Below are 499,891 nucleotides of genomic sequence, written 5' to 3' on the forward strand. Positions count from 1 at the left end.
TTTTTTTTTTTTTTTTACAGCCATACGTTAAGTAGAGATGATAGATTATACTACCTGGCAAACAGCTCAGGCGATCTTTCCCACAGTTGGAAATCACCAGAACAGAATGGTATCTCTTGCTCTCTCCAAAGCACTCCTAACAAAGATGGAAGCATGGGCATTGAAAGCTACATAAGGAGAGGAGTGCATTAGCAAGATAATAGCCTACTCACAAGCTCCTTTCCACAAACCCCTTTCCACTGACTGTTTCCATTTCTTCCACTGGTCAGTTGGATTTTCACTTTCACTTGCTGTAAAAGTAGTAAGGAAATAAGCCTTCGAACCCACAGTTATGCCAGAGGAGTTGGCAGCAGCTCATTCCCCATCAATGTTAATCCTTTACCTGCACACTGGCCCCAGCTACCTCACACATTATATACACATGAATTGAGCTGGTGTCAGGGGTGAGACTTGAATCTCAGAATCCCGCTCCTTGCACAAAGGGGAGCACAAACAGTTATTTCAATTTGATGCTAATTCTTACTGGACTGACCAGTGAGTGTGCAACAGAAAAAGGAAATCTTGCTGATATTTGCTGCTCTTTGGTCTTTTTTGGTTCTAAATCTGCAGAACTCAGGAACCAGGAAATGCCTGCAGAAAGTTTTTGAGAAGGTGACAGAAACAGAAGTATGGCATAGTGCTGCTTTATCTATGGATAAACAAAATATGGCCCTTCAGATAAAGCTGATTCTCTTGCAGATCTGTCACTCAAAATCCCTGAAAAAGTACTATTTTGCATTTTCTAGCTTCATAAACAATGCCTGTGAATTACTGTGTAATAGGAAGATTTCCACAGCAGTGCTGGCAATAAGTCATCCATCAGAATACCTTACCTCAGCTTTTATCTTGCATAAAATGGATTATCATGTTTTTATTTTCTTACTTCCTTATCATGCTATCAACTATTATTCCAGTAAAATCTAGTCTTAATTAAGATTTTTTACTGCTAGTTTTTTCTGTATTGAAAGATACAGTAGTTAAATGAATTCTGGATATCTCTCTTTCAATTTAATACACTAAGCTATTTTGCTCTAACTTCGCAAAACATAATAGCAATTTCAAAGTAGAAAAAGCATAAAAAAAGGCTGTTCTTGCAAACTTTTATGAGGAAACCTGGACTCTCTCATATCGATAAGAAGGTCTCCACAGTGACACTCCAGCCCTTTTTCTGTCCACTTTCTGCCAGGTAAGAGTCAGAGAAATGTGAAACAGCCTTAAAAGCTCCCTATCTGATCAAAGGAAATTCTCCCAGTGCAGGCCAGGCAGAAACTGCCAAAGGCTTTGCTCCAGTTACTTTTTAACAAGCCACTGCAGAGTGGACTGAATTAACTTTTCAGGCTGCTGTATGGCACAAAGGCAACAGCCTGGACAAAATCTGCTGGAATTGTCTCCTATAGCAGTCCAGTGCTAGGAGAACGACAAGATTGCTTAAAGGCAATCCACCCTGAGACAGCTAGGACTGCTAGCTTCATTCAACACTGGATCTTCCATCAGTTTCTGTAGGACTCAGGATACGCTTGAACCATTTCAAGTACAACCAGACACTGCAGATAAGCTACCCAACAATTTTCCTAAAAAAAATTAGAAAATATGCTGAGAAAATATCATAAGAAGTTCATATCACAGTGTACACTCAAAACAGAAGAGTTCTTTTTCTTTAACACATTTCCCTTCTATGAGGCTCTAAAATAATTTTTCACGTTCTCTCATTATTGCCCTGTCTTTAACTATCCAAATGTAAACCTTATGGTAAACATGCGCAGGAAACCAAGGCACAGAGCAACAACAAGATTAACCTAGGACTACTTGGTGAACTGTTTGGAGATGGGAAGACTGCCCAATTCTCTCAGTAATCCACTCTTGGCCCCCATTCAGTGGAGCACTTAGGTACTTGTTAACTTAAACAAGACACAGTGCTTTACTGTGAATCACAAACTTCCTTATTATCACTTTCACTGTAGGGCAATGGAATTACATCTTAGGAAAGGCCTTAGAGCAAAGAGAGCAATAAATTAAACATCCTAAGACTCTGTACTCTAGGTCTGTCAGAGTCCCTGACCAAAGGGAGAATGAGGTTCAGCAGCAGCAATATAGCTGATCTTCTTGACAGGAATCAGGCTGGGGACTGCAGTGTGTACAATCAATGAATATACAGATGATAGAGTATATCCAGGAGTTTGGCTGATATAATTATTATACTATAGCATGAAAAAAGGACACTCACCCTATCCTGGGCTTGCATGATAGACTCCAGTGGAGCAGATCACCAGAAGAGATCCTTCTCCACTGGTGATCAGCTCTTAAATGCGTGTAGGAGAGGTGCAGCCAGGCTCCACCCCTTCCGGCAGCACAGGTGAATTGCCTTCACCTGTGCTCTCATGGCTGATTCATTGCTCACCTCAGGTGATCAATCAGAGGTTCAGGCTGTGATTCAGCAGCTCCATACACTGTATAAAGCTGCGCTAGCTGTAGCTGGAAGATACCTTGAAATCTACTTTGCCACTTTCCTCGTTATTTAGTCAAATGAGAAAAATCTTCAACTTGTTGAAAACAACAAGCATCTAGTAATTGCTGACTTCTTTTTTTTTTTTTTTTTTTTTTTTTTTTTTTTTTTTTTTTTTTTTTGGGGGGGGGAGAATATGTAACTATGGCTATCACTTTTTATAGTAAAAATATAGACCTAACACCTTCAATTTTTTATTTTCATTATTACAAATACACACACACAGATTTTACAGCCTCTGAAACGAAAACCAGTGATTCTCCAGAGAGAGTCAAGGACTCAATCGCAACAAACTCTGGGCTCCAGTCAGTGAATCCAACCGGACCTTGGAAATTGATAGTTTTCTGGGCAAAAGGTGCTAGTCACCATGTTTGAGGAAGAAAAGGTTTGAGCTATATTGTAAGTAATGTTTCTGTTTTACAAATACTTTATGTTATTATTTTAATTCATTTACTGTGTGCTTTGGTATAATGGAAAAATGTTAAGGGGAGGCAGCAACATACCTGTGGTTAAGGATGAACCTAGCTTCTCTTATAGTACCCTATTTCCCTCCCTTCATCAAAACTTTGGAAAGCTAGGTAAATGCGAAGCTTGCCAGTTATATTTTAGTCATCTCAGCAAAAATTGAAGAAGATCAGCCAAATGATTACAAAGTTTTGGATTTCTGAAGCTTACTGTGATTGGAAATGTTTTCTCTGAATTAGTATTTCCTAGTCCTCATCTTCGGTTTGACTGATTTAGTTGAATTAATGCAATCCATAGTAACATATTTGCCTTGGAAAATTTTGCTGTAAGTTAAATTTCTCTCCAGCTGAATGACTGTGGTAACAGACAAACATCTTCCTGACCTATGTGCGTCCCATTGGTAGAGATTGTTGTCCACAGCCAAAATGCTTGAGCTTGTCTTTGCTCATCTGCTAAAGACTGCCCCTCCTTTTGATGTCTTGAGAGGACAAAATGGACCCCAATTTATTTCTGTGAAGGTGATTTGGGTACTTTAAAGAATTATGTATGGATTCTACATATGTATGGATATGCTAACTTTGCTCTTTCACACAGAGGCAGATGGGGAGCACTCCTATTAGCACACCTACTCTCACATTTATAAGAAAGGTTACTTTTCACTGTTAATGAGGCTGTACCCCTGGGGAGCAGCTCCTTCCACAAGTAAAATAACTTCCAACAAGTTCAGTTATTTCCAGTGCATAGGCCTCAATGTCCACACACAAGGCTCTGAGCTAGTGTTCACACTTCTGACTAATATACAACAAAAATTTCTCTTTTTCTACTTCAAAATGCAGTTGGAGTCACACTTCTAATCTTTCCATATAATCATTTCTTCTTAATTTGTGATAGTATGTAAAGAAAAATGGTTGACATTGTGCAAAGATGTAAATCATTCCCATTATAAATAAATCTGTGTCCAACCTTTTTTGTTGTTGTTTCAGAAGGTATTACATGTTCACTTACGTTCTTGCTGAGATCAAGGAAGCCTTTTTGACACTGGTTTGTGAAGAACCATGACTGAACACTGATTTTCTTCTGGTGTCCATTTCTTCCCAAGATCTTCTTTCTTCATGAGGTGACCCCAATTTATTGGTGAGTGGGGGTGATTTTCATTTACAACAAATGATTTCCACAAGTCCCTCAAGCTTTGTAGAGCACTTTGTTTTCCTATCAGTTTTCACTGCATGAAGAATCAATCCACAAAGTGTTTTAGTGGCAAATAATAAAGGTGCTGAATTCTAGTTGTTAATAGCTGAACCATTGCCATAATATGCTTAAAACAAGATGATTGGTAGTAACTGTACCCACTTAAGACAGAGACATTTTACGAACTAAAAATGCCTGCCAATTTTTGAGAAAACATTATAGTGTGATTTCAATTCTCAGCTCAATACAGAGATGTCTCTTTGCCTTTTGTCTTGTCTCTGACTGAAACAACTACTCCTGCTTGAATTGTAAGTCACTGTCATCTCTATTTTACTAATGAAACACACATTTAAGCCTTGTTGCTTAAAGTTATGCATAAATAAAACAAAATAGGCATACTGACGCTATTAACATATCAGTGTTCTTTCAGTTGAAACTTAAGTAGATTGCAATATTGTTTAAAAACAAGGAACAAAATGGAACTGGTCAGACTTCTAAAGTGAAAACTACAAGACTCTGGGGAAATTGATAGCGACTTGTGATCTCTCACATTCCCTTTTATAATGAACTGAGTACACTGAGCCCTTCTCTGATATAAAGCTGACCAGATCAATCCTACACTCCCAGTTATGCTTGTTCGTGGGTTTGCTTTCATTTAAGCACAGAATTTGCTGTTTTTTTACGAATCAGTTTTTTTCCCCCTCTCTGTTTATAGGCTTTACTCCCACTCTTGCCAAATTCCTTGCTGTTGGCTTCCCTTGTCTAAATTACTCTTCCCTCCCTTGTGATCTCCGAATTAATCACCACTCTCCCTCCCTCTCTCATCTGTATCCCATTTTTCCTCAGTTTGTCCCGCTTCCTTCCCCTGTCAAAGATCTCAGTCACAAATTTCCTCATTCTTTGTCTAATTCATCATTGTTACTTACATGACAATAGTAGCTTGTTTCATTTTTTTTTAAATCACCATCACAGTTAGGCCTTCACTGCATTCATATCCACTGCACGCTATCCACTTTTTTGCTTAAAACCATAATACTGAACTGATAGTTTATTAGAATATCAGATACTGGTTTTAGAAGTTCTGATAATTAAAGTCTTTATTGTGATCAGTAGAAATTATGAAATATTGCAAATAAAAATGTTTAGAAGCAGCTCTCATGCTGAGCTATTGCAACTGGCAGATGAGCAATACTTGTGTTGAATGGGTACCAATTACACAGACTGCTCCGAAAGTAATGCCTCCTCTTTATTTCAATGGAAATGACAACAAATAACATAACAGCACTATTTGATAGAGCAAATTCTCAGCTACTTCAAAATAGTCACCACCCATAGCTGTGCATTTTCAGCAGTGATGAACAAGAGCCTGCATGTCACACTTATAAAATGTCTGCATGACTGTCTGAAATGCGGCTTGTCTTTCATGCTACTGTTGCCACTGCTGAAATGCACCACCCAGCACCTCATCGTGATCACATCCACTGTTTGGCCTCCAAAAACATTCAGCAAATGTCAGTGAATGTAATGGGGGCCATTTTTTCTGCACAGAGGACTTCAGTTCCACACCTTTGCCCCATACACACTTCCATATCAGATGCCATTCTGTCAGATTGCCCTTCTGCTGCTATCTGTTGCACAGTGACAATATGTAATGGAATACTGGTGGAAGGGTTTCACCTCTGCTGCCATCCCACCAACATCCACCTATGACATTGTGGGCAACAAAATAAAATAGGAGGCATTACTTTCAGAGCAGACCTCATAAATTTATCCACTTTTCTATTGAATCAATGGATTTTCTTGCAGTGCCTCATGTTGCAAAGCCAGACATTTGTTTCCATCCAGCTACACAGACGATTGCATGCTTTTCCTGATAACGCTTTAATTTGAAAACCAACTTGGCCTGCTGAAGAGTTCCACCTTATTAAATAGCTCCATTTAAGAGATTGTAGTTTCTGATGAGAGTTAAATATTCTAAGGTGGTAACAGATTCTGAAGATGGCAGAAGAAATTTTCAGCGTAGACAGAGGAATCCACAGGAGATAAAAAGACTATAGAGGGGCTACAGGTTTGAAAAGCTGCAGATATTGAAGACTACTAAAACAAGAGAGGGTCTCAGTGCAGACAAGTTCCTATTTGAGGACTGTCTGACATGATTTTTATCAGTTTCCAGGATTCAAAATAATGGCAATTCCATGTATTATAAATGTAATCTTGTTTCTTCTCCTCTTCCTTAATCCCAGAGGTTATTTTTGTTTCTCTTCATAGCACAGCATCCTTGGATACTTCAGTAGGGACAAAAGCACTACATATCTTTACAGAAAATTGTATCCTGATCTTCTCATTAACTTTAAATGTAGCCAAATCAAAGGAGTGAGGCTGGTACTGAACCAGTGATGTGAGATCACGATGATGCAATTTGTCTCTTTGGTAAAATTAATCAGTTCAGCCATTCACAGAAAATAGCACTGTAAATGAGTCTCTAAAGAGCAATAAAAGAAGCGCGAGAGAAGAGAAAAATAATGCTCTATTTATAATGTTTGTGCATACATATACATTTACAATCACTGTTTTGGGAATAAGTAAATAATAAGTACTGATTTTGCCAGGTACCATGTAAAGCTTGTACTTTGACTTTACTGTAGACCTCAAGAAAAATTGGTTTTGGTAAGGCAGTTAAAGACGAAAAGAAAAATAGATTTACAAGTTTTTAACAACCTTAAAGCAAGTTGCTAACTACATTGCTATAGTTACTGAGATTAATTTACTTCTATGATAGAATTGTTAGCTTCGTTGAAGAGATCTCTCTGTCCACTAGGATTAAGCTTTCCCTAATGGTAAGATCTATGTGGAATGACAGTACTACAGATATTAGAGAAAGATTTGCTCACTTTGCACGTGCATGTCTTGAGAACCATCCTTGTCAGCAACCAGTGTGTACTCTTAGTCATCTGAATTCTCTTATAATAACCAAAGTTACTATCATCTTTCAGATGACAGCAGTAGGACCCTTTTTCAAACTGAACCAATTTGTGTCTAAATACACATTCTCTAAACAGTATTCACACAGAATACTGCCCAAACTTTCCTCAGAAAATAAACTGCTATATCAGTGCAAACAGTGTCTACAAGGTGAAGTTCTGGAGAACAGAAAAGTCTGGATGCAAAATTTTGTGAACAAATAAAGGCTATTCTTGAGCACTTATCCCTGAACGTGTAACACATCCAGTAAGTAACAAGAGAAGCGTAAGCGATTGCTCTTAAATGATTTGCATGACATTAGCAAATCTCTGCAGTATTTCACCAAAGCCAACAAATCTCATGCCCCCAGAGAGAAAAGCGTGTTTACTCTATTATGCTAACATCAAGTTTTGCAACACTCAACATACACATTGTTAATGCATAAACTGTATTGTTTCAGCTGCAGCCTCCTCATTTCCCACTATTCCCTGTGTTGCTATCAGCTTTGTTAATTTGTTGTGTGATGTGTATTTCTTTTTATCCCGTATTTTTTTCTATGCTGTAAACATTTGCAAAGCTAAATAAGCAAATATGACTGTGATTTTATTAAAATAAGAATAGAGTGAAACTAACACATGATAATTATCAAAGACAGAGGGACGCGTTTGCACAATTTGTGTGTGTGTAATTTCAAGATGTGCTATATCTTCATGACAGAACATAAGAGAGATAAAGAACTTCTGAGTTTTATACTTCTTTTGCCAGTTTCCTAAATACTCTTGACCAATGTCTCTTGCATTCTTTCTTAAAAAACTGAGAATGTATTTTTTCAGTCCCATGGGAGTGCTGTGAGAATTATACAGAGATACATAGATAATTTCCAGCAAATGAAAGCACTGCTGGTTGCTGTTCCTATTACCTGTTCCTCACACTTTCTGTGACAGAACCACTGGCTGGAGCCTACCGAGCATATCACACTTCACTGTGGGAATTGCTTACATATTTTTGGACAAATTGTAGGCTATCAAATGATTAGAGAACAGATAACTCCTTCTTTTTATTTTTATTTTTTAGATTTAATTGGGGCTTCAAGTGAACAATTTTAATACACAAAATTTACCCTGTGCCTCTTGCAGCCTCACTTGAGCTGGAAGCAGGCTGAAAAGAACTGCCCTAATGTGTAACTTCTAAGTGCCTTTGATAGAAACAAGGGTTAGATGTTAAAACCAGAAATATAGGGAAAGTGAGTGCTTTTGCTAGGTATCCTTAAGAGGCAATTCTTTCTTGTTTGCAAACATTTAGTCTGTGATTAAAACATGAGAAGACTTTATTAATGGTTGAGGAAAACACAGTAACATAAGTAAATAAATGAAATATCCACACCCATCATATCTCTGGCAGCAGTTCTTTAGTTCACTTCCCTACCAAGCAGTGCCAAAATCCAAGGAGCTTTAACTCTTTGTGTTCTCCTTTTTCCCTCCACAACACTATTACTGGTTAACAGTCAATACCAACTTGGCTGATGGGTCCTGGGCTCTCCCACAGGAAGTGGTATCTACTCTGGTCCATCTACTCTGGCAACAGCAATTTATTTTTACTGTCATCACCAGACATCTCTACACCCAGATTTGATACTGATTTCCACAGATTCTGTAGAGAGTCAGCAGGAAACACCTCATTCTTGGTGTAAAATTGCCTGTGAGCCACAGCCTCATCGTGGGTTCCCATCATGGAACCACTGCTGAGACTCATTCCATGAAGATGGACATGAAGTAACAGCCTCAAGACGCAGCAGAGGAGGCTCAGGTTGGACATCAGGAGGAAATATTTCCTCACAGCGTGATGGTGCATTGCAACATGCTAATGGTGGAGCCATTGTCCCTGTAGGTATTCAAGAAACATGCTGATGTGGCACTGAGTGATAGGGGTTAGTGAGCACAGTAGGGATGGGTAGGTGGTTGGACATGATCATCTCAGCAGACTTTTCCAGCCAAATACTATGAATACTAAGATTTTAGTACATGAGAATGAACAGCACACCCAATCTCAACACATGGCTCTTGTTATATCAGTGGTGTTCCCCAGGAGAGGAAGGAAACCTTTCCCTTGTCCCCATCATCATAGCTTAATTTTATTTCTTCTGCTTATGACAAGTTCACTTAAATTTTTATCAGTTCCTAAAGATGTTTCTCTGAGGGTTTCTGCGTAAAAAGATTTTAGAATTAAATTATCTGTACATCTCTCTCTCCATTCACCACGAGCTGTTGCTCCAACTGTTGCGCCACCTTCCCATGCCTACCAGCACAAAGCAGGCAGGGACTCTGCAGCCTGGCTTCCCGCTAGCACAAGGTGGTGGTCACTGTTCTCTGTGGTTTCACACCACATACATCAGTGATTCTGAACACATTTTTCTATAGGTCTAAGTGAACTGTGTGGGACTTCTGATTAATCCTAATGCTGTTTTTCCTTCAGCTAGCTAAGAGATTTTATGTATTACACCATCCAGGAGATGTAGACTAGCCACAGCAATTTATTACATGGGTGCTTGTTATGGCAAAAACCACCTGAAGGGCTTCTGTGCTGGTTATCAAATCAAGAGAACATGTGCCTGAGCTGCTTCTTCCCCCTCGGCTCCAACAGCTTTGGGATTTTGTGGCTTTCCACAGATTACCGAACTCTTCCTCTTCCCAACGACCCATCACAGCACGGCACGTGGCCGCCGGGCCACCTTTTTTCTGCTTCAAGAATGAGCTTGACTTGCGAGCCGTTGTGCAGGTGATACGTCAGCCCGAGCGCGATCCCACATCTCCCACTCCTCAGGAGAGGCCATTCACCGTCCCGCACTCCGACGACTGCCATTTTCCACCGCTGTGACGCTCCGCTGGAGCACGGCCCCCTCGGCGGTGCGCCGTGAGGACAGCTGCGATCCCAGTGGAGCCCGGCCTGAACCGCCCAGGGAGCCGAGCCGAGCCGAGCCAGGCGGCGCACCCCTCAGCACCGGCAGAGCCCCGCGCGCAGCTCCCGTCCAGCCCTCGCACACTCCGTCTCCTCCCTCCGCCAGGGCCCGCCCGTATCCCTGCATTCCCCGCTCCGGCATCCACCCCCTCGCTTCCCTCCTCCCCTCAATCCCATCAGTAGCGGCGGCGCCCGGGCTCGGCTCCCCGCGCTGCGGCGGCGCTCGGCGGCGGCTCCCCTCCCGCCGCGGCCGCCATGTTGGGCAGCTGCGAGCTCGGCGGCGGCTGCTGCGTGTGACCGCGGGAGGGAGGCAGGGAGAAGGCGACGAGAACGGGAGGAAGGGCGGTAGGGAGGCGGCCCTCCCCGCGCCGCCGCTCGGCGCACGCACGCACACACACACACACACACGCCGGGAAGGAAGGATGCCCTTTGCCTGTTTAGGCGAGGCCGGAGGAGCATCTCCTCGCCGGCGGGAGTGAAGCCGCCGGGGCCTCCCGGCCCGCAGCCAGAGCGGGGCCGCCGCGTTCCCTCCCGCCGCAGGACGCGCAGCGGAGGAGCAGCAGGAGGAGCGGAGCGGGCGGCTATGGAGCAGCCGTGACAGGGCTCCGGGCGTTCTCCCGCCGCCCTTCGGCGCAGCAGAGGAGGAGAGGGCGGCGATGAAGACTTGAGTTTTTTCCAATCCCTGAAAGGCCTTAAAAGGAGACTCGGTAAGGAGGAGGCGGCGGCAGGGGACGGCTCCCCGGGGCAGGACGTGGCTGCGCCCTGAGGACGGGCCCCACCCCCACGGCGGCGGCGAGGGGACCGCCGGGCACTGCCCCTGCCCGGGAGGTCGAGGCCCAGGCGGCCGTGCCGCTCCCCGCCCCGTTGTTCACTCCCGACGTCAATATATATATTTATTCCGTTTTTTTTTTTTTTTCCCTCCCTTCCGATCCTTTCTTGGAAGCGAAATCCGATGCGGACGGAATGGGGCTTTTACACTTTAATGATGCAGTGGGATTCGTTTCAGGGTTGTGTTGCATGATCTGAATTTTGAATGAAGGAGAAGGACGTTTTTAAAGATATAAAAGCTTACATCCATCTATGCGCGGTAAAATCGGTGTCAGGCAGTCCTGGTGGGATTTCAGAGTGATTATTATCACTGAAGTGTCAGAAGAAGCAATCTATTTTTCCTTATTAAGCATAGTAGAAGATTTTTCTTTATTTTCTTAAATTAAAAAATTATATATACGCCTATATATGTACATATATATATACACACGCTCACACACGTAGCGTTTATCTGCGTGTGCCTGAAACTTCCCCAAGCTCAGCCTCAGGCTGGGAGCCGAGGTGGGCTGTAAATAAGGCACCACCAGGGCTTGACACTTGGTAAGAATACTGCAGGCTTCTTTTCAAACAACACCTTGAAAAGCTGGTTTTTGGATTTTTTTTTTTTTTTGGACGAAGTAATAATAATAATTAAAAAGGAAACCCCATTGCAAACAACCATGTCTGGAGAAGTGCGTCTGAAGCAGTTGGAGCAGTTTATTTTGGATGGGCCAACTCAGACTAATGGGCAGTGCTTCAGCGTGGAAACCTTGCTGGATATACTCATCTGCCTGTACGATGAATGTAACAATTCCCCTCTGAGAAGAGAGAAGAACATCCTCGAGTATCTAGAATGGGGTGAGTTGGAATGTATGTCATGTATGTCTGTCCATGTTCTTGTCTGCTTTGTTATTTATGTGTAAGAAGGGATTGTGCGGAACTTGGTGTTTCACTGGGAGGTGTTATCGTTTGTGCTGCATTTGAACGTGGTGGTGCCAAAAAGAAATCTATATTGGTTATTTATCCCTGAGTTATGCTTTTTTTTTTTTTTTAAACCTGAATCAAATTCTGGTATATGAAGTATATTTCTGTGCCTATAGGCCCAACTGTTGAGCTTTGTATCCTAGAGCTAGTGGGAATGTAGAAGAATGGAAGATAAATCCCCTGATGGCTGGAGAAAGGATCAGTAGACAACTCTCTGACTTGTATCTGCAGTCAGAGCTATGCTGCTTTAGAGTAGAAGGTGTTAATCAAAGAGAAAATCCTTTAGCTCTCTTAAAGGAAATGCTTGAAGTGTCTGTGAAAATGGAGAAAAATACATTCTTTCATATGGTGGAATTGCTGGTTTAATTACATGCAGTTGAAAAGTAGAATGAAATTGTCTCTTCACCATCCCCCATTCCATTTTCTTGTTTAATTTTAGGGGAATATTCCAGTGGCTATAGGTCTTTAAATGAGAACAAGTGGATTACAATTCTTCTAGAGTTATCGCAGAACTGGTTCTTGTTATTTTTTCTTACTTCATTTTCCTCCTCCTAAGTATAGGTGAAAAACAGAAGATGCATCTGACACAAGAGCCTTGATGTTAATGCATACTGTATGTGACCTTCAAAGTTCAAAGTCATGCTGTACTTAAGCATTTACATTCGGAACTACTTATCACATCTGGTTTGCCATAAATACATCAGCAAGCTACCTGCCTTTAGAAAAGCACATTTCAAAACATAACAGGTTAATTAGCTGGTTGAGTTCCTCCTAATGAAGTCACTGAGGAAAGACATTGTTTTGATAACTGATCTAACAACTGGAGGCTGATAGGTGTGTGTTGTGTGTGTTTTACTTTCCTGCTCCTCACTGTAGTCAGACTGACATCTGAAGGGCATCTGACTCAGTAATTAAGTTTCTTATGCTGTTCATATTGCACTTGTCTTTGTTTTCTTATTATCAGAAGGTAAAGCCTACAATTAATGCATTCTAGCTAAGGAGGAAATAGTAATTAAAGTACTTCTAAGGAATCTTCTCTTTAAAATTATGGCATACAGAAGCTATAGAAGACTTGGAAAACACACTGACTCACAGTACTTTTTGTATGTAAGAGTATAGTCTGCAGTGGGCTTAGCAAGCTGACAGCCTGTAAATAATAATAATAAATTAACCATGTCAGTAGAATTAGAATAGCGGTGTTTGGAGCCCATCTTGTTGAATAGCTGGTACATTTAATGTTATCTTTTGGAGGAAAAAATGCATTATTCTGAGGGTCTGACAGTACCTGAAGATTTCTGTGGTAGATCTTACGGGCTGCTAATGGAAAGGCTGGAATAAGGTTTCATACTGGCCTGCTTTTCCTGCTGCTTTTCTCCTTTCCAGTTATGCCTTAGCTTCAGATTAAAAGCAGTCCCTCCCATTTTCAAGATAGTGTTGCCAGAGTCCTGTGATTCCTACCAGCTTTGCTCTCCAGACTTAAAACTTAAGATGTTTCAAGAGGGTTTGTGAGGTGAAATGTGGGAGCAAAGGTTTCTAGTGCCTGCTGTTGGAAGTGTCCAGATGAATGATGTCTTTATCTGGCAAACTCTTGAGCTGTCTCTCCTGAAAGCCAGCACTCCTAGTGAAACCAACAGCCCTTGGCGTTTCTGTTCAGATGAGGGGCTCAGCAAAACGAGGTTATTATAGAAGTGCTGTGTGCTCCAGCTCTTGGGTGCGGTGAGCGGACTGTGAGCATCCTGTTCCTTGATGCCTTCGTAACCTCACATTTCTCTTTGCCAGAGAGGTGAAGCAATGTAAATGATGGATTACAGAGAGGTTATATGTGCTTTAGAAGTCAGAAGCACGCTGAGCAGTGGCAGCGGTGGAAAGCTGGCAGCCAGAAATCATACTTTCTGTCATGGCCTCCATCGGTGAATCGATGTCTAAATGCTTTTTTTCAACTTCTCTACTCGACCATTAGGGCAAATAATACCAATTTTACACCAGGGCTAACTCTTTGTTTTGAATATACTGTGTGAAATAAAGTGCATATTAATCTATTTCTCCCATCAGTGAAATAGAACTTGGTGCCTGGTATATCTTCTGGTGAGTGTCAGTGCTGTTGTGGAAAGACGTGGGTTTATGCCAAGCATTCACAAATCTGCATTATTACTGCCAGTAGTTCAGTCTGCAATTATTGGAATTGGTCTTGGAGTGGTATGAATTGTTTGTTATGTTTGTGCATTTACTAATTACAAAACACAAATTTACTCCAGAGCACTATTCATCTTCCAAAGTTCAGAATTTAAAAATTGATTTACTCCTAGAAAAAGTAATCTTACTTTCTTATGACTAATAAATATCTATTTGGTGATCACAGACTACTTTTGAATACAGTAAGAATTATTATTTTTTGGTAGCACAGTTTAGGTAGGTAGCACAGGTAGGACTGTTAGGCTGTTTAATTTTGCGGATTTTTGTTTTTTTTTTGTTATTGTTATGTATTTTTGTTTAAACTGTTCTAGGTCTGAGATGCTTCATTTCATGTGAAACTGAATGTTCACAGCACAATGTGAAATTTTGGGGGTGAAAGATTTAGAATCTATTCTAGCATGGAAAAGCTGATGTGGTCTTAGCAATAGCCACGTGACTGCTGCTATATTTAGGGAAGTTAAGAAGTTCATCTTCTGGTCCTCAGATCTTTTTAGGACTGTTTCATGAACAGTCCTAAAACTAGTTCTAGACCTCAGTAAAAAATGAAGCAAGGTGAAACAGATGAGCATCTGAGATGGTTTTTTGTCTCTTGTTTTGGATTGGTTTTCCTAGATTAGTTCAGCAAGCGGGGAAAGTCAAGTTTCTGCAATATGTCTGAGCTACAGCTTCACAGGTTTTCAGTCCCTATCAAGCTCTTGAAATGACTTCAACTTGAAGTGCCACGTTGTTTTTTTTGCGATTTAGAATCTGCATTTTAAAATCATTTTTTTATTTAAAGTGAAGACGGTTACTTTGCCCATTTTTAGACCTGATTTGCTTTGTGAAGTGTTGATGATTTGGTTTATTTTATATAGGAGCTGTAGCTGCAGAAATGCCCTTGGAAACAATCAGTGTGTTTGAGTTCTGGTAGCTAATTAGGGCACATTTTGAGATCATGGGAAGGAAACAAAACTCCTACACTTGGCTTGTTCTACTTATTTGGTGGTAGCTTTAATTTATATCTCTGTTGACAGCATTTGTGATTTAGAAATGGGATTGGCTAATTTTAGCAACCAGGGCTTACCTGAGAAAGCCATTGGGGTTCCTGGCATTTTGCTTATTCTTTTCTACATGTATATGAATTACTCACTGTTACTTAGGACTGAGGAAGGTAAATGCAGGTTCATAAGCTCAACTTGAAAGAAAAATGTGACAGAAAGTAGCTTTAGAACTTTTTTGATCTAAGAAACATCCTTTTACAGTGACACCAATTTGAAATGATTTTAAGAAGAAATTAGATCAGTTTTACTTAGAATGCATTAATAGAGAAATAGAGAGAACTCTTCAGCATATGTGAAGGTATAAGGGAAGGAAGATGCAGGAAACTACAAATGGCTCGGTGCGGTCAATGACTCAATTCAGTCTGTTCTTGTGTGAATAACACGTAAACAGTCCTTTACTGTGTTTATTTCCTTTTGGTTTTCTTTGCCTTTGGTAGATAGCTTTAATTGTTCTCATTTCATCTTTAATAGAGCTGAAATGCTGTGATATTTAGGCAGTGCTGTTATGGTCACAAAATAGACCGCCAGCTTTGCTCTCGTACTTCTGTTACTCAGATGTGCAGCGTCTCTTCTGGCCATTGAAAATGGTTCTACATCATGTAACTTTTCCCAAGACAAAGCTGTGGAGATGCTGTTGTGCTCTCTTTGTAGAGCTCTCTAAAGAAAAAAAAAATGGTATGCCAACTTTCTGGTTTGGTTTGTTTTAAAATATTATTAACAAGAGAAAACTTGCATATGGACTTCTGTACCCCTTTTCTGTTATTCATCTGTTTGTAAGTCACGAAAGAAACTGCAGACATTTTCAGATACAATTTGTTTATATTTTCTTTTTAAAAGAGACTTAAAAAAAATCCTTCACTTAGGTCATTTTTTTGCAGAGGCAGCAGCAAAATATATATATTTTTTAGAGTAGATGTTGGTACTAAGTATTATCTAGTCAATTGAAATATATTTTGCCATAGAAATGACATCTTAGGAATTATTATTGATGCCTTTCTGCTATAGTCATACAGTTGGGAACATGGCTTGGTCTGAATGATGTGAGAACAGCTATTAAATTCTATATATGAAGGAATGGGCGCATTTCCTGCCAAGGCATTCTGTGTGCTTAATCAAAGGTGAGTTGTGTCATTGCCTGCAGTGGAGGTATGTGGAAATATGGGGAACCATCTGTGTAGAAGTTACTGTGGCATTCTTGACATGCAAATTTCTGCCATTGTTAGCCATAACATGAAATTGCCCATTTGTATTAGCTGTTGCTTCTGCTGTGCATTTGAAGCTAGCAATTAAATGCTTTTTATTGATTAGTGTGAAAGGAGGTTCTTAAGTGCTGCCAAATAGAAGTGACCTCCAAATCCGTGTTACAGAACATTGTATAAACAGCGCTTATGGAGATAATAGTTTTATAATAATTTTTTAATGAAAGAAAAAAGGTATTGCTGTAAAGTACATAGAAAAAGAGTTTCACAGAATTGCAGCACGTGCACCTTTCTGTCAGGTAGCTCTGTGTTTAACCTTTGTATTTTGGTAACTGTGACCTTATGAACATTTATTTCAGTTCTGATTTTTGTCTTGTACAGAGGAAAGCAATTACTGTAAATTAATCGACGTTTACGGTGTGGTGAAGTGAACTGTGAGGCCATCCAGTTAATTCTTCTTGTTTTACTTAGGGTTAAATCCAGTTTACTGAGGAATGAGACGTTAACCCATTGTGACAAATTTGTTTTCTAAATATCTTCACAGTACCAAGACCGAGCTTTTTGCACCTCTTTTTGCTTAACTTTAAGTTGGTGAAGGAGTTTGTTGTTGTTGTGGGTTTTTTTTTGTGGTTTTTGTTCCTTTGGAATGGAGAAGGTTGGACTGGGGAGCACATACTTAGGCTGACTGGCTTCTGTTGGTGATATTCTTTTAGTTGCAAAGGAACATGCCTTGCAGAGGTAGAAAGGCTTCTATTACTTCAATTTTCAGGAATTTTAGGCATGCCTTTATTCTGTGCAGAAATTCCTAGTATGCTTTGGTCTAACAGGGACAAATGGAGAAATACTATGATTTGCTCAGTGTGCTCTCACAGCAAAGCAATCAATTCCCTGCTACTAAGGTGCTTTACATTAGTGTTAATCCGTTGGGTTGTTTGTGGGTTGGTGTAACTGTAAAAAGCACTGCTGCAGTAGGCTGAAGGTGTGTTTGTGTTCTTAACCTCTGCATAGCGTGTGACACTGAGTGTATGTGCCTTATTGAAACTCTGCAGCATCTCTGTCTTTTCTCCCCTGAATTTTACTGACATACTCTTTTGTAATTGTAGCCTATCATTAGTTCATAGTTGACTGAAAGAAGATACTATGCTGTAAGAACAGTGAACCATTTTTTCTTGGTATTGTTTAATAATTTGGAATATCCATATGTACAAAGATGCAAAGAAGCTGCCTTTCTTTTTTTGAAGCTTGATCTTATGTCCATAGATTGATGCTTGAATTCTGAATTGTAACAGCAAATTGAAGCGATTCACTTTTGTCAACCTACAGCTAAATGGTCAAGTGCTGGTGTTTTTGATATTAGATTGCAATTAAACTGCAAATAAAAATTTCCTGGTACAGAGTGGATGCAGGTTGTCCCAGTTGTTGTTGTTTTTATTCCTCACATTTTCGGAAAATTGACTTGCAAATTATACTGGACGTAACATTGCAAAATATTCACCCATACATAGCAACCCTAATGACTTTTATACTGTAAAAAATTTACCACCTCTATTGTCTATTCGTACAGTAAGCTTCTAGAATCAATTAGCTTCTGTTTGCCAAGCTATGAAACCTGGCCGTAAAAGGTACAATGCATAGATGAGCCAGATTGAGAAGAAGAGGCCAGCTCCCGGACTCCCAGCTCTCATCTCTTGGCAAGTTAGGCATATCTTCCCTGAGCACTTCTGCTTCTTCCATTTGGTTTCCTGAGTGAAGAAATAGTATATTTTGTTCTGCTCTGGTCTAACTTACATCAACATATTATTTTACTGAAATCCTCATTAAGCTCAGGAATGTGGTTGAAAATCTTTAAAAAATGTGAGTGAATTAGCTCAGTCGTGCAAGTTTTTGTTAACGGCGAGGTTTTTCTTTCAAATAATTTAAGGATGACATTAAGTGTAGAGAGAGCTGTTCAGAGTGGTCAGCTTGCTTATTTCCAGTAATGCAGCCTAATGTGCTTTACTAGTGGCCACTGGAAAAATCCCACATGAGGTGGATGCAGACTATGTAGACACTGTGTTCCGTAAATCTTCCTTATCCATACTTACCCAGACTTCCAATTTAATTTAAATTAATTTTGTTACACAGTATTGTAGGTTTCTTTTGTTCTTAAGGATTCTTTTGTTCTTAATGCTCTTTCTCACTGCATGTTTTTGAGAAGTGCTTGATCCAGAGTTTGTGTGCCTTATGAGCTACTGCAGGTTGTTTGGGGGCAGGGAGAGACCTTTCACATGGAATATTTGTTTTGCTTAGTAACTTAGTAGAAGTAGTAATTCTTTTAATGGAAAGACCAGGTGAGTTCAGAGTGGCATTCTAAATGGAAGGAAAATATTGTTTCAGTTATTAACAACTATAATTGCATTTCCCTCAAACTCTGTGGAGTTACGTTTACTGTGCTTGGGTCAGACCGGTGTTGCTTTAGCTCAGGGGCTTGGAAGTACTTCATTCTCAGGGTGGAGGATATGTGAGCATTTTTTCTGTGTAAAGTGAAATTCCTGAAGAGTATGCCCTCTCACTGTTTCCCTGTGCTCATCCTTTTCATCTTAAAATCTTTCCTCGTTTCAGCCTTTTGTGACTGCCCTCTTTGCTATTCTGCTGCCCTTCTGATGGTTCCTGCTGACCGTAATTCACTTCCACATGTGGTGTGGGACTGACTCTCAGGTCTCCTTTTTTGAGTTCTTGTTTCCTTTCTAAGCATTTTTTTCATGGATAATGTTGTTCTAAACCAAAGCTTTAGTTTGTCTTGTGCTGAGGCTACTTCTCTTCTTCCCAATGTCCATTCTCTTGCTTTCATCTGAGCAAAATCTCCGTTTATCCTTCTGATATGACCTGGATATCCTGTCTCGGTCTGAACTTCCTATGGCCAAAACCATGGCTTCTGGATTTTTTTCTTTTTTTCTCTATAGTCATCTTCAAACTTGCACGATTTTGTTGGTCAGCTTTCATAATACAGAAATTACGTGTAGAGATTGGTAACAAAAAAGCCTGTGTGTATTTCTCAGTAGATTACTTCTTCATATACAGGTGTAACCACCCGTTGTTTTCTGTGAACTCCCTGTTTATTTCCTATTTGATTCATTATGTAGCAATTGGTTTACTAACGTGAGCAGTTGGTGTATTGTAAGCTCTTGTAGAGCCGGGGGTCTGGGGCTCTTTGGTCTGGCAGCAGTTAGGATGTGATTTCTTCTGCTCCTGTGGTCTAAACTCAAAGAGATGCAAACTGAAAGCACAGTTTTATAACTTCAACACCTAAAGCTAAAATAGAGAATTGATAGAAACAGTAACAAAGACTTTTGGTACAGGAATGCAAAGTGGCTGAAGAAAAAGTGATTTGTGCTGTTGGGATGTGGTAGTTGCAAGGTATTTCATGCTGCTGCTCTTTGAAACTCTTTGGCCTTTTCCCCATCTTTTGTAAATAAAGCACTGTGTTATGAGAGTGTTTTGCAGGACACCTAGTAACAAGAAAAGGAGGAAATAGATGTTGGTATTTTAGTTGTAACTTTGCTGTTATCTTGGGTGGAGGCTGGCTGAGACCAGTCTGTCACCGCTCTCTGTTCTGCCAGTGCTTACTTGAACAAGAAGGGCATAATTCAGGCTAAAGCTAACCCTGCACAAACATGCTGAAGTCTGTCCAGCGCTGTGAAGAGGTGGTACTGGTGTTTGTAGTACAAGGAGAGGGATACCTCAAATCTATACGGCTTTGCCGGAGTTTCTGTGCTCCAAGTCCCAAGGCTGCCCCTAAGATCCCTACCGGTGTGCAAGGAGGATGTAATTTAGAGCTGAATTTTGATGTTACCAGCTTCTTCAAACGGGCGTTTGGTACCTGTCATCTCATCAGTAGCAGCCTAGTGACTTACTCTTTGAGGTGGAAAAAAGAGGGGACAGTGGGAGCAAGAAGTTGCCGATCTGCGATATGGCTGCACTCTTCTTACACTTCTACCTTCCTTTTATTCAAAACTGAGGTAACTTAATGGAATTACTCGGTGTTACTTACTGGCAGTAGCATGTTCTTGCAATCCTTGGTACTGTTGTAGAATGGAATTAGAGGAAACTCCGTTTTTCTTGACATCAGTACTTAAAATTTTGCTTCAATTTTGCCATGAAGATTTTTTCATGGTGGAGTACTCTGTTTCCAAGTGGGTTTCCTTATCTTGGTCATGTAGGTTACATTGGCACTGAACTTATTTAACAATGTGTGTGGTAATAGTAAGACTTTGAAAAGCTTCCTAAGCACTCTGTAATCTGTAGGATGTGTAACTTTTCCTAAATCCTCAATATATTCACTTTAAAAGCATGTTAAATTTCTGTTACTGCAATCTTCAAACAGTGTCAGGCTGCCATGTGGTTATTTGTAACTTGTTTAATTTTATTTTGTGAGATCTTGTGATTTTTTTTTTCCACCACCTTAATAAAGAAATAGAAGATAATGGACTATTCTTGATGATAACTGCTCATGATCAACAAAATTAAAATTTATGTTTTAATCAAGGAATTAAACAAATGTTTCTCTTTTTCTGTCACGAGTCTTTCACTGTAGTGAGAGGTAACAGCTATGGGGGATTTCTGCTCCACTCCCTTTTGATGTGTAAGGGAACCAATTTCCTGTTGCTGTCCTCAGCCTGTGGAGTCATACACTCTTATGGGGTGCATTGGTCGTTCTTAGTACTGTTCCAGTGTCAAAATCATTGCCTGTGGGAAACGACTTGAGGGAGATGGTAAATAAAGCGATTTTGGCACAGTTACAAGGATTTCTTCTTGATGTGCTGATCATTGTTTATTAGCTTTAGGAGAAGCCAAGTCAAGCAACTCAACTCCATATTTGAGTTGGGCATTAACACCTATTGTAGGTGTTTGGGGCTCCTGTGTGTGTGTTATCAATGCCATGCAGCTGTTCTGCGTCATGGAATACCTGATGGTCTTTCTCAGAGTTGTAAAATGTGACTGCAGTATTTGAAATCTGTAATTATGCTGTTCACAGACATTTTGAGCCTATGAATTTCAGCCTAGAATGGCATGAGTAGACCCAGATTCTCATCTTTCTTTCTATTTCAGTGTCCACCTCACTGTGCTGTGCCTGGCACTTCTTGTGCTGCTTTCCTCTCGTTTAGAGAAAGATGGGATCTCTGCTGAAGGGCACGTTTCCTGGGTCAGGTCTTCAGAAAGATAACTTGTCTGAATGAGGATAGATTCACTAGTGGATCTTTGAGAAAGAAGAGTGTATCTTTCAAAATGAATATGTGTAAAATAGCAATTTGGATGGTATGTGTAGAAGGCTGTGTGTGTGTGTGTCCGTGTATAGATATGGATTATGTGTATATGAAAACACTTGTGTTTTTTTTTAAATACAGTAAGCTTGTACAGACTTCAAGTGGTAGGAGTTGCCTTACAACGGTGAAACAAAATGGTGGTATCTGTCTAGTATGAAGAAGAAAGCAACTGTAAGCAAAATCCTACTCTTGCTTAATGGACGTAAGAATGATGTTAATTCACTGTTAACACAGTTTATGTTTGTTGCTGAGCTTTTAAAGTCAAACTAATTGCTTGAAGGCATTAACTGGCTATATAAAACTAGAACTCAAGTACTGTAGCTTTTTCTAGATGTCCAGAAAGAATATTTCCTTTATTTTGATGTAGTTTCTAAAAGTGCATTTAACAGTTTATATTTCTTTCCAATTTGGGAAGGTTGTGAATGTTCTTTTCTTTCAGTGATATGATTCCTGGTGAGAAGGTGATTTACAGTGGTGCTGGGCACTCCTGTATATTGCCTTAAAAATCTGTTGGAGAAAAGGGGGTGGTTGTCAACATCTTAAACATCTCCGGAAAGAAATGGAGGGAGAATGGTGATTTGTTGAAGACGATTCAAAAATGCAGAGGAAAAGTAATTTTGTAAGGCCTAGGTTATCTAATAAGTTCCTTCCAAACTTATTTTCCAAGTTTTTATAATGTTTACTGGGGAAATTGCTGGAAGTGTGGGCGGTTTGTAACTTGTGCGCTTTGTTTGTTTGGATTTTCAGCATGCTGTTTGGATACTCCTATTTTTGGTGTAATTGCTCAAGTGCCAAATCTCATTTTTGTGGTCCTGCTCCTGTGACACCTCTTTCCTTTCTCTCCTGTGATTTTTAGTACAGCATAGCTCAGAACAGTGGCAATTGTTTTGTTTTCGCATAAGGGAAGTGCTGCAGTGGACAAGGCAGTGCTTGCCAGAGTTGTGTTTGGAACAGCTGTTAATGTATTTTGAACTCGGCACTCCAGACATATTTTAACTGGTAAGGAGGTTTATGTGTTGCTTTTCCAAAATCTCTCCTGAAGCCTGGTAAAGTGTGTGCACACCAGTGGTATTTCAGAGAAGTTCTTTCAAAGTGTCTGTTTTGTGCGTTGTATGATGCTGTACCTTCAAATCTGGCATCGTACTCTATTTACTGAACGAGCCTGTGCTGACTCCTGCTGTGCATAGGGCTTGCTTAACCTGAATAGGTTTGGAGAATACTGTTGGTGGTATCAGAGCATGCAACTGTTAGACCAGAACATTCAGTTCAGAGGGGAGAAAAGGAACATTCGTTACAGTAGAAACTTTTTCCTTAAAACCTGGTTATGTGTTCAGGAAGTCGAGTTTGATGGCAAGAGTGATAAGCAGAAACGCCTGACTGGTCTCCAGATAAAGCTTTTCAGGGTGGCAATTCCCCATGTTATGCACAGAAGTAATTCTAGAAGTTGTAACCCAAGGATGAAGTAAGTCCTTGTGTGACCTTGGGTAGTCATTTGCTGAGGTAAAGAAGACAGAGTCAGTCTTGTCACAGTATGGTTACTTCTGTGGGTGAGGAAATCACTCCTGCCTGCTTCTTTTTTTTTCCTTCTCTTTCTAATTCTCATGAGCACCTGCTTCCTGCCCGTTCCCACTTCACTCCCTGCAAGGAATCGATCTTAAAGCAACAGTGCAAAATAAAACTCTGCTTCTTGCTGTTAATGGACCTCTCAGTAAGAATGGGTGCTCTGCATTTATAGTTAATTTTATTCTGATCTTTTTGTGATTTAGAACTTCTAAACCTGTTCTGAGGTTGGTTGGTGTGTCATACCTTGTCAGAATAGAAATACTGATCTATCTGTGTTCTTACCTTATCAGTACTGTAAAAGAACAATTGAAAAATTATTGTTGAGATAACAGCTGCCTTCCAGACACAATGTAGTTTTTGTAGTATGTGATGCTTTGCATAATGAATGAGCATGCTTCATCTATGGAGGGGGGTTTGTCTAATAAGGATATTCTTGACTGATTTTACTGTTTCGTTAGAATCTGTTTACTTGGTATTTTGTTTGGGCAGAAACATGCTCAGTACAAATCACTGTAATTTGTGTTTTTTTTCTGTCGGGTTCAAATAGCAAAAATTAGTGTCCCAAGGTAGTTATTAATGATGGACCCAGACTAGAGGAATCAAGGAGCACGCATTGAAGTTCTCACAGCTCCTCTTTGGGAGATGCTAAAGGTTGGATTCCCCTTCCATGGCTTGCTGCCATAGCCAGCCCTTGTGTGCGCTTCTGGGGTGTGGAGAAGGAGTAGCTATTTCTTTAATATTGCACAGTTAGCATTTGTAAAATGACTGTGACTGATGGTCTCACCTTGACTAGGGATACTAGGATTTTAAAAGCTATTCCTTCCTTTGCTGTTGTGTGTGGAAGGTCATGAACGAATGGGTGTTCTGAAGTGTCAGGATGGACTAAAAAGAACTTGTTTTCTTGCTAATGTGTGAAGAGTGAAATTGAGTATTTGTGTCCAGGCTTGGCTCAGTTAGCAGGTGGACAGGGAAAAGAGTAACTTTTAATGACTTCTTTGGTGTTTTAAGTGAGCTTTCTTGTAAAAGGTGTTAATGCAGTAGCAGTTTTCAGCCAGACAACATGACGTCTGAAATAATGGATAGTCCTTCACACCTGTGTAAAATCAAAGGCAGTCAGGGAAGCAGAGGAGGCTTGTTTGTTTGTTTATTTATTAGCATGGAACAGTAACATCTGAACGAAGTGCCAACAGTGCAAAAGGAGATCCTATGTTAGTATTTGTTTTGGAGAGCTTTGGTAGCTCATTGTGGGTTTGCTGCTTGTATACATGCAGTTGGCCCATCTTCCATCTCCTGCTGAATGCTTTTGTTCTTTGTATTTTCTGCTGCTGGGTCTATCTGTATCTCTGAACTGCTGAGGAAGGGTGCAGAGCCAGTTGCTCATTGATTTGAGTTGCATAGAGGAGTTTTTCATTCTCCTGTAGGCTCTTGGGTGCTTTCTGTTTCTTAATCTGTGTAACAGAAGAACTTTATATACAATGTTAGTATAGTACTCTTCTATTCCATTTTGTGGGGTCAGTACTGTAGTATGTGAGTTGTAGATTAAATGGAGAGTATTATCTCTGCTCACCCTTTTGGTTTTTCGTTTTGCTTCTTGTTCTTTAAGCGGTTGTCCAGGACTCTGGATTACCATTCTCAGCACAGCCAAAATAATTTTATCAGCAGACTTCATCAGCACAGCCAAAATACTTTTTTGTTTTAATATACTTTTCTGTACCAAGTATAATAGGAAAGGTACTGTATGTCTATTTAATTCCTCAAAAAGACTACTGCAGGCTATTGTGTTGGAAAAGAAATGTTTCTCCCTTGTGATTTCAATAACTGCTTACTTCATGGTGTTTTGGGCATCATTAGCTGAGATGAGTAGTTAGAATTCAAAACAAATAATTGAAGTAATAATAATTGAAGGTTTTCTTTTTTATATTTTTAAGAGAAGGAAAAATACAAAAAAAGTTAATGTGATTGGTTTTGTTTTTTTCTTTTCCTTTTATTTTCAAGTCTGTGAGTTTGGGAAGGAAACCTTAACATGACAAGAGAATTTCATCCATTGCCATTTCAGTGGTGCAGCAGAGCATTGGCATTCTGGTTGCCTTCAGGACACTGCCCTCTGCTTAGCTCTTGCAGAAGCATAGGACAAACAGATTGTATTTCAGACCTGTTGTTTCTCTTTTGCTAAGGGCTTCAACTCCTTGCAGAACCTTAGCAGTTTATGAACTGAAGTCTCTTCATATGTTATGTATCTTGCTTTTAAATGGTTTCAAGTCAATGAAAGGACATGTGGGATCAAGTCTTACTTACTGGTCTCTCAAAATTATTGTAAGTTCTCTGTGCTTTCTGTATAAAGTGCTCTGTGCATTAACGATGACTAGAAAGTTAAGCAACAGTCATCTTTGAGATTTGGCTTGGGATACTATTTCTGTTGTATTTGTGAAGTTTGTATGAGATGCGAAAGAGCTGCCCACTGCCTGCAAGTAGCTCCATCTCAAGCAGTCTCTATTAAGAGCAGGAAGCCAGGCTTACCTGTCATTTGGGAACGCAAAGCCCAATTCATGTGTTCCTGTGTGTTTCCTTGATGTCACCTAGTATTTGGAAGACTCTTACCAAAGTAAGATCACTTGATCAAGTGACTTTAGCTTTTTTTGGCCAGCCTTTTATTTGCTGTTTTGGTGCCACAGATGTACAGCTGGGCACTGCAGTCTGACATGTGCACACCTGAGGGCAGTGAACTAATCTCAGGGTGAAATCTATGATAGCAGCAAAGCTTGCTTAGTAAATTGAAGATGCATTGTGTAACTGTACCTTGTGGAGCAGTCAGGAAATGATTTAACTCTTTCCCAGAAATATAGCACCAGATCCTAAGGGTATAAGAAGGGAATAAGAAAGGACAGTGTTAGCATTATGAAGAAATTTACACTGTTCTTCACACGTCTCTGAAATATTTTGGCTTCATAATGGCTTAAGCTAGTCATAGCTCAATCGTGGCTCTGCGTTTAAAGGTCAGGGAACTCCTTCTAGTTTGAAAAACAGGAAATGCAAGTATCATGTATAGCTTTAGCCAAAGTCACCCATACTGCATTTCATTTTATTCTCATATGAAAAGGTAAGATAGACTCTCACTGCAGTTTGACATCTTTCTGGGAATTTCTTTGAATGTAAAGTGTTCAATTCTGTGTGTTGTGTTTTTTTTTTTTTTTTTTTTTTTTTTTTTTTTTTTTTTTTAACTTGCACACACTTGAGAATGTTGAGAGCATCAGAAGTCAGGAGGAAGGAGCTTTTGGCAGCAGCTCTTTACAGAAGCTCTGACATGGAGCAACCTGAAAGCATGCTGTAGGAAATAGGGGAGAATGTTCGCTGCACATTTCAGGGGTTGTGCTTACTGCCCTTGCTGGGAGTTTCAAGCTTGGAGGATTGGTAGAAATTGGATTTAGGAGCAACTTGAAGGCCATTTTTGTGTAGATGTATCAAGAATATTATGCAAGTGGATTTAGGGTGAAAGTTTTGATGTTTTTGAAGTGATTATTAAATGATTTAGTAATGTGGTAAACATCTAAGAGTTCTTTCCTATTTTTCTGTAGTATTTGAAATATGTTCTTAATATGCATTTCTGGTAGAAATACTAAAAAATCATTCAAACACGAATGTGGATTGATAGAATTAACAATGTATACATACTGTATTTAGTCTGTGGTTTTCCCAGCCTTTCACCTCCCGCCACCCCACAGCTTTTTGCTTTTTGTGTAGGATAATAGGACTATACTAACATTGTGTTCTGGAGTAAACTGTGAAGCTTAGAGTGAATGAAGCTGTGATTTTGCAGAAAAGGAAAATGTTTTTATGGGGGAAAATGAATGATGTGCTGAAGAGTGTGATTCTTTTGCTGACTGCTACAAAGCTCTTTTTGCAGTGCTGGAACAGGTTACTTGACCACTTACTTTGTACGTAGCCATTAGATATGTGTCCATCAGCATCCACATCAGCTGGTTGACTTCTTGTGGTTTGATGTGAAGAGATACTGAGAGCTCAGCTGTCGCTGGGTGAGTTGCAGGTCTGCTGTACGCTTTGTAGGGTTGGGTGCTCTAACGAGTTCATATCCGGAGTTCTGAAATTATTGGTTAACGTTACATGAACACTTTTTCCCTTAATTTATTCTATCCTAACTCTCTTTGTCTTCAATATAAGGAACACTGCCATAAGAAGTACTTTTAACAAATTTTGTGAAAATTCACAAAACTTACTGCAAAGTAAGATGTACAAATTCCAGGAATGACCAGAATATATTTTATCTGAGCATTGAAAAGATTATAGACTGTCATCGTTCTCATGCCTATCCCCTGTAATTTGTAACTATTCTGAAATTGACTTCTTAGCCCTGTTCCACATTTTTTTTTCTTTGATCCATCTTTGTCCATGCACAATTTTATTTCAGTGAATAGTCCTTTTGTTTTTTAACAGGCAGTTTATAAATTGTACATTATAAGACATACATGGAAATCACATATATTTTTCTACTTTGTTTTTAATCAGAACAACCAGTTCCCTAAACACAGTAGATACTGTTCTTGAAAACAACTTCTGTTCTCAATTTTTTTTTAAAATAATTTTAAATAAAGTGTGCTGGAGCTGCTGATAGATGAGGAAAGGGAAAAATTTATAAAGCAGTGATATAACATTCAGTTTGGCTCACTCGATGTCACTATATATATTTTTCAGTGTAAGAGGGGCTGTGCTGAGTAACAGAGAAATAAGCACATTTTAAAGCAAGTTTGAAATTTCTCTAATGCAGTAACAGTACATAAATATTTTAAAGGCTTCTGGAGATGTATCTTGTCTACCTCAATTAGAGGCTTTTTGTCGTGTGCTATTTTGTCTTTGGGAGCATTGTCCAGTTCTTATATGTTGCACCTGTTAGTTTGCTTGACCTATGCTTTGGTGATGTTGCTGTTTTGTTAAACACCCAGAGATAGCTCTACAGTCATAGTCCAGAATGTTTTCCTTATGCATCTGAAGGAGGAGTGATCCTAGGGAAGCTGCAGCTGCAAGTTGTTTCAGTGTTTGAAGTGGGGTTTCTCTGCCAGTAGGGAAGGAAGCCAGCATTTCAATTCCAGTTCTAGACACTTGTGGCTGGAACATAGCATCCAAGACCAAAGAGAAAGGACATCTTGTATCTCTTCTATGTAACCATGTTGGGGAACTGAGCACTGTGTTTTTCTTCTCAAGTGATAATCTTAGTAGTAGGACCCTACTTTAACCAGCTTTAAATTAAGAGGCATGAGACTGATTGTGTTTCCAAAATCCGAAGTATTGCTTTTTGTGCAGAACAGAAATAAAAAAAAAAAAGGCTGCTTCTCAGTTAACGACAAAAATACTTAAAGCTGTGCTGCTGTCATTGTGCCATGGATCTGGTTTAGAAAAATGGCTCTTATTGACAGCGTTGTGGACATCTTGAGTCCCTGTTCTGTCTTCATAGGTACACTTCTAGACCTGGTACTCTTACCTGGATTCAGAGAGTGCAGAACAGTGCGAGAGAGAATACTTCCAGTAATAGCTAACTCTCTCATCCTTACATCCACATGGCTACTTCCATCTGTGTGGAGAAAGGAAATTGGAACGCTACACAAGTCCTGCCTTAAAATATATTTCCGTGTTTCTATTGCTTAAAACAGGCTCTCTCATTTTTAGTTTTCCTTGCCTGAACATGGAAGCTTGCTCACTAGACATGGCACATCAGATTTGAGATCTCTTTGGGTAAAATCTTTTCTTTAAGCATATTTAAGGGATTAGTTAATACCAGCATTGGATACTCAATCTGTAGATCTCCTCCTGGCAGCATAGAGGTATTGCTGTACCTGGAGAGATACAGGTAGCAAAGATACAATTATAGGAGGCGGAACAGTTGCTGAACCTTATTAGTTTGTACAGAATGATGTAAACTGCTTATAGGGTCAAGGCAAGAAAGTTGAAGACAGATTTATTACTGAATGAATACGATTTTTTCTGATGGAGCCACAGAAGCAGTCTGAAATATGGAAATGTAATACTTCTCTGCAGTCTGGCAGTAGATTTGCAGAGTATAGAGAAATTATCTCCCAGACTGTCTTCAGAGTGTCTCTGAAACAGTGTATTTTCATTTTATAGGTTCTAGTTTATTAGTTTACCAAAGAGAGAAAAGAAATGGCATAGCCTTGTATCCTGTTTTCTGCAGTGTTTTATAGTAGGATCAGTCCACCTGTATGCTTAATTCTAATCCAATTCCCAATACTTAACTTCCTTAGTTCTTTTACTGTGAAATGTAGGCAACAATTGACATGTTGTTCTCAGGAGTCTTAAGACTTCATTATTTGTAATATATGATGGGCTTTGGAGAATTCGTGAAACACAATAGTATTGAAAGTCATAAACTAATAGTTAATAGTGTTTAATAAACTGTGTTTTCTTGAGTGTTTTTTTCTGTTTGGTATTTCTAAAGTCTTAAAGTAAAACTTAAAGACTTTTGTGAATTAAAATCTGAATGTATTTTAGTTTTGGAAAGTAAGCTACTCTGTGAAAGCTGAATGTTGCAAAGATTACAAATGTGTACTATTTTTAATTCAGAAGAGGTATTCCATAGTGATGTAGTAAAACTCCAGTGCTCCAATGGTTTCCTCTTTAGAAGGTGTGGTCATGACTAATATTGTTTCTGAAGTTATTCTTGCTGTACTTATAGCTTTCCATATATTGATTGCAGTTAAGTTAAATTTGATTGGATTCTGGGTAGGAATTAATTAGTTTTTTATGGTTTGTTTTACTTGGGTTCATTTGAAACGCCTTAATGAATGTCTTGGGGTTTTGGAAGTCTGGAGCACACCATTGGAAGACAATACTGAAAAAACGACTGTTTCCAAACAGCAAAAACATGCTTTAGTGGTGGTGTTATATTGGAAGAGTCTAGTGTAAAAGAAACAGAACTGTCTTCTGGCTGCTAACAGTAATGTATGACTTGTAAAGCTGTCAGATGGTTGAACTTTCTTTTGGACCTCAATAGCGTTTGCATGTTGCGATAGATGCATATTTTACACTGCAGTGTGGAAAGGCCTTTTTTGCAGCTTTCCTGTGCTGTGTGGATTAGAAAGGGCCCAGCACGGTCTCTTCTCACAGGCTCCTAGGGAGCTTCTGCCCCGCTGTGACGGTCTCTCGGGCTGCAGGGCGATCTCTGCTCTGGTGCCTGTAGCACCTCTTCTCCTGCTTTGACCCCACTGTTGGTAAGACTGCTTCTCACATTTTCCCTCACTCCTCTCTGGCATTTTGCCCTTTCGAGTATGTTTTCCCCCAAGCAGCATGTTTGACTGAGGGGCTCAGCTGTATCTGTGGTGTGGGGTGCTGGAGTCAGTCGGTGCTGCCTGCAAGCAGCCATGCCTGGCACAGGGTCACACTCCTCGAGAGCCCTGCGGCTGCCCCACTGCCAGCACCTCGCCATCTGCACCCAGTATGCCTTGACGGGTGACAGTGGTGAGAAGTAGTCAATAATAAATTTTTTTTTTTTTTTTTTTTGTAGCTATGTTCATAAATTTTGTAGCTAGGTTCATAAATTTGTAATTAGGCTACTTGACCTAGAAGTGCATAGGTCAAGTAGACTAGAAGTCAGTTTGTTAAATTGACAGCTTGTTGCACAGCTGTATTTTCTTTGCCACATTGTAGCAGAATTTCAGAGTTGTAATAGAGTGTAAAATGATAACAAAATGTGCAGTTCTTAATGGTATAGGTACTAGAGTTGAATGCATCCTTAGCAAGTTTGCTGCAAGACTAAGCTGGGAGGTGCTGTAGACTTTGCAGGGGTGGAAAGCCTTATAAGAGGGGTCTGAATTGAATCACAAAATATCATAAGTTGGAAGGGACCCACAAGGATCACTGAGTCCAGTCCCTGGCTCCACACAGCACCACCTCCATCCCAGGATGGGAATGGCACAAAGCTTCACCAGAGATGTTCAAACTGGGCATGAGGGAAAATTTTGTTACCCTGATGTGGCCAAACATTGGAACAAACTTCCTAGCGAGGTAGTTGATGCCCCATCCCATGCCTGTCAGTGTTCAAGAGGCATTTGAATAATGCCCTGGATAGTATGCTTTAACTTTTGGTTAGCCTTGAAGTGATCAGGAATGATGGTCTTTGTAAGTCCTTTCCAACTGGACATCCTCTAAAAAATTCTAAAAAATCTATCTAGTTAAATCAGATAAATGAAAGATCGGTGGCCTTTTTTTTTTTTTTTTTTTTTTTTTTTTTTCCTCTTTACGATGTTTTCCAGTTCTAATTGAAAATTTCTTCTCTTCATACCATCAGGTTTTGGTGATTTGAAGATTGTCAACATTGCTTTTAATGTTGTGAAGCGCAAGAATTTCTAAGTTCACTTATAGGATCGTAATGGCTTTACTCGCTCATACTGGCCTGAAATCATTATGGTACAAATCAAAGTTTTTTGTGTTGCATCTGGGCCAACGCAATCTCATCAGTTCTGTCGTCGTCTTATTAGAGAACATAAACAGCTTTTTGGTGCAATTTAACCAATGTTCGTTGTTTTTTTTTTTTTTGTCAGCTTTCTGTTTTTGAGACCTGTAAGGAAGCTTTTAACTTCACCATTTTAAGACCAGAGAATATCTTCAGTGAGTGTTAAGTAACAAGTAGACCATTGTCTGCGAAGTGTGCATTATGTTTAGATCCCTTCATGGACAGCTCTTGGTGTGCCCACAAGTTAGACTAACTTAGCTTACAGTGGCTGCACTGGAGATCAGTCTGTTTTGAGTGAGAGCAAAATATGAACAAGTAAACCCTCTTTCTTCCCAGTAACTGAATTTTTAAATTTATCAGTTTAAAATAAATTAATACATTTAATGCGTTTAGACTTGTATGCTAGTTAATGATCAGTCTTTATTTTATCATTTTATCATTTTATCTTGAAAGGTGGAATTGTCCTTCTGGCATTGGTGATGGTGGGTAAATCTTGAAATTATGAAATATAGTAACTAATTTGCTGTATTTACTGGAATCATTGTTTTAAAGTACAAATTAGCTCATCTCTGACAAGTGCAGTGTTCATGACAAACCTGCTTAGGAGTAGCCTGCAGAACAACTTCTTCAGGCTCTGTTGTTTTTAAATAATCCCTGTCAACACTAGGCATTGAAAATGTACTAGCTATGCCATGGTCTTAAACAGCTGCCAAGCGTCGCTTCTGGCACATGGCCATCTTTAGATTTTGTTGTAACCTGTTAATACAGAAAATGAGAAGACCACTTTCTTCCAGATCGGTTAGATTGTGATCAGTGAGAAGAAGAAGAAAAGGTTCCAAGTTGTGAGAAATATTTGTTCTTTTCAAGGAAGGTGTAAATGAGACGTAATTGGTGGCTGCTGTTACTTCATGAAGCGCTTTCCTGAGTAGAAGGATGTACTTACCACGTGCTTTCCTGAATCCAGTTCAAAGCTCATACTGCTATTTGTCTTTGGGCTGAGTTAAGCTGTGCAATTGTAATTACAACCAGATATTAGCCAGAAAGTGTATTTAAAATTATTAAAGGAAAGAGAAGTTTACAGATGTTTTCCTTTTCTGATGAACCAAAAAGACAAATGCAATGATGAATTTGAAACTTGAAATAAGTGAGAAGACAGCTATTGTAGGGAATTCAGTAAGGGGAAACTTTGGGGGGGAGAAGAAAGGGAAGTCATGTACTTTTGTGTCTTTATTTACATACAGCTTTCACCTTAAATAGGACTGTCTAAGTGGCAAAAATCAGTTCATAAAATGGAACTTGCATAGTCATTCAGTGATGTCCCACTGAGTGCTGAGCTGATCAGAGAACTTGCAGTTTGGAGAACCATGTGGGCTTAAGTTTGGAAGGTTGGTTATCATTTTTTCAACTAGAGGGTGCAGCATCTTGCATGGGTTCTTCACTTGAACTACATAATAGAAGCTTATATTTAATTCTTGTTCATCCCTTGACAAAGCCTTTACAGTTTCCTTCAATTGCAGAAATTAAAACTGGGGGGGGAGGGAGGGAGGAAAGAAAAGAAAAAAAAACACCAGGAGTAGATTGTCCAGCACGTTCACTTGCCGGAAGGATTTTCACCAATTTCTTTGTACATTCTCTTTCTTTATTCTGAAGTTCCTTATGGTATCCATCAAAGATTTTGCTAGAGCTGAACTGAATAAGGACTTATTTTGGGGCCTGCTAATTAATCTTACTGGATTAGAGCACCAAAATAAATGATACTAGGTTGACACCATGATTTCTTGGGTTAGACAAAATAGCTTGCTTTAGAAGGTTCGTGTTCTTTTGATAGAATGGTTAAGGAGGATAATGCTGCAGGCTGTGCTTAAGCGTTGTCATTACATAGTTATCATGTTATAAATTACTGCCCAGAAATCAGAATTGCATGTAATCTTCACTTAATCGTTATCTCATAGTCATTATGTATTACTGGAAAACCACAAGCGTGTGCTAAAAATCAGTGCCTGTGTAATAACAAATACTGCAAAAAGTAAAAGAATGAAAGCAAAAGTTGATCTTATACAAAGATGAAAAGACAATGCATAGATGTAATTTACATCATGTTAAAAAATGTATTTACAGCCTGGTGAAGCATTGTTTATAGAAAATCCAGCTGGTACAGGTTTTAACCATCTACTCCAGGTAATGAGCTGTGAAATTGAATGGAATTATATAGACCAATTATACTTAGTGGTTTGCAGATATGTAACTTTCTTTAACTCTTCACTTATTGTAACCAAAATGGATTGACATTTATTTGACATTTGCTGTTTTTTTGTTTGTTGTTGTTGTTTTTTTTTTTTTTTGAAAAAAAACAATCAATACCACGTGTCTAATACTATCATTTGTTAAAGAACTAACGTGCTGATGTTTATTTGGGTGAGCACTGCTAGGTGTTTTATGGGGAATATCCTCTGACACTTGTTAGATGCTCTCTTATTTATTGATTTCTCCTAAACTCAGGTTTCAGTAATGCAACAGTTGCATCGCGGTGCCTGCAGGCCACTTTTATGCCTTAAGATGTTTGTAGCTACTTAGGGACTCTTTGACTTTTGGTTTTTTCAGATAGCTTTTGGCAACCACATACAGGTTACATATTAGTATGTCACAACATGCATACTAGAAAACACTTCCATACCCTTTGTTTCCTCCTCTTGTCCATCTGACCTTATTTGCATTATACCTCACATAGTAGTTGAAAACAGGTCAAAGATGCATGCAGTGTATCTGTCTTGATACTTCTTTAGTTTGAAACCTTGCACTTCATGATCACTTAGTGAAGCCACAAAGCATACTAATTTATAAATAGATTTAATTTAATAGTTGCTATGGTTATTTTTCTATTTGTATAGACCAAGTTAGATCTTCAGGTTACAAACATACTGGTAATGCAATTTCTATTTAGGTATGTTCATTAAATCACCTGAACTGAAAGAGGCCTTATGTTATACCTTATGGCTTGCAGTATGGTAGAAACAAATCAGAGCTGCTTTGTTACTGCGTGGTTATTGTTCTTCTAATCGCTTTGGTTTTCTCCTTTCAGTGAATCTAAGTATTCTTTGTAGATATTTATGGGCTATTTGTGATCTCTGATATCACTGAGACTTGCTGTATTTGCTTTATTCTTTTGTAATACTGGTTGACAGATGGGTGAGTTCCTCCTGGCTTCCTCATGCGGTGTCATAGGAAGCCACATTTAACTGATTATGTGACTGAAGAGTAATGATACAACCACAGGAAATCCTGTGGCTGAAAGCAGCTTAGTTCTCTACTTCTGATAATAATTTTGTATTTGCAAGATATTGTTGTGAGTTTTAAAAGGTGGTGCTTATTGCAACGTACAAACAGAATAGTTATCTATCTATATATAAATAAAAATAATTATATATATAAAATATTTAAAATAAAATATGTATTAAATTTTGTGAAGAAACTTTAGGTACAGTTGCAGATATTTTTTCCCCTTCATTTTTTTAAGTATTTAAAAAAAATTGGATATCATGCTAGGTAAAACCAGGGAAAAGCGTGAAATTCATCACCATGTCTGCTTTTTTTTCAGCACATACTGTTACTGAGATGCCTTCTTATTTATAAGTTAAGGAAATAAATATATTCCTAAAATAAAGGGCAAGGGAAGAATAAAATGTTTTGAACAGGAAGGTGATGTGAGAACTAAATGGGATGGGGAAAGAAGGTCAGGAAATGCTGAGCTGTGCAGCCCCCAGGTTATTGGTATCCTTGAAATTTGTAGTCTCTGACTCCTGAGCTCTGAGCATCAGCCATCTAGTATTGCTGGTGGCAGTTACTTACTGGATGTAAGTACTGGTGCTGGAGTTGCTCATTGTGGCCAGGAAACCGTGCTTTTGTGTTGCTGCCCTGTGTCACGGAGTGCTGGAGTGGGCATTGTTCCCTACCTCCTGCATGGGATGTAGCTAGCTGTGGCACTATTCATCTGCTTGGGGTGCTTAGATTATGCATCTGAAGCCTTCCGAGGATGGTGTTCTCTCTGGGTAGTTGATGTGAAGACTTAGAAGGAGAGAGGAAGGAGGCAGCAATGGTAGAGGCAGCAATACAAAGCCAACTAGTTTGGGAAATGCTGATTTAATCTTAATTTGTTTGTCTTTATATTCTGTTCCTGTAGTTCTCTCTCTTTCTCTTAGAGACCAGTATGCAGAGCTTCCTATAGATCTAACAGAAATGTTACAGGTAGAAGTGTTGACTGTAAAAATTTATGTAATGTGTCCAAGTACTTGTTTACTCAAACAGGAGAGAACTGTTGAATACTTACAGTATTAATGTGCACTTCCACTGTTGAACTGAGCATATACATCTTGAATACATTGCTCTTCAGAACTTAAAATGAAATCTAAAGCTCCGAAAACATGGAAATTTATTTTGAAGGTTGATAACATTTAAAAACTGTCTAGAATAACTTGTGGAAAGTGGTATTTTGGAAATAGTAGCAGTACTGAATTTGCTTTATTTCCTTCCTTGCTTGAAGCATTAAGAACGCTCTGTAATGGAATGATTATTTGTTGTCACCAGTAACAAATCTGGGGAAGAAGCAAGCTGGTTGCTGAAAGAATTAAGATGACTGATTATCTAATGCAGAAGTCTGGACCAGAGGTGGGGATGTGGGTGGCTTTGCCAGACTGCTTGAGTCTTCAGAGAGCGCCTGTGAAGTTTACTTAAGAAGCACTCTAGGTATGCTTTTTTGGAAAATGCTTTTTTGCTTCACAACAAAGATTAGGGATGTTTCTGTAACATTTCACTTGAGCTGTGTTTTCATGCGATTTTCTGACCAACATAGAAAGACTGTGGAATGAAAGAGTGCAGAAATTGACTTTTGATTATGTGCAATTATACAGTAGAAAAGCCAAAGGAACTCCAGCATAGCTTAAGGCTTTGCAGAGTTAGCTCCTTCTTATGTAACTATGTCAGAGTTAGGTAGCACTCTCCTAATTTAATCACAAAATATACAATGTGGTCTTCTGATGACTTAGACATCACCCAACAACAAAATAGACCAAAGCTCAGAACATTATCCAAGAAAACCTAACAGCTTGACCGTAGTGACCTGAGTGTGAACAGCGTGAGAACTGGGAACTGATGAACACTTGACTGGTTTATGTCAGCTGGAGATCTGGCTTACTACTTCAAATGAAGCAATTCACTGTTCTTGTTAGTTTACTTATTTCCTCTTCTAATAGTTCTTAATGCGCAGTTCCTAAAATATAAGAATGATAACACCATATGAATTTTTGTATGCGTAGCAGAAATGCTAAGTCACAGCTTGAACCAGTGATTGAGCACCTGGTGGGAAGGCAGGGCCAACCCAGGGGAGCTCAGGTGCATGCAATGCTCCTGAGTGACCAGAACAATTGAAGCCAGGATCCACCCCTTCCCAGACCTCATTTAAGGTTTGGCAGTGGAAGCTAGGGGGTCTTGCTGGAGATCCTTGTGTACCTGAGGCCTTCTGAAAGTAAGCAGTTTTTTTCCCCTTTGTTTCTGTGTCAGTGGCTGCTGTGTTTGTTCTCATTTGCTGCAGCCTAGGATTGTGCCACTACTGTTATTGTTGTACTTTTCATCATGTTATAGCATTACAGTATGAAATAGTTAAACCACCAAACAGTACCTCCTATCAACTCCCAATCTCCTTCAAGATGACATAGGTAGCCAGGGAGGAAGAAGTTGCATAAGAATGCAACTTGCAGTCCATTCCATCTTTTGAAATGGTCATTTTGGGCAACTAGAACTGTTCTCTGCTATCTTCTCCTTGCTTTTTAATTGCTGTGACCCACCCCAATATTTTTAGAGCTTTAATAACCCATAGCAGGATGAGAAAATGTGGAACTTTCTATTTTTCCTCATCTAAAATGAAGATATTACTAGAACTGGATTATATAGGAACACCTAATGCATAGCCAAAAAGAGGCAACACCTTTTTCCTGATAGCAATTGCAGGCTGACGGAAAGTGGATGAAAGAAGTAATACTGCTGGAAACTGGCAGAGAAGGGAGAAATCTTTCCTTGGAAAGGCTGAGTTCCTCTTTGTAGCAGTGTTGCGGAACATGTTCATTAAATGTAGAGGTGGGAGTAGAGATGATTAGCTTTAAGAGTAAACCAAATACGTAATGTTTTTGAGGTAGCTTACTTCAAAGCATTCAGTGTGGATGAGTGCTGACTTTTTTTTTTTTTTTTAAGACAGCAGGTAATTTTCCTTTTAGGTTTAGCGTTGATGGTATTCCTCTTAGTGTAGAGCGCGTCAGCACGTGTAATTAAAATTAAAATGTAATTTTAATGTAATTAAAATTAAAATGCTATGTAATTAAAAATTATATAGCACATGTAATAAATTAATGATTAGTATGGATATTAACGTATTTCTTCACTTAATGAGAGACCCTTGCTTTCTTCAGGTCAGTGTATGTGCTATGCTAAAACCATAGCTTCAGCTAATTTGCTGGCATCAGCTAAGCCTTCAGGATCTTCATTTCTGGAAGAAAATACTTTCTGTGTAGGTGTTTTAAGGAATGTGTGAGGTTACTTTGGATCAAGCATCTTCCCAGTATTAGACACTATTTAGTGGTGGTAATGTTTTAATACGTATTTCTTTTTTTCTTCTTCTTTTTTCCCCCTCAATTAAATGCTTGGAGAACTAAATAACAAGATACAGGCTTACCAGTTATGCATAGGAAAGTTTGCAATATAAGCTTGTCCCAGTGGTGAAAATCTGAAGGTAGTGCCAGAAGTCGTGCAGTATAAAACAGTACCTAACTGCTCCGAATTGTGATGGAATCATGTGACTAAGGCCCTCTGGAATTTACAGGTTGTATTTAATTCATATACAAAATTTCACATCGTTCTACATGAGCATAGCTGTCTTGTGTTCATATGCATGTATAGGTGAATGTACACATAAACATGTCTCCACACGTTTGTGTGTGTATATATGTTTGTGTATTTAAAAGGAAATAAAGTACGTGTGATGCTTTGGCACTTGGTCTTGGCTGGAATCTAACAACAATTCAATAAATTTCTGATACCTTTCAGAAATGTTTTAAACTCCGAGTTCCCAGAAAGAATTATTAAGGTATTGTGTTTAGTGCATTGGAAAGAAGTAATTAAAAGAAATAATTACCTCCATGATTTAATACTGGCTTAGCTGATGAGTATGTTGTGCTCATTAGTGTGATATTTGTTAGTGTCTGATGGAAAGGCTGCTGAAAAATGTGTAAAGACTCTTGATTTTGGAAAGCTGTCAAAATGAGGTGGTTATTAAACTGAGAGTAAAACTTCGTGGAGAAAAATGACATCAGATGGAGTTGTTACGTTCCTAGGTTGCCCTGCCTTCTCTTCTGCCTTTCTGAATTTGTGCACAAGGATGGGATCAGATGTTTAAATTGTGGAGTCAATTTCTTCTTGATGCACGTAGTTGATGCTATAATACATACATATTTTAATGCCTGAATTCTAAGAAAGAACAAATGTAGTTGCCATAGCATATAGCAAAAAGTGCTATATGCCAAAGAAGCTCTTAGGCAGATGTACATGCTTGACAGAAATCATTTTAAAATAGGATTTGTTTTAGTGTTCCAGACTTCGCAATCCAGGTAAGATGGAAAAGCCATCAGAGGGAAGATGAAGCACTAGAAGAGAGATGTACATGTGAAATGCACCTAATTTTTGTTGCTGAGAACAACTAAGAATTTTTTTATAAAAAAAAAAAAATGGCTAGAAATAAAATATAGAATTGCTATAAATATCTATACCAATTCAAGTATAGTATGATCTTTTGGAAGATCCTTAACTGCAGTTTTGACTATTTAAAGTATGGATTTTTATACCAATTTCTCTACTATGTTATAGTAGATATTAACTACTATGGTTAAAGGTATAAACTATGTAGGTAAACTGCTAAGGTAAAGAGCAACAATATTTGTGAAGTGTTGAAAAATCAACATTTTGGTCTTTCTGATGTAAGTTGATGTGAGTTATCAGTATTTTAAAGGATCGTATATTTGAATATAAATACATTTGCATGCTTTTCTTATTGTAAAAACAGTTTATTTCCAATCCCTTCTACGGGGAGATAATCAAGATATTCCCAGCTATAAATTGTTTGCTGGCAAAAATATCAAGATGTCTTTCCTCCAGGAGCAGTCTTTTATTTGTGTTTCTTTGCTTATCTAAGTCTCATCTACAAATGAATGTGTTATCACATGGAGTTGATACCTAATTGAATCTAGAATATAGATATGAGGATACTCCCTAAGACAGATGTTTCGGTCTCAGATGAGTGTGATTTTTGCAGGCAGAGAGAAGGACTGTTTGTAGTTGTAAGTTGAATGCATTGGAGTTAGATGAACAAGTTGAAGACATTTGGAAGTTGTGCTATTTTTCCCTCCTAGCAAAAGCTCTGAGGAATAATGTCACGGTTATTTAGAAATGCTGAGCATTTGGTGCAAAAATGCAGTGGTGTGTTCTTTCAGGCCTTGATTCCTCCAGTGGGTTTACCTTAATCTGTGTGTTTGTATGAAATTACCTCACTAGCCACTGGAAAGGCAAGGGTGCTCCAGGCCTTTTGGCTGGCTCTCAGGAGATGTTTGCCCTGTGGGATTGCTCAGGGAGCCCTTTTGGAGGGCAGGAAGGAGTGCAGCCTTGGGTAGAGCCGTGAGGGATGCAAAGCTTCTCCCTGTAGCTTCTGCTTAGCACTGTGCCTCAGGCACTCACTGAGCCAGGCCATGGGGTCCTTTGTGATTGATAGACATGTGCGTTTTTGTTTATATATGTATTTAAATCGCTTTTCTCCTGGTTTCTGTACTTTGTGAAAATGGCCCTGAACTTGGGAAAAGGTGCAAGAAAACTTCCAACTTGCTCTTGAGCCTTAGCCCGTTATTTGGCATTAAGACTCTTCTGTTTGCTTCTGTATTGCTGTTTTCTCATATGTTCCTGGTCTAATTTTTAGGAACTTCAGCTTTCTCCCGATGCTAGAGATACTTTGCTACAGAAAATATAGTAGTTCAAAGGGAGCAGACTTCTTTGAAATGTAGTTGTCTGCTGCTGTCCCAAGTTTTCTTTATAGCTGTGAAGTCTTATGTATAAATATAAACATGACAGATCTTAAGGCAAGTGATATCTCAAGACTTGCACTGTAGGTACGACATCTTGAGGACCAAGCTGTAGATGAACCTGTGTAGCACATTCTGCCGTAGCTGGATTTCATGATCAGATACATACATGGTTGCCATAGGGATACATAATATTGTCCAAAGTGAAAGTGGATGCATACTGGAGTATGGTCCAGTTGATAAATGTCTTTCTTTCTGATCTGAAGTACGCAGTACTGATCATAATTGAATTTCTAAGGTCAGCGCTTTCTGTGAGCTTCTGAAGCCCTTCAGGTTGAAGTCCTCCTTGACATCACAACGAAGTTGTGCCATTCACAGAAATATTTGTTAAAAGCTTGTTAAAACATGTTAAAAGTATGGTTGGAGTAAATTAACACAGTATAGAGGAAATTACAGTGTGACACTTCTGAGTTGTGGCATAAGCGAGTTGTCATTCTGACCCTTTTGTAACTTTACAGATAAAAATGAAAGCTGGAGGGCATTTAAAAAGTTGTTGAACCCTGAACAGGGAAAATGTGTTGAGTCTTAGGGGAGCTGCTGCGGAAATGACAGCTGCTTTGCTTTATGAGATCTGTGTCGTTGTTGATCAGATGCGTTGTGCTTGGATCAGACAGCTCATGCATGGAGCCTTTGGAGAGCTGTGCTTGTTATGGTCTGAAGGAGTTGAATTTGTCTCTAAATTTAATGCCAGATGACCGTTTCTTAAAAGACTGCAGCTGTTATTTGCTCAGACCAGTGTAACTAATTTTTTTTTTTGTCAGCTGCAGAGCTAATAAATCACTTTGGCATTTTACCAGGTACCATATATCCATAAACTATTATTTCCAATAGCACCTTATGCCGCACCTGTTTAAGGAGGGTGTATGTTATTAAGGTACTAAATATAATGTAAAGGAGGTACTAAATGTAACGGGCTTCCTCAATTTTGAATTCTCACCCTTAGTTGATTTAATAATAAAAATATTTGTGAAGCAAACAAATAATATGGCAACTCTGCCCAGCTCATATTCCTGGCAGCTTATTTAGGCATCATAGCAGGGACACAGGGGAGCTATAGAGCAGAAGAGATGGCAATAGGAGAGGTTTTGGTGTGGGAACTGGTGTCAGTTCTGAGTCATGGCATTCTGCACTGGTGACTGTCTGGGAGAGCACATAACGTAATGACTCTTTGGCAGAGGCAGTTCCTCTTCGCTGCTTCTGGTGAAGGAATACTGGCAGATCAATTTGAAACTGAATCTTCTAAGCTGGGCTGTTTGTATCACGCAGCTTTGATTTGTTCTCATGCATTCATTTGTATAAAAGCTAACGAAGCTAATCAGTATTCAGATGATATTTTATACTTTACACAGTGAAAGCGGAGGGCGTTTGGGGTGGTAGAAATGTGTTTTTTAAACTTCTAGTGAACATTAGCGTCTGCGTGCATTGGGAATGGGTAGACTTATGGATATATCAATTTCAAGTGTTCTTGATTTGTTCTGATTTGTAGGACAAAACATCACAGAATAATGATAGAATTTGTCAATTATCAATGAATACACTGTAGACAGGATAAACAAAATTGTGGCTGGAAGCTTTTTTTAACTATTTGTCATTACTTGGATTACTTGGATTTTCTGACCTGTTTCTGACCTGTTTTGTTCTTTGCAGTTCTGAGTACTTCAAAAAGATAGCTGGTGAGTGTCTTTTGGGAACTGCTCTAGGATAATCAGTATTTGTTCCTGAAGATTTTGTGCTGAGTATTTTCTGTGCTACTCTCTGTTGTTGTTCTGGTAGGCTACATTGTTATCAACAAACCCTTAGGAGGTTTGAAGTGGGGAGTAAGTGTGGGGGAAACCTGTAACCTTTTACAAAGACGCTCCTATAACAGAGGCTTTGATAACATAGATATTACAGGAAGGACAGTAAATAAAATCAGATTAGAGATTTTGGAAATGCTTCAGCTTTAGCTTTAGCAGCGTTTAGAATCCCTTAGTACTAGCTTTCTGCCTTTTTGTGTTGAAAAGTATTCAATTGAAAATGTGAAGTTCCATACACAACGTTTAAATTTGACATCAGTCCGTTTATTGCAATTACTCACACAGGCCCTAAAGAGCTCGCAGTCTAGGTAGAGGCCAAAGAGTCGTGAGCTGGAAGACTTATCTGACCTGAGGGAAGGAAGAGAGGAAAGACAGGTGGTGTGTCTGTTATTCAGGAATTTTTGTTCATGACAAATACAGAACTAAACTAAAGAATGTTTCTAGGAATGGTCTCCAACTTGGAGAGTGCTCAGAAGTCTGTAGACACAAATAAAGTGATAAGGGCTGAATGTTTTCCTCTTTGTTTTGATGCAAATAATTAGAGTTATTCTGTATTTGGAAACTTCTTTTTTTCTTTCAGATATGCTGTTGCTTAGGTTTTAGTTTGGGGCAGTATTTAGTATTGGGGTGGTGTGGTGTGGTCACAGACACTGACTGTTTTATTTTGCAGCTCTTGACCATTGATTTTATTCATTTCTCTTGTGACAAAAGTCTAACAAATGTAACATTAGCAGTGGTTTTCAAAGTTCAAAGAGAGATTTCCCACTGAAACCCCTCAGCTGTTTTGTGTCTGTATGTCCTGTTAGCTGCTCATCTTGAGTATGTGGTCACAAGATTAGCATGGTCAGGTGGAGTATTCATAACCAATATCTTTGATTATTCAATCTGGTTTTCAGGACTTTGAGTGGCAGACAAGATCCTCTCATCCTAACTGTTGGTCAGGACAACTACATATTTGATTCCTTTGCTGTTAATGCTTCCTATGTTAATTCATTAGCTAGTGCTTAATTACAGCTGTAATAACTACTTGAGTACTTTCTTCTGGTAAATATGCTACCATATTTAATAAGCTTAACGCTCTGCTGTGGCTGATTTTACCTGATTGGTTTGTATGTTTTATTCACATGAGTAAGTGTCCCAGAGGGAAGTTTTGCCAGGAAATATTCTGCCTTCCAGCTGTAATTGAATGGATTTGAACAAGCAGAGACAGCTGGGTCCTGTTTTGGTCTTGATTTGTAGGGACCCAAGGGACTGGGAGAGTGGGAAAGGGATCCTGTGCCAGTTGAGTGAGTTCAAATGAGGAAAAAGCTTTACTCCCTTGACTATTCTGTATTTCAACTATTAATACAGCAATAGAGCCTATTCAAATAGTTGTATGCTCTTTGTGTTTTTGTAAAAGAAGGCTTGTGTACTTAGGTATTGTCTTTTTTGAAATGTGCTTTATGCAGCAAGACACAATTTTCCAGGTCAACCACCCAGCTGTAATCATAAGATCTTATGGAGTGCAGGAAGGAAGCTGAGAAGTCCTTACAATAACCAAGGAATAACATGCTATTGGAATGTTCATGGGAACATTCACACCATAATTAAAACAACAAGGAACGCAAACAAAACAAAAACCTCCAGCATGACAGGAGAAGCAAGTAGCTGAGAGAATTTGGACTTGAATCTGACTGAATTTAGAGAACTTCAAATCCTTCTTGTATCTGTATTTTGTAGTGGTCTTGATGTGCAACATAAGTTCTTTTAAATGATGCTTTTGGAGCAGGTCCAGAGGAGGGGCACGAAGTTGATCAGAGGGCTGGAGCATCTCCTCTATGGGCACAGGCTGAGAGAGCTGGAGCTCTTCAGCCTGGAGAACAGAAGGCTTGGGGAGACCTGATGAATTATGATGTACCCATTATTTTTAAATCTAGAAAAGGTGATGATAAGAGTAGATAGCAATTGTGTTTCATTCAAATGTAGCAAGAAATTTTTTGCATTGGAGTCAGTCAGACTTAGGAATGACTGCTGTTGTGAAGCCAAAAGGTTGTAGTCTAGCTGAATTAATGCATTGTTTTTCCTTATTTGTCTATTTTCTTCTAAATTTTAGATATAGTACAGTGGCCTAAAATGTTCCTCTGAGGTTTTTTTGTGTGGGCAGAGTTGCAATTCTGATATATTGCAGAGCTTTATTTGACATTTTTAAGCACAGTGGCCTTATAGTACTCCTTTGTGACTACTTTCAGTTTTACAATATCAGGGCAAGACCTTGGATTTCCTGAAAGTAGTGTTTCTCCTAATTTTATGTATTGATATACGTAGATTTCCCCACCCTGCATTTTACTAAGTCTTCAAAGTTTATTTGTAGCTAGTGAATTTTCTTTTGCATTTGGTGATTCTGTAAAATTGATTTCTTCCCCCTATTTCCTAGCATTCATTTTTCTTATGACTTAAGCAAATTTCTGAAGTATTTTAATACCTGTAATTAGAATACATATATATATATATATTTTTTTAGAGTGCAGTTTCCATTGAAATACTTATATGAAATAGCTGAACTGTGGTAATAATTGAAAACAATAAACACTAAAAGCTGTGCAATAACCTGCCTGGAAAGTGTGCTTGCTTCATGGAAGTAACGAAATGGGTATTCCCTCTCCAAAAAACTTGTGCATTTGTATATAAATTAAAGGATTTATCTTTTATGCTCTTCTAAAATATTATCCGTTACTTTTTTGTGCGTGCATTGTTTTTTCCATGGCTTTTCCTTTCAAGTTTCTCATAAACAAATCTTTGAGATGACACTTGGCTAAAAAGCAAAGAATTTTCGGTGTTCACTGAGTGTTTTATTTATCTAAACAAATGGGCTGCAGTATCACAGTTTGCAAATAATTTCTCCTTCGTGGCATTGCATCCATACAGGATCCTCTCTCCTGTCTGCGTGCAGAAGAAATTAAGGCATAGAGCAAAGAAAGCAAAGAATATTAGGGAAAAATGCCTTGTCTTTGGAGATTCAGTACAGTTAGTACTGAAGTGAGTTTTTCTCTATCAGTTAGTTTGAAATGGAAACAATAAGTCCTTGACTTAGAAGAAAAAAGAATTAGTTCTACGTGCCACCTCTTTTCCTCTTAAGCTGGTAAATACAACCAAATATAATCCTATTGTGTTATATAAGTATCATCAGAGAAAAATTACCTTTAATCAATGTAGTAGTAAAGAAATGCTTTAATCTGAGTGTAGCCTATCATACAGGCATATGGCATGCATCTCCTCGTTACTTCAGGGAATGAGGTTTAAAAAATATGCAAGTTTCACTGCCCTGCCAACACATACATGTGAGAGCTCACAGGTTTGAGGTGTCCTTTCTGATGTAGCTGGTGGGGATACTGGAATCAGAGTATGTTTCATGCAGCAGCATGGAGGGCAGTGCCCTGTGAGAACCCCTTCATCTGCTGCATTAGGAACTCTAAAGGTTTAGTTTGAAGCTTCCCTTAAAGGTGCTTTGAAAACCCTTTTGTTGTTTAGGAAAATGTTTGCGCTACGGTCAAAATCAAGATTCTGTTAGAAGTTTTTATTAATGGCTATTAGTGATATTTTTGGAAGTAGCAGTAGATTTCAGTGATGCAAATGCACTGAAGTTTGAATAATTAAAGTTGCCATGAGGTGAAATTGCAATAAAAGATTATTAATCAGCATTATTTTACAGTGATCTCTTAATCAGGAGGAAAGCAAAGATGATTGTAGCTGAGAAATAAAGTGCTGGATCTGGTGCACAGTTGTGTACTTGGCCCATTTGAGCAGAAAGAACATTTCATCATGCTGAAGTCAGGCTTATTGCAGGCAGCTCACATTCGAATGGCACTGAACTTTTAAATGATTTTTTTAATTTTAATTAGAAAGGATTACGTTAAAGCTAAGTTCTCTGAAGATCTTCAAAGAGTGCTGATAAGTTATTAAAGGATTGTTATTGAAGTCAGTTGAATCATGACTAAAAATCATATTTTGTGAAACAAATGAAACTACTCATGCTTTTGTGGTTGTGCCAGTGCATAAGAACCAGTTGTATTGCTCTGCTTGCATAGAGCAAGCAAAAAGTGTGCTGTTACACTGCAGTGGAATTAATATGGGGTGATGGCATTGAAATGGTATGGGGAGTGGCATATAGACTAAGCTATGGAGGTGGAAAAACTTCTGTGGCTTTAGGAATGGCGCTGCATTTTGTGAACAGGAACTTAAATTGTAGAAAGCACTCAAACTGCAGTAGTGTATTTTTTGTTGTTGCACTTAGAGACTTGATGCTCAGAATCAACATTTTACTGTGGTATATTAATGATGTGCTGTACCATTTTATTGTAGTATTTCATTTTTGCTGACAGAGCAGCCTATCAGACATATCAGTCAGTGTAAAATAAATGCAGGCAGCATTCAAAAGTCAATTTATCTGATGGCAGAGTGATAACTAAAATAAAAGAATCACTTAGATGTATTTTGAACTTGCTTTTCATGTTTGAACTTCAGTTAGCTCTGAGGCCTGGTTCACAACTGCGTGACTTCAGACAGCAGCTTTCATTTTAAACCTGTTGTCCATGGGGGCAGAAGGATGTAACTGTATGTGCTTGTATGATACTGGTCTTCAGGAGTTCTTGTGACTGGGACTTCGGAGAACTGTTGCAATGCAAACATGAATAACAGCATCAGTGAAATATGCTGTCTGGGGTATACTCATGTGGTTTTGAGCAGGCTTATGCTATGCTTGTGAAGAGGAAAGAAGATATTCTGTTACATGATACGTCAGTTCATTTGGTGGGTGCTTGCCTCTAACATGCTGTAGAGCAGTGTGTCTGCTATTACAGCTTGACTCTATTATCAGCCTTTTGCTCCGAGGCCCTTGCAGCTTGCTGGGATGGGTCTGAAATTAAGCCTAGTGAATACTTCAGGATAAAAGCACTGCGATGGAGGACAGAAACAAGACTGAAATGACTCATGTGCTCAGTGTGTGAGATTTGGCAGGTGTGCATTTTTACAAGTTTTAAGGGTATGTAGGTGCTAAAAATATATAGCTACACAAACAAGTCATTTTAGCGGAGGGAAGTTTGTGAAGAATCTGATCACCCCCACTATTCTCAAGTCTTACAACACATCTTTTAATTCAAGGAGATTAAACGAGCTTTGGAGTTTGACAAAGTTTTTATTACTTTTTCTTGGAACTGCAAATGAATGAAGTGAGTTGCTCGCATAAGTCAGTATCAGCAAAACATTAAATGTAACTGGAGTATATTTTCTTTACGTAAAAACGGACTTTAAAATTGTAAATGAAAAGGAAGGACTGTTGTACAGTTCAAGTACTTGTTAGTTTGCTGCAACTTAATGGAAAATAAGTAGGATTAAAGCCTTCAAAACTAGTTGTGGTAAGGGGAGAAAGGAAATGTACTGGGAAACTGGAGGAAGGGTGGTGGCAGGTCTTCATTGCCAGCACTGGGACTTCAGTAGAGAGACTTCAGATGGGCAGAAGAGAGTTAGGAAGGAAAGGGAGGAAACCACAAAACTAGCAATTAGGGCTGCAGAGAGCTGGGCTCAGCTGGAGGCTTCTGTGACTTGCAGGATGAGGGAGTGGTGTTGTGCTGGTGAATAAGGACAGCCATGAGCAGATTGACTTAAAAGTAAGTGAAGTACGCGTGTGGAGAAACTGGAGGTGGCTGCGTGGTAAAGTGACATGGGGATAAAGCAGAGTGATGCTGAGTGCTGGTTCTTGGGGTGGAGATGGGGCTGAATAGCTGAGATGGAAAGCGATGGGATGAAGGTTGCAGGAGGTGAAACTGATCATCTACTTGTGAGAGGAAGGGAAAGTAGTCTAACTCATTCTGCAGTATTAAGTGTTGGACTGAAATCCTTAGCGTTCTTCTTCCTTTGTCTTCAGAAATCAAATGGAGGACTCTTAAAGTGCTGTGAAATACTAAATAAACAGGCAGCTTATAGAGAGTGAATAGCAGCCTGCAGCACAGGCCCTTCAGTTGCTGAGCAGTCAGTGGTAGGTAGGTGCCTGCCTTTGGGCCCAAGTCACTGCCTTTGTTCGAGTAAGACACTCCTATGTTATTATAGTACGCAGCAGAATTTCTAGAGGTTATTTTTTATTTTTATTCAGATGAGAGAATTATCTAAATTGTGTATTTTGAACGACTGTTTAATTAAGAATGCAAAACCATGCATGCAGAACAAAGGAAATTGCAGAATTAATGATGTCTCCACAGCACCCTTGAGGGGGCTTTACAAGCATCCTTTGTAGTTAGAGAATACCATTCTTCAGAAGGGAGATCTGTAACTTGACAGGTGCTCGTTCCCCTCCCTCTCCCTTTTTTTTCCCCACTCATAGAAACTTGCTGTGTGGTTGCATGATTTGTCTCTTGACTAATAGCTTCATGTTGCGCAGTTAGTCGCCAACTCATAATCTTCATGAAGAGTAAGGTAGTACTTTCAAGAGATTAGTCATTAAATGGTGATATCTTCTTTTTATGTGATAAAATTAAGGACTTAAGAGTTTATAAATTCTAAACAGACATTAAAAAGGAATACTTCTAGTTTGATTCTTCAGAATGTTTAGTAATTCTAAACATGGGTCCAATTGATTTGAGTGTAAGCATGCAGTGATTCTAGGCAGTCAAATAACAGGAAATTTAGTTATGTCAACTACTGAGGAATATGAAGTTTCATCTTGTCTTGTCAGATGGTATGAGGAATAGTGCCTAAACTGCATTCAGCTTTACGGGCACGTGACCACCTTCTTCCTCTATTAGCCTTTCAGATTTTCTAAATACCACATATATTTCGGAGGAATTTTTTTCACTCCAAAGGTGGTGATACACTGGAACAGGTTGCCCAAGGAGGTTGTGGATGCCCCATCCCTGGAGGCATTCAAGGCCAGGCTGGATGTGGCTCTGGGCAGCCTGGCCTGCTGGTTGGTGACCCTGCACATAGCAGGGGGTTGAAAGTAGATGAGCATTGTGATCCTTTTCAACCCAGGCCATTCTATGATATATTATTATTTTTTTCACTGCTCTTATTTTACTTCCAGAGCACCTCTACACTGTCTGCTAGGTGGAAGAGGAGTCCTGTGGTAAAGCTTGTACTGACAGTGCTACAAGAACTGCGTCAGAATTCAGTGCACAGCAGGACTAATTGAAGTTCAATATTTCATTTTGCTGTTTATATAATAATATTTAAATATAAAGTGGTTCACCAAAACTTGTGTGACGAGAAAGAACAGTAACACAAAAAAGTAATGGCTGTATCTTGCTGTAGTGTGGAAGGGTTACCCAGACCTGCAGCAAATGTTTTATGAATGCATGGATTATTTTTCATTTGAGACTTTGGGGGTGGAACAGAACTATTCTTATATGTTTGGGAAAGAGATTTTATTTCTGTCTCTGATTTTAAAATTCCTGCTGAAGAATCTTTTGTGGTAGCTGCAGCCAAAGATGGCTGGATGGTCTCCAGTTGACCTAGATGAGAACAGATTACTTTTTTTTTCTTTTCCCTCAGGATCCAGAATAGTGTGTCTGCCTGTACCATAGTACAGGAATTTGTGGACATACTTCTCATTCTTGGAAAATGACAGATTCTTAACTTGTGCATACAGATGTTGGCACTTAATTGTTCATCAGGAAAAACATGTTAAAATGTTCTGAGGGACTGACAATTGAATCTTAACTGTGAAAACTTAAAGTGTATTTGAAGCTTGTATTTTTTTTGCATAGTCTTAAATAAAGTTTTGTGGTTCGGCCGGTATCTGCCATGCTTTGTCCCTGATATGTTCCAAAGAGACAAGCAGCTGCCAGAAAGCTTTCTTGTGCTGCCCTGCCAGTTTTAGGTGGGTAGAGAGGAGGGGATGCTTCATCTCTCAGTTAAGTTGAGCATCTCTTTCAGCAGCTCTGCCTTGCTGACTGTCTGTTATTTCTTTAGAGGAGTTGTGTTGGTTTCGGATGGAGCATTCTCACGCCTCCTCTCTGGAGCTTTTTGAAGCATCCAGTTGTGGTTTTCTTAACTCAGACTGCGTTTTATGCATTTCATAATCACGACTGATAAAGCCAGTTGAAAATAATTTCAAGATTGAGCATGTAAAATGCAAACACTTGTTAACTTTCAGGAATTTAGCAGAAATTCAAAACAGCAGAATGTCTTCAAAAGTGGGGCTATCTCAGTGTATTCTGCTTTCTTGTTTGGTTTTGTTTTGTTGGTTTTGTGTTTGCAAGAACTGGCAGGAGAAATCCAAGAGTCTTCTGGGAGTGTGTTGAGTGGCAGTGTCTCAGGTTGTGTGGGTTTTCTCCTTAGCAAGGGAATGCTCTCTATGTATTTTTATAATGATTTTTTAACTGGTGAAGGGAAGGAGGTTTTCTCTTGAGATGGCAAGCAGCTACTTTTCCATGGCTGCTGTTTTCTTTTTTTGTTGTTGTTGTTCTTGTTTCCTTCATAATGAACTTCCATCATTTCTGTCAACAGTTCTGATGGATACAGCATTTAGTTTCTAAATCTTTGGCTTACTGAGGTATGTTATATGGAGTAGTGCAGTGGGCAGAAGCCTGTTTTTGCTGCGTGACACCTGGATTACTGAGGAGGAAGCACATTTTATCATTCCTTGGAGAGGCAGGGCATAGATACCTTACTGAGACCTGCCAGTAGAAGATGCACACTTTCATTGAAGCTGAGTTAGTTGTCCTGCTTACCAGTAAAATAACCTTGACATCAGTGAGGCACCAAGGAGAATTTGGAATTCCCTGACATTGTCCCTTTGTGTTTCATTAAATTTATGAATCAGTTGAGGGTGTGCATTTTCGGTTAGTTGCAGCTCCAGGCCTGCAGATGTTCAGCACTTTCTTCAGACAGTCAATCTGATCCTCATCTCATTGGGTGTAATTTCAGCCCATGCATAAAGCAACTCCGGTCCTCTGCAGTGCTTTGCAGGGGAGGGAAAGGGTCAGTTGCAGATGAGGGAGAGAGAGAAGGAGTTCCGCCACCCCAGCCAGAGGTCAGCCCTGACAGATGAGAATTTCAGGACTTGCTGTGCCCAATCTCTGCAAACTGGGGACTGGAGAGAAAGAGAAGAAGACAGGAAGACTAACTTTGCAAATGAGATTCTAGTATTGCTCTATTTTCTGTGTGTGTTTTTGTGTTGCTTTTTAAATTACTATCGATTGTTGTTCGTTATCATGCACATTTACAGTGACAATACTGAACTGCATTGAGTTGACAGTTTTGCGGTCCTCCCCATCAGCTCTTCAGGAGATGGACTTTTATCTCTAACAGTTTAAAAATCTCTTGATATTAAGTATTTCTTAGGGCTGCTTACAGAATGCTTCACCTTGCACCTTGCCAGGCTTTTGATGTCTTACTTCAGAACCCATACGAGCTGGAATGTGAGCTCCTCAGTATGTCTGGTTTGGCAGAGGGAGCCCTGGTGATTGGTTTGGCGTGTTTTTAACGTGTTTCTCCAGGTGAAGTTACAGACTGGTTTTAGCTGGAAGAATTTGAAACAATTATAGAATTCTTCTCATACTGTTGTTTTTTTTTTTTTTTTATGAGTTTGATTGCTTTGTAAACAGAAATAGAATGAATGTCTTGAACATAAAATGTGAGGAACAACCCATAGAGACTTAAATTACTTAAAATAGTCATGACAGGTTCACCTCATTAGAAAATAGCTTAGCCTAGCTTCTAGTATGTTGGTTTCCCTTGAGGCTGAGTTATCAGATGGCTTTTTCTTGCCATCTGTAATTGATTAATTGTAAGGAATCTTTGCCAAGAGGATGGTGGTTCAGTTTTCCCAGGCAGGTCAAGATCCAATGTGTTGGCCAGGTTGGGTGGCCAATGTTTTTGTAGAATAGGTCTTACAGATAAAGAATATCCCTCAAACTCTGTGGCAATAACAACAGCATATCAATATTTTTCGGAATAACCGTCTCTATATATGACTTAGCAGCTTGTGGCCATAAATGACATACTGGCAAATACTTAATTTTTATATAATGAGACTGTACTCCTGCTAAGTTGAGAATCTCTGAGCTGAATGAATACACGAGCCAGGGACATGCTGCCCGTACTTCTCTGCTGCTTTGAAAGAGAGAAAATTCAATTTGACATAACTAACTGCTGCTCCTTGGTGCTTTGTTAGTAGTTGTGAAAAGGGATGTGGGAGGGGGAAGAGCTATCGCTCTGTATTTCTGTTTGTTGAATGAAGTGCTGAAGAGAATGCCCACCCCTCCCATGGCACCTTTTGCTATTAAAAAGCTGCAGACAGGCACTAGTATTCATCAAGGAAACTGCAACTCTCTGATAAAGGGGATGTTATTTTCTAATTGTTAATTTGCTTATGATTCTGTTAGAGGAGATGAGCATGTAAATAGAGGAGAGGGCTATATCCCCAGATATTTAAATTCAGGAGCCTTTTGTATTGCAGGGACCCCTGTGTGCAAATTGCATTTTGAAAACTGCTTCCTGACCTTGGGGTTTGCTGTCTTCATAACAGCTCATAGAGCATTGCCAAACTAGTTGCGAAAAATCTGCCCGTTAACCTCATAGTCTGCAGAGCTCAATGCATGAAATTGCTGTCTGAAGATATGCCTTCCAAGACCCTTGACCAGGCCAGATTTTCTGTACTAAAGATTGCTGTTGCCACAAAAATACCAAATGTTTGCACAGCAGACAAACAACGTTGATGATGAAGCACACTGACCTTTTTTAGAACAAGCTATTTAGAGCACATTCCTAGGGCAAGTCTCTTTTGCTTTTCTTGGACTGTATCTTGCTTCCTAGAACTGTTGGCTATACATTGACATGTCTGTTGCTAGAGATGATTAAAAATATTAAAGAGAAGGTTTACAAACTTCTCTGCTAACACTGATACTACAAATCATTAAACCAAATCCAAGCGTATTTTAGTCTGTTGTATTTTACTGAATCAGTTTTAATGATGTTTATTTTTCTGTTGTCCCTATGGGAACCCTGGAAGATTCCAAAATGTAATAATTAAAGAACGACAGGCCTTTCCTTACAATATAAAGTGAGAAAGAGTTTTGTGGTTTAGACAGCTATGCTGTTGCTTGTTAACAAGATTTTTTGCCTGTTACTCTAGCCAGGCCTATAATGGTCAAAAAATGTTGAAGTCAAGAACGGAGGGTTTGTTTTCAATCAGTTGTTTTTCAAGTTAGAAGACTTTAACGACTGGTTTCAATTTGTTCAGTAGTGTTCATCAGTGGTACTAATACTTGTGTTAAATCACTCATGTTCTCCCAGTGAAGGAGTACTTGTCACTCGTTTCACCTATTCTGAGACCTTTATTCTTTTTTATTAAGTTACAAGCAACTGATTTTGAGATCTCTGTGGACTTGAGAAAAGTACTTTTTAAAATTTACACCTTGAAAGAATGCCTGTGCTTTAACTGTCATAAGTATTCTGAGTGAAGCAGTTGTAAGTTTAAGGTAAAAACATTAGTTTATTTTCCGTGCAAATCTCAGTGTCTTGTGGCTGTGTTATTACTGTTTGGACCTAAAATCCTTTTTTTTCAGTCTATTTCTTGAAGCCAGAGCTGATGTTTCCAGAGCTAGAACAAACAGAACTGCTGTTAGAGAGTTGATTGTTTGCATCTGAGGTATCTTAGAAAAAGTTAAGTTCAGATTTCTTGACCTCTGCGTCAGCTTGTACAATTTTTGCTGCACTGCCAGGGATATTAGGAAGGAAAAATGGGGCTGATTGGAAAATTCTAAGGAACGCTGTTACTTTTGTAGTGCAGTGATACCAGTTATGTTATGGCTTGTATGGTCAAACTATACGAGAATGCAGAAAAATCTTACTTTCATATTTGGATTTGGGTGGGTGGGCATCTCTTTGTTTTGGGTTCTTCTGTTCATTCAGCTTTATACCTGTGTGGTTTTTCCACTAAATGTGGAATTAATGCCTTTGTGAATACAACTGTTTTCACTTCAGAAGCTAAGAATTAAGTGTTCTTGAAGTTGTCTGTAAAACTGTTGCATGATATAGAGTCGGGACCAGTGCTGCCCAAACTAGTCTTCTTTCATCTGCGTTTTAATTTTCTATCAAATACAAGAGCTGTTTGGCAGAGAAATGAATAGCATCCAAAGGTCAAAAGTGAATACCTCAATGAATTAAACTTCGCTTCTGCAGTAACGGATAACGTGAAATAGAGCTGCGGTGGACAACTATGAACGTAAAAGACTATGTTGTTCAGTGGACTGTTTTCTTCAGGGCAAAAACACCCTTTCACTAACAGCAGTTTCGGCTTAGTTTTTATCGGTTATTATTTCCAGCTTTGAATTCACAATATTGCATTATAGAATACAGATATATAAGTAGTCTGTTGTTTTCAGGACTCTAATTACATCTATTTTATGCTGCTGTTACGTTGTTTTTTGTTGGTTTTTAATGATTGATATTTCTCTTTTGTTTCAGCCAAACCATTTACATCTAAAGTGAAACAGATGCGACTACATAAAGAAGATTTTGAAATCCTAAAGGTGATTGGTCGAGGAGCCTTTGGTGAGGTATGTACATGAAGTAGGCAGGAGGAAGGATTTGAATATGCTTTTGCAGATATGCGATGCTGAAGAGAGACAGTTGACAGCCCGTTTATCATGTACATATGTACAATTTTACGTTATGCAGACGTAATGGATGATAAGATCAACCTAACAATTGATGCAAGTATATTTGGTTTTGTATATGTTCTGATAGCTCACTGTAGTTTAAGTCTCTTAAATTTTGAGAGGAAACATCTATACATGGGGTGAGAGACAGCGTTTCAACCATCTGATGATGAGCTATTTGCTTGACTCTAATTCTTTCTAGTCAGCAGATGGACGCTGCCGAGTTACTGACAGTGTAAAGATCTAGTCTTTTCTAATTATACTAATGACTAAATTGTCTGAAAGCAGTTTTCAAGAACTTAAGTGAACATATTGGTACTGACATCCTAGGAACAGAGAAATCTCTCTATTCTTGTCACTTTATTTCCTCAACTTGATATTTAAACTTTGTTTTCCTGCATTTCTTCTTACTATTGAGTTATAAAAAGCTTTTGTTGCTTCTAATTGAATAAACCCTTATTTTAAGTTGTCAAACAAGGCCGTTCATTACTAGGTTTTATGGACACTAGAAGTGTAAGAATATGCAGACTGAGGAAGCCTGAATGAATAAATCCTACTTTTCAGCCTCTGCTTCTTGGTACTAAGTACGTGTGCTTTCCTCTTCGTGCAAGGCACTATTTATGTCAAAAGAACAACTTTATATATAACAGTGGCTGATTTTTTTTTTTTTTTTGGTGGTCAAATGTGCTAAAATGGGAATAGTATGTGAAGTCTGTGCAGAACATTGCCTATTTGCCTCAAAAAATCTAAGAGCTAAAATCAGTCTTTTCCTTCTACTTTGGGAAATGTTTTTCAAACTGTGACATTCTGCAAGGTTTGAGAGCATCTCTGAAGGCTTCATGGCAGATGAGGAAGAGTTGGTTAAAGCTTTGCTGATCTACTTGTTTAGTGTGAAAATTTGGCTTTGCTAATCTGTGATTATGGAAAATCAAATTTCTGTAGTTTTAAGAAACTTTAAGAAGATTTTTTACTGTAGTGTATCATCGGAGCTCTCAGTGATATACCTCAGTGTAAATGTCATCACTGGGCAGATATAAAAAACAACAATGAAAGGATAGCATTTACTTCATCACCCTTTGGTTGTTTTGGCTCTGTCTGGACTGATGATTCCTTATAGAAAAGACTAAAGACTATACTGTGAATATTATCCGTTCATGGATAATTGGTCTTTAATCTTTTGCCACAGAGAAAATGCTGGATTCACACCATTTTGAGACAAATGTTTCTGCATGAAACAATGATTTTTCTCATTACTATCATAGCAGTTGCAGCTTAGTTCATGTACGGATCACATAAGATGCAAGGAAAATCAGTGATGTAAGCACTTTCTTGTCAGAAGAACCATGTGTAAACCATGTGTATCTTGTTTTTGTCTGCTGAATCAGCATCAAAATGCACAGCGGCTAAACCACCACACCACACACACACACACACACACACACACACACACACACACAACCCCCCAAAAAAAAACAAAACAAAAAAAAAAAAACAAAAAAAATCCTGTAGTGCTTTCTTAAGTTTCTTTGCAATGAATCATACCATGAATAGTGAGAGCTTAATTTTTCCCATCTTTTTCTGGAGACTGTGCATAAAGTTCTAGGAACAGTGTTTCTTTGTAATGCCCTACCTGGGAAAGACAGCTTGAGTACTTAATTAATTGTGAAAATCTTCAGCAGGGAGAAAACTTGTTCTTACATGTTCTTAAAGAAGGACTTAAAATATATCAATACAAGTATTTATGAAGTATACTGACTAGTTTAAAAACAAATTTCCAGTCTTACTTAGGCATCTGTCTAGGAAAACAAGTTCTGTGTGAAAGTACAGCAATGTTTAAAGAAGGGCAGACAAATTTTACTACTTTTTTAGCCACTGAACACTATATTAATATTCAACTGTGAAATACCTTTGTGATGCAGCAGATGATAATAGTTTGCTGAGACAGATTAAGAAATCTGGAAAAAATATACTTTCTTTCCAGCCGACTGTAAAGGAGACCAAAGCTAATCCAGGTAGCAAGTCTCAGGCTTTTACACTACTCAATGTCTTTAATTTGCATACTCAATATTTCCCTTTTTATTTATGCGTGTTTGATGGAGAAAAGTAGTTTAAAGATGGCTTACAACTGTAAGAGATTCCTGGTTTTCTTTTTCCCTTAAGTTCTTAGCCTGCTCGCCGTCATTATGAGAACGCTTCCTTTTTGTCAAATGAATGATGTCTACTTTCCCTCTCCATGTGTACATTTACTTTTTTAAGATTTTGAGTAAAAGAGTGCTGTCTCTAGAAAATACAGATGTCTTCCCGATGTGGTCGTCAGGTGTTTTCATTGTGCTTGCTTGCAGCATGTGGTTTGACAAATTTTAATGGACAGCCCTAAACGAGAAGAATTTGTGCTTGGAAACTGAAGGAGGCTGCTAGAGAGAGTGCACGAGCACTGCTGATTCCAGTAGGCAGTTCTTACTGGTGTCTCTTAGTAGTATAAAAACATCCTGAATTTTGGCACCCAGTTATGAACAGTAACAGTCTTCCCCAGCCATCAATCCAGAGGTTTACCGTAAGACTGAAACTGTAAGAAAAGCTGAAGGAGAGCTGTGCTCAGATGATGTTAGTTTCTCAAGAGAGAAGAGGCTGTTAGTTCCCTATATGTTCCTTTCAAACTCATTTCCTGGGGGGCTGGCTACTCCTCATCAACCAGTGCTGGCCTTCCCTTTTTTTTTTTTTCCTTTTCAGTAGTAGCTTCTGGCCTAGCTTCATTATATTATGCATAATTATGATTTTATTTTTAAGATCGTTACTTTTTGCGGTAGAAGATATGTGACTGGCAGAATACCAGACAGTACTGCTGTTTGTGGGAAGTACAGAAAGCTGTTGGAGGAATGAAGGAAAAAAAAATATGACTAAACCAAAGTGTTTACATCAGCACATACCAATAATTTTTGTTGAGCTGCTCACAGGAAAATGTAAATTAAAAAAAGCAAGCAAACAAAACTTCCACCGCAAAAAAAAAAAATATATATATGTATTTTATTGAGTGTCCAATTTTAGTAAATTCCAGTAGGAAGGCACTTCAGGATAACTACTTGGGAATGGCTGTTCATTCTTCTGTCTTGACGGCTTCTTTGGGAAAGAGAGTACATCAAAACAGCACTCAGTCTTTGTGCATTTATACAAAGAGCATATAGTGTGTGTGTGTGTGCGTGTGTGTGAGAGCACTGTGGTGTCTGTAATCAGCTTTCAGACTTTTTTGTTGCATTGGACTGTTCTTTGTTAAGTGTCAGATTATTGTTTCACAGTCAAATCCTGAGATAAGCAGTTTAGAGTTTACTTCGATAAAGCTCTGAGACACCTGCAAAAAGGTGTTGTGATTGCCAGGGAGTTGTGATGTTTTTGATCTGGTTTTGTGCGTACATAGTGGCTATTGATATGGAATAACATTAATGACTTCCATGAGCTAAAAGGTTGCCTCTGGTTGTAAACACAGCTGGGAAACATGAACTCATTTTTATTCTTTAGTCACTGCTCAATACTGGTCGACATTCTAGGGTACCAAATCCCCGACTGTGTGAAACCCTGTCCTCCAGCTGTTAACCAGAGGCAGCAGTGTGACTCCTTTGGTTGTGTCCAAGTGAGTGCTGTACAGGGCACTGCAATTTTAGATGGTTATGAAATGACCATGTGTAATTCAGAGACTAAGGAATATAGTTTTTGGGGGAAAAACCATAGCAAACACACAAAAAGCCTTTCACTGAGCAGCAATGAAAGAACCCTGGAGTTGGATTAAAAATCCCTGTGTTCTGCCTAATCCTCTGCCTGACTGTCCTACAATGTCAGTGGTGCTGGAGGTAAAAAATACTTTCCCTCCAAGCAGCAGCAATCTTGTCAACTCTTGGACCAACATGTTTATTTTTCTCCACAACAGTGGCAGAATCCTTTAATGTGTTTTAGGCATAATTATGTAGTAGCTTCATATTGTAGAGGGCACCCGTGTCATCCAAGGTAAGATAGAATTTAAATGCTGGCCGGTTGCAGCATTTCTCTTCCTGCCATTTCTCATTAAAGCTGGTACAGATGTGGCTTGACAAATTCCTAGCTGGTAAAGTAAAAAGAGACTGAAGTTTCAAAGTTGCATAGCAGTTCATGTATCACTGCAGAGGATTCATCTTTTCCTCCTATGGAAAACTGATGCTCAGTATGGGTGTGATTTATGAAATAACATGAGATTGTCTAACAATCTACTTTGGCGTTTCATATTCGAAAGTACTGTGGAGGGATTTCAGATCTGGACATCGGCCTCAGTTTTTATGCTTGGAGTAGCCTCTGAAAATGTCACCTCATAAGCTAAACATGTAGTTGATCTAGTACCTTTTTCTATTCTGTCACTTTTTTTTTTTTTTCTTGCTTCCAGCCCCCCAGGCAACAGTGTAAGCAGCAGGACTGATAATGCATTGCTGCCCATATGGAAGGTGACAGCTGCTTTGTCAATGAATCTGTACTAAGCAGAAGATACACTTTTAGATATACTTAAGTTAGACATCTGATTATTGCAGTTCTGCTAAGTGTACTTTTGGCCTATAAAGCTGCTGCAGCTGATGACACATTTGAAGGTGGTGGAAAGATGTTTGTGGGATATTCTTGTGTTCTTTTTGTTATTACTGTTTTCGCACAGACTTTGTTTGCTGATTATGAAAGAGGCAGAAGGAATGTAGGAGTCGATCTTGGTTGTTTTTTGTTTTTTTTTTTTTTGTCACTGTCCTGCAGGGTGAAGATGATGATCTGGGTGAAAGCATGTTGGTTTGTAACCAAGTGTGCACAGAAATGAGCTTACTTCTTGAAGTCTTAGGGTTTATTTGAAAGGGAGTAGGCAAAATGGGGTAGTTGGGGAATGACTGATAAAATGTTTTGCTAGTGGAGCTTTTTCTATAATTGGGATGTATTAGAGTGGGTCAGTCTCACTTTGATTGGCAGCTCTGAGTGTGTGAAAGATTGATGGCCAGTTGGATTAAGACTCACAGCTTTCCTGCCCAGGGAATCCTGATAGTGAAAACATGTTTATGGAAATTTCTTCCGTTACTCTTTTAAAAATCTTTTAAAAATACTCTTTCTTAGCTTTTAACCCATCAACCCAAGCTATAAATTTCTTAGAAAAAGACTAGGTCAGTTGATTTTGTTAATATATTATGACAAGTGCCTATGATATGTAATCTTTAGCAGACAACAAAGAGGAGCAGGGCTTGTATTTCTTAAATTTTGCTTTTCTGGAAGATATGAATTTCAGTGTTTTGATACCACTGACAAGAGACATCATAAAAAGGCTCATTGGACTTCAGGTGGAAAAATGTGAAGGAATACCTTACCTTCAGAGAAAGTCTAGTGAGTTTTTTTTGAAATGTGGGTAGAAATTGTAGCAGATCTACAGTCATAATTTTTGTCAAAAACCTAAAATATATTGTTTCTTGGTTTTATGAACTGACTAATAGATCGTTGTCTTTTCTAGGCAGGTCTGTAATTTAAAGTACTGTGTAATACTGGAAGCAGGAGTCAAGAACATGAAGTGTGCAGTCCTTGGTAACTTCATGCAGATGATAGAGCAAAAAGTGTGATAGTAAAAAATAGCATTGTTCATCTACAATCACTTGGAAAGAATGATGCTTAATGGAAGTGTGATACATAATGAAAGCTTGAAATAGACTTGAATCTCTTCCAGAATAAATATCCTGTACTGCTGTGATGTTACTCTTTCTGGATAGTGGTGGTATGGTAGTGTGCATGGATAATGAAGTTAAGTGTAAAAAACACTGAGGAAAAAAAACAATTACACAACATCCTCAAGATTTCCTGAAATGAAAAGCAATGTCTTTTGATGTTTTAGCTTATCCTTTATTTATCTTTTCCAGGTTGCAGTAGTAAAACTGAAGAATGCAGATAAGGTTTTTGCCATGAAGATACTTAATAAGTGGGAGATGCTGAAGAGAGCTGAAGTAAGATTAGAGAAATGTTCTTTATAATAATCACGTACCCTCTTACTGTTCTGAATTACTACTTTTTCAACTAGAAAACGGTGTATATAGAGATTAAGGAGGTGCTTCAGTACTTAATGACAGCGTGAAGATTAATTTTAAAATACGATTAAAGCAGTTTATAAGAAGAATTGATGGCACGATGTCTTGATTTAGGTGGGGTTGAATATGGTACCCCTTTTTTGCAATTGCCCAAGAATTACCTACTATGTGAGCAACATTATAGTGCATGATTTTCAGTAGTCTTTACCGGGTATATTTTTTGTGATATAATGAAGTTGCAAAGCTCAAACTCCTGATATTTGAGGTTCAATTTTTAGATTGAGAAATTAGAAAGAAAAGTTTCAAATTAACTTGAGAATGTTTTGTGAAAACGTCAATTTACAAAACTTTGTGATGAAAATTTCCTTTTACAGCTTAAGTCAATTCTGTGTTCTTAAAATACTCTTCCATTGGCACTGTTTTGCCTTGATTTTCGACTTTTATGACTCCACCCTCAGTATCTTTCCCTGGATTTTTATAGAAGGTAATTTAAAGAAAAAAAAATTAAAAAATGCAGTCTGCAACTGAAGATAGGTGTATATTTTTTTTAAATGAAACATGTATTTGACTCGAAATTGCATTAAAATCTTTCATCTTTGCATAGTGAAAATAAACTACTTTAAAAAATAGACTTACAAAATTCAGTAAAAGCAAAAATGTTGCTTCAAAATCAATGGGAAACCATCATGCTTGAAATAATAAGAGAAATTATACTGATGAATTAAAGCCAGTTTCTTATGTTTGCGCATCAGATCCTGTATCTCTTAATGCAAACGTTATTATATGAAGTGGTATAGATGGCATGCAGACTGTTGTTAGACATACATAATGGGTTTCATCTTAATTGAGAAATTATTCAGATACTGAACAGTCTTAATACAAAGAGGTATTTCTCATGAAGACATGTCTTTATTGTAGGTTTTATTTTAGTGAAAAAAGAAGACCAGAAAGAAAGTTCCATTCTATTTTCAGATGTATACTTTTCAAGTTAGTTTAATTGCCAATTCTTTCCATTAAATCAAAGTTATAAATAGGTTTGCAAGATTTGCTCTGCAAAAGGTATTAAAAATACTTTTCCCTTGAGTCTAGATTAGTTTCTGAAAGTCTGTTAGCCTAAAAAGAATTACAGCTCTGTTTTTCCATGTATTTGTAATCCATGGGCATGCAGAGGGAAGGGAACCATCTGGAGGGAAAATGCATTACAAGGCATGATGTGCAGCAGCTATAACCTGTCACTCATGATGTCGATGAATGAATTGCTGTCATTACTTCTGGAACAGTGATGACTCATTTTGGCTCTGTTAGCAATGTGCTGTATTAACACAGAAATACATGGGAAAAATACACAGTTCAAGAATACAGGCATGTAGGTGTATGTGTAAATGGTAGAGTTAAGTTGTTTGTATATGCCTGTATTGCCTTCATGGGAAGTGAGATTCATTTGTGAAAGCACAAATGGAGTATGTGTTAGGGGGTTTGTGAATGCCAGATTGAAGTATTCACTGCAAACTCTTGAGAGGGTAATTGTATGCAAAAACTTCATCACAAGGAAGTTAAATGAGGTATGAGGTCACTGTCCTCTTTTGTATTATAAAGAGCAGTGTTCCAAATGCTTGCCTGTGACAATTCAGATGCGGAATAGAGCTGGACGTTACCGATACAAGGAGAACCTGAGTGTCTGCAATGGCTTCCTGCTGCGTTCTCAGACCTGTTACCATGAGTGCATTTGTGCCACACCGGGGCCAGTTGAGGCTCAGGAGAGATGAGGGCATGCGTTATGCAGCGTGGAAGCAGTCAGCACTGCTTAGGAAGTGGTAACGCTGAGCTGCTAAGACACCCACAACCTGAATCCTTTGCTGGTTGAAGGCCATGGTAACATGATAGATGTACGTGGAGACCATTGAGTTGTCTGTGCCAGGGAGTTTGATCAGATGATCTCTAGAAGTCTCTGCCAGCAGTTCAAATGGACAGTGCTTAAGGAAGAGTACATGTAATTGTTGTACTTACTTGCAGCCTTTCGGTACCTAAAGGCAGCCTACAAACAGGAGTGGAATCAACTCTTTGAAAGGGAAGATAACAGCAGGACAAGGGGAAATTAAGTTGAGGGAGAGAAGATTTAGGTTGGATGTCAGGGGGATGTTCTTTACTGCGAGAGTGGTGAGGTGCTGGAACAGACTGCCCAGAGAGGCTGTGGATGCCCCATCCCTGAAAGTGTTCAAGGCCAGATTGGATGGGGCCCTGGGCAGCCTGGTCTAGTATTAAATGGGGAGGTTGGTGGGCCTGCATGTGGCAGGGGGGTTGGAGCTTCATGATCCTTGAGGTCCCTTCCAAACCCAGCCATTCTGTGATTCTGTATCATTGAGATAAAGCATTCAGTCTTCCCCCATTTACAGAGGTTTCAGTAAGGCCGGAGTCATTACATTCCAGAAAGTCAGACCCCAGAGATGCATATTGAGTCTATGGAAAAAAGAATAGAGTTTGCTGTGCATCTCTTCCTTTCATCCATGAGAAGGTATTGCTTTGTCCTATGCTCTGGGTGTTGTGATGGAAGCCCTCAGCCACATGGTTCTCTGGCGATCTAGAAAGGGAGGGCACAAATGCAAACCTTTCTTTAGGGAATAGGTTCAGTTATTAGTCACATTAAATAATAACTATACGTCCTTGTGCGAACGGGGTTGTATTGATATATAAATTGCTTTTACTGATGCACTTACAGCTACTCTAGAATTTTCTCTCATTTGGAAGCAGAGTAAAGGCACAAAAAAAAGCATGAATTTATACAATTGAACTCTTAAAGTAATTACAGGAACCACTTCTACTGTCTTTTTTTGGCCATGAATTAACACCAAATCCAGGAACCACTTAGACTACTCGGCTGTGCACTGTCTCAACTGATCTGCTGTGATAATAGCTGTTGCTGTTAGCTCTAGGCACGTTGCCCAGATGTAGGTATCTAGGGTGCATGAGGAATGCACAGCCTCCTGTTAAATCATGGCAAAAACAACCGGAATTATATAACCTCCGAATTGTGTAACAACAAGTAGACAAACTACGTGTCATACTTGCGAAGAGTTTGTGGTATCTCCTGAAATATCCTAAGAGTTTGCTAATAAGGAAGGAAAAAATGTAACGGAGGCACGAGCAGCTGTTCTTCCATCTGAAGATCATCCTCTTTCTCCTCCTGTCCTCAAGTCTACTTTTTGATTAATAACTTTTGACAGTATTTGTTTAAAGTATTTAATCAGATTTCAGTGCTTTATCTCATGCATTGTGCTCTGATTAAAACATAGCATATTTATTTTCCTTATTCATACTCACTGTATTCACCAAAATGAGGTCTATTTAATCATACACTGAATGATAAGCAGCAGCTTTTTCTCCCCTTGCATCACTTAGCTATATAGTATAATTTCACGTTTGAAGAAAGTGGGCTTTTCTGATGCATAATTTTGGTGTGATTAAAAAAATATAATAAGTGACATTTTAAGAGTGAGATTTATTTTTTTTCCATGCGTGATGTTAAAAAGTAGCCAACTTGCAAAGTGTTTCTTTGTGTATTTTACTTAAATGCCTATAATAATTTTTTTTTCCCCCTTCAGACAGCATGTTTTCGAGAAGAGAGAGATGTGTTAGTGAATGGAGATAACCAGTGGATCACAACATTACATTACGCGTTCCAGGATGAAAACTATTTAGTGAGTTTTGTTTTTATGTATGTATTAACAGGAGTTCAGATTATTGGTTGTGATGTGAGAGACAAACATAGCTTACTAATTGTGTATTCTGGACCATACAAACCTTATGAGCAACTGTGATGGGATTTAATTGGATAGCTTACCTTTGATTAACAAAAATGAAAGTGTTTACTGACTTAAATGTTCTATTTGACTTGTTTTTACATGGTAAATGTTACTGATTGCTGCTGTGCAGTTAAAATATGGAATAGTCCCATTTTTGAAATAATGGTTGCTGCTTGTTTTTTTTTAAATCCACTTATGTGTTGTAAAGCAGCATTCATCCAAGCAAGAATGTTTGCCAAGTCATCTTAAAAAAGAATTGGAAGATGTAGCTGTAGATTAAAGCATCTCTTAATATTGACTATTAGTTTTCAAGTATTTTGAAAGACTTGCAAAGAAGAAGATAGTATGAGAAAACATACTGATTTTCTGTAAAATTTTTCCACATGTGTTTTGATTGTGGTATTGCAGTTATGGTAACACTTACGACTCAAAATGTGAATAACTATGCATTGGTAGGTTTTGATAATTTAGACTGTATTACTTTGTGCTTTTGAATCTGTATCAATGGTAAGTTCTAATGTTTTCTTAAAAATCTGATACATACACAATCTTTTGTTGTGTGCAGTAGAAGAAGTGCTATGCTCAGAATCTTTGTACAGTTGCAATATTTATAGCTTTTCTGTTCACTCAGCTCAGATTCTCGGAGATATATGGATTTTGGGGTAGTTTATATAGAAAAAAGGTTCTGCATTTATGAATCTAAGTATTGTCTTAAAAACCTACCAACCTGTTTTATGCTTTAATGTGGGCAGCAAACATGATCTCATGTTTTATGTAGTACGGATCTTCCTTTCAACAGTACTACAGGGTAAATACTATATATTCAGCATCAGCCTACTGGCATTTGTGGCGGTCTTTCCACTTTGTCTATTTTCATTAAGCACAGAGCAGCTTCTGTTTTTCCATAGTCTGTTAGTGGGAGCGAGTCTTGCAGCCTTTTGGAGAAAACCTCAGTAACACTGTTTCTCATCATTTTTGTTTGCGTACTAATACTCCTCTACATTGTTTTTATCAAAACAAAATAGGATATAACAGAAGTGTCTTTAAAAAAAAAAAACAAAAAAACAAAAAAACCCCCAGAAAACAGTTGAGCAGTGGATATTGTTGGGAAGTGGATACTGGTTAGCTTGAATTTAGGAATGCCCTTGTCACTCTCTCACCTAACATCATCGTAGACAAGCTGACAGAATACAAGTTAAGTTGGCAATATGGTGGGTTGAAAATTAGATTGGCTAGAGTGAGTTCTGATCTGTGACAAAACCAGTGTTCCATACTGGAGCAAACATCTTCATTAGTGGGGTGGCATGGACCCTCAGCAGGTTAGCAGACAAAAATCTAGAAGTGGCTTGTATGCTCAGTAGTTATGCAGTCATTCAGAGACTAGAGAACTGAAAACAAAATGCTGATGAAGTTCCACAAAGGGAAATGTGTTGTCCTGCATCTGCAGAGGAATAACCTCAGGCATCAGCACGTGCTGAGTGTTTGTTAGCTGGAATGCAGCTTTGCTGAGAGAGGCCCTGAGGTACTGGTGGGCAAGCTGACCATGAGCCAGCAATGCACCCTTGCAGGATAAAGAGTATCTTCAGCTGTATTAGAAAAAGTCTTGACAGTAGTCAAAGGAGATTTTCCTCTCTGTCCTGCACCGGTGAGGCTGCATCTGGAGTACTGGCACAGCTGTGGGTTCCCTACAGTACAAGGGAAAGGTGGAGCTACTGGAGCAAGTCCATTCCAAGACCTGAAAGATGACAAAAAGGGTTGGAGCATCTTTCGTATAAGAAGAGGCTGAGAGCTTCAGACTCTTCAGCCTAGAGAAGTAAAATCTTGGGTGGATCTCTAATCAGTGTGTATAAGTGCATGATGGCATGGGATTGAAGACCAGGAAAACAGATGTTTTTCCCTGGCACCCAGAGACAGAAGAAGAGACAACAGACACTGACTTAAACGTGTGAGATTTCATCTGAATGCAAGAAAATGCTTTTCTGCTCTGAGGGTAGTCAACCACTGAAACAAACTGCTCAGGGAGTCTTCATCCATAGAGATATTCAAACTGCAGCTGGCCTCCATAGTCCTGGTCAGCCTATGTAACTGATCCTCCTTGAGCACACGGAGTTGAACTAGGTGATAAGAACAGGTCTCATCCAGCTTAAATTATAATAGGGATTAAATGACCATTTGAACTTGTAATAATTACAAGTATGAAATAATGTCCTTAAATCTGTGGGATGTTTTCTCTTGGAAGGATGGCGCTCTTGTTCAGTAATATTTTGTGAAGTATTTAAGACTTGAGTATTTAAGTATCATTACTGTGTTTGACAGAAGAATACTGGATGAAGCTAATAATGTTTTGTTGTGAGATTCACTGTATATGGATACATATAAATAAGAAAAAATGCACAAGTAGGTCAAATATTTAAATGAGACTGAAACAGATATAGTTCTTGGAATATACGAACATCTTGGAATTTGTAAAGCTCATGGTAATTTTTGTAATTAATAAATTCTTATGCATCAATTAGGTTTAGGTTTCAAGTTCACTCAGTAAATTGTTTCTTCCTTTGTTTTCTTACCTTCCCCACACCAAAGTACCTGGTTATGGATTATTACGTTGGAGGAGACCTGCTTACATTGCTCAGCAAGTTTGAGGACAGATTACCTGAAGATATGGCTCGTTTTTATTTGGCTGAAATGGTGATAGCCATCGATTCTGTGCATCAGTTGCATTATGTCCACAGGTAAGCAATTTTGGCTCCAGATTCCTGTTGGAATTAGAATTACTTGCTGGAGTAAAAATAATTCCCGTTAAAGTGTTTAAGTTACTAACAAGTATTTACCATAACAGTAAGCATGACTGCGTTCATCTTCTGAATATTGAGATCTGTTGATAGCCTTGTACCATCTGATCAGAGACATGAGTAGGGAGATTTCATGATTATCCAAAAGAATGCACTGGATCTTGCACGTGTGTTCAAATTAATGATCCTTCAGTTATAAAAGCAAAACTGGAAACCTATTCGTGAAATGTGTCCATCTGTGAACAGGTTTATTGAAGGATTAGATTCTGGTTCTTGGTTAATTTGTTCAACCTATAAAAGCTGAAAGTACGCTATTTTTGTATTCTGCTTTGGATTTCTCACACCCCTCCCTCGCATATTCTTTTGAACTTGAACAAATTGTCTTGAAAATGAAATGATGACAACGTTTCCCTAAACAGGAAGAAGGACACAATGGTACTTACCTATACATTGGCATATTAAAGAATAATATATTTTGTTCAAAGGAAATTTTTAAGTTGCTTGTCCCTCACATACCTGTAGGCTGTGTTTGCTTCTGTAAACCTAGCATCATCTTTGCTTTATTGTATCATTCTCTACTGAATTCCATGGCAGTTCTTTTAAGCTGAGCAAAGGATTACTTTACAAGATGCAGAAGTTTTAAATACACACTGAATAAATTTACTTTGCTTGCTGTGATGGAAATCAGTGGGAAAACTCAGCTGCTTAAACTGCGTCATCAACCTGGCTGAACCAGCTTTTTTGATAGGTCTGTCATTGTCCTTTGTCTGTACTGGGCAGTTCTGCTGTTACTGTTCACATTTCTGTGATTGACTTCAGAAGAATGGATTTTTTGTATGTTTTTGTTGTTTGTTTTGTTCAAAAAGTGTACTTCAGTTGGCTTTGGTTTTGGTTCAGAAAACTGAGTTGTTTTCTTTTCTTTGACGTTGTGGTTTTTCATCAAGGAGCTATAACTAGAAGTGCTTCGGTATGAGATTGATGCTAAACTGCGAATGGCTTTTCTGGAGTATTTTGAAGTCTGCTAGTTTTGATGAAGAGCTGTGTTCTTGATAAGGAGGTCTTTGTGATGATGCCTTTTGGAGAAGCCCAAGCCAAGTATTTTCCTTAACGAGTTTCTTGAATTTTGAGTATTTCAACTGTATATTTCTGACAAACTGTTTCTGCGTTTAGGATGTAATGTGGAAGGTATTCAGTTTTAATTTGGATCTAGCATTTCAAATGCATTTGTTAGTGAACTGTTGACATGCTTTTGTTACCAGGTGGAAAGCTCCCCACTTACTACACAGACTGTTTTAACCGATAAGCCTGCAGTAGTAACTTCTGAGGAGAAAATCTCATGTAGGTGTAAAGTTTGGATAGAACATGAAGTAGAGTTGCAGTCCAAAGCAACATACTAGTTTTTATGCCTGTGCATCTATTACTATTGAATGCTTAACAAAAAAGCCTAAGTGAATTCTGTTTGTTTTGCCAGTGGGATTCCTATGTTTACAAACCAAATTCTAAATTTGGCATTTTGGCCCTTGGCACAAGCAGTCTGCACAGTTCATCGTTAATACTGCTGTAATACAATGCCTGTTTCTTGGGGAATGTTTTGCAAAGATTAAAATTGTGATGGGAACCTAAGCGTATATTAAATGATCAGCCTCTGAAACGTGACCCCTCTAGTATTAGTAGGGTGTTAGCTACAGTTACGCATATTATCTTACCTCAAATATGTTGAATTTGTTTTTTTCCATACAACAGAGATTAAAAAAAAAAAAATCTGATTATTTCAGTGGTAACATAGGTTTTTATGTATTTTATCTGCAGATGGAAATTGAGGTGGTAAGTGCTTCTTCTTGTTTAAATCCTTTTAAATTAAAAACAAACAAAAAAAAAAACAACAAAAAAGCCTTTAGAAGGCCTGCTTGTGCCACTGGAAGAAAAACAAACCTCACTTACTTTCTTACTAAGAAAATGTTTTGGAAGGATTATGGAACACCTATGTTAATTATTATTTTTGGTGGTTATGTTTATGGGAGGAGAGCTATGACTGCAAGGCAAGCTCTCAAGTTACATGCATTTCAGATGTCCTCTTTTACATGTGAAAGGATAGGTATGCAAAGTGTGAACATAACTAGTTCTATGAGGTATGTGAGAATCCTGTTAGTTTGATCAGTGCGTTTCTGGATTTCTAGTTGCCACTCTTTTCTTGTGAAGCATTTCAGCATTTCGAATAACAATACATTTATTTTTCTTTTCTTTCCATTTTCTGTATCACCATCCAAAATTTAAGTCAGGCTTCACTGGAATACTTGAGTTCTTAAAATGTAGAGCAGCTGAATTCTCAATGGAAGTGACATCCTTTTTGAGGAAATACTGACATAAGGGAATAAGTCCATTAGGGGGGTAAAGGAGCTGTCTATTCCCTATCAAGCCTGCCTCTGCTTTATTTCTAGTAAGTTACCATTTGTTCTCAGTAAAAATCATCTTAGGGACATCCCTGAGATATTTACAGTAGCTAGCAGGCAGTTGAAATCTGGGATTCTTTTTAGGATACATTTTACTTTCAACTATAAGTTCCAGTGCCAATGTATCCATTTCTGACTTGCTGAATAAGTGGTTTTCTGTATTCTGGGTGTATCCCATCTTTCCTGATCATTAATTTGCCTAAGTGGAAAATTTGGGGGTGGAAGGCACGTCCAGGGAGTTAGCTGCATTGCGCGGTATGTCTGAGTTGAGTTGGCACCAAGAAGTGCCAAGTGCTGTGGCCTTTGGTAAAGTGAACTGTAATTGTGGGTTCGAAAGAAAGCAGCAACATATTTTAGATGTTTATCAGACTTTGCAGCAGACGTAATGTCAAACACACACATGAAGATGTCCTTACAAAATGCTGAGAATGAAGGAAATGGGGATAGAAAATTAAGGAAAAAATAACATAAGAGTATTTTGATAGTCTGCTGAAAATGTATTACTTTGAACTGTTGTAGGATTTAGTTTTACATGGAAAACTGGAGGACAAAGTTATTTTTGTGGGTATTTGGTAAGATAGTGTTGTCTTGCAAGTTACTCCTCTATGTAGGTAGGAGAGCTCCATGAGTCTAGGCTTGCTCTTCATTTTTTTTTTCACTGAGAAAGGATTGAAAACAAAGTTCATATTTACAAACTCAGGGCTTTCATTTTGCTCCACGACCCCTTATGTTTTAAGTTCTGCTGGCTATTGCTGTAGTATCCCTTCAGGGTGGCACCCAATCTGCCGTGGGGACTGTGCAAGGCTAATGATATTTGACTTGAATTTGCTGAGGGGATTTCCTGAGGAGGATGTGATGAACCAGAAATATTTGAAATAAAAGACCTATATATGCTTCCAGTGTCAAGAGTGAGTGGATTTACTATGCTGTGAAAGTCAAACAGTTTCGTACAATATTGTGTCTAGTGGAAGTGTTAATTGAAGTGAAATGTGCGTAATGGATGCATTAGCTACTGTGGACTCGCATTCTGTGTTACTTGAGCAGAAGGAATTGAGAAACCCTAACTGTAATGCCTTAAGTGATGGTAGCCTTGAGTGGTCCTTTCAGCAGAGGCACTTTTCCAAACCCATCTTTCTTCTCTCCCATTGTTCCACTCTCCCGAAGATCCAGGCTCCAAACATCGCTTCAGCTCTGCTGAAGGGGTTTGTTGGGGCTGTGCAGTGAACTGAATTGAGGACACTGGTCCAAGCTAAAAGTGACTTTACACTTTAATCTGGGTCAGTTCTCCAGTCTGTTTGATGGAGAATGAAAGAATGGGGAGACAGAGAGAATTATTTTAAGTTGAACTTGGCAGTAAAATCATGTTTCTAACACTGTGACTTTCCCAGCATCCAGTGACTGCTACTCGAGATATCTGAATATTTTTTGAATTAAAAATATAATAATAATAAAAAAAAAAACATGAGAAACTCTTAGGGCTGCAGTTCCTTAAATGTACGTAGGTACAGAACTCTTCGGAAATATAACTTTCTCCTTTCATGTCTGATAGCTCCCCACGAAAGGACATTCTCTATTCAGTGGAGGAAGGCCAGCAAGGCAAGGAGCACATCTCTGTTCTTTCTGGTGTCCCTGTCAGTCTTTTAGCGTGATAACTATCTCTTATTAGAAAAGAGACTCACAAAAAATCATCTTCTAAACATTTGTTCTTTACCTATGATTTTTTTCTTTTAATGTAGATTAGTGTATCTTCTGGGTGCAGTTGCTTCAAAGCAGATAGATGAGAGCATTCTGTTAGCTATTATGGAATCCTGTTTAGGAATTGGATGTGGTTATCGTAAAACAGAAGCATGCAAAACTGCTAAAATTGAAAATGAGAAAGATGGCTGGGAAATAGAGCTTGATTGAGAAGAGTCCTTTTTAACCACGTGCCTTAATGGAAAAATTCTTACTGCAAAATATCTTCCACTGAATTACTCCATATTTAAAACAAAACAAAAAACTTAGTCTTGCCTTCCAAGTAAAAATGTTTATAGCAGGGCTCAGTGGATACCAAATGTGTTGGAACTTCTGAAGAGACTTTGAGCATAAAAACTTGTCATCTGTAGTGGTCACAGAAGAAAACTGTCTGCATTACAACTAACAGATCTGAGATGAGAACTTTCTCAGTGTCTTCTGAAGATGGAGGTGTTTTCAGAATTTTGAAACTTCTTTTGAAGACAAACGTTCCCATTTGTGAGCTGTTATTATATGAATTAAGCTATAATTTTACACTCATTCTTTTCTGATTATTTCAGACCTGGAAACATTTTTTCCTTTGATATCCAGAATCAATAGTAGGAAAATAAGGCAGAAACATTTTTACTGTTTCTGAATTTTTAGTCCTGATGACTGTGGTTTGGAGGGTGCAGTTAGCTCATTGTTTGGTGACTGACGATAGAGTTGGTTGCTAGTGCTTCCATTGATTTTGTTTTTGCTTGGAAGGTTCAGAATGATTCTGGTAGGAATGAGCATGACAGTTATAGGATGGATTCTTTCCTTCTCTGGAGGCTTTTGTTATGTTAGAGCTAGGTTAGCTACCTGTTTTGTTTTCTATAAAATTTGTTTGATTTTTTTGTATAATTGTGAACTGACTATTTCATACTACCTCCCTTAATACCCTTAAATTTTCATTTTATTAATACCCTGTGTGGTATCCTTTTCCTTCTCAGTAAATGAAAATATCTTTGCATGAAGTGGGGGAGTTTGATTCCTGAAAAAGCAGTTAAGGAAATGCTGTCCAGGTTAACTTCTATACGTTGATGCTGTCCTACAGTAAACATTTGCCCAAGCTGTTCTGTTGTTAGAAGATGCTACACCATGTTCCTTTTTAATAATGACAAAATGTTATTAGCTTATAAATTCTTAAGTGAGTTAAAAAGTAGGTTGCTTAATATCCTGCAAATTAGAATACTGCTTACAAGGCAAATGCTTGAGTAGGGTTGTGAGTGGTTCTGTTAGGGAAGGCTTTGTGGTTGGGGTCATGGAAGGAAGACCTTGTGCAGTTTTATTGGGAAAGTTGTGTAAAACTCTTTATTGACTCAGGTGCAGTGATGTTTATGCTGTCAGTTTTTCTTTATTAGCTACTGGGAGTCAGCCTTTAGCATTTCCTCATGCAGCAGGAAACTGATACTGTAACTCAGTAATTTTCTTTTAGTTATTGTGTGTGAAATCCGGGAAAAGGGTTTTGGAAAGGGACAAAACAGAAAACGCTGTGTAGAAGAGGAAAAGTGGGGAGGAAGTCTGAAATTTCATCTGAATCAGATCTGGTGTAATGGTGTCAAAATTGTGTTTTCCTGTTATAGGAAGTTGAGCATTTAGCACAGAAAGGAGGCAGCTCTTACACTGCTCTGTCACAGCTCTTTTATGATTCTGCGTAAGTGTAATGGCTGGAAATTCAGGCCTTAAATTTCTGCCTGAGATGTTAAAAAATGATTCATTTATTTTCTCTTTAAGCAGTCGCTATGACTTATGCTTTTTCTTACGTTGAAAGAAAATATTTCACATATGCAACTTGCTTTTGAAGACTTTCAATAAAATTATCCTTTATTCTTAATGAGTGTAATTTTGGTGTGTTTAAGCAAGCAGTGCACTTTTTGTTTTTCTCATTATTTTTGAAGTTTGGGGGTGTTTCTCTGCCAAGCTACTGCAGGAGTTAGTGGGTTACATTTAGACTAAATGATTTCTTCTGGTACAAGTTCTGGCTACATTCTTCATTCAGTCTGCTATCAGGGATTTTAGGGAGGTACTACAGTGCTTATTTTATCTGGATCGTAATTTCAATATGCTTTTTGTTTTAACAACAATGAAAGGAAAAAACACACAGAACTATTTACAGCTTACATTCGTTAATGAATGTCTGTGTAGTAGAACTGTAGATGTACATTCAACCTTTATTCCTGCATGTTTTCTTGATTTTCTGGTGTTATAAAGATTCTCTTACAAGTTGAACCTACCTGAACACATTCTGAATGGCTTATGGGAAGAAAGCCTTCAGGATGCACTTCTATTCTTTCCCTTCATTTCTGTTTTGTAAGAATAATCCATTAATTATTTTCAGATTTTTTTTTTTTTTGGTTTCATAGTTACTGCTTTTGTGTGATTTAAGCATAAATGCCTATTCATTAAAGAGATCTTCTGTACCATCTGAGGAGTCATTTCTACAGACTATAAAATATTCTTAAGTAAAAGTAAGGAATTCAAATTTTTATCTGTAGTTCACTGATCTTTCAGAAAAAGAATTTTCTTAAAATCTACTTGAGATGCCAGAGATATCATAGACTTAATTGAATGCTTATTTTATGTGTTAACATCTTGGTATGTTATGTTTATACAAGCACACTTAAACACAACTAATCAAATTAAATATTTTGTAGACCTGTGATATCTTTGCTCAGCAAGTTATTACCAGAAGTTGTTTCGGATTGACTTATCTTTTACACCAGAAACTTTATACTGTCTGCAGTTGAAGGCTGAACATACAGAATCATCAAATTTCCTGAGGAAGAAGCGATCCACAGGGATCATTGAGTCCAAGTCCCAGTTCCACACTGCACCACCCAAAATCCAAACCCTATGTCTGAGAGAGTTGTCCAAACACCCCTTGAATTCTGGCAGCTTGGGGTTGTGCCCACTGCCCTGGGCAGCCTGTTTCATGCCCTCTGCCCTCTGGGGCAGAGCTTTTCCCTAACCCCCTGACCCTCCCTTGACTCGGCTCCATGCCATTCCCTTGTGTCACCAGAGAAAATGTATTTTTTTTTTTTTCTATGGACTTGTATCACAAAGCTGGTTTTTTTTTGTTGTTGTTGTTTATTTTCAAGAACATGAAAACTGAATGGATGTCAAAAACAAAAATATGATTTACAGTGATGTCTATTGCCTAATGTACTCAAAAATAAATTGTTGCAAAGGTGCACCTCTTACATAAACATTAATTTGCTTATTTTGTTGCTTTAAACCGTAGTTCATAGAAAATGTTTGCATGAGATTCCTTATTACTAATGTCATGATTGCTTTTGACGGTTAAATGCACAGGAGAGTTGTGAATACTGAAGTTTATAACAAATGGGTTGTTGATTCCCGTTTGAATATCATAAATGAGAAAAAATGTCTCTTTTCATCAAAAAAATCAAAGGGATTCTGGAGATATCAAGGGCAAGAAATGCAGCAATTGTTTATTGCAGTGTTCAACGTCAAGCTTCATTCTCACAGATTTAATTCCAGTTATAAATAGCTTTTTTCCTTTTAATCACGGTATCTGAAGTTAACATAATAAGACGCCTTATCGAAAAAAGAACAAAACATAAGGCACAGACACGGATTGGGACTAACTAACGATTATGCCAGCTCAGTTAGAAACTCAAACACGAACTACATGTGGAAGCTGCTCACTGCAGTTTCCTTGGAGAGATACGAGCTTTTTCTATGGATGTGACGACATCCAAACTTTGTCCAGTGGTTTTTGAATGAGTTATTCAAAACTTCTGCACTATGCCAGCACGGCTTGTTGATTTGCCTCCTTATCTTTTAAATGTGTTGGCACAATCTTTCCATGATGCTATCTGCCAAAACTGTGCCTGTCTCAATTTATTTGTATGTTTTCATTATGATTTACACTAATATTTTACAGTATGGTCATGAAGCCAACGTAAAATCTCTAATGTGCTGAAATATTTTGCAAAATATTATGGAGAAAAAAGCAGATTTTCACTTCCAGTGTCTTTTTTCTTTAAGAAAGATGAGTAAGCATTTCACAAACATCTTCTGTTCCTTTTATTACTTCCTAATTCCCCAGTACTAGGTCTGTGCAATTTGACATGAATGTAATATTATTAGCAGTATCAAAAATCTTTTCCTTACCTCTGTTCTTGAGACAGTAATGAAATAATAACCTGTTTCTCAACAAACAGGAAATTCCTGTTGGTGCATAAAAAAAGAATTCCATGAACAGGAATAAAGATGTTTCCAGGACCCTGTCAGAAATTTTGATAATTTTGACACAGTTCCAGTTTAGTTCTGTTATGATTTAAATTGTTTAAACTGATCTACTTGAACATGGTGCAGTCATTACTGAAGATTGCATGTACATTTGAGCTGAAAAAACAGTTGATGTTTTGGGACGTATATGATTGTATGGGATGGATATTGCAGACTTTGACTTCATATTATGGCAATAAGAGCTCTTGTCTGAAAGTGTCTGATGGTGTGATGCTGGTTTGCACAGGTTGTGGTTTAACCTGGCAGGCAGCTCAGCACCACGCTGCTGTTTGCATACCACCTCTGCAGGGAGATGGGGGGTGGGAATCAGAAAAGATAGAACTTGCAGGTTGAGATGAAGAAAGTTTAATAGGACAAATTGAAGGAAAAATAGTGATTAAAAAGAAAACACAACGCAAGTGATGCACAGTGTAGTTGCTTACCTCCAGATGACCCATGCCTACCTGATTTCTGAGTAGCAGCAGCCCTCCTGGCCTATGCCCCTCAATTTTCTTGTTCAGTGTGGTGCTGTGTGGTATGGAATATCTTCTTCGCCATTTGGGGTCAACTGTCTTGATTCTGTTGCATTCCAGCTTCTTGTGCTCTTCCAGGTTCCTCTCTGGTGGAGTGATATGAAAAGCTGGAAAATCCCTAAATTAATGTAAGCACTGCTCAGCAACAACTGCAACACCAGTGTGTTATCAACATTGTTCTTCTCCTAAATCCAAAGCGTGGCATTGTATCAGCTACTAGGAAGAAAATTAACGCTATGCCAGTCAAAACTTAGACTTCATTCAGATAGCATCAATAATAATTTTATCAAGGTTTGAAATTATATTTGCATTAGTTATTAAACAGAAGAACTCTGGATATTCTTACCTGCTGTACAGTACCATGCAGAAGGTCAGAATTATTCCCTTAGTAGATTTTATTACAGAGCTTAAAAGCTGAATGTAGCAGAACAAGAAACTGAAAAAAGAAATGGGTCTAGCTAAGAGGAAAAACGTGATTAGCCCAAACAGTGCAACTGGTAAATTCTTGTTAGTTGCCTTAAATAATTATTCTCTCATAATAGCATGCTTAGTTAAACGTGTCAATAATAGGTTGTTGTTTTTGTCATTATTATTTTATTGGGTCTTACAGAACCATAGAATCATCTAGATTGGAAAAGACCTTCAAGATCTTGGTAGGTCAGGTTGATGGTTGGACTCCAATTCCCATCACTAAATCATGTCCCTTAGTGCAGCATCCACAGTTTAAATATCTCCAGGGATGGGACTTGATTACTACTGTGGGCAGCTCATCCTAATGCCTGACCACCACCTCCATGAAGAAATTTTTCAGATGTCTAACATGGGATAGCTTAAGACCATTTCCTCACAACTTACTGCTTCTCACTCAAGAAAGGAGACTGATGCCCTCCTTTCTACAACCTCCCAATAGCTGTAGAGAGTGATGAAATTCCTTTTCCCTTGCAACAAGGGCTTTAAATTATGAATGCAAGTGAATTGTAGGGAACAAGCCACAAAGATCCTCAGAATTCAGCTAGCTAGATTCATGTTACTTTTTTTGTATTTGAGCATTTCTTGAAAAAAAGATAGCTGAATCACTTGCAGTCTGGTTTTCTATTTGCTGCTGAAGAATATCTTTGTAAATAGATTGAGTTGAATTGAATTTAGATGCAGTTTTCAGGAGAGGCAAAGGGTTATTTTTTTATTTTTTCTCTCTATATAAAATTTGAATCTAGCTGATTGTTCTTCAATGATAATTTTATATCCATAACTACATATTTATGTCATTTAAATGTGTGAGGTTTTTTCTTTATTGTATTAAAGAAACATCAGGTGTTGTTTTTCTACTGCTATATCTGGATGGTATAATGTTTTGCTCTAGGCTTAAGAAAGATAATTTAGGCTGACATTTTAGGCAGTGTTTTCATTTATTAAAGGAACCGAGTATTCATTTGGTCCATCTATTTATTACAGATTGTCTCAAATTGCATACTAAAAATTCAGTATTTAAAGTGTCCTTTGTTTTTCAGTATTTTTCTTTAAATCTGTGAAAACAAAAAATCTTTAAGCACGTAGGCAACTTTTCTAACTTTTGTACGGAGTGTTATTTATTTTTTTTTTTAATTTTGAAATATTGTGTTGATTATGTTGAGAACTGCGGGGAAAATTTTTTTGTTTGTTTGTTTCTTTTTTTTAAATAAAAGCAGTGCTGGAGGCCATTGGCTGCTGTTGGGTTCAGAAAAATTCTCCTGGTTAGAGCTTAATGCACTGGTTATGAGTGATTGATCTCTCCGTGCTTTTGAAAGTAAAAGGAGGTTTTACAGGATTTTCACTTCTTGTACTTTGTTTTTTATTCAGACTCTTCCTGGCACACATGGCCAAGAAAGGCTTTTGACTACCTGTTCTAATGTATTCTTCAGTAAATCATGTGTATGTGTATCTGGTTTACTTGCCAATTTAAGATCTAAATTCCTGTTTGCCATTCTTGCCACTCTTGCTTTGCAATTTGAATTCTAGAGAGAGGAAAGGCAGAGAATGATTGTATTGACATTAATCAAATCGTAAGTACATCAACTCACTCTATAAAAAGCAAGTGTTAAAACTGCTTGTTAATATGAGTTCTGAAACACACCTGTAACATTACCTATAAACAAGGACTTAATGTCAGTCTCCTTGTTAGCCAATAGATGCACAGTAGGCAACTAATTCTACTTAAAAGACAAGCAACAATGAGATTAACTTTAGGTTAAATGACTGAAAATAGCAACTTTGATCCTTCGAGTGACCAGCTATTTAAGTAGAGGAGGAATGAGAAGGTAAACAAGCATGGGAGTAAGGGAAGCAAAAAGACTGAAAGCATGAGTGATTTCTGAGAGTTGTGGGTCGTGGTTTTGTTTTTATTTTTTTGTACATTTGAGTTTTCTTAAATACTGTTTGTCTGAAGATGGTGTACTCTGACTAACCTTCAATAACGTGATTTCAACCACAGCTTTCACTTAGTAGCTGCAGTTCTTGGCATGAGTGTCTTTAATGCAACACTCGCAATTTAGGTATATCAAATCAATAATGTTTTAATTTAGTTAAAAAAAAAAAAGTACTATCGTAGTTTCCTACCATATATTTTCTCACTGTAACTTTTCAATATGTATTGAGCTAAAGATGATGGACCTTGATTCACTTTGTGGTTTGCACCAAGAGACAGGCTTCTGATTCACCTGGCTGCTCCAGAAAATTTGATGCAGTTGGACATGTGTCACCTTACCACTCAGCTATCTGCACAGAATACTTTTTTCCCCAGCATTTTAAAGACTTCAGGATTCTTTCTCTATCAGGCTTCTAACTTCTGCAGTTCACAACTTCTACGATATCAAATCTGAAAAAGCATATTGGGAAAAAAAAAACCCATAAAATTGGCTGCTGTTAAAATAATCTCCTTAATTGTTAGTGTAGGAATTTGAAACGCATCTCACATGGGTCACAGCCACCTTGTGTGAAGAGCTGAAGTGAATTCCAGATCCAAACTGTGTAAGTCAGAAGTCTGTTACTTTGACTGTAAGTTTGTTGTCAAAAAGTAAAATACCCATACTGTCTCAAAATAGCAAAATAAGAGCAAAAATCTTGTTCAGGCAGTAAAGCCTTTTCAGATTGGCACAACAGCTTTCTAGGAGTCTTCTGTTTCTACCTTGGGATCCTCCTGGACCAAAAATAAACCTGCATGCTTTTCACATTGAATTAACTCTGAACAGCTGAAAAGCTCATGTCAAATATCCATGTAAATGTATCTCAAAAGATTCCTTGGCAGCCTCTCCTTCATTCAGACTGAGGAAGGCTGGTTCTGTGGGTGAGGATGCTGGCCAGGTATGGCTGCTGTGATATGATGCATTAGGTGTTTCAACAGAGTAGCATTGTGTTCCAGGTCAGCATGTTCAGATTCAGCAGCCTGGGTATGATGTCCACTTTCCATCTGTTTAAAATGTATGCATATATAATTTGAGGTCTTAAATGATGTAGTAAAAAAATTACAGTCATAGAATGCATTGTAGTGGAGGTGTGTGGATTTGTATGTTTGTCGTGCATTTGGAGTCATTTATTTTCTTTCTGGCTCCTACTGATGGATGTGTGTTTCTCTCTGTAGAAGACTTTGTTGGGGGTTTCATGAGAGAGCAGTGATAGAGCTACTTATCTGGATATGTGATAACACACAGGAGAAGATAGTCTGTCTCTGCTTCTTTCTTTCCCTATTAAACTTTGCAATTGCCCACCACTCTGAGATACTCATTTGTTTTTCTTAGTGTCCCCCAGTAAAGCTTGGGGGGCTTCAGCTTGGGCTAAACCTTTATCAGTAGCATTGGTCAGGCTGAACGAGCAGCTGTGCATGTGGTTGGCGTAGAATACGTAGCATGAAGTGATCTGAATTGCAAGTGAAAGACAGTTTCTTTTCCTTATCTTGCAACTTTACATAAGCATGCCTACGTGCACACTCTTGTTCTCTTTTCTCTGTACTTAAAACTTTCTTTGCATTACTTGTATTTAACAGCACTATCTTTTGTTGGCTTTAACAACTTGAAAACAACAACTACAATTCTTTCAACAGTTTTTTTTTTTTTTTAACAAATAATCAGAAGGTAATAAATAGTGCCATATTTGCAATACAGTAAAGAACATGATCAAGTTGTGATGGGGAAGCAGAAGAGATTATCCTGAATCTAGTTTTATTCTTTCAGGAGAAATAGATTCTTTGCTCTCCACTGTTCTACTTTTTTAATTGCTGACTTTGAAAGAATCTGCTTTCCTGTTAGCATTTAACCTAAATGTTATTAATTTAGGATACAGATAAGTGGAAGATGTATTTAAAAAAAAAAAAAAAAAAACCCACATGCTTTTCTTTGTTGTTCTTCAGTAGCTTTTCCCCTAACCCCACCTTTTGCTCAGTAGGCATTCTGAACGACGCTGACTTCTGTTGAAAAAAGAGGGATCACGGGTATCTGTGTAGCTACCGAATATAACTTTATTGGATGAAGGAAGAAGAAAAAGGATCTGTGCCGTACATTAAAGCGGCTGTGTAGCACTGCTGTTTTCTGAAACTTCTTTCTTTTAGGCAGCCTTAAAAAAAAAGGAAATCTAACTCCACACCGGCCTAGGGGAAGGACAGTAAAATATATAGGATGTAACAGTGCTGCTTCATGTAGTTACAGCAGCAATAGCAAGTGTGTGATGTATATACTTGTTTTCTCAGGGTGATATTACTTCTCAACATAAACATTTTTAAAAATTATTTTAGCATCCAGAGTTTACTTCACATAACACAAGAATAAGAAACAATTACTTTATAAACTTTGTAATTATTTTTTGTTTTACGTGTCTTTAATGTACATTGTACTTTCTTTTGTATATCCCCTCTATCCCTTGATATATTTTTATGACTTTGTCACGATTTTTATTACCACCACGTAAGTGGAGGGGAGACAGATAAAATCAACCTCATATTAAGGCTGTATATCCTTAGTTTGGGAAAGTAAAAGGCATCTATTGTTCCCAAAACTCATTTATGTACAGGCCTCCTTTTCCCTTATCTCTCATAATCTTTTGTGTATTCATAGCTCCATATTTCTTCCTGGAAGGTGAGAAAGGTTTAGGGTTGCTGTAAGGTGCAGCATGGACCCAGCAGGTTAGTTTGTTTCTTGATCAGTCCCAGAAATTTTCTAGTGATTTGCAACTCACATCTTGCTTCAGCTTACAGATATTGCTGACAATTAAAAAAACACTGTATGTTTGTCAATGCAGATGTACATGAATAAAAACACATATTAAAAGCTGTTGTATGTACAAAAAATATGGCTTTTGAATGAGATTTCTTCCATAAGTTACTTGGTTAGTATTGTCAATGCATTTAAAAGATGTGAAAAATATTTTTTGATTATCATTGTCAAAAACAATCAAACCCTCAGATTATGTTGTCTAGTTTACTCTTAGAATTATTCAGTGCAATCAGATGTCTCAGACAATGTATGGTTATATTGAAATGCAGAGAGCAAGGATTATCCAAAATAAGAATAAAAAGAAAGTATTTATCTGCTTATAAATATGTATTAATGTTTGCTAGTATAGGTAGTAATTTACGGGATAACAGCTGGGCATATTCTGGATTCCTTTTTAGCCTCTTCTTTCAGGATTTCTTTGGCAGATGGCACTCACAGATGGACATAACATTCTTAAGGAGCTTACTCTTTCTACTTCTTTACCCTCCAGTAACTCATGATACTATTAGAAAACTAAAAGCTTTGACATGAATTAGCCTTACTTAGCAGACTTTAATTTTTTAATCTTTAGAATATGCTGCTTGGCAGTGGTGGTGGAGTTCTTAATCTGTTTACTTAGTCCTTAGAAGCCAAAACACAATTCTGATAGAGCTGGGTTGGCAAAATTTAGCGCAAATAGTGTTTTTCAAATATTTTTGAATTGTCATTTTATTTTTCTTCCTAAATTGCAGAGGGAAAAAATGGAGAAGGATACAAAAGAATACAGTTCAGCTACCCCCAAAAAAACTGTCAGCGGAAGCTCTCGAGTTCAAACAAGCTACCTGGTGTTCTGTTGTAATTACACTGAAATATTAGTAAATAAACCTAATATCTTAAATTTGGTCAAAGTTGTTTTTATCAGCATTCATATAAAGCTGTTTTTAGCAAGCGTGTTTGCGTATCCACCTAATAGCCTGTTACATAAAGAGCAACTTGTGTTAAAGCTTGCTGAGTGTGCTTGTCTGATAGTTATTTGTCTATCATGTGCTTAGTGTTGTTTCTAATATTTGTGCAGCTTTGGCCTTGAACATGAAGGCTCTAATTATCTCAAGTGTTTACTCAAATGGTCATCTTCTGTGATGAATGTAATCAGTGTGGAGTTTCTGTTGAGGAATGTGAAACTGTAAGTAGAATGATTGGATCCAAAAAAAGCATTGTGACAGCTGGACAAGTTAGAGATGCCCTCAGCTAGATCCTCCATTTTTATGTGTTAGTAATTCATTAGAAAACTGGAAGATAACAGATGGAGATAAAGAAATGAAATCTCTTCTGTTTTTTTTTTTTCCCCTCAATTATATGTTAATGAAAGTTTTTCAACTTCTCTTTCTCAAATACTATGTAGTCTACTGTAGTAATACCTCTGGTTCACAACTCATTTATTTTTATTTCAGGGCCCTTCTGGTGTGGACTAGCAGAGCAGTCCATTCCTTCTCATCACTTTTTTTCCACAGAGGCCTCTTAAAGTTATTGTTGTGTATTCAGTGTAGACATAGTTACTCAGTGAATAAAGGTATAAAGTAAGCATTGCTTTTCAATCTTCTTCTGGGAAGTAGTTGGGTTCTGCAGAAAAAACCTGATGTGTCTTCCTTGTACCAGGGCCCCCAAGCCTGGATATAGCACTCCAGATGGAGTCTTGTGAGGGTAGAGGGGGACAATCCCCTCCCTCTCCTTGCTGGCCACTCCACACCCAGGATACCATACCGTTGGCCTTCTAGGCAGCAGCCCCACACAGATGGCTCATGTCTTGCTTTTGTAGATCCACCAGGCCCTACAAGTTCTTCTCCACAGGGCTTCTCTCACTGAGTTCTTTACTCTGTCTGTACACATATCGGAGATACTGGAGGTTGCCTTGACCCAGCTGCACCACCTTGCACTTAGTCTTTTTGAACCTCATTATGTTCTCATTTGCCCACTTTTCAAACCACTCCAGGTCCCTCTGGATGGCATCCTTTCTTCTGCTGTATCAACTGCACCACTGAGCTTGGTGTCATCAGTAGACTTCCTGAAAGTGCTCTCAATCTCACTGTCTATGCCCTTGATAAAGATATTGAAGAGCACTGGCCTGAAGATCACAGAATCACCAAGGTTGGAAAAGACCTTCAACAGCCCTTTGTGAACCCATGCTGGCAAGGCCTGATCCGTGTGTGATCTTTAAAGACAGATGTAAAGAAGGCATTCGGAACCTCTGCCTTTTCCTTATCCTCAGTGGTCACGTTCCCAGCCTCATTCAGTAAAGAATGAAGATTCTCCTTAGTCCTCCTCTGACGGTTGATGTATTTGTAGAAGGGTTTCTTGTTTCTTTTTACCCCAGTGGCCAGGTTGAGTTCAAGCTGGGCTTTTGCCTTTCTGATTTTCTCTCTACACATCTTAACAACTTCTCTGTACTCTTTTTCAGTCTTCTGTATCTTCTTCCATAGGAGGTAGATTCTCTCTTTCTCCCAGAGCCTCAAGAACAGCTCCCTATTCATCCACGCTGGTGGTCTTTCCCGCTGGCTCATTTTGCTGCTCAGGGGGACAGCCAGTTCCTGGGCCTCTGAGACTTCCTTCGCTTGAAGAGCGACCAGCCATCTTGGACCCCTTTACTCCCTAAGAGTGAAACCCAGGGGATTCCCCCTACTGGTCTTCTGAATAATTCAAAGTCTGCCCTCCAGAAGTCCAGGGTAGCAGTTTTGCTGTTGTCCCTCCTGGCTCCACCAAGAATCGAGAACTTTACCATTTCATGGTCACTCTGTCCAAGACAGCCCCTGACCTCCACATCTCCCACCAGACCTTCTCTGTTTGCGAGCAGCAGGTCAAGTGGGGCAGCTCCTCTTGGTGGCTCTCTTATCAGCTGCAAGATGAATCACTGGAGGACAGACACTGCTTGTGATTGGCCTCCACCTGGATGTACATCTGTTGACCACAGCCTTCTGACTGTGACCATCCAAACAGTTCTTTATCCACAGAATAGCCTCCGAATCCTTGCTTCTCCAATTAAGAAATGAGGATATCGTTTAGGACCGTGTCAAAGGCCTTGCACGACTCCAGATTGATGGCATCAGTTGCCTTCTCTTTGCCAACCGATGCTGTCGCAACATCATAGCAGCCCACCAGATTGGTCAGGCACAATCTGCCTTGTATCACCTGCTCATCCTTCGTGTGCCTGAGCATAGCTTCCAGGAGGATCTGCTCTGTGATCTTCCCAGGCACAAAGGTGAGGCTTATCAACCTAGAGTTCCCCGGGTCTTCCTTTTCTAAAAAATGGGGGAGAATTGTTGTGCAGTGAATTACAGTATGACTAACTCTTGAGCCAGGTTGAAGGCAAAGTCCTCAGATAAGAAAAGCAAGAGGTACTGGGGGAAGCTGTGATCATAGCTGGTGGTGCTGATGTTGGAGAGAAACCGTATAACGATGCTGGGTTTCAACAGAATAAAACAGGTAGCTAATCTGTTAATAGTATTTAGTACCAAGTGTCAACTCTTCCTGAAATTGCTGTGTGAAAAAAAGACTGTTTTAAGGCAACAGTCATAGATCTTTTGATTACCATACTTCTGAGACACAAGAAGACTTGTACTCTGTGCCCTGCTGCAACTGCTGGCTTGTGTTCTGAAGTCATGCTTATTAGGATAGTCTTCTATGAAAGCAAGAGTTCTTATGCAGAGAAAATGGAGGGAAAGGATCAGCAGTGTGGATGGCAGCTTGTTTTGCAATGGTTTGGGGGCTGTCCAGCATTTGTTATTTTTCACAGTGTCAGTAATGTCAAAGACTAACCTTGATTGCTGTGTGTTTTGGGTAAGTAAGGGTTTTGTGTTTGTCAGGCTTTAGAGCAGGAAAAGGAAATGGTACAGTTGAACCAATTTTATAAGCTTGTGTGCTATTAAATGTCAAGACATGATCAAGGCAATTTTGCCTTTTTACCTGTGATATCCTTGCAAAGTTTAGAGTTTTATGAACTAGAATTTCCAGAGCAAAAATGTTCAGGTTACTGATGCTGAGGCATGTTCTGTCTTAAGCTAATAGAACTTGGAAGTACATGTCCTTCAACTAGATATAGTATCATAGTGATTTAAGTTCCTGTTTTTTCTTCCATTTTTGGTTTGTACATCTTTCAAAGTTTTTATGCCTTAGATTTTCTGCATCCCAAGAGACCGTCAAAAATAACTATTTAAAGTATTAGAATTACCTGAGAAGCATGAAAGTGCAAAGCTCTCAAGCTTTTGTGCACGAGTAATTACCTAACGATACTACTGTTTTAAAGATCAAATGTTCAGTTCCCTACATGTGCCTTATTTTGTGTTTTATTACCTGCAAAGTTTTTTGGTCAGCAAGACAAGTAAAGTAAGTTTTCTATCTCTTGTGTTCTTGATTTACTACAAGATCCTAGTCCATTTTTCTTTCTCTCTTTTTTTTTTTTTTTTTTCCCTTCTAGTTCCAATGCTTGGTAGTCAGACTATTTCTTTTAAGTTCCATATTTTTTTTTTGTCTGAAATTTTGTTTAGTTCCAGAATGCATTGGCTACCTGAGTTTCTATGCCTGAGATTGTCTGCCATAAGGAAATGAAGGCATTCTAGAAAAGCAACTTATGTTTTTTATTTCATAGGTGTTTAAAATAACATCTGTAAATCAGCATTGTAAGGTATTACCTTTAAAATGTTTCTAAAATGACACGCTGTCTTTCTGGTTTCAGTCTGTAAAACTGACTAGACAGTGAAGATAATGGTTAGGCATGCAAGAGACTTTACCTTGATATGTCATCTAAATCCTTAGCAGAATGACAGTATTTAGCCTGAATGTGAGAGTTTTCTCCCTGGCTGTCTGGTTCTGACAGTTGATTAGCATTTTAGATGAAAAATAATAGCTACAAGGAGTATGTAGCAACTGAATACTAATCAAAAGGAATTTTTCAAGTCATTTATTTTTTGAGAAAAAGAAAAACAAGTGAATGAAGGCAGTTTCTAAAAATAACTATCCTTATTTTTGAACTGTTATCATAGTTGAGATGGCCATTATTTTGAAACCAGTACATTTATACAAAGGTCACAGGGAGATATTTTTCCTAAGTAAAAAAAAAAAAAAAACCTACTGTGATATTATAGTGTTATGTAGTAGAGCATTTATTTATAAGCCAGTAACTCCACTCCAACTCAAGTGCCCAGGAATGAGTATTAGTGCCTGAACAAACTGAGGATGTGTATGTGTTGGCTGATGTACACGTTCCTTGTTGTTTGTCGTTATTTCCTTTATTAGCATTTGAGAATGCATAAAACATGTTGGATTCAAAATGCTAAATACTGCATTGTGTCCAGAAGACTTGTCTGAGTGGCAGAAGTTAGATCAGTGTAGAACCGTAGAGAAAAGGGAAAGGACTTGGAGAGGTTGATACTTTTCCACTGCTGCAAGGCAACATGAAATTGGAGTGAAACTATTCTTGAAAGATATTTGTCTAACCGGTTCTTAAAAAAATACAGTGATGGATATGATGAAATGTCCTGAAGCAATTTGTTGCAGTGTGCTGCTGTCATTATTATGCAAGTGCTTTCTCATGTCTAATTCAAGGATCTTTCATTGGAATTAAAATTCTTTACTACTTGCGTTGCCCACACTCAGTGCTTTCAATCTTTGTACTGTATACCTTAAGAATATAATGCAAATTCTCTGTGGTAAAGAGGAAATTAGTAGCTTCTGTGTCTACTAAAAATGAGGTAATTTCTCTCAATCTGGTACTCATCTAGTACTTGAAACCTTGAGCTCAATATTGTGTTTCATTTAGTCTTGGTGTGTGACTCAGACTAAATGTAAATCTTGCTTAGGAATATAGAATTGCACACACTGATCACTAAGTACAATCATATTCCTGATCTAAACTTTTGTCATCCTGGTTCTGTTGAGCTGCCCTAGTAGGAGTCTGTCCACTGGCTTTAATGAGATTTAGATGAATCTCCTGCTGCTGAGAGTGGTGAGATTGTTTTAACAGAGGTGACTTCCTGGATGTTCGTGGAACACACATACATAATGATTTATTATCAAGACTTACTGAGAAAACAAAGGAGTTTTACATTATTAATATACTGCTTAAGAAAAAAAACAACCCAGAAATGACCTCACTGCAAGCACTGCAAGTTTGAAATGCAATTGTTTATAGCTTTTTTTTTTTAATGTGGTTTCTTTGCTTGTTAAGACATACATTCTAAAGTGTTTTGTCTTATTCTTCAAGGCTGTACACATGGCCACTGTATCATTTTCCTTTTGGAGCTTCAGTTTGTCATCTTCACGTGAAGGAGGTTTTGTTTAGTATACAAACATGATGCAACTGTTTGGGTGCAATGCAAATTATAAGGCTGTAATCAAAGTTCTTTAAATGATTTTGAAATCAATAGAAAATGGATGCTTTCTGGATTCCACCCAAAGTGGAGGAGTATTTGTTTAGGAGAAGGTGCAGGAGAGTCTTGATAAGAGGAACAGTTAATGAAGTACAGCGTGTTCCATATTCTCAGGGTGTTATCTTGTGCAGCCTATCTTATTGGGATTACTAAAGAATAACTGCCAACTGTCTGAATCTAATTTGGCTCAGTGCACACTGGTCTTTCTGCCAGATGGAGTGTATTTCTAGTTTTGCTCACTAGAATGTAGATAAAGTTTAGTTGTCAGAATATGACAACTTTGATATAAACTGGCTCGCTGTAATGGAAAATAGAAATAAGCTCCTGGATATCAGTGGCCGTAGATGTGACTGAAAAACTGAATCAACCAACTAGCATTCTTGATGGAAGGTGACCACTTGTTTCACTCTGCGTATCTAAAGCGGGCATTGCAGGTATTACATTGCTGAATACCTTAATGCAAATTTCACAGGCACCAAATTTTCTGCTGTCATTTCAATGCTGCCAAAAACAAATGTCTTTTATTGTGGATGTAGCATTTCTCTGTGAGAAGGAGTGCGGAAGAAAAGCTTGTCTGAAATAACAGAAGGAATTGGAATAAACTGCTTGCAAAACCTGTCCTGGCTAAGAATAACTCTAAGAATAATGTTTTGAAGGAATTTTGGATAAGAAGTCCGGGCATTTTGACAGTAAAATCTTGGTGGTTTTTTTTTTTTTTTTTTAGGAGGTAACTTGGTGGAGAGTGATATGTCTCCTCAAAGAATGGATAATAATAACGATATAATAATGATATTTGCTTTTTAATTTTGGTTTATGCTGTAGGAGAATTTTCCTGCATGCATAATGAACATGTAATTTACTGTGATATTCTCAATTAGTAATATGTTGTCTGGTCCTTCTGTGCCAGCAGTTACACCTGAATCTATTTTTTTCCTCTCCTGTACTTTGGTTTTAATTGGTAGCATGAAAAAAGATGTTGTTCATCTGAAAATAATTTAATATAACCTATTCATTATGCATCACCCTCAAGATTATATCTTGGAATGTGTGATCGCTTTAGAAGAGTGAATTCACTTCTGTATTTTTCTAATGTTAACATTAGAAATAAAAAGTTGTTCTCCAAATTATCACTTTCTTAGTCAGTGTCCTAAGATAAACTAGTAGCTCTGCTGTCGAATTACTCCTTCCATTTCAGACAGGTCCATTTCTTTCTTCAGGCTTAGCTGACTCTGCAGTTGTTGCATTTAGAAACTCATGTAGACCTTTATTGTCATTTCAGTTCTAGTGCTTTTTTAAGAGTTTATCTGTGTTTCTGAGGACAGTCCATTAGCATCTGAAGTTTAGTCCAAGGAGAACACATCCTGCTCTCTTGCCCCATCTGTCTGCCTTTTGTTTGGATTATTTACAGAGGAGGAGTCACCTTTTCCTCCATTTCTACCTGATAATTTTTGTTTTGAAAATAAGAGGTAAATAAGTTGCAAATGAGTAACATAAACCAAGTTCATTTGTATCATTACTGTACAGTTTCTGAGAAGAGTGATCCCTACTGATTGCAAGTTCTTCAATCCAGAAATGTTTTTATCGCATAAAATCAAATGTGTGGGCCTGTGAGTTGTTCTGTTAGCATAATCTTTAGTATTGGCTTACGCAGTTGCTTCTTAATAATTGTTACAGTTTTTGCATTAAATATCACTCTATTTTTTGGGTAATTTCCTTTCCCTTAGCTGTTCTTCATCTGTGAGGCTGCCCATGAAACAAAATTAGAATAGAATGGATGAGTTGGAAGTGTCCTTCAAAGATTGTTCCAACCTCCTGACCCCACTCAGGGCTGGCCAAAAGCTAAAGCATGTTTTTCAGGGCATTATCCACTTTCCTCTTGGCTTCTGACAGGCATGAGGCATCCGCCACCTTGCTAGGAAGCTGGTGTTTGACCACCCTCTGAAGAAAGAAGCTGTTTCTCATGTCCAACCTGATGTAGCTTAAGATTATTCTTGAAACCTTGCTTCCTGTGCTGTAGACTTGGGAAAATGCGTATTGTCTTCTGAATAACTAGAGAACATTGATTCAGTGATTCAGAGAATGGTGTAGATGAATGTCAGGAACAGATATACTTTGAAATCTCAAAATCATCAGATAGTTCATGTTGGAAAGAGCTTCAGGAGATCATCTGGAATTTCAATATGCAAGACCTCCCAATTTAGTATCAGAAATGAATCCAGGGAAAAAAAAATGCATTCACGTTATTTCTTTTGTAACTGGAATGTTCTATGGGTTTAGCAAGTCTCAGAGGGAGTACTTTGTCATGGGTCTTACTGAACAAGTGAAATTCTACCTTCACTAACAGAGAAATCAAAATAAATGGCAATAATCCCAATGTCTGCTATAGTCTCATTTTAGAATTTTGTTTATATTAACACAGTTCCTATGTAAAATGTTTGGGTTTTAATTACGGCTTAAGAAGGTTAACTTATTTTAAAGGGAATTTAATGAAGTCATCTGAATAAACAAGCCAATCTGAAGAATGAAAAGTTCATATTAAAGCAGGAAGTATTATGAAGTTTGAGGAATGATTCTTTAAAGACTTGTTCAGTTTTTATCAGAAGCCCCCACTCTCTGTTTTCCATACAAGTGAAGTTGCCAGCATCACACAAACTGGTTGTTCCTATAGCATTTGTCAGCTGAACAGAAGCAAATAACGAAAGTCTGCATAGTATACAAATAGCGTTGGTTTGTCCAAGCTGTTGTACAGTGCTGATTTTCTCTCATAATCAAGGCCAAAGCAGCTTAAAAAAAAACCCACAAAACTCTTAACTATTGACTTTTGGTCTGTTCAATAAACCATATTACTCTAAACCATTTAATTTTGCCAAATTGTAGGTGCTTCTGGAACTTTGCATCCTGAATATCTATCTGAAGCTGCATCATTTCTTTCTAGGAATGAGATGGGAAGCATATTTTGCTTTTCCTGGGTAGATTACTAATGGGAAAAAAAATAATTTTAAGAGTTTCAAGAAATTCTTCTGCTGTGAGATACTACTGAAATTAATGAGAGAAGCTTCTTTGAGTCATCAGTTAATTTTCATTCTTCTCCTTCCTGCCATGCCTCCTAGCAGTACATAAGATTATAACTCTTCTCACACTATAGTAGTTATTATGAGTTTCAAATAAATGTGTGTAGTTTTGGGTCCTGTATTTGTAGGGTTTTTTTTTTTTCTTTTTTTCTGTTGTAGGTTTGCTCTATGAGAATGAATAGTGCTCTTCCTTTCAGTGCCAAGAAAGATTCCTGTGTACCAGAACAAAAAGATGATGAGGAAAGAGGAAGTAAGGAAAAGAGGAATAGGAAGCCGATGGGAAAGGAAAGGGAATCTGTGAGATGACCATGTAAAATACTGACTGCTGTGATCTGTAATGGGAGAAAAAAAGTTGATGTGTGTAAGGGAGACTAGGACTAAGGAGTGAAGAAACTGACAGTGGAAGAATGGAATTGGAGCGGAGGTGATTTTGGTTTGACTGGAGGTAGAGGACCGGGCATCTCAAATACTAAGGTGTATTTAGAAGGCAGAGGGTGCTAGGAATAGAATTACAGCTGAGATGGAAGCTTAGTTCCACTGTAAGGAAGCTGGGATGTGCCAGAGAATATGAGGAAGACCGTCCTCTGTTTAGAATAGAAGAATAAGTCCTGACCAAAGGAATGGTACTAAATATCTTCAAAACAAAAATCTGGAGAAAAGCATAGTTATAGATTAATTTTTGGAATAGATTCTATTACGCAACTATAATGGCATCTAACAACTGCAGGCTTTAGTGGAGGTGCAGGGTTTATGACTTGTTTTCCCCCACAGTTACCTCCTCCTAACTCTTCAGTTACACTGGCAATAATTACTCCCCTTCCTTGTTCTCTGCTGGGGCTGATAATTTTCCTAACTTTCCGTTTATTTACAGCCTTCCCTGCTCTGCAGGTGCCAGCAATTCTTGTCTTTCAAACTGTATTTCAGTAATGTAGTTCAGCTGAATTCAGAACGGTTGTTCAAAATCCATACCTTTTATTGTAAGAGCTGTAAAAATTACTCCGTTGTTGCTGAGCCTTACAAATGTGGCTGTGCAAGAACTACCTGTCCTCTGAGCACTTCAGTGTTTGCACTTTTGTTCTTGCAGAGTGAGCTTTTTATTGTGTTTTTTGCTGCTTTGGGAGTTCAGGTAGGAGGAAGACAGTTTGGTTTTATTCTAATAATTACTATTATTATTTATCTTAGGAATGTATTAAAAGATAGAGCGTGGATAAATGGAGCCTTGAAAGTGGCTCCTATTTTTGTTTGGCTTGAACTAGGTCCAGCTTCTAGAAGGAACAAGATGTGTGTTTTTACAAAGTATTTTAAGCTGAAGTTAGATTAGGCTTGCATCAGGAGAGCTGCAAGGTTGCACATCGCTTGTGACCTGGGACATGCTGGCATGTTCCAGCTCTGCTTGACACTTCTCTGCATCTTCTGCATGCTGTCAGTTCTGTTGAGTGGGACAGTGGAGGACATAAAGAATGGAAGAGTTGCAGCTTCAGTACTAAACAGAGCCATACCTCCTCACCCAACTGCATGTGAACCATGGGCGGTCAGGTGCCCGAGTCAAATTTTAGTTGTAATAAAAATACTGCTTTGAAGAGACAGGGAAAAAAAATGTGAGGTGGAGTAACAGCTCCACCTTATAAAATAAGGATCTAAGTTCAGTGCCAGATGCGAGATGTGAATTGTTGCATATGGAAAATATGTGAAAATATTTATTGGGGTAAAAGCCTGTTAGAAAACTGCTGGCTTAATTAATATGGAGTAAGCGTAAGTCACAAAGTGCAGAATGGGAAAGCTGGGGAGGGACTCCTTTATCAGCAAGTCTAGTGATAGAACAAGGGGTAAGAGCTTTAAACTAAAAGAGGGGAGATTAGGTTAAATGTTAGGAGGAAATTCTTTACTCAGATGGCAGTGAGGCTCTGGCACTGCTGCCCAGAGCTGTGGGTGTCCCATCCCTGCGCTAGACCTTACTACAATTAACATATATTACTTGATTTAATCTACTAGTCCTGTCATGAAACACCCTTGGTGTAAATTTTGTTACGTAATGTGATTGTCTATCATCCGCTGATTTTTTTTTTTCTTTTTTCTTCAATGTTGAGTGTTAATGATTGAGCTATGTATTATGCAGTAGATTTTTGTACTAATTTTGAAATGTGTTTTTTTTGTTTGTTTGTTTGCAGGGATATTAAACCAGACAACATCTTGATGGATATGAATGGCCATATTCGATTAGCAGATTTTGGTTCTTGTCTGAAACTGATGGAAGATGGAACGGTAAATGAGAAGGAGTGATATATTCCTAAATGCTTTATGCTCAGTCCTTTGCTAGCCTCTAAAATATATGTTAATAAAGAGAAAAGGTGCTTTATTGTAAATCGAATTATAGTGGTATTGGTTTGCATCTAGCTTCAGCTCAAGGTATGACTGTGTGCTGTTTGGACTTCAAAAGCTTTTTAGATGTGTGTAGTCAATTCATTAATAAAGAGATGCTGCACTATCAGTACTGAATAGGTGTTTGTTGATGAATCATGAATGAACAGCTTTGAGCTCTAAGCTCTAATTTTTTACTGGAAATGGCATCTTTTGTATAAGCAGGGCAAGATACAGTTCTCATATCATCATCATGTTTCAGTAGCATATTTAAACTTGCACAGTGTCTAGAAGGTAACCTGGTGGTGTAAATCATGCCCCGGAGTGTTAAAGAGATTTAATTTATGTGGTTACTTAAAATGTAATTAATGAATAACTTGAGCCTAAGCATTGGCATTTTGTTCTTTCTCTGTTACTAGATATACATAAGAGTTTTTTGAAAATGTATCCTTGGGATGCTTTTTAATGAAGTGTCTTGAATGCTTTAATATTCTCTTATAAATTTAGAGCCTTTTTTTTTGTGTTTCAGTGTTATTGTTATAACCAGAACGTTAGGCTAAATTTAAACACATTGCCACGAACAGTAGTGTCTGTAATGATGGAGACTGTTCTTAGTCTTGCAAATGTAATTTCTACAGGTTCAATCTTCAGTAGCTGTTGGGACGCCAGACTACATCTCTCCAGAAATATTGCAGGCCATGGAAGATGGAAAAGGGAAGTATGGGCCTGAGTGTGACTGGTGGTCCCTAGGCGTTTGCATGTATGAAATGCTTTATGGAGAAACACCCTTTTATGCTGAGTCCTTGGTGGAGACCTATGGGAAAATAATGAACCACAAAGTTAGTGCATTTTCTCTTTCTGTCTCTCTCTAAGCTAATTTTCGTAAGCAGTAGGGTAACTTGGAGGCATATTTTAAAATGATTTTTTTAATGTAATAATTGTGTTAATGTTCATTAATGTAGAACATAAAATGTTTCCACATGAAGAGTTTATGGTTATGGTTTGCAGATGGATTTCCTTTGGGATAAAGCAGTTCAAAATTAAAAATCTGGATTTAGCAAAATGGCTGTTAGTTCACTCACTGGAGTAAGTCTTGGCTGTGTTGCCTCGCTCCTTTTGCACTCTTTTTTTCTCTTGGATACATTGGTTGGCTTATGGAGCAGATTCTTAAACGTTCTTCCACCTGGAGGCAGCTGTAGAATCCAGTGGTTTAAGAGCAATTCAAATAAACAAGAAAAAGCAGAATACAAAAAAAATTCAATAGTTTCTATCCTTTGGGGAAAGTCTTTTTCCTAGAAACCTTACTGTTTACTTTTAATAACTTGAGTATTTGCACGTTTATTTTTCTTCTTAATAATTATCACTTGGAGGGGTGACTTTTCCAACTTTTACTTGGTAATAAACTATTTTCTGTTATTTTAATCTTTAAGGAGAGGTTCCAGTTTCCTGCTCAAGTGACAGATGTCTCTGAAAGTGCAAAGGACCTCATCCGAAGGCTAATTTGTAGCAGAGAGCATCGACTTGGACAGAATGGGATAGAAGACTTTAAGAACCATCCATTTTTTGCTGGGATTGACTGGGACAACATTAGAAACTGTGATGCACCTTACATCCCAGAAGTCAGCAGCCCCACTGATACATCAAATTTTGACGTGGATGATGATTGCTTAAAAAATTCTGTAAGTACAGAATTAATATTTTGACAAATCTGTTTTTGTAGTGTGCTTCAAAAATACATGGAAATGGAAGTTTATTTTTTGTGTTTGTTATGTTCTGCACAAATAACAATCAAATGCAGCTTTGAAGATCCTGTATGAGATGCGCATACATAATTTGGAAGCTGATGCTCCAAGTATGTATTTGTAGGGATAATTTCAGTTAAAAATTTTGAAGTCATTATAACCTTACTTCTAATGAATATATCTGTTATTTGCAGTGACAATTTTTTGTGTCCAGGTTTCATAAAGAATATATTTTACGTATATATTCGCACCTACGAGATGCTGTTTCTAGTAGAGCACTGCAGATATTTGTTTACATAATGCATTTCATTTAGCACTCTATTTGTAACTGCCCATCTCTCTGCCAGATTTCATTTCAGTTCATACTGACTAAAATTTTTCGAGGTTGTTTTCTGACTTAGGTTGAGCTTAGGAAACTTTAGGAAAAGAGTAACAGCCCTTATTTTCAGGAGGACAATCTTACGGTAACTGTAATCTCAGTAAGAAATAAATAGTTTTACCTTTGCTAAAAAAATCTTTGCAACTGATGATTGTTAACAGTCCTAGTGTTTCTATGCCTTTAAATAGGACCTTTGCCAGATGGTAGGGATTGTAGCATCTGAGAAAAGCCTTCTGTTCTCTCTGTGGAGATGCATTTTTATTTATTGAAGGATGCAGAAATCCTGTTATTTGTATATGAGGTTGGACTTCGTTTTGTTTTAATTTGAGAAGGTTAAGCTTTTACCATTTCTTTTGACACCTTGTACCTCAGGACCTCTGAGAAAAATAGCTTAAGGCATTGCATGGTAGAGGATATAGTGCGTTTTTGCTTCAACTAGAGGATATTGTGTTTCTTCACCTCAAATTCTTCATGTGTGACTTTGAAATGCTTTCCCATCCATCTTTCATATGCATCTTCTGAGGAAGTTTCACCTACTTGTACTATACTATTGTATATTCACCTATTGTACATTGTATTCATCTGTTGTGTACTACAGATGTGAGCATCATAGAAAAGTACATGAGAATTATTATTTTTTAATTCATTGGAAGGTTTGAATGACATACAGCAAATGAGGAATATCCAGTACTGAAGGTAAAAGGCAGCTCTGAAAAGCCATGATTGTTGTTTTTCTTCCTGGACTTGGAAAGAGACAGTGATTGCACGGAAAAATTATATGCATAACAATGATTGTGTGTTAAAAGTGCACAAGAGGACAAAACAGTGTTGTCCGGGCAGCCTGAGTTGTGTTGATTTTTAGCTTTTCACTGTTCCATTTAGTACATTTATTGACATTGGCTTGAGAGACTTGGATTCAGTTATAATGTTGTCAGTATGGTAACACACTTGCATTCACATAAATGGTAGGAAGTATGTATTTTTTAAACTACTACCAAAATCAGCAAAGAAACATATTATTTTCAAATTCCTGCATCATTATCAGTAGAGATGATATTAGAACCAATGTAATCCATATGGATGCCTGTGTGATAACTGAAGACTGTTTGTCATACAGATTACAATTATGCATTTGATATTTTTTAAGTTCTTCACGTAGAAGCTTTTGAAACTTAAAATCTATGAGAAATAAAAACAAAATACAAAGGAAAAGTGAAGAATTTTACTTTCCCAAAGTGCAGAGTGTAATAACTTATATTTTTAATAACTGTTAGTGGAAAGATGAGACTTTGGATTTTGGCTTTGTTTCTAGTTTCCAAAATGTCTAACAGACTTGATGTATTTTGGTGGTCTAACCATATCATTGGTTTAGTTTTTATTCTAGCAACTCTTTTTTTTGTATGAAGGTCTTTTTTTTACTAAAAGGTCAAAGTTATGACATAGAGTAGCTGATGCCAGCACCAAAAAAGTAAATTTGGATTTCTTTTGAGTGCATTCTTGCTCCCTGTTGTCCTGCTGAATTTTACTTTACAGCATGCACAACTAGTTCCCTTTTTTGTTTTGAGTTTGAAAAGAAATAATGACATTAGATTTTCTTATATTTTGAACCTTTTAGCACTTTCAGTGCTTATAAGCTTCTTCATAGGAGGTTTCTTTTGATGACCAGTATGTAAGCAGGTATGCAAGACAGATTGTAAGGCCACCTCTAGTGTAACAATATAAACCAGGCATTTCGGTTTTAAACAGGAAAATTCCAACAGTATACTTAAGAATTTTAGAATTCCTAATGGTTCCAGAAATATAGCAACAGAGTCATTTTAGCTTGAGGAGAAAACTGAAAGATTGTCTTGCTTTTTAGTTTTTTTGTCTGGTTGGAGTAAAGGAGTACTGATGATATAAACGTTCAAAACACTGATGGGGTTAGAAAATTTTGTTATATTACTTTTTTCTATTAAATGACTATTGTTCTCTCCAAATATAGAGAGGCTACACAGAAAAAAGGATGGTAAATCTACGGGTAGGAAGCACTGCTGACTGAAGAGCAGGGAAGTATGAAAGAGGGAATAAAAGATATGCTGCGTGCTAAGAATGTCTTGGAAAAAGGAGAGAGTTAACTGCCTTTTAAAAATTGTTGTATTCTCCTTTTCTCCAGTGATAGCCTGTTTAATTAGAAAAACATGTTCATGCTAACCTGCATGAAATAATATATATTACATATTTCATGCTATTATAGACTTAGGTGGTGTGTTTCATATTTGAGCTGTAGGTAAGGATAACTGAGAATCCAGTTACCGTGACATTGTCACTAGCACTTCACACATGATTAAACTCAGTTTTTTTGTCAATGGATTATTACTCTCTCAATTATAATTTTTTTTAGGAGACGATGCCTCCACCATCACACACTGCGTTTTCTGGCCATCATTTACCATTTGTAGGTTTCACATATACAAGTAGCTGGTAAGTAAGAGTTCTGAAATTATCTGGAGGACAGTTACATAATTTCCTGTTTCTCTCTGGTACCCACTGCAAACAAATAACTAAGTATTGTGGTCTGCTGGGGAGATTAACAGAGTATAAGCTAAAATGCAGTTTGTCTGAAAAGAATGAACTCTCTGCAGGTAAAATTTACATCAGTATAAAGGTCACCAAATGTGCACAGGGGAGTTCTCTTGAGAATGGTGTTTTTCAGGCAATGTAAGAAGTTGACCACATAAGAGTATGACAAAGATAATAGCAGATGTGTGGATCCATAGGGAACTTGGCTTAAAAGAATTAAAAAAACTGTTTTATTTCGAGTCATTTAACACTCTTGTATCTCTGAATGGAAACAATACTTAGTATTTATGTAGCATTTATGTTCATCTCTGCTGCTAAGTTAAACAATAACAAGAACATTTACTCTTCCATGAACATTTATGAAAATAAATAAATAATGATTACAGCTATTGAAAATCCAGCCATGCTTCTGCAAACACATATGCTTGATTTGATGCTATGCTATTAATATGAGATCACCAGTAGATATCAAAAGGATTTTTTACATACTTAGCAAGTGTACATGATTATACGCAGAACCAGGGTTTCATATTATTTTTGATATATAGATACCCTGGTTTTCACATGAAAATTTCACAGTTTTTTGTAGTTTTTATATTTAAAATGATTGGAGAACTTCATTAATTATTTTAAAACAAGCCATTTCTATAATCTTATAAACTATCTAGAAGGGTCACTTTTTGCTGTCTGGCTAACTTGGATGTCAATGGCGGTCATTTTTAATCAGAGAGTTGAAAATAAATTGAGATCAGTCATGCTAGGTAAAAATGAATTTCTAGTAATACTAACCAAGTGTTATTTTATTGTATAAATACATTGTATAAGAATTTGCATATTATTTACAATTTAAACAACTTTACTGGTCTTTCTGTTTTGTTTTGTTGTTGTTGTTTGTTCTTAATTTTAAAGATGACCTGTTGTAAAATCAAATACTGTTGAACTTTTTTTCCCAGTGTGCTTTCAGACCGCAGCTGTCTAAGACTGACAGCTGGACCACCCTCCATGGATCTTGATGCCAACATTCAAAGAACTTTGGAGGACAGTTTAGCAACAGAAGCTTATGAGAGGAGAATAAGACGTCTAGAGCAGGAAAAGCTTGAACTTAGTAGAAAACTGCAAGGTATAAAAAGATACTTCAGTCACTCTTCTGACCTAATTAGCCTGCAGTTCTGTGAAGCAGTTTATCCTGTGGGAAAAAAAAAAAACAACCAAAACCTCCTGGAATGTCTTGTAGCAGAAAAGACATCTCTTTATTATTTCTATTGATGACAAATTAAACTTTTGATAGCCTTTATGCCTGAAATATCCCACAAATGCAGTTCCTTAAAACATGCTGTCTCTGCACTATGTCTAAAAGAATTTAACTTGTCCACCTGACAAACGCTGAAAAATTGGCACTTAGACATTCAAAATTTTAAACTGTAGGATGCTAATATATAGATATGTATAGTTTTTTACAAGAGTAAGACATGGTCTTGCTGGGAACAGGTAAAGGTCTTACAGCAGAAATGCTTAAATTATTTCAGGTATATATTGCTCTGTTGTTTGGAGAAAAAGCCATTTTTTACTTGCTGTTGTGGTTTGTTTTTTTTTTTTATTTAATGTTCGTTATAATTTTTGATTTAAGCTTTTGTGTCTGTGAGTTACACGTTAACATTTGTGAAATGGCCTTAAGCATACATCTACCATGCTGTAGCAGAGAGTTTTTTGCTGTATCTTCATTTATCAGTAACATCCTTCTGACCACCTCTGTCCCTATCTCTTGTCTCTCTTTCTAGAGTCCACTCAGACAGTCCAGGCTCTTCAGTATTCAACAGTGGATGGCCCAATTGCAGCAAGCAAAGATTTAGAAATTAAAAGCTTAAAAGAAGAAATTGAAAAGTTGAAGAAACAGGTAACAGGTAAGTTATTAATATAAAGCCTGCAGCAGTAAGCAAGAATTGTGACCTTATTTTTCTCTAAGATAATGCTTGTTTTCCTTTTTTAGAGAGTTTCCTAGTGTATTTTTACTTCTCATTATACTGCTCACTTCTAGTGCAATGTTTCCTTTGAATTCAACTTAATACTCAGTACTTCAGTAATTCTTACTACAAGAGGGAAGGGAAGTTTAAGTGACTTCTGCTGTTATTGTTAGTGGTAAAGTTCTATTGAATTCAAAGTGTGGTATTGCTAGTTTTCCAGGTTGATCAGGCACTACCTGAGAATTTTCACTTGTATTACCTTGGTTTTTTTCCCCTCAACAATGTAGTACAAGAGATGGAGCACTTGTTTGCTTATTTTTGCAATATCAAAAGTCATTGTTGTCCTTTTACAAGTCACAGTCATCATAACATACCTTAGTACTTCTTGCTTTCTATGCAAAAGGTGAGGTGGTTCCGGAGGTGAGGAAGGTGTTGATTCTTGATTACAAAGGTAAACATGAGAAATGAAGACATTAGTCTAGTAGTTTTTTTGCGGTTTGTCTGCAAAATGCTTGTCTTGTGGTTTAACCTGGCAGACAGCTACACACCACACAGCTTTTCACTCACTCCCCACCCCTGCAATGAGATGGGCCAGAAAGTTGAAAGGACAAGTGCAATAACTCCTGAGTTGAGATAAGGACAGCTTAATAAGAAAGAAAGAAAGAAAGAAAGAAAGGGGAAAAAAAAAAAAAGATCAACAGCAAAGCACTAAAAAGAATAAGGTAAGCAAGTGATGCACAATGCAGTTGCTCACCACCAGCTGATCCCTGTCCAGTTAGTCACCAGCAACAGCTACGCTCTGGACAGCTGCCCCACTTTATGGTATGGGACATTCCTTTGGTCCGTTTGGGTCAGTTATCCTGGTTCTGTCCCATTCCAGCTTAGTGTGCTCCTGTAGCTACTTCTGTGCAGGGCAGCACAAGCAGCTCAAAACTCCTTGACTTAATGGAGGTACTGCTCAGTAGTGACTAAAACATCTGTGTGTTATCACCATAATTCTCATTCTAAATCCAAAGCACAGTACCATGCTGGCTATCGAGAAGAAAATTAACTCTATTTGAGCCAAAACCAAAACAACCTGATGGATGGATCTTTATTTATTTTTTTAAATGTCAATTGATTTTTTTTTTTTCATTACCTCCTTTTCTGCTCAATTTTGCTTTGAAATTTTGATCATATTCTTGGAAATTAAGTTTATTTTCTGATACATAATTTTGTTATTTTGACAAATCTGATTTCTCTTGTCAACCTAGATAGGTAAATGTCCAGATTTTATGTGGGAAAAGTCAGACACAAGTGATGGTTACTTAATGTTAGTTAGGGTAGTATGGTTAGGTTGTGGTTGCACTCAGTGATCTTTAAGGCCTTTTCCAACTTGAGCAATTCTGTGATTCTATTCTATGATTCTATGATCTCTGCTTATATGCTCATAGGTTACCTGTGGCAACGGAAAACCCAATGAGAAAGGCTCAAGTAAAGAGTTGATTTGATTTGTACTTGTGAAAAAACTTTCTAAAAGTGTCAGGAATGCCAGCAGGGACATCCGTAGAAAGAGAACTTCTGAATATTACTTGGTGTGTTTACACTCTGCTGCTGTGTTATGGGGCAGAAGCACACTATGAACTGCAGATTGAAGTGCGTAGATTATATATTGCTAAAATTATGTTGTCTGAAAGAGACTGTGTTATGGATGTCCATTTGGACAGCTTCTCTGGCATGTTCTCTGACAGTTTTTCATTGTGCCTTAAATATTACTTTTGAATGTGAACATTGCTTAAGTAGCTCAGGGAGGATCTTGCCTATATAGATGCTGTGTCAGGACAGAAGTTTTTGTGAAACTTCTGTTCAGTTCCTGGTGTTGCTGCTGTAATGAAGGACGTAGCGTCATTGGAAATCTCTGTTCTGAATCAATTCTCTGGTTTTGGCTCCTTAGAACCACAGAATAGCAACATTTGTTACAACAGCTTTTGCAAAGACTAGCTCCTTAGAAAAACGGCACTGTCAGCTTTAAATTATATTTTGCTCTTGACTTACTGAGCTGCAGCTCAGATATCAGTTCATTCTTGCAGGTGATGAAAAACAAAGACAAGGTGTGAAACATTTTTGAACACAACTCATAACCATTTCTACATATAAAAGAAGTCAATATCTGGTAAAGGCAGTTAATAGTGAGATTTCCCCATAAGTATCCATGAAGTGTTTTCTCTTTCATACCACATGCATATTTTTATATTTAGTCCTACAAAAAACACATGCCTTTGATTTTGGGGTTGGAAGTGAAAAATGTGATCAAATAAACAACATGCAGAATCATCTAATCCATCCAGTCACTTTGTAACTTTTCCAGTATATGCTTGAATGCCTTCACTGGTCCAGACAATATATTTAACAGAAGGCATGCATCTGTGCCTTGAGTTTTTACTAATACGAGGTAATCTGATAAAATTGGAAATAGAGAATGTTTTACTTGATCTTATGGATTTATGTTTTTTTGGTTGGTTGGTTTGTTGGTTGTTTTGATGTTGTTTTTATAAGATAGATATTAAAACTGATTATGAGATAGATATTAAAACTAATTAAAACTAACTACAGAAGGCAGACACAAACCAGATGATGATCCTGTCTGGATTCCAAGTTCAGTGGAGCCAGTTTCAGACTTTCTGGATGGCCTTCCAAGCCTAGATCTATTGAACTTTAAGAAGGTAGATTTGAGGTGCAGAGCTGAACTTTGTAGTTTGGGCTTATCTCTTGAGTACTTAAGTGCAATGCAGTAATTTCCTACAGGACGTGTTTGCTTATGTTACCTAAAGTGTTAGCAAAAACTAGAGTGATTAGACAGAAGATTGCTGTGTAGTATTTGTAAGTTACAACCTGCTTTAATCTTTTTTACTGCCTTATTTTGAACTGTAGGTGTAAGCAGCCATTTGAAAAGGTAATAAAAATAATGTGAAATTGTGTAAAATTCAAGACTGTAACAAAAGGAACCTTAAAAAAAAATACAGCATTTTTTTGTCTCTATGGTTTTTTGTGGAATGACACTAGCCATATGCTTCCACTCTTTGAGGTCAAAGTTGTATTTTTTTGTTCAGCAAGTTACTGAGGAGAAAACTTTGAGGAATCTTTAACATTGCCAGATATATAAAGGGCAGCAATAGAGGAAGAAAGTAGAGCTATGGAACAAAGTAGGTCATGCACAGAAGAGAAATTTATCTTGGCTCAGCAGGGCCATATATAAACTTTCTTTTTGCTAGTGGCTTTAGAGAAACCTACATAAGGCAGGCAGTTAATAATTTATAGCTCTGAACTACATCTCTTATTTAAATGCACTCTTACGTTAATAAAAGTCAATGAATTAAAACAATAACGAATAATTGTATGAGGACAAGATAATGGTGGTGTTCTCCTTTTAAAGTTCTTCTGTTTCAGAAATTGCAACTGTTAAATTTTTTTTTTCCTATTTGACTTCTCTAGGAGCCAGTCTCCTAGGGGTACATTTGTGAAAATGTAGTAAAAAGGTTGTATTAACAGTATGGATGAGTTACTGGTCTGTGGATAAATGCATAGTATGAATTCCCACTACGACTGAAATCAAAGGCAAAATGTCTGTAGACTTCGTAGAAATTAGAATTAACCCACTTTCACATATATCTTTCTTTCAATATCTGTTTTTGAGTGAAATCCTAGGAAGAAAACACTAATTAGAATTTTTAGTTTTCTGTGATATTTTACTCATTTCAACTTTTTATTTTAGAACATTTGAAAGTATTTGACATTACTTATCTCTGCCTTAGTATTGCATTTTTGTAATGTAATTGACAGTAAGAAACTGGCTATAGTACTTTTCTTGTATTTATAGTAGTAATGAAGCATATAATATAAATACAAATGGTTTTCACACTAAAAATAAGTAAAATCTTCTGAAGTTAATTTTAAGTCTGTCAACAGGAGAACCTTTGCCAGCTCTTGAGAGTGACCTGATACTTTTGCTGATTCCTTCTGGAGGAGTTTGTGTAGAGAAAAGAGACTGCTTATAGTTAAGATACGGTGTAAGAAAATGAACATTATATATTACATCACAGTGCACACAGGTCAAATGCTTAGGTCATGTTGAAGTGTAAAATAGAGTTATGTGTATGTTTGATTGTTGCAGTGTAAAAAGTATGACAAGTTGTCATTTCTGTGTTGCATTACAGTAATCTGTGAGCTTCTGTTCTATTCTGCTAAAGAACAGCTAGAGTAATTGAAACAACTTACTCTCTATTCTGAAATCAGATAAGAATTGCTTTAGTTTGTGGTTGAGACAAGAATAAGTACTGAAGGGAGATTAAAAACAGCTAGACAGTGCTATTGTGGGATAACTTTCTCCTTAACATATTTAAAATATGCTGCTTTTCCTAGATTCTGGTCATCTGGAACAGCAACTTGAAGAGGCCAGCACTGCTAGGCGGGAGTTGGACGATGCTTCCAGACAAATAAAGGCTTTTGAGAAACAGGTTAGAACGCTGAAGCAAGAGAGGGAAGATCTTAATAAGGTAAAAGTGTTTAGTCAGTGATTATTCTGAAACCTAAAGACTATTTTTATGCTTTAATTTTGATTAAAATAACTTTAAGATATAAAATTAATGAGTAGATGATAAATGTGTAATGTGACCTACTTTGCTTTCTGACTTGTTTTAAGACAAGGACACTGCTTAAAGCATTTTGTGTATGATTGTTGGGTGGTCCTGGGTGATTAATTCCAGGTAATAAACTACACGATGATCCAAATTTGGAATGGCTGCAAAGAAAGTTTTGTAGTGTTAGACTAAGGTGATAATTATACTGGTTAAAAGATGAAGAAGAGCAATTCCAGACAAATAATTTAATTTGAGGTATGAGTGAGAGTGTAGCAGGGAAAAAATGCTGAGAATTTGCTGTTAGGGATGTGGCATGGAAGCATTCCAAGAAGGGAGATGTGAAAAATTTCCCAAACATAAAGATTTGAAAAGTTACTTGGAATAACTACGGTAACAAATACTGACTTTTTTTTTCTCTATCACCGATTCCTCATTCTTAATTTAGTGTGTACTGTCTTCCATGCCTGCTTTGTGTTCATGATTGAATCACATTGAAAATATAATCGGCTACAAAATACATTAGGCTTTTTGTCATCACGATCTGTATTAGCCCAGTATTTTAGAGTCCGTGTTCAATATTGACCTGCCATCTGTATTTCTCATTGTTTCTTTTAACTCATAAAGTTCTTAAAATCTTGAGTGCTGTCAGCTAGTCTAAGAAAGACCATTCTGAAACAATTTATAGTGATTAAGATGTCTTTTAACAACCTTAGAAAACGCTGTTAAATTTGCATAGGTGCCAAATATTCTTTCTTCCTCCTGCTTTTCTTTTCATTCTCAGACACACTTTTCCTTGCTTCTTTGTTCAACTCTGTTTTGGCTGAACATCATTAAACCATATAAACTGCTGTGGTCCTTCATTGATAGTGTAATAGCACAGATCTAAGAACGTTTTGTGAAAGATTTACACCATAGGAGTGGCAGTGTTCTCTATGTAGGTTCTTTTGAAAGGGTAATTATTTACTATTGTTGAACACAGTGTTTTGTGTTATCTGAAACATTCTGTAATATTTTATATTATGGTATAGTATGTGAAAATCATAATTGCCACGTGCATCAGTTCTCAGAAGCTTCAAAAGCAGAAGTCCTGACATATGAGGGTTTTCCGTTCAACTAATGCAAAAAACTTTTTAATTATCATTATTTATCAGTTGAGTCCTTTTTGTTGATTTTTAAGTAGTTCATGGAAAAACTGGGCAGATGAAGTTTTTTAAGACAGCAAGGCTTTTTTATATTTTATTGTGAGTGCTTGTATTGAACCTATAATAATGGAGCAAATTCAGACTTTGTATAAGTTTATGCAGTTTAACTGACTTCTGTAGTAAAATCTGATTTATAGGAGCATGCAGTCTTTATTGTGGATGCATTTATCAACATAAATGAGTATCTAGTTTCTCATTACTTTGGAGAAGTTTGAGATGCACATCCAGAGAATTAGCCTTGCAGCTTTCTAGGTTTATTACTTCATTCTTTTTTTAAACTGTAGGAACTGGCAGAGTCTAGTGACAGATTAAAATCTCAAGCCAAAGAGCTGAAAGATGCACACAGCCAGCGGAAATTGGCAATGCAGGAGTTCTCAGAGATGAACGAGCGGCTGACAGACTTGCACTCTCAAAAACAAAAGCTTGCCCGCCAGCTCCGAGATAAGGAAGAAGAAATGGAAGTGGTGATGCAAAAAGTGGAAAGTTTAAGGCAAGAGTTACGCAGAACAGAGAGACTTAAAAAAGAAGTAAGTAGTAAGTTTAGAATTTATGAACTAGTAGTTATATGTAAGGTTTTCTGATGAAACATTTTTTTTTAATGTTGTTTGTAAGTCTTTTAAATTTTTCTTATTTTAAACAATACCATTTTTGTTTCATAAGAATTTGAAGTGTCCAGGTTAGTGTTGAAATTGTGTCTCTCTTCCTAAAAATATAAATAGGTTTTGAAAAAATGGAGAGAACCCTGCCCATTAATAAATGCATGTATTTTTGTAGCTGGAAGTCCAAGCTGAAGCTGCGGCTGCTGAAGCATCCAAAGACAGGAAATTGCGAGAGCGAAGTGAGCAGTACTCTAAGCAGCTGGAAAGCGAAGTGGAAGGGCTAAAGGTTAGTCTGTTCTAATATTAACACCTGTAGACTTAGCAGGCAACAAGCACTGGATCTTTGATTGCTTTCAGCTGTAAGAGAAAAAGATATTATCAGTTTGACACGTCAGTTGGTGCTGAATACATGAATTGTGTTATTGTCCAGAAGAATCAACATTTACCTATTGCAGTTTTCAGACCACTGTATTCACTGCTCACTGAAGAGTTTCTCAATAATTTTTTTTACCAAATTGCTTCAGTTATTACTTTGTTTAAAGGCTTTTTTAAGTGTAGAATGGCTGAGTATTTGAAGATAAACTTAAAGCTTCTGCAGGTTTCTTTATAAGTGTTTCACGTACTGTGTTTTAAATGAGAAGAAAGGTAGGTTTCTCCGAAATGGAAATCAACCGATGTAGCTGTAAAGGAAAAGTGTTAGTGTATTTAGATTGCTCACACATGCGTACATTTTTTTAGGAACAGAAATTTAAATAAGCCAAGAATGGTAACTGTTATTTTATTCTGTGCTTCAGTGTTATATACAATGCTCTAAAGAAATTAGACTTTCTCAAAAATAGAACGGCAAGTTTTTTTTTTTTGTTTCTGCACTGGGACTGTTGTTCATTTACAGCTGGGATATTTCTGGGATAATTCTGTATTTTTTTGTGCAGAATGTCAAGTTAAGTCTATTCTGGTCTTAAATCACATGAATAATAATTTCATTATTAGAATTCCATAGAACGTTTGTTAACATTAAGTCACTGCACAGAAGTTTTTGTTTTGATTGCACATTCTTTTATTTTGCCTTCCTTCCTTGAATGAAAATAAGGAAATCCATTCATTATGAAATTCGTATTTTTAGAGCTCCTTATGCTGTCAATTCAGATTGTTGTCTGAAAATGGACATATATTTGTTCTGCTTTCATTAATCTTCACCATCAGGAAAGAGTTAGTATATCTCTCTCAGGCATGAGTGGAATTTATGGGAGATCTACTGAGAAAAGATGGTAAGCTGATTTACAGCAACAAGGCAAGTTTATCAGAATAGGAAAGGGAAGTTGTGGCTTGATTTTCATCAGGTATGGCAATATAATAATACCTGCAAATGCACAAATACCATCTACAAATATAATACAAAAATACCTACAAATGTCTCTCTGCTCTTCTGCTGTTGATGGGCATGTTTATTGGTATTTTTATGGCACTGCATAGATTTGTTGGAAGATCTTATCCCTCCTATTTACTTTGGTAAACTTATTTTCCCACCTTTGGATATATACTTAGACAAAATTCTGCTCAAATCCCAGTGCTTTGTGCTTCTCACCTGCTGGCTTTAGCACTTCAGAGACCCAAATCAGGTGTAGATTCAGTGATGCAGGTGAAGTTCGGATTGTATAGATAGAAGCCTAAGTTCTTTAATGTGGAAAATACTAACCAACACATTTATTTTCTTTCTGTTATTAGATATTTTAAGTATGTTCATAGGCTAGAATTTTGAAATAAGCATATTTGTCCAGGCTGATTCTGGACTGAAAAGGACTAATTACGTAGTGTCTGTTTTCATGACGAGGTGATTCTGGTGCTAATTTGTATGGCTACTTTTTTTATTACTTATTAAATTTGTAAATTCAATTCAAGCAAATTTAGACTACGTTCTGCATGCTAAAGTTTTAGATTACATACTGAAAATGAAATGATTTCATTCTTACCCGAGCAATAGCAAATTATTAAATCAGGAGGAATAATGTAGTAATATAAATAAGTGATAATTTATATGATTGTTAAAAAAAAAAAAAAAAGAATCTTTCTTAATATGCTGCATTTGGCAAGTATTTCTACCATAAAACTGCTGTAACAATCCTAAGTTTCTTCATATTTCTAGCATAGTAAATTATCATTACCATCTGCAGAATGCAAGATATGAATTTTGAAGCAGTGTATAATACCAGAGGCTTATCACATTAAAGCCAAGCCAAAAGTCTTCCAAGATTTTTACTAGTATGTTTATTTAATATTAGATTGCTCAATTAGTAAGTTTTTCCATGCCATCTGATATATTATTGCAATATTTAATGATTATTATTCTTTATTCTACAAGTACAAAACTTGATGTCTGTTTCGTTGCACTTACAGCATTTGTAGTACATGATGTACATGTCAAGCCATATAGTCTTATTTACAGCACTGCTGCCAATTTGCACTTAGTCAGCTACATAGGTGTCCAGTGAAAGAGCTGCTGTGTGCTGCCTTTATTGTTTGTGTGTGCCTGTGAGAGAGGGAGAGAGAAGGAAAAATTCCTGCACTGAGTTATGGCATCTATCTACGTGCCAAATGATGCATTATGTCTCAGTTGCTCTATTAGGCCACTTGAAACAGGCATGTATGAAAACATCTATTTGGAATTTGTGCTTACATCAATTCAAAACATTTTTTGTTTCTTCTGTTACTCTAGTTCTGTTTGCCATTGTACAATACCACCCAGCTCTCTCTTCTGCTGCAGCATTTGTTTTATCCAGAATCACAGAATTGCAGGGGTTGGAAGGGGACCTTTGGTAGTCACTGAGTCCAACCCCCTGCTAAAGCAGCAACCTACAGCAAACCACACAGGAAGGTGTCCTAAGGAGTCTTGAATATTCCCAGAGAAAGGGAATAGCCTCTCTAGGCAGCCTGTTCCAGTGCTCTGTCACCCTAAATGTAAAAAAATTTTTCCTCACGTCTGTATGGAACTTGCTGTGTTCCAGCTTGTGCCTGTTGTCCCTTGCTTTGCTGTTGGACATTACTGAAAAGCAGGCCTAAGCAGCCACCAGCAAGGCCCAGTAGCCCCAACTGCCACAGCCTCATGCCCAAAGCTCCTGCATGGCTCCCTGACTGCTCACTTTCTCAGTTTTGCACCCAGTAGGATCTTTTCAAATAAAATGTGAAAAAACATTAAGACCATGATGTTGCAAACAGATGTTTTGCATGCTCCACTGTTACATATGTGTAGGCAGTGAAGCATTTTGGGCAGTAAAAAGCAAGTTCAGTAGTTGACTGCTTGGGCATGGAAGAAAATTCCTTCCTTTTCCTCTCTGAACCATCTTCATTTAGTATGGCATCTTTTTTCTCTGATTAACCATTCTCCATCAGGACAGCAGGATTTTGTTCTTTGATTGAAACAGATGGTTATTTTGATGAGGATAAGTTAGAGAAAACAATGAGGTAGCAGCGTGTATCTGGCTTATACAGTTAGGGGTTTTACAGCATTAGGTTGGCTCTCAGAGCAAGGCCATTTTCTCACAGATTTCATCATAATAATAATTCAGATAATCTGAATTTCTTCAGTGACTTCTAGCTCTTGAAATCTGTTCAGCAAAGTAAACTAAGGAAAGCTATGTTTACTTGCAGTAAGAATGGAGTTAGTTACAAAATATTGTAGAACCTCCTACAAGTGTGAGATAGTTATCCTAAGGAAGAAGGTTTTTCAGTTATCTGCCATTTTTTGAAGCAGTCTTTTTATTAATTTGCTTTATTATATATTATTTATTTAGACTGCGTTTTCTTCCATATTAAAAATAGAAAAAAAATCCAAGCCAAGTTATACATGTATTTACATTAAATATAAATGTATCTATGTTTCCATGCTTGGATTTCAATGCGTATGTAATACCACAATCTCAGTTTGTCCTGTTACTGTAGGACCTTGAGTGATACAAATGCATATGTGTCCTTAAGCAATGGGTGAAGACTACTGAAATGCCAGATCTCACCAAGAGAGGTTTGCAGCTGTGGAAAGTGAAGTACTCTTATTGTTTTTTCTGTTAATCTGCTGTGATGTAAATGGTTAGGTTAGGTAGAATAGATCAGGTTTTCCTGACTGATGCAATCCATATAGTATTAGTGTTTTTGTAGCTAGAATTTAGCCTTTAGTCTCTGCCTGCCTTTGTATAGCTTTTCCACAAATTATTTGTGCTTTGAAATATATTGACTATATGTCATTGTCCTTTTTCTGCATTCCTGAAAGTCTCTTGGTTTTGTTGCTGTGAACTGGATGAATGGGAACATAAGTCTTTCAATGCTGCGGTCACTTTCTGACCATGTGTAAGGGGAGTCACAGTGTGTCACGTGGTGTTTAAAGTAATGATTTCCATGTTTTGAAAACTATTACTGCATTTAAATTGCAAAATGATAAAAGTACAGTTCAGATTTATGATGAACAAATTTTCAGAAAGATAGATACATGGGATATTTTCTAAACACAGACTTAAGAGTATTGAGTTGCTGCTAAGCATTGTTTTCAGCATTCTTGAGTGCTAACTTGGAGCTTCTTGTTTTAGCAAAAACAGATTGGTCGCTCTCCCGGGGTAAGCAGTATAGAACACCAGCAAGAGATCACTAAATTAAAGGCAGACTTGGAAAAGAAAAGTGTTTTCTATGAAGAGGAACTATCTAAACGTGAAATAATGCATGCTAATGAAATAAAAAGTCTGAAGAAGGAACTACGGGATGCAGAGAGCCAGCAGCTTGCACTTAAGAAGGAGATCATGATTTTGAAAGACAAGTTAGAGAAAACCAGAAGAGAAAAGTGAGTATTTTATGGAATAAAATAAAAAAGCTGAGACTATCTTTCTAAGGCTCCTATTGTATTTCCTGACACAGTATGGTTTTGGCTGAGCTAATTGGGTGACTGAAAGTAAAGTCACCTTTAAAAGTGAAACAACAATGACAACAAAATACACAATATTGTAATGAAACAGTTAATCTTACACCAGAACTCTGACACTGTCTGATGGTTCCAAGGTATGTAACGTGAGTTTCAGAATTGCTGCTCAGGATATATTGACCCCAGATATTTATGTTGCAGTTTAAAATATTTGTTTACTTTTTTTTGTTTGGTATTTTCATCCTTTGATGCAAAAGAAATGTGTTAAAGGTCAACAATTGCTTACATTTCTTCTTCCACAGGAACTTAATGCGGACTAGGGTTAATCCATGCTGAGTTGTATCCAGTGTTAACATCAGTCATCAGACTACTGTAGGCATAAGCTGCTTTATCTCTTTTGGCATGGTAATTTGTCAGAGAAGTGCTTTTTTCTCTCCCATGCAGTGGAGCTTATAACTAGCCTTGACAGTGTTGCTTGAGGCATTCATCAGTAGAAATGAGTTTTTCTGTTAAATATAGTGTAGTGTTGAAAATACTAATAGTTGTAGCTTGAATGTGTTCGTCATTTCCATTCATAAAAATCAGAGTACTTTATAGACATTGAAGTAGGTGTTCCTTTTTGCTGCTGTGATATTAGAAAAAGCATGAAGGAGAGATTCCTACTGAAAGCCTAAGCTGTAGTAGTCCTTGAATATAAGCAGTAAATAAAATAAAAGTGTTTTTCAAAAAGCCTGTGCAAATTTGTAAGCTGAACATATTATTGCAGCAGTTTGCTGCTTCATTAGATGTTGAGAGGTGAAGCATGCCATCAGTAGTGCGTTTTCATTGTATCACAACTTAACAGTCTTGCTGACCTATGGCTTATAAATACTGAAGAGGCTTTATTGTCTTGTAATCAATGAAGGGGATAGTATGATACTCTTTTAATGACGTCAGCTCATTAGTGCCTCTAAAGGAGGGAATATTGAATCATTAATACTTCTTTCTTCAGCCTAAGCTGTTCTTAGAGATGAAATCTTCAAACGTCAACCAATACAAAAACTCTGTGGAGCTCTGTCAGAGCTATTCTAATGCACAGCTGCAGAGCCTAGAACTAGATGTTCATCTACTGACAAATGGCCTAACGATGCAGATCTCCTTCATGCTGGCTTTTTGTCTTACAGCTTCTCTCTCTAAATAGAAAATGAGCTGCATCAAAATCTGAAGTGAAGGCTGATGTAGTCATGTATTTCTGTATTTCAAATGTTGATGTAAGAAAAAATTATAAGGATTGAACAGAAATGTATTACACATCGGAATCCAACATTTAGCCCCTTAGTGGAAAGGGCTTAAGCATCATATCAAGTCAGGTGTCCAAACACAGCAGGAGGGATTAATGAAGATTTGACCTTCAACTGGGTTTTGTTAAACTGATAGACAGAATTTCACTGGGTCGCCACAGAAATGCAGAAATTCACTGTTCAATGTATGCTGCAGATTGACATCTGTAGTAATTCTGGGATTTAGAAGGAGCTCCTAAGTATTAAGAATGGATGAATTGTAGTATTTGGTAGTTTTTCTCATGAGAGCATTACTTTTTTTGTTTCTCCTTGCATGTGTTGTGTTTAGTTTTTGTAATCAGGCATACACAGCTTTTTGTGAGTCTGCCAATACAGAATTACAGAGATGTTCTTCAGTGTAAGTGTTGAAAGGAAGCACCTGAAGTCTTCATGATGAAATAAGTAGAACTATTTAAACAATAGGTTTGGAGTGGGCTCAACATTGAAGTGTATTTGGTAGTCTAAAAACAAACTTTAGTGTATGTTAGAAGGATAGAGTTGCGTTGCTTTATAAAGGCTATAGTGAAGAGTTAATTCTGTATGTTATTCTAAGCAAGGGTCAGTTAGGTCTCAATCAGAATCTGCTCTGGGATCTTTTGTTTTTAAACTTGCATGCTTTTGGTTTCCGTTTCATTTTTTAAAGCAGGGGCTTTTTTTTATTTGTTCGTTTCCTTTAAATTTAGGATTTATTCCCTGTTATCCCAGTAGTATAAGTGTTCAAGGAAGAGAAACTACCCCTCTGTACTCTTTGCAAATAGTCTGATAAAGTGTGTACTACTAAAATTGGAGATATAGGGGCGTGGTATCAGGTCAGTGATATATGCAATACAATATCCAATTTCTTAGAATTGTTATTATGAAATATTTCAGGAGGATGAAGAATAGGGTGAAGAATAAATTGTGTGTGGAGTTTTAAGTCTATTAATGATGGATTTATAAAGCAAGAAAGTTCTATAAAATAGTGTTTGCTTTTTCAGATTTACGATATTTAGAAGCCTGAGGGTGGTGTTTGTTTTGGGTCTAGTTTTCTTGTTTTTTCAAAGCAGTAAGGTAAAATGCCAATCCACTTTGTTCATCCACAGCTAAGAGCTGAAATGACAAAAGCATATCATAAAGCTATATTTCATGTTGTTTGCATGTGGTTTGTGATAATTTGTTTTGTTTTGTTTTTGTTTTTTTTTAACTAACAAAAAAATCTGGATCGCGTATCATCTCTTAAACTTCTGAAGTGAATACATAACTAAATTTTAGATGAGAGAAGAAGCTTGATGGGAGAGGAGGATGCTAGGCTTCAAAGCAAATGTTGTATTTTGATCTTCTTGGCTATCCAAGATACGTCTGTGGAGTTTGTCAGAGTACTGTGGCTTGCTGAATTGGTATTTGGGTGTAATAGATTATATTCATATTTTCTTTGTGTACCATACTGTGGCAATTTGGCTTACTAGGTTAGTGACAATTAGCAGCTTAATTAAGAACGTAAAGTACAGAGAACTACAAGCATGTTGGGTTACTATCCATAATTTATCACCTTTTTTGACCACTTTGAGCCTTAAAGCTTTAAAATAACAAGAAACACAGAACATAAATGCTACAAATAAAAAAATCCCCACAAAAACATTCATATGTAAAAGCTAAATAAAAGGAGTTAGAGAAATTAAAATTAAGCTTGTTCTACACTCTAAGAAATTAGTTTTGAATCTCTGCCTTGCAAACAGAAGCAAGACCTGTTATTAATTCCCCTGACAGCCAGTCTTTAATCTTTTCCTGCCTTTTCCCAGGACGGCTCATCATATACAGGGAATCTGTTGATACAGAAAAGGAGTGGTGGTGAATTTCAAACTTGGCATTTTAAACAGTAATGATAGTATGTTACTTTGCCAGGAAGTAGTGTTATGTTTCAAAGGATGCCTAGCAACATAGGATTTCGCCATGAATCTAACATGCTGTACTAGATTTCAAAGAGAAGTTGAAGTGCTAAATGAATTTCAAATTAGGGATAGGAAATTCAAACCAGCATTACTCTTAACTGGGTTCACTGTAACCACTGGCGCTTCTCTGGTTTTTTTAAGGGTGTTCTTGCAATTTGGTACATTTGTACTAGTCTCAGAAGCAGTGGTGAGGTTATAATTCCTCTATTGTGCAACATAAAATTCTGGTTGGTATCCAGAAGACAAGACAAAATTGCACCTGGATTTGATTATTTTTTTTTAAAGAACTGCATGTTTTTAAACCTTTTTAAGCCAGACAGTGATGTTTACTGATGAGTATTTTCTGTACCTTTGGCATTCATAATGCAGTTCTATCAATCTACATGAACTTTGTACCAGTTACCCATCGCAGTGAATACAAGATGCTACGGTGCCATCTTCTGAATCTTTCAGTTGTAGAGAGTGTCAGAATAGAAGTTGTATTTCTGATGGGAGTTGGAGATCTGCAGCTTTGCAGTACAGCTCTTTAAGGAAACAGCAGTGTTTTTTGTCAAAACATGAATTTAATTTCAGGTTCTCAAGTTCATTACACAGCATCTGTACATTCTGGTTACGTACATTGTGGTTTTCACCTGTCGTTCTGTATGAAACCTGGAACTATGGAAACATGAAAATTAAAATAGCATTTCTGTGGACTTTAAGAGAAGTTGTCTAGAATGTCTCAGAATATTGACAGACTTCAATCTGCAGAATTCAGCTGCTCAGTGTTTGAGGGATTCATTAAAGAATAAAATGTGTGCAAGTGGATTGATAAACAATGGCTTGGGGGAGTTCTTTTAATATTGTATTGAAGGGAAGTTAATTGATGATGAAATTAAAGACTATTTGACAGTACTAAAAGGGTAGTTTAACATGTGATGTGCTTTAGTCTTGGTAGACTGGGATATTACCAGTGTAGTACTTTCCTTTCAACTACTATCTATATCGATCGTTATATATTTAAGTGAAGAGTGTGATACATTTTTGAAAGGGAGTTTTCTAAATCTAGTCCATTTTATTTCTTAGTCAAAGTGAAAGAGAGGAATTTGAAACAGAGTTCAAACAGAAGTATGAACGAGAAAAGATTCTGCTAACAGAGGAAAACAAGAAACTTTCAAATGAACTTGATAAGGTAAGTGCTGATTAGCTGAGTCCTGAGGTTACAATTAGTGTAGGCTGTGTACAGATTTGGTAATACAAAGCTTCAGTGGTTAACAGAACTCTTACTAGAAGATAATATTACACAACAAAAGTTGTCGTTAATATTTGAATAGAGAATATCTACAGGCATCTGAATTTGAGATTGTGTTCATATATATATATGTATATGTGCAGGTGTATGTATGGGTGGGTATTAAGTTTGCTAAGATTAATTTTATACAATATTCTAAGTCAAAAGCCTGTGTGATTCAAACATAGTCATATGTTTAATGATTTTGATGTTTTCTGATGATTTTTGAAAGTTATAGATTAATGATTAATGATGTTTAATGTGATTGTGTAGAGTCTATTTGCTTGTCAAAATAGCCCCTCCTGCTTGGTGAGACTGTGTATTACTTCAAGTCACTGAAAAAATACAAACAGTATGACAATTTGATTGAAGTGTATTGAGCAAGGAATGCTTAGATTTTGTATATTTAGGTTATTGTTCATTTCATTTTCCTCTGTTTTTCAAAATTTGATTAGCTTTGTATTTATTTTGTAAAGCAACGCTGAAAAAATAGACATTTAAATCAGAGGCCCATTGAAATGATAAATATGTAGCTAAGTATTCACATAAGGAATAAAAAAGAATAGCTTAAAAATTGGTATTTTTTCATCATTTTGATTTGTTAATGCATTTCAATGCAAAAAGCAACATTTCATGTGAGATTTATTCTCCTCTTCATGCCTTTCTATTAAGTCTATCTGATGTCTAATTTCATTTTGATTTTGGGAATATTTAGCATAATAAAGTTTTAGTTTCCCATAAGAAATCAGGTTAGCTGTGGCTTTTGCCTTTCAGAAGGTGCTTGTATGAATGACAGCTGTGTGAATGCAAGGAAGGTTAATTGCTAGGTATTCCATTTTGTACTTACAGATGTGCATTTAATTTCAATTTCTCTGTCTGCGAGAGAGTAAAATGAAAAACGGGAATGTGAAATACCTGGAGAATCTCCTGACTGATTTGTGGCTATATCTGTTAAGCCTCATTCTCCATGGTTACTAGACAAGGGAAAGATTCAGTAGTTTTATCTGAGCTGTAACATTTTTTGTGCCCTTGTTTTGCCTTTTTAATTTATTTTTTCATAGAGAGCATTCTACAAATATATGGTGTGAAACAGAAACCCCTTAAGAGTTGTACAGTCATATGGAGACTAGTTCTCTAGAAACTGATGTGTTGTTTTTTAGAGCAAAAATGTAGTTCTAGTCCCTAAAAAGACCTTTAAGCACAGCTGAGGTCATACATGAAGAAAGATTCTGGCTTTTATTGTTGCATGCTGTTCATTGTGATGGGTGTTAACAAATTTTAGAGCAGTTACATAAACTGAGAGAGAGAAGAGATGCTTGGTTCTGAGTCTGTAGAGAGATGGAGTCACAATAGCTTATATATTTAACAATTTGTTTAATTTCTCATTCAGCTCACCACCATGTTTGAGAGGCTGAGTATGAATAACCGGCAGCTGGAAGAAGAAATGAGAGACCTAGCTGATAAAAAGGAGTCTGTGGCCCACTGGGAGGCCCAAATTACTGAGATCATCCAATGGTGAGTACTCAGTCTGTGGTAGGGCTGTTGCTGAGTTTTGCATTTGTATTTGACACTTGCAAGTGCTTAGGTGAAATCCCACACCTGTCTGGGATTCTGCTGTATTTTTGCCTGAGATTTTCATAACATTCGTATCTGGAAAATTGTGTTCCTCCTTAAGAAGGAAAGTGTCTTTTCAAATTCAAGGATTGAAGCGCAAAATGATCATGGCTGTTGGGTGTGGCTTGTGGCTTTGGAAGAATGCTGAAAGGAATCATGTGCTGAGCTCACGTCTCCAAGAAGGAGCAAGCCTGGGAAAAGCGGTGGCTGACAGCATTTCTGTCTCAGCATTAATGTCCTTCATCTGCTTGGCATGTGTCAGAATGAAACAAATGCAGTGCAACTTCTATATGATTTTTACAAGGCAGAAAGGCAGAAGACTTGAGATTGTTTCAATGCCAGTCAGATGATGTTTCTAATAATACTTTAGTTAAATGATGATTGTTACACTTATAAAGTGTTCTGTCCACTTCTAGTAAATGGAGGGAAAAAAAAAAAGTTGAAACTATTGACAGAAAGAGATTGCTTTTTCTAGATATCTTTCATTTTTCTCCTCCGTTCCTGTTTTTCTCTCTCCTCCCTTTGTATGGCTCAATGTAGTGTTTAGTATCTATGAAAACATTTTGTATCTCAACATTTCTTCCACTTCTGTGAAGATATCATTATTACATATGAATATATTTTTTTATTTACTACTTGAATTCTTCCCTATTTCTTCTGCCTCGTGGTAACTAAATAATCTAACTTGTTATGCCAAAGAAAGAATCAGAAGCATTTGTTTTAATGAACCCTAGTATGCCGATTGTTGTAAGTATAATTCTGTTGTTCAAATACACAGAAAGTTTGCCTTTGAATTTAAATGTGTGATATGTAACAAGAAAGCAAGATTGTCCTCTGGCTTTCTAGAAGTGTTTTGAACTGTTTGTTACATTAAATGATATAACTACGATCTGTTTTATGAAGTTCATAGTGTGTCAAGGCATTGAATTCATGCAGAGATGATGAAATTTAAAAGGTCCAATTGTACAGGTTTGTCTGTCCCATTTGTAAATGTAGTAGACTGTCTGCATCGGAGAAACATATATTTATTTGCTAAAACTCTGTTAGTTTTTAGCGGATTGGAAATATTTATTCAGAAAAAAATCAAGGTAAAAGAGACACAAGTCTGTTTTACATTCCATGTTGTTGGAAAGCACTCAAAAGTTTGGAGCTACAGAAAAAGACAAGTCAGCATTAAATGTGGATTGTTTTACTTGACACTATGTAAAAGTGTACCCACAGCCATTAAGAAGGTCCGTTCTCCAATTTATGAGAGCGTTTAATATTTTAGGATGTACTACTGACGTAGTTCAGATACACTATAAGGCATCTTGCACGCATCAGATGTCACTGAGGAAAAGAGGAGGAAGAGGAGGTTTGGGATTGTTTTTTTTTTTTTTTGGTGTCCCTAAAGATACTAAATGAAACGAAGTTAGCAACGTGCAAGAATAACTTTCTTAAAAGCATTTTACTAATCTCTTTCAATAGTACAGTGTATTTTAATAAGTATGGAGCTAAAAATTAATTTTTTTTTTTAAAAGGCAAAGAAAGAAATACTACGGGCAGACATTAAGGAGAGAGAAAACATGATTTAGTTTCAGTTTTTAATTACCCTATGCATCTCAATTTTCCTGTTGTATTTCTTTCCACCTGTATTAAAATGTTCAGCATTGTGAGGCGACATAGCTGCTCACATTTCTTTCTGATTGTGTTTGGATTTCCCTTGTGTTAGCCAGATGATCTGGTAATGTCCCTCTGCTGTCGTACTGAAACTAGGTCCTTTATCTGGGAGCTTTTTTTGCTGTGGAACATGGGCTGCTGTATAAATTATTATCCATTATAACGGTAAACATTAGAGAAGTATCTACATTCTTTTTAAACTAATTTAGTCAGTCACATATCTGTGTTTTCTTTAGAAGGACATAGAAATTCGATCCATACCTGACCACATCTTCAAACTGGAAATAGCATGCCTGGGAGCTAACAAACTATGATAGATCTTCTAGAGCTGCATCTCCTCACCTAACAGATTTTCATATAATACCAAATCAAAATATAAATTTTGGGTGCACACTTTAAACCACCTTTAAAATATATTTTTTTGTCCTCTTGTCTAATTTTTCTACCAAGATTCGTGAAGGATTGGAGGCAGTATATGCAATTAACCACTATTTTCATAAGTAGATTGTTTGGCTCTCTGTGAGTTCAAGGTATTTGTTGTAGCTCTGTTTTAAGTAACACAAGCCTAAGGAATCCTTCACTTCGAGTGTGCTACCATCTTGCAGATCTCTCTCAGGACAAGTGTGGCACTCTTTGAGTTCACATTTTGGGCAGTTAAGACTGTTGCTCTTTTCACAACTCCTTGTGACTTTCTCAATTTTATTTTTTTCAAATTTTGTAACATGAAAATTATAAAACTGACCTAACATGTTCCTTTAGCCTTTTTCTACATTCTTACTGTGGTCTCTTGCATCTTGTTTATGGAAGATGTGCAAAACTCTTTTTATTTTTGCTATTATTATCCCAAGGCACCATATATGTAGCCAACTTGTTAATATAAATATTCAACCAAAATTTAATTGCATATTCTAATATTGGTAGCAATAGACCTTCACAAACCGTTTAGCTTTAATGGAGCTATTATAATGACATGCTTATGTTGGCCAAATCACTCATCATTCCTTGACAAGAATAAGAGATGTTGAGGATTTTATAGTTAGCTATAAATTTTCCTATGGGAGATAGGAAAGAAATTCATTGTCTGTGAGGTTAACACAGTCACTTTAAAAGAGAAACTTTTGAATAGGCATGGTACTGTATTTCTGATTTACTGCTGAGAGGAGATTCATGGAAATCTTGGTAGAGATTCCCAGAGTATTTGTCAAAAATCTGAACTTACTAGCCCTCTCTGGGAGGCTATAAGCCAACTTTAAAAATCGTAAAGGTAGACAATCCCATAAGTAATACTGTAGAAGTCTCTTTTTCTCTCCACTGATTGAAAAGGAATCTTTAACAATGAGTTCAAATTAATAACTTTGTATGTTGAGTATGTATGTAAAAATAAATTAAATCCTATCTAATTTACTCAGAGTGAAACATTAACGGAGGCCAGAAGGTATGGCTATTGTTACAGAGAAGATCTGGTGAATATTCTCCTTGTTAACTAGATTTCTTTCTACCAACTGCAGTATAGTTGATTTTATCTTGATTATACATTTCATTTTTTTTAAAGTACCACAAGTACTTTAAAGTTCTTTGAGTTTTGATATCTGCTTGTTCTCAGAAGAAAGCATACACAAATGAAATATGAGATTTAGAGTAGGATGGGACTTCTGATAACAATCAAAAAGTTGCAGGAAATTCAGCTGAAAACCTGAGGTGTTCTGAGATTCACGGTGTTCAAAGTAGGAATAATCAGAGATTAATCATCTATTAAATAGAAATTATGGAGAGTAATGGGAAACTTCAGTGTTTGTGAGCAAAGAAAAGTGCTGAAAGTTTAGAGAAGTAGGATTGGTTAGTTTGTTTCTTTTAAATAGATTAGGGGAGAAATAGAATGGAGACTTTTAAGGATATTGATAGAAAGACAGAGATTTAAAAGCTCTGAGAACCTATGGGAGGATTAAGAGTGATAGCCTTCAGACTTCCCTGAGGGTTTTAAATGAAATGAGATGCAGCTTGGTATATGATCCCCGGGCTTCAAGATCCCTTCTGTTTAGCAAATAATAATAATAATAATAACAATAATAATAACAAATCATAATAATAAAAAAAATCTCTGGTGTCGATTCATTTTGTGTCGTAAAGTATTCTGGGTACAGACACAGACGATCCCACTTTCCTAATAGCATGACAAATAAACTACCAGATGTTTGTGAGTGTTTATTTGAAGGTTAACGTGATGTTGTCTCCAAGTACATTAGGAAATTTTAGTTTTAGTCAGTTACTTTCCAACAGCAGCATAATAATCACCAGCAAAACAGTAACAAATCCAAATGCTCTTAAGAAATCAGCATTTGATCAATATGTAAATCATTTTGGAGAAAATGTTGCCATCTAGTGGACAACAGCACCATTTCTACTTCAAATTGCACTATTTATTGTCTTTAATAGACTAAAGAGTCTGCTTAAACATGGCATCAATTTTTGTAAAAAAACAAACAAACAAAAAAAAACAACAAAAAAAACCAACACAACATTCTTTCTAACATGGTAAGTGAATCTTTCTGTTCCCACTTGTACTTTGTTCTTTTTAGTATCCATTTTGTTACGTATAAGCTTCTTATGCTGATTCCTGCAACTTTTGCCCACTCTTGTATCATAAATGGTTTGTACAGGACAGGATCTTTTCACCTAGTCATCAAAATGGGTTACGTGTGGAATGTTAGAAAGTTGATAGTCTGCTTCCATTGAGTCCTCGTATACCTTGGGAAATTGCTAACCTATTCATATCAAAACTATCTCACTGACTTAAATGGAATCAGGAGATGGTTTTTAGTTTTGTTTTGTTATGTTTTTAAGTTTCCTCCTTACCATTGAGCTAAATTGTAAGCAAGAGACAAAGAGATAAGAACTTACTTATTCTGTCAGCTTTAACTTTTTCATGTTGGGTAGGAGTTTTGTGGCACGTAGTCTCTAGCTTCTCTGATTAAAGCATTCTTCCTTATATAAATCTTAAACTGCACACCCAGAAGTCACTACAACCTGTAGGTATTTACTCTATAGCTTTTACTATGGTAAAACTCTTCTGTTCCTCCCAAGCCCATGGCAGTTCAAAGTGAGAGCTCCTCTCTGGCTTGTTGTCTGTTGTTGAAGCATTATTTTATTTTCGTTAATTAAAAAAACTTGAATAAAAATTCAAGTTGCACCGTTTCCATATTCACAGTGTAAAATCAACAAGAGAAATTTGTATTGCTTTATATGCAATGAGAGGAAATCCCTTTCTGCAGACAAGTCACTAGGAGAAGCTGGAAAAAAGGCAATGCTGCAGCCATTCTTAAGAAGGGTAGAAAGGATGACCCCGGGAACTACCGACCTGTCAGCCTCACCTCTGTGCCAGGGAAGATCATGGAGCTGATCTTCCTGAAAGCTATGCTAAGGCACATGGAAGAGAGGGAGATGATACGAGATAACCACCATGGCTTCACTAAGAGCAGGTCCAGCCTGACTAACTTAGTGTTTTGTTACGATGGCATAACTGCATTAGTGAGCAAGGGAGGAGTCAGTGATGTCATCTGTCTGGAGTTCAGTAAGGCTTTTGTCCCTCCTAACTCCCTTCTCTCTGGAGTGAAAATGTGACTGCTCAGTGGACTAGGAACTTGTTGCAAGATCGCATGCAGGCAGTGGTAGTCTACAAATCAATGTCTGGATGGAGATCAGTGACAAGTGGTGTCTCTCAAGGTTCAGTGCTGGAACCAATACTCGTTACTGTCTTCACCAATGACAGGGGAGTTGAGTGCACCCTCAACAAGTTTTACCAACATTAAGCATGTTTCTTTTCCTGTGTCTTGACTGTTAGCCATGACGTTTCTTCTTTTTTTTCATCCCGAGCCTCATATGTGTTGTGTAGGGGCAGTTTGGGGGCCAAAGAGAGGCTCTTCCATCTGCTCTGAGCAGAGATGAGGATCCACTTTTTCTCATCTTGTATGTCAGTGCAATTCCTCAGGTTTGGATGCTAGCTTACCTTCCTCTTGCAGAGACTTAAGTTAGGGTTCTTGCTTAGCCTATGTCAGTACACTAAGAAAAATGAAGAGACTTTTATTTTTTGTTTAGGTTGTTTAGTTAAAACATTTTTCTTCTAATGTAATTGTCTAGGGTAAGTGATGAAAAAGATGCTCGAGGTTATCTTCAAGCCTTGGCCTCTAAAATGACAGAAGAACTAGAGGCCCTGAGGAACTCCAGCTTGGGTGCAAGAGCTACAGTAAGACTGATAATTCTGCATATCAGATGTTTTGTTTGTTTAAAAACGGTAATGGTAATTTGATAGTTTCAGCTGCAGTATTAATATTCTTTCTGTAGAGGCTGTGTTAGTCAAAAGTTAAACTTCTCTAGTGCTTTCCTTCTGAATAACGGACTAGCAGATTTATTGTTTATCACATAATGTAATTTTTTCTACAATATTCTTGAAGTAGCTACTTTCTAATCATATATTTATCTACTGAAGGAAATGTATACTATGCTGCATGGAAAGCTTGAAGTCTTTCACTTGTGCCTGTCCTTCATAGTAGTCGTTTAAATTGAGGCACATCAAAAGTAGAAATTGCAGAGTCTCTTTGCTTTTGAGACTATGACAGCATATGATATTCATCTTGCCTATTTATTACTTGAGTTTAAGAATCATAAGAATACTCTCAAGAATTTTTTTGATTACTTTGAAATTAAGGAACTGTTATGTCAAGAACATAGTAGACTAAGATATATAATTCTTCAATTTAGTTACATTCCTCCTTTTCTGCCTTCTTTTGCCTTACTCTTCCTTCTCCCTTTTATCATTTTTTACTAGGATATGCCCTGGAAGATGCGCCGTTTTGCAAAGCTAGATATGTCTGCAAGGTTGGAACTACAGTCAGCTCTCGATGCTGAAATCCGAGCCAAACAGGCTATTCAAGATGAGTTGAATAAAGTCAAAGCTTCCTGTATCTCTACAGAGTGGTAAGACTGAATTGTTCTATGGGAAACTTTCTTGGATTCCTACCAGAGAGTGTCAGTGTATCGTCATTTAATTTACATTTTCTGTCAAAATTTGATAATGAATGATGCTAGTTTCTTATATCCAAATGTGAAGAAAAAAAAAAAAAGGATATCTGTCTTCACAGTGCAAGCAGCTGGGTGCTTTCTTTGAAGTTTTGGAGTCTGGTGACTTTCAGAGGGGACACTTTGTTTTCAGTAATGTAATGTCTCCTAGTTTAGTAACAAGTTCAAATGTAGAGTACAAAATACGTGCTATTTGCATACCTCCTGTCATATGTTGTAATTTGACTTACGCTAAAGCATTGCAAGTGTGCCATGAGAAGAAAGTTGGTGCTGCACTATGATGTAATAGAAGTTACATTTCCAAATAACAAATCTCACTGAACTGTTGCAGTGCTCGTCCTTTGAGTTGGTGTAGGTTGAAGTAGGTGCTTAAGCTGAAATATGACTTTTGAGCCTTCTCTTGCAGTCCCACACATTCTGTTCCTTCTTTCTCTATAAAAGTACTTTTTATAGGAGCATTTCTGTCATCTTGCAGTGGCTAAACACGTAAAAGGGCAATACAAAGCATGGAAACAGCTCCTAGCAGAGAAGGGGTAGGATGTGATGTAAGAATTTCAAATAGAAGCGAAATGAAGAATTTTTCTTTAATCATATTTGTGGGACATTGACTTGTTTTGCAGCTTTAGGAAATAGTTCGGACAGATCTGAGGTATCTGTGAAGTGGGAATACCATTTCTGCCTTAAGTGCGAGGTTTTCACACCAGATAACCTGATGATAGGCAGCGGTGTAGATCCTCTAAGAATAGGAAGAATAGGAAAGCTACTGTTTTCTTTGATCAGCAAGGATGAGGAGCGCTGACTCAGAAAGAAAGCTGACGGTTATACATAATCTATTATATCACAGATACTATGAATGAACAAAATAAAAACACAATTTATAAGTTTATAAGTACATATGGTCTTGTTTTTTTTCTTATCCACAGGATACAGGCTCACACAATTACTCATAAATTAGAGATGTGAGCCTACCTAAACAAGGTTAAACAAGGGCAATTAATGCTTGTTCTGTTTCTTTAAGATACCTTACTAAAGAGGTCCGAACTGGTTTCTGAGTTCATTCTTGCATGTGATGAGATCATGCAACTTGCGGGGCGTTGATTTTTTACTGAGCAGTAGTCCATATAGCATGCAAACATGAACAAAGAAAAAGTGACTTATAACATTGGTTCTTGATATTTACAAAGGATTTTTGTTTGTGTTCTTTTGAAGTAAATTGCAAGAATCTGAGAAGAAGAACTTGGAACTGTTGTCAGATATTGAAAGGCTGAAGAAGGAGACAGAAGAACTTAGATCAGAAAAGGGTATGGCAACTGATATCCAACTAAATAAGATCATATTTCACATTTGTGGGTACATCTTATCAATTAAGTGTCGTCTTGTCTCTAAAATATGATACCAAGAAACTTTGGCATACAAAATGTGAGCACAGCTATTGCATTGTGAGATGTACCCACAGTTGAATTTGCTCATGTGTACTTGCATCAGTTTTGATGATACACTTGAATGAGTAAGTTACTATCCATGTTGGAGTGATATTTTATTTGGCATATGTGTGGTATTTGACTGCCAGAAAACTGCTGAAAGTATGGATTTTTTGGTAATTATTTCCCATCTTTGATGAATGAAAGGTATTTAAACTTTAGCACTAATCACTGTATTTTTCGTCTGTGAACATTTGAGGCCCATAAGAAGAAAAACAACTACAGAGGCACTGTGCAGTTCATTCATTGGTTTCTTCAATGGCTTCATTGATTGGCTTTGTAAACATGTAGTGATCAGTGTGGTCATGTTTGTTTTGTTGTGGTTGTAAGAGAATATTCTGGGATTTCTGTTGCTTCTGCCTGTTTTGCATTAGAGAAGAGACTTTTAGTAAGTCTGAAATGAAAAAAATTCATTGAGGTAAGATTAATGATTTGGCTAATTCTTTACAGTTCCTGTAGTACCTCTAATATTTGTATCTTATGAGTTATGTGGGAAGAAGTGATTTTTCAGGCCAAATGGAACTACTAGATTTTTTGTAGGAAACTGCTTGAACTTGAGTTTCAAATTCTAGCAACAGTTGCTGCATAGAGATTTCAAATGTTGTTTACTGTCACGACAGCCAATAATGCATTGTAGTTAACATTCATTTCCCATATATAGGCCTCCAAGTGTTGGTTGACTGGTAAAAAGGATATAAACCTATACAAAATATTCAGAAATCACTGGTGCAGATTAGCAAATACCACTTAGGGAATTGTTTATTTTTCATCTTGATGTTTGTCCTAATATCAGGAATATACTGCTGAGTGTTTGGAGAGGAACATGTGATAGCATTTTCATGGGGACATTAATGTTTTGTCACGTTTAGCTTTTACTTTTAGATTTTTGAACTACCTTAAATATTGTCCATAGTTACTCTACTTATGAAATCTACCTTTCCATGAAGGAATCTGTTAAGAACTTGTAATTAATGTTTTATCTTGTATTTTTTCTAGTCTTAATACTTTATTTTTGTGGAAATGGAGATAAACATCTGCTCCTTTTCTTTTCTTTTCTTTTCTTTTCTTTTCTTTTCTTTTCTTTTCTTTTCTTTTCTTTTCTTTTCTTTTCTTTTCTTTTCTTTTCTTTTCTTTTCTTTTCTTTTCTTTTCTTTTCTTTTCTTTTTTCTGTTCCTTTCCTTTCTTTTTTTAAAAAAAGGAGTATTAATTATTATGTTTCCAGAAGTAAATGTGTAAGATTCTATTGTAATTATTCAAATATTTTGATAGAAATATACCTTAATTCAACATACCTATTATCTTTGGACTTGATTCTCCTTTGTAAGAAGAACTGTATAGTTGTGTCAATCATTACTTGTGTTGAGGATTCAGCTGCAAACAATATTTCGTGGTAGACTAACTTTCTCGTATGTGTAGATTGATTTCTACCATCTTTTGCTCTTGATAAATGCATTGCAGAAACCAAGGAGGGTGGGGAAAATGATTGCAAAAATGGTTCTGTAAAGAAGTAGGTAATCAGGGAATTTTTTTTTTTAGTCTTTTTCTAGGATTTTAGTGTATATGCATAGAAATTGTATAATTTGAAAATACTGTGTATTCCCCAAAGAGCATGTTTTGTGTGCTTTTTGTTGAATCTCACTGTTTGCTTTTATCTACAATCTTGTCACAGTAGACTGTCCATTGTGCAGGCAGTGCAGGGGTGACACCTCCTGTGTTATTGGTTAAGCCTGTATGATTCAGTGCGTGTTGGAGATGGCCATAAGTACATTAGAAACTTGTGTATTACACAGAAGGCACACAAGTATGTTTTCATGTTCAGTTCACACCACACACATCCTAGTTTGGAAAAGATTAATTAAACATTTGTTGCTTGCTTTAGTGGGTGTATTTCTATTAAAAAAATCTTTTACTATGGAAAACAGACCAAACATGACAATTGCTTTAAAAAAATGTAGCTGGCTCAGGTGGATTCCCAGACCCTGAATACAGCAAGGCAAAGGTCCTCCATAAAAAAGTCATTTTTCTGTAGCTTAAAAACCTGCTGCTGTTTTCTAGGTGTAAAGCACCAAGACTCACAGAATTCTTTCTTGGCATTTTTGAATGCGCCTACCTCTGCTCTGGATCAATTTGAAGTAAGTGTACAGCTGTTCTCTCTCTCAATTAGTCAATGAAACTTTTTACTATTGCTGTTTTATACAGAATACACGTTTGCTGACAGTTTGTTATCATTGTTTTAATGATATTATCCCGCATTTACTTGTATAGAACAATATGTGAATATTGCTCATCGTTTGCAGTGCTGACTGTCTTCTCTTGAACACTTAATCATAGTGAATTCTCCCCCTAGAATGCTGAATGCAGGAATTTTCCTAATTTCATAGCAAACGCTTAAAGCAGAGGTGCTCAAATAACTTTGGTACATGTTTAGAATAATGCTAAGTAATGTGAATGCTGGTTTTGTAAACATGAAAGTATGTAAATAATCCTTGATTGCGTTCTGTGAAGTGGTTGATACTGTGTATTTATTAGGATGTTTTCATTGTTTGTTCATTTTCATTCACAGATTTCTAAAACCCAGATAATTGCTGTTCATTTCCTCTCTACAGAACTTATATTCCTAAAAAATAAATCTGTTTAATTCCTTTGTCACTTTTAGAATAGAGGCCAATTTAGGTAGAAAGCACTGATGTGGAAAATTGAAACAATACTATACATTTCTTATCCTCTATTTTAATCAACAGCAAACAGTGCATTGTTTTTCTTTTAAGAAAAACAGCTAGGGTGAAATACTGGTCAAACTAAATTCAGTGGGGACAACACACCACCTTCACAGTTATACATTTGTTGTAAAATCTGTGCTTGTTTTTTTCCTGATATATATACAAGATCATATTTAGCTACAAAAGACATCCCTGATCTTATTAATCTTCCAAAGTTAACTTGCTTTTTATTGTGTATTCATTATTCCATTGTTGTCTCATGTTTCATAATTAATACATTTTTTTCAGTTCTTTTTAAAATTATTTCCCTTATAAGTTACTTTTAAAAAAAATTCCTCTTGGAGTGTAGGAATCTTGTTTTATCGAGTCAATGCAAGAAAAACATCTGATTTGATGTGTTGATTATTAATTGTCTATGAAAGGCAATTAATGAAAACTTGGGTAACATTTTGGCATTTGTCATTTATAGTTGTTTACTTTTGTATTTTTATTTTTACTGAAGTTTTCTTCATCCGTTTCTTTTTCTGTCTCTCTCCCTTCCTTTGTTTTTTTCTTTACTGCTGATTTCATTAAAATAGGACTCCTTTTCCTCCTCTTCATCCTCATTGATTGATTTTATGGATGACGTAAGTCTTTGGCTTTCAAACCAGTAAATCCCTCAGTAACAGAGATCAGTTGATTGATTTGGAGTATTTGAACAATAATGCAGTCAAATAAAATGCTGCAAGTGCAGTGGAGAACTATACCTGTTATACTTAACCTGTCTATATAGATAGAATTAAATGGTTTTCTTTATGTGAATAATTCTATATTGGAGAAGGTTGTTTTTTAATGGGGAGAAGCTGCTTTGGGGCCTTTACTTTAGAAAATGGTTCTAAAATTACTGGCATGCTTCTGTCACTTAGTTCTATTGCTTCGTGTCATTCTGTCTGTCAGTTGTTTCCAAAACTCTTCTGGTCTCTTCAATGGAAATGTTTCCTTTTAAGCCTTTAAGTATTGCAGGAAGTAATCTTTATTTCGGCTGTGAGGTGACCTTCTTGATTGATTTCTTTTTACTGCTTTTTGAGATGCTAATTTTTAATCACAGCAGTGATTAAAAATTTGCCTTGATTAGCTGCTTGCTAAGGAAATTAAATTACAACCTGAAAATTGACTGCATTATATTTCTTCCAGGCTGAAGTAATAAGCACATAATTGTAAATGCTCAGAGGCTTTAAATACTCTACATCATTTGTAGAAAACCATCCATTATCATTCTTTGCATACTGTGTGTACATCTGTGTGTCTTTCGCGTGTATGTGATATACACATACAAAAATATGTAGCATTTTAAGTACAATAATCATATTTGCATTAAAATGCAGTATAATTTATTCTAGAAACATTTGTTGTGAATGATGTAACAAAGAAAGTATTGTATACAGATCTATTCTACTGATTGCATTTCCTTTCACCAATTCTGAAAGAACACTTTTCGTAGAGATATTTTTTTTTCTTTAAATTATGTCCCATAGACAAATTGTGAATCTACATTCTGCAGAAGTAGAAGATTTTTGTCCTCATTTTTGTATAGAATATAGAAAACCTTGTTTTACTTGTTGGAATTTTATTGCACCGAAAATAATACAGGTATAGTTTCCTGTCTTGTAAAATGTGTAATAAATGAATTTTTATGTCCTTTACTGGATTAAGGAAGTGTTCTGTTATGTTGCCATAGCATTAGGAGCACTTAGTTTGTGTCAGCAGGCTCTTTCATACAGAGGTACTTCTGAAAGAGGTATCTATTACTCTACTACAATGATTGTTGAAGGCATTGGAGTGCACACTCAGATGAAGTCTTGTTTGGTACCCAGATTTTATTTTTGTAGTATCTCCAGATATTAATGTGTATAATGTTGCATCTGGATGACGTAATACATACAGAATCAAACTTCCAATGCTGTATCTTCTAACTGAGTCCAACAGCTGTTTTTTTTCTCAATTGCTTTGGGCAGGAGTGCGTTTCTGGATTGCACTGGTGAGGGGCTAACCTCGCTAACAGAGAGGCAGAATACTTTCTCACAATCTGCTAAAACTCCAGACCCAGAGAGCTGAGTGTTCAAAGATGAGAAAAGTGTTTTGCAGACGAGTACAGTGTCTGTTGAGTTACCTTTCTTTTTTAAAAGAGAAATGTCTGTTGACCTCATTAGTAGTGGAAAGTGGTGTAATTAAATTGTGTTTAAAGTCAATTCTGCATCCTTCTTTACTCGGACGACTATTTGTTTCATTCCTGGATTCTTAATAGCTAGCTTCCATTGTCAAGATGAATAGTTTATATGTTTCAGCTAATTAAGTAGGTTCAATGTCCATATATTTGGCTGAACTTAAAATGAGAGGGTCCTCATCTCTCTGTCCACATCAGGATCTCTTCCTCTCCCCCCAGATGAAAGAAAAGCAGCGTATTTGCTGGATATGACCTCCATTCCCTTTTCAGTGTCTCTTTTTTTTTTTTTTGACAGCAGTTACCTTGAATGTTTCCTGTAGCATCTCAAGGAGAGCTAAACCTATGCTCAGTCATACCTGAGAAGTGGATGGGTTCCTTAAATTAAGTCCAGGGAAGCATTAGAAGTCCTTAGGTTAGACTCAGTGTGGGATGGTTTTCAGGAAAGCCTCTTCTGTAATCGGGATCCCAAAGTAAATATTAACAATGGCCTGTAATGTTTCTCCACCCTCTGTGCTTCATTACAAAATGACAGGTTGTAAGCAGTGCTGATTTTGACTTGCTGGTTATGTTTGACATTGATTAGGTGGGTAACGTATTCTGTGTCTGCCGTCCAAATAGAGTAGTTGTTTATCTGCTGAGAATGATTGCAGTAAATGCTAATTGTGTCAGTGAGGAAAACAATAGCTGTGTGTTTTCCTCTGGAGAGAATTAAAAAACAGATATCTCACTGTCTGTAGCCTGCAGATGCTGAGCAAGAAAACGAGTAGCTCAGTACTCTGAGTAACAGTCACTGCTGCTTCCAGCTGTTCCTCCTTAAATCCTCAATACTTGGTCAGATCTACAGAACTAGTGCTGAGATCTTCATGGTTGCGGAAGCTGACTTGTCCAGAAATGATTCTTGTTTCTGCTGTGTGCATGGGAGAGTGTGAAGAGGAGTAGGAATAGGTTTTGCTGCCTGTGGTTTCAGATTTTGGTGGGAGGGCAGTCATTCTCAGTGACTCTGCTGGACTTTCTTCTAAATCTTCACCTTTGTTGCCTTGTGTATCACAGACTGTTGGTACTGTCATGTAGGTCTGAAGTCTGCTGTGTTCCCTGGAAGTGTCTGATAATGGCACTGCTGAGCAGTGGGTTTTGAGCTTGTTTTATTTTTTATTAAGGTTGATCTTTGTGTATCTCACCAGCTAATGGAAGCAATCAAGTTGTTTTGTTTAAAGTTGAGTCAGTGATTATTTAGTAACAGTAAAATGGAATTCCATTTACCCTTGACAAAATCTTTTTTTTTTTTAATTATTTTTTTCCTGTTGTAACGCATTATGAATTAAAAATAGCTTTCTTAAATCTTCCTGTGGGTTTTGGTTAAACTAAACAAATCTTAGCTTTGTAAATAACGACAGAATAAGTCATGTTCTCAATTTTCATTTTTAAATAGTCTAGTAGGGTGCTCTGACTGTACCTGCACATTCGTAATTAAGTACAGAATAATCCTTAATGATACTTTAAATTGGATATGTTGCACCTCCAAGAGATTGCCTTATTCATCTTGTTCAGAACACAGAGATATACTGACTGCAAATTGTGCTGCTTTGGTGTAACGTAGTCTACAGTTTCACTGTTACTGTCCAATGTAAAGATGCAAACTTTAAAATAACTGTTCCTTTTTGTGATGTTTCTTTTCTCTTGTTGCCCCAGAATACTGTTTTGAAAATACTTTTAAAAATAAACATGTCTGTGTGTGTCTAAAAACTACATCTGCAAATGTACAGCAATGAATACTGAGCTGATTTCCGTGTCACTGTTTGGTTTTGTAACATATTCTCCTCCTTTCTTTGTTAAAGCGCTCTCCTTCCTGTATTCCAGCTAACAAAGGCAGACGTGTAAGAGGCTGTCTTACTCTATGTGGCCCTTTATTTTTGCCTGTTGTGTACATGCCTTCGTTTAATGTATGGATCGTCTGCATGTCTTGTGCTGCTGCTGCTCTTTGCTGCTGCTGCTGCTGCTGCTGTGCTTTTTGTTGTTTTACAGCCCTGGACTAAAAGCTTTTGGATAATTTGATTTGGTAATACTTCCATGAGCCGAATATCATTGTAGCTTTGTCTACTTCTTCATCTCAGTGTGGAAGTTCATTGTGAGAGCTGTTGAGGTTGCTGCAGGATGAGAGATGTCAAATAAGCAAGATAAGAACATGCCAAATGATGGCCTGTTTGAAGAGGGTGTGTGTAGGATTATAGGAATTTCCTACAGAAGATAAATTTTGGCATTCAGGAGGCCTATCATAGCAAGTGATTGAAAATAGCACAGAGATAAATAGCAAGAGGGAAACTGAGTGTTGAAGAGGACAAGACAAATTTATACAAGGAAAACAGAGTTGTATGTGTTATAGTCTGTTAAGCTATGATGTTTCAAAAAACAAAGTGGAATTCAAAACATGATGTTATCCATGCTTTGTCAGACTGCTTTGGTACTAGGTATGCTGTGCACATTTTGAACTCACATTGCTTCTTTTGATTCTTTTATGTATAGAAGATAATAGGAACAGGAAAGTGTAGACAGCATTTATAGTGAATTTTCAATAAACAATAGTTACCTTCATCTGTAAATCAAAGCACACATCTCTGTGTTCAGGGCAAGCTTACAGTAACTGCTTGCTTTTGCCTACTGTGGCTCCAGTTCAGATGTGTTTGCACAGTGGCCAACTTTGTCTCAGGCCTTCACAGGTGACACTGTGTAGACCACCAACACAGAGTGGTGGAAGCCAACAAGGCTATTACAATTTGATCTGAAATGTTGTTTTCCTAATCTAATGACTTGGTTTAAAACTAATTTTAATGATGCAATATGAGCCACTTAAGTTGAGTTCAGTTGCTTCTATAACTTTCTTCTCCTTGAAATAAGGAACCTGAAGATTACTGCAGCAGTACAGCTAAGGGCTCTGTTTCTACAGTGGAGTTGGTGGTTAAATTCCCTTCAAAGTCAGTAATAGTAGATCAGGTTCTGTCTGTTTTGTGGGCTTTTTATGTTCATAACCAAAGTAAAAATAGATTTGTAACTAGTTCAGCAGTCGATTTTGCACCACAAAGGCTTTGTAGGACATTCCAGAACAGTTCCATCATTTATATTGTTCTGGTACCAAAGTTTTTAACAGACACCATGAAAATTGTTTGGTATGCAGATGCTACTTTGAAGGGAGAACCTTCTGAGTATGTGGAAATGTTTATGCAACTGTAGATATGATCTCTGGACATAATTTACAGAAGACAAGGAACATCTGCTTCTTGCTATGAAAAATTTTCCCGTGGTTACACTTTGGGTTTATTTTTTAAATACGATTGTTAAGAAGGAGCTAGATTTTTTGAGGTTCAACAGTCTTCCAGTACGTGTCACGTTATCACATCTTTAGGCTTTATTTATTTAAAAAAAAAAAAAAAGTTTAAAGTGCTTAAAACAACTCAATGTGTCTAAGGATTTACAAGTGCTTCTGATGCTGGGTAAAGCTTCCAATTATAATTTGCTTTTGATAAATCAGAGTTCAGAATGTTTGCTTTTCTGCTATTTTTTGCCTCAGTGCTTGAAATACATGATCTGTGTGTGGAAAAGAGGTGTATTGCATGGTGAGAAAGTCTGTTCTCACTACAGAAGGAAGATGCATCTTAGTATGCCTGTGTTGATTAAGCTGATAAGCCTTTTTTTTTTTTTTTTTTGAAGGCTATGACAAAGATGCCATTAAACTTAACTCACTACAATTGAAAAATAAACAAACAAAAAAAACCAGAACAACCAAACAACAAGAGAACTTCATCTGCACCTGTTCACTACCATAACTAAATTTTTTGAGAACAGTATATGAATGTATAAGATTGGCTTGGCATTATGTTTTATAAACACAAAGCAGTAAAGTTTTTGGAATTCCTATTGTGATGTCAGTGACAAATGAGGAAAAAAAAATAATTGGAATATTCAAATATATCTGTAGAAGTTGCTGCAGATTTTATTTTTTGCTCAAGGTAGCCAAATCCTTAGCAATGATTAACAGTTGATAATGTTGCTTCAGAAAAGCCCAACAGGTAGTGGAGCCATCTGTAGGCCTCCAGCTTTTAGTTTTATTAGTAGGAGAGAAAAGCATCCTCATTTCACTTTAATTTTAGAATTGAAATTAACAAAGAAAACTTTGATGTGGAGATGCCATATTTTCAATGAAGAATCTTGCATTCTCTTGAAGACAACTTGTTTTATAGAACATCAAATCATACTCATACGAGGGCTGCTCCAAAAGTAATGTCTCCTATTTTATTATGTTGGCCCACCACGTCAGAGGCAGATGTTGGAGGGATGGCAGCAGAGGTTGAACCTTCCCACCAATATTGTGCTATGCAACAGATGGGCAGCAGAGGGGCAGTGTGACAAATCGGCATCTGACATGGAAGTGCGCATGAAGCAAAGGGGTGTCCTTGAATTCCATTATGCAGAAAAAAAATGGCACCCATTGACATTCATCAGTGCTTGCTGAATGTTTATGGAGACCCAACAATGGATGTGAGCATGGTGAGGCTGTGAGTGGTGGTGGCAGTGACAGTAGAGGTCACCTCTGCCAGTGCAGATTTTTACAAGCACAGCATGCAGAGCCTTGTGCATTGCTAGTGAAAATGCAGAGCTGATGGTGCTGACTGCTGAAGAAGTGTCTTTTGTAGCTGAGCATTTGCTCTATCAAACAGCGTTATTGTGCTCTTTGTATCTGTTGTGGCTTCCATGGAAATAAATAAGAGGCATTACTTTCAGAGGAACATGCATACTATGCTGTCAGTATAATTCCGTGTTTGGCTTAGTTTCATTGTATATCAAAGTCTGGAAAAACAGCCCGCTGAAGAAACTATATTCCTAATAAAGTTATTTTCCTTTTTTTGTAGTTCAGATGGAGTACAAAAAAACCTCAATTCTCCGTGAAGCACTGATTTAAGGAGATGCAGTATTTGCTCTACTTTTTCTCCTAATTTTATTCTAAATACGATTGCAGTGATTTTCATAGGCTATATGGGAATTCACTCCTAACAGATCTCTCTTACTGATTGACAAAAAAGAGTTGCAATTAGGAAATACTCTTTAAAAATGCTGAATTAAAAATCTCCTTGAGTATTTATCAGGCCCTTGAACTAGCAGTTCTTACGCATGTGTTCACCTTTCATCCGAAGCCATAATGTATTCATAGTGAGTAATTTTTGCTGTAATTTTGTAGCTTGATTAAGAAGTTGCTTAAAACTGAATTTTTCTCTCTCAGTTCTCTCTTAGGAATTCTACTGTTTCCTTATCTTATTTTGGTAAGAGTCAAGAATTCTGTTTTAGTGATGCCTTTGATTATATTTTTTTTCTTTTTTTTTTTTTCCCCTTCTGGAATTATTCTCCTAGATTGATTCAGTTGAGAACTTCACGTTATCCAATACACCGTCACGGGATGAAGATAGCAAGTCTCACCTCCATTCAAGATCAAGATCTCCTTCTACAGCTAGTGAAATTGAACCAATTGAGGTACTGGGAGTTGACTTTTTTTTTTGTTTAAGGAGTACTCATATAAAAATTGCTCTAGCAAGTCTTTTTGTTTAGAATTAAACTCATCATTCTGCAGAGATTGTTTAGGACCTTATAAATAGCCTTCTGCTGCATGAGCAGTGAGCTGTATTTAGGGGAACTTTTATATCTGATTAGTTGATTGAGGATGGGGACTGTAAAATCAGTTACTAGATACAGTCTCTCTTCATAATGTATTCTTAGCTATGAACTTTAAAAATATTTGTGCAAAGTTATTGTCATATTGCACTTCATAAGAGCATGTTACGGAGCCTTGCTGAAAGTCTTACTGATACAAAATATTGGCAAATCTCTGCAACTGTAATAAAATATCTCCTTTCCCTCTTAAAATATTAAATTTGCTAATTGTTTTGTGTTAGAAAATAATCAAATAGAGATTATGCAAAATAACTTTAGACATTTAAGAAATGAAAATGACACATCTTTGTAATGACAAATAAGATTTGTATTCCTGTGTCCATATTTTGTTAGTCAGTTTGGTTTCTTTGCTTGTGTATCTGGGGATGGAGCAGATGGCAGACTGTAATCTTTTTATTTTTTTCAAGCTGTCTTTGATAGTGTGTATTTGATGTCAATTTGATCTTTTGGGGACTAATTCAGGTTACGGATCATCCTCCTCGATCAATTCACACACCAACCATGCGGACAGCGTATATTGGATCGGGACTCTCTGCACCAAAGGTATTCAGTCATGTGTCCATGAGTTTTGTATTGTAAAGGAAAAAATATCACCCCTGGGCCACAGCTTCAGGAGTCTCAAAAGAGTTCTCCTAGTGCAAAAACTGATTGCTTTCTAAAATTTAACAACACGATTCTTACGTTATGTTGACAAGTTATAGTAGGCATTCCAGCATAGCAACACATAGCCATTTGATTATTTGATTATATTGCACATTGATATTAATTATCAATATGTTAACATATTCGGTTACAAGTTTGAACTTTAGAAAGACATAAATGAACCAGAATACGAAAGGAAAAAAGATTTCCTAGGGAGACTTTTTTTCCAGCATCTATTTGACTAATCTGCCTCTATTCTCTGCATACAGTAAAACCCATGTCACTATGGGACAGTCTCAGGTTGGCCTAAAGTTTGGCCTTAGAAAATTATATTGCAAAAGGGCAAAGACTGAGCCTAAAATGAAACCGTAGATTTGGGGGAATTTTTTGGTAAGTAACATAGAGTGAGCACTAAATTCAGCTCTGGGAGAAGGAATTTATTTTTTTCTGTTTTCTGGCTTTCGCCCACATAAACGCTGATTTTATGTCAGTTGTTGAAATTAATTTGCAGTTGGCCTGTTGACAACATCTTAATAGAGTGATTAAAAACATTATGTGTGTGCACATGGAATCATGCAAAACAGACTTAACTGTGCTCATCATTTTATTTTTGCAAATTGTTGTGCTTAAACAATAAGTAATGATTGTTTTTCTTATTTATTATATTACCTGTAGAACCTTCTTACTTTTATTGCATTGGTTTTCAAGGCTAAGTACTGTTACTATACAAGTTTCAAAAGAAAGCCATCTGTAGGCAGAAAGCTTCCATTCTAACAGTACAACTGTTATTTAGTATGAAGTTGGAGCCCTTATCTGTGATACATGCTGTGAAAAATAGGAAAGTGAATAAAATTTTAGAATACCTCCCTATTAAGGTAACCTGCACAATTCTCTTATTTGGGACCATTACATACCTTGTCCAGAATGTCCATTTTCAATGGCTTTCTTTACAGAGGATAGTAAGTTATGAGTAACAAGCCTCGATAAGGAGCACTTGCAGCCTGTGCTATGAGCTCAGATCTCACTTCAGCAAACACGCTTATGTCTGTGAAAAAATAACTGTTCTTCAGAAGCATTATAGGTACTAACATCCTTTTCTGCTTGTTTCACAGCCTAAAGCGCACCAGTTTGTAGTGAAGTCATTTAATACCCCAACAAAATGCAATCAATGCACATCTCTGATGGTTGGTTTGATAAGACAGGGCTGCACTTGTGAAGGTAAGTAAGGCAGGAAATGGGAACCGAAATCCATACAGATGTAGATTTTCAATGAACGCTGTGGTGCGAGAGTGCAGGTGTCTTCTATTCACATTTTGAATAACAGAATATATGCATATGCTGCCATCTTCTAATAGTAGAAGTCAAGCACTGTGAATCTCTCATGTAAAAGATTACCAAGTTATCTGGTAAAATACTAATTCTGGTTGGTGGCAGAAGAGTTCAGTTGAGTTTATTTAAAATAGCAGTAAGGGGCCACAGTCAGTGGTTAAGTGTGCTGACAGAAGCCTTGCTTATGTGAGGTCATTGTGTAAGGCAGTATTTCCATTTTGTTTCTTTCTAGGACTGATTTATTCTAGGATTATATATTCACAGAATAACATACATCACTTAGTAGAGTTGCCAGCTTTTTGTTTACTAGTAGATATGGGCCTGGAAAAAAAAATCAGGGAAATTATTTCAATATGAGCTTCTAATTTTTCTTACTTGAATGAAACCAGACTATAGCCATACAGCTCTGAAACTGTACAGCTCTGAATTCAGATCATATCGGACCACATGCACGAATTTACATTTCTGTCTCAGTGTAGCAAAGTTCAGTACAAATATTTGGTTGTTAGCAAAAAAAAAAAAAAAAAGTGTTGTCATCACATAGCTTTTGCATTGCAGGAAATAACCATTAAATCCATTTGTTCCTTTTCCTCTTCACAAGTGTGTGGATTCTCCTGCCACGTGACCTGTGCAGACAAGGCCCCTGCAGTATGTCCAATCCCTCCTGAACAGACTAAGGGCCCTTTGGGAATAGATCCTCAGAAAGGTATAGGAACAGCTTACGAAGGACATGTCCGAGTAAGTATCAGGTGGCTGCAATTGGGACACTTAGGTTAAATTTTTTGCTTTCTGGAGTGGGAATTAAACTGCAATTTTTGAAGAGGCATTTAAGGCCAGGTTGGACGGGCTCTGTACAGCCCCGTTCTGGAGGTTGACAACCCTGCCCATAGGAGGGGCTTGGACATCAATGGTTTTTAAGGTCCCTTCCAACCTATGATCCTGTGATTTTTATACTGTAAGTTTGATCTTTGCACACAAAGTTACAAAGAAGTGATCAGAATTTATTTTGCTATAGGTACCAAAACCAGCTGGTGTAAAGAAAGGTTGGCAGAGAGCGCTGGCAGTAATCTGTGATTTTAAACTCTTCCTGTATGATATAGCAGAAGGAAAAGCATCCCAGCCAAGTGTGGTAGTGAGTCAGGTCATAGACATGAGGTAAGCTTTTTGGTGCTGAGTGGGAACTTGCTGTGGGATTGGGGGATGGCAATTCAGCCTTCATTACTACTTCATATACTACATTTCATTTCCTGAGTGTAGTAGATTTAGAATGAGTAAAGAAGATAATTATATTCTTTTCAGGTTGGATAGAGTTTTTGAAGACAGATTGATCTTTGTGGTTAAAATTAGTATAACTTTTTACGCAGAAGGATTTGTATCTTGTTCATCTTCAGCATTATTGAAGTGCTACCGATGTCACTGAGAGTTGAGGACATGTAAGCTATAATTGAATACATTAAAACTTCTAGAGTGTTTGGATTTTTATGAAATACTTGGAAGGATGTTCTTACTTCAGTATCGTCTCTATAGTTTGATTTTTGAAAAGTTTTAAATTTAAACAGACATAAAAACAAGTATCTGGAGTAGATTTTTTTCTCTCTGCATGTACCAGGAATTAGTTATGTAGCAATGCATTTCTGAGTTTCATCTGCAGGTAACAGGGAAAGTTGCAATGACTTTAAAAGTTAGATCCCAGTACTATCTTCTTGTGCCCTTAGCAAATCAAGGTTATTGGTACTATAGAAATTAAGTTTAAAAAAAACACAACAACAGCAAACATACAGATTTGACTCTGTTTAACTCTTTTGCAATAATGTTTATGGTCTCCACAAGGGATGAAGAATTCTCAGTGAGTTCTGTCTTGGCTTCGGATGTCATCCATGCAAATCGAAAAGATATCCCCTGTATCTTTAGAGTAAGTATGTATGCCTTGAACTTATTAACTCTGAAGGAGAGGATTTCACTCTGTGATGTGCGATGTGCATTCACAGAGTGCTTACTAATGTTTAAATTCTTCTGCAAGTTCTGGCTGTGCGGTATTCGTGGCTGCAGCAGTGCATAAAGCTCTGTACTTATATCCATACATATCATACATTTTTTCATGGTAAAATAGCACTGATACATTTAGACTAGCACCCATCTCCATTTTACAGAGTTTTGTTTTTTTTCTAATCTTCTCATTAAGACCTATGTCTTACAAGCTTTCTGTTTTTCATTTGGAATTCTTTTGTTCATGATTTTTTACATTTTCATTTCCCAGAGTTGTTTTCTTCTTCTTAGTTTGATTTGTTGAATTACTCCTGAAGCCTTTATTATGTATTAATTCTTGGTATATGAGCACTGGATCTCATGACTACCTTATCAGATAGTTATTACAGAAATCCAGTGTAACATATTCATAAAAATCTGTCATTTACATTGTATCAGAGGATTTTGCCATCATTGATTTTTCTATAACTCTTCTGGATATGTAATTGAAGATTTGACCTCTGTGAAAAATCTTTGGTGTCTAATTCCCGTATCATTTCTTTTCTGTTCCATTGTATTCCACTCCTTGACTTTCCTGCTTTCAGACTGTTCATTGCTCTGCATGCTAAGAGGAGATAAATATTCCAAAGTAGTTTTCACTTTTATCTGTTTCAGTTGTACCAAGTACATGAAAAATTTCGTAAATCATTCTTATGTATATACCATTCCTATTGTATTAATTAACAGTGAAAACTGTCATTTAAAAAATGTGGTACGCTTTGTGAGAAATGCTCTACGTTACAAAATTACTGAGATGAACAGATGTCTGTCTGATTCAGAGTGAGTGTTTCCTTATTACAGAATGAGTATAAACGCATATAAGAAAATAAAATTTTCAGATTTTGCTGAGTTATTCACATTAGCTTTTTCTGTGATAGAGTTTTTCTATTAAGTAAGGCTAAATTTTTTGCATTCTTAGCTCAGACAGCTAATTGAAGAAACATCTAAATGCATTTGATATCCTTGTATAAATGATCAGGATGAAATCTTTTATTGCTTAAGATTTAAAATATATATTTAAAATTTTTTCAGGTCACAGCTTCCCAACTCTCTGCAACCAGTAATAAGTGTTCAATCCTGATTCTAACAGACGGTGAGAATGAAAAAAGCAAGTGGGTAGGAGTGCTGAATGAATTGCATAGGATCTTGAAGAAGAACAAACTCAAAGACCGCTCAGTCTATGTTCCCAAAGAAGCTTATGACAGCACCTTACCCCTCATCAAAACAACACAGTCAGCAGCAATCATAGGTATGAAATAAATAAGAAGTCTGATTCAGTAATAGCATTCCCCCATACATACACATTCATAATAATGAGCTGTATTGGCTAACAGTTGGATTTTACTGTTTTGCTATTCTGTAAAGATAAGTCCTTCCCTGGGCAAAATTAGAGCCATAAAATAGTGTAAATCACTGATTTTTACAATAGTCTGCTTCTGCTACCAGAGAGAGAATTGGAGAGTTGAAAAAGAGTTTAGTAATTTTAAATGCAACCACACAAAATATGTTGAACTCAGATTATTTGAATTTGATGTTCTAATTATTTCAGTGTCAGTAGTATACTTAAATAGTCCAAGTGATTTATTAAAAATAATGTTTCTTGTGTTATATCTGCTAACAGAAGAAATGGGAAAATGTGGGTGTTTTTTTTTGTTTTTTTTTTTTTTAGAAATTTGAAAGTCTGGGTGGTTTCCAGTGTTTTGTTTAGTTTTGGTAGATCATAGAATCATTAAGGCTGGAAAAGACCTCTAAGATCATCTAGTCCAGCCGTCCACCTACCACCAGTATCATCGTCTAAATCACAGCTCGAAGTACTACATCTGCCCTTTCCTTAAACACTTCCAGGGAAAGTGACTCCACCACTTCCCTGAGCAACCTGTTCCAATGCCTGACCAGTGCCTTCTTTCTGAAAAGTAGTCCTTCCAGATATCCAACCTGAATCTGCCTTGGTACAACTAGAGGCCATTCCCTCTTGTTCTGTCACTAGTTACCTGGGAAAAGAGGCTGTGTTGGTTAAGGCTTTTTATTTCAAGATATTAAAAAACTGTTAATCAGAATTATCACACTTGTTGAAAAGGTATTTTGAAACAAAAATAACCTATTTTCTTCCTTCTTTTTTTTTTTTGATTAATATCACAGATCATGAAAGAATAGCACTGGGGAATGAAGAAGGGTTATTTGTTGTGCATGTCACCAAAGACGGTAAGAGACTGGAAACTGATAATAATTTCCCTTAATAATCAGAAAGTGACTTCATGAGGTTTTTTCTCTTTCAGTATCCCCCAGTTTCATTTTACTTGGTTTTTCTGTATTATCAGCTGGGCAGCCCTATGCGAGAGCAGATGATCAAGAAGCTGTTCTGTGTGCTTTCTGTTTTGGGTATCTATGACTTTTGCCTTCTCTTCTGCTGCGCACTTCAGTAAGGAGGCTGGCTTGGTCTTCACTGTAACCTCCTCCTTAGTGCTGGAAATTAAACCTCAGATTCAATAGAGAGGAGACATGACTATTTTTAAAATGAATTCTTAATAACACTTATTGAAGTGCCTGCTTGTCCCTTTTTCTGATGAGTCAGATTTTATCCAGCCATTATCAGTTTTGGTATCATTAAAATACAAGTTTTTATTCTTGTATATTTAAATAAAGCAAAGGAGCAATAAAGGGAATTTCTTGTGCTTAGCCAACAGAGTTTTTAATTGGTTCACATTTTACCATCATATATTTGAGTTTTGGTGTTTCTGTTTGGTTTTATTTTAGAGATAATCCGTGTTGGTGATAATAAGAAGGTTCATCAGATTGAGCTTATCCCAAGCGAACAGCTCATTGCAGTAATCTCAGGACGAAACCGTCACGTGCGACTTTTCCCTATGACAGCCCTGGATGGAAGGGAGACTGAGTTTTATAAGCTGGCAGAAACAAAGGGCTGCCAGTCAATAGTTTCTGGACATGTGCGCCATGGAGCCCTTACATGCCTGTGTGTAGCTATGAAAAGGCAGGTCCTCTGTTATGAACTAAATCAGAGTAAGACACGTCACAAAAAGATCAAGGAGATCCAAGTCCAGGGGAACGTCCAGTGGATGTCGATCTTCAGTGAGCGACTTTGTGTGGGCTACCAGTCAGGTTTCTTAAAACATCCCCTTCATGGAGAAGGCAGCCCATACAGTCTGCTCCATCCAGATGACCACACACTATCATTTATCTCACAGCAGCCAACTGATGCCATCTGTGCAGTCGAGATCTCAAATAAAGAATACCTGCTGTGTTTTAGCAGCGTAGGGGTTTACGTTGACTGCCAGGGCCGAAGGTCGAGACAACAAGAATTGATGTGGCCTGCAACTCCATCATCTTGCTGTAAGTTGCTCTGTGTGTCACTTTAACTTGCTCTTATACATTGAAGTGATCTCTGCTCCTATTAATATTCACAGAAAGTGAAATACAAGGAAAATTGCCCAACAGTTAAATGAAGACTCAGTTTCTGTGTCAGCAGCTTTAAATCTCATCAGAGGGTTTAAACTTGATCTCATTTACACTAGCTTTGCAAGCTCTGTAACATACATATGCTGTTGTAGCTAGCATAAAAAGAAATCAAAGGTCTGGATTTTGAAGTAAGTTGCCCGATGTCTGATTTGTAAACTCATGGCCTGTACTCTAGAACAGCTGAAAGCCTTAGGTCCTAGAGGGGCTATTTGGGATCTTTTTGCATTCACTACTACTGAAACTAGACTGTTGTTGTTTAAAACCTTGAAATTTGATTGATCTTTGTCTCAGCATTGTGATTCAAACTTTCTTGATGTCATCAGGATCTGATAGTTTAACTTGTCTTTCTCTTAATGGTACTGAGTCTTGCTTATTATGTTTTTTTCTTTTCGTGTTCCTCCTTCATTCTCTCAACTTGTTTCTTGTTCATCTTGTTCATATTCTCTCTTTCCTCACTTTTTTTTTTTTTTTTTAATTCAGCTTTTAATTTTTTACCTCCTCTTCCTCCTCTCCCTCTTCCTCTCCGAAATACAACATCTGGCAGGCAATGTAGAAAATGTATTTCCTAACCTTAAGGAAAAAAAAAACCATGATGTTTTTCAAAATTTCAATTACCAATAAGACATATGTTAAGCATTTATTATATATATATTTTTAAAGTTGGAGCTTTATATTTGTGACAGAGGAAAAAGTGCAATGCCTAGCTTCCTCTTTTTGTTGCCTTTCTAAGTGTTCTTGAAGAGTAGCCAAATTTGTCCTCAGATTGTTTGCAAATGAGCACAGTCTTAGGCTGATTTTTAAGACAGCCTGCCTTCTTACTTCACTGTGGCAGCTCTGCAGTCATGCTGCAGGGGGAGATTAATGTTTTTCCTGGTCTGAGTGAAGCCCCTTCTGAATGTGAAAGGATCCATTTTTACAGGTTGTGCGTCACTTCTGTTTTTCAAGCAAGAGCATGATTATTACAGTATCAGTACTCAAATAGTGAATGAATCAAAACGAAAGTTAAAAAACAGATATTTTCACATGTATGACGTCTGTGTCATTGACACTTGTGGAATTTCTTTCATTGCCCTTAAACAAAGCAATTTGATTTAGTTCCAACTGAAAATAGTGGTATATTTTATAGCAAAACTGTTACAGTTAAACATAAATTTGATGCTTTTGTTATTCTTGGCAGACCATGGCAGTCTTTTTGGCGACATGGAAATACTGAATTCTCTTTAGTGGTCCCAGTGGAACAAATTTCATGTTGGGGACATGTGCCAGATGAGTAGCATAGAATTCTCTTTACAGTCTGGAAAACACAAAAAGAGAATTAGAGCTAGAAGGAAACATGAGCACTATGTCATGGTGCTTAGTGCCAACTGATGTTCACTTAGTATGGACTCCAGAGACCAAACTCATTCAAACAACTGACGGCTCTTAAATAACAATAAATTAAATACACATCATGTACTAAAAACTCTTAAAAATAGAATTTTTAGAGGAAAAAAGCATTGAAACACATCAGTGCTTGGCATTGTAAGTTGGAACCCCATGTAGTAAAAATAGTTTGGTTCTGCATAGTTAAAAGAAAAATCTTCTGATGGTTTTGGGTTTTAGGTGTTGGTTTGCTTTTACAATAGATTTCATGATCTTTTTTTTAGTTATAACATATTTTTTAAGCCAAGGTTGTTGTTGGATTGTAGTTTTGTTTTGTGTGTTTCTTAGTAGTAGTAGTATGGTCAGACCCTGAGAAGTTGTGTATCACCAGCCCTGTCTAAAAGCACATGACAATATATCATTCCGTCTCAGGTTACAATGCACCATACCTCTCTGTGTATAGCGAAAATGCAATTGATATCTTTGACGTGAACTCCATGGAGTGGATTCAGACTATTCCTCTCAAAAAGGTAACTTGCTGTTTTGATATCAGTTAAAGAATATGGCTACACTGTGATATTTCTTTGTTGTGGTCATACAGTGCTGTTTTTAAGGACATTAGAGATTGTCATTAAAACTGCCTGTTTTAAACATAATTGAATTAAAAGAAGTATTACAACAGAATTCTGTCAGGTTTTGATCACTTATTGAATGGAAGCACTTTTTGAAAACCTGGCACTACCTTGATATTTAGGAGGTTTTGCAGCTGCAGCAAGCTTCATAGCCAGGGCAGTTGATACCTCACGCCTATCCATGTTGGAGAGGCATTTGAATAGTATCCTTGGTAGTATGCTCTGACTGAAGTAGTCAGGCAGTTGGACTCAATCTTTGTAGGTCCCTTCCAACTGAATCGTTCTCTATTTAAAGCTGGGGAGAGAAAGGGTTGTTTCTAACACAGTTGGAGAGTGGAATGGTTGTTTCCTTATGAAGCCGTAGGTCAAAAATATTAGTAGGTTTTAGCAATCTGTATATAGTCTTAACAAGTCAAAAAGTGTAATTGTGACATAATACTAACGCAAACCAAAGGCACAGCTTAGTGGTTTGTGCACGTCTTAGATAAAACTATACTGTTATATGAAGTAGGCTTCTTATGGAAATATTTATATGAATGCTGGTAGGAATGGTGTTAAGCCTGGGTCTTTAAAGGGAATTTTAGGCAGCTCTCTGTGTTCTAGATCTCCAAACAGGAGTTTAAAATCTAAAATTGCCCTTACCTCAGCTTTGAGGATTTAATGACTCACAACTGTTACTTCTGAGAGCATGCATGTGTCATGAGAGGGGAAAACACTGCTTCCTCCAGCCTCTTTTCTTCTTTGAAGCAAACTTTACTCTGGCCGGTTACACTGTTCTGCTGTCTGGTTGATTTTATAACAGTACTGCATTTATTAAGTTTATATTGCTCCCTGGAGCTTTTAGAAGAAGATGTGCTATATAAATATGAGTTACTAAAAAGCTGTTTTCCTTGCTTCAGGTACGACCCTTGAATACAGAAGGATCACTCAACCTTTTAGGTTTGGAGACAGTTAGATTAATATATTTCAAAAACAAAATGGCAGGTAAGTAAAGAGGACCTGATTTTCATCACAAATGTTTTTGTTTAGTAAGAGCATTTTGGGAGAGAGCCATGCTTATAGATTCCACAGTAGTTGTAATGACATAGTAGTCTGATAGGCAGATAGTCTTGATATATATATATTTTTTTTCCTCCTAAATATGCACTGAAAACTTTTAAATGTCTGGAAACAAGAGAATGATGAGTTTTCCCCCCAGATCTGCTAGTAAATGCCAAAATGACATCTACCTATGCCTTCATAGTTTAAGGATTAATAGTTATCTTGGCAGCGCTGGATAGAAATTAATACTATACTTGACCTAAAGAAGCCTTTCCCAAGGATAAAAAAAAGTATAGTTTTATATATTCTTAACTTATAATTAGGGCCATAGATGATTGTGTGCCAAAGTGTCAGTTTTATAAGTGAATTTATGTTATGAGTCTTCTTTTTTTCTTTGTTGGAACACACTTCGTAAGCATAAAACTGCGTAATATACTTTACTTAAGTGAGAGGTGTGATCTATGCAGTTTAGCAATCAAAAGCTGTGTGTGTTTTTAGCAACTATTCTGAAAGTAGTGAAAATAAACTCTCAAGTATACTGTTGTTGACAGTATTTCATTGTTTACTTAAATTATCTGTGAGCAAATTAGTGCAAAAGAAGTGGCACCCATAGAGAGGAACAATCTCGTGGATGTGTCATGAAGTCTGCAGTTGATCTTAGGGAAAAAGGAGGTTTCAATTCCATACAAAAACTATTCTTGTTCTCAGCAGTAGTTGCTGGATATGTTCAAGTGTATTAAATTTAACCTTAGTTTTAGTGTGTATAAAAGAAGGCGAAGCAGTTGCATTCATTCAAAACGATATTCCTGTTGTATGTTGATCATCACTGCACATTTCACATTTTTATTGAAGATGCCTTGCCAGACCTACACATATGGAATAAAAATCTTCCCGCTTCCCACAGTTGCAGCAAAAAATATCAGAGTTCAAATATTTGAGGAAATGAATGGAATAGGATATTGCATTGAGTTTCCAGGTGATTGGCAGAACAGGGCTTTTAGCGGTTTTCACTGAAGGTTGCCAAAAAAAGTTTGAGAAAGAGGACTGAGATCCTTTCCTGCACACCTAAATGTTTCCAGGCTCTTGGTTCTTCACTGTGAGAAGACACATAGTAGACTTGTTTACGTGTCAAAGTATGTTTCATACTGTAAAGATTTTTCAAGAATGTTTTCCTTTTAAAGGGAAGATAAAGGTTTTGTTTGAAGGAATCTATACTATTTTGAGAAATAGTTGTGGCAACTTGCATGTGAAGATGGATTAAGTCTGCTTTTGTATAACAGAGTAAAAAGTGATCAAGAAAACTCCTAAATCAAGGAGCGTTTATTCAGGGAAATTCATGGGAAATGGGTGGTGTGCTGCACTAGCAAGAGCAGAGAAAATGTCTTTTGGTTATTATTCCATGTATGCCCAATGAAGTGGCCCACTGGATCATTTTTGTATTGATTCCAGAGGGTGATGAACTGGTGGTTCCTGAAACATCAGATAACAGCCGGAAGCAAATGGTTCGAAACATCAACAACAAGCGCCGCTATTCATTCAGGGTACCAGAAGAGGAGAGGATGCAGCAGAGGAGGTCAGTGTTCAACCTGTACTTGTCTTCTGCACTGGCTGCACAAGTAATTTCACTGATTGAAATAATCTGAAACAGCTGTTGTTTGGAATGCAAGTTTCTACATACAGTGTAGAGGTGCAATATGTAGGTGTAATACAGCAGTGTGAGTTCTGCTCTTGCTCATCCCACAGAGCTTTTTATCAGCTCATAGTGTTTGTATATTCTTAATGGTAGCTGTTAGGTGTATGGGCAGTTAGCTTGCAAAACAGCATTCATTTGTTCTGGGCCATAACTCTCTTCAGGGTAAAAATCTGTACATACTAGTGCTGAGAGCAAGAGTTTATTACTGTTAAAATGGCTAAATAGTTAATTTCCATTTAAAATAGCTGATAATCAGAGCTTTAAATGACTATTCTCACCTTGCACAAGATTCCTGAACAGTATTTTCTCTTCCAGGGAGATGCTACGCGATCCAGAAATGAGAAATAAATTAATTTCTAACCCAACTAATTTTAACCACATAGCACATATGGGTCCTGGAGATGGTATACAGATTCTCAAAGACCTTCCAATGGTAAGTGCAGAAGTATATGTGAGAGTGACTTACTTCAAGAGGCTACAAATAAGAAAAACAACTACAATTTTGGATGTATGTTGAGAGTGTTTGATCTGTTTCGTATCAGTGGCAATGTAACTAGGTAAATGACATGGAACATGCTCAGATGTTAGTGATTAAATGAACAGGATGACACTTGAGGGCGAAGGAAGGAATGACTAATATCTCCTGGGTTTAAAGACAGATTAGTCTCTCAGTACTGATTATAGTTTTTCTAACACATAAGAAGATACACAATTAAGAGGATTTGTGCCAGGATTCTGTATGGAAATGGAAAGAGAAATTCCTTTCTTCATGAACTATATTACTGTAAGTTCAATTCCTTTCTTCTCTTCTCGTCCTTACATCCAGTTTAGCCTCTCTCTCTCCAATCTCTTCTCCTTAGACAAGTGAAAGTTTAGCAGTATATAGTAACCAAATTTCTTTCTGTGAATAAGATGCTATTTTCTCATTTCCTTTCCAAATTAATTATTATCAGTGAAACAGAACTTCTTACTTAAATACTAACCATAGTGCACACGTATGTCTGTTTCCACAAAGCCTTATTTAGGAAATACTCTCCTTGAAGTTAGTGTAGTTTTTGCTGAGATACAGGTGAATTAATATTAGGATTTTATCATATAGCTTACTTGTAGCTATGTTGAGCATCTTGTTTGTGTGTTATGTATTACTTTCTAAATTCATTCATGATAGATGTGATGCAGGATATGATAATGAACTCTGTAAGAAAGATCAGATTATATGATACTAATAGATGATATGAGTACCTCCATAAGACATAGGCATATAGCATATTTGTTAACTAAATGGAAGAGTGGGATGCCAACGAGAGAGACCTGAACATGCCCGAAAGTGAGCACATGAGAATCTAATGAGATTTAACAAGGCTACATGCAAAGTGTTGCACTTGGATCGAGGCAATCCCAGGTATGAATACAGACTAGGAAAAGAACTCCTTAAGAGAGCCCTGTGGAGAAGGATTTGAGCATTCTGGTGGATGAAAAGCTAGACATGAGCAGCAGGCTTGCAACCTGAAAGTCCATCAGTTTTCTGGGCTGCATCCAGAGTGGAGTGGCCAGCGTGGAGAGGGAGGGGAATTGTCCCCCTCTGCTCTGTTCTTGTGGGGCTGCATCTGGAGTACTGTGTCCAGGCCTGGGGCCGCCACAGTACAGGAAGGATGTGGAGCCGTTGAAGCAGGTCTAGAGGAGTTGATCAGAGGGCTGGAGCAGCTCTCCTAAGAGATAAGATTAATGGAGTTGGGCTTATTCAGCCTGGAGAAATGAAGGTCCAAGTGAGACCTAAGTGTGGCCTTCCAATACTTGAAGGGAGCTTACGAACAGGAAGGGACTGACTTTTTACACTATCTGACAGTGGTAGGACAAAGGGAAATAATTTTAAACTAAAAGATTTAAGTTAGATGTTAGGAAGAAATTCTTTACTCAGAAGGCAGTGAGGCCCTGGCACTGCTGCCTAGATCTGTGGGTCCCCCATCCTTGGAGGCTCTCAATGCCAGGTTGGATGGGCCTTGGGCAGCCTGAATTGATGGGGGTAGCCCTGCCCACGACTGGGGGTTTGAACTAGATGATATTTAACATCCTCTCTAACCTAAGCCATGCTACAATCACTTTGGCAGTGCTGTCTAAAATAATCATCACAATTGCTTGGAGTCAAGGCAGGATGTAGGAGGGCTTTTCAGTATCTGAAAAACTAAACAGAAGTAACAGTAAGACTGGAAAAGAAACCTTGCAGCTGCAGTAGTTCATTGGTTTAGCATCTTCTGGTTTTCAGGTTTCCAGGTTCTTGTTTTATCTCACTTTTGCAAAAACTGTGCTTTATGTTACACTGTACTTTAAGATCTTCATCTTGTACATGAACCCTTTTGGCACTAGCTTTTACTTGTGTGAGGATAGGCAGGGAAGAGAAAGGATTTCCTTTAGATCTCATGAGAGACACTTAGAAGAGCCAATAAGACTCAGTGCAGTTGAGCAATGAGCAATGAGTGTTTTGTGTATGTGTGTGTTTATAAATGAACTAATAATGAAAAGGAGAAGGCTGGTTCTAGGAAACAAGACAAATCCAAGAGGAGTTGGCTGACTTTTTCTCAGTTGGCTGTATGTATATATATGTACAGTGTTTAACAAGTAATGATAATTTGCTTCAGGGCAAGATGCAAATCCAGACTTCTTTGTAACTTTCTTTTCTGCTGGGTTCCTTCAAGTACTTCTGGCTTTTCCTTAGCAAAGAAAATAAACTACTACTGCTAAAAGATGTCATAATTCACACAATTGTTGAAAGTTCATGGGAATCGAAAGTTGAAAAGACTCTTAATCAAAACATTGCCCAAATCTGTCAACTGTAAAATAAGGAATAATGTTACCTATTGCTGGAAGTTTTCCAGATTCTCAACTGGATTAATATTTCTTCAGCTGTGTCATCATTAAATGGCTTTTGGCTTTAAATTCATTCCAGTTACACAAATCTTGTATTGGGTCAAAGGTCATGTTTGGAGATATGACTGGTACTTTGCTTATTAACCATCAACATGATGTTTTAAAAGAAATTTAGGAGTCACTTTCTACGCTATAGAAGGAACAATAGAAGATGCTAACAGTATAGAATTGGCTTCTGCACTCATTTGACTGCTTCTTTCTAAAATTGCTATTGAAAACTCCCTTGTTGCAAGTAGTCTTAATGCTTGCAGAAGTCACTGCAGGTAAAGCAAATTTGGTGTCTGTTATCCCAGTAGCTCCTTGCAGTGTCATTGTTTGTATTCCTTCCAGTACAGCACCAACCATGGGACTTAGAAGTAGGTGAACTTGAAAGTGTAACTTGAGATTAGGAAAAAGAAATTCTCTTACAATCTAATTCTGCCCAGGCCGCTTTCTCTTTCCTACCCATTTCCTGTAAGGTGTTTGACTGGACACAGTCTTGGCGTAGTCTGATCCAAGCTGCCTGCTTTGTTTTCTCTGGCATGAAAACAGAGGACAGGGAGAGCTGTGTTTGCAGCTGGCATTATATTTGGAGTCCAATGTCTTATTGGAAAGACAAAAAAAAAAAAAAGAATAAAAAGAGAGGATGGATATAGGACATTCTCTGGAAAGTCAGTACGTGAAGTAAAGAATACTCATCCAGTCTTACATACAGTTCATCTGTACGACGGTTTCTTTTCAAAGATATAAAATTATTTCAATAGATTCAAGCCTTGCTCCAAATGGTGAAGAGCTTTGTTTGTTTGTTTGTTTGTTTGTTTGTGTGTGTTTCTTAGCATGTGTGATTATTTTGCAGCCAGAGTATCTACTTTATGTATTAAATAGGATGTAATTTTTCAGAAGAAAAGGTATTTATCCTTTAAGGTATGTGGGAAAAATTGCAGCATTTTACTTTGGGAATGCTTTGTTTTGTTTGCCCAAAGGGGATGAGGAAATACATTTTTACATTGAAAGGGTGCTGCCACTAGAGGGAACAAGTGGTGCAAGGTCAATGGTTTTCTCAAATTGCCATCATCCAACTATTTTGGTCGATGTTGTTTATGGAATGCAGAAAGTGAATGAAAATGATGGACCAAGCCTTTTTTACTTGCTGTTTCTTCTTGACTTATTCGAGCAATTTCAGATTTGGCTGGGTCTGCTGATAGGAATTTGTTCATCTAGCGTGAATTTTCATGGAATCAGTATAGTATTATGCAGGCAGAAAGGTCCTTGTTAATAGGATTTGATAGAGAATGGATATTTTAATCTCTGCACTGAATGTTATTGTCACAAAGTAACAGCCTAGCTTTTATCTAGCACGCATGGGTGAACTTTCTAAAGCAAATGACAATTTAAATTTTCATTTACTTATTTTTATTTATGATACACACTTTATACATAGCGTGTATATGTATATATAGTGTGTACATATATATGCATGTATAATATAGATATATATGTATACATGAAGTGAATCCAATCAAAACTTGTCTCTGCAAGTCTCACTAACCTGCCTCTGACCTTTTCCAGGCAAAGTGCCTAGAATTGAACAGAGCACGGCATTAAAAGTGGTAGCAGCAGCCTTTGCATGGCAGGCTGCAGTGTACAAGGAGGGCAGGTCACTGCCTGCTGGATGCAGGGCCAACAGGAGTTTGCTGGCTGGCAGCTTACTACTGTCTTAGTGATGTGTTTTAGAAGATCAACTTCAGAGAGCTTAATTTGAATTGCAAAAGTACAAAGTGAAAACCAGATAAATGGAGAATTTAATATGATTACTGTCTGTTTGATGTGCTGTGTAGTAAACAGATGCCTCCGTATGCACAGCATGTCTGTCTGCATGTGAATGTCCTTGCTGATGCAGCCACTCGAGGAGAAAAGTTGCTTTCTCTGTGTGTTGTTTCCAAAGTCTTGGTATGCAACAAGCACGTGACATGAGCAGTGAGATGTGTTTATGGCAAATTGCAGCCTATTCACCTAGTTCTACGGTCTCTCTGTGATGGACACTCTTGTCTTCAGCACAGTCCTGTATTTACACAGAAATGAATATGCCCAAGGCTCAGAATGAGATCACATTTGAAGGAGAATATATTAGAGGCTCAGACAACTTTGCATCCTTCTTTTCTTCATCGCTAGCAGTAACTTAGGAGTCTGGCTTTGACTAGTAAGGATGTGGGCTACAGCATAGCAGAAACTAGAAATTCTTAATTGCAATTTGCAGAGCTGTAATCAGTTCAGATTTGTATTTTATTGACATGGATACTTGATTGGGGTCATTGTTTTGCTGTGTACAATTTAGAATGGTTCGTGTTAGTATATCCCCAAACTTATTTCTGTACGTGTTTTTCTTCCCTAGCAGCCTGTCACCAATTAGCTGGCCGTACAGTCTGGCCTCCCTTCTGCCCTCTTGTCCCTTGAAGCCACTTTATCGTGGATGCTCCTTTGTAGTGAAGATCTGAAATCTGGAACTGCACTAACTGCAGCACAGACCACCTCTCTGTGCACATCAGATTTACAGGATTGATTTTGCTTTCATATTCTGCATGCCTGAGTATTTTACATACAGCAGCTAGTCTCAACTGCCATTATATTTGAACATTATGCTTCAGTTTGATCTCATCATACATGAGCCATTATACTTCCATTACAGATTATGTGTGAAGCTTTGCTTGTTTCAAGTGAGAAACTTTCAGAGTAAATATATATTTGGTATTCTTTAAAGAAAGTGGGAGCCGCATGCATGCATCTAATGGCAGAGTCCATGGAGAGAGTTCCAAGGATTGTTTTTAAAATGTTGCCATATATCGTGGCTTCTTCACATTCATGAATGCTGGCTAAATATCTTCATGGTCTGCAGTTGTCCTACCCTCTGCTTTTCAGCTTGCAATTTTAGGCTCTCCCTTCTCTCCCTCATTGGCTTTTAAGAATGTAGCTGGCTTTGCTGCTGGTTCTCTTGGTAGCAGGTGACTTGCCAAAGTGTGCTTTCATGGACCATTATTGGAATGGTGGGTTCTAGTACTCATATTTAGATGCTGCTAAACTTTCTAATAACAACCTAATGTGTATTATGTCTTAAATGCCATAATGTGGTAATTGATGTTTCATTTAACATGCAAAGCCTCATAATACCTGTGCATTTAAAAAAAAAAAAAAAAAAACACCACAACAACAAAGTTGGATTTTACCAGCTGAGGGAAATGAAGAACAATAACAGTAATGTTTGCTAATATGTATTGGAATGTTATTTAATATTCTTTCAAACTTCAATATGTTCCACATACAAAAAGTAGTGCCTTAGATTTAGTAGAGGGGTAAGCTGAATTTCTACCATGTTGTTTTGTTTCTGTTTTTTAAGTCCTAACATTTCGAATGGTACCCAGATCTGTTTCTTTTAAGGTGATAAAATCAGTTACACAAGGGGAAGGGAAAATTAGATCTGGTGTTTTGATTTACTGGTGGCCTTTGGGCACCATCCACACATCAGGCTGGCCTGCTGGAAGTGTGCAGATGGCACAGGGAGTGAGGTCAAGCCCTGAAACTTCTGTTACATTTAGGTTTACCTGAGTTTTAATAACAAGAGCACTTGTGTCAGCACATTCTATAGAGATCAATCAGAAATTGTTCCTGTTTAATCTACAGCATTAGTTTTCTCCTCCTTTTATGTCACACTTTGGGAGCACATTGCTCAGTTTACCTATTAAAAAAATTTGAATTTCCCAGCACTTTTGCACCTTATCTGGTAAGGGCATACACTTCTGCAGCAAGCAGATGGCGGAGCAAAGTCTGAACGCCTCACTAAAGCTCTGTAAGACGCAGTGATCACACAGAAGGATGTAGGCCTTGTGTTGTCTGTCTACAACGGAGTAAATTGTCCCCGTTGTCTGACTAACCAGTTCACCTTCCTACCCAGTCTGTGTCCCTATCCTGTTGAAACACTGTTCACTCCCGTTAGAAATACTCTGTGTTTGTTGTACGGGTGATACTTAATCTTAATGGAACCGTTAAAATGCATGAAAAACAGAAGAAAATCTCTTACAGTCTTTAACTGTTGTGTATTCTCATCTTTTTTTCTCCCCACTCCATCTCACCTGTGCTCACCTTCCTTTGTGTTATGTCTGTTTTAGATTGTAAGCTCCTCAAGGCAGGGAACTGATTGCTTCTCAACTGTCTGTAAAGCACCTTCTACAACTGTGGTGCTCTTTGAAATACAAATTATAATAAATATTAGAATCGATTCCCAATGAGTTAAAAGTTTTATTTGTTTTTAATGTTTTAGCAACAGCAAGGGCAGCAGGCCCAAGTGACACCATGTAAGGAAGGTGCTCAGAGGACTGGGGGTGACAATGTAAGAACCCGTGTGCTGATGAGTGAGCAGGGCTGCTGTTCGGCTGTCCGTCAGTGTTTGACTGCTCTTGCAGACTGCTGTTGCTAGTGTAACCTGTACAACCATCCTTCATTGCTTTCTCTCTCTGTTGTCTTTGATAGCAGCGCTCCCCTTATCAATTCCCTCATCATCACTCCCGTCTGATCTCCTCTCCGAGCAACTTTGAACACATCTACCACATGACTGTTAATTCAGCTGAAAAATTCCTCTCTTACGATTCCATAAACACTGCATTTTCCCCGCCTCCGTGCTCTGCCCTGGGTACTCCAAACTTTATGACTCAGAGGGTATGGATGGCTGGGTCAGGCGTTCACTCTACTAATACTGTGTGGTTTTCCTTTTGCCTGGCTATTAACATGGGAGAAAAACCCTTGGAAAGTGGTTTCCTTCGCCTGTTCACTGTCTTCTATCACAGCTGATTTGTCTTCTGCTGCCGGCTGTGGTCTTTCAACAGCTCTGATGAGCTAAAAAACAGATACAGATAAACAGAAAAAATGTTTACCAACTGGGCTGAACCTTTTACTGTGAAAATGGCATTTTTAGTTACTAGAAAGGTAACTAGGTGCGGGAAATCTGAATAATGTTTGTGTTTCACACCATACATCTCCAGCAGTCAATGGCAGAGACAGGATGCTGTGTATCAGGTTGTGCTAGGAAAAGGATTCTGGATCTGTCTCTGTTGGACCAAAATTTCAAGCTGTTTGTTTACAGTGAAATAGTGAGAGTGCAGTAATGTTACACGGTACTGTGCACAGTTGGAGAGAGACACAGATTGTGCCTGGGTGGTTTCTTGGTTCAGTTAAAAGAAAATTGGAATACATACAAGCAGGAAGATCAGAAATTAAAGATATCGGGTACTTGTTCATATAGATCCTGTTAATCCTGGTAGTTTTAAAAAGAGTCTGAGGTAAGATACTGTGCTGTAATTATCCTTCCAGTTGGAAAGTAAAATGTGAGGGATGGAAGCGATGCTTTCTTTTTGCTTGTTTTTGTGTATCCTGGCCTGACTTATGTGAGGTTGCTATATCCTATGGTAATACAAGGCCGTACTAAAACAAGCCCTTATATACCTCCTGCTGCATTGTAATTGTGTTCTGTGCTGTGGCCTGCAGTTCTGCTTTGGAACAGTTTTGCAGATAGATCATGAATAATCTGTGAAGCAGATGTGTATAAAAGAAGGGTGGACAGCAGGGCTAGGGAGGCAATTGTTCCCTCCGCTCTGCCCCTGTGAGGTCACATCTGCAGTGTTGTGGCCAGGCCTGGGGCCCCCAGTGCAGGAAGGACATGGAGCTGTTGGACCAGGTTCAGAGCAGGCCACAGAGTTGCTCAGAGGGCTGGAACATCTTTCCTAAGGCAGGCTGAGGGAGCTGGACTTATTCAGTCTGGGGAAATGAAGGGTCCAGTGAGACCTCACTGTGGCCTTCCAGTACCTTGAAGAGAGCTTACAAGTAGGAGGGGGACCAACTTTTTACATGGTCTGATAGTGACCGGACAACAGGGAATGGCTTTAAACTAAAAGAGAGGGGAGTTAGGTTCGCTGTTAGGAAGAAATTCTTTGCTCAGAGGGCGTTGAGGTCCTGGCACTGCTGCCGAGAGCTGTGGGTGCCCCATCCCTGGAGGTGTTCAAGGCCATATTGGGTGGGCCCTGGGCAGCCTGAGCTGGTGGGTGATCTGTGATTCTTCAGTGGTGGATGGTTGCTGAAGGTTTGCATGTGTCTGAGCCGTGCCTGCCACTGTGATGGAAACACTGCTGTTGGTTTCTGTGGCCTTTCAACACTCTTCAGACACATACAGCAAACCTTCACTGCCAGACTGGTTTGCTGTTCTTGATCCCTGTCACTGGGAAGGGGTTTGTAATGCAAATCTGCATCGAACACTAAAGAGAATTTAAAAATACAGGAGGAAAATAAATATTTTTTCCATAAAGCCCCAGAACAAAATTTCACACCATGAACTTCGACTGGTCATGTGCACACTCATGTCACTGTTGTGTAGTGGTCACATACATTAATATCCAAAAATGAAATTGCAGCATTTTGGAAAATACCCTGTGATGACAGGTCTGCATCCATCCTGGCTTTTCTGGAGAAACAGCCTGGAGCATTGAAATTTTGTGCCTCTTTGCCCCTTAGAAGCACTGGAGGTTTAGGCTCGTGTGAAGGAAAGCAGTTGTCTCTTTTTGGCTTCAGGGAAGAGATACTTTAAGCTGTCTCTGGAAAGTAAAGCCGTGGATTTTGCTTTTGTGTCTGCCCATATTCCTCTCCGTGTTTGGAGTTTGTAGTACAGGAACAATAGCAGTCCCTGTGCAGGACTGAATATTGAAACCTGGAGTGTGTAGCAAGAGTTGAAAACGAACCCTTAAAATAGGCTTTTAAGTCATGTCCTGCCATTTCATGAAAGAAGAGCTTAGGTTTACATCATAATGAACAGAACCTCAATTAATACAAGAAAACAAACAACATGATGCACCGTGGACAGAGAAATGCAGGCAAGCACGGTGGGCACTGTGGCAGGTGCTGGGTACAAGCTGGGGCTCAGGAGCACTGCCTCCCAGTGGGGCTGCACCCACTGACTGGTCATTCACTGCTGCATGGCGGGTAACTGCTCAGCAAGCAGCTTCTCTGCTGCTGAGGTTTTTTCTTCAAAGAGAAATCCTGTCACATTTCTCCATTTGGTTCAGCAGCAGGGATGAATTTACCTGCTAGGATTTGTATTGTTAATCCTTATGAGGGGTTTTTGTCTCTAAGTAAAGCAAGCTCGAGTTTTTTGTTTTTTTTTTTTCCCCCTCTGTTTTTAATTTGCTGTGTTTGCTGCTTGATAACTACCGCTAACTGCCATTTATTTTTCTTTGAATCCCCTTTCTGCATTGTGTGCGTATCACTTTGGGTGCAAAGTGCCAGGCTCTCCAGCATGTGCTTCTTTTATTTTAGATCAAAGAACAAGGGAAGATTTGCTTTGTGGAAAAACTTTCTACAAGGAATTACATGGACTTTGCAAACTGAGGTCAAAAAAATAACTATAAGACTACACAACTAAAATAAATTAGTCTTTTTAATGCACCCATTCCTTCCTTCCCCTGATGCCTGTATGTTGCCTGCTCAGTCAGTGTTAAGAAGGTTGGTTTCCTTATCGTTATATATAATTGCTGTCCCTGCTACATGAAATATTGTCAGTTTCTACAAGTACAGAGCTCCTTCCATGCAGCTCCGGCGCACTGGCCACTGCTGCTGCACTTGGCTCTCCTGTACCGTTCTCAAAACACAGCAGCGAGCCATTCCCTGTCCCCGTGGTTCCTTTTGTATCTACTGTAGGGCCACTGGTGTCGGTGCACAGCCAGACTGCTCGCACGGAGCTGTAGTGCAGATCGCTTATGGCATGGTGAGGGACACCAGGAGAGAAATTCAGTGCTGCAGGTTATTTGTCCTCATTTGGGAAACAAAGAGTAAGCAGGAGGCAGCAGTGTGATCCTCAATGGATTTTTGGAAGAGATTTGAAAACAGTGCAGCAGTAGCTACAGGGAGAAGTAAACAGGGCTTTTTCACTGGTAAGCTCTCGTGTATTTTGTTGGTATTTGAGAGATTTTTAATTCTTTCTTTTTTGCATGCTAAAAATCTGTCATTCCTAGGCCACTGGAAGGGCAAAAAGCAGAGTTGACTTTAGTAGCAAAGAGGTCTGTAACAGCAGTGACTCTAAGGGTCATTGTAAAATTGGACTGACAGCAGGTTTTTAACAATTGTCTGATAAAGTCTGCACCACCTGATACCTGTTTTTATAAAGCCTCTATCTGATTATTCATTTTAGAATAGGGCTAGAGAAATGGTGTCTGAGGGTCTTTCAGAGTATCCATCCAGGGGGTGGAAATTTCTCTTCTGTAACATTTCAGCCTAGACAGGTATTGCAATAGGAAATGTGGGGTTTTTTTTGGTTACTTTCTCAGAGTGAGGGTGGGGAAATAATGACATATGAATGGGAAGAAATAACCATTATTGCAGCAAGTGTTTGGTGAAGTGGAAACAAAGTAATATTCAGGGATACCTGCAGCTCTTTTCACAGTCTGCAGCTGTAAATGTTTCCCGAGCCTAATTCTCATTAATGCTAATCACTTAATAGTGTAAATCACATTTGTCTCTTGCTTAGGCAGAGATAAAACAATGGGTATGGATATTTTGGGCTAAAAAGACAGCTTGTATACAAAGAGATGGGTTAAATAAGCTGAGAAGCCTTTTCTCCTAAAGTCAGCTGTAAGCTAACAGAAGCAGAAATAAAATCTCCCAGAAATTATATCAAAGTATTTTTTTTCTTTTAAAGACCTGTGTTTAAGGAGCTGCCATATTCGAATAAAGACACTGTTTTATCTGTTCCCTCAGTATAGGACCGCTTCAATTCAGTGACAGTTTTCAAAAATCTCACTGGGACTCTTAGGCTGCAAACCAGGAGTGATAATGGCAATCCGTAGAGTAACCAGTGGTGGGTGCTCTGAGACTGAAACCATGAAGCTGATTCTGGCTTTGGTTCAGCTGGTGTAGGTCTGAAGAAATGCTGTCCGTATCTTTGGAACCACCTCAGTTATCTGACAGATTGATCCTATGATCCAGTATGTGGATCCATAACTCCACAGGCATTGGGGATTCATATGATGTCCGTACAAAATTGCACGTGCAAGCCACAAGTGGTGGTATCACAGGGAAATTTGAACAAAATCCATAGAAGCATGTGCTCAGAACGCATTATGCAATAGGCATGGAATTACGTCTGTAGCAGCTTAGGCTTGCAAACCATCCTTTCAAGGAAATTCTTGAATTATTAGACCTACCTTTTCAGTTGTCTGCATATGTCCATGTAATTCAGCACTTCATTGTCAGCTGTGTGTGCTTCCATTCTCTGCACTAAATTGCAGAATATTACTTTGCAAATTTTGCTGACTTGCTGCTCAGATAATTCAGCTCTGGTAAGGTTGGGGATTTGTTGCATTCTGAGACCTTCCTCCGTGATGTCCAAGGTTGAGCCAGCAGTCAATAAGAAACATGTTGTTGTGTGTCTGCATTGCAGAATCTTCGGCCTCAGGAAAGTCGGACCGTATTCAGTGGCTCTGTCAGTATCCCATCGATCACGAAATCCCGCACAGAACCAGGACGATCGATGAGCGCGAGCAGTGGGTTAGCAGCAAGTAAGCAATCAGATCTGTGTTGCTTTGGGGCTGTGCACACGTGTGTTAGGGAAGAGCTACCTGCACTGCTTCTCTCTGTGCTGCCACTAGACAGGACTTTCAGAGGCCATGGCTGGCTGTCCTCCCTCTGTGGGCTGGACGGAACTGTAATCTTACTTTCAAAGAAGCCCATCAATAAGGAGCTAGCAGGTTTGACTTCCCACATTTGGCATTTGTCAATTTTTTACAACCGCAGTTAGAATTGAAAAGACATTCTTACTCTTGGGACTTCTTTGCTGCAGCTGAAGTGGTGTAAATTGTTGACAAGTTGTTCACAAGCTCCGCATTTATTAATTTTGTTGCTGAACTCTCTAGAGCTCCTGATGCCTCTCTTGCTGCTAGTGCAAAGAGAGTGTAGTAGAAAACCTGCTGGTACAGAAGAGTTACAATGCATAGGGAACAGCTTTCCTACTGCTGCCATGCTGTCTTTGTGTGCCACAGTCAGCAAAGTGATCTGCGCTGAGATGAGGCAAGCGACTGAATAACGGAGCATGTGAAGATAGCCAACAGACTGCAGAAAGCCTGTATGTCTGCTGTAGTCTGCATGTTCCAGTACGACTCTACCTCTCCCCAGTATAGCTGGGGAGAGATGCCTAGAACAAGGCTGCCACCACAGCAGTTTATTCAACTGCTGTCTTTGTTAGGGACACAGTGACTACTCTCTGCTGTATGCTAACCCTGACATGTCGAGGAGCAGCGGAAAAACTGCATCTAGCATCAGACAAGATAAAAGCACACATTGACGGCAAGCCACGAGCTGAGCATCCTGGGACATGCCAGAGGAAAGCAGAAGTAGCCAGCCAAATAGCCTAACATCTTTTTAGTACCTTGTCTGGGCATCTGCAATGGTTTAATTCCTCTGCACATTTTAGGATCATCTGCACAAAATGGCAGTGCATTGCGGAGGGAATTCTCAGGAGGTAGCTATGGAGCAAAGCGTCAGCCTATGGCATCGCCCTCAGATGGTTCCTTATCCTCTGGTGGCCTGGACCAGGGCAGTGATGCACCAACAAGGGACTATGAGCGAGAGGTGAGTGATAGGATAAAGAGGAAAAAATCTAAGTGCATTGATAAAGATGAGGAAGTTAAATTATGTTGTGGGTTTGGTGTAACTCCTTGATTGCCTGTGAGTTTGGGAATTGCTGTTGAAATGAAAACTCGCTGTTGAAATGAAAACTCACTGTTGAATTTGCGAACTTCTATTTCGTGTGTTTCAAGTTGTGCTGACAAGACTTTGTATGTGATTGTCCCCTGGTATGTGGTAGTGGTGACACTGCACCTCAAATATTGTGGTCAGTTCTGGGCCTCTCACTACAAGGATATTGAGTTGCTTACGTGCGTGCTGAGGAAAGCAACAAAGTTGGTGAAGGGACTAGAAAACAAGGCTTGTGAGGGAATTGGGGTTATTTAGTCTGCAGAGAATGAGGCTGAGGGGAGACCTCATTGCTCTCTACAATTACTTGAAAGGAGGTTGCAGCGAGGAGGATGTCAGTCTCTTTTCTCAGGAGACAAGTGATAAGGTGTGAGAAAACAGCCTCCAGTTGCACCAGTGCAGGTTCAGGCTGGACATTTGCAAGAATTTCTTCACCGGAAGGGCGGTCAAGCATTAGAGCTGGCTGCACAGGGAAGTGCTGGAGTCTCCATCCCTGGAGGTATTTCAGAGATGTATGAATGTGGCACTCAGGGATATGGTTTACAGATGGGACTTGGTAGGTCGGCTTGATGTTTGGACTTGATATTGAAGTGTTTTCCAACCTAGATGGTTCTGATTCTTTTTCAACTCTGGTCCTGGTATTTAACGTGTAGAAAATTCTCACTGTGCTCCTTACATGGGATTTCAGGAGCAGTGAGGCTTCCAAAGATACTGACTGAGCAGACTAACAGCTTGATAGCAACCTCTCACAGCTTGAAGTGCTGATACTCCTTCTGTCCTTTATTTGCAAAGACTCTTAAGCTGTAGTAGCAAACATTTCACAGCAGGTATTTTGTTGTAGTATTCACTCTTGAGTGTCTGAGGTTAATGAGGTTACTTAAGAATTATCATGTAACAATTTCATTTAGAGCAGAAACTGGATTTAATCATTTATATACTGTGCAAAATAAATGCATCATTACAATAGGACAGCAGTGCTAAACTCAGTCCTTTCAACCAAGAAAATTATATGTAGAAGAGAAGTTGACTAGCAAAACTTCCCCAGATTGTGTTCTAACCAAGAAATGTGAAAATTTAGAGCTCACACAGGATTTTCACTGTACAGAAAATATATCCTTCCAGTTAAAACTGGCAGGCAAGTGTCAACCCAAATATGGGTCAGACGTATTTGCACTCTGCTGTACTGTGGAAGAGCTAACTAGACTGACTTGATCTGGATGGATTGAATTAATTTCCTGGGAGCATCACAGAAGAAACTGTGATGAAGCCCATACAATGAAGATTCCACTGTTTAGTACAAGAGCATCTCAGATCTGTGAAAAGGCAGGAGATGTAGCTTACAGCCTGACGCTACACACTGTCATTGCAGAGTGATCTGTAATCTGCAAGAATCCCACAGCTGCTGTGTCCTTCTATCTCCAGGTTATGCCTGCTGTAAGCAAACTGATCTACTCTTAATTCACACCCCTGCCAAGAAAACTTCTCAGAATTTTTGGGCACAAAATATGTGCATGCCTCTGAATCCAGTCACTTGTTGCTCAGACACCTGCGCTCACTCAGACTTTCCATCCTGTTACTTACTGGTGTTTTTCTGTGTATTTTGGCTGCAGGACTCCGACTCGCCGAGACACTCCACTGCATCAAACAGCTCCAACCTCAGCAGCCCTCCCAGCCCTGTTTCTCCTCACAAGACCAAGAGCCTCTCCCTGGAGAGCTCTGACCACGTGAGTTGGGACTCATGAACTGCTTCAGCATTCAGATTTGACACTACAGCAGCTTGCTGTCCCCTTCACTTGCTCCAGTTCACACCTTCACCATCTTAACCCTCCTCATTCCCCACCCGAAAGTCAACTGGGAGTCAGGTAGAGAGGAAGGTAGAAGCTGGTTGTCTGCAGCACTGCCTCACCCTCCCTTCCCCAGATTTGACAGCAGCGAATGAGCAAAGCTAGGGTGTTGGTAAATATCAGATGCTGTAGATTTGTATTAGCATTGGTTTCATCTTTCGCGATTACAGCTGCTTTCATTTTCAAAGACATATATTTATCCTACCCCACAATTCCCTCAAAAGTAACTTAAATAGACCAGACCAGTATCAGCAAGAGAAAATTTAGAGGGATTTGTTTTCGTACAATAGCTCATTGTACTGTACAGAAGCAGCACAGAGACTCCTTCCCCTGCACGGGGAATGATTGGTATGTCAGAGGCACATAAAAGCTTTCAGCCACCATGTTTGAATGTCTATCTGATTGTTGCCAGCAAATCCTTATTGATTAAGATGATGCATATTTTACTACAGTACAGAGTTTAAATAAATACACAGATGTTAGAGTAAAATATGTATGTATATATTAAAAAAGAAAAAAAAAGAAAAAAAAAAAGAAAAAAAAAAGCATTGTGTATGCAGCAGAAGATGGATGCTTATTTAAGAGAGCCTTTAATTTAAGATTTGTGTTGTCCCTGTTTTCATACTCAGTGATATACAGACTTGGAGGCCTGGCCTAAAACCTTTCACAGGACAGATATTCCTTTTGCAAATCATTTGCTGCACTGCTGGGAGAAGCCCCTGCAGTACTTTCCCAACGTTTCTTTATTTCTGGCAGTAGCATCTGAGGCTGTAGTTCCTAAGTTCGTGTTAATCCCCATCCTTTGCAAAAATGACAATGATTGGAAAGCGACCTCCCCGCCCCAACACCCAAGGGCACCCGTCAGCCAGCTGGCCATGCTGGGTGCTGGTGTGTGGCTGTGCAGCTGAGAAACCTGCAGTGGAGGTCCTTACAGAAGCAAGGGAGCTCAGTGCCACAGGATTCAGCAGGAAAACTGTTTCCCTGGGTCAGACTTTGACCGAGCTTCACTAGGAAGGGAGCAGTCTTCCACATCTCTTTCACCATCCCTTAACAGAAACCTGTTACTGTTGTTACCAAATAATAGTTTATAATACACATCAGCCAAACCAGTGCTCTTACTCTGAAGCTAGCTACTGCTGGCTGTGCTGTCACTGTAGCAACGACAAACCTTGAAGACTGACCTCACACTGTTCACACTGTGGCCATCACAGATGCCTGGTCACCCACAACTGCCGTGCGGGTAAGGTTGGTTTTCCTCTCCCTCCCAACCCGTGCTGTGGGTCTGTGCAATTTGCAGTTGTTTCTTTGTGCTCACCTGCTGTTTGGTTCCAGTCGCAGGCCAGGAAGACAGAAAGTATTGCAGTGGGTGACAGAGGCCACTGAGGTTGCAAAAATAAGTAAAAAGCTGAAGCTGGTCATGCAGTCACCGGAATAAATTGAGAAACTGATGTACAAAGGGATGGTAAGAGGAAGATCTCTCTCTCTCTTTAGGTAGCAAAGCAGATGTGTTTTTCATTTAGGAGTGTTCAGATGAGCCTCTTTTCTCAGTAGTATTGTTGCTGGCATTATACTATGACCATACTCAAACATGTAAGGGCTTTTTGTATTTAGAATACTGTTTTTTGTGGGTTTCAGAAACTTGCTATGGCTCTAAAACCATTCCATATTCTTGCAGTTAGCAGTAATATTGTGTTTCAACCGCATAGAAATGTTTGGAGTTTTCCAGTTTCTGTCTTCTGTAATGGAAGTTATAGGTAAGTTCAGACTGTGTACAGTAATTTCCAGGTATGAGCTAAGTGTGGAACAGGGGATGAGACACAGAGATCATCGCCTGTATCATTTTATCCTGCTGGGTCTCCTCAGTAAGATTTCTTTTTCACCTTGAATCACAGCTTGTCCAAGCTTGTCACTGTTACATTAGGACAGGAATTCAACATTTTGTTTTAATAACTGTTGTTTCAAAACCTGTCTCTCTCCAGTTTGGGTTTTTTGGAGTAGCAAAATGGTAATGGTGGTTTGTTTTCACTTCAAAGCTACTACTGTTGCAAGCCCGGCATTTAATACTAAAGGCCTTAGCCAGCAGCTTAGCACTTGCAATCAATTCCTCCTAGAACTGGTTTTCATCCTTGTGAGGGACAGAGAGGCAGGGCATTATTGGCATCACTAGAACTCCACATCAGCTTCTTTTTACAGACTGCCTATTGCTTCCAGTATAGCCACTGATTTTCCCCACAATTCCCTCCTTTTGGTGAAGCATGTCCACACACTTCTCAAAGCCTTTGCAGACTAGTTTTATATTTACTGTATGTTGTATTTAAACATTAATCTTATTTTGATATCGAGAGAAGGCATTTAAACAATAGTCACGTAAGGTAGAGCCGCCTGTGCGACACGTCCCCTGAGAGAGGGTCACCGCATCGTCTTTGTGGACGTTTTTGTAGCTGAGTTAATGCTCTGTCTGAAAATGGAACCCCCAGTGCCACGACACAGCAAACAAAACGACCCAATGTGCCCGTTTGCTGTGTCCTGGTGCCTGCAATCTATTGCTTCTCCAACCCGCTACAAACAGGCATTTTCAGGCAGAGCAGAGGGCAGCTGTGTGACACAACACTCCACAGGAGGAGAGCTCCACAGGACTGCACTGTTTGTGCACCACAGTTTCTAAGCCTGGGCATTTTCCTTTAGGATTACTGTATTTAATCAGTAGGTTGGTACTGTGCATTTTGTTACGCATCTGTTAAAAAGAGAAACAGCAACTGTTCTCTCAGTTGAAAAGCAAATGACCACATCGCTTCTTGGTAAAGAGAAATGTCGTCCTGGGACTTGAATAGTTCTTACGTATTTGGGGACCATTTGATTATACATTCGATTTTAAACCACGCTCATCTTTTTTGTTGGCACAAACACTGAAAAGAAAAGCATTCTGTAGCTGAGCTTTACGCGTTGGGCTGGGGCAAGCAGCTCGGTCATTTGAACTGTAGGACTTTTGCCTGGTATCTCAATGACAGTTGTCTCTTAAGGTTTGATGTCTGCTGCTTTGCACTGTAGCATTGTTTCACCTCCACAGTTTGAGGGCTGCAACTTGTCTGGGGAGCTTGAAACCTCCCCTTCAGTCTGTGACTGTAGCATATGTTCTGTGTACACAGTTATGTGTCTAGCTGATTTTTTCCTTTTGGCTGAGACTGAAGGTATCTCGCATTTATGACACAAACATATGGGCTGTTGGTTTTTGCTTTTTATTGTTAATTTTGCAGGCAACAAAGGATGTGAAGATTCAGGCAGCTACTAAGGACTCCAGATTAGAGAATGCAAAGGTTTGGTCAGTAGGTTTCCCCTGTGCGTGCACGGACACAGACATGTGCTTTCCTTCCACATTTCCTACACCCAAAAGCAGGGTTGGAATATACTCTGCTCCATTTTATCTGACCTGTAGAAAACAGCGCTGACTCCAGAAACCCATCCACGTAGCTGTGGAAGTGGCTGCTTTTCCTCTCTGTTAGCTGCTGCAGCTTGTTAGGAATGCACGTTTTGCTCATCTTAGCGAGTTTCATAACTTGCTGTGCCTGATTTGGTTCTGATAAACTGAACAGCCAACTGTGTTAGTCTCAGGTATGCAGCAGAGGGAAGTAAAGGGTCTTGTCGTAACAAAGAGGTCCCCAGAGCATCGTGTTCTTTCTCATTCCGTTTTATGCACTTCGTTTAGTTTTATACAAATACATTAAAGGTCAAACTATCACAGTGCAACTACCCCTACCTCCTTAGCCTGGGAATCGAAGTGGCACATGTAGCTTCTGCTGTGGGTTTTGGGGTTTTTTCTTTTTACATAGGAGCCGGTTGCTCTAAGGAAATGGGATGGTTTTCTGCACTAGCACCAAAGCACGCAGAAGGGCGCAGGTGTGTTCAGGCTGTGTTTGGCAGGTGCCCTCAGAAGCAGGCCTATGGACTTTCCGTGCTAAATTCCAACTCTGCTTTGTCTTTCTTTCCAGCCGCAGCTTTGTGTAACCTGTTTTCACTTTGTGTTTAAGAAAGTCTCATCCACAGGGAAGAAATCCACAAACAAACCAGTGTTGGTAATTCAGAGCAATTATACCTGCCTTTTTATGTATGACAGTTTCATATCATTTATTTTTAAAATATGGGATTTTTTAGGTTTTTCATTGTAATATTATTGTACAGTTTTGCATGGCATAGATGTAATCACTTTTTTGTTTTAGATTATAAAAGCTGACAAGTGTGCGTGTGGGGGAAAGATTCTGCTTTTTGCCTCTTCTCACTATTTTGTTTAATGCCCTCAGTGTTGTAGGGGACATTGTTAAGAGATTCTCTGCTACAGAACAATGATGTAGATTCTTTTGCACAGAAATATTTAAGGTGGAAAAGTCAACAATGTAAAAATGACTCACCACCAATATTTTATGTTGGTAACACTTAATATTAACCTACTTTGATGTACTGCAATAAAACAGGGAACTGTTAGAAATGTAGATGTTTTGTCTCTTTTTTCTTCTCATACCTCTGCTTTAGCTTTGAGGAGGTGATGTAATTGTGTTTTTGAAAATTTAATGGGCTTATTTAATGCATCTGCATGAGGACACAGGGAAGAAAAGTAGCGGATGTGCAATTCTATTCAGCTTATTACCTTTCAGAAAAACTTACCCAAACCCTTATGTTTTTTGCTGTAGCTTGGTGGAACACTGCCTATTCCTTGCGCTGTGACCTGTGCAGTCACCTTTGGTTCCACAGTACATGGCAGTGGGCCTTCTGTTGTCGAGGCATTAGAGAAGTAGAAAGTGAGCTGTGCGTTAGGGGCCCTGTTCATCTCCCAGCACTCATTTTCTGTCTTGATGCAATACACAGGTTGAGTAAAAGAAGTCTGTACAGCACTGCTACCATGTAGCTTCACAAAAGCAAATGTAACCTCTGGTTTGCCCTGTGGAACTAAGAACTGTTTCTGCAAGAGGAACTTTCTGGAACTTACAAGTTTGCTGCAGCAGAGGAACATTCATACCCATGCCCTGCTTGCTCAAGCAAATTCACTAGCAGCATCGAGCAAGCAGCAGTGATATGATGGTCTTGCTCCTTGAAAAATGTCATGACTCCTTTGACTTCAAGCCAGAGCACAGCATTTCTTGCTCTGTTATACTCTGAAGCAATTCATCATCTCACAAAACTCTGGCCAAATCTGCAGAAATTATTAAGGCTTTTGGAACGTGCACAAAAGGCCAGGAGAAGTAGGGCCTGAGCTCTCCTTAGCTCTCCTAATAAGGGAACAGCTCACCTTCCGCTGCTTGTTATCCTTAAGGCAAATGCAAAACAACTCCATTGTTCATTCTTTAACAAACAGTCTCTCTCTAGGGAAGGGAATTGTTTGCTGGGAATTAAACACTCGTGCCCCAGCATGGCATCCAGAGCTGTAGTCACACAGATACTGCATAGCAAATCTCACTAGCTGTGCCTGCTGGAAAAATTGAACAGTAATGCAGTTGTGTGTTTTTGGTTGTTTTTTTTTTTTTTTGTCTTCCTCACAAGCAAGTCTTCTAAGCATGCTAGCTGTCAGTCTTCAGGGGCAGAAGCTTTGCTCTGAAGCTTACCTAGCCCAAGGCATGACAGCTTTTTGTACTTTGCTTCTTAAGCTCTAATGTAAGCATTAATATGTTAAACAATTCCAACGTTTTTTACAGCTGCAAGGTGTAGATCCAGAAGAAACTACTAACTACATCATGTAGATCAGAACCCAAAGCACCAAGATAAGCTACTCCACTAAAGTTAAGCAGCTTTATGCCAAATGATTATTTCGCTGAATAGCAGAGTTCATACTTCTCAAAGGATTAGGACTTACCCAAGGAGGACTTTCAGTACTGAATCTTTCTGAAACAAAGTCTTAAATGAAGCAGATACATGTTTATGGTCGTGGAAGAAAGGTAATGCAATAACCTGTTCCCTTATTTCTTAGCTCCTGAGAGAGGCTGTACATTCACTTACCTATTCTTTACCTCTGGAAGCATCAGAGGTAAGGATTTCTCAGTGTACCAAAATCTAAGATCATACAACCCTTTGGCATCCTGGGCTGCATTAACTCAATAGGATCAGCGGAGTCTGCTGCTGAGGACACCTGCCTTACTAGCACCAGGTAAGCATCAACTCTGCCACTTTTTTCACAAGTGGGAGAAGGGCAAAAATACCCATGTCCAGAATACTTGTAAGAGTGGAAAGGGAAAAACAAACAAAACAAGTCTTGCTAGGGATTTTTAGTGTGCAGGCAGATGTTCAGGCTGGCATTGCTCTGGCTCCTGGTAACCTTATTAGCACCACTGTTAGCATGTGACAGAGCTGCAGTGAAAAGATGAAGGAATAAACAGGCTACAGATGATTTTGCAATGGTCACAACAACTTGTGGAACCAAAAAACACAACAGGAAGGCATTTGGAAGCTTCCCCTTCTCCTCTGCTGCTTATTCCACAGAATAGCACCTGGGTCAATTGGGTACTCGTTACTCCAACAGAAGACAGAAAAACTGCAGGCCCACCGCACAAGCACTTGTTTATTGAAATCAGAACTCGTACAGGTACAGGGCTTTGTACAAAAATCTAAGAAAGTTTGCTAGCTTGACTTCAATAGTTGAAAATTGTGCGTCTGGTTTTAAATGTGTCATATCAGCAAAAGCTTGAAATCTTCACGAGAGACAGGAGGTGTTTGGCTGCCTTGCCATAAGCTTTGCATTACCAGAAAACAGCCACAAAGACAGACTCACTTGTTAGTTAAGAGTCCAGCAAGCAATCAGTGTCAGAGATGGAACTTATCTAACTCAATATCAGGAAAAATGATACCTACCAGACAGCGAAGAAACCCACTATCTGTGCTGAGATATAGTACTGTTGGTTAAGCGTTTGTCTCCCAGAACCAAAGACTGTGAGAGTATGCCTGTGTCTGTGTGTGTGTATGTGTGTGTGTGTTTAAAAAATCTTGGCACTCAATTCTCAGACTTCTTTTTAAATGTTTCCTATGTTTGTTTTGCAAGCCAAAAAGGAGCAGAAAGCTTAAAACCTCATGCTATACACACACACACACACACACACACACACACACACGTACACCCCTTGTATTAAATCAGTGTCAGTAAAATCCAGGGGGGTTCTTGGAGTGCCACCACGACTTACAAAACCAGGGCAAAAGGGGGGGGACCTCGTGGTAGGGGTACACCTTGGTATTTCATTCTATAATGAAAACTACTTGAATTCCACCTTATCAAGAAAGAATGAAGGTTTTTTTTAAAAACAAGTATTTCTGGGGAAAGAATTACCAACGGGTTTCAGTACTGAATTCCACTCTTGCTCTCCTTCACCTACCCATTATAAAACCCGATCACAATCAGCCACCATCACAATGTTAAAAATGTATTCAAGGTAGTTGGCTGGTGCCTTGAAACAGTACAGAAGCACTTGAGCTATTTTCCTGCAAGCTGCAGACTGTACTGGCAGTCTTAGTGTAGGATAGACAGAACATGAAAGAACAAACTTTGTCCTCATGAAATGCACGCTTGGCTTCCAAGGCACAGGCTGCTGCATCTTAAGAGGATGGAGAGCTACAACGGAACACATGGGAGGCTAGAACGCTCTTTGCAAGGCGCAAACCGTGCCCTCAGAACAAGGTACATTAGTTCATTCTTACTAATCCTCTGGCTTCTTGCCCCTACTGCTCCAATATTTGCTGTATGCCTCTTTGAACATGTTTTTGCAAGGAATTTTGGCCTTCAGTTTGGTGCAGATAAGGAAAGAACCCCCCATCTTCCGATGAAGAGAGTAGGTCTCTTCTGGTGGAGGAACAAGCCGATGCTTCAGCATGACTGGAATTAAACCATGGATCTTTTCAGTGGTGCTTTGGTTGCCAAAATCAAAAGGTTCTTCAGATGCAAAAGCCTCTCCCAGGATGAGGACAGCGTTTAAGTGGGCATCTTCCATTTCCTGCATAAAGTAAAGAGGCACAAATAGCATCACTGAATATCTTAAAGATCAGAGAGGAAAAAAAGAAATGCTAGTACTAACAACTGCAGCTTAGAGAAATACCTAGCTATACCCACAATGAATATGGGCCCCAGATCCTGACAGACCAATCAACAGGTGTTTAATGTAGCTTCAAGCAACTGTTCAGCCACAAGACTGCGGCAGCATCAGCACCTGCAAGGTCGTGCCAGGGGATAAAGAGAGGAGGGAACTGCGGGATATCACTGTGGCTCTTGCTGTCATATGAAATGGGAGAACAAGAGCTGAAGCACTTTTTGTCCTCCTCCCTCAGCCCAGGAACAGGGCTTTCACTCCACCGTCAAGAAATTGTAAAAGTTAAAGACCTGCATTCTTCAAACCTTTCACTGCCCATCACTAAAAGCAGATGCTTCACCTCCATACCTTGACTTCATAGCCAGTGAGGAATTTCATTTCAATGGACTTCTTCAGTACTCTCTCTCTGTCCATGTCAGCAGCTGCCTTGATTACCTGAATAGGAACATCACTTTCAGGAGATCTGGATGATAACTGACACGTTTTCAGACTACAGTCTCACTTTTTTGCCTCTATTCCCCTTTTTTAGGGGTCTGCACATTGACCAGTCTAAGAGCTACTGAAAAGAAGATGCAGCTAGTGGCTCTGCAAAGCTTTCTCCTGTAACTGTACACAGGCCAGAGAACATAAAAGATAAAAAAAGCTGCATGGCCAATCACTTGATCACTGCAAAAATACAATAGAACTAACTGTGAGAAGCTTTAGGTGAGGTCTGCTGGCCCCTGCAGTTCAATTTAGCAAATGCAGAAAAAGGTGATCAAGAAGGAAGCACACGTGACTGCAGAAATTTGCAAGTCTGTGACAGGAAAAGACAGTGAACAGAACAAGCAATTCCTGCGCACCCTCATATAAAAAAAAACTAAAAAAAAAAAAAAAAAAAAAAATCAATGAATTCCAAGTGAGTGAGTGAGAAAAGGGCATGCCCTTCCAGACACTCTGCTCCCTAACTCCCCTGGTAAGCAGCATTATAGTCCTCCACATTTGTCATTTAGTTTAAACATCAGAATACTGGAAGCCAGAGGTTTGCAGCAGACATGCATAAGGCACGGGACAAAATTAAGGGATAAAACCGGAACAGAGATTTCATCTCCATCCCTTCTTCCCTCCACAACTGAAAGCAGATTCAAATACAAACACAAAGTGGTACAGCTAAGAGAAATGAACTTTGGAAATACTCCTAAGAACCCCAGTGCAGCATTCTAAGAGACACTGCAACATTCTAAGATACACTGCAAGTTCTCACCTCGATGTAAACATCGGTGAACTTCTCATCAAACCCTCGTGTTGCTCCAAAGTCCAGCAGAGCCACCTGGAAATGGACAAACCTTTTTGTATTACAGCACCAACCACTTAAGGAAAGCCTGTCATCAGAAGACACCCAACACATTCAGGAACTCATAAAACTTTGGGAGGGGGGGAACAATCAAGAACTGGTGAAAAGCAGCTCTTGTACAGGCAGAAGGGGTGCTGCCTGAACTTACCTTGTGCAGCTGTGGGTCATAGAAGAAGTTGGACCAGTTCGGATCAGTCTGCATGTACCTGAACTCAAACAGCTCCCGCAGACACAGAACCAGAATGTTGTGACAAATCTTGAAAATCAGAGTAAGAAAAAGTCAGCTGGGTGGAAGGCCTATTCGCACATGTAATTCACAGCACACATTATTAGCACATAAGGAACGCATCTCCACACTGGCAGAAACTATCTGCTTCATACTGCAAAACTCCTGAATTTGCTGAGGTTGCCTCTCAGGAGTGTCTTTACTGTGCAAGAATGGGTGCAGCAGCAGAGGTGAGGAACACAGCAGGGTATTACAGCCTACCCTGTAATAGCCCTGAAGAGCGTGCCAAAGTGAAGCCAGCATGGCTCACAGGACTCAAGATGCCATGTTCCGCAGCATTTTGAGTTAAAGGTGCAAAAGAACCTAAAAGAGGAGAACCTCTTCCTTTAAAGCTACTCAACAATGTACAGAGCTAGGTCCATCCAAACCATTAAGGGAGAAGCAGCAAGCAGACAGCTTGGGCCTGGCAGGCATAGGGGGCAGCAAGAACAGTAGTTTCCAGAAAGCCCACAACTGTATTACATACAGCAAAGCTTCCATGTGAGGATTTTTAAGCTACAGCCTAAGAACTGCCAGCCTCATTGTGACTGTCTTCCAGCAAAGCACTGCTTTCAAAAGAGAGAAGAGCAGCAAATGCAAGCCAGGCCCTGTTACAAGATGTTGCTGTTTGGGTCAGAAGGCCACACCAATCACTTCAGTTCATCACTTAAAGGAAAAAAGCTGTACCACCCCAGGTCATAGCCTGCTAAACTGTTAAAAGTAGCCCTGATGATGTAGCAGCCCATTCAAGAGGACAAGCAGCTCAGGGATCACAGGCAACCAGCTCTGGCATAATATCAAGCCCACTGTGGTGCACTTTTCCCCAGTGACCTGCTAACAGCTGGTAACTCACACCAAGGCAAAAAAAACAAAAACAACACAACCAAACCCATATCCAAATACCAGGATAGTTATTTCTGCTACTAGAGCAGCTGCTTCTCCTACAACAGTACTCCAGTCCCTTGCTATATTCAGCACCAATGCCTGGCCAGGACCACATCCTTGCTCCTTTTTACTGCAAGGTACTCTTCCAGCAGACCTCAGCCCCAGAGGTGATACCCAGCCATTTGGGTGTGGGGGGAAGTAGAGATACTTCTGCACTCTTACCCAAGAAAACAACTGAAAAACAAAATCTTTCTTCCCCCGGCTGGCAATTGCTCCCAGGCTTAGGGTCATCTGAGAGAAACAGCAGCTAGAAGTTACTCAGGCTACCTTTCCTTCACCTACCCTTGCCACTCACCCTCTTCAAACTGCTCCCTGTGCACAACTGCCAGTGCCTGTAAGGTCTAAATCAGCCTAGGGAAAGCTCCCAAATTCACTACACAGAAAGCTTTTGAGAGACTCCAGGCAATTGCTGACTCCAGCCCTGCATTATACTTCTCAGAGTTTGCCCTCCCACAAACCCTCAGACTCCCACTCAGCAGGGAGGCCCCAGCCGTGCTTCTCTGAGCGAGGTGAAAAGAGACCACCCAACAGTACCTCATTTCGGATCTCCTGGCTCAGCCCTACAGCTTGATCCAAGGGGAAGCCAGACACCAGCTCTGTGGTCAGGACATGTTTGCTGCACAGCTCATCCACTACTCTTGGAACGTAAAAGAAGGGGTGGTCTTTCAGCAGCTCCCTAGGACGTGGAGAAAGGAGAGAGAAAGGTTAGGAGTGCCATGAGCACGCAAGTCCCTCTGCAACACCTTGCACAACACACAGCCCCTTCATGCAACCTATGGCAGCATTGCTGCACACTCCTCACACCCTGGCTGCAGCTGCCAGGGGACGTTTTGCTCAACAGATACAATAAGGATCAAGTCACCAGGAGCCACCCAGTTACAGCTGCTGATGACTCCTGAGGTCACATCATCTGCTGAAGCAGCAGCATTAGGACACTGAGGGCACTGGGCTCCTTTGCTCAACCTACTCCACTTCAGAGCAAGACTACATTTACAGAAGAAACTGTGAGAGAGAAAGAGAGCAAGCTGTGCCACAGGAACAGTTCTGCAGGGGGCAAAGCCTGCCTGCAGCAGCACTCCCAGGTCCAGGCTTAGTGTAAAAGCAATCTGTATGCCAGCACTGTAATGAGAAAAGGGAGCAGCCAGTGCTGGTGACAATAATTGCTGTGAGAGGGCTGAACTGAAAACACTCCTAGATGAAAGAGAATCTTGCCATAGTTACAACAGTACTGCAGCCTGGTCTCAAGAGTTACTACAGTACCTTCATGCTGAAAAAGAGGACACCTGGTGCCTGCTGCATCCCCTAGCTCCAATATTCAGCAACAGTTCAGCTAAATGAAAACATACCTAGCTGAGAAGAGGTGGTAACACAAGGGGTCACGAGCACAGACTATTCCCTTGTGTCCCTAGGGCATGCAATTCACCTCCCATTTGTCCCTGAAGTTAAGGCACCTCTCTGCATTTCACATGCACACGCAGAGAAAGGTTGAAGGCACTGATGTGAACGTACTGGAATTTCTTCGCACAGGCAGCTTCTCTCTGGTAGTCACACTCCAGGGCCAGCTCTCTGCTCAGGACTTCAATCAAGTGCTCAGGGAACAAACCTTAAAAGCCAAACAGCAGAAAATAAAGAAAGCTTAGGGGGACAGAAAGAAAAACAGCTCCTCAGATTAAGCTTGCCAGAGCTGCAGCTGAGGAACAGCCTGCCACCCAGCCAGCTCTGGGCTGTAGAGTGGAAGAAGCCCCAAAGACCAACATGCATTTTCAAGTTAATACAAGTTCTGCATGTAATCCCAGGCTGTGGCAAAGCAGCTAATGCATAGCAGTGTAAATTCACACTGTGCTTGTACAGCCAGACCCACCTCTTTCACTCTCCCACCCTTAACCCAAGCTGCTTGTTCCTGCTGTTGTACTCAGGGCAGCTCTGGTGTGTGCTGACAAGGCTCCGCAGTGAGACACATCAAGGAGCAGAAACACCCAAAAACCAGCCTTGGCAAATGCAAGAAAAACAAATACAAAAACAAAACAAAAAACCCTCCAGTGTCTGCCTGCAGCTAGGAGCACTGCATAAAAACAGTCACGTGACTACACGTGAGCTGCAGCAGCGCATGGCCAGGGCCTGAACTGCCAAATCTGGAACTTCCCAGACTTGGAGGTGGAAAACCCAACTGTGCCTTGGGTCAGACACAGCTTGAACTACAGCTTCTGCAGGCTCTGCCCAGTCACCATAGAGGAACTGTCACTTTGTCAGCACGCAGCCTGGTTTAAGGGCAACATTTGTACAGTCCTGCTGAGATTTACAGCTGCTGCACATGGTGTGGGGGAAGAAAAGCATTCACTCCTGAAAAATGAGTGTACTCAAGTGCTGAAACTTCGAGATATGCCCAGTTCAGCATTTACACCTCTCCACAACTCTGGGATAAGCAGAGAATGACAGGCAGAGGGCTACAGAAAACACAGGGAAGAATGAGTTCTGCCAGCTGTGCCAGAAAATAACAGGGACAAAGCATGACTACATGTCAACACTGCCATGCTTCAAGCCTAGAAAGCCATCAAAAGTGAGTATACCCAGACACTTCAGACTTTGCAAAGAGTACCTTGACTATAAAGAGCAAACAGACAAAAGCACTTGACTTTCTGTGTGCATGCATTTTTTTTGTCATGCTCATGCACGCATAAACAACAAACAGGTGAACTTCCCATCCCATTGAGTGATGCAGTGGCAGCTCTGCATTTGGAGAGGGAAGTGAAGTATAGCAGTTGGCCCTGCATCCACAGCCACTACATTCTGCTTTCTGTAAGAAATCACCTCCTAGAGAGACTAAGGAGTTCTAGATTCTTTCCACTGTTTCCTCTCTCCAGTGTATGGAGAGAAGCAGGCAAGATGCAGTTTGAAAGGTGTTGGCAGATCTCAACATGTACCAGAGGAACAAAATTGGGTCTTTTTACCTTCAGGCAGAATATTGCTCATGCTCAGGACAGTCATCAGGTTATTAACATCGCTGTTAATGCTCTGGGCAACTCCAGGGTACTGCAGAACAGAATTGAAAATTACAGTGTTGAGACTAGGTAAACTCAGGGAATCTAGTTTTACAGGGTAAGATAAAATTGACTCTCAGCTCAACATGAACTGAATCTCTATACAGCCATCTACAGCCCACAAATATACGACGGCATACTTCTTTAACAGCTTGTTTAGAGCCCAGCATCTAAAATGGGTCACAGAGAGCCCGGGTGACATTTACCCCTGGCAAACAGAACAACCTCTCAGTTCCACTGACATGGAATCTTTAACCTAAGAAAGAAATCCTGAGTCATGAAACCCAGCAACACACAAATCCCTTAGAAACACAAATCCCAGTGGCAGCAGTCAGCCATTTCCCTAACACAGCTGAAAGCACATGTCACTGATAGCACCAGAGTGTTTCACGCATAGCAGCACAGCAAACAATGAGACCTCAGCCCATTTCTGGCAAAGGTTCCTACTCCTGTTTTTTTTCACCTAGTCTGTAAAGATGTGAGACAGCCTATACTGTTGTGGAGCAGAATGCACATTGGTGCCACTTTCCATTGCTACTGCCTTGGCGTAACTTCAGAGATCACTCTGGACAGAACTAGTTTGAAAAAAAGCTTCTTCTCAAGGCCTGTGTGCATCCCAGAGACAGGGCCAACCCATGGAGCAGGTAGGACCCTTACACACAGCATTAGCAGGTATAATCAATCCCTCACCACCATTAGCCCCACACTGCAGAGATGTGTGAGAGGTCATCTAGGCTCAGAGAGTGCCCCAAACTAATTCTGCTGGAATCAGGGTATGACACTGCTGGATCCAAGTTTCATTTGTATGAAAATGTTTATTTAGCAGTAAACATATTTATGCAACTCCACTGCCTATCTGAGGAGCACAAGCAAGAGAAGAGGCTGGTCTGTAAAGCTCACCTGAATTTTCATAGCAACTTCTTTTCCATTTTTTAAGCGTGCCAGGTGAACCTGACCAATTGAAGCAGCAGCAAAAGGGCGTTCTTCAAAGGATTCCAGTTTGTCTCTCCAGTTGGGGCCAAGGTCATTGTTCAGCGTTTTCTACAAATGGAAGGAAAGCATTAGGAGACAGAAGGCAAGGATTTAAGGTTTTTTTTGTTTGAAGTCATGTTCCTCTAAGGTTACTTGCACTGAGTACCTACACTCTGCTTTCTAGATTGCCCTCTCTTCCTCCCACTGAGCATACAATTGCATGGAGTGGTCCAGCCAGCAGTGGTTTCCCCTCACTAGACAGATTCTGAGTAAATCTACTTGAGGCTGTGTTACTGTGGCCAAAAGAGCAGTATCCTGAGCACAAACACCACAGTCTTAGGAATAAAAGTGGCCTTCTTCTTGGGGCCACTTGTTATCTTCCAGAGAATGAGCAAGGAGTTAGATATTGTTTCTCTTCCATCATGACGAGCTGATCAGAAGCAAGCCAGGCATGCAAGAAATGACTCTCTCTAAAGGCAATATTGAAAATTAAACACCACAACTTGCATTAACAGCTTTTTTGTTACACTGCCAGACTGCCATGCTTAGGTGCTGGCTCTGCTCAGTGTCTTTCAGAAGGAAAGTAGTACTGGCAACTGCTTTTGCATTACCCTTCACATCTTAATTATCCAAGAGAGGGAGAGAAAGAGAACATCTACAAAAGGAAAGCAAACAGCTTGCTTCATTCAAACTCTTCTTGAAGCTGGGTTAGATATAACCAAAAAGACAAAATTGCCAAAATTTCCATTAGACTAAGACTTGCGAGTTTGTTTTTAAAACAGGATTTAGGCAATTCTAAACACTGGTTTAAACACCCACGAGAAAGAAAGAGAGGCTATATTAAATAAGACCCACATGTTCATATTTGTATGCAACTTCGTGTTTCACTAACATGGCCTCAGGAAATAAGCCACATTTTTCCTTTGCCTAGAGCTATATTTCTATGTATGGGAGAGAAATAGCAGCACATAGTTGAGATTAGGAATCAGATGTCACCAACAATTGAAAAAAAAAATATATATATATGCAACCTTTACTGAGGGAGTACTCTTACAAAAATACTTGTCAGCCTCCCCCACCGGGGTATGTAACAGATGACATTTATTCTGTTATTGCCCCTCCTACCCAGTAAGCAGGAAGGAACAGGAATATTCCTTACCATCATCTGCTTTATTGGCATGAAGTCGGCACTCTGACGTACGCGCTCAAAAATCCTCTGGAGGTGTGGATTGATGAAGGCATCATCTGCCGAGGGGAAAAGCAAACAACAGTCAGTGCAGGCACTGCATTCTCCAGTTGTTCTTCAGCACACAAAGTAACAGACGCCTGCAGTTCAACAAGTCAGGTTCTCCTGTCCCCAAGCACAGGATCCAGTGATGGTTATGAAAGTAATTCTAGTTCAGAAATAGCATGCCCACAAGTGAACCCTTAGGCAGACCTCCTGAAGCATCACACCTCTGGAAATGAGCCAAACACAAGTCCTGCACGCACGCAGCAAGAGAGGAAAAACTACTCGTTCCTTCTCACTTCCATCAAAAACTGCATATTACCTGAAATTCTCCTAGGCTCATCTCCTGCTGCAGCTAGAGGAAGTTTCTGGACCCTCTCCCCCAGTCAACAATGAAAAGACAAAATATGAATACACCAGAAAACACGCTGAGAAACCTCTTATACTTTGGAATCACACATCTGTTGTCATGATGGTCACTGTCCAGGTTGGGAGAAGTCACAGATCTCACACATCCAGTAGCAGCTCCACCAGGAGCAATGGGCAGCTCTGCACAGCACAGAGGCTTTTGCTACAATGGCAGGTTGCATAACCCCAAAGAGCAAAGTGCTCTGCCCAAGCCTGTCATCTGCCAGCCGTACAGCATTCAGACAGGATGCCATGTCGTGGCATAGATTACAGAAGAAACCTTCTGGAGAGTCATTCCAATGACCCCATGTTCACGGTGTGGTTTAATCCAATTCATTCCAAGGGGCAGCAGTTTCTCTAGAAAGCTGTGCAATATTAAAACACCACTTACGCAAGTGCTGGACTCAGAAGAGTAACCACTGTTCAGCATCTGCTTTTGTAAACAATTCAAATGAAAAGCAGCTACACTGACAGAGAAGACAACTAAAAGTGACTTGTTTTGTCAGTGAAAATTTAGCAAACATATTTTTACCTTTGTAAGAAAGCATGGGAGAAGAGGGGGTCTTGAAAGATTGGCCCTCTCCCTCAAGCAAAAGGCTTCTACAACAGAGAAAGCCACCTGCCCTGGCAAACATTTGGTTCCATTAAGACTTGTAGAGGAATGAGATTTCCCTGCTGCTCTCCCAGCTCTGGAAACAAGCCCTGGCTACCAGCCTTACTTTTGAGAACCTGCATGTATGTTTCTGATATTCATGTGAAAGTGCATCATTGATTTGCATTTACAAATACACGTTTAGCTGTAAGCCTATCCCAGGAAACAAACAGCCACTTTAAGAGCACTGCCCACTCTCCTGGGAAGTGGAGTGGAAAGGAACTGAGGAGGAAAAGGGAAGGGAGTAAAAACACATAACACAGAGAGAGCGTAAAAAGGCAACAAAACTCCCCTTCAGACTGTCAAATCTCCAATATTTCCTAGAGCACATGCACCTTAACTGAGTGGTTTTGGCATCCCTGTGCATGACCTTCAAGAATGTGAGTTCCTAACAGAACTGCTGATTTCCAGAAGCAGACACCAAGGTTTTTAAGGTCACTGTTTTGAAACTTCTGGCTGGTTTAGCCTGCAGGTGCTCAGCTGCACCTGGACAAAGCAACACTGCATACCTACATTCAATTAGCACATAACTCTGTCAAGAGAAGAAGCCATTTCAAACTCATAGCTCACTGAGAAGCCCAAGAAGTGGCAGGAACTGTGCTAAAACAACTTGTTCAAATTGTCAGTCCAAGAACACGGGCTGCCGCACTGTTGAAAGTATCTTTCACCACGACTGTACCACGGCAGGATTCCAAGGGCCTGTGATCTCCCTAAGCAAAGTAGCACACACACCACACACTTGTCACAGGAGTCAGATGAAGGCTGCACAGTACCACCGTGGTTGGTAAAGTCCTGTATGTTCTTGACACCTGAGTGAAGTCAATTGGCACGTGTCCCAAACTCCTGCCAAAGCTCAGTAACATTAGGAGATATCAGGAAAGTGACAAAAATGCAGAGTAGTTCTGTTCCTCAGAACTGGTCTTTCATAGCTAGTACCTTTGCAACCAGGCTCTGGGCACACATCAGGTGCAACTCATAAGAGTGTTCTAAGAATTTTAAGTTAATCTCCATCTACAGTACACAAGTCAACTTCAGAACCTTTTCCAGACATGGTTCACTTATCCCACATGTGAGACACTGGCCACACAAAGTAAGGAACAGATAACTCCCAAATCTGCACTGTGAACTACTGGTAGCAACACCTGGCAGCTTCTGGAGGGTGAGAAAAGAGCATACTGCTTTTGACATACCAACTGGTGCCTGCTACCTAGCTTTGTTAGTGCTGCCATCTGCCCAGCACACACTCAGAACACGTGATGAGCAAATGAACAATAATGTAATACCACTATTGGCTAGCCCAAGTTATATAATACTATATGAGATCCAGCCTTAGTAAACACCTACAAAAAATCAGGTAGAAGCACAAACCAAACAGTCTGAGCACTTCAAACTCCCAGACAACTGACTCTGTTTCAGCAACATCTTAAAAGTTATTTCCAGAGAAGTTTAAAAGCTATTCTTTGCTGGCTCTTTCCTTCCCCACTTTGTTGGGCAGGAAGGTGAAGCAGACAAGTTCAGATAAGGTTTGAAATCAACACAGCTGCTGTCTTCCAGGAGTAATCTAACTAGTAAGTTAAGTACAAAGACACAGCTTACTCTCATGACTTCACCTGTGATCACAGACTTCAGAGCCTGATGCAGTAAGTCGGTATGAAATCTCTTCTGGAGAAAAAACTTTTTTGTACTTGATAAGATTATCAGCTATGCTGTTTTTTCTAGCAAAGTTTCTGAGCATGTAAATCACAAACAGGTTGCTGTAGTAGGAGAGGGCTGTGGATATAACTTCAAACACTTCTGGTGAACAAAGAACAGGATTATGTTCCTGTCTTCTCCTCCTTTCTAGCAGGAAGCTTGTGAGCAGAGTGTGATACAGCTCTGCTTCTCCACTGCTTTTTAGCACAGGCAGTAAAATTCCAGAGAGTCATCTAATTTTCAATTGATTTCAGTTGTGTGCTTAACTGATCTACAATAGGGGCAGTGGGAAAGCAGCAGTATCTATACATAAGTTGTTTCAGACTGAAATAGGCTGAACTGAATCAAACACATCACCATTGCTCTTCTCACATTAGAAAGCTGCATGCCTAGTGTCCACGTTCACTTTGCGCTGACACATTTCAGATGGCTCACAGCGTATCACAAGAAACTGACAGGCAGCACAGCTGCTGAGGGTAGCTGAGGACCTATGCCTCCACTTACCTTGGATGCTTAACATCTGTCCCAGCTTCAGTGCTGCCCCCCGGACCTTGCACAAGGTTCTCACAATTCTTTCTGCATTGGCCTCCGACAGGAACGGGCTGGAATCCATCACCGCTTTCTTTCCTGAGGGCAAGGAGAGAAAGTTTATGGATAAAAATCACCCTCAACTCAGTAAGCTCACTCCTCTTGAGCCCACACTCAAGAAGAGACTTGCTTTTCCTTGGAGAAAAACAAATTAGGACTAAAACCCAGTCTTCACTGCAACCCAGGGGCATGAATATATTTGCATCATACTCTCTGGTTTGGGCATTGCTGGCTTGAGGGCCAACAACGAGACATAGCAGCACAGGCATCCATGGAGGCTATGAAAAGTGTCCAGAATATTGGTGTTTGAATTGGCTGTACCAGATAGCTCAGTCTAACACAGTACACAAAGGTCTCCCAAGTCTTATGGCATAGGCTGCTGTATAGCCATAGCTTCAGAAGAGCAGCAAGAGTGAGACACAGCAAGGGGAACTGTCAAAAACCTTGACAGCACACTGGGATTGTCTGAGAATGTGCTGACAGGGTGGGAGCAGAGCTCATACCAGCACCCAACCTCCTTTCCCATATCCAGTATTCTTGCCTGAAACACAAAGATGAACACACTGCTGTGCAGCTGTACTTCTAAAGCATGCACTAGGCATCAGTAGAAAGCAGACTACTTTTCACGTTTCTGAGTCCATAATTACATTCTTCATACTCAAACTGAAATCCACTGTCTCCTAATGCACAGGTAAAGCTGTCCAACACCATATCCCTAAAATAACACGGTTGCACACAGCATCTTGAAAAAGCAGATTTTGTGATGAGGTTATAAAGCCAGTGAAATCTAAGGACGTTGTTCTCACAGGAGAAGCCCAGTAGGAGCTCTCATCTGGGATACCACATTTTTCTTTGACAGCTGTCAGAGGAAATCAATTCCAGATATCTTTCCCTCCTACATCCTCAAATACAAGTACCATTTCTCACCACATTCTTACAAGCAACTTGCTACTGAGAAGAATACCTGGTTTAGACAGAAGAACATCCCAGAGATGGTACGGTTCCAATGCAAGCAACAGCTCATGCAGAACATGGTCCAAAATATTCAGACTCAAACATATACATTCCTGTCCCCAAAGGGCAAAGATTGACTTAATTTTATTTCTTTTTAAAGAGGAAAGGGAAGGAGGAGAGAAAGAGAGTGACTGGATTTTTTGATCCTGGTGAGTGAAGCAACCCAGAACTCCTTCTCCAGTAGGACAGCTCCTCCAGCTCCCAGAGCAGGGACAGAAGGGGTGGGCAGGCATCCACCAACCACTTCTCTTGGAGCTGCTGCTCAGCGCCTGCTGACAGAGAGCCAAGCAGGAGGGAGGTCAGGCCTTACAGCCAGGCTGCAGAGATCGGAGCTGATATGTTGATCTTCAAGCTACTCTGTTTTCAACACTTCAGAGGAAAGGGTACAAAGGATAAAACAGCTGAAGCCAACATGTACGATAAGCAGAGCCTGAAAGGGCACAGCAGCTGCAATGGCGCTGATGATCTCAGACAGATGGAAATTACTGGTGTGCTGTACAGTGATTACAGCAACAAGAGATCCTCTCCATCTCCAGCTAGCTCTCAGGAATGTATACAGAGAGAGCTCAGACTGGCCAGGGGACAGGGGAAAAAAAAGTACTGGAATGCTCGAAGGCATGTACTGAGTTCTGGCTCTCAACTGTCCCATGAGAAAAATTCTGGGTCCTTAGCAATGATGAGACAAACAGTCCTTCTCACAAGCTCCAGACACATAGGAGCTAAGGAAACTACTAAGTTAGAGCCCTGCCTTCCTTCATAACGCCTGCATACATAAATACCCTATTCTGAGAGTACAGCAGGATGAAAGAGTTAGTTAATGATTAAAGTCACTTCCAGAAGCCAACGAATCCTAACAAAGAGTTTTTATCAGAGAAGCAGCCCAACAGAGGCACTCGTTCTCTTTTCCTGGCAAGCACCTCATTGAAATCAAGATGAGAAGGGCACTACCCAATCAACAATCTGTCCAAAAGTAGGTGATTAGCTGTTGTTTGTTTACGTACATTGCTAAAAGTGGGCATGAACAAGCAGCTAACCTGAAAGCAAGAGTCAAAAGCAGTTTTATGTAAATTTCAGTGAAGAAACAACACAGAAAACAGGCAATCTTCCATGAGTAGGTGGAAGACAACAGGTATAACAACAGAGTTCATCAAAATATGTTCTGTGTCAATTTTCATTAAGTTCTTCCCAGAGATAGCAAGGAACTATTGATTCTAGAAACTATTTACTTTTCACTTCAAGATCAGACTGCCCAGAGAAGCTCTGGATGCCCCATCTCTAGAAGTGTTCAAAGCCAGGTTGCATGGGGCCCTGAGTAGCCAACCACGACATAAGGGTTGAAACCAGATGATCTCTAAGGTTCCTTCCACCCTAAATCAATCTATAATTCTATGACTTGGCATGTATTTGTTTTTAGGACCATCTGTCATACAAAACTTGGAGCAAGGGAACAGTCCAGAACATAACCCAAGCACTTAAGACTAACAATTCAAGGAGATTGCGTTTCTTCTTTCCTTAAGTAAATACACACATGTTCAAACCTGGGCTGATGGTCAGCCTTTTGGGCTTTGCCAGGCCCAGCACACTGCCTATCAGGACAGCCTAGTATATAAGCCATTAATAAGTAACTAATTCGACCTTGAATCCACAACGCCTTTCTGCTAATAATGGCAATATTTAACTGGGCACTGTTTCATTCTTATTCATGGAAATTTGTTCTCCTCTCCCCTACCCAGCCCCTCTAACACTATGCACTTACACACTAAATACAGGACTGCCACTGCAGACACCAATGACCGAAGAGGCTATTTTAAAATCAGTCTAACAAGAAAATTCTCACTGGAAATAAAGCGTGGCCATTTTTTTTTTTTTTAATTTTTTTAATTTTATTTTTTAGAGTAAGATGAAAACCAAACCAGTTATTAAAGCACTTACAAAGGGCATCATATGCCTCCAAGCCCTTAAAAAGGCCCCTGCAATTCCACACTGAAATTGGTGGTGAAAATTATTTATGCTAGCACTGTTACTAGAGAACACACAGGAAAGCAGACATTTGTAGTCTGTTTGATAACAGCAGGGGCAAGAGAAGAAAAGTACAAACCATTCTAGAAGGACCCGCTGCTCAGGAGTTTGGGGCTTGCAATTTTGTGTTTGTAGGATGTTTCTAGCCCCATTTCACAGGAGTGACATTTTCAGTTCTACTTACTGAACAGGAGGAAAGGAAACCAAGAGAAGACTCCTTCCCGTCACAGAATCACAGAATCGTAGGGGTTGGATGGGAGCTCCAGAGTCCAACCCCCCTGCCAAAGCAGGTTCCCTACACCAGGTCGCACAAGTAGGTGTCCAGGCAGGTCTTGAATATCTCCAGAGAAGGAGACTCCACAACCTCCCTGGGCAGCCAGTCACTCCTAGATGCCACCGCAAGTGTGAAATTCTCAGGCATGCCTTTCATCGTATGTGTGTCCTGCTTGTTTGGTGTTCCAAGAAATTACTGTTAATATAGTGTAGCAGTGGTAAGAGAAATGACTTCTAATTAACTTCCAGAAAACAGGACAATATGTCATTCTCAGACAAAAGCCTTAGTGACCTTATGGTGCTGGCAGCCAGAAAAATCTTTCAACATAGGCATAAATGCCTCAAGTTGAAGTCATCAGTGGAGTGCAGAGATACTTTTTTGTTTGCCTGTTTACAGAAAAAAGAAACAAGAGGTAGAGGTACTACACAAGAAGTTTCCTCCCACAATAGCAAAGGCTGGCATTGCCAGAAAGAGCACTAAGAAAATGGGATCTTGGACTCAAATCTGCATACATGTCCTCTGCCATGCATGTCTGCAGCAGCAGAGCCCTCAAAGAGTTCTCATCCAGAATCATAGAATGGCTTGGGTTGGAAGGGACCTTATAGATCATCTATTTCCAACCCTCAGCACCCCCACCAGCTCAGGCTGCCCAGGGCCCACTCAACCTGGCCTGGAGCGCCTCCAGGGATGAAGCACCCACAGCTCTCTGGGCAACCTTCACTCTCAGAGTGAAGAATTTCTTAACTTTTAACCTAAACTTCCACTCTTTCAGTTTAAATCCATTCCCCCTTGTCCTGTCACTACCAACCGTCATAAAAAGGTGGTTTGCAGTGAGGTCTCCCTGGATAAAGTCATACCCACTGTAAAGTCCTATGGAAAACATGGCCAAGGACACTATAGCTAGAGGCTGTGGTTAACTGAAGAGCAGCGAGAGTGAGAGCCTAGATCATCCAGAGTCCTCTTCATGTTCTTGGTTTGAGACACTCCAAGAAAGCAAGAGGGCTAAAATAGTCTTTTCCTTCTGCCCTTACTTCAACACACTCTTGTCCAGTTCTCCTCTACGCAGTATAGCCACTGCTCCAAGATCTTATCTAAGCAGACAACAGCAAGAAGCAAAAATGAAAGCAAGCAAGACAGCTAAAAATAAAATCCAGGTAATTTATCCAGCTCCCTTGGCCAGCAGCCTTCACTGCCATATATACTAATCAAGGTTTGTTCAAGAAAATTACTTTTTCCAGAACATGACTCAGTCTGCAGAGCAGACATCTGGCCCCAGGTTACGGTTACAGGGGAAAACAATCATTTCCCTGGCAAGAAGAAAAATATATTGAGCCACAATTTTCTTATTTCAAGAAAAAAAAAAAGTGTCTTTTGCCTTCCAAATAAATAAATAAATACGTATCTTTTCATGCTGTAAGGCTGAGAAACAAAGCTTATGTACTCCAGCAAATTTCATAGCTCTGCAAGCTCTTGTTTATGCTTTAGTGTGTGCCTAATTAGAAAATAATCTGACAAGCAGAGAAATACCAACAACCGTGCAATTCCTTCTCTGCTTAAAGCAAGGCAAATCATTAACTTCCAACAGGTATGAACCACCTGTCAAACATCACAAGCACAAAAAGCAAAAGATTTCAAGTATTCTCTAGAGGATGGGTCATGTTTACCTACATGCCTGCTCTTAAATCAAAGCAAAGAAACTCATCCAGCCTCAAAAACCTCAGGTCATGGAGAGAAAAATCTTTGCCAAGGATCCTCCTATTTTGCTGGGCTGCTCTGCATTGCCTATTGTAAAGGAATACAAAAATGCACATTATCAGGTAGTGTCCAGAGCAGTACACAACCCTTTCCTTCCCCTCTACCACCAGGAATGTATCAGTTCTTCTGTGGGTTTGCTTTTATTTTGTTTTTGAGGTTTTGGTGGTTTAATTTGTTTCAGGGAGTGAGATACAAAAGTGTAATTTGGTTGGTTGGTTTTTATTTCTCCAATTTCAAGCCATTCCAGTATCTCCTGAAATAGAGGTTCTCACTTCCTCAGTCTCCATCTGTCTCTCACTACTAAAAAAGGGTGGAGAAGACACAAACTGGCCTGGTAGTACACTACTAATGGCCACAGAATAAGTGAGAACTGCTGGGTACTCCTAAGTTATCACAAAGCAATGCTTCTGAACAAAACAACGTATGATTCTTTTTTTTCTTTTGAACTTCTAAGTGCAAAAGGTTATCCTTTTCGTTAGTCCCTTCTTGTCACTGAAAATTATCTAAACATAAACATACAAGGCAAACCATACAGAGCAGCTGAAGACCATGCAGCCTGCAATAATTCTAACAACTTTATACTTTGCAGCATGCCACCAAAACGTTTCACTGATAAGGAACAAGCCTTGAACCAAAAGTCTAAAATAATCTTGCAATTTCTAGGAAGGAACACCATGTACTTTTTATGCCATTCACCCACATGGTGCCATTCTATACCACTGAAGACTACCATAAGCTTAGAAAACAGCCACCATCATAATGCAGCCAAGTGTAACTCAGCAACATTTTTACCTCCAACTTCAAGTAAGCTGCATGGATACAAAAAGTTTTCAGAGAAAGTTAAAAAAAAAAAGATACTACAAGTAGAGAAATGCCATTTAGCAGGTACATGAAGTGTTTTGTCTCTCTTAAGAGCAGAACAGCCAGCCTCCAATTCCCACTATGCAGAACCTCCTTATATTTTTAATAGTCTGTAACCAACAGCACCATTAAGTTTTCAGACATAAGGGCCCTTTTACACTACGTGGTTTCAATGCACAGTTCAAAAAACATTGTACCAATACAATCCAAGAGGACATAAGTACGACATTCATGCTCACGTGTGATTATGAGAAAATAAACTCTGTGAACAATGCTAGCAAAAGTATTCTCCCAAATATATCTCCATCTTTATCTACACACTGAGGTTGTGGCTTACTTCAATAGGAAGAGAGAAAGCTTAGAAGGATTATGTTAAAAAGAAAAGAACTAACCAATCTCCCAACTTTCATAAGAATGCAATCTTTCAAATAGCTACGCAAGCAGTCAGTGGCTGCAGGGGAAAAAAAAAAGAAAAGGGGAAAGAAACAAAGAAAGAAAAAGGATGAGAATGCAAAAAGAGCTTACCATTACGTTCTTCAGGTCTAAGGCTCTTCTTTGCAACTTCTGCCAACGCCCCAATGCCAAGACCAACAGCTAATCCTTTAAAATAAGAGGCAGGTCAGAGTGAAAATACCACAACCACTGAGCACATATCTTTTGCACTTGAAATTCAGTCGTCTTCAATCAGATCCCACATACCAAATAGTTAGTTGGAGGAGAAAGTATCAGGAGTCAAGAAACAATACAGTGAAGATGTGAATCTCGTCAACAAATATTACATACAAAAGAAATGGCAAGTCACTCACACAGTACTTTTCCTATTGCCCTTGACTCCACACTCTAAGCAAAGTTTTGGACTGTAACGAACTTTAAAAGAGCTACAACCACATTAGATCTAGACTTTACGGCAAACTTCCAGAATTTTCTTTATTGCAAAAATATTTTATTATACTACTAAAAGAACAGACTTACAAACCAGAAATGTGAATAAGGGAGACGCAAACTGAACAGAAAAGTCAAATCATATGTAAAGAGATCAAGAACAGTGAGAGTGGAACTGGTGACCCATTAGGGCTACAAAACAAGTAACAAAAACTAATTTATTTCACCATTTCAAACTGCAGTAAGGAAAAATAAAGAATGATACTTAGTACTATAAATGCAGCTACCAGTAGTCACTCCAGCTGCAGCAAGTAGCATATGAAAATGCAAATGACAAAGTTCAGCAGTGCCTCACACTAATCACAGAGAAACATGAGCTCAGTAGGGAGAGCAAGAAAAAAAATCCTTAATTGTTTCAGCAACGCATTCTTTGCTCCCAGAACTCTGCTGTCCATGTAATTGTGCCTCCTGTTACTGATATGTTCATCACCCCGCAATGCCTTAATGCCCCAGCAGAGAGATCAACACTCCCAAGTACATCTGGGAACAATGGAAAAAATACGTAAAGAAATGAACAAGGAGGAGGAATAATTCAAGTGTGATTGCCAAGAGTATGGGAATTCAGCTTTCTGAACCCCAGGAACAGTTAAAAGAAAACCCCTTTTAACCTTCTCAGTATTTTTTTTTTTTCCCCTTCAAATTTACTTGATCTTGAGCACAAAAAACAACTCAAATCTAGTGAGGACTGCCAGTAGCAAAGGGAGACACACAAGTACTACCTTCCACAGCAGTTAGAAAAGATAAAAGAGCAACAAAGATGGATGAAAAGTGTAACTTCTTTCTGACTAAAGGCTAAGAGCCATAAAGGTAATGAAAAAGCCCAAATCAAGCTCTGGAGCCACACCATCCATTTGTGAGAGAGCACTTTCCTATCAGCAAGCTTAACACGAAAATGGAACCACCTCTGCTTTAGCAGGAACGCTGTCACAGCCAGCCATCAGTCCATGCAATTGTAGTGACTTTGCAGATGCAGGTGTGCAAACTCACCTCCAAAGTTGGCAAGCCTCCCGATCCTTGTGACAGGAACCTTTCGCTCCCGGGCCCGTTCACTGAGCTGCCACAGAAAGACAGGGCAAGGAAAATAAACAAACAAATCAGTTACCTGCAAATACAGAGTACAACCTCAGAAAACACTTGAAAGGCGTATCTGTGCTACAGAAAGCTCTTCTGGAATGCCAAGGCAAATATACAGTGGGAGATTTTCAAATGAGCACACTGCAAAAATATAGCTACCAAAAAAAAAATACATTAAACCAAGAAATGGACAAGAGTGGGAAATACAGAAAAGCTGATAACCATGTTTAGAAAGCCCATGTTCACTTTTACCTCAACAGCCCTTAAATTCTGAACTTGGAGAAGCAGTGCAATATCAACCAATGCTAAACTCTCTTCTACGCGTGTAGTTAAAACTCTTGGCAAGTCATCAGATCTACAGATCCCCACAAAACAGCCAAAGCAGAAGCATACAGTTTCACTGAAGCAATACCCTGAATAAGTGAACCCACAGCAGCATCTGATGCTGGGTTTGAAGGACGCAGGTTAGAGCAGAGGGCAAGTATCACCACTGTGAATTCTCCTGTGAGTTTTCAGTGCTGGCTTGCACAAGGACATAAATCACAACTGTTGCTTCAGGGCTCTGTATTACTCTCCAATCTACTAATGCTGAGGACAACATTCCATCCACTTCTAGGAGGACAACAAGACATAGTGCAGGAAGCCATGGCCTTCGCTGAGTAAAGTGTAGATCCAATCCATTCTTCATGGCCATAGCAAGACCAATAGCTAAAGGAGACAGAGCCCTCCAAGAAGAAGACAGACCCTTCAGGGCAGCTTTCAAATCATTGTGGCCTACAAAGTGTCCACACTTTCTCAACGTTTCACTTCAAAAACTGTGATGAAATACAGGCTCTTCATTATTGTAACCTGCATCAACACATTGAGTCCACACAGTCCAGTGAATGAAAGGAAAACTCCTGTCAACACAAAGTTTAAGTCTAATCCTACACAGGCATTTTAAACATCCTCCCACATCAGAATATTGGATATATAGGGGGTAGATGTGACAAGAGATCCTGTCATAGAAACCTGGGATAAAAAGCATTGACACTACTATCTTTTCTTCTCCAAAAGGGAATTTCAGAAAGAGAAAAAAAAAATAGAAACACAGGAGAAGGTGACTTATGGATAATCCAGAATAGTAACGAGAACCTGTAATTATAAACAATACACACAAACATACACATACCATCTGTTTGTAAGGTTTCTGTTCAGTTTTGGCTTGTCTGGCTTTATCGATATCTTCAGCTGTTAATCCCCCAACAGAGGAATGATCTTGGTGAAAAGCCCTATTTTGTCCAAAGACAGCAGCAAAAGGATTTCCAGGGTCCCTAAAGCCTCCAAATAACCTTGCATCCATTTTGGGAGGGAAAGGCTTCTGACCCAGGCCAGAATCTCCAGTCTCACCAACATTTTTAAGAGGTCCATTTGTAGTGTAAGAGTAAGCAGGGCCTTCGCTGCTGTGTTCATGAGGCTTGCTGGGTGCAGTAGAGAAGTCCCTTGAAGCATCTGATGGCTCTTGTGCCAAGAAGTCATAGTCTTTCCCAAAATCCTCACTGAAATCACTTAAGTTCTCCTGTTGTTTGCCCAGTTCCTGTAAACAGTAATAGAAACACTTTAAGTAAAGAACTTAAAACCTGCTCCCTACTTATCCACAATCCTCAGAAAAGGGCATGCAGTTTGGCACAAAGTCAAAAAAATAACCTGTTGACACTTTGGCACATTCACAGCAAAATATGGGGAAAAAAAAAAAAAAAGGGATGTTGAGGACATCCAGAACTACTGGCAATCTTGGCAATCTTTCAGCACCGCTTGTTGAGCAAATTCATAGAGTCTCAAACACCAGTACCTGGAGATGCAAGTCAACAGGATTGTAATCCCGCTGTGGTCATTAAGCAGTCAGCGTATTTTAGACTCTCTCCTAAACAATGAATACATTTCCTCTCCTTATAAAAGAACGCCACCAGAACATCTCTGTGATTATTCAGCAGGTCTCATGCTATTCTGAACTTCCACAAGCAAGGGCAGAGGAGAAATCTGTTTGCAGGGACTGTGGCCAAGCACTGACTGGCAATTTCAAGCTTCAGACTGCAGATTTCTTACAAAGTTCTTTTGGCAGCAGCTTCTCAAGCAACTTCTACTCAGAATGCAGTCTTGCAGGTGTTTTGACGTGACCTCTCTTGTGCAGAGAAACATGCACAGAAACAGGAGAATATTCTCTCCCTTCTTGAATGGGAAAGGAAGACAAAGCAAAACAGAACATTGTCCCCGTAAACAAATAAACTTAGGGTATTTCTCAAGACAAAGCTATTGCAAGCTTAGGTAGAAATAAGGTAACAGACAGGTTCTAGAATTGAAGCTTAAGGAGGCCTCCAGGACAGCCCAAGCTTATTACATGAAAAATCATTAAAACCTCACCCATTAGCTTTTGCTTTAAAATCATTATCTGAGCCACATCATTGCTCTAAAGAATGATTCTCTTGATGTAGATAAGCCCCACTTTTTCAAGAGACTGCAACACAGCAAATGTGAAGTTCTTATAAATCCATCATCCTTGTGCCTAGTAAGAGAAGCTACTGCTTAAAAAAAAAAAAAAAAAAAGCTGACTTCCATTATGATCCTCACTTGCAAACCTGTCCTTCTGAAAATCCAACCTCAGCTGTGAGTGAGGAACACATGAATACCTGACCTATTCTGAAACACATTACCTGTACCAATTCTGTAAGGAAAGAAAGCAACACTGCCAATAAATTCTAACAAATTCCGAGAGCTCATTCTCTTAGTCAAAGAAGAGGCAATCAATTACTGAAGTCTGAAGAAGACTTTAAATAACAAAGCTACCAGCCAGTTTTACTTGATCTTTGACAAGACCAGGTAAGCAAACCACATTTCATCCTCAGCAGGCCTTAAACTCTAAGTAATAGAAACCAGTACACTAGTAACCACCCTCTTACACTCCTGTCCAAGCACCTATGGCATACTGCTGATGTTTTGGACAATTCCTGGCATATTCCAACATTTGTAATAGTTATTTTAGTAACTCAGAGAGCTAGGCTTATGATAGGATTTCCTCAGCTCTGCACAACACAGAGAGTACCTGGAGGAAAGACATCATACTAGACTGTGCACATAAGAACTTATCTTACCTGCATTTTCCCCCAGGCAGAACTAAACTGCTCTTCAGCAGTTGCCTGGAGACTCCTTGCAATGGTAACTGCATCGCCCCCAAGCATCACCTGCCGCAGCTGCCCTGCTTGGGTTTCCAGGACTGCTTTACTGAGCTTTGTCAAACCTCTCATGACCATGATGGCATCTGCCGCCATGATTGAACTTCTCTGCTGAAAAAAAGCACAAAAAAACAACAGGAGAAGAGGTCAAGGAATATGTTTGCAACCTTGTTCACATCACCTAAGAGCTTGTGGCATATAGCAGACAATCTTGTTTCAGTCTGACTACCAGCCACCATGAGAATTTGTTTGCAGCTCAGCTAACACTTCAGCCAGCTTGAATGACAGCTAGTTACCTTACCAGGAAAAGTGAGACCTCTTAGGACTATCCATGAATTAAGACAGCATTCCAGGATTTCACACAAATATTTAAGTTACCAGTGACCAGAGGAAGCAAAGACAGATACATTTCAGCCACACAGCTAAGATAGTCTTAATTCTTCTCAAATATTTAAAAAGCGCTAAAAGCATTAGTGTTTGACCTTTGATTATCAGGACATGGAACATGTTCTCAGCGACTGATAGCACGGATGAAGTGTACTGACAACTGTCACATCCCATTCCTGCCCCGGAGTCATGCCTGCTCATTTTACATAGCCAAATTTCTTCACCCTCACATCAATGAGTAAGCTTTGTCTGCCCTCCAAAGGTTGTCCGCTCAGTCCTCAACTCACTCTACTATTTTAAGTTGGAAACTTAAGCAGGCTCAGAACACTCACCTACCACAACCTAGCACTCAATTTGAAGGTATCAATTTGCAATGATCTGTCTTTTTATCCATATCCCTTCCTGCTGGAGAGGCACTGATTCCTTACAGTTAATCAGTTTCAGTATCTTCAGATACAAAGCAAGCACTGTAGGGTGCAGGATGGTGTGTCTGTGAAGAACAAGTTACACTGACTCCTTTATGTGCACGGGAACTAAGCTCAGGCTCAGGGCACTGCTTTTCCTTCATGTCTGTGATTCACGTAAAAGCAAATCAGGAGTGGCCAGGATATGCCTTAACTATACAGAATGGAGACTTTCACCTTCTTATTTCATTCACCTCTGAGCACTATAAGGCCACAGATCTACGTTATTTTGTAGGCAGGTACACAGACACCAATTCATTTTCAGAAGATAACCTTCCGGCATCTACACACACACAACAAACAAAAGGTTAACACACTGAAGTGGTATGAGTGACACTAAGTCAACAGCCCTCATGGTTTTACATGCAAACCACAAGCAGCCTTTCCAGAAAAAGCAGAGCCTGTTTCAGAAACACATCCTATAGCTGAATTCTGTAAGCACATTAGGCAAATGTAGAGTAAGCTGTGGTAACTGGAGTACTTAACCAGCAATGGTTAATCAGTGATCAAAATCAGCAACAACTGCCGTAGCCAGGAAGTACTGCACATTCTGGGCTTTGAAGTATGGTTGTTAGAAGGACACTCAAGTGTTAGCAGCATATCTGGGCTACAGTTAGCTCTAAAAATAAAAATGAAGTCAACCTAGGTCATTATTCTGTGGTCACCTTACAAAGCCTGTCCGCAAGCTACAGACCTATAACAAATGTTATTTCTCAACGTCAACAGCACTTAACCAATGGTTCAATGCTGCATAATGCACTTTCTAAACTTGAAAGCTGCCTGTCAGTTAAGGAGATGTATCCTGTGGACAGGATGGTCTATTTCTTCACACCTACAGCATTTCTCACACACTTTGTCCTCCAGATCCTTCCCCAAAAACCCAGCCTTCCTTTGGACACTCTCCGGCAGTTTTACGTCCTTCTTACACTGCAGCATAGAGGGAACAGTCCCTCCCTGCACCCCATGGCAGCGCTGGGCCCGGTGCCCCCAAGGCACACTGCTGGCTCACATTCAACCTGCCATCAGACAGAGCCCCGGCTCCCTTCACACAGGGCTGCCCTCCAGCCTCCAATTTCCTAGACCATACATACACAAATCATCTTCCAAAGTAATTCCTCCAACTTATTTCCATGGAAATGGCAATGGATACAAAGAGCACAATGACCCTACTTGATAGAGCAAATTCTCAGCTACAGAACTCTGCTTTTCAACATAATCATCAGCATGAGCTCTGCATTTTCACCAGCAGTGAACAAGAGCCTGTGTGCTTCACCTGTGAACATCTGCATGGTCTCTGACGTCGTAGGCCAACATAATAAAACAGGAGGCATAACTTTCAGAGCAACCCTCATACATCCAGGACTGCCCCATCCCAGTTGCAGAATCCAGCACTCTCCAAGGACATTCACTGACACAGAGGCTAAGGAGGAGGAGCACGTTTTCAAAAGTGAGCCCATACTCTCTTTTCTTAAACAGGTTTGCACCTCTAAGCCATCTTCTTCCAGCTCCTCATCTTTTGAGCACCAAGCACTAGCCTTTCACAAAGCAAAGTCAGGAAAAGGCAGAGGAGGAAAAAAATTTATACTGCAATGATTGCTCCTTCAGCACTAGGCATCAGGAGAAGGAACATTCACCTCTTGTCAAGAGCTACGCAGCTAAGTACAACAAAAACTGAACTGATACTGGAGACATTTTCCACAATTGGAAGAAGTCCCAGCATATCTAGTTTTGTAGATCCCTCATTTAGCAGGGCACATGGGTTAATTATCCTGAAAATGACACAGAAAACAGACACTAATGAAGTTATTGCAGCCAGAATGAGAAAGATGAAAAAAACCACGTGTTAGATAATCAAGGGGAAAAAAAAAAAAGACTTCACATAAAAAATAGCTAAGAATTATTAGAATTTTTTTTTTCTCCCACAGAAAAGCAATAAGCACAAGTAAAAACAAGAAATATAAAAACTGGAAGCATGTACTTACAAGGCAGAAGTCTGATATGTAACCCCAACAGTATACACAGATTGATACCTAGTGTAGGCTGAAGGGATTCTTTCCTTACACTAAGCTCTATTCATGCTATTACTAAATCAAGAAAAAACAGCATAAGCAAGCTTTATCAAAGTGATTTAAAGGAGTCATTTCAAGCTGAATTGGTTCCAGCATAGATAGTCTGCATTACACTTGACTTGTCTCCTGAAGATTCATTATCTGGAACTGGCAGAGGAGACACTTTTCTGTATGCATACACACAAGTCATCACATCTGCACAAGTTGTCAGAGCGCCTGCAAAGCTATATCAAAGGGAGCTGACAAATGCCAATCAAGAGCTATTCTCCCAGTGTAGGCTGTGTCACAGTTTCCCAGTTTCTATGGAAAGCACTCACACCTACAAGCAGCATGTGACTGAGGAGACTAGAACAAAGTCATCCACAGACACCAGACAAGACCCACAGAGGGCCAGAGAGAAGGCAGAGGGGCTGATATGGGTTAGATACCACACTGATAGATAAATAGCTTCCTGACATCACATGAGACTTTGAACCCTCTTGTAATGCCACACAACTAAACCATGTAATAAAGCAAATTGCCCGAGATGCTCCTGTGTGCAACACCCACCCACCTAGCAAGCCACTTTCCTTCAACGAAAAGCACCATTTCTTTCCTTTATCAGCATGCCAACTACTGGACTGCAAGATTAGCAAGTATAACATGACACTAAGTACAGTGACAAACAGCCTCACAACAGAGAGCTAACTAACAAATGCTGGTTTCAAAACATTTCTCCATCTGTCTCCCTTCTCTTCCCCACACTAGCAAGTGCCCTACAAACCTACAGGCTGGTCTGACTCCTAGACTTTTTTCCTCCCGTAATCCTAAACGGCCAAAAATCTTATTCATATCTATACATACAAACGCTTAAGACAAAAATTAAACCCAAGAAGATTTCTAGTTGTACAGAAATACACCAAAATATTTTTTGAAAGTCTGCTTCCAAAAATACAGCTCTCTCAATGTAAGGGAATTAATTCTCTGCCATCAACAGTATGTTACCCACACAAGACGGAAACTCATCCACCGTCAATTCAAACAAACTCCACACACACACACACTGCTATGCAGCAGTTTTGCAGTAGCCCACATTTCCCTCAGGTCTCCACAAAATTTTAACCGCCTTCTTTATCTCCAACTTCTCTTTTAAACAAATTATAGTAAGGCAGACAACAATTACATGCTCATGAAGAAAATGATTTAAACAGTCTCTGTGTGTTCTGCCACTTCATTATTTCCATTACTGCAATCACTGCTATCTTAGCTGTATCTACACAAGGGCTGTAATCCTGGTATCAGTGATAAAACCACATCGTGAACACCAGACTGACTGTGGTACCAGTATGAAACATAACCAAAAAACACAACTAAATTCCCACAACCACAAGGTACAGATCCCACAAAACAAGATATAGATCACCAGCTAATCAGCACATTTGTTACGTGGCCACAGATCTATCAGTAGACTGTAACTTCAAAAGAAGTATTCATTAAGCTTTTCTGTAATTTATCCTATTTCCAGATTCTTCCATTTCTTTTCATGTGTTGCCATAACAGCCCTTTCAAGTGATCCTGTCGTTCACAGTCTTTTTCCGTTCCATCACATACCTCCCCACCAACCCCCTTTATACCAGATTTCCAGGTTTCTGCTTGGACAAATTTTCAGTAGCTAGATTCCTTGGGTCGCAGCTGACACAGTTTTCAACCATACTGGGCACAGAGAAAACAGCATTTTAAGAGGAGGTTGCCATCATCCTCATCATCCCTTAAACTGAGCTGAAGACCTATTCTGCTTCATTTTCATTCTTCCTGCTCTCCATATCTCGTACACACTTCAGGTCCAAATTTGTTCCAAGATCCAACCTATTACAGAACCAAGGGCTCCTATATTTGCCTCCTGACACATAGCTTTGTCTCAAGCCTCCTTAAGCTGAGTTCTTCCAAGTCTCTGAAAGAGCTTTTAAAACTACTCTTGTACAAGAGAATTTGCCAATGCAATTCAGACAAACGCCTACAAAAAGCAGGCAGAATTTGCTTACTCTTTAATCACTGTAACAGCAATACGTACACTGATAGAATTGGCTGCTTGGCAGACAAACATATCTTTCCACTAAAATTCAGAAAGCTTCACAGTCATTTATGGCAAAAGACAGCTACTTCAAAATCCAGCATGAACAATTTTCCCCATAAATGGCTTGATACACAATGTAAGAGTGAAAAAAATAATAATAATAAAACACTTGAATACTTAGAAGTAAGCACAGCCTGCCTTATTTTAGGCACAGACATCGATGCAAAGCGAATGCTCCGGTCCAACTGCTCTATTTACTTCTTTCTGGATGCTGTCTGGGGTCATGCAAAGGCACAGTTGCAGCCACATGCCCGGAATGTGCAGCAGCTCTTTCTACCACGATCATGATCTAGAAATAATTCACTCACAATTAAGATCCTAGGAAGGGAGTGCACTCCCTCATTACAGGCCAACTTTCCTCTACTTCCCTCCATACATCTTAACACACCAATACATTCTGTCCCAGGCACAAGCTGTTCCCCACTACACTGGGGCAGTTTTGTCTCTGATTTTAAGGCCACCGCTCGCTAGCTTTTCCCCAAGACTGAGCTCTGCCACTGTTCCTAGGTGATAAGTACATGCAAGGAGGAGACAAATTAAAGCTGTTTTACTTCACTGGCCTTTGACTGGAATTATGAGGCTGACTTTTTTCCAATCCCCGCTTCACCCAACACCGACAGCAAAGAAGTCCTTGCAGTCCATCTTCCTCCAGGAACTGAAGTGGCACAAACAAAAGCAGCAGACTATTCACTAGCTGTTCTTAGAGGAATGGATCAAAAGCTCTGTTGTGCTACCACCTAATTTAATTTCACAAATAATTACATTAATCCTCATTGGTCCTATGGGGGACTACTGTAGCCTATCTGCCAGTTTGCAGAGCTGACAAGTTCTGAGGCATCCCTTGTATCAGTGCCACCATGAAGTATCCCTTCAAAAACAATGTTTTCCCACAACACCCACCATTTGTAAGATTTGTAACTTGTAGTATTTATAAAAATGTTACACTAAAGCTCTGCTGACCAAATCCAGATGTTTGTACTCTCTCAGAGCCAGACAGAAGTTATCACCAAAGCTCAGCTCCCTGCTGGATGCCATCAGGATGCTGCACAGCCCCCTAGCATGATGCTCTGCACAAGTAATCAACAAGGTTGCCTACTGATTCGGGTTGTTTGGGTTCTCCCCCTCCCCTTCGATACGCTCTCATATTGTAATTGCCTTTATTTCAAGTTTTAACTTTCTTAAAGCACACAGAATCCAATATGGAAACTGGAAACCAATACAAAAGCTATGTTTCACAAACAAGTGAGATTCCTTTAGACTCAAATACATCATTACTTAAGATCATATTCTTGAGAAAATAGAAGTTTTTCCTCTCTCACTGAAAGGCACAACACTCTTCACTAGTAGGTCTCAGAGAGCTACACAAAGGAGATTAATTTGAAAGTTCTCTATTTTAGAAAATAACAGGTAATTTACCCAAAGTCACACAGCACCTCAGTGCTGGAGCTCGGAAGAGAATCCCTGTTCTGAGCACGACAATTCTTATAGTATAACTCCCCAGAAATGCAGAAAAAAACCCTCAGATTCATGACCAGTTTGTCAAGTATCTTACTGGTACATTGTTAACAGACATATTTAAAGGATTAAATGATGCACCAGCAAAGGTTTTCAGGCAAAAACTTTTTAATTATAGCTTACTGGAAAACTATCTACATCCTGTAACTTTATTGTAAATCTATCTCCCTGTGTGCGAGATGACCTTTTTCTAATAAGCCTTTTTGGAGAGAGAGAGAGAACTGTGCATGTTATGTCTCAAGTCACTACTTTAAGAAGTCAGGAATAGGCATTCCACACATGCACCTTCAGGTGGTACAGATGCCTTCTCTGTGTGCACAGTGATCATAACCCCTCCGTTATCATTGTGAACAGCAGGTCAAACACCACAGCCTCCCACTATTGATTCTGGAGGTGTGCTTATCTATACAGATCCCATGCCTTTCAACCTTGCCCTGGAAACTAGGGTTATGATCAAATTTAGAAACTTACACGACGGGCTATTCATAGACCCCTTAGCTCACATAGTTAGGGCACTGGTAATGCTTCTCCTACTGGCTGTGTCAGAACCTCTCTGTAAGAAGAATATAGGATGCAACAAGAGGTCTGTAGGCAAAAGAGAATGCTTTAAGAAAAAAACAAATTTATCTCATTTTCACCAAAAAAGAGGGGCTTATTGGGAAAGTGAAAAATCAAAGGCAGTTATGGCTGCAGTGACTATGAAACGATGGAGTTCAAGATCATTAGAACAGCAAGGAGGATGCACAGCAAGCTCACTACCCTACACTTCAGAACAGACTTTGGTCTTCTCCACAGATCTGCTTGGTAGAGTTTCATAGGATAGGGCTCTGGAAGGAAGAGGGGCCCCTGACAGCTGGTTGATATTCAAGGATCACCACTTCCCAGCTCAAAAGCAATTCATACCAACAAAAAGGACAACGGGTAAAATTGTCAGGAGACCTGGCAACAAAAAGGAAGCCTACAGTGGAAGCAAGGACAGTAATCTGGGAGAAATACAGAGATGGTCAAAGAACTCAGGGATGGAGTTAGGAAAGTTACAGCCCAAATGGAATTGAAACTGGGCAGGGATGCTAAGGGCAACAAGAAGGGCTTCTACAAGTACATCAATTACAAGAGTAAGACTAGGGAAAATGCGGGTCCTCTCCTGAGGGAAACAGGAGACCTGGTCACACAGGACAGTGGAAAAGCTTCTTTCTATGCCTTGGCAAGACCGGCATTCAGAAATCACAGGTCCCAGAGGCCAGACAGAAAGGCTGGAGCAAGGAAAATGGACCCTTGGTGAAAGATGATCATGTGAGGGAATACTTGAACAAACTGGACATCCAGAAGCCCTTTGGTGCTGATGGGATCCACTCACGAATCTATGGTCAATTATGTCAACAGGGAGAAGTGCCTAAAGACTGGAGGAAAGCAAATGTTAGTCCTATCTTCAAGAAGGATGATCCAGGGAACGACAGGCTGGTCAGCCTCACCTTGATCCCAAAGAAGGTGATGAAACCATTTCCAAGTGCATGACGGGAAATCACCAGACATAGTCAGCAGGAGTTCACCAAGGGAAAGTCATGCTTGACCAACCTGGTATGCTTCTACAACAAAATGCCCAACCTGATGGATGAGGGGAGAGCAGTGGATATAGTCTTCCTGGCCCTCAGGAACCTGATGGTGTTCAACAAGGAGAAGTTCAAAGTACTGCACCTGGAAAAGAACAATGCCTAGGGCCATCCAGCTGGAAAGCATCTCTGCATTAAAGAGCCTGGGGGTCCTAGCGGACACCAAGTTGAATATGAGTCAGCAACATGCACTTGCTGCTAAGAAGGCTGATGGTATAATTGGCTGCATTAGGCAAAGTCTTGCCAGGAAGGCAGAAGAGGCAATCCATCCCTTCTATTCAGCATTTGTGAAGCTGCATACGGAGTGCTGAGCCCAGTTCTGGGCACTCCAGTACAAAAGAAACATGGACATATTGCACAGGAAGAGTCCAACAGAGAGCTTCTAAGAGGAGACAAAGTAGGAACTGTTCATTCTAGAGGAGGCTGAACAGAGATCTTATCAGTGTGTACAAACACCTGATATATGTGTGCAAAGAGGATGGAGCCAGGCTCTTTTCAGCTGTGCTCAGTGCCAGGACTGGAAGCAGTGGTTACAAGCTGAAAAGCAAAGGGTTCCATCACAAAGCACTTCAGGAGTTCACAGAAAGGAAGAATCATTTTACTTGCAGCCTACTATCCAATCTTTCCTAGTCCCGATCACTAAGCACTTGGACTGTATCAGACTGAAATGAGGATTTAATACTCCCAAATGGCATAATTCAGATAGCAGAAGAGCTATGACGTTTCAGAATACTACATTAAGCCCTTTTACAGTACATTTGCTCAGCACATCAAAAAAGCATGGTATATGGCTGGTTAAAAAGGAGACCTGAATGACAACAAAGAAGCTACATGAAGATCTAATCCACATACATAGAAAGAAAAAAAACAAAACAACAGAGGAGAAACTGTAAAGGCAGAACACAGTAAGAGAACTTCATAAGCAAAAGATACTACCTGCACAACATAGAACAGCCCTGCGACCACATCTAGTTCTACCTCCTACGCTGAGAAGCGCATCAAACACTTCAGGTACACAAGAACTGGGAATTTTAGATCTTTGCTTTAGCTCCACACATCTCTGCTGACTGACAAAACACAAATGCCTGACAAACAAGGCGCGAAAAAACAGTCCCCCACTTGCCTGTAAAAGGACTGTTGGAAGACTGGATGCCAAAACAAGTTCTGCTCTTGCTGCACAGATTCAATACGAGCTATTATTAACCTGCTCTAAATATCACAAATGAAACAAGCAGAGTTGCATTACACAGCACAGAATTCTCCTTGACCGCAACAAAACAAGGTGATGAGCACTCAGACAGTAAACACGTCAGGGAATTCTCTACATCTGACCTTTTCTTCTACTTATCACACCACTTTATTTTGGACAGGGAGATGCCTTCAAAGCACAGCCAGCAGCCTATTTTTTTTTTCTCCTCTTGATTAAGACTGGAAAACATGCTACTGTTTATTTTAAGCATATCTTGCTCAAGGTTACTAAGGTCACTGCTAACAGAAGAAGTGTTTACAAAAGGAAGAAATAAGTCCTGGGGGGTAAGAGCGAGCAGATCCACAAGCACACGAGCCACTGCTGAACTTTTCCTTCTATCTATGCAAAAGTGAGAGACAAAGTACTCATGACACGGAGGAAAAATGCAAGAGCCCCAATGCTCTGCTGAGGTGACGGATCTGCTTACAGCATTTAGCTCCAAGCAATTCCCGAGCCCCTTCTGAAGCCTCTCAACGACCTGCTGCTGACTTTGACCACAATCTTCCCGCACCCGGTGCTGAGAATCATTTTCCATACGCTCAGAGCACACAGCCCAGCTCAGCGGAGCAGTCCAAAGACAAGCGGCTCGAGAGATAAAGCTCAGTAGTTGACAGGTTCAATCCTTACAGAAAATGAAGGAGTCGGGTTATTAAAAGAAGAACCTTTCACACCTTTTCCTTGTGTCTGTGCTGAAGCACTGGGTAAAGGCACAATGAGATATAACTTCGTTATTCTTACGAAGCCCTCCTAACTCGTTTACTTTCCCTCCAAGCGCGGCACAGAGTTCAGGCTCCGTCCCCCGAGGCACCGCGCCGCTCCCACCTCCATTCCCGCTGGATGCGGCAGAAACGCGGCGGCTCTCAGCAGCAACAGCCCTCCCACACGGCGGGCATTCCTGCACGCGCTGGAACGGCCGGCAGGGGAGGCCGGGCGCCCCGTAAAGCGTCGAAGCGAATTCCGGCCGAGAAGGCCGCCCCGGAGGCCCGTTCCTGCAGCTCCTACAGCCTCCTGCAGCCCCCCGCGCCGTCCCACCGCAGGGAGCGCCGGGTGCCGCCTCCCTAAGGCCGCCCGCCCGCCCCGCGCTCACCTGCCGCCGGCCAACACGGCCACCTCCACGCGTGCAGCGCCGCGCCGCGTGCCCCGCGCGACTGTTTACCGTCGCGTCCGACCCCGGCCTCCGTCCGACCTCGGGCCCCGCCCCCTCCGCGCTCTCATTGGCTTCTCCGCACCACTCGCCCCGCCCCCGGCGGAAGGGGCCGCGAGGAGCGTGCTGAGCCCGTGCGCGGCGCGCCCCCACCAATGGCAGGCGGGGGAGGGCGGGGCGCGCGGCGGCTGCAGGGGGACGTGAGGCCCGTGAGGTCCGTGCGGCGGTGGCGGGCGCTGGGCGCGAGGCGCGTGTGGCACGGCACGGCGCGGCAGGGCGGGGCGGGGCCGCCTGGGATGGGCCTGGCTGCGGGAGCGAATGGCAGCGGGAAAGGCAGCGGGGATGGCGGTTTCCCGTCAGAGCTGTGGCGGGAGTGCGGCAGGCAGCGCCGCTCGGCGGGGCTCCGTGCTGAAGAGACGTTCGTGTGGGGGCGCGCGCTGGCTGACGGCGCTGCTCCCCACGGGCTGCTTTCCCGCGCTGTCCCGGGGCTGCCCGGAACCGCTGTGGTGATTGCGGTCAGCAGCTTTCCTGCACGGCCCATAACCCGGCAGTGCGCGTGCTGCGAGGCTGCGGTACCGCGGCGGTGTATTTGCACAAGGTATGAGGCTTAAATAGTCCTCTTCTTAAACAGGATTCGTAGGTGTCCTCCAGTCTTAGCGTAGTTTACAGGAGTGACCAACAAACAGCCCTGAGCTTTAATTTCAGACGTGTTAATTGCTTGTTTTGGCTCAGGCTGTAAGCTAACCAGCAACCCGAAATGCACACTGAAGGACATTTCATAGCCGGCTGTGTACAGGGCTCAGTCCCACGGCTGGCCAGTGGTCCATCTGCTAGTTCCAAGCCTCCCTGCACTATAAGGGGGCACTTGTAGCCCTTACTTACAGCTGCTGATTTGGCCGGTATTCATAAACACATTAAATATTGCTTCAACCTTACATACGCTCCTTCATGTGTTTTGTTTTAGATAAAAAAAGAATAGCATCCATCCCAAGCCCTGAGCCGTGAGAAGCTCCTTGTCCAGAACTGAACAGACAGCTACAGTACAGGTACGTTTAATAAAACTTATCACCCAGCTGCTATCCAGATTGGAAGGTCAGTACTAGAAAGGCTAAATTTGAACTTAAAAGGTTAAGGTGCATTATTGGCTTCATTGCAATACACCCAGGCCTTGCACAGACACGATACGTCTGAAATGCAAAGGCAAAATACAATGCTTTCATGTCTGAGAACTGGATGTAGATGAGACATGCTACGTGATGCTAAAATGTGGCTTTAATAAGACACTAGCCTTGAGAATTTTGTCTCAAAACACAGTCAGTACTGACGTCTCCAGAAATACATATGAATTAACTGTTGTTATTTTTTCCCTAAAAGAAAGATAATCTTTACCCTCATCTGGAAATAGATATATTTGAGATATCTTTCTTTAAAGTATGCTCTTTCATCTACAACTGTACTGAATTTGGATGCCAGCTCTAAGTTTTTGTGTAACACCACTTAATTTGCGTCAGCTCAGCATTAATTGTGAAATATACGTTACTCACTGTGCTGAGCACAGAGAATTCCATGGGTTTCTGCATGAACACGCTGTCATAGTTTGAGATGTAGGCAGAACAAGCAAAGGATCAAGTTCTCCCCATCTTTCCAAGACAGGCCTGGCTGGTTCACTTCATTCCCATGTGGTAAACCATTCTTGCAGCTGCTATTTAATTTGTATCACACCTTCTACTGCCAGGCTTCCTGCATCCTTAAAAGACCCCTTGTATTTGAATGCAAGGCAGACTTCTATACTTAGACTGAAGAAGTGAGAAGAGACCGTTCTCCATGGAAGTTGGAATGGAAGGAATTGGGATTAAAAAACTGGATTGAAGCTGGCAGAAATTATACTTCATACTTTTTTGTTGTTGTTACCATTTAGTTCTGCAGGGGGAATAGGAACAGGACACCCAGGATTCAAAGTCTGTAATCCAGAGGCTAACTTGTGGCATTTGGTTGACTAATAGTGCTCACGATCTTAAATGTAAAGGCAAATGTTGCACGTAGTGCACAGGGAGAATTGAGCCATGGCATAAGTCCTGCAAGGTCGCCATGCAGAGTAACGGCAAAAGATAAAATATAATCAATATTTAGTGCTACCAATAATTAAATTTATAGTTCTGGATTCTGGAGAAAGGAGAGGCAAACTACTTCAGAAATAAACCAAGGAGTCAAATATCAGTGATTTATTTAATAGCCTAGTGGTTAACAACCCCCATGGGCTTTAAAAGATCCAAATTCAGCTTCCTTCTTTGCTTGTGAAAACTTCAAGCATTCCACCCTCACACTGAGATTCTAGTTGTTACGCATGTTCTTGCCTTCTGCCCTCTAACCTTACAAATATTATTATTACTGCTTGTTATGCTATACCTGATGGAAAAGCTCAGCAATGAGAATAGAGTACTCATCCATCTTTTCCAAATCCCAGACAAATGTACTGTCTTCCCTCGTGCAAACTGTTTTCAGAGGTAGGACATGCGAATGTGAATTCAGTAGAGGTCAGTCCGGGCCACCCCTTCTGATTGTATGTTTCATGTTAAAAACTGTGGCATCCATTGATGCCTCAGGGCCTCCAGTATGATGTGAAGAAGAATGAGGCTGTTACGTGAGTTTGTACTTCAGTGTCTAAATCCCGTGTAATTTCTGTGTTAGATTCTTGTATCCTTTTGCAGATCTGTGCAATGCAGATCTAAATTGACAGAGCAAGCTCGAGCAGTTCTGTGAAAAATCAAGTTCTGGAAGTTTAAAGAGTCTCTTGTTGGACTATAAGGAGAAGATGCAATAAGAACTCAACCGCAGTCTATCTTTGGTACTATGGCTTTCATTTGCTTCTCACATCTTATTCAATATTGTTACATTCAGTCAACTTTCAATGTATTTGCTGTCTTATTCAGAAATGTGAGCACCTCTAGAGAATGCTTGATGTAGCAGCTGGAAGTTATGGATTTGTGCAGATGCTTTAGCATTGCCATCATATCTTTACCTTGTATTGCCTGTTGACAGTTTCATAACAAAGGGCTTAATTATGTAATTTCATAAGGTGGATAAACAGCTCTGCTGCAGGTCTCAGTAAAATCAGCAAGAGCAACATGGGGAAGAGAGAATCTAGGACTCTGATTCTTTAAATGTGACTTCCAGCAAGCTCACTGTCAGGCCTTGGGTGAGGTTACTTTTCTCCTCCTGCTTGCTGTTTTCTGAGGGAAGTCTGTTTGCTCATCAGCTAGCAGCGCACTGCTTACTGAATGCCAGGGAACACCCAAAAAAAAGCTTGCCAGTTCTGATGTTGATTGCTTTGAAGAACTCAGGAAAAGCTGGCTTCTGTCAGAGCTTTGTGCAAAGTGGGCCAAGTTCTCAGGCGTGTAGGAGAGGAATTGGTCAGGCTGTCTCAACTTCAGAAAAACAAAGTTAGAGAATCGGAGCCTGGAAGGATCCTTGGGCCCTGCAGTCAGAAGGGTTCCACTGCAATGGGAAATTAGTAATCAGACAACTAACCTGAAGGAAAAAAAGTTAATGTATTTTCAATTAAGCAACTATTGGTCTTGTCATCAGGTTGATGAGCATCAGGACTATGCGGAGAACGCGCAGAAATCCTCTTACATAGACACAGGACAGGCCCAAGCTGTTTCTCTGACCACAATAAAATATGCGTCACCATCCTTCTCCCACATTCACACAGCTAACCACAAGGCAAAAACTACTTTGGAAATGCTTCTGTCAGTTCTTCCTCTCCAACTAACCACCGAAGCTCAGATAAGCTACATCTTGGAAAACTTCACCTTGTGTTCACTCATCTTTAGAAGGAAGTTTCTGTAGGGCAGAAAGAATGTAGTATCTGCCTACATAGGTTTATGGCGTTCCATCAACATAATGCTGCAATGATGATGAACTGGAACAGCTCAAGGAAAACTTACTGGACAGGTGGCTTGGTTTCAGTAGTTGACTTTAAGTATTTCAAAACTTTGGCAGGTTTCAGTGACGCTGTTTGTACCATATGTTATTTACACAGCTTTATGGCCAAGAATGAGAGCAACAGCCTTGTAAAGAAATGAGATCCCTCTGACTTCAATCACTGGCAGATGCACATCCACTATCATCATAGGATCCAAATGATGAGCTATTTTTATAGCACTTTGGAATGCTTTGACTCCTGAATTGTGTATTTTCACCCCCAAACGCTCAAGCTTTCTTTGTATTTGACCTTCTTTTCTCTCTCCCCTCGCTGTAAAGGGAAGGAGACAAGGCTCAATTTCATTTTGTTGGTGAAAAGTTTATTCCAAGATGATTCAGCTCTCTTGGAAGGAGGCAGCATGTCAGTTCTCGCAACAAATGTTTTCTGACCAAGATGCAGTGCAGGGAATGGGACAGGTATTTCATGAACTTCCACCCCCTATTTTCAGTCCAGGGCTCTCAGCAAGCAGCCTTGCTCTACATGGCTGGAGAAGGCAGGGGAGGCCAGTGGGGCTGCTGGAAGGCTGAGATCCCTTGCTAGGAGGAGGTGGGCAGGGACTGTGAGGTTATATACAGTGGGGCTTTTGACAGAGTATTAGTTGCTAGAGCTATATAGCTCCAGGCAATTTACTATACAGTACTGACTTCTAATAGGAAGTGGTGGCAGGCCCACTAATGCTGGGATTATCTTTAATAATCAGGGAATAAATACCAAGTCTACTCTTTTAGAGAGGCATTTTAGAGAGCATCCTCCCAGATTGCTCAGGGATGTGAGAGAGATCACAGCCCTCTTAATCTTTCACCAGGGTTTGCCCCTGCTCCCCAGCACACACACATTCTCACTATCAGATAAAGTTTTCTTCCCACTGGGAGAAGTGTTGCAAACATCTCTCAAAGTGGAAATTTACATGCAGGTATCTTCTTTTCCTTACTTTATGAAAGAACATAGAAGTAGTTGTTATTCTCTAGCTGGGGTGGTAACAAGACACAACAAGTCAAAGCTACAAACATGTTCCTCACTGACAGAGGATGGCTGGAAAAAGTTGCAGCACACCACACTTACCACCACACTGCTTGGCTGTAGTTCGTACCAGCCACTGTTGCCTCCAAACTTTGCCACGTGGCTGCAGTGGGCACCGGGTGCTTTGGAAAGTTGGAGATGAGCCAGTGGGGGTGTAGGGTGCTGAGAGAAGGACAGAAACAGGTGACAAGACTGCACAAAGAGCACTAAATGTAAGAAAGCAATACTAGTCCTTATCTTCATGTTGCTTGTGGGATAGCACATTTGGCTGGCACCTTAGCAATTAATCCTAGTCATAAGAGAGCCCAGGTTGGAAAGAACCTTGGAAAATCATCAAGTCCAACATTCTGTGAGAAAAGAGAGCCCAGATGAGATTATCTAGCACTCTGAGCAACTGCATCTCAAAAACCTTGTGATGGGGGATTCTGCAGTATCACTGGGGTGGTCATCCAGTGATGGGAAGTTCTCAGCGTAAAGAACTTCTCTTATTTCAAGACAGTAGTTCTTTGTTCCTAGGCTAGGAAGACCCGTTATTTTCGCTCACTGTAATCTGCATTTGCTTGTGTAGTTTAGCACGTGCTTTGCCTTTTCCTCCTGCCACCTAACTGATTTTACACGTACCACAGCAGAGCCTGCAGAAACAGAATGAAAAGGCAGTTCGTTGTAGCTTCCAGGCAGGGTTCACTGTGCAGATAATAACTAGTGAAGCCATTCACTCCTTAGATAAACGCAGAAACTAATTTTGAAGCTAGGCAAACAGAAGCACGTCCCTCACCTGCATTTAGCCACTCTGAAGACTCTTAGATGAAGGACAGGAGGGTCATCTAGAAGAGTTTCCACAGACTCAATCTAAACAGGAAGACAGGATGGAGAATACAGGAGAAATGGGTCTGTTTTGGAACATTTCAGTAGGTTTTGGAGAACTTAGACCAAACTAAGAATTAGCACTAGTCGTGGCAGTTTGGTGGTTAACAGTAAAGCTTGCTGCCAAACACAGCCGCTTTGGTAAAGTATGGCTGCAGCACCGTGTTGGCCCAGCCTGGACTCAGCCTCAACACAGTGCGCTTGCTTTCACTGCCCCAACAGCTGCTCCACCTTCTGGCTTCCTGGCACCTTGCCTTGGTCTTCCAGCACACAGCATGGAGCACACGGGAAAGAGGACAAGCTGGGGGGTTTCTGAGCACCTGTGTGGCGAACAGGCAATCTCCTCGACTCTGCCCACTTGTGGGAAGGTGATTCACAGAGTCCTAACCGTTGACTTTTAGTAGTCAGTCTAGGGGGCAAGCTGAATCACTGCTAACTTTGGGTGCTGACTGACCCTTTTCCTGCTTTGTTATGGCTATTGATTTCTACACATGAGGTCAGCTGAGAAAGGCTATGTAATCTGATCTCTAGTATCTATATTTGTGTGATCACAGCTGGAGAAGAGGATTCACAAGTGACTGACACATATCTGAGTTCAGCTGAGGGGGCACTCTAGCAGTTAACACTTCTAGAAAGAATGACACATCAAGAAATGGTCCAGACATTCAGGTTAAGCCCTTCATTTGACCCACAGTAAATATTTCAACTCCTATCTGTAAAACAAAGCTGCAGGTAATTTTCTGCTCTGTCATGCTCTTGAAGCCTGGCTCTTAAAGAAGCACATGGAAAGGCTCACTGGAAGCACAGCAGAATACTTTCAACATGCACTGCAGCTGTGTACTGTGAAAAGAGCTTGCCTTCAGGGACAGCAGCACCAAGAACCAGCAGTACAGGTTCACTCTCCCATAGTGAACTCTCAGATGTTACCAAAGGAATTGCTAGCCTGGAGGAGCCCAGGGTGTGGGATCAGAGGTGTCCCTTTACTTCAGCAGTCCCCCTAGATACAGAATCTAATGATGAAGCAAGTGACTATTCTGTGCCATCCACTCCATGGACTTTGAGAATTGTCACTCTAGTTTAATTGGTGGCCTGCTTTCACAACACAAGGGGCAGTTCCTTTCCTGGGAGACAGATCTCTGTTCTCTGCAGCAGAACTTTATTTCATGATGGCACTGAAAAGCACAGAGACACACTGACAGCAAGTAAGGTAACTTAACCCTTTAGATAAGTGCTTTGGATGCAGCTTTATGTTCCCTTCTAGCCCCGATTTTCCCTTCATTTCCATCTTTAAAACTATAACTGCACTGCTATGATAATCCTGGATAGAGAAACCCTACTTCTCTTTCGTAAATCTAACTTATGCCTCAGGTATATTTTCTTTCTTCTAACCTTGTATTGATCCATGGGCTAAGTGTGCAGATTGTAGCCTCTATAGCCAAAAGCATTTGCTGGATTTCTGTTCCCTGTTAGTTCTCCTCACAACCCAGAGTTTAGATTGCCTGCGTGATGAATTCTCTGAAATTAGTCAGTGTTTGCCATTTTGGTCCTTGGTTTGCTCACCCAAATCACAGAAGGCCAAAAATCACAGATTTTTTCTTTTCCCCTCCATATTAAGGAAGAAAATCAAATAGTTTCCATGCCTCTTGAAACCTGCATATAACTGCTGTGAGACTAATTATTAGCACAATATTTGGAAAGTAAGAATAGCTCTGATTTCCAGGAATATACAAAAGCTGTATTTGGTGGGGGCTTAAAGAGATGGCATGTGTCGAATGGTAAAGGGGCAAGGAGATCCTGCTGGAATAATCCTGTTTGCACTATTATCATTTTATTGTTATTAACTATTTGTTGGTACATCAAAGCTGTGGCTTTAAAAATAACCCTGACTGCCTACCTACCTGCAGCCATAGATACCCTGCCCTGCCTACGTCAGTTCTGAATAATGACTTGAGTTCTTCCATAATTAGATGCAGCTCTACCAAGTCAGGGAGAATTCTAACTGCTTATATTTAGCTTTGTAAAGCTTGAGGACAGGTACTGTGTAAGTTAAAATGTTGGATTGGTTTTCTGCATTTGCTGTTACCCTTCTTAAATGCAAGTTAGCTGTAGAGTTGCTCAGATTTTATGCTGGGATGAGTAAAGGTTCTCCTTGAATTCATGCCAACCAGAGACACTGGAGAAAATAGACCTAAAGCTTTCCCTACTCTGCCTCCTTCTGATTCTTCAGACCCTGCAAGGCAGCAGTTAAGGAGCACCAGGCTTCACACCATTTATTTCTGCGCTGTCCTAACCCCTGAGTTGGCCTAGAAGCTGCCACATTGTTCAGACTGCATTCGATCGAACTCAAACAGTTCTCAGTTCTGGAAAACTTCCACTCCCACTGCTTGGCCCCAAATCTGGCTCAGGTTTCTATATCAAGAAGCTTAGCTAGTTCCACTTCATAGTCTGGATTTATTTATATCTTTTTAATACTGAGCGATAAATAGTACTGAGCACTGACACCTCCCAAAAATGTGCTCCTGGGCACCTGTCAAACAAATGAGTCGCATGAAGGAGAAAAAAACAGTTCATATTCACTTAACTCCTTGACAGCTGACAATATCAACTTCAAACATCTTGAATTTAGTGGGAAATAATAGAAAGTCTGTAGCAATATGATGGAAATGAAGGAAGGCACTAAATGCTGCATATCCCCCAGCATTAGGCAGGCTTACCACTGCATTTTTGTTCCTGGATATTGCTTCAGTCTTACACATTAGGGATTGTTCTATGCCCAAGCTATGCTTTAGTCCGGATGCAATGAAACACTCATCCTAAACTAGAAAGAAGCTTTGATAGGTAGATGTAGGAAAATACAAACACATGGCATCTATAGGACTTCAAGCTGTTGAGTGGCACCTACATTAAGGTAGTTATCCTAACCTACCTGACAGCCGTACATTTTCATGGAGGCAAATCAACAGCAGTATTTAGGATTTCTCCAAGGTTGATCTGCAGTTTAGCAGAGCATGCAGCAAGGTGAAATAAGTGAGTGCACAGAAGAGACAGACAACCACTTAGCTACACACACACACACGCTCACTCAAGTTGCAAGATCACTGAGCCCATTCCTCACATAGCCCCTAGGCTACAGTTCATCCTTTTTGAAGGGCATAACATAAATCCTGTGCCATCCTGTGCAACGCTAACACCACGAGCAGAACTTCACTTTTATACACAAGTGAAAATGTCCAATGAGATGAGAGATCACTCGACATCATTTTAAAACTCTTGTATGTGTGTATATACATACATATACACACACTCACAGTGAATATATATTAGTAAATACATATGAACATTTACACAGTTAGAACCACTCCAGTATATACACACACAATGTACCCCTTTACTCACCAAGCAAGTACATTTAGTTGCACTGACAGAATCCATTGCTCAGTCACCTTTTAAATTTTATAAGTTACGCAGAATTTGCTCAGGGGCCAGTCTTTGTAAGCACAAATCTACATAGAACTCAAGCTCTATTAATGATACTTCAGTAAGAAGGATCCACCCAGTTTCCTTCATATATCAACTTAATTCCAGAAAAATAAATTACTTCTAACAATATGCTACAGCCCTGTTAAGCCAAGCAGGATTTTTTCTTAGTTATAAAGTATTTCACATCATCTACACCATGCAGTATAAAATATAAAATCATGATTGCAAGTGATTGTATTTTGATTTGGCCCCGTAACTGTTTTCATAAAAAAGAAAAAGAACAACTAATTTATATAAACCTTAAAAAACAAGCAGATAGTTTGTTTCCAAAGGAAAATAGCTATCAGTAATAATTAGTTGTCTGCAAATTTTACATTCAAACATTGCAAATGTAAGTAGCAAGAATAGCAAACTAAACCAAGAGCAAAAATTAAGAACTTGTCCAAACTAAGACACCTTACATGCTTTTTAAAGATTTGTTTGAAGCACCTACCTGATGTTCTTGTTAAAATATCAAAAAGTAGATTACCTTGAAGAAGTCTACTGGAAAAAAACATTATCTTAAAAAGGCATACTTCAAAGTCTTATCTAAAAAGGATTCTCAGACCTGAAGTTCTGTATCTCTCAGTGACGTTGCATTGTTCAAAAAGCCCTGCATAATGTTACAATTTTAAACACTGATACTGATCAGCTGTCAAAGAAAACAGAGCTTGTTTGTTACACACTCAAGTAAGAGGAAAAAAGGAAGTCACAAAACTATTGCTAAAAATGACCCTCAGAGTAGAAATAAAATGTTTTTAAAATCTGGAGGAAAACAGTGATTAAGTAATAACTGGAAGGAATAACTAGTAAGGATAGAGTCAGACCTGTTTTTCTTTACTGGCAACACGCAGTGTGATTTTTTTTTTTTTAAATGAAGTCACTTGAGGCTGTGTCAACATTTCCAGCATTAGTGGTGCCTTATGTAATGTCACAGCAGATTGGTGTTTGCACCCCTGTATTTTGATACAAATTATGACACTATTTTCAAAAGAGTTCCTTTTACATTAAATAGCTATTTTAAAATTTGTAATAAAAGCTCTTTAAACAACAGTACCAAAAACTAGGTAAACCAAGCTTCAGTCAGCATCAAAGGACCTCTTCATAGAGGGAAGGTAAGTCCTCCTGTGGAATAGTTATGACAATGTACAGAAATGAGACCAAAGATACACACAAAAAGTTACAGGTCAACTGATTTACTGGGAGCTGTGCAAAGATTTCCACGCTGAGGATCCGATCTGCTTAACAGTCAGCCCTGTCTTCAGCTGTTAGATGCCCAGGTGGATGCACTCAGAAACAGAAGCCTGATGTTCAGACATCCTACTGCTGAAATCTCATCTAGAACCATGGCAGCCATGTCTCACTAGGCTCAGAACAAAGAGAAATAACGGGCAATTACACAGCCTAACATAAAGTTCGGCATCACACATCAGTGTAGTGCTCACAGAGAGGTGTGACACTGCTCTCTGCATACTGCTGTGCTTTTCTAATTACAAGCAAGACTGACTTTCACCACACGTGCACACAACACTTCAAAAGTGTGAAATGCTAACAACTCCAGAGCACAGCAAAACTTGACTGCAATTCCAAGGCTAGAACGCCTGAGCTTCTGGAAGCACAGATCAGACCCTTCATCTCTCCAGTACCCCACATTACATATAGGTTTTGTTTTCCTTGCTCATTAGAGCCAGTTTGCACATTAAATAACATTTCAGTAATGCTCTGACATCTGCAATGAGCCAGGCTTTCCATTGGAGTCCGAGAGTTAGGAGTCCTGTGAAAAAGTTCAGCTTAACATGTTGCTAGCTTTTTAGTACACATCATGTCACAGAGTTACTGTTTTCCTTACAAATATATGGCACTAGGTGAAAAACGTTATGACTTATTCCAAACGGTGTACCATACTTCACTGCAAAGCTTAAAAAGAATTCTTCAACTCCCTCTTCTTCTAAATATACAGCTGGTGGGAGGCCAGGGTGTCCATGAACGGTCGCACAAGGTTGTCTGTTGAGAAGTAAAAGATCAAGCCGAAGGTGATGGAGATGGGAAGAGCAGGTAGTGCTTTCTTAAAAACAGCCAGTAATAAGAGAGTTAAGCATAAACCCTGCCAGAGAGAATAAAAACACAAGGAAATAAAGTAAGAAGCCCAGAAACATACCTCTGGTAACAATTTCATATATAAGGAAGCTAGATACACTGTACAGAGATTGAAGCCTGCCTGAACTACCAATGAAATGAGATATATTTCCCCACATCTTCATCTTTCTAAACAGCTGGCCAAGTATATTCTTCAGCAATCTTGGAGCACAGTTCCAGAAATTAGTGTAAACAGCTTGTGCTGACATATTGAGAGGTTAATTTATTTTCAGATTATTTTACACTTTGTTCTACACCATTCTGTACCAATTACTGAACCAGCAGATAAACCATGTAGTCCTGTTGAATTGCAAGGAGTTTCACTGGATGGCTCTAACACACAGCAGCACATACTTGTACCACCTTCACACATTTCAAGGTCTCTTAGGGGGAAGAAAAAAAAAAAAAATCACCAAAAGATATCCCACTGCTGTTCTTTTGACTGGATTGGTTAGTATAAGAAATGAATTCTGCTTTTATTTCGTAGCAGGCCAAAATCCATCTCCTAGAAAACATATGGAAGCTTTTGAAGGTTTGGGATATACAGTACAGTTGGATTTAGTATATTTAGGTATGGATTACTTCTCTTATCTGAGCCCTTTTGTCTTCCTTTATGATGATGAAACTTCAGAGACAACGTTCACGCTGGGCTCCACCAAAAATCCGTTTGCTAGGGATCAGCTGGTGGGATTTTATTTATTTATTTTTAAATCAGTGTTTCTGGGCTGCATGGCTGGCTACAATCCAACTGACTCTATGGCTCTGTTCTTCACACTCTTCGTGGACCATATGTGGCTTACACCTACTCCACAGTGTAATTAAAAGATGTGCCCACTGCCTGGACACTGCAGGGACAGTTTTGGAACCAGAAAGCCACATAGCACCAGAATTATGAAACTGAGAAGAAACCAGAACAAACTTCACAGCACCGTAAAAGACACAGAATAGGGTATAAGGCCTGAGAGATAAGGAGTGCTTTCCCACAGAAAAGGGATCCTGTGCTGGACCTGAGGATACAGAGAGAGGCAACTGTATAGGCATCTCTGACCTATGAGGTAGGACACGTCAGGAAAGGTAGCCAACACACTACTTGATTGATTAGATTTCTAGTTCTAGTGCTCTCTGAGCCATGTTCTTCCTGAGAGTCACTGTATTTCTCTACCCTTGAGGCCTAATTATGGAAATGGAAGCTCAAGAAAGACACAATAATTCATTTTCTTTTGTCTCCCAGAACTCCTGCCACTGCTCTTCTTAGTTTCAACAAGGATGCTGGTATAAAGAACTAGTTACTATTAATAATTTTCTGCCTAAGTGAAAGCTCAACAGTGTATAGTCATTAGATCTGCCAGGCCTGAGGGCCTGAGTCTTTAAGCAGGTATTTACTCATAATTTCTATAGATTTTTTAGTCTCCTTATGTTCTGTTTTTTTTTTTTTTGTTGTTTGTTTGTTTTTTCCCCAGCTCAAACACAAGAATGAACTATGCCTTCATCCTCTTATATCATGTTCTCCTTAGCAAAAGGGAGTTAGTTAGCCTCCTTGACTACATGGAGTTCATAATATTGACTCTTGCTTCCCCAGTCCCCAGTCTCTAACACTGAAGCAAACGTGCAAGCAGTTCAGCTGTTGCTGTTTTCCTTCAGTCTGTCTGACCAACACCATCTCCACATTTGGCTCTGCTCTGGAGTCCTCCCTCCCAGCCTATGTCACCCAGCTTCTCCTAGAAGTCACTTAAAGCCTGTCTTCATAGACAGAGTGCTGAGCTAGGAAATCCACGGGTGCTTTCACCTGAGTACCCAGGACATTACCTGGAGTGATTTAGTAGTTGTTAGTTGTTTGTACTTGTCCTTAGCTGTAGGCAATATACTGCTATGCTAAGTAAGACTATGGCAGTTTCAAAAACTTGCTCACTTACTATGAGAATGGCTACAAAGCAGGCCAGTGTAGTATTCCAGTCTCCACTAGGTGTGGCAGCTGCTTTCCCAACCAGCACACTGTAAAATATGAAGTCTCCAAGGCCCAGTTTCACACCTCCTACAAGTGGAAGGGAAAAGAAAACAAGTCTTATTTCTCCTGTTTTGCTTCCTCCTGAACCAAGTCTTGTCCCCTGGGGACCAGGTGAAGGTTGCTAGTCCTGGCTACTAACCAAGCTAAACCTTCTGCATTCTGCAGAGGTTTTAAAAGGGATTACCTCCACAGATTACTGAGGAGGCCAAGACTTCCAACTCTTCTTCTGCAATTATTTTTTACGTAACCTAATTCTCAGAGGCGCTTCCTTGTGCTGCCCTCCAGCTGAGGAAGTGTGGAGAGAGAAAGGAGGGGGATGCAAGGGGAAGAAGGAACTGCTTAAGTTGTCTGCATAGCCAAAGGCATGTCACTGGAACCGCAAGCTCAGAACAGATACTGTAGCAGTAAGTAATAGAGTTGGAATAGGTCCTTTAGTTCCTCAGCAAGTCAAAGCTTTTCAAATAAACTGCAGTTAGGCCCAAATGAGTTACAGTGTTAACCACCAGGAGTAAAAATGCCAGGCCACGGTCCTGACTGCACTGAAAACAATGTATCAAGCTTCTCTTACGTTCCTCCTCTTCCATTTCCTCTAAAGTGATGGGATGGCTGGGAGGAGGGCTCCTTGTGTCCAAAATCTGGGAGTCTGAATGTGAAGTGCTACTGTGGTTCTCTCTCCCATCTCCTTGTTGGTTCCACAAACATAGGCCAAGAAGGAAAAAAAAAAAAAAAAAACAAAACAAACCAGCTCAATCATAGACATTCAGTGTATTTGGTGAAAACATGCATGTTGTTATTTGGAACAGTCCTGATAGTTGCATGCTCACAGCTTGCTTGGCTGCTATCCAGGAGCTCAATGGCCTAAACAGGTGAGTAAATGCACAAAACTAAGTATTTATCTACCAGTTATTAAAGACAAAGGGAGTTTTCACCTCAATTCTCAATCTCTGGATCAAATTGTCACATTAGCCTGCACAAACAGCAGTTTCAGGCTAATGTGACAAGTGAAACAGAGTAAAGTTAACACATTGTGCCATGTTGTTACTTCTTTAGGGTGGAGGTGCTCAGGTAGCACAACAAAAAACAAGTGGATGACTAGGAGAACAGCCATTTGTGAGAAAAGTTCTGCCCTGAATCACATTGACGTTGGAATTGGCTGATCATGCACAGGTAAGTTTTGTTGGGGTTTTTTTGTTTGTTTGTTTTAATCCTGTTAAACACGTCTAACCAATAGCTTTCACCTTTCCCATGTGCTTTCAGAAGCATCTAGTCTGTGAGACATTACTCCAGCTGACAGTTCATATTTTTCAGAAGTGCTCATACAAACTTTCCAGTTCATGTCAGCCTGACTGGATGCTGCCACTGCAGATGTAAGCAGACCATGACTTGGGACACACAGAGTTTCCACTGATGCATTCAGTAAACCCAACAGTATAGTTTGCTCCTGCTCTGTGCTAGATTTAAAAGTAGGATTGTGTCCCCGTGGTCTGTTGTACGTCAGCTACTTCAGCCTGAAAATAAGCAGTATGTTCCATTATTAAACCTCAGAATGCAATGTATTTCTTTAGCATAAAAAGCTGCTCTGAAGTGCAATAGGACCAAATAGGAAATACTTGCAACACCAGAAGTCAGATTTTATTCAATTACTCCCAAAGCGCAGTTTAATTTGCATTTTAAGAGGGTATAAGCAGTGACACACAAATTGACACAGTACCAGCTAGAACGTAAATTTTGAACACATCAGCTACTGCTGTGTAACTACCCAAACCTTTACCCAAGGGTAATAGTTAGAATGTCCATTTTCTTTGTCAGAGTAAGCCAGATTGAACTTAGAGCTAGGTTAGAGCACATCTGTTTCATGGCAGTTGTCTGAACACGATACGCTGAAATGCACTCAAGTTAACCAGTTCATTGGCATTATTGTTATGAGCCTATGCTGTAATTAACCATCACCAGCTGAAAGCTGTTAAACAAACAAAAACCTCAGAACCCACTTCCACCTTTGACTTCAGTACATCTCAAGATGGGTTTTTGTTAGTTTGAATAAAGGCAGCCTGAATACTGCAACTCCCAACATCATCTAATAATTTTTGCTGCCGGTTCAAAGAGGAGATTTTAAGAGCAGCATTAAGTTCTGCAACTAATGTAGCAATACTACAAAAAAGCGTGTCCTTTGAGATTCAAGGGCTTGCATTTGCTTGCAGTCGCAAATGCATGTATTATTTCTAAGGGCCACTGCTCCACGTAAGAGAGTGACATGCAAGCATACCTGCATTCCATGTCTGTTGGCTTTGTCCTTTTGCTGCTGTGTCTGGTTTTGCCATTCCAACTGTCCACATCATGGCAGCTAGAAGAAAGAGCAAGTTAGCTGCTTAGAACACCAGTCACTGTAGCTCAGTTAAGTATTTAGCTATCGCTGACAACACTTCCCCCTGTAAACGCTACTGGCTCCCTGTTTCCCTAGTTCCTTAGAAGGCAAGGTCAGAGCAAGTTAAGACAGTGTATCTGTTCAATTTTTAAGAGTCTTAGAGCACAAGTCAGTATAGTCTTCTCTATAGGTGAAGAAAGCAAAAATACAAAACAAGGGTCCTCATCTCCTTTGTTTTCGTCCTGGTTTCTGTCTCTGTTCAAAGGGAACAGTTGCACAGGAAATGGTGCTAGTACAAATCTAACCAGAGGTTAAGTTGGATGGCATACTCCCCCTCTTCTGCTAAAGGTAAACCACACAAGCGAAGGACACATTGGAGCTCAGTGTTGGTTTTCTTTCTGCCTTTTTCTTTGTTATTATTTTTCTTGTCAAAATATGGGCAATTTCTGTTTTGGTCCCAAGAACAACTGAAGAATGTTTGTGGGTTTATTTTTGAGATCCCTAATTTAAGAAGGGATACAAGCCATTCTGAGATCAGTGGAAGGGAACTCAAATCAGCTTTTTATTTAAGTGTACATCAGTCTTCCTGTTTTCACTGAAGCTAAACTAAACTAACAGAAGAGCCAAGGCAAACAGCATCTGCTATTCCAGTACAAGCTCAGCCAACATGATGTTTTTACATCTAGAGATATCCACAGAATGTGGTCTTGCAATGGAGACGCTGACATTCTGCACAAGAACTTGTGGTTCAGTATTTATTATTTATTGAATTGCATTCTACTTTAAGGAAACTGTTGTATGTTAACTAAAACAACTAGGAGGCTTCATCTAGGTTGTCTAAGGCCAATGTAACAGAATCTCAAATAAAAAGGACTTCTGTTTCACTTCCATTCCAAGCTGAAGCCAACAGTACCTCTACTTGGAACACAAAAGAGCATTTATATAGCAGTAAATTCTTGAAAAACCGTAACAGCCAAGTCGTAGGCATCCTCAGCATGGCACCCGATGTTTGGAAATACCCTTTCATCTTAAGAAAGATGTAATGGAAGTCATTGAGGCCCATGAAGCGCTTGAGCCCAGATCCTGGGATTCCTAAGTCTCCTACCTTCTACCTAACCTAATCTTAAGCATACAAATGCCTTTGTGGACAAAGGTACAGGAGACAGCTAAGGGCACAGCTAAGCAGCCTACAAAAGCCAGTGAAGGGATGACTGATTTTGTTTGCAGAGCAATATTTGCATAAAGCCACTTGAAGGGAGCAGCAACACAATGAAAAAACAAAGCAAGTACATTCTAAGCACTTCCATCTATACTGTGCACAAAAGAGAAAGCTACAGGAAAAGATGGAACCTCATTAAACACTTAAAGTATGTTTATAAAGCATGTGCAGAAAGAATATGGGTACTAAGAGGGCACCATCTAACTAAATAACTTTGCAAACACTGCTGTCCACACAAGGCTTTTGTATGCAGAACAAAGAGGCACGTTCTGCAGTGTACTCATGGAAAGACAAATCAACATTTGAATGCTTCAGCTTCACAAGGCAAACCTGCCCCTGCTGCAGCTAATTAGAGTTAATACCATTATAAGTGATAAACAAGGCCTTCCACAGTGTGTTACAGGACATAAATGCACACTAATCTGAGGCAAGGAAGTAACTAAAATAGTGCTTATTGATTTGACACAGAAAATGGCTGCAATTTTAATGTGGTTAAAAACATTAATATTCTGATCTTACTCACAGGAATATATTAATGCAGGAAAAATAGGCTCGTTTCTCTCCTGTGCAGTTTCTACCAGCATTCTCAGTGGCCCCTTAGGACAGAGAACAGCAATCAGATCTGCAAAGAGAAAGGGGCCAGACAATCTCATCTTAAGCTGTAATACATTTTACATTCCTACTACTTGAAAAACTATTCATGCCTCATACTGGCATCTATCAGTATTTACTGGATGACTTTCTGCATAGAGTTTCCTGCCACTCTGTGTAATTCCAGCTGCTAGTCTCTAAAGACATATTTCACTTAATTACCATCCCCAAGGCTTAATATGACAATTAAGAGTTTTCATTGTGTTAATACTTAAGAGTTGTTTTTTTGTTTATTTTTTTGAGAGCACATTATTTCTATGAAAGTAGATGACCAGATTACACAAAATAGTTAGTTTAGACAAGGACTGAGGGTACTTCATGTTCTACAATCTGTCACTACATACACTAAGTCTGTTTTTCAGGTGAATCAAGCCCTTTGGTCCAATTCCTCTTTGCTTACTCTCTCTCTCTGTCACAGCTCCTCACCAATCTAAATGTTACCTTGCAGATACCTCCTGTTCTGCAGGTTCCCTTCAAACTTTTAACTCATACCAAAATCTATGATTTCTTCATAATTGGCAGTTGAAGCCTGCAAGACTATCAGGTTGCTACTGATAAAAATCCAACCATCCTTGCCAACCAATTAGATGTGGTTCAGCACTTCCTCAAGTCAGCATTCCACTCTAAGGAAGGAATGACATGGTAGAAGTACAGTACCTACAGGAACAAGCGAACAAGTCAGGGAATCAACTTAACTGCCCACCTGCCTCTTTCTGAAGCTCTAAGCATGATAAAGTCATTTTCTGAATTATACATACAGCCATGAGATTGCCACAGAGTAACTTCTCCATGAGCCTTGAGATTCACAACCTGGACTTACCATAAATTGAGATTGCACCAAGAATCACCCATGCTGACCACTCAGGTAAATATTTAATAAAAACTAGTGCCATCAGAGCACTGATCATAATGAGATATGCTTGCTGGAGCTGCAAGGGACCTTTCCAGTGGATGCAAATCATTCCAACAGCTCCAAAATTCCAGATGATTAAGATAACTGTGGGGTAATCCATGGCCACATTGTATGTCTTCAACACTTCACTGAAATACAAGAGGGAAATTCAGCTGAGCCAAAAACAAAAAAAAAACAAAAAAAAACCACCAAAAAAGCCTGACAAAAAGCATCTCACTAGCTGTAGTTAAACAAGCCTACTATGACACCAAAAGGAAGCAGGACAGAAACAGGCCTCATCACAAGAGGGGAACCTGCTTTGCAGCCAGCTGGTGTTCTCAACTCTCTGTTCCCTGTACAGGAGATTAGACACCCTATGCATGCAGGCAAGGACCACGCTGCCTTAATCCTGAGGTGATTCCAAGGATTTTAGCAGGCCACATTTCAAAAGTAGATTTAACATAGGCTATATGACAGTCTTTAGCTAAGAAGTCAAATGCAGGTAAACCACCAGAACTATGATGTTCAATACTGAAATGAATTAGAAATATATAAACTGAAAGCTAGAAACTTTATTCTTTTTAAGCTTGGATGCAGTGAAATGAGCTTGAAGAGATACAGCCTGAGGATAAAGTGAGACAAATCAGAGAAACAGCTTAGCACATAAAGTTCCTTTACATTTGGTTCTCAGAGGCTACACACAAACTGACAGCATGTATTGGGAACCTCCACCTAACCAGTTTGTCGTGACAACTCTTAAAACAATTTATAACATATCCTAGGATAATGGCAATTTATACCCTGAGTTGTATTTCCTGAGTTGTTATCAAGGCACCTCTGTACAACAAAGTTCAGTCAGTTCATGTTATGCTCACTGTATCACTTCCCAGTGAATTTTGTAGAGTATGTACTGTAAAAATCAGGCATTGTTCATTAAAGAACTAGTCTTTCGTCTTTCATTTTTTTTAAAAAAAGGTCACTTTGGAGAAGGGGAAAGACATTCTGTTGGGGATTATTGTCAAAGAGGTGAAAGAGTTAGTTGTGAGCTGCCAGGTTACCTGCAACATCTCTACTTACCCGAGATATATGTAGGTGAAGAGGAACAGCAACATAAAAGAGGACAGGATTAGCCAACCGTGGATGAACTATTAAGGGTAAAAAAAGACAGTGACTGAAGGGGCTGTTCCTCACTGCACAGTTTGCAGCGCTGCATGCATTACTGACAGAACTTTGCACTGTCCAACTTTCTTTTTTCACTTCTCCAGTTTCCAAAGACCTTCCCCACAGCTGGTGAAGGAGGAGAGACAGTCAGTTGCTGCTGTTCACCCTATCTTTCATTCTGCATTCCATCCTTCTCGTCCACTGGTACCTCCACAGGCAAGAATAATACTAACTCAGCTTGTCCAGAATTTTACACAGCGTATCCAGAATTTCAGAGAAGGCATTTGCAGTGAACAATACAACTTAGTCCATAAATACAAGCTGCCAAATTTTTTGATTGTGTGGAGAATACTTAGATCTGACTAGCACAAGTAACAGGCCTTGTTTCAATATCCTAACATTTGTGGCAAAATAAGACTCTGGAGCAGAGTTCTACCACTGCTAGCAAAGGCTTCTCTACAATGACATTATTGCCATGACTAAGCTGTGCACTAACCCATGTGGTGCCTTAATTTCTCACTGACATGCATGCACTTGAACACGGTTACAGAATACGTGTGGAGAAGGCTCTGTCATGAATTCTTTACCTTATAACAGCGGTACTTATAAAGCACAACTAAGAACACAGTCATTACAACGATGACGCTGATCATTATGATAGTGTTCAACACCGAGTTCAAGAGACGCTGGCCCACAGATGGGGTGTCCTCACTGAAAGGGGTGTAGATCCTGCAATATAAAGCAAAGACATGTGAATTACATACATTCTCTTCTAAATAATTGCCCTAAGATAAAAACAGATCTCTGTGTGCACAGAGGGAAAGAAAGGGAAATATGACTGCCAAGGGCAGTAAACGTGAGATGTATCCTTTGAAGGGGCCGGGCTCCAGTTAATTATCAACTAAAGATTAGTTGTTTTTAACAAAAGCGTATTCCTACAGAGTAGCTGTGGCTGGCAAAGCTCTAAAGAAAAACTCCGAGAGCGTAAGTGACTAAGAATCTCTCTCCAGGCCACTAATTTTTACTTCATGCCTCTGGACCCTCTTCATGATGATGACAAGGATACATCCCAGGTGTTGCTCTGCAAAAGGAACCCAGTGTCATAGGCTGTTTTACTCCTTTTCATCACATCCCTTCCCCCGCCCCCCCCCCCCCCCCCCCTTTTTCTTTGATTCCATTTATCTACCCAACATGATAAGTGCAGTTACAGCCCCAGGAACACTCTTGGACACAATCAGCAAGAGCTAGATGGAATTATGTATCCACACCATGAGTCTTTAAGAAACAAAAACGTCATCAGGAAATGAGACACTCATCCAAATGAACATGCTATTCCCTGATTGCTGCCAGCCACTGAGTGAACAGACTAGGAGTTAAGCCTGGGTCTTTTATACCGCAGTATGAAGCAACTTCATTACTATGCTACTCCCAGGCGAATGCCTAATGACAGCACTAATGAATCAGTGTAACGCAGGTACAGAAAAAAAAAACTTACTAAAAGTATGCTGCGTTCACCTTTGTAAGGTCTTGGTATGCTTACACAGCCACCTGTAGCTGTGTAAAGGCTCCCCCAGCCTGCCAGGTAAGCACTCTGTGTACACAGATGCGTGTGCGTGGAACACGTGTGCAATACTAGGGATCCTATGTACTCAGAGGCTGTTTTGAAGACCCCACTTACAGCTGCCCGTTTTTCTCCGTATAGAAGCGCACTGACTTTATGGTGGCGACGACAACAATCATACAAAGGGTGACAGGCACAAAAAGCATGATTACATGCTTTGCTCCATATTTCAGAGTCAGTTCCTCCTCTTCGTTTTCCAAGGCACTCTCTCTCACTCGAACATCCGAGTCAGACGCATCCTCATCAGCAACATTGTTTGGGCTACGGCTGCTACCTGTTTGCCTCTTCTGAAAAGAAGAATTAGCAAATACGTAAGACTTTGTCCTTTGTGCTCAAAGCTTCATTCCATCATATTGGCTGAGGCTTCTGTGGGCAACCACAGCACACCAACTTGTTCCTAATAAGACGGTACCAACTGAGCAATGCAACTAGAAATTCCATTACAAACAGGCTGCAACAGAGTTTTTAATAAAGAACCATGAACATCTGAGGGCTCTTCAATGCATATACAGAGAGACTGACACATACACATGAAGGACAAGGTGCAGAGAACTGGAAGAGAATAAATTCTAAGGTAGTACAAAAGCCTGAGTGATGCCTGCTCCCACAGCAGCACTGTGCTTGCTTTAGCATGCTGCTTCACTAGTGGTAGGACTAGATTTTGTTCCAACACTTCTGGCAAAACAAAAAGGCTGGAAAGGATATCCTGCAAGAGCCATATGTACATCACATCCTGATTAAAAGCTTGCATCTTTACCAAAAGGAAGGAAAGGGGAGGAGTATATATGAGGAGTAAAAAGGGGGAAAGTCACAGTGGAGGAAATAGGAACAGCCATTACAGCTGCTGGCCAAGGGCAGCAATAACACAGGCTATAGCCAATCCTAGAAGCCAGCCTCCTGGGAGGGACTGAGGGGGGTAACGAGACGACATTTATCCTCATAACTCACTTCTTTACTCCCAAGAAGGGTGCATACATACCCTATGTGTCTGTGCTTCCCTTGTTTCTGAGGCTTGCAGACCATCCTGGTAGGAAGGTACTGGAGGGCTCTCTGCAGACATCAGAGATGTTCTCTCATTACAGGGCTCATCCTCACTGTCCGAGTTGTTCATGAACGTGATCATCGTTGTTTGCACAGGGAGCACTCAGGAGGGGCTCAGCCAAGCACTACACAAGACTTGAGAGGACAAGGAAAGCCAAAAGAAAGAGAATCAGTAAATACTGCAGTGCAAACAATTGGAAGCCTGAAAAAGAGGCACAATTTCAGCAGGCAGGCTTTGTGACTGCTAGTTGCTGATTTTATCTGCTGTCACAGCAGGCACAACAATCCATTCAGTTAAAATCATTTGCAGTTAGGGAGAACAGCAAACACAGCACTGACCCAACTGGACGTGGTCAACTTAGCATTTTTTCTCTGCCACAGCTTTCGTAGTTTCTGTCTCTACGCTTTGCCTCTCCCATTAGCACCCTGATATTCAAAAGAGATTTCTCAGTGCTTCGTATTTGTTTTGCATGAGCCACACAACATTTCACTTCAAATGCTGGCTGACTGCTAAACAAGTTAGAGAGCTCAGCTCTTGCACAACACTCCTACAAGTGTTAGCAGGTAGCAGAAGTTTCCTAGTAACCTGCAGCCTCAGCTTTACATAAGCCAGTAAGCAGGAGCTACGTTCTGTCTTCCCTGTTTTGACTGTTGATTAACCAGATGAATTTCAGAAGCAGTTCTTCTCTTTGCTCAGAGACTGCTGAGAAAAGAAGGGGAAAGACATGATCTTTAAGTGAGCCACTTCTTTCTCACTGCCTCATATCTCCCCCCCCATGTTGTCTTGTGCTTAAAAGCAAAGCTACTTGGATGGGCAACAGTTGGGGGCTGGAAATTTTTGACCTCTTTCCACACTATTGCTGTGCAGAATAGCAAAGAAAGGAGTGGCACGGTGCAGAAAGCAAAGAAACAGCTGGTTTTTGTTTGCGTTGTCATTTTTTATTTTGTTTTTAAGGCATCAGAGAGAGGAAGTATGCTCTGCTCCTGCTGAGACCAATACAAAACAGCCTTAGAGCTATGATTTCAGGAAGCTCTAAAGAGAGGTGATAGCAGAAATTCCTTTTATCACTTATTAAGTCAGCTCAGCAAAGCAGCAGCTTCAGACACTTGATTCTCAGCCACCCATCCATAAGCAAAACCAGACCACTAATCCAGCTCAGAGAAGGAAGCTGAAGAAGCCATGTGATTTGGACACAGTCACATGGGAATCAAGCACTTGCAGGTCAACCAATAGATTTCACTGTCTACCTGCGAGCCTGAGAGGTCAAGTAGACGCCTTGAAGCTCCGTGACAGATTCTTGCTTCTCATTAAAGAAACTAAAATTCACTTCAAGGGATGAAAAGAGGGAGGAGTGTGAGATTCTGCTCTTTCACAAAACTTTGAACACATCTAGCACCTTCAAGATATTTTAGAAAGCAAACCTCATTCCGCCCAAGCAAATCTTCAGACAGCTGTTCCTCCCCTGCCTTCTCTTCAAGCCTTTTCCTCTCATTTTGTTCCTCTTTCGGTGATAAAAATTGTACATTTATGGGAAACAAATTCAGGGACAGCCCTGAAACCAGGCCTGTCAGCTTTACAGTGATATCATGTTCTTTCTGAGCAAGTTGCCTGACACTTACATTTTTGTACTGATTTTTGTCTTACTGAGGCAGAAATCTCCACTTGCAGGTGCTTAACATGCTATTTCCACTTAACACGTGGGGGCTCACAGATCATGGCTGAGAGCCTAGATTCTGGTTCATTTAGAAGATTTAGGCCTTATTTAAAGTAACATATACATATAATTGCAACGATATAAATATAACATACTTCTAGACCTGCCTACGGGTTAAAATATGCATGCCATGGGATTCAAAATACTTAAATCTGTGAGCTGTGGAATTTAAATAATTCTTAAAACTTCTTACTAGTGTCAAGAAACCAGAGAAGGAAAAAAAAAAAAATTAGATTTTACTCTTTCATAGTTTGGGACCAGTATTAAGGTTTTAACAACCCAACAAAAACATTAAAGGTTTTTTTCTCCCAACATTTAAGAAACCACAACACAATTGAGCAAAGCAATGCTGCAGATTTCAGAAGCGGAAGCCAGTAAGCCTACTTGGTACATCACAGTCGTGCCATGACCACTGGAAGAGTTGAAAACAAACAGCAAAAATATTCCATTAATTACTAAACCTCATGATTACTTGGAAGAAGAGTCTTGTGTTATATTACAGGCAGACATTTTTGTGCCAGACAGATTCTGTTATTCACTCTCAGAAAGGACAGTGGCAGAAATATAACAATACTTTCATCAGCAGGCAGATTCACACCTGAACTCTGTTTTACCACCCCTTGTTTATTGCACTCTGCATTCAGCAAAAGGTGAAACTGCCTCCAAAGCATTACGGATTTTACTGGAGCCACTGGCTCTCAACAAATCCTCTCAACAAATCCTCTGAAGTTGTATTCACAGCTGCCTTAAAGTGACCTAAATCTGTGTTAGTGCCAAAGGGGCTGTCCCACCATCCTCAGCTTATAGCACAAATATCAGGTGCTCATCAGAAACCCAGTTCTTTTGAAGAGACAATGGGCATTTCTCTTCCAGGTTTCAGCAGGACTGGCACCCACATTGCCTCCTGAGCAGCCCCACTGCCAGTGTCCACGGTAAGAAACAAGTGCTGGGCCAAGCAAGGGCCTTGGATAATGGCTTACAGAGGAGGGGACCTTCTGCTGCACCACTGCCCCCTTATGAGTCGATGAATGAATGGTGGCATTAGACCCAGGCTACACTACAAACTGGCACCAAGGCCATGCTGACTGCCACACAGAGCCTTGGTTTACACAGTCTCTCCTTTAAGGACAGAAGGACCCGCCTGGCAACTCCCATAATCGTGCCCTGAGCACAGACTGAGCAAAAAGAAAGGAGAGGAAGTGTCTGCCCAAGGATCTCACTTGAAGAATGGGAAGGAAGCCAACAAAACACCTGATTACCAAAGTCACACACTCTTCTGATACTGCTTCTTTGGATAGAGAGAAAAGGTCTTAAAGCATCCTTGGGAGGCAGAAATCATATCTGCATCTATATGCAGACAACTGATGAGTGGTGTCTACCAAAAGACAGGAATGACAAGTGCCAGTCTTCAAATTTACTCCGTAAGTCACAGATATTGGGCAAGGTTTTCCCCTTTTCCTCTGTGGATGGATACAAACTGTTAGGACAAATTCAAAAAATTGTAAAATGTTTAAGAGATAAAGGACCAAACCCTCAAAAAAAGTGGCAAAGATGAAAAGGGAAAAAAAAAAAAAAAAAAAGTAGGCCAGGAGTTGAGTACTGCTTTGAATGGAGCAGCTGTGGTGGAACTACAGCAAGTCCTGCTTTAGGGCAGCCCTGTGAAGCTTACAGAAAGGTGTGAGGTACTGATTCTCTCTTTGCAGATGTACTTTGTGCAAGGGACCGCTTTCCTCTGTTGTGATAAAACAGCATAATGGATTTCAGTGAAACTGGGCCTACTCACACTGGCATCAGAATCCAGCCTTGGCTTGCCTTTTACTTTCATGCTGCTATGCTGCAACAAACCCAAATCCTTCACTTTGTATTTCATCCACTGTGAAAAATATCAATATAAAATACAGCACAAGACAGCTGCTGTTGCCTGGCAAAATATTTAAACTCTCAAGCAGAGTATTAAACTCCTGCTTATGCAGGCTGTTCTCTTAGATGATAATTAGATGGAGAGAAGCATTTTCCTTTGCTACACTTAGATCAAGCGCAAACTGGACCGAGACTGACAGCCCACCTGTTCTCCTAAGTTTCAGCCACAACAATCGCTGCTGTTGGTAAATACAAAGAGGAGGAAAACGCTTTTAGAAAGCCTAAGTGACACACTAAACTATTGGAGAAGAGACTTCCAGATTCTTGCCAATAAGCACAGCCACGCCGTGCATGCCGCTACAATCACAGCTCACTCGGGACGCACCTCCAAACACACAGGAGCTACAATTGCCATTCACGTTTCACTTTGCCCCAGAGCGCAAAAAATAACAAAGCCGGAGGTGCCAAGCAAAGACTCGAAGCGCTCCCTCCGCTTTCTAAGGCTCACCAACGCTCTCTCTTCTTCCCAAGGGCACGGCGTGCAGCCGGCGAGCCGTGCGCTGCGCAGGACTCCGCGCCCTCGTCCATCCGAGCGCACGGCCGGCCGCATCCCGGCGCGCCATACGGAGCTGGCGGCGGGCAGCAGGAGAATGGAAGGCTTACCGAAGGAAAACGCGAGCCGAAGCCTTACGGTGGCCCAACGCCACGTCCCAGCGCCGCTCCAGGCAGGCGTACCGCCCCGGAGAAAGCAGAGGTATTTGATTTTCTACTTTACACAGCTATGTAAGCGTTACGTTACGCGCCCAGCCACGCAGCTCCCACCAGCATGAGCCAGCAAAGCTGCCGGACCTACTTGCTGCCGTGCCGGGCCGTGCCCTGCCTTCACGCCGGGCCCAGAGCGGAGCTGAGCGGCCGCACGCAGCACAAGCAGCGCGATGCCGGCTGCCGCCGGGCAGCCCCGTGCCGGAGCCCCCCGCCCACCCGCTAAGGAGCCGACTCAAGCGGAGACCCCTCAGCTGGCGCCCGATCCGCGCACTCCCCCCCCCCCCAATACCTGCGCTCGGCCCGTACCCGGCCCGGCCGGCTCCCCCTCTCTCCTTTCCCATTGGCTCCAGCGTGTTCTGGCCGCACCGCTGGCCGTGGGGACGATTGCCCTTCCACCATGATTCGCTGCTGTGACTGCCACTCAGTGAGTGTCTCCACCCATCCGGCAGTCTCCTCCAATAGGAGAGAAGGGTGGGAAGAGGGACGGCCAATAGAGAGGGAGCTCTCCCCACCCAATCCCCGGCGGTGGAGGTGCCTGTCATGGCGGGTGGTGGGGGCTGTGGAGTTCACGGGCGGCCGTGAGGAGTAATGTGACATTGCAAACGTTTTAACATTATTTGATGCGGATGTAAGAAGTTTTTATTTTCAGAGTGTAAGTGTTCTTGCTTTAAAAAGTCAAAGAGTAACAGCGAGCAAGGTAACACAGACAGAGTCTTTCCAGTCAGCACACGAGCTGCTCCTGTCCCTCTTGTTACCTATTGCTGTGCAGGATCGTCGAATCATTACGGTTGGAAAAGGCCGCTGTGTGATCATGTCTAACCAGTAACAGCAGGAACTCACATCCAGGCAGTTCTGTAGCACTTCCTCATCACTTTGTGTCTCTGCCCTCAGTGACGGAGCAGCTTCCCTCTGCTGCTGCCGTTCTTAGGAGGAACATTAAGCACAGGCATGCAGTATTTAAGCAGAGCTTCACCTTTACTTGGTGTCGTCACTGATAATTGAGCTTCAACTATGACAAGTCATTCCATTTCTCTTTTAATAGGGCCTTGTCCCACTCTCACTGCCAGCCTTCTTGTCCAGTAGCTGGGGTGGGATCAGCTGGCCTCTTATGAAGGCCCTTGGAAACTAGGCTTGCAGCTTTGTTCTCAGTTAGAATGACTTCTCTGAAGTGTGAAGACCTCAGAGAGAAGAATATTTAAAAAGACTTCTAGCTCTGTAGCCTGAAAGTTAGAGACTAAAATTTGGCTCAACTCAGTGTTCCTTTTCTGTACAAGTGGATAATATGATGGCAAAGCGTATTTCAGTCCATCCTTTCCTGAAAGATGTTATGATACAGCTTTCAGTCAGAATCTCCCTTAACATGGGTTTTCTTGCTTGCTTTTTTTCTAACTGCATCACATGAGAACCATCTGACCCAAGAGCGTGTTAAAAGACTCTTTGAACAGCCCCCCCACACACATTTGCTATATGGCCATCAAAAATATTTCTTTTTCTCTCTTTAAACAGATCTGTGCAGTCATTTCCTTGAAGGATCTCTCACAGATAGTGTGAAGTATGCCAGTTCCTAAAATGGCAGTGTGACAAGCTGCATCACAGCTTTTTGATTTGGGTATCGCAGTGCCTCACTGAAGTACGTAAGGACATTCTCTGGGGTTGCCGTAATTTGATTCCTTTACAATTTGAACCTTTACAATAGGAGATCTTAAAGAGTTTTTGGTCATAAACTGTTACAGTCATCCAAATGTGTCAGAAGAATTACAACCGTTTTATTTCAGGAGGTATAAATAATATCTGTAAATAGAACTACTGACACAAATTTAAACACTTCAATGCTCCCTTGGCTTTCAAACAGAAAGACACAACGCCATCTTTAAAAACAAAACAAAACAAAACAAGTCAAAAAACAATACAGCAGCAACAGCAAAAAAAAACAACAAACGTCAAAAGCCTCTTGTGCCTACCCAGAAGGTCTGAGTAGGGTCAGGCCCAGCATATGTGAGGTTTTATGCTAGAATAGGCAGTACTTTGAAATACAATCACAAAATATCCAAAGTCCCTCAGATCTTATTGTTAAAAGCACATCCAAATTGTATGGCAGTACTGACGAGTGGACAGTTGACACTTTGCTGTGGGTGTTCATGCACTACATGTCTCCTATGGTATTAAACAGATCAGATTAAAAAGATCATTGTAGTCCATTGATTCCAGCATTTGTAGCATTATGGAAACTTTATAGATGACTGCGTTCTCATGTATGTAGAAAGGAGTCAAACATGAGAGCTCAATCAAACCGACAAAGTCAAGGTATTAGGATAACAGGAATTAAAACTGCTTAGGTCTGCAGTCAGAAAGCAATTGGTGATGCATCCAGATCAATGCAATACCAGCAAAGTCTTGCTTTGCTTTGAGCCTTACAAACTTTGCAGGACCATTAAGCACAGGTCTAGGGTGGGAGCAGGACTGCTCCAATGGGAGCAGCAGCAAAGGGAATTTCCAGCTGCCACAATGCCCTCTGGACCACTGTGTCATTTAATCCACTTCTTCTGTCTCTTCATGTATTTGTTTTGTACAGTTTTGCTAAAAAGTCAAATATCTCCTTAGGGAAACAAATACATTAACTTGAAAAGAAGTATTATGGCTTTAATGGTTGGTATCTCTTTGGACGTCTAGATCTCAGGACAAATCCTTCACACAAGTCTCAGGCCCCAAGAAGTCAGCAGATCTGTTCACATGACTGAGAAAACTGAGTTAATACCACTCTGCACTGCCTGAAGCCAATGGTGAATCAATAAGGACTTCAGCTGAAATAAGGTCAGTCCAAGGAAAAAAGAAAAGACATGTCTAACAGCTTTTAAAAATGCACCTCAGACAAAACAAGATGTTCACCATAACAATGCAGGGGACCCTTAACAATTTACCCTGGGCTCTCTGCTTATGTAGGAGAAGACATGGATGAAGCGTGTAAATTATACATTAACATTCAAAAAAATGGTTCCTCTTTCTATTTCAAGGAGGTTCACTGCCCCATATCCTATGAAAAAGAGCCTTGCTATACATACACTAGGGGGCAGAGGCTTTCTATGCATGGACTTTGTTGTAACTAGCTTAACTGTTCAACATGCACATATTTCCAGTCTGAACTCCATTACACTACGTGATAATCCTTGGAGATTTTATTGTCATCAGATTCTTGCAAAATACATTGGGTGGTCCTATAGCCCTCTGTTGAGAATTTATCTGTGAAATATCTCATGTTGCAAACATCCTGACAGTAGCAAAGCAAATGTTTTGAGAGCTGTTGTTTGCCAGATTACATCGCACCATTGGGGCACTTGGGGTCAGCCCTGCTGGTTTCTCTTAGCATGGATCAGTGTTTTCAGTGTTGGAGTTGCAATTGTAGCAACAATAGCAAGAAATCAGGGAATGTAATGAAAAGACATTTTTCATTCCCCTGCATGGTAAGTGGAAAAAATGTCCTATTTTGAGTTTTGTTTTAAAAAAAACAAACAGCAACAACAACCAGCCCACGGGGTTTTATTTCCTTTGATTTCTGAAATTCGCTCCTGTCTTCTGCTGAGCAGCAGCTTTCCAAAGGATTTGTTGTCATACTTCCGTAAGTTTCTCTACATGGAAGCACTTAGCATAGTTTATCTTATTAACTTTTAAAGTAAATTAATTTAGTTTGTTTTAAAACCCTTCCCCTTCAGCAGGAGCAGCCATTCCTAAAATAGCCTTCGCTGGCATGTAGTTTATTTAACTTTGCATTAATAGCATTTAATCAAGCCTTAAATTAGGTTTTTGAACCAACTTAGATAAACTGGATCAAGCCAGTTTGATTTTTCAGTTATGCAGTAGCTGAAGAGTCATTTCATTTTGAGATAAACGAAATAAGAGATGTTACATAGGGGTTTTCTACTGATCAGACAAAGCAGTTTTAAGTTAAGCCTACAGTTAAACCACTGTGGCTTTCAAAACCATAGAGCTTTATTATTCTTCTTGTACAATGAAACTGTAAGTAAATTGAAAAAAATGTGCCGAAAGATTTCTCTTATGTATCAAGGATGTTCAGGTATATGTCTAAAATTAAAAAATAGTAGTAATTGGTACCTCCTCATCCCAAAATGGGCCTGGGGGTGTGTGCTGAGCACCCCAAAACACACCCATTGTGCAGAGTCCCCACATGGCAAAGGAAGTGAATGCAGACCTCCTCTCAACCCAAAGCACCCCAGGTCCCTTCAAACCATCCCCAGCAAGGGCTTCCTTTTATTTCCTTGCAGCACTCCATTTTGGGGCTTTTATACACATACAGATGGCTGTACAGTGGGTCGCGTGAAAATGAGGCGTGAAAAAAAAGTATACCTTCCAACCCAAGCCACTCTACAGTTTGTCTCTGTAACTTCCCTCCTTTCTTCCCACGTGACAAACATAAATTGCTTCACAAAGAACTTCAGAAGGTAATCATTTTTACACGCTGCAAGGTGTTGCACTTTGCTGATGAATCACACTTCTGTAATTTTTTGTAGGCACTGTTACGCTTGCCATTTTCCATTTCACCGCCATTTTTCAACCAAATCACGTTGGTGTTCCCATCTTGCCGCAGTGATATCACTGTACATCTCACGGCTGTTTTCATATCCCAGCAGCAAGCGTTTCCAGAGCAGCAAAATGTTGTAGGCACTATGGTCGTAAGCAATCTTCGTGCAACAGTCATACTGCAATTCTCATAGACAGCTCAGAGTTGACTGCAGGTGCTTAAGCACTATCAGTTTGAGCCTGGCTGTGTTTGTTTCCCAAAGCCCTGTTAGAGCCTGCAGGTCATTTCAGCTAGGTCTGGGTTTAAGCACAGCTGCTATTTAACAGTATCGTGGGACCAATAGTCAAGGAGAGAGAAGTAAAAGAGAACAGCACATAGATCTGACGTTGTCAAGGTACAGTTAGCCTGTCAGAAAGTCATTACCCAATAGGGAAGTGCAAACAAGAGGACAGTGCAAATAAATAAAAATCACAAACATTCAGTTGAATGCAAGCTATCGGTTTTCCTAAACGTCTCTCTTATCGGTGGAAGTGTAGTTGATTTTTCTTAAATCCATACAAGGAACTGAGTATTTGCACAGTGCAAATAGCAGCAGTGTGGTTGTCATGTAAGGAGAAGGGGAAAATAGCAGGATGGAGAACACACTGTGATTGAGCCTATGTGAGCATCTGAGCTGCATCAGAATTTGGATCTGTGCTCAGTGAGGCAATCTGAATTCACTGATGGGTCCTGCAAAGCAGCCCCGTGAAAATCCAGGAAGGCAGTCTACTTGCTTTCTGCGTGGTTCATTCAGGAGCTTTTCTGTGCTCAAAATCTTTGGTAAAAGAACAACACAGCTCTGTGGACACACTTCCTGGTGTCACTAAGGAGTCCTAGCATCTGTGCTGTCATAGAAGGCAGCATAAGACTCAGACAGAAGGTGGGCGCAGCGTTGTCAGAAGAGCTGCAATATCCATGCCCAAAACAAAATACAGTTCTTTATGACTTATAAGTAAGATACATTTTCCTTGCTGAGTTAGATACTCATACAAACATCTGGAAAAAGCAAATGCAACTCCACAGATATCTCCATGTTATGCATGGATGACCTAGAGTTTGTATTCAAGTGTTAATGCAAAAAGTGTAATAAACAACATAAAAATCAAATACATTATTTAAAAAGAAGAAAGCAACCTTCATTGTAACTTAGAAAAAGAAACACTAATGGCATTGACTTTCTGTATGAGCAAAAGTAGCATAAATGAGACCAATTTTTCCCATACGTACTCATTTCAGATGTTGAATTTGAGACATCTTGTGCCTCTTTTTTGTACATACTGAACAGAAAATACTTCACATTTCCTGAAAAACATTGTTCATGAAAGTCGTGGCTTAATCCATATCAGGTTCTTTTTACACATGCAGAAACAGAGACACTGAAAATCAGTGGCCAGTTTTAAGAATGTTAGTCTTTACCTCTCTCTGCCTTAGTTTTCTCATCTGCATAATGTAAAAAATGAGACTTGTCCTGGGTGACAAGTGCCTTGATATCCAGGGAGGGGGTAGCAAAGTCTCTGTAATGAAAGTAAGCAGTGCCCACTACACTGTATGGAATGTCAACACTTAGATCACTTCTCACCCTCTGTTGCTTTTCTCTATAAATTAGGTTTCTGTCTCCCATGTCTTTCTGCAGAACTATTCATACTCCTGTTTATTTCAGCATTCATACAGGAGGTTCCATAACCTCATCATTTCATTCTTCCACCCAGCACAAAGGTCTTGGAAGCCAGTCAGATCATTTCATCTATTAAAATAATATTCTGTCCCAGAAGGCATGTGTGATGCTTTTCATAAGCTCAAAGCCTACCCTGCTTATTCCGGAAAGACTCCATGTGAATGCTGAAAGCAAGTCTAGCCTGCAGATCCTGATATGTAGTTAAAATAGGCAATGGCACAGCAGCTGTTTTGGCAGGTGGTTACAGATGAGAAGTTTTTCTAGACCTTGAAAAGAAGAACTTGTTCCCACTGTAGAGGTTGTATCCAAACACAGAATGTCTGTTTGTTGCTAATCTCAGCACTGAGCTGTGTCTGAGGGTCTCTGGATAGCTGCCTTGTGCACATGAAGTGAATAAAGAAGCTAATGCTTCTGATACCAAGGAGAGCCTTTAGTCACTATAGATGGAACAGTTTTGCTGCAGAAAGGAAGTGGGAGATTTGAGCAGCAAGGAGAACAGAGCTTGAGGCTTGGTCACTGATATAGGATGCTGGCGGTCCAGGTTGGCTTCCCAATTCTTGCTCAGTGTCCTAAATGTCCATGCAACATGGAGATGGGAATCTTGTTGGGAGCTGAGTTGTTCCTGAGAGAGTAAACTCTTGGACAGAGAGACTTCTGCTTATTATAGAGGTGCACGTCATTTATGTCAAGGAAATTCTGCCTCTAAGGTCATTGGAATATGTTTTCACTTTTGTGGCTGAGCCAAAGAAATCAGAATAGGGCTGAAATCAGTTTGAACTGATTGTGATAGAGATATATTTTTGTGTGTGTGTGTGTGTGTGTTCACAAGAAAAACTCTAAAATGTTGCTCTGAGTTGTGGCACATACATTACTCAACCCCAAATGGAAGCTTTCCTTACTCAGATTGAAAAAAACTAGTTAGCAGGCTAACTTAAAATTGCTGACGGCAGCAGCCACAATTTGTAAAAGCAGGCACTCATCTAGGCTGTGTAATACCCAGATTTGAATACACTCTGCATCTGAGAGGATCCGATCTGCATCTCCCTTTCTCACAGATGTATCTTCTCAAGGCTGTTGTACATCAACCAGACGTAGTCAAAAGGAGGAACCTTGCCTAATGCAGTGATTTATCTTGTCTTATGATTTAATCTTGTTAAAAGGCAATACATTTCTGACATGCTGAAATAGGTTTGTTTTTTTTCAGGTGTTTTGTTGTTGTTGCGTTTTGTTTGGTTTTTTGGTTCAAAGAAAATTGTAATTCTGAAAGAGGCCAGTTCATAGCATCTATTATTTTTCTTTGCTTTTTGATTGTTGTTTTGGTTTGGTTTTGAACTGTCCAATGGACTCCTAAAAATAGGATATAGTCTTCTACTGAAATCTGTGGGAGAGTAGAAAAAGGATACAAATGATACTAGTCTCCTGGGGACTTTTCTAGAAAGGCCTCTGCTTTATCATAAAAAAAATACGAAATATAACATGTTTTAAGTCATGTGCCAAATAGTTTGATTTAAACTTCAGATGGGATTGAAAAGCTTTTTTAATGTAAAATATTTCTTGCAAAATCTGAAACAAGCATATGTTGACTCATAGCAGAAAAAATGAATCATAAAGTATAGCTACTTGGATATTCACAGCAATGCACATCAAAACCTCCAACAATTTTAGCAAATTGTAAAACACTCTACACACCAAGTGGGCTGACCAGGCTCCTCCAAAGGAGCAAGAAGAACTAAAAAGGGAAAGAGAGAACAACAGACAGGGAGGGCAAGGAAAGAATTACCAAAATAACTTAAAATCTGCTGCCTTAAAAATCAAGAATCTCTTGGATGTCTACAGTCCTGAAGTCCTGATAAAAACAATGAAATCTGAATAGAGATCATGATGAGAAATGGAGCTCTAAACAAATATCTGTATTCTTACATTGCCTATCTAATCCCAGAATGTGAGGGAGAGAGGAAGGGAGGAAGGGAGGAAGGGAGGAAGCGAGGAAGGGACAGGAAGGAAGCGAGGAAGGCAGACAGGAAGGAAGGAAGGAAGGCAGACAGGAAGGAAAGAAGCAGGGAGAAGCAGAGGTGCCCCGATCTTGGTCTTTACTGGGCTAGAACAACACAGTTCCTCTCCTTGAAGGCAATCTCCCTACCCTAGAGAGGAACACTAACTGTGAAACTGAAGAAAGAGAACAGCACAAATGGAAAACTTTAATTATTCATTAGTTTATTTCAAGATCTACTACATTCTATTAGCGGGTATGTAGCACGTAGAGACGTTTAGTTTTTCCCATGCTGGGGTCCTACCTCATTACCAGCGGATGTGTTCTTGGGCTTGCAAGAAGGGCACTGAGGGTGTGTTGGAGCTGGGCAGGGAAATAATGGGCACAGTATAGCAAGAGAAGAGACTGCTGCCAGCAAGAACATGGAAAGCTATGGGGAAGCTAGCTAGCCCAGGGAGCCTGCATACTCAATGCTTCATGATTGGAAAGGTGGGAAGTTGCATCCCTAGTGGAAAAGATCTGGCACATGAGATGTCTATGCATTGGAAACTAATTTGAATTCAGTAGATTATTTATGAGCTTATATGTAAATCCTCACTCTCAGTTTTTGAATAGTTTAAGTTTAAAAAAATAAACATGGAAAAAGTACTTCCTGGGAAACAGTGCTTGTAAAAATTTTGAAGTGAATTCTAAAAGGGTTCTTCATCAGTTTCTAATGAAGAGACAGCTGAATTTCTTAAGTAAGTTTACAATATAAGACCTCGTTCACAGCCCATTCTAACCAGCAGATATTTTCTTTGGACATTGTTAGATCACATTTGTGAACTATCATTTGTGTTTTCTGCTGAAATTGTTAATCACTTGGGGATTTTTTCAGAGATACTCTAAATACCAGAGGAAAAAACAAAACTTATTTCAGGTATGATGTAATGCACTTTAGTGGAATCTTCCCAGGGATTTATCTGGTTTACTATTCACAAATTATGATTATTTGAAATGTAACTAAAATTAATTACAGGCTTTCAAGTCCTGTTGGTACTTTGAACTGCTGCAATAATTTTGCATTTACTTATGAAAAAGCTTCTACAACTGTAAATGCTTAAACCTATTAGCAGAAAGTATTTGACTCTAATCTCATTCTTCTGTAATTATTTGGAAAACTGTAAACAGAAATGGCTATTTAATTCAGTTTACCTGTAATGCAGCTCATATCTCAACGAGATGAATCTGCAAACTCATCAACATGTATGCTCATAGTGTTATATATTCTAAAATGCTTGAAAATTAAGATGGAAAATGAACCACTTGAGGTATTTCAAAACCAACTTGTCAAGATTACCTTGTCAAAGACAGCATTTTTCATTGAGAAGAGGTTAGACCAAATGTGAGCTTTCTAAATGGACACTCTGTTGGAGATAGAAGTTGACAAAATGAAAACAAAAACAAATAAACAAACAAAAAAAGCCCACATTTGAGAGAATATAAGGCCCCACCTTACTCTTTTACAACTTACTGTACTGGCAAATGCCTCTGACTCACTCCAAACATTAGGAAAAAGAAACAAACCACTGAGAATCATTCAAGCATTAAGAATGGCAGAACAAAGTTTTGATAGAGAAAAAGATGAGAATTACAAATCAGTGTTTTTATGGAAAATGAAGTATAATATTGACTCCAGAAAAACTCCCATTTCTGGTAAACCTGGGAGACATTGTCAGTTAACAACTGCCAAGCAAATGTAATCAACATTAGAGTGTTCTGCACCCTTCCTGCAAAGACCATCATCCTTTTTCCAAAGCGCCTAAAAACTGAGACATATTTGTTTCCATGTAAATGCAAGTGTTATCCTTGCTCCTATTGGCAGCTTGCATTTGAGGGAATCTGACTTCCTTCTATTCGCTTTTCATCTGAAACAAAAATCTGTCTGATCAGCTTGGGGCAATGAAGTTGCCCTGGCACTGCTTTTCTTGGTTGTCCAGGCCTGTAAGTACACCCCTGGTCCTTGATGTACATATTTCTTCAATACACTGCCACTGTATTTACTGCTCAGAGTCTTGTTGTGGAAGTTAATTTTTTTTCCATCAGCAAGCAAGCAAGCTGGGGAAAGATGAGAAAACAGAGAAAAGGAATGTTAAATCTGTGTGCAGAGACTCAAGCTGACTGTCAGTCAGCAAAGCCATTGCTGCCTAAGTTATTTAGTTAAAAGAATACATGAGAAATGTAACATTAGATGACGGAGTCCATGACATCATCAGTTTTCAGCTGCTGATTAATCATGCAAAAGAAATTAATTTGGATATGGACGAGTATGAATCTAACTTTTGGGACATTCATAAGGGAAGTAGAAGGGAAGAATTTACCAAGTCTTTGGTCAAGTTAAATCATTTCTTTTAGAACTGACATAACCATCAGTTCTCTCCGTTCCTGTCAGATACATCACCAAATCCTAAGGGCTCAATTGCAGTTTTGCATTATTCAGTCTTCTGGCTTCTGAAGAATTACTGGAGGTTTCCCCATGTGCAGATCTGGTCATCAGCTTGAGAGAAAGGAGATGGGAAAAGGAGTGGAAGAAAATTAAAACCAGTGAAAATTTAGGAGTTTCAGTGAGACTGAGCAGCAAAAGAGCCCCTGGCTTTTTTGTCTCAAGGGCTTTGGGAAGGTTTCCTAGGGCACTCAGCACTCCAAGTAACATGGATCTTTTAGCTCTGTCATTCACCTTATCTCAGCTTTCAAAAACATTCACAAAACCTGGACTCATGTAAAGCATCTGACAGTGTCCCACATAACATCCCGGTCTCTAAATTGGAGAGATGAATTTGACAGATGGTCCCCTCAACGCATAAGGGTTTGGCTGCATGGTTGCACTCAGAGTTACGGTCAAGTGGTGTTCCTCAGGGGCCAGTACTGGGATCGGTAGTGTTTAACATCTGTGTCAGTGACGGGGGCGGTAGGACTGTATTTTCAATTGGCAGTTTTGCAGATGGCACCAATTTGTGTGGTGCTGACAATAAATTGGAGGGAAGGGATGCCATCCAGAGGGACCTGAACAGCCTGGAGAAGTGGGCCTGTGTGGACATCATAAAGTCTAACAAGGCCAACTGCAATGTCTTGCATGTGGGTGAGGGCAATCCCAATAGTAAGTACAGGTTGGGTGACGCGTGAATAGAGAGCAACCCTGTGGAGAAGGATTTTTGGGGTACGGGTGAATGGATAGCGCAACAAGAGACAGAAATCTGCGTTTGCAGCCCAAAAGGCCAAGTATATCCTGGGTTGCATCAGAAGCGTGTCCAGCAGGTTAAGGGAGGTGATTCTTCCCCTCTGCTTCATTCTTGTGAGGCCCAACTTATAGCACTGCATTCAGCTCTAGGGCACCACAAGAAAGAATTTGTTGGAGTGAGTAGGTCCAAAGGAGACCATGAAGTTATCAGAGGGCTGGAGCACCTCTCTCATGGAGACAGGCTGAAGAAGCCGGGCTTGTTCAGTCTGGAGAAGAGAAAACTCCAGGGAGACCTCATCGTGTCCTTGCAGTACCTAAAGGGGGCCTACAAGAAGGCTGGAGAAGGATACTTTATCAGGAAGTGTAGTGATAGAACAAGGAATAAGAGCTTTAAACTAAAAGAGGGGAGATTTAAGTTAGATGTTAGGAGGAAATTCTTTACTCAGAGGGTGGTGAGGCCCTGGCACTGCTGCCCAGAGAAGCTGTGGGTGCCCATCCCTGGAGGCACTCAAGGCCAAGTTGGATGGGGCCCTGGGCAGCCTGAGCTGGTGGGAAGTGTCCCTGATGATGGCAAGGGGAGTGGAACTGGATGGTGTTTAAAGTCTTTTCCAACCCAATCCATTCTGTGATTCTTTGATATACAAGGGATGACTTGGCCCAGTTTGCTGAGCAGGATAGCTCTAATGAACTTCACTCTTTGCATCAGCACCATCGCACCACTTTCTTAAGTGCTTTAGCACTCTAACAGTCTTTCTTGAAGGTTTTAAGTCCAAGTATGCTCATGAGATGCTCCTTCCAAAATCAGGGCCCTGCCTCACACAGGGGCTGTTCCTGCAAATAATCAAAATTTTAATTTGTCTAACTTTAAATTCCATTCCACAAACCATAATAAATTATGGGCTGAATCATTTTCCCTCCACGTCTCTTTTTGAAACAAGAAGATTGGTAGATAGTTCTCTGATTACCACTGTTGCTGTTGATGCAAACGGCCCCTCACTAGATCCTCTAGTTCTTGTTCAGCCCCATCCATCACCTTCACTGGGCAGAAGAACTGTTCAGTAAACTGTCTCTTAGTGCCAGATGGGTTTATAAGAAGAATAAAAAGAAGACATTTCATTGTTTCAACATTTTGTTCTTTTCAGGAAATATCAGAAATGTGAAACAGAAGGAAACAAAATGTGTTGCTGTTGGATTTATTTTTAATAATATATACTTGAGATCCAGTTCAAAGATGACCCTTAAGAGAGTTAAAGAAATTTGGTTCTGTAGTTAAGAAAAGAAGTATCTCTGCCAACAAATGATGGGTGTTTCCAGAATACTGTTTCTCCGATTGGGAAGGGTCATTCCAAAGCATTCCTCTGGCAGCTTTTAGTAATACATCTCCTTCTGCCTGAGGAAGATATTCTCTTAATCAGGACAAGGCTGTTCTCAGCCAGCAGGAGAGAATGTAAGGGAACTAGCAAATCTCTAACATTCTGTCACAGGGAGATGCATGTGTAAAGTTCCTTGGAGGTACTCCCTTCCCGTTCCTTGTAAAATATCCCTGAATAAAAGCTGTGCTCTGTTCTTGGTGGAGAGAAGACCACAAAGGTTGCCAGTTTTCTCAATGCCTTTGGCTGGACTCCCACTCTGAGGCACCATCCTCCATTCTGCCCATCTCAGCAGTCCTTGGTAATCCAGTCCTGAATGCTGCTGACTGGCGGCATGGGAGAATCAGTCTCAAACAGCTAGGGCTACCAGCCTCTGTAGATGTGTCTGGAAAGGAAAGCAAAGGATGAAAACGGATCAAAGAGCTGGTGAGAAGAGAATGCTGAGGACCTGCGGGCCCCACAGCTCTCTCTCCTCTTTGGTCTTTTGCATCTCAGTATGTTTGTTACTCAGGCAGTTAGGTGAATTCCCCTGGGAAAAAGAGAGCAGCCAACTGGAACTCTGTCGCTCATCATAGCCCGGCAGGATGCAGAGAGCAAATATACCATCTTCAGGAACCCATTAGAGTCAGGCTCATCACCTCTCATCCAGTAAGCACAGAAACGGACAGTTAATCTCTCTTCTCTGGGTCAGATCTTCATCTTCCTTTTCCAGATGTAATGGCTTTTAAGATATCTAACTTCAAGCAGCTTCACTCTGGCTCCTGCCAGACCATGCAGTATCTTTCACCTTTTCCAAAGGAAAAGAAGAACAGACAGTCCTTTCCTTGGAGCGTGGAAAAACAGTGCAGAGAAGGGCACACCTGAGAAGAGTGGCAAACTTCATGGGGAAGCGAACAACCATCCGTACTTTTGAAATCTGCCTTCTCGCTCAGGCACCTGAATATGACTTTACATGTTTCAGTTCAGTTACATATAAATGTAAACTGGTCATAGAAACATACCCAAGGTTTGTGAGAGCATGCTATTAATGTGCAAAATGTCAAAAATCTGAAACTTTATATAGACTGCAGCAATGGCTTAAAAATCTTTTACGTGTGTTCCATCAGAGACGAATAACTCAAACAATTCAGAAGCAGCCTGGAAACACTTGGAGGTAGAGGAGCCTTGTCCCAGACTTACAAGATAGGGCAGGTGGGAGGCAGCAAAGAAAACTGCTGTGTTGCTGGATTTGCTGCAGACAGGGGTGGCAGTTTGAGGGCAGTGCACAGTTGCAAGGATGGATGTCTGCAGAGCTGGGCAGGGAGCAGTGGGGAGATAAGGCTCTGGGTACTAGTTGGTACTAGTACAGGTTGTGGATGGAAAACTGCTCTTGGTACTATCCAAAAAAACAGGGGCTGTGCCAGCAAGGGTGTGCTGTGGAGGTGAGTGCCTGTGCAGATATGCCAGCCTGTCAGGATACAGAGAAGAGAAGGTAACAGAGCAGCAGTTTCTGTGTGCTCATGTGTATCATCCCAGGAGTACCTGTGGTCATGCAATGTGTACTTCAACTCTTATTACGCCCAAGTGTTAAAACAATAATGAAAATTATGTAAAATCAACATAGATCTGCCAGTTTAATAAATTCTCCTGCACTCATTCAAAGATCTTTTTTTTTTCCTTTCACAGTGGAACAGACAAAAGCAAGCATCTGTCCTTTCTTCTCTGTGCACTATTAGGAATATAGTGGTAAATCCTTAAAAAGGATTGTTATACCATGGGCTTTCAGTTGAATGCAAAAACAGATTCTTAGAGACAGCAACACGGTTTGTTTAAAATTAAATGTCCACATCCCAGTATGGGCTTTAAAATTACTAATTATGGCCTCTTCAGTGCCCTCTCTTTACCAGTTTTTCAGAACAGAGATCCTTCACTGCAGAGTGGAAACTTGGACAGCATTTCTTGTGATTTCGTGTTCATCTAGGTGCAGTGGAATTTCATGGCTCTGGAGACTGCACGTCCTGCTGTGTACTGCGAAACCCAAAGCAATCACACAGACACGCTGTACATTTAATAAATAGCTTATCTTTTTTCCTGCCGCTATCGTATCTATCTCAAACAAACGCAAAGCTGCCCAATTATGGCCATGTGGTCACAGCCTAGTGGAATAAGTATGACCCATGAGTAGGAAAAACCTCTTCAAACAATGAAGCAGTATATCTCTGCAGTTGTTTTATCCCCACAACCACAGAACGAGGTACAACTTTTAATAGCCTCAGGGTTCAGCTGGGATGGATTTCCCTTTGTTATTTCATTTCTACTGAAGCTCAGTAACAGTGCAGAGTTCACTCTGTTCACTTCTCTGCTCCTCGTGCTTCTTGTTTGGTCTGTGCAAAAAAAGGAAACATTAATGCTGAATCATGGGTCACTCCCCAGATATGCATGTGTTTGTATTCTTATTATCAGCAAATAGCAACCATGAGCCTAGTTGCCAATGCTGCAGCTCAGAGGACTGCAGTTATGGTGCACACTGGGCTCTTCTCTGGCATGAGGCAAAACTAGGAACAGCGGAACTGTCGGGTATATCAGGGTGTAAAACACCCAGCAGGCATTCACATTAGCCTTTCACATCTTCATTTGATTAATTTACTAGCTGGGGGAAAAATAAAGGGGCCACTGACATGTGTGCATTGAATCAGGAGAAAAGTAAACTCTTGTGCTTGCGATAGGGTTTCCTAACCTTTCTTGCCTTACGTCTATGTATGTAATTCCTTGTCAGATTACTTCACTATGAATAATATTTTCCATATATACATTTTAAATCTCTTGAGCTCTGTAACAGCTCACCAAAGTCCTGCAGCAAAACCTGATCTTCTTAACCCTGCACTAATGCTCTGCATGCAGGTGCTGTGCATGGCTATATGGATCTTCCTCCAAAGGCCACTGAGATCTTTGGCTGCTTTCTGAGCTGTACTGAACCATATTGCTTGGTGCAGCACAGGGTGAGGTGTGGGCAGGAATGTGTGGAGGAGGCTCTTGGAAAACAAAACTGGTTCCTGTGTGATCCAGGTGGATGCACAAGCTCAGACAGACGTGAGTGCAAAACACAGTCTGCCCGGAATCACATCAGCTTGCTACTGGTGCTTCTGCAGAGCTCTTGATGTTCTTAGTGTTCTTAGTCCCAGAGTAGGAGCTGGCACAACAAATACTAACCATTCCCTCCTTAATTCTGCCTTCCTATTTGTGTCTGCAAGACAGCAGGAGGGGGCAAATGACCAGGTAACCCAGCTCAGAGGTCACTGAGAGCTGGGCAAAGCTGCTGCTTTCTGAGCTGTTTTTGCACTGAAGCAGTGCAGGTTTGATGCAAGACAAACACCAGAGTCCTATTCACTAGCTTTGCCTGCCAACCAGCCAGGCCAGAAATGTGCTGTCGCTGTGACAGCCACCTGCCCAAACAGCAGCCAGTGTCAGCACATAGCTCAGTGTTCCTTCACCTCCTCTGCGGTTCCTTTTCTCATGAAGTATCAGCCAAATTGATTTTCCATCACACTTTCTGGCTATAGAATTACTCCGTATTTGTCCATTTCTATATTTTACAAGATGATGATATTCAACTCACTGGTGAGAAAGTGCTATAAGGCTTTCACTGCAGTGATGCTGACAGTCCTTCTGGTGCTGAAATTGATAAATTGTGACCATTTAAAAGACTCAACTCTGAAATACAGTGAAGGCTGACTTGTCCAACCAGTCCAAAACATGAGAAAGTAATAATTTACAAAATGAATCTTATTACAAAGGAAGAATGGAAGAAGGATACTTAAGGAATCTGCATTTTATGACTCTGCTTTTATGCTGTTTTTCTGTGTGTTTTTTTAACAAGTGGATTGATACTAAGTGGATTGTGGTCCTTTCTGTCCTATTCTAGCTTTACAACGCAGCCCACGCCATATGAATTGAGTGCCTCTAAGTGTTTGAGTAGGATGACCACCATCTATCATGCAACTGTTCTGCCCTCTCCATAGAAGGAGGTGTTTCTGCAGTACAGGACCTTGTTTCCATAATCTGTGTTTTTGTTTTTTTTCATTGTTACTGTTGTTTGGATTGGGGAATGTGTCCCTTAAAGCAGTACACATCTTCTTTAGTTTTCCCTAAGGAAGGCAGATCAGGGGAATATGCCATGCACTTGGAGTGTAAAGTACTGAGACTTGCTCATGTTCACTGGGTGCAGGGAACACATTTGGAACAACTGTTTTTTAATAAAGCACAATAATTAATTGGTCTGCCTTCAAGTGCACTGAGGTGCTGGGAAGACATTAGTTTTGACAGCTGTGATATTTCTTTCCCAAAACACTTATAGCCGTGTGTCAGCAGGAGATGTTACACAGCCAGGACAGCTTTGTGACCTTAATTGTCTGTCCTTGCTTTGTTTCAGGAATAAATACATCCTGCTGTGAACATGAGCCCTTCCTAAGTGGAAGAGTCTGCTCATTTTAATGGCCTCACACTCTAGAACAAGGAGAAGGTGCTCACACAAGTGTTTGCATACAAAGACATAACCCATAAGCCTGCTTTGATAACCTCACGCACTGTGATACTTTTCTTTGGAAGCAAGAAATATAAATTCAAATGAAGAACACAGATTAAGCATAACTGAGTTCTTTTGGGAATGCAAATTGCGCTTTTGCTTGATGATGTGTGCTGAGATGGAAAGTGAGTCAGAGTGGGGCTGTCCTTATTTTCTCTTTGTAGAGCACTGAATGCAAAAGTGCCAAAGACACGTAGGGGGTCCTCAGCAGCACCAAGCAGCTACAGCTGCTCTGGTGTCTGGAGACATCCATCTGGTCTAGGAAAGAAACTTGCCTGCTTTCTTACCTCCATTCTTGTTGCTGGTTTGGACTAACAGTGTGTTTCAGTTTGTGCTTTCCACTTAGTCCAAGCTCGGACACTTGGTTTCCACTTGATTGGAAACAAGTGCGCTGAAAGCTGCCTGCACTTTCTTCACTACACAATGTGGACTGCTGCCTGGCTCCAATCTGGAAGTAATTATTTTCCACCCATACCTGCCCATTCTGAAAAGGTATTTATCCCCAGGTGTATATTTTTTTTCTCTCTTAACTTTTATTAGCGGCTTCCTTCATAAAGAGAAACTTGTTGCTGTGTGTAATGTCCACAGAATAGTTCTAGCTCTCTCTCTGGACATGACGTATTGCAATTCTTTGGCCCAAATTCTGCAATATTTTAAGGGGCCATGACCCATTAGATAGTTCTGAATCAGTAAATATGCTGCAGTGAGTTCACTACTCCCTTGTCTTGACCTCTGCAGATAGGATGGATATCAGAAGGGGCTTGAATTTGTGTGACTTGTGTGATCTGGATGGGCTGGATAGCTGGGCTGAGGACAAAACCAAGTGCTGGGTCCTTCACTTTGGCTACAACAAATCCAGGCAACACTACAGATATAGGGCAGAGTGGCTGGAACTGTATAGAGGAAACAGATCTGGGGATATTGGTCAACACTCACCTGAACATGAGCCAGCACTGTGCCCAGGTGGCCAAGAAGACCAATGACATCCTGGCTTTTATCAGAAATAGTGTTGCCAGCAGGAGCAAGGGATGTGATCATCCCTCTGTACTCAGCCCTGGTGAGGCTGCACCTTGAGTACCACATTCACATCTGGGCCCTTCACTACAATTAAGATGTTGAGACCTTGGAATCTGAAGGGCAACAAAGCTGTGAGGGGTCTGAAGCACAAGTCTTATGGGGAGCAGCTGAGGGAATTGGGGTGATTCTGTTGGAGGAGGCTCAGGGGAGACCTTATCACTCTCTACAACTGCCTGTAGGGAGACTGACGAGATGGAGGTTGGCCTCTTCTCCCATGTAACTAGCAATACGACTAGAGGGAATGGCCTCAAGTTGTGCCAGGGGAGGTTTAGCTTGGCCATTAGGAAATATTTCTTCTCTGAAAGAGTGGTCAGGCACTGGAACGGGCTGCCCAGGGAGGTGGTGGAGTCACAATCCCTGGAGGTGTTCAAGGAACATTTAGATGTTGTACTAAGGAATGTGGTTTAGTGGGAAATATTGGTGATAGGTGAATGGATGGACTGCATGATTTTGGAGGTCTTTTCCAACCTTGATGATTCTGTGATTCTTTGACTTTAAGGAAGGACTTTAAGCACCCATCATGGTTATGCTGGTGTGAATTCTCTCAATGTAAATAACCCCAAAGAACAGTCAAAACATGCAAACATATGCAGCAGTGCTTGCAAGTACATGCATATTATATTAGCATAGCACAGTGCTGCTCTTTTAAGCTCTTTTAAGAAGGAAGATACCTGTTCATCTGCGTCTATCTAAATTCATTTTTTCTTTCAAATGTTCCTATTTTTGGCTGACATGAGGGAATGGGAGCAACAAAAAAATGGAATCTGCAGATATTTGCACACATGAGTAAGCTTGTGCCCATGAATAGTGCCATTATACTCAGTGGGGTCACTTTGCTGAGAAAGATTGATCACAGGCTTTATTTCATGAAAGGCCAGTTCCTAACCGAGCTCAGACACTGAGGGAACAGACTCAAGTGGAAAAAGTCTAAAAATCTCTTTTCCTGCCCTGAATTCAAAATAACATTTCTCTACTGGAAAAACAAACATAAGCTCATTCTGGGTGTCCGTCTGTCTGCCTGTGGGATTGGCAATCCGCACCTTCGGCAGATTCAGAGGCCTTTCTGCCCCTTGTTTACACTCAGGAGGTTACGCCTTAATGACAAAAAGCTGGTCTGCTGTGACATACATTTCCCCCTCTAGGGAAAATACCTAGCTGTGAAATCCCAGCAGAGACATCTCAACATCTCACAGCTGGTTGGTTTTTTTTTGTCTTTTTCCATGACCAATCCAGAACAACCCAAAAGTTGCCATCTAGGTCTGACCTTGACACTACTTGAGAGCAAATTACAGAGCCTTCTCTCCTGAAGTGCTGACACAGGGACAACTATATCCAATGAGTTATCTTGATACAGAAATCATGCTGTATCACAGCCAAGAGCCTGCTCCTTCTGCCAAGTGGGACCCGTGCCTGGGGGCTGAGGAGCTGAGGAAGAACTGCCTGTGGCCTCCCATGCCCCAGAGAGGACAGCAGTGTCCTGGAAGTGGCTGCACCGCCCGAAGCCAAGGTAGAGCCACAGGAACAGATGTGCCTGACAGCTTCCATCCCTTGGGTTTGGCCACCGGTGGCCACCCACCCCACGGGATGTGCGCATGCAAGGCTGCCCAACGCAGTGGCGTAGAACCGAGTTGGAAGGGACCCCTAAAGGCCATCTGGTCCTACTCCCCTGCATTGAGCAGGGACACCTACAGCTCCATCCGGCGCTCAGAGCCTGTCCAGCCTGACTTTGGTCTGATGCGGGTGACCAACGTGCTGAAAAGCACCAGGACCGAGCTGTCGTGACTGGCTAGGCAGATCTCTGCTTTACAGTGGGCGCATGGGGGGATGGGGACCTTCAGGTCTTTGCTTCCATGGGTGCAGGCACAAGACTTTGCCCCAGTGGTTGTGCGCAGAGGAGGAATATGAAGGCTAAAGGGGAGGCTGGAAAGAGAAGCAGAGGTACGAGAGGAGAGTGGGAGGGTACGTCTCTCCTTTTGTCCCTGCCAGCTGTCCCGGGCACCATGTGGAGCCCCATAGGGCCAGGCCCCGTGCAGAGTTGCGGGTGCAGGACTCGCAGCGAGCCAGCCGCAGGGCGCCGGGGAGAGGGGTGGAAAACGGATCGTGTATCTTTAACCCACAGAGGCCGAAACGTGGTTTTTTTCTTAGTTAACAATGGAAACTTTTTTTTTTTTTTTAGTGTTTCCCTCCAGCCGTCCTGCCAAGCAGCACAGAGCGACCGAGAGAGCGAGCGAGAGAGCGAAAAAAAAAAAGAAACTTGTTCCGCTGAGTTCAACCCCAGACAGGCTCACAACTTCCTTCCTGCTTTCCTACCCCCTCCCTCCGCTCTCCTCCTTCTCTCGGCTCCTCTCCCTCTCCTCCTCCTCCTCCCGCTCCTCCCGCTGCTCCTGCTCTCCCCGCCGTTCCGGCCGCAAGACGAGAGGGCTCTGCGGCCGCCTCGCGGACCTGGCCGCAGCGCGGAGCGGGGAACGCGGCTCTCCCGTCCCCGAGGGGCGATATACCCGCGGGGAGCGCCCAGCTCCGACGGCGCAGCGCGCACCGCGCCCGCGGAGATGGCTCCGGCAGCACGCTGCGGCCGGCGGGGCGGCGCGCACTGAGGCGGGCGCGGAGCCTGCTCCAGGTAAGCTCCTCCGGGCGGCCCGGGCTGCCCTCCGGGAGGGCCGAGAGGGAGGAGGAAGGCGGGAGGGGACGGAGCCGGGTTCCAGGTGCCGGGGGCTGCGCGGAAACCTGGGGGCGCTTATCTGCCCGGAGCCGCGCGGGGATGCGCGGGGGGCGCGTCTGTTGGGATCGCGGCACTTCCGAAGAAGTGTACGCCCGTCGCCGGGGTTAGCACATAGGGGCATAAACAAGCCCACACCCTCGCGTAGGTTGCGTTTCTGTGTGGATGTCGTGGGGTTCCCATCGCCGGGCACGGGATGAGGATTGCGGCTCCGGAGGCGTACGGAACAAACGGGCACAAAAGCAAGGCGGGCAGGAGAGCAGAGGGACTCCAGGAGCCAAAAGCAGAGCTCCTCTTGGGTGCACGCAGAGCTGCCGCCACCAGCTGCCTCCGGGACGCGGGCTGTTACTGGGGCGGCTGCACAGCCCGGGGGGTGTGTGCAGGGAAATGGGACAGAGCACGCGTGCAGCTGTGCACACCCGTGCTGTTGTGTGTAGGTGGGTAGGGTGGTGGGGATGTGGTCCTGTCCCATGCCAATTGGGCAGGCAGGTATCATTGAATGAAATCACTGAATGAGACTGGGTCGTTGGTTGTAGGTGACAAACCAGAAGGTGGCAAATTTGAGCTGTTTGGACTTTTTCGCTTCCCTCCAAAAATGTCAGCTTTTGGAGTAAGCACTCAGAAGCTTCCAACTTTCAGCTCCCACTGGTTGGGCCACCGCTCCCTAACTGTTGCAGGAATGGCTGCCCGCTGTGCACAGAGTCCCTCTCATTTTTCCCTCTCCCTCTCTGTAGGCATCCTGTTTTATGGAGCTGCGGACCAGGACCAGCCCAGCTCCCCTGCTGCTCGCTGGAGATGCTGCTGATCCTGGCGTGGAGAGAGCCCCGGCAGCCCCGCTGAGCCTGAGTGCCGAGGCGGCGGCCTGCCTGTGCACCCCGGCTGACTACTATGGCTGTGTACTGCTATGCGCTCAATAGCTTGGTGATGATGAATAGCAATAGTGAGGTGAAAAGCAGCGGGAGCAAGACACCACCTCCCTCCAGGCAAGCACTGCCCAGGAGCCCCGAGACAGCTGGCAGCTGCTGCCCGCTCCCTGCCTTCAGCCCGACCACTGTGCCTCCCCGCTCCCCGCGCCTCAGCTCCGCATTCCTCTTCCCTCCGCCTGAGGAGCCCCCTCCGCAGCTGGGCAGCCCCGGGGGCCGGCGGGGCAGTCGGGGAGGAGATAGGCCACCAGGCTCCCCTGCGGCACGGCGCCTGCAGCGAGAGCTGCACAACGTTCAGGTGAACCAGAAAGTGGGGCTCTTCGAGGCACACATCCAGGCACACAGCTCCGGGGCCCACTTGCTGTGGAGCCCCCCGCCATCCTCTCCTCGGCCGTCTTCACCCCAGCCATCCTCGCCTCGGCCATCTTCATCTTGGCCATCCTCGCCTCGGCCATCCTCGCTTCGGCCTTCTTCACCCCGGCCATCCTCACCCCGGCCTGCCAGCCCCACAGTGCCAATGATGGGGCTTGGCACAGGACCCCGGCCACGGGCCTATGGGGAGAGCGAGGATCCAGACTCTGGTGGGGCCCAGGATCGGCTGAGCACCGCAGGCCTCGCGGTGATGGAGGGGCAGGCTGTGGGGCAGGTGGTGGGGATGGAGCCATCAGATCCCAGCCCGCAGCAAAGTGAGGTGGTGATGGCCACCTCAGGACCGGAGGGCCAGTACCCAGTCATTGGTGGTAGCATCCCCGCCGTCATCATCACAGACCTGGGAGGCCCAGAGGAGGAGGCAGGTGCCGTGCCTCCCAGCAGCTTGCCTGTCCGGAAGCTGTCCTCATCGTCAGCCTCTTCCACTGGCTTCTCATCATCCTGGGAGGAGTCTGAGGAGGACATCTCCAGTGACCCTGAGCGCACCCTGGACCAGGCACCTGCCTTTCTGCAGACTCTGGACCAGCAGAAGCCCCGAGTGGTGAGTCCTGGGGCAGCCCTGAGGAGGGAGGAGCAGCCCCACAGTGGTGACATGGGCAGAGGGTAGAGGTCTGTGGCAGCAGAGATCCATGGAGAAATTGTATCCCTGGGTTTCCCATGAGGATTCCCATGATCTGCATGAGCCTAAGGGAGAATTTAATTCCTCTTCAGAGTGGAAATCTTGCTGACCAAGCATCTGTTAAGCTTTGTTTATACATGGTGATGCCCATCACTGTGGTGTCTGTGTGCCTTTCATATGGAAGCACATTTCTCTAGAATCTCTGCTACCTCCCATTTATAAAAAAAAAACTTTTTGCTTATGGAGTATCTTATATTTTAGGTAAGCATATTTTTAGGTATTTAAATTAAGTTCATTTCTTTCTGGATCTTTCTTTCTTGTATGGCTGGCTGGGAAGCTTCAGGTAAGAGAAAGCATTGGTGCCGTCTTACCCATAAAGCAGAGAGGTCTCCTTGGAGAAGATGCTTTGGGGCATTCTCCAAAGGCAGACGCTCAAGAGATTTGTTGTGTCACACTGGGGATCCATCCTGTGTCTGAATGCTCCACACAGAGGTTTGCTTTGAGCTATCACACTGTTTCTGTAGAGGGCTTTGAACCTCCCGGGGTGGATGTCACGAGGTTGTCTGATCGGCATGTGGGCTTATCATCCAGATGGGAGACATCACCCTGTTTTGAGATCAGCGCTGAATTTTGAGACCGCACTGACAAACCCTGAAAAATGCAGGGCTGCCCATTGCCTCCTTCCTTGTAAAAAGCCTGGTAATGGCCCGTCAGCTGTCAGTGGTGTGGTTCACTCTGTTTAATTTGCAAAGATATGTGATAATGAAACTCAATTGCTAAGATCAGTTACACAAAGAAGACCAAAGCAGAGTAAAGTTATCAAAATCATGAAGCACTGACACGCTGCGGTTAGCAAACACTCAGCAGACTGAAATAAACATATTTGCTTTCCTACGTGCTTCATTCTGTTCCAAGAACTGGGGCTCAATTCCGCTCAGGACAGAGCAGCAGTTGAGTAAAAGCACAGTAATTGAAGTTACGAATGCGTGGCTTGTCGTGTTTGCACACAGTTTTGTATTTTGGGACTCTTGACAGATGAATCAGATCACTGCCTTTTATCGTTGCTTCTGCTGATTAAATTCCACTGCTTTTGTGCACAAGCTGTAGTAATCTAGTAATCTCTGCTCCGTCCTCCACACTGACAACTGTTCCTTCTGCCGGGTGGCACTGATGTCCTGAGAACAGCTCACTGATGGGCAAAGCTGTCCCTGATGTTGCTGCAGAAAGTGTCCCGGGGCCTTGGGCTGACTGTGCGACTGGTTGACAACATCTTAAATCCATAGTGACAGCAGAAGACAGCTACTGAAGCAGTCTCATGTTGCACACTCATTTGTTTTGTGAACTCACTATTTCACTGTCAGGAAGTGAGTTGTGAGAATGTGTGAGAAGCTCGCTCTGCATCTCATGCTTTACTGTCAAAATCAATCCATCTCCAAACCATCTCCTCTCTGAGCCAAGTAGGTCGGTGCTGGGCAGGCAGGGCACTGCCAGTCTGTGCCAGGTGCCACAGGGAAGGTCTCGGGAACCTGTGGGAGAGGAGGAGTGTTGAGCGGTGGGAAAGCCATTCTCACTGCAGATATGTTCTGCACTGCGTATCTTCCATAGCTTGTTTACAGATTTGATAAACAGCAGGCCTGCTGCTGCCCTTCCTTTCTGGAGGCTGTCAGGCTCAGCCGATCTGTTCGGGATGTCCGGCTGTCTGCTGTAGTTCCTCCCGGTGTTCCCGGGGAAGGGGCAGATCCCTGCATCTGGCACGGCCTCATCCTCTGGTGTACTTCAGGTAGAGAGTTTCACCTGCAGTTGGGTCTGTGTGCTAAATGGTCGGCTGAAGAGAATGGTGTCTCCCTGTGAAAGGGACGAAGGTGGCAGGACCGCTTTGTTTGACCCCAGAGACCTGCAGCAGCTCTGTGGCTGAATATCTGCCGCAGGCTCATTGTTGGTTTGCTGAAATTGTTTGCTCAGTGCATTGCCTTGCCCTGGAGCACGGTGGCCGTGCAGCACTTGGAAACAGCAACTATGCTGTGATTGTGAAAGACCTGTGAAGCACAGTGACACTAAGAGCAGTCTGACATTTTGCTGTTGTCTAATTGCAAATCCACTTAAGGTCTGAGTAAACCTCCACATAAGGGCTTTCTCAGCTGTGGCTTTCCCCAGGCTGTGGGCTGCTGCTAGAGAAACCCCACACTTGTTTATTGATGCTTGCAGGGTTTCAAAGATGCTGAAGCGATGACACTTCTTGGGCTGTGTGGGAGGACTGTCTGTCCAGCACGCTGCAGTTCGACACGCCGTGGGACAACCCTTGCTGCGTACCCTGCATGGCAGCCTGGGCAGCTGCAGGAAGGAGCGGCTGTCTCCATCCACCCACTGCCTGAGCTGAGGGGACATTGCAGCTTTTGGAAGGGCTCTGTCACAACACGTGTTGTGCTGGGGGAGGATTTCTTCTCTCCTGGCTGGTTGGGCAGGTTGGATATGCAGGGAGGGAGAGTGTTCTCCCCATCCTACTGCAAGCGGCGCAGTTAGCTCAGGGCGGTGACCTGGCTCCTAGAGGGGGTTTCTCACCCCAAAGAAGCCCCATTCTAGCAGTGGCTCCTGCTGACATCAGTGGGAAAATATGGACTTGTGAGTTTGTCTGTTTCCGGGGGACCCTGTTTGTGAAGTGCAAGGAAAAGCTGGTAAACTGAGGTATGCTTCACAGCAGGACAGCTAGCCCCAGTTCAGCTGTATTCCTTTAGCAAAAGCGAGTCCAGTGCCAATTATTACAGTAAGTCATCATCATTGAACTAAATCCTCTCGTTTCTTAATTCTTGAGTGCTAGAAGCAAGGCAAGAGGAGTCAAAGGAAATGCAGAAATTGTGCAAGTGTGTACTAGAGAAAAATGCCATGTCAAGGGAAAAAAAATAAACTTCCTGGAAAAACAGAGCAAAATACTATAGCGTTCCTCATCCTGTCCTTCTCACAGCTGCTGTGCAGGCACAAGGATATATGCTGAATAGTAATCAAGAAGCTCTCAGTTCATTGTGAAGCCTCTCCTCCCTTCAATAGGCAGAGCTGTTTGCTTAGGGTTAGAGACTTCCATTAACATGTGCAAAATGGCAAGAGCGTTTGGAAAATGCTAATGACATTGCTGCTGACCAGCATTTTTTAAATTGATTTATTTGTTTGACTTGCGGTATTTCTGAAAGGAGCCAGGTCTAGATAAGGTTTGCGTCAGCCAAAGGCCAGTGGGACCCTTGCTTATTTCTCTTTGAGATCTTCCACAATGTAAGCGGGGTTTGTTCCTATAAAAATCCGTCAAAGTAAACACGCCTTCATTCCCTTTCCTAGCTGTCACTGTGATCAGGAAGTCTCTGTGTAACAGAAACCATGACTGCATGGCTGTGGTGATGTGTGGAAGCCCTTGTGAATATGCATTTTTATGCTCACTGTGTTTATGTATTTTGCTTCTTCCTCCTGTCACATTGGTATTAAAAGCTCCCAAGCTTATGAGCTTGAGTAGTATCAGCAGTACAGTATCAATACAATGCGTAGCATGTTAGCATGCTTGCTCTGGCAATGTGTACTGTATGTTAAGCAGTATGTATGGCACTGCCCAGGGAAGATGCTTAGTCCTCCAGGTGAGGGGACAGAGAGTCATAGAATCATAGGATGACAGAATATCCTGAATTGGAAGGATCATCAAGCCCGATTCCTGGCTCCACACAGCACCACCAGAAAATCAGACCCTACGTCTGATAGTGTTGTCCAGATGCTCCTTGAACTCCAGCAGCTTGAGGCCCACTGTCCTGGCAGCCTGTTCCCTGTTTACCGTCCTCTGGGGCAGAGCCTTTTCCACCTGCCTCTCCCCAGACACAGCTCCATGCCATTCCCTTGAGGACGAACCTCTTTCAGCACTGCTGTGGGAAGGCTCAGAGACAGAGGAGGCTGAGGTGGGCACCTCCATTTTTCCATGCTTCTGCACACTCAGCAGACCTGATGACACAGCATATTTTGGCTGACCCACCTACAGCAGGCAGGATGGGCAGAGCGTGAGGCTGTCAGTGAGCAGAGTCTGTGCACTCTTGGGAATTCACAAAGCATTGCACCATGGTAGCTCATCTCCTACCTACTCATGTGGCCTGCTCTGCAGATAAGCAGCTTTCTTCTGGGCTCCCACCCATGCAGGCTAAATGAGGGTGCTGCCATAACCTGATGGAAGATAAGCAGTGCTATTTCAGATCCATTTTCATCAACACATTTAAGTTCATTGGGAAGGGCTTCTTCTCTGCTAATGTTCCACGATTGACAGCACAGGAATGACAGGGTGCATAGCAGATGCCTTACTTGCTAGCACAGCTGACGTCTCTTGCATATTTTGTTTTTAAAACAATTTCACACTGAAGATGTTCATAAAGAAATGGAAGAAAACCCAAAGCATTTCTGAGGTGCAGGAAGAACAGGCAAGAGCAAGCATTAGGCTCATCATCTCTAAGATCTCCGGCTGCAGATGGCAACTGCAGGATGTCAGGAGCTTTGCTGGTTGGACCCATGTGGTGTTAAGGTGAATGTGCTCAAAATTAAACTCTCAGATCAGTGGAAACTTTACAGTTTTGTCTTTAACATTCTAGAGCCTTGCAAAGACAAAAAACAATCAAACTGTAGTCAGCACCTGTCTCATGTTTTCCATATTATTTCTGTAATGTGTTAGGACAGATTTGCATGCGAAGAAAGTATTAGCGCAGCACCGAGCTCTTGCATGCCACACAGTGACTGAAAGCCAGCGCTGAGCTAATGTTTTCTTTACATGTAAATCTGTTCTAACTCACTAGAGAAATAATGGCATCTATGTACAGTGTTAAGCTTTGCTCCAGCTAAGATTAGTCTTCTGTAATTGTTAGAGATTATTTTTGTTTATAGCAGTAGGTAAATTTGTGCAGTAAATTTGACCTGCTTTCATCCAATAAAGCCCAGCCAAGCTTTCTAAGAAAGATATGTTAATATTTAACAGACGGTGAAAACTAAATGTTAACATTTGCAAATCACCAAGTAACTTAGCAGCCTAATCCCCGTTCTCAAATGTGACTTTTAGGGCGACATGGGCTTCCATGCCTGCTGGGTCACTTGGCTTGGCCTCCATACAGAATTCATTGCACTCAGCCTCCCTCTCCAGGAAAAGTCCTCTCCTCCAGTACCTTTCTTTTCTATTTGCTCCCGTAGTATCTTTAGCTGAAGAGTGTTCTTAAGACAGGAAGCTGACCTTAAATTGCTCACTAATGTCTTCTGTAATACTTACATACGATAAACACATTCACATTCATCACGCACACGAAGAGCCAGGCACAGCATTTGCGCAAGGGCTGCAAAGGCTGCAGTCTGAGGTTCACCACTTTCAAATGAAAGTGCCCATCGTTTGGCTATTTGGTCAGTGTTCAGGAAGCATAATGTGCAGTTTGCTCTGCAGAGAGGTTCAACACTCAGCAGCACCTTTCAGTTGGCATGGGTACACTTAAAAACTCCCCATCTCCACCTGCGAAGTGGATGTTTTTGGAAAATGCAGATTACAGCCACTTCTTTCCATGGCTTTGTGTCTGCAGAGAGACCCTCTGCTGCCATCAGCTGTGGGCTGTGCAGGGCTTCCCTGCCACGCAGTTTCTTGTTGAACAGTGATATCAAAACCAGAAGTAGCTGCAGGCTGCTAAGACCCATGTTAACCTTCTTTCACTACATTGATTCCAGCATTATCAGACGTTTCAGCTATGGGAAGAAGTCTGTGGTTGGTTGTTTTTTTCTTTTAAATAGTAAAGAACATTCTTTTCGTTAATGGTTTAGAGAAGGGGAGAGAGCCTGCTAGAAGGAATTCAGTTTTTCCTTTTAGATCCGTGATATGTGGTTAGCCAAAACGTGAGGATTGCTCCTGGGAGGAGAACTGTGGTGTAGTTCTGCTTAGCATTTGAAACTTCTTGTAGTACAGTGCATCATCTGATCAGCACTACACAACAGGAACTACATTAGCATTCAGCACTGTTGTGGTTCTTAAGGAGTAGTTAAGCATCCCTCAACACCCAGACAGACATTTGAGAGCTCTGAAGTGCCACGCTCACAAACATTTTAATGAGGTTTGGTTCAAAGTACAGAATTAGATTCTCTTCACCTTTCAGATCACACATTTGGTTTGCAGAGCGGTCAGCACCTGCAGTTCCCATGTTGTGGTCCTCATTGAATTGATGTAGGGCTCACTGTTGGCTTCTGGAGTTTCGTCCTTGCTTTACACTTTACACTTGATGTTTTGGAAAATGGGGACCTTAAGACTTTGTGAAGCAGAGGAGGATCTCCCACGGACGTTATCGTCACCGAACTCTCTTCAACCCAAATGCCTTGGGCTTTGCCTGAATTAAGACCGATGTATCATTACCTGGAATACCCAGCATTACTGGTCAGTAGGGTTGTGATGCCAGGGAGCAGGCAGAAGTGTGCACCAAGTGGAGGATAGCAGAAGGCTGAGCAACGGCTGCACCTACCTTCAGCAACACCTCCTCCTCCCCCTTCGCTTCCTGTCCCTTTGCCCTTGCTTGGGCAATTCATCTGCAGCAAGATACAATCAAAGAACCCTCTTCCTTTGCTAAACAATTCACTGCTTTTGTTAGGGTCAGATAAAATGCTGATAAAAGCTGTTGTAGCTCCGCTGAGGCCAGCAGGAGTATACTGCAGATTCGGTCCTTGATCATTTTCCCCTTTGTCTTCCCTGCACATATCCAGTTACACCTTGCAGCATGCCCAATGTGAAGCTGAGTTAATGGAACAGAGAAGCAGTCCCCACACAGGTTCTGTCTGTTGATGCACACAGCCTTTGGGCAGGAGCTTCCAAGCAGAGATCTGCACGGTGGCTTTTTGGAAACTGCATTTAAGGTTGAGCGTTTTTTCTTGTTCCTTGCTAAAGTCTCCGTTCCCTGCTAATAGAGTGGGTGGGAGCAGAGCCTTGCCTTCAGCTCACTGCTAAGCCCCATTCATTGCAGCCATATTTTGACAAAGTGTTCTGGGGAGGTGTAAGAATAGGTTCTATCCCACTGAGCTAAACACAAAACGTCTTTCAATAACGGGTACGTAAATACAGTGGGTGAGGGAGTCTGTGTGTGCCCCTTAAAAGAGCTGAGCCCCAAGGGGTTGGGGCGAGGGGGTGGTGAGCAGGTTCCTTCCCACCGTGAGCACCGCAGGGATCGCTCTGCCGGCTGTGAGCCTCGTCAGGCATCCAAGGCACAGAGCAGCCGGGGGAGAATTAATAACACGTCCAAATGTAATATGGTTGCTATTATGGGTAATATATATTTAACACTCTGCAGGGACCATTCAAACCTGCATCTGTAGGAAGGGAGAAAAAGTCAATCTTGCTTTTTTGGCAGGCTGCAGATCAGAGTCCGATCTGCAATCTCTCTCGGTATGTTTTATGTGGGTGGGTTTTGTTAAATTACAGGCAAAGTTATTGCACCCCTAGGCTACTCACACTAAATGTTTGTCCAATTTTAGCAACATTCTTTCCAGGCTCAGCTACATTTGTTTTTATCTTCTCTATGGCAATTGATGATCTGAGTCTAAAACGTCTAACTCTGCAGGATCTCCCGTTATATGTTTCTTCCCCAGCTGTAGCTGAATCAGGACAATATAATACTATGACATGTTGTAATGCCTCGTGCCTTCTTTAATACATTCCAGATTTAAGGAGTCAGCAAAGTTTACATATCCAAAGTAATAAATTTAAACAGTAATAACGACAAGTCCTGAACCGTGACTGTATCTTAAAAGTGTTTTTTTCCCTTCTATCTGCTTTGGTCTGGCTAAGGTCTGTTTGTAGGAAATTCAACAGGACAGATAAAAGATGATGAGGCAAACAACTTAATCCCTTAATAATGTTAAGTGGAAAATCCAACAACAGATTGGCAAGGAACTCAAATAACAACTGCAAAGTGGCTCTTTCTGAGGACTACAGGGCTGGTTTAAAAGGCAGAGCCCACGGAATAACCAAAGACAAGCTTGAATAAGACCCCACAGGTTCAGATACTTCTTTGAAATACAAACTGAAGCCCAATTTATTTTTTTAATCTATGTCTGTATAGTTCAGCTCCACCAGAGCCCAGTTTTTCAACGTTGTCTCATGCCTCCTGCCATTCACAGTACCCACAACAAATGACCACAAAGGGCTGTGGTGTGTGTGGGTGCTGGTACAGGAAAGACTGCTGGTGGGGGTGCACGTGGAGGTGCCAGTGCCTCCTGGCAGCATCAGGCAGAGGAGAGCTGGGCTCAGCTTGCTGGCACCATGCTGGTCCCCACATCCCACCACCTGCCTGGCACCCAGCTGCACCCCACGCAGCCTCCCCCGTGCCCATTCCTGCTGCCTAGGGCCATCTCAGCTGCTGATAGTCGATATGCCTTGAAAGCAAAGCGGCATCACATAGAAATCACACTCAGAAATGCAATTGCCAAGCAGCTTCAGAAAATAAGTTGTTAGTTATTATCTCTTCAGAGCCATATTTACTTAGAGCTGACAGCCCTTCAGCCTGCGCTTTCGTAGTGGGAGTGTCTTACTCGGGTAGAGGTGAGGGCATCCAGAAAGGAAACAAAGGAATGAGATTTTGGAATGGTACACATTGTCTCAATCCACATGAATCACTACTATATTTTAAAAGGCAGTGCAGTGCAACAGGTTGTTTGAAAAAAGCCTTAGTGCCATTTCCCATCTCCATTGATTTCATATTCTCCTAGAAATTTGTATACAGAATGTTCCCAATCCACTTTATCTTTCTCTGCTTGACAAATCCTGCATTTTCCTTCAGCAGAAGGAGATCTAATCTTGATCTTTTTTGCAAAGCCCACAGAATTGCCTCGTCAGGTGTCATTCTGCTACCTTCATGCACAACCTGCGTATGCCACAGCTTTTCAGCTAGGTGTGCCACCACTGGAAAATAATCTGCTTAAAATTCATTCGTCCCAGAACAAGGGGAAGAAAACCAGCCTGGAGCCAAAAGAGACCCTCTCTCAGAGGAGGGTGCAGCTAATGCCGGCTGGCTCTTGGGGAAGCCTCCTTGCACAAGAGGTTAAAACAAGTGCATAGCCCCTCATTTACATGTCAGTTTGAGGAGAACAGTTTTGGCCTCTCTCCTCTGGTCTCTGTTTTCTCATGTTGCTTCCCATTGCTGGAATGGCTTTTCTGAGCTGCTGAAAACAGCATGTGAATCTGGGTCACCAGAAGTATCTGTGGCATGAAACAGGTGCCAGGCCAGCGATGAGGGAGATGCAGAGGTAGCACAGTGCCACCTGGGGTGTTTTGTCTGTTCCATGTTGTACAGCCCAACTAGCTCTGGTACTGGGTCTCTGAGCTTTTAACGAGCCTAAAAACAACTCCATATCCCAGGTCTGTTCTTGTGGATGGGAACCCTTCCCAGAAAGGGAAAAAAACACAGAGGTGCCTGCTTAATATAGGCTGATCTCATGCTTGAGCATACGCAGGAGTTGACCTTTCAGCTCTGAAATATGTGATGGGAATAGAATAAATCACATTTGGAAAGAAAAGCCAAGTAGCTGAGGCTTGATGCACCTAGAGGGAAGGAATTGAGATGAAGAGGCTGAAAGAGATGCAGAGGGGCCAGATGACAGAATTGGAAAGTCATCTTTCAGCAGTGGGTTTGACAGATCTTTGCAAAGCAAGTCTGCAGAGATGTGAAACTGAGATAGGAGATGGTGAACCCGGGAGGTGAGTTTTAGCTGGGTAGGTAAGTCGGAAAGATGCTGTTGGGGATGTCATCCTAAGAGGCTGCAAGGCTTACAGGCAGGTTGGACATGGGAACTGAGAGGCATCCAAGTTTCCCACTTGCTAAAAGTTTCGGGTTAGGAGCAAAACACTCGCAAATGAGAGCAGTGATATTTACACTCACATTGCAGAGACATAAATGGTGCTACGAATCACCAGTCTGCAAAGAATCATGTCTCTGTATCGCCTTTCAAGCCTGGGTACAATTGTGTTTCCATCAAAGTCAAAGCCAACGTTTCCATAAACTTGTGTGAAAGCAGCTCCAAGCCCCAAGTCACAAGCCCTTCACCCTCAGGGCCCAGTGTGGATTTGAACATTCTTCCAAGAGAACCAAAACTCTACACTCTCCCCCGGCACTCGGAAGCCAACACAGCCTCACTGAGGAACTCGCTCTGCGTGGTGGCTTCTATTGGAGACCAACTGCCTGGGTGTTTGCAAGGCTTTTTCAGGCAGCAGCAGAGGGTAGGACTGCTCTGCACTAGAGTCTATAGCCTGCCTGAAGAGATGCTGGGGTTCTCCCTCCTGTCCTGCTCATAGCCCTAGAACATCTGTAGTGTGTCCCCCAGACAGCTAGACCCTCAGTACTATCCAGAAAAAGTCTTGGCAGGACGGATGTTGTAGGAGCTGGCTGGAGCTGGAGGAATAATTTTTTGGCAAAGAGTACATTTTCCAGCAAATGTCAAGGGAGAGGGGGAGCAAAATGATTCACAAATTCAAACACATTTCCTGAATAGTTCTGGCCTAGGAAAAAAAAACAAAAAACAAAAAAACAAAACAACAGAGGTGGGGAAGAGGGAGGGAGTTAAAAATAACAGCGCGTGTCATTTTGACACTTTCAGAATGAAGTATTTCTTTTTGGGAATGGTTTGTTGGTGTATTGCAAGCATTTGAAATGTAGATTTGATTCAAAATGGCATTTTTTTTTCACTTAAAAGTTGACCTCGGCATTAAAACGCATTCAAAAAAGAAAAGAGAAAGGATTTTTTGAAAGTTACATAACCCAAAATGAAACACCACCTTTTGCTGTGACTCCAAATGAGACATTTCAGAGTTTTCCTTCCACCGCCCCACGACTTCATCCTGTGTTTGGTTTGACCTGAACATCCTCTCTTCCCTTCTTTTTTCAGTTGAGTTCTGATAGCAAGAAAGCCGTGCTCCATCCAGCTCCCACGCTGCCCAACCCTTCGATGCGATGCCATGGAGCACGGGCTTTAGTTTAGTCTGAGGTCAGTCACCCTTCGTTGTGATTCAGACTGAAACCTGTGGTATCAAATTAATAAGAGCTGTAGGTTTTGTAGATAACTGGCAGCTTCTCCGGAAGATGCAATGTGGAACCTCGGTTAGAAAAATAACCCAAACTCATGGGGCCCTGAAATCTGATCTGGAAATCTTTAGAAAAGCCAGAGTTTGCACACAGCTGAATGGCAGACTTTCACTCCCCCGGCAGTCACACTGGGCTCATTCAGCTGATTTATTAAAGAGCAGCAAGCAAACAGCTAGCAGATGCTCTGCTGCAGCCAAAATGTGCACAGGGTTTCCCTAGGCAGTGGGGAAGGAACGGGCACATTTGCTGCACAATGAGCCATCGCTGAGTTCTCTGTCCCTTGCTGTGTTTTCTGCCTTGTTGGGACATTTCGTGCCGTTTCCTCCACAGAAGGCAATCCCTTGGTGCCTGGAGTGGAGCTGCCTTTGCTGGGGTTTACCTTGACAGTCTCCTGACCCCCTTGCCTCCACGCCTTGGGAGGGTGCAGGCACAAAGTACATGCTGTGGTGCAGGACAGCAGACTTTTCAGCAGCAGCTTCTCTTGGTCGGGGGCTGGAGAAAATACCTTTTCCATTCAGCTGTAATTGTAACATGATCCACCACCAAAAGGGTGGGTGGATCTTATGGGGAGGGCAGGGGCTGGTGGTGCCCCAGGGCAGAGCCCAGCAGGAGAGGAGCGGGCTGTGCAGGGATGGAGTCGGGCTGTGGCTCCCTCCTGCTGGTGGGCAGTGAGTGCCTGCAGCACAGCAACACGAGGTCAGGCTGTGCACAGCAGCTCTGCAGAAATCTCAATCATGCATGTACTGTTAAAGCACTGCCAACTCACGGTCTCCTCAAGATAATGAGGATTGTCCTAAAGAAACACCAAAGTTTTTATTAAATTTTGTTCTGCCTTTACTTACACTTGAAACAACGTAACAGTCCTTTCTGCTAGCTGCCGTTAGGCTGCCTTCTTTTTAAAAATGAAAACTCGGAGCCTCAGCCACCTGAATGCAAGGGCTGGGGGTGGTGAAAACAAGGCAGAACTCTCAGTGAACTGCACAAGTGGGCAAACACGCTATTGAAATAGCTTCTTCCCGCGGTCAAGAAATGGGCTGAATGGAAAGAAAGGCCAGAAGGGCAGAGCATGTAAGCTGATTCTGCTTTCCTGTAACAAACCGAGAAAGACAGCTCTCCCTCCCCGCCCCAGCCGAAACAAAAAGCCCATAGACAAGTAGAGCAAAATCTGCCTTCCTGTTTGTACGTGTGACATGAGGGTGGGATGGCAGGTGGCATTGACTCTTACAGCTCCGTGGAAACTGGGCATCATTTCTAAGGCAAAGCTGGGAGGTGGGAGCTCAGACAGACAAAAGCAGTGACTGGAGGACAGGGGCTGTGCAAACTGCATGTTGCTTCTCTGTCCAGTTTTACATGAAATACGGTTTGAGCACTTTTTCCACAGGTAAAGGGGATTCAGAGATCTTTGACACGAGCAGCTACCAGGAGATAGGGAAGCATCTGGCTGTGTTCATCTTAAAATGGGAAAGCAGTGAAGAGCCTGCCGGTGCGAACTGTGAGATCGTAGCAAAAATAGCAAAAATGTCAGCTTTTCAAGTGAACGATTGCATTGAGACAATGATCTAGTGAAGGCTGAACAGATCTTTTTGCCAGAAATGTTAGGCTTTTACAGTGTGTGGAAAACACCAAGCAAGGCAGTTTAATCATCCTAAACTACCATCTAATTGAATGATGCAAAGGTCTTGAAGTGATGCCAAGCTCTCCATTCTCTAGCTGCATTATGGGTGTTTGGGCTTAGATCTACTTGCACTGGATATACTGACACGTTCTCCAGCTCACCTCTTAAGATGCCGCTCTGTTCTTTTTCCTTTCCATCTGGTAGATTTGCATCTTCGTTTCACCGAGGGGAACGAGGCAAGGATGTTCTTTTTAGTGCATTGTTAAAGCTGGTACGTGTTTAAAGGAAATAATTCCAAAACAGAGGTTGGCTATATTCCATCTCCTCTTTCCTTAGGCGCCCCATCTGCAGGGGGAGCTTCAGTGCCATAGCATCACTAGGGCAGTTGTAGAGATTATGTACCGCATGGATACGGTCTTCTGGACAGCAGCTGCCTCTGGAAAACTTGCTAAAATACTGCTGGCCTTGTAAGTAGAATATTTCCAGTGTATAAGATTTAGTGAGGAAAGCTATTGTCAGAAAACATAGGTTTGCAAAACAGCAACATTTTCTGTATACTGTGCAGTGAAGTAACTTACTTGGGAATTTAACTGCAAGTCAGTTTAAACAGCGTGGCCAGCTGTAAGACACCGCACGTTATGACACACGTGCTGAATGTTACTGCTCTGTGTCAGTGTTTATTGAACAGAGTAGGGCTTTGAGAAACATGCCTTGTCCCAGGAAGCTCTAACAATGTCACGGCACTTCACATCTGTAGAGCAGTGCAGATAACACTCTGTTTTTTTTGGAGTAAGTTCTCCAAAGACAAAATACTTCTGAAAACAACTGCTAAACCCTTAAAGCCCCTAAGAAATATTAATTTTCTGATTGGGTAATGGAAGACCATGGATGTCACAGGTTTTCCTATTCTGAAAAATGCTCTGCCTTTTTTTGGAGTAGCAGGAGACTCCAGGTGTGGCTTGGAGGCTGATTTTGCAGCGGCAGTTCCAGCTGCTCTCACTGTAGAGTGTTTATTTGCTGCTGTCTGCTGGTCCTTTGCTGCTTACTTTTGCTACTGCAGGAACCGAGGCCTTCAAACAAAGCTTACTGGCCCTTTGAGCTGTGTTTCTCTCTCATTTTTTTCGTGAATAACTGACAGTACAGAGCATCACTCCATTTAAGTTGTAAGGCTGAGATGAGACTGGGCCAAGTCCGATCTGGTGTAGCTCCACTGTAGCATCTGGTGGGCTTACACCAGGGATAAAGGTTAGTAAGAGTGACATGAAATGGGTGAGCTGGGCTGTGTGTGTGTGTGTGTGTGTTGTATAAACAGCTCCACTGTGGAGAGCCGCCCACATTGCAAAATCCCCCTCACAGCTGGAATGGATCGGGATCCGTCAGAAAGCACAGCATGGGCAGATCAGCAGGAAAACATGTCACAGGGGTTACATATCCCATCTCTTCCCAAAGCAGGGCTGTTGTGTGCACAGGCGGTGCCACTGGGGCTCAGCACTCACTGCTCACTGCATTGGCACCACAAAGAGGAGGACGGGTCAGGGTTGCCATGCCCTCCAATGGGAGTAAAGTTATAAATACATTTTGGAGCAGAAAAAGGAACCATCCACCAGAGCTATTTCTGATGACCTTGAAATAAAGTTAGAATCTGTTCTTTACCCTGTTTCTTAGTGCAGCTGCTGAGCTCTCCAGCAGAACAGGAAGCAGTCTGAGGAGCTGTGTGAGTAACCAGAGTCATCAGATCAATGGAAAAAGTGGTGCAAGTACGTTTTGTGAAAGTGCAACCAACGATTTTGAAATGTCTGCCATTTCTCTTTCTAGATCAGAGCTGTTGTTCATGATAAAGGGACTTAGGTTCACCACTGCTATGTCTGTAAGCAAACAAAGCGTTTCTTTTTGATGGTACACATGATGTTCACCCAGGGTTGAAGCAGAAGTCTTTCCCTTGGTGTCCTGGAGTCAGGTGTCAGATGAGTCAATTTCTCCATGTGATCGGGATCCTTGCAACCGCTTCTGTGCAATGTGGAACTAAAATAAACCTGCAGTTATTGGTAGCTGGACACGGGGAGCTGAGGATCTGTGAGGAGGGAGGGAGAGGATGAGGGACACCATTTTGCTGTCTGAGAGGAAGACGCACAGCTCTTGCTCTCAGAACGGAGGCCGGTCCTTCATTTTAGTAACACTTGCAACTTCTTTCATGTTTTGCAAGCTCATCTGAGAATTGAATGCATGCCAAGTTCATCTTTCAAGGGAAGCGGAGCTGGGCTGAAAATACCTCCAGCACCAATAATTCAAAGGAAGTGCAACTTTTGTCAAGGCGTGCCAAGTGCATCTAAGAATCTACCTGTTTTTTCCTGTTTCCTTTTTCCCTTTTTCTCTGTCCTCTTGATCCCAAAAACTGCTTCTTCACTGTCCTATCGTTTCTCCCAGAAGCACATCTGGGTTTGATGCCATCACACGGTCCAGCTGGAAATAGAGCACGATTTTTTTCTGAACGTTGTTTCTCTGGGATTTTGTGAAGTGTAGGGCAGACACCCCCCAGCTTTTTGCTGATGGCCCTCCAAGCTGTCCTCCGCTTGCAACACCTGCAGACAGGCAAAGGTCAGCTGGAGCTGCAAAGCAGAGAGGATGCCGTGAGTGTGGGAGCTCTTGGGACTGCAAGGGTGCCCATGGCAAGCAGGACGGGGTAGCTGCAGGGAGGGAACAGTGCGACGTGGGAGCACAGGGTCAGAGAGAGAGATAAGGCGGGCAGGAAGGGGAACGGCAGGTAGAAAAGGGAAATGACCACTGGGGCCAGGAAGACTGAAGAGAATACAGGGGAAGCTGCGAAGCCATCTGGGAATCTGCTTTAGCCATGTGTAAATCACAGGCGTCCCTGCGGCTCAGCTTCTCCTTGTACAGAGCACACCGGCGCCCAGAGGAGGGCGGGCAGAGCCAGGATGGCGGCGTGCGGCTGCACGGGGTGAGCCTGCGTGGCGAGCGGCAGGGGACGTGGGGTGTGTGGGGCGAGGGAAGCAAGTGGGCACTTCGGGGTGCAGGCAGAACTCTGCGGTGCTCAGGGAGCAGAGATGCAGAGAGCAGTGCAGCTATGACTGGTGGACATGGGAGGAATGCGTGGCGGAGGAGGGGGAGCTCAGATGGAAGCTGCTGACCAGGGAAGGAAAGAGAAGGGAAAAATCATGTGGAAGGCTGCAGGGAGTGGGAAGATGTGTTGTGGAAGTGCAGGGGAAAGCAAGGAGAGCTCAGAGGGTTTTCAAAGCGCTTGGTGATGTCTGGGGTGGGATCTGTAGCAAGAAGCTCGGTCTGGGCCAACCTCATGTTGGCATCAGTGGGTAGAAATAGGCCCTACAGAGCACAGCTGATGTGGCCTGCATGCTCAGCGTAAGCACAGCTGTGGCTAAGCAGTGCCTTGACTGTAAAAGGAGTTAACTTGCATCAGTGAGGTCATCTGCACTGAACATGTCTAAAAATAGGTGAGATGAATTGCAGTCCCGAGAACAAAATATTGCAATGAATGAACATAAACAGCCTTACATTGTAATGCTGTGTGTATTCATGCCTGCTGTGTGTATGTGCATAGACCCAGGTGTGGGACTCGTACATGCAAGGTGCAGCGCAGACCATCCTGAGACATGGACGTCTCCCATCTTCTGTGCAAAACTCCTCTGCACCTTGAAAAATGAAAAACTGGGCCATGGCACTGGAGCAGACTGCAACTCCTCAGGCACCTTCTGACTGCCCAACCAGCTCCCTGCTCCTTGCTGTCCCTACCCCAAGTTTCTGCCATTAAGTCTCCAGGTGCCTTGGCTCAACTTTCGCATTCTTGTCACAATGGTGTGCACACGCATATACCTGGCTGGCACTACCCTCAAAGGGTTCACAAGGAGGGGTGCGTGCAGTTTGGTTCTGACTGTAGCTGAGGCTTTTGGTTATTTGTAGGAAAGCCTGTGAAGGTATTTCTGTGCATGGGAAGCAGCAGTCTGCTTATAGTAATTCCGAATCTGAGAGCCTCTGGTGATGCACTGAGCTTGTTCTTCCACTGTGGAAGAGAACAGATTTTAAATCAGGTTATGGTGATGCTGGAAAACACTTTCAGTGCTTAGGTCTGATCGGTCATAAACAAACTCCTCTATTGCTCCATCCTTTATTACAGGCTGCTACATTCCCTCCGCCTGTAAGAGCACTTGGAAAAGCTTGCATCCCAAACTCACTTACTCTCAATAGTTATGTCCAGCACGTGATGTTCTATGAAAGCTCTTAATCTTACAAGCCAAGAAAAGATGTGTATTTGTCAGAACTAATGCCAGCAAGGGGCAGAGTCCATTCTCAGGCACCAGGTGGGTTAAAAATCCTTCTATTTGTGCAGTTAATTTTCTTTATGCTTTCATTTGCTTCTGTGCCCTGAGGTCTCTGAAGACAAGAATTTCTAAGGGCCAATGTCAGTCTTCAGATCACTTGCTGGTAATGCTCACGGGAGCAGCATAGAGACCGCAATCCCTGTATTTCCACAGCCATGTCTCACCAGAGCTATGGGATATCATCCCACTACATTTGCTCAAGTTCAGAGGGGATCAGCAAAATCCCAGTAAGCCAGTTCCTGACTTTCTGTGGAATTTCAACAGCCGCCATAAGCTCATGATGTGAAAGGAACCAGACAGGATTTCTGCACTGTGTGGGTGGCATTGCACAACAATCTCCTGTAGCCAGTGGGTTCAGGATCAGGACCCAAAGGGGAGGCATTTCTCCCCATAGATGGAGAGTGTAAACTTCAGTACACATCATGCAAAGCCTGTGCCTTTGCTGGATGGCTGCTCCAGGAAGGTGCTAGCCACAGGGCATTCCCAAGCATCCTCCACCCATGGGCCTGGGGAGCAAAGCCTTCCCTGGTGTGATGTCCCCAGGCTGCCTTTGTTTCAGCACAGCTCTCAGCTGAGGGTCTGGCTGCTGTCTCAAATGGTTGCAAAAATAACACGCGGCTTGAGCTGCATTCAAAACCACACCCTTTCCTGCAGCTTTAGCCAGAGAGGTTGTGCCGCTCACGTTGCATTACGGCAGAAAATGAAGAGAATCTGAGGGAAACGAGGTAATGGGACGGCAGTTCACAGGTGGGGTCTTTGGCCTGTGGGGAGGGAAGGTGTCCTTTCTTCAGGAGGGGTTTTTAAATTACATTTTTAAAGCAGAGTGAAGTGGGCCTAAAAATTACCAGCATGGTCTTAATTGTGGTTCTCTTTAAGGGAGTGTTTAATGGGAAAGATGGTGAGTTTGGGAGCTACATGGGCATTGTTCAGAGATTGAGAGCACCTGTCCTGGACTCTGGTTTTAGCTCTTGAGGTGAAGCTGATGTGCTGGCCCCAGAACAGGGAGCCGATGGAGGTAGCACCATCGGTCAAGCCCCAGCTTGCATCCCCATTGACCTAGGTGGGGTGTGATTTTAGTGGGACTGCACTGCCTGTTTTGTGAGACCCTCTGCTGCTCCTCTTGATCTGGACAGGCCACACAGCTCTGATGGAAGCACATCAGGCACCACTGGGCTGCATGGTCCCCTGGGAAGGGATGTGCTCCCTGCCTTTTCCTGTCCTCTGCTGGAGCTGGGGCAAACAGTGGCTTTTTGCTTCCTCGGTCCAATAAAATGTGCTTCTCCTGGGTGAGTCCTCTGGCACTGCCCTCTTATGACCCCAGAGTTTCAGTCCGTGCCAGGATTTCTGCAGAAGTTCCCTTGTCCTGTGCTGGGATCTTCCCCCATAGGGAATGGGACTGGCTCTTCTCAGCATCCATTGGCTCTGGGAGCTCTGCCAGCTTGCAGCCAGGCTCCGCTGCACATGCGGGACAATAAAGCTTGTCTCTGACAACTGACTGCTTTCTGGCCTGGGCTTTGCTCTGGGGAGAGGCAGCATTTCTAGTCCTGTGGGAGTTTCATCTCTTCCCATGTTTAGTTTGAATCGAGGGTCTATACAGCTCCTTGCAACAATTAGCTCCGTGAATTACAGTCCTCATTACTTTGCCTATGCCGGGTCCTCTCCTCCCCTCCTTTTTCTCTGCTCACCTCCCTCAGTAGCTGCTGTAGCAGATGAAGCTGGTCAGCAGAGCAGATATTTCGGGGTATGTGAGACTGCAGATTTGCATCGCCTCACAGCAGGGGAGTCCTTAGTCTCTCATGCAAGAAGAGAGCAGCAGTACATTTCCTTCTGGTGGCAGGCAGGGTAGCCCCAATATAAACATCTCTGTGCAACTCTCAGACTGGGGCATACGGGTTTCCTCTTTGGATCTCCATTTCCCTTGCCACCCCTTTCAGTTGACGTGAGGTGCAGTAGCGTGCAGGTTTGTGCTGCAAGGCTGATTGTAAGTGGTGCGAGGGGGAGAGGGGAGTACAAGCGCGTACACACAGATACACAAAACCCAAAAGCCAAAACCCACTGTCTGATGCAGATTAGTGTTGTTTCGTGCCGTGCAGCTGCTCAGTGTGCTGCAGCCATGGGACAGGAACAGCTCATGAGCACCTATGGCACATGCATGCCCAAGCACCGGTGCATACTGGCAGCACAGCAACAGTGCAGCGGCAATCAGCGTTGCCACTGCTTGAACCTTTGGAGCTGCCAGCAACCCTCAAAGCCAAAGATGTGAACTTTGCATTGTGGGATGATGAACATGACATGAGAAGGGATTTACAGAGAGAGCCACATCCTTTGCGTCATGGTGCAAGGCGTAGATGGGGACAGGCACTGCCATGTGGGAGGGACCAGAAGTAACATCCTCTCTGTCCGCTCCTGCATGCAGTGTGAGTGCTTCCAGCTGTGTGTTAGCAGCATCTGTGCATCACATTTGTACCACGTGGATCCAATTCCAAAACCATCTTTCAGTTTTCCCTCTGTCCTTATTGGAAAGCAAAGCTCTTGATGAAACTGTAATGAAGGTAAGCTTTTTCCAAATAAGGATTCTAAAAACTGAAAAAGAACATCAGGATTTGGTCCTGTATAAAGGTCACTTTTGCTTTTATCTTCACAAAAATGACAAGCATCCCTAGTTGCTGTAGTAATTGAGGTCAAAATAGAAGCAAACAAGGAGGAGCAGTGAGAGAGCTAGAGAGCCTTTAAACCCACAGCATCTCTGTGCTGCTCGCCAAACATAGAACAAAAAGCCTCCTCATTAGGATGGCTAGTCATGGACCAGCCTGGCAGAGCCGTGTGTGGCATTCATTGCAAGACTCAGAGCTAGCAGTGTCTCCTCCACCATCACTATTTCATGCTGATGCTCAGCTCTGCTTGATATCTCCCTGCTTGCAGCAGACTGATTGCTGGGTGCACAGGGGTGCTCCACTGCAAGGACTTGCCTGAGAAGGCTCACGCTGTGCCTCTGTTAGTAGGGGATGTCTTGTCTGCCCTTGTGTTTCTGATGTCAGCATGAAATGTCCATCTAGGCTTACTGGACGCTTTGTTCCCATGCTGGGATTACAGCCTGAGAGGGACTTGTTTGCATCTAGCAGCTCATGGGAGCACGGTAGCCCTGAAGGCAGAAAAGCTCCATCCTTTGGAGGAAGCTCAGTGCTTGACCCTCAGCTGCTGATCATGGCTGGTTCTCCCAGGACTGAGCATTGCTTCTCTGGACTTGGATTCCTTCCTGAGCACTGTGCTAGTCCTGATTCTTCTCTTGCCTTCTCTAATTTTCCCGAATATGTCTCATTACCCTCTCTCTCTGTCAGGTCAGTGCACCAAATGCAGAGGGACACAGCTCCAATGAGGGCTCTGCAATCTCCTTATTAACTTTGTGTCCTTCTGTGAAGTGGTTTGGCTGCTTCTGTCAGTCCCTTCTGCCTATAGACTCTCTGACTTGTGCCTGTCAGGATTCAGAGAGTTCTTTTGCCTTTGAAACACAGAAGGTTTTATTAGGTGCTCTGCATACAGTTTTAGTGGCAATAGTTTGTCTTTTCATCCTTTTATTGTACAGGATGTACCAGAGGCAGGCTCCAATTCCTGTTTACTTTAAGTGCTATCACAACATTATTACACATGCTTTCCTGATTATATCTCCTCCTCTGCCAGAGGGCTTTCAAGAATTTAAATGTCACACTGGTCAAACATTATGTATCATAATCAATACAGGAAGTAGAACTGAAATACAAAACTTTCCAAGAGGAAAGAGCCCAGAAAAGATGCACGGTTAGGAGTGTAGAGGTGGATGCAGCCCCAGAACTAGTGCAAGCGCCGGAGGAACTGCCCTGTTTTGGGAGCAGCAGCAGGGAATGGGAGGTGACAGCAGAGCTGCAAACCTGCTGGGCTGCTGGGTATCTCCCCCAGCTGAGGTGGGGGTGCGTTTTTGTTTAAATGAGACCCACTATGTTTTTAGGCCTTTTGGTGAACGTGTTTGTAGCCATGGGGAGCAGTGCTGGGAGCTGTGGGATGCACCCAGGACTGGGCTTGTGAACACTTCCTTCCTTCCAGGTCTGACAGCTCTATGGGAATAATTAATGTCCTGGGCATTCGTCACAGCTTCCCTGGCAGGCAATCTAAGTGCACTCCATTTTAGCATGGTTGTTTGGCAGAGAAACCAGCGTTTTCATCAGTACCTATTGACTTTCATAGAATCAGAATGTTATGGATCAGAAAGGTCCTTAGAGACCATCCAGTTCCCAGTCCCTGCTGTGGGCAGGGTTGTTACCCACTGCACGGCCACTCTTTGAGTCTGACCATCCAGACAATTCCTTATCCACAAAGCGGTCTATCCATCAAATCCAGGCCTCTCCCATTTGGAGTCCAGGATATCAGCTGGGACAGTGTCAGATGCTTTTGTACAAATCCAAATACTTTGGGCACCTGTGTTTTAGACCCTGTTTTGAAACAAGCAAGAGTGGAGACCAGCTCTTGATTTGGATACGGTCTGCAGGGTCTCATGTCTCCTCACGCAATGCCACTCCAATTTTGTAACAGTGAGTCAAAACTGCTGACTTTGGTGATTTATCCCTTGCCTGTGACAGGCTTAGGAGTGCTTGTCAGTCCCCCTCACGCACACGCAGCACCCAGTCAGACACCTCCCACCAGCTCTAACAAGACTTCCTAGCTTGTTTAGCTTGTTTTTATTCTTATTTATGACTGTAAAGTAAGTTTTGTCCAGTCTGGCAGGGAACAGGGAATATAGAAAACAATATACAATTCAGTTTGCTGAGTTGCATCCAATTTACAGGAGCTGGTGACTTTGTACAGTACATGCTGTGAAATAGCAGCTCTGACTTGGCACTGGCTGGACAAACAGAGGTGACTAAGCAGTCTGTTTGATTCATGGCAAATAGCCTTGTACAGAAGATCCGGGAAACCTCTGGGAAAACTGCCTATAGCTTAAGGAATTGCCACCTGAGAATTATAAAGCCGCTGGGGCACAGCATAGAGCTGTTCACAGAGCTGGGTGAGTGCACCATGAGGCAGGGGAGCTCCTAGCTTTTGGGCACCACGTCTCCTGGAGCTGCTGGCGAACAGGATTGTGATGCAGGGTAGCCCTGGGACAGCCAGCAGTGATGGGCTTCTGCAGCTGCTGTGGGATCTCCTGTCTCAGGTAGGGCTGTGGGGACAGAGCGGGAGGAGCAGGAGGTGCTGGCAGCGCTGGTACACAGTGGGTGCTCTGTGATAGAAGTGGGAGAAGTGGGGGAGGGAGATAGAATGCCCCGGTGCTGCTGAGCAGGGTGATGTGGAAGGGCAGAGGTCTGCTTTCAGAGGTGCTGGGAACCCAAGTCTCAGAGGGAAAGAAGGGGGGCTTGAGATGCTTGTTGTTACAGCATACAGTGTTTTGCTGTGGGAAATTGTGGATTAGGTGGAGATGCAGAGAGTGCTCTTGTGAACAGGGGGGGAAAGTTACTTGATTTCTCTTATTCACACAATAAAAAGGCTATCTGTCATAAAAGGGTATACTTACGCAGCCTCTGAACATGAGCTGTGATGCCTCTGTGGTCTGCCGTTAGACTTGTGCATTGGTTTTCCCTTTGCCTAATGCACTTGCATCCTTAAGAATGTGTCCTCGCACCCCACCACCCCTCAGTTTAGATTTTCCCAGCTTGACCTGCAGGATATTTTTGTTTTTAACAGTAGCTGAGATTCACTGAACTAAGTGTTATAAGGAACTGTTTTGCCAGGCAGGGTTCTTTGGAGTTAAGTAGGTAGGGAAGGAGCTTGGTAGGCTGTCTGAGGGCATTAATTAGCAGAAGGTGCACTTGTTTCTAATGGCAAAGGGCCGCTCTGCCTTCCTCCCCATTCATACTCCTCACCAGCACCATCCCCTCACCCCTCACTCCCTTGCTCTTTGCTCTGGAATGCTCTGGAAACACGTTGCGGTGATTTGCAAGCTGGTGTGGCTGCAGAGGACCACGGTCACCCTGCCTACCCCCTGCTCTGGCAGTGGCAGAGCTCAGGGCCCTCAGTGGTGCCAGCGACTGCCCACGGGAGGTAACAGGGATGGAGAAAGGCACAACCCACGCCACTGGGGTTGGCAAATGCTGGGTGCGGTGTTTCTTTTCAAGCAAGAGAGAAAGGGATGAGCGCTTGCCACACTTCTCAGGAAAACAGGAGGGAACAAGTGTGCGTGGATAGGGCATGAAATACAGGATTTGCTGGTGGAGAGGAGAGCAACTACTCTGCCTGCTGGTCTGGCCACTGGTGCAGTGTATGTAAAGCACCTCTCTATCACCTGCACAGCAGGGGAAGCAGGGAGGTGCCAGCCATGGCTTCTCTCTGAGGGGGCTGGCCATTATGAGCAAGTAGGGACGAGGCTTGCCAGGCTGTGCTGCTTTTCCAGCATCTCCACAGTTCCTCATGGGGCACAACCCAGAAGCAGAGATCTCAAACCTGCATGGGTTTGCACTGCTGTGTGGCTCTGTTGTCCCTTCCCCTCCCCTCAGCCCTGGGTTTCTTCGCTGGCCGTGGCAGCTGTCTCAGCCCTGATTGATTCCTGCAGGATTCCTGCATGTAGGTGCTCTGACAGAGCAAAATGGGGGCAGAGGGAGGAGGCAGGGATCAGCAGCCGCCACGCAAACTGGGATTGCAGCTTATGAAGCTGCTGTGTGCAATGAGCTGTGGATAAAAGTGCTTGTATGCCTGATCCAAAGGCGTTTGTGCTTATGTAGGCACTGCTCTTGCATACCGCGGTTCCTTTGTACATAAACTCCTTGTGTCAGTGTCTTATCAAAAATCTAAGGCAGAACCCAAAGAAGCTGCGCAATATGGGAAACCTGCCAGGTGAGAGCAGCATTCAGGAGCTGCTTCTCTGGGTAGCTGTGGTGTTCTTCTCCATCAATTTGGCTGCACGTAATTCAGCTGTCAGTTGAAACTGCTTTCTGTGAAAGCATCCCTTGTTGCCAGAGCCCAGGCATTCCTGCTCTGGTGCTCCCTGGGGGGCATAGGGCTGATGGGGACAGGAGAACGGGGTCTCCTGAGCCAGGGACATGTGTCTCACTAGAGATTGATCAGAGGGTGGGTGGGTTTGTGTTACTTCTTAAAAAGTAATGGTTGAGTTTATTCAATGTGGGGTTAGGATTTTACTTTTGAACAAATGGCACTCAAACGAAACAGTCTCAAACAAGAGCCCTTTAGGTGTCATAGCCTCTGCCTTTCCTGTTCTTCTGCTCTGTGTGCGTGTGTGTTGAAAGGAGCGTGATTTAATATGGTTGCCCTGCAGTTTAGAAATGTTGTGCTAAAGGGCTGGCTGCTAGATTGCTCTTGCAAAGTTTCTTCTGGATCCCATGGAAGTAGCAGATGTTACTGCTCAACAGTGAAGACAGAAGCTTAAAGTTCAAGGAAAGCTTTGCATCAGGCTGGGAGAACAAAGCCAAATCTTGATATTTCCTTGTCAGAGCTTTTGCCTGATAGTAAATCTCGACGATGAATGTGGTGTGGATATGCAGTTCATTACCACCTGACTTCCCATGCAGATGTAGCAACACATGCATGTTCTCATCTCTCTCGGTTTGTCATGTGCAGCTGGAGTAAGTGTGTCCTGGGAAAAGCGAACATGTCCTGGGGAAAAAAAGAAAAAAGGCAGAACTTGCTTTTTCAGGCTCAGACACTTAAAATATGTGCTTTAGGTGATGACAGTCCCAGGATACAGAAGATGAGAGCTCACTTTCTTGGGCTCCTGGGAAGGTCTTTGTAGATGAATCAGGGCCAATGACCTCATTTTCAGTAAGCGAGGAGGGGAGGTACTTGCTGATTTGTCTGTGGAGATGCCTGATTAAGCTGCAGAGTAAATAATAGGAACAAATTTTTCAGAAGGACCTTTCCCTGGGGGCTTGTTCCCACTGAGTCAGTCACGGTAACGTCAACAAGCAGTGCTACTTCAGTGACTGGAGGAGTCACCAGGGCTGAGTGCTCCTTTCCCCTCAGCTGAGTCGTCACCATGGCTTTCTATTTCCAGCGTACTGCAGCACAAATGCGTTGTAAGTATGCATCGTAGCGGGACCTTGAGTTCAGAGAGCAGGGATGGGGTGGCGGTCTGAGCTTTGCTTTCCTATTTCCCAAACATCCACAGTTACTGGGATGATGTCCTCCACTGGAAAACATCCAGAAAAGCCCAGCAAAGAGGAAGAGAGGTAAGCAAAGGAGCACGAGTGGGGATGCAGTAATAATGCGGGCATCGGTGGAAATTTTTTCAGCAGATGAAATGCAGGCTCAGGGCAGCTGGGCTCAGCCAAGCAGACAGCTGAGTCAGCACATCGTGCTGTTGTCTTGCCTTCCTCCCTGGAAAGGGAAAAGGACATGCACATGCCTCCTCCTCCAAGTGTTCTGGATGAATTTCCCAGTGTTCTGGAGCCTGCAAAGCTCTGTGCAGGGTGGGCAAGCCCAGAGGAAGCACAATAGCTGCAGGGTGAGCCTGGCATTGCTTCAGGAGTAGCAGGTTTTGTGGTGCCGGGCTCAGAACTGCCTCTAAACATCACTGGAAAATACTTTGGTCTAATAACACTTTTCTGTTTTCCTGTTTTCCCTAAGTTCACATTCTTTGCCCTGGTTTTTGGCTGACTGATGAATTGATTTATTACTTTAATAGTAGAAAATGACCATCAGTAAATCCCTTGCTGCCTCCAAGGCAAACTGCTCATGGTTTGTTTGTACTCCAGAGCACACATACTTCACAGGGTGATTTTCCAGCCTTGGTTCTCAGGCTGACTGCGGGGAGCGGGCTCCTTCTGGTGCACTTCCACGCATGGATGGAAGTGCATTTCCCAGGCAGAGTTTTGTCCTGACTAAGGTTTTGTATATCCATACTCTGCCAGCAGCTTGGGCCGGTTTGGATGTACATGCTGGATGCAGCTGCATTCATGTGACTTCCTGGGCTAAACTTTCTTATGGGGGAAGAAGCAAAGTCTTTGTTTACCCGTCTCAATGGAAAAGTTTAGCTCTGGCCTGTCTTGCCAAGGAGGGAAGGAGTGTGCCAGACTGATAGCGCGGCGGGCTCTGGCTGCTGGTGGAGCAGAGGCAGGACTGGTGCTGGGCATGCTGCTGGCATTGCACCCAGCAGTGAGGGGTGCCCTGGGCCATGGGGATCCTGTGGCTATTTTTTGGTTCTCTTGGCTGCTAAAGATAGAGCTGAGCAAGTGCCTTCAATGTCCATCAGGGAATAAGCAGGAGAAGCTGTGTTTGTGGGGAATAGCAGTGGGTTGGGAAGGGAAATGTCTTCAGGCATTGATGCACAGAGTAAGGGATATTGAGCTGGCATGGGATGCTCTCTTGCAGGGCTAAAAGGCACAAACTTCCTATATGGCTTTCGTTTAAATGGATCGAAACTGCTGCAAAATTAAATTTTAATCAGGCAATACACCTTTGTGCTTTGAAAACTGTAGGCGTGTGGCACAGCTCCTGTTAGAGTCGTTTAAACAAGATCTGCAAAGGGACAGTGGTATCCCATGCTTTCAGATGTGTGGGCTGCTCTCCCTCTTCTGATCCCGGCTGCAGCAGCACCATATAAAAGGAAGGTTGGACTGAAGAACATTTGTTTAACATATATTTTCCAGTGAAAGGCTCAACTGGACCCAGGACTTAGTCACTAAGTCCAGCTCTTGAGATCAGCCACTCAGAAAAAATAACGTTTTATATTGTCCTCTACTAATGGTAGGAAGCAGAAGAGCAGGCCCCACATACGCATTACCTGTCCCCCAGCATTTAAAGCCTTCTGCTGGAGCAGGAGAGCCTGTGTGAAGCTGCTGCTAACCCACAGCCCCAGCTCTTGTTGCAGCAGCTTCCCTGCTGATTTTGTCCAGATCCCCACTCCTGCGAGTGCTTCTGCTCCTTGCCTTTGAAGCTGCTTGGACTCAAATTAACTATGCTTTAATGGGATGAGCATCTTCCAAATGAGACTGTTGGCTGCTAGCCATCACTGCCACTTTCCAGATGCTTTAGATGACCCCTTTTTAACAACATTTCTCAGAAGGAAACCAGAATTCCCCTACCATTTCCAAATCTAGCTGCTCTCCAAGCCGTGCCAGTCGCTGCCTTGTGATTACTTTGCTGGTGTCAGACTGTGACACAAATAATCGCCTCCTCAACACATCTTTTGTTAGCAGCTCTAACAGTCTGGCTGTTAGAATACCTAGGTTCATTAGTGAGACGCTGTTTCCAGCACATAAACATTTCCATCCCAGAATGAGTGGCTGTTAGTACCTGAAACGCTTGCTCTTGTTTATAAGCTGAATAAAGCAGAACACCTTCCGTGCTTATGCCCACGAGACAGCCTTGTGAGTGGGACTGCACTGTGCTCCTAGTCCCATAGCATTCACTGGCAGAAGTGATACGAGTGATACGCTTTTATTTGCAGATTTATGGTTCTACGGGTGCATCAGCCATATCACTTCTGGGCAGTCATGTTTGCATTTTAAAATCCAGCTGCAGCTCTCATGAGGTTTCTAAGTCTGCCCTTGTGAGCTCCAGCTTCAGCTGACCCCCTGTACTTGGGGTCCTTCCTGCTCTATCCCATGAAGGTGATTGAATTGTGGCCACCAGCCAGGCAGTAGCTAGATGAGTGTTCAGGAGCCACATGGTTTTTGCATGCACAGTTACGTTTGGGATTGAGAATGGGAAGGATTTAGCCACAATATTTGCATAGCTCTTGTGCAGAGCTCTGAGGTGTTCAGCCTGGAGAAGAGAAGGCCCAGGGGAGACCTGGTAGTGGCCTTTCAGTATGTAAAGGGAAATGATAAGAAAGAAGGGGATGGACTCTTCAGCAGGATCTGTTGTGACAGGACAAGGGCAGAGGGTTTCAAACTAGAAGAGGGGAGATTTGGAGTGGGCAGAAGGAAGAAATTTTTTCTTATGATAAGGGTAGAGAAGAACTGAAACAGGTTGCCCATAGATGTGGTGGATGCTCCATCCCTGGAGACATTCAGAGTCAGGCTGGAAGGGGCTCTGAGCACCTGAGCTATAGGTGTCCCTGTTCACTGCAGGGGAGTTACAGTAGATGACCTTTAAGGATCCCTTCTAACTCAATTGATTCTGTGATTCTATGAATGTGCTGCTGTACATCCCAGCTGAGTAGTGCCAATGGATGTGTGAGCCTCCTGCACCAATGGTGCTGTCACTGGGACTCTAAAGGCTTGTGATGGCAACAGCTGGGAGACCTTTGCCTACTGGAAGAGGAGCAAATGGAGCCTTTTTAGTAATTCCTGACACATTGGGAATGCCACTCCTTGTAGCTTCCTGATTTGCTTTTAATGCAGAGCGTCTTGATGTTTATGCAGGTGAAGAAACAGTGAATCCTAAATGGTCCCATGCAAAAAAAATGCAAACACTGCTGTGGTTAGCTTTCCATCCCAGGTGACAGGGACAGAATGTTTGCAAAGCAGCACAGCTTATTTTCTGCAGATCTCACCTCCTTACTCCTAAGGCTGAGGAACCTTGGGCACTACATTCCCGGAGAGGCCCCAGCTCCAGCAGCCCTACACTACTGCACATAGTTGTGGCTTTGTTTGCACTAACAGTGTAGGATCTTCTCCTTCGCTTGCTGAGCAATGCTCCTGAGCAGTGCTAGCCAGCTGGGCAGGGGAGGCAAAGTCTCCAAAAGGCATGTAGCTCTAAGCTGAAATGTCGATGGGTAACGTGATCTCTGATTAATCTTGGTATCACTCAGTGTGAGGCTGTGAAGTTCTCAGCACTCTTCTGCAGAGAGCTGGACTGCCTTTTCACTTAGGAAATCGTCAGAGGAGGTATGGGGAGCTTTTAGCAGTCATCACATAGGTGAATTCACCTTTCTGTAGCTTCTTTCCATTTCTAACCAGCAACAGGAGCAACCTGACAGTTTGGAAATGCCTGTGGAGTTGGGTTTTTTTGTGGGTTTTTTTCCCCCCTTTTCTGTTTTACTCCAGGAAAAGAAGACTGCTTAAGCCTTTTCATTCAATACCACTGAACAAATGCTTTAATTCTCCACTGGTCCCTGACTCTGAAAGGATGGCTGTGCTGCAGCCAGCATGCCGGTGGGGGCTGGTGGCCACAGCAGCCACCTCTCAGTACCCATCAGGGATGCAGGGATCAGCCTGCAGGGCACAAGATGCTGCACAAGGACACGATGCTGAGCTTTTTGGTTTTGTGCATGGGGGATACACAAACAGGTTTGCTAACACAGCAGCAGTGGCTGAACGGAAGAGGAAATGCTAACTTTCATCCTAAAATGCCACCATGAGGTTGCAAAATCACTGAACAATTTGGCTGCTAGAAAGCATCCCCAAAATGTTAGAATTGTACCTAGCGGGTATGTCCAACATCTGGCTTGTTAGCTCCCCGCTTCCCACGTCTGAAGCTCTGCGGTCTGTGAATTGCTGTGCCTGGTGCCTTACAGCTCTGGCCAGTGGGTGGTGGATGAACTCCCACACGGCCGGGCCCCGGGGATGGCAGAGCAATCGGGAGGAGTCTGCAATTAGTTGGGCAACAAACATCTCCTAGGGGACCTGACCTCAGGGCCACCCGTGTGTGGAGGGATGAGCAGCGGTTGTCAGTAGGAGCTGCGATCTGGGATTTGCCTCATCCCACACCCGCACCATGCTGTTTCAGAACAGTCTGAGAAGCGCAGTAGTTCAGCCAGATCTGAACCACACACACGCTCTTACTCTGCACCAGGCATGTTTCTGGCTCCGTCCTGTGCTTCTTCATTCAAACGCAGTGCAAGCAGCGCGCAGCACGCCCTGCAGGATCCTGCCGCGTCTTGCTGATCTCTCGATAGCTTGCTCAAGAAAGCCACCTCCTGTTCTGTGAGCTTCAACACCATGTAATGGAAAAATGTAGAAGTGGGGCCCAGCTGTGCGTCACCGGCTGCCTTGGCAACCTCCGCCCGCGCTCAGCTCGGCCATAGGCGCGCAGGGCTGTCTGTCTGCTGCGGCGATGGGACGCAGTGCTCAGCATCCCCTGGCCCTTAGCGGGGTGGTGAGGGAGAACAAGGAAATACCAGGGCTTGCTCGTGTCACTGGAGCCTGCTGGGCGCTAACGCAGCAGGAATTTAGGAGCTCTGCAAGGAATTCCGTCAATCTTCAAAGAAGGGCAGAAGCATCTGGCATTTGGCCATTGCGCTTATGTTAGTACAGGAAAAACACCAAATTTTTCCAACACTGCTACAGCGTTTCCTATTTGTAGGTTAACAGTGTGCATTTTGCTTTATGGTACCGAATGTCAATGAGGAAAAAGGACCTATTTATGTTGCTTTGTAGTAAAGCTTAAGCTTTACTTGCAAGCTTTCCTTAAAGCAACAGGAAGCCGTGAGCTCTGCGGGTGTCTTCTGAGACCTCCAAAAAACCCTTCCTGAATCGATTGGAAAGTGCACGAGGTTGTTGCTGCTGTTGCAGCAGGCTTGCTCTCTGAGGGGGGGCTGGAGGATGGGAATCAGGTGCAGGCATTGGGCATGGACCCTTTGAGGAACTGGGGTTGCTCAGCTATCGATCACACTTGCTGCTGTCGAATGGAAATGCCAGCAGGCTCTTGTTCTTGACAGACCTTCTCCTGGGCTTCTTCAGCACCCCTACAGGGTGAAGTCCTGGCCATTAGCCGCTTACTGTCTCCAAATCACCCCACTTACGTGGAGAGGAGTTTCCTTTTTCTCTTATTTTCTTTGAAAAAAAATACTAAAAATAGCCTGTTGGAGACCTAGTGACTAAGTCAAGTGCTGCTGAAGTAAACAAACAACAAAGTGTCTGAGGGAAGATGACTAAATTTTTCTACCTCCTCTTCTGCTTCCCTCACCCTCAGAGCTAAACATAGTCTCCTTCAGCTGCCCACGGTGACAGCCTCGCAGATATGGGCTTGCCGAGCCCCAGCCATATGGAGAACCAGGCACCTTCCCTACATTCGTTTCTCTTCTCGCTCACTCTTCCCCAAGAGAAAATATATTTAGAAATGCCAAGACACAATGAGCTAAACTCTGCCTTTGTTCCACCCACGTTTATAATGGGTTCATTGTATCGCATCCGCCAGCGCCTCTGCGATTATATGGCTAGATATAACAGCCTCCTACCCTTCACTTTCTTGTCCTTATTTGGACCAGAAAATGGCTCCAGCCTTTTCTTCAAATTTGATAGGGCTGTTCTGGGAAAGTCTATTTGGATTTTAGTGTGAAACTTGCCATTTCTGCTTCTTGAAAGGATGTCACAGTTTATTGGGGGGAAGCTGCTTGTTGCTGAACTGGCGCTTAGAGGCTGGTGCTGGAGTTATGTGCTCAAACACCACGCCGTGCCGCGTGCCTGGCTTCTGCTGCTCGCCTCAAATACAGCCTCTTTCAAGAGAAATATTTATTTTAGAAACTACTTGCTTAAAAAAAAAAAAAAAAAAAAAAAAAGGAAGAAGACAAATGTGCATTTTCAGATCTCACTCTTTAAATGAGGAATCTGAACTGGCCGGGTCACTCCTGGGTGTGCTGCATGCAGTTAGCAATGCTGGGCTGCTTGGACCCTCTCCTCCTACACCCCAGGAGGGGGATGACAGCACGTGGGAGGCAGACTTCTACTTATTTAGAATCATAGAATCTAGAATCATAGCACACCGCAAACTGAAAGGGACCCATAAGCATTACTGAGTCCAGCTCCTTTGAGACTGTCCTGCATCCCAGCGCCTCCTCCATGTGCCTGTGCCAACGTCAGCCCTATGGGGTTACATGCTGTCCTGAATGTGGTGCTGTTTTAGGATCAGCATGGTTCTTCTTCAGTATCTTAGGACTTTACAACTGAAATCTTTTTCCTCTCCTGCGCCAGCCCTGTGTGTCGGCACATGGCTGGGTTGGAAAGCCACGGACCTGTGGCTGAGGCAGGCTGGTGCTCCCAGCAGCTGCTATGTCAGCAGGGGCTCCTCCAGCCATGCAGCACCAGCTTCTCTGACATGAGAGCCAATAAAGTCTACAGAGCACTTTGCTCCGTCAAAGTGCTATCCAAACACAAGGGATTCCAAGTGCAAATGAAAGTGCTAAACTGATTTAAAGGCAAATTAAAAGGTTGTGCCTGTTGAACATTCAGCTTTATGGTTTGGTTGTGTTTATGAAACTTATAACTGCTCTTTTAAACTAGTTTTTTACACTCTGTGTACCCAGTAAATGCAGGCGTGGTCAGGGCTTATGACTAATTTTAAAAAACATATTTATTCTAAGCAAACTATTGTAGCCCTCGCCATGACTTTCCCTTCCATGTGTCCCTCCTGCAGCCTCCAGCACTTAGGCTATTCATAGAGCATTGCACTTCTTTGTGGTAGAAGGGTGCATTTCCAATTTACATATTCCGTAATGTGGCATTTGGTCATGGCCACACAGTGTCAGAGCAGTAAGTGATCTCCATAAGCGAGCAGAGCAAGGGAACAGCGGTGGGAACATTTTCTGGGAGTTTGTACAACGGAAGGGCTCACATCTAAAAACTGGGCCTCAGGCATCCAGCCTCTCCTGCAGACTGCATCATTAACTTTTCATGATGTGGCATTGGTTTTGCAGAATCTTGCTTGTGTGGCCCTGATGGCTTGTGGACAGGATGCTCCCAGAGCTTTGTATTTATAGCATCTACACTGATGCTCTCCGTGCTTATCTCCAGGTAAATAGCTCAGGTGGCCACCCAGGCACTAGAAGTCTGAGGTTGCCCTGCTCGTTCATAAGGCAGGCTGAAGGGAGGGGGGATGAGCCCTCTCACCTTACCATGTGCTGGTGGGGCGTCTTGAGCTGGGGGAAATCTCTCCAAACAACCTTTTGTTTTGGGATTGCTTTGGGCATCCCAGCTCACTTCACAGCATGTCGAGGAGCAGGCTGGTTCCGTCCCATACTGTTCTGGGTCACATCCAGAAGCAGATAGGAATAAACAGGACTAAAAAGCCCAAGAATTAGAAGCACATTTGTTCTGCCTATGGATGCTACTCTATGTTTGGTGCTTCAGTCCCAAATTCCTCTAAGCAGGCTGGAAATGCAGTGTCATGGCTTAAATCCCTGAAAACTTGCCTTCAAATTGTAGGAGAGGGTGTTGGCAGCTGGCATTTGGGGGGGGTTCCCTGACTTGTGCCACACTGCTCTCTCAGCTGGCTGCCTGACCCACTGCCCAGCCCTGGGCCTGCTTTGTGCTGGTGAGCATTTTTATTATTGGCTGCCTTTTAAAAGGGAGCTGCTTGCTGTGGAAGCAGCAGCACTGGACTTCTCTACCAGTCCACCAGAAGTGATCAACTGTTTCTGTTTCCCTTGAATTCTCTAAGCCGAATATTGCTCAACAAACGTAATTTGTATGTACCTAATGAGTAACAAAGACATTTCCAGAGATCTGGATCAGTTCCCTCGCAGGAAAGTGGGCTGGACTTGCCTAATGCGTACAATTAATTCATGCAGCTTTACTGGAAAGCCAGTTATGACTGATCCGTGCTAGGAAGATTTCGTCTTGATTGAAGGGGAGGCTGCTAGTCAGGAAGAAACACTCACAGAGACAACTGCAGCTCCAGAGCCACTTCTGCCTTTCTCCCACCCGATGCTTTGGCACTGCCTCTGCTCAGGCCCCTGCACATGCCCACGCATCGCTCTGCACTGCGAATGAGCAGGCGGAGGCTGCGACCATCCCCGCACACCAGGTGCTGCTGCCGGTCCCACAGCCACGGGGCTTCCTCCTATTGTCAGAGGGAAGGCCACATCCAAGCACCACGGACACCCATCTGGGCTTTCTCCTCTCCAGCATCGTAAGCAGGAAGGGGGAGTCTGCAAAGAGCTCCTGTTTTTTTCCAATAGGCTGGAATAATTTTCGATGATCCCAGCAGATGTTCCTGGCTCCCTTGCTTTCTGGCCGAGGCTCCTCTGTCACTCGTGTTAATCTCCCGCAGATGGCAGAGAAGGCAGCAACTTTGGCCACATTGGTGTGGATGTGGGCGGTTTGCATTGGAAGAAGACTGCATAAGACATGGGGCTGCCTGGGCTCCCCTCCCAGAAGGCTGCCCAGCAGCAGGGCACAGCTTGAGCTCCATGTTAGCGACCTGGAGCATATCATGAGTGGTTTCGGCAGGGGGTACAGAGGAGGCACCTGGCAGCATACAGGTCCCTGCCTGCCCTGCCCCGTGCCCTCTGCTGCCACCACCCTGCACAGTGAGCAGAGCTGGCCCCTCACCTCCCCGATGGAGCTTTTCCCAGTGAGGGGAAACAATCATCACTAGGGAAACCTTAACTACTTTCTAAAGACCAAAAGAAAAGAAAACACATTCGTTCTTTTAAACATGGAAAACAAAATGGCTTCCTTTCCCTTGGCTGTGTGCATGTGGCCCTCGAGCAAGCCGACACAGAGTGAACTCTGTGGGCAACTTATTTATGTGTTGCAGGGGAGGCCTCTCCAGTGCAAAGTCTGCTCTCCTCTGCTGCTTCAGTTGCTGTTTGTCAAACCACAAGGCTGCGGACACAAGGAGCAGCTCACCAGCCCAGCTCAGGAGTGAGGCATGTCCTGGGCCTCACCAAAGCCCCTTCCCAAGGAGGCCTCAGCAGCAAGTTACCATTTTGGAACGGCTAGAAGTGAAAGCAAAGAACAGTGAGGCCGTGCTGTCTGCTCTCAGTTTTCCTGTCTTCTGCTTCTCATTTATTTCAAGGTCTTCCAGGAAGAAAGGGATGAAGTTCTCTAATTGTTCATGTAATGCTACTCCCACTCTTCCCTGCTCCAGCTGCATGACCTTGACTCCAGTGGTTCATAAAAAGGATTCATCTCCATCTATTTTCAGGAATGTTCAGTCCTGTCAAACTACAGGAAACCATATTGATTGGATATTAGGAAAAGTTTTTTCTCAGAAGTGAGGCATTGGCACAGGCTGCCCAGGGAGGTGGTGGGGTCACCATCTCTGGAGGTGTTCAAGGAATGTGGAGATGTGGCACTGAGGGACATGGTTAGTGGGCATGGTAGGGGTGGGTTGGTGGTTGGACATGACGATCTGAGTGGTCTTTTCCGATCTTACTGATTCTATGATAATTCCAGCAAGTGAAATTGTTTTTTGCCCATCTCTCTGGCTCGATGCACGGGAAGGGCAAAGCTGCCCCAACTCCCCATAGCACCAACCAAACCTTGCGTTGAGAAGAGGACAGGAGTGGCCAGAAAAGCACATATCCCTGAGCAGGCACGAGAGGAAAGCCATCTGCCAGAGGGAAAATGTGCAGTGACCACTGAGCTCATCAGTCACTTTTTTGTTTAATCTAATTAAACACAAAGTATCCTCTGACCTTCTGGGTTGGCCTAAGTTCTCCCATGTTGTTCTTTCCGTATAAAGCTCTATTGACAGACGGGGAAAGCCTGGCGTTTGCCTTAAGCTCCAGATAAGCAAAGTTAAACACAGAGAAGATAAAATTGTTTTCCCAGCAGTCCTCTCCCCTTGCCTAGTTATGGGTGCTGGTTGGGGGGGCTCAGCTCCTCTGGTCCTGTTCACCACAGCTGAGATGAGCTGGTGAAGGGCTGGGAGAAAGCAGAGACAGAAATTGGCTCTACCAGGTGCTCAGCTTCATTTCCATGCGGCAGATGATGAGTGCAAATGGTGCTTGCTCTTCACCACGTTTATTTTCAGAGTCACTAAATTGCTGCATAGTAGCTGATGGATCGGTGTGTGCCGATGTTCAAAGAGGTTTTAACTAAAAAGTGTCAAACTGCATCGGACACCTTCTGCATATTCCCAGCTTATCTAGGCTACATATAAGAGCTCAATTGGTCAATATAGCTTTGTGAGTTTTTGGGGAGGGGAAGCAGCTGGGGCTGGAATTTGGGGAGAGCAGGGTGTCAGGATGCCACAAGCAGCTGTAAGCAATGCATGTGTGGCACGGGCTCTGCCAAACAAGTGTGTTGAGCTTTTGGCGTGATGTGTTGCCTGCTCGCTTCATTGTGGGCAAATGAGATTTCAGCAGTGATAGAGGTTGAGCACTCCCTTTGCATCCTAACAGAGCAGGAGATCTCCCTGCTCTCAGTTCAGAACTGTCTTCTGCAGCTTTATTTTGTTCAGATGTAGCCCCACAGCCGTGCCTGAACCTGCATGTCAGTGAGGCTTCAGCATCTCTGTCTCAGGCCTCTGTGCTTGGCCCGACTGTTGAGCCCAGATCCTGTGTGTTTGTGGTGCTGCCAAAAACATGGTCCTTAGCCACAGCCCTAAAACTTGGGTTGGAAATGTCTAACCAAAGGCATATGTTAGCTAAGCACATCTAGGGCTTGGGCAGCCCTAGCAAAGTGGGACCAGTGGTTTGCACTGCTCTGAGGGACACTTGGTTTCATTCTGCCTCCATCTTGTTGCACATCAAAGTTTTAGCTGCAGAGCTGTAACCCCCAAAAAACAAAATCTTGGCCTGGGGAGTTGCATTGCCTTGGCTGGTTTCCTGAGACTGAGGGACTTACAGAGCTGTTGTAGGGTAGCAGGACACCTTTTCTTTGTTTCAGACGAAGTGGGTTGTGCTTGTCTGGGGTCTAGACTCCCTTGGAGGTTTTTTCCTCCCTCTTTTTTCATGACATAAGTCAGGACTTGATGTTACTATTTTAAAAACAAAAAGAGGGACCCCCACCTCCCTCCCCCAGCTTTCCTCCCACTCTGCCAAGAGGAGAACAAAGAGCAGCTATAGCACACCAGTTCTGGCACAGTACTTGGAAATAAAAACATCCATCCTCATGTCAGGTAAGGAGCTGCCCTGCCAAGGCCAGCAAGCCCTGCTGCCGAGCAAAGCTGCTGTGCAGAGGGGTCTGGGTGCAGGGAATGCCTGGTGTCACCCCTGTGGCAGAGCTCCGTGTCAAGCTGCTGTGCTCCCATGCTGGTACCAGCATGTGCTTGGATGCTCCTAGTACCAGGCAGTGGTCTATGGGAAGGGCCAGCTTTACCTCTTGGCTGGGAAGAGGAAAGGGGATGGGGAAAGGACTTTGTTCCCGACCTCTATCCCCCTACCTGTGCTGTGCAGTACCCTGCTGCCTCAGGGCTGGGGTGCAGTGCCGTGTAACTCAGTGGAGTTTCCACACTGCAGACACTGACATCCTTGTCTGGCTCTTCCTATCCTTTTAAACATGTCAGCAGTTCCCAGCACAGATTCCTGCGCTGTGAGTTCACTCCAGACAAGCATCCAAGCTGCAAGTTGGGGCTGCTGGCTCTTCTCCACCTGTCTGCAAAGTGTTACTGGAATGGAGGCCAGCTCTCCAAACACAAGGAAGATATTACTGGGCCTTTCTGGAAGGCTCCCTCACATGCATTAGAAGTGGAGCAAGTGAGGATAATTTATCTGTGGACTTCCAGCTGAACCTAGTAGCTCCTTGTGGCCAGGATAAAGATTGTTTGTCTCCTCTTCTACAAGAAGGCATTTTTCCATTGTCGCTCCCTTTTGTTAGCAGTGTGTTTCGTGTGTTTCCCAGAACAATCCAGGGAAAACCTCTCCCCAGGAAGAGCACGCCTTCAAGAGAGGCTTTCATGTATCCAAAGACACTCTCACTGAAGTAGTGTAAATAGTTTTGTGCGATCCATCTGGCAAAGAACACAACGTATCAGAAAGGAATTCTTCTCCAAAACGTGGTTACTGATCAGCTAAAGCAAGCAGGTCAGATGTGAGCATGTTGAAAACCTGACAAACAAAGCAGCTGTCATTCAGTGGGGAGCAAAAAATGCCTTGGTGAGCTTTTGTATGTGTCTCTTCCTACCCACTGGATCCAGAGCAGAGCTTTGTGACCAAGAGGAACCTTGCGCTCCCTTCCCCACTTGGTCTGCTGTGATCTGCAGCAGCAGTGCATTCTCAAAGATGGGCAAATGTCCTCATGGTGCTGGGATACAGGGGATTGGAGACAAGGTGATGGATATGGCTGAGCTGTCATTATCAGAAGCAGCCAGCTGGAAGAAAGGCTGCCTACTTTACAGAAGTTACTCGTGATTTTTGAATGTAGTGCTGAGGCCCAATGACTCTTCCTTGGCACAGAGTGATGGGAAAAGAGCAGATTCTCTATTTGCTTTCCATTCTGTGCTGGCTCCGGTGCCTCCTGCTCTGTCCAAGATGGCCACGTGCTGCCTGGAGTGACTTTATGGACAGTAAAAGCTTAAGACATTGCATTCACCTTCACAATTTTTTTTCCCCTTAGAGCAAGTCATGGCGGAAGATCAAGAACATGGTGCACTGGTCCCCGTTTGTGATGTCCTTCAAGAAGAAGTACCCCTGGATCCAGCTTGCAGGACATGCAGGTAGAGAGCAGTGGGAATGCCAGGGGCTCTTTCGGGCATGGAGATGCTTCTGATGTGTTGGGCTGGCTCTCTTGTTTTGGGGAGGCACCTTGTCACCCCACACCCAGATTTAGTGCCACGTGGCCTCTTGTCACCCTCAGGTAGTTTCAAGGCAGCAGCCAATGGCAGGATACTGAAGAAGCACTGTGAATCAGAGCAGCGCTGCCTTGACCGCCTGATGAACGATGTCCTGAAGCCCTATGTTCCTGCCTACCACGGGGATGTCATGAAGGACGGGGAGCGATACAACCAGATGGAAGATCTGCTAGCTGAATTTGACTCCCCCTGCGTTATGGACTGCAAGATGGGGGTCAGGTGAGTGAGTAACTCTGGGGGTATTTCTTGAGTTCTAAGATACTGAAAGCAGAGGATGAAACCCTCTGAAACACACAGATGAGAGTACCATTTCCAGCCAAAGCTGAGCCAAAGCATGAGAAGGGTGTGAGGGAAGTCTGGGCTTGGGAAGGACCTGGTAGCACAGGTTCAGTCTCCTTCACCGGCTTCAGGGTAGCTCAGGTCTGGCAGAGATGCTTGGATGCTTGCACTGCACTGGTTTCTGTGCAAGGGAGGAATGTTTTTTTGTTCGTTTTTTTTTCTTTCCATCCCAAACACTCAGTGTGAAATTTGACCTGGGGTGTCAGGCAGAAGGCAGGCAAGGAATACTTCCTATTGGAGGGTGTGGGAAGGAAGGCAGGCTGCATGCACTGCGCTGCCATAGGGTCAAGACAGGACTCACTGTGGACAAGGAGATAACAGCTGTGTCAGGAGAAGACCTACCAGTCTCTGGTCATCCCCAAAGGAAGCTTTGTCATGCATAAGGCCTGGTTATGGGTCAAGCCTGGAGCAATGTCAGAGACCAAACCATACATGAAGATTATCTGTTGCTTTGATTAAGGAAATCTAGCTCTCTGAGCAGTATTAGAAACATTTCTGAGAACACAGATTCTCTATTCTGCTGTTTCATTCTGCCTACCCCAAAGTCATAGGTTTGGTGATGTCAGCTGAAGCCTTTTTATCTGCAGTGTTGCTCGAAGGAGTTGCTGCGCTGAGGATGGCTACTCTGTGATCATATGCCGCCTCTGAGAGAAACACCAGAAATACACAAACTTCATCCCACAAGGGCTAGCAGCATCCTCTCCTTACATTTTGTAAACCACATGTTCCTTGCTGAGATTTTATTGCAAGCAACCTGGGGAGTTGGCTCAGCCCTTCCGCATTGCTGTGTATGTTGAAGGTGAAGTTTAGCTATGGGGAAAAGGAGGGGACTGATGGGGTCTCTCCTAAGTTTTTTTGCTGGGACACCTCTCCTGGCTTGGCAAGATGTTTGCAGAGAGCCTGGATACCAGCTGGTCTCAGCTGAGGCATCCTTGAGAGCTGCAAGTGGAGCTGTGTAGTGGCTTATTGCTGCTGCAGGAAGTCTTGTTTTCTAGAGGAAGGTTTCCTGCCTGCCAGAGTGAAGAAAATGTGTCAGTGCATTCTGGCACATGGGGTGCATAAAACCAAGCTCTTTGCATACTACCCTGCAGTCTCTCCCCTTATTTCCTAAAATTAGCTGCACCCTGGAGTCGTGAGGGTGATAGTGAGCACCTGGTCAAAGCTGCATCCCTTCCGCTTCTCTGTTCTGTACAGAAGATTTTGCTACATAGTCCAGTTAAACCAGATAGATACTGGACAAAATCATCATCAGCATAACAGCTCTGCTTGAAAGCAACCTGCTCAGCAGCCAGTGAGCCACATCCCCTGTGATGGGAAGGTGAGAGGACAGCAAAGCTCATGGGAGATTTTGGCAGTAGCTGCCTGCATTGACTGGAGATCAAAAGGAGCAGCAGATACCACTAACACTGAGGAGTGGGACGTGGCCACCTCTCTGTTGCCTTCAGTGCTCCCAAAGCACGTGGAAAGCTTCTGGGGCATGTTTTGAAAGCTGCATCCTGTTTGTGAGATTAAGAACCTGCTCAGGTTTGCTGAGCATTGGCCTCCCAGTACCAAGGGTTGGTAATGAGAAGGTGCCAGTAGGGCAGCAACACTGGGCACCTGCAAGAAGTAACCTCCCTTGTCATTGCTAGGCTGGTCTTGATTCCTTGGTAAGGAAGGCGTTGATGATGGGATGCTGATTACTGCAGGATTATAGCTCTGAGGTGCAAACTGGATCACAGAATCATAGAAAGGTTTGGAATAGACCTTCTAAGATGATTTTTAAAGATGTTCATAGCCCTGAGGTGTCTCATGGCCCTTTGACCCTGCTGATGTTTCCCCCATCTCCTTACAGAACTTATTTGGAGGAGGAGCTGATAAAGGCCCGGAAGAAGCCAAGCCTGAGGAAGGACATGTACCAGAAGATGATCGAGGTGGACCCCGATGCTCCCACTGAAGAGGAGAACGTGCTGCGGGCAGTCACCAAGCCTCGCTACATGCAGTGGAGGGAGACCATTAGCTCCACTGCCACACTGGGCTTCAGGATTGAGGGGATAAAGGTGAGGCTGCCCTGTGGGTGCGCAGCCAGGGGGAAGAGCTGCTGGGGGCTTTTGGTAACCACTTGCAGTAGCATGCACACATAGAGCAGGCTGGTGGTGGGACAGTGTCACAGGAGAGTTCCTTACCAGACACCTGGCTGTGCTCTTCTAAAAGCACAGCTGAGCTCAGGGCATCAATGAAAAGTGACAGTTTTAGTCATAATTCTGTTAAATCAGGCACTCCGTTGTTTTCCCTGCAGCTGGGCAATTGCTTTGCTCTGAGCTGCTGTCCGTATTTCTGGAGATGCATTTCATGGCCAGTGTTCATCTCTAACACAGCCATGCTCTCACACCCAAGGAGAAGCTCTGAGGTTGAGCCCCTTGCAGTGTTTCCCAGCATACAGTAACACGAGGAGCCCCAGCCTGCCCTGTGCTTGGGCTGCTGTCTGTAGTAGCTCTCTGCAGTGCCTGAGTGGGTCAGGTGGCTCTTTGCCACGATCCCCAGCCCTTGAAATCCCTTTTCTGCTGCAAATATCTGCAAGCACACCATGAGCTGCTCCAGCCTACTCTTTGCCTAGTTCCCATTACTGGTGCTTATTATAAAACTGCAGCTATACAAAAAGGGAGTGGGCCAGCTGGGGCTAAAGCTCATGTGCGCTCTTTCTTCTCCCTCCTTACATGCTATAATCAAAAGTATCTGCCTATTTATAGGCCAACTTGATATGTCCTTGGCCTCCAGTGATGCTTCTCAGTCTGTGCTTTGGGGACGTTTTTGGACTTTATAGCAAAAACAGGTCATATATGAAATGCTTGAAATGAAAAAGTAAAAAAAGCAACAACCCAAACCAACAAATCTTGTTCCCACACAGGCTAGAAAATGCTGTGAAGGGACATAAAAGCCAGGGCTGATGGGGGAGAGTTGCATCCTGCTTTAGTCAGCTGTAAGAGAGCTGCAGCATGATGTTGGCAGTGGATTTTTTCCAAGCAGTGAAACAGCCCTTTAATTTTAAAATGTTGGAAAGTGCTGACCTCCAGGGGTAATCCTGCCACTGCTGCCAGTGGCTGGCTAATTTGATCAAGGCTCTAATTACTGTAATTCTCCTTAAATCCCATGGCTTCTGGTTTATATTCCCCTAAGCTAAAACATTAGCAGTTTATGCTGATTTGTGGCTGTTGGAGCCAGGTGAGTTGTGCTGTGATGCTGCATCTCCTCTGTTCTGGAGACATTCAACCACAAATCTCCCCCTGCTTTCTTTCCTACTGAGGGAAAAGAGGGAGCAAACCCTTCGCTTATGGGCTGATGCTGATGAGGGAGGCATGTTTTGAGCCAGCAGCTGAGTGCCTGCAGAAGGGGCTGGGTCTGGTCCTGGGGGCTGGAGGGGGCACAGCAGGAGGAGGAGAGCAGCAGCACAAGTTCGGCATGGGCAGTGCAGGGCAGTGAGGCAGTGAGGATGAGGACAGGCATGGGGAGGCTCTGCCAGCAGAGTTTCCGCTTTCCAGGTGACCTCAAGGTTATGGTTCTTCCTCTCCAAAACGGAGATCTTCCTCAGCATAATGTAGCTGGTGCTACTTACTTAACTTTCTGGAGTTATGAACAGCAATTATTAACAACGTTAGTGAGTTAAAAGAAGTACAGATGATCCCTCTTGACCCAATTTGAGCTTTCTGGAGAGTTGCTCTCGGCAAAAAAAATATTGTTCAAGTTCCTGCTGTGACCTGAGAGTTGTTCACCACTTCCCACAGCAAGGCCATGGTCAGATATTGCTGCAGAAACATTCATGGGGCTGGGCCATTGGTGGGGGCTGATAACAGCTCCTAAGTACCTGTGCCTATTACCTCCCAGCTGGGCAGCTTGTGAATCCTTTGGCCAATGTGCTGGTGGCTGGTGGCCAAACTCAGCCCTGTCCCAGTGCCACCATCACCAATTGGACCTGCTGGCAGGGAAAGCAGCCATAGCTCTTATCAGCCCCCTCACACTTGTGCTATGTGGAAGCCAATCCCCATGGGGCTCAGACACCTGGAAATGTCACCTCAGTCATCGGCCCTGTGGCAGCAGCATCTGGCTAGGCAAGGAAGCTGTGGGAGGGAGGTAACTGTGGGAGCAGCGTTATGGGCAGCCTGCTTGGCTTTCATGAAGACTGCCTTATCGGAGACGCCATCTGCAGCTTGCATTATTTTTATGAGCACTTAGAAGTCCATCTCCTTTCTGGGATGCTTTGTGGAAAAAGTCGTGCTCCTTACGTGTGGAATTCATGCCGTGGCACTCCTACAGACTGATGGCCCCCTGGGAGAGGGTGGGCTGACGTTGGAGCCACCACATCAGGATTCACGTGACGGATGTGTGGCAGTGCTGTCCACTTCCCCTATACATTGTGTGCGTGCTCAGTGAGTCCTCATACATACGTGGCTGCAGCCAAAGCCAGGTAGTGAAAGCTGAGCACATGTGGCCCACAGACAGGATGCTTACTTAGGCAGGAGGTCCTGAACTGCACACAGGTTCTGCTCTTGGTACTGGGCTCGCCTTGCCCAGCCTCTGCTCTGCTTCTTCATCCTCACTGATCTTCCCCAGCCTACAAGATGTATGTTGGTCTCTGTCCCCTCACTCCACTGCCCACCCTGCATAGAGACGCATGGCTGCTGAAACACTCATCCTCTCCCCTGGCTGCCTCTCTCTCTGTCCCGCTCACAGCGCTGCCTTCCTTTCCAGAAAGAGGACGGCACTGTGAACCGGGACTTCAAGAAGACGCGGACAAAGGAACAGGTCACTGAGGCCTTCAGGGAGTTCACAAGGGGGAACCGCAACGTTCTGGTGAGTGGGAAATGCTGCAGGATCTGCAGGGAGAGGGTTCCTCTGGTGGCTGCTCTGCAGCCCAGGGAAGCTCTCTGAAAGGAGAGATGAGGAAGAGAAACTCCATCCTGGCATGAGAGTGGAGGGAGGGCAGCAGAAGGCTGGAGAGTGGCACGCGTTTGCTGCAGCAGCACCGACCAGCTCAAAGGCCACTGAGAGTGCTCAAGGTTCAGCCCCAGAACCCACTGCAGAAGCTCTGTCCCCCATCCCTGGGGCTAAGGGCAGCTCCCAACCTCGCTTTTGGCCTGAGGTGTGACAGGGCCAGGACTGCTGCACTGCAGGGTGGGCTGCCACACACAGTGTGCCCTAGGCACAGGCACACCACAGTATCTCCCAGGTTGCACCGCATTGCCCAGAGAGTAAGAGATCTGGCTGTAAGCAATTTATACAGGCTGTGTCGAATTCTGTTTGATAAAGGACTCCCATTTTAAGTTGTACAATATCAAGCCTACAGATGAATTGCTGCAGCTGCGGTGGCCCTGTGCCCTGCCTCCCTCAGACCTACTTTGACTGTAGTTACCCAGGAATTATTCTTGGATCTGCTAATTAGGTTACCAGTGCATCATGCAGTGGTTCATGACAGGGCTCCTCAGTCAAACCATTGCCACCCCAAGCCTCCCCACACATTGGGAACAATTGAGTTGCATTACATTGCCCAGGTACCTGCTGTGCACAGGCTTTCTGTCTCAGCCTTGGAGATGAATTACCTGAGGGGCCACAGAGCGCCCTTAGTACCTTTCAGCAGTGCACAGGGGTGCTTGAACCAGGTGCCTGGATCTCAATCTGTGTGCTGACTGTGTGAAAGCATTCCAACGTGTGATACTGAATTTGCAGAAGTGCTGATAGTGAGTTATAAAACTATCTTGTGATTCATGAGTGACGGAGTGATAAAATGGCAAATGAGATGAAGCGTTGAGCTCTTAGAATAAGTCTAAGTGGGAAAAGAAAGCAGCATCAGAGCAGGGTCTGCTACATTACCTCTGCAGGAGCATCGTGAGTGCTTCAGGAAAAGTACATGCTTACCAAAGCAAATGCTCTCAACCTGTGGTACTTGACCCATGCGATGTTACAGAGGTGAAAAGGCAGATCCCCAAAAGAGAGGACACCATCTCTCTGTATATATACACTATCAGAGAGGGGATTCTGGAAGGGAAGCCTTCTATCTGCCCTGTGCAGCAGTTTCCCTGCAGGCCTCCCACAGAGCTGACTGCTTCTTTTTCTTTGTCATTCCAGAATAGTTACCTGAACCGGTTGAAGGGGATCCGTGCCACCCTGGAGACATCTCCATTCTTCAAGTGCCACGAGGTAACACGCTCCTTCCTCACGTATCACTTAGGTACACCTGACTGGTTTAGCTCAGCTTGCTCAAAGAGAGAGGAGGAGTTGAAGTCAGAGGTTAATTTCTAGAACTTTCAATTAATTCTAATATCCGTATTTTCATACCTGTTGATCTAATCCTCATGTGGAAATATGGCAGATGACTGATGCAATATTCATGCATCTGATATGGGCTCAAATCTGATAGAAACCAATGCTCATACAGTTTAGAAGTGACCGAGGAGGAATTCAAGCTGCTTATGGTTCTGCATGACTGGGAAAAGTTCCTAGTGTGAAAGTGTAGAGGTCTTCTGGAGAGAAACTCCTGCCTGGCTGCACAGGTGAGGTACCATGTGGCTGTCGGCTTGTCCATGCCTCCGAACAAGGCTTCATTTTAGCCATGAATTGCAGACCTCCCCCAGACTGCTTTTGCTGAGCCAGGGCATCACAGTCGGGACATTTCCCTGGAAGGACACTAGCACTGGCAAAGAGTATTTGATGCTGCGTCTGGTTAATGAACTCTGAGAGTGCATTTCCTTGGCATCTTACGGGCAAGAGAAGCTGGCAGAGATGCCTGACTCGAAGGGACTGGAGCACAGCTCCCCCTGCCTGCAGCACGGCAGCGGGGAAATGCAGGGAAACGCCACTTCTGAGCGTTTCAGGTCAGTGCAGTGATGGAAACAAAACTCTCCCTGAAATGAAGTGCCAGGAGTCCATTTGAAAACACAGAAACAAAACAGCCTTTCAAAGATGTTTTGAAAGCGGTTTCCAAGCCTTAAAAATTACGAAGAAGAGGCATTAACTTTCCATCCTGCTTCAGGACGAAGCACAGCAGAGGAGCTGCCAGGCTCCTTGCACCCCAGGGGCCGGAGCTTCTCCAGGGAGCTGTGGGAGGATCCAGCCAGCCAGACTAGGCAGCAAAATGTCAGCAAAAGGTTGTTCTTCAGATGCTCTAGTCTAGCCATGAGAGGTCCCTGAGAGCTTTAGAGGGGGATCTGGGTGTGACAGAATGGCGCTTTAGGCAGGATAGCGCAGCAAGGATCCTTTGCTCTGGGAGTGCACGGTTCTGCAGTGTTGCCTATGGGTCTGGTGAGCGTGAACAGTGCCAGCAGGCTGCCAGGAGCCTGCCTTGGGAAGGCCTCCATTGGAAGGCTGAGGTTCATCCCACTTCTTCCCCAAGGACCTCGCCTCAGTTTCTGAAATTCCATCTCTCCCTTCTATGCCTGTGTTTTGCTGACCTTCTCCTTCTGCCAGAAGCAGGGATTGAAGTAAATCAGCTGCTCTGAATACCTGGTTTGCATGTGCAAAGACTGCCTGGCAAAGCACTGCTCTTGCTTTTGCTCATGCAAAATCTTGACATAATCTCTTGCAAATGCAGCCTGAGCTGCTCCCCAGCTGGCTGAGGAGGATATGGCTGGGCCGGTCCACCTCTAACTGTCCCCCTCTCTCTGCAGGTAATAGGGAGCTCCCTCCTCTTCATTCACGACAAAAAGGAACAAGCCAAAGTCTGGATGATCGACTTTGGGAAAACCACCCCGCTGCCCGAGGGACAAGTTCTCCAGCACAATGTGCCCTGGGTGGAAGGGAACAGAGAGGATGGCTACCTCTGGGGGCTGGACAACCTCATCCAGATCCTGACAGACTTGTCCCAGAGCGAGGACTTGCATTAAAGCCTGCGTCCGACTCTGCCACTACCCAAACCTGCCCCCAACTGACTCTTCTGAACTGCACTACAAGACACTTTCCAACCCTTGCCCTTCCAATTTTAAATCTATACTCTCCCTATTTAAGGTGGTTTTGTTGTGGTTTTATTATTTTTTAGGGTATTTCCCCCCCCCCACATGTAAATACAAAACTAACCTGCCAGAACAAATGCTGAACTTGAAACCTTAGCTTCACAGAGTTGGTGGCAGCCTGGGAGGGGCTGGTTAGATGGGCATGTGCTTTTGCCTTTTGTGCAGCTTGGTTTTCAGGGAACCTTCCTCCCAGCTGGTTGTGGATCAGGAATGCTGCAGCCAGGCTCTGTGGTGCTGAAGGGCCCTCCCTACTCCAGCTTTAGAGGCTTCATCCCAAAAACACCTCTGCCTGGGACCCTCCCATACACAGGGGGCATTAGCAAGGCTTAGAGATGGTGAAGGGTTCTTGGTGGGAGGTATCCTGTAGCTGCCTTTGCCAGCATCTTTTGCCCTAGGAAACTGGCTGAGTCCTTAAGAGTCACTAGGAAGGCAGGTTTGGGTTTTTCTCTTTGTGTTGGAGCCATCCACTTAACTCTGTTGAGGCTGCTCCACCATTGATGAGTTACTGCAGGGCCACGTGCTGGGTGCAGGGACCCATCACGGCCAGGTGCAGGCATTAGCACACTCCTGCCTGCAGTGGCATGGGGGTGATGCCATGACTCCCTTGTTGGAGATCCACCTCCAGCTCTCCCCAGCAAGCATTTCCAACCCTCTGCAGGAACAAAGACTTTGCTAGGGCTGCAGGGAGAAAAGCAGCATAGAGGAGACCACTGAAACCTAAGGCCAACCAGGTTGGCCGCTCTTCTTCTGGTGCATGCTAAGGGCTGTGCTGCTGTAAGGGCTGTGCTGCCATAGGGGCCGTGCTGCCAGCACCTGCTCCTGGCCAGGACCTCCCTCCTGCCCGCAGCACCTCCAACATTCCCCTGGGGCCAGTTTCATGCTCAGCAGGCAGGGGCTAGGGGGTTGCAGGGACGAGCAGCGTTCAAGGTGCCATACCAGTCTTGATCGGCAAAGCAGGGAGGGAGAAGGCACCCCTGTGCCTTCCCTTTTTTTTTTTTGCAATGCTTGCAGGCTCTGCCCTCGGCCATGAGCTCCCCAGCCTGCGTCCGGCCTCCTTGCTCCAAGTCCTGTAAAAACAAGCAGTTCCCTATTCAGGGCGGAGGCTATTTTTTGACTTCCTGGAACATTTGAACTAAGCAGCTTGCTCGCATCAGCGCTGGCTCACTAAAGGTCAGCTATTGACAGACGGCGGGGCTGAGCTGCAGCCCCAGGCCCCGCTCATCCCTCTGCAGGGGCGATGCTCTGGGGCCGCCCCCTGGCACCACTCCCGGCTGCAGGTCGGTTTCTGGCAGTGACGATGGGGACCAGGCCATCAATCTAGTCACAGCCGTGCCCCGGCCTCTGTCCCTGGTATTGAGGTCCTCAAGGTTTACTTCAGCCCATAGCTCTCCATTGGAAATGGTCACAGTGCTGCAGCTCTTTGTCAGGCTTTTGGGAGCAGCCCATGCAGAAGTGCCTTACAGACTTGCCTCTGCTCCTTTAGCGTCACGGAAAAGGTTGGGTTGGTGGTTTTTTGTTTTTTTTTTTAAGTTATATTTATTTCATCCCATTTTAATTGCACAAAACACTAAAACTTAATGCATGGAATCCCTGTTGTTTTAACTGTTTTCAGTTTTTAAACCATCCCTTTTCCAGCTTTGGAGAAAGGATTTGAACAGATATGCTTAGATATGTACCAGTTATCGCTGTACTTTAGCTCTGAGTTGCTCTTATATATATATATATTAATTTTTAAGCCTGTTTATAAACCAGATCCCTCACTTGGTGGCTTCAGAAGAAGCGGACTGTTTCTCTCAGATGCTGTTCCTGGAGGCCGGGATGGTTGTTGTGAGCTGCTCCCCACTCCCACCTCCCCTTTGGACCATTGGGTAACTGCTCTGGAACACCAACGCACAGTGCCTGTACCAAACTCCTGTAACGTTCCCAATAAAGGCCTATGGGAAGCAGCCTCTGGCATGGCTGTGTGTGTGTACAGCTCGCAGTAGGGCTGGGTTTGCTGTCCCTGTGAGCACTCAGCCTGGAGAACAGACCCGGCAGCACTTCTGCTGCTCACCGCAGGAGTCCTGAAGCCAACTGTGGGATGACTTTTGCTTAGGGACATGAAAGCTCTTTGTATCCAAAATAATTCCTAGTAGCACAGAGCTGACTCTGCTCTAACCTCCCCCAGCGGTTTCGGGTTTGCTGCGCTCCTGCAGCCCTGCTGCTGCCCCCTGGTGCTGTGCTGGGACTTTGGAGGGCTTCCAAAGCAGCTTCCAAACAAACCGAGCTGCACCCCAAAATGCAAACCTTACGGGTCAGCAACGGCATCTTAATTCTGTTCCACAGAAACCTCCACTCATGCTGCCTGTCTTCAGGTTATTCTTGTCTTAATTATCTAATTAGGTAGCACCTGTGAGAATGAACATCCTATAAATCCACTTGTGGTGGGGGTGCTGTGGGGTGTGTGTGGTTCAGTTGCTTGGGGGCTGGGCTTCCTTGAGGAGCTGCTTGGCTCTCCCACAGCCCTAAGCTGAGCCTCTGGGATGGGAGGAGGCATCAGGTTAAAAGGCTTCAGTTCCTGCCATGTAAGCAAAGCTAACTAAGTGAAGGTGGAGAAAGGCTGGGGAGAAAGCAAGCTTTGTGGCTGTGTGAGGTCTTGCAAGTTCTTTGCTGGAGCTGCAAAGCTGAGCTTCCCTTCCATCTGTGCGTTGCAGCAATCCTGGGTGTGGAGAGCCCTCATGGCCCTCCCTGCATGTGAGGAACTATGGAGCACAAGGGGAGGTTGCAGCTAAGGCAGAGAGAAAGCCACAGGAGGTGCCTGCTGTATTTGTTCTCCAGAGATATAAGCTAAGTTTACTGCCAATGCTCACACAAAGCAGCATCTCCTTGGAGAATCCTATCCTATCCTACAAGGTAGGAAGAATCTCTAAGAATCTCTGCTGGTTCATGAAAAGTTACTGACTGTAACTTTAGGCTTGAGAGTGTTTTAGGTGAGTGTCCACTTTCATCCCTGTGAGCACCATTTAGAGTGGAACTGCTGTGATAGCTAGCTATTGCCTGGTGGGGATCTCAGGGTGGATGGGCCTTGCACAGAGGACAGTTAGGGCTGTTCTGTGAAGTGTAGTGGGCTCTATATGGTGGGGGTGCTGTACTGAAGAGGACACTACAGAGTGGGTAAGCATTACAAGTGTGGGGAGTTGTATGCGGGTGTGAGCACTGCTTGCCAGGTGGATGTTACTTGGAGGGCAGTTGGCAGAAGTACTGCACTGTCTGCATACGTGGTACTGTATGAGCTGACCTCAGGTGGCCCCAAGGATATCCCATACCATGTTGCATCTTGTTGAAGAAACTTTTAAAGCTGAGGAGAGCTGGCTGAGGGCGGCTGCTGCTCAGGGGTGGGCTGGTTGGGTGGTGAGCAGTTGTGCTGTGCTACTTGTTTTGCAAACACACACTGTCATTAATACATTAAGACTTCTGACTGCTTTCCTATTCGGACTGTGCACCATCCTATCGAACTCCACCTGCTGGATGATCTCCATACAGCAGGCTGAGAGAAGCTTTATTGCATCAATACACCGCCTAGATACAGCAATAAAGTTGTTGGAATGATAGACTTAGTTTTCACTCTTCTCCTTCCCACAGTCTGTCAGTACTACAATCAAGTGAAATTATCTGGTAAACTATGTTTTCATTAACGTGTCAGGTTATTGGGCCACGTTCATAACACTCCCCAACTTCCAGCCTCTAAAAGTAGATGTACAAGTGGTATAAAGTACCTTGTAACTCTGAAAGAATACCAACTCCAGAGAATGCCAATTGTAAGCTAAGGCAGTGATGGTTTGATGGTTGCACTAAATGGTCTTAATGGCCTTTTCCAATGTTCATGATTCTATGACTCTAATGAAGGTGAAGCCCATCTGCGTGCCACTTGAGTTCTCTGCTTGCTACTCTTTTCAGCAAACTTACTCAAAGTGTGATTGATTCTGATAAAGCTGGAATGAAGTATCAGTATTCTGATACTGATATGTGGATACCCTCTTTTACTTATGTACAGAAATAATGACTTCTGTCTTTGCAAGTGGAGGGAGAAGTAAGTGAATTTGTTTGCAGGTGAAAAGTAACAACTCAAGATTATTTTACACTACAGAACTTAGTCACTTCATTTTATACAAGTTAAACATTGAAACGAAAGCTGACAGTATATTTTCACCCTTCATTTCCAACTAACAAAAAACATATCAAGTTAGATCTGTGTATTTGCTGATGTATGTATTTGATGATGTTGTATTTGATGTTCATATGAAGAACAGTACTTGGTGACAAATCTATTTATTATGATCCACCATCTTTTAGGAATAATTTGAAGATAATACAGAGTGATATACACTCAAGACTTGCCAATAATACTTGGAGCAGTCTGTGCTACTGAAATACTGGGAAAGGAGTTAATTTGAGAACAGTAATTTAATCAAATAGGGAGAGCATGTACTACTTAGCATACTGCTCAAATATTTCTCTGGGGGGAAAAAAAATGACCACCATTTTACACAACTAATGTAGCAGAGGCATGCAGATTATCACTTCAAAATGTAACAAAGTAAGCGAAGGATACCTGCACTGACAAGTTTTATAGGAGCTCAAAAACAACTTTTATTTCTCATGAAGAAGTTTATCTATTTTTGCCAGATCTCCCAATGAAACTGTTGCAGAACCTCTCTGTGCAGGTTTCGCCTAGGAGGAAAAGAAAACAGAAGGATGATCACTTAAGATATTTTATAAAAGTCCTTTTAAAGCGTAAGTCATTTAAAATGCACCTTCAGGCAGAAAATAGTTGAGCTTCACATTACCTGTGACTCGTGGAATTTCCATCCAATCATGTAGAAGATCTGAAAAGTGGCAGGTACTGAGCCATCGCTATTGCCATACATCTCTGCCAGACAAAGAAAATACAGACAACAGCAGTATTAGCAAATGATTCGTTTCCCAAACAGCAGAACTAAGCACGGCACATTCATCATAATGGATTGTGGGGAAAAATTTGGGACAATAATAGTATCACATACTGATATATTAATGAAGTTCAAATTGCCACTAATTAAGGTTAAAAATATATATATTAAGAGAGTATTTTTTTTTAGAGAGGGCAGAGAAAAAGACAAGATGTCATTAGTCATTTCAGGTTAAATCCTCACCTATTAAATACGTACCTTGGTATATTGCTGCAGCTGCCAACATTGTGTCCCTGTGTAGCAGAGGTTTTCTATTCCAAGAGCAATTACTTTCTCCCATACCTAAAAATATGTTTTAGCTTTAAGAAAAAGAAGATACAGCATATACCATGAGTTTCATGCAGATTTTTACTAACCAAATAACTACAGCATCCTCTGAATCTCACTGTAAGAGTACAATCTACAGCAGCAAAGATTCTTACCTTCGTGATTCAAAACCTCTTAATGCCAATGCTTTGCAATGAACTGTTTGTATTGCTAGGAATGATTTTAGATTATTACTTTTCAGCCAGAGGCTTCAAGCATTTTGTTTCTCTAATATAACTTCTATCAAGCACCCAGTGCAAAGTGTTTATTGAGAGATACCACTTTTTTTTTTTCCCCAAATAGGTAATAATGAAAATAATTACCCCAGAAGATCTAATCCACATCTAATATTATACAACTCTCTTTAATCACTTACTGCATCCCAGCATTTCTGCAGGGAATGGAAGTCCTGTTTTCATTAAGGAATTAACTCCACATCTCAGGAGATGATCCTTGACTTGTTCCATGACTACTGACTGCATACGAACAACTACTTCGTAATTCATGACAGCTGCATTTATAATCCTGTCCTAATTGTTAAGAACCTCAATTTGTTTGTTCTCCTGCAGACTCAAGTCTGTGGGCTTATCTAGTCTTGCTCCACAGCACTGTCCTGAGCATCATGTTACTTAGGCTCACAGAAAAAGTCATTATGTTGGATGTATGCTTCTGTCTTCCTTTCAAGATTTTTCAGCAGCTTATGCAAAGAACAGGAATAAAACAGAACCAGAAAACTCACAGGAGACAAATTACAAATCTTTGACTCTGGCTTGCCAATGGGGATCTGCTGATGAGTTCACTGTCCTGACTTCCTAGATATCAGAAAAAAAGTAATGCTTCCACTACTACAATAAGCTTTATTTATTTATATGCTGATAGACTTCAGAAACAAACATCTTCTGTATACTTGCCTTGCAAGTCTTCCATAACCTCAAACAACCCTGGATAGTTTACTTGAATTTCATCAGTATCCTAAAAGAATTCAAAGGCTTAATTTTAGAACATATCAAATTTAGACCATAGCATTATGTTAGCTTTCAGTGCTGGCCACTTCTGCTCAGATAGAATATTACTCAAAAAATACACTCAATATTTCTGAAGAACTGTTTAACAGCTTAAATACAATCAGGTTTTAAACAAAGTGCTGTTAGTTTCTTCTGAGTTTTAGAAGAAGCAGCAAGGGCATCATAAGTTCTTTTAAGTAAATGAAACATACTCTGACACCCTTGCCCATACAGACTCTCGTGGGCCACTAGCTAAAGATACATTTCAGTTGGTTTCTTTAATCACTGCACAGCCAAAAACGGAGCAGTCCAGGCTATTTCAGAAACTTATTCAGCTAAGTGCACTACATGCAAAAGAAAGGAAGCACTGTTACTAATGCACCTGACATAGTAGCTCTTATACACCTGCAGCTCTGAAATTCTGGATTATTCTGATTGTTCTTTTATTTATAGTTACCACAGTCAAGGTGTTAAACCCAGCTCTTGACAGGAGATGTCCCAGATCTGACACAGCAACAAACGGGGACACATGAGGAGAAAATCCCCCTTCTCTCTCCAATTCTGCTAGCTGCAGAGAGCAGCGAAGCTCATACAGGGTGTCTCCCCCAAACATTGCACCAATGAAGACTCCATCTGGCTTAAGAACTTGGTGAATCTACAAAACAGAAGGAAAAAGAAACTACTGTGCTGTTAATACCAATTAAATTCCTGGGTGTTTTTTTTTTTTTTTAAATGAACTTAAAGCAATTGTTATAATGGCTCCAGTACATTTTTAATATTGACACTATTCCACAAAAGGAGCTACAAAAAATCTTTTGGTAACGTTGCAAGATATATCATCTCTTCAAAAAAAGAGACCATCTGGTCTTAAAAAGAGTAAATTCCTGGAAATTACATTCATGGGAAACAAGAAATGCACTGCTGATCTTGGGTAAGACTACTTTTAGAAAGAAGCTCCTAAAATGAAAACCTCAACTGACTTATTTCCAAAAAGGTAGAGCTTAAGATACTTCTTTCACTGCCTTCTTCGGCAGTGAAAGTACTTCATGAATGGCTTAAGAGATATACAGATTTCCAATAGTGGTTTTTGCACTTCTACAAGCACAACAGAGTAGCGTCATTCTTGTTATGGTCAAGCAATATAGCTTGAAGAACAGCAATATAGCAACTCAAGTGCCAGACTGACAGGCTGCTTTCCTGACTAGTAAGACCATGCCGCTTTCCTAGCAAGGATGTCAACAAATTCAGTGCCTTTTTTGTGAAGCACTGGCAACAACTGCTGGCTGAGAGACAGGAGCCATGTTACATATCCCAAGCTAACAAGGAAAAGCCTCAATTAATTTACCTCGCTTACTCATTTGACACAAAAACCCTTCCAGTTGGTTTTCAGTGCTACCTTTACCTACGCTAAAAGGAAAAAAAAAAAATCCTTTAATTAATCAGTAAGAAATTTAAGCAGTTGAAAAGAGTTTCCATTACTTAAATCCAGGGGTCCAGAAGCACAAAATGAGCATTCAAGATGGACATTGGCCAAGACCCCCATTTTTTTTGCCCTTTTTGGGACATCATAATATGTCAGTTATTTTTACTGTGGTAAAAATATTTGTCAGACTATGTAATACATTACGGTCTCTACTTTTCCTATTTCATAACAGGGTACTCCTTTTCGTACAGAGAGGTGACAGGATAGCGCTGCTCTGACTGACATGTCTGAAATAAAGGAGGAAACCAAACAAGACGAAGATATTCCTTGCTCTTGCTCCAAAGGCAGCCAATTTGAAAAGCAGCTTTTACCTGCAGTAAGGAGTTTGAATAATCCCAAATCTGATTTCTTCCATAATGTTTGCAGTTTCTCCTCCTCAACAAATATTCACTTCTCTTAAGAATCTAAAAGCCTTTATCTGGTTCAAGCTGTATTTCAAAACAAATACCTAAGGTAAATGTGGAGTACAAGTTCCCAGAACCAGGTCTGGACTAGTTTGGTTTAGAAAACTACTAAGTGCAACAGACAACAAAATCAACAGCATTGCCTCAGTTTACATTAGTTCTTATGATCTCAGCTGTTGTGACTGTGAAATACTATACAAACATGTTTTGTTGTTATTTATCCTAAATTGAATTGAGACAGCAAGCTAACAGAAGCATCAACTGATACGCCTCAAACTGACAGAAAGATTACAAAAAATAGTTGAGTGTAACACGAGCTATTTATCAGGTAGGAAGTGGTCAGAGCTTTGAGTGTGAGTAATAATAAGTGTTGTTTTTTTATTTAAAAAGTTGTATTAAAAAAAAAATTCTCACCTCTCTAAAAGCTTTTGGAAGGTCATTCACCCAGTGTAAACTGAAATACCAGAAATGGACATTTTGTAATTGCATAATGAAATTTGGGGGAAGGCAAAAAAATATATGTTATACATAATATATACGTACAGGTGTTAAATTAACAAACAAGTTCTCAGCCTGCCAAAGTTCTGAAACTCTCACAGATGAAGCATGGTGATACTGAATGAAAACATAAGTTCATATACATAGCTAAGAGGTTGCTGTGTTGGCTTTTTTAAGGACTTGAAAAGCTGCAAATCAATTAGTCAAAATACAAGAAAAAGAGATGTGTGCATGTGTTCTCATAGAATGTTATGGATCAGAAGGGACCTCCAAGCCCATCCAGCCCCAACCCCAGCCGTGGGCAGGGCTGCTCCCCACCAGCTCAGCTGCCCAGGGCCCATCCAACCTGCCACTGAGTGCCTCCAGGGATGGGGCACCACAGCTCTGGGCAGCAGTGCCAGGGCCTCACCAACCTCTGAGCAAAGAATTGCTTCCTAACATTTAACCTATCCCTGCTGTTTAAGGCACTGATTTTCTAACATCAATGTGGGAAAAAATAAATAAATAAATAAATATATATATATATATATGTATGTATGTATGTAAATGAAGTGTAAATAAGCAATCACCTCAAGCTGCTCACAACAAGATCAAACGTGTCTTCTTTGAAAGGCAGGAACTCCTCATCAGCGACCACGCTGACTGTGGGGATTTCGGACTCCACAGTGCTTTTCTAAGGTCGGGTTCAGGATAAAAAGCATCACCAGAAATGTACCTGCACACCTGCCGTGATGTTTCTGCATCACGGCCCCGAAGCGCTTCAGCCCTCACAAGGCTACTTACGAAGACATTCTCCGCAATATCGACCTGAACGAGTTTTTCAATGACCTCCTGAAACGAGAAGCACGCCAGTCAAACGCGTGCGGGCCGCCGGCGGGCTCGGCACAGAGCGCCCAGCGGGAAGGCACCTCCTCAGCGCTCCGTACCCGGTTCAGGTGCCGAGCGATGTAACCTCTCCCGGAGCCGAGGTCCAAAGCCAGAGGGAACGTCCTGCGGGACGAGCGCCACAGCGTCAGGCACCGCGGCAACGCGCCGCGCCCGCCGCTCCGGGGAAACGCGCGTACCTGGGGATGTCGAGCACCCGGTCCGCCACGCCGCCCCCGACCTACGGGAGGGAGAGCCGCCCGTCAGCGCCGCGCCGCGCCGCGCCCGGCCCGGCGCCGCGCCGCCCCGCCCCGCACCTCGTCCCGCAGGTACTCGCACTCGGCCGGCCGCGGCCGCAGCGCCGCCCAGTTCTTCTGCTTCCGCTTCAGCCGCCGGTCGAAGGGGCTCCGCGCGCCCGGCGAAGCACCGCTAGGAGGAGGGGGGGCGGCGGCCGCGCGCCCCGTCGGCGCCCAGAGCCGGCCGCAGCCCCGCGGGGCGGGCAGGACGGGCCGGACGGGCCGCCACAGCGCTCGCGCCGCCGCCATGCTGCCGCCCGCCGCCGCTCCGCATTCTGCGCACGCGCGGGCCGCTCGCAGCCGCAGTTCTGCCGCCGCGTGGAAAGAGGTGAGAAAAGCAATGTAGGGCCTTACCTAGCTGGGGGCGAAGGGAATGTAGAAACGAGCTCGGAGCGTGGCGGTGAATTAGCTGAACTGCTTCCAGCGGGGACACATTGATGGGAGATGCCGCTCGTGGAGACGAGGTGAAATTGTTCTGTGTGCGAAAAGTTACCGTGGAGTAACACCGGGCGTGTGCTCCTGTCAGTTCGTTGTCAGCCTTCATTGGCAGGACAGTTTGTGAAAGTGTTCTTTATAATGGGTTTTTGACCTTACTGAGTACAGAATGCAAGTGATAATGAAATCGAGTCACAGCCTGAAGCAGTGATGGAGCACCTGGTGGGAAGGCAGGGCCAACCCAGGGGAGCTCAGGCCCATGCCGTGTACCTGAGTGACCAGAAGGGCTGGAACCAGGATCCACCCCTTCCAGGCCTCATTTAACGGTTGGCAGTGGAGGCAAGGGGATCTCTGGAGATCCCTGGGTGCATGAGGCTTCCTAAAGGTGAGTGGTTTCTTTATTCCTGTGCCCCCAGCTGTTGTGTTTGAACAAGTCTTTACTTGCCGCAGCCTGGGACATCGCAGCTCTGCTGTCACTGTTGCACTTTCCATTGCTTTACGTTCTCTTTGAAGAGGGCTGTAGTAAAATGGGTTAAGTTATGGTTCCTGTTAACCTGTCCTAAAGCATTCTAGTTTTTAACCGTCAGCCTGTTTATTCCTTTGTCTTTTCCTAAAGTTAAGAGGGTATTAAAGTTTATACGATTGATCCCTTTATCATTTTCCTCTAAAATCAATGTATTGTAAAAGGCTTGGTGAGAATTTTACTTAACTGGTGTACAGAATGTTACTGGAGTTGAAATTTATTTTCTTACTGTTGTTTTTGTGGATTTATCCTTTGGAGTTTGAGAAAGAGAGAGATTGGAAGAGGAAGAACAGTAAGGACCTCCAGAGCTGGTTTTCCAGAGAATAGCACAGAGAAAGACATATTAACTTAATCTTCAAATCAGGGATACAAGTCCAGTTCTCAGTGAAGATACTGATTAGCTATTTGTTACAGAACTTCATTTGTTGGAGTCTCCCATAGCTTTTTTGGGGAATGTCTTAGAGCTTACCCTGGTTCAATGTCAATGTGTGTAATATATGCATTATGATAAAGATTAAAAAAAAAAAGCCCTTGCTGATAAGAGACTTCAAAAATCTTGTTACGTAAAAAAAGTGTGAATGCATAGAGAGCTTAATAAAGCATTTTTCTCTATAAATTGCCATTCATGTAGGAAAACCCTTAGTTGTTCACTCCTTATATTTTTATCTGTGTAGCCAACAGGAACCATAATTTAGCTCAAGAATTCCCTGGCGGAGATTTCTTGAATGCTGCCAGCAGCAGCCCTGGCAGGCTGAGCTCATCAGGACTACCACAGTCCAGGCTTCTTCAGGCATGTCTTTTGTTTTCTTTCTTTTGTTCTGCTTGCAAGTCTTTTCTATATGGAACTTAAGAAATTTTGCTTTAATATTTTTCTAGAATTTCCAGATGTTTAGCAGTCGAACTGGAGCCAGTTTTGTATAATGCATCCCCCTGGACTGCCCTATATTTGAGCAATCTGGATACTTCTAAAACAAACATAAATATCTTGAAAAATTCTCTGTTGCATTAGGGAATTGTATGATGAACTTAGTCTGTGCTGAAGTCAGCTTCACTGTGTGCACTGAGGTGCCTCAAAGCTTTGGATTTACAACTCAGTGGGATATGCTGGAATAGTTATAGCTATTGGAAATCCAGATATTGCAGAGTGATACCTGTGTGCATACCTTTAAATTCACAGGCCAGGACCTCAGCCTTGTGATTTGTCTCCTTCGTCTTTCCACTGAGCCATTCACTTATCAACCTCTTTTGGGGTTTTTTGGGGCATTTTGCTGTCACCGTCAATGACAAAACCACCGCCTGTGCAACCACAGTTAGTATCCTGATGCCCTTCCTCAGCCATATCACTTTCTTATTTATCACTACTATGCTGTCTTTATCCAGCTTGAGGATCTTACAGCCTTGCAGCTAGTGCCACGCTCCTAACAGGCAACTTTATTTATATATGGAAACACTCTTTCATCATCCTCGCCAAGAGTTAAGATGGCAGGTGGTCAGCTCACCTAAATAAGCTCAGACACTTTTGATGGGAAATATTAGATGTTACTTTCTGTGGCCTGCTTAGATGCATGTGAAGATGCCATCTGCATGCCCTGTGCAGGGACTCTAACCTCCCAGTGCCTGTAGGAGGCAGAGTCAGATAGAGTTGCTGTTACATCACACGTTCGAGTGATTTGAGCACTGCTAGTAATTAAAAAAACAATCAGAATGTAATAATTTCAGTCCTAGTATCATAGCTGTGTGAGTGGAAAACACTGTTAAACAGCACTGACCACCACCTCCATTACTCAAACTGTGTGAACTGGTCTTTTGAGTGAAACTGAATAGATAGTTAGGGTTTCATGCTGTTTAACATCTAGTCTTAATGAAAGATGGGGAGAGTGTTTCAGAGGCACACATTTTGAATGAGTAGAATTAAAACAGTTTGCAGATGAAAACTTGTTTAAGCCAGCTCACTTGGTGCTGCTTTCTGCTTTTGCAGGCTTTATAAGGAAAACTGAAGGAGCATCAGTTGAAGTGACTGAAATCCTTCTATGCAGACGTAGAATGTGATTCTTCTGAAGCAGCTGGTAAAATTTACAAGAAATGCAGTTTGGAATTTGAAAGTAGTTCTTTTGTTGACTCGAAGTGAATCTAATGGCAGCTTTCTCATGTATCCTTGGGGGAGGAGAGGCTGCTAGTTTAAAACTGTTTAAAAATAATATGGGCTAAACAATATTCATTGTATATTTTGCAACCAAAATGAGATTTTTTTTTTTTTAATAAATTCAGCATGCATTGAATTGTCAAGGTATTGGGAATATAGTGTTTATTGTTTATTTATTCCTGGAGTATTTTTATGTGGAAATGGAAAGTTTGAGTGCATCACTGCACGGGGCAACATTCTCAGGGAAAATATTCTGGTTGCACCTTCGACCTACTGGTAAAATTAAGTGAAGTTATAAGATGCTGGTTGAGAATGCAGAACTACGTACCGCTCTTGTGAATTTTCTCAGCCAAGGGTCTAGAAGTAGGGTTTTTTTCCTTTTTTCCTGAGTTGCTTACCACAGGGTAAGAATATAGCTGCTGCTGTTCTCAAGCTGCAATAAATCACTGTGCTTGTCCCTATGAATGAGCTGGAAGCTCTAATATTTCAAAAGTCACGTTTGGGAAGGAAAGAATTTAAAATTATGGTTGTGCTTTGTTCATAAAGTTCATTATGAAAAAGTCTTCTAGTCTGAGCAGAGGAGATGTTACTAAATCACATGGAGATCTGACAGAAGCTGGCTTTGCCTCCTGGAGGCCATGCTATGGGCACACTTGGAAACCATGATAGATAAGTTCCATGCTGAATGAACGTGAAACTTTTCGTGCTTCTAACCATAGAAAGATAACGTTCTACAGCAGACAGCTGTTTGAAATTCCCAGGTGCTTTTTCTGATTTTTCCACTTCATTACATTTTAATGTTGAATAATATTCATCGTATTACACTTGCAAAAAAAAAAAAAAAAAGCAAAAACAACCCCAGAACAAACAAAAAAAAGCAACCATGCAACCTCAAGTAGTTTCTCGTGTAGTGGGTTTTTTTTTGTTTCCTCTTCAGACTTTCTGACTCTATATTGTAACATTCTTTTGTGCACGTTCCATATTTGTGAATAATTCAGGCTGTTTATACTATGAGATTTCCCCCTGTATTTGTATAACAGCATGTTTTATCTGCCTGTAAGATTTACTCCAGATAACGTTACATGTGATGCTAAGCCAGAAGATGTAGCCTCAGAAGTGAATGTATCCGTGTGTAAGCCAAAGTACTTCCCATCTGCTGCAATGGAACATCAAAGCTGTCTCTACAATGTTTTCATAATGTTAACAATGTTTTTCTAATTTGTTTAGTTTTATTGTCAGCTTATAAATGACAAAAGTAGTGGGGAAAACCTTTCTGCTTATCTTCACCATTTCAAAATAGAGACATCAAACATGCTACAGGATGTAAGCATGTTACACAATCGCAAGTTGTGACTCCATAAATAAGCTCAAGTTTTGTTGTTCTTTTTTTTTTTTTAAGAGATTCAGCTTCTTGGTTACAAATTGAATACTACATTTTGACCTCATTATACCTCTGTTAAAGTTGCACATGAACTCACTTTGTTATCCACAATTAAATCTTGTAATTTGCTGGAAACGAATATTTGGGCGTAGTTCAATAAGAGCCTTTTTGGTGGTGGTGTCAGGCTTAAGCTGTTGCTTCCCCTCCTTGTAGCAATCCGTTCTTGCTCTGTCTAATGTGACAGCCAAAACATTCTTCTGGCCATGAAATGAAGCCAGATTGGAGAAGTGATTAGTTGAGAAGTAAGTAATTTCTGTGGGATCATTTGTCAGACATGTCTAATCTTCAAGGTGCCGTTGTGCAAACGCTTTTATTGTCCCTGTTGCAATCCACTCATGATTCCAGGAATGAGTTTGTGCTGGAGGAGAGGGGAGAAGTTGGTGGCTGCTGCTTCAGTACCACTATCTGCTGCCACAAGGAAAATTCCACCTATGGAGACTTAGTGTTCTGTGACCTGATGTTACAGAATCCTTCAGTGCAAAAGGAGACTTCTTCACTCTCTCATGTAGCTAAAACTCCTGCTTTTTTTTTTTATTTTTTATTTTCTTTTTTATTTTCTTTTTTTTTTTTGGTGGAAGAAATTAAAGTTGTGATTGAATGGATTTTAATAAATGGTTGTTTTAGGTATTGTTGTGGAGTACGTTAGTAACGGCTTTGCATTGTTTCTTAAACAGAAAGTGTATTTAATTTTCCTCTAAAAAATCTATCTTAAAATGTTTAATTTTAGCACAATGCACTTCAAGTGGCTTTCCTGTTTTTAAGGTAGATATCACATGGGATGAAACAGATCATGAAAGAGTAATGTCGCTTAGCAGAATTTTTAAAAAAGGAACATCTTGACATGGATGTTCAAACTTACCTGGCTTTACCTTGTGAAGAAGGAAGGGCAGTAGTGAGGTACCTTCATTAATAAGTGTGGTTCACGAAGTCATTAGCTACAGTGCTTTTAGTTTAATGTACAAATTCCACGTCATCAGAAAATACTTTAAACATCTCCCTTTACAGTGACAATATTATCCTGATTACTGGAAAGCTATGGTCAGGTTCTCCTATGAAAATAACTTACTCTTCCTCCAGAGCTAAGCATCTCTGAAAGGGGCATATGCTTGCTCTTTTGTATGGTGACCTAAAGGTGTTGGTGAGCGTGATGGTATCTTTGATTCACTCTTTTTCAATTAGGAAATAAATGGGTTGTTGATAGAATGCTGACAGATGACGAAAAAAATTTGAATCAGGCCTGATAACATGAAAGCTGTAGAGTCCCTCATTTAATTTTTCCCCTTTCATTTCTTTTTTTCTGGAGGGGGACGGGGGTTAAATACAGACTTCAGAAAGTTTTCCAGTGTTTTGTGTACATAGTAAGAAAACACATGTTGAAGTTTCTACAGTGTCTCTAAAGCCACAGATGAGATTAATTATGTTGACTTATTTCTGATTCTCCAAATAAGGTAATATCACTCGTATGACCAAATGGCCAAATTCTTTATGAAGATAAAGGAAACACTTCTGCTTTTGCATCCAGATGTGTAGTCCTCTGTACAGGAGAGACATGGACTTGCTGGAGCGTGCCCAGAGGAAGGCCACAAAAATGATCCAAGGGATGGAAAACCTCTCCTACAAGGACAGGCTGAGAGAGCTGGGGCTGTTCAGCCTCGAGAAGAGAAGGGTCCAGGGAGACCTGAGAACAGCCTTTCAGTATCTAAAGGGGAGCTACAGGAAAGGAGGGGACAGACTCATCAGCATGGTCTGTGGTGACAGAACAAGGGGAAATGGCTTCAAGAGGGTAGATTTAGGTTAGATGAGGGTGGTGAGGCACTGGAACAGGCTGCTCAGAGATGTGATTGATGCCCTGTCCCTGGAGACTTTCAAGGCAAGGCTGGTTGGGGCTCTGAGCCAGCTGTGGTGTCCCTGTTCATTGCAGGGAAGTTGGACTGGGTGACATTTAAAGGTCCCTTCCAACTCTAAGGATTCTATGAGTCTATGATTCTATGCTGTACAACTGAAGAAGTGTATCAACTGATTTGGAGGTCAGATTACTTAGAAGATTAATTAGTGAGACAGCTTTGAAAGAGCTTCCTGTTTTTTACTCATTTGTCATGCAAAATCTACCTGATGCAACTAAAAGTTAAGCCAGGTGTAATGGTTATAATTGGAGTGATTTCAGGTTGCAAGATCACAGTTAAGCAAAATGATTATTCCTTTTCTTTATTGCTGATACGATAATTCTTTTAAAGAAAAGATGCTTTTCATTATACATTTGACTGATTTTTTTCTAGAGGTTGTGGTAGTTAATTAATGGAGAAAACTGCCGTGAGATTTCTGATTCACTTAAGCTTTGCCTGTGAATTTTACATAGTGAAGGCAAAGATGAGCTGCAGAAAATACTTAAGGGAATTTTATTATCGAAGACTGTAGAGGCAGCAGATTTTAATTGCTTGATGATTCTCATAAGTTCTTAAGCATACAGAAAGAATTTCGTCTGGCATCATGAGTCTTCTCTGAATGGTGTGAATTCCTTAATTACCTCACTTGCTTTCACTCTAAAGTTCATCTGCTCTTAACTGATCTTATGTATAGTATGAAGGGCTAGGAAAAAACATGTCATTAAGCCTTAATTGGGTCTTTTAAACATGTTAAAATTGGTTTACACTGCATTAAAGTGGGTTTTTGTAATCAAAGACGTTTCTGAAGAGCACAAAAGAGCATGACAGATTTTTCTTGTAATGGAGTTGGGAAATCTTGACAGCAAGCTCGGCTTGGCATTGTCTTGGCAGGATAAATGTCTGTCTGTTTCTCATCTTACAGGAAAAGTATATTTATAAGCTGCACCTCCATGAGATATTTTTTTTTTCCCAGTGATGCTTAATAAGGTGTAGTAGGAGCAATAGATGCAGAGAAAAGCATTTCTGTTTTCTTTATTCAATTTGTATTTTTATGAGAAGGAAGAGAGATTGACCTAAAGTTACTTTATCGTGCAATAGATTTTAGACCTGGAATTGTTTAGTTTCTAATAGTTGTTCTCAGAAGTAAGTTATTAACAGAGGAATTATGTTGCCATATCTTTAATGTGTTCCTGACATGTTATCCACTGGGCTGTGTGATGCAAGCCAGGATGCCACCCAGCAGAATTGTGTGGCACTATGGACAAAAGAGAAAAATCAGTGTCAGCTGTTTGAATGGGAATGTAAGAGTGTGATAGGAATGAAAAAAGGTTTTCCACTTTTTTTTTGTTTGTTTATTGAAACACTTTATAAACAGTTTTTGGTTGCCTTATTGTAATCTTTCTGTGGAATTTTTTGAGTTAGAATGTCATGAATGTTATTAGTGCTGTATAATATTTTTGTAATGTCAAGTATTTCAGTCATCTGGTATGAGTATTTCATAGTACAGAGTATCTCCTACATTTCTACTCATTCTTCTGTTACGTGGATATGTTTGTTCTGCTCAGAAAACCTTTGTGGTGTGCATCAATATCAAGGCCATAGTTGCTGTTTTGACTATGAACACCACTTACCTAGTTAATGGCACTTTAAATAACATTTTTAAATTAAGCAGTATGGTGATTATGCCTACATTTTTTTATCTTTTTTTTTTATCTTTTGCGAGGATGATAATATCTTCAGTTTTACTGCCATGCAGATACTTGACTCTGTGACCAGTTTCATCAGTATATTTCTGATAAGTTGCTCCTGGTGTGGTATCGTTATGTGCAGGGTGTTCTGTATAAAGCTATCTCTCCTCACCAGGACTTTGAGCAGGGAGCAGTCTCCTGTATTATGGGGTTTCTCATACAAAATTCAACAAAGGCAGCCAGTTCATGCTGCAGCACCAGTGCTGGAGAGGCACATGTATAGAGAAAGTGCAATTGTTGGAAGAAGGAATTGCTGGCTTAATTCTGCTGCTGATCTAACTTTCAGTGAGTAATGGTAAATAAAAGGATTTAATAAGCTTTGATTTTACGGTCTTGAAATTAATTTGCTCACTTGCTTAGTTAGATAAATGTGAATGTGTCTTTAATATTTTAATGTGGCTGTACAGTCTTCCATGTTGTTTGAAAAATGAACAGTATTCTTAAGAATGTGTGAACTGAAACTGTTACAGAAGACTAATAAGCAGAAGATAAGACACGCAATATTGTTTCTGAATCTGGTGAGTATTTATAAAATGCCTTGAATAGGACTTTACTTGTGTATGGGGCTGCTGAATCACAGCCTGAACCTCTGATTAATCACCTGAGGCGAGCAATGAGTCAGCCATGGGAGCACAGGTGAAGGCAATTCACCTGTGCTGCCGGAAGGGGTGGAGCCCGGCTGCACCTCTCCTAGAATCATTTAAGAGCTGACTGCCAGTAGGGAAGGATCTCTCTGGAGATTCGCTCCACTGGAGTCCATCTTGCGAGCCCAGGATAGGGTGAGTGACTTTCTTTCCTTACTCCAATGTAACAATTACGTTAGCTAAGTTCCTGGATATACCATACTATCTATATGTCCATTGATTATATAACTTGGGTCGAGTTCTTTACTACTGTGTAGATAATTTGGCCTTTGCTGCATTGTTACTGCTTCAGTACTAACAAGGATCTGACTTCTCAGTAGGCTATTGAGTTAGCGCTGGTGTATTGCTCAAATGTTTCCTAAGGAAAAAATGTTTCCTAAGGAAATAAGCCAGGGAGAGGAGTTACTGTGCAAGGACTTAACCAAGCTTTGGCAGAATGTCATGGGGTAGAGCAAAAGCAGCACAACCTAGTTGTTTCTTTTTGTGAAGCATCACAAGCTTGGTGTAACTGATGCTGCTGGTACTGGAAACCCAGTAACGAGGGTTAACTGATCTAAACATTCATACAAGCTCTCGAGGCTGTCCAGTAACTTAAAACTGAAGGATGCCTCTGTGTGCTGGTGCAGGCCGGTGTGTCGCTACTCAGAAGAGTCAACAGGAGCCAACTGTGATTGGAGTGTGTTCATCTCACTTGTGTCTGGCTGGCTCAGCAGCATTGCTGTGGCGATGCCCAATCACCTCTCATGAAGCAAGATGCTTCAAGGTTTGCAGCAGCTACACTCACCTGTTTGCCACAGGAGTTTTAAGAACTGCCTCAGGTGCGTACCTCTGAAATGGTTAGACTACCCTGACCTGAAAGCAATATAAAAGCCTGGATGTAAGATGCAACCGTTAATGCATCCGGACATTTTGTTGTGGCTGTTTTTTCTTTCTTCAAAAAAGCCTTTGAAAAATCTATTGGCAGAAATCATTACTGCCTTAATATCCATCACAAAGTGGCTCCTCATGTTGGACCATGCTGTGTGATACTTGAAAGCTAGCAGCAAGGTCATTTTAACTCTGAGCAAACTTTGAGAATGTATTCAGCCTCATTTCCCTTTTCTTACAGCAGTTGTCAAGTGTTCTTTATTTGCTTATAGAGTGAAAAGGCTCTTAAGACTTTTTGAGGGCAATGTTGCACATTTGTTTTAAAGCTATTAGTTTTTACAAAAGAAATACATGTTTTATCAAAATTGGAAAGTATGGCACTATTGTCACCACTTAAATTTCTCCTGGCAAAATTACCCAAAACTCTCATAAATACAAATTAGCATCCCTTTCATTACTCAGTTTCAAGGGAGTTTTTCTTAGCCCAAGAACCTCTTCAGTTTCCATCCAGTGTAGCTCTACTTACAATTTCACATGACATCAGGGGGGAAAAAAAGCAACCAAATCACTTATTTATTTTTTCCTTCTCGCTCGTAAGATCTGATTGTCTTTTGCTTGCTGTGTGAGCTCTGCTACCTGTGAGGAAAGTGGAAAAGCAGCTGAAGATAAGTGCAGTCAAGATTTCTGCTCCTAGCCAACAGCCAACATCCTATGGTTAGGGGTGGAAAGAACAACAATGTCACACTTAACTTTTAGCCACAGGCCACTGTGAACTTACAGCACTAGTCTGCCTTTCTAGGCACTAGTTATACTGTCCATGCAACTTGATACTGTAGGAAGCACAGCTTTGCTGCTAAACTAGAGATACTTTTGCAAAGTATCCAAGAAAAAGAGAAAAAGCAGGAAGAATTTATAATGGAGATTAAATGGGTTCCAGGTAGGCTTTAAGTTTTCCTTTTAGTAACTTGGAGGATATGCAGTATTGGCCTGTTAATATGGTTACAGTGTAAAATATACAAGTGATAGAATAAACTGACCTTTTTTTTTCTCCTTAAATTGAAGTCCAGATGGATTACAATGAAGAAAATAGCAGAAATATGACTGAACCATGTTCCTCAGCTGCTAGCTTGTCTGCGTAGCTTACTAATTTGCCAGCTTTTCTTGTACTTTCTTTTACATTTGTCACTTTATAGAATTTCTTGAACAGAATTCATGATTGCCATGGAGTCATAAAACATGCCTCCACTTTTAAAAATGAAAAGCAATATGATTTGGAAACATAGCACAAAATTGGAGGAGGATGGTTTTTAAAATCTCATCCAGCTTGCACAGTGCTGAAGATTTAAGGAAACAGAAGTGAAAGAGTCTGATCTTCTGGTGGGACTTTTCTGTGGGAAAGAAAGCTACTGAGAAGAAGATTTGGAGGATATTTAATTGTATTTGGTGATGTCCCAGTTTTTATCTGGAAAGTTAAATAGATAATTTTACCATACAGCACCCCAGCAGATCTCATTCTGAGGTCTGGAAACCAATGTGTTTTTTTCCTTTGTAACAAAAACACATTGAGGGTGATTTTTATTGTTTTGTTTATGGGTGTGTGCTTTTTCTGAGATGTAATGAGCCATTTTAACAATGCTCTACATCCAAAAAGAGAAAGCTTTCTCTGCAGCCTTTCCTCCTCCTTTCTGTTCCCTAAGCTCATTCTGACAGCACGCACAAGCCCTGGATCTTCTTAGATTCATTTGCAAGTTCACTTAATTTGCTGAAATGGTGGAACTCATCTGGAAAAGAAGAAACTGGATATCATCCTCTTGGTTAGAGTCAGGCAAATAGGAGCATTTGGTGTTTAATTACACACTGGCACAATGTGATGTGCCTGTTTTGGGGCAGAAAGTGTTGCATTGGTTTGGTAGGTGTGGGACTGCAGCCTGTGTAAGAACAGCACCTGATCTGCTATTGCAAATAGTGAGACTGAGGCTGTGCTACAATCCAGCCCCTTCTCTTAGAAGAAATTCCATCTGGAATGCATATCTCACTTGTGCTGTTATTTTGAATTCACTTGGGCGACTTCTGTTGTGTATAAATGCTCCTTTTTAAAATCTCATCCCAGCGTGCGCTGATATAGTGAAATCAATTGAATTGAATGGATTTGTGTCCTGCCTAATTCTTGATAAGGCCTGCCTTTGAAAGTATGCACTGTGCTAAAATAGCTGTGAGCTTCTGTTGTGCTTATACGATTCCAATAACTTCTGGCAAAGTGTTCTCTCAAAGCTCTTCAGAGAAGGCATCCGACATGCAGTATAGGACAAGTGCTTGCTAACAACGCTGTATTGATGTGTTTTACTTCAAGTGCCCACAGTGTGTCAGTATTTGCATACCTGGAGTTGCTTGCTTCATGTCTTCTAATTCTTTGTATGCCTGACTATTTGAGGCTGCATTTGAGTTCTTATAAATGGGCAGTTACTCTAAGATTTTTGCACGGACTCTTCTGTTGTAGCATTTTATAGCGAAGCTGGAAATCACAGTGGAAACAATTACTGTTAGGAATATGTTCTGGCCTGTATAAATAACAGAACCTTTTATAACTATTTAAATAATGCCTATCTTTTCTTGCGCTGGTGTATTTTGTTTAATGGGATTTTTTTTTGGATGCACTTTGCCTTCCATGTGAGGAGGAACCTTGCGAGTTGCATGTGAATTAAATTCCTTACACTAAAAAAAGGATAACGTATTAGTTAAGAATCTAGAGCAAATGTTCAGTGGAGGAAATGGAAAATTTTGAATGAACTTGGTAGCACAGGGAAAGCAAGAAGCTTGCTGAAGCATTCTGCCTCTTAAAACTGCATCTTACGTGTTGCAAGAAAGTTGTACTGTTTAGGAGCCATAGTAGGTATGGAATCCAAGGGCCCCTAGCAGAGGGGCTCCCTTGTTTTTGTTGTTGTTGTTTGCTCTTTGATATTGAACTGTACTTTAGAAAATGAGTTTTATTTTATATCTCATCTAGGTGAATCCCTTCAATATTACAACTTCCTGCTGAGCTCCTAGGGCTTTTTGCTGGCAGAAGGGGTGGAAAGGAGCATCAGTACTCCTCGTACTTCCAGTCACTGTCAGGCCAAATGGTTGTGGGGCTGTTTTTTTTGTTTTTTTGTTTTTGTTTTTTGGTTGATTGTTTGGTTTTACAAAGCAGTGGCAAAATAAAAAAAAAATCAACCTTGTAAATATGACTTTGTCTAGAGTCAGTTGGATGCCCACGTGTTGTTTCAGATGCTCTCATATCATGTTGAGTTGAGCATGCATACTCACACAGTGAAGTTTACGTTGGTGATTTATGATGTTTGATATCAGTTTTGTACCTGTAATTTTGCAGCATATGTTAGTGTTTCCTCATTTCTTGCCCTGAAAAAACTGAAGTATTTTCAAAGAGCAGAGGTTCTGGAAATCACAGAAGCATTCACTGACAATCTTAACTTATTCATCTCTGTGAGATCAGTCAATAACTCCACTAGATATTAGCTATTGGAATGTAGCCAGCTGCATCAGTTTTACCCATAGTTTTTGGAGTTCATTTCTTAGGACAAGAGCATTCAGATTTTGGAAACCTGAGTTTAGTTTCTGGTGTTGTTACCCAGCTGTCTTGCCTCTATTGGCTCTAAGTCTGTCAATCTGCTCTCAAAATCCTGTTTGTATTCTACCTCCTTTTCCTTTGACGTGAATTATATCATAGAATCATTAAGGTTGGAAAACACCTCTAAGATACCTGCTTCAACTGTGAACCCATCACCGCCATGCCCACTCAAGTGTTAGATGTAACAAGTTTGTACGTGCTTCCACATCCCTGTGCATTAGTACTTCTAATATGACATGGCTTTCTCTCTTTTTAAAAGCAAAGAAGAACATCTTAACCTTGTCTACAGGTCCAATGTATGGCAACAATGTATGCCTTCATTGATTTCAGGCAGCACTTGGAGAGCAGATCCTGCACACCTGAAGGGGAGAATTTTGGGGATGGGCTGTAGTCACTGCATGCTGAACAGTAGTTTATAGTTCTGGCAATACAAACCATTGAGATTATGGTTTCTTAGGGGAAAGAAGTATGTTAGTTATTATCTTATTTTTCCTTGAGCGAACGTGCTTATTTAAATTCCAAGAGAATTAATTATGTTCCGCATAGAGAATTCTGGGAATTCCAAAATAGGTTTTGTGTTAATCTCTTAAGACTCCTTTAACTAAAGTAGTTTTGTCTGTTGAAATATTCTTATTATCGAACTCCGATTCTGATTGCCTTCAAAATCACTTTCGTGCCCATATGTTTAATATAGAGGGTTACAACAGTTAAATCTAGGATTTTTTTCAATTGAAAGTCAGATTTGAATTCATTTAAAAATTTGAGTTTTGGCACAAATATTTACGCGTGATTATGGAACGCATACTTTGTGAATGATTCAGTTATTCTTGAATCATTATAGTTTTACATAAACCACAGTGCCAGCAAAAACAAATCAGATGTAGTTCCAACTTTCTTTGGTCTGTTTTTTCTAGGCACAAAATGAATGTTAGATTTAAGCATCCATCTGTTTTTGTAATCATATCTCATTTGAGCAACAATGACTATGCATCCTTCTCCAGCTTCCAGAGCTCTCTTTAGAAGGTGAAGAGGAAGAGGACCACAGTTGCCTCCCATGATGACATTCTGCCAGGTTTTCAGGCGGCTTTTTTTATTGGACTTAAAAATTCTTCCTTTGGGAAGAATATTTAGCGAGGCTTAAAGGCAACTTTGCAGTTTGGTTTCATCAGAGGTAGGCTAGTAGGCAGTTACGTCCCTCCAAAGTACACAGCAGATCCCACCTGTATGTTGTTATACGTTGCACTGAACAAGAAAAGCCTACTGGAGAATCTGTTTCGGTCTAGATCATTGCGTCCTTGTCGTTTCCTGTAGCTGAAGCAGCCTTACCTCATGCAGCACAAAGAAGAGTGCTCTGCTCTGTGGTTCTTTGCACTTGATGTTTTAGTAGCTAAGGGTTTGTTGGTTTTTTTTTAATTAAGGGAATTATGCTGTGTTAGGAAAACAGTCTTGACGTAAGATGTGTTACACTTAGGGCTAGGAAATTCTAATGTTACCAGATCATTTTGGTCAGCTGTTCCTTTTATCTACCTGCAATGACAGGTGTGTGTATACTGAGATGCGAGTTAGTTTTTTTTTTGTAAGGTGTTCCATGTAAGATGAACTTGCTCATTTAGATATCCTGAATATACAGAAGTATCTCTCTAGCTCTTAACTGACAGTTGCGAGCTGTTAAACTTTGGGAAGTTTTCAAACTAACTGTTCAGAGAAGCAAAAATTCTGTCTCAGCCTCCCTCCATCATCATCCTTCCAGCAGTGTGAGAGACAAATACGTATCACACTTGCAATCCTTTAGTTTGATTATGATCTAGTTGTATGCTAACATACCTTTTTACCCTCTTTTTGTGGCCTTTGCATGTAAAGATTACGAAGGATTAATAATTCATTAATTTAAAATAGATAAGGTATAAATTAATCTTTTCTATGGCTCATTAATAATTCTACCTAAAGTAGTCAATTCCTTTCCACTTCTGCAATCAAAACTCTTTTGACCACTTAAGTATACTCTTATTCTCAGGAAGTGGTCTGGACAGTAGTTTCTAAGCCATTCTAATCTGTGGAGAAACTAATGCCTTTCATGAGACTGCCAAATACCACAAGAAAGGACTGTATTTTCCTCCAAGCCCTTCTGTGCCAGATGGATCAAATGATTCCATTTTCCAGGCAAATAAATCAGAAATCTTGTAATGTCCTTTGTGATTTTGGGTCTTTTTTTTTTTTTTGCTTTGCTTCTGGAGTCGTGACATATTTCTTAATTCAGTGTTTACGGTCTTCAGAGAGAACCTGCAAGGTTGCTACCTGACCAGTAATTTTGTTCCCAAAACTACTGAAAAATAACCCAAAGTAATAGTCCAGCTTCTGGGAGGCTAACGATTCCACTTCTATTGACTTCGGAGATGAAGAAGTATTGAGGGGGAAAAAAACCTAAATTGTGGCTTTGGTTGTACCAGAGTTTCTTCATGGCATAATTTTGGTGAACGAGTACAGTATCCGTCCTTTACTTTGTCATGGCTTTGCATGTTTGCTGTTTCATACCTTGTTTTTGTGATGGTACTTTATTGACACTTACTGTTAATTGCGGCATCTTTCCACCATATTAGAATGCTTTATCTTTACTTGCTCCATTCCTTTCTTTAAGACATGGTTTAATCCATTCTGGTCATACAGTTCAGTTCATAGCGTGTGTTCAGGAACTTAGCTGTATGTTGAGTAGGGATGCAAAATATTTAGGAGCTATACGTCAAATACTTGTATATCGAGCAGGGTTATGGTCCTCTTGAAAAGATAAAAATGCAGTCAATCATGTGATGAGAAAAGTTCGGTTTCATCTTTTTTTTAGCTTGATTTTTTTTTTTTTCCTGGGCCTCTATTTTTCATATTCTTTTTAAGCATCAGTAATATGAAAGGACCTTATGTACTACATCCTCTGCATTGTTACAGGCTACTGCTAAGAGAAATGAGTGAAGATGAATGTCCAACTTAGGTTGATCTCACAAATCCATATTTTGCTGAAGAAGTTAGGAAAACAGGTGGGTTAAGTCAGGTAACTTCTTTGCTTTTTTAAATAACGTACTTTAGAAACAAAAGCTAGAAAATGCAGAGGTGACATGTCCAGAATGAAATAAAGTAGATGTCATTTGCCTGAAATTGCAGGTGTTATTCCTGATAAAATGATACAAACTATGATATATGGAATGGTAGTGAAAATCTCCTAGCTGTAATCGGAGACTGTTCTATCCAATTCCTAGGAATGGCTGTTGAGAACAAGCAAACAAACTGTTCCTGTAAGTATTCCATAAAAAAAAAAAACTTAGTTGACTTGGAAGCATTTTTCCAGCTGGATACAAATGGCCCCATTGACAATTAGACAATATTGTTTCCATCATTAAAATTGCCTGTCTTTCGTAAGCAATCAGTTATGTTTCCTCTTAATCTGATGCATGATTTTACTAGTATAGTGTGGCTGCCTAAGAAATCAAATGGTGAAATAATAAACTTACAATGCTTCTGTGATTTTTTTTTTATTTATTTATTTATGGAAAGCTTTGGGTATTTCTACATGAAACATAAAAACCGTAGGAAAGTATAAATTGTATTTCTGAAGATAGGTCTTTAAAACATGTAGCATTTCTTAATAGAAGGTGAAGAACTATTCAAGCTTTCATTATTGTGATGATCTTATGCTAAAGAGATAGTGGAATTGTCATGTTTATTTTAGTCTGGAAATCTACATTTCTTAGAAAGTACCAGGTTAAGGTGTCATGCAGTGCTGTTTTCTGCCATGCTCTCCTGATGAGTTGTATGTAGGTTATTTCTGAACTTGTTGGAAAGATGCCACTTCTCCTTGCACCTTTTTGTTTTTCTGTTAGCAGGGATATGTAGGTACTCTCATACTAAAATTTGATATTTCAGTGTTGTCTGAAAAATCTTCAAACCAACAGCTTTTCTGCCATATGTAAGAAGTTCTTTGTGTCGTAGCGGGGCTTAGCAGAGAATGGTCATATCTGTAGATGATTAAATTTTCTTGTCCATTATAGATGTCTAGTGTGCATGAAGTCTTGAGGATACCACTACGAACATAAAGGTTATCAAAATGAAACTTCTGGCTGCAGGATTACTGATAATCTACTGAGAAAGAAGAGAAGAGTATAATGTGGCTAACCGTAGAGAAGTTTTAAAGGGAGAGTACAGTGGTTGACTGAGATCCAGCTGACATTTGAATCATGATTACACAGCATAACTTTGTCTGGCTTTCACCAACTTTACCCAGAACAGCCTTTGTCTCATAGCTGGGGTTGTTTTTAAGCACAGCCAGTTTATTCAGTTGGGGAAAATGGGTTACAATCTTCTCTGAAATAGGCTGTAGCTGTGCCAGCTTTGTGTCTAGGGTACTGGCAATAATAACCTGAATGATGGTAATTTTTCATAAGTCTTCCACAATTCCCCTGAAAGACTGAAATTGTTCTCTTAAACTGACAGTCATGTGATCTTAAATTATACTGGAAAAGCCTACAATGGGGTATGCTACAGACTCAGGTGGACCAGAGCAAAAACTGAGGACATAGTTGTGCTGTTGGTGTTTTGCAATGGTATATTTACTTCCATACTAGATTGACTTGTTGGCTGTAACTTAAGTTCATTTTTGACAAAGCGGGGCATTTGAAGAGAAGCGAGACTGTAAGGAGGTGTTAGACACAGGGCTGCTATTTTTCATATTCTGTGTAAGCATCAGTGCTATAAAAGGAAAACTTGAAGTTCTGGGAAGTCTAATCAAGTGTGTATTTGTCAGGTTTGTCTTACTTTCTTTTATGGTTCCTACTCTGGGCAATGCTTCAGCTTGGGAGAGGTAAAAGAGAACAACTTCTTTGTGCCTGGTGTACCCAAAGAGTATCCATGCATGATGCAGGTATGTGCAAATTAGCACTTTGAAATTCATGAGAAAATTCATGACTTTGCACAGAGTCGTCTTGTGTACATAATTCCTGTGGCTCCTCAGTCGTACTGTGGACTAAGATATAAAGTACTGTATGTACATCTTGATGCTGTATTTCAGATGCTTGATTCTGGTTAGATGTTGTCGAGGGAAAAGGGAAGCACTTGTAACTTCTGTTTTATATTAATATGTACACAACTTCTGAAAGTGCTATGAACCTTTAATTTGACTTGGTCCCTTTCGGTCTTAGTGTGTCTGTTTCTGTGGAGTCTCAGGAAAGTCTCACGTAAGGAAAAATGTTTTTCTTCTAGCTTAAACTGCTTGAGGGTGAGTTGTAGTGTAATTCCTTATTAATGTGATAGCTTCCAACTCAAGATATTCCATATGATGTGTCTGCAAATGGAAGAAGGGATTGACATCCAGAATATGTTTAAAAAGATTTAAGATGCATTTGTGAGTTCTGAAACCAAATTAATTTCACTGTAATGCAAAGTGTTTAGTGCTGATAGTAATTACAACTTCAGCTGCATAAGATCATAGTAAGAAACTAATATATATATTTTTAATTCTTTTTTAATTCTCCCCTTCCTCAAAGGAAAAGAGCATTGATACTGGCTCTTGATTCATCTCCATCTGCAACAACACACATCTTTTGGATGCTTAACAGTAAACTATCTTCACTTTTGTGATTCTACATAGAATGAAAGATGAGGGAAGATAATTTGAGGGGGCTTCTTTAGCAGATAGCAGAAAGGATAAGATATTTACTTAGCCAATTCTAGAATAATTGTTACTATTTTGTATTCCATGCCCTGTTTTCTTTGCTCTAGCATAGTCAGTTCTGCAAAGATATAAAAGGTTTCAAAATTGTTGAAGCCTATGTAATGTAGACTTTTTGCTCCCCACCATGCATTAAAATAAGATGTGTAGGTTAGGTAACAATATTATCTGAATCTGATTTTCTTTTCCTGCAAATTTTCTGGAATTGCTAAATCAACAGTTCAGTTCTTGAGCTGATGCCACTGTGCCTCTGGATATTTTTTTTTTTTGTGTGGCAATAGTTTCTTCTAGAAATCCATTTCAAGCTTGGAATCTATTTAGAAATGGTCAGGAGAGTAGTTAAGAGAGGAAAAAGTGTTCTTCAAGAAATACATCCTTTTCCAGAGAATACTTAGTGATGTAACTTGACATTTCTCTGGCGTGATTGTACTTCCAGTCTGACTACAAATATGGCTCAACAAAACGGAGTTAAACATCTTCCTTAAGAATACCCCCAGTGGACTGTAGTAAATTGCCTGGGAATGTAATTTCAGGCTCAAAGATCAGAATCAGGAAGACCAGCCTACTTTTCTGCTTTCTTGGTCTAGTTTTATAGGCATTCCAAAGAGAAAAATTTGATTTTGAAGGATTTATATATAGGGCTGTTCTCATGAAAAGCTATCGTTGACATGTTTTATGCAGTTACTCATCATTATGTCTCTCTAATCAGCGCCATGCATCTAAAGTTATATGTAAGAGGGTAAGAAAGCTTTATCAAATGAAACTCAGTCTGAATGGAGTCAATCATATTCTCATCACCATCGTTCTGTTTGAGTATTTTTTGCACTGTCTTTCTTGCACCTGATAGTACAGCATGGCTTCAGGCTTCCATATACATCTCAGAAATCATTTGTGTGTTTTTTCATTGGACTAATGTATTTTTATCTGCTCAGCTGACAGGCTTAACCTTCTGTTCTGTTTTTTTTTTTTTTGACTTGTTTATGCCATTTGAATATTGCTGCCTCCTTGAAATAGGCAAATATTCAGTACATTTTTGTATTTGGTTTCTTACACGTTACACTGAAGTAAGAAAGAAAATGAGAAGCGATTTGAGCAGCTCATTTTACTATATTTAAAAGCCCTCTTAATATATGGGAAATGTTACCTAAAATAAAAATTCTTTTACAGTCTTCAGGTAATATTGCTGACATGAGGTTTCAGGCCATGTTTACTTCTCCGTTATGTAATGTGGTTCCTTCAAGTCCAAATGTCAAGAAGACAGAAGTAGTAGAAAGGACCTTGGAAGAGCAATCTTGCTGATGGGAGGAAAACTATCAAGATCTTATGGAGGAAAGCAAGCAGAAGAAGAACGGGATGAAAAAGAGTTTGCTGAGAAATCCATGGATCCCACCTTATCGATACTAGTAAAATCTGTCAGAAACAAAACTGAACAGTTTCAGGAAAGGAAAAAGCATAAAATCAAGTAACTGATCTTTGTTTTTACACAGACTTTACTTTTGTACGTGTTCTTCTAACTGACAACCTCTATTGAAGCTACTGCAGTCACTTCCTATCCACTTAAAATTTTCAGAAAGGTCACATAAATCTAGTGGCTAGTTTTGCAGTAACTAGAGTAACATTAGCCCTTTCCTTCTGCCCCCAAATAGTTTTGTACTGTTGTTGGAAAAACAGCACCTTGAGTATATAGCTAAGAAATTGTTCATTTAAGAGCTCTGTTTTTTTTTGTTTTGCCTGATTAAAAAAAAAACCACAAAAACAATCTCTTAAAGGTAATAGAAGTACTGAAGGTATCTACAAAAACTAGCCGTGATTGTGCTTCTATTTAAAAATAACAAAATCACTTCTGCAGAGTGCTTAGAGCTGAGGCTCATTAGTCTAAATGCTTTTAATTCTGAAGAAGTCTGTAAACATACCTGTTGATTAAAGAAGGTATTAATGTAACTAAAATTGAAGAAATGTTGTATACTGATCTCTTTTGCGTATTTTTAAATGATTCCATACATGCTAGATGATTAAGTAATTGAAGATTTTGTGGATCTCATTAGAACTAATGAATAGGAAAAAAAAAAAAATGCAGTTTAGAAGAATGCTATTAATATATATCTGAAGTAAATGGTTAAAAATTTGCCCTGAGGAGTTTTGGGCATTTAACTGTGTTTCTATGCCTAAGTAGATCTTCGTTTAAATTAAACTTTCTCCTACCAATATATATATATATAATATATGTATATTTATATATTTTTTTCCCCAATAATATTGTTCTATTTACTCAAAGTGCAAGTGTTGGGGGAAGAAAAAATCAAAAGCTGATCTAGACGAAAGAATTTTAGAAACCTTGCTGTTGTGCAGTGTTACTATGCGTGCCAGTGACAAAAGTGACCAACAGTGCAGTGAAATACAGGAAGTAGAATTTTTTTTTTCCTGTGAATTATTTTGTCTTAAGTTTTTCTTTGTTTATTAAGTGTGTGCTGTGTCAGTTGGTAGTACAACTCTGTATAGTGATCAAATGTGATGGTGATCAGGGATAACCTGTCCTGCTGGGAATGGCAAGAAACCTCTGAGCATGGGCTTATGGTAGAGAACAGCATAATGATATTCAGAAAGCTGTGAATTTACAAAGAAGAGAGATGCTTTGGAAAAAAGCATTTTCCACAAAGGGAAGCATCTCTCCATTTCTGTTGAGCAGGAGAGCCAGTGGTTGCGATTGTAAGAAAATGCGTCATATGAAAATGGTAAAAGTTATACATGCATGTGACAGAGTGGATAAGGAGACACATTTATCTCATAAAAAGTCATATTAATTTTACAGCAAAATTTACTGCATTGAAAACTTAAGTTACCTAAAGCAGTTTCTTAAAGCCACCATGTGAGAGTATATGATACTTCGTGCCTGGAAATTGTAACAAAACAAAGCTGTAAAATTTAATATGATGTGTATTTGCGTGGACGTTTCTAAATGTGATTGATTGTATGACTTACATATTGTAGGGGTATGAAGTGCACTAGGGACAGCACCATGAATTTAATATGACTTGAAGACTGGGCAGACAAATTGTTGGTAGGGCACGCAGTTCTGCTTATGTATAGCATCTGGAAAATTGTATGGCCAAGAACAAAAACAAAAGGTTTGGTCACAAACTCAGCTCAGACAGATACTGACCAATAACAGGAGATAATAACTGTAATTACTATATTACTTCTTGAGATATCCTTCTGTCTTCCATCAGTTTGATTTATTGGGCTGATGTTGTGTCATATTTAATCGCCCTCAATGGGAAGATGCAATGACAAATCTGCTGCCTTTTGAACCTAAACTTTTAGCCACTGCAACATCCTTTGATGGATTCCACAGATTATGCAAGTTCTGTATAGAGGCTTTTCTGTACACTTGACCATCCTTATCAGTGGGTGGCTCGGCTCATGATTGTATTCACTTTTTCTTTCAAAAGTAGAGTGTGGGTAGGATTAAAAAGCAAAATGCCCAAAAAACCCTAGCACTTCTTAGAACTGTGGAAAAGCTGAATGTTTCATTCTGTATTGGTGCTGTCTTACAAATTCTGTTTTAATACCAAGTCCACAGGCAGTCTGATGTAATACGTTTTCCATAATTTGTATGGAAAAGGAAATTTGGAGGGAGATGGGGTACTAACTGCGCTCTCCCTAGCCTCCAGCCCTGTAAAATGTGTATGTTGATGCAGTTGCATGTGCTTTTACAAAGGAGCACCTACTCAGGGGAGGCATACCTTGCTGTTTGACTTCCTGGCAGTAGTTGAGTAGAGGGATTTAAATTATTAATGCTTTTCTTTTTTGGCTCCGTTCTTTTATGACTTTACTGATGCTAAATAATAGGTGACATCATTGAATTTATGCTCCTTAAGAACCGCCCAGATGTACTCAAAGATTTGCTGTTAGAATGCTTTTAAGCAAAATCTGGGCTTCTGAAATGCACTTCCCCTGTACGGTACCTGTGCAAGAGGAGTAATTTGAAAAATAAAATAGGTTGTAAAATTAAGAAGTCACTCATAATGTCCCTGTTAGCTGTGTCTCCTTTTACAATAAGATATTGTGTTACTTTGCAAATAATACCCAGGTGAACTGATAATTAATTACTGGTGTTTGAGTACTGGAGTTTGACGTTAGCTCTAACATGGTTACTGAATTTATCAGCAGCAATTTTGAATGTCATCTGTGGCCTCTGAGGAGATCAGAAGTATGGGGGTCCTTTCTGAGCCTTGTTACCTAACAAGTTGGCTTCACCAACCAGCCATGCATCAGACTCATACTCTTAAATGATAGTTGGTATAAGCAAAAAAAAAAAAAAAAAAAAGATTTTGGCCTTCTCATCATTTGCAAATATGAAAATGGCACCTGAAAGTTCTAAACTCTCTGAATTTTCAACGTTTTTCCTTTTCACTAAAGCATAACCAGCAGAAGGTAGTTAAGTACAATGACACAATAAAAAACAGGACTGTCGAAAGTGATACAAAATTAATTTTTCTAGTAACTTAACGCAGGTCTGATAACTCAGTTTGACTCCAAGTTGGCCATTTCTAGAGCTCACACTGGAGCGTCAGCTAGGCTTATAAAGAGTTAGTATTACAAGTGGAAATCACAGGAGGGTTTGATTTACTTCTGTACTTGAGAAAGATCAGACAACTAGAGATGAAGAGCCATGTATGTTTTCTATTTTACCTTCAAAAAATGTGTTCTTTTCAATCAAGAGCAAGTCAGCTTTTTGTTCTCTTCATATTTCAGTTAATGTCCAAAAATAACAGTAAGTCGTGCCATTACATTAAAAACAACAAAACATGAATGAATCAACCAACTAAAATACTATTTTCTTCAAAAATAATGGTATGAGCATATTGCTATTTAGAACTCCTACAGTAATTAGATCATTTTTGCCCTTGTCGTAAACCAGGAGTTGAATACCTCAACTTCAGTTCTATACCAAAAAGTAGTAGCTATGATGGTAGGGTAATTTTCATTATTCATTTTTATAAAGCACTTTGAAAATATGCTATCTTTTGAATGGAAAAAAAAAAAAAGAGCAAATTTACACGCAGAGGTCTGTTACCCTTTTGCTGCAAAAAGCAAGAAGAGGTGTGACGGGAAGGCCTGCTGTCTAGTTTATCTTTCCTGTGTTTCACGCAGTGTTACAGATGAGAATATTTTTGTCTGGGCTTTGAATCCAATCTAGATAAATGTCACTTAAGGTCATGATTACTTTATATCCTCCTCTTCACTAATGTATGAGTAATCTGTACTTGGTACTGTTCCAGCTCTGTATTTCAGCCTTGAGAGACTGTGCATGTTTTAAACAACTTTGCTCCTAGCCTCCAGCAATCACACTGGCAAGCATTGCTCCTGGCCCATTCCTGAAGAGACTCACAATTCAAAGGCTGGTTGCCACATCTTCTTGGGCAGATGCTCTCGGATCACATCCCACACACTGCTTGGCATTGCACAGCTCCATAGCTTTGCACAGGAATTCTGCTTGTTGCACTTGGACCTTCTGCTCTTTACATTTCTGGGGTAAGGGAGAAGGGAAGGATGGTTGAGGCAAGTATGGTTTGTATTGACTTCTGACAGCATGAGTCAGAAGAGCATTGTAAGTCTGAGCTGCTGTGAAAAAACTGTCCATCGCAGTCCACATCGTGTGCGGCTCAACCACTGCTCAAGTGAGTTGGCAATTTGTTTGTGGAAAATTTAAGTCTTAACAGAACTGGTTAGTAAAGTGACTAAGAATAGCAAAGTGACTGTACTAGGGTGATTGTGATGCATACATGTGATTAGAGTTGAAATCATGTAGCTAGGATTCATTCTTGGGGAGTGCAAAATCCTTCTGCATAAACTTCTTCTCTTCCTCATCAACTCATCTGCTTCTCTCCTTAGGTCAATGCTTGGGCAACCCAAACAAGACTGGCTGAGCCCCAGGTGTAGATGCTTTAGGCTGGAGAGGGGTTTGAGCTGGGTGGCACAGCCAGAGCCATCGGTCCCTTTCCTGGAAGTGGTGACTGAGTGGCACCAGCGGGGGGGAGAGGTGGGGAGCTGTGTGGTGATAAACGATGCGTGTGGTTTTGACCAAGGGTGTCCTGACAGCCAGATGTGGGAAAGACGGTCAGTAATTACCAAACTAACCACAAGTTATGCTTCCCCTCCTACCCCCAAATACATGAGAAGCTTCCATGTCTGTTCAATCACTGGCAGGTGAAGAGTCAAATGAGAAACATTTGGTGACTTTTAGAGTTTTGTGTGAGAAAATTAAATTTGAGTGCTTACAAACCAAACCATGTCAGAGAGAAAACCAAGAGTGAAGCTTTTGAAATTAGCTGGCGTTTTTTTCTGGTTACTACCAATGGATTCTTTTCTTTGAGCTGTGGTCTGTGAGGAAGATGCCGTGATGGGAAGCGTTATGCTATATCTTGATGTTCTACTGCTTGGCTTTTGCAGAATAACTGTTTTGATTGAGGATTTCTAATCTAAATGTATTCCAGTGTGGGGAAATAAAAAGCCCAGAACCCTCATTCTTCATGGAAGCGCATCTTCCTCACCTGGCTTACCACCTCAATCCATAGGAGCTGACAGACCACATCAGTGAACATAGTAACTGTTCACAGTGATGTGCTGCATAAGGGGCACCTACAGAGTTTGCAGTTGGAAGGATGCTGCGTGAGTTGTAACAAGCTCAACAGCTGTCACCACTTTTGTATTAACATTGAAACAGATGTTTCTGCTGCAGCACTGGTGCAGCAGACCAGTGGTATAGAAAAGGAACACAAATGTGGGACTTAGTTTAAAGGCAGCTGGTTTTCTTAAGAGGACAAAAATTTACACTTGATGGCAAAGCATGCTGCCTTGGTTGGCAAAGATGCATTCATCACAGACTGGCTACCGTACTGTGCTGTAAACCAAATTTTTGGTAAGGTGGAAGGTACAATATGAAGAAGGCTAACAGCAGTGAACTTAAATGCATGTATTAAAAAGCTTGTAGATAAAAAAGTGCAAATTCTGTCCTGAAGTAAACTTGCATAGATCTTTGAATTGATCTCTATCTCTCCGAAATGTGAATTTGCTGATAGAGCTCAAGAGCAGGAACTGAGGGAGGAGAATGAAATTTTTCCCCCATTTGACATCCTGAGAATGAAAGCTTCCAACAAAAGAGAATGATTTTGCCAATTTTTCTTAAGGTTTCATAGTGAATTTAAGACTCTCAAACTCTCTTTATTGCAGTTGGATCAGTATCACAGTGTTTGAAGAGGAGGTTATTGCAAAGACTGATCTACTGAAACTGTATCATACCTTAACTGCAATAAAACAACTTCGGTTTGGACTAAATCATTATCCATGGAGAGCTGCAGAAAGCTACCAGGCATGTCTAAACTCATAAAAATAATGAGATGGTAAAACCCGTGGAGAGAACTAGTCCAGGATTTACTTAGTCACCAACTTGGCCTCTTTTGCCAAACTATGTACTTACAAATTGTCATATTGGAATCTGCACTGTGTTTTGTGTGGGCTCAAAGAGAAATGATATCTGACTCTGAAAACCACTGTTCTGAGTCCCGGCTTACTGGTTTCCCATAATGGTTGATGGAGAGTTGACTCTCCTGCTGCAATGACCAGTACTTACTCAGTACACATATAAATCACTTTCCATATTTGAGGAGTAAAGACAAAACCTTGCAGGGATTTACTGCTAGTGGTTATTTTGGCAACAGCTGATGAATGCATATTTGAAACATCATTTCTCATAATTCCTGTGCCTTAGGATTTGGCTGCCATCTAGTTATAACTGTGAAAGCTGGCTGAGAGAGGAACGCAATCTTCTCGAGTTAGCATCTCCTGAGATGCTATGGAACCAACACTGGAAATAACTGTGAGTGGGTGTTGAGCAGAAGGGGGTACTTGGAATGCTATTTAGACAGGTCCAGGGTGCTCGAGTATTTTCCTCATGTAAAGTGTCCCATTATCTGGAAAAAGTATTATTTTACTGGCTGGAAGTTAAAGAAGGGGCCTCTTCATTTGCAGAGGAAACAACAAGTGTGCCTGGAAAAGATTGGGGGCTTACTTGTGCTACCTGCAAAGATCAGACAGTCTTTTAGGGAGATTAATAGTCTAATATCTGAGTGGATTGATTCCAGTCTCTACAGTTGCCTTCAGATCTTGTTCTCCTTGTGCATGCAATCACTCAGATGTCAATTCCAGTTCATATTTGCTGGTGCATCCAGCTTCTTTTTCTGTTAAACATAGAAAAGAGTTGCAAAGGTCCTGAACTGAACTGGAATGGTTGATATAGGGTTGTATTTTTATGTTCCTGTTTTTTTTTTTTTTTTTTTTTTTTTTTTTTTTAAGAAATATATGTATTTATTAGTTCTACATGGCTGCTTCCCAGATAGCTTTGGCACTCCAACCAAGAATCTGTCTTTGAATGGATTGTTTGAGGTTCCCTCTCATCTGGGCCAAAGGGAATAGAAGGATGCAAGTCTCTCTCTTCCTCCTTTTCTGCTGTCTTTTCTCAGCTTTTTTGTCCTTTAGTATGCTTCCAAAAGCACTAAAACACCCCAAAGTGAAGGTTCAACAATTTGTTGCCTGAAATGCCTCCTGTCTGAAAATGGGGATAAAATGGGTTTGTTTGGTCAGAAGCTCTTTGTCTAGAGAAATTTTCTGCTTGCCCCATTTAAAAAAATAAAAAATAAAAAATAAAAAGAAGTATTAACAATGAAATATGAACTCTGATGAAAAAGCTATCTTTCTTATCTCCATAAGTATTTCTATTTCTGCTTCATTTTTTCCCAGGAGCCACAGCTTAGCATCTTCAGCTCCAAATTATAGTCTGCCTTCAAGTTTTTAAGTGAAGTTATATGTTCTTTCTAGTTTAAAATCATCAGTCCTAAGTAGGTTGTAAATATCAGAGGTATCAGATGGTTTCTTCCCTCTCTTTTTACTTTGTTGACATCACTGTAACAAACTAGTAAAATATCTGAGTGTCATAGAATCACAGAATCATTTGATTTGGAAGGGACCGCTGAAGGCCATCTCATTCACCTCCCCTGAATGGAAGCATCTACATTACATCAGGTGCTCAGAGCCCTGTCCAACCTGACCTTGAGTGTCTTCAAGGATGGGGCATTCATCACCTCTCTGGGCAACATGTTCCAGATGGCCTGATTTGAGTGGATCTCATGCTGTGTTGCCTGGACTTGCTCAAAGGAGCTCCAAAATTTACCCACAAATTTCTGCAATGAATTTCCTCTGCTCAAAGGAGAAATTTCCAGCTACGGCATGTTAAAATGCTTCTTATAGGGATGTGCTTGTATCAGTTTGAATGTTAGCGAGCCTGCCTGGCTGCAAACACATTTAAATTCATATTGAGTACATGGGATCTCCTCCTTTGATGTTCAGTCAAAGAATAACTACCTACCCTCTGATGCCCTGCATTTCCCTAAACAGAAACCCAACATTAAAACAGTCATTCTAAGATCCAAAAATTAATTGGCTTGTCTAATATACACCTTCATTTCTCCTCAGATTTTATTTAGTTCTTTAATTATAGTACAGCAAGTTAGATGAAGCCTCACTGAAACCTCTCTGTTTGACATTCTTATTCTCTCTGCATTCATTCTTATTCTTATTAATAAACTAAGATAGGAAATAAGATCTTTTTCAATAGGAAATAAAACTAGAAGTGTACACTTCAAAACTCAAAGTGCAAGAAGAAATCTGAGATGATGAGCAAGACCAAAATCAAGTACAAGTGGAAATGTAAAAAGAATAAAGGAAGCCTTTCATTTAAAATATGTATGCTGAGGAATGATTTATAGAAGAAGATCACCTTCTTGTTGGAGTAGCACTGCAAATCTAGAAGAAAAACAAGGACCAGAAATAAAGAAGAAATAAGGAATATTTAATTTGGAAATAGGCACCAGTGGCAAGGAAGAACTTAAGTTAATTAGAAACATCACAAAACAAGCAGAAGTGGACATCTGGATTTGAAACACCGTTCTCCTGGAGAGGACGGCAGGACTGAACTGACAACACTTCTAGCTTCCCCTCTAAAGGAAGGAGGGTTCTATGATCATACTGCTCATCCTTCAGTCTGTCAGCATACCTTTCATAATTTGAACCTGTTGGTCAACTTCAAGGAGATTTGACAATATTAAAGTCAAAATCTGTGTAGCTCACAATCAGCCAGGTGTTGTGTTGCCTCTTAGCTGCAAGAAAGGACCGTTGGGAAGAGAAAACTGGAAGCAAAAGGAGCATAGGACCTTATACGAGATGTGAAGATGAATGCAAAAAGTGGAATTGAAGCTTTGTGTAGCCCTGAAGTCCATCTTTGGCAGGGTCAACGCTGTGTGTCAAAGGAAAACTGCACAAGTGCCATGCTTGAAAAGTTAGACAGTTCCATCTCAGATATAACGATTGCGATCTGAGAGTCAAAAAAGTACATCAAGAAATCTATTCAGCTCAACTCAACATCACAGTGAAGAATAAGATTTATTTTTTTTTTAATTTATTTTACGGAAGAAAAAAAAAAGGAAAAAGAATTGGCAACACAGCAACTCATAACTGAGGTATGGGTTGCATGTTATAACCCAAAGATTTGGGTTATATGAGGCCAAAGATTTTCAAAGGGTTTTTGGACTTCACGTTATTTCCTTGTGGTTTTATCCAGGAGAAAAGGAAGCACCTGATAGCACCAGAGACAAAAGCTTATCTCTATAAGCCATATAATTCTGCATCTATGAAATGTTTTACTTCTGTAAGAGACCTTAGCTGAAATGAAACTGATGGTGAGAGATATCTTGTACAAAGCATAAGTTTACTTCATCCATACTGTTCAATATATGCTATTTTTTTTTTACTTATCCAATCTATAAACAGAGATGTATAGATACATGCTTGTAGTGCATTACTCAGTAAGCACAATGTAATTTTTATATGGATATGTAAATAATTTCTAATTGAAGAGTGAAGAAGTGTCTTCTTTTTATTTTTTTAAATATCTGTAACTACCAAATCGCATCTAGAAGAAGTTAAAAATCAGATAGGTCTTTTAAATGTCTCTTCCTCTATCACATCTTCATTTTGCAAATCACTTATCTGACTTCCTCCTCTCCAGCCTTCTTTTATCCTCTATGACTGACATACTCTTCTCTGACCTTCACTTCTTTGGTCTTTTCTGGCCTCCTTTTTCCTAATCCCACCTCATTTTTTGTTTTGTTTTGGTTTTTTATTTGTTTTTTAAATTCATATGTGTATGTGTTTTATTTTGTTTTCTCTGACTATTTTTCCTAGTATCTTCTCTGCCTGATCTTTTTTACATATCTGTCTCTCATAACCTTCTCCAACTTTTCTCTTTTCTTCTCATTATCTGTGATATCCTTTTCACTGATCTTTGACCTTCTTTGACCATATTTTCTCAGACTTTCTTTCCTTTCTCCTTCTATGCTCCTTTTCTAAAACCTCTTTATCTTTGCTCTGCTTTTCTGTGTTCTGCTCTCTCCTTCTCTTCTCTAGTTCTTCCTGGCTGCTTGGACATCTCTAGAGCTGGCCTTTGACCTTCTTCCGCATGTTGCCTTACATTCTTTTCTCTTGTCCCTACTTGATCACTGCTTTGGCCCCATTGACCCCAGCTGATACATTTTGATGTTCTTACTTTGTGCTTCTCTTACCTTCTTCAGCACTACTTCACCTTCTAATTCTTCTTTTCCCTACTCTCCTCTTCCAGCCTTTCCAGCCTCTCATTTCCTTCCTCTCCCAACTTCTGTTAATGCCATTCTAAATCCTGAAATGCTCTTGACTTTTGTTTTAATTATATTCCAAATGTTTGTTTAATGCTGTTTTTTGCTTTGGGGTTTTTTGTTTGTTTTTTGTTTTGTTTTGTTTTTGAGAAAAAGCTGATTGTGGGTCATGTCTGATTGCAGAGAAAAATAACAACTCCTGATTCTAAGTGCGTGATATGCTTTTAACGTTGCTCCAGACATACATCCTACAGTCATAGTGGTCAGTACATTGAAGTGTGTATTCACATGAGAATAAAATAATAAGCAATATAATGCCCTGAATTTGCAAGATTAATTTACAGGTGCGACGAAAGTGCCAAATATTCCAACTTTCTGAACTTTTACAAAACAAACCCAAACTTTCCTGCCAGCCATCACCTTTTCTAAAGTAGGCTTTTTTGCTACTTACGAGGTCCTGACTAGCTTCTGTGTTGTATGAGAGGGGTTACATTTTGCTCATCCATTGCATAGATTCGATAGATACAAGTTGAGGAGGTATTGAAGAATGCAGGTCGAAATGATTACCTGTTCGTATTGTGTGAGGTAACACTCCTAGTGAGTATTAATCCATGGTTTAAGACTACATACAAGGGTCAAATATCTGTGGAACATCCTTCTTCTCTTCCTCATATGCCTTCAAGTGGTATAGTGATTATTCAGAATAGATACAGTCACAGCCAAATTGCATGAATGTGTAGTGCTGCTTAGGGACTCTTTATGTGTAAGCTCTGACTTGTTTTTTTTCCTCAGGCTCTCCAGGGAAATTATGTGATATAATCTGATCATCTGTTTTGCTTGCTTTTCCATCTCTTAAGCATCTACTTGCTTTACATTTTAAGCAATTTTTAGAGCTTGTGCTTCATCTCTCTCTGTTGCTCGAAAAATGGCTACAACAATATATGTAGTATGTTGGACATTGGCAATGACAAGGAAGTGGCCTTGAAGGAAAGGCTTCTAGCCTTTCCAAGTTAGAAAATGCCCTTTGCCTGCTAGTTGACTACTAGTACTTGTTTTTTACTTAGACAAAGAGCTACAAAAAATATTGGGAAAAAAATAATAAGGGAATTATTAACTTTATTTTGGAGACTTCAGAACAACACAGAACGAAACTTCTTGGATTATTTCCTTCTGAAAATAAAGCTGTAGTTTTGTAGCTAACAAAGTAATTCCTTTTGCTTCACGTTACACACAGTTTCTACTCTTCAAAAGCTTTTAAATTGTACTGTTAATTGCAAGGGCAAAACAGTTACGCTTTAAGCTCCCCGTGTTCTCCTACCCATTTGGTAAAACTGTGTTGCATTGAAAAAATAGTGTGATTGACATGGCTCCGCATTTTTCTTAGTTTTGCTAATAAAACAGATGATGTATTGGCAGGATTTTGAATGGTACATCTTGTACTGAGTATTAGCAGCTTCATATTGTTGGGGGCTATGGTTTTTTTGTTGTTTTATATTTGTTTGGGTTTCTTTTAGATTTGGTTTGGGTTTGGTTGTCTTCTGCTTTGGAGCCGTGTGAAGATATTCTTTCATCTGGAAAACTCTGAGATCAGTAATAAGATTTTACAGAAAGGTCAGTCTGATTGGTAAGTAAATTGGCTAAATTCCACTAAAATTAAGGGAGTTATGCCAGACTACAGTATCAGGAGGTCTGTGATCAAAAGCATTTCTATTAAATGAGTGGATCTACTGTTTCCAGCAAAAGAACATCAAAACTGTGTGAAAAATTAACTTTCCTCTTGGGACAACATAAGTGTGCCTTCTCTCTCTCAGGCTATTGCTGCAGCTCTGCATAAGCCTGGCAAGAGACAGAATTGTAGAATGGCTTGGGTTGGGAGGAACCTTAAAGATCACTGAGCTCCAACCCCTTGCCATAGACAGACACCTCCCACCAGCTCAGGCTGCCCAGGGCCCCATCCAACCTGGCCTTAAGTGCTTCCAGGGATGGATCACCACAACTTCTCTGGTTAAAAAAAAAAAAAAAAAAAGAAGAAGAAAAGGGGAAAAAAAAAATAAAAATAGGCAACACACAAAAGGAAGTAGCATGTTATTCTTTCTTTGCCTGAAAGGAGTATCCAATGTGTTTCTCCCAGTTCATGATAACTTGATTTTACAAGCAGAAGAGATGATCAAAGAGGATAAATCATACTATATTATAATTCTTCCACTGGAATGTTGATTTCTTGCTGTATGAAAAAGTCTCTTGACTTTCCTGTCTACTTTGTGGAAATAAAGCTTATTTGTTTACAGTTACAATAAAGGTAAACTTGGAAATCTTTGCTCTTTCCCTAGAAGGAGAGAGAATGCTGAAGATACAGTCTGAAGAAGTAATAGGAATGTGGCTTTAAAAAAATAAAAAAAGCCCATCTCAAAATTTCTAAGTGAGATGGGCTTTGGACTATGAGTGAATTCTATATATTGCAGTATAAAAATAAATATAAATATATATATATATATAAATGTATTTTGGTCCAGTTGAGCTTAATTAGAGAGAAGAGCATGACTGAAAAATTATTTTTCGTTGCCAACAGCTGGCTCAGTGCTGAAGTGTGGCTAAGATAGGAGAATAAAATGTGTTAATAGTTCATAGTTATATCCCAGAGATGTGCATTTATATAACTAAGGACACCACTTATCCAAGCTTCTGGTCAGACAAAGAAGCTATTAAAAGTATTAACTGCAGTTGGTAAAATATTCATGAGCTTCTTTCTTCACTTGTTGTCTTCTCCAAACGAGGCTTTTTTAGCATCTTTTGGTCTGTTTTCTGTCAAGCACAGATGTATCAGTAATTAGAAAGGCCAGGCTTTTTCATGCTATTGTTTGTGAGTAGTGAATAATGAGAAAGGATAGATATTATGCATTGCATAATGTGCTTCCTTAAGGCACGTGCTTAAAGACTAGCGAACATAGAAGGATAAATATTTAATTTCAAATAATGCTTTGTGAGGGAAAAAAAGCAGTTTGTTACAAATCTAATCCAAATCAATCACATAAGGGGAAGAGATTGCTCAATTCACGATGGCGCTGATTTCGCTGTGTAAAACCTAAAAACCTCTTGCCATCACTGTCTAATATAGGGCGCTCGATGAGACTGAAATTCTGTTGCTAAAATCATCCAACTGTAAAAAAGCAAAGCAAAGCAAAACAACCAACCCTCGAAAAAGAGCATCCAGATATGATTTTGTTATGCACCTTGCTTACAGCTCCTCATAACTGTATGTAATGCCAACAGTTTTTGGCATGGGATAATGACTTAGGTTTGTCACTGTGTTCTGCTTATTGTGTTGTGTGGCTGTTTTCAGTACATTTTTTTTCTGCCTTTCTTTGTTGTGGAGGAGGAAGAGAGAAGGAATGAGAAGTTTGTTAATCAATACTGCGCTGCAGGGGTGTGGAGAGGTGGGGGTCAGCCTTTTCTCCCAGGGAGCAGTGTTAGGATGAGAGGGAATGGCCTCAAGCTGTGCCAGGGGAGGTTCAGGTCGGATACTGGGAAAAGTCAATTCTCAGGACGTGGCGATGCCTCGGAGCGAGCTGCCCAGGGAGGTGCTGGAGGTGTCCCGGCACAAGGCCCGCACCTCACGTGCCTCTGCAGAGGCCGAGGGCCGGCCGGGGGAGAGGGGGAAGCCGAGGAGCAGGAGAGCTGCCTGGCACGACTAGTGACAGAAACGCACAGAATCGGTGAATTTCATTTCATTTGATTGTATTGCAGGTAGCCATGAGGAGCCGCTTCGGCTGGTGTGCCTGAAGGGGGCGGCTATGACAAACCAGCCCTAAGGAAAGGCGGCAGGGGGAGCGGTAGGAGCAAGGCCGGTGCCGAACGCCTTCCTACCCCCGCGAAACGCAAGGCGCCTCGCCGCCATTTCCGCTCCGAGCGGCGCGGCGGACAGCGGCAGCAGGCCGTCCGGGGCCGAAGCACCGCGGTCGGCGCCTTCGCGCCAGAGGGCGGGGCTTTCCCGCTCCGCCCACCAATCGGCCACTTCCCCTACGCGAGGCTACTTCCGGTCGCCTGGCCCGCCGCGCCCAATGGGAGAGAGGCAGCGGGGCGGGACGCCTCATCCTCACCGAGGCAACGGGCGGGCGGACGGTTCCGGGTGTGCGCGAGGCTGACGGCAGCGGCGGGTGAGTGCTGCGCGCCTGGGTCCGCCCTGCCCCGCCTTAGCCCGCCAATCCCCGCCTCCTCTCGGCCCGGCCTCTCCCGCCTGCCCGCTCCCCCTCGTCCCCCCGAGCCTCCGCTGTTGGCGGCGGGGCGGTAGCGGCCGCACGGGCGGCTGCTGTCCGCGCGCGTCCGGCGGGGCGGGCTTCCCGGTGACGTCAGCCCCGCGCGGCGGCCCCGCCCCCCTGCGCGTTGCCACGGCGACGGCGGGACCACGGCGGGCCCGCGGCCCTCGGGCGCCCCCGGGCCGGGACCCGAGGCGCGGTCGTGCGGGGGTTCCTCGCTTCGTCCTCCCGGGAATTTTCCCCAATAAAAGTTTCTTTTACGCGTTATTCGTATGCTGGGATTCAGTGGAAATAGTGCTAGTTGCTTGTACGACTGCTGACTCTGTGTTAACACGCGGTTTCTACGTCCTCCTCGTAACATAACGGCATCACGCAGGTGGATGCGGTGTATGGCTTCAGGGCAGCGGGTCGTGCAGGTCACATGTAAAACTCTTGTGTATGGGTTTTGGCTTTTGCCAGGGTTGTAGTAGTGCTGCTTAGGATCTTCAGCATCGGCTGGGATCTTCACTCTTAAGAGGTATGGGTGGTGCCTATCAAACATCACTGCGTTAGGAACTAATTAGTCTTGCTAGGTTTTAATAGGTTTTAATGTTAAACAAAAGGAGACTGTGGAGAGCAGCTTTTTCTCTATTGTGAGCAAGCCTTGGATCGGCTAATCTGTAAAGATTTCTGGGAAGTTGGCTAGGTTGAAGTTCAGTCTCTTCCTGGAAGCCTGCAGTTTGGGTTCGACTTGCATCATGGACTTTTTCAACTGAATTGGTTATCTTGAGTCGCATGAATGCTGCTAACTAGGGAGGAGAGAGAGCTTAGAAGCTTTCTTTTAGCAGGCGTGTGCTCTTTCATTCCAACTTGTCTTCCAGAAATTCTTGCTGATGTTGATTTATGTGAAATATGTCTGTTGGTAATCAGTATCCAATGTATGCATATGATTTGGTTTTAGGATGACTCTACTCCAGAATTTCTTTTTGAATGGAAGCATGCTCTTTTCCAGTAGAAGATGTTGATCCTAATGTATGATCATGGAGAAGGGGATAAGCTCCGTAGAAGTGTTACCTTCCAAATCATCTCAGGTTACAGCTGTAAAAGTGGTGGTCAAAGAGCCCGAAACAAAGCAGACCCAAAGAGGGAAACGAGTGGGATTTGTGCTTGTTCATGCAGGTAAGGTGTAGAAGCATAACAGCTGGAACTGCAGTAGTCTGTACACACAGTAAAGATCAACTGAAGTATCATATTGGCTTTTGTTTATTAGTGTGTTAATGAAGTGGCATGAACTTTGGATATAAATATGTAAGTGGAGAGTTTGATTGCACTGGCTGGAGAAACTAGTACTAAAAATGTAATTTTGGATGTTCTGAATGATGCATATCTATATTTATATCATTATGCATATTTGCTCCCTATAGAAAAGAAAATCCTTAATTTTAACAGTTAATAGAACTTACCTGAGTTGGTATTGGAAGATTTTGATATTCTATTTAAGAGCAAATTGAATTGATCAATATCTTGCTCTTTACTGTGTTATTTTACTGGTTTAAATTCCTTATTTTTTTCACTGCTGGTGTTTAAACTAATTTTATTAATTTCTTGAAGCTGGCTTTTAATAAAGGCGAGGAAATGGAAATTGAGATAAATACAAGCAATATAAATACAATTTTTTTTTATTATTTAAAAAAAACAAAACAAAATGGAATCTAAAAATCAGTGTACTAAGCTTGTCTGCTATTTTTCTGATAACATATTTAGTCACATAGGGGACTGATGAATTTCTTAGGTATGGAAATAGGGGACGGTGACAAAAAGCAGCAGAGTGGTTGGATGCAACAGGATAGAATAAGATGAAAAAAAACCTGATCTTTGTTTCATGAACCTCTCCTAGCTGTAGAGTATAGAGCTCTGAAAATGTAGTGCAAACAGGAGAAAATGAACACAATGGTAACTGACCAACTTGCCATTCTGCAGGGAAAGAAAAAATGGAGTTTTCCTTAAAACCAAACCTTTTTTTTTGCTGCACACTGATTTCAAATAAATAAAATAGCTGTGCTGGTCTCTAATGCACTTATCTGTAATCTCTTGGAGAGTGTTCATAGGAGCAGATTATATGATTTAAATGTGTGTACTCGTGTGTGTGAGCTCAGTCTCCTGTATTTTATTGAGTCTGTTTGAATGCATAATGTTGTCAGTTTCTAATATGAAAAGGGTGTGCCAGCGTAATCCTGAATAAGGTTGTTTCTTCTCTGCCTGTATCATAATTCTTGCTGCTGTTTGTAGCCAGTAGTTTGATAAGAGGTATAATCTCTTTTCCTTTTCCCTAACTGTAGGTGCAGGTTATCATTCTGAATCCAAAGCTAAAGAATACAAGCATGTGTGCAAAAGAGCCTGCCAGAAGGTATGTCTTACCAGCTCTGTAGTCCTGTAGTGGGTATGTAAGAAGTGTATTTGGGAGCACTGTCTCTTTGGTATGAATAGACATATCTTGGTTTAGCTGCTCTGACTGAATGTATTTCTAGAGGAAAAAAAGGAGTAGCAACAGCTAACATGGCTGCTCTACAGACTTGGTAGAGTGCATGGAGGTGAGGTGCAGCAACATTGTCATTTGGTGGTGGCAGATACCACACACCAAAGGAACAGTTGGGGAACAGTTCATAATTCACAGGATATTCATAAGAGTTTCCTGCGGCTCTGGGATTTCTGGAGTTGAATGTAGTGCCTGGATCTTTCTTTGTCAGTGTCCAGTCTTCTTGGAATTTATTTTGACTAGCGTCCAAATTGCTCAATAAATACAAGAATTTATAGAATTCCTTTCTTTTTGATGGCTCTTAACTTGTTAATGGGAGGGGAGGCAGCAAGGACAGAAACAACAAAAAACAAATGACCAAAGAAACAAATTAAGTTTCCAAAATTGTAAAAGAAGTAATGGCAAGATTTTAATTTCCATTGAAATATATATTTTTAATCTCTTCTGAGAACTTAGCTTTGGAGCTGGCAGCTCCTGTGTGCTAAGAGCTGAATGAGAAGCTGGAAGACTTATCTCCAAAATTTCTAATGCCTTTTTCTTTCTCCAGAGAGAGCATGCTGGGGAGTCTGGCAGGCCCTTCAGAAGTGCTTTTCAGAGTTGGAGTCTAATAATTATTAACACTTCATCTTGCAGTTCTGTGTCTCAATCCTAATACCAATGTTATTTTGTAATGAGAAACTTGAAAAATCATCCAAACTTAACATCAGCTTCCTTAAAATTGTGCACTAGACCTGATGATATTAATTTTCCAGCTAATTTGTGTGAGACAAGGTTGTTTGCTGTTGAACGCAAGTCTAATTTGAGAGTCTGTTTGGTTCCTTAAGTTCAGTAGCCAACATTAATAACTTGTATGAAGAGCAAACAGTCACAGGTTTGTTTTGCTACTAAAGATGCAGCCATAGTTGTTTTCTGGAGGTTCCCTGAGATAACTTGAATGTAAGGTCTTACCAGTCTGGATCTAGGAAACAATACTATATATAATATAGTATTATTTATATATATATGTGTGTGTGTGTATATATATATATATATATATATATATATATAGTATAATATATCCACTATATACTATAATATAAAAAATAGGCTCTAGAATTCTTTGTGTGTGTGTGTGTGTTTGAATGTGGACACACATATAAAATCTGGAGATAATACTATCTTATATGATTTGTTTTGAGCGTTGGCTTCTGGATGAGGTTGATTATGTTCAATTTCTTGACAGCTGCCATATATACTATTAGAGACTGTTGTTGAATCTTGGAAGGAAAATTAGAAACTCCTTGACTGAATCATTATGTTTGAGGATGCCAGGTATAAGAACTTATTTTGCTACAAATTTGATCATGCAAAAATCTGTTACTAAATGCAGTGTTGGAATATCTGATTTTTTTAAACTGCATCAGATCTACCCTCATGTGGAACATGCCAGCTTGTTTTTATGTCCTCTTAGATTTAATCCTAATTTAATGAATATTCTCTTTCAACAGATCTAGGAAAACATAGGACTTAGCTGCATAATATTAGAATTTCCTAATAATCAACTGAAAATTCTATTTTACAGGCAATCGAAAAGCTACAGGCTGGTGCTCTTGCAACAGATGCAGTGACTGCAGCACTTATAGAACTGGAGGTACGAGCTTCTGACTTTAGTAAAGGATCCCTATGAAGGAAAATAGGAGTAAAGCTAGAAGAATTTCTGAGATGTAAATGAGGAAGTTTAGTAACATGCTTGTTCCAGGTCCGCTAATCTCACATGGCAGTAATGACTGAAAAAGCAATTCCTTTTCTACTGTTAGCAGTCATTTTTCCTCTCCAACTTTACTAGTAAAGAAGGAAGGCAAGGTAAACATTGTGCAGTAAAAATGTGGTGTTGAAATTTATCGGCATATTCTCAGAAGATTAGCAGTGGATTTGCTTACACATGTTTGGAAAGTGTTAATTAATGTACTTGATAGGGTTAGCTTAAGGCAAGCAGTATGTGCTTTAATATGTGGTAGGCGTGCTGACTAGGTGCCAAAACTTCAGTCATACTTTTAACTTGGCAAGCTTCTTGGCTTTAAACAGTAATTGTGGTCTGCACTGAACTGTTCAAATATGCTTTCATGTGCTATCTTAAACATTAAAGTAGATATAGATGAGAGAAAAATATATCTCTGTCTATATCTATCATTATAGAAACACAGAATCATAGAATCCTTAGCGTTGGAGGGAACCTTTAAATGTCATCTAGTCCTGCAGTGAACAGGGTCACCATAGCTAGGCCAGGCTGCCCAGGGCCCAATCCAGCCTCGCCTTGGAAGTCACCAGGGATGGGGCATCAACCACATCTCCAGGCAACCTGTTCCTGTGCCTCACCACTCTCACTGTAAAAGACCTTTTTCTTATATCCAACCTAAATGTACCCTCTTGAAGCTTGAAGCCATTTCCCCTTGTTCTGTCACCACAGACCATGCTGATGAGTCTGTCCCCTCCTTTCATGTAGCTCCCCCTTAGATACTTGAAAGGCCGTTCTCAGGTCACCTTAGACCCTTCTCTTCTCCAGGCTGAACAGCCCCAGCTCTCTCAGCCTGTGCTCATAGGAGGGGTGTTCCATTCCTTGGATCATTTTTGTGGCCCTTCTCTGGACGTGCTTCTACAGGTCCATGTCTCTCTTGTGCTGAGGACTGCACATCTGGATGCAGTAATCCAGGTGAATCCTCACCAGAGTAGAGGGACAGGATCACCTCCCTCAGCCTACTGGCCATGCTTCTTTTGATGCAGCCTAGGGTACAGTTGGCTTTCTGGTATGTGAGGGCACATTGCTGGCTCATGTCCAGCTTGTCAGTACCCCCAGGTCTTTATTGGCAGGGCTGCACTCAATCCTTTCATCCTCCAGCTGGTATTGGTAGTGAGGATTGCCTTGACCAGGTGCAAGATTTTGCATTTGGATTTGTTGAACTTCATGAGGTTCTCCTGGGCCTTCTATTTGAGCCTCTCTAGGTCCCCTGGATGGTGTCCTGTCCATCTGGTGTGTTCACCGCACCCTACAGCTTGGTGTCATCAACCAACTTGCTGAGGGTGCATTTGACCCCACTGTCAGTGTCACTGATGAAGATGCTAAAGAGTATTGTTCCCCTGTGGGGCACCATTTGTCACCAATCTCCATCTAGACATTGAGCCATTGTCCACCACTCTATTGACTTGATCCTGCAGCCAGTTCTTCATTCATTGAACAAACCACCTATCAAATCCATATCTTCCCAGTCTAGAGAAAAGGATGTTGTGGGGTATCGTGTCAAGGGCCTTACTAAACTCCAGTAGATGACATCAGTGGCTCTTCCCTTGTCCATTGGTGCAGTGACACCATCATCAAAAGCCATTAGGTTGGTCAAGCAGGATTTGGCCTTGGTGAAACCATGCTGGTTCTCCTGTCTCTCTGTATCTTCCGTGTGCCTTAGCATAGCTTCCACGATCTTTTCTGGCACAAGAGACGAGACAGATAGGATGGTAGTTCCCAGGGTCATCCTTATTACTCTTCTTAATAATGGATGTGATGTTGCCTTTTTTCCAGTCACCAGGGGCTTCACCTGATTGCCATGACTTTTCAAGTATCATTGGGAGTGGGTTGGCAACTACATCAGCTAATTCCCTCAGCACTCTGGGATGCATCTCCTCAGGACCCATGGATTTGTGGATGTTCAGTTTCCTCAAGTGGTCACAAACCTAATTTTCTCTTAAACTGGGAGGAACATTGCTTCCCCAGTCCCCTCCTACCAAACATTTGAGGACTGTGTGACGAGAAGTTATCAGAGATGACTGAGAAGAAAGGTTTTTAAGTATCTCAGTCTTCTTGTCTGTTGTTACCAGCCTACCTTCATCACTCACTAGGGGGAGTATGTCCTCACTAGACTTTCCTTTTCTGGGTGAAGTACCTGTAGAAACCTTTCTTGTTCTTCTTGGCATCCCTTGCCAAGCTTAGTTCAAGCCTTGACTTTCCTGACCTGGTCCCTACGCAGCACAGCAGCCCAGCAGCTTTTTTGAACTCTTCCTACTGCCCCTTTTTCCACTGACTGTGCATTTTCTTCTTGCTCACCAGTTTGATCAGCAGGTCCTGGTTCAGCCATGCCAATCTCTTGCCTTCCTTTCCTGACTTGCTGCACCTGGGGATGGAGAGCTCCTGCGCACTGAGGAAAACTTCCTTAAAAATCTGCCAGCTTTCCTACACACCTTTGCCCATGAGGACAGTTTCCCAGGGTGTTTTGTTGACCCACTTTCTGAAGAGCTGGAAGTGAGGTTTGCTAGAATTTAGCATCCTAATTTTACTCTTTGCCTGTCTCACATCCCTCTGGAGTATGAACTTAATTGTAGCATGGTCACTACCAGCCTCCGGTCCTGATCTACGAGTCAGTGCGCTTGCATCGGTGAGCAACAGGTCCAGTACTGCATCCCCGCTGGTGAGACCTTCTATTACTTGACTCAGGAAGTTATCCTCAATGCATTTCAGGAGCCTTTTGGATTGCTTATAGCTCACCATGCTACTTTTCTAGCAGATGTCTGGGTGATTAAGTCCCCAGCTGGATGAGTGCTTGCAATTGCAACGCCTTCTGTATCTGGAGGTATAAGGCTTCACTGACAGGCTCCACTTGATTGGGTGGCCTGTAGCAGGCACCGATCACAGGGCTCCCTTTGCTGCCTCAGTCTTTAAATGTCACCCATAGGCTTTCGACTTGCTCATGAAAATAAATCTTATAAATCACGTACATGAATAAGCTAACAGAATCTGCTCTTGTTCCACAAGATTCTTTTGTGATGCAGCTCCCACCTCTGTGGAAAACATTTTCTCTTTTGTGATATAGTTTTTATCATATTCCTGAGCTACATAAAAGAAAACACATTTTAAGAAACTAGGCTGAACAGCTGTACATCTCCTTTCAGTTGTGTCTAGGGTAAATTATTTTCTGGTTTTGCTATCCCCCAAGAGAATCTTCTTTTGCAGTAGTAGATTTAAATATTCTGAAGTGACATCTGTAAGACGTTATGGCTGTAAGATGAAATTAAAGCATATTTAGAGAATTAATCTGATGAGCAAACTTTTTCTCCTTTTCAGTCTTGCCTGCTGTCCTGGTGATGCCTGCCATCATTCTACTGTCTGTTTTTATAATTGTCTTAGGTAGCATTTGGTTGATGTAGAACACAGTACAATGAATTTATCTGAAATGTTTAATCACTTTTACATTTTGTTAGAATTTTTAATGCTATATTCCCAAACTCTGAAGTCTTTGAAAGACACATGCATCTTTTCATGGAAGTGCTGCAAAAGATGATTTTTTTTCCCCTCAGTTCTGCTCAATTACACAACTCCTATTACACAGAATTTCATCTAATCCAAGAGGCATCACTTCAAAGACTTAGAAAGGCGCAAGACTTGCTCTTGATCTTTTATGAGCAAGCTGACAGTTTACTTGTGGTATGCTGTCTGTTTTTTGTTTTATTTTCGCAGGCTCCGAATGTAGAGTGAGCAGCCTTTCTTTGTTGGACTTTATGAATCTCAAGTGAAATAGGGAATAGATGAAGGTATAATTAATGCTAGTAGTTGTTAGAGAAAAGGTAGGTTACTTGTGCAAAACAACTTGAATGCCTGACCCAGAACACTGTTAAAATAACGGTGCTGGTTTGCATGAGCATCAGCTGTATTTCATAAGTTGAATAAAGGCAGTTATGTTTTCCAGTTTGTGAACTCTGTCATTGTAGAGAAATAAATGAACTTGTGCCTTCTTTCAACTTTTGGTAATCAAATAGTTCTGGACAAGGTGCTTCATAAGACTCATCATTTACACTGTATGCTTGATCTCAGAGCTGTATTCGTGATCCCAGAACCGTTTGTTTTTATGCTTTTGCTATCTGCCACCATATGAAGTCTGAATTCCTCTTGAAACATAAAGGGATTTGGGCAGATATTTCTTTTCTTTTAAAAGCTGCAGTTTACAACAGAACCACATGCTGATTGAATTTACAGCTGGCTAGAGGAACAATGTGCAGTTTCAAGCTTTTCTTTGTGGAGCACTTGAGAGATTGTAATGTTCAGGTGTTGGAAGCAAGAACAAAGCTTGTTGTAGATGAAAATTTTAAACTTTCTCTTAGTGCAGCCTAAATTTATTCATACTGTGTGTTTATTTCTTGGCTCTTCCGTCTGGCTTCTGTGGAACATTCTTTGAGTATCATTTAAATTGGGAATCAGTGTGATTATGGAAAGTGGTTATCACATTTTGAGTTTGGATATCCTTGCTCATAAAGTTGCTCTATTTGCATTTTTTGTTATGTCTCAGTCAAAGGAATGGAAAGCAAAATTTTGCAATGAAATAATTTGTCTCTCATTTATTTTTTTTTTTTAAATATTAATTTTAGAGTAAATAAGATTTCGGAATATGGAATCTTAATCCCAAGTGTATTTGAAGCTGAAAGCACAAGGCCAGCAGCATTGTTGTAGTAAGGCAGTCACCATAGATGAACTTTAAATGAATATTGAACTGGAAGTTGTTAATTCTAGTTAAATACTTGGCTATTTGATATTTTGCAGCAGAGTGACTAATGGTAGATTATGACAAAAATGTTCTTGAAAAACATTTTAACTGGTTTGATTAAAAGAGGCCTGACTCACCCTAGTAGGCTGTTACTTCTTGTTACTGAATTCCCACAGAAGAAAAAATTTTATAATTACAGTGTGTAGAAAGAAATGCCAGTAGGCTTTGAAATGCTTTTAAAAGTTGCAAATAAACCTTGACCAAAACCGTATGAAAGATGGATGGGATGCTCTTTAATGCATGTCAAAAACAGAGCAGTTTAACTATTTGTCTAGATGTAATTCTGGATTATTCATGTTGAGCAACTTTTTCAACATTTCCACATTTGACCACAGCTTTAGTACGCCTGTATTGCTGCCAGAACATTTTAAAATACATCTTGAAGTAAGAAAGGTTCTGAGTTGAAAACGACATCCTCAGTAGCGCTTCCGAGTTTTTATAAGATGAGCTAACATTTGAAAATGAATTTCTTGTCCCATGTCTTGAAGCTTTGTATTGTCTCCTTACTAAGCTTACAGTGATGTAAGTGACTTACCTAAGTGATGGTGTAACTGCTGTAATCTGGAGTTAGCAGTCGGCTAAACCAGCTGCTGCTTTGTGGTCTGCCCCTTTCCACGGTCGGCATCTTGGCACGTGGGCAGCACGTGTCTGCACGAAGGTGTAAAGTTAAATCCAACATCAGCACTTCTTATTTGAGTCAGTAAGAACGACAGGCAGAGCTAATAAAAGGTGGCTTAGTTTTTAACTAGGAACTTATTAAAAGTTGCTTGTACTTTATGTGATGTATGATTTGTTGTTTGAAAAACCTTCATGCTGTGGTAATGACAGTGCTTGTGTTAGTATTCAAATAGAATTTTGCACTTGTTAATGGTGCTGGTTTCTCATCTCATTTCCCTTCGCTGCAACAAAGACACCGAGGCCCTGGAGCGGGTTCAAACAAGGGTGACAAAGCTGGTGAGCGGCCTGGAGCACAGGCCTTATGAGGAGCGGCTGAAGGAGCTGGGATGGTTCAGTCTGGAGAAGAGGAGGCTCAGGGGAGACATTACTGCTCTCTGTAACTACCTGAAGGGAGGTCGTAGTGAGCTGGGGGTCAGCCTCTTTTCTTGTGTAACTGGTGATAGGACGAGAGGAAATGGCTTCAAGCTGCACCAGGGGAGATTTAGGCTGGATGTTAGGAAATACTACTTTTCTGAAAGAGTGGTCAGGCACTGGAATGGGCTGCCCAGGAAGGTGATGGAGTTCAAGGAATGTTTGGATTTTGTGTTGAGGGATGTGGTTTAGTGAGTACTATTGGTGATAGGTGGATGGTTGGACTGGATGATCTTGAAGGTCTTTTCCAACCTTGGTGATTCTGTGATTCTGTGTGCAAGACTGTAATCATAGGCTTATGATTTTAATAAAACATACAGTTCTGTTTGCTCCTGTGTCATACTTGAAAGTGTCAGAGGTAAACAGTGGTCTCTGTGGAAAAGATATTTGCTCATATTGTAAGGCTTTTGCTTACAAATAAGTGATTATCTGAAATCGTTGTGTGATTATGATTTATATTAGCACGTTATTACTCTTGAGATGTATCACACAGAAGAGCGTATAAGGTTTCCATCATAATAATTTAAAATAAACATAGCAAATTGCTCTTTTCTGATGTTGCTGTGGCGTATTTAAAGTACTGCAGCAAGAATGTACACTGTAACACATCACTGTCGTCATATTACTTATGCAGAAGTTTTGATATTGTTTGATCTGATTGTGGCCTCACGGTGCTTTGTTTTTATTTTCAGGATTCTCCTTTTACAAATGCAGGAATGGGTTCTAACTTAAACCTTCTGGGTGAGATAGAATGCGATGCCAGCATAATGGATGGAAAGTCTTTGAATTTTGGAGCAGTTGGAGCACTGAGTGGTATGTTAACTATGTGTTATAAAGCTAACTACTGATCTAAGTGCAAAGACCAATTTTGTTCTTTTTTGTGAAGTTTTTGGAGGGAATGCCATTCCAGCCCCATTTAATGAATTCTTCCCTTTATAAACAAACAAAAGGGAGAGGGAGGCATTCTCACTTCCTGAAATACTGCTTTGTGATGCGGTGCATTGTCTTAGTTCACTGATAGTCCTTTGCAGAATGATTGTGTGATAAAGTATTCATTCACTCAGAGGGAGTGTGTTTTCTCAGAGGTCTTTGGAAAATTGTAACCTTATAGTAAAATGCAAATATATATATATAAAATACAAGCGTTAAAATGACAGTATTTGTTTTTATTATCTGGCTCCTTGAAGAACTTACTGTTTTGTAATTCAGTCATAGAACCTCTTAGCTTAATTGGTCAAATTGAAATACTGAGGAACTAAGGTTTCCTTTGCAGTGTTAGAAGGGGACACAGCCTCTAAACTGGGGCTTCTTGTCTATTCTTTCAGCTACTGATCTGTCAAGCTGTTTGCCCCGACGTAAAATTCCCCTGTAATATAGTTTTTTCATTAAAATCCTCTCCTGTGATCAATAACATTTGGATTTCTAATTTGTGAAACTATTACTAGGCTACATGAATATGCATATAGCACTTATTTAATCTGAGAACTAATGTGCCTTTCATTTTTTTTCTTTTGCCTAGCTTTACCTTTCAGTTGAAAACAGTCAGCCCCAAGCAGAGATCATTGAACTTTTGTCATAAGTACATTTGAGAGCCTTAACTGTTACTCTGGAATACTATTGAATAGCTTTTCTGAAAACGTTTCAACCTTTGTTCTTTATCCTAGGATAATTCTAAACTGTGTTAATAACTTCCTCATGTAGATATAGATCTAAAATAAATAGTAAAATTAAGTGTTTCAAGGCTTACTTGTTACAAAATGTATCCTTCCAACCACGGAGAAGGAGGAAATGAGGGAGTGAGAAAAAACTAAGCCTGAATCCTATAATCCCTGTTCTGGCCAGATAGATCCAAACAAAGCTTTTTCCATCTTGAAAAATTAATACTCATAAAACATCTTTGGTCTGTAGAACACCACTGCTTTAATTCTGAGATTTCTGTGGTAGGGAGTCACTCCTAATATTTCAATACCCTTCTTTCTTTAAAAAACAAAACCAAATGTTGATTAGAAAGTCTTGTTACCACTGATAGGCCACGAGAAGGAACAACTGATTTAATGTTATTAAGCTGAAAAATAGTATCACAATGTGTCTCTTACTGAATTACTGAAGCGCTGGAAATGAAAGGAAGCTGACTTCCATTGCCAAAATGAACCCCACAGTCCTACGTGGAAAATATTTTAATGGTTTGTTCCCGTTTTTTGCTGATTTTTCTTTTCAGGAATCAAGAATCCAGTTTCAGTTGCAAATAGATTGTTGTGTGAAGGGCAGAAAGGAAAACTCTCTGCTGGCAGAATTCCACCTTGGTAATTGCTTTGTTCTGCTTGACTTTACTTTAGTCTTATATCTGTACTGCATGCAATATTTGAAGGCTTTGTCTTATCCAACGGAGGCTTGTGCTGTTTTACATTTACATCCTTTTAAAAAGAAGCAATGTTTTCTTCTCAGATCTTGAAACTTAGTGTGCCCTCAATGAAGCTGTGAGTAGAATTGTTGTGGATAGATAGAGATATCACATTGTGGGGGTTTTGTGTCAAGGTGACTATTTCTAAAGTTATATCATACTGAATTAATGATTAATGTTTATGAATCTCTAAAGGGAGGTAGGACACAGGTGAATGAGGCCAGGCTCTTCTTGGTGGTATATGGCAATAGGACAAGGAGCAGTGACCTAAAACTTGAACATGGGAAGTTAGTTCCATACAAACATGCAGAAGAACTTCTTTGTAATAAGGGTGGCAGAGCACTGGAATGGGTTGCCCGGAGAGGTTGTGGAGCCTCCTTCTATGGAGACATTCAAGACATGGCTGGATGCCTCCTGTGCGACCTATTGGAGGGTACCTGCTTTAGCAGCTGGGTTGGACTTGATGATCTCTTGAGGTCCCTTCCAACCCTGCAATTCTGTGATTCTGTGTGAATTCTTAAGTTTTTGCTATATCATTTTGAAAAATTTCTAAGTACAGCAAAATTAAAATGAAATTCTACAGCCTTTGCTTTTGTCTTTTTTTTTAAAAAAAAGGACAACTTTAAAAAATACGTAGACTTAACTGACTTTGTGCTTTTATTTTGTAACTAAATTGTGGAAATATGCAGTGTTTAGTTAGAATTTATTTTAAACATAAACTTATTAGTATTTATGACAACACTGAACATGTGCTTTATTGAGACTGATGTAATTCCAGTATGAAAGAGGAAACTTTTAACTGCATAAGAACTTTAAATACTGTTGTATCATTTTTGGAAAGTGTCCAAGAACTGTGTTGGAACTGACTAATCTTGGAAGCATCTCATTTTTGTTAGCAGTTCAAATCAACCAGTAGGGGGCTTGAACTTACGCAGTTAAATCAGTTATACCTGTTGGGGAAATTTGCTACTGTTTGCTGAGAGATTGCAGTATTTGCAGATGTATTAAATCAGCACTTACGTTGTTTGAAATATGTATATTTGATTTAGAAATTTTACTGTTCATAATTCTTCCTGTAGAAGAGTCCCAATAGTCTGTATCTGGATAGTCTGGTATTCCAGTTTAAACACTGAGGAAAAGAACTTTTGCAGTGCCCATAATACTGCAAAGGTAGGTCATAGATTGAAAAAAAAGCACCCCAAAACCAACACACCAACAAGCAGATTTTGCATTTTTGTTTTCTTTATTAAAGGAAGAGAAATCGTAATTAGTGAGAACTTCTTTGTCAGAGAAGTTTACCAAGCAGTATGAACTTAAATATTAGTTGCTGTCAGTAGCTTATTTCTTCAGATATCTGGAAAAAGCAAGGGCTTATCCAGTTACGTTAAAGAGGGTGTCAAAGGAGATTGTTGTGGTTTTAGTTCTGTTTGCTTCCCTTCCCTCCCTTTCCTTCCTTCTCTCCTTTCTCTCCCTTCCCTACTTCCCTTCTTTCCCCTTCCCTTCCTTTCCTTTCCTTTCTTTCGTGTTCCAGAACTAGGAGCATGCATTTGTGTTTTACTTTTGTCTGTACCATCACAATATTTTCTGTAATTGTGGCAGGGAAGAGCACCTAGGATAACTGTGTCCTATTTTAGCGTGTTTTCTGTAACTTCATGACCTAATTTATGTTTGTAGCTATTTTTTTAAAAATAACTGAGTGGAAAACTGTATCCTCTCATCTCAAAGGACAAGACAAAATCTTTCAAACGCTGTTTGAACACTGTCTTGGCTAACAGATCTTTAACTCTTCTGTCTTATGAAGTGTCTAAATGTGAAGTGAACTGTTGACTTCAGAACCAACGTTTTGGGCCTTATTTACCCTTATGTATTTTCATTTCTTTTCTATTTTGAATTTGGAATATGTTATGTCTTAATAGAAAAAAAGGTAGCTAGCTTGGTAACAATCTGTAGCACTGTAATGCTTTAATAGATGCTCCTGCGTGTTCAGGGCATCGCAAGTTTGGAATGGATCTTATGTTCATTGTAGGTGATGATTGTTGACAATTTCATGCCTTGCCTTTTTGGCAGGGTTTGTTGTAACATATTTTTGATCTGGGAGTGAAATACATTGCTGCGCAAGCTGAAAAAATATGTCATCAAGTAGCAAGAAACAGCTGTATTATTGTCATTCCTCCCAAGAGTTAGGATTTTAATAACTGATTTTTATTTGTAAAGATGTGAAAGTTTCATCTTTTTTTCTCACGGGCAAATACTATGGTGGGGAGTCTTAAAGAAACTGCAAAGCCTAAGAATCTGTCTTGCTAATTAAACCTGTTGCTACAGACAGCTTCTGTAGCACCAGCTAACTTAGCTTAATGTTTTCTCACCAGTTTGGCACGGGACCACGTGAGAGAAATTCACTGGCCGTGAGATTAGTGACAGTGGCATTATGGAGAGTCTTGTCTGCAAAAGAACAGCTGGAGGCAGTTGGTGTGGCCTGGTTACCACCATTCAGCACCCATTTGTATAGGGACAATTCAAAATGGTACTTTTCTGATTTTCAGTAATTTTAATGAGTGTGGACTAGTTTATTCTGAGATGATAGGTTTATTGGGAAGGAGTGATCAGGTGTTCTGATTGCTATATGTATGCAGTTTACTGTGAATTGCTCTGTAGCGTGGGTTATCTGGAACAGTATCTCCTCTTCTGGTTTAAAACACAGTCCTACTGTGCAAATTAAAATTCAAAAATAGAGAATTCCCGCATGTATGCATGCATTTGTTAAAGCTGTTCTAAAGTCCTTGGAGCTTCTCTCACAGTTTATTCAGACTGATGTTGTCAGAACGTTCTCTACCTCTGTATGAAAGAATAGAAAATACCAAACTCTTCAGTGTTACGTGTTATCCTGTAAGACATTCTTGATCATTGTATGACTTAGAAAAGAGAACACAATTACAGTTGGTTAGTTACATATTGGGTGTATCATTGGGAGTGATCTTTGGTCCCAGAAAAATGGATTAGTTGCTTTCTACTAACAATTTTGAAGTTTTTTTTTCTATTACATATGTTTCTTAAAAGCAGAAAAGCTTATTTAGAACTGCTTGCTCATAACTTTAGGTATGTAAGAATTGCAAAATGGTACAAATAGACCTAATCATCTCCTTACTTTTTTAGAACTCCTTGATACTATTGATTTAAAAGTTCATGTTAGTGTCCCTGTTTCAGTATTAATCTTTATGAGGAAGAATCCCATGTTTGTATGTTCTCCTCCTTTGGTTATTGCAGCATTTTGCAATCATTTTATTCTTGTCACATGTAGTGCCACAGATGGGATATGTGTGTTGAGTAACTTGCAGGGAGGAGCATAGTCAAGAAAGTGCCAGGGTTGAAGACTTGTACCAACTTTGATCTGTATTTCAGCAGAACAGTTTCTTCTATGTAAGAGTAATCTCAGAATGATAGCTGCATTTTATAATAAACATTACAAAATGAGTTTGTTACGTTTAGGATCACCGTGGTCATCTTTAGTGAACCTAGCCTTCTACTGTTGCTTCTATTCAGCTCAGTGTAGCTCATCTCCATACAGCCCATATTAAGGGCTGCTCTTTACATCAAACAGGCATCAGGATAACCATGTTCTTGTGAAAACTTGCCTAGAGGGGCCATTTTTAGAGTAATTTTCTGTTTTCAATTAATGTGCTCTGTTTTTCCTGTATTTGGAAAGCACATCTGAACATCACCTTCTTGCTGGGGAGGACTTTTTCTTCTTTGTGTTTTGAGCTTGTAACAACTACAGAGTACTCATATTTCTTACAGATGTATCAAATGAACTTTTATCTTGTTTGTGTAGAACCAACTTTCAGAGCAGCAAAGCCATTCATCTTTTTGTTTGTTTGTTTTTTCCTTTGGAAAGTTGTATTTTGAACTAGCCTAGAGGCTTTTGAGACTTGGTGGGGCTTTGGCTGCTCTGTATAGCCCACTGAATTTATTCTCAATTTTCCCTCTCCCTCAACTAATCATGCTTGGTGGTAGCTGTTCAGTTTTATTTTTATGCCAGCTGTGAGTATTACCCATTCATTCTTGCCTGCCGCAGCTCTTCTCCATGAGTACATGGACATTTCCCATGGACCTGCAGTAGTTCCCCAGTACATGACCGCTGGTTTCTGCCCTCTCACGACCCTTCCATCTGTGTCTGTTACAATTGTTTGTGTTGCTTGTTGGGGTAATACAAAGATTGCCTAATCTTGTTCTGATTATAAATACTTGGTTGCTTGACAGATCTGAGTTCACACCGTATGTCCCATAGGATTCTCTTGCCAAATGTCTCTATCAGTTTGGAGGCTAGGGTACAGGTGGTACTGGTAACAACTACTGAGGTCTTGCTTTTTTTATTATTCTAACTCTCTTGTGATTATGTTGTACTTTCAAGACAGCTGAAATTGAATGATTAAAATAAAATCTTAAAAAAAAAAAAGAGTGGGTGATTTCTGTGGTGAAATGAGGCCTCAGTTAGATATCAGCAGGTGTTTGCTTCACTAATCTAGCTATTCCTTGGGACCAGAACTGGAAAGTATTTTGTGTCCACGTTGTATGAGGGAAATGAATCTGGGAATTACGGACCCAAGTGTGAGCAGAATAAGAGTCATGTTACTTAAATGTTGGTACATCTTCAACATTCTGGGGTGCTTCTTTTTGTACTCTGAATACTTGTGATTATTTTTATATCTCTGAGTGTAAAACAAGCAATTGTGAGGCATCAGGAAAATGAAAGGTGTCTGATCTGTGCTATTTAAGTTATCATATATTAGACTCATAATATCTGATTGTAGTACTGGAGCACATCCAGAGGAGGGCCCCAAAAATGATCCAAGGAATGGAACACCTCTCCTATGAGCACAGGCTGAGAGTGCTGGGGCTGTTCAGCCTGGAGAAGAGAAGAGTCTAAGGTGACCTGAGAACGGCCTTTCAGTATCTAAAGGGGAGCTACATGAAAGGAGGGGACAGACTCATCAGCATGGTCTGTGGTGACAGAACAAGGGGAAATGGCTTCAAGCTTCAAGAGGGTACATTTAGGTTGGATATAAGGAAGAAGTCTTTTACAGTGAGGGTGGTGAGGCACAGGAACAGGTTGCCTGGAGATGTGGTTGATGCCCCATCCCTGGTGACTTCCAAGGCGAGGCTGGATTGAGCCCTGGGCAGCCTGACCTAGCTATGGTGTTCCTGTTCATTGCAGGGGAGTTGGACTAGATGAGCTTTAAAGGTCCCTTCCAACTCTAAGGATTCTGTGATTCTCCTTTTTTCCACCTACACTTTCGCTCTGTGTAAATTACTTTATTACTTTATGGATGGGAAACACTTCTTCACTTCTTGAGAGTGTATAGTTGATGGAAAACTTTTTTTAATCAGTGGAGACTACTGTTTACTTCAGTTTGGCTACAACTTATGTTTCTCTTGGATGCTAATGTGAGTGAGAGGTTGTTTCTTGATAATTACCTTATTTAAAAGGGGACATTCTCCAAGTACCCAGTAACTTGCTCTGCAGTATCTTGCAGCATGAAAAATATTCCGCTGGAGCTGTGCTAACAGTAGTAAGAAGTGTGTGCTTAACAATTCAACTCAAATTCTTATCTAGAGAAACTTTTTTTTTTTTTAACTTCTTTAATCAAAGACTGAAAACATCTCTTATGGTGGTTATGTCATAGGGAAGATGGAAAATAGTGCTGCAAAATACTACATATTAAAAGATATAGTGCTATCAAGAAAACTTGCAACAGGAGTAATGCCAACAAATTTTCTGTAACAGCACTGTTCTAAGAATTCATAGTATTATGTGGCCCAAGAGACTTGTGTGCAGCTTACATAACTTTGAGTCTCGCATTCATAAATCAGGTGTTCATCTAAAGCGTTTTGAAATTACTGTGTGTCCTCAGTCTTTTCTTCTTGTATCCATTATGCAGTTGTGGTATTCTTGTTTCAAAAGGGAGATAGGAAGTAGAGGTTAGAAGTAGTAGTTCTTTATTTTGTTGCTACTGCTGTTGCTGTTTTTCATCAACTTTCTGAAAACATGTGATTTCCAACCAGATTCAATTCTTCGGGGAATCAGATTAATTTATTTAAAGGGAAATGGTATAAATAATTGAGGCATTTCTTTTTTCCTAAAAGCTACATATCTATTACTTTTGTCACCGTTCACTGTCACAGCAGTGTATACTGTCTCACTGCTGTAAAATATTCAGTACTGACTACAGAATGACTTCTCAAATTTGTTTCTGTCTTCCACAAGTATTTTAAACACTCAGTGGAGTTGTCTCATTTGGAAATGCTTAATAAAACACCACGATATATACTTTCATTTCTGAATCTAAATTAAGCTTATTTTTAGCTTGTCATACCTCTCGAAGTAATTCTTGATATTCCTGTGGCACTGGCTAATTTCACTCTAACTTCACTAGAAATGTCCTGCCATTCTCACTTCTTTCATCCCCATGTTGTTAGTCTTCAGAATCTTATTCAGTTGTTATAAGACTCTGGATGGCTTCATGCTGTTTTAGCTGCAGTTAAGAGCTGATGCAATTTGGTAATTTGTTTCAAATTTAATAGCACATGTTTTTATTCAATAGTAAGCTTAATGTCAGAACTATGTAGTGTTTTAATGAAACCAAATAAGGTTGCCAACTGTAATTATAGCTGACGCTTCTGTGAAATGCAGACAGTGTACAGTTTTAAAATGACCAAACCAAAGAGAAAATACTAATTGCAAGAAAAGGGGGATTTGTTATATGGTTTTATTTAAACTCCCTCTTCTGTGTCTCCTAGCTTTTTAGTTGGTGAAGGAGCTTTCAGATGGGCAGTTGATCACGGGATACCAGCATGTCCTCCAGGTATCATGGCTACAAGTGAGTAATCTGGTGGTGTGAGTAGGAAGAACAGGACAGAATAATTTAAAAATGTGCCTCGTATTCTGAGGTGTACATCACTTCACTTTTCTTAAAGTTCAACTAGCATATGATATTATGATATATAAGGATGATTAAGTTTAATAATTTTCTAATAAGTATCAAAATAGTAATAATTAAGAACTGTTACTTTAGCTGCATTTTAGTAACATCTAATTAAAGTGCATTTATGATTCTAGGATTAAATCTAGTGAAGGAGTTTTAATTATTATAATTTTTTTTTAACCAAAATGCAGACTCTCTAACAGTCCAAGTTGTGAACCTTTTTGGATCCAAAAAACACCAACTAGCCATGTATCTGAATTTAGTAGGTGCTGACTTGACTAGTAGGTTTTATAATTCCATCCATCATAGTACAAGCAGGCTGGTTTTTGTTTGTTTGTTTTTTAATAAAGAAACAGACAAATAAAACAGCTAGACTTTGTTTCATCTAATATGGTGGAATAATCCAGTCTAGAACATAGAGTCGAAATATACTGTATCCTTAGAGCTGCCAGATCTCTTACAAAAACCTTCTTTTTCTTAAAATTAATCAAGTGATTGTTAAACCTTCTACAGACAAGACTGAAAATTAGTGCATGTGCTCATGGACTTCTCAGTCCCCACCCTGTTGGGAAGTGCCATTACCATTAGTCTGCAGGTTGCTATAGGTGAGAACATGCCCTGTATTTCCTGTTGAAGTTGTTCAGGTAAAAAGTCAGAGCTCATCAAGAAGATTACACAGTATTTCTTTATTTTACAAAATAAACATCACTGCATAAAATATGTAAGTTGTCTCTAAATGAGAAATTGAAATCTACATCTGCCATTGTATGCAGTTCTAAATGTAGATAAACACTCAGAATTTGTGTTTCAGAGTTGCTGATACTCAGTGCTCAAAAGTAACTCCTGAAAGAGTAGCAGTGTTATACTTGATCATGCCAGTTTTCATACATATTCATGTTGCATTTCATTTTGAACAGAAAGTTTTTACATTTTCAGTCTGACGTGACTGAAAGTGCTGCTCCATCCATTTCCTGTCCAGAACAGCATTTGCAGAACAACCTTTGGGCTCAATTGAGCAGAACAGATTTATTTCTGTGACTTTAGAAAAGAGGAAATACCATAAAGGAGTTTTTTTAGAAAGTGTTTGCTACTTATGTGTAGGAAATACTCCAAAAATGAGGGTCTCTTGATTAGCTCTGTTTGCATGCACTAAAGTTTACACTATTTTTAGTATCAAAGCCTTGCTGTTTTAATAGGGATGATTAGATACTGACATTAATTGACAAATGTACTTGTAGTCAGTAAAATGTACCTCAGAGAAAATCCATGTGTTACAGCTTGAAAATAAGGATGGCCATTGCTGTTTTGCTTTACCAAGTACAGACTGTGTTTATATTGGAGAAACATCGGAAGGATAATCTCAGCTTATGTATTGATCACAAGCTAGCTTCAGAACATTAGTAATTGATTTTTATCTCCTCGGTACTCTCAGCATTTATCTATTTAGCAGAACAATTCCCTTTAAAACAATTACTGGAATTCTCAAATTAATTATGTTGCAAAGCCAATGCAGAAATGCCATTTCCTGTTGCAATATCAATCAAAAAAGTATTAAATATTGGTATTTAAGTTGCCAACTACCTCTTCCTCTCCAACCCAGATGCAGATTCCACTTCCAGCCACGTTTATATATACTGCCTGAGCAAATTAAAAATTGGCCTTTTCCCTAGTATTTTAGTACACTTGATTTTACTGAATAATCATAGTTTTTTGATTATACTTGCTACAGCTGCTCTGGTAAAGTTTTCATGGAGAATCCGAGGTAAATTAACTGGAAATAATTTGATTGTTGAGTAGCTCTGCAAAATGCCAAAATAATTACTAAACAGGGTAACTTACTAACAGCAGCAACAAAAAGCACACACACAAACCTTAGCCCAAGCCTTAGGCATGTACTTGAAACAGATATTAACAACAAGAACTAGGTGCGCATGTTTTGGCTTCTTTGTGCTGCACATGGAAAATATACTCTTCAAGGCACATTATTCTCTCTCCGTTTTCCTGGACCTGAGATGGCAATGTTCTATGTGCTGTAATTCTGTGGGGTTGTGTGGTTGGTTTTGCAGTGATGGAGCTGTCTGTATGATCAATTACAATGATCAGCTTTGTGTTCACACTACATAATTCTCGATAACTATCAAAGTATTTGGGCACCAAACTGAAATGAAGTTTTTAAACCGTATTCCTTGTTGAACTACATCAAGGTTTTGTCAAGGCTCACCTGCTTCTTCTTCCTTGATTTGCCAAGTGTGTGAGGAAATGAGATTTCTTCTCTTTGTAGAAATCTGCTGGCTTCCAGTGTAGTGACTGGTTTTTTGTTTCTTGTTTTTATTGAAATGTGATCTTGCATTGCCTACAGACTCCTAGAAGGCTGAAATCACTAATTCCTGCCCATAGTAGAGCCTGTACTATGTTATGTTTACACTTTGTTACCCTATATAAGAAAGACTGATTTGAAAGCAATTAAAGTGTTAACACTGTAATTACTGTTTAAAAACTAACTTACTGTATCGGGCAGCCTCTTGTAGATGTAAAAAGTATGCTTTATTCTAAATCAGCAACATAAATGTTAGATACAGCTTCAACTGTCAATATCTCTACTTGCGTTAGTAATACTAAATAGTAACTACTAGTGGTAGTAACTGAGCCATTTTTATCTCAGTTTTTAATATCAGCCTACAGAAGGTGAAAAGCAGGTGATTTGGCAAAGATAATGTGGTATAAGAGAGCGTCTTATAATTACGTAATAATAATTCATACCTGGCTGGGTATGAATGCGTAAACTTTGTATATAGTGTGAAGGTAGATGGATTTGTACAGTTGAAAGGAGGAGTTAATTTTTCAGCAGCTCAGAAAGCTGAAGACCTGACTCTGGCATCAAACTGAAGATTAGGGTTAACAGCTTTAAAACATTTTATTTGTACAGACGGTAGTTATGGCACTTCAAAGGAAATGTGACTGAAATATCACAAAAGAGTTCTGTTAAATCACTGGTGTTAATAATATCTGAAGCTGTGGCTGACTTAATCAAATATTTGTTGCCAAAACACCAAATTACTGCACAGCTAGTGCTGCTGAGTACTGTCTTACTTAACATAGAGCTGTTTAAGTATATAGCCTTTAAAGGGAAGGAGAAGGATGGTAACTCATGCAGCATACTTGTACCCCTAACTCTAGTGAGATGAAAGGGACCCTAAGCACTTCACTAAGCTGTATTACATACAAACAGGAGCACCTAGCTCAATAACTGGAATCCAAGCCAAAAGTGGTGCTTAAGAAAGAAGAAAAGAACAGAGTAAATATGTATCTCCTTTTTCTTGCCTCATTTGCTATCCTAGAATCTAAACTCCTGGGTCGATATTGGTACATGGAAATGATCAATGGTATTTTGTGCCAATAAATTGTCCTTTTCTCTGGAGCCCATATTAATTTCTAGCATCTGCAAAAACACTTGCAGCTCAACTATGGGTTATTTGAAGAACTACTTCTTTTTCATTATTTTGAAACTTGCTGAATAAAATCTGTTGTTTTATTGTCAAGTCGTGGACTCTGAATCTTTCTGTTCTTCTATCCAGTCCTTGGCTTTATTACCTTGAATAACTCAGTGCCATCAATAAAATCACATCATTATTTTGTATAGAGTAGGTGCTACTATGTGTTGGTTTGGCATTTGACTTGTAACAGGCCATTTACTCCCACTTCATTTTCTGTTTTTTTTTTTAAACCATAATAGTGATTTTTATTTTGTGTATGCAGGGATATTCTCATTTATGCTATGACTGCTCTGTTTCTTTAATGAAAGAGCCATTTCTAGATGTCATGCAGATTGCCATACTTCTAGTGACGCCCTGTGTCTTCCTGTCCATCAGTTTGGCCTGTCTCTCTTCCAGCCTTCCTTGCACCTCCTTATTCTTTCCTCTGCTTCACTGTTATTGAAGTAAGAAAAGTGTTTGCCATGTTTCTGGGACTGAGCTACATGGTTCGGTGACTCGCTCAGGGCAGTGCTTAGACTGTGTTTTAGTTCTTTGCTTTTAGGATAAGAATGAAAGGGATCAGGAGAGAAACTCAGGGATCTGGGGGATTTTACTCGATAGCTTGTGAATTTGCTGTCTAATGGAGAAAAAGGGATCACTTCCATAAAGCAGTAAGAACTGATATGCCTGGCAAGAATTTACCCTGAGTTTTTGCCATGAACATTATGAACATTAAATCTGTATACAGATTGCTTTGTGAAAGCTAGGTGAATTCTTTCGTACGCTTTTGTTGCTGGATAGTTTGTTGTTGTTTTTTCTTTCTTATTGCTGCCTGTCAACGTGTGGCATACATGGGAAGTAGTACTAGCAGTCTTTAGTCTCAACAGAAGCATAAATGTTGTTAATTTGTCATTTAAAATAGCTTTGTTAAAATGAAATTTAGTTTCATCCATCTTCAATTGTGCCACTCGTTTTAGCAACTGCTCAACAAAATTCCTTGCTGGACCATTGTAATCCCTGTGGGTTAACTAGTTTGCTAGTATTTCCCTTTGTAATTCTCTTCCTTCCAATAGTTGCATCCTCCTTTAATATGGAATAAAAAGATAAAATGAAGAAAATTCTCCTGTTTGGTTCTTTCAGTTGACTGTAAGAAGTGTCTGCCAGGGGGTGCTATATGATTGGTCCATCTGTACTCCAGAGATTTAAGAATATTCTTTGAATTTTCTTAGTATTTTCAGTTACTGTTTTTAAACAAGAATTGCTGAACGCTCACAGGTTGCGTCATGTTTTGTTGCATAGCAGTTTGTGACAACTGCTGTAGGAACAGTGGAGTTTGTGCTTGTGTTCCTGGCTTGCTGTTCCATCCAGTACTGTAGATGTATGTAATGGTATTGTCTTGACCTTGATTTGTGCTTTATTGATGCTACAAATTTGTATCTGCTAGTTCAATTTGAAAACATGGTTTTCCACTTAACTGAAGTTTTAGCTTAGCCTGAGAATATTGAAGTGAATAGATTTGGCTTATAAAAGCATGGTGATTTTATGGAAAGGTGGCCTTCTTAGTAAAAACTTCTTTGTATTGCTTTGAGCAAGAAGTGTTAGTTTACTGTATTAAACAACCTGTCCACTGTGGCCTTGTTCAAAGTACACAGATCTAGAATTAACAGATTGAAACATGTCAGTTCTATTGTTGTCAAAAAAAAAAGAAAAAAAAAAGAAAAAAAAGGCATCTTAGTCTTACATTTTATTCTGCATGTTTGATTCAGTAGTTTCACACAGTCTATGAATATGACAGTTGTAACTTTCTCTTTTTAATATTTTTTTCTCTGTTCTCTGGACCATTTCCATCATTTCCAGCAGCCTGTCAAAGCTGGTATAGAAATCAGATCACAGGCTTTGTTTGTTCCCAGATGCTCTCAGATTCTTGGTGTTCATTCCAGCTGATGCTTACAACTGCTGTCACAGAGAATTTGTCAGTGTCCATGTATGTGTACACGTGTGTCATAGTGCAGCCATGTGCCTGTGTACATGGGTACTGTTGGTTTTCAACAGATCAGCTTGCTCCAAGCTCTGAGTCCCAAGGAGAATATTCTTTAGAGACAGAAATGCCACATCAGTTCTGATCCTATCCGTGGATGAAACTGGGGAAGACCTGTGAATACACTGCCAAGGCTTTCCTTTATGAGGGTTTATTTTGAGGAGCTTTGTCAAAGGCACGTGAATGGAGCATGTGAAGTGCAATAATTTGTTTTTAAAGTTGTTCTGATTTGTGGGTCAGATCAGTCTGGTAGAGTAAGGAGGGCTGCAGGAGACAGAAGTCCAGAAAGCGACTAAAAGAAATGGTTGTGCTCTGAGTGCTTTTTGGAGCAAGTGTAATCAAAGGACTTAACTGAAATAGTAATAGGAAACTAATTGGATGTTATGAATGAGACTTGTAGAGTTTGTAGTGCTGAACAGCATTGAGTAACTTTTAAATACTAACCATTTAGCTGAGTAGTCAGGGTGTATTATCACTGAGGTGCTGTGTTGAATGAGGAATACAGTTGTCTTTTAATTAATTATTGGCTGCATCATTATATAACAAACCATTGAGAATTTGGGTTAAATGTTTATTTGTTCGTAGTATAGCAGATATATATTAGAGGAGTTATGGGAATAATCAGACTTCCAGAGTGCCAGAAGGATTAGTACAAGAGATGAATATATGATGTGGAAATTTTATGGCAAATGAGCGTGACACGCAACAGCTTTGAACTGACTCAGACTGTGTTCTGTTACTGATCTGCTTACTGAAGGTTACTCTCTTATCTCTGTCTGTAAAATGGTGTTAATGATGCAAAAATCTCTTTAAAAACCCCTGTATTTATGTGCAGCTGTGGTAATACATGTGCAAGATAAATATCTTTTGCTAACGAATTGTGTATTGAACATTTTGTGGTTCTTTCTGATCAGTCTGCCCTGTAACACTGGAACCTTTTCAAAATGGTGAAATCTATACCTTAACCTCAAGGAATATATACTCGTGAGATTTTTCTTCCACGTTTTATATAATAAATAAGCATTATTCTGACACCATCTCTACTAATACCAACCTCTCACGCAGGTGAGTGGTGTTGAGCAAGTTCTACGTCTGCCTGTTCTGTGCTCTGCCACTTAGCCTACTCTGCAGGGAGACCCCTATTCAACTTCTACAACTCTGTTTTGACTAAACATTTCACCCAGTGCTGGAGTATGAATAGACCCCAAATGTAGAGCTTTTAAATCTAGAGTACGTGTGGATAGTTCCTACTTGGTAAGCTGGGGGGTGGAAGGGAGAATGTGGATGGGGAAGATGTTCTCAGGACCTTGAAGATTCATTTTTAGAGGTAGCCTATTGCAGGGACATGTGAGCATTGTGTAAATGTGGCAGACCAAAGTCCTGGGATTTTACTGATGTTCTGATATACTGTTGTTGCCAGTCATTTTTTCATGTCTTTTATGTGGATGAGACCTGAGTTATAGCATTTAAACACTAACAGACAAAGCATGGGACTTTTTACTCTATTTTTTTTTTCCCCCTCTCCTAGCTGTTCTGATGTAGTTTTATTTATGACAGTATGTACATAAGAGAGAAAGCAAAACTTGAGGGCTCATTGTAGTCTGTGTCTTCTGAGATGCAGGTCTTTTCAGATTGAGTTTGACTGTACACACTGTTACTCCGTAGGGTAATAATTGTCAAGGACTTTTATCACAAAGCACGTACCAAATTTTTGTTTAAAATTCAAAATTCTTGTGCAAAATCAAAGGAGGCTGTACTAAATAATTTTCCATATATTCCAATAAAACCTCTGGGCTGTACTCCAAGAGTTTTTCAAACTAAAATTCTGTCTGTTCCCTTACCTCTCTTTCTCCTGCTTCCTTCCCTCCCCAGTCAATAAGCTTCCCTATCTTCTTGGCTCAGGTGCAACATCAGGCTGATGTAGCTATATTGCATTTGTTTTAGGAAAACTTGCCTGTCTTCAGCACTGTGTTGTGTCCTTTCCCTCTTCTCAAGCTTGGAATATGCTGTTGGAGAAGGTGAGAGTGTTTTTTGTACTGTCATTTAGGACAAATGAAATTTCTTAGAATCCTTGCACGGCACAATTGAATTTTTGTTTTAGTTATAATTTGAATTATGAACTTACTCTGTATGTACATGTTTTCCTTCTGTGTATAGTGGTGACTTTAAAATAATTCTCTAGTGGGCTCTACTTCATCTTTTAAGTGCTCCATTAAACAAGTACATTATAATCTGGGAAATTTTTTAGTTTGTAAAATGTGATTTATTGAACTAAAATCTCCACAATATGTTGTTTGGCCAGGACGACAAACGTGGAGGATATTTTCAGAAAGCTTTATTTTCATCTTTCAGTCCTTTAGTATGAAGCTCAATTTTATTTTCTGGTTTCTTTAGTCACCACAGAACAAGATGAAGCAACCAGAGCTATGGCTGGTTAAATAATGTTTGCAGCTGTTTTATCTTTGTAGAACTTTACGAAGGCAGGAGTGAAAGGGGGACAGACAGCCTGTTGCTTGCTATTAGTTTGTGTTCCCTTAACTGATCATCTGAAGTTTGACATAAATCTGAGGAATGTCAGAGGAAGGTAGGGAATTGCTAGGTTTTGTTTTACAAACTGGTTCTCTTTTTCATAATTTTCAAGTCATTTTGGAGGTATTTGCAGATTTTTATCCTGCCAAGAGGAATTGATAGTCTCTAGTAATAGTTATTATTTCCCATAAATAATGAAAGGCAACTATTAGTCCTTGCTAAAACAACACTATCAATTTACAGATTAAAGTTAATCCTAATAAATATGCTGGAGTTGAACATAGCCTGGGCACAAGAATTTCTACTCTAGGGAAAGTCTGAATAGGCTTTCTTTCCCTCACAGTATGGAAAGGTATGATATTTCATGCCAAATTGAACAATATTTAAGAATTGAATTAATACCTAAATTCTTACAAGTAACTCAGGGAAGAGAGGCACACAATTAACAACCTTTCTCTACTCCCAGGCCCCTAAAAATTTCCTTCCATCCCACAAATAATCCACTAACCCACAATATTCTCCCTTCTAATACCCTCATTTTTTTCTGATCAAAATTCATGCCATTCTAAAGTACAGAACCATGACTGAGATCCCATCTAACACCTCCCTCCAGTATAACTGTATGAACTTGCAAGTGTGACAGATATCATGGTAATTTTCAAGGTAGGAGCTCATGTTTAAGCTTTGTTGATATCATGGTGGAGAAAGCTGGGGAAAGAGTGGTTTGTTTTACTTGGAAAGCATTATGCTAGCTTCCTTAACATACAGTGTTTTGTGTTAGTTCATTTAAGTGTCATATGGTGGTGTCTGCTGCACAGGGATTGAATTAAAGAGGATTAACATAAATGAGGATATGGGAAATTCTGACTAACTATACATATGTATATATATTGGCACAAGTCTGAGGAATATATATATATTCCCCTGCAGCAAGGGCCCAGAGAAGTTGGGGAATCAGTCTCCATCCCTGAAGATACTCAGAATTTGACCAGTAAGCTTCTGTACAGCCCTTTTGAATTGAGCTAGAAGTGTGAACTACTTGACCTCATAAGGTTCCTTCCAGCGAATGACATTCTGTGGTACTAGAAAACTGACCTATCTGTCTGTCTGCTGTGACATCTGACATACCTTAAGCTGCTCAAAAATACCATACCATCTCCTGGTGTTCTAAATACCTGCTTATCCAGCAAAAGTCCTTCATTGAGCAGTGCACCATTGTTCCCGTGGGAGATCAGCAGAGTAAGAAAAGCAGTGGAAAGAAAATGCTTGACAAGTCTTTATCCTAGCATACAGTTAAAAAGGCAGTTAGGGTAACCATGAATTGAAAATAGTTCTGACGCCTCAGAGTTAATTGTGTTAGCCAGAATTAGTGATATGTAAGAGTCATGTTTTCTTGAAACGAGGAGGAAGTACATTTCTAGCCCAGTATCATACTTAATGACCTGTATTTCCCTGTATTTCCTTGCTTACCAATGCCACTTTGAATTAATGCAAATAATACAATGTGGACAACTAAGTCCTTTAAAAACAGATCATCAGGCATTTTTGTTGCTTTGAAAAGACAAATAGAATCTTAAAGCACAAAGGAAAATGAGAAAATAGTTTAATTGCTTAGCTATAGAGGATGGAGGAGTTCCATGGATAGAACATATCTCCTCAGCTTGGAGAACATCATATGTTGTGGGAAAAAGTGGCTGGATAGACAGCAGCAGAGGTATAGTTGGAGTGATGACTCTATGAGACCATATAGCAGTGCTTTGTACCTGACAGGTCAGCTTGGAGCTAGCCTAGGTGTTCTTGGTTTTGACACTATCCTTGTGCATGTAAGTGTGCAAATATTGCAGAAGCCTTCGGAATACCAATGGCATAAAATTCCAGAGAACAAAGAAAACTTCTTGTGTACAGGTTGCTATGGATGGGGCTTGTGTACCTTCATTTTTCTTTCTCCTCACTGGGTGCACAGCCTTTATTTTGCTGAATTGGCAGGAGCCAATGGCAGCAGTAGATAACACTCCTAAGCATATTTATGCCTGTGTAATATCTACTTTTTATGATTACCAAGTCCAGGCACCTCTCCTTCTCACCCATGTATAATGGCTCTACCCATAGATGCTTGCTGTATTCATTGAAATCATCTCAATTTGTTTATTTTCCTGTTTAAAAGTTCTGTTAAAAACAATGTTCTGTCTTGGTTCATTTTGGGATACATCTGTTTAACAAATTCTGTTCTTCATCTCGTTGGTTTGTTCTTTTTTTGTTTGTTTGTTTATTATCTTCCAGTTAATATGTGACTAAAATGATTCTTCACCTGCTTCTCCTTATCAGGTGTTTTGCTTTTTACCTCTTGGTCCTTGTTTCAAACATGAAAATGTGTTATCCAAAGTATATTAATCAATATTAATGTTAGAAAGAGTTCCTTTCTTGGTGATGGCAGATTAATATGTGTTTACAGTTTTAAGAAACTGGTATTCATTAGGTTTTTGGAGAGAAACGCCAGCTTTCTGATTACTTTTAGGTTATACTCTTGAATAGATTTGGTAGTTTAAGGTCCAGTTTCATGTACTTAAAACAGGCTTAAAGGAGAGTTCTCTGGGTGATTTTGGCACCTACGTGGTAAGTTTCAAGGAAATAAAATGCTCACTGCCCACCAAGAATTGTAAATGAAAGCTTTGTGTTTGCCTGGCTCTGCAATATTGATTTTATTCTTTGACGGTTCTTGCAGCTGTTGCAGTCTTCTGAATAATAGTGCTGTGGCTATATTCTGAATTCCATTTCAAATGACATTTTAAGAAGTTTATACTTTAAATAGGAAGCCTGTGCTTTTTAACTTCCATTGAGTTTGTGACTTATCGTTAGGTACCTCTGCCCTCCAAATACCTTGATTTTGCGCATCTGAACAAGTGACAGTAGGCATTTTTCTCCTCTCTTTTTTCTACCTTTCAAAGAGGATGTTAAGCCAATGTAATATTAAGTCAAAACTAAGTTAAATGTCAGTATCTGCAGATTTTTCATGAAGTGAGACTTCTAAAATGAGAACGTGCTGTTTTGGTCTTTTCAGCATTATTTATGTATTAATTTATTTTTCAGCCTTAAATAACATTCTTTCTGAATGTGGGATTTAGATGTGGAAAATGCATGTTTGTCTTTTCAAGACCTAGTTGGTGTTTATACTGTGTCGGATTATGGAACATAAAATTATTGCTTGATTATTGTGTGGCTTTAAAATATGCGGTAAACATGCAGATATGCACTTGAGGTAATAAAGTAGTAGCCTGACTTTACAGATATCAGAATGAGTTCACATGGTATCTATTTACTTGTCAACAGTCAGAAACAATATTTTTTAATATGAGCCACTTAATCCATTCTCTTCTGTGTAGTGCCACATCTTTGCCAAACAGAGAGATATTTAGACCAATATAGCTTCCATATGTGTTCTACAATTTGTTACTACTAGTTATTTTACCCATCACCATCAGTGAACAATGGTAGAAATTTTTTCATTTGGGAAAAGACACAAACATCTTGTACTGAACTTTAGTATTTTATTGTAGGCTTCTTTAATTGTTGCTTTTTGTTGAAAGTGTGGTGGGAAGTGACCTCCACCGTGTAAACTTACCAATATTTAAATAAGTTTTTTAGTTAAATGCTTTCAACATGTTTTATAGGGTTTAGTTTAGCAGCTTTTAAGAGGAACAAGAGGAAGCTGGAGTTGGCTGAAAAGGTAGAAACTGATCTCATTCAACTAAAGAAGAGAAGACAATCAAATGAAAAGGTTAGTTGGTGTTTCAAGTTTTATTGTCATCCTAACTTTACAGCTGATGATGAATAAATTTCATGTTTTATTTATCATTAGACTAATGAGGCATTCAAAGACTCTTCTCCTTGACCACCCAATATGTTCGGATGATATCATGATAACATAGTGAAATTAAAACTTTATGCCTTGCTACTTGAACACCAATCTCTCGCTTTCTGTGTTAGTGATATGGAAAATGTATTTTGCATATTTTGAAGTGTAAATATAACAAACGTAAACGCAAACAGATAACTGTTTACTGAAACATTTTCTTTAGCATAAGATATCTGTCAGTGTTTCCCACTTTTTAATGTTTTCTGAACACTGCATTATGGAGCTGGAATTGGTGAAATTTGAAATGTCAGGTAGGTAAACATGTGCATCTGTGCATCATCTAGCATTGACCTGGCCCATATTACTTGTACTGCAAGACTACTAGAACTCCCTCTGTTGCCCTCACTCTGTTACTTTGAATTTAGAGCCTTTCTTACAATTAGAAAATGTCTGTCACAGTATTTGTATTTACTGTTACATTATAGCTTACTAAATTAAATGCTTCTACTTTACCTGGGGCCTGTGTCTATTTGCATTGGCCACTTCTCTTTGCTTTGGTAACTGGACTGACTGCTGCCTTATTTAGTTGCGATTGTTGATATAAATAATGTACAAATCCTAGAATTGCTGAAAAAGTTGCATTCTCTGTAGTCCGTGCAAATGCAAACCAGTGATACATTTAACTCTTTTCTTCTCAGATTAGGTCTTTTCCCTAGCAGGATGGTACTTTTCAATTTTCAAGGAGCTAAGATCTGTGAGGAAAGTAAGGATTGAGGAGAAAATAGTCACCAGTTTTGGAAATCATCTTGTTTACAGGCCTTCATGTACCTCCTTTCAAAAGTTACTTTTCTAATGGTGTTAACATGTAACTGAGGGAGGAGGGGTCTTTGCACAGTGTTGGAGTTCATGTAATAAGGGGCAAGTCAATGCTTGAATCATACGCCAATGCATGAGCTTACCAACCTGCAATTTGAAATTTCAAGGGCTCCAGAGTCATGTGCAGAACGTGTGGGAGACCCTCAAAGGCCAATGATGGTAGTAGAGGAGGTGATCAAATAGAGCTCTACTCGTTGGTAAGTAATGCAGGAAAGTAACATGGTGGTTTTGTCCGTTTTATGGGTACATCCTGAGGGGGGCTGAGAACTAAAGCGTGTCGTGTGGACTGCTTGTCTTACTGCACAGAACGTAAGATATCTGCAGTTTTGCAGGAAGTTTAATTCTTCAAAATGAAATAAAATGAAAAATCAAATTCTGCAAGAGCAAGATTTACAGGAAAAGCAGAATAATTCTCTCTGAGCGGTTAAGAAGGAGATATTTAACAAGAGTGAGCATATGAACTGTGGTCGTAAAACTCGTACTGTCAAAATTATCTCCTGTAAAAGATTTGAGAATATTTTTTTATGAGCATTTAAGAACTTGAATAAATAAAGATGAATATTCTTGTCAAGTTTAAGTTTGAATTGTCAAATACTCATTCTTTTATTTGCTGTGCTTTTCTGGAGCTGTGAACTTTTCCATGTTTGTGGGACTTGATAGCTATTTTATTGTCTATGTCTAGTTTCAGTCTTTCACATATCTCAATCTTTACAGTTTAGCGACAGCTGTGATCTTCTATGCTGTACCCTGGTACAGCTTAGTTTCTGTTGCCAGTACTGCACAGTTGTTAAGAACTGGTCATTTTTGTGTCTCTGAGGTTTAAGAACTAATGTTACTGAGAAAGAAAATTCAGAATTGTTTTGCCTCTGGGGTGATAATTTCCTTCAGAAAGTTATGTGTGCCATATTAAAACAAGTGTTTCCTTAAAGAAGTTTTCCAGCCTCCTAAATTTCCCATCTAAAAGTAAACAAAAGCAAGCAAACTACACCACTGAAGGGACTGCAATTGCTTGTATGACATATATCTTCTTTTAAAGGAAATGTGCTTAAGAAGGTTTTCATGCAATGCTTATGCTTTTAAATGCTTGCGATGTTTTGATTAAGTATCTCTAAAAAATATTTATGTAGCTGCTGAAGGCAAATATTTTATGCAAGTGAGTGCTTGATCTGGAGATAGATGGCAGATTGAGCAAATAATTCTACAGATGCTGCAAAAAAGGCTCCAAACATTTTTTTCATTGTTGTCAGATGATATGGAAAGCTTCTGCTGAGCCTGATCCTTCTAACATACATTTCAGTTCATTACGGGAGCCCTACGTGTTTGATTTAAAATGAATTAAGATAACACAGTGACTTTTAGTCTGGCATTCTTAACTTTGATGGAAATTAACTTTGATTTCCTAATTTGATTTTCACATCTGTAGCTGTCTGTTAGTCTAGTTTTTGTTCTGGGTATAATCTAGTTTGATAAAATAGGGCGAGCAATGGACAACAAAACTTGCATCCTTTAAGTATTTCTTCTGTATGGAGAAATCATGGTCTTGTGAAGAGCTTTATCCACTCTGATCTTGAAAGCACCCAAAGGTGGGAATCTGCACCTCCAGGGAGCAGCTTGCTCTGTGCCTGCTATCTTTTTAATCCACTGAGTAGTGTTCCAATTGGGTTAATAATATCTGAACTCAGTTGTGGCTGAAAGTCATAGCACGAATGAAATGCATAAAAGGAAGTTTTCTTCATGTCTTGTCTGAGACAAGTGAGTGTTTTGGAAAGACTTCTGGCAGCACCACCAGTACTGCATGCATGGTAACAAATCTGTTTTGTACACATTAATTTGCACACTCCTATGAAGCATAATATGACTTTAGTGTGTGATTTTAACTAATTGTTTCTATTTGTGTGTCCTGCAGGAGAATGACTCAGGAACATTGGATACAGTCGGTGCAGTAGTTGTTGACCAAGAAGGAAATGTTGCTGCTGCTGTCTCCAGTGGAGGCTTAGCACTAAAGCATCCTGGAAGAGTTGGTCAGGTGATTACATGTTTTCAGTTGGGAATGGCTGTTTAGTCTCACAGTTGTGTTTTATAACATTTGTGTTATAGTGATGATATAGTGCTGATATAGTTTATAGGAGTATAGCTAAGTAGCTTTTCTTTATTTACTTACCTTTTGCCAGAACTGTTAATATTTAATTTCTCACCCTTAGACATCTCTTTGATACTAGAGAATGCTTAAAGCATTTATGAATAGGACTACCAGCATTATTTAAAGAGGTTCTCCAGCAATTTTATTTTTAAATAATCTTATGAATTGGTAGAAGTGATAAAGGTATTAAAAGAACATATGAGATGTAGGCATTCTTTGCTGTTATTAAGCAAGAGAATTTTTGAGTGCTTTAGAAATGTCATTCTCTGTTAGCTGTACAGATGTATTTTTGGTCCACTCTCACCACTGTCATAAGAGCAGTTCTCATTCAAAATGTATTAAACATTTCATTTTGGAAAAAAAGGGGCTTCATATGAATAGGGCACACTTGGTACTATTTTGTTTTGATATCTGTACCTCATTTTCTGAAAGGCTAAGATTAAATGACAACAGTATATCACTAAGTTAGCACTCAGTTACAGTGGATTTGAATTTTTACTTTTATAATTTGTATTAATACTTAGGTTTTTCTTGGGCTTTTTTTTTTTTTTTTTTAAACCAAAAAGCTTGAATACTTAAATTTATGAAAGATGTTCTTTTCTTAGGCAGCTCTTTATGGTTGTGGCTGCTGGGCTGAAAATACAGGAGCTCATACACCTTACTCCACTGCTGTGAGTACTTCAGGTATTTGCTACTTTTATAAATATTTCAAAATGTTGCTCAAATATTTATTTGCAGTTTCTTTACAAAAATCGAATAAAATATTTATTTGAATAGTGAATTAAAATATTGACATTGATTCCATAATACATTCTATGTTTGTTTCTTTTAGTTTATATATAAATGTGTGTATGTGTGTGTCAGTATTACCTTGAAATTCATGAATTCATTTCCACTGGTTTCTTACATTGGTCATTGTACTTACAATCAACAAGCAGCAGAACTGTCCTCTTTATAAGACCTCATCTTGTATTGAAAGCATGTGCTTTACCTGTTATACATACAGGGATCCAGCAAAGAATTGTTAAAAGCCTAATATTGTTTTAAAGAGAATGCTTCTCTAACTGGAAGTCTTTGGTAGAGGACTAAGATAATTTGGGAGTCCTTAACATAAGAGGGTCCCTTGAATACGAAAATAGTGCAGATGGCAATTTTTTCCATCAAAATAGTTAAGTATTATTTAAAGTGATTTTGTCCTTTGTCTCTTCATCTCTCAAATGGAAGATAAGAGTATAATAAAAATAATAAAAGAGTAATTAAAAAAGTTGATAAGTAGGGTGATAACTGATTGTGGAGTGTAAGACTGAAGAATGTAAGCTAAGATGTTTCTGACTTGTCAGGATAAGATAATGAAAAAATAACTGTGGTGTGTTAAAAAAAAATAGGTGAATATTTAGAACACAAAAGTTTTAAGATGAAATTATACAGGATTTGTAAAGTAAAAGCTGTTGAAGAAAGTTAATTTCATTTCAGTATTGTTCCTGCTTGTATGAACATAATGAAAACAGGAAAACTAACTTGCACTTTTTTTCTAAGTACTTATGTCAGGATGCAAATTTTATGATTTAGACTTGCTTACTGGTCAGTTATCTGCATTCATTATAGGGAGGGATGGAACAGAAAATCGGTAGAGTTCAGTACTCAGTTCTCAGGATTATTGCTGAGTGAGAAGCTTGTTACAGAATTAGTGGTGGAAGCAAAGTATCAGCGTGTGCAACTAAAGTTTGAGAAAGGCTAAAGAGCATCAGAAATCTCCTGTGTTGCTTTTGCAGTCATAAAGCTTTTTAATTTCCCCTGGTTTAAAGTCTGTCTCACACTGTTGAAAGCTTATGTCGATGTTCCCCTTTAGATTTAGTATTAAGAAAAAGCAGGCATCCTTTTCAGTACAGCAAAGGAAACTCATGCTAACGGTACAAGTGTTGAAAAATATGTATCCTCTAGAAATATATTTAAATATTGTAGAGTCAGGGACCAGAATAGGTGTCAAGCATCAGCTGAGTATTGGAGATTGTTTGTGGAAAAGCTGAGAAGGACACTTTTATTTAATTTTTTAAAACTGATCTTTACATGTCTACTGGATTTTAAGTCTATGCAAGTACAAACATCTCAGTGTACTTAAAGGAGATAGCTGGGTTTAATGATAGCCTTAAATAGAAATCTCCTTTTTTGCTGGTACCAATTTTGTAGAGTGGTAAATAATGCTGCAGTATTTATAATTATCACGTACACACATAAATATCTAAATATATTTCAGATCTTCCAGCTTCTAGGACATTACATTAATACTAATCCCAGTTAATTGAAATAGACTGCTGGCAGTCCATGAAGTGTGGCCATCTTTTTACTCAGTGATTTGAAATTCAGACTAGTGGTGTTTAATTAAACTGTTGTTTCTGGGTTTCTGGCTTTCCTTTAAGGTTTGTGTGTGTGAGAGAGAGCAAGAGAAGGAGTGGGATATAGAAATGTTTACAGGAAGTGAGAACTCTTCTGTAATCATTACCATTCTTTTTTCCATTTTCAGAAGCTCATAATGTTTTATTTTGTAATTTATGTTACTGCTGTTATAAAGTATATTGATGCCTAAGCATCTGACAGTATGAACCATGAAGCTAATTAAGGGGTGGAGAAATAGAAAAATTAAACTATAGGAAAGATTGAAAGAGTGAAATGTACAACTTGGTTGGACCACAACAGGAAGTGGGAATGGAGGCATAAATGTTTGCAAATATTCAAAAGGTGAAATTGCCAAGGCTAAGTAAGAAAATACATTAACATGCTTCATTTTTGCATGAAAGTTTTAGAAAAGAAAAGGTGCTGCCTAAACTCAACAAGATTTTGAAGGCTCTAAATTGCCAGTGCTTCCTAAGAGAGGATAAATGCTGTCACTTCATATACCTAAAACAGACTAGATTGTATTTGTAGTAGTGATCACAGTTGATAGAACTGTCCAGTATCTACCTCTGCCGCAGCAGTATGTTTTGTTCATTGCAGATCTTGAGATTTCCTTTTGAACATTGTAAAGGACAAGTTTAGAAGTGAAATTTTGAGACAACATGGGTCAAGACAACTTGTTTTATTTTATTATGGTGCTTTATTTGAAAATGCAGTGGCATCATGCATGGGACTGCACATATTTAATTCTATGGGGTTTACTTACCGAGTTTGGTATACCTTTTCACATACAGACATGCTTCTTCTCATTATTCAAGTCCATAACATTGTTAAATAAAGAAAAAAACAAAACCTTATTTGCAAATAATTTTCCCTTCCAAAGCTTTACAGTGTATGTTAACACCAAGTGTGAAAGTAGATGATTCGCTTAGAACTGATATTATTTCCAAGAAGTTAGTTAATCTCTATGTCACATATGAGCAAGAATTCTGATAAGTGCAAGTCACTACTGGAAGCTAAAAATGAAATTATTGTAGAATGTGTTCTGCCACGTACTGTTCTCTTTAAAGCAGTTCAGAGGTAGGCAATTTTATCTATTTTCCCATTGTGTGGGTGAAATCATAGACTTTTAGAAGTTCTGGGTAGATTAATACATAGTTATAGAGAAAATGATGTTTTGCTTTGAGACTGGTTTTGGTCACTATGTAATCATTTAGGATGCAATTTATTGACTTATTTTTATTAGTTATTAAACTGGATTCAAATGCCTGATTTAAGGAAGGCAGGTTCATATTGGATTCCGAGTGCTGTGCTCTTTAATAAATAAATCTTTAGACTAGCTTTTTTTTTTTTTAAATGTATGTCAGCACTAGTTCTGATGTAGTGCACATACAGAAGTTTTCTCAAGGTGGTGAGTGGGCTGGGTAGCAGGCTACTATGTGGAACGTCACTCTTCTTTTTTTCAAGAGAATACTAAGATTGGCTGTTGAGTCATCAGCTAGGTCAGTGGTGCATCTAAACTGGTAAGAGAAGAAACGTTTCAAGGCTCTGAGCTTTTTAATAAATGATGTTCCTGCCAGAAGTCTGCTGCCACACGAAGCCATGCCCTTGCCACTGCTTACATAAATCTGTTTCCTCATTTATCTGCTCTGTCTCCTCTTGGGCTGATTTTGTTGTTATCCTAAGCACAGATTATATGAACTATTTTATTTCAGTCCTATCCACCTGCATTTCTATCTCTTCTATCTCTGGATATTGTTTCTAAATTTACAGTATGTCATAACTTTACACATCTTTTCCTTTTAACTTGTCTTTAAAATTTGTAAATTTGGCAGAAGTTTCTGCTAGCATTTTCTACAGGGACATTTTTCTTCTGTATGAAAAATAAATTAGATTTTTGTTATTGTATTTGATATATTGAATAGTGTAGATATAGGCTTTTACTATTTCCTGTTAGATGCTTAGCAAAATTCATGAAATCATATTTAAAAGAAATCTTGAATGAAGGTTTAAATTCTGCTTTGTTTTGAAGTTTTGTCAATAGGATACTCTAAATTATCAAGTGCTAATATATTCTAAGCCCAATGTTTCAAACCTTCTGTAAAGATTCTTTGTGAAATTGCACATTGCACATCTGTGGTGTTTTAGAGTTTTTTAACAAGCTACAGAGAAAAATTTAAGAGAGTTTGTTGAATCAGTCTGTGTATACAGAAAAAGGGTTTTTTTTTTTTTGGCTTTAGTTTTCTGCAAGGAATTTTTAAGGGCCAGCATTTATTTTAAGCCTAACTATTTTGGGCTCATGCTTATGAAAGTGCTCATGTCTTTGGGTTTTAGAGGCTGCAATAAGAAGAAGATTGAACAGGTTGGGGAAAGCCTCTGGTGTGGGGAAAAGAAGTCTGGGATAGTAATTCAAAATGTACAGAATAGAAACTCTTGGAAGTTGAAATCCACTCAGAATTGGCAGAAGCACAGGAATGGACACACTGGGCCAAACTGGAGCTCCAGATGGCTTGCTGTGCTGTTTCAAGTAGAGGATGATTGCAGGTCTGCTGGGAAAAGTACTGGAATGGAACTGACACCTCCACTGTGTTATCCAGCCTTCTAGTGATTTGTGACACTGGGACTTTATGAGCTGAGATGTCCTTCATTTTAATAGGTCAAAACAACTTTCTAAAGATGTCTTATTTTTATTTCTGTTTAGAAGCTCAGTTATTTAATCTTTGTTGGGAATGTGTTTTTTTTCTTTTTTCTTTTTTTACTGTGATGACTGACCTCTGTAGAAGCTTTCTTGGAAAAAGTGTTAGTACGAATGCCACAGTTAATAATTCAGTTGTTTTTGTACTTGAAGCTTTATGAATTTTGATGTAAAATCCTTCTCTTGAAGCTTCAGTTTGAGGCATATCTTTCACTGCCTTCCTCATAAAAGGAGAAAAAAGGGTTTCCATAAACGTACTTCATTAAATGTACTTCTAAATTCATGTACCTTTTTTTAATGGTCATGCATTATTTGAAGATATGCTTTTACATCTTGATCGTCTGTTGGCCCTCTGGATGCTGGCAGACTTCCTTCTTTTGACATGTTCAGAAAGGATTTAGCATTAGTTGTTATGCCTTTAGCAAGTTTTTTTCTCAAATATTTTGGCCATTTTTCTCATGATTTTTTTTATTGAATATGCCAAAGTTGGTGGTTCTGAACTTGTCTGGGCATGACTTCAACTTTTTGAACAGTATTTTCTTACCTCTAACAGTCTCTTGGCCTTTTTGTTTAGCCACACTGTCTTTTGACTGTATTTTTTTTGGCTTTTCAAAAGATACTTCATGGTTTATAATGTGCAGGATATTGTAAAACTCATATTTTATGGATATAGTTTAACAGGGGGTGGAACAATGAAATCAAAAGATGAAGACAGAAATGGAGAGACATTGGGATTCAGGAATGATTTTGAGTGGAAAGGGCACCGAATTCAAGGTCTGTTTTGTAACTGTTAATCTGAAAGTCAGTTCCTGTGTAAGCAAGTAAAAATCTTTCTGATTTTGCATAGTTTTTGGTAGACATTTTAAAACACAAACTTTGAATTATATATTTTTTTTTCCTGTAAGAAATGTGGTAGAGAGACTTCTGGCAACTTAAGGATAAACACTACAGGAATGCTGTAAGTATATAAAAACTAGTATTAAAAATCACGAAATGCAGAGAAAGTTGTTACAGACACAGGTAAGATACCTGTACATCCTTAATTAACAATGTAATTAATGCAAGAATGATGGTAGAGATTGAGTGAAGGCTTGTTGAATGAGAAAGATGTTACCACTGGCTTTTGTTTAGCATAAACATAAGTAAGGGGAAAAATGGTTAATGGATTAACATACTAGAAAACAAATCTTTTGATTTAAAAGTTCATACTTGTTTGTGTGCATGCATGCACATACATACTCATGTTCATTTGTTCACTCATACACACTATACAGCCTTCCCTTTCATGCACACATGCAAAAAAAACAAACAAAAAAAAACCCAAAAAACAACCAACTCAACAAAAGCATGCTCTAAGGGCCACTTGGATCTCTTTAGTAAATGTCTTTTGTTGCTATATGAATGTAAACACAGGAAGATGGGTATTATTTGGCAGGAAAATATTTGTGAACAGAACCTAACCACAGGAGAAACAATAGTCTGTCTTTTGGCTGTACTTTAAGAAAGCATTTCCTATGTCTTTGATTTGTATTATGTTCATGAAAAAATGTGTATATTTTTGCATTCGAAATAATATCAAGTGTGACATTGAATCTCCTCCCCAGCTGGGACATCCATGGTGATTGTGAATATTGCTCTACTAACTGTGCCAAAAAGAGGCAGGTTATGTTTTTCCTGGGAGATAAGTTGAAAAGTAATAATTCTTTTTTTGAGTATACAGAGCCTTAGATAGAAAATCTACAGTAACAGCTAATGGGGCTTTGAAAACAAAACTGTAAGTGGAATTCTTGAGTGGAAATGAACAGACTGAGAATTACGTGTTGCATTCCTTTTTAACATCTTACTAGCAGCAGGACCCTTTCTTCATGCATAACTTCTGTGCTTTGTGTAGATATGCATAGCAATCTGAAACTAGCAAGCCTTTTAATAGTGCATTCCTGAAGATAGGCAGGTCTCACATTATTTAGGAAATACAAAAATTATGTGGCAGAAAGATGAAAAGTTTCTGACTTTCAGTAGAATTCAGATGATGGCAATGTTTTAGGAATATTTATGCAGACAATATGTGTTTTGTGTAAATAAATAGACTGACTTACCAATTTTTTGTGCTAGTGAATTCACAAAGATCCTAAAGAACTGACTATTAAGCTGTGAAGTCAAAATCCTCTTTTCTCATAAATACATTAGAATACTTCCAGAGATGTTTTGGATAGACTTGGACTTTTCTTTTGATGCATCATTCGGTGAAGTGAAAAACAGCACATTTTATCTTGTAAAAAATCATAGGATTGCTTATGTTGGAAGGAACCATTTGAAATTATCTCCACAGATGGAGATTGCACAACTTCTCTGTAGTGACTGCTCTATTATAATAAAGGGTTCTCTTGTGTTCAGGTTGAATTTTGTGTCTCGTAATTTTGCCCATTGCCTCTTGTTCTGCCAGTGGGTTCCCCTGAGAAGAGTCTGACTCACTAATCTTCATTTGCTCCCATCAGATATTTGTACACATTGATAAAATGAGAGTTGAGGAGAGTTGTTTCACAATGAGTTGAGTTTCACACATTGTTGTGTTCCTTTGCCAGCACTAACAACCATGTGGCTATATAATGAATTCACAAACTAATCCTCCTTCCTAAAGCTTGAAGTATAGCTTTATTTTCTGTCAGACCGTAAAATTACTCTTGGATAATTTGAATTTACTTGACATAAAAGTCCATCAAATGTGGCTTTTCAAACTTCATGCATATAAGTTAGTGCTGCTCACTTTCCCTCCTTTTTAAAATTATAATCAATATGGAAAGAAACATATTCACACTTCCTCTTCCTGCATATTCCTTCTAAGACTTTTACTACTATTCAGTTCTGTTCTTCTTTCCAGTCCATTGTGTACTTCATGAATGATATTGTTGACAAAGCAGAGTAGGGATTGTGGAGTATGAAATGCCACCTGTGAAGAGATGGGTTGCGTTTGTTAAATTGGTGCTCAAGCTATGCCACAGCCAACGTTTCCCTCCCTTCTTCTGGAAGGCACCAAACCATTGACTTCAACCTACTTGAAAACTCATTTCAGCAGGAATCACATTATCTGCTGATGTGAAGAGGAAATGTTTCTCAAGGAAGCTTTAATCTAAGTAGATTGACACAAATGTAGAGCTATGCATTGATGGCAGTGGTGACTGCTGTGGTTGAGTTTGTCAGCTTGACCTGGTCCTTTCTGAGCCCACAGGTCCAGAGTAATTTCACAAGCAAATCTTGTATCCTGTGTGGATTGTTTAAGCTACGTTACAATACAGCTCATCTCTTTGCAAAAGTATGTATTGTCTCTCATCAGGATGAGTTTGATCCTGTGAAGTTTGGGGAATAATAGATAATGTAATGCATCACAGATGAATCAGCTTCATATGGAGAAAAATTACATCATTGTGGCAATGAAGCAGACAGTAAAGGAGGAAAGATCTGTCTCCAGACAGATCAGTATTTACTTCTGAAGTGAATACTTCTGTCAAGAGTTCAGGCTTTATGTCCAGATGCCTTTTGGAGGTGTTAGTTCTGTAGCATGTGGATCATTTATGACTTTTCTGTTTAACTAAAAGTAATCTTTCGAAATACTTTAAAGATAAAAATGTAAAATGTACATTCTTTTTGGAGGAACAACAGTTACTCTTCATTCTGTTTTCTCTTAGAGATGCATCTGAAATGCTACTTCAGCTGACACTAGCAGGCTTTCCATAGCTGATGTTATCTGGCATTTTCTAGTTTTTGTAAGTGATGGATTCATACATTGGCATTTATCTTTTTTTTTTTTAAACTGACTGTAAAATTGTAGAATAAGATTACTTGTTTTACAGAATGATTTTAGCTTTTTTGCTCATAGAAAAGAGTCAAAAATGTAGAAGGAATAGAGCTCCTTATAAAGGATAGAGCTCCTTAGAGAAGATACTTCAGATGAAGTTTTTCCTGATGCTAGACTTGTGTTTTGTTGTCTTTGAAACCAACCCCATTTTATAGAAGTTGCAGCCTTTTGGAAAATTTCAATTTGCATGTACTTAGTAGCTATTTGTTAGTTTGGAAGTTAAATCATCCAAGAATTTTTTGGCTACAACAAGAATGTGATCCATTGATCCCTCCAGGATCAATGCATTTGGAATTGTACAGAACTTTGCTTGCAGGTGTTCTTCCTGGCAGCAGGTCAGTAAGTAAAAATTTTCCCCCCACTAGTATGAAGGCAAGATTAAAGCAGCTGACAGGAGTACAGTAAGCTAACAATTATGCTGTTTCAATTGAGTACTGCAGTGTATTATGCTAGACCATAGCATTCTCTGTCTTTTCAGAATTAGATTTCAAAATCTGAAATGTTCTTAAATTTCTATTTTAATAGGTAATTTACTGCTATCGGTAACTTCCAAGCCAAATATTTTACTGTATTTCAGTTTTTAACATCATTGTCTTGTAAGATTTTTGTCATCTCTTCCTAGGGATCCCAGTAGTAGCAACAGGAGCTTACTGTAATACAGGTTTCACTGTGTTTCTATTAGGCATAAGAAGCTACTTCAGGAAATAAAGCAGAAACAGTAATTGGTAACTTGTAAGTTGGTATTTGTTTTCTAGGCACTACTCGAAATAATAACATATGAACTGAAACAACTTGAAAGGGCCAGGTTCAGACTCTGCTACATGAAATACTGAAACACAAATAACCTGTAATTTCTATCTTTAGCTTCTGAAAAGAGAAGTCATTTTTTGGCAGTGGAGTGTACTAGATTAATTTTTCCATTCTCAAATGTGACTAATGCAAGTTTCCATTTTGTACTCCTTTAAAACAAGCTCCAGCACTTTGTGTTGAGGTACTGTACATTTCAATAGCTAGACGGGCTCAGGCAGCTTGTCAAAGCTCCATAAGCTCTCTGCTTATGGCTTGCAGAAAGAAAGCTAGATTTTCATTTCTCCTTCCATTCAACAGGAGTCTCTTTCATGTCTGAAAATTGAAAACACATGTTTTTCAGTGTGGTGCATGGATGTGTGTGTGCCCTCTGGCACACCTGTTTCTAATTTCCTGACTTGAAAGCATCTCCCATCAAAAGAAGCAAAAAAACAATTTCTTTCTGACACGCTGCTTGGAGGCCCTGGCTTCGCAGAAGGCCTTCCTTTCGATTGCCATCTTGGTTCCATTGGTAGGACATTATAAGATGCAGAGCACACATTGTATGGGATGTTCGCCTTATATTGTGCTGGGTTCTTTCCCCTCTTGTTGTGGTTGTTTTAAGCATTAAAAATCCACTTGAGAAGTCACTGTGTTGAGGGAAAAGCAGTAATTTAATCCATCATTTCTTACATGATGCTGAAATTAAGAACTAAACTCTACAGCAAGTTAACATTTTTATAACCTCCGAGTTAGGTAGAGTGTTAGTGTTTGGTACTAAAGGTTAGCTGTGCTAATTTGAATATTATAGCTCAGATTTCTAATCTTTTCTTCAATATATTATTTCGTGTAAAATAGTATCAAATTAACAGCTGAAAATCAATGATGTTAACAACCTTGAAAATCACTAGTTTGACTGTGAAAGTTGTGTAGGCTAACTAGTGGTTTACTACAGCTAACTACTAAGTATCAATTAGGAAGGAAAAGTACAAACTTTTAAGCGCAACCTTTTGTATTACTGACTTGTCTGTTTTCTCAGTTCAGTGACTGATGCTTTCACAAACATCTGGATTATCTCCACAGCTACTGTCCTGCAGTATGTACCTATCCAGGGGTATGCTATTGAAATGCATTGGGTTAGTTTATTGATAAGCTAAATAGAATGAAACTTTCAAAGAGGCTTAAAGCAAGTGCTTCAAGTAGCACTTGAAGTGCAAAAAAACTTAGCTTGGTTCTACCACGTAATTCATATACTCATAAAACTTGACTTTGCTAAGCTTTGTTCATTGCTAGTATGATCTGATGTATCACTGGTGAAGCACTAAAAATGTGATTCGAAGTATATTCTTTTATGTAACTTCATAAAGTATACTGAAAAAACGTAGATCTTTAAATGGGTTAATAATTCACCTTAATACCTGCTAAAGTATGTAACTCTGAAATATTTCTTGTCTTGTGTATGTATCGACATTGAGTACCGAAAACATGCTGTATAGAGAATTGCCTGCTATTGGAATTATGAATGGAGTGGAAAAATTGTTGTCATTTATCAGTGTAGTAACAGGCTTCCATGATTGGTTCCCATCTTTTATTTTTCTGTAAAACAGCATGTATCTCACTTGTTGCGCAGCACAGTACAATATAACAGGTACTTCTGGTTTGCTTGATCTGTGATTCACTAATAAGCAACATCTGCTTCATGGGCTATGGAGTGCAGGAAGGACCATCTTGCTGTGCTCTAGGCTCGTTGGGAGCTTTGTGTTTTTCTGTGCTATTTTTGGCTATGTTTGCCTCTAAGATACAATACATTACTGAGATAGTAACTTGAGAGAACTACTGATACATACACAAATGCTAAATTATAATAAGTTAATAGAAGAAAGACAGACTGGTGAAAAAAAGGAGGCTATAGATTATCTGATTGTTCTTCTGGGGATCTTGTATGAATCAGTGAGGAATGCCTAAGTAGGAAAAGTGGTGTTCTCAAAGATGACATGTTTCAATACACACAGAAAAGGGAAGTAATATTTAATGTCTGGTCAGCTTTACAGTTTGAAAGAAACACTACATCGGAAGCTGTTCTACGACGCGATCCAAGATGGTCTGTCTCTGAAAATCAGTTCTGTTGCTTTTCGTATCATGTCCAGGGCTAAAGCAGTTTTCAGACGGGGTTAGAAATTCTAAGTGTGAGGTATAACTTAATGAAGCAGGGTTGGATGTGGTTTGTTTGTTTCTTTGAGTTTTTAAATCTTTTGGTTTAAGTGTGAAATAAGTGTTACACCTGTTGTGTACTGTTCCTCTTTGATTTCTATATCAGAGTAGACTGTTCCTGACATGACTTTGGAGCCTTTAGAGATCTGTTTTTTAAATTCATTTCCTCTTAACCCAAGAAGCTAGGAACTTGCATTAAAACACTATTCTTTATCTGTCTTTTGATTTATTTATTCATTTATGCAAACAGAATTTTGCACATTTTGCCTAGAGTAATCCTGAAGAATAACAACTTGCAGACGCAAACATGGACAACAGAAGGCATCATGGTGTTTGAACAATATTACTGTGTTAGGAAAGTAGTTTGATTACTACATGAAACAGATTTTCTTTGAGAAGCACTAGGGTAACTCAGTACATTTTTCCAGATAGTCATCTCCATTTGACTCACTGCTGTGTGAAGTCTTACAGAAACTTTAGTCTGTCCTACAAATTGTTTGCCTCTAAGATACAATGAGCCTTAGGTTACCAAAGAAGTCCTCATCCTGACTGGGAAGGGATAATAAAATGATTTAGTCTCTGTTTACAGGGAAGTTACTAAAACAAGCGTAGTTGAACTTCAGTGCAGAATTGAAAGTTCTTAGAGAATCCCTGTTGATTTTATTTCAGTTTAATTTTGTGAAAAACTCTGGAGTGTAGTAAGACACATAAAGGTTGCATAATGTGAGATATTTAAACAAATGAAGCAGATTTGCATTTTCATTAGCATATGTGCATGATTTGGGAATGTATTGAAGTAGCTCTGTCTGTTGCTGGCTTGGTTCAAGCTAATATAAGCCTTTTTCAATTGGCTCATACGAGTGCTGGTTAGGTTACAAGTGAATGATGTTATAAATGTGAATGCACAATTTGTATTGTATGTTATAAATCAGGTTTGGACTGCTGTAATTCCTTATGCATTCATTTTGTGTTTAGCCGTAGTGTAATCTGCAATATTTTCCCAGTTTAAGACAACAGAGACGTCCTGGTCTGCTGAACTTGTAGACAGTTCACACTGAGGCATTTGGTTCTAACTTGAGATAAGAGGAAGTGCAATTCTATCATGATAATTATGATAATTATTTTTCCTAACCTTTATCTGTTCTAAGTATGTGAAACACTACTTATTTCCTTCTCTTGTTCAAAAATAGATGTTCCTACTTTAAAAACTGAAGGAAAAAATTTTTCCTTTCAAAAATTGGAGTTGGGGATATTGTTTTCATTAGTTATCTCTCCCTCCAGATTGCTGGCATGTGGTGTGCTGGAAGATTTTTACTTGCATTGCCAGCAGCAGTCTGTAAGTTTACTGCCTTGTAGGTTGACATAAATACAACAACAAAAAAATCATTTTGTCTGTGGGGATGTAGAGATGTGTGATGTGTTAGTAGAATTGCAAGGCTGCTTTCCTTGTGGTTCATCCTGGATCACATCAGTGGGCTGCAGCTGTGCTTAGTCCATATTAAGTTTTCCATCTCTTTAATTTTTTTTTGTAGCTGACTCGATGTTTTGGGAACTCTTCAATAAAGTCATTCTCTTGGGGTAAAATAAGATAATACATCATGCTAAAAACTACCCATTGTCTTTTTGATGCCGATTTAGGAATTAGTTAAATTCTGAAGTGGTAACATCTGTTTTTATTACTACTTAGAGATGCGTAAGCTTGCTCTTATTTTTGTTTCTCATTTGGTTGATTCAACTCCAAGCCCCATGCTTCTTACCTCGTTGGGTGTAAATCTTATCTGTAAAGATGTTAACAAATGTTGTTTGAGAAAAAGTCAACTTGCTAGCTTTTTTACTGGAATATATCCTTATTTAGCTTCTTTCTTTACAACTAAGCTTCATAATGATATGTTTTATTCATTAAAAAAAAAAAAAAAAAAGCATTGTCATCTACAGGCAAAATGCATCCAACAGCTTTTGAAGTTCTTGATGCATTAACTTGCCTTGAATAAATATGAGATAACTCTCAGTTGTATTGTGGACAAAAGTTTACCAGGGGCAATGAACTGGCAGACCCTCCATTAAGTGGTGTTGAAGACACTATTGTGTGATCCTCTTGAAGATAATATCCTCACCAGAACACGTTTCTCAATAACTAGATAGTTTGGCAGTCTCTGTGAAAATGTTTTCCTCTTGTGCTCTCAAGAATTGTGTGCCTTTGCTGTGTAATTGCTATAGTAGTTTAGCTCTTTCATTTTCTTCTAAATTTATAACTGCCTTATACTTAATCTGTTTGCTATACAAAGAATTTTTGGTCTTTCTGTAGTGCCAGTTTTATGTAGATTCAATGCCAGAGTACCCCACTTCAAAAAGTTCAATGTAATTTAATTCTGTTGACCAGGAGACACTGCCCATTTGAAGGAGTGCATAATTGAAGTCTAAGGTGGGAATTTGATGATGGAAGATACAAGATCTTGGGATGTGTAGCCAGTATTTTTCTGCAGCCTGATCTCTGTGCTTATTCACTGACTTCTAATGCATTCATAAAGCTCCAGAAGGGCCTTTGTTGTTCTTTTTTTTTCGATCTTGGAAGTGTGTGGGGGGGGAGGGGGTGAAGGAATCTTTTTGTCATTTTCTTTCTTGATATTTTAGCAGTTTTGAGGAACTCCTTCTGCCCTTTAAGGGAAGGTTGTAATTAAGTGCCAAGTTACCAGAAAGATTCCTAGAGAAGATTGCTGTGTTAACTGGGTCATAGAAGCAGTGGCAAGAACAAGAAGTCAGTGGGAGCTCCTAGAGTCTGTGCTAAACCTGCCTATGCGTGTTTGTGCAGTGGTGTGTCCAAAGCCATCAGTACTCCACACTCAGAACATTGGGAAGCACAGAGATGAGGCACGCAGCTGGCTGCAGAATAGGCAGCTTGGATTGGATTTATTTGTTCTTTCTTTGTGCCAGATATAGGCTGGCTTCATCCAGACTCGCTCAGTTTCCTCTGTGCGGGACTTGTTCATGCTTCCAGTAAAGTGAAAGGTACCCATGGAGACTGAGCTGCTTTTGTCTGGAGCCAGCCTAGGTCCAGTGCCTCACCAGCTCTGACTCTGTGCTACATGAAAGAAAGAAGGTGACTTCCAGCCATAGATTGTCTCTGGAAACTGTGTAGGTGCATCTGTGTAGCTCTATACGTGACCTAATAAGACCAACTGGATTAGAGCTGTTGTTTTTTTTGTTTTTTTTTTAATGAAGACAGCATTCTGCTTGCATCTATGTGGTTACTGAGAAATTGGCTAGAAACATATAGGGATAATTGGGAATTGACTGTATTTGACTTCTACGTATTCTGCTTCACGTGTTCTGCTACCTAACTGGCTTTCGGTCCTAATACACTTTGATGTTGCACGTCTGATCAAACTGCAGTCACCTCATTATAGTTTACTAAGATCATTGTCACAATCACAGCAGTTAGTTTTTTTCCTCACTGGATTGTTTGATTTTAACTGGCACTTGGCACTAGCTGCTTCATCTACTTTCTCACCACTGAGGAAACTGCTGTGAGTGGGAAGCACAGCAGTAGAATGACTTCTGTCTGTGTCTTGAAGGTATCACCAATGTGTTTTCATATCCAGGAAGACTTTTATCCAGTAAACATTCACTATACCAATTGTGCATTGACAGCAGCTCTCTGTTCCGAAGAGTGTTGCTGGAATGGAAAATAGCATGGCAGAAAAACAGCAGATGTGAAAGTGCTCCTACATAGTAGCACTAATGACTGAGTAGTTTTCCTCATGGGCAAGTTTCATTTTTCAGTTCCTTTAAGATAAGCCTTTGAAAATGGTATGAATTTTTACTGATAGTCAAATCAGGAGACACACTGACAAAATAACATAGCTGAATATAAGTTCACTTATTCCTTTGCTGACAGAAGACTGAATTGGACGGACTGGATCACGCAAAGGAGTTATTGTGGCATTCACTAAAGATGTTCTTGATTTAAAGATGTCATTTTTATAAGATTAATCCTTTAAAAATGTTTATTGCGTACAATAGAATGCACCCAAGAATCATTCCTGTGATAGTAACTAGTAAGTGGATTGACAGAGAATTGCAGGATCCGGATGAAGATGACAAACCAGAGGCAGTTTTATTGTTTCTTCTCTGTGAATTTAACCTTTTTTGGTTTGTGTCTTTGTGCAGTAGAAATTTGAGGAAAACTGCTGGGGAAACTGCTGGTGTAATTGAACTTTCTGATGACTCAGTATCACTCTCTTTTAAAAAAAAAAAAAAAAAAAAATTGCAGATACCTGTCATATGCATCTTTTATTTTTTTTTGCTTGTGATGTTGTATAAGAACGATATTTTCGTAGTACGACCTATATTTTGACTATTCCTTGACTTTATATTTCCCTAGGTTGTGGAGAGCACCTTGTCCGAACCATACTGGCCAGAGAATGTTCTTGTGCTTTGCAAACAGAAGATGCCCACCAAGCTCTCCTAGAGACTATGCAAAACAAGTTTATTGGTAAGTAGCTGGTACTAATTGCCTAAGCATTTCACAACGTTGCTCAAAATGCAATTAATCCTATTAAATAAAGGTAGCAAGCTTATTTTTGTGATTTCTCTTAAAACTTCATGTGGTTTGTTTCAGATTTAGCACTGCGTTACGTCTAAACAATGTTAAATCAAAGTACGGAGGAATATTTTAAGAAACGTAAAGGAAAGCCCTTGGAAGTTTTTCAATTGATATGTGAGTCAGAGAACAACCGGAGAGGTTTGAGAAAAGAATTTCCTGTCTGAATCATTGGCTGTGGTGTGCAATTGCATGCTTCAGAGGTGGTTCAACAGCATTAATAAAAATTGTTCATCACATTAACCCTTTTAAATATAGACCTCAAAACCCCTGCAGGTTCTAATTGAATAGAGTGACTTCATAATTTTCATTCTGACAGCGTTATGTTTGACTCTTAGAGAAAGAGCTATCTTCACACTAGAAGGCTGTGCTTAACAGTCTGCTGCTGTAGTGCAGTCATTTTTAGATACTGTGAAAATGCAGAATTTTAGTATTTTTTCCAAATATATTAAAATTGAAGTAGCAAAAATCTAACTTCTTAATTTGATCACTTATTCCAGTGCAGAATATCAGGAATTTATGACTAAGAGGTCTTCAGAAATGAGACCTGATTGTGTTACCAATTAGTGACAGGACTCTGCAGGTATTATATGCGTGTGACCTGCCTTCAAGAGAACCAGGTTTTCGGTCTCCATACTCTCTAAACTTGCTGTGCTGTTGCAACAAACACAGACGTGTGAGCACTAATAACCGTTACTAATAAAATATTTCTTAATAGCACTCCATAGAAACTGGCTGATAAAAGATGGAGAAGTTCAGGAACTGTTTAGTTGAGGATCTTTTTTCAAGTCACTTTGAGTCTTTTTTTTTTTTTCCCCTTTGAATGTATTTTGAATATATTTTGCATCAGTTTGCTTAGCACATGTTTTCGTTTTAAATGTGAACTGACTATTATGTGATATATGAATTATTTTCTTTGAAAATATTTGTATTGGACTTAAGAACACATTGAATGTTGCTTAGCTTTTTGCTGTACCTGAAACTATCAATTGCAGAGAAAGAGGAGCTGGACAGACAGAGATACTGGGCTAACAGTGCAATATCATATTGCCTCAGGAAACAGACTTAAAACAACAAAACAAAAAGTTGTGGGAAGTGACAAATAGGAGAAGCAGGATCAAATTCGTGCTTTAAGTGGTAGACAAGCTTGAGGAAAAATGTTTTATAATTCCTCTTTGTAAATTTCTTGCTAATTTGCTATGAGTCTTATTTCTATTTTCAAAACTTATCATTGCAGGTTTTTGTTATCCATCGGTAGGGATGTGTATTACCTTTTTCTCAGTGGTATTTCAGGGCAGCATTGAAGTGGAAAAAAGGGATTCAGCCACCTTCTTGTATAGGTAAAATGCTTGAATCCTGTGTTTTGATTAGACAAAAGAATTCTAGTTTGTCCTCAGCTGTCCTGTGAATGAAGACTGATTAAGAAGACTTCAAAATCCATTGCACATTTGTAGCAGATTGGGCAATTTTGAGGGATTTTGCAATTTTGAAAATGTAATGCAAAGTCACATCATGGTAATATAAGCATTTTCAGCAAGAGCTGAAAAAATGCATAGCACATCAAACATTGGGTAGTAAATAGGTTTTGTTGTTTTTTGTTGTTTTTTTTTTTCAATTTCCATAGATGTTGATGTATTATTTCTTACCTCAAGTTGTGTGGCATGATTCAGAATTACCTACCATTCCTAAACAATAAAATGAGGTGAAACAATGTACTAGCCTGCTTGCTAATGGCATGGATTCTTTCCTTGATAGTCTTTTCTAAAGCCCTATTTTGTGGCAATGTCAAGATTTAACCAGAATTATGATGGACCAAGGCCAAAAAAAATTAATAGCTCTAACAAAGCAGAGCTGGAATGTTTTGTCAGAAGTTAGAATGTGTGTTACTTGTATTGGAGGGAGGAACAGCTGATTTTGGCAGTTGTCATCAGGTTGGTGCTTCCTGTTTACAGAACTCTTCAAATCTCCACAGAGTCCTGGAAATCCTTCCAGATAGGGAATGCCTGGCTTAAACAGTACGTGCTGTTTAAACAGCAGGTGATGAACAAATTAATGGCAGATGTGCTTGTCTCATCCTTTCTCAGAGCCAACTTGCTGTGAATGATGCTCAATTGATGGTTAGAACAGAGGTGGGAGAAATTAAATTTCAACTGCTTCTAAGTTGAGTGGACTTGATGTCTTCTGTAGGAGAATTCTAAAGCCGTTGAAGAATGGTGCTCTGTAAACAGAAATATCCTCCATACAGAAGAACAGAGGATTTTGTTTTGTTACTCATCATTCCTTTCAAATATGGCCAAGTTTGTGGAATGTAGACTTAGAGTAAATGTTTGTGTCATCTCACTGGCGGGAAATCTAGGCTTTTAGCAATGGCAGCGTTTTGAATTCTGCTTTAAAGTTTCTTATAAGGTTTTGGAAAGTAATGAGCTAATATACATGGCTGGTATTTGTTCTTCCTTTAGCAGAAAAGTCCTAATCTATTGTACTTACAAGTAGCACTTCAGTTCTCAGATAAACAGTGTCTACAGGAAGGTTATAACACCATGATGACACTAAAGCTATCTCTTTTAGAAGTCTTGTACCAAACACCTCCCTTAGGAGAAGGAGCTTGGGCAGTTAGGAATCACAGAGCATAGATTTCCCAATTATGAGTTTTAGCTGACAGGCTGAAAAACCTTTGTGCTTAAACTGTTGCTGGAGTGCCAGCGACTGTTGTTACAGTGTTGCTATTGCTTTATACTGAGATGCTGCATCGTTTTAAGCTTTCTAGTGTTCTCCTGAAAGCAGAAGCATGCTATGGAAGCATTAATATGCCTTCTCTCTGTGATACAGAGAAAGAGATTTGAGAAAAGAGTGAAGTGATCCTGAAGTTTCGTGTAACATATTTCATCCACTGCAAGGTTAAGATTTCACAAGTTTGTGTGTGATGGCAGACAGCATTAAGCAGAGCTCAATTGCATTATCTATGCAATAAAACCCTCTAAAAAACTACCACTACATGTTTGTGTTACACTCAGGTTTGTCTAGGTCCTGCCTGTGCTTCTCCTTATTAGGAGCATTGGGCTTTTTTTGGGTAGCAGTATCCCCATATATTTAACTTCTTAAAATCTTGCTTGTGAAGTTTGAAAGTACGAATGCTTTCCCTTGCAGCTTCTTTAAGAATTTCAAACTGAAGTTTTAAATTCTTATTACCATAAAATATAAAATCTGTGGTTTCAGACAGCTTGTGCTTGAACATTTAACAAATGACACTGCATTAAATTAAAAGCTGGCTTAATTTAGTGCTCATGTATTCCTCTAATGTTTATTTGGTAGTTTGATACATAGTGTGATACATAGCAGAAGTGAACAGCTTCATTTTAAAGATTTTTTTGTACAAAACCTGACAAGGTGCAGTGATGTAGGTGAAATATGGACCTAAGAAAATCTGTATTTCACTCATGTTGTGAAAGATGCACAAGAAGATACAGAACTGTTTAGTTGGAGGATGCTACAGCACTTAATTGGTTCCACCACTCCACATTCAATGTTCAGAGTAAAGTTCTGAGGACTTTGAAGCTAATGTAAACAGGGAAGCTGGTCATGGTTTCTCTGCTATAGAAGACTATGAATAGCAGACATCTGATGAACAACTGGTTAGTCTTTCAGCTGGATAACTGTAAAGAAAACACTTGTTTTACTTTTAAATATCAGATCTGTGCTAGACTGCATCTGTCTAGTAGCTACAAATCAGGAAGTAGCACAGGGTCAGAAATGATTAGCACATATTGATCGTACCCTAAAAAAATATATATATGGTTTGGACTAAGTGCTCTTCAGCTTGGAAGGTGCTTATTTGTAAAATTTCTTTGCATTGCTTCAGCCCAGTTCTGAGGCTGAAACTGGGTCTTGGTGTTCAGCTGTGGTTGCTCTTCCAGAACGTGATGGAATCAGTGAACGTGGAGCTACTGTGAAGATATTTGCTTGTTTTTAAGAGACCGTTATTGCAGATTAATAACATACAAAATATATGACTAAAAACTTGAGAATGCTTTCCATGTGTCAGTAATAACAGAATAGTTGAGCTTTGAAGGAGACAGATATGTTCTGCAAAACATAATTTTGTGATTCAAGGAGTATAAAGTATATTTTTTATTTGGTTGGTTTTTACTACCCCTGCTCTCAGGTGTGACCAGTCAGAGCTTGCATTATTTTCTAATGCCCTACTACTAGTTTTGCTTTGGATTTTTCTTTCCAAACTCTTCAGTGTTCCACGAGTATAAATGAAAAAGGAACAGTGAATTTCACTTGAACGGTACTGCCCATGTTTTTGTAGCTTTGTGATTAGCAAGCTATGAGATCAATCATTGCAATTAAAAATATTTTTGAATAGCAGGCATATTTTGTTTTCACTGATTTTTTTAATTGTCTAGCAAGATCTGTCATTCTTAAGAGTACAGAGAGAAAAACTGATGTAGAAACATGGAAGTCAGATCACTTTTCCCTTCTAATGTGAAACAGTGATGGCTTTCACATACGTGAAAGTTGCTCAGTTTCAGCTTTTACCTTTCTATTTAAAAAGAAATTTGATTTTTTAAAAAATATATAAGAAAAATGCCATTATCAACATCATTGTTATTAATATTATTATTATTTTACAAAAGTCTGCCCTACTCTTCCTTTTTCTTGAAGGCTTGGCCATAATAAAATCATTTTTAGAAGTGAATTAATGACATATGTTCATAATGTTTGAATTCACAGTGTTTTGAGAATACTCAAATTACTTCCTGTGTACACTGCATTAGTTGTATTTAGAAGTGAAGTATAATACTATATTTCTACCATTATTTTCAGAAGCTTACTAATGGATGTACATCTTTCATTAATATATTTGAATCCCTCTTTTTAAAAAAATTGCTTTAACTGGACAATAAAATACATTCTGTTTTAAAGAATGTACAACTCCGGATGTATTTGGTTTGGCTTAGATTTGATTTTAAGGGAGGAGAAGCATTCTCTCTGAATTTACTGTTGTGCAGAACGCTGTAATGCTATTACTGTAGGCAGCTGTTTTTTACTGTCACTATTTAGAGATTGATGGGCCACAACTTAGCTAGTGCAGGAACTGGAGGCACCTTACTTGTTGCTGTTGTTTTGCTCTGAGATGGTTTGGCTGAAATTGCTGGTGAAAGCACTTGGAATGGGTGAGGGAGCAGCCATGCAATTTGTTTCCACCTGTACGAGAGAGATAATGCTTCCCATCATCTTTGTTCTGACTGCACAATACAAACTTGCTTTTTGGAAATATGTGACCAGGATCTATTTCGGCTACAGTGCAAGTGCTTGGTTAATTTTGCAGCTCAAGACATTTTAAATCATGCATAAATCATGCCATTGTTTTCCTATTTAAAACTATAGGAATCTCATTTCATATTACTAACCAGAAAGAGTACTTAGACTTGATTCAGCTAACTTTAAAACTTTTTCCAGCTTCTGATAGAATATTTTTATATTTTATGTCTTAAATTAACAACAGAAAAGCCACTTGAAAAAGTAGACATTTCTGCTAATATTTATAAAGCAGTAAGAAAGATCGTCTGTAGCAGTTGGATTGTATCTCTGTACAGAGTGCTTTAAATTGGGAAAAAATGAATAAATTATAAAAGTAACCCAAATTTGCTTGATTTTTTTCACATGTGGCCATCTTTATTTTAATTATAGTACAAAAAGAAATAGAAGTTAAGACATGATTTTTTTTTTCTGTTTGACAATCCATTTCTTGTCATTATAACTCCCTTGGTCCAAGAACAAATGGGTTTGCACACAAATGTTACTTCCAATTTTTATTTATTCAGTGTAGTTTTTTTTCCCTTTTTGATCACTGATACATTGTGCCATGAGTCATTAACTTTGAAGAATTGTGTCTTTTCACATTCCATTTAAAAAATGTTATAAAGCAGAATTCCTAAGTGTTAGTATCTGATTTCAGGTATTGTAATTTGAGTCTGGAATGATGCCAAAAAAGGCAATGAAAATGTGATGTATGAACCATACACATTGGTACTCTCTATATTTGGAGTCTTAGAAAACAACTTTTGGTTGTTGATGAGTAGCCAGTTTCCATGATGTATCTTTAAAGTCATGAAGCTTTGTTTGTGCCTTTGTCTGCTAGGCGTGGGGATCTTGAAGGTTCACATGCAGTATCCTTGATTTCAGTACACAGAGTACCATTTCCTGTCAATAATACATTTCTAAAGATAATAAATGAATAAATGAATAATACCACTGAGAATTAAAATCTAAAGAGGATGGATGCATCTGAAACTAGAGAGATGGAGCAAGTTTGGGAGATATTCTTTAGAATTAATGGAAGATTTCTATAGCTCAACAGTTGAACTTAAGTTTCTAGGTCTGCTAAATATGCCTCTGACTATTCTGAATCCTACATGAAAATATAAAGTGTTTGCACTTCAACTGCCTGTGCTAAGGTGAAAAATTGTGATCTACATTAGATTGGCTTGCCAGAAAAAGAACGTTGACACAGTTTCACTGATGTCAGGTTTGGAAGGGGGGCTCACATCTAGATTTCAAGTTTGGGATGTTCAGATTTGCATTGCCTGCAGAAAAATTAGCAGCAACAGAAAAAGTTCATGGCGTATAATTTTTCTGTAATTCAAAGTTCTGCATTATTTCCATCTACAGGTAAGAGAGAGTGTAAAGCTGCTCAGAAAGTGGTGAGCAAAGCTAATCGCTACTTAAGTTTCAGATATTTTTTCTTGCATGAGTCTGGTGTTTTCTATTCTGTTTTGAATTAAATAAAGAATATTCAGGCTTTCCCTTCAAGACTGCCATGGGATCTTTACCATTTATGTAATGCAAGACTAGATTTTTGTGAATCATTAAACCTATGTAGAAAGTTACTCATTAAAAAAAATAAAATTGCTTTTGTAAAAGCAGTGGTTGGCCTTGACAGTCTTTTCAATCATTAGTGATAAGATTAAATAAACTGATTAAATAATTAACTAATTAAAGAAACTAATCCTACTGCAAATAATTATTGATAACAATTTTGTCCAGGTTCACCTTTCCTTGCCAATGAAGATGGTGTACTTGGAGGTGTGATAGTTCTTCGGTCTTGCAGGTGTTCAGCAGAACCTGAATTATCACAGGAGAAGCCAACTTTACTAGGTAATATTTCCTTACTCATTGTTGCTTGAGTTTTCATGCTAAATCAAGGTAAAAGATTAAAAAGAAAACTCGTTGAATGTTTGCTGTTGTTTAAAGGAATAAAAATTGTTAACAGGAATAAAAATGCATACAAATTGTTTGAGATTATAAAACCTTAGAAAGTGAAATAATAATTTTTTGTCCTTGTTTGTCCTCGAAAATTGTGGAAAAGAGCACTCTGTCTGACCTGTTAATATAATTGAATCCCTCTAAGACCATGGCATAGAAATAATGGTTGCTTGAGGTGTCAGGGTATGCTCTGCAAACAATCTTATTTTCAGCAAGGGGTAATGCATATGCTCATTTATTGCTTCTCAGTGGCTTAGTGTCAAACATGATCTAAATGATCTAATTTTTTTTTTTCAGGATGGAACATGAATATGCAGAGAATAGATTTAAAATTCAGAAGGAAAATAGTTTTATAGCTAGAAATAGGTTAAAAAAGCTCTGAGCCGTTCAGCCCTGTATGTCCCTGAAAAAAAAAGATACTTATCCATCTCACTGCTTTACAGTGGAACAAGTGTACTGTAGGAAACAGGTAGTTTTCCTTAGTAGAGAAATAGCTAGGAAACTGTCCTCTGTTAGACTACTAGCACAGGTAGGTGGAAATATAACCCAGAAGCAGTAAAGTCCATGGATTATTTTGGCATGTCACTCATACCATATGCTTTCCTGTGGTGCTCCCCAAATGCGGGCATATATGTCCAGCCGTACCGTGTGTTTATGTATTGGGTCATGTGAGCCTGGGTAATACACATATAATTATGTACACTACCAGGATGAAACGTTTTTCCTTTAGTTTAATCCTCTTCTCTTGTTTCCTCATATGCTTCCTGAATAGCTGTCAGAACCATTACAGCTTTGAGGTAGCTATTGTATCTTTTAGGATCTGATATGACAAATTTGATCACCTAATTTGACTTTGTGTATTAGGGTTTGTCTTAGGCTTGTCTTAGCATCTCATCTGGTAATTCTTGAACCACGTAATTTCTTTTTAATTGATAGGATACTCTTTAGATAGACACCTCTGTTTTAATTCATTCCTACTTTTATCCCACTGAAACTCTACACCACAGTCATTTACTCTAGTATGTAATCTTGCTCAATACAGCAAACAGCATTCATGATTCTCAATCCAGCCTTGCAAACCTTGATTTGCACTTTGTGTTTAATAAACACGACTTCCATAAGAGTTTCAGGTACATTTGTTTGGCTTTTGCAAAAACCCAGATTTGTGAGATGAATCTTTACTTTTCACTTAATACTGCTGGGATAGTGTGGTGGTTAACAACAAAGGGACTTTTGAAATCTTGAATGGGAAAAGAATTAGGAAATAGATTTTGTATGTTAAATTTTTTGGAGTTATTACTTAAACAACTTGTCTTTTTGAAAAAGTAGACTGTTAAGTAGTTCTGCTATTGTCTTTCAATTATTGGAAAGCCAAGATGGTCTCATGCTGACTCTTGAATCAGGACATGGGGTTGCTAAACATGCAGAGAATGTTGCAAGTTTGATTTACAGTTTTCAAATTTAAGAATGACATGATTATGTCGTTATTAATCTAGTGGAAAGAATCCCACCACATAAATTCTACATCTAAAAAGGAGTTTAGAAAATGACAATACAAGCCTAATTAAACAAGAACAAATAAAATCAGCCTTTAATTTCTTACACTTGGAAGTGAAAGTAATATTTTCTATTTAATGTTTGACTTTGATGTGAGAAAACATGTTCCTATTAAGGAAGACAGAATATTTTCCCTCAAGAGAGGGAATCAGAGAATTAAAGATTGGTGTAAAGGGCTGTTTAAAAGACTGGTAAATGAGGCCACTTTCAAAGATCAGAAAAATAATTTCTGGATTAACATGCATTAATAGTACATGTTGCCAGTGTTTAGTTTCTAAATCATTATCACTACAAACACAGAATTGTTGGTCTTCAACATTGTATTCTAAATGAGCAGCGAGTATGCAGTTGATGCTATATACAGCTGGTACTAGAGGTCAGGGTGATCAGACTTGGTCTTGTTTCGGAAGATTCTGTCTTGTTAAATTACAGCTTGTAAGCTTTTTTGTGACACCTTGCATTTTTCATTGTAGTGGAATTTCTGTGGAGCCATACAACAGAGAGCATGTGTGTAGGATACATGTCTGCACAGGATGGCAAAGCTAAGGTAAGACTTGAAGAATAGGTTGTAATACAGTAAGAATGAGTGCAGAAGTGAAGGAGAATCTATATAGGAAATATATTTAAAAAATTATCTTCAAGAGAAGGAAAAAGTAATGGGTGCGGAAGAAATTCAATGTATCTATGGTTGGAGCATTATGATTCCCTTTTTTAATTACAGTGATTACAAATGGTGTATGTATTATGTCAGTTTATATTTGAATAATTTTATCTATCTGATTCGGTTATACTTATTGGATAGTACAGCATTTTCTTGTGGGCATGTCATCCTCCAAATACAGGAATTGAATCACTAAGAAAATGGGGGGAGGATACTAAAAAGAGGCTTTGAGCTAGTTCCTATAACAATTTCCCCCCCCTTTTTTTTCTTCTTTCCTTTCTTGAATGGGAATTGAAACTGAGTTTAGCTGTTGAAACTGGAAAAATCATAAACATCAAACAGTAGAGATTAACCAAGGAGGATAGAAGCCACATCTTCTTTGGCATACAGCACTGAATGGAGAAAAAAGGCAGGTACTACCATGTAGCAACTAGAATATGTAAGAGAGGTGTTTGGACAATGAGAATCATCATGGGGGAAGCTGCAAATGGAGACAGAATCGTTTCCATAGTCATCTATAATGTACAGCGGTAGTTATTTAAGGCTGAGAGTGGACAATCAGAACCAGTTAAAGGAAGTGACAAGAGTGGGGAAAGAGCCAGTGTAAAAGATGGCTCATTGATAATGTTAAAGTAACGGCAGAGAGAATAATTTGAGGGCCTGGATTTTGTTGGCTCTCTCCGGATATAGGTACTTCTTGTGTCACTGCTAGGGAGGAAAGTTTAGTCATTGTCAGTAAAGGGGGAGGGGACTAAAACTCAAATCTTTCTCTGTTTTTTGTTTGGCTTTTTGGGGGGTGTAGGGGCTGCTGTGTTTCATTTGAGGTATAGCTTTAATGGAGAATGTGAGTGAAATAATAATTACAGTAATAGAAAAAAACGTACAAAAAATTGACATCATAATTTTACACACCAGAAATGGTGTAACTGCTGGCTGGAGCATTGGGAACAGATGTCTGACTTGAGGAGTGAAAGGTAATTTCTTTTTTTTTTTTTTTTTTTTTAATATAAGAATGCCCCAGAAGGAGAATGAAGGTAAAAAGCTGGTAAAGGAAATGTTGGTGGAGGTGTTAGTGAAGTATTCTCTTTCATTATGTATGTCAAGTTATTTCTAGTTGAATATGGTGTGTTCTCACTTGTTCTCTTAATATTTGTTTTACATTTTATTGGAAAAGAATCCAAACTCAAACTAAAAGCCCAAACTGAACTAGGTAAAACTAATGTAAGCTGAGCTGTGGATGTTCTAGTATTCAGTAGTAAATTTAAAAGTTGTTATATTGTGTTCACAGTGAAAGAAGGAGAATTTCTGGAATGCACAGTGTTAGATTATCACAGTGTGCATACCTGCCTCTGGCTTACACTGGAAGGTTCAAAAGCTGTTTCTAAGGAAATGTTATTATTTCTTCCTGGTAGTGTCATTCTTATTAATTAATAAATGCTAAATGTGAAATCTATCTGGTAATGAGTACTAGCATGACAATACCGTGCCCAGAGATGTTTTCCTACTCACATTGCAACAGTTGCAACATTTGACATCTGGTGCGCATTGTTTTCATACTGCTGGTAAATTCTCCAGCTGGTAATCTTGATTGTGCTGACAGACACAGCTGCTCCTCTTGGTTCACTTTTAAATTATGCTTTTGACCTTCATTGAAGAGTTAATCCCCCTCCGTTTCTTCCTCCTTTGAGTCTGTGGCCACAAATGCTTTCCAGAGAAAAACCACAAATGCTTTTGCTGCTGACTTCTATTGATCAAAAAAGTCTTCTGTCATAAAAGCTGGAATTTTTGTTCTGCTACAACTAGGGCTAAGTTATAGATGGAAAACAGGGTTTGAAATAGAGCACAATGTAGTGTAAGTTAAAGAAATTATATATATAATCTTTTTTCTTTAGTTGAGTAAACTGTTTTGGTACAGTTAATGTTGAGTTCTTGCTGTGGAAAAAAATAATGGTATAAAAATAGAAGTATAAGATACCACTTGCTTGTGAGTACCATAGCAAAATCATCAGACAGCAGCTTGCACAGAAACATGTTGCTTTCCTATTTTTCTATGGAGGTAAGGAACTCCAGCTTTCATTTCTTTCATCAGTCGAGGATTCAAGTTTTATTCTGCATCCACTGTTAAGAATTAGATACATAATTATATAAAGGGATACATACTAAAGAAGAGAGGTGCTCCTTTTATCTGAGTGTGTTTTTTGCTGTATTGGAGGCTAACGCATTGTAACTAGCAGCTGGTTGTTATGAATCCAGTGCTAAGACTGTGGAGATATCAGGAGCCTTTGTTGCAAGGCAGACTCACTCTGACCAGCTGGATACCAGCTCACCTACAGAAACTAGTGTGCTCAAGAGGTGGAAACATACTCAACCAACTAACTGCCGGTAATTCCTTAAAAGCAAAGTGAGAAAGGAAAGTGGAATCAGAGACTCAAAGCCATACGCCCTAACCTGATGGTGCTTCTGGCTTCTAGCATTGTGAGCTCTCCAAGTACTGATCAAGAGTCAGCCTTGCAATGGGGCTTTGTTTCCTTTTGGTTAGACATGACACAGCTGGCCAGTCATCTCCAGACAAGACTACATGTGTGCTTCTGCAAGAGCTGAAGAATAATTTTGCACTGTGACTAGTAACTGATTTAAAGCATACTTTCTGGAAAGACGTCCAGTCTTTTTTTTTTCTTTTTTTGGAAAACCAGTTGCCTAGAAAAATAGTTTTCTATTGAATGTTGTTTTAAAATCTTTGGTTGAAAGTTCTTGTTCTTTAAAAATAGTGTGGAGGCTTCCCAGATGGATTAAGTTCACACTTTTTTTGCTAATGCAGTCATCCCTGATTGTGTGTCCTATTACTTGTTTTTGGCTCTCTCTCAGTGCTGAAAGTATGGATAACACTGAACATCTTCACTGCTTGCCTAGTGGATCTCTGACTTTCTTCAGGTTCTTGTGCCCTTGGGTCCTTACATCATTGCCAGAAGTAACTGCTTGAAACATATCCTTACTGGTTTATCATTGTATTCTTTTGACACTAGCAATTTAATGATCACTCAGCGCCAGTGCTCACATACTGGATGTGGAGGAAAACAAATGTTTTATCTGAACAACTGTAACTTTTTAAAGACGCTTCTTGGAACTGACCTATACTGCCTCTTGCTACAGCTTTATCCCAGCTGGAATCTGGAACCCTCAGTAATAGTGAACTTAAGGGACATATACATTCTGTTGTAGCAGTTGCCCTCCCCAGTCTTTCTTCGTGAAGCAGTACTGTGATACATTACTTCAGTGTTAGTCCTGTTCATTAGGATCATGACTGGACCTCCCGCGGTCTCCTGAAGCAAGTTCTTTCACTGACATCTGTGTAACAATAGAACTGTCACATAATCTGACACTATTTCTAGCCATTTAATGGGACTGTTGAATGTTTTAGGCCACTGTGGAACTTTCTGACCATAGCCATGAAAAAAGATAGAAAATAATAGTCTGTGGATTTCCACTGCACTTATCTAGCTCCTTTTGTAGTGGTAACTGCTGCATCAGCAAAAGTTATCTTCTAGATTGAAGGCCTGGAAGTTTGAATATTGGTATGAATTAGAGAGGTAGATGTATTCCTTTTTGTTTTTGTGATGCTGATCATGAATTACGTGATATATATTTGAGATCTTTTATAATCTGTTAACTCTTTTACCCAAACTTTCTTTTCTTTCTGAGATCCTAGTCTTCAGAATAACCTTCCAGATATTTTTTATGAATCTACAATAGATCCAACAGCAGATCATTGTACCAACTAAAAAGGTTACCCAAGCTCTTTAAAGATACTGTAGCAGCTTTCAATTAATCATTTCAAATTTTCCTGAACTGATTAGGTTACATCCTGAGAGCTTGGACAGTTGTCACCACTGAGAAAATATTCTGATGATTTCCTGGAGATCTGCCCACACTGTCATGAGTGATGTGCAGTATTTGAAATCTTAAGGGCTTATGTAGCATTTGTTGGAGCCATTTAAGTGCCACTTTGCATGAAGGGCTTTGAGACCTTTTGCCATGTAATGAGGAGAAATAGACTACTAGAATAGAATTCAAAATACTGTGTTTTGAGATGTAAATGCAGAACCAGAAGAAAGGAGATTTGTGGATAGATTACAAGTTGATGGACTTCTGAGTTGCAGTGTCTGTATCTTCTTGTTCTTTGTCTGCTAAGCTTAAGTGAGGATGGTGCAAAGGAAAAGAGGTTCCTCAATCTCAGGTAACAGTGTAAATGTACTCCTGCAATGTAAGTGCACGTATAAACTATCTCTCAAAGTTTCTGTTTGATGGCGGGCAATCTTAATTTGATTTTTTCACTGTGTATTTTTGCATAATCAAGCAGAAGCCCTTTTAGTTCTGACTGAGTCTTCAGAGTGTTTGCTTGCTTGGAGCTCACCATATTTTGCGTGGAAAAAGTAAAAGGTTCGGGATGTACCAGAGAACTTAAATTTTTCTGGACCTCCCCAAGTTTTTGTATTATCTTAGTTATTTAGAATAGCTGATGGTGAATGATATTTTTACTTCTAAACAGGGACTTCCTTGCTATGTTTTCAATAGTGTTTTAAGGACAAGTGCCTTAACTGAGTGAAAAATCTAATCTTAATACCAACAACGTGCAGTTTTGGTCCTGTGTTATCTACATTTGAAGTAATTTGTCAGCTTAGTATGGTTCTTAGTAGATATGCACAGGTCATAAAATATATAGATGCTGTTTACTTTTGCTATTATTATAAATTCTGCAATAATTTTGAGGTATCATTGTAATTCAGCTTTATTAGTTTTATTTTTTCTAATAACTAGATGACCTACACAGCTAATTTCTAAAAATCTGGATGTGATGCTGAATGTATTCCAGATTCATTTTCCAGTTTAAATCTCTGGCACATGTACAGTTCATGAGTTGATAATCTTTATAATATTGCAGGTTTTCGTACTGCAAGATTATATATGCCATTCTTTCAGTTTTCTAGTAAAATAAATTCAAGTTGCTTTGCAAGATGAGGGGAACAGTAGTGAAGAGTATGATGCTGTCTTTGAAAACACCCATCAGCAACAACTCCTGTGTACACCAAATGTTGTGGTTGTAATACTCAAAAGAAATTTTATCATTGACAGCTAATTTCATGTTTCAATATGAAGAAACACAGTGGACAGGGAGATCATTTCCAATTCACTCTTCCTGTTGAGATTACATGTTATAATCAGATTTGCTCAACTTCATTAACTCTGTAAAGTTTAGCAAAATTATTTTCCTCTATGTTTAAAGTCATACATATGACAAACACTGATTGTAGTGACTGTTGTGAGTTTTCTGATAATGAGCATCTGTATTTTACTCTGTGAGTAAAAGGTTTGAGAGCCCTTTTTGTGGAGGAAGGCAGCCAGCCAGTGCTCATTGGGTAAAGAAATACATACTGGAAGAATCCAAATTTTAATTTGAAAATTAGTGGAAAAAATTAACAAGCCTGGTTAGTTAACAGAAATACTAATTCAAAAAATTTAGTCATTCATTTCAGACTACAGAGACAGTCTTTTAACTTCATGAGAGAGGAAATGTATATGTCACTGTTACACTTTTTTTTCCCTTTAATCTTCAATCTTGTCTGAAGACAGGGAAATCATTCAGAGGTTTTTACTTGAAAATAACTTTTCACATACAGCTGGACATCCTGTTCTCTCACAAAAATAAGATATTTATACTTGTTGGAAATAACCTTCAGTGCTGAGATACCAGTTAAAATATTAGGCGTGTAGACCATCATGGAAATTACGGGCTTTGAGATGGGAAGAGAAGTTCAATTTTTTTGGTTGAGTTCTTCCATGAAGCCAAAAGTTCTGGAACTTTCCTCATATTTGACTGTCATATCTTAGGATGGAGCAGAGTAGATGATTTTATATATTTAGGTGTGCAAATATAAATATAACAACCTGACTTAGCACCTGCAGTTCACATCAGTAAAAATCCCATTTTAAACCGTATGGCACTATTTTAGAATATCTCTACAATAGCCAGGAGTGGTGAACTGATTAGACCACTAGTTGGTACATAGCTTCAGATAAAATATGTGTATGAATCATATGCAGAGGTTAAAATGCTTTGGTCTTCAACTTTTTTGAACTGCTGTTGTTTTCTAAGGCATCATAGTGAAGTTTATAGATGCACAAATTGTGTGAAATAATACATTTGACCCATGGAATTAATTTGAGCTAGGAAATCTATTAGCTTCCTAAACAGTCTGTGTGTAGACTATGAGTGATTCTGAGATTCTAAACCATATATGGATTTGGTATTCCTTTTATTTAAGGAGTAAAGTGATATAAAGTGATTTAATTAAGCATTACTTTCAGAGAAACTTAAATACTTCCTATGTATTTCCTTGGAAACTATGACGGATAGAGCTCAATAATAATATTTAATAGAGCAAATGCTCAGCTGCAAGATGCTATTTTTCAACACAGATACTATGAGCTCTGCATTTTTTCTAGCTATGAACAAGAGCCTGCATTCTGCGCTTGTAAAGATATGCAGAGGTGATCCTTCACTTTTTTTGTGTCACCACTGCTGAAATGCACCACCCACCACCTCACTGTGCTCACATTCACTGTTTGCTGTCCGTAAACATTCTGCAAGTATTGATGAATGTCAATGGGTGCTATTTTTTCTACATAGAGGAATTCAGTTCCACACCTTTGCTTCATACATGCTTTCATGTCAGGCACCATTCTGTCACACTGCCCCTCTGCTGCCATGTTGCACAGCAACAGCATGTAACAGGATATTGGTGGGAAGGTTCAACTTCTACTGCCATCTCACCAACATCCACCTCTGACGTTGTGGGCCATCATAATTAAATACGAGGCATTACTTTTGGACCAGCCCTCATACATGACCTCCTCAGTCTCTGTTTCATTATATTTCATCTCAATAGTGTAATGAATGGAAAAAGTTTACTTTATAAATTATTCCATCCAAAGCACATCCTGAGCATGTAATAAGAAAACTAAACACATGAAGTACTCCCTTGACTTGCTTAAGAACTGAATGTGCTGCCATCTGGTAGTTGTACTCTGTTCTCTTGGCAGCATTTGATTGCCTTCAGTTTTCTCATGCAGAGTTGTCTGTCTTTTGGCTTATGTATTATATTAATTCTACACTGTATGTATGCTTTTAATGAAAAAAAAAAAAAAGCTGTTGTAACAAACTAATGTGAATAAAAGGAGAAAACTAGGTCTTTAACCACTAAAGGAGAAAAGTTTTTGATATTAGTTGGCCTCAAATTTGTTTCAGAGGCTTTATTTGAGAGTCATGAAGTAAAGTAAGTCTTGGCATAACTTGTATTTTAAAAAAAAATTATACAAAATTTACGTATCTTTAAAAATTGATCAAATGTTCTTGATGAAAAGATGAAATCATATATTGTCCCTGTAGCAGTTAACACTTATTCCAAGGCAGGATGACTGATTGGACTGACAAGGCAATGGGAAACTTTCCAGCTTACATCAAAAGGAACTGAGAGACAGTAACTTTCAGCAGGCAGTGTCTGTAGAAGCTGGGCTGGGGGAGTTAGTTGCTCCACCATTTTGTTTTAGGTAGACAGAAAAGAGGGACTAATTTTTGTTTTATTTAGTTTTTTGATGGCAAGTCTACACACACCAAGAATCGGTATCTGATGGCTTCTTAGCTTGGTTGTGATATATAGGTTGGGGGAAAAAAATCAAAATCAAGTACTTAATCTAGCGTTTGTCTTCTCTGCTTCTACAAGGCCCTCAGCAACCTTGCTTTTCTTCCTAGGGAAACAAATCAAAACATTTTCTCAGGGACAGTAAAATTTCTATTTATGGAGCCAAAGATCAGGACAGCCTTGTCATTCTTGACCTACCTCTCCTCAACATGCTCCTGTTTTCTTTAGGAGAGGCTTCCTTCAACCTCGATGGAGGATTAATTCTGAAAAAAAAATCTTCTTTTCCTATTTTTGTTCAATTTTCTCCAGATGTGGGCTCATTCAGATTGTAAAGCTGATGTATTAATCAAGTTTAACCAAAAGCTTTCCAATGTTTCTCTTTTTTGTTTCTCTGTTGTATTAAAAAAATATTTTTGTATTTTCAGTCTTAGTCTAATACATTGTGCAATCTGGACTTAATGTAAAATATGATGTTGGGGGTATAGAAATGTAACAAACATTTACAGATACGTTCTGTGGTTGCATTTTAAATGTCTTCGGTGTTCTTTGAAGTTTATTTACTCAAGTTCATTCTTATGGCTAGGAACAAAGGAGATATAATTGTAAGAATGCACTTGGAAGTTGATCTGAATTTGTCTTGACATGTTAATTTTATCCTTTGCTACTACTTATTAATTAATGAATTTTTAATATTATCATCTCCTATCTGTGGATTTTGCTCTACATAAGACAGACACTAGTGAAAGTAAAAAGTCAGTGTAAAACAGTATCTTTGTTTGCTTGGTCATACAAAGTATGCAAATAAAAAGGTTCAGTTAAAGGCTTTAAGAAAGACTTTGTTATGTGGCTTGGATGTTTCTCTAAATGGAAGTGTACATATGCTATTAGATGGTGCTGGATTTTTTGTTTTTGTCTTTTATAGATGATAACTCATTTTTCCTTCTACGCGAAATATGTTTTTGTATAGGAAACGTGCTTTGGACATCTATTTAAATGTAGGTACTTGATAATACACTGATAGACATTAAATATCTGTTTTTCCTCTTTTGGATTTTTTTCCTTTCCTTGCTCAACATCTTCCTGAGATATTATGCATAGCTAACTTTTAAAAAATTACTAAGCATCTAACTTTGGCTTGTGGGTTAAGTCAAGCCTGAGCAAAAAATTAATTCATAATCCTAGAATTGTAGAATATCCCAAGTTGGAAGAGACCCATAAGGATCATTGAGTCCAACCATTTTGGTGAAAAAGCTAATTTACACAAGTAAAGTAAGATTTGTTGTAGTTATAATGGAAGAAATTAATTATAAGATTTGTGATAATCACACTAGTGTTAATATTTCTTCTGTTTTGGTAGTGTTTTCTTGTTATGCCTCTTGACATCATCTTTGTGCCTCTGTGCTTTTTGTTGTCCCAATGCTGTGTTCTGCTAATAATTCTGATAGATCACTGTGTAAGCAATCTCACTTACAAATGATGCTTGATTTAATCTGGATTACAGGTTTGCTATGATTGCAGAATCTCATTGAACAATCAGTAGCATTTGTCCGCTGTGGAAAGATGGCTGTGGTGCCCCTTGAATAATGTTGTTTTTACACTGTCATCCTATCCCACGTTTCATTTAGAAATGCTCACAGGCCTGGAAGGATGTCTTCAGTCCTTTGGCCTTAAGAATCAAAAATACCCTTCTTTTATTTGTTTTTCTTTATCTCTCTCTGTCTTGCTCTTTTTTTTTTTTTTTTTAACTCATGAGAAAGTATCTTAAAAATTATAAAGTTGCCAATTACATTTAAGAGAAGCTAAGGGATCTGAAAAGATCTTTTTTTTCTTGAAATAGTAAATAAAAACCAAAATTTTTCTGAAAGAAGGAAGATGTTCATATATCAAGCACAAAGGCCAGAGATCAAAGTTTAGCAGTAAAATGAAAACCTTTAAATATTTTTAATTAAATATCATTCTGTAATTTGACTGAAAACATGACCACGGAAGAGCAGAATCCAGGATACCTTATCAAGAGAGGAATTGAAAGAAGTTGTATCTAAGACGCAAAACCTTTCTGGGATGCAATGAATTGTGGTTACAGTATCAAATAACTTTCTGTTCAATTGATGCAAGTTACACTTGTGGGACTTTTAACATCACAGAATCATAGAATGGTTTGGGTTCGAAGTGGGTCCTTGTAGGACATTTACTCCAACTCCCTTACAGCCCATTGCCTCGTTGCTTGTTATACATTTTTCAGCACTTAAACCTTTTAAATGGAATAATGTGCATACAAAAACGTAAATATATAGTTGACTGTGCTTAAAGAAAGCTGTAATTTCTCACACCAGTAACTTCACTGTTGTGAGCTTTCTATCGTAGTAGGAATCATTTCTTCTTCCTAAATTAATAATTGCTTAAGCATCAAGTTGTTGGAGCATTAATGAATCATTTGATGAAATGCGTAACTTGTGTGCTTCAGTGAGAGGGATGGCTGTAGCATAGCTTGAGCTGGTGACACTTTCCCCTCAAGTCTGCCTCAAACTCAGATAAATGCTATTTTCAGCCCTACTGTATTTTGGAGTTTCACTAAGGCTCTTTTTTATGTTTTACCAGAACCCATTCAGAAGCTCTGAAACTTGGAAGCAACAAAGTTTATAGAAACATGCTTCTGAGTCTTTTCACTGCCTTGGTTAAACATTGATTTAGCCCTTGACCTATATTAAAGTAACCAATATATCTCTGGCTCTGCTGTAGCTCAAAATTAACAGTGCATATGAAAACATAAGCACGTTTTCTCCATGGAAAAGTTGTCTTTTGACAGATTGGTTTTGGGGTATACTATTTTTTTATATGTATTTTCATCATTGCAGTTGCCGTGTACTGTGAAGTACGAGATCATCTCTGTCAAATATCTTTTTTCTAGAATATCTATAAAGCGTACTTTTGTATACAGGGCTGATTTTCTTTGTGTCTTCCTAAGGAATAGGCTAATAAACATGGAATTTCACAGTTACTTTTCTTTTGTTTTGATGCAGAATAATTCCTTCTTCTATTTTCAGTGAACTGAGTCATTCAGTTTACCTTTTCTACACATCTGTCATGGTCATTCTCTTCATGTGTTAAACACTAAGACAAACAAAATGCAAAAGAATCCAAATTGTTTACAGCTTTTCTAGTTTCTTTGTCATTTGCCCTTTGGACTGCAGTCGTTGAACAGGTGAATTGTTCAATACTTGCAAGCTTGCTCTGTGTCCTGCATAATTTTGCCTCTCATCATACTTGGTAACACTCTCTTGACTTTTCCACAGACTCACATTTCAAGACTTCCTCCTGGAGCGGTGGCAGGACAGTCCGTAGCAATAGAAGGAGGAGTTTGCCGACTGGAGAGCCCAGAAAGCTGAACAGTTGATTCCTCACTTCATTGCAAAGAATATGAATGACGTTTTCTACAATAAGTTTTTTTGTGTGTCTTAACAAATGTTGGAAATTCTACTGTTGCTTTATACGCCATATTGCCACCATGTGCTCCATAACTTGAGACAAGTGCTGCTGTAGTTTATGTTCTCACTCTGTGAATGGGAGTGTGTGCATGTTCATTTTTTCCCTGATAAAATAGGACCTCTTCCCAGTTGTACAAAGATTATATATGATTAGTGATTACGTTCTCATTGTTTTATGTTTGAAAAATATCTGAAAGTTAAAACAAAATAATAATTTAAATATGTGGTCACAATTGTCGTTCATGTTCTAAATTTAAAAAGAACAGGCCTTTGAAGTGGATATATAAGTATGCAAAAATGATTATGGTTTCTCAGTGGTTTAAGGAAATCCAGTGGTGGTTTAAACATGGATTGCTTTTTTCCTCCCCAATAAGGAGGAATTTTTTTGTCAAAGAATGGTTTCAGTGAAACAAACTAAAGCAAAATTAAGGCTAGAATTGTTCTAAATAATCTTATAAGTCATATCTCTGTTTCCAAACTAAGATGTTAATAGCTTCAAGCTGTATCTATTACAAAATGCTATATGAAGATAATGTATCGTAATGCAGTCTTTATGTATAATGGAATATTACAATGTAAATAAGAAAACAAAGTTTATGGAAAGATTCAATATTATTCTTTGCTTCTGTTTTAAATCTATTTTTAAGAGAGGTACAGAAATGAGCATATAACTGGATGCAAAGTGCAATGTGTACTGAATGGATGCTGGGAATTCTGATACTAGCTTTCTTACAGATAAAGCAACTTCCTAAAGTCCGGCCACAGCATGGGTATTTATATAACTGTGTGTAATATATATGTACTGTGCATAAATTTACTGTAATTTTTTTACACCTTCAACAACACTGCAGTATAAAACAATGTAAACCTTGTCTGCCTTGTGAAGCGTTGGCAGCTGAACTGTCTTTTTGTCACCAGTTCTGATATGTTAGCCAGATCGCCTGTGTCCTAAAAGTGACTTCTCACATACAATCTTCCACTCAGTACTTCTTTCTTTACAGCACTGGCAGCAATAGAAGACTTTTGTAATTAATTCATTGTCATGATAAGTATGCCAAAGAAAAATTGAATTAGTTCATCTTTTTTCCTGGTGGATATTTGATAATTCTGTTTTCAGAAATAGTGGATGAATAGGTATTCAGACTGTATTCGCTTAATTGGGCATTGTACTATCCTCTTTTGTAATGTTGTGCCTGCCTATAACAGACCTACTTGACTGCTGATTAAATGGTTACATTGATTGTAGTACCAATGTTTCATGGATAAAAATCTTAATACATTATTTTAGTAGCCTGAATTCATTTTCACTCTTATGTTAAATAATACATTGAGATATGTTCTTATTTGTGTCTGTTTTGTTTTTTTTTTAATCGTTACATCAGTGTAAACCTATAGTATAATATATTTCTATGAATTCTTGTAGATAATATGAAATAAGCTTTTCAGGTTGCAAAACCAAAAAGTGAAATGCATCTGTCTAAAGCAGTTTGTGCTAAGGTGTCCATCTGCATCCTTGGGGGTACAGCCAGAGTCTGGTCTGATAGAGTGAAGAAGTGTAGTGGTTTACACAAGTTAAAGTTTGGCAGTGCAGAATACAACACTTCAGAAGTGTTCTAACAATGAAGTTTAGTTGTCAGAGCCATTGAAATTTCTGTAACATACAACATTAAGTGATTGTGTGGGTGCTGCACTGTATAATGTGTGAAGAATAGTTATAATTCTTGTGAGTTTGTGTGTACCCATATTTGAAAATGGCATATTTTTTGCAGAAGTTAAAGTGATGGAGATAGCCATTCAAGTGCTTTTCAGTATTGCCTTTGTAGAAACATTGGCATAAATTCACTTTTATGTAACAAGGAATGCAGAAGGGCTTGTGCAATGTGTAAATTGATAAGTTGTTTCTTCCACTTACTTGCTTAATGTCTCGTTATGGAGACCTGGATACCAATTTATAATCTTTTTCCCATGTGCTATCAGAATTTTACTTTTGTGTGTATTCGTACGTATGCATATGTGTGTATATATATATATATTATTTTATATATATATATATATATATATATAATCGTAACTCAAAAATCAGTGTGCTTAGCTTTTCTTTTGCTTTCATTTCTATGTAATATTCTAATCAATTGCTTCCTAAGCAACTTTTGTGTAAAAAAGCCAGGCTTCTTTGTGGAATTATGCAGGTGTTATTGTTTGAACTTGAGCCATGTCTCTTTTTCTTGTCCAACTTTTCCTTCTATCTGGCTAGAGGAAAAAGATATTCATGTCCTGAGAATCACAAGAAAGGTACAGAGCACAAACCAGGTACAGAGCTGACTGTATACCTTTGCTACTCATGAGAAGGAAATTGTCTTAGGACATTTGCATTTCTGTATCAGTAATCATGAAGACTGGCCAGAGCACAGCTTCCTATCATCCTACTCCCACTTCAGCTAATGAGAGCTCTTAAGCTACCTTAATTGTGGGTCTAATTCTGCTTCCATGTCTATTTTGGACTTCAAAAGGTTTAATGAAAAGTAAGTGGTGAGGATAGACACTTAGCAATGAAGTGATCTGTAAACTCTTGTACGTGACGAGTAACCGTTGCCACTGGCACAAGCAGACACAGTCCAAGAGGAAATTACACAGTTGGTGGCAGTAGCTGTCTAAAATTATAAAGGAAGGATAACCAGATGAAATGCATATAAATACAAACAATTTGAATACTCTTGATTTTATACTCAAACACACAATTACATGTCCTTGGTTATTTTGTAGCAGACAAGTTGGTGCCAGAGTAGTCACTAATCTGTTATAATAAATTTTACTTCTAAAAGCTTGTAATAGCCTCTCACAGTAAAGTGTAGTGGTGATTTGAATTCCACTTCGTGTATTCTGTAGGTACAAAGAGTATGTTTCTCTGTTTATGAACTAATCTCTAGAAAGGGTGTGAGATGAAAGTGATTTAACTGGCAAGGTAGAGGGAGCCCAATTCACTGAAACTACAGCCATCCCCTATGTAAAGGTTGATATGGAAGATGCTGTGATGAAGGAGGAGGAAATAAAGACAGTTAAAAAATATCAAGGGTATTAACAAGGCTGTAGTAACTGCTGTTGTTAACTATAATGTAAGTTAATAGCAGAGTCTGGATAAGGAGACCGAAACCACTGAGTATTATGGTATTAGAAGTGGAATAGGTGCAGCCACCATAATTTCTAATGGCTCTATAGATAGCGCCACTGATAAATAAGAGCTGTTTTCTTTTTGCTCCCTTTTTTTAAAACAGGAAACTGTAGGAGGTTGGAGGCTGTTCTGCTCTAACAGCCCTGTGCTTGATCATTTGCTCCATTACAGGATTACAGAGTTAAGGAGTGGTTTTATTGTCTAAGGACCAATAGTGATGCAGTATTCATCTTCCACCTAACCTGGGCAAAAAATCCCCATAAAAATTAGCTAGATCTCTTAATAGTGATTTGAGCCCAATAAATGTCTGTCATGTGCCTAAACAAACCATATGAAATGGTGAACATGAAAGCAACAGCCATGGTGAGACTTGCTTTCCTATGGCTTAGTATCTTGACCACAACACCTTTGGTTGCCTCAGAAGTCTTCACAGAATCACAGAATTGTAGGGGTTGGAAGGGACTTTCTGTGTGTTGGGAATGCAATACATGTATTTTATCTCCTGTGCTCTGCACTTTCACTAACTTTTAAGTTCACAATTCCTTGCAAGGTTATGCTCTTCTTTCTGTGCTCCCCATCCCAATACAGAAGCTCCAGCTGACCAGTCTCCTCAGTCTCCAGATGCTGCAGTATCTGTAGCCAACTCTCCTGCCCACAGTGTTGATATGCATTACTGTACAAGAGAGCACACGTGTGTTGTGGTGGGTTAAGTGGCTCCTGGATCTTGGCTGCTGGTTTCAAGGATGAGAGTAACTCCCAGGATGCAGGTTGTGCAGGCCTGTAGGCAATGAGTAGCTGTGGTCCTCTTCAGATTTGTAGAAATAGGCCAAGGGAGGCAGGAAGTCCTCAGATACTACAGGTAGCATGAGTCTGTAAGCATTGTTTCCAGGCTAAAAGTTTTATCTTGCTTCTTAAATAGTACATTAGAAGCTTGAGACAAACCAACCTACACCAAAAGCTACTGTGATCACCAGTCCCTTGGGTATAATGTGGAGGGGCAGGCTCCAGCCAGCCTGGGGAAAAAACAGTACCAATGCTCAGCTGGAGTTTGTATAAACCTGCAGAGGACTACGAGTGACATGTCCTTGTGTGGTTAATCCCCGTCAGACTCTGCAGTGTTGGACACACTTGGCTCTTCCTTTGCACACTGTGCAGGAGTATATCAACCAGGCATCCAGGCAGATTAACAGAAGAGCTCTGCAGTTTATCTCCCCACCCCTTTGGGATTCTATCAGTCAGCTACAATATATTGTAATAGATATTTAGGCTAGCATTGCCCAATGTATAACACTCCATCACACTGGTGTAAACACCCATGTATTTACATAGAAAGAACTACCTCAGCTCTCTGAAACAAAATGCCTTGTGAAGTTGCTAAAATGCAATTCTCAGAAAGCACTAGTTGAAGGCAAATGTTTGAAATGAGATCGTGTCTCCAGTGAAGTCACTAGGAGCTCAGCCATCAGCTTTGGCAGAGCTGGGACATCTCTCTTTGAAGTGTTTCTCTCGGAGGAGTCAAACATTTTAAGTCTCTTAATGCTAACACTGGAGACTTCAGAAATGAGATTGAGCAAGGTATTTGGATGACTGATGCTTATTTTTCTGGATTATCTGGGAATATCTGGTGGGTGTGCAGAGTTTGAGAAGTTAGGTGGAAGAATCAACATGTAGACTTTCCTGTTTTAAACAATTTGAAGTCAGGCTATAACTTTGCTGCAGATGGAGCTCTTTGCTAGCCAAGGACTTTCAGCACTTTTTTACAGTTTAAAAATTTCTTCTAAAGGGGATAATTTTTACAGTTCTTGCTTCCCTTTAGAGCTATTGAAGTAGTATGGGATACACTGTGTGGTACAGCACAAACATCAGCAAGGATTTGGTTTTGCTTTATCCAGCTTACCAGTGGCAAAACCACCATACCAGCCTGGACTGTAAAGTCTGTGCTTACTACCACTGAAATAGAAATATTGTTAGATGTTTTGGGTCACTTCCGGAAGGTTCCGAGGGCGCCATTTTGGGTGAGATGCTTCCCTCAGCAGCACTCAAGGAAGCACAAAATGGCGCCAAGCAGCAAGGCGTGAGGGCAGAAGGGGTGTTCCAGGCATGGGGAGCTGCAGCCTGTGAGAAGGACCCACATGGAGCAGGGCAAGTGTGGGAGGACGCAGGCTGAGGGAAGCTGCTGTTCTCACTAGCAAACATATTTTCACTGCCCGCATATTATTGAGCCTTTTATCCAAGCTGTTTTGCTGGTGATGGTGCTTGGTAAGTGATCTCCGCCTCTTAATTTCATCTGAATTTCCATCCCCACTGAGGGGAAGTGAGAAACAAAGCAGTGCACTGCACATGCAAATTGCACTTAGAATTTCCTCAAGGCCAAATCCTGAAGAAAAGTTTTGCAGATGACCATTTATTGTGGTAGCTCAGTTTTCTCTTGGATCAGTGAGCTGCATTTTGGGCCTGGCAGCTGCAGGCTTGGTAGGTCTGTTTTCAAGGAAACACAGGAGCACCGGGCTGCAAGAAGGTGGGATAACCCTTTTATTTTTAAATTAGTTATAGAGTGAAGCTGCCCTCTCTGTGCTCACTGTGATTAGCACTTCTGTTGGATATTGCTGTTATTCTGTTCCAATCCTTCTCAGGGAGTCACTGCTACAATGCACTGCAAATTTTGTTGGGGAAAAATAAAATTGACATGTTCATAAAATCACATTCTTTGCCTGATTTTGCAGGAATCGAGTCTAGCGAAGTGCAGTTCTCAATCCCATGAAGAAATTGTTTCTGAAGTTTGGATTCTAATCCTTTCCAAAGGCGATGAACTCCTGTGGGGAGATAAGAGCATGCCAGGTCCTGAGGTAATTAACGGTCAGCACTGTGATATGAAGGCCTTTGAAAGCAACAATGTGTGTGTCTGAGGAGGGAAGGGAGATTGTTTCAAACCCCATGCTTAGCGTATTAATGCATCGTGTAATTTCTGTGAAAAAAAATTAGCTAACCAGGAGACAAACAATGCCAGGCACAGCAGAGAAGGCTTTATGATACACGATTTGAAATAAAGTTACAATTAGAAAGGTGTAAAACACTTTGTTCTCCAGGGAAGAGAACGGAAGGATAGAAGAAGCATCATTTTTGAGTGTACTCTTTGCACATCACACAAGCTTTTTCAGGTAAGTTTCAAGAATCTTGACCAGCATGAGGGAGTTGCCTAAATTAGAAGAGAACTCAAAGTAAGGATAGTCCCAACTGTAAGTGGTAAACAAAAAGGCAGGGGGAGTTTTACTGTTAAAAACAATATGCGAGGGGCAGAAAGCAAATGAATTGTTTTCTTGGCCAAATTGTGACTCAGAGTTATAAGTTGAGATATGAACTAACTCTGTTTTCTTCCTTTGGTATTTCTTTTATTGGAATTGTTTTTGATTCTGAAACAAAGATGCCTTCTTTGTTTTGCTAGTATAAAATTATTTTCACTTTAAACATCTCTAGAGGCACAGCAACTCATTTAAAATGAAGATGCTGCTACTTCTGGGAGATGACAAACCCACATAGGGGTGTCTGTATGGACTCTGGAGGGATGTGGCACCTGAATGTGTTCAGATGTCTGAAGAAATAGGGTGGATTTTCAATAGTTAAGTACTAGTCTCTGTTCTGAATGTTCAATCGCCATTGTGTACTCCAGAACAGCTTGATTCATGATTAAGAACTTGTTGGGTTGGTGCAAAAATTGATTTTAAACATTTAATTTGACTTTTTTTTTTTTCCTAATTGGCAATAATCTAATCTATGATATGATATGATACGTCTTACACTGAATAGCCTGTGAAGAAGCCAGTGCAGCCCTGGAGACTGCTGGTAGCAGTGCAGATGATGAGAATGATGAAGGAACCACAGCTGCTTTCTGAAGTGGTCAGGTTTAGCTTTTCTGCTTGGCAAATTGGCTATCAGTGATGTCCCTCCGTTGCTGGATGTGCAATCGTTTTGCTAAGAACAAACAGTGTTCAGGTAATTAAAAAAAGCTATGACAAACTGCATCCATTGTATAAATATAGATAAATTGGCTTTTTGGAACAGGGCATATAACAGAAAAACTAAATATTTTGTTTCTTCATTGAAGTCTTTCCTGTGGCTGGAAAGAAGATACAAGCTTTTTTCCCCCTACCTGATAACTAATGAATCCTCCTCACCCTGAAAAACCCCAAAGAAGTCTTTCAAGTGAGAACTGAGATTTCCTCATCATTCTGTTTTTTTGGTAATTTATATTTCAACAGCAGAAAGGTGCAAGACCTCTTTCTTACCTTGTGATGTGCAAATAAAGATACCAAGGACATTTGATTTTGGTCTGTCCTGCCTGGAAAAGAAGTGCTGTAACAGTTGATAGCGGCTCTTTCCTCCCAGTGTGCTCCCTGGTGAGATTGTGCTGCACCGAGAGCTGTGCAAGCTGAGCTTGCGAGGCTCCAACCCTCTGCTTGACAAGGATGTGATAAGCTCTTCCAGTCTCATGGGAGTGAACATCCTCACACATGGAGCTGGGATTTCCCCGTCCTGGGCTATAGCTTTGTTGACAAGCTTATTTTTCACTTTAGCATAGTAAATAGAGTGTATCTCCTGCTTGGTGATGATTCATCTCTGATTATGTTTAATAATTAGAATTCCATGCTTGTGTACAGCTTCCTCCGTGCTCTGCCAAAGCGGGTAGGCTCTGCTCTGAACAGCTCCATCTGTTGGCACCACATCTCCATAGCAAAAAAAAAAAAAAAAAAAAAAAACCGTCATTTTACAACGCACGGAGATTGCAATGTCCGACGTGGCCGCAGGGCGGTACCGCACTCAGTTACAGGGCCCTTTGGGCACGGTTTCAGTATCTGAGCTAACGCACGTGGTCCCATTGCATCGTGCTACTCCACGTTCCATCCTGCTAGCGTGCTTGAGGGCTGAGGTGTGAGCAGGGCTGGTGTCCGAGCAGGGCAGAGCACGAGCCCGTTGTTGTGTGCTGGTACCTAAATCCTTGTCATGTTTCCTCTCCTAGGATGGTAGGAATGATTCTTCAGCATTAAGATTCCATGTCATGGTCTTTGCCAGACAGGCAGGTTTAAGTTCAATACAGACTTCCTTCTGTTTTTAAGGACCTAAAGCCCACTGCTGAGCACCAGTAAATTCAGCCATCTCTCTGGTGGCTGTGGATGTCTCAGGCTCAAAGCTGTCACTGTGCTGGAGCAGCTGCAGAGCTTGCGCTGGGCTGGCATTGATTGGTACAGATTCATTTGCTTGTAATTGTCCAAAGCTGAAGCTATTAGAAATAATAAGATTACAAAACATGCTCACAAGCAAGTCGGTTTGCCTTGGATGGTTCATACAGATTTCTGCCTCAAAGAAATGATTACCTGCCTTCTTGAAAATATTTTGTTATTCCACTGTTCTTGATGTGTAGATATGAACAGGCTCACAGAGTATCCAGTGCTTGACGTCGAGGGTGGGTATTTTCAGTGCTGACATTTCTTACATGTATCCTGATTCTATGGTCCTAAAGCAAGAATGTGGCTGTCTTCATTCTACAGGTTTATTCTTTGGTGTTTTAAAAAAAAAAAAAAAAAAAAAAACCCACTTTCTTCCTTGAGGGACATCAGATGTTCAGAGTATCAGAAAGCAACATATATTTATGATGAGAGTAGGTATTCTGATTTTTGGTGGAGGATTTTTTTTTCACCTCCATAAAAGGGAAAAGAAATGTACTAGCTAAATGAATACAAACTGTTTCTCATGCTGTCACATGCAGCATGCAATACTATCCCGCCTCATTTGCAAACGAACAATTCTCATTGCACAGATGAAAAATGATACTTAAAAAGAAAAACAAAAACAAAACAAAACACTGTGCTCTTTGTTTGCTTATCTTCAGTTGTGATTGTCCTTTGGAGACTGAAGCCTGGGCCAGAGCTGACATAACCCAAGATAGATTACTTCCATGAACTTCAGCAAGAGTTTGGGTTGGACTATGCACTGCTGCAAAACGTGCCTCTCAGAAGGGCATGAGTATAAATTATTCATGGTACAGACTTTAAAGAGTGGGATGTGAACAATATGGCAGTCACTTCAGATTTCCAGACTTATCTACCTGGAAATGGGAACACCTCAGGGCATTCTGTTGCTGCACTCTGGCGTGAGTTGGATTGCCTTCACTTGGGTGTAGGCACAGCCACCCCAAGGAGGAGCAGCAACAATCAACAGAAGGGCACCGGTCAAGGCATTAGCAAGCTACAGAAACCCTCTTTCCTTCTGAGAATTAAAAGATAAGAGAATAAGAAAACAGTTTCCCCCATTCCACTGCCACATTCCCATGTTGGAAGGCAGGCTCTGCTGTCCTTTAACTGCCACAGCTTTCCTTCATGATTTCATAGTTGCCTGATGTTGCAGAGCAATTTCCAGCCTCCTGCAGGATGCTTTACATTTCTACAGCTGTGATTATAATGATTGTGCCCATATGTTTGAGGACTAATCTCTTCCAAAGATCTGAATTGCAAAGAGACAACAGTCAGTTTCAATGGTAGGCACATTTCTGGTAGGTGCTTGGATGATATGTTGGGAGCTAAGAAGAACGAGGAGTCAAGTTGACAGAGCACATTGTAGGTGGGGTAAAGAGAAAAAACTAAAATCGAACTACTTCACTTCAGAAGTTTTTTGGCTGTATTTGTAATGAAATGAAGTTTGGATCAGAGAAAGCAGCTACATCCTTGAAACAACCCCCATTCTGCCTGCTTGCTAAGCTACCCAGACTGATTTGCTGCAGGCTTGAGATGTCTTCTCATTTTGAAGAAAAAGCACTACCGTGGCTTGGGAAATGTGAGCGAATCTGACTTTGGTTATGGAAAAGCTACCAGAAAGTATGAAAAGCTTGCTGGTAAATCATTTACAAGAAAATATCTTGCTCGGCATGGGGTTTTCAATGAGGGGGTCATATTTAATGACCTGCTTCAAATGTTATTATAAATCATTACTTCCTCACCCTCTAAATCACAGCTGCCTAATGCTCTGTATGCTGTCCCGATAGAAGTGCCACTAACCTGTGAACATGTTGGAGTTTGGAGCCATGTGGCCCCGTGGGATGGTGGGAGGTGCAGAAACATGAGGAGCCATCAGGCATCCCGGGGGCCATGCCTGTCCCTCACTCAGCCCCTGTGTTTTTCATAGCTCTGACCGCCTCTGCACAACACAAGGCCTTTGGGAGCGTTTTGACAACTAGTCCTGAGTAACCTAAATGAAAGTCTGTCCCTGCTGCAGAAACAAGAACAGTTTTCAGGAGGATAAAGAGGGCAAGTGTTCAGCCTAGATTGAATGATGCCTTTGAGTTATGCAAGGAAACTTCTTCCAAACTGTGTAATAAACCTCATGCCTGTCTGTGATGGTCAGCAGGGCTTCACTGTAAACTGTTACAGAGCCACCTGTGGTTAAACCTCTAAATCCCCTTCAGGTGATGCACAATCTGCAACAGCCAGAGAAGCACAAGTGATGGCAGCTCATGGTACACTAGTGCCTGTCCAGACGGATGCCTGTGTATGAAGGAGAAACTCCCTTCCCATTCAGAATAAGCTTCTCACCTTTGAAAGACAACAGCCAACGCAAATACAAGGGAACATGAGTCCCACATACAGTTCTTGATGGAGATTTGACCTTCTGCTGGAAGGAGGCTGTGGGCTGCTTTCATCTGTTTATTTTACACAGAGAATAGGGAAGAAAAAGCTGAGGTCTGTCTGTGGAGCCACTGACTCCTTAGAGAAGTGCCTTTTTTTCTATTTCTATCTTTAGATGATTACTTAAAAAAAAATCTCTGTGTATCACATATTCTTTTATGCCTGTGTCACAGTCAGCAGTTCTATAGGTCATAGAAAGATTTTATATGATGAGAATATGCAAGTGAAAGAGGAATATCTACACTTAAAAAAATAAGATGAAATATTTAACATTATCTCTTCAGTCCAGAGTGAGCATAAAAGTAAAAGTCAAAGCATATTTAAGGTTTTACTCTTTCTTAACAGAATGGTCTTAGCTGAGGAAAGAAAATAGGACTTATGATATGGCTTCAAAGTAAATGGGTAATTTTGGACTTGGGGTGAAAGTGGAGTAAGGAGCTGGGGAAGATAGCATGAATGGGAAAATACAAACAAAATTTTTATCAGTGTCGCTACTACCGTAAATACAGTTGTGACAGAATGTAGAGAACAGCAACAGGCATACCTTCACTGGGCTGTCCGTCCCCTGCACAAAAACCAAGACTGGTGTTTGCAAAGGCTTTCTGTGTACATCATAATGTTGTGCATTTTCCTGAATCTTTTTTATTATTATTCTTTCTCCCGCACACAAATAAGATTTTAATTTTAGAAGATGTTCTGGTAGTCTTTTGTGGGCAGTTCGGAGGAGGGGAGATGAGTGTTGGTAAAGTATTTTGGTTTCTCCATACAAATGCAGGGAAATTAGTCTGAACTCAGCTCCAACATTGGGCAGGTGTCACAAGCCTTTCCAGGGCTTTATTGAGAAGAAGATGTCTGAAGTCACTGCACACGGGTGAGCACAGAGCTTGTAGAGTTTATATAGGTAATGTCCACATCAGTACAGCTCACACAAATCTGCCTGACCACGATTCCTCCTGCACACCGCAGTAGACCCACTTGCATGCCTACTGTTCTATTGCCTCCAGAAGGCGGCTTAGCAGCCCCTGGCCCCTTTCCTCAACTGCACTCAGACAGGAGGGCTCCCAACTACAGCTTCTACAGGGATATAGTTCTGTGCAAGACAAAGCTGTAAGAGCAAAAAACAGCAGGTGTTGCAGAAATGCTGAGTCACTGCTTGAAGCAGTGATTGAGCACCTGGCAGGAAGGCAGGGCCAACCCAGGGGAGCACAGGTGCATGCAATGAGCCAGGATCCACCCCTTCCCAGACTTCATTTAAGAGCTGGCAGTGGCAGTAAGGGTAGTTCTCTGGAGATTTCTCCATCTCTGAAGTTTTCTGAAGGTAAGTACCTTTTTTTTATTATTATTACTTTTTATCTTGGTGCCTATACAGTTGTGTTTGAGCATATCCTTACTTGCTGCAGCCTGGCTCTTGTTGCTGTTATTGCTCTGCTTTCTATTGTGTTATGGTAGGCAGTTGGTGTTTTTTTTTTTTTTTTTTTTTTTTTTTTTTTTTTTTTTTGGCTTGTATATTTTGTAGATTTGTGTGGGCTGATATCTGCTTGGATAGTAGAGGAGCCTCCCTAACCAGAGTATTTTATACAAAGACTCAATTTACCGAATGTTGTATTTCTTGGATGTTGCTATGGGAGACTTGTCTAAGATAACATCCTTTTGATGGGTTTAACTGTGGTAGAACAGATTACTGAACTAATCTTGCTAGTCTAGGTGGGGACCCAAGGCACCTATGTGGAAATACTATCGACGTTTCGTGCAGTAGCACAAGCTTTCCCTGATTCCACTCCACTGAGCAGCACTGAAGTGCAGAAGACATCCCTGCCCACTCTGTTTGTTTGTTCAGCAGTCCTACACCCCCTTTTTGCTCACTGACATGAGACATTGGCTGGCTTGGCAATGTCTAATGACAGCTTATGGCTCACCACCTTCTACTAATTGTGTGGTGTTAAAAATACAAGTTTTTCCAAATGAGGAGCAGCAGTAAGTGAGCAGCAGGGAATGTTGTGTGTTGGTTTTTTTTTTTTTTTTTCTTTTTTTTCCCATAACGTGTTTACTTTGTCCCACACTGTTGTTTTAGAAGTTAGAGTTTTCATAGAAAATGAGTATGAAGCTTGGTAGGTCTATCTTAACTTTTTCTAAGTATGTTTTCTGGGGATCATTGTGCTGGCTGAAATACAGACTGCTTCTCACGGTACAATATGTGAACTCAAGTTGAGATTGCAAAACTTTGATTACAAGATATATGGTGGCCTTTCAATTAAAATTGGCCATGCTGCTTATAGAATGGTTATTACTGGTCAGATACTTCCAGAAATGCTCAACAACTCCCATAGAGTGGTGTCGGAGCCAAAATTATCAGCATTTCTGTGGGGCTTTTTAAAAGCCTTCTGTTCCACCAGCCACTGTATCAGCAGTGGTCAATATTTGCTCATATTGGTTTGCAAGGAAATAACAGGAAGAATCCTGAATGAGCTATTTATAAATTGGTTATTTATAAATTGTATTACAATGCACATTCATCAGCTTCTGATGAGAGGTTCTTGCCTATAGCAAAGTTATGCTGGTTGAGAGGAGCAAATGGTTTTGTTTTCAGTTTCTACTTCAATATAAACCTCAGATACACAGAGGACCCTTGGCAAACACTCTTAGTGAGCTGTGGTAGGAAAATACAAAGATAAGTGGGCTACAATGTCATTACTTTCTAGCTAGCCTTTTGTCAGGACCCTAAAATAGCTTGAACTCCAAACTAGCATAACTTATGTGAGACAGAAATACAGCCTTTCTCTGCTGTGATCCTATGCCAGTGCCATTTCTAGGAGCCTGTTTCAGTGCCTTCATGCTCTTTCTGAGAAGAGATTTTTCCTAAAACCCAACCTGAACCTGCACTGGCACAACTTATGGCTGTTCTCTCTTTGCTTTAATGTACAGGTTTGTGTGCCCCTCACTTCTATACGCTTACTAGGAAATAGTACACAGTTTGCATTTGTTGTGGATCTGCAATACTGCAGGAAGATTAACCATACACTCCTATTTTCAGCTCATGTCTGCTTTATTGGTCTGGTGGTCTTGTAACCTCTAAAATACTTGCGAAGGTTGGTTTTTTTGTGTTTTTTGTGTTTTTTTTTTTTTTTAATAGAAGTAAATATTGGCTTTCAGTGGAAATAGCGAGCTCTTTGTGGTGTTTGGAATTGAAGTCCTTTGCAGTGATAAACTAATGGTATATTTGAACTCTTCTAAATGATTGTCTTAGATAACCATTGAGTGTTGCATCATTTGGGGTAGTTCAATTTATGTCCATCTTTAAAAGTAGTTTGCTAGTCTGTCCAGGTATGAGTTGGTTACACCAGCCAGAAATTGCTGTTGTGTTAATAGTTCTGTGTTGGGTCCTGGACATGGTCAGAAACTCTGTATGTTGAATCTGGAGATTCAGCTAGTGAGGGCCCCTGCTGGGCTCTTGTGTTAATGTACTTCTAGACTTATCAAAAAGCAAATTTTTTTTTTTTTTTTTTTTTTTAAAAAGCACCATTTGGCCACTGACGTGTTTTGTGCTTGCTATGCAGTTGTTTGGGTTTGAAAAAACCACCTAGAACAACTTGCTCCCTCTCACTGAAGAAAAATTTCTTCTCAACTCCAGGTGCATTTCTATTTCAAGTTAATTTTGGCAGATTTACAGTGGCCTTATGGGCCTCCAGGCTGCAGTATCTTATCATGATTAGATGGAGAAGCATGGGTGGCTGCTGAGGTTTGCTGAAGGAGATGGCTGCATGCTGTGCAGAGTGCAGTGTCGTGGTTCTAGGTCACTAATGAGGTCTGCTTATTAACATTGCTTTTTGGGAGTATGGGATCCAAACCAGATGACGGGCTCTTCCTTAAGTCCTGCTGCCTGCCCCACTGCCTTGCTGGCACATGAATGGGGAAGGTGTGAAATCCTGTTGTTTCCTGGAGACATGATACAGGCAAAGCAACACATCGGAGCATTTGTGTCCAGAGACCAAAACCAGATAACTCAGTCCATGCTATTCTGTGTGGGCGTGAGGCTTGTCATGTCCTAGCGTAGCATGAGCGGAAACTAATTGCTATTCTGTGAGGCAAATAAGCACGTATGCTCATATGTAAATTATTTGGAAAACAAGATGCCCTTCTCCAGACAGTTTTCTCAAATGACTTCATATAGGAAAGTTGTATTTTTCACGTCTGGCTCTTGAACATTGTTTTTCAGTTACTTTGTAACAAGCAATGAAAACTTAGGCACAAGGATATAGTGTGTGTTTGTTCCATGAAGTTGGGACCCTATTGATATTTTGTGGAAAAAAATGAAAAGCTCATTTAATACCAGTCCAGTTATTTATACCTCTTGCACAAACTTAAACATAACAAAAAAATGCAACATAACTCATGAAGCAAAGGAGCATCTTTGCCAAGTGTAATATTTGTATTTGGAAACATGGTCTATATTGTATGAAGCAGTAGCCTTCTAACTGCCTCCAAGGTTTCTTTTGGCTGATGTTTATCCAAACAGTCTTGCTCTTCATTCATTTCAATCACTGAGAAGGAGCTGAGTGTTTTTACACTGGAAGACTGGCGAAGCTCAGTCTCAGCTCTTTTGGCTGGCGCCGAATGCCCTCCTCCACTTGCCAGAGTGCAGCAAGCCTCAACGCATGCCAGCAGTGGGCTGACATGCACAAGTGCCTGCCTGCTCTGCTGTTCAGTCATGCCAAAAGTGTTTGTGTGCTTACATCTTTATTCTGCATTTGGTCTTGTCCTGTGTGTCCCGTAGATCTTGCACAATTGAAAGAAGAGAGTCACGGCACCTTTGTTTAATGGAGGCAATGCCCTTTGCTGCTATGTTCATGTATAACTTGAGCAAAACTGCTGGAAAAGTGGGAAAAGTGCTAGCACTGATGCCATTGGGGCGGGGGAGAGGATTTGGAAAGTTTGCAACTCCACTGGCCTCTGCACTGGAAACAGTAGTAGTCAGCTAGAAGATGGGAAACACGTCATCTTTGGCTGATGTGGTGAAATGTGGGCACTTACTTTGTATGTGAGGCTGGTGTCTTTGTCACTTTATTCCCCTCTAGGAGAGATTAGCAAATATTCTCAGTTCTTTTTTTCCTCCTCAAGCTCTTCTAAAAATATTATTGTTAAAGTTCATACATGTATGGTTGTCCAGACTACAAGACTATATTTAAGCTTAATTCACTCAGACACCTATGTATGAAGTTAAGCATGTGCATAAGAGGTTGCAAGGCGAGCTCTTCAAATCCTTGCCCTGAAGAGCTGAAGATGTCAGGGTGTATTTCAGGGGGTCTCTTAAAGAAAATATCAGAAGTTCTGGAAATGGTACAATTAGGAATAAGTTATAGTTGCAACAAAGCAGAGGGAGCAAGGAGTGGGGAAGACATGAGTCATTCAAATATGAATCAGAGGCTTAATGATAATGCAACTTTTGGAAGAAAGGAAGACTAAGCCACATGTCTCTACTTTCCCTATCTGTCAGTTATATGGCACACTGCTATGGGCCTCACTGATCCTGACACTATCACAGAAGCCATTTCTGCATGTGGATGAGTTGTTCCTGAAAAATGTGCTTGGCACAGACCACTCTTATTTTTCATGCAAGGAATGCAGGTCTTCCTGTTCCACATCTTTCTTTTTTTTTTTTTTTTTTCTTCAATGAACGTAGTTATTGTTTTTACTGAGGAAAATTCTCTGTCTACTAAAATACTTGAGGAGGGGGGAGATGAAGCACAAAATCTTCCTGTTATGTCTAAGGATTTCCTCTTCAAACCTCTACTTCAGTGGTTCATTGCTCTTTTCCATAATAAATGCTAAGCCAGGATGGGTTCTAATGATGCTTTGCAGTCCCTGCCTAAATCTATGCTCGCGCTGATGAAGGTGCTGGAGGCTGGCATGGATGGTCAGAACTCAATTACCCACTCCTTGTTCTGATCTGGGTCACAGATGTGCTGTGGTGCAGTTCTGGAATTGCTTCTGTTACTGCCCAGGGACACTGATAGGTATAGGGCAATATTTCTATCATCTCTTCAGTGTTTGCAAACCACAAGGTGTGACCTGGCCAACTCACCTTGGAATTCAACTGCTGATCTGTTTCACAGCATGGAGTCTTTTAAAATATATTTTAGTACAAGAAAGCTATACAGTCAGTAGGGCCATAACAAATTCTGGCAGGATTAGAAGCAAGAAAACAGAAGCAAGTGTTCTAATTTGTCTCTAAAGTTAGGGCTATTGTTCATCTGGTCAACTTTTTTATGTATGGAATGAAGGCGGAGATCTGTGTTTTGGGGGGAAGCCACACTGTGGATAAGTGCAAAGGAATTCTGCCCCAGCTTTGCTATGAATTATGTTGTCTGAAGGATTTAACAATATCGCAAAGTTCATCAAGAACAGGAACACTCATTTTCCTATCTTTTTCTGCCAGCAAAATGAACAAGCGATTTTAGGTTCCTTAAAGAAAATCCATCTGGTAGCTGTGCCAACTCTGTCCTCCTCATGTTTGTGTGCATTTGCTTTGTTCCTGAGTCCCAGATGGATTTCTGAAAATGGCACAGGGATGCCAAAATGCATCTGAAGACACATATCATCAGCATGCACAAATTGTAAAGAATGCGCTCCCTGGAGCGATGGGTGATTTCATCAAAAGTGACTTTCCAGCTACACTGAAACCTTTCATGTCTCTTGTGCAATCTGCAATGCTAAAGCAAACAATTTGAGTGCCAGATTGTCATAAGTATCTGAATACTTCAGCTTATTAAAGGGCCACAAGCTTATCAAATCAGAGAAAATATGAAATCTCAAAAACAAATTAAGCTGCTATAAATATACCCAGGTAGATAGAATCAACTTATCTCTCCCTCCAAAATAAACAAATCAATCAACAGACTTCTAAACCTATCAAATATTTTTAATTAAAGCACTGAGGCGCACCTGCCAAACTTCTGGATTTCTGTAGCCCTTGGGCAACATTCTCTCTTTGTGCAATGTTATGTTTCTTGTGGAGCTTTTTCCACATCTCACCTGGGAAAGAGAAAAGAGAGAATTGGGGTTTCTAATGGGGCCGCATAGTACTATTACTTAACTTCTGTTTTGGATATGGCAGCCAGTACAATAATAAGCCATCAAAATAATAATAAAATGGAGAAAATGCAGGTAATGCAGTTAAGGGAAGTTCTCAAAAGGGCAGGGTGGTAGCGGGGAGATGCACTCATTGAAACTGAAACACGTGCCAGGAGTCTGTTGGAGTGGGTGTGAATGGGAACAGAAAAACAAGTATGTATTTGTGAAAGTTTGAACATTACATTTCATGGAAAATAAGAACTGAGGAAGTGAGAGAACAAGTAACAGCCTCTAGCTGTATAGAGCATATGTGCAAGGAGGAAGGGATGGTGTTGCTCTCTGCGTCCATTACTGTAGAAAAGGGTGCACAGCCTTTGAAGTAGAAAGGAAGAAGGGTCATGTGAAAACCTGCCGGAGAAGATAGCTTGCTCAGGTGTGGAGCAAACCCAGTGGAAGTTTCTCAAAATATGTAGAACAAATCTCTTCCAGAAGCACTCTCTTTGACCAGTTCTAAAGCAGGATGATGGACTGGACTCCCTCATGAAGACTGCTGCAGTCTGATTTTCCTCTCATTGGTAGCACTGCCGACTGCTATAGCTGTGCCTTCTGTAGCATGTAGAAGCAGATGACGTGTCAATGCAGAGTTTTGGATGTGGTGCCTGCATTTTTCCCCTTCTCCTTTTCCAGGCTTCAGGAACAATCTCACGTATTCATCAAGTTTCAAAACAAGTTAAAGTAGGTCACATCATAACTTTACCAGCTGATTTATTTCAAGAGTAAACCAGTGATGAATTCCATACAGTCTAATGTTTCTTTCAGTAAAGGCACAATTGATTTTTTTTTTTTTTTTGGTGTTACAAGGTCAGTATTATTGTGGCACTTTTCTTCAACTTAAAAGGAGGCTTATATGAAGATGTTTCTGTTGCTTTCTTTTATGTTTTTTTTTTTTTTTTAATGCATCAAGAAGGTTTTTGTGTTCAAAGGTAATGCTTGCATTCTCCTAGAAGCTGTTTTATGTTTTTTGTTTTTTTTTCTTTTTTCTTGCTATGGGTTTCGGCTGGATCAGCTTCCTGACTTGAATCACTGTATTAACACCAGGGTAGATGCAAGAGCTGGCAGAAGCACGGCAGTGAGCACATCTGGCTAGAGGCAGGAGGTGAGGATGTGAGACAGGCTGGGTAGAGAGGACAAAGCACATCTGACCCCTGGGCACCTTTGTGAGGGCCTACCTATGCCACTGGAAGAGCTCACAGCTGTTGGATAGAAACATGAGCAATGACAGTGCACAGACATGGCTGTCCCCAAAGCTGATTTTAATTTGTAGCTTTTGTTTTCCCTCCAGACCCTGCAGGGACTCCCTGCTGACTCAGCAGCATCACCTGCAGGTTTTTGCTCTGTCTCCTCTCCCTGGTGCTCTCCACAGGCAGCTTCTTCCCCTTCCCCTCCCCCACAGAGATTTCACCCCAGAGAGCACAAAGCCCTCCTGGATGCTGCACACTGAATCGTCAAGCTGCCCTCTGAGCAGCATGTTCCTGAGACCCACCTAGAACAGATGCCTGTGCAGGTATGGACGGCCCACACAGGTACTATTTCAAGGTTCAGTGTTTTTAATACAGGCACAGGCTTTGCCTTGTACAGCATGGCAGCTGCTCAGTTTTGGTCTGAAGTGATGGTGGAAATGAAATATCATCACTGAAATCTTAGAAAATATCATCATCAAAAACACTAGTACAGCTTGTGTGTTTAGAACTGAACTGGATATCTATGGGAAAAGTGATTTAGAGTCAGTTCCCAGTTTTGCCACAACCCTTCTTCTCTGTCCTGACTTTGTGCAAATTAATTCTCTTGGTACCATCACGTGCACAAAGATGATATGAATTTTCGCTCTTTAAAGCTGCAGAGATATTCAGCTTATGATCACTTATACCTACTGGAACTCTTGTGATGTGTTTCTTAGAGAAGCTTTGCATTCTGGCGCATAAATATGTTGAGGCTAGAGAGCGTGGCAAACCATACTGGGTCTGGCTGTGCTCCTGCTGCCTATGCCTGCCAGTTGCCCTGTAGGTGTGCAGGAGCTGGCTGTATTGCTTGCAAAAAGCATCAGCTGATACCCAGTTGTGTTTTTAACTTAGCGCTTGTGTGAGACAGGCTGTATGTGCAGACAGGCACTAGGTCCATCCCTGCTTTGTCTGGAAATTACGCCCATGGTGGAGGAATGCTCTTGGGAAGGGGTTGTATGAGCTTTGCTTTATGGGGATAGTTAAGCTTGTAGCCCATAGTCCCCTGGAGTCCTTCAGTTGTGTGCCAATAATCCACTGAAGTTTGCATTACTATTGCCTATGGTTATATGCAAGTGCATGGAAGTACTCAAAGCCTCACCCATATGTGTTTGTGTGGGATCACCAAGAGGCAGCACAGCCTTTATGTTTGCCCAGACTTTGAGCTCTTTGTCTAACAGCACCAGTTACAACTGGTTTTGCAATAGGATTGCCTGTCCATGGGAACTGAACTGTCCTTAAGAATGGAGCCATTTGATGGTCCCAGTTAGCTATGGTCCAGTGAGCAATGGCTCCAAGACAGCTGATGCTGTCTCCTTGCCCTGATGAATATCTGAAATAGTGGTGTAGGGTGATAAAGGAGCTGGAGTTGCCCATCTCAGCCCCCTGGTTCAACACCTACAAAGCATTTCGTTGTCCATTCCCTGCTTTTTCTCCTGTGATGAAGCCATCTCTCCTTCCTTCCTGACTTATTGTCTTTGCTGTAGAGTGATTCAGCACGGGCATGCAGACGAGATGCTGCAGACCCAGATGGAGACGTGAAGGGCTTTGGGCTGATGTATGCCTCAGAAGGGACCAGGAAGGCCAAGTACCAATACACTGCTTTAGTTCTGTTACAGGCTCCTTCATGGCTACCGGCAACTGTAAAACTGCCATTTCCAGTTCTTTGCTTCCTAAACCATTTGCTTTGCAAAACTGTTGCTGAGTTTGATTCACAAAAGTGCTCTGAGGCCTTGGGTGTGAAATACTATGGCAAAAGAAGGCATTCCAAGTCTTCATTACATTGCACATATTTAATAACGGAAAATTGGTCTAAAATACAATAAAATTAGCATAAAAAGGAATGTTTTCCAATTGCCTGTCAGGATCCCTTCGTCCTCATAACTGTTTTCGTGTGAAGCAATGAGTGTAATGCTTGTTGATAGTTGTTTGTTCCCTTGTTGTCTTGAAGTCGCTGGAAGCAATTTACAAGTTACTCTTGCTCAACATCTAGGAAAAGAAGGGAATGGAAAATGTTTACTTGCTTCTTGTTGGTAAAGAGTTCAATTCCCGAAACAGCAGAGTGGAATAAAGATGAATCAATCCTTGCTGTTGTCTTCAGAGGATGAGGGCCCTGTCCCATGCTGCTCACGCTTGCTGGCGTGGAGCAGAGGTGTAGATGTCAAGCCCCTCAATGCCCATGGCTGTATCAGTGTGTTGCAATGTCCGTCTGTGCCATTCCTTCTACAGGAGAAGGCTGTTACGGAAAAAGTAGCTGTATAAAGGACAGGATCACTTACTGTGCCATACTATGTGTAGATGCCAAGTATTCTTCCTGTCAGCATGTGGTATGGTCCACATGACCTGTTCCTTCATTGGCCGTGCCACTAATCCTTCACTGCCAGAACCACCATTTTGCCACTTCATGCAAATCTGAATTTTAGAATCATAGAATTGTTCAGGTTGGAAGAGATCATTAAGATCATAGTGTCCAACCACCAACCTATTACCATCAATGCCCACTAAACCGTGTCCCTCAGTGCCACAACTACACGTTTCTTGAAAACCTCCAGGGTGATTTCTCCACCACTTCCCTGAGCAGCCTGCTCCAATACTTGATTACTCTTTCAGAAAAGAAATTTGTCCTAATATCTAGCCTGAATCTCCTCTGGCATGGCTTAAATCTAATCCCTTTCATCCTATCACTGTTACTTGGGAAAAGAGGCAGACCCCCACCTTGCTCCACCCTCCTTTCAGGCAGTTGTAGAGAGCAATAAGGTCTCCTGTGAACCTCCTCCTGACTGGACAATTTCAGTTCACTCAGCTGCTACCCATAAGACAGCTTCCTTGCCCTTCTCTGGATGTAATCTAGGATCTCAGTGCCTTACTTGTAGTGAGGGGTCCAACACTGAATACAGTACTTGAGGTGTGCCCTCACCAGGGCTGACTGCAGAGGGATGATCACCTTCCTGCTCCTGCTGGCTGCACTATTTCTGATACACTGGCCTTCTTGACCAGCTAGGCATGCTGCTGGCTATGTTTAGTTGTCTGTCAGCTAACGCCTCCAGATTTCTTCACTCCACACAGCTTTCCAGCAGCTCTGCCCAAAGCCTGTAGCTTTGAATGGGGTTGTTGTGACCGAAGTGCAGGACTCAGCCCTTCGTCTTACTGAAGCTTATATAACTGGCCTCAGCTTATTGATCCAGCTTATTCATATCCCTCTGTATGGCCTTTTACCCTTGAGCAGATGCAAACTTCCTCCCAGCTGTGTGTCATCAAAGACAGTGTGCAAATATTTTTGATCAGTCAGGGTTTGTTTTCACACATTACTTTCATGTATGCATGTTTCTTTATTGAATGAGTGCTGGCATTTGGAGAGACTTTAAAACTGCGCTCTCCTTTTTTGACTTGCCCAGGGACTGTACTCCTTTCAGCACAGAGAGCATCACAGGTTGTTCTTTCTGACTTCCTGAGGATAGGCTAATTAAATGAAGCAGCATCATGCTCCATTTGGTAAGAAGATGCATTCTTAGCTAGCTAAATTTACCTAATGCTTTCCTGATTTGCATGGGTTTTGCTTTCTTTTTTTTTTTTTTTTTTCCCCCCTTTGAGCTGGACAACAATGTGGTCTTAGTCCAGCAATCAAACATGAAAGAGAGCCCCTGTGTATGAAGTGCCCTCTTTGTGCTGGAATTCAGCCAGAAGAGTACACTGTCTTCAGCACGAGGTCTGGTAAAGCCTCTTTCCACTAAAAAAAACAAAAATTAAAAAAATCTGGCATAAGTGTCTCAGGATAAGTCAGGGCAAAGCAGTGGTTGTTCTGGTGGTATTGATCTGCACTGTCAGAGAGCTCACAGATGGGTTGTGCAAAGCTGACAGAATGGCAAGGTAGTGATAGGGCAAGGGGCTGTTGCTTGTCCCCCATGTGAGCAGCAAACAGGGTGATGTGGTGTCTTTTGGAGCAGGCTTCCAGATGAGGTCCTAGCTCGTTACAGCAGCGTTCACTGAGTGCGGCCTCTGGTTCTACCTGAAAAATGGGCTGTAGGCAGAGAAACAGGGATTACTGGTGTAGAGAGCTGCTCGTGGCACCCTTGGGTATGTGGATGTCCTTTAGCTGCCTGTGTGGTGATGGCTGCTGCTGTTTTCCTTCTCTGCCTCACCACCAGGTGATGAGCTTCTCTGGGGGCTCTGGCTCTGATGATGCTGTAGAGCAGCTATATGCCTACTGCAAGTAGGGAGAATTTTGCAAAAGGAGTTATTTTGGAGAAACAGGTGGTTATACTTGGGAGGAAAAATCTTCTGCTTTCTATCAGTTTTGTTCTTTCCTTTTTAAGCTCTGCTTAAAAAGACTTCTACAGCTTACAGTGGTGTTGCCAGCCTGGAAGTGTTGGATGGACTCCCTGGCCTTGTTGATCACCCCTTGTGCAGCTGGATTAGCTGCTCTCATCTCCTTTTTAACACAGACTATTAGTCTCTCAGCAAATTCTGACATTTAACACATGTAGTATTGCTTGCCCAGGCTTAAAAAGGAAATATTCAAACTAGAGCCACCCATAATTTGTTAGGTTAGATTTGGTTGATCCAACCTGTACCATATAGCGATTGCTTCTAGAATGTAACATCCTGAATCCTGTTTAAATTGTGCATTTTAATGAACAAAAATCTTCTCTTTGTGGCTAAAATTCCTCCCACAGCCTTTGTGTGATAAAGAGCAACTATGGAAAGTATGTATGGTTTCTTAAACTGATAGAAAATTAGTGCAGTCATAAAAGGCACATATGGCTTTAGCACTGCTGCTGAGAAGGAAAAATGAAAAAAGCCACTGCTCAGTAAGGAAAAGGCAGGGCTGAAGAATGGCTTCTGCTGGGGAAATGGCTTCTCCCTGGGGAAGCTCCCCCTCATGCAAAAAAGCCTCATTCCCTGAACACCCCAAGAGAAGGAGGGCTCTTCTGAAGGTCTGTTCCTGCAGGTGCTGCAATGTTCTGCTATAAAGTGCGTGGCTAGAGGATATCCTAAATACATTTACATTCACATAAAAATATACGCATGTGTTTGTACTATTTATGAAATATGAAACCAGTGGTTTCTTAGCCAACCCCTTAATTTGTCTGGAACAGTGCAAGCATAATGGAAACTGCCTACACATTTTTCCATTAAAAGTTACAAAGAGGAAAGGAAGGAGAAACTGGTGATAGAAAAACACATGCTCTGTCAGCTGTCACGTCAGTGCTTTGCAGCCAGGCAGCACTGCATTCACACTGGTTTGTGGACAAGTTGTCCTCATGCTGGTGCTTACTGCTGGTCTCCCCCTGAAGGTGCACTCCTGCCCTTGTGCTCTGAGTGAGGGCAGGGGAAGGGATGTGGCTGTGCTTGCACAGGTGCAGGATGAGATTGGAGCTCATTCTCCTCTGCTTTGTGCCCTCCTCTGTAATTAGAAAGGGAGAACCTGGCTGTGCCATTGCCCCTCACATGGAGCAAGAACCTCTTCTGCTATTGTCCTGCTGCTGTTCCAGCCACAGCTGTGACAAACCCAAAGCTTTATCCAGCCCTGGGCAACAGGAACCACCTTGCCCATAAAACAGTCAGGAGGGGATGCAAAAGTGACAGAATCATTGCTGGTGTCAACAGGCCCTACTTAGGAGAAGTGTCAGGTGCATCAGTTATTCATTGAAACCAACCCTACAATCACAATGAAAAGGCTATGAATGGAAAAGGCGGGCTTATGAACTCACTGGCATTTTTCTAAAGAAAGTGTTGTGTTGACAGTGCAAACCATTCTGCACAGCAGGGGGGGAAAATGCAGCTGGTAAGAAATGCAGAACTGCAGGGATCTGTGAATGTGTGCGTATTTTTGTTTTTCACTATATTGTCTTATAACCCATATGCATCACTGCGGGTTATGTTAGTGGAATTTTGCTGTTCAGCAGCTGTTCAGGCAATGTGAAGGCAGGCCTGCTCATCCTTTTAACCATCAAAGGTACACATTCGATCTATTTATGGCTGCCCCAGGGCACTGCGCCCCACATCTTTCTCAGCAGCGGTGCCAGCTTCAGGCACTCCTGCCAGCTTGGCTCTGAGGCCATGCAGTAATCCCTCTGTTGGTAGATCAGCATTACAGGTAATGAGGATAACTTGACTTTTTCTTCTTAGTGCACCAACAGCTGTGCTGCCTCAAGGGAAAGGTAGCACAGAGGAATGAGCGGCCAGAAGGAGATAATACCTTGCTCTGATTTTGCTGAAGGGAAATAAGTAAATGGAACTGCTCGGATATAGCAAACTGATGTAAAAATCTGTACATTAAGCTTCTTTTTGGGATGGCCACTGTAGATGCCATGAAGATTTCTCATTGATACCATAAGCCTTGTGTAGTTCTGCTTGTTTCAATTCCCCTTCTGTCTTTGGTTGGGCCTTCAAATATGGTTGCTGTGTGCTATGTCAGAAATATGACAGCAGCTTCTCTTAAATACTGGCCTCGACCTGGAAATGGGTGACTGTGAAGCCTTCCTAAGGTCTTATTTCAACATGGAATTCAGGAGGGGAGCCAAGTTTGGCCATGAAATCTCCTGCAATTTGCTGAATCCTGCTGTTCCAAGTCATTCCAGGTATAGTGTTGGTTGTTGGACAGTAAATTAAGAGGAAAAAATTGAAAAAGGAAAAAGCAGCCCTGTCCTGAAGGGATATAATTTATTACAAAACAGTACTAGCTTTGTTTTTAATGAAGACTATTGCTTAAGACTGCAGAAGTGTGAGTCCTCTCTTGATCTCTGCTCCAAGACTAATGCTTCAAAAAAAACTGGTATGTCCTTATCAGCGGTTTCAGCGCCTTTGTGCTTCCAGCCTTGGCAAAATGGGAGTGGGAAGACTTGAAACGTTGTGCATCATTTCATTTAGTAGAATAATTTGTCCTCTTCCTTGACACTTTATTTATTACGTTTGGTTTCAATGGTACAGTAACATCTCTCAATAGCACCATAATTTACTAATCTCTAAAACGCAGGGATGTTTTATATTTCAAGAATTGTGAGTGCCCTCTCATTGCCCTCCCAGAGAAACCTGAGCCTGTTGTTCCCCCGCACAGTTAAGAGAAATAAAAAGCAGGGTCTTTACTGCGATATTGCAGAAAATACCTGCCTTCTCCAGCAAGTGACTGATCCTAGAGTTGCTTTTGCTTTTCATCCATCTGCTATCAATTTAACTGGCTCAGTTAGCTAAGGGATCCTTCATACATCCTTGCAAGAATTTACAAAACCTGGTTCCTATAAAAATTAAGGCGCAATCCCTATGTTTACCCTCTTGCTCAACTAGCCATGTTGCATTGCTACCAGTTAGTGCTAGAACATAGCCACATCTCCTTGGATATCTAGCTTGAGCATGTGTGGGGGGAGGTCTGATGGCCTGGCCAAGATTCCCAGCTGGTATAGTTATCGTGGTACCTCAGTTGTTGCGTGTGTGCAGTAGCTTTGCCTGGGTTGCTGTATTTCTGGATATCTGGAGCATAAGTGCAGTGCTATGGCTTTGCAACTTATCGAAGTAGAGCTGGCAGACCGGGAGTAGTTTTGCAGCGCACACCCTGCACCTTTGGTCAGTGTGGGTGTTTGAGGCCTGGGCTGCTTTTTAGCCCTCTGAGTTGTGACACCTGGGCAGACGGCCACCATCCTGATGCTTCCCACACTCAGCAGTCTTCTTACATATTACATACAAGGTAATGCTGGGAAGAGATGCATGTGTCTGCCCAGGAAGTTGCAATCAGCTTGTACCTGAAAGGCCTGCAGAGCTAGTGCAGCGATTTACAGTATGTATGTATGTGTTCACATATATAGTGAGAGGAGTTGTCTTCTGTGGCTGTCTTGAGTCTTAGCTAAGAAATACTGACTGTAATGCAAGATTAGCTTTACTGCTGTGTGCGGTTCCAGCTGCAGAGTTCATATGGGCATCAGAGCATGCAATCTGAAAATACACATCTCTCTAGTGACGTTTAGCCTTAGTTTTCCAAATGAAAGCATTACTGATGTGCAGCGAGACAGACTTATATGGGATGGAACTGTAAATATTTATTTACCCATGGTGTAATCTTTATCTTTCATAAAAATGCAGGTGTCAGCTGCTTCTTTACAGGGTCGTGTCTATAAACATGTGCTTTATAAAAATTTGGAGGTAAATCTCTGCGTAACAACAGTCATTCTTGGCGATCGCGTTCCATTTACTGAAGCCTTTCATGTTAGAGACACATCCCATATGTGAGCTATTGTTATAATTCAATAAATACTTTACAAAAATAATGCTAGCTTTTTTTTGAAGAAAAAAAAAAAAAGTTGTTTTAACTCAACGTAGTTCCTCCCAGATAGTTTCTTGAAGGAACAGCTTCTTCTGTAGGATACTATGCCCTCAGCATTTGATAAAAAGGGAAGAAAAAGGCTGGGTGCGTGCTCTATCTGAGGGAACTTACTTAGAAATGTGTATTCCACTTTTCCTGTCATGGAAAAAATAAACACTTCATGTTTAAATATTGGGCTTCACTCCTCCAACACGCATGCTTAGCTTACAGGTAGCTGCCCTGAAGATCTGCTCCCCAACATAAGACACTGGCTCTGCCAGCTGTAGTTACGTATCTGGAGCTGTGGGACCACTGCCCTGGGACTGATTCTGGAAAAACTACAACTTTCCCTCACTGCAGGCCTGCCCCAGGTTGATAGTGAGGACCTGGCCTGGAAGGTAACAGAAAGAATTCCAGTTGCTGGTGAGGGTTTATAATCAATTACAAAAAAATAATAATTCTTTTCTTAGACATGATGAGTCATGAAATCACTTAGAGAGAAAAGTAATGGTGTAGATGCATTAATCTCTGTAAGCCATTCCCACATGGAAGAGTATATTTTTCAACCCTGTTCCTCCTAATAGTTTTTAAATATGTGCCCTCTTCAATGGTGCCTTGGTCCTTATGGTGATGGCAGCTGCACCCCTAACTCCTGCTCCCCATCTCACGCATTATAGTTGGTGAATAAAGCAAAATGCACATTATTAAATGAACATTATTGTAGTATAAAATCTTACTGGGACAAGTTTTATGTATGTCAGTATGTAAAAATAGGCGTGTGAGAGAGAGAGAGATGTGCTTATAAATTACACACACTATGAAAATAGTTATGTATTATATTACAACTATACACATTCATTAGAAAGAAACTGATCAGCGCCTGTCAAGGAGATAGTGCAGCAGCAGTTATCAGTTCTTTGGCATCCAGGAAATGAATGCTATTTTCTGTCTGAAGAGGAGGAAAACTTCTTCAGTATTCTCTTGCTTCTTGAAATTGCTTGTAATAGTCTTCATCTGTAGGGTTTTCTGTGCACTTCTGCCCGTTGTTTGGAGGCCTTGCTTCGTTGTACCGGCTCCAGTCACCTTTGCATATAATCCAGGGCAGAATGTCCACTTTGTAATGGAGTTCTGCTGAAAATTCAATGCTGATCAGGTTTGGTGTACCTGCCCCTTTCCCTCTCGTAATCAGCTGCATGTTATCATCATAACAACAGTGCTGAGCTGCCAGTGTTGTACTCTCCAAAGAGAGCATGGAGCGGATGCAGTACCGTGCAGTGGGCTTATAGATCTCCAGTTTTTCCTTTGGACCACTTGCATCTTTCCAGCGAAAGTTTTTCCTCTTAATTCGATCGTAGATGTCAGCAGTGCTGTAAGCAACTTCTCTGGGGTAGGAGCACGGGCAACTGGGAAGATCATTGACCACTTTGTGCATATATTTCTTCAAGAACTCACTTTTGCAGCTCATCCATCTTTCACAGCTATCGGTATCTGTTTAAGGGCAGGAAATGGAAAGTTTAGGATACGATGCAGCAGCCCAATTGATATGATCTGATAACAAATGAGTAAAGTGTTGCTGTTCAGCCCTGGTGCTTTGCAGTAGCAAAAGCTTGCAGCTTTGCCTGCAGTGTGTTAAGGGGCTGTCCTGTTCAATAAAGAAATCAAAGAGGTGACTGACTTCAAGGGCCTCAAGCAGCACTACTCTGAATTAAACTGCAGTACCAATGCCAGGTAACAATCCTTGACGTTTCTTTTACCAGGCAAATTCTAGCCCAGCCTCTGATATCCCTGTGCAGCATATCCCTGTGCAGCTTTACAAGCAACAGAACTGACACTGGGAGTTTGCATTCCCTGAACTTGTGCAGGGCTTTGAAGACTGGCTTTGATTTCAAGCCCTTGTCTACACGCTCACCTTTGTATGAACAGCAGATTTGGATGTTGAAAGATTTTCTTACTGTGCTGGAAACAGCAAGATGGCAAGCAAAGCCTGGATTACTTTTAAGTTTCTTATTAAGCCCTTCCTTTTAATTACCAAATACCTTTTTCTCTCTTCATCTTCCCAAAGGGATATTTCTTGTCTAACTTCTCACCAATGCAGCCAGAAATTATTCAGATTCTAAAGGGGCATATGTGACATAATATCACACTGTCTCTATATTAGGAATACTTAATGGTACCCAAGGTCATGACTTACAGCTGGAATTATAGACTTATATATTATATATTCAGTAGTATTACTGAATATAATATTCAGACTTATATTCATTAGTATACTGAATACTGGCCTTTTACTATTTCTCAATAGTCTTGAAAGAATCCATTAAATCATCTCCTACCCACATCTCCTATCATGTCATGCTGTGGGCCTGCACATCTTGCTCCACACTTAACAGGACTCAAGTAATGCAGTGACTGGGACCTAAAACTCTTACAGCAGACATTTCTGCAAAGTATTTACTTAGTGATCCGTATTTTGTTTTACCACCTCTTTAAAGAGTCCTTTCCCAGCTGTCACTAACTGTTGTGCTCCAGCACTGCAGGAGGGAGGTGCTGGAGTGTGCTGTTTACCTAGTTGTTACCACTGTTTGATCCAGCAACCAGCATTTAAGAATGACCACTGCATAGTTTCATTGGAGGGATGGAATCAGAATGTTAGAGAGGTGGGCTGAATTTTAGATAGACCAAGTGTCAAGTCATGCCCTCTAAGGCTCATTCCACTGCAGCACACACCATTGTAAAAGCTGTTTGTGCTTGTAGAAGTTATTGCTGCTTTGTTTTTAATGTGACAGCTGTATTTAAATTGCTTTTATAGTATCTTCCATGCCAGACAGTGTTTGATTGTTGCCATCCATTAGCACACAGCTCTTTTCTGAACTAGGATGGAGATTTTACATTGAAAGAGGCACAGAAATTTGTGAAGAGAAGATAGTCTGTGATGGAAGTGAGTAGGTCCATGTTGTAAACTCGGGCAAGATAATAAACAAGCATTTTTACTGGTGTGTTTTACAATAAACTTAACTTAAAATGTTGGACTCACAGTGAGAATCAAAACAGGAAAATCCAAGTAAGTTTCTTATCTATTACTGGAAGATTGACAGGGCCGCTTACCAACTTCAAACAGTTTGGTAGCATTGAAGTCTTCACTCCCAGCGAGTAAGCTCACTTCCGTGGCTGCTGTCCGGAAAGTATCTTCGATCCCTATGGCAAACATGTTAATGGTGGTGGTGTTTTCCCATTAGAGCAGAACAAAATCAACTGTCTCCCTGCCTCCACCTCCTCCTCTCCCCTATTCTGAAACCTGCCTGGTTAGTCAAAGAAGCATTCTGAAGTTGTTGCTGGAGGGAGCGTTCATTTCATATCATAATGAACAAGGAAGTGGGGTGTTACAAAACTAACTGCTCTTTTAATGAATTAGCTTAACCCCCACAGTAAAAAGTTTTTCAAGTTTAGAATTTAGATTATACTTAAGTAGCAAATTGTTTAGTTTTGAACCTAGTGCAGGGATGGATGGGAGAACCAGCGTTTTCCTACTCGTTCTGGACTTGAGACTTGCCAGCAGCTCCTAGTAACTCAGGTAGAACGTCTGCAAACACTGCAACTGATCAGCTTTATCTGACCAGCATTGTCTCAAAAGTATACAAATGCCTGACAAAATAAATACGAGAGTCCTAATGGCAACTGTAAAGCATTAGGGAAACATTTGTGTCATGTTGTAAATCACAGCAACATGTCTGAAGACAAGTGTATAAATTCATGTCTATGGGCAAACAGTTTTCAGGAAGCACAAGGAAGAAAGATGCTATTACAAAAAGAATTGTACTTGTTGGTCTCTCCTAGTTCTAGGAGTTGAAACGTGCAAGTAGCTAAGAGATAAATAACCTCAGCTATCAAGCCCATCTCCCAGCTCCAGCAGCCATATCACAGCTACAGAAGCAATGGAATAAAAATATCAGTATCTTCCAGCAATTGCCAGCTAAGTGTCTGCTAGCAGGTGCGAGACAAATGGATTTCCAGAAAATACGACTTGATCCTTCTGAAGCATGCATCCTTTCTGTGCTGTTTTAGTTCACCCTGCCTAGCAACCTAATGTTTCCCAGTCTGTGCTATGTAGCGTTAAAACAATTCTCTCTTCAAAGAAGCATTTGAACACTATTCTTTTTTCCCCCTTGACTTAAAAACCTCTACAGAGAGCAGAAAGCTCTTTAATGCATGATAACTATACAGTTAATAATGAAGTCTGTTCACCATCCATCTTCTTTCCACTGAACTTTCTCCTGATCTCCTGAACCAGGACATAATAGTGGCTTGCAAAGCTTCAAAACAGCCTCAGGCAGCTTTTCAATAAAATTATCATATGATTTTGCCTTTACTCCAGCAGCAGATGAAGAATAATAGATACCCAAGAATCCATTACAAGGCAGTAATTCACTGCTAGAATTATAAACAGTAGAAGCTGAGCTTTGCCCTTGTCATTTTAAAAACGTCAGCACAGCCTGAAAGAGTGAATATATTTTGCTTGCTGATCATTGGGGGGGGGTCTGTTATATGACATAATATGTTCTTTCAAGTTTGCCCCCAGTTGATACTAGCTGGTAATAAATACTGGAAAATATAATGGGGGGGCTACATTCTTTATTGTGGATTTAATCCCTTATGATTTAAGCATTAGGATGTATGGAAAAAATCCAGCAGCATTTTTCTCCTGAACTGCCTAGAAATATTTATCTTGCAAGGAAGGTACGCATCTAGCTGTGAGTGAAACTCCTCCAACTGCCTCACCAAGGTTCCTAAACCATTTTTCCAGCCCTCCTGACATTTCTCTTCCCAACAAAAACACCAGACCATCAGTTTCTGTCTTTCTGAATCATTAAGTAAAATCATTGAGTAATCATAGTGATACCACTATGGCACGTGTTTTTACTTCTCTCTAACCCTGGGGAGTAATGCCATGACATGACATATATCCCATCGTTGTTGCATTGTTGTCCTTTCAGTATCTAAAGGGGGGCTATAAGAAAGAAGGGGACAGGCTCTTCAGCAGGGTCTGTTGTGATAGGACAAGGGGAAATGATTTCAACCAAATGAGAGGAGATTTAGATTGGTTATAAAGAAGATTTTTACAGTAAGAGGGGTAAGGTACTGGAACAGGTTGTCCAGAGAGGTGGTGGATGCCCCACCCCTGTATGGGGCTCTGAGGCACCAGCCTGAAGGTACCTCTGTTCATTGCAGGGCACTTGGACTAGGTGACCTTAAAATGTCCTTCCCAGCTCAAAAGACTATGATTCTATGAATTACTGCATCACCGCTTTGCAAGTTCACCTAAATAAAAACCCACAGTAGTGTTTAAAGAACATCATGAGACAAGGTTGCCATAGCAGCTTTAAACTTTTATGACGTAGGTTTGAGCACTCAGCCCTGCTTTCAGGAAAGCAAAAGCTTGATGATGATAACAACACTTGCTTTACTAGTGTTTAATGTCCATGCTGTTAGCTCCCGCTTTCCTAAGGAAAGGCTCCTTGTTATGGCTGTATTTTCCAAACACATTCGGTCTGCAACTATCCTTTCCTTCATGCCAACATGCACCTCAGCTGCTGCAGGACCAAGCTTAACGTTTATAAGTTGCTTGGTTAGCTGGAGACATGACAACAGACAGGAGGTGACATTTCCACCTTAACATAGCTGTTGACTTCCAAGGACAGGAGATGTTGCAGCTCAGCAATAACAAAATCTCGAGTAAAACGTGAGCAGGTATTTAAGTTTTTTTTTTTTTTCCTTCATATTAATATATAGATGCAGAGTCTTACAGTAACTCTGGATATGTTAGGCACACATCTTATTAGCCATATAAGTGGGGGGAGCTATTTGTTCAAAGCATAAGCATATCCACTCATTGCATAGCAAAATACGGGCTCACTGAGGCAACAGCATGCCTGTTTTGAAATTCTAAAATTAACACAAATTTGTTACATGAGAGTAGATTACACCCTTTGGAATACAAAACGTACTAGGGACAAAAATGTCTGCTGTAATCCAAAAAAAGCCTGTATTTGTCTTTCATGTCTCAGGGGATGGTAAACTGCATCTGGAGACATATTATTACTAGCAAACAACCTGCCATTTCGTAAATGCCCTTGAGAATCAATCTCTCTCTTCCCAACCAAACTCCTACCTAGCCAAAGACCCAACGGGGCCTTGGCTTTATGCACAGAAGGACTCTTTTCCCCCTGCCATGACCACCCCTTCCCATTGCCCTTCTGCTAGCACAGCCAAACCTGGGCAGTTTGGCCTGTCGCAGGTCCGTGACTCAGTGGCAGTACAGGCATACCCACAGGACCTCGTCCGCTTCTGACTGCCGCTCCCACAGGTGACAGTACAAAGGGACCACGGGCTCCAGTCTCCATCACCATCAATGTAGTCTGTATAAAAACAAAGATGAGGAAGGAAATGAAGAAACAAAACTCCTACTACCCAAAACTACTATGTGTAGTGGTTTTTATTAAGAGGGCAAAACAGGAATGGAATCCAGATGTCTCTACCTGAAGCTTGGGCTAAGTGCCAGGCATAAGCCTGCTGTTTAAATGGTTTTCACACTTGATGCTCCTCAGGGAAATGCATGCAGCATTATTTGAAAAAAATATTTCCTTTCTCTTTTGACCTTTTGGCAACTGAGACTCCTCAGCTGCAAAGCTGGGTCATGGACTAACAGTACACATCTACTCACATAATCTCCCTGCATACAGGAATATGTTTTCTGATCACAAACTAATACTAGAGGATAAATTGCATTTCATTTTTCTTCTCTTCAAAACACACAGCAATAGCACAACGATACTTACCTAATTAACTTTTAGGATACCATGAATGTTGGACTGTGGGAGGCTGAGGGTCATGTCTGAAAACTGGTAGTTGATAGTTTTTTTTTTTTTTCCTTCTGCCCCTCAAATAGGAAATAGATATTACCAGAATACTGCCATGAATGTAGGGAACTACAAAGTCATCTGACACCAAGAACTACATGCAATTTGTACTGGTCTACACAAATTATTAAATAACACCAAATCTGATTCCTAAGTAAGTAGGAGGAATCTTCTGTAGTGGAAACACGAGGTTATTGTCTTCTAGTAAACAGCCAAGATAAACAGTGCCAAGTCTGCAAGATTTGGTGCCACCATTAAGTATCTGAACAAGTATCCTTCCTTGAAGTATCCTTCAATCCAGTCTCTTATGCTTGTTGGATTATCTGTTGCACAGATAATGGTGTTGCACAGCCCACCTTGTGAAGAGCACCAGGTGGAGCCTGTGAACCAACCCCAGTTCACTTCTATTCTAACTGGCATCTTGCCTTTCAGCCCCACCAGCTGAGCTTCATCTCACTACAAACTCTTGGCTTAATAGTGCTCTCTGTAATCTACATGTGCTCAACTGACCCTGTGATGGTAGCTTGTAGCTTTGCTCCTTTGGGCTACGCTCATAGCAGTAGCAAAGCAAATGTGAGTTTAGTGACTGCTCTACAGCTACAGGCTGATCATGTAGGCACTGGCAAGATGCAGGGACAGATCTTTAAGAAGGCCTCCATGCTACACGATTCCCACTTCCCCCTCACTGCCATGCTGTCTGTGGACTTCCTGAGCTGGTTAGTAGAACGTTACTCGATTTGTACCATATGTAATAACTGACGACAACTCTGAAGGGTGCTATTAAACATTTATCGTCAGGAGTATGCAAAGGTTATATATCTCACTCATAGCAAGCTGCCTAGATGCAAGTTTTTAGTGGCAGGGACCTTATGCACTTCTCCTCCTTTTCTTACGCTGCTGCTGCTGAATCAGGTGTCTGCTAACATGATGTGGGCAGAACGATGATCCCTGCAGTACCATCTGTGTGCAATGAGACCCGATTCCAGGATGTGCCAACAGGAGGGCACTACAGCAATCTGAATAGGATTATATATAACATAAATTATAATGGAGAGGGGCTGGAAATAGCATAGAAGCCCCGTGTAGACATTATCTGCTACGAGATCCTCCTGGCAAAGGCCAGAAGCGCACAATGTTTTACATTAGTCCAAAGGCCAAGAGTTTCTTGCAATTAATAAGGTGTTCTGGAACATGATAAAGAGCTCTAATTAATTTGCAAGTCTGCCTGCCTCATCTTTATGCTGCATCAAAAAGCATATGGTATCTAGCTACTATTAAACATATGAGGTTGAATTTTCTTCTGGATCTCAACCTGTTCTCTCTATTTTTAATCTATTTTTAATCTCTCTCTCTCCATACATATATATACACACACACACACATATATATATATATATATATATATGCATGCATGCACACATATATTGCTCCTATTAATTCTACCACAATTATTTGTGAGAGCAGTGTTATTTTGCCTAAAATAATAGCCACCCAATATATGAGTTCCTGGCAATAACGTGTGCCCACAACTAAGCACAGGTGCAAAAAGAAGGGATAGGCTTTAATCTTCTGGCCACAAAAATTTAATACAAATGTATACATTTAAATACACCATTCTGTGAAAAGGCTCTCTCCAATGTTAAGGCTCTAGGACATAAACAGGGGAATGCTAAGACTGAAACAGTGCATAGCAGCCACTTTGCAGTATCTAGCTGTTGCAACTCAAGTGCCACAAATACTCTGGCTTTGAAATCCTGCTCTAATTCCATTTATGTATTATCATAGAACACAGAGGCTTTGATCTACCTGTGGCTCCTGAAGGGCACATATTAATTCACCTCCTTTGAGTCTTTCTCATGTGCATAGTTATACCCTAGTGCAAATGTAGCTCCTTTCTGCTTCTAGTTTCATGCGACAAGCTGAAAACAATTGATTTCACCATGACACATCTGGAAGAGAATTACACACGCAAATACACAATGTTCCTGCTGCATATGCCACTCCCCACACATGCACCAACATAATTCATCTTATTTATGTATCCACCAAACACTACCATGTTTTAGATCTTGCTTATTTAACCAATAATTACATTTTAGTTCCCAAACCACTGCATGATTCTAAATTTGTACTTATCCTTACTCTAAAAATAAATACAAAACCTTGCTTCCTTTGCTTTTAAAAAAAGTACACTTCGGACTAAAAAAAGACACTCTTATGGGATAACTGGTATGATTTTCAAGATTATAGACTTACTAGTGGAATGTAGCTACCACAGTACAGCTTGTGCATCTGCACAGATTTGTATTTAAAAGCTGATGAACAAAAGCCACATGTTGAAAAATCCTATTTTGTTTGGCCTACTTTCAGCAATGCCTCACCATTCTCATTTCCCTCCAAACTCATTTTACAGTCCCAAGATGCCCATAAGAGGCCTGGAACACAAACTTACCATACTCTGACTGCTCCTTGGACTCAAACGTCCGGTGACTGGGTGCACGACCATCCCACCCACCGAGAGGGTTCAGGAAGTTGCTGTCCTCAGTAGTGCTGTCATACTTGTAGTCCTGGTCACCACTGCTCATGCGAGTCAAGGTGGAGGACCTCTGCCACCAGTTTCTCCAGTCAGGTGATGAGACTGGCCAGCTAGGCTTGCTGTTCTCTTTCTGAAGGTCCTTGTCAGTTTCTGTGTCAGGGCCATCCACCACTTCAATGGTAACCTGTGGGATTCAAAACAGGGCAGACTGCCTGTCACTGTCACCTCCTAGTCAGAGGGAGACTTTCTATACAGCAAAGGCAAATGACTGATGTTGCCTTGAAGGGGACTGTGTAATACCATAGGGGTAGCATGTTGTAGACCATATGTGGATTACTGAGCGCAGAGATATGCAGAGGCTGAGTGATTCCTTCTGCTACCTCTGCTGAATCAGACTTTGGAACAAAGGCTAGGAAAAATACCACACAAAATAACAACCCATGCTGTGCCTAAAACCTTTGCAGCAGAAATTTCTGCCTTATGGGGAAAAATATGTTCAAACCTGGACACTTATGACCAGGAAAAGGAAAATCATATCTGTTCTTCTAAATACACTGGGGCTGAGTTTGAAGCAAACATGAAACACGCCAGTATGCAGAGCCTGTTCTGAGAGCTAGATTGACTTAGCAGAGGGCTAAGGAAGCCATGGGTGTGAAGGTGGAGGATAGAGCCCACAGTCTGCATTGGGTCAATGCAGGTTTTCATCTGCCTTGCCCTATAGCAGCAGCTCAGCCTTGCCTCTTGCATACCACATTTCTATCATGCCCTGCCACATGAAACCACACTGCATGGCTGAGAGTTAGCAGCTTTTTCAGACATTACTATGTAAATCACTTGCTGCTATGGCACCTGAAGCAGGTCCTCCTTCTGTGCTGCCAAGGGTAATGCTGTATTTCATGGCTCCTGCAGAATCTAGAGCCAAGATTCAAGTTTTGCCACCCCATTTACTCACAAGCATCAAGAACACAAATATAATGCCACACAGGGACAGTCCTTCATTACTTGGGCTGAACAATGTTTATTACATAACTCTTGGATAAATACTGTGTGTGCACGCGTGTGTGTAGGTGGCTATTTATGTACAAATAGGAACTATCCATCAGAAACCTTGGCTCTATGACTCAAGCATATCACAAGCACAGATAAATCATGAAATGCTCTAATGCTTCAATGCTGGTGTGGTTCAGTGATTACACTGGACTGGCTAAGCATAGTACAGAAGTGAGTATCAGATACACCTATAGTGTATTCTTCATCCTCTATAGATTTAAAAAAACAAACTTTCAAGATAGTATTCCAGAAAAACTGGGTTATTTAAGAACTGGAAAATGTCTAATTGTGGACGCTCTTGTGACTCTGAACAAGAAAAACCGTTTCTACAGCTACCTGTGATTGATCTACAGAGGAATCTAACGTAGGAAGCAAACCAACAAGTTGTTGCCATAGTTTAGTAACAGCAGGCACAACTACATAGACAAGACAATGCCCATGCATCCTTTTTGGAAAAAGTAGATTCTGAATAAGTTCAATGCTTTGCCTTTGACCATAGACTGACAGAGCCATTGAAACAGAACAACTTTGAGGCTAGTATGAAATGGCACTGGGAGAAAGAGCAAGAGCAACGGAAAGTGCAGTTGTCAGCCTAACAGAATCCTTACACAAGAGATATTTTACTTCCAGACTAAGTGTGGAATTGGAATGATTACTTCATTAACCTCAGTTTCTACAGGCCAAGAATTAAAATGGATTTCATAAGTTTGAAAACAACAGAGTGAGGTCAGGGGTTCAAAACTGTGGCATTGACCAAAGCAAAACAGAGTTTTCACAATAAGTGAAAATAAATGATGTTACTGAATGGGTAATACTGCACTGCTGGCCAGTCACAGGGCTTTAGTACTGACCATGTGAAAATTAATACGACTCCATTACTTACTCTGGTAACAAATATTTTTTAAGACCACATTAACTTTGTAAGCAATGACTCAGCAAAGAGGAAAAAAAACTTTTTTTTTTTTTAAATAGAAGCACTTGACAATCATTCCATTTGCTTTGCTAAACTGTAGTTATGTGACTGTGATCATAAGGATTTGGATTTAAGACACTTACTTAGGATTCCAAGTCAGTTTAAGCAGAAGATGGTTTGTAGAGACACAGAGGCTTCTGCTGGGCTATGTGTTACACTGAGGAAGATAGGCAGGTGAATTTCAGGCTCAAAAGACCTCATCAGACCTTCAGCAGCACCGCCACCAACTTATTTTCAAGACATCAGTCTTGAAAATGCAATCAGTCTGTGTATACTACAAAACAGGTTTATTAAAAAGGCCTTTAAAATGAGTTTTCCAGAACAGAAAGTGTGATGAATTTAATCTTGTCACTGCAAGCTCTAAGTCCTTACTCTATGGCTAGCTAATGAGGAACAAACTGGGAACTACACCCCATTGGGATGACTCATAGCCATGGGTAGGCACAGGCTGTGTGCAAACATATGGTGCTTCATTCAGTGATAACTGGGTAGGGAAGAAGGAATCCCTGCACTTTGCCACTTTTCCTCTTGCATGACTGTAACTGACCCTGCAGGACAATGGTGCTTTGTCACCCTTGAACTAGGTAAGAAGTTATGGCCTGAGACCATCAATAATCTCCTTATCAGAAAGAGAGGTCAGAAAAGATCCACCTCAGCATAAGCAAGGTTTTTAAATAGGTATTGAATCAATGAACATAAAATGTAAATCCAGTTTGTCAGTCTGACAAACACCAGTATTCTTCCTTCATAAGTTTTGATTACAAAGTTGTTTGTTTGCAATTTTAAAACCAAAGAGTGAAAGAAATTCTACAAGTCCAGGGACTGTCTGACCTGCCAGTCTTGGCAAGTTAAAAAAAAAAAAAAAAGACTCCAGCAGAGTCTAGTCCTGTTTGTCTCCAGGGTCTCATCTGTGTTCTGCCCAGCCCCAGTAAACTCTAAGGCACTTTCCAGAGGCAGGGAGGAAATCAGCAAATAGTGGCAGAGTGCCTCCAAGATATGACCCAAGGGCTAGGACAGGGGTGTGAGAGGTGGCTACGTCTTTGGGATAGAGAAGTAATTGCTTGACTGATGTACAGTTTTAAGGAATTAGCATTCACTGAATTCTTCCAATACTTACAGTTAACCTTAACAACATTAGCCAATAACTGTATGTATACATATCATAGGCAAATACGTATCCTCCAATTGGTTTCCATACTATTTTTTTTTTAATAAAAAAGTGGAGAAAAAAAAGAAATCAGATCCAGAATATAGTCATTAAAAAGGAGGCAATTAAGACAGCTCTGGAAAAGCTCTCCCACTGTGTAATGATTCCAACAAAAACATGTTCTCTTAAAAAAAAAGAACTAGACCTTGTTTAGTATTTATCTCAAAGACTGTTTCAAAGACTTCATTTTTCCCTGTTTTCTTCTTCCAGAGATTATCAAAACTGCAAAGATGATTATTTATTTTTTTGTCACGCTTCCCAAGATGTCTGTGGTAACATGGTTCTTGTATAAATCCACAATCATCTCCAGAAGTATTCAACCCTAAAGTGAAGCCATTTCTTTTACGGTTGTTTGAGCTATAAATAAGGATGTTTCTCAAAAAATTGAGAAAAACAATTGGCATAGGTACACTAAAACAACAGATTTGCAATGAATTTCTAATGAAACAAATGTATCAAGCACAGATGTCTTGAGACACTAACATCCAATTCTCTCCTGGCCAAAAGTATACAGAAGATAAATATTATCCCCACTTGCTGGAGTGCACAAGAAGTTCTTAAGTACTTTGTCCTGTTTACTGAGACAATGTTTCTGAATTCACTTTAATGGTGTAAACATTGCCCTAAGCAACTGGAAGATTATGTTACAAGAAGTATACTTGCAGTAATGTGCAAGCCATAGGTTCTACTGTTTCCTTCATGAAACTGATGCAAATTTTCAGTGCAGAACTTGCCATACTGTAAAGACGGATATGTGCAAGTTAGCAAGGTAGATACTGTAACAGTGGAAGAGAAATTGATTAGTTATTAGGTACTGAAACAATAAATCTAGGTTTACACCACATAACAGTTGGGCTAAAATGATGTCTGTAGTGATGAAAAATTACTTCTGGTAATGTAATGACAGCTCACTTAGAACAGTTTTCTGGACTCACTAGACAAAAGTGAAGGGTATTAAAGTTTGCTTGGAGCAATGAAGACAACACGACTCAAATCCTGAAGTTTTTGTTCTGATGGGCCTACCTGAATCCCTCAATTCAAGTTCTGGTCCCAAGCCCTGGTCTGAATTTTGCACTCTGTGGCAAGCTCTTCTTAACTACAACAGTAAATCACTGCAGAGGTCACAGCTCCGCTATAAGAAGCTGCTAGCTATGGCTTTCCAGCACCCAGCTCTGCCAAGACTCATCCTTCCAGGTTGCTAAGAGGACTAGCTAGTGAGTGCAGCAAAGCAGACAGACTGACCAGGCAGCTGGTCTTTGCAGCAGGGAGTTCTCCATAGTACAGACCCAGCTCAAGGAAGAAAAGGAACAAGCACTCTCCACTTTCCTGGGTTTTAATTTAATAACAGGGTCAATTGCTGCTATCTCAAAGAATCAAACCATAAAAGCATTACAAGAACTCAGTGCTACCACAGCTCTCTCATCCTTACTGAGCTAGATTAGAGGTGGGACATGCTGGTTAGAGCTCAGTACCACAGATATTGCTGAATCTTTTGTGATAATAGTAAGATGGTGTTGCTTTCCATTGCAGTGAAACTAGCAGCTTCAGACAAATATAAAGTTTCTCTAAAAAAATAAATTTAATAAATTCTGTTAAAAGCTGTGTGATATGAATAGAGATGAACCTAGAGAAGCGTTGAACTCTGTAGCTTTTTAAGTAGACTATACAGCCTTGTTTCTCTGTATCCTATATATGTTCCTAGAGCGACTGGTACTGTGTATTTTTATTCATTTATTTTTATAAGAGAGGGTAGAAACTGAGATATCAAAGAATAGGAACCTACAAGGACAGGCTGAGAGAGCTGAGACTGTTCAGCCTGGAGAAGAGAAAGCTCTGGGGAGACCTGAGAGCAGCCTCTCAGAATTTAAAGGGAGGCTATAAGAAAGAAGGGGACAGACTCTTCAGTAGGGTCTGCTGTGATAGGACAAGGGGAAATAGTTTCACACTGGAACATGGGAGATCTCGATCGGATACAAGAAGAAAGTTTTCTACAGTAAGGTTGGTGAGACAGGTTGCCCAAAGAGATGGTAGATGCCCCTATTCTTGGAGACATTCAAGGTCAGGCTGGATGAGGCTCTGAGCAATCTGATCTAGTGTAGGTGTCCCTGTTCACAGCAGGAAAGTTGGACTAGATGGCCCTTAAGGGTCTCATTCAACTCAATTCTGTGAGAATAAATAAAGCTAACAAAGCAGTATTGGTGTGACATGACTGAGAAAAACAGCCCACAGTTCTCATGTGACATTTCCCCAAGCAGGCTGCATTAACTTCTGCCTTCTATTATTCCCAATGCCACAATTTTCAGCAAGATTACCAATCAAAACAGATTTAATCATATGCTTTCTAGGAAATGTTGGCATTTTTTAGGACAGGAATCCTGCCTAATTGTTTCTGCTCAGAACTTGTCCCGTCAACTGTCACAACTGAACTCACCCAGTTGTATTTCAGGTATACTGGTTGTGACATTTGATCAAGATTCAAGTTATTTATAAGATCAGTATCAATGGAAAGTCTTTGCCTGACAAACAGTAAGGAGTTTCTCCTTCTTATTTGTTGTGGTGTTCATCACTGCTAGGAAAGCAGCAAAGTAGCAGGACAACACTACCTATACAAGAGTGTAAAACCAGGAGTAAAAAGGAGGGACATGAGCAAAGTCTCAACTGCATGTTGAGGTTCCAAAAAAAGGAACAGCCAGGAAGGTGAGACAGAGTCTGAGGCCTCAGAGAACAGCTGAGAGGCTATAAAAGGCTGATTAGGAGAAAAGAGAAAAGCTGATCAGAAATGAAAAACAAGAGTTTCTATTCATCCCCTGCATGACTTCCTTCTGTTACTTAGAAGCATGAATAATTTTGTCTTACTCAGCCCATTTACAAGGTCTGCATAGGCATCCCTCAGCTAGTTTATGTCAAACAAGTGCAAATCTACAAAAAAGAAACAAAAAGAATGCAGGGAAAAATGTGATCAATTTTTTAAATCCCCTTCTCTTCCTGGAATCTTTCAGGCATTGATAGAATAGCTGAAATGACCAAAATAAAGAAAATATAATACTTCAAACCAAACAACCAGCCTGTGCTTGACCACTGCTGCTATAGTTACTCTAAAACAACCACTATGAAAGCAATGCTGAGGCATAAAATGCCACTCAAAATGATGCAACATTTAACAAGGCAAGAGCACCACAGAAAGTCTAGTCTAGTAATTCTTGTCTTGCATGCAGAGTCATGTAGCATTTGCCTTACTACAGGGTCTATTGTTTCCGAGGTTTTTCTAGAAGGCAGGTCACTACACTTACATTTGATTATCACCTGATAAATACAGTAGTAGTCTGGGGGACGTATTTTCCTGAATTCCTGTGATGGTGTTCTGAAATACACTACTTCCTCTCCAAAAGAGCACATAACTAGGCATGATATAGCACAGAAAACCAGAGAAGTTTTCTTCAAAACCTGCTTTCTTAGGCTGAATTTAACATCTGTTTATTAGGTTTTTAAGATGTCCAGGTTATTTTTGGTCCACATAGGCTTACACTAATAAGAGGGAAGAGAGACTGTGGGTTCAACTCAAAGAAAGTACAAGGAAGTTGCTAGGATATGCAGAGAGAAATTTAGAAAGGCAAAAGCCCAGCTTGAACTCAACCTGGCCACTATGGTTAAGGACAACAAAAAGTGTTTTTACAAATATATTAACAGTAAGAGTAGAGCTAAAGAGAATCTCCATCCTTTACTGCATGCAGGGAATGTGACCACTGAGGATAAGGAAAAGGCTGAAGTTCTCAACTCATTATTTACATGTATTTAATCTACCTGAGGGTGCTGGTGGAGGTGATAGCCAAGCTGCTTTCCACCATCTATCAGGTCCTGGTCAACTGGGGGGGTCCTTGGAGAGGCTTGTCAATGTGACTCCTATTGAAAGAAGGGTCATAAGGAAGATCCGGGGAACTACAGGCCTGTCAGCTTGACCTGAGTGCCAGGGAAGGTTATGGAACAGATCATCTTGAGTGCTAGCACACGGCATATGCAGGACATCAAGGGGTAAATCAAGCCCACTGTTCAGTCTGGAGAAGAGGAGGCTCTCCACAACTTATTGCTCTCTACAGCTGCCTGAAAGGAAGTTGTGGTGAGGTGGAGGTTGGCCCCTCCTCCCACGTAACAGTGATAGGATGAGATGGGAATTGCCCCAAGTTGGGCTAGGGGAGATTCAGCTTGGGTACTAGGCAAATCTTTCTTCTCAGGGAGGTAGTGGAGTCACCATCCCTAGAAACATTTAAGAAAAGGGTAGAAGAGTACTAAGGGACATGGTTTAGTGGGCAATATTGGTGGTAGACAGATGGCTAGATAAGATTATCTTAGAGGTCTTTTCCAATTTTAATGATTCTGTGACTCTAAATTAATGTCCTTAGGACCATAGCTCACACCCCAAAACCAGCGAGCAAAACAAAAAGTGAGCATTTATTCTGCTTTTGTTTGCCAAACAGCTGATGAGAAAATTGCTAGTCACTAATTGTTGTCACCGTCATTCAGTGAAGTTATTACTTAATAAGCAAGAATTCCCTATAACTCCTTTTTTATTCTCCCCCCCCCCATGAAAGAGTAAACCAACCAACAACATTCAGGCAAAGAAATAAAATTTCTTCAAAATCATTTCTACAAATGATTTTTTAATGAATTCATGAAGTGTTTATCTCTGTAAGGCCTAAACTGCTGCAGAACTGAAAACCAGGAACTTAAGGAAGATTTGCACATCCTTACTTATGCACCTGAATAAGCTAAGTATAATACAGGACATAGGCAGCCTATTTCTGAAAGAATTGATCCTTACACATAAGAAAAAGCTCTGGGATTAACGTTGCCCAATGTTTTCCAGTCTACAGGAAAAGGGTTTCCAGCTCTCAGAGTCCAGCAAAACTGCTGACTTAGCTGGCTGACACATTTCCAGCATCAGGTGGTGGAAAAAGAGATCATAGCAGAAGCAGTTACTGTAAAGACAAGCCAGGGAAATGTTTCCATCCTCCAGTCGTTTATCCATTCCCTAAGTCTAACGTGCTGTCATAAATCAGAGGAGGTCTTTGTCTCCTCCTGCCCTCCTCCATGGTTTACATACTATTGAAACAGTGATACTACACTGTTAATCTCCTCCCACAATCTGGGGCCCTTATAGCTTCCCTACCTTCTCTTCCTGAGGCTTTTTAGAAGGACGCGTACAGGCACCACATGTTAAAAGTGTTTACTACCTTGGCCTGTCAAGTACTGGACCTGCATTTGATCCAAATCTGTTAGACCTCTTAATGTTGTGAGCCATCTATGAAGTAATGGAGTGTTGACTTTGAGACAGCTTGTTCTCTCACGAATAGGTCTATTATATCTTTATGTATGTACTTCTTAGACATATCAAAAAGAATGGTAATTTTGTGGGCTGGGGAACAGCAAGATGCCAGGAATTTATTTAGCCAGAAAACTAGTTCTATTAGCGTATTGTTTTTATAAGCACATCTTAGGCAGAACAACATTTGAGTTTATTGTTTTGGTTAAAAAAAGACTTCTTATTAACGCCAATTTTACTTTAAGGTCCTGAATTAAAAACAAATCACTCGTTTTTTCCTCTTTCTAAGCCTTGAAGTTTTAAGATGCAAATGGCTTGCAAGAGGCCATTCCAAACCCAAGAATAGTTTGAGGAATAACATATAACAAAGTTTCTTGAACACAGTTTTTCAGCTGCTGCAGAAATTGACTCTTAAGACATAGTTCTATAGAGAGGACCACAACTCGAGAAGAAACTTAAAGACCTATTGTAATGCTGTAACATGATGGAAAGTACAACAATAATAGCAAACTAGCACAATCCTAGGCTGCAGCAAATGAGAACAAACCCAAATGCAGCTGCTGCAGAAACAAAGAAAGAAAGACTACTTACCTTTGAAAGACCTCTAGTAGGTAAGGATCTCCAGCAAGATACCCTTACTTCCAGTGCCAATCTTTAAATGAGGTCTGGGAAGGGGTAGATCCTGGTTCCAGCCCTTCCAGTCACTCAGGTACATTGCATTCACCTGAGCTCCCCTGGATTGGCCCTGCCTTCCCACCAGGTGTTCAATCACTGGTGCAGGCCATGACTTAGCGTTTTTGCTGCACGTATTTTCTTACAACATTGGGGAATGGTGGCACTTTGTAATAGCATACCAAAAGAGAATCTGTTTATAAACAAATTTTATAGTGGAGAGTTGAAAGCAGAATTGAAAATACCCATTTAATATCAAAGAAGAGAATATATTCTAAAATGCAAAAGCAGAGATGCCTTTGGTATCATGGATAGGTCTGTATTGATACCTACGTTCTCCAATCAACAATATCCAAAGAGAAATTCAGAAAAAAATTGAAATCTATGCATTCACTGAAGACAAAGAGCATATACAATCTCTTTGTGGTGGAGACAGGGTATTCTGACTGCATGACATAGAAGCCAAACTGAAAGTTCACTTGATTCAGTAAAATGATCTTGTGTAGCTTCATACAATGTCACAGGTTAGCATAAATTTGTACCTGAATGTTGGGATTTTGCCCGTTGATATCTGCTTTTGACAGGTCAGGGAAGTTTGGGAGATCCAGGAGGAAAGATCTAGGTCCATCTCTCTGTAAGGATGTATGCCCATTTTCCTGCCTGAATCGTTGCTTAGGGAATGGCCGGTGGGCAGCCTGGAGATCGGGGTATTCTCTTCTGTCCTCGGGGTTCAGGCTAAAGCTGTCTTCAGGAGAATGGTCATCTGCAGTGAGCGTGTTCTGGGAAAAAAAGCAACGCACTATAACAACAACTGAGGTGCAGTCCTGCCAGCACCCCCATATCCAACTTTCTGCTAATGATGACTGCAGAGTGCAGATAAAGGTTCTTATGGCACCCTGACCCACAGCTAGTTTTTTAAACACACAGGATTTATGATGTATTGTCTCAGGTTTCATGAGTTTGACTCCTGATTCTCACTGAAATGTACTCAGTTACACTAGAGGGAATCTGTAACCATATGACACATGAGAAAATTAAGTCAGATTTGGGTGCTTAGCTCAATTAGGTTCCTGGAACATTCCAGCCTTCAAGTGACATCAACATACTAATAGAAGCATCTAACTTAAAGCAGTTCTGGAAACATGAACAACTGAAGCAAGCTCTGTGAAATCAAGTTATATCAGATTAAGCCTGATCTAGCTGTAAATGTTCACATTCATTGTGCAGGAGTTGGACTAGATCATCTTTAAAGATCCCTTCCAACTCAAATGATTCTATGATTCTATGTCCCTAAAATGGTAGAAGGATATCTTTACTACAAAGCATTTCAGTTTGCACTGTTCCAAATTGGAGCAAAACCCCTTACTGTTAAGTTTTAGTTCAAATTCATGATATTAAAGGATCCTACTGTGTTGAATTGGCAGCTTTCTTCTCCCTCTCCTTAGTTTGCAGCAACTTCCATCTAGCTGTCTGTCCTTCTCACCCGATTTCTCTCGTCTTGAACATCTGAACCTTCTTTCCTTCCTTTGGGATCTCATTTTCATGTTTGCCTAATGGTGGGATTGAATTTCATCAAGCTGTGGGTCAGCGGTTAATGCTTTTGTTATTGCTGAGCGTACTTTTGGGTTATGTAGTTTATTACAGCAGGCTGCCTTCGGACCAGTAGCACTGCTGTCACTGCCTTGACCTCACCAAGGAGCTACATTCAGTATCAAAACACTCCCTGGGTTAGGACTGGCCTGGGGACTTGGGGAAAAAAAAAAAAAAGGGGTAGACAAGTCAAATCTTCTCACAGCTACAAAAAAATGCGTGGGGCTGATTGAACATAGGTTTTGCTTTTGACTCAGCTGAAAAATTTTAGGTTTGAGGTCTTAGTATGACTGCCTGGGGAGCTTTTATTTTCAGTTCATAAAGAGACAGCAAGAATGGATAGGGTAAATGTTAAAGACATATTTTTTAAAATAAGCACAATTAAAGCGGAGTGGCTACGTGTGGTTCTGGCTCTTCTTAAGCATGTTTTTGCCAGCATATCTGGTTAAACACAACCTCCATCCAGCTCCTCTGGCTCAAATTAAGCTAACATACCTTTTGTTAAGGTCTCAAATAGGCAGCAATTCCGATGCCTTTTCCTTTATTTTCTGTTTATTTGCACAGAATGTTCTAAAATGACCTTTGAAGAGATTTTACAATAAAATCTGTGCATATTTACAGGAAAAATGTTCAGGAATTTAAGTAAACCAAGATTTAAGAGTTAATCTGGGACTAAGCGCAATCTCAAGTAAAAGGCATTTCTCCTCTCCCCTTCACTGCATTGCATTTGTAAAGAAGTGCAGAGTCAGATTTAGTAGTATTGAACTGTTCGTAGTACTTTTGAGATCAGATTGGTTACACTCTGAAAGTCCCAAAAGACCATTACTCGTCCGTCAACAGCACTGGTGAACAAAGTTCATTCCAAATGCATTCATAGGCATGGGTTAGTCTATGTGCTCTTAACTGTATTGTCTGAAAGCTAAACCAGGGATGCTGCTTTTCACTGCAAACCAGGCAAGACATGTCTTTGGTGGGCCATCCATTAGTACACACGTTATTTAATACAAAGTAGAAAGTAAATCACATGACAGTAAGCTCTGGGAAACAAAACCAATGGCCACTTAGCTAACTTTAGGTTCCTTACCCATATGCTTGAGCTTTAACTTAACACTTCACCAACAGAACTTAATTTCAAGCTTGGGACATAAGGATTAAATGGTTTGTCAGTTCTGCCTGATCAACAAGGAGTAACTGCACTGTTATTAAATTACTTCAAAAAGGAAGCAAAAAATGTGGTATTTTTAATTTCTTTTTTTCCTGAGGTGTCATGCACATAACCTCGCCTTTTCTAAAAATAAAGTGAGATTTTGTTAAAAAAAATAACGCACTTTTCACATATAGTTTCAAACTTCTTTGCTTACAAAGTCAGGAACATCTTGATTCTGTGTGTTACCATCCCATACAGCTGGAGAGCTGGCCGAGGACTTTAGAGACCTACTTTTAATTCTCTGATAAGACTCCATGTGTGATCTTGTTAGGTCACGGTCTGTCTGTGCCTTGATGGGGATAACAGCACTTCCCTCCCTCCCTGTGATGTTCGCAGGGAGCTCAGCAACTACAATAATATGGACTATATAAAAAGATTTTAATAGTGTCAGACAGATGGAATATCACATGGAGTTAGTTAGAAAATTGTCATGGTGAAGTAATGACATCAGGCTGATCGGGCCCACTACCAAGCTGCTTGGGGCAGGGGCTGTCATTAATTACAGGCTCATTGAGTTGGGGTTGTTGAACATTAAAAAGGAAAATGGAGGGGGAACGTGGTAACTGTCCTTACCAAAGACTGCTGCACAGAGGTAGAAGACACACCACTCTGCATGGTCAGGGTGGACATAAGAAGACCCTGGTTCAACACTAGTAATACGTTTCTAATGGCAGTATCAGTGAGAAGCAACTTCAGAATGATTCAGCTGGAAGGAACGACAGAGATCACTGAGTCCAAGTGCCTGACCACTTCAGGGCCAACCAAAAGTCAAAGCATATTACTGAGGGCATTGTCTAAATGCCTCTTGACACTGACAGGCATGGGCCATCCGCCACTTCTCTAAAAAGCCTGGTCTGGTGTTTGACCACCTTGTGGTAAAGAAATTGTTCCTCATATCCAGTCTGAACCTCCCCCGGCGCAGCTTCGTGCTGCTCCTTCATGTTCTGTCACTGGCTGCAGATTCAGCTATCATCTGCTCACAGTACCAGGAGGAAAAGACCATTTTTTCTCAGTTATTAAAATGAATGGGAGATCTGGTTTTAGACAGGTAAATCCTAGTGTTATGTCTAAGCTGATGTGCGGTCTTACTAAAAATGCATATTTTTAGTACAAAGATAGCAGAGGCTGCCATGGATAAAAAGTGAGCTTGTACTGCATTGACAAGCAGATTACAGGCTCGCTGGTTTCCTGCATTACCTCAGGCAAAGGATCTCCCAAGGTCTGCCTAGCAGGGAGAAGGCTGTCCTCGCCACAATGCCGGTGTGACTGCTAAAGAAAACGGTGTTTGTGTTACAAGGCTAACTGATGAAAATCTGTGGAGGGATATCCTTCCCTATTTATTTCTAAGTTATTTCACATGTTTTTACTTCACAGTATTTATTTTTAGGTGTACACAGTTTGTATTTCCAATTGTTTTTGGAAAAGCAGAGTTGCTTCCCTTGCTTTAGAAACCATGTCGTTTCATTCTGAACTACTGATTCAGTTTCTTTGAAGTTATGACATTTCTAAATCAGGCACATCATTGGTTTCTTGCTCAAATGATCCATATGCTCTAAATATTTTAAGATAAATTAGTTTTTTTGTCCTTCATTTAACAGGATTATTCATAACTTTTCATTAAGATGACTTTTAAGGAGTTAGTCGTGATTGCTGTCAGCTACAGTTCTGCTGTCACCATGGGATCAGGAAGTCCCTAGTACAAAACAGCTAAAGATTTCTGAGCATTCTGTGTGGATAGTATAGAAGGGCAGGAACTCATTATTCACAGCCGTGTGACAAGGCAGTGAATTCTCTCCCTACAGAGAGAATCTGCCACGCTGTTTGCATTACACAATAACATACCTTGCCATACTCATCGCTGGAAAAGGGAAGGCAATAATTCAGTACCCCATGTCTGACTGGTGTGGGCTCTGGAGGGATGGCAAATGGAGAGTATGGTAAAAATATATTAGAAAAAATAGTATGGGGATAAAATATGATATTGTCTCCTTCACAACAGAAACTCTACAGGGTGGAGTGTGAAGGATGAGTTGTGATGTACAAGAAAGTAAAAACAGACTCAGAGTATTGTTTTTCCATCTCTGCCACCAACTGCTGTGAGACTTGATGAAGTCACTCTGATCTGGTTTAAAATCCCATATATCACTGCATTTGCGTCTAGGGAAGAACAATTCATGGGCATTTTTTTTAGTATAACTAAATGTTGCTGATCCAGGTGGGTAAAAGGCATCACCAGTGTACAGCACTGCAGGCAGGAAGAATTTCCTACTGCAGTTTAACTTTTTGATAATCAAACAGGTATTTTAACTCTGTCCATTGCTTTCTTATTTTTTCTTCCTTTGTCATGTTAGACGTGAGCTGCAGGGAAACGCGCCGTTTCCTTCCCATAGAAAGTTAACAGAAATGGGAACTTCCAAAAATACTCAGCTAGGGGACAAGAGAAGTTCTCTCCATTTTTTTATCAAGTGAAGAATCCATCTCCCTCCTCTCTTCCTTATTTTAATTTCCAGATTTGGAAAAATAACCGAGACAGAATAAGAGAGGAGCAACTGGAGCTATGGAAAATACTCTGGTGGAGCTGCTCTTTCTCTCGTACTTCTTTCATACTCACCTTCCTCACCTTCTTTCATTCCCTCCCCACTTGCCAAGCTGAGGGCACTGCTAATGATGAAGCTGAAAGAATTTCAGAAAACTGATGCAGCTTATAAACCTAACAACTCCTAGACAGCAAGGAATCTTACCAAATCCTTGCTGCAGCTACATTGCTTTTTTTATTTCTTGTATACTCCTTTGAAATATCTTGTAAAATGATCTTGACAAGAGGTCTTGAATTGGAACCCAACAGTCTGTCAGTGGACTTTCATGATGCACCTGTACTGCATCTTCAACCACTAGCAACAAGGTACGTTTATTTATTAGGAAACTTCACAGACGCTATAAAAGATTATATTGCTATCAGAGACAAAATGAAGCCTGGGGCCTTCACAGAAAACCATTATTGCAATTAGGGCTGGTTTCATTTCCCACCTGCCTTACCAGATTGTTTTGATTTTGAAGGCTGTCATGTGTTCCCAGGTTAGTGCTAAATGATCACTTTAAAATTAACCCGTCTGGGGAGACTGAGAAACATGCTGGGATACTACATGAGAATTTCACCTCTGCAGATCCAAGATCTGTAATGAACTTGGGTGATCTAATGCCTGGGTTTTGTTTACATGTGAATCTATTTATTTGGTATATCAGGAGTATGAGCGGCACAAGGCCCAGCAGGTGCAGTGGTGAGGACAGTGCTGGCTAAGCAAGCAGTGCAGTGAGCTGCCGAAAAGCAGAGATGCACAGCTATGTTATCATTAATGGCACATACAGTCCAGGCAGTCAGTAAATCCACATTCTGTTCTTAGCTCTGCTGTGGTTTTCTTATACAGCAGACAGACCACTTATGCTCATATTTAATTCCTGTGTGACTCGCATTCATTCTAATGAGTCACAGACAGCTCCCACCACCAGAAGAAGTCACAGTGAAGGCTTGGCATATCAACCACTCAGCTTCTCTCATTTTCATCGAAGCATGCTTTCATGTTCACATTTATCAATGTGGTGAAGGACCTTACTTATCTTTAGAAAGCCACAAATGAATTGATGCAGTAATTAATAGCCCTTTTTAGATAATCATTATTCATAAATCATTTTAAATGGACTACGCTGGCTTGCATGTGCACAATTGTTTTCAGGAAGTGGCTGCAAAATAGAGCATCTGTTTTAAACATTATGTACAAAGAAGATAAATCCACTGATTATGGTTGCTAAAAAAAAAAAAAAGCAGTCCTGTTGCATGGTCTATTTTTTTAATATCTGTGTTTATTCCAGCAAAAACAGTATAATGACATTGTATCCTGTTCTTTCAAACTTGCTGTACCCCTGTGTGTGACTAAATGGCTAAAACTACCAAACACAGACATCCCACAGGGTATTGCAGGGACATGGAACTTCAGAGGTTGCATGGCTTCTGAAGCAATACTGTCTCCATAAAAAATAGAGAACAGTGTTGTTATTAGGACAGCAGAGCTTCAGAGACGACATGGTGACCCACAGCCACTGCTGGAGCAGCGCCCATGAGCAGATTCAATGTTGGGGTGTAAACCCAATGTACCAGTGCTGATTTTCTGCCATATACAGAGATAACTCTCAGGAGCTGCTTACAGCAGAAACAGCAACTTGAAGCGTATAGGTACATCCATCTCAGAACCACGGCTCTTCAATTTTATTTTTTTACACTAGAAAGTTCTAGCCCTCAGTTCCACAGAAAGTCATAAGACCCAGACTTATGACTGCAGAGATCGTAGGGCATAGTACTGGGGTCGCCTTCCCTTCCATGGCCTAGACCACTCTTCCACAGCTTCAGTAAACACTGGGGCCAGATCCGAACTGCTCTGGCAGGCAGTGTTCTCCTCAGAGCTCAAGAAAACCAACCGTATTATACTCAGATCTGGCAAATTCTTCCTACATGTTGTGGATACACATTTCACAGCACAGCTACTTTTCGTGCTCTGTTGTTTGCTTGTATTTCATGTTTTCCTTAAGCTGGAAAAACAAAAGTGTGGCTCAGCTTGGAAGTGAAGAGCTGTCAGTTTGTATAAACACTTTGATAATAAAATGGATTTGGTGGAGATTACAATTCAATACCTGTAGGAAAAAAAACAGAGGCTCTTTAGCAAATTGTCTAACACAGTGCACACTGATGTTCTTCAGCACATCCTTAGCCCTCCACAGGTCAGCCAAGTACACAGAACTAATATGGTGTAGGGCTTTGACCAATGACCACTGCCACATTTTGCCTGTAGTTAACAGATACTTCCAGTTGCCTAAACTGATTGATTGTAAACTTTCAGCTGTTCTTCGTGACCCTGAATATCTCCCCCGTAATCACTACTTGGCTGGAGCTCTCCATACAGGACTCATTGATTGAGCAGCTGAACAGGCGAATGCCCAACTGAGAGGTAAGCCAGCTATTTCACTCCTATAACCTGTGATGCTGAAATGAAAATTCCTTGAAAGTACCAATTATTTTACACTTTATTAAATCCTTGCACAAAATCAGTAGCATAATATAGTTTTAAGTAGAATCCATTTATGTCATAGCTAAATTTTAAAGTCACCATTTCAAGTCTGTATCATAATTTACACGCAGAGTTCCAGGAGAATGGGGAAATCTACCTTAAGCTGTAATCAAAACCACAAATGCAAAGGAAATCTAGAGTATTAATAATTTTGTATACAACTTTTTGGTCAGACTTTGCAGGCCAGCACACACAAAGACAGTGGAAAAGAAGGTGAACAAACGTACATCTGAAATTATTTTCATGGGTTTCAAACTAGGCCCTTTTGCAAGTTTCTTCCACTAAATCACTGTGGCTAGGATTTCACTAGGTGAACCAGCTTTAATAGGTGAAGTTTTCATCTCTCTCTAGCCAAAAGAATAGCCTTACTTGAGACTTTTTCAGTGTTCAAATTTGCCTTCACCTGTTAGTTTCCAAGGAACAGCTATTCTCAGCCTCTGTGTCTCCTTCTCATATGCCACTGAATATCCACCCTATGCTCTCAGAAGTGTCTACGAGTCCGGCTGTGTTAGCTGGCAGATGTTTTTAAAGACTAGAAAGTGTTTAGTCCCCACAGACCAAAAGTTACTTGATGACTTCATCACACAAGCAAAAGCCAATAAAAGGAAAGCAAGAATGCAGACAAGCGTTATATTCCAAAAACACGAAGTTTCCTGTGCTTCTGGCAAAACTGTGCCTGAAAAAAGGTAAATCACTAGAGTCTTGGTGCTGAAAGCACACACCGTGGAATCACTGCAGGATAATTTACTTGACCCACCGCTAGCTGCTTTCTCCACCAACGCTGACTTTTCATTTTGATGCAAGTTAGAGGGTGAAGGCAGAGGAAAGGCAGTGCTTGTTTAGATTCAATATCTACGTACCACACGTATGCCCCACAACACTCTCTACAAGGGGTTGTTACTGCACTCAGGAGTTTACTGAAAAACAGCAGCAGAAACCTGAGCGGCTGCCTCAGGATTGCACACATCTCTGCTCCAACAGCACAGCACTGTTTCAAGCCTGCACGTACAGCTGTATGCTCTCCGTCTGAAAGCTTTGGAGAGCGATCCACGAGCAACTGGAAGTCATCAGCATAAATAGCAACTGCATATGCAGCACAATAGTGGTTATGTTTTTTTGTATCAAGTCATTATCAATGGACATTATGCCCTCTTTCTACATCTCTGTGAACTGCCCTCATGACAGCAAAAGGGAAAGCAGATACACAAGAGAAAGGCCTCCCTCCAGTGACATGATGGGGAAGAAGAGCAGGCGAGTAGCTACGCAGTGCACCATGCCAAGACTACATAAAGACTCTTCTCTCTGTTTAAGAGGAGAGAAAGCATCTACCCTGGAGGGAAATGTGGGCTTTTTATATTATAAATTCTATGCATGTATATATAAATTTTCTGAGAATAGTAAAGGAGGGGGGCTATTTCCTAGAGCTGATTAAAGAAGTATGACTTGATTTTCAATTTCAAACGACTCGGGGGGCATTCCAATAGACTGCAGACAGGAAATGAATACCATACACACATTGAACGAGGCAGATGCTTTTGAATCTGATACTTACGTGAAAAGAAAATATCTTCATTTCTGTCTCCCCTCTTCCCTACAGTCACTAGTTAGTTCTAAGCTATTCTTGGAATAAGCATTTTTATATTTCAAACTTGCTTGTGGACTGAAGCCACCCAGGAACCACAAATAATGAAGTGTATGGAACAGCCCCAAATCATCCTCTGATTAGTCCCGGCAGCCAGAGGTAGCAGCAGAGTAGAAAAGATCAGCAGTTCAGGTTTGAGATGTCCTCTCCTCCTCTGTTAGGAGGAACAGAGATGTGACCCTAGACACCATCCCAGATCACAGGGAGAAAGAGCTGCTTCTACATAGAGGGAGAGCCTGAAGTGTATACAGCACATATATTGCAGAGCAGGTTGGAAGAGCATTTCCTCATTGGCTGTGGCACAGAACTTGCTTCCAGCTACTTAACTGTGCTAAAGAGATAAATAAACGTCTTCTTTCCTTTTATGGCTCTTACAGCTAAACTGCAATTATTGTCAAGGGAAGACTATGAGGTTTATAACCTGATTACAATGTAATTGTATCTTTTTTTTTACCAACAGCAGCAGTGTTTACTGGGGAATTGGTACACTCTTTTCCCTACTTATTCTACATGTGTGCAAATGCACAGTTTCAGTTGCAATCTCTTTTTATTTTATAGTGGAAAGACTTAAATGGAATAAAGAAAAAAGAGAAGAGCAGAGAGGCAATACTAAACGGACCCTTGCTCTTCTGCTATGCAACTGATTAGTTCATTTTATTTTGATGTTAACACTGCAATAGCTGTATTCTTACAAATATGAAAACAACGATCCTTTTAGGAGACAGGAGAAGAAAGTGGGAGGAGTAGGTGAGAAAGGCAGCTGTGACTTACATGATTCAGAAAGCCATGAATGTCAGATCAAAGAAGAACAAGAATCAAATTCACTGCCTCTGATGGATTTCAGCTTTTCCAGAGCTATTGATCCCTCAAGGGCAAACTCTTTTAAATGTAGTGATGCCTCTAACTCGCCAGAGCTCCCACCTGATAGTGGATCAGCTCCATGTAGTTTGCTTTCATCAGCTGGCAAACTGGGGAAAGCAGAGACAGCTAAGACACTGCTGTATCTGGACCTGATGAAGGAGACATACAGCAGAGCACAGAAATACCATGTGTGTATTTTCGGCACCAGATGTTAGTTTTTAATGACCATTGTGGTAGATGTTACATAAAAGAGCAGACTCCTTACTGAAAAGCTGTATATTTAGTGTTCACCAATATCTTAGAGCGCTTTGTCCCGGGCAGCAATCACCCAGCTGCCCTGGCCAGAATTGATTAGCTCAGCTCTGCCTGGAGGCACCATGCCTTGCAGATAAGTACATCTCCTTATGTTTGTAGTGGGATGAAGGTGGGATAAGGCATCTAAAGGGCTACTCCAGTTCAGCTGGAAAGTGGTGACTTGTTCACAAGTTTGAACTCACAGGTCCAATCTGAACTCCCAGTAAGGCACAGGATCCAACCCTAAATCAAGTCCTAAGACGTCACGTGCAGATCAGAATCTTTTCTCCTCTTTCCTTCTTTGGATCGGATGTCCTTGGAGTCTTATGGAGAAATTTACAGGTGTTTTGCCTTATCAGGACACTGTAGGATCATGCCTGAAGCAGAAGCCAATGGAATTGGAGTGCAGCAAAGCAATTTCACTTGGTAGATCTCCAGATGGTCTCTTAAGAGCTGCCTTTGGACTTCTGACACTGATCCTTTGCACAGGGCTCACTGCTGCTGCCACCGCTGCATCACTGGGAACACTCCATTCTCCCACTGCACTGCATGCACAGCCACCGTGATGCACTGCAGATTATTCCACCCTTTCCAAGCTCTTTCCACAATTAAAGACCTACCTATTCTCACCAGCGTTTAGTGCAATTTGGTACTTTATGCATTTTCATGAGATGGGTGACCCTTTTCCTTCTGTATGTCGATGAAGAGCAAGAACTAGCACTGCTCTCATTTAAATGGATATCAAAAGCACCAGGACTCTAAGGTTAAATAGCTCATGTGAAACCTTCAGCGCTATTGTTACAGGACGTCTAAAGACATGGGCATGGTGTGGCTACCCTAGGTCCCCTTTTGAAATATATTTCCACAAACATTCAACACATCTGTATCAACCACTCTATTCTATCCCATTAAAAGCTAGGATTCTAAAGCACAAGATGAGGAATAGATACTTTATTGGCATGCTGCAGCTAGCCTTTCATAAATTGCACTCCAATCAATCCCTGTAAAGGAAAATGATTCTCCAGAAGCTCTATTCGTACATACATCTGTTTTCTTATTGTAGGAAGGAATAAGAAATTGTTAAATGTTTAAAGCCCAAACTCTAAATTAAGAAGAGACTGTAAGGATGGATGAATTGCAAACCACCTGTAAATGTTAAGATTGCTGCACTCTTCTGCAGACTGAGTCTATACTGCAAACCTCCAATAGACCTGGACTCTATAAAAATCATGATGAATGCAGACTTGTTTTTATATTATGGAGGTCCTAATCCTCCTCCTACTCTGCCTTTGCTCTATTGTTGCAACATCAAAGACCGACTGCTGGCCGAGATACAGTCAATATGAAAAGGGCGACCAGCAAATTTACTGCTTGACTTCATTCCCTTTAAATGGAATAGGCACCATGGCCCTTTTTCAAAGTCCAATCACAGACATATATCTTTTTTATTGGACATCATGTACAATAAAGTGAAGCTGTAACTTTGAAAAAAAATAGAACACCTTAACAAAATCCCATGAGGTGAACATTCCTTTATAAAAATATCACTGTGGTTACATGTTTTGAAAAACTCTGTGCGCTCTGCAGTGGAAAAGGCACAGGCTGGTGAGGTTATAGTTTAGCTAAGATGCATATCCATGCCTAATATCTAGTTGGTTTCAAAAAAACCCCAAAACTAATAAAACGTGATATATTTTAGACAGAATGCCAGTGTCATTCAAATAAACTGAAATGGCAGCATTCATGTCAGAAGAATCATTAACTGCTTTGTTATAGCCTGCTCTGTGCAGTGAACCTTTACAGACTTCTTCTATCCAGCGACTCTTAAAATCAGCTGCACAAAATGCGAATGTACGCACTGCATCTTAAACAACTCCTGTCTGATTACTGAGGTAATTTCTAAAGACACTTTCAGATGTGAGTTTTATCTGCAGACACTAATGGCAGGGACAGCTTTATTGCTATTGTAGCACTAAATGGACACTAAGTGATTTCCCAGTATGAAGTTAAAACCGCATAAGCAAGTCATATGATGTGCTAGATGATTACACTGAGGTTTTACAAAATCCAGGCTAGCTAGCTCTGGTTTATTTTTTATTTTTATAAACTTTCCTTAAAAGAATGAGAAGATTTTGTTTTGATCCTTTTTTTTTCCCCGGGTAATTTGTGCAAAAGGCCATCAGTAAATGTCTATTTAGTAACATTAGATCAAGTTCATACTGTCTGACTTTAAAATCCCACACTGATATATAGGTGGCAGATAAAATCAAGCAAATTTATGCTTCTTACACCCATAATAATCTTAGGCAAATACTTCCAGTGGAGTAATTTTGGTGTCCTTGTACCAAAATCTGCTGCTGCTGGTTTACTTCTAAGGCAAGAAAGACATTAAAAGTATTTGACATTTTGAAATACAACATCCAAAATAGCCTTATCATTGGGCCCTCCTCACTGCTCTTTCCGTTACATTATGCTCCACTGTCAGTCACCTCCTCTTTCCATCATGGGCTCCAGCATAGAACAATTTCTGGTGTAAGGACGTCACCTTCTGCTCAGCCTTCCTGGGCTTGTACAAGAAAAGATGCCTTGATAACAATGTTCAATTTTTCAATACCTGAATATGCAATCCAATGGAAACGTGAAGGCAAGACAGCTGAAGGAGGTTTTCTGGAAGTTAAACTTGTTCCACAAACAGCACTGACTAGGTAACTATCCCTTGGAAAGGGAGGACTTTTTCAAAACAGCGGTATAAAGAGGTGGGGGACACTATTTGGGCAGTTTATACAGATACTTACACTGTACTCATCATGGTGTTGCCACAAGTGCTGATCTCAACAGCCATGCAGACAAAGAGTATTTTAATCTTTCCACGTAAGAGGAGCTACTATGGGACAAAACAGTCCAAGATTTTTTCAGTGGGTATGAAATTAAGAATGAAACATTGTGGATGGAAACGAATTCATGCAATCAGAAGAAAACCACATACCAAAGCCCATCTTATCTTCCTAGGTGGAGGTCCAGATTATGTGTGTTACATGCCTGTGAATTCTTCAGAAAGACGGAGTTGTAAAACATTCAAATCCAAAAGGAACTTTGGCTAGGTCTGCAGCTGAGAAAAGTCATTGGCTCTTCTTGCTTCATGAAAAGTCAGTTTAAACACATCGAGAATGTAGGACTAGCATGGAGGTGTAAAAGTCAAGGTACATTTGAACTTGTCTTTCAGCATGGTTGAACCCATCAGGAGTGATGAAAGAAATACTTAATTTTTGATTTTCCTTTCATCTTTATGATCACCTCCCTAAGATTAAGAGGACCCAAATGCCATTAGTCTACAGGAGTTTAGAGGTGAACAGCTCCAGACCTGCTTTCATCTTGCTGATAGCTAGAAGGGAAAAATACAAAAAATATGCCCCACTACTCTGATTTTCCCAAGCACAGTAAACCAAGGCAAAAGGATAAAGGAACTGTTGTCCAGTACCTCCCACACCAGCTCCCTTGACCAATCATTACACTGCCACACAACTGACCACTGCGGCCAACCATTGCTTGTTGCAATAACAAGATGTGTTGCACTTTGTTTTCTTTCTTTTTCTGGTGTTTCAAATTCAAAGTACAAAGAAACACCAACACTGGAAATGCTCTGTTCTTACTGATGGATCAGTGAGCTCACTACTCTGTTTCTTGGAAATATTACTCATCTGTATGTGTTCAACTATGACATTTAACCTGGCTTTTTTTTTTTTTTTTTTTTTTTTTTTTTTTCCTTCAAAACTTTTAAAATCAGTACCCTGGAGGCACAATTGTGTTCAAGTACAACAGTAATCATGACATTATTCAAAAGTTCCTTTTGCAACTTACTAAAGCACTTTCTATTTTTCTGTTCTAAGTTATCACTTTATTAGTCATTGTGACAGTGCCTACAGCCTGCATTCATGCCTGGAGACCTATGATGCTACACATTGTTTGCAAGCAACAGCAACAACAAAGAAACCTCAAAGAGCTTGGATTAAGATTAAAATAATTTTTTTAAAAAAACAACAAAATGAAGAATGAAATGCATCAGTGACCTACAACTTCTACCACTGAAAAATAATGCTAAAAAAGGTCAACTTTTACAGAGAACAAAGAGCTGTTGATTAGTGTAAAGCAGAGAGCAATATACGACTGACAAAAGAGGCCAAACATGCACTAAACAACACTATTAAGAGAACAAACGGGATACAACTGGATGCCATCACATTTGTTAGCATGGAGGACTGGTAAAACGCACAGAAGGTTGCATAGCAACCAATTCTGAGATTTAGACCTGTCAAAACTGCTAAATCTTGTCTATCACTCTACTTTCAAGACAAACAAAAACCAGTTTGCTTCCATTTTATAGTTTATATTTGTGTAAGAAAATATCTAAATGTCAGCATATCATATCTTAAGTATGATTTCATTTCAAGATTTTAGAAGAATGTAAGCATAAAAAGTTATGGCAAAATCATTTCCTACCATTGTGGCCAAGTCTGCCCAGGTCACTGCTCTTCCCAGAGGAAAATGAGTTCTGTGACACAACAGAGTAGTTCTGTTCAGTGTGAACAAGAAGGATGCAGAGGACAACCTCTGCAGGGAGCAGGCAGCCTCCTCACTTCCAAACAGTGGCTACAGAATGGCCCTGTAGCACGAGAGCTCCTGTGTGCCCAGAGAGTGAAAGCAAGGGCTGGGCACGTCTGTGGCAGGCAGCCTCTGCACTTCACTTTCTGTTAAGTTTTCTGTAAGGTTTTCAGATGCTGCAACACAACATAGCCAGAGTTTCCACCTAATCGTTCATTGCTCCTTAAAGAAGTGTCTCATCATTTTGGAACAATAAGGCACTGATCATTAATATACAGACACAGCAGGTATGAGTGGAGACAAAACACTTGCCGAATTTGAAACAAGGTTCCCAACTTACACTTAATATAACTGGAATTAGTTAAATAGATCTCTTCCCAACAAAACAATTCCAGAGCAGAGCAAGGTATTGAAAAGCTTAGCATGATGAAGCTCTGAGCACCAGGGCTGGGTTACCTGTTAGCAGGTCATATTATGCATGTTAAAATCAGAAGGGAGCTCACAGTGACCAGTTCCTGCCTGACAGCAAAACAATAATGAAATTGCTAGGGTCATGAAGACCAAGAGCAGAGCTTCAACCTTAGGCCTTCTGCCTTTGTGGACAGCTGGCGTAAGCCAGGACAAAGCAGGGAAACATGGCTGAATGTAGGGACTGACAACATAAGCTGGAGGAGTGGTGAAGTTCTTGTGCCAATCAGATAACAGTTAGGGGTCAGCATTGTTGTACTGCCGTTATATTGCTGTAACAGCTGTGACAGACTAGCTGTGTTCTTCCTGTGTGTAGAACAGACTTATGTTTACAGGGTGACCACAAAATAAAAACTACTCAAGAACTAGTGCTGATTGTCCAGATTAGGAGAGCCAACAGAAGTACCGCTGACCCAGCTCCTTCCAGCTTCTCTAGGTACCCATGACTTGTCTCTACATCTCATTATCACCAAGCATCATCAGTAAAGATCTAAATTTTCCCAGGAGCCAGACTCAAACCTACCACTCCTGATGTCATTCTCAGTCAGCCACCTAAATCCATCAGCAGGACTCTGAGCCATGAATAGCCGGCTTCTTTTTAACCATTCTTGCTCCAGACCCAGAATGACTTTAAGACACTCACTGTTTTTGTCTGCTTGTTTGTTTTTCTTCCACACAACACTATGAAGATTTGGAAAAATGATCTTAATCTTGCTCAAAACAGAAATAAAGCACTTCAGTGGAATCTTCTGTATAAGGCACTAGGAGAAAAACTGCTCTGAGATATAGTTGTAGAAACTGAGGTGTACACTGTGATGTCATGCCAGGTATTTATCACTGAAGACTCAAGATGAGCAGTAAAGTTACTCTCAGCTGTTGAGCTAGAGAGAAATTCAGCAGAATGTGTGTCATCCAAATATCTCGGTCAAATCTAACATAGGAAATTACATTTGTACCTGCCTCACACTGCTCCTTGCAGCCACAACTAAATATAATATTCCCGGATTCCTGTTCTAAATTACTGCAGTAGTCTTAGCTACTTATCAAGAAGCTTGCTACATCTTACCCTGAAGGTGCAGTAACTCTTTTCCACCAGGAATGCTTTTGTTTACTGGGAAATTAATCAACAGGATAGGTACGTAACTTAACATTTTCTGGAGTTTCCCTGAAGCCAGGACTGGCATGTGGAGGAATCTCTCCTAGGAGCCATGGACAACAGCAAATGCTGTGCTCAGAGCAGCAGCCTCGCTTCTTCACCCCCATTTCTCTGCTTCCACAAATGCTGCAGCAGCACACGTAAAGCTAATCACCCTTCCTTCCCCCTAGATCCTGGAACAAGCCACAGCCCATTGGCAAAACCACTAAAGAGCACACATAATTCTCTCCCTTAGGAGATGAGAGAATGAACTGCACATGGTGCAAGTCATTTCATAAGGCTTAGTGCCTAACTGGGAGAACATATGCTAATGAGGGTGAGCTTTAGCTAAGAATTTATACAACAAAGCCTGCTGAGAACAGACAGGTTTTATCTATCACTGGACTATCGCTGTCAAAAAGCACAAACCAGGACATCCTCTGTGATGAGTGACAACCTCATCAAAAGAGATCTTGGTTTCTCAAGTATCAGCCTGCTTCACTCACAGGACACCTGCTCTGAAAGTCATTTGTGCAGTGTATGACTTGCTCTTAAAGCAGAGAAGGATTTAGTGCTCATATGAAATATACGATGTACATTCAGTTATTGGCATCTTATAAAGGCTAAGGACAGTCTGGAAAACACGAATGCAAAGAGCTGAATCAACATTTTTTCAAAGATGATTGAGACAATCAGTTTCTATGAGAGTTAACCAAACGTAAAGCCCCAGAGCTCCAACAGGCTTGAAAAAGCTCAGCCTAAAACTCTCCCAAAGTAAACAGCCTGAGTCCTGCTTGGACTGGGAGAGCCAGAAGCTGAATTACTCCACTGTATCTGAGTGAGACCATTTTGCTATTTGCCTGGATCCCTCCAGTACCACGGGCAGCAGGGAAAAGCAAGCCTGGAAAACACCGAAACACATTTCCCATTTCCCATTAGTTTACTGTAAAACCTATGTTGCAGCAGCACGAAACCGCAGCGATGCAGATGCAGAGCCTATTTCTTTCTGCAGCAACAAAGTGAGGATATTCACAGCTGTATCTTATCCACCCAAAGAGCCCCAGCAGAACACACAGGGCTGTTCTCCCGGGTGGCCAGGAACAGGGACAGCACGGGGAAAGGCAGCAGAAATAAGAGCGGGGGAAACACAGCTTGTTTAATTGTAGGGTGGAAGTTCTATCTGGATTTCCTTCATCCGTCAGCATTTCAAACAAACTGAGAGGCAAAAAAAATAATTGTGTTTTCTCTCAAATCCTCCCATTGCTTGTAGGAGCAACGCTGGGAGAAAGAAAAGCTCTTCCTCTCTTCATGAATCTGACTACACACATACAGGTCCCTGTTTCCGACTACTTAAATCTTCATCAGCATTTGAAATTAGAACGGATTCTTTCTAAGCCAGCTTTATGCAAAAGGCTCAGGAACATGCTAGGATCTTGCCTGCTTGTTCTACTTTTTTTTAACTGGGACCAATGCTTCAGATTTTCTCCCGGACGCATAGGACCAAGTTCAGACTGCTTTATTGGTGCAAACTGACTGCAGAAGCCTTAAAATGTCATACTTTCCTTTTGATATTAGCCAGGAATAAACACAAACATTCTAATTTTAAATGCAGAAATCTGCACTGTCAGAATGCATTTCCCCAAACAGCTACTGCGCAGAGCAGCCTTCTCCATGTTCACTGTGATCTGTGCAGCAAATGATGATGACATCTGCTCAGATGAAACACCGACACTTGGTCGGATTCTCACAATCTTTTCTTTCCACAGACATACTGAGACTGAGAAAGAGAAAGGAAAACCAGATGATAGGAATACTCAGAACTGCAGCCCCACGGAACACCTGTCGCTTTGATAGCACTGCCAACAGGACGGAATGACGAGCCAGCCAGCTAGCTGCATACATGAAGCAGAGGTTCACTGCATCACATATCCGTATGTATTCTAAATCAGCACTGGGGCTCCTTAGTATGAGCGGTAACAACCGGAGAGGTGCTCATCTGTTCACACCAACAAACCTAAATGCAGTTTTGTGTGGTTTTATTCCTCGTTGACTCTTTACCCAGGAACACAATGCGCTGCTGTTTTGTGTTTCACTTTGGTGTGAGCCATGCTAAGAGCCACAGGGCGCTCAGCCCCGGAGTCAGAGACACCCATGCAAAGTTCCCCTCCTGCCCTGTGCTGCCATGCATCCGCCTGCCAGAGCTCAACCTTTGAGGCAGGTTACAGTGCTTTCCATCTGGCGGAGGAGTCCCTGGCAGCCCTAACCCAAGAAGAAGCGGACAGGCTGCCGTCTGCCCCGCCGATCACCCGCCGATCTCCATCCTGAGATGTGTTGCACAGACATGCTCTCCCAGATATGGAGCTGCAGATCCATTCCGCTGGGAAGTACATAAAAATTTCAATTCTACAAATGGCAAAATAGGAACTGCTAAAGTCATCATGGTGCCTGAAGGCACACACTTTCCTAAGTTTTCGGTACAAATGAAATAACCGGACAGAAAAAATGCTCCAAGCTGAAAATGAACAGATTTGGATGAGACGGCCACGGCAGAATGACAATGCTCTGAGATAACTATCCAATTTTCCTCCTCTATCACCTTAACTCCACAAAAGCACTCTGAGAAGAGCTCCTCGGGGATGCAGCACACACAGCCCAGCTGTTTCCCTCATTACGTTACCACCCCGGTAAGAAAAGGCAAATTCAGGGTTATCCTAATGATAGAAAACACCTCATAAAAAAACCTCTCCACATTTACTTTTCCAAGGAACATCCTTTTAAAAAGGCATTCTAAGCACCATGAGGAAAGAAAGCATCGTTTGTAAAATGTTATTAGCCAAAATTGTGAAGAAATTAAACAAAAATTTCCCGTAAGGCCAGGCCAGCACTACAGCTGCAGAGGGGCACAACAGTGGGTCCTGGCAGGCGGTGGGACCCCCCACAGGAGCTGGGCTCGGCAGGGGACCGCACCAGGGAGTGCCGAGCCCATGAATACAGGGGGTCTCCAGCACCTCCTCCTCACATTTATAAAGATGCACTCTGCCGATGCCTCCCTTCGTCTAACATGATACCGAGGGTGGCCGCGTGAATTTATGCCGGTGATGATTGCACGTTTTCTATCAGCTTCTCATGTGGTTTGGTGGCTTTTCTGTTCTAACTCCAGGATACGAAGCTCGAGAACGGCTGCACCTGACCAGCCCTGCCTCGGCGCCCGGACGGTCCCGCACCACCGCCTCTCCGCACGCCTAAAAAACGGGACCCTGCATACAAACAGAACCGCCGGACGTAGAACAGAAAGAGCCTTTCATCTCTTACCGAGGTATCTCACCGTCGGTTCCACGGGATCAGGAGGCTGGGACGGACGGGCGGGTCGCCTCCAACCCCGCTCTCCATCATCCGCAAGCATTCCTCGCCCGCCCGCGTCCCGATAACCCCCGGGGCGGCCGTACTCCCCATTCCCAGCGCCGTTCCCCGAACTGCCGCGGCTGGGACGCCCCACGCGGCCCCGCACACACCGCGGCTGAGACGCCCGCTGCCGCCCCAGCGCGCCCGGCGGCGGCTCCGCCTTCCGTCCGCCGCGGCCGGGACAGGTGCGCTCCCCCCGGACGGCACTCACCTGCCGCTGGCTGTGGTTGGCGGCGCCCGCGGGGCCCTGCGGCTCTCCGCCGCCGCCGCGCAGCACGGTGATGTGCAAGGTGAGCAGGAGCAGCCCCAGCAGCAGCAGCAGTTCGGCCGCCAGCCGCACCATCCTCTTGAGTCGGGCGGCTTTAGGGCCCCGCGGCGGCGGCGGCCGAGGGGGAGGCGGAGGAGGAGGAGGAGCCGCGGCCGCCGCCGCCGGAGCCGCCGCCGCCGGAGCAGCCCCGGGGCCGGCCGCCGGGACCGCGCCGCTCTCGGCGTCGGCGGGGCGGCAGCAGCAGCAGCAGCAGCGGGGGCCGCCACACCACGGCGGAGCCACGTCGGGGCGGGACGCGGCGGAGGCGGCGGCGGGAATCCCGTGGCTGCCCGGCGGCGGGCGGCAGGTAGCGGCGGGGCCGCGGGCAGGCGGCGTCTCCGCGAGCAGCCCTGCAAGCCAGAGGCACCGTGGGCCGTCGGAGGGAGGGAGCGAGTGGGCTGGGGGGAGCCGGGAGCCGCGCGTGTGTGTATGTGCGTGTGCGCGGGAGGGAGGAGAGGCGGGGGGCGGCTCTCACACGGCGGGGAAGCCCCGAGGGGAGGAGAGAGCGGGGGGCTCTCGGCTCCCCCCTCGCGAGGGGATGGGGGTGGCCCCCGAGCTGCCCCCCCGCCGTCGTGTCCTCGCCCGCCCCACTGCTCCCCCCGTCCCTCCCTCCCCCTGTCAGGGCTCCCCGCAGCTCCCGGCCCGGCCCCTCCCGGTGAGAGCGGGGCAGTGATGGGCAGCCCCCCCACCCCTTTCCCCTCTTCCTCCTCCTCCTCCTCCTCCTCGCCGCGGGCTCCCCGGGCCGCGGGAGACTCAGCCGGCTGCCCTCGCTGGGAGCTGGGTACCTGGCTCCATCTCTCCTCTCTCTCTCCTACGGCTGGGCAGGGGCAGCACCGCACTCTCTCCTGCCACCGTGTGTGCGTGTGTGCGAGCGGACGGTCGGCTCTCCTCCCGTTGCCGCTGCTGCTCCCACACCAACTTTCTCGCCCCCTCGCTCTGTGCCGGGAGAGGTGTGCGGCGGATGCTTTTATAGTGCCCTGCCTCCCTCCCCTGCTGTCCTCCCCCCTGCTCGCTCCCCCCCTTTCCCTTCTCTCTCTCCGCAGCTCCGCCGCTGCCTGCCGTCCCCCTCTCAACCCCGAACCCCCCGGGCCGGGCAGTCGCTGCACCTTGCGCGGAGCTTCGGGCTGCAGGGAATGCTGCCTCTGTGTCGCCTTGCAGGAGGCACAGCTTTCCTCTTTGCTGGCTGTAGAAGTACAGTGGAACAAACGCTATCTCTCAGGTGGGAGGCCCCCGAGTTTAAAGTGAAGTTGCATTTGAAAAGAGATGAAAACGGTTCAGTGGAAATGGGGGTGAGATGACTGCCTGCTGTGAGTCTGTGTACAATCTGAAAGAGCCAAACCTCTTCCTGAGTGCTGCAGGTCACTGTAATGAGAACGCAGAAAGAAATGTGAAAGAGAAAGAAAGTCACCTCACCAAAAATGGGACATTGGGAATCTTTGTGGTTGTTTTCTACAGTTCAGACTGTGACATGAAAGCAAGGATCTATGCAACTGGGGCCTGTATGATTGAGCAGCAGAGGGCTGTGCGTGGCAGCTGGGAGGTTGAGCTGATGCCAGAATGGCCAGAAGCAGAAAGAGCGGTCCTCACCCCAAACATTCTCATCCTGGGAGCGACATCCCCAGCAGTTCTGCTGCAAAGTGAGGGGGAGATGCACTTGCAGAGTGTGATGCCAGCAGTGGCCAAGGCACGAGATGGGATCCCACCTGCAGCACACTGCACCCTGCTTCCGTTGGCCCAGCAGTGTGTGTGTGGGGCATGGGAGAGCTGGAACTCACAGGGGGTCTCGGACAGGTCTCGTGTGTCCAAGGGCTGCGCTCACAAATGAGTCAGAATGCTGGCATGTTCCAAGCAGACAGGTTGCCCTTCCGATGACAATGCTGTCAGACAGGGAAGTGGTTAAAATAATTGCACTGAAACACTGTTAGAAATGAGACCAAAAGCCCCAGAACCCAACTGTTCAGGTATAAGGGTTTTTAACCCACTATGAGCGCTGTGGTAGGAAGAATCCGCACAGACATCAGTGTCCTAAGCACTCTGCCTCATGAGATCACTCCTTGAGGAGCACCCTGTATAGCACCCGTGCGCCCAGATGCGCAGGGAAATTCTACAAAGCCATTCCATGTTACATAAAGCCCTAACAGAGTGTGGGACGGTCATGTGGCTCTAAAAGAAGGTTGTCTTTTCTTTAACCCAAACATTCCTTGTGCTAATCAAAATACCGAGGAGATAAAAACACTGACGTGCTTCAGATGTCATTGCTCAGCCTCAGCTTTCCTGGTGCCATCGCTGGGATGCTGGCAGCCAGTGGCAGCAGGCAGGAAGTAGGGAGCAGGGGAAATTGGGCAGCAAAAAGGCAGAACGGTCCTCCAGGTGTGGCAGGGCCTGTCCCTGGCTAGTGGCTGTTGGCGGCTCCTGGCTGTTGAGGAAAATTGGAAACCTGGCACAAGTTGCGTATTTCAGAGCTCTATGGCACAAATCGATGCCCAGGGGGACAGGAGGCCATAATGCGAAACAGTCCGAGCGACAGCCTGGTGAGATGCGCACACATGGATCTGCTGCTGAGCTCTGGGTAATGTATGTTCTCCCTCGCCTTACAAAAGACTGAACCAAAAGACATCTTTAATCCAGATGAGATGGGCCCAAGCTGGTGTGCATTTCCTCATGGGACATTAAGTTTTATGTGTTACGCTGTTGTGGAAAGACATAGGGATGAAGCAGTGCTACTACTGGCAGTGATTGGCTGGCAGCAAGAAATCAAAGTCCCTCCCACTTAAAAAAGCTGGGACAAAAGTGGCACTCATGTATGGCAAGTGCTGCATGGGGGGGAGCAGGAAGCATGTGTGCTGTAGATGCCAACTGAAATTCACAAACAGTTAAACTCAAGATGACTTCACCGATGAATCGCAACCTTTAGGGGAGATGTACTCAAAAGCAAAGGGAAAAGCAAGCATGTCTTGAGGACTATCTCCTGGGGAGATGTTTCAGGGGTTGGTCAGAGCTCTGTTCATCCCATCCACCAAAACAGCACACTGTGGTCACTGTGCCTCTTGCAGTGCTTATGGCCGTGCATGGGGCTGTTTGCTTTGCAGAGTGAACCCCACCCCAGCACCACACGGGTACCTACACTTCGTATGAGTGCCACTCCTGGAACGAAGAACCACCCAGCTGAGAAATGACACCGTGTGAAGCCTGGGTGGTCCTGTTGACTGAAATCATTAGGATGTTAATTGCACCCGATCAAGTGTGAAAAATCCTCATTTTGGATGATTGCCGCTGCCAGGTGACATCCTTCAAAACTAGCTGAAGAGAGAGGGAGGGAAAACATAACATGATGTGTTGTAACACCACCATCAATACTTCATTTCAGGAATGTGGAGGAGGTGGAGGTGGGAGTAATAGATGAACCAAGCGTGAGTGCCACTGCTACTGGTATCAGAGCACTGTGGTTCAGCTGGGGCCCAGCTGTCCCAGCAGCTGAAGGATGCAGGTGCTCACCTGTTTGTCTAGGTTGCTTCTTTAGTCTCAGCCTTGCTCCAGGACAGTGGAGATGCCCTGCTGGCAAGGCTGACAGCTTTTCAGATGTGGCCGCTACAGCCTTGCTGCTCTCCTAGGCTTACTCCTCCCTGCGCCCACTCCCAGCATGCTGTCGTTTTATCTTTAAGCCCGGAGGTTGCTTTAAAATTGTCTGCGATGAAAACCTGGCTCCGGTAAAATCATTGGCAAAGCTCCCATTGACTTCAGAGGAGCCACGATTTCACCCGAAGACACTTTGTAGATGAGTGGTGAATGGAAAGCATACATCTGGCTTCCCGAGAGTTATTATAGGTGGTGACGACCTCTGCTCTGGTGAGCATTGAGCAATGCTGGATTGAGACAGTTGGCTAAAGCTTCTCCTTCCTCTTCCCCACCTTTGCTGTACGGCTCTTCCTGGATCTGCTTATCAAGGTGGAATTCAATGCTTGTTTGCCCATGCTGCCCTTCCCCCAATGCCAGCAGATCAGCGGATAGGAGACAGAATGGCTGATGAGCTTCCAGCTCCAGCCTCTAAGCTGGGAGCTATAAATGCACACACAACACAAGGGTCTTTAAAAAAAAATAAAAAGAAAAAGAAAAAGAAAGAGAGAATGGAAAAAGAACAACCTTCCCCCGATGACAACATCAGCCTTTCTCTGACATGTTTATCTCAACAAATTACAACTAGAAGAGCAACACCATCTTTTTACAATGTCTGGTTAGCTCAATTTCCTGCTTCTCCCCGACCTGCACTCTGTCCTGCCTTCATACTCAGCTCCCAGCCAGAGCCGGTGGCTGGGATACCACTTCTGAATTGTGTGACAGACTGGAAATGCAGCGGCCACTTTATTAACACTTGAAGTGGAAACATATAACAAGTCTGAATGAGAGAAGATGGAAATGGAGAAAACAGTGCAGCCCCATTTCCCGCCTCTATTATTTTTAATACCAAATCGTGTTTATTTTACTCTCCCCCACATTTTCACTTTTCAATATGCTGCGCCTTTTGTTCTAATGATGTGCAGCTGCACCATAGTGTTGGTCATGGTGCACTGGTAGGTAGCTGTAGGAGTCAGCAGGACGGGGAAACATTCCAGAAGTGCCCAAAGAGCCTAAATTCTGCTGACATGCACAGGTACCCTCCACAGCACATTTACAACCAACAACCAACCAAAAACAAAGAGATAAACAGAGCAGTTTACACCTTCCACACTTATGGTTTCCAACCCCTTTATTTCCCCAGGGAAAACATCACATTACCGGATTGCAATTGGCTTTTTGTTCAAGGTTGTTTTTTGTGACTCTGGAAGTATTTAATTAAAACCCAAAAGAAAGCAGGAAGGGGAGGGGAGGATTTCACAACAAACACGGTGCTGGTGGGTGAAACGAAGGGCTGTCTCCATTGCAGGGAACCTCACATCCCAACAGAATAAGTTAATAAAATCCAGCTCATTTCTTGATGGCATCAGACGATGTCACCTGGCAGAGGGCTGTGCTGGAGCTCTGCTGCCAGGGTTGAAGATTTCATTGGTAAGGTTGCGCCTCCTGGGTAACAGCTGCTACAAAGGTGGCAGAAAAAAAGACTAAGAGGACAGGTGTTTCCCTGCCATTCCCTTCTTTCTGAGGCTCTAGTGCCGAGCCCACTTGTACCCAAATCCAAGCACAATGACAAACACTGTGATCCCTGCAGAGCTGTCTGAATGATCAGCTGCTTTGGCAACAGTCTTTTTAAACAGGTATGTTTGCTGAGATGAAGGGAAAAGGCACTTATGTGAAGTGAATCTTCCGTAGGGATGGAGGCAACGTGCTTGGTGCAGACTTACCTGTTACATGTGGCACACTGCACAGATGCTCACAGTTATTAATGCAGGTGAAGAAACCAGGTAAACTAGCACATGTGCCCCTCTCTTAGTGTTCTTGAGTTTTTCTGTTCCTAAATTCAGTTGTCCCAGATTACAGACAGGCAGTTGGGTTAGATATTCCTAACAGCAGCGGGGCACAGCAGGCTGGGTTTTGTGTCTTCTGTTAGCATAGCTTTTAGCAGAGTGCTGGCCAGGTTTGCAGTACCCCAGTACCAACAATGGTAATTGTAACAGCCAAACAGGGGTAGAGATCCCGTGGAATATCCCAGGCAGCAGAGGACAAGATTAATTTGAAAAGTCTTTGTAAAGGACGATATTATGTTAAGTAAAGCAATAGAGAGAAAAAAAAAAAGAATCTGGGGCCTCTCATCTCAAGTATTTAATTGAAGAATAACATCCTCTGCTACCCAACTTCAAGCACATTGTCTAGGAAATAAATGCGGGTGGTTCAATACCAACAGCTTCACCTGCTGTCCATGGCAGGATGTGGAAGTCTCCATGGATCTGGTGGCCAGAGCACAGAGCTGGGCTGGGGAAAAGCATCCACAGAGCCTCTCTGCAGCAGGCCTGGGGTTGGTGTGTGCTGGTGGTGAGGGGACAGAGAACAGGGCCACCCACCTGTTCCGCAGGGAAATCGCACAACTGTCTTCCTCAGTCTTGCCAGAAGCAGTAGTTTTGAGGAACCCACTCCAAACTGGACACACAGGGCTGAGAAAGAGGGAGGCTAGAGCTCAGCACACGTTTGTTCAAAGCAGCTGTCCTACAGAGAAGTTTGCTCCTTGCCTAACCTAAAGACAACAGTAAGCATGAATGGAACAGCATGGAAAAAGCAATACCTGGAGCTCCACCTTGCTGCCTGCAACATTTACTTGCTGCTAAGCTAGGACTGAGTTTTTCTTCTCAGTTTACTGGTAACACCCTAGAGCAATGAAAATCAGCTTCAGGAGGTAGTGTAAGCCTATGGAAATCCTCAAGGGAAAGAGGCTTCAGAAAGATTGGTGGAAAACAGGGTCAGCACCACCACTGAATGTCAACAGAGCCCCGTTTGATCAAGCATAGGCTTTCCCAGAATCAGAATGGCTTGGGCTGGAGGGGACCTTAAAGCCCATCCAGCTCCAACCCCCTGCCATTGGCAGGGCTGCCACCCACTCAATCAGGCTGCATAGCCCCATCGAACCTGGCCTTGAATGCCTCCAGGATACTGTCCTTGTACTGTGCCAGACATAACCAGTGTCCCTTTTGTGCTGCAATATCTCTTTATAGTTTGTATGTTTCCAGTGCATTTTCTCATGCATAAAGTCATTTTCTTAAAATGGAGGCTGACTGGACTTGCTGTTCCTATTGAAGCTGCTGGTGGTGTTTCTCCAGGAGAATCCACCAGTCTGAGTAAAGGGCAGGGCAATCACCTGGCCTTCTGCAGTTTTCTTTCAAAGTTCTCTCTTTGCAAGGTTAGAAACAGGGAAGCTGTTTCTAGCACTAAATCCACAGAGCAGGTGGTTGATAAGATTGTTAGCTCAATAAAACAGAAAGCTTGTGATGGGTCCCACTATAAAATGAAGTTATTTCCAAAAATTGAGAATCACAGACTCATTAAGGTTGGAAAAGATGTCTAAGTTCATCACATCCAACCTTCAACCCATCCCCAGCATGCCCACTAACCATGTCCCTTAGTGCCACATCTCCACATTCCTTAAATACCTCCAGGGACGGTGACTCCAGCACCTCCCTAGCAGACTGTGCCAATGCCTGACCACTCTTTCTGTGAAGAAATAATACTCAATCTGATAACCAACCTTAAAATCTTACCTGATAATACAACAAATGAATTTCAGTGCAGGTAGGATCAGATCCTTGTGCATGAATGATCTCTACTGTATATGGAGACGCTAAAAAGATCCTGTTTCAACAAGAAACAATTTGAAACAGAATGAAGAAATCTAAAGAGAGAGAAAAAAAGTCAATTAACCCTCTTTGACTTCTGGTGCTTAACCTCAAGCAGCTTTTTTTTAGATCCCTTGGGGGGATTCATCTGTAAAATGCTCCAGTTTACAAGTGGGTTTAACTACAACATGCTGCTTTTCAACCCCAGGCAGACAGGGACAGATCCAATTGACACCTGCTTCAGACAACAAATGGGACACAAAAGATGGAACTCATTTCAAAGGGTCTATTTGTTTGTCTCTTGTCATGGATTAAACTAGGGGGCCACTATTTCAGGATGGATTTTGCTTTCATTCCAGTCAATGGAAAAAAAAAAATCCTATTTGTGTGGATAGGATAATGCAAAGCTGGCCCTAGGCAAGGAGAAGTGCTGGCTGTTGCCGAAGTTTTACTGCAGTGAGTGAGGATATAGTACTTCTGAAATGCTCGATTTGCATGCCAGATGTTTGAAATATGAATATTCACACTTGTAGAACTTTAAACAGAACGATGAAAGTTTACTGAAAAACAAGTGGGAATACAAGAATTTTGGTAAGAATGCAAAGTACCACAGTGCTTTTTAAAAATAGGTCTTCGGTTATTTGATTCAAGTCTAACTCAATTTAGAAAATTCTTCCTGTCTAAAGCAATTTCTGTATGGGAGGTGGGGGAAGAACAGAGAAAAAATTGCTGAAATTATGCCTTTTCAAAACACAAACCAAAGGAGAAAAAAAAAACCCAAAGCCTGCCTCATTGCCAGCAGCTTCATTAATGGACATAACGAGATGCTGAAGCATTCTATTCCACCACCCCCTGCACACAGCATGCCGGCTCCAGGCACGTGCACCCCAATGAACTCTGTGCTGTTGGTTGCCCAAAGGGAAAAGAATTAATAGGAAAAAAGCCCGACACGGACATTTTGGCAGCTCCGTGCTTCAAAGAGAACAGAACTTCTGTCTGCGTTCTGTGCGTTGTGACAGCTCCACTTCCAACGCACGCACACAAAGCAGGCGGCACGCACAGGGGAGCGCTGACTCGGAATCTCCTGCCTCCTCCAACAGCGTTAACGTTAACAAATAATTCTGGGTTAAACATTACTTTGTAGCATGCATTTATGCAAATGCTTTAAATTGGATTTCTGAGGCCAAAGGACACATAGCTTTGTGTCAGATCAACCCTTCTGGTTTGGAAGCGGTGCAACCTCTCTGCAGGTAGAGACCTTGCAAACCAAACGCACGTTCCGATTTGCAGGAGCAAGCCATACTGGTATTAAGTCCCTTTTGCTGACAACCTCACCTTCTTTAGGGCTTTCACTGATTGAACTGTTTCAGTCCTATCTCTAATTGGAACAGAAGCTCTACATGCAAAGCTGGCACAGGATGTATGAGGGCTGTAAGGCTGCATACATCCAATTCCAATTCCACCTGCTGGTACAGGTATGATTGGAATATAAGATCTGGAGAGATGAACTGGATGTGTGCGGGACCAAATACTACTAATTGTTGGTGTGCTGCATGTCCCAAATGGTAGCAATGGCTGAAGGTGCTGAGCCTGAAACCCTCAGGAATCCCAAATAAATTCACCTACGTTATACAGTTGCCTAATAAGTTAATTTGAAGTAGAGAGCATTTAGCATCATAGGAAAAAAAATGATTATAGAGATGTTTAAATTGTTCTGCCATGTGACCTTCTTGCAACGGTCTACACAATCAAACACAGCAGCTGTGATTCTGCCTCTAACAAACTCATGGCGATACTCTTGGAAGCAGTTGGACTACAAACAGTTCTGCTTCCCAGGGTGCAGTGGTTCCATCTCTAATGACATCTACTTATTGCAGATGCCATTACCAAGTAAAATAGTTGATTTGGTTGCTAAGGAAATAGAGCACTTGAAACAACATGACAAGAGATACCTCTATGGTCCACTGGCATTCTTCAGCTATTTCAGCAAAATGACAAAGCCTTGCAGACACAGCCTTGCAGAAGAACTCTCACTAGCGATTATTTATGAACTAAGCATGGTAGAAAGGACAAAATTTTACCAATGGCCAAAAACTGCTTAAAAAGTAACAATCTAGAACCAGCAGGATAATGCACACACATGCACATGCATCAATCCAAATTGCAAATGCTTCAGTCCAAAGCAAGGCTCTGTGGTGCCATACCTGTTCACTACTTGGGAAGAAGCTGAGAAGCTATGTGTTAAATTTGGCAGATAAAACAAAACTGTTATAACCAAAAATGAAAGAAAAACAGGAACAAATTCCCTTCCAAACAGAGAATGCAGAAGTGAAGGAATTCAGATAGAAAAATGTAGGAGAAATGACATAGCAAATATAAGCCTCTGTGTTGCCCTGCACTAAGGGAACTCTACCAGCCTGAGTCACACCGAGAACACTCCATTCTGTGGAGGAGTGCTCAGGAGAGAAAGCTGTGACATACAGAGAGAAAATTATGCTGAAATCTCCTTTCTCAATGATTTCAGTCCTCGGTGCTTGGATGCAGTCATCTCAAGACTAATTAAAAAAATAAACTAGTGATGGGAATGGAAGGATCCTCATTTGACTTAATTATCTAGGGCAAGGAGAAAACATCCCTTTCATCCAAGGGTTGCATAATTGTCCATTATGGGCTAAAGTTTGGCTTCTTTAAAATGAGTGACAAAACTCATACTGAATTAAATGGAAGAAGGATGTGACCCATAAGGGTTCAGACCTTTTGAAGCATCCGATCTGTTGATCATTGACTAAAAGATCGTGGGAAAAACAGTTCATGGCTTTCAGTGCCTGATAAACCTCTCTACACTCCAACACTATCAAACAAAACCAAACCAATCCGCCAAAAAAGCCTCACAACACCAAAAAAATGTATCTACATGTATATAATGAAATGAGAGTATGGGAAATCCAGAAGCAGTCAGCACTCAAAAGACTGGTCGAGGTTATCATTACAAATAGAGAAACCAGTCTTAAGAAACCAGCGATAGTCTGAGTTAGGCTGCTGAGCTGAATTTCAAATTAAATTTGATCCAGAATGATTTTTTAAGATTATTTTTAGCTTCAACCATGTGAGAAGCACATGGCTCCATAAATATATTTCCCTCAGGAGTAAGTTAATGGGAAGGGGTGTGTGGGAGGAAACAACCTAAACAATTCATTTAAGCTTATTAACTGCGTGAAGAATTTTATGGCTTCATGTCTTAAACATTTGTCATTAAAGTGTGATTGACTTTCATAATAACATGCATACATGTACCAACAGTGCCTAGGACAGCAGACTGATGGAAGGATTCACACAGGCTCCTAGTAGCCTGCAGCATCCCTGGGCCCTTCCCAAAGTTGAAAGAGAGGGAAACGATTTGTGAGAACTTTTTGATGCTGCTGTGGTAGGCACTGGCTCTGAAATGCTCCACAGAACAACTTGTCTTTTCCTCTGTTCACTCAGGGAGTCTTTGGGATAGTCAGGCCGTGTGAAACCTTCCAGCAACCACCCTGGAAAACTGTTTATAAGAAAAAAGGAAAGAACAGTCATTATCTAATGATCATATATTTCCACCAAATATGAAAGGAGGGAGCCACTGAGTGCAGTAAACATATTCACCCTTCCTGTCAAAGAGGGACCTGAAGAAGGACTTGTGTGACAGAAAATGACTGTTTTCTTTGTCCTACAGATTTTACAGAAAAGCAGTGTTTCCTCTACAAACCTCTCCTCTCCTCTGGGCGATGACAAAGATCTTGTACAGTTGGACAAAATCACGTCCTCAGTTTGCAACACTGCTCTCTAGCTTTAAAAAAAAAAAAAAGAGAAAAAGAGAGGGAAGTGGGGTTTGCTTATTTGCTTATTCTGGTTCCTTCCCTTTCTTCCCAAGAAGTCACAGGCCATTGGCTTGTGTCCTGCAGCTCCATCAGCCTGCAGGTTGACAAGTGAATTCACACCCTGTAGGAGAACAGACTCCTAGGTCTGTGAGAGAGGCCTTTTTGACACATTGTTAAGACATTATAAGCACCAACTTGCTTTTGCCATGGTGGATTTGTCTCCCAGTCTGGAGGGGGACACTCTGCACTGATGAAGGGCTGGAAGCACACTGACAACCCTTTGGGTTTGGGAGACGTATTTATTTGCATTGCATTGGGTGGGAGGCGCAAAGGTTTTTAACTCATTTTTTATGATTGCTGTGTAACACACCTTGGATTTCTTCTCATAGATGATCCATGTAAAGGTTAAAGTAAATGCAATCACTGTGAAATCCAGAAAAGGGATCCCATTAGCTGAAATGGCAATGAGGTTGTATTTTTTGGTTCGCTGCAGTCTGGACTTCATCTCCCCCACTGAATATGTCCATGTTTATATCTGACTACAAACTTGTTTTTTTTCTTAAACTCTACAGAGAAGTTTATCCTTGGTTACTTCTACTGTGGACTACTGGCTTTGCCTCCTTTCAACCTACGGATCAAAGACATTATATAAAAACAGTGCAATTATGACTAAGATAAACACTTTAAACTCTGTTGCTGTGATTTCATCCAGATTTTTTTTCTAGGTTTGTATTAACACTCAAGTGACTCAATCAGCATTGGTAGCTATAAAACACACATTATAATCCCCCGCTGATCCATCATTTTCATTTGTACCAACAAGACTTAAGTGGTGCAGCTTGTGTTTTATTTCTTTTTTCTAGCCTCCGTCAAAAGTACATGCCCTTCTGCAATGTACACGTGATACTTAGAAATCAAAAGAACAACTAATTAATTGCATCCCACCTCCTCATGTGGAAAATGGATCTAACTGGCATCTAAAACACAATGTGTTTGCTTTAAATAGCCAAACGCAGAGGGACGAGAGAGATCTGTGGGGAATTTCTGGCACCATGTGAAGATTCTTTCAGCCCTCGAATCCCCCACCCTTGAATTCTGTGGTGGGTTAGTGGGGAAAGGATATAAAATTGTGGAATTTTTTTTTAAAGGCCTTTCTCTTTGTTTTCTATTCTCCTTGGCTGCGCTCTTAATACCGTATAATAGTAAGGAACAAGGAGGGTCATTCAAAAATATTTTTTAATCGTTATTAAAAACAGAAATGCCTTTTGCTGCTGCTGGAGCACATTTACCTACAGAGTCCTAAAATGGCTAAAAGAGCTGCAACCATAGCTGCTTCTTACGGCTTTTGAGGGGTGCCAACCCAAGCCTGAATGAATGCAGGTGGTAGAGAATGGCAGTCCCACACTCAGTTTCTACATGCTGCTGACCACTTTGGTGTTAAGGCACTTCCCAGGGGTCCAAAATTAGATACCAGCACTGCTTTCTTCTGAACAAAGGAGATGATTTGCTTTGGCCTGGCTTTCCCCACTTACCACTCTTTCATTAAGGCATATTTAACTTTAATTCACCATGGTGGGACAGTAGCATGAATTTAAGGGCTTTAGTGAAAGAAGAGGGGATTGCTCATGTAGTAATAGCAATGAAGTACTGCAGTAGCAAGACAGGGAGCGAATGCTTGGTCCCTGTTGTGATGTGACTTAGTTCTCTTTTTTCTAAGACTACATTACATGAACGTTCAGACGTTTTTGTGGTCATACATATATTGCACTTTTAGACTTAGTTTTACTGCATTAGGAAAAAAGAGCTGTAAATGCCTGAAGGAGCTTCTGGAAGGAAAGAGAAGGGTATAGGGAATACGAGGATTTAGGACACAAGATTTAATTCAGAAGTATCAAGGCTGGCTCAGCCTATTCCAGTAAAGGTGATGGAGTGCCTACATTTGCTTTTTCTCTCTCCCCATGCTGTATGTTCTCAGCATCTATAGCCATTTGCACAGATCAGCAATAAAGCCTCCAAACACTGGAATAACAGTTTTCTTCCACCCATGAGGATTTCTATCGCTTGCCTATTTTGTAAAGGATAATGTGGTTCTTAACTCCACATCTCCAACTTCTGTGCCATGGGCAAGACATCAAACTTCTACACAACAGAAGTCAAACTCACTGGTTTAACTTGTTGAGAATAAGCAGATAATCCAAGTGCCCTGCTTACTCATACAGCCCCAGCTACGGGGAACTGAATCACAGACATTATATTGTATACAATGCAGAATGCAACACGGAGCTATTAAGAACACTAATATCTATTAGCAGTCATATGTAAAAACAAGTAAACAAGAATTAAGCATAAAAGTTAGAAGCAGATCATTATAAGAGGATAATTTTGCTGTATTTATGCACAGAAAAACCCAGCAGTATAAAAAGATTGGTAATTTGGTTTGTGTAATGCATGAAGATCTGCCTGAGATTCTCCGTTACTACTTTTGACCTTGGAGAAAAAAAAAATACAGCATGATTGGAGAGAAAAAAAAAACCAAATCATTAAGAAGAGCAAAATGCCATGTTAAAAATGACACAAACAATTCTCATTAGAGTCTACATATCCTAGATTGTGCTCTTCAACATAGTTACAATGAAGTAATATTTTTTTCTCAAAAAGAATGAGGAAAAGATTACTTCAATAAATACCGTAAATCTCCCAAAATAGCTTCTTGTCCTGGATTATCTCAGGGCAAATGTCCAGCAGAAATTATAGCAACACAACAGATATGTGGAGTGAATATCTTAGACCAGTCAAAGTATCTATTATTGCTCGTTTTTATCTTTCTCTAAAGGGAAGGAAGCTATGTTTGACCTCTGCAGAAGGTCAACAACTTAATTATTGTACTCAAGACAAAGCTACTCTGTGCACAGGAAATGAAAGCTAAAGAGACGCGCCGTGAAAAGAAAGACATTTTCCTCTCTTAAATAAATGAGACCTGCATAATTCAATATTGTTTCCATCCTGATCAAGACTTGTGGCTGGATGCTAAGTGATGTGCACTGGGAAAAACAGGGAACTCAGGAGCCTTTCTGCATTTGCAATACAAGTGTTGGGGTAGACAGTTAAAAAAAAAAATCTGTATGGAGAGAGCTGTCATAGCTGTTCGTTTGTTAGAATATCAAATCCTACCTGTGGTAAATCCCCATCTGTGGAGCTGGCTGATCTTCATTTTTGACAGCTTGCCTGCTTGGTGATG

The 499,891-nt window shown here is 40.7% G+C and overlaps 7 protein-coding genes and 2 long non-coding RNA genes across 40 annotated transcripts; 5 read left to right on the plus strand and 4 right to left on the minus strand.

The window, feature by feature from the left end:
- Window positions 1–10,682: 10,682 nt before the first annotated feature.
- Window positions 10,683–169,130, plus strand: CDC42BPA (CDC42 binding protein kinase alpha). Of its 8 annotated transcripts, none has more exons than XM_085218903.1 (39): window positions 10,683–10,818; window positions 11,558–11,776; window positions 55,078–55,169; window positions 61,166–61,249; window positions 64,930–65,025; window positions 67,714–67,862; window positions 93,792–93,885; window positions 94,620–94,820; window positions 95,412–95,660; window positions 98,483–98,562; window positions 99,615–99,781; window positions 100,440–100,562; window positions 105,021–105,154; window positions 106,725–106,967; window positions 107,215–107,325; window positions 111,614–111,861; window positions 116,252–116,357; window positions 117,847–117,971; window positions 123,864–123,969; window positions 124,552–124,700; window positions 126,012–126,103; window positions 128,339–128,415; window positions 136,604–136,723; window positions 137,384–137,464; window positions 138,676–138,781; window positions 139,494–139,630; window positions 139,908–140,047; window positions 140,723–140,804; window positions 141,950–142,166; window positions 143,057–143,119; window positions 143,672–144,265; window positions 146,186–146,283; window positions 147,285–147,369; window positions 148,876–148,999; window positions 149,435–149,552; window positions 156,545–156,730; window positions 161,493–161,610; window positions 162,522–162,679; window positions 164,413–169,130. In XM_085218903.1, the coding sequence occupies exons 2-39, from the start codon at window positions 11,599–11,601 to the stop codon at window positions 164,542–164,544; spliced, it is 5,463 nt and encodes a 1,820-aa protein (XP_085075029.1). In that variant the 5' UTR covers window positions 10,683–10,818; window positions 11,558–11,598; the 3' UTR covers window positions 164,545–169,130. The 8 variants fall into 8 exon arrangements, with proteins under 8 accessions (XP_085075029.1, XP_085075032.1, XP_085075030.1 ...); XM_085218911.1 differs by lacking the exon at window positions 10,683–10,818 and adding an exon at window positions 156,336–156,404 and having other exon boundaries at window positions 11,461–11,776; XM_085218906.1 differs by lacking the exons at window positions 10,683–10,818; window positions 156,545–156,730 and adding an exon at window positions 156,336–156,404 and having other exon boundaries at window positions 10,960–11,776.
- A 2,039-nt stretch (window positions 169,131–171,169) lies between these two features.
- On the minus strand, window positions 171,170–205,595 carry COQ8A (coenzyme Q8A). 2 transcript variants are annotated; one of them, XM_085218912.1, is made up of 15 exons: window positions 205,464–205,595; window positions 194,889–195,080; window positions 192,932–193,336; window positions 191,674–191,740; window positions 190,270–190,344; window positions 183,738–183,860; window positions 180,413–180,498; window positions 179,182–179,322; window positions 178,192–178,273; window positions 176,753–176,846; window positions 175,778–175,919; window positions 174,182–174,289; window positions 173,944–174,009; window positions 173,049–173,135; window positions 171,170–172,607 (listed from the first exon to the last, which is right to left on the minus strand). In XM_085218912.1, exons 2-15 carry the CDS (start codon window positions 195,063–195,065, stop codon window positions 172,314–172,316), a joined length of 1,947 nt encoding a protein of 648 aa, XP_085075038.1. In that variant the 5' UTR covers window positions 195,066–195,080; window positions 205,464–205,595; the 3' UTR covers window positions 171,170–172,313. The 2 variants fall into 2 exon arrangements, with proteins under 2 accessions (XP_085075038.1, XP_085075039.1); XM_085218913.1 differs by having other exon boundaries at window positions 194,889–195,077; window positions 205,464–205,594.
- On the plus strand, window positions 205,592–232,346 carry LOC109365868 (uncharacterized). Of its 2 annotated transcripts, none has more exons than XR_014881869.1 (4): window positions 205,592–205,734; window positions 206,485–206,566; window positions 208,229–220,216; window positions 230,588–232,346. It is a non-coding gene; the product is annotated as an uncharacterized LOC109365868 (long non-coding RNA). The 2 variants fall into 2 exon arrangements; XR_014881870.1 differs by lacking the exon at window positions 230,588–232,346 and having other exon boundaries at window positions 205,593–205,734; window positions 208,229–208,365; window positions 220,100–227,445.
- Window positions 214,646–232,776, minus strand: PSEN2 (presenilin 2). 5 transcript variants are annotated; one of them, XM_085218919.1, is made up of 11 exons: window positions 232,629–232,776; window positions 227,938–228,134; window positions 227,016–227,245; window positions 225,925–226,066; window positions 225,254–225,321; window positions 224,105–224,325; window positions 223,157–223,255; window positions 221,316–221,393; window positions 219,618–219,728; window positions 218,958–219,076; window positions 214,646–217,012 (listed from the first exon to the last, which is right to left on the minus strand). In XM_085218919.1, the coding sequence occupies exons 2-11, from the start codon at window positions 228,079–228,081 to the stop codon at window positions 216,857–216,859; spliced, it is 1,368 nt and encodes a 455-aa protein (XP_085075045.1). In that variant the 5' UTR covers window positions 228,082–228,134; window positions 232,629–232,776; the 3' UTR covers window positions 214,646–216,856. The 5 variants fall into 5 exon arrangements, with proteins under 5 accessions (XP_085075045.1, XP_085075041.1, XP_085075042.1 ...); XM_085218915.1 differs by having other exon boundaries at window positions 219,618–219,731; XM_085218916.1 differs by having other exon boundaries at window positions 219,618–219,731; window positions 232,646–232,751.
- A 1,070-nt stretch (window positions 232,777–233,846) lies between these two features.
- On the plus strand, window positions 233,847–304,197 carry ITPKB (inositol-trisphosphate 3-kinase B). Its single transcript, XM_085218914.1, has 10 exons — window positions 233,847–233,969; window positions 235,010–235,150; window positions 252,979–253,419; window positions 254,253–255,411; window positions 293,699–293,798; window positions 293,939–294,152; window positions 296,107–296,311; window positions 298,998–299,099; window positions 300,372–300,443; window positions 301,910–304,197. Exons 4-10 carry the CDS (start codon window positions 254,407–254,409, stop codon window positions 302,123–302,125), a joined length of 1,914 nt encoding a protein of 637 aa, XP_085075040.1. The 5' UTR covers window positions 233,847–233,969; window positions 235,010–235,150; window positions 252,979–253,419; window positions 254,253–254,406; the 3' UTR covers window positions 302,126–304,197.
- A 2,658-nt stretch (window positions 304,198–306,855) lies between these two features.
- On the minus strand, window positions 306,856–312,396 carry NDUFAF5 (NADH:ubiquinone oxidoreductase complex assembly factor 5). 3 transcript variants are annotated; one of them, XM_085218935.1, is made up of 11 exons: window positions 312,116–312,396; window positions 311,999–312,039; window positions 311,861–311,924; window positions 311,718–311,765; window positions 311,504–311,607; window positions 310,851–310,890; window positions 309,007–309,204; window positions 308,457–308,517; window positions 307,438–307,521; window positions 307,078–307,160; window positions 306,856–306,961 (listed from the first exon to the last, which is right to left on the minus strand). In XM_085218935.1, the coding sequence occupies exons 1-11, from the start codon at window positions 312,341–312,343 to the stop codon at window positions 306,881–306,883; spliced, it is 1,032 nt and encodes a 343-aa protein (XP_085075061.1). In that variant the 5' UTR covers window positions 312,344–312,396; the 3' UTR covers window positions 306,856–306,880. The 3 variants fall into 3 exon arrangements, 1 of the variants encoding a protein (XP_085075061.1); XR_014881867.1 differs by lacking the exon at window positions 306,856–306,961 and adding an exon at window positions 308,285–308,357 and having other exon boundaries at window positions 307,115–307,160; XR_014881868.1 differs by lacking the exon at window positions 306,856–306,961 and adding an exon at window positions 308,285–308,357 and having other exon boundaries at window positions 307,115–307,160; window positions 307,438–307,538.
- Window positions 312,301–318,107, plus strand: LOC146544865 (uncharacterized). The gene is made up of 3 exons (XR_014881871.1): window positions 312,301–312,422; window positions 314,230–314,361; window positions 315,031–318,107. It is a non-coding gene; the product is annotated as an uncharacterized LOC146544865 (long non-coding RNA).
- A 28,767-nt stretch (window positions 318,108–346,874) lies between these two features.
- TASP1 (taspase 1) lies at window positions 346,875–420,115 on the plus strand. 16 transcript variants are annotated; one of them, XM_085218920.1, is made up of 16 exons: window positions 346,875–347,011; window positions 348,051–348,268; window positions 349,429–349,496; window positions 351,187–351,255; window positions 357,967–358,087; window positions 359,493–359,577; window positions 366,471–366,550; window positions 378,364–378,470; window positions 379,532–379,621; window positions 381,331–381,450; window positions 382,170–382,248; window positions 397,882–397,992; window positions 405,154–405,264; window positions 407,403–407,476; window positions 408,506–408,564; window positions 418,581–420,115. In XM_085218920.1, the coding sequence occupies exons 2-16, from the start codon at window positions 348,124–348,126 to the stop codon at window positions 418,627–418,629; spliced, it is 1,368 nt and encodes a 455-aa protein (XP_085075046.1). In that variant the 5' UTR covers window positions 346,875–347,011; window positions 348,051–348,123; the 3' UTR covers window positions 418,630–420,115. The 16 variants fall into 16 exon arrangements, 15 of the variants coding, with proteins under 15 accessions (XP_085075046.1, XP_085075053.1, XP_085075050.1 ...); XM_085218927.1 differs by lacking the exon at window positions 408,506–408,564 and adding an exon at window positions 416,210–416,282; XM_085218924.1 differs by having other exon boundaries at window positions 366,471–366,535.
- A 24,488-nt stretch (window positions 420,116–444,603) lies between these two features.
- On the minus strand, window positions 444,604–486,472 carry ISM1 (isthmin 1). 2 transcript variants are annotated; one of them, XM_085218937.1, is made up of 7 exons: window positions 486,329–486,472; window positions 485,448–485,893; window positions 465,464–465,700; window positions 455,619–455,886; window positions 452,522–452,665; window positions 449,358–449,447; window positions 444,604–447,740 (listed from the first exon to the last, which is right to left on the minus strand). In XM_085218937.1, the coding sequence occupies exons 1-7, from the start codon at window positions 486,336–486,338 to the stop codon at window positions 447,223–447,225; spliced, it is 1,713 nt and encodes a 570-aa protein (XP_085075063.1). In that variant the 5' UTR covers window positions 486,339–486,472; the 3' UTR covers window positions 444,604–447,222. The 2 variants fall into 2 exon arrangements, with proteins under 2 accessions (XP_085075063.1, XP_085075064.1); XM_085218938.1 differs by lacking the exon at window positions 465,464–465,700.
- Window positions 486,473–499,891: the final 13,419 nt, after the last annotated feature.

This window comes from Meleagris gallopavo, chromosome 2 (genome assembly GCF_905368555.1).
Source record: "Meleagris gallopavo chromosome 2, MGAL_WU_HG_1.1, whole genome shotgun sequence".
NCBI classification, from domain to species: domain Eukaryota; kingdom Metazoa; phylum Chordata; class Aves; order Galliformes; family Phasianidae; genus Meleagris; species Meleagris gallopavo.

Coding starts and splice junctions, on each gene's coding strand:
- TASP1 (XM_085218920.1), top strand. CDS start 348,124: ATGATCATGGAGAAGGGGATAAGCTCCGTAGAAGTGTTACCTTCCAAA. Junction 348,269..349,428: donor ATTTGTGCTTGTTCATGCAG/GTAAGGTGTAGA, acceptor CCCTAACTGTAG/GTGCAGGTTATCATTCTGAA. Junction 366,551..378,363: donor TCCAGGTATCATGGCTACAA/GTGAGTAATCTG, acceptor CATGTTTTATAG/GGTTTAGTTTAGCAGCTTTT.
- ITPKB (XM_085218914.1), top strand. CDS start 254,407: ATGGCTGTGTACTGCTATGCGCTCAATAGCTTGGTGATGATGAATAGC. Junction 293,799..293,938: donor CCAGCTTGCAGGACATGCAG/GTAGAGAGCAGT, acceptor TGTCACCCTCAG/GTAGTTTCAAGGCAGCAGCC. Junction 294,153..296,106: donor GACTGCAAGATGGGGGTCAG/GTGAGTGAGTAA, acceptor ATCTCCTTACAG/AACTTATTTGGAGGAGGAGC.
- ISM1 (XM_085218937.1), bottom strand. Junction 455,887..465,463: donor GGCAAAATCCCAACATTCAG/GTACAAATTTAT, acceptor TGAATCCCACAG/GTTACCATTGAAGTGGTGGA. Junction 447,741..449,357: donor TACCAAACTGTTTGAAGTTG/GTAAGCGGCCCT, acceptor GCCCTTAAACAG/ATACCGATAGCTGTGAAAGA.
- COQ8A (XM_085218912.1), bottom strand. CDS start 195,065: ATGGCGGCAGATGCCATCATGGTCATGAGAGGTTTGACAAAGCTCAGT. Junction 180,499..183,737: donor ACAGATGTTAAGCATCCAAG/GTAAGTGGAGGC, acceptor TCCCCTCGGCAG/ATGATGCCTTCATCAATCCA. Junction 176,847..178,191: donor GAGCAATATTCTGCCTGAAG/GTAAAAAGACCC, acceptor TTGGCTTTTAAG/GTTTGTTCCCTGAGCACTTG.
- NDUFAF5 (XM_085218935.1), bottom strand. CDS start 312,343: ATGGCGGCGGCGCGAGCGCTGTGGCGGCCCGTCCGGCCCGTCCTGCCC. Junction 311,766..311,860: donor TCGCTCGGCACCTGAACCGG/GTACGGAGCGCT, acceptor TTCTCGTTTCAG/GAGGTCATTGAAAAACTCGT. Junction 306,962..307,077: donor GGAAATTCCACGAGTCACAG/GTAATGTGAAGC, acceptor TTTTCCTCCTAG/GCGAAACCTGCACAGAGAGG.
- CDC42BPA (XM_085218911.1), top strand. CDS start 11,599: ATGTCTGGAGAAGTGCGTCTGAAGCAGTTGGAGCAGTTTATTTTGGAT. Junction 94,821..95,411: donor GGAAAATAATGAACCACAAA/GTTAGTGCATTT, acceptor TTAATCTTTAAG/GAGAGGTTCCAGTTTCCTGC. Junction 149,000..149,434: donor GAGAGGATGCAGCAGAGGAG/GTCAGTGTTCAA, acceptor TTTCTCTTCCAG/GGAGATGCTACGCGATCCAG.
- PSEN2 (XM_085218915.1), bottom strand. CDS start 228,081: ATGATCACGTTCATGAACAACTCGGACAGTGAGGATGAGCCCTGTAAT. Junction 227,246..227,937: donor GGGAAGCACAGACACATAGG/GTATGTATGCAC, acceptor TCTTCTTTTCAG/AAGAGGCAAACAGGTAGCAG. Junction 217,013..218,957: donor GCTTTGTAGCCATTCTCATA/GTAAGTGAGCAA, acceptor TCTCTCTGGCAG/GGTTTATGCTTAACTCTCTT.